This window comes from Emydura macquarii, unplaced genomic scaffold (assembly GCF_026122565.2).
Source record: "Emydura macquarii macquarii isolate MOO-44397 ecotype Brisbane River unplaced genomic scaffold, CSIRO-AGI_Emac_v2 contig_2205, whole genome shotgun sequence".
Lineage (NCBI taxonomy): Eukaryota > Metazoa > Chordata > Testudines > Chelidae > Emydura > Emydura macquarii.
In genome coordinates this window covers 24524451-24978552 of record NW_027132342.1, presented here as the reverse complement: position 1 = coordinate 24978552, position 454102 = coordinate 24524451, and the positions used below count along the sequence as shown (strand labels likewise).

Here is a 454102-nt window from a genome sequence, read left to right as displayed (position 1 = left end):
ACACAAGCATAGCAGTAAGTCTTCCTCTAAATCCAAGAAGGATGCTGCACTCTCCACGAGTTCCATCCATGGAGAAGCTACACGCTTCAAGGTGCGCAAGAATAATAAGTGCTGCACTGCTTGCTGGATCTGCCAGTTCTGGCCTGGCGCCAGATCCATGTATCCCTCCTGCTTTGGCTCTGGTGGTGTCTTGTGAATTGTCGGCCCTGAGACAAGTGCCTTTAATGATTCAGGTCCTGTCAATAGACCAAATACAATTGACCCTGGAGAAAGTCGTAAGTACTCCCAGCCCTGACAAACTGTTTGCCCTAGAAGGAGTGAGGTCTCTGCATGCTCTGATGCACTCACCTCTGCAGAGGGCTCCATCTTCTGTGTCACATCTACCTCTGGCTGGCCGTACCTCTCTAATGCATCTCAGTCTGATGGCTTTGTTGGCACCGTCATTCATGCAAGACTCCAACTCCTCTGAATCTGGGGACCCAGATGTTCAGCACAGTCAGCTGCTCCTCTTCTGGAAACACTACCACCAGTGGATTCAGACAGCTCTACAGCAGTTTTCTCCTTTGCCTTACCAAAGAAGCTTGTATCCAGCTCCTTGGGCACAAGTACAACAGCAGCAGGATCAACTGGCTTGGACATATTGGAACTCATGGCCCAATATTTGCCTTCGGAACAGTCTCGTTCAGGAGAACTTCCATTTCACCACCCCACCCTTCATCCAGTAGACATTTGGAAATGGGGTTAGATGATGCAGGGATCAGCTTGGCTCCAATGGTACCAGCAGATCTGGAGAGATTCCCTTCATCATCTCCAGATGCAGCCGTGTCATCAACACCTTCCTCCCCGCCAGACGACTATTATCAGTTTCAAGAACTCCTACGCAGAACAGCCAATGCTCTTGAGATCCCACTGGAAGAGTTGCAGGATAGTCAGCAACAGTTACTAGACATTCTGCATGCATCGGCACTGGCAAGGTGGCCTTACAAATCAATGTGCCATTCTTCAACTGGCACATACCATGTGGCATACCCCAGCCACATGCACTAATCCGAAAGGAGCCAAGAAAAGATTCTATGCCCCCTCCCTCCCCCAACACACACACACACACACACACACACACACACACACACACAAAGGGTCAGAATTTTTATTTTCACACCCTGCATCTAACTCCTCGGTAATACAGGTTGTGTCAGAGTGGATCAAACACCACCCCAGCAGACAGGGAGGGTAAGAGACTGGACCTCATGGGTCGAAAGGTCTTCCCCTCAGCTGGACTACAGTTCCAGATCTCTAACTATTTGGCACCGATGGCCAAGGTGACTTTATAAACTATGGCCTTATGGAGGAATTTGCAGATAAGCTACCTAAGCAGGATTGCACTCTATTCCAAGCAATTTTACAAGAAGGCAAGTTAGTTACCAGGTCCATACTTCAGGCTGCAGTTGACTCAGTGGACACATCCTCATGTGTTTTGGCGACTGGAATTGTCATGAGGAGAGAATCCTGGTACACTGCTCAAGTTTCCCTAGAGAGGTGCAGAACACAATCAATGACCTTCCCTTTGACTAATCACACTTCTTCAAACAGAAAATGGATGATTCCTTACATTTACTAAAAGACTCTAGAGCTACCTTATGATCCTTAGGCAGGTATGCATTGGCACCAAAGAGAAAATTTTATCACCCACCACCACCAGCCCAATGCTATAGAATTCCACACTTCTACAACCAATGGACCTACGAACCTCCTCAGAAGTGCCCTAAGTTACACAGAGCCCATCTGCTTTTTCCGGCAGCACAGACCTCTGCACAACAAACTCAGCCATCACAAAAGTGGTATTTCTGAATGCGCCTAGAGAGTTGTCAACCACACTGTACACCAATGCTCCTACCCTCCATCCTTTTTGGGAGTCATCTCAAACTCTTTCTACTAGCTTGGAGAGCTATAACAATGGACAAGTGGGTCTTGGACGTCATTCGATGTGGTTACAGCATAGAGATAATGACTCTGCCTCCTCATCTCCACTCGACCCCCCGCCCCATCAGAGATCCCTCACACGACAGCATTCTTACCTTAGCGGTAGACTCCCTCCTCCAGAAAGGAGAAGTGGTGTTAGGTTAAAAGTAATAGTTTTAGTTATGTACAGCCCTTCCTCATAGGTTAACAGGATATGTAAGTATAAGAAGGACTCCATTTTGGACTTGGAATCCATATTATGTTGGAGCCTCAGACAAGCAAGGTGCTGATGCTTGGCAGGTTGCCAGCCACCAAAATCTGCCTAGTAACTGTGAAAGGCGGGAAGCCTAAATTAGTGCCATGTGCAAAAGGCAGAGTAAGGCGGGAAATCCCAGTGTTCTGATTGGGTAAGATCGGCCCCTGGGAACTTATATAAGGCAGCGAGGCCCATGATTAAGGACTGCCCATTCCAGTGGTAGTGTGGCTAGGGACTGTTAATTTGCACAGTGACGGATCAAGCACGAGAAGTAGACAAGCTCCAGGACGAGAAGCAGACGAGGAAGGAGAGGAGGAGTAAAGAGACTTGCCTGTAGGAATCCAGTTCCAGTGCCCAGGATCGTGACCAACACTCCCAGGAGGGAGAGAAGAGAAACTCTAAATAACATCACAGACTGGGGGAACCTGAGGGGTTGTGTTCCAGTAGTGGGTCTGGGGTTCACTCCCCCACTTGATCTCGACTCCAGTGTTCATATCTGTTTATTATGGATAGAGTTATTGGGAGTTGTGGGATCCGGTTGTTTATATCTGCCTTATCCTTTACCATGTGTTGTAACTGTTCCTAAATAAACCTTGTTTCTTGTTTGTACCTTATCAGTTGTCAGTCTCAGTCAAACCACGCAGTGATAGATACAGCAATCAGGGTGGACCAATTGTGCACAGGATTAATTGTTTGGGGAATAAGGTTGAGTACACCCCTCTTGTAATTATCACAGTAATTACAGTCCCTTCCTTTTTGGAACAGTGGAGCCAGTCCCTGCAGTCTTTCAAGGCACAGAGTTCTAGTCCAAGTATTTCTGGGTACCCAAGAAGAATGGTCTCCACTTGCTATCTTGAATCTCTGCTCAATTTGCAAGCCAAAATATCGTATGGTCTCGTTTGTAGCCATCATTCCTTCACTAGAAAAAGCATGTGGTTTACAGCTCTTGACATGCAAGACACCTATTCCATGTAAATATACATCCAACCCACAGAAAGTTCCTAAAGTTCCAAGTGGGGTGTCGACACTTCCAATACAGGGTTCTCCCATTAGGACTTACCACTGCCCAACAAAGTTTTAAGAAGGTTTTCTGTGTGGTAGAGGCTCATTTATTATGTCAGGGAATCCTTGTCTTCCCCTACGTGGATGACAGGTTGCTGTAGGGTGGTCCAAAAAAGAAGCTTGAGAATCAATGTCCCAACTTCTTTTACTTCTCTCCTCCTTAGGAGTGAGCATCAATGTCGAAAAATCAATTTTGCACCCTACTTGGTCCCTAGAATTCGTATGAACTCACATCAATGTGACCTCTGCATAAGCTTATCTGCCGCAGGATAGATTCCATACCCTACTGGACCAAATAGCCCTGCTAACCTACAACCCTTTGGTCTCAGCCAGGACCTGCCTCTCCATCGTAGGGCACATGGCAATGTGCATATATGGCATGCCCTTCACCCAACTGCACCTTCGCTGCCCACAGCTTTGGCTGAAAAAAGTCTATTGTACCATGCACCAATATATGGACTCATTGTTCCACCGGACGTCAAATCTTTGGTACAAGTCTGCTCCAGGATGCCCTTCCTCCCATCCTCGCCAAATGTGACAGTCATAATGGATGTGTCATTCTCAAGCTGGGACACTCACATTGGAGATCAGTCACATGACACAAGGTAACTGGAACCACTCAAGAGGCCAGGATGCACATCAACATACTTGAACTTCGGGCAGTACGCAAAGCATGTCCTTGTCATGTCAGACAACACCACCATAGCACACTACACAAACATACAAGGGGCCTCTGCATCACACACCAATACCAAGTGCATCCAATATTGCTCCAAGGGAGGACTCGGTGCCCACTCACTGGGTGACACACTGGTTGTCAATTGGTCAGACTAGACGTACACCTTCCCTTTCCACTCATAACCCGCTTCCTCCACAAACTCTGGTGGGAAACAGCGACTGTTATTCTGATCACTCTGTTCTGGCCTTGCCAATTCTGGTTCCCTCTTCTTCTCCGAATGTTGAAACAACCCCCACTTCCACTCCAGACATTTCCGGAACTGATGACACAACACAATGGCAGACTCAGGCATCCAGATCCATGGCTGCTACACCTGACACCATGGTTTTTGGATGGACCCCTCCATTAACACGAGAATGCTCATTGGCAGTGCAAGATGTCCTCTCCAGTAGCCAAAAGGCCTCCATGAGGTGATCCTATCAGGCCAAATGGGCATGCTTCACCTCCTGGGCCCAAAAGCAAGGTCTTGCCCCCCAAAGCTGTGGGCATCCCTGTGCTCTTATACTACTTCCTCCATTTGAAAACCTTGGGACTCGCTATCAGCTCTATCAGAGTGCATGCAGCCACTATTAGTGCTTTCCATCCTTCAGTGAAAGGGCATTTGATTTTTATCTATCTATCTATTGACCACCTGATTCTGGAAGGGCCTTTTACATAAATATCCTTCCATTCAGCCTATCACTCCCCAATGAGACCTCAACTTAGTCCTTACCTCTTTACTTAACTCTCCCTTTGAACCACTGGCCTCTTGCCCTCTTTCTCTCCTCTCCCTGAAGGTTGCTTTCCTCGTTGCCATTACCTCAGTGAGGAGAATTGATGAGCTGGGAGCTATGATGGCAAACCCCATTTTCACCATGTTTCATAAGGACAACGCCTCACTGTGACCATATCCCAAGTTTCTGCCAAAGGTGATTTTCCAATTTCACCTCAACCAACCCATATATTTGTCTATCTTCTTTCCAAAACCACATGCCTAAAAGGAGGAATGGTGTCTTCATTCCCTCAATGTGCATAGGGCCCTAGCCTTTTACCTACACAGCACAAAGCCATTCTGGAAGTCTTCCAGATTATTAGTTGCCACAGTGAATTAAAGGACAGGCCATTTCCACTCAGAGAATTTCTAAGTGGGTCTCGGGCTGCATTATGTGCTGCTATCTATTGTCAGGGTGCTCCCCACCAGATGGGATACAAGCCCATTGCACGAGCACACAAACATCGACCACAGCTGCACACCACGATGTGCCCCTTGCAGCCATAGTAAGGTGGCCACGTGGAGTTGGGTACACACCTTTCCCTCTCACTATGCTCTGGTATATGATTCTGTGACAGACGCTTCATTTGGCACAGTGGTCCTCTGTTCTAAGGTTCCATCAACTTCCTCGCACTCCCCTCCAGTCTAGCTACTGCTTCTCAATCACCCTCAATGGAACACAGTAGGGACCATCACTCGAAGAAGAACAGGAAGTGATTTATCTGTAACTGGAGGTTCTTCAAGATATGTGGTCCCTATCTATATTCCAATCCCACCCTCCTTCCCCTCTGCTGCGGCTCTGTAAGTCTGCAGTGGAGAAAGAACTGGAGATGTGTTTGGTCGGCTTTACCCTTTATCACCTCAGGCAAAACCACAAGGCAATACAAGGGCATGTGTGTGGACCGCCAAACAGTGCTCCTTTTGAGAAGCTTTGGATCTGGGTGCATGCTGCATGTGCTTAAATCTCAGTGGAATACAGATGGGGACTACACATCTCGAAGAACCTCCAGTGATAGGTAAGTAACCTCCTTTTGCAAGTTATATATCTATACACATTCCTGGACAACATACCAATTGGTGCCCTGTCACAGACCCATTCTTAATTGGCCATCTTAGGGCGCGCAAGACTTTGTGACGCGAAATCAGTATAGCTTGACAAGAGTAAGGCCCTGAAAGCAATGCTAAAGCTTTTTGCAGCAAGTAAAGCAAGAGTTAAGCCTCTCAGGAGCAGAACCTAGGCACTGCCCTCTGCCCGATCTTGGGCTGAAGGAGGAAGTGCCAGGTGGTCTGGAAAGTCCCAAGACGAAAACATACACCTGTTGATGCTTGATAAGGTATTGCCAAAACAGGAATTATTTAGCTTAAGTGGAAGTATGGCTATAGATAAGTTGTTTTTTGAGATAAACAACTAACGTCACCTTATTCCAGAAAGCCCCTAACTAACTACCAATAGACTAATAGTAACAAGTGTTAAGGCCCAATCCCTAATGGGATTGAGACGTATGTCATATATTACTGGGTAAGGCTTGCTTCAAGGTGAGGAGGGAAAAAGGGTATATCAATCCCCCGGGAGCCTCCCCTTTTTGAGATTCTCCGAGACTCCGTGGAAGCCATAGCGGATGCCTCGGTCAGGACGGTTCCCTGGACGCCATCCGCTTATCAGAACGAAGTATGGGTCTCCTCGTTCTTGCGTTGGTAAGCGCCCCTCTACTTGCTTAGATAAATCTAACCTTGCTAGATCCATGGGCCCTCAGGAGTATATTGCTGTAGGTATCCTCTTGGCGGGTTTCCTCCTTGCTTTATGGTTTACTTTACTGTTCACTAATTGTAGCTGTTGCTGCTGTTGCTCAGCTCATGATAATAACAAAGCATAAACAGGGACACTTCCCCCTAGTATAATATGCCCATGCATACTTGTAAATTGCTACTTTATATCCTTGTGGTTGATTGTATCTTCATTATACTGTTTACTTTAAGACTTTTGCTGGAGCTCCTGTTCCTGTATGGTGAAGGACTTCCGCTCTTGTCTTTCTTACGCTATCTCATGTAATAAACAAGCACTTTCTGAAATCATTTTGTCCGTTTGCTCCATCACGCCACCGAGATAAAAATACCGAACACTACAGGCCAGCTGTTGGAAAGGATTCATACCCACCAGTTTTTCAAAATCAAGAACTTTTGAACCCAATGCAGACTCTAAACAGGCAAGGCTCTGGCCAGAATGTTACCACCATGCTACAGATTTGCAAAGATCCAAAACTTCACTGCATCAACCATTTCCTGGCAGTGGCCATCCATAGCCAGTCATCTCCAGCAACTTGGATTTCTGGTCCCATGCAGTGGGTCAACCCCTGAATACATTTTTTAAAAGTTGCCAGCAGAAATTCCTTTTGAGACATGGAACTAATGGGAATGCAAAACTAGATGTCGTTCCCAGATCAAATCTGAATGTCCCTTTGTGGGAGATAAGTACACACAACATGCTGACAGCGAAGCCAACTTTCACTCCTAGAACCTTGCATACTCATTACAGAAACAAGCTTTGCTGGGTTGGGAGCATACCTGGAAGACAAATTTCCAAAGCCACTGAGTACACATCCTTTTAGTTCACTTCAACAGCTTATCAGTCGTGTGTCTGAACAAAAACAAAGACATGGATCATTGATCTGAACCATTGTTGACATCAAATCACATACCAATTACTTCAGAAAAAGGTGCAAGAAACCATGTAGTCGGCAGTCACGGTAATCACAGGGGAGGTCTTCTACCTCCCTTTAGAGGTTGGCTTATGACTGAGGGATAAATATTTATATCCCTTCCAAAACCAGGGAGTAACCAGAGATGAAAGCTTTTCCATGGCAACTGAAATAATGTCCTGGGCAGAGAAGAATCTGCTGCTTTTCAACACAGTTCATATAAAGCATACAGAAAAGAGGGAGAGCTGAAGTTCTCCCAGTCCTCCAGTAGCCCGGAAAGCACTTCAGACTTGATAGACAACCAAGGAATCTACATTACACACCTGCAAAAATATCTGACCTCCAGAAGCAGGGACTTCTTCCTCTGGACCTGGATAACCTACACTTAACAATGTGGGCATCAGAAGAGAAGTGTAGTTTGAAAGAGTTTCTCCATTGGTCTCTCAATACTTTTTGATATCCAGAAAGAAATCAAACAGGAAATTTCATTCATTCTAAATCAGGTCAAATTATAGTATGAGAGAAATATAAATGTTTTCAGGGCAGGGACTGTCTCTTTGTTGGTACAGTGCCCAGCACAATGGGGTCCTGCTCTCTAGACTTCCTACCATTATACCAGTAATAATAATCACAAAGTTCTGGTGATATCAGCTACAGTAGAATTTCTCCAGGATCAGTGTTTGGAGTCCTTCAACCATGCACCATAGAAAAGTGAGTATTAACCCCAGTGGCATTCTTTAGGCAGGCACAGTTGGCTCCCTGACTGAGTCTCATCAGCTGTCAAGTCTAATTGGAATGATAGATTAGACAAGCCATCACCCCCAAAAGACAGGGTTTGGAATTAGTTCCTCTAACCACCATAAAAGGTTATTTTTATAGCCCCAGACACCTTTCAGTTCAAGGTAAATTCTTTCTACAACTCTTGGAGAAATAATTCTCCTATCATTTTGTCCCAATCCATGGCATCCTTTTAATGGATGTGGCATAAATGAGCATTCCTAGAGCTGTAAAGATATATCTCAAACATATGGAGTACACATGCCAGTTGTATCCTATTCATCTCATTCTATCCAAAATGCAAAGTCTCTGGGCCTCAAGTTGCTGTAGGCAATCTGTTAAAATCCTGCAGCAGTTGGTATGCTAGGTATCTAGAAAAGTATTAACAAAGGAGGAGTCACAATTCCCTCTGCAAAACTCCCTAGTGACTTTGTGGGGAAAAGTGTATGACCCTCATGTGAGGAAGATTTGGACGGCAGGTTTCCATTCCTCTGCAGAGGCATATTTTGGTAGGAAGATGCTACTGGGTTGGTTACCAAATAATTCCTTAAATTACAAAGCCCTGGCTTTACATGACAGGTTGGGGGAGGACTTCCATTCCCGCCTATTATTTTATTATAATAGTTAAAACTCTGCTTTATCCTTTTCCTTCCAACTTCTGAGATTCACTTCTTGCTACTTTCCATTAGTGATAAAAGAGAAGAGAAGCTGTGCAGCAGAATGAGAAATTTCTTACCTGATAGTTTCCTTTCTGTTAGCAGCTTCTCTCCTCATTCAATCCACTTTAATCATCTGCTAAAGACTGAAAATTAATTTGTAACCATTGAAATTCTTCTCTAAAGGAAGACTTGGACATATAATTGCCTTAAGGTTATTTATATATTTCAGCAAGCTTTTGTATTAATAGTAACTAATAATTTGGTTGCTGGAGTATTTTTACAGCTCTGGAAAAACTCTTCTACTGGCCATCTACCTAGTTATTAACATCTTGTTACATCTCCTTTGAAGAACCACTGTACTAATTAAGGCCAACATTTTCAAAAGTGACAAAGTTTTTCAAAAGTGATTTTGAGCATTGTGAGTATTTTTGGAGCATCCAACTTTTGGGGTGATTTAAAGATGTTGATTGTCAGAAGTTGAACACCCCACACTTTCTGAAAATCAGATTCTCTATGATGATTCAAGTTCAGCATCCAAAAATTAAGGTACTGACTGTCATTTAAAGAGCCTTCACATTCTTGGTCTAAATATATCAACCTAGCACTGCTATTTCTGACAGCAACTTTTACAGGTGTCGTCCGAAAATTAGTGGTCCTAGTGAACTCTAGGACTCCGAACGTACCTATCCCCTGGCTGTTGCTGGAAGCAAAAACATGCATGGGTAAATTTTTTAGGGTAAATATCAAATGGAAAAAGTGGTGATTGAGGCGGGAGGGAACTGTTACAGTTCAGGGCAACTGTACCAGTATTCCATATCCATGGTGTTATGCCAGGCACTGCGGCCTGCAGGTTCTGGATACCAGGTGAGGAAGAAAAACACTCCCACTCCAATTAGGTACACTTATCTTTAATCACGTCTTATGCTCCGAACAGCAGACCCTACGGCTTTGTGAAGCGGCTACAGGGAAATGCCAGACACTCCAGGGTGAGTTCGTGGCGGGGTCTCATAACATAACTCGCATTTCAAGCTTTTATACAGCATTCTCTAGGGAATAGCAGGGACTGGCTTATTTACAACAAATAACTTTGCTCACACTTTTGCTATTCTTAACACAAAGCACAACTAGATAACAAATTGCAAAACAGGTTACATAACCTATTTGCTACTCAGCCGGCCCTGACCAGACCTGCCACGTCACTATCTCAAACACGTCACAACATCTTCCGCGACATTCACTACACATGGAACAGTCAGAGCACCTACACTCAGGCTTCCACCGCCCTCATGTGTCTTGGGTGGGGATATGTCTCTCTCTCCCTCCCTCCCTCCCTCCCTCCTGACTGGGATATTTCCAGACTGCACAGCTCCCTCCCTACACTGTGAATTCCCTAGCAAGTCAGACTGCCTCAGCAGACCTGTTTTATTTTTCTCTTCAGATGGTATACAGTGCCACATTGCCACACAGCTGTTTCTAAGCAAGCAAGCACATTTATTCTTAAGGGAAAAGTATTACTAAGAAAACATATTAAAACAATAAAAACTTCCATGGACGCTCATAAGCTCACCCCAACTCCAACATGGGCCCTCGCTCGTGAGCAGCCCTTCAAACCACACCAAAAACTTTTTCCTGTGGTTACAAGTTCTTAACCTCTTCTGCTCAGAACAAGAAAATGTATTCAGCTGTGAGCTAACTCTGTTTGGGCCTCTTGATCCTGCGAATAAGTAATTTGTAGACAAAAGTCCTGCCCCAAGGCCAAGTTTCAAACAATCTGGTCCATAGGTAAGCATTTGCATTCTCCTCCTTCCACTTATTTCCTGGGAACCTACTCAACTAACAGTACATTCTTGTCTTGGCTCATTGTTTTAAAAGAGTCATTTGAAGCTCATAACCCTTCCCAAGGTTTATATTAGTCATGTCTCCTAGACAAGTTACATACAATAACACAAACATTTACATTTTTAATACAATGAGCTCCTAAAATACTTTAACTTAATTCAGTAAGGTTTGTCCAGGTAATTTCCATCTCTATCACAGGAACTATCTGAATTGTTCGACTGACTTAACCTGCATAACTTCTCTTCCATGCCGGGAAGAAAGTGCTACAGGCTGTTCCATTTCTTACCTCTAATCCTTCTGCTTGTTGTCAGTAAAATTGATCAGACAGTTTGTTAACAAGGTCTCCTGGAATAAATGAGATGGAGAGAGACATAACAAATGCTTTAATAAAATTCAAGTCTATTACATCTGCCATTTACCATCATGTACTAATTTTGTAATTATTAAACTTGTCAACAGGAATGTTTAAAATAAATAGCTTGTAAAATGGGTTTCAAAGCTACAAAAACAAATATGTGCAGGATAGCCTTAAAGAACATTACTAAGAGTGCTATCTTCACAACAAAAAATGCTAGAGATTCTTAAAAATAAACATCACAAACTTAGATTAGAGGGAATAGACTTTGCAACAACTATCCAACCTCTCCAGGAAGTTACAACACATGCAAAATAATTCCCGTGCCCATCTGGTATTAAGAAATTCATCCTCTAATAACTAAAAACCTTTACATTCCCACTTGGCAAAAATACCCCAGTGTAAGATTTCTTATAAGGGTTAATATATAAAACAAGTTTTCATTTTACATTGTTTTGGCACACTTAACTCAAAGAGCAATGTCAAAAAGTGAAAAACCATCACTTTAGAGTCCCATAAGTCTAAATTAGCTTCTCTAATTAACCTCACACTTTCTTTAAACAAGCAAACCAGTTGGCTTGTGGGCAGAGACTACTCTTGACAAATTTCAAGCAGAAAGGAGGCTTTTTCTCTCAAAAAGATGTTGATGAGGGTGCCAAAATCAGGTTTAGAATGGAAGACATCTTCCAACTTAACTTTGACATCACTTCCATGATTCCATAACATTTCAGTGCTTACACACACAGTATCTGTGATGCTTCAAATCATACATCCTGTATTTCCCCACATCATGAGTGCAATCTCCCAGTCTGCAACAAATCTGAGTGAACAAAGTTGGTGCAAGGGTGTCCTATGATTCTGGAAACAGAACTCAACCCTTCAGATTCTAGAGTTACTGCTGCAGGCCCAGTCTCAGCAATCTTGGAATCACTCAACAGGCACCTGCAGGCCCTACTCCCAAGACCCGTTTCTGGTGCACTACAAACTAGCATCCTGCCATGCCCTTACTGCAAGGGCTCCCTTCATATTGGTTCCACTGCAGCCAGGGGTGCCTCCATATTTGTAAGTCCCCATAACGTAAATTTCAAACTCTCCTCTAAATTGTCTTCATACTGCATTTGTGGGTGGAGTTTACTAATATCCACACCAATGACATCCTTTGTTGCCTTAGTAACTAATACAATTAAAAAGGGAGAAAGCAGAGACTTTAAAAAAAGAAGGCAAAACCTGAACAAAATAAGAAATGTGAGCAAGAGGTGATGCTGGTTAAATGGTTCAATGAGACACATTTGGATTGACCAAATTATTCAAAAGTGCCAGAATTCTAAGTGAAGTGGGCTGATGTTCCCAAACAAGACATTCAAACCTCTATAGCAGCCCATGCTATCAATTGTTTTTGCTGCTTACTTAGTTCATTTACTATTTTTTTTACTTCCCTTTTTTGAAGTACATTTGTTACCATAGAAACAGTTATGTAATTGGTGTGGCTATCTTTATGCTCTTCCTGTGAGGTCATTTAATTTACTGGTTTGAAAGCTATACCATGTTTGAGAGCAGGGCAGGGGGACACAGGAGTTTGATTTACCACAACAAATGTGTGAGTGTATGAGCATTAAAAAGTTGAGCAGTGTTCTGTGTCCCACAAGATTTTCTTTCATCCAGTACAAACTTGAGGTGTATAGAAGGGTGGAATCAGCTGAAAAATAATTTCCTTAAAGGTGGATTATTTGTCAGTGAAAGCCAGAGCAACAAATTTCCTTCTCTTTTTAAAAACAAACAAGCAAACTCACCACACTTAAAACTAATTTTAATTCTCAAACTACCTAAAGGCAAGTTCAGCTAAAGCTTGCCATTTGGGAGTTAATGTTGACTTCCTTTTACACTTTTAGCTACAAGTGGGTATGTGCTATGTATATAGTTATTGTAATTTAAAATATTTCACTTGATTTGGGCTCAAACCACTATTTTAGAACAGTGATAGCATTGCACTGACATGCTTCAGAGGAAGACTTATCCTATACTGACTCAGAGCATTGGTCCAGATGATCAGCATCCTTCCTCCAGCAGTGATCAATACTGGTGCTTTATACATCATATACATCTAGCCATTTGTGTAATGCTGTACATGACAAGGAAGACATGTCTAAGGGTCTCAGCACAAGGTTGGGAGTCAGAAATCTCAGTTCAAATATTAAATCTGCACTGATAAATTTGCCTTATCTATGAATTTCTAATTATTTCATCACTGTAGTCTCTAGGCACCAAATATCAGAATCAGTAGATGTGTAAACTGGTCTAAACAGGATCTCTGCTTTACCAAGCCTATGTTGTTTTTCTGAAGGGTTATGTTTAGATGTGTGTTATGAAGGTGTTATCAGTCCGTTTGGCAGCTTTCTTTATTGATGGAAGGCTTTTACAGAAAGGACAGTCTAGTATCGTACTCTGACCATGGGAAGACTTGATTTCTTCATTATCTACAGTGCCAAGAAACTTGTGTGAAGATCATGCCCTAATCTCTCTGTGTTTAAGGATAGGCTCTGTCAATCAGTGGGTCCCTGTTGATCACAGCTTTCTTAAAATGAAGCAGGAGGGGAAGATAGCTAACTTATTAACCTGCTAACCCCATGTTGAAGATGATGACTTTGAAACTGGTCTGGAAATGGAAGGACAGCCTGGAATACCAATGCAATCTGCTCGTGTCAATTTGTATACTTAAAAATAAACAAAATCAGCCTATCACAATAGTTTCTACCTTTCTTTTAAGACTGTCTGCTTCATGTTTTTCCAAGCAAAACTTACTTTGGGCCTCTGCTCTCACTGCTAAGAAGAATGCTTTGTGTTAGTCTTGCCAAGAGGTGACAAAGACTTGGCTAGATGTGGAGTGCGACACAGTTAAGAGGAAGGGGCACAGTCTTTAGGTTAGCCAATGTGAAAGCAGACATTTCTTTCCACTATTGCAGTATGTACGTCTAAGAGGAGTAGGACAGACTTTGCACCCCCTTTGACAACCATAGGGCAGATACTGTCAACAGAGGGTTCAGACATAGATTTACAATTCTTCCAAGCACGTCTTCCAGTAAGCAGCCCTTCTTTCCTTTCAGGTTTAAGCATACAAGCTTAAACCTGGAAAGAAATAAGCTTATTTCATACTGACATTGGTTCTTCTGGCTAATGCCATTGTCTGGCCCAGCTAAAAAAAGAGATGTAGAGTTGGCTGTTATCTGCATCTTTCAATATCCCTTAGTGCAATGATATTAAGGTGTGGTTGATATTTTCCATCCATATTTAAACAGAAAACTGGGGAGTTGATAAAATGAAAAGTTTGGTGGAAAGTGTCCACAGACATTTTTGATTAGAACAGTATTTCCTTCATTTTCTTCAACATTTTCTGGGTGGAATTATTTCCTGACCATCTCTACCTAACATTAATGTCAAACAGAAGAGAGGTTCTGCAAATGAGAGCTCTCACACAAGAGGGGCAGATTCTTATCACTAAATCTGGGAGCAAGCAGCCATGTTCTGAGCAAAGCTATCCTGCTGCATCTGCATCAAGCTCAGCCAGAACTTGTAGGTAGGTTAGCAGCAGTTTATGCTTGACTTTGTTAAAGGCTGATGTTGGATCTAGAAGTATTAAAATAGATGTTTTTTTCTTAATTGTGGCTGGCTAATTGTCCCTATGTGCAATTAACACAACTCCCATGCCCTATACAGGATTAAAGCCTGTGTTGGGATGATCAAGGGCAGGGGTCCTCCATTCATAGGATGCATGCAGAGTGTCTCTGCCGGTCTATTTCCTTTTTCAGCTTCAAAACCGCACAATGGCCCTTTGGCAACTCCAACATAGGCTTAGTTGGACAACGGTAGGAAGGTAATGTATTTTAAAATGTCATTTAATTAGGTTCAGCAGGTCTATCCCCTCCCACCTGCATTATGTCATTCAGTGCTTGGCCGCACCTACGTTTAAATGGCTGGAGGATGGAGCTTCTACCACTTCCCTTGGAAGATTATTCTGGTTTAATTAGAGTCCCTTGGCAGAAGTTATTCCCAGATCATTAGCCTAAATGCTCTGTGCCCCGGTGTACCCTCTTCTTTGCCCTCCCTACCCCTTTGGGGTGATGCACTGCAGCACGAGGGGTGCTCGCCCTCACGCTCTTTGCTCCTGGCACCCACTGGCTGACCCTGAAATGACACTTCACAGGTTTGTTTAATCTCGGTGAGGGGTTAAATATTGAAGCGAGCCTGGCACCTGCACAGCCCTTTCCTGCCAGACGACGGCTCCACTTCTGTCCTGAGGCTAAAGCTGCTGCTCGGAGCCTTCGCTGCGCCTGAGGCGGCCGGGCCGGGCGTGTGAGGCTCGCCTCTGGGCCTAGGCCGAGCGACGGCAGCAGAGGGTCCGGCCCGGTTCGGTTCGGCTCGGCCTCTGGCAGTCTCCAGTCCCGCCCGGCGACGGCGCTAGGGCGGGGTCTGCCCGCCACGTGCTTCCTGCGCTGCCCCAGCCTCGCGGCGGCCCCGAGGAGGAGCCGGGTGAGTGCGGGGGAGGCTGAGAGGGAGACACGCCCCGGGAGCTGCTTCCTCCCCCCCCGGTGCCCCTCGGCTGAGGGAGCCGGACTCAGCAGCCTGGGCCTTGAAGCTGGGAGGCGCCGCGCGGGGGAGGCGGGCTGCAGGCACCTGGGGCAGGGGCTGGCCGCCGCGGTGGGGTTGGCGCTTGCGAGTCCGGCGGCGGGGAGTCGCCGCGCCAGGCTTCTCTCCTCCCCGCGCCTTCCCCGCCCTGCGGTGCCTGCCCGGGGCGCTGCTGGGGACGGAGCAGCTGAGCCACCAGCCGCGGCTGCCAGCTGTCGGCCAGCACTGCCCGGGCGGCGCGGGACCCTTCTGTAGCGCCGGGTCCCAGAGCGGCGGGACTTGGGTGTTTGGGGGGAGGGGAGGAGCCTTTTCTCCTTGTGGCTCGCGGAATAGCTCGTGTGCAGTCCTGAGAGGTGTCACTTTGGGCCCTAATTGTGCAGGGGATGTCTGTCTGTCTGTCCTGAATATCACTTGCGGGCTTGGATGGCGCATGCTAGGGGGCTGCGCGTATAGGTGGCTGTGATTTCCCAAGGTGGCGTGTCCTCTAGTCTAGTGCTGTGGTTTTCAACCTTTTTTTCATTTGCAGACCGCTAAACATTTTCGACTGGAGGTGCCGCCCCCCCCCCCCGTCTGCGGACCCCGCAGGGGTCCACAGAGCCCACCTTGAAAAGCACTGTTCTCTGGTAACTACAACCTTTTGTGGCCTTCTTAGTCTGCAGACCCCACAGGGGTCGGTGGCCCACAGATTGAAAACCCCTGCTTTAGTCTCTGCACACATGGGCGCCAGGGTTGTATAATTTTTGGTGGTGCCCAGAATGGGTCCAAGTCCTGCCCCCCACACCTGGCTTGTAAGCCCCTGGGAGAGGGTTGGGGCTGGGAGGTGGGGGCGGCCACCACGCTGCTTGGGGCAGAAACGGCTCCTGGCCAGGGTGATGGGCCCATGTGGGAGAGAGGCAGGGCTGGGAGCGGGAGGGGGGAACAGCCACCACACTGCATGGGGGTGGGGCTGTCACTGGAGTGGCTCCTGGCTGGGCTGCGCTGGGGGCCGCTGTGCTCTGCCCCTGCATGGCTGAGCGCCACTGGAAGCTCCACTGCCAGCCCCCCAGCGGCACAGAGATACTGGTGGAGCTGGGTCCATGTTCCTGAATATTGGTGAAGCACAGGCACCATGGGCCCATATAACTCGCTGCCTATGTCTGCACAGTCCAATTTGCCTCCTCATTTGACAGACCGCAAACATTCATACTCATAGGAACCTATTGGGTGCTTAGGACAATAGGCCTAGCACTGCTTGGGTTTGTTGGTCAGACAATCAAATCAAGAAGTTAAATAGCTTCTTTGCATGCTAAAACCATTTACCTTTCTATTGCTTCCTACACCAGTAAAAGCAACTTTATTTGAATCCGAGGAAACAACATGACTAAAATGTCAAAAGAGCTTTCATAGTTCCTTGAAAGAAATAGGGGTCTCTCTGGTGATCCGTGGAGTATTTAGAAAATATGTTTGAGGGGTATTTGGTGATTATAGCCATTCACCTTCAGAAACAAAATACCTCCATTCTTTTGAAGCTGAGCCTATAGGGACTGGTAATAGAGTGTCAGTGTTGTAAGGATAACTTGGAAGTGGTGGAACGTATTTTCCAACTGTGACACACTAGACTTTCATATCCAGTCTCAAGGGAGGCTATTTTAGGTTCCCAAACCTTAGGCCCCCAATCCAGCATCTCCCTTTGTCTTGGTTCAGGGGTCAGCCATGTTGAGGCAGTTACAGGGCTGGGGCACTAAGGTGTATACCTTTGCATGCAGACTCACCTTGAAGACAGATTTTGTTTCTGAGCTGCAGTTGACTTTTAAAAAAAAATTAATATCCAACTGTTATCCCTACATAGTAGTTACACTGTAGAAGCTTTTAGTTGCTGCTGCCAAATATTCTGAATGCTTTTGAACATCTCTGCACTGAAACCTTGCATTAGTAATGGCTTAGTAGCTTAAATAAAGAAGATATCATAAAGACTTTTCTGAGCCTGCTTTAGGTTTCTAAAGTGTTTGTGCAATGCTTCCGTAAGTACTATATTGCTTTTTTTGTACAGAAGGTTTAGTTAATACCTTTACACCCCCTGCAGAGGGCAGAGCTATCCTACATTTTTTGTATTCACTCAACATTGCATTGTACTAGCTTTCAGTTAACTAACTGTATGCACTTGAACTCCTAGAATGAAAACTTTCTCTTTAATAAATATTTTCTTAACATTCTTATTTTCCCATACCCTAATGTTATTAAGCTGGCTGATACATAAGTCCAAGTCTCTTGCAAGTCATTTTGAGAAAATATTAAAACAAATTTCAAAAGTTTTATGACACATGAGAACATTATATTGTAATCAGACTTGGCAAGTGAGTTTGTGTGCATGTGTGTATGAACATATATGGTTACACGCACACAAAAAAGCCTTGCTCTGTCTAATCTATTCTTTTAAGTCTGTTTGATTGTATCTTAAATATATAATTTGCTAGGTAACCAAAAAGACTTGAGCAGTATCTTTGATTGTTTAGAGTAGGCAGAGTGAGTGTGTTTTTATATATATCTGAGATGTAACCAAAACAGTATCTTTTGGTTTTCATAAACACATGATTCACAGCTATGGCTTTCTATAATTTTGTAAGTGATATTGTACAAAATTGTTTCTCTGGCTTTTGTTTTCAAGTATAGAAAATTAATATTTGGAGAAATTATTTTAAAAACACTGTTTCTTATGCACCTCCTTAAACAGGAGATGCCAAACACAGAATTCACATCGGAGTTACATATTGGTATTATTATGATACATTTCAACTAGATTTATTACTGAGTTTTCTCTTCTGTTGGTAATTGTGATTGGATTTTTAGTGGGGAGAGCATTTAGTGGAAAAATCATTTTGGGGGAGGGGGAAGGAGTTAAACCATATGATCTCGCTACCAAAGCATTTGTCTTTGTTTTGATTTCCGTTGAGAAAAAAGGAGCAGGGGGAATTTGGGGGTAGTTTAAGCCTCTTTAGCATATGGGTCTCTTTAAAGCTATATTTATCCATTAAATCTACAACTTTATTTTTCTCCTAGTTAATAAATTACAATAATACTTGGAATAATTTATTTATTTATTTCTCTGCTTACATCCAAAAGTCATCCAAAATGTTAGGAGGATACTACAAAAAATAAACAGTAGATAACACCTATTGATCACATCAAACTACATGAACTCAATTGAAATGAATTCAGTTCCCCATAAGCATCCCCTTGAGACCAAAGCCCATGGAATAAATTTTCAGAAAGGATTAATAAATTTGTGTGCCTTGATTTTTGGGTGCCCTCCTTGACAAGCGTTAAAGGAGCTTTATTTTCAGAGGGTCAGTTCACAATATGTTCTGAAAATCAGGCTCCTTAAAATGTCTCGGATTGGGTACCCCAAATCATTAGTTACTTTTGAAATGGATCAACAGAGGAAGTGACTTCCAGCACTGAGGGCCCTACACCAAGATCATCTTTCTAATCACTAAGGTGTAGTCATATTCAAGTGTAGGAGCAGTCAACAAAAGTACTCCACCATTCAAATATCCCGAACTTTCCCCACTCAGGTTCTAGATATATAGGGACAGTGCTGCTGATCACTTTGGTAGACAAACTTTTGAGTTCAGGGATTCTAGCTCTATAATATTAACTTGATAATACATATTCCAACAAAATGATTGAATCTTTCCAACACTATTTAAAAAGATACACTAGTATATAGCATTCGTTGATTGATTTTACTTGTGAAAAATGTCAAATCAGTTGCTCCTTTTAAGTTAAAACAATGTATGGCATTGGAAAAAAATCTTCAGAATACAGTACCTAAAAATTGCCTCAGACCATATTAAATGCTAATTATGGTTGAGAAATTATTGCCATCTGGCTAATCATAGTTGGTCATGAGTCATAAAAATCAGTACAAATACATACCTCAAAGCTTCTACTAATCACCTAATTGTAACTTCATAACATCCAAAAAAAATCAATATATCGATCTCACACCAGGAGAAACAAATAGGGGTGGAAAGGCTATATTTAATTTTTGAATCCTTTTAATATTTTCTATTTATATAGGTTCTTATAGTGCCTGTCAGTGGAGTCTGAGCGTCTCCCACGAATTAAAAAGAAATTTTCACTCTTCCTTTCCAGCAGCTAGAACTCCCTTGGTTCGGTTTTTTCAGAGTTGTGTTTGTTTGTGTGTGATAATGGACTTTATTGCAGGAAAGGTAAACTGGAGATGAGGTTTGCATCTGGTTCTGAATGTGGTCAGTTCTGTGGTTGTTCATATTTCTAGCAGACATGAATTTAATGCTTTTGCTCCTGGGAAAGTTGTACCCTGTGACAACGCAATTTCCTACTTCCAGTGGAATGTACCTGTCAAGAGAGACTGTTCTCATGAAGAGAGAGGTGATTTCTCCGACAGTTAGGGTAAATCACATAAAGGGTTTTAAATATCAAGAGAGAGACTTTGAATTGAACTCCTTACTCAATGATGTTCCAGAACAGAGACTAGGACTGCCGCCATAAAGGATAAATATTCAAGTGATTTTAAAAAAATGGTACACAACGTCCATCCTTTTCCTCCCCTCTCCAGACTTTTTCCTCCCCTCATTAGGCTGGCTTCAGTTTTCAATTGCTTATTAACTTGACATGGCCATATCACTTCTTAATATTCACTTCTTATTAAAGTAAAGCAGAAGGTACTTAATGGTTCCAGTTGAGTATAGGAAAAGTAGTAGTTTAAAAGCAGTCGACATGCATATTTTGCCTTCAGCCAAGGCAGAAGTTTAATTTTAAAACCATTTTTGTTTGTTTGTTCTATCTGGTTTCAACTTGAATATGGCTTTCATTTAGTCTTCATCTAGCACTATGTTGGCTTTTAACTATCACTTTTATTTAAAAAAAAAAAATCTAAGCAGAGTGCTGCCTTCCTATTCTGTTTATTGGAAGAAAAGCAGAATATTTCCATCAAGTAGGTTAAATAAAAGTAAAGTAATAGTGAATAACTGACACAAACAGATTCATAAAAGTGAGACTGACACTCTTTCCCCGTTTAACTGCTTTTTTCCCCCTCACTAATAGTCCCAGGAACATTGGATTAGTCATGTGGAATCAGAGCCATAGTTCATCTAGATCAGTGTGCTGTCTCTGACAGTGTCTAAAACCAGATGCTTCAGGAAGCTGCAAGAAATTTCAGAGCAGATAAATGTATGAAAACCAGCCCAGCAAGAACTTTCTTTCTAACTTCTGTTAGCTAGAGGTTGGCTTATGCTATCAAAAACAGGAGGGTTTATATATATCTATTTTATTAAAAAACAAACAAACCCTTAACTAATGTAAATGTGACTGTTTTAATTAACCCTATAAATTACTATTTCTTTTTTGAATCCTACTAAGCAGTAGCCCACAATGGAACAGTGTCTTGTGACAGATTAATTATGTGATGTGTAAACAAAAAAAAACCCCTTTTTGGCCTGTTCTAAATTTAATGCCTTTGAATTTCATCATGCATCCCTTTGGCAGAGAGAAAATAAAAGTATCTGATTTACCTTCACTGTAATTTATTATCTGCATATTTCTAGCATGTCCCCTCCTACTCATCTCCTCTCACTTTGGTCTGTTTCATTGCCAAATGACTGGGCTCAAGGACATAAATGTTGAACTTGATTTTAAAACAGCCTTGGAGAGATTGTATCTTAATATAAAACTTAATATCTTAGGGATTGTCAGAAGTAACTAGCAATTGAGACATGCATCATTTTGGTGCTCATATTGTTGACGCTCATAGTATTAATTTGCAGTGTTAGGGAAAATAGACACTATATATTTGGTGCTATGCAGCCCCGGGTTGGAGAAGCACGAGGACTGCCAGAACCCAGAAGGAAGTGGCAAATAAAACACGACTGAATGCTAATAGGCATGGAGAGTGAGAGAATTAAACTGAGCCATGTGAGGAGGGAGATGAAAACAAAGTCATATGCTATAGTGAAGTAAATGTGAAGATTGACAATTATTAGTCTTGAAAGATTATAGACACAGACAAATCTAGGGGCAAAGGACACAAACAGGATGAAAGTGGCTATAATTTCCTTAAAAGTACCTGTCGTTTAGATGTTATATATAAGTGATACCTCATAAACATATTTTAAAAAGAGTTTAAGGATAAAGAGGACCATCCTCCATTAAGTAACAAGAATTTTTAAAAATCAAAATGCTTTTATTCACTGTCTGCTGTGTTAACTGATGCTGCATTGGATAGAAGAGCGTGGCTGGATGTTAGTTGTCTGAGATCTTCAAGGCTGGGTCATGTGAAGAACAAATTTCTTTGAAAGTGGGGAAAATAATACCATCTCCTCACTACCCCGGAACCAATGGATTTGACTGGTCTGGATTATGGTCAGGGAGCATATCTAGGAGTAGAACCCAATAATGCTGGTATGCAGTCTCCTGCTCTAATTGCTAGACAGCACTTCCTGTCTAAATTGTAGACTGCCATGATGTTTAGAACTTGGTAGGTTTATGGTGGTCCACATAAAGTTTTAGAAAATTATTTCAAAGTGCCTTTGCATTTTACATACATTCCACCAAATTATTTAGAAACTTTAAAACAAATTGAAGGCCAAGTTCTTTGCTAGCAGAGCTTAATTGAAGTAAATAGAGTTATATCAACAGATTTTTGGCCCTAAGATTTCTTATTTTGTATTCATTAGAGAGATTGGAATATCATTATTTCCACAGGATAATGCATCACTTGATGTTGGAAGATGCCTTTTCAAATGGTCTACCAATTAGTACTGGGGATGTATTTGAATGTATAGTTAATCAAGTAATCTAATTGGATTAATATCAGTTATAATAACTACAAATGGCAAATTTATGTGAGTGAACTGTACAGTGTAAGAGGAGTTTGCAGGCCTGTACTTCTCAGACACTTGAATTATTTTTGATGGTTTGGAGAATGTGGGAGATTTTTGTATTATTTATTAATATTAAGCACATCATTTTACCTGCTTGCTATTCCTCTGCTTGATTGCATGGAGTTAAATCAAAGGAGGCTCTTAAGGGAAAACAAATAGGAAATGAAACAATGGTACAGATAAGATCTCTCCAAGAGAGAATACTAATGGTCCTTAAGGGAATGCTTGGGGAAACCATTAACTGTTACATGCCCACACACCTGGTTCCAGCCCAGGTAGCAGATTTATTTTCTCTATGTCCAAGACCAGGATGGGACTCAAAACCATTAAAGACTCTGGCCTAAGAGGAAGAAGGGGGTGAGCAGGCACTAGGGAGCTGTGACTGAAGGGGAGTTTTTGACAGAGGGAAGCAGGAAGAATGCTGCAAGGTCTGTCTTTCTCTCCATGGCCAGGAGTAAAGATGTTCAGGCTGAGTGGAACTTACCCAAATCTTGCTAGGAGAGAATAAAATTTAGGTAAGATTAAAGTGTCGGCCTTCTTTTGTTGTTTTAACTAATTTCTCTGAGTACTATCACTGTGTTTTGGTTGACTAATAAATAATACTTTGTTTTGAACAGGCTAGCCTGTGTTCTGTTGCTGCAAATGTTTTCTGGTTACAAAGCTGTCTGGAGAGAGAACTCCCGCCTGGAGCAAAGCCAGACTGGCTCTGCTAGAAGAGTCTCTGTGAGAAATGGATGCTGATGCCTAAGGAGACCCAGTTTGAGTGGTAGAGTCAGGAGACACTCTCGCTTGAGTGAAGTATAAGCTCAGAACCTAACACTAGGAAGCCTAGGAACCTAACACTAGGAAGGGTGCATTCACAAGAGACTGCAGAGCGAGTACAAGGCAAGGCTCACTCTATGGTCCATGACAGATGACTAGAATCCATCGGATGTAGAATAGTTGTATGCCTGCTACAAGAAATCTGCAGTTCACATGTTTGTGGCAGGTTTAAATAAAGATTAGCATAATGATAATAAGCAGCTAAGAATCATTTAATTGTAGGAATCTTTGAAGCAGGTTTGAGACGGTTTTGTCTAACAGTATTTTTTATGAAGGTCACCTAGCATGAAGACTGTTTTAATGAAATTTAATTAAATTGATTTTGTTTAATGATTTTCAGATTATGAAGTTGACTTGCAATGCTTCACCATTATTGATGTATCTGTTTAATGTCTCTTTTCTGTAGACCAGCACATTTAAAAAAGACTGGGTCACTTAATGCATAATTATCTGTTATTTAAATACTTCAGATATTGGTGATAGTAATTAACTTCTAAACCTGTAAATTTAGATACCAGAGAATGGTGCAGAGAACAAGTTTGAGTACTGTAAATTAAAGTTTGTGACTTATGTGCGTGTCACAAGTAAGAGTTTTTAAATATCAAAACTTGACTTATTAAATAAACTAGAGCTAAGCTTTTTGATAAACTTCTATGCCACACTCTCATGAAGATGCAGAATTATGGCCTTTGCTGTACACTGTAGAAGGAACTTGTTATGGTCCATTGGGTTGCTGATGCAAAATATAAAAGGGATTTTCACAAGTGATGAAGTTGGTTAGGTAAAAAGAAAATCCGCTTTGGAAAGTCTGGTAAAATTTTATTCAGATGGAGATGTCATTACAGCATTTGATACTCTATCTCATACAATCCTAATTGAAAAAATAATTCAGATTGGTTTGAATATGAAGATTGTTACATGGATTGAAAACCATGAAGGACTGTAACTTTTTTTGGCAATGCTGATATTTTGTTGATGTAATTGCATCCACAGATTGGTTTGTGTGTTCAATTTTGTAACTATAAAAATATTTAATTGTAATGTATCCAAGGTATGCTGCAGGGATTGGTGTTGGACCCTGTGTTAATGAACGTATTTATTGTGATCAGGAAAAGGGGTAAACAGCCTGTTTAAATGTACAGAAGATACAAGTAAGGAGAGAGGAATAATGCATAGGAACTAGGGTTGGAAATAGGTTATTTTAAGCTCAAGCAATAAGCAATTAACATAAATAGTGCAAACAAAGGTACAAGGCAATAATTGACACATTTTTAACACCACTCCCACTTTAGGTAAAATTCCTTCTTATTTTCTTAGCCCCTTTTGCTACCATTAAGCCATTCAGGGATTTTTGTTTTATGTGGGGTGTTTGCAGTCATTCTTTTCATTACACATCTGAAACTCTCTGTGTATCCTTGTTTGCTTGTTTCCTCATTTTATCCATTTTTCCATCACAGACTGTTAACCTTAGAGTTGAGTTACATCCTTTTATCCCCATAGTGTCTACTCCCAAAAACATTATCTTAACCAGCAGTTCTCAGGGTACAAATTTCCAAGGGTTGATTGGGTGTGCTCCAAGTGAACAGCTAAATGTCAAAACAGTCAGTAAACAGCCCCAGCATCCCTGTTAGAATCTGCAGCAATGGGGTTGTTGGCTAAGCCATTTCCATTTCGTTTCTGATGAGTTTATGTGGTGTGAGGGTCCCCCCACTCCCTGTGAGTATTTGTGAAGAAGATAGCCATCCCAAATCCTTTTTTTTTTTTTTTTTTTTTTTTTTTAACTGGAGGGAAGTTTCTGTGGCTTATTTGAAAGTACCATAGTCTGTTTTAGAATTTCATATTAAAAGGTTAAGTTGAGAGTATGTGCAGAGCTCACTTTATGTACAGCTTAGTGCTATGTGGCATCTTCCTGACACAAGGAAAATTGGAAGAGAAAGATCCAGCAGCCCTAAATTGTAAGCACCTTTCTGGAAGTCTCTTATGTGATCCCAAGACAGTGGAAAGCTCTTCACAGAACTGGACTAAAAAGTGATAGGATTTCAGGGAGACCGGAGAGCCCTTTGGAGTTGGTTAAAAAGGAAAGTGAATCAAGGATGAACTAACAGCTTTGCAGTTACTGTCTACAGTGACAAGCAAAGTGGGGGGGGGGGGGCGAGGGGGGGAAGGAGTTAGAAGAAGAGGAGGAATCTCCTAACACTCTAGTTCTATCATTTGCACTGGAAAATGAATCTCCTTAGCAGACAGATGAAACCATCTGCCAATTCACCTGGCAAAGCAGGCCCTCTATTCTGAAGTGTTCAGGATTTTAATGGAGAAATGGAATGGCTTGACGTATTTTACTGATGTGAACATATTTTGTTGTCCTGCAGTAGACACTGGGCAAAGAGGACTCTCCTTGGATGACTTCTACGTTTCTTTCATCCAGGGTTTATTTTTTTCTCACATACTTCTAATACACAAATCTTCCCAGAATTCAGACTGAATAGAATACTGGCAGCTAGCATCACCACTATGGCCCTGGTGGACTAAGTTTGCTGATATTTGTCTTTTCCTGGATGATCTGTGAATTCTTACATAATCACCAGGCTTCCTTCTCAGGCTAGGTGTTAGGTCTCCAACTTTCAAATTTTTTGTTATAAGGGAAATCTCTGTAAGAGAGCATTATCCAGTTGGGTTATAGCAACCCTATTTCTTTCCATAAAAGCCTGAGCTCTGATCCAGTCTTGACCTTGTCCTAGCTTGATCTTGCTCCAGCCCTGTTACTGACCCTCTCCAGCCACTGCCTCCATTTCTTGACCCTCAGACTCTGACTTACCCAGCTTTGACCTCTGGCTTGTATGGACCACAGCTATGATACTGACTTGGCTTGTTCCTGGACTCTGGTCACCTCATTTTGATCCCTGGCTTGCACCTGGACTCCGGCTACAGTACTGATTCTGACTTGACTATGGATTTTGTTCTTGATTCTGACCCCAGCCTGTCCCTGGATCTCAATATCCGCACCACCCTTGGCCCAGTCTTGATCTGATGTCTGGTTTCAACCTCCACTCCAATCACTAGGTCTGATTATCGGGAAGCAGTGCCTGACAGTAGCTGAATTGTGATAGAGAGACAGTTTATATGTTTTCTCCTTAGCTCCCAAGTATTGATTTGAATCTTGGTTATGTCAGACTACATTGCATATTCTGTATTTTTAATTAATGTGAAAAATCAAAATATCACTTGATACACTTTAAAATGATTGAATTATAGATCGAGTTTATCCTAATTATGTATACTGCAGTACTGGCTAAGCCTATATTTACTCAGGCTAATGTAGTTTGTAGCTATTCATTAGTTGGTGGTTTTTTGTTTTTGTTTTTTTAAAAGGGGGGACTAATATATAAAGAAAATCTCATAAAACACCACCTTAGTATTTAAATTGTGACAAAGGTTCGCAAAACAAGGACATGAAAATCTAAAAGTATCTCTTGCCTTTTTTGTGTATCTCTAGAAGGTGCTGGAGGATGATGATGATATTTAATTGTATAATGTATATGTTCATGGTCTCTGGGATTCACATAGAAGGCTGCAAATACTAGCCAACCTACCCAGAAGAAATTCCAGAACGGGTCCTGTGAAAGACCAATCTTTTCCGACTCCACTAATGGGAGCTGCAGAAATGTTGAGTCCACTCCTTTTCCTAGCACTGTATCATTATTACTATTTTGTCTGTTATGATCGAGATTAGAAGCCTCAGCAAGGATTGGGATGCCCTCTGTCACTTATTAGGCATATGTTCAATTCCTATCAATCTAAATTTAGACAAGTCATAACAAATATGCCTGACAGACAAAAAAGGAGTGTGGACAAGGCAATAAGATAGCATGGTTACATAGATAACACTTGCACAACCTGAAGGCTGCTACTGTTTGCAAATGTGGATTTAAAAAAAAAAAATTAAAACCAGCTACCCCTGGACTGATTTATAAACTGGGCGTCATGTTAGAATGTTTAAATGATTTCTTGTGGGCATTGCAGCAAAGGAGGGTTTTGAGAGGGATTAGAAGGAGAAGGTAGTGGCTTTATGAATTAATTCAAAGAAGGTATTCCATACAAAAGAAACAAGGAAAAAGGCATGGAGATGACCGGGGGAGAGCTTTAAGGTGGGAGGGTGAGTGAGTTAAAATGCTACCACTTTTGTGAAAACGATTATGGAATATAATGTCTGCATATGGTCAGGATCTTGGTTTCACAGTTCATACAAAGGGGAGCTCTTGCTATAACACTGTGCCCCCTAACCCATTTAAGGAAGATATTTAGCTTAATTATGATTTTTCTGTTTACTGTATTTCTGAAATTTGTGAGGACAGAACCCATCACAGAATCAGACTGATCAGTCTGTGGGAGCTGGAGCGGGGCAAAAAATGAAGATAAAAAATTCAGTGTTTCTATTTTACAGACTTGGAAAGGACCCATTTTTTGACGTCCTCAGTCAATATGCTTACTGAAAATTAGTTAATTTGTTAACAGCTCAGCAGTTCTTTGTGAAGTTTTGTTTTCCAAAAAGGCCATTTTGGGGTGTGGGGGGAGGTGCTGTGGATGGGGTGAGAGAAACAACTTTTTCATTTGAAAAATTTCAACCAGCCCCATGCGAGGAACCTAGATATAGGATTCAAGACCTGAATTAATCAAAACTTTATTGGTCCTGCTTTATGAAGACAATATACTGCACCTTTTTTCTTATAATTGAGATCAAAGTAAAATTATGAAATGTTCTATTTATTTATAGGTGTCTCTCACTAGCTCTTGAACACTTTTACAAAGTTTAGATACAGATGTAAAACTCACAACCTATTGTATCTAGTGGACTGCCCATAGAATAACAAGGGCCCTACCAAATTCCCATCTGTGAAAAACATATCCTGGAGAGTGAAATCTGATCTTCCCCCATGAAATCTAGCTATTGTGTCTGTTGAGGGTACCTACTGTGTGCTGGGCTCCAGATGCTAGTCCTGGGGGTGGGGCTAGGGAGGGCTGGGACTTCCTCTTCCCCTGCAGGGGCTGCTCCCAGGGCTGGGCCAGACCCACCTCTGGGAACCTCCCCTAGCTGTAGGAAGCCCTGTGGCTACTGTCTGGGAGCCCAACTCCGCAGGCAGTGCAGAAGTGAGGTCCCTTCAGCAGCCATGGAGCTTCCTGCAGGCGGGGGAGGATCCTAGAGGTGGATCTGATCCAGCCCCACAACCAGCCCATGTAGGGGAAGAGTAAATTCCCGTCCCTCCCCAGCCCTGCAGGGACCAGCAGCTGGAGCCTAGCACACACTAGGAGCCCCCAGCTGGGGTGACCCGAGCCCTGCCCCTCCCTGGCTCTGGGCAGTGCTCGGGGATTAAAGGAGCCTTGGGATGGTTGGGGAGGGGGAGATGGGCCCCTGGAGCCCCTCTAATCATGGGGTCCTGGGCAGTCGCCCAGCCATAAGGCCAGTTCTGCCCTCCCCAAAAGTGATGATCCCCCACCCTGCGACCCTTACTTCTGCCTGCTGGCGGCAGCACTGGTTTTAGGGCTGGGCACCCAGCTATCAGCCGCTGCTTTCTGGCTGCCCAACTGTGAAGGCAGCGCCCCTTTCAGCAGCACTGCAGAAGTAAGGGGGCAATCCCATGACCCCCCTTTTGGGTCAGAACCCCCCTGGTTACAGAAATTTCAGATGTAAAGATCAGAAACTGGGACATTGATTCTTTTTTTTTTTTTTTTTTAAACTTATGACTCTGAAATTGATCAAAATGGACCATGAATTTGGTAGGGCCTTAAACATAACACTTGGCTGCTATAAAACAAAGAACCCTAATAGCCCTATGAGTTGTTGGTTATAGACCACCGTAAGATGCTCAACCCTGTGTCTCTCCAAATACTGGTGAAAAATAATGGGCTTTGTCCTAGAAAATTAACAGAGCAGGACCCTGCCATAACAAAATGGGGAACAGGTTCCCATCAAAGATGGAAAAACACCCTGCCAAGAGGCCTTTTTCTACCTGAAGCAGGGGAACTTCAGCTACTGTGCTTCATTGGATCGAAACTGCAGTGATATTGCATGGGGGAGAGAAGCTGTTCCCTAGGTAACAAAATGTAAAACATACTTTATAAGTTCAACCAACAACTCTATACAGAAAGTAGTTGGCAGTCAGGGAAGTTAATAGAACACTGGTGTTCATGTGCTCACAGCACAAAACACTGATTAATAAGCAGGCCAGCATTCTTTACTAAGGTGAATTTTTAGAAGGTCTCAAGATGTGTAACCTGATGTGGAGTACCTTGCAATAGTCCAGTCTTGATGAGAAAGGAATGTAGCCAGAGCTGCATTTGAAGGAAAAGGTTCCTCTCACCGTGCTTGGATGAAACAAAAATGCCCTTAGTCACAGTTGCTACCTGAACATGAAAATGCAGCCTCAGGCTCTAATGAGTCTTCAGACCGTGAACCTATGTAACAAACAATCGATACATTCCTGTAAGTACTAATTAAAATCCTCACCAATTTTTTCTGTTTTTTCTTCCATTCTGCTAATACTGCTTTAGTCTTATATAGCTGGAGCTTCAGCCAGCTAGTCCTTAAGCAAACTTAATCCTCATAAAAACACTGCATCATTCATTCCACTGCACCAGTTGGATCAGACATGAACGAGATAGAGAGCAGGAAAAGATCAGCATATTAAGGACATGGTGGTCCAGGTCTCCTTGTTAATCCTCTTAGCAGTTTTGTGTATGCATTGATTGAGAGGGGTTGCCATTAAGAATCCTCCAATACGCTATGTGAGAGCCCCCCATGATAAATGACTCATGAGAAATTGTTCATAGTTTATATTTGGGCTCTTTCCAAAAGAAAGGCATGGCACCATTCTCCACTTCTGCTGGGACTCCCATTTTCTGTCAATATTTCAAGGTCTGCAGAATCAAAGGCTGCTAATAGTTATTAAAAAAACGGGATAGTCACTTTATGCTTTTCCATTGCTAAGAGGAGATAACTGATCAATGCCGCTATTGAAGAAGAGCTCTGTGTAGCTCAAAAGCTTATCTCTTTCACCAACAGAAGTTGGTCCAATAAAAGATATTACCTCACCCACCCTGTCTCTCCAATGCCACCAGCGCAGTTTACATCCCTTAAATAGGGCTAAAACGTGATTTAACTCTTTGGAATCAAGTATTTTATAGCTGTTTGTATTCAGGGCTGGATTTGCAATTAGTCCAGTAGGCAAATGCCTAGGGCGCCAACATTCTAGGGGCACCTAAACAATGGCAGATAACTGCATGGGCCCTGAGCAATTTGGGGGCCCCGCATGAGTGCTGGAACGCTGCCTCCACCCCCCCTGCTTCTCCTCATTGCTGAGGCCCTGCCCCCTGGCCAGGCCACAAGCTGGAGCCCAGGGGAGAGCATATTTCCCTCACACACTTGGAGTTGGCCCAGCCAGTTGCCCCAGCCCCTCTCCTCCAGCCCCATCTCTGCATGGAGCTGGCCTGCCATCCCCCTACTCCCCCATCACCTTGCCCTCATGCAGAAAACACAAAGGTCAGTTGTAAGTGGGAGGGGTTGAGGGATATGAAGATGTTGTGCCTAGGGGAGCGTAAGGTGTAAATCCAGCCCTGGTTGTATTCAGACAGAGCTATGAGATTGATTGTATAATGGTATTTACAGGGGTGAGGGGAGGATGAGCAGTGTGTTATGGACCTTCTGCATTAAAGAAGAATCAATAGCAAAATATGAAATTTTGAGTGTTGTGCAATTTAGGAAGTTAGGTTATACTTACAAGATAGCAGCTCAAACGACAGTGAATGTGATTTGAACAAAACATTAAGATTATACTGCAGGATGGTAACATAAACTATCATATTTTCACTGTAAGTATCTGAGAATATTGCTTTGTTACAGTGATTACCTGAATGTGTAATTTATGAAGAGAAGAGCTGCCAAGCTGCACCTACATCAGTGTGTGAATTTTATTTATTTATGTTTTAGTTTTGTTTACTGGAGGCCAGTATAGCAAATACATGCAATTATGTAATCTAGCATTTGGTCTATGATTTTTATCAATGTTCATTATAAATATATTTTGCATACTTCTTAACATTATTAGCTTAATGTTCTATGTTTATTGTTATAAAATTCAGTTACATTTAAATTTAAAGGCATACTTCCACTTTAAATCATAAGCAGTTTTTCATTTAGGTGATTTAGTAATGCCTTATAATGGTTCTCGGGGTATCCAGGACTGAGGGTCACCTTGTTACGCCCTGCGTTCAGCATGAGGGCACCTTGCTTGTGTTTAACTGGGCATGAGCTCTCTCACACCATCAACCTGTTAGCCATTCAGTCTCCTCAGGACTATGCCACCTTTCCTTTCATAGAATCATAGAAGATTAGGGTTGGAAGGGACCTCAGGAGGTCATCTAGTCCAACCCCCTGCTCAAAGCAGAACCAACCCCAACTAAATCATCCCAGCCAGGACTTTGTTCAGCTGCACCTTACTTTGCCTTGCAGGTTAGCCATGGGTGTACTTGAGTCCCTTTGAAACGTTCTTCTATAGTATTCAGCCCTTTATCCCCTGAACACTCGCAGAAATACCAGGTCTGCTGTTCCCAAGGGAAGAGTGTACATCACCAGCTTGTATGATCCACTTCAGGATCAGCACCTTCCTTAATATCACAGCACTGAGATATATTTATAGCAAAAATAATAAGTTTATTATCAAAGATTCAAGTGAGAGTAAGAATACTGTAAACAAATGGTTACATATAAAATCAAATCACAACATACTGTCTAGAGATTAAACTTAACTAGTAGGTTAACCTCCTCTAAAGAAGTTTATTTTACCTTCAAAGTTCTCTGCAGCATTTCAGCTAAGATTGGCTGAGATCCTATTTTCATGAATGTAAATGCTCTGCCGATTTACTTCTGAGGTGCAGGATCAGGGAGTGTTTTCTTTGCCTGGAACTTATACTCCCCAAAGTTCATTGTCTATATTCTGAGGCAGGAAAAATATCCGTGACTTATTTTTCCTGTGTGCTGCTTTCTTGTTGATATCATATCACTGAGATAACTTTGTTGTAATTGGGCATCCGTTGTGTTAGCTGGCAATGCTTAATATACCAGAGATAGGTAAATAAACATCTCTTGTCTGATGGAACACCTATGTCAATCACCTGGTGACTTGTATCTTGATAGAGAACCTAAGAAAGTGTGTGTGTGTGTGTGTGTGTGTGTGTGTGTGTGTGTGTGTGTGTGTGTGTACACCCAACTCCTTACACAGCATGTGTACATACATTTCACAATGATATGAATGACCAGCGTGTGACCCTGACTTCCATTTCAGACTTCACATGACATTCTTTGGTGAACCAGAATGTACATAGTAAAATCAGGATATTCCTGTAACCCCGTTGCCAGCTGGTCACACACCTTAGACTATTAACGGTAAAAACATTACAATTCAATTTAGGGTTCATTTTGGTTTGCAGTCAGTTTATATTTTAGGTTCTCAGTAGTGTAATGTATGTATTGCAGAAGATTACAAGAGAATGTCTATTTGAAATACCTCTTTCTATTACAATTAAAAACAAAAATTTGAAACACTTTTATTCATACTTCTTGGGATAGCTTGTGTTTACAAACCCTAAATTATGGCCCCAAATGTAAGTGTTGTGTTTAAGTTCCTTTTAGGCTCAGTTATATGTCTGGGATGGAAGGAGAAGGTATGCAGTCTGAGTGGTGGTGCCTGGAGGCATTAAGCCTTTGTGGGACGTGGTGCATTTCTGGTGAGTGTTGGCACCTGTGTAATTCCAACATAACTCTGCTGGAGCAAAACTAACGTACCTTTGTGTGGCCACTCTTACTGCTTCCAAACTGTGACTGACCCAGTATATATGCATTTGGGTGGAGGAAAGGAGGGGTTCTTAGAAAGCTGGTCCCTATGTGTAGTCCACAGGTGGGTACACGTGTGCACCAAGTGCCTGAGACCATACATTTCTAGCAAGTAGTGTTTGTTGGTCTGCACCTGCTCAGTTGTTGTCCTCATCCTCTGAACCAAGAGCATAAGCGGTGGGGCGAAGCAGATTCTCTTCTTACTACCTCAGGGCCTGAGTCAGAATCCTCTATGTCCACAGCTCCCTCAGTCTTCTTCATCTTAACCTGAAAATATTGTCAATAATTCTTAGTATTGGTGGTAGTTTTTATATTTATAGTTTAATATAGCTTAGTTTTCCACACCTTGGGGAGTTTTTCCTCCCACAGACAAGGACTATACCCAGAGTCCTGGAGTGTAAGAAGTGCATCTCCTGCCCCCACTCCTTCTCAGTGAGCGATGATCACCAGTGCTGCTTTTATTGCCTGGGCGAGGCTCCCCTAGTGCAGCATCTGTTGCTCCTTCCCTCCCTGATCCCTTGAGGGCCGAGACCTCTGGCTAAGAAAACATCTTCTGGAGAAGGCCATGAGACCCCAGTCAGATCCAGGCTGGGGAGATACCCCCTGAACACTGGACTGTCAACTGATAGCGCCCCTCCAAGCGTAAACTGAGGCTACAACTGCTAAGCCCAAAGAATCCTTTCCCAGGGCTTCTCATGAGAGTAAGAGGCACTTTCACAAGCCCAAGGACAGATCTTCTTCAAAATCTGTTCCCAGAAGAAAAGATCCCTCTAGACCCCATTCAAGAGGGGTGAGTCCTTGTGCACGGGTCCTAAGTTCTTAGGCCTACTTAAACTGCCTCAACATGAGAGTTTTTGGCATGAAGGAAGAAGGATACATCAATACTGACTAGGGTTCCAATCCATAAACCAAAGGATGGGCACCCACCAGGGCAGTCGACAAGCTCCAGACTAGACTCTACAGTGGTACCAACCCATTCCCGGAATGACTCGACGTCCACCGTACCCTGGGAAGTGCCAGGTTTGTTGGTCCCAGTCACTGATTCATCCTGTGTTCTGGGATGGTCTGAAACATACATCTTCCTGGAGAATATCTTCACTCTCCCATCCTCAATCACCTCTCCCTTTGGGTCCAACCTTATTCAGGGATGTTGACACACCAGAGGAAGAAACTACTTTGAGAACATGGGGTCATTCCCCTGTTCCCTCCACAAGACAGAGCACTTGTCCACCTGTACCAATGGAGGCAGAAAGAACTCCACCTGAAAATGCTATCTAGCAAAATGGTGGTTTCTCTCCACATGGACACAACAGAAACAATTATCCCCAGAATCTGTGGGAATTCCTGTTACTTTAGACTACCTACTCACTCTTGAGACATGGGGCCTTCCCATTAGATTGTTGTGGGTCCACCTTGCAGCAATCAGCACCTTGTATCCCCCATTTGATGGCTATACTGTTTTTACTCTTCCAACAACAAAAACCATATTCCTATAGGGCCTCATAAGTACTTTGCCAATGATGGTGAAACCAACACAACAATGGGATCTTAATAAAAAAAATGTAGGGATGGAAGGGACCTCAAAAAAATCATCAAGTCCAAATTCCTGTGCTGTGGTAGGACCTAGTAAACGTAGACCATCCCCAATAGGTGTTTATCTAACCTGTACTTAAAAACTTTCCAGCATGGGGATTCCACAATGTCCCTAGGAAGCATCTAACCTAAATCTTTCTTGCTGCAGATTAAGCCCATTACTTCTTGTCCTATCTTCAGTGGACATTGGGAACAATTGATCACCATCCTTTTTAAAGCAGTCCTTAACATATTTGAAGACTGTTACTGGGTCCCCCTTCAGTTTTCTTTTCTCAAGACTGAACATGCCTAGTTCTTTTAACATTTCCTCAGGTCATTTTCCAAACCTTTCATCATTTTTGTTCTCCTCTAGACTCTCCAATTTGTCCACAATTTTCCTAAAGTGTGGCACCCAGAATTGGACACAGTACTCCAGTTGAGGCCTCACTATGTCAAGTAGACTAGAGTTTTTCACAGCTGTATCACATTGTTGATTCATATTCAATTTGTGATGCACTGTAATCCCCAGATTCTTTTCAGTAGTACTACCACCTAGCCAGTTATTCCCCATTTTGTAGTTGTGCATTTGATTTTTCCTTCCTAAGTGTAGTACTTGCCTCTACTAAATTTCATCTTGCTGAATTCAGACCAATTCTCCAATTTGTCCAGGTTATTTTGAATTCTAATCCTGGTCTCTAAAGTGCTTGCTTGCAACCTCTCCCAGTATGGTGTCATCTGCAGATTTTATAAGCAATACTTTCCACTCCATTATCCACATCATTAATGAAAATATTGAATAATATTGGACCCAGGACTGACCCCCTGCGGAATCCCACTAGGTAAGTCCCCCCCCGCCAGTTTGACAGCGAACCATTGACAACTATTTAATCTTGTTGTTTCAGTTCTTATTGGACCTCCCATTGATCCCCTAGCCACCTGCTCTGTATCCTATCTCTCCATGAAGGGAGCGCTCATGGCAGATCCACCATATACCGTATTTCATAAGGAAATGGTTTCTCTTTGCCTCCACCTGAAATTCATCCCTGAGTTTCACATGTGTCAACCTATTCACTTACTGGTATTCTTTTGAAATCTTCATGCTTCTGATGAGGAGAGAAGACTTCAGTCTCTTGACATCCGGTGGACTTTGGTGTTCTGTTTGCAGAGAATAAAATCAATTAGGAAAACATTTAGACTATTTGTCGCTTTAGTGGAGCAATCAAAGGGACAAGTATTTTCTCCTCAGAGACTCTCTAAGTGGATCTCTGGCTACATCATTCTTTATTATCAAACTGGCATGTATTTCTCTCCTGGATGGAGTGAGAGCTCACTCTGCTAGAGCACAAGCAACTTTCACACCCTTTCTTCAAGACCTACCTCTACTTGCCATTTTATGAAACTTTGCGCATTAGTCCGGACTTCTTCTGCAGATGCAGCTGTGGGGACAACAATACAGCACACATTTATACCAACAGTATTCTCAAACTCTCTTCTGTTTGACTATTGCTTATACTCACCGGTGTGTGGAATGCACGCAGGGACCAGCACTTAAAGAAGAAATGGAGGTTACTTACCTGTAGCTAGAGGTTCTTCAGGATGTGTAGTCCCTATCTATATTCCACTATCTTTCCTCAGCCCTCCTGCTGTGGATCATGACTGGATTCGTGATAAGAAGAGGAATTGGAGAGGCGTTGATCTGCACTGTCCCTTATGCCCCGGTTTGGAGCACAAGGAGAACACAATGGATACTGCTTGCTAGAAATTTCCGATCTCCGGCACAAGGTATCCACATGAGAATAGAGCCCACACTGCTTGAAGAACCTCCAGTTGCAGGTAAATAACCTTTGTTTCCCTATTTTCTTTCCCTTCAATCCAGTCCACCCAGGCCTGAATGACCATAAATGGGTCCTATATCATTTCATATTTGTAAAAACTTTTAATAATGCTATAAAATAGTTTTTATTCTTCTTTGTCTTTGTGAACATTTTAATATACATTTTAAATACCACAAATGATTCAGAAAACAGATAGCCATAAGAGACCTGATAGTTTATTTTCATTTAGATTTCTTCTCATTACCTTTGAAGCTATACTATGTTTAAATGTTATTTGGGTACTCTGCACCGTAATAGTCATATAAATGAGACACGATTCAGCTAACAGTATGCAGTTTAAATTAGATTATCTTGAAATTATTATTCAATTTTTAAGACCAAGTTGCAAAGATTTGATCAATATAAGTAGTGCTAATAGTAGAAATAGAAACAATTGCACACCTGGAGAAAATACTTACTAATTAAAGAACTGATTGACAAGTGGAGAATTTTTTGGTTCCCAGTTCTTACCATCAGAAAAACAAACAATGTTAGTATATGCCCTGTGATCACTGGAAAAATATACAGTGATATTCAAAAAACTAATACATAGTTTGTTTACTTTCAGCATAAACAATAAGCAGGGTGTAAATTAATGCTTTTTTTAGTTGTTTGCAGTATGTTTTTCTTTTGATGCAATGTCACTTTTCTTGTCATCAGCTTTTGCATTTTTTTAACCTTTTTTGTAAAAACTTGCTTAAATTTTGGGTCAAATTTGAGCGCATTTTTAATTATAGACTCGGATGACCTATTCTGTCCATGTAGCTTTGTCCTTTAGCTCTCTCTTTCTTGGTAATCATTTATTTTATTATTAAAACACAACAAAAAAATCCCGTAAACAGAAAATACAAATTTAGTTCGAGATGTGTGTGAGAGAACATCTTATTTTGCTAGAGTAAAGGAATTTTAAGATACCCCCACCCCAATGGATATACACTCACCAGCACACTAGCTTAGAGTATGGGTGGGGGGAGACAAGCTTTTTTAAGAGGAAGTGTATAGATAGAATTGACCTTGCCCCCATAGGCAGCAGTAGCAAGAGCAGTTCCGGAGAGGTAGCTGTGTTAGTCTGTATACAGCGAAAACAATGAGAGTTCTGTGGCACTTTAAAGACTAACAAATTTAATCATTTGCTAGCATCTCTCGCTCAGGCAGTGGGCGGCAGACCCATCCTGGCTTACAGACAGCCCCCCCAACCTGAAGCAAATATTCACCAGCAACCATACACCCTATAAAAAGTCCAATCCAGGAACCTATCCCTGCAACAAACCCTGTTGCCAGCTCTGCCGACACATCAGTTCTAGTGACACCACCACTGGTCCTAAGCACATCAATCACACCATAAGGGGCTCATTCACCTGCACATCCACTAATTTTATATATCCCATCATGTGCCAGCAATGCCCCTCTGCCATGTACATTGGCCAAACTGGACTATCACTACACACAAGGATAAATGGACACAAATCAGACATAAAAATAACATCCATAAACCAGTGGGAGAACACTTTAATTCCCCAGGGCATTCTGTCTCTGACCTGAAAGTTGCTGTACTTCTCCAAAAAAACCTCCAAAAACAGACTTCAAAAAGAAACTGCTGAGTTAGAAATGATCTGCAGACTTGACACATTCAAACTGGGTTTAAACAGAGATTTGGAGTGGCTATCTCACTACCGAAGGTAAATTACTTTGCTCACCCATTCTCACCTCCTACTCAATGGTCGTCATTAGGTATGAAGTACCGGACTCCACCTCCCCCATTGTTCTCAATGCATCTGGATATGTATAAGATGCCTATTTTCTGTATTACTGCATCTGAAGAAGAGAGCTGAAGTCTCTCGAAAGCTTATGTCTGCAAATATTAAATTTGTTAGTCTTTAAAGTGCCACAGAACTCTTGTAGTAGCAAGAGCAGTAGAGGATAGTAGAGGATATTGTTGGACAGGAGCAGTGGAGGAAGAGTGACAGAGAACAAGAATCCAAATGCTGTTCATCCAGCTTACACAAATAAGGTAAACAGGCCTCCCTTCTAGATCTAATTAAAAAAACAAAAGCAACTCTATATTCTATATCCTTAGATGTCTGATACTACATGGTGGGCGCTGTGGGGGTGTTTTGTTCCCCTTTGTATATGTTTATATATGACAAGAGGTTCTATAAAGGAAGACATTCAAGGGTGTCCTTTTTAAAGCCTCTTATTAAATTATTTCCACATTGCATTGAATAGTGCCAGCATGATTCCATGCAGCAATTTCATTGCTGATTGTCTTTGCAAAAGGAAGGAAAACTAATTTTGGGAGCGAGGGGAAGGTTCAATTCATAAGCAGCAGTAATAGTGAAACTGAAATCTCCCAATTAGGCAGACAAACACAAAAGACCAATATAATTTTTAATTAAACATAAGAAGAATATTCAGTAGGTGAGTCAGAAAAGCTCAACACATAAAAGTAGAAAAATAGTTGGGAGGGGAGGAGGGAGGTAGAATGAAAACTGTTTAGAGCTCTATGATCTTGCCAATACCACATTCTGTTTCTCCTGCACTGAATTTTATGCAAGTGTCCCACTGATTTTAGAATTTGACTCAGTGTATATATATTTCAGTATTGTTGCAATAAATGCATGTGAAAAATTCTTACTTTTTTTCAAAAATTGCTTGGACATGGTATGACAAGATCATAAATTTAGGGATTATTCAGTAAAAGCTTATAATAGAAACCACACTTTCTAAGATTTATTGTTGAAGAGGGCAGACATTTAGAGAATGGAACTGATTATGTTCTGCACTTCCTCATTGCCCTCCAAATTCTGGGCTGATGCAGTGGTCATTATGGCCCTCAGCATAAATTAGAGCTGCACCCCAAGCCTCTATGTGGGAAGTGCTGTGCTATGCCGTGCCACATATGCTAGGGACTGCAAGTGTGGGCTGTGTTAGAATGTTTGTTAGCCCTCAGCAACTCCTGAGCCAAGGAAATAATCTCTGGCCTCGTGTGGTTCCTCTGTCATCCCTCTATGTTGCTCAACATATAGAGACTGCAGTGGAGACTAGCAATGTCCTAAATACATTTTGGTAAGAGAAATATAACTGAATAATATATCAGTGGGAGTCCTGTGGCATTTTAAAGACTAACAAATTTATTTGGGCATAAGCTTTCATGGGCAGAAACCCACTTAGTTGGATGCATCCGATGAAGGTCTTTAAGTCTTCCAGGTGCCACAGGACGCTCACTGTTTTGCTAAAAACAGACTAACACGGCTACCCCTCTGAATAATATATGTAACTTTAGTGCCCTTGTGGCCAAGATGGAGTCTGCTCTGCAGGCAGCTTTGGCCAGGAAAAGACGCATGCAGGAATGCAGCAGGGAAAGTCCCTTCCACCCCAGGGGCACCCGTTCCAAACCCCCCGGAGTGAACACACACACCGGAAGAGTAAAGTGAATATAGAAAAGGGAAATATTTTATTTACAGAGGGATGAATGGAGAAAAACAACAGGGGGAAAAATAGGGGGAACGGTAAAACAGGGTTACATTCAACAGAAGGCCCCACAGACTGAAGGGGCAGACACCGAGCAATGCTTCTGCACCCAGAATTCAGGTGTCCTGGGCAAAGTTCCAGTTTGGTGGTGACTCTTGGGTGCTCCTGGTCGTGTTCAGTGCCAGTAAACTTTCCACAACAAACCTTTCTGGTGCCCTACTCTGCCGCTGTCTGCAAACCCACACAGAGCGACACCCTCCCCACTTAACTAGCTGCAGCCTCCCTCCTTATTCCCAGTGCAAAGGCACAGGCTCCAGTACTCACAGCCTCATACAGCTGTGGGCAGCAGTGGTACTGAATCCAGCTCTGGTTGGTCCTTCTCGGGTGACTCTTCCCTGGTACAGTGCTCCTCCTGGTCCCTGTCCTGGGCATCCCTGTTCTGTCCCTCCCAGGCTTTGTGCAGGTTCTTGGATTCTTCATTCTGTGAGGGCTTGCTTGCTGTAGCCATTCTGTCTGGAGCTTCAGACCTCCCCCACTTCCACTCTCTGCTCTTTGGCCCCCTCTGCCCCCCAAAAAACCCCCAGCACTTCCTTTTTCCTGGTACAGTTAGCACTCCCCACTCTCCCCTCTGGGCAAAGATTTAAGGAGGGGCCATGCTCTCTAAACCCCAAAGGAGTTATGTATGTAACTGGCTGATGCTTCTATTGGAGGAACAAAGATCCTATATTTAAAAAAAAAAAAGCAATCAATGCTTCAGAGAAACTCTGACTGTATACAATTAGTCCTTATATTATGTAAAGGCATAGTCAAGCCTTTCAAACATAGTTTATGGACACTTTGGGCATAATCTTGCTAACAGTTACATGCATGTAGTTCCTTTGTGGATTTTAATTGACTTCTATGGGCTTCTTGTAGGAGTAACTATACACATAATAAGCAGCTATTTCCATAATTTGGGCTTTGATTTTCAGCTTTGGCTTTAATATAAACCAGGATAGGATGTCAAGAATGTTTGCAACTTGAAGCAGATGGTGGTTGTTTCTTTGAAGAAAACTGATTGGAAGGAATTGTAATTCAGTCCAATAAAGTGGTTGATAGGGTGACACTTTCATCTTTTCAAAACTGTCTGCAACAAAGTTATGACCCTGATCCTGCAAATTTGGTCATGTAAGTAGTTCCATTGAAGTCACTGGGACTTGTGAGCACAGTTACACATGTGCTTACGTGTTTGCAGGATTTGGGTCTTAAATTTAAAGATCTGGAATAGCATTTTCAAAAGCATCTTTGTCCCATTTTCAAAAGGGACTCAGTCACTTAGGAGTTTAAATTGCCTTTCAATGAGACTTAAGCTCCTAAAGTGCCTGAGGGCCAGATTTTTCAAAGGTATTTAGGTGCCCAGCAGGATTTTCAAAAGTACCTAAACATGTTCCACTCCCACTGAAGATTAGGCACCTTCCCTGCTTAGGAACCTAATGGGATTTTGAAAAGCACCTGGCTGCATCTTTAGATACCTAAATACCTTTGAAAATCTGGCTCTAAATTACTTTGACAATGGGACTTAGGCTCCTAAATCATTTAAGCACTTTTTGAAAATGTTAGCATAGTCTAATTTTTCTCAAAACATTCCTAAGGATTTCATCTCAAGACTGAAATATCCCTTTATTGCTAAACAGTAAAAGATAGGCAGCACCTCGCGGGTGGGGGGGTCCTGTGGGCCTGTTTCCTGCTCTCCCTCACTCTCTCCCCCTGATGTGGGGGTGGCAGATGCGGTGGGGAGCAGGATTGGCAGGGGCAGATGCCCCCGGGTCACCTGGCAGCGGGGGAGGGAGGGGCAGTGTGATAGACTGTCCTGGAGCCCTGCCTTTGGCTGCCTGGCCCCTGTGCAGGTGGGGTCCCAGCAGCTCCCTCCTTGCACTGGGCAGAGGGGCCGGGAGGATGCTTGCTCCCCCCGCAGCGGCAGCCCTCGGCCCCCGGCAGGCCTGTGCTGGGGTCTGCGCGGCTGCCGGGGATGTTCAAGCCCGGCAGCCGCTTGCCGCCCGCGACCAGTGGGGGGCAGCTCCAAGGAGGAGGGGGTGGCCATGCCCAGGAGGAGGCCAAGTGGCATTGCCACCTCCTCCACCCTCCCACTCCGTACGCCACTGAAACAAAGAAGAAAAGGCAAAATGTTTGTTTAGGAATTAAACATTCTGAGGATTATATACTCCTGTCTTTTTTTTTTTTTCACTCTGGTGGGAGGGAGTGACAAAGAAATTTAACAACCTTCTTCATCAAATGTGGAAGCTTCCATCATTTCCATCGAGTATATTATGGCTGATAAGAAATGTGAGTAAAGCTGTTTGAAATTGTAAGAATTTGTCAGTGCATGCCCCAGTGGGTTCAAAGGTTAGGCGCAGGCTTCCATTGCTATGTATTCTCTATGACAAGCAATTTAGTACATCACAGTACAGTATCCTATGACCATTAAAAATGTGGGGAATTGTTTTCTTCTCCTCCTGTCAAGGGGTATTTTACTAGCCTGTGTTTAGACTGTATAAAAGTGCCCATTTAAAGTTAGCACTAAGGTATTGCAATTCTAATATACGTTAAGCTTTGTGTTATGAAAAGCAGCACTTCAAATTGTGACTTTTAAGAAAACCTCTTAATAAGAAGTTTCTATAATTATTACTTAACATTATTCATTTTATATAGCACTTTCACAGATTTCAAAGTGCTTTCCAGAGCCTAACAAAACAAAGCTAAACATATTACAAAAGGAATTTGAAATCTGACACTAGAATAAGTAGGATAGAATTATCAGTGTGAGTGCATCCCTTTCAAGAAGCTTGTTTCTTGATGAACTGTGAATGATTAGAATTGATGAAGTTCCCATATTTCTTTAACTATTTTAGTTTTTATAAAATCTTGCCAATTACTTTTTCTAAATGTGTCACGGGAAATTGAACAGATGTTTGGATAACTGCTTATCTAGCACAAGTGAGAAATGCACAAAATGGTATTTTTTTTATTGTTTTAATAAAACTGTCATTACATCTGTAGGGTTTGAATTGGGTTCTTAATAGGGGCATGTTCAACAGGCAAAATATTAGATGTCATAAAACAACATGTGAAGTTAAGTGATACATTTTTCATTACCTTAACAATGTTTGCATTATTCACAGTTATACACCTACAAGTGTCTGTCCTAATCCCTTGCCAATATGTTGTCTTGGTAACGCATTACCTGCACACCTGCTCAGCAACTCCAAGGAAAAGAGTATGTATGGCTATTGGCCACATTTAGTAATGAAATATCAGATAAAATTCTTACAAAATATTATATTTAATACAGCCATATATTTTCTGATTTTAATGTTCTGTTTAGTGTGTAGCAAAATGTTTTATTGTTTAAAAAGAAGGGTTTGGGACTTCATCATCCATGTTACTTCTCTCTATGCAAAGCAAGAAGGAAGTCAATTTCATATTCAAGAATCTGCTAACATAAGGGTAAAATATTTCAATGTGTATTTTAAAATAATTTGGTAGTATGTTTCTTGGATTTCTGCCGCATATTTTTGGAGAAATTAGTTGCTGTTGGGTTCACCACTTCTTTAAAGTGTTCCAATCTTTAAACTGTTCCCATTTGTTATCTCTACACAGCTTTCTTGGGCAGTTCTATAATGGTTTGGTGAATTCCATAATGGTATGGGCTTCAGAACTAAAAACTGGGGAGGAGGAAGGACAAAATGCTAACAGCTGGAACAAGAAATCTTGATCTACTTTGACTTAAATAAAAGTTTACTTAGGCTACGGCTACACTGATGGTGGCAAAGTCGCTGCCGTCAGATCGATTTCTCTGGATTGACTGAGCAATCCAGAAATCGACGTACTAAGACCACCCTCACAAGTGGCGTAGCGCTGTGTCAACGGGAACGCGGTTCCTGTTGGCACAGTGCAGCGAAGATGGCACGCAGAAGAGGAGCCCAGAAGTCAATGGGAGTTACGCAGGTTTTTTCTGTAGCTTGCGTAACTCTGGTCGACTGCTACCGAATCCCGTAGGCAAGGGTAGACAGGGTCTGTCTTACTTTAATTTGAAATGACTTTTCCTAGTATGAATAATGGTTTAAACCAAAGCCCTCAAGCCTTAACATCAGCTTTAGGTGAACCAGAAATGTATAATGAGTGGTCTTCAGCACTGACTGATAGACAAAATTATTTTTATTCCTGTATTCCATAGGTAGCCCTAGGAAGAATCTGGTAAAGCATGTAGTCCAGCAGAATATATCATTCATCAATATTCATCAACTGGATTTTGTTGAGCATTTAGGAGTTATGCCACATGGGCTAACAATTTGAACTTGACTAGCTTGCATATAAATGCATATAAATTACTCTGTCCATGTTATACACAGAACATAGGATTGTCACTTGGCTGGTTTTTCAGTTACTTTGCAAGTTGCAAGGTGACCTTTTTATGGGTGTTTTTGCCCACTTATATGCTGTGTGCACATGTGGCACTGCAGCTTGCCATGCATCAATCTTGTAAGTACTGTGTGCAGGTCACCTGGCTAGGAGAGCTGCCAGTGCAACACGCATGTCCTGCTCTGCATGCTGGGACCTCAACATGCTGAAATTGCAGCAGCTGAAGTTCATGCTTCTCTTGCTGATGTGGACTGGGAAGCGGCATGGACAGACCTGAGACTTACCAGCAGACATGGATAAGAAGTGGGAACCGAAGTGTGGAGGCAGGGGCTCCTGGGAAGGGATGGTAGGAGGGCTCCTTCAAGGACTGAGGCTCCTGGAAAGGGTGGATGTAGGGGCTCATGGGCCAGGCGAGTCAGGCTGGTAATAGTGGTGGGGTGCCTGAGAGGGAAAGGAGATGGCCCTTGAGAAGGGAAGAGGAGGGTCAGGCCTGAAGTGGAGAAAGGGCCATTTCTGTTTTTTCTGCATCTTGGAAGTGACAACCCTAAAGAACACTTGACAATACTTTTTTTTTTCAAAATCAAGAGGCTGTTTTAAACATTCTGTGATAGCAGTACTATAAGTGGCTTATGAATTATAAAGCTGAAAACAAGATGTTGACTCCAGTGGACTAAGTTATCAGAAATGATCTTATTAGCAGTAAGAAAATGTGATAGGTTTCAGTGAGAGACACTAACACACAACAGCAGTAATGTATATCTGGTTCCTGTTCTGGATCGAAATATTAGATGCTGGTGAGATGGAAAATGGTACTAAATTTAGAAGACCTGATCTTTGAAACAGACGTCAGCTGTATTTACATGAAGCTTTATGTGCACATGCAGGTGATAAGTATAATGGTCCTATTGAAAATACATATAGCTGTGATAGGCTAATTGGTTTTGTAATGTAAAGTGTTTAAAAATAATGATACAAAGAGAAGCAGAGCACCTGATCTATAGATGATTTGAAAAAACAACTGGTCTTAACTTTTTTAGAAAAAGTAGAATGTTTAAAAAAATTGTAAGTAAGCATCCTGCACTCTATAGCTGGCATTATTTTTATTATTCTTTTACTTATTTTTGTTCTAGCAGCATTGACGATGTGAGAGATACTGCCCACGCATAAGAAGACATAGTCTCATTGCATTAATTACATTGATTTAAGTAAATTTTGCTATGTTTCTTGTGCAAGTGATTTATATCATTAAGGGTCTCTTATACTTTGTCATTTTTCATAAGACACTCAGCATATGCAACCTTTTAACATGCTCTCTTTGTCTTATAGAATTTAAATTGAACCAACTTCTTTCCTAAAGATTTATTGTCAGAATATATATATTTTTTCTTTGACTGTTGTGTGTTTTATGGTACGGAGGTCAGTTCTCTCTCTCTCTCTCCATATATATATAGATATAGATCTAGATATTGTGTGTGTATTTTAAGTGAATTAGGTGCTGGTGATAGTTGTTGGATTGGCAGCTCCTGAGACAATGGTAGTACTTCTCTGAATGGTCCATTACCTAGTGTTCAGTGGTAGTTTTTTTTTTTGTTTGTTTAAATGTGTAACTGTTTTTGTATGATGTAAACGTACCTGGTAATTACATTATTTTACTTGCTGAAACGTTTAGACAAGTGAGATGATAAGTTTGGTTGTCTGCTTCTTTATGGTTACTGTTAGAAATAACCAAACAGGTTGTCCCTGGGGCGGATTGGGGAGACGGAACCCTTTATTGCCTGCTCGTTCTACCTCAACGCCATGAGTGAGCGACGAGGGGGTTACTTTACAGTTCTTTTATACATAGCAGTATGTAAATGTATACATTTTCAGCAACTCCCATAGACCCTTATTTGGTTATATTGACACCTATAAAATGAATATTAACAACTACATAATGAATATAATTATACCCGCCCCTGTTTGTTATTTACAGGATTACCATACAGAGGTCAGGCACATCACCTTAAAGCCTATAAATTTTACACTAACATTCTTTGAAGTAAAGGCATGCTACGGGGAGAAGGAAGATAATGCTTTCTTCCCACCAAAAGGTCTTGCACAGAAATAGCGATAAACTTATCCCCTGTGCAGGTGGCCAGGAAGGGAGGAGAAGAAGAGAGATAATAGACTCTAACTAAAATTCACACCAATTAACAGAAACAAGATTTGCCCTTGCCTTGACCCCATTCCCTGTAATTTAGGCCTGACTACTTGTCCAGCTTTTAACTTTTTACTCTCCTACAGTTTACACTGCTAGCATTTATAGTAACATATTGCTTTACATATCTTTCAGATTTACATCTAATACTCTGTGAATATTTACTCCATTTTTGACAGGTCTACATTTAAAAAAAAAATTATCAAATTTAATAGTATGTGTAAATTACAGCCCTCTAATTCAAAATTGATAAATTACTCCGTAGAGAGAATAGTTTTTATTTTAGATTTGCTCTGTGGCTGCAACAATGTGGGACATATATTTGGGGCAATTATGAATCTAGCTAATTTTGTACACTTGGGTACATCTATTGCAACTGTGTTGTATGCTGAGGCAATATAGTTATAATGGCAAGTACCAAAATACATTAAAATCCATAAATCCTAAGAATCCAAGTTTAATTCCTTCTCCTATGACTTGAAAAGGTCAGTATTGTTGCCTCTAAGATTAAATAGATTTTTTTCCCCCAGATAGATGAAAAAATAGCGATTACTGGTTATCTAAAAAGAGATTTGAAAATATGACTTAATCACACCAGAAAAGTTACCAGCAAAGTTGATATCAATCCTGCATTGGCAGGGTGATGGATTAGATACCTAAGAGGTGTTTTCTATTTCTAATTCTCATGATACAGTAGTAACATTTCTATTTGGGCATTAGTACCCTGAGTCAGCAAAATACTTAAGCTTATACTTAAAGTTAAGCATGTACTTAAGTAATTCCCCGTTCAGCAAGCCACAAAATTCAAGCATGTAAAGTCAATGGGAATTAAGCAAATGCCTAAAATTAAATATTTAACTGAATGAGGGTGCAGAAAAGCATTTTTAATATGCTGGAAGCTACCTTTTGTTCTGGAGTTGTTACTATCAGATGGAATTTTTAAAAGAGCCTTAGGAAGTGGTGTCCAATTCCCATTTACTTTCAGTAAAAACTGGGTGCCTAACTCCTATAGGCATCTTAGAAAATTCTTACCATGATCAATCAAAGCAGTTCTAGACTCACCTCCAGTCAGCATTACATGTTAATCCTTAGTGCTTGCAACTGCTGAGAACTTTGGTTGCCTGTGCTAAGCAGTTAAGACTTTAAGGGTGCAGCCATCCCAATAGCTGTAGAGAAGTTTGCCTCCTTGAACAGGAAGTAGGGAATGCCTTATGTTGAAGATGAAGACTCCTTCTACTTCCCACTCCAACTATTTTTAGACATAACTTGCATCCAAATGTGAAGCCTTCCAAAAGTCTAATAACTCCCTTGTTAAGAATGGCTAATGATAAAAGTTGGCTAAAGGGCATATAAACATTTAAAAAAATTGATATTAATAACATAGTTTTTGTTTTTGGTGATCTTTAGGGGCTATATTTTAAAAAATGGCCTCAAATTTACATGCACGATATTGTGTCCATAAACATTAACACCTGTGAAGGACAAGAATGTATATGTACAATGGCATGTCAATGCATCGGTTGGCTTATAAATTGTACTACAAGCCACTTTTGCACACACATTTTACCCTTTGTGAGCACAAATGACTCTCGTATTGTGAGGTTTTTGCTGTGTTATGCAATATATCATCACTGATAATTCAGTAAGGAAAGGAGCAGGTTGCTTGGGTAATATTATTAGAAAAGTTGCTGTCAGGTAAGAATAGTTCTGGATTTTATTCTTCATCTATAATAAAGTTTGCTGGGGCTGAAGCATTCCTAAGGTTTTTGGTTTTTTTCTTTTAGCACTAAAAATGGTGATGTGAATATCTGAAATATCACTTTTATATATAGCAAGTCAGAGGCTATTAATGCAGTACATTTAAATTAATCTTATAGCCAAGTTGGGTGACAAGAAGTTTATAAATTTTGTGTCTCCTGAAGTGTTCAGCCAAAAATTTTAAGCAGAATAAGCATTATAATAATGGTATCCTTAGAAATGCAAATGTAAGTGGTCAACCTCTCAAACATAAGTTTGGAGAAGCGAGACTAATTTGTTTTATTCATCTTTTTGTTTCAAAGTTCAGAGCCGTCCTCTTGCCCTTAACTTGCACTGCGTTGTGATTTCAATAGTTTATAACTGTCTGGTATTTAAGTTACCTACCTGACTAGTGCACTTTGTACTAAATGTGGACTTAAAAGTAGACTGTAATCAGGGCTAGTATATTGGCATGATAATGAATGGCTGCTCAGCAAACACATTTCTTAGTTCTTTGTGTGCTTGCATATGTTCATTCTAATGTAGGTGTGTGTGTTCCCTGAGCACAGCTGCTGGAATTTTTCTCCTTAATGGTATTTGTTGGGTCGGCTCCAGTATCCTCTGGTGTCGTGTGCTCATAGTGCCGGTATAAAGGGTCCTACCATCCCTGCTCCCCTTCAGTTCCTTCTTACTGCCCATGAGAGCAACTGGAACTTCTCATTGCCTAGGCACTGAGGAGCATGAGAAAAATCATACTCCTCAGGGGCATGAGAACAATCCTCCTCTTAGTGGTTTTTCTGACAATCTTAGTGTTAATAGTTTGTCATTTTAGTATTTTGTAGATAGTTTGGATACCTCCGCTCTTAGATAGTAGGGTTGTCCACCCTCCCGATGCCGGGGCATGCCTTGGTCACTGGGGTTCAAGCCCTATGCTTCATGCAGTAAGTCTGTGCCTTTGCGTGACCTGCACTTGAGCTGCCTCAAGTGCGTAGAGGAAGCTCATAGGAAACACCACTGTCAAATCTGCAGGGATTTCAACGCCTGGACCAAAACATAGAGTTCAGTCCTTCTTGAAGGTCCTCCTCATGGAGGCAGCCTTAAGACCGGCCTCGAGAGCTTCATCACCAAGCACCTCAGTCTTGGAGCAGAGTGTGCCTCCAACAACCTGGGACTCTTGGCACCGATCATCTTCCCCAGTGCCTAAAAAGAAACTCCACAAGCACCAGGAGAAGAGCTGGTCTCCGGTACTGAAGGCCAAAGGAGATAGGGAGAGAGCGAGACCTGTGTCAGGCTGCTCTTCGTCCCTGGCACTACAGCATCAGGTGCCTGCAGCCTCACTACTGCAACAACCCCTGACACCAGCACAAGGACAGCACACCAGCCAGTTTTTGGTGCTGTCAACCCCTTCAAAGCTTTCGCCATGGCCAGGGACTTTATAACGTTACTGGTACCAAGCTTGCGGAGGGCCAAGACTTTGCACCATCGGTGTCTTCATGTGGCAGGGAATCGTTGCCAGGATGTTGCCCGGTACCACAACAGCTATGCCAGGGGAAAACCATGTTGATGGCCACCAGACCTTTTCAGCGACCCTCTCTGGCACCGAGTGGTACAGCACCACCCTGGTCTCTACAACACAGCTCATTGTCCTCATCAGAGTTTGGAGTGGGATTGTATTTCCCCTGCTGATGCAGCACTGCTCCCTGGGCCGTTCTCATTCTGTCACGGCACCAAGTTCATCTGTACACATGAGTATCATTCAGTGACCCTTTTGGAACTCTTGGGGGTTTCCCCCACCTCAGGGTACTTCTTCAAGGCAGTCATACTTAGTCGTCTTGGAGGCTCAGGTGCTCCTCGTACCACACAGAGATATCCCAGAACCAGGCTCTGGTACCGAACACGGCACAGAGCCACAGGTGGAAGCCCTGCAGGCACCTGTTGATACCAAGGAACCAACCGAGGCCCCTCAGCTGGTGTTAGTCTTCTCATCCACCTCTCCAGATGAGGCACTGGTGACACCTGCTGTCTCCCCACTGCAGGACAACCATAAGGCTTACCAAAACTTATTAAAGTGGGTAGTCTCAAACCTAGGGGTCCAAGTGGAGATGGTCAAGGAGGTGACACACAGCCTTCTGGACATTCTTTCGCCAGCAGGCCTGTCTAGAATAGCTCTGCAGCTGAATGATGCCATCATGGACCCGTGGCATGTGGCCCTGTGTGGCAAACTCCTACCTTCCTCCTCCCAACAGCAAAGTGCACAGAATGCAAATATTTTGTTCCTGCCAAGGGATACAAATTCCTTTTCTTGAACTCCGCTCTTCGGGATCCTTGGGATTGCGGCGGCCAGTGAGTAGGATTGCCGGGGCAGGCAGATACTATGCCCAGAACAAAGTATCCTAAGAAACTGGACATCTTTGGGCAGAAGGCATACTCGACAGGGGGCCTTCAGCTTCACATAGTGAACCAGCAAACCCTGCTGTGGTAGTCTCTTACAAAATTCAAGGAGTGGCTCCTCCAAGACTCCAGACAGGAGTTTTCCTACCTAATTGAGGAAGGGAAGACTGTAGCTCGCGCCTCCCTACAGGTGGCCCTGGATGCTGCTGGCTCTGTGGCCAGATCTGTGGTGACAGTGGTTATAATGTGCAGTAGATCCTGGCTGCACTTATCAGGGCTCTCTCAGGAAGTGCAACACATAATCCAAGACCTCCCATTTGAGAGATCATCTATCACTTTTCTCAGGGTACACAGACACTAGGCTGCATGGCTATAAGGACTCCAAGGCAACCTTGAAATCCCTGGGACGTTATGTACTGGTAGGTTCAAGGAAGCCACATGGGCAACAACAGACAAGCTGTTATTTCCCTCAGACAGCCAGGCAGGACCAACAGAGGAGAAAAAGAACAGAGGGGTCAGATGCAGGTCATCAAAACATTTGTTCTCTCTTCGAGTGATTGCTCATATGCATTCCAATTTAGTTGTGTGCGCGCCCCGTGCACAGATTCCCGGAACCTTTTTCCCTTAGCCTGCCCGCAGGGCCAGCTCAGGCGCCCCCTGGAGTGCCGCGCTCATGTCGCGGTATAAAGGGCACTGCTGGCCACGCGGGTCCTCAGTTCCTTCCTTCCGCCTCTGACGGTTGCTGGAACTTCTGCCCTTGCTATTGCAAGCAGCAGTCCTTAGCCTTCGTCTACAGTCTAGCTTCTAGCTTCAGTATTGTTATTTAGATTTAGTTGATTCGTCGACACTTCATTAAATCCCCCCTGGGACTTAAACCTGGTCCTCACCATGCTCACAGGACCTCCCTTTGAACCCATGGCCACGTGCTCCCTGTTACTCCTCTCCTGGAAGGTAGTGTTCCTGGTGGCCATCACTTCCGCCAGAAGGGTCTCTGAGATAAGAGCTCTTACTTCGGAGCCCCCCATACGGTCTTTTACAAGGATAAGGTTAGGTTGAGGCCTCACCCAGCCTTCCTTCCTAAGGTGGTGTCCCATTTCCACTGTAACCAAGACATTTTCCTCCCTGTGTTCTTCCCAAAACCCCACGGATCAGAAGAGGAACGGAGATGGCATTCGCTGGATGTCAGGAGGGCCCTGGCACACTACCTGGAGAGGACCAGATCCTTTCGTAAATCATCACAGCTGTTCGTAGCTGTGGCAGACAGGATGAAGGGCTCTCCTGTCTCCGCCCAGCGGATCTCTTCTTGGATCACGTCTTGCATTAAGGTGTGTTACGAGCAGGCGAAAGTGCCTTTACCAGGAATGGTGACGGCACATTCGACTAGGGCTCAGGCCTCTTCGGCAGCCTTCCTAGAGAACGTGCCACTGCAGGACATCTGCAGGGCTGCCACCTGGTCATCAGTTCACACTTTTACGACCCATTATGCCATTGTTCAACAGGCTAGAGACGACGCAGCTGTTGGCAGAGCCGTACTGAGTAGAGCTGCTCGTCAGTGACTCCTACCCGCCTCCATGGGTATGGCTACTCAATCACCTAAATTGGAATGCATATGAGCAATCACTCGAAGAGAGAAAACAAGGTTACTTACCAGTAACTGTTGTTCTTCGAGATGTGTTGCTCATATCCATTCCAAACCCGCCCCCGTCCCCGCTGTCGGAGTCGGCAGAAAGAAGGGACTGGGGACCCGCGTGGCCAGCAGTGCCCTTTATACCGCGACATGAGCGCGGCACTCCAGGGGGTGCCTGAGCTGGCCCTGCAGGCAGGCTAAGGGAAAAAGGTTCCGGGAATCTGTGCACGGGGCGCGCACACACCTAAATTGGAATGGATATGAGCAACACATCTCGAAGAACAACAGTTACTGGTAAGTAACCTTGTTTTTTGACAAGATGCTTGAGGTCAGCATCGCAATTCCTTCTGTATTGGATTCAGCTACCTCCCTGTTTTTCCAACTGCCTTTTCTATTTTCTGGATGCTGGGACCCAGATGACCTCAGACCGCTGGGTTCTCAGCACAATAGAACTGGGTACACCATCCAATTTCTGTCTACCCCTACCTTCCCACCTCCCTCCCCATCCCTCTTCAGGGACCCTTCTCACGAGGTCCTGTTGGAACAAGAAGTCCAATTCCTCCTTTGGATGGGAGCCGTGGAGGAGGTTCCCTTTCACTTGAGAGGAAAGGTTCTACTCCTGCTGTTACTTAATTCCAAAAGCCAAAGGGGAGGGGGGTCTCAGATCCATTATAAATGTGCATCATCTCAACTGATATATCAAGAACCTAAAGTTCTGCATGGTCTCCTTGGCTTCCATCATCCCCTCACTGGATACTGGGGACTGGTTTGCTGCCCTCCTTCTACAGGACGCTTATTTCCAAATTTCGATCTTTCTGGCCACAGATGTTTCCTAATGTTTATAGTGAACCAAGGTCACTACCAGTTCACAGTGCTCCTGTTTGGCCTGTCAGCCATCCGATGAGTTTTCATCAAGTGCATGGCAGTAGTAGCGGCTTTCCTCAGGAAAAAGAGAATCCATGTATTCCCCGACCTCGACGACTGGCTTGTCAAGAGCTGGTCTAGAGCTCACATGGAGGCCAACATCCATTTCATTCAATCAACATTCAACATGTTGGGCCTTCTGTTGAACTTCCGGAAGTCCACCCTGATCCCGGTCCAAAGAACCGAGTTCATCCGGGCAGTACTCGATTCGGTGCAAGTGAGAACTTTACTTCCAAACAGCTAGTTCCTCTCTATTATATCCCGGATCCCTCCAAAGTCATCCCATCATGACCAGGTAAAAGTGCCTGAGTCTCCTGGGCCACATGGCATTGTGCACATACGTAGTTCAACATGCGAAGCTATGACTCAGAACTCTTCAAGCCTGGCTAGCCGTGGTCTATTCCCCCTATTGCCATCACCTGGACTCAGTGCTCATGGATCTGGTCCAGTCCTTGACTCACTGACATGGTGACTGGACAGCCACATGGTATGCGTGGGGTACCCTTCTCAAAACCCCAGACATCCTTGTCTCTGGTATATGATACATTGGCTCTCAGTTGGGGAGCTCACTTAGGGTCCCTCAGACTTCAAGGTGTCTGGACCCAAGAAGAGCTCTCCTTGCACATCAATGTCAGGGAGCTGAGGGAAGTACATCTAGGCTGCCTGGCGTTTCTCCCTCACCTGACTGCCAATTCCATTTCAGTCGTCATGGACAATAAGATGGCTATGTTGTATGTGAACAGATAGGGTGGTGTGTGTTCTTCCCCCTTGTGTCAGGAAGAAATCCACCTGTGGGAGCTTTGCATTAATCACACCATCAATCTAGAGGCATCTTACCTTCCCTGGTCTCAGAACCAGCTAGCAGATCACCTCAGCAGGCCCTTGTCCACTCACCATGAGTGATCTCTCCATCCAGATATTGTGAGGGACATCTTTCAATTGTGGGGGGACTCCCCTTATAGACATGTTTGCCACTCAAACCAAAAGGAAATGCCACCAGTTCTGCTCCCTGAGAGGTCACAGCCTGGGGTCCTTCACAGACGCTTTCCCGTTACCGTGAACAAGGCGCTGTACTACACATTTCCTTCTATTCCGCTGATTCACAAGGTTCTGATGAAGATCAAGCTGGACCAAGTGCGGGTCTTCCTCATACTTGGTGCATCAGGGTGTGTTACGACTTTTTGAACACCTTGCCACCAGCCGATTTAATGGCTCACTCTACTAGGTCTCAAGCTTCTTCTGCTGCTTTTTTAGCACAAGTTCCAATTCCAATCGGTACGGCAGCAACCTGGTCATCGGTTCGCATGTTCACAACAAACAATGCCATTACACAACAGACTAGAGACAAGGCTGGCTTTGGCCACGTGTTTTACAGTCAGTCTGCCCTTAATCTCCAAACCCATCTCTGGCACAACTGCTTGTGAGTCACCTGCATTGGAATAAACATATGTGCAAGCACTCGAGAAAGAAAAACAGTTACTAACCTTTCTGTAACTGGTGTTCTTCGAGACATGTTGCACATGTCCATTCCAAGACCCACCCTCCGTTCCTTCTCTTAGGTCAGCAAGAAGAAACCAAGGGCCCTGTCAACCCTGCTCCCCTTAATACCAACGCTATTAGCGCGCGACACCAGAAGGCACTGGAGCTGACCCAACGGATACCTGTAAGGGAAAAAATTCCAGCAGCTGTGCTCGGGGAGCTCACACATCTACATTAGAATAGACATGTGCAACACATCTTGAAGAACAACAGTTACAGAAAGGTTAGTAACTGTTTTTTCTTCTGACATAAGACCTAACTGAACTAGTAAAATAAGATTAAACTGGTGATTTTAGTATGTGTAGCAATAGTTCCGTAACACAACACTTTGCCCAGGTTGTTTAAAGTTTACCTATTTATTTTATTATTGTTTTCAGCTAGCAGTATGAAAATTGTACTTGGTTTTTTATGCAGTAGATTGTAATACATGGCTTTTATACGTCACAGCATCTTCTTATATTCTTAAGGCTAGACTAAGAAAACTGGTGCAACTGATAGATTCACATGATGGCAGGAGATGCTACCTCTATTACCTTCCACTGGAGTTTTGACTATGGGGAAGGAGCTGAGAGGAGAATTGATCTGAAATGAACAAGATGAAATTCAGTAAAGACAAGGGCAAAGTTCTACACTTAGGAAGGAAAAATCAAGTGGACAACTCCAAATGGGGAAAAACTGGCTAGACAGTAGTACTGCTGGAAAGGATCTGGAGGTTATAATGTATCACAAATTGAATCTGAGTCAACAATGTAATGCAGTTGTGAAAAAGGCTAATATTCTGCGGGTGTATAAACAGAAGTCATATGGGTTAATTGTCCCACTCTACTTTTACACTGCTGAGGCCTCATCTGGAATATCATGTCCAGTTTTGGGCACCACACTTTAAGAAAGATATGGACAAATTGGATAAAGTCCAGATGAGAACAACAAAATGATAAAAGGTTTACAAAACATGACTTATGAGGAAAGGTTAAAAAAAACTGGCCATGTTTAGTTTTGAAGAAGACGACTGAGGGGGAGTTGATAAATCTTCAAATATGTTAAAGGCTGTTATAAAGAGGATGGTGAACAATTATTCTCCTTGTCCTACCATAGTAGGACAAGAAGTAATGAGCTTAATCTCCATCAAGGGAGATTTAAATTAGATATTAGGAAAAATGTTCTAACTATAAGGATAGTTAAATAATGGAGTAATTTACTGGGAGAAGTTGTGGAATCCCATCATTGGGGGTTTTTAAGAAGAGGTTAGACAAACATTTTTCAGGGACGGTCTAGATATACTTAATCCTTCAGAAGCTTGAGGGGATGGATTAGAGGACTTTCCAAGGTCCCTTCCAGCCCCACATTTCTATGATTCAATTATCCACTTATCCTACTGACTAGAGTCTACATACATTTGACTTATTTATTTCATTTTCAGTGGCTTTAAGTTAGCATTATTTTTAACTAATTGAATGCTTGTTTAATTTAATGGGAAATATTTATGAAAAACTTATTTTTTCAAAGATATTATTTATTTTGCTCTGACTATATGGTAAAATTATTATTTTCCTACTGATTATAGTGGTAAGCTTTACTTTTTTCCCTTTGTTCATTACCACAGTATTACATTAGTTATGAAAAAGAAAATTAGCTATGTTCTAAGTGCAATCTAGCAACAAAATGAAGAAAGCAGCTACAAATAGAGTTGTTTTGAGACTATTTCTGATTATAACTTGCAAGATTTGAGAGTTGAAGGTGTATTGTTCTCATGAAATTGATTTTTTGAAGATCTGTATTTTGATTTTAATAGAATGTCTGGCTTCCATTTTGGTGGTGCATCTTCAGAGCAGACAACCTTGGTAAAGTGTATACAACTTCTTGGTTTACTTATTCTGTCTGTTAATTTTTCTCTGCATTCTCCCCACCTCCTTCTAAAGGGGGAGATAAATCAGTGTCAATTTAAAGGGAGTAAAAATGACAAATTTTCATATGAAATTTCATTGTTCAAATATTTTATGCTCACATTTAATGTCAGGACCACCCACATCTAATATTACAAGGATAGATTATAGTATAAATCCTAGACCTAAGAGCTTATGTATGTTTCTCGTGTACCATTCGGTCTTTGGTGACTTATTAGAACTTAAATAAGCATGAAATAAGGGTGATTAAAAACAATTGTTTCAGCTTTGTACACCATATTTGAATTTGAGATGCCTGTTCATTGTATAAATTATATCATTTTGGAATTTGCAATTTTAGAACAATCTGTTTGTAAAGCAAGTAAATGTATATTCCTAAAAAAGCCACCATAGCAATTTCTGACCTTTTAAAATCAGGAGGAGTAATCAATCCAGGCTGGTTCTCTGCTTTAATACACATTGGCAGCTAAGTTTAAATGCCTAATAGTGTTTCTTCTCTCACATGTATGGGTTTGAGGGACATTTATTGTAAAAGTTAAACAGAGTGACAGCTTGCTTTGGCTTATGTGTAGAGTTCTTGACTGTGTTGTTTTACTTTCTTCCATAATAAGTAGTTAATAGAAATTCACTGACCTGCAGCATAGACTTAATTTATCACGTATATCAGGTTGATTTAACAGGAATGGAATGCAGTGGAACAATAGGTTTTTTGTTTGGTTGAGGGTTTCTTTTTTTTTCTTTTTTCTTTTCCCTCTTGGTGATCTTCAGACATTTTGTCAGTGCAGAAAATCAGTCAACACTCAGTAATACCTTTGTGACTTTGAAAAATTTGGCTGTATTTGTAAAGGTCAACATAGACTGTATATCTGAGCAAAGAAGAATTAGAAAACGTTTGTTTGTTACTTTCACACTTCTGTAGTACAAAGTCAATATGTAGGAATACTATGTTTAATATCTGTGGTTATAATTAGTAAAACAAAGATAATTAAAAACCTTCTGCAGATTCATCTGGTATCTCCTGTTTTGAAAATGTGAATACTTTCCAAGACCTTAACTATCAAGGGTGATTTTTGTTAGGGTTTTAAGCCCTTGTTTGAAGAGTTCCTATACTGCAGCCTTCAAAACACAGAAGATAATCATATGGGAAATATGAGACTGAAAGAGAAAATCAGTCTGGGAGGAGTGCTATTGCAATAAATAATACTAAACAAAGCTAGGATTTCTTGAAACTTTTAGGCATTTAAGAAAATGCATGTTTTGCAATCTGTAATAAATTATTTTCAACCCTGCTGTCGTGGTTCATCAGCTGTTCAAAATCATTCTTTTGTATTTTGAATCACTCTTAATTAGAGAAGAAAGTGAACACTAATTATACATTTTTGTTACTTAATTAATGTAAACTGTCAATGTATTTAATTTTAACAGGTCAACATTACAGTTAATGCTCATATAACATTAAAATAATGTTAAAAGATGAAAAAAATCAGCTTGTTAGAAATAAGAATAAAGTGTTTTGTTTTTGTTTAGGTTTTTTTAAAGAATGGACAGGATAAAAAAATTGCTTTTCAAGAGACCTAAATTCTTACCTCACGTACTTTGGTCTTAACAGTAACCTTTATTCTAAGGTTTATTTAAGCCATTGCTGGAAAGGTTTTTATTTGTGCAGAATGTGGTCAGATATATTCTGTATTGACTGAAAAATTACAAGTGGTGCTCTCTTTCTGCCCAGATTGTATTAACTTCAACTTCTGGCCTTCTAAGGAATGGCAGAAGGTTGTCTATTTTCTTAAAATCTAGTTATATTAATTGATGGGAGGGGAGTGCAATAGTGGCAGTTTCTAACAGAACTGGCCGAAATGCAGGAAATTTCCAGTTATTGGAAATTTTGCTATTTTGAAATGTGTTTTCATTCCAATTCAAAACAAAACTTTAAAAAAAAAATTCATGCAAAGAGCACTGTTAGTCCTCTGCTAACACCTCTTGGAGTCCCAATCCAAGACGGAGGGAAAAAGACAATAGTGAAAGTGCAGTGTAATTTCACTCAGAATGCTGTTTTGCCTCCAAAAACTAAACTGTTATGAACAAAAATATCTAGGAGATACTTTTACCAATAAAATGACCATTACAGGGTTTCATAGTACATGAATTGTTTCTCTGATACCTTTATTTTTTGCTATAATCTTCTGTGTTTTTGATGATAATTCTGCAAGACAGCACTAGGAGATAACATGTCTTCCCAATACTTGATATAAATCGCCATTGATACAAACTGAGTTCAGCTGCAGTGAACTTAAATGCTAAAATGCTGTATACATAAGGTAACCTGCTGTTTGATACCAGAAAGTTTTAACATTGGCATTCTCCCACATCTTCCCCATCCCAGTTGAAATCCAGTTAGCACCAAACCATTACTGGATGGTAAAAGGTTACTGTTAGATTTACATAGCATAATATTATACATAAAAATGACATTAACTGCAGGTATTGTACCACATCAGCATGGGCAAAATAATACTGCAAACTTCTCAGTCAGTGATAAGTATCCTACTCTCACTTAGGGAAGGAGGTGAAAGTTCCTTAAGGCCTTCTAGATGTGCAGACTTGAAACATTATTTTTTATTCATAGGTATGTTAGAAAGCTGGCCAAAATTCCTCCCCAGTCCAAAATTCGTCCACATTCTATCATGGTTAGTTATCAGTTAGCTTTTTGAACTTGATAATATTACTGACTTCATTTTCATCATTCTCTTGCTGTTCTCTGATGCCCTTGCATATTTAACGTGTCTGGATACTTCCTGTGATTCCCAGATATGATGCTGGACTAGAACAAAAGTACCTTTTTCAGGGATGGGAACACAATGATGAGCTTGAGGAACCAAGTTCCTGCAAACAAATCCACACACACCAAACTTTACTCCCACATAAATCCCATGAGAAGACCCATTTAGGAGTAAGTGGGCCATACATGTTGATGTGTTTTGCAGCATTTGGCTTATAGTTGCTAATAGAGTCTACTTTCATGCTCCTCCTGCCCAATCAGTCAACATTAACTTTGCCTTCTTCATTCCAGCAAGTCCAGCAAAACACTGTTGTGTTAGCCACATATTTATTCCCAATAGTTCCTACTGTTCCATCTATAATACCTACACATGTCAATCCATTAATAAAGCACCTGAGCATGTTTCCATCCAATAACCTTTATGTAACGAGTACAGGTAAATGATGATTATGATGCTCAGCCGTAGGTGGCACATCCATCTGTAGCCAGTCATCTGAAGACGATTTTGGTGGCATTTGCCTTTCAGCACACCTCCTGTAACAAGTCATGTTTATTTACCTTTGCAGATGGCTGCATAGATGAGGATACTCCGAAAGATGCTTCTTATGTGGAGTAGGTACGCTATCAATCATAGTGGACCCTGTGGGCCTTCCCAGCCCCTTTTCATCACAAAACAGAGAGGCCTGCTATGACCTCTCTCCAGGGTAAGCCCTAGAGTAGACCCCTGGCTTGACAGTGGATGCAACCAGAAAGCCGAGGCCACCAATGTGGAAACACAATATGGGTCAGGGAGGGCTGGGAATTTTAACCCTATTCCCGGTTTAAAATTTTGCTGCTCTTGGAGAGAGGGCCTCATTCTTTTCTCTTCACCTTCACAAGACAGAGTTAAGATAGGGCAGATGGGAAGCATCTCAGACAGCAGTTGGAGGACTCACTGCGTGCTTCACAAACTACATCCCTTCTCCTCATTATGGTTGTCAGAGTGGGGTGTGAGGACTCATCTGAAGGCCTGGCTTGTAGGCCCAAAGTCTTTCTAGATCAAAGAAAAGCTCTCTGGAGCTTGATCCGGTAGGGGCTGAAAAAGATTTGGAGCCTGGGTTTGTGCCTGTGGAGGCCTTTAAGGCATCGAAAAGGCGTCAGTGTCATTTATTGTAACCCTCTCTGAGTTGGAAAAGCAAGATCTGTCACCATCAAGAAAGAGACCTTTTTAAGTGCACGCAAATGTAGGCATCTCAATTCACTTTGGTGCTAAGTGAATCAGAGCCTTTGGCTAAACTGATACCAACTTTGCCTTACTAAAGCCTGTCTTTCGCTGCTATTTAACTTATTTCATTGGACACTAATTCTTCATTAAAAATGTTATTTAGCTAAGAAAGATGATAGTTTATAGAGGGCTTGACAGAAAAATTCAAAATTCTGGAGAGTAGGATGAAAACTTGCTAGTTCCTTCTTTTTTCTCCTTTCTTACAATACATTGATAAGTTGTATAGACCGATAAAAAGAGGAATCTTAGATTTTTGGGACTACCTACAAATTGCATTTCTGTGGGGGACTCAACCATTTTTACTCTCACCCAGGAAATCCTACTTTGTGCGTAGTTCTCATTTTTAAGTTGTGGTTTGGAACTTCAGTCCTGACATGGTGGTAAGTGGGTACCAGTTAACCCTTCCACTATAAGCAGAGAAGTATGGTCTCTTATTTGTTCTAAATTTAATGGTCATTAATTAAATCACTGTATTACAGGAAAAGGTAAAAAGGAGGGACTGACTTTCTCAGTCAACTTCTGTATAAACCATTTTCTTTCCTCACTAAGTTAACATAATTTTACTTGTTAAAAATGAAGAATGAAAGAGATTTAATGATGTTAGCACGTATTTTCACAATCTGTGAGTTGGTATAAATTCTACCATATATTTTTGTACAGAAGTGGATTTTATTGTTGAAGTTGTAAAGGTTATTTAATCAGTGAAAGCTTAAGGGGGTTGTTCAAGTTTTTAAGAGACTGGTAGCTACATATGTATAAATGACCTTTGGACGATAAATGTATAAATGACCTTTGGACGATCAAAACTTTGTATAGAATTGCAATGAGAATGTGAAGATGAGGAATTTGAGTATGACAGCTTCTGAGATTATATGGGAAAGAACTTAATGACATTGAGTGGAGAGATCTGGAACTAAAGGATGGTTGAAAATATTGGAGGGACAGTTTTAAAAGAATTTCATGAATAAAGAGATGTACCAATTATGAGAAGGCCACTTAAGCTTTTCTTATGGGGAACTAGGTTTTTTTGGTGAGATCTTTTAAAAATTAGGAATTTTGGATGAGGCTATAGCACGTAGGAGTTCATTCTGTATTAATAAAGGAGAATATCCCTATATATTCTGTGTTTCATTCCACTTCTGTCTGAATACTCTATTTCTTCCTGTCATTGGCCCTCGTGCCTGCCAGTTAGGCAGCAACCATGAATGACATTTAAAGCAAGTATGAAACTTATTATAGACATTTAGAAAATCTCCATGCTAACTACAGGGATGAAGGTAGCAGTGTGATTTCAAGTAAGAATATCCTAGAATCATAGGTCTGGAAGGGACCTCAGGAGTCTTCTACTCCAGCCCCCTGCATTCATAGAATCATAGAAGATTAGGTTTGGAAGGCACCTCAGGAGGTCATCTAGTCCAAACCCCTGTTCAAAGAAGGACAAAAGCCAACTAAATCATCCTAGTCAGGGCTTTGTCAGGTTGGGCCTTTAAAAACCTCTAAGGATGGAGATTCCACCACCTCCCTAGGTAACCCATTCCAGTGCTTCACCACCCTCCTCGTGAAAAAGTTTTTCCTAATATCCAACCTAGACCTCCCTCACTGCAACTTGAGATCATTGCTCCTAGTTCTGCCATCTACTACCACTGAGAACAGCCTAGCTCCATCCTCCCTGGAACCCCCTTCAGGTAGTTAAAGGCTGCTATCAAATCCCCCCTCATTCTTCTCTTCTGCAGACTAAACAAGCCTAGTTTCCTCAGCCTCTCCTCATAAATCATGTTCTCCAGCCCCCTAATCATTTTTGTTGCCCTCCACTGGACTCTCTTCAATTTGTCCACATCCTTTCTGTTGTTGGGGGGCAAAACTGGACACAATACTCCAAATGCGGCCTCGACAGTGCCGAATAGAGGGAAATAATCACTTCCCTCAATCTGCTGGCAATGCTCCTACTAATGCAGCCCAATATGCCATTAGCCTTTTTGGCAATAAAGGCACACTGCTGACTCATATCCAGCTTCTTGTCCACTGTAACACGCAAGTCCTTTTCTGCCGATCTATTGCCTAGCCAGTTGATCTCCAGTCTGTACTAGTGCAGGGGATTCTTCCGTCCTAAGTGCAGGACTCTGCACTTGTTCTTGTTGAACCTCCATCAAATTTCTTTTGACCCAATCCTCTAATTTGTCTAGGTCACTCTGTGTCCTATCCCTGCCCTCCAGCATATCTACCACTCCCCCCACCTTAGTGTCACCTGCAAAGTTGCTGAGGATTCAATCTACCCCATTCTCCAGATCATTAATGAAGATGTTGAACAAAACCGGTCTCAGCACCGACCCCTGGGGCACCTCCACTTATTACCAGCTGCCAACTAGACATGGAGCCATTGATCACTACCCGTTGAGCCCGATGATCTAGCCAGCTTTCTATCCACCTTATAGTCCATTCATCCAACCCATACTTCTTTAACTTGCAATTTATTCCAATGCTTATCTACCATGACAGTTAGAAAGTTTTTCCTAATATGGAGCCTAAACCGCCCTTGCTGCAACTTAAGCCCATTGCATCTTGTCCTATCCTCAGAGGTTATGGAGAATAATTTTTCTCCCTCCTCCGTGTAACAACCTTTTATGTACTTGAAAGCTGTTATCATGTCCCCTCTGTCTTTTCTTCCCAGACTAAACAAACCCAGTTTATTCAATGTTCCATCACAGATCATGTTTTCTAGATTTTTAATCATTTTTGTTGCTCTTCTTTGGACTTTCTCCAATTTGTTCACATAATTTCTGAATTGTGGCGCCCAGAACTGGACACAATACTCCAGCTGAGGCCTAATCAGCAAGGAGTAGAGTGGAAGTATTACTTCTCATGTTTTGCTTACAACACTCCTGCTAATACATCCCAGAATGATGTTTGCTTTTTTTGCAGCAGTGTTACACTGCTGACTCATTTTTAGTTTGAGACCGACTATGACCCCCAGATCTCTTTCTGCAGTACTCCTTTCTAGGCAGTCATTTCCCATTTTTGTATGTGTGCAATTGAGTGTGTCTTCCTAAGTGGAGTACTTTGCATTTGTCCTTATTGAATTTCATGGTATTTACTTCAGACCATTTCTCCAGTTTGTCCAGATCATTTTGAATTTTAATCCTATCCTTCAGAGCACTTACAAGCCCTCCCTGCTTGGTATCATCTGCAAACTCGATAAATACACTCTCTATGCCATTATCTAAATCATCGATGAAAATATTGAACAGATCCCTGCAGGACCCCACTATGCCCTTCCAGTTTGACTGTGAACCACTGATAGCTACTCTCTGGGAACAGTTTTTCAACCAATTATGCTCATAGCTCCATCTAAATTATATTTCCCTAGTTTGTTTATGAGAAGGTCATGTGAGGGAGTATCAAAAGCTTTACTAAAGTCAAGATATACCACATCTTCTGCTTCCTCCCATCCACAAGGCTTGTTATTCTGTCAAAAAAGGCTATTAAGTTGGCTTGACATGACTTGTTCTTGACAAATCCAGACTCACTGTAACTTTTCACCTTATGATCTTCTAAATGTTTGCAAATTGATTGCTTAATTAGTTGCTCCAAGTACTGAAGTTAAGCTGACTGGTCTGTAATTCCCCAGGTTGTCCATATTCCTCTTTTTATAGATTGGCACGATATTTTCCCTTTTCCAGTGCTTTGGAATCTCTTCTGTAATGATCAGGACTTATAAAAGGACTTTGGGCAGTGAGGAAGTTGAGAGAGCTGCTTAAAAATTGGATGTGGCTTATCACCAGGTACTGTAAATATAAGAAGCCCTACTTCTGTTTTACTTCAGAGCGTTTGAGCCAAGCAAAAAGACTTGCATTTCATTTCTCTTGCACCTGATCTGAAATTGTTAGATTAGCATTTCAAGAGTGAATGAAGAATGCAGCAATGATTAGAAAAATAGAACTGCCTTCCTTGACTGATAAATTCTAATTTCAGATTTGTTAACTAAATGTGGGTTTCTCTGGCTTCCTTTTTGTTATGGGTTACTGGTTTCAGACTTGTTCTTCTAGCTAAATGTCCATTTCAGTACATTTAGAGAATCTGTTGTGGAGAACTCACAACCCTGTATTCAATGCAATTTCTCATAAATCCTCCATTCCAATATGGCTTATAGTCCTAGATCCTGGTCTTCCTGAACAAAACTAAGTGTAAATGGAGCTAATATTTGAAGTGCTTCCCATGATTCCCTGGATTGGAGGAAGGGAAAATTCATATTATTTGCTTGATACAGGTATATGGTTTTCCCCAAACTGTCTTCATACATTGACAGGTTTTAAGGCTAGAAAAGAACTATCACATTCACTTAGTTTCATCACCATCTTGATGTTAGTTTGTGCTCTTCACTGAATAGATATCTTGTTTGCTAGTAAAGCATATTTTTCTATCCTCTTTCAATGGCAAAATGCTGTGTAATATAAACATGAGTTAATTAAACAGTGGACTTTATTTTTAAAGTGTATTTTATTTGTCATTGCCAGAGTGAATTAGACACTAAGTCTATCCATTTTTAGGTTGTGATATCCCCCCCCCCCCCCGCACTTTCATAACTTTTCTTTGTTTGTTCCCTGGATCCCATAATATGATTATACTTCCCTATTTTTAAAGATGTTAGTAAAGAACACCTCCAGAGGCTGTTAGCATTCGTCAACTCTCAGAATGACAGGTTCTGTTCACTCTAGGAGACAAGTCATTTTCCTGTTGAAGAAAAGGGAAGATAATCTCCACCCACAGTAATATAAGTTGAGAAACATAATACACTAGGAAAATGTACCAATTAGTTGGCTGCAAATTGTCTCCTTTCTGCAAGATAGGCAATCATAACATTTTTGGACAGTTTTTTTTTAACAGTTTCATAACATAACTCCTACACATGCAAAGTTAAACTTGATGTTTTAGAACATGGATGAATCTTCCATCAACTATTTGAGTAACAATGCTTATGTTAGGTCTGCCCTAATCCTTAAGATTTCAATCCAGTTGGTGGCTCCTGTCCAAGCCCTATAGCAAGAACCATTGTTCATCACTGTACTAGAAGGAGGGTGGGCAGACAATATAAACTTTGGTGCATAAATGCACCTGGGAAGGTCTGGCATACAGATGCTACCTCAGCATGCACGTTACTTTGACCTTGCTGAACAGCTGCAAGGATGTGAAAGCTCAGTTGCTCTGCTTACTCTACTCCCACCTTGGGTAGCTGTCAGAGAGTTTTACCTTTCTCATTGTAAAATGAGACCAGAACAAAGTATTCTGGAATTTCTAAAGTATTAATCTTTACTTTATTTAATGACAGATTTCCCCATGTGTATCTGGATCTCTCTTTCAGTTACTGTACATTAGCTGGCTGTTTAAAAAGAAATTATTTTCTAATTTCTACCTGTGTAGATGGAGCAAGCGGGGTGGAAGTGTATATGCATGTATGCAAAGCTAGTTATTCATGAAGATGAGAAACCAAATTCTAATTTAAGAACATTCTAGAATGGTTTTGGTAATATACATACTAGAATCAGAGTTTGAAATTCCCCACCATCTACTATATAATTATTTACATATACTATATATGTTAAATTAAAGCACTTTGAGGAAATCTGCAACTATATTAATGAAGTTGCTTAATTGTTTATAATGGATTTTTTTAATTACTGCAGCCTACTGAAGCTATCATATTCCTAATAAAATCTCTTCGCTTTTCAGTTTTCTGTTTTCAGTTGTTTCCTGTTTAGTTCAGAAGAAACTTATTAAAATAAACCATTTAAGTATTTAAAAACTAAATTATCTGAAATATAGAGGGAAAAATAAATTTCATTCCATTTTAAGGACTGAATCTGTTTAGAAAGCAGTTAGAAAAAACCTGATCTTCTTTTTTTAAGACACTTTGTGCCACAGACGCCTGACATGAGAAATTGAGTTATATCAAAGCACTTTACTTTGTAAAATGTCCAGCATTTCTGCTGGAACTAATTCAAATACATGCCTTCTTCTACTATGTACATAGCCAGTATCATCCATAATGTCATGAGCTTCTTCAAGGACAAAGATTCACGATAATAGGTCTTTAAGAAAAAAGAATGAACTGGATTGAGTCTGTTCTGTGATTCATAAGCCATTAACCTACATTGATGGATATTGTAATTCCTCTCCAGGCAGCCACAGGATTTGTAGGACCCTGTGTAAAATAAGATACTTAAGAGTTTATCCAGCCTCATCTTAACTATGATTAGACTCTACACCCCATCCCGCCCTTCTGTGTATTCATGATGTTCATAGTCACCCTCCGGTTGTGACACCCTTCCTCCTCTTAATTTATGATCATTTCTATTCTCCTTCCTCTTGACCAACTTGTGAGGCTCTATGGCCTATGTTGGTCTGTCTACATGGATGCTATTGATAATATTATCACTACGAGGTGATGGAAACTAGCAGCAGCTAAAGAATAAACAATAGGAACTATAAACAAAGAAGAACAATGAAAAGGAGTTAAGGAGGAGGTCAGAAGAAAGCTGAGTGAGAGAAATGAACTAGGGCTAAGAATAGAGAACAAAACAAAAAATAACCTTTTTATGTGCCTCAGAAATACATGGTAGAGGTATAAAACTACCACTTTCCCTCCCATCTGATTAGACAGAATGTTTATGCCCTTGGGCTGCATAGCTTTTTCTCCATCTATAGTAATCACTGTAATTCTTTGTTCAGTAGAGATCATGCAGAAATGTGCAGCTGTGGAAGAATATTCTTGTTGTGTCTTTTGTGGTTTTTCTTTCTTTTCCAACAGTTATCATTTTCTTGGTAATGAACAAACCAAGAGTCACTGATGCTTATTTTTTTCACAACCTCTTCTATGGAAGAAGTTCCTCAAATGCACCATATACTGATAGCATTTTACAAGACTCTATCACCAGCTCATTTGGCTTGGCTTGCAAACTGGCCCTGTGCCTTTGTGAAGTTATCTTTCTGTTGGTTTCTCAAAATAGTAACCTGTGGAGATACTGCAGTGAATCTGAGCAGTAGTGGTTTGGCTCAGGGCAGGGTGATGCATCTGCTGCTGCTGTACTGGCTCTCAAGTAGATGGTGAAATGGAAGGCAGCCAGGAGGAGATGGGATGGGAGGGATGGTTGGAGACCTGGAAGGACGGCAATGGAGACAGTTGCCTGGTGACTGAGCTGGGGATTCCAGAGCTGCCTGTACAAGGTTGGGTCTATTTCTGTTTGCATATGTAGTGTTGATATATAAACAGATCATACCAGTTATGACTCTGTAACATCCATTTCTCTCCAACTGTGGAAATCAGTGGGCTTCCGTGTTCTGAAATGGACCGCTCCTCTACTCAGGAGTGGTCCAGCAACATGCAGAGGAAGTAGCAATTTAGGGGGTGCAAAGCCATTGGTTCCAACTGATTGCACCCATCTAATTGATGTGGTGTGAGCCTGGACTACTGTAAATGAGTCATAGGGAGAAAAAAGAACAGGTAAGGTAAGAAGTGCTCTCTCTTGTGTTTATCCTAACTAGTGATGGGCCCAAAGTAGGTAATTCAGATCAAGATTTGGTTCAGAATTCAAACTTACCCAAACTGCAGGGCTGTTTTGGATTTGATGTTATTGTTAGGGCCCATCCCCAAATACAGGTTTGTAGTAATACAAACTTAAATTTACAAGAACCTCTCAAATGTTGATATAACCAGAACGCTGAGTTGTGTCTGTTTAATGATTTACAAAAACTCTAATGCTCAACTTCATTAATGGCATCCAAACTTTTTGTCATTAATGTTCACTGAAGAATGACTCACTCTTTGATGTCTGTCTAATGGCTTTTTAAGAAGCTGAACACCAGCTGGAATTCTGCAACTGTTGTATTTGAAGCCATAACACTCCTGGAGAATTCCAGCAGGAGTAAATCTATTTTATATGAGTTTTTATGTGTATTTTTTGGTTTATGACTAAGCCGAGTTCTAATACTCATTATTGGCATAAATCTATACTAATACATGATACCACCTTTATAACTCTATCCTGAACAGCAAACATTTTCAATGTTACACAGAAGTGTTTTATTTGAATCTCATAAAGGTCATTTATATTGGGAAAGATAGGTATCTGGGTGCTACAGAACTACATATAACATATCACTGAGAGAAGTGGTATATTTATTTTAAACTTCACAGCCTAATTAACTTGAAATAGTTGAATGATCTGTAGATTAAAAACATTCTTTTGTATTTTTTTCAGAATTGATAGAAATTTTTTCATCCTTCTTTTACTTTTAAGTTATCTATGTATCTTTGCAAAAGTAATAAAACCCTATTTCCTTCCTAACTTGATTGTATACTCATAGCTGTCACATTAACCCAGTATTAGTATTAGATTTTAATAAAAGACAATATAGGAAGAAGAAAGATGCTTGCTGAACGTAGACAATAGGAGATATAATTTAGTTTTTTGGATTTTTAATAATTTTTTTTCAATATACTGTAAATGATATTTGACTTTGCCAAATAACTGTTACTGGAAACATATAAATACAAAAATTATGCTGAAATAATACTAAGATTATGTCACAAAATGAGAAAAGTAAAGAAATTTGGTGTGAGCTCATTCTTGCTTTGTGAGTTTCAGGGAGAGGTAAGGAAGGGAAGGGTATTTAAAAAAAATAGTGTCACTTCAACTTTAAATTTCAGATTTTTTTTCCAATTTGTGTTCCAATGCAATGATTTGAAACATAATTGCCAATTTATTTTCTTTGTAAATTAAAAAAAAAAGTAAAATAGCAATCAGATGTTTGCTTATTGTAAGTTTATACATAATGTTATGTGTGTAACCAGTACCCACTCAGTTGGTGAGCTGGCTAGAGCCTGGGCTAGCAGAGGTTTGTCTTTTAGCTCAGTAAAGGCTCATGATTTAAAATCCAGAGGTGTCGGGTTTGATCTCTCCTGCTGCTGACCCAGCCTGGGGCAATGATAGGAAAGAACAGAGTTTGGATGATACCAGGTTACCTAGATGGGCAAATTACATCTGCATTGCTTCCTGTCTCCAGCAGACAGAGGCAGCCCTTGTACTGGCTAGTAGGGCTTCCTTCAAGCAATTACTAATTATTTATATTGCAAGACCCAAATAAGCCAGTCATGCCTTTTTAAAGAACTACAGTGGTTAATTTTATGGGAATAAGGAGGAGCTAAAGTAAAATAAACATAAATTCAGTTAGCATGGGATCCTTATTTACAAGCTGAATTCAACATGCTTTACTTTTGGGCTCAGTTTTCAACCCAATTCAGATTGCAACCCTGTCCACCTAACAAGTCTTTTGAACTCCACCAGCACAGAATGTCCAGACCTTAAAGTTACAGTAACCAAGTCAGCACAATTTTTAAAGCTCTGTACAGCACCCCTTATCAGAGGTGCTTAGCACCCCCAACTCCCACTGATATCAATGGTAACTGTAGGGCCTGAGCACATCTGAAACATGGTGGCTATTATAAGTACATATCCTTCCTTTTTCTGCCAGGGTTGTTTCCTTATACATTGATCAAGGAGATGGTGACCTGACCTTAACTTTAATAAGGGAGAGTTTGTTCATTTACCCTCAAGTGTCATGAAGGCATTTGTGAGACAGCCATGATTTGAACATTCATGCATTTATGGTTCACCTATTACTGGAATAGCTAGGTGCTAACAAAACTACATACACAAGTTTGTCTGAAAATCCATGGTCTCTACTGCTCATTTGTTCAGCACCAGAAATATTTTTTCTATATAGGAACTATTGTTGGGCCATGCAGGAGTCTTATGTTGTTGGAAGAGGCAAGTATGAAAGACTGGGGTTGGGATTTCATCCTAAAAGTGACCAGAGCTAATCTCATCCTGATCTCTTGTGGGAGAGAATTCTATAAATTGATACTAATTTAATGTCATTCAGTTAAGCACTTCTCCTAAAGTATCTTACTTTTCCCAGGTTCCTCTTCATTTTCTTAACACGCATCAGAACATTTTACGTTGTTTTGGCTGCTTAGAAGACCAAATTGTTGCTACTATTGCCAGTAAATTCTCCTGCAAGTATAGATTGTGTGGTAGTATAGAGTAACAGCATTTTGTCCGCTGTTTAAGTTGCAGTTGAATTTCCATTATAGGTTCTACTTTGCTTCCTCTCTTAAATCAGTCAATATTGGTTAGATCTGGAATTAGGACACAATTATTCTACCAAACTTCAAGTAAATTGGACAAGCTGTTTCTGAGCCATGACCCCTTCAAAATAAAGCACCAATTCAAAAAGGCTTCTGTCTGTCCTTCTTTAAGCAAAACAAAAGAAAGAAGAAAGATAAGTTTGCTTACTGGAAATGCCATGATGCTCAGGAACAAAATTAATTTCATTATAATCTAATTTTGAGAGCTATTTACTTTGAAATTTAATTTGGGATTTGGAAGAGCTTACTTAGTATAGCCTGTCAAATGACCTATGCTTTCGTTTTTTTTAAAAAGTCTCTAAACCTTTATATTTCACAGAGAAATCTCAATATGTAATCTGATTGCTAAGGAAGTTGCCTGAGGAAAGCAGTTTCCCGGGTGGGGTAGGTGGATATTCAGGGACACAGGAAAACAAGGCAATGGAAAGAACTACTGTGTTTCTTTTCCAGCTGACAAACTTCCTGTGATTTGTCAGAGGGAAGTCCTGCTCTCTTCTGAGGACTGGGGTTTGTACACACGACACACCTGAGTTTTGCCTGCCCATTCTTTGTTACGAGAGGTGGTACGTGAATAAGAAAGGGACACTGCTTTATTTTTGGAGTCCAGGTTGTTTTTAGAGCTGCATAAGCAAACATTTTTTGTCATTTGAGAAAATTTGATCTAGAAGTTACTGACCGACAATAAAAAGTGACTTTAAAAATGATATTGTGGGATTTGATGTTTTAGAGTAAAACTGCCCTTTAAAATGATTTGGTGATGTTTAGTTTTTATTTACTTTCCTTTTTCAAAAATGAAACATAGGGGGAGGGGAAGACTCCTTAGGATAATTAATAGTTGGAACACATCTTGTTGCCTTTTGTGTAGAGCTGTTGATTGGCACTTGCACTTTTCTTTTTGTGGAATGTCATCATTGTCTTGTTCTTTCTTTAAATAAAAAAAACTTGTGAAAAGCTAAGTCTTCATGCAGGAAAACGTGTCAAATATTTCAACGCATCTTTCATTCATATGGTAGATGTATTTGTTTTCAGTGAAATTTAATTGCTTAGTCCTTTGCTTGCTCTTTCCCCATCCTGTTATATGGCTTTTTATTGCAGTCTTTCAGAAAAGCAGAATAAAAGAAGAAAGGTTTGTAGGTGTCATTTATCTCCCACCCCTGTGGTTAATGCCATGTATTAGGGTGTAAGTACTGTAGGGTATCTCATGCTTGAAGTGATGAAGTGTGTTTCAAATACTTTATTCAGGATAACAATATTTGAATTCATTTACATTAAAGGAAACATTAATATTTTTCATCTCTAGTGTCAGGAAAGCAAGACAGTCTCTATTGGTTAATTCTGTTCTGTTCTGTGCTGTATCTGAACATCTGTCAAATCTATGCTCTATCAACTGCACCCAGAACCATACTATCAGAATGTCTGTCTCTGAATGAGCTGGGTAAGAATTACTGAAGAAAATTCTTTCTTTAACTATTTGCCTTCCCAAAAGTCAGTGCATGTGTGTTCTATAAGTTTTTTGTTTTTGCTCTTTTTTTTTTTAATTTAAAAGACATTGTGTCTCAAACATTCCCTTTAAAGTAAGTTGTTTTGTTGGTGTAAAAACCACAGGTTTTAAAACCTTGTCTCTTTCTTGTCTCTCATATCTTTTGGCAGCTTTCAGTTGGAACCCAGTGGCTACACTTATTCTCCATAATTTGCCTCCCTAACAAATGTTTTTTCTTGAATATGCTTTAAAACCCTCGACTCTGCAAACTTCGTTTTTAAAAATTGAAACAAATGTATCTGGTGCTGATATATAATGGTAAAATCCTGGCTCAGGAAAATGCTCTTCTGTAATGAAAATACTGAAATCGTAGAAATGTAGGGCTGGAAGGGGTCTTAAGAAGTCGTCAAATCCAGCCCCCTGCATTGAGGTAGAACCAAGTAAACCTAGACCATCTCTGACAGATGTTTGTCCAATCTGTTCTTAAAAACCTATAATGGGGATTCCACAACCTTCCTTGGAAGCCAATTCCAGAATTTAACTACCCTTATATTTAGAAGTTTTTTTCCTAATATCTAAACAAAATATTCCTACAGATTAAGCCCATTATTCTTGTCCTACCTTCCATGGACATGGATAACAACTGATCATCCTCTTTATAACAGCCCTTTATATATTTAAAGACTATTAACAGGTATCTCCTCAGCCTTCTTTTCTCCAGGGTAAACACACCTAGTTTTTTTTAGCCTTTCCTCATAGCTCAGGTTTTCTAAATCTTATCATTTTCATTTGCTCTGCTCTGGACTCGGTCTCTTGCACACAGAACTGGACACAGTACTCCAGCTGAGGCCTCACCGGTGCCAAGTGCAGCATGAAAATTACCAAACATGTCTTACATATGAAACTCCTTAATAAAACCCCAGAATGGTATTGGCCTTTTTCGCAACTGCATCACACTGTTTACTAGAATTCAATCTGTGTTCCCTTGTAGCCCCCACATTCTTTTCAGCAGTACTACCACCTAGCCAGTTATTCCCCATTTTGTATTTGTGCATTTGATTTTTCCTTCTTAAGTGTAGTACTTTGCACTTGTTAAATGTTGTCTTGTTGATTTCAGACTAGTTCCCCTGTTTCCCCAGATCATTTTGAATTCTAATCCTGTCCTCCAAAGTGCTTGCAACACCCCGCAGCTTGGTGTCATCAGGAAATTTTATACACATACTCTCCACTCCATTTTCCATCCTTCCATCTATGACTGGAGATCTTTTCAGTGTGTCCATGAAGGGATCACCTGACTTAGACTCACTGCTTCTCTCTTCTACCCCAAAAGTTACAGAGACATGTAGCTGACCAAACAAATTAATCACTGGGCAAAAGCAGGAGTTACAGAGACATGTCACTAAAAAAAAATATCATTAAGCAAGCAGTCTTAAGTTGTTAGTCTGATAGCTAAATTTCCCCATATTGACAATTCTAAAATATATTTAGACTTCCTGTTCTTCACAGACATTCACCCCAACATATTTAGAGAGAGAGAGAAGGCATAGAGCCAGGTTCACTTCACGTGTTCACTGTCTACTCACCCCCAGTTTGCCTAGTTCTGCTAAGTTCCTGCAAAGGCCTGAAAATGGTTAAAAACAGCAAGCAGAATAATTGAGAGTCCATCCTAATAATTGGCAGTGGCTTGGACACCTGGCTGGTAGGTAAAATGCCGCTGTACAGTTCCAATGGTTAATTACTCTCTCTGTTAAAAATATACATATTATTTCCTGTCTTAATTTGTGTAGCTTCAGCTTTCAGGCATTGGATCACATTATACCTGGCTCTGATATATTGAAGGTCCCATTTTAAAATATTTTTTCCCAGGTACTTAAGTCTGTAATCAAGTCACCCCTTAACTTTCTCTTTGTTAAGCTAAGTAGATTGAGCTCCTTGAGTCTATCATTATAAAACATGTTTTCTAATCCTTCAATTATTCTCAGGTCTTTTCTCTGAACCCTCTTCAATTTTTTAACATCCTTCTTGAATTGTGGACACCAGAACTTGGACAGTATATTCTAGAAGTGATTGCTCTAGTGCCAAATACAGAGGTAAAATAAACTTTCTACTCCTATTTGAGATTGCCCTCTTTATGCATGCAAGGATTGCATTAGCCCTTTTGGCCACAGTGTCATACTGGGAATTCATGTTCAGCTAATTATCTACAACCCCTAAATTTTTTTAAGAGTCACTGCTTCCCAAGACAGAATCTATATCCTTTAAGTATGTCCTACATTCTTTGTTCCTATTTAGCCATATTAAAACACAGCTGGGCGCAAGCATGCAATATTAGTAAGCTCTGTTCATTTTTGCCACCTTCTCCCTCCCCAATTTCTGAGTCAACTGCAAAATTTATTAGTGATTTTATGTTTTCATCCCAGTCATTTAATAAAATGTTAAATAGTATAGGGTCAAGAACTGATCCCTACAGGACTCCTCTAAAAACTTATCTGTTCCGTGGTGATTCACCATTTACAATTACTTTTTGATACCTATTAGTTAATCCATTTAATGTGTTCCATGTTAATTTTATATTGTTCTAGTTTTTTAATAAAAATGTCATGCAATAACACATCAAATGCCATACAGAAGTTATATTATATCAACACTATTACATTTATCAACCGGACTTGTAATCTTATTTAAAAAAAATAAAGTTAGACGGGATCTATTTTCCATAAACCTGTGTTGAGTTGCATTATTTATTTATATTACACTCCTTTTATTCTTCATTAATAGAGTGCTGTATTAGCTGTTCCATTATCTTGACCAGGATCAATGAGAGACTGAAAGGCCTATAATTATATCTGGGTTATCCTGTTTACCTTTTTAAAATATTGGCACAACATGAGCTTTTTCCAGTCTTCTGTAATTTTCCTGGGGTTCCAAGATTTATTCAAAATCAACGTTAACAGTCCAGTGAGCTCCTCAGCCAGCTATTTTAAAACTCCTGATTGCAAGTTATCTGGACCTGCTGATTTTAAATGTCTAACTTTAGTAGCTGATGTTTAACATCCTCCTGAGACACTAGTAGAATGGAAAGTGTGTTATTGTATAATATGACTATATCGTTTGCTACTTTCCTAAATAAAGAACAGAAATATTTATTGAACACTTTTGCCTTTTCTGCATTACTATTGATAATTCTACCATTTCCATCAAGTAATGGACCATTACTATTGTTAGGATTCTTTTTGTCCCTAATGTATTAAAAAAATTCTCTTATTATTTTTAACTCTGCTGGCCATAGACGTCTCCTGGTGTCCCTTTGCTTCCCTTATCAATTTTTTACATTTCCTACCTACTGATTTGTACTCAATACTATCAACTTCCCCTTTCTTCTATTTGTAATATATAATATAATTTTAATATTCATATCCCCTCTAAACTAGGTTTTTATTAACCAATACGGCCTTCTTCCTAGCTTGTGGGTCGTGGCTTTTTGAACATGTAGTAAAGTGTTCTTAAATAATTTCCAGTTATCATTCCCATTTTTCTGATTTAAATTCTGCCTTGTAGCTGATCTGTCTGATAAATGTTTTCAGTTTTGTGAAATTCACTCTTTTAAAGCAATACATATATATTTCACTGGTGTGTACTTTATTCTGTTTGCATATTATAAATGTGATCAATTCATGACCACTTATACCTAAATTACCATTCATTTTTAATTCTGTGATCAGTTCCTCTTTATCTTTCAAGACAAGATCTAATGTAGAATTTTCCCGTGTTGGATGAAACACTTCTTGAGTTAGGAAATTATCTATAATACTTGAAAATTCCAGGGATGTTTTAGTGCTGACAGCATGAGACCTCTAAAATATGTCACTCAAATTGAAGTCCCCTATGATCACACAGCTTTTTTCTGTACACACTATATAGATATATGCATAAGGAGCTGATCATCCTATTTCCTAGTGGGATTTGATGGTCTGTAGCAGACACCAACTAATACCTCAATCTTATGCTTTATCTGTTAGAATATAGATCCATAAGCATTCAAGTTTATTTTCTTCAAAGTTATTAGTGTCTTGGAAACAGGTAATGCCATTTTTGACATAGAGTGCCACTCCCTCCCATCTCCTTCTACCTACTTGATCCTTCCTAAATAGGTTGGAATGTTAAAATCAACTATTATAATCATGTGACTCTCACCACCAGGTTTCAGTAATACCAACTAGATCAAATTTGTGATCATAAATGAGCAATTCCAGTTCCTCTTGTTTGTTACCCAAGTGCCTAGCATTGGTGTATAGGTAATTAAATAATTTCTTTTGTTCATGCCCCTTGGTTCCTTGATTAATATGTTCACAACATCTTGATTTTTGTGTTGAGCGCTCATATCTTCCCTCTTTTTACTCTTCCCTTTTGTTATTGGTTTAACACCCTCCTGATTACTCTAGCCAGCCTGTCCCCAAGAAGATTGGCCTCTCTTCTCCTGAGATGTCTGTACAGCTCTGTCTCCCCATAGAAAATGGACCAATGTTCCCACAAAACCCTCCTCCAATTACCTAACCAACATCCACTTCCAGAATCTTCTGCCTTCTGTTTTCCTATCGTCATGGGACAGGAAGTATCTCAATGAGGAGAAGATGGCTTGGACATTCTTCTTCATCAGCGCACTTTTGAATTCCATGAAGCCATCTATATTCTGTGAGAGATCCTGTGACATGTGCCATTAATGACAATATGAATAATCACCGATAGATCACTTCCCATTGGCTTCAAAAACCTATTCAATCACAGTGATTGTGTCTTGTGTCTTTGCTCCAGGAAGGCAGAACTCTGTCCTGTTATCTGTCAGAATTTTCTTTCAGTTATCAGTTTCAAATGTTCCTTGCAGAATTTTGTTTCAATTCTTATGGGAATTGAATCCTGAACAGGGATCGTCTGCCTTCCTTGGATGGTTGGAGAATCTTTGTGATCTTTTCTATCAGGATGGGACAAGCTGCTGTTCACAGGTGTGTCCTGAACAGCTCTCCATTCCCTTCGACCAGCTGGATCTTGAGAGGCATCTTCTACATTTTGCATATTGAGGTCCTGGTATTGATTGTGCACCCGCCAGATAGTGGTTTAATCTAGAGTACCTTTCCCTAGTTTGTTTATGAAAACATCATATGGGACTGTGTCAAAAGTCTTACTAAAATCAAGATATATGTTGTCTGCTGCTTTCCCCTTAAACACTAGACCAATGACCCTGTCAACAAAAGAAATTAAGTTGGTTTGGCATGGTTTCTTTTTGACAAGTCCATGCTGGCTATTTCTTATAACCCTATTCCTTACAACCCTACAAATTGATTGTTTAATAATTTGTTCCAGTATCTTTCCCGGTATCGAAGTTAGGCTGACTGGTCTATAATTCCTCAGTTTCTCTTTGTTTCCCTTTTTTAAAGATAGGTTCTATGTTTGCCCTTCTCCAGTCTTCTGAGACCTCACCTGTCCTCCATGAGTTCTTGAAGATAATTGCTAACTGTTCCAAGATTGCTTCAGTTAGTTCCTTAAATACCTAGTATGAATTGCTGCAGGCCCTGCCATGTTGAATACATCTAATCTACCTAACTATTCTTTAATCTGTTCTTTCCCTAATTTGGCTTGCGTTCCTTCCCCCTTGTTGTTAATATTAATTGTGTTGAGTATCTGGTCACCAGTAACCTTTTTATTGAAGACTGATGATCTTGTGCCAATATTCTTGTTACTCTGAACTATTTTTTTATGTTGGTAGACCGTCAGTGCATTTGTTTATAACAATAATATCAAGCTTTTCTGTGTGTGTGTGTACACAATATCATGTTTTTCTGTAGTGTTTACACACTCACGCACTATATAATATCAGTTAAATTTAAATAGTTTTTTATTTAATCTTGAATTCTCACTATAATGTATGACTATAGAACAGGTGCCTATATTGTGCTTCCACTGGGATACAGTTCACGGAATTAGTTAGAATTAGTGTCTTTATATGCTGTGTCAGTATAACCCTTAACACTTGTTGAGACTCCCTGCCCTCCCCAGCTTGTCTGGAACAGTTTTACAGCTTCACATTAATTGTCAAGCCTGTTGGCTGTAAGGATACTACTGTGATACTACAGACTCTTGTTGATGCAAGAGGATAAGGATGACTGGGGAAGAATGCTCATCAGGAGCAGAGCTGGTCAGAAAAACTTTGCCCTACCCATTTTCCATTGGAGAATGTGGTTCCATTGAATTTGAAATGCTTCACAAAATAGTGTCTATTTGGTAAAATTTCGTTTAAGGGAAAAAGTAGAAAAATGTTCTGACAATGTTGAAATGTCCTGTTTTGACATATTTGGAATGGTATGTTTCAGTATTATGTTTTGAAACTTTTTCTTTTGACTTTTTTTCTTTTGTATTATATTATGAATTTCAGAGTAATTCAAAACATTTTTGCACCCTGTTTTGAAATGTTTGGGTTTTTGTTCTGATTTGGAACTAAGCCAAATCTTGAAATCTAAAAACCCTTTGCAAAATTGATTTTTTTATTTGTCATCCACACAGTTCTAGTAATGAGTAAGATTTGTAAAGGGTAGAGAGAGCGTGACTGTTCTGAACTCTGCCATGCTTTGTGATCTTGGACGCATCAGTAAACCGCTGTGTATCTCAGTTTCCTCCTTTGCAAAATTGGTAGAACCATACTGATCTTGCAGAAGTGCTGGCAGACATTACAGTAAAGCACTGTGAAATCCTCAGATGAAAGGAACTATGGACGTTAAAAGGTTAAATATTAACTTATTAGGAATGTTCAAATGGAGATCATAAGTCACTGCCTTCAGGATAGAAGTTTTTCTTCAACTTTAGTTAAGATTTAGTGGAGGATTGGGGAATACAGCATGAATTTCACACCTTCCAGTATCCCCACTCCCTTCCACAAACAAATATGAGTCATGTGTTAGAAAAGTTTTGTCATTATAGGACATTCTTCAGGAATATATACTGATATGACAGAAGAGTCTTAACCAGGCAGAATGTACACAGGGTTCTCAGTTAGCATTTGCTGTATATTGATGGCAATGTACTGTACTTGTCTCTATTTTAATTTTGTCAGTTGGTAGTTGGTGGGCTTATAAGACTTTATCTTCATGCTAAAGATACAATTTAAAATGTATGCTTTAGTTTGTTAAAGTTCTTTAAACACCACTCCATTAAAAGGATTATTTGCACTTCCTAAAGATCTGCTTGGAAAAGTTAACCATAAATCCATCTAGAAAATAGTCATGGTGTCATGGAATGATTTTGTAAATGAAATGGAAGATAGATGAGGAAATTCATCAGTCTCAAAAGGCCACTTTGAATGTGCAAATATTGCAGACAGTATTATAAAGGCCCCTCCAGCATAACTGAAACATAATCAAAATCTCATAAACATCACCTAGTTTTGTTTGGATTAACTTGCAGCCATTGTTTAGACATCTGTGACTGAATTTCAGTCCAGCAGTGTGTCAGCACTGACAGTGCTTATAATATCATATGGGAGTATGGAAACAGTTACTTGAAATTGAGACATTCTTAATACAGCTCCTACTGGTTTGGTTAGAAGGGAAGTTCCTTTTTGCCTACTGATTGTTTGAATGTCAGTTATGAGCCAGGTGTACACACACACACAGAGTTTGGAGACTGGATGAGCAACTTTGATAATTAGGAGTGGGACTGTGACAGTTGGGCAGACATCTAAAATAGGATTTTCTAAAATACCTTGTGTCAACACAAAGAGACAAGAGGGAGAAACAAAACTGATATTACCTTTTATGAAGCTACATTGTGAAATACATGAGGCCAAAAATAGGCCAATGAGATGTGTCATAGCTAACACCAGCCAAGGAATGATGCAGAAGAATCAATGGAAAAGATAAGCTTTGAGGAGTGCAAGCAAGGTTACTATTAGTCTTTAGGTTCTCTCTCTGGGCTCATGATAAATGCTATTTGCTGTTGTTGAAATATCTAACATAAACCTTGCAGTTAAAGCCACTTCAGACCGTATCAAATCATTCTTAAAACTATGACCTAACCAAAAGTCTGATAATTAAACTGTTTTAAAACAAGTGGGGTCCTCCCTAATCTCAGTTGAAGACAATGCATAAATCAAAGGGGCACTTAGTAAAGTCAACAGCTAAACAAATTGCTAAGGAGAATAGACCTAGTTTAAGAAATAAACTCTTATCAGTGATTTTATTACATGAGCAATAACTATGGCTCCTGAGAGAGCATATTATTTTGGAATAGAGGCCAAGATGCCTTCTCTTTCATCTCAGCCATCTGAAAAACTATACCTGGCAGAAACATTTTGGAAGTGCAGCAGTGAGTTCCAAATGAAAGGACAAATGTCTCACAGGGAACGCAGACTTATGATATTCATGAAACTGTAGAATAACTGGCAACAAACATCCCTCTTGACTGTAGAAAAATACAGGTGACTCAAATACAATACTTAAGGTCATACAGCAAGTCAGCACCAGAACCATGATTAGAACCGAGCTCTTCTGTCTCCCAGGAAACTCCTATACAATGGACCATGTTGCCTGTTATCTCCACATGATATAAGTGACTTTTGTGTTTTGCTTTAGGCGCATAAGACTGCTCTTTAGCATTCCCCCTTTCTTCCACATTTCCTTTTTTTGTCTGACCCATAAGAGTATATCTATACTGCAACTGGGAGTGTGCCTCCCAGCCTGGGTAGACAGATGTTAGCTCTGTTCGAGCTAGTGCTCTACAAAAGATAGCCTGGGCAGCAGCAGCGTGGGCTAGCTGCCTGTGTCCAAGCTCGCTTACTCCTTGGGGCAAGCTTCGATGGATAGCCCAATCTACAGCCCATGCCACAACACCAACACTGCTCTTTTTAGTATGCTATCTACCCAGGCTGGGAGGTACGTGCCCAGCTGCAGTGTAGACATACCTTTAGACTCATCTTACATGCCATTCAGCATTTGAATATCTGAAAACATGATTCAACTTTGCATGAGATGAGTATTAGCCTGGATCAAGGATCATAGATTCAAGAAACTTTTACAATTAGAAGGTGTATGGTATATAACTTAGTTTCTATTTATAATCAGGTGATTAGGGGAGATTGCAGCCAGAATGGGGAAACAGGCTTCCTGGAAATTATAAATTACATTTTTTTTCTTGCTTTCTACAAGTGCTGAAAAATGTAGAACACTTTGTCTTGACTTTTTAAAGCTATCTTTAAAAGCAGTAGCAACTCCACAGAGAATCTGTAGCTAATTGTTGCTTACTTGAGTGTTAACAGTATGCTTGGCAAATGCTATGCAAAATACAGAAAAAGAAGCTGGGTGAAATCCTGGTCTCATTGAAGTCAGGTGGGAATTTTGCCATTGGCTTCAGTGGGGCTGGGATTTTATCCACTCTCTCTAACACAGATGAGTCTCCAGTTTATAAGCCTGATGTCTTCCTTTTCTATTGAAAAAATGTGCAGTGATGTCAATGGAAATATTGGGCGTGCAAATATTGCAGAATCAGGCCCATAGGGATTGTCAAAGCTGGTCTGGCTGCTAACTTGGACTTGCTTCTTCTTGACTTTTGTAGTTAATTGTAACAAACAGGAACCTTTCTCCCATTTCTTTTTTTTTTTTTTTTTTGCTCCATGTAAAATTTCTGTTGCTGAATGTTATTTAGTTTTGGGGTTTTTTTTAAACTTTTTTTTATAATGAACAATTTGCAATTGCCTGGCTGGATGGTTTGCATAGATTATGCTATCTTTCATCAGTTAACTAAAATACCTCCTTCCATCAAGGCAGCCATGGAATATTCTTAATACATTAAATGTAATATAAAAATCATTCTTATGTCAAAGTATTTCAAATGAGTATAGCTCCATAATAAAGAACATTCATTCATCACACATGACATTGAAACTGTGTGGTGTCAAAATGGATTATTGGCCTATCCTTCAATTATTATTTACATTTCATACCTGTTTCATTTAGGGCTTGATCCAAAGTCAATTAAAGTGTCCGTGGGAATCTTTCCATTGACTTCAATGGGTTTTTGAACTGGCCTTCAGTTATTAAGCCAAGCCATACAGCAGTGGTTCCCAAACTTCAAAGCCCTGACTCTTTTTTATGCCATCAGTATTTTCATGACTTCCTATCAGAATCTTCAGTTCTTGGTAATGACTTTCCCTACTCTGCAAATAATTAACTAGGGTAGAATTTATAATCTTCATTTATAATTTTCATTTTGTTATTAGCATACACAAAAATGTATATTAGTACAAATTTGCACCCAAAATATACTTCAAAATTAAATCCAATAACTTGCCTTTCATTTAACATTAATGGTTAATGAGATGGATGAATCTATCAGGAATCACAAATCAGTTCAAAGAGCAGCATGAAGTTTATCAGGAATAAAAGTAGTTCATTGTTAACACTCAGCTGGTGACTGAACTTATTTTTAATGGGAGCTGTTCTTGAAAATCCTGCTTCATGCAGACATGAAGAAGCAAATGAAAGAGGTACTCTTGGAGACTGGGGGGGTGGGGGGGGAGTGATATATTCAAATTTCACTGAGCACCAAAACTGACACCAGCTTTCACTTGCAACCTGTAACTTTAATGACTCATCACAAGACAATAAATGTTGCACATCTGGTAGTATTGTGACTTCGTTGGTCCCCTTCATCAACAATGGGATTACAGATCCATCTCCTGCCACTGGCAGGCTCATCTTCAGGGAAGAATTCTTAAAATATGACCTAAATTGGAAAAGGTGTTTGCAGGTCCTTGAATAAAGTGAATGGGGCTATTTACATCTCTTTGAGCTATTGTTTCAGTTTTAGGCCATCTGTGGATCCAGGCAGCCATATTTGAGTTTATCTGTGTGACCATCAGGACAAGAAGTGTGTGTATGTGTGTGTGTGTGTTGTTGTGTGGTGTTTTGTTTAAGGCTTTCCTTAAAACAAACAAACAAACAAAAAACCACAAAGAACCTCTGTGCCACGCTCACATTGGGAATCCCTGCTATAGAGGCAAGACTGGGATTCTGTGATTTTGGGCAAATCTCTTAGGCCCAGATCCTCAAAGGTATTTAGGCACCTAACTCCTGTTGATTTCTATGGTTGTTAGGAGTCTGAATACTTTAGAGAATGTGGGTCTTAATCTCTCTGTGCTTCTGTTCCCCATTTGTAAAGTGAGGATAATACTTACCTACTTCACATGGGTGATTGTGAGAATAAAGCAATGACTATTTGTGAGATTCTTACATAGGTACTTTCTCTCTACACCAATAGATATATTGATGATAGGTACATTCCCAATATCTGTGAATGCAGGAATTCATAGAAAAATTTCACCATAGAGATTTCTAATGTTCAGAAAAATGAACTGTAAAGAGTAATAGAAATGGTGTTCAGTGCTGGAATATTCTTACAGCAATAGTATTGTTGGCATTTAACCAGTTAGAGAAGCCAGCTGTTAACATTAATCACAAGGATGTTTACTTCTGTTACATGTCTACCTTGAAAGTGAATATCACCTAACTTTAATGGAGATAAGTTTAAAGACCCTGGTGGATATTTGTTGGAATTGTTGATAAACTGTAAAGCTTTTTGTAATGAACAGTAAAAATTAGAACAAACACTCTGAATTCATAAATAACTTCAAACCATAAACAAGTGCTTTGAATGCATATTATTTCAATGCTAATAAGACAATTCTTAGTCTGTAGTGATAATCTAGTACAATACTAGAGTTGGGTATTTAGTCAAAAATAAAAAAATAAAGTGACATGCAGTTTGTATATTTCTGTCTTTATATGTGTCCCATGCAAACAAAATTTAACTTTTAAATTAAAGTTGTTGGACTGCACATCTCCCCAACATAAATTGTTAAAGAGCCAGGAAATAAGCAGTTTAGTCATTCAGCGCATTATCTACATGCTGTTCATCCATTCCCTTTTTCAGTTTAAACTACCTCCCTTCCACCTTTTACATACTTTAGGGTCCTGTTCAGAAAATCTCACTCACGACTACTTATGTATACTCAGTATCTGAGTATTGTCATTGATCTGCAGCTCTCTGATAAATTTAGTACTATCAAACAAACTCCTTTATTTGATAGAAAAGTACATTTATTAAATTGCACATTATATATTAATTTCATATTATATTTTATTAAGGTAATATTGAAAATGTATTTTTTACAAAGTTTCTTCATTGGCCCCTTAATACTTTGTCAACGTATGTATACTGAGCACATCAGCAGAAAAGCAATAGACAATCATGACAAGAAGGTATGGATAATCTGCAGTGTTGACATTTTGGAGAGCTATATTGTTACCTTATAAACTCAAAATTGTTGTAAAAAAATTGAGACCATCATATTAATTTATTAGCACTGTTTTGTCACTCTCCATATTTATTATGAAATAATTTGTATAGCTATGAAAAAAGAGTAAGTAAATAAATAAAATAGAATTTGGCTGTGGACAAATAGTCAAGACAAATTCTGCCAACAGATTTGTGCCATATGTCTGTGGATTTTTGCTTTAAATTCTGAGAGAGGCATTTAACATTTGCTTCATTTTTCAAATAATCTCTGTGAATTCTTCTACTTTCCACAGCACCTGCCTCTTATGCTCCACGACTAAAGTTCATGATATGAGATATTTACAAGGGACTATTTGCGGATTACATTTCTCTCTGCTGCATGCTATGCCGTGTTAGTGTATTGGAAATGAGCACAGTCAAGTGAGTGCTAAGATAAATTCAGCATCTGCACTATCACGGATCTGTCATAGTAACATCAACCAGTTCTTTGTTTATCTCAGATGACCAAGCTAGGGAAACTTAAACCTGATCTTTGAAGATGAAAATCTTTTTTCTTTTTCTGGCCTGGAATAAAAAGCAACTAAGAGTAGTAAAAATATATTGTCCCTCAGAACAACAAACTACTCCATCCAGTACATCAAGCAGAGGGAAAGTTCCCAGGGTTATTTCTTCGCTCGCTGGTGGTTTGGTGAGGGTAGCTAGGTGCCACACTTCTGGTGTCCAGTGATGTCTAAGAGAGAGCGGTGTACAGCATTAGGTACCTGGATGCGAGAGCCATATTCATGGATCTGTTCAACATCCTATCAGGCTGCTTTTTGTATTATGCGTCTCTTTCAATTTCTCTTCATCCTAAATAATGTTTGATTTATGAAAAACCAAACTATACCAAACATGGTATGCATGTTAGTGGTTATACAGTCTTTCCTTTTTTACCACTGCCAGTCTAAAAAGAATTGGCGGCGGGGGGACGGAGAAATCAGAAGGAAGGGTATATTGTCACTTCTGTGTGTACTATTATTTTGAGAACTGGTGAAGTGTTGTTATCATCTGTAGACAGATGCCATTCCCAGGGCACCTCTTTGTGCCCTGAGATGGCCTTGCAGGCATGCTGCCTTAGTTTCCCTTGGCAGCCCAAAAATAATTCTTACATCCAGAGTCTTTATTGTCCCTCTCTTGCAGTCTAACTTATTAAGCACCATCCAGCTTCCGAAAGAACCCCCTTTTGTTCAGGGTTTCACAGTCCTTTTAGGTCCTGGCTTCTCTGTCCTACAAACTGTTCTCCCCTTAAATTCAGGTGTTTTCATGCCCTTTCTACCTGGGGTTTGTGTTTCTTGATCCTGGCCCGTAGACTCTCCCTCTCAGGTTCATGGATTGCACAGCTTTCCTTCCTGGGGATGTGTGCTTTACTTTCTTTCTCCCAGCAGCTGTCTCAGTATTCCTCCCCTTTACTGGACTTGAGGCCACTTTTTGAGTCACCCACTCAGTTACTAATCAGACTCTTCATCCTTCCTACATGGATCTAATAGCCTCAAACAGCTGTCTGCGCTGGCTGAGAGGGGAGCCTTGCCCCACTTACTGTCTGTGGCTTCTGATCCCGGGACCATAAAGGAACAATGGTCTGGGATGACCCTATTACCTTCTCTCTCTGACTTCATTGCTTCTTGGAACCAACCCTCTCTCCCAGACATTGCTGCAATTACTTCTCTGGATACATGGAACAGGGTAACTATCTCCTCTGGCCTTAAAGGGCCAGTGTCCCATTACACTATCCTTATAATTTTGGACTGATTTTTATACAATGTGTTATGTTGATGTGGTGCAGGTGTTAGCAAAAGTCATAATTCTCTTGGGGATGCCACACTTATTATAGCAGGGATCCATGCTCTATCCAGCTGTAAAATTATGGATTATTTATTATTTCCACATCACTGTACATATACATGATGCTTTCAGGCAGAAATGACAGATCCGTATCCCAACAAACTTATAAGCTAAATGCAGGTCTCTAGCTCCCCTAACATAGGAGTGCAAATGGGGAGAACATCCTGTATGCTCTTCTACATACCTAGTGCTTAAATCAGAGCTTATATAGGATGAAGAGGAATTGAAAGAGAAGAATACAAAAAGTGGTCAGATAAGGTATTGAACAGATCTGTGAATATGGCTCTTGGATCCAGATACCTAATGTTATACACCACTCTCTCATAGATGTCACTGGACACAGTCAGGTCTGCTAATCCTCCTATTTTAAAATCCTTGAGTGCAAGGTAGTTATAGCACTACTTCTGGTACTAGAAACTCCAAAGTTGGTGTGGCTGGTTGGGATCATGGGCGCCCCTCTTCCACATTATCTGGTCTCCTAGATCAGCCTTGGGGAGAGTAAATACTGTATCCTTTTTACGAGCATGGCAACTGCTACGCCTACATGTACCTAGCAGCTCCAAAGGCGTTCTACTTGTCTCTATCCTATTCAGGCAAAATGCCTCTATTAATTGCCACTGGTGAGGTGGCAGTGGTTGGTAAAGCCAAAGATCTAGGGATGATGGAAAAAGGATGAGGTGGTATTACATGACAGACAAAGACTACAGCAGTTAAAGATAATGATAAATGTTGTGGCTCCTTTTTGTGTGTGTGTGTGTGTGTGTGTGTGTGTTTATAAGTTGAAGATATAGTAGTTAAATAATTGTTTATAAGTTTGATAGAGAAGACTTAAAGGCCTAGTGCAAGGGAAAACTGGGTCTTATCTCTTACAAAAAAAAATCAGTATTTAGTCATGATTGAAAGCACTGTACTTTGCAGGAGATTTATGGCAGGACCATGTTAAAGGAAATAAGATTAATAGTCACTGTTATAAAATTCGGAAGTGCGGTCATTACAACTACAGATTATGACAGTTTTCTTTCTAGTTAAGCCAGAAAAGGTTCAGACTTTCCATCTCATGTGTGTCCCACAATGTAGACTACCTTAGGAGGTATTAATGCCAACATTTTAGTCAAAGGTTCTGTCTGTCTTCCACCTGTAACTCCCCAATTCATAGGGTTACCTCCTTTAACACCAATCGCTTTATGGGTTTTGATGGATGGGCCTGGGTTCATCTGAATGCCATCTCCAGATCAGCATGATGTAAATTCCTGATTCTCTTCTCAGATAAATGTATTTAACAATACCTCCACCCCACTCGCTCCTTCCAGGCAGGATCACCAGGGCAGCCTGGAAGGAAAATTCTACCCAAGGATAACCTAGAGTTATCTGCCAGATAGCTGAAGACTCCCAAGAATAACATAAATACAAGCAATATATCAACAGAGTAAGTGTATTAAACAGTAAGTAAATATGGCAAAACAGGGTAAATTAGTACTCTTAGGCTCACCCAGACTCTCGCTCATAATACTGATGAATTTTGCCCCAAGTCCTGGTTATGTGACCTAGTATAGCAGGAATAAAACTTAATATCCTGTCAGTATGCATGCTCCACGTGGGCCCCTGATGACCTGTGAAAACATTATCTTCTGTAGCCGTAAGAAGCTGATTGACTAACTTGGTCCAGTACAGCCCCAAAAACCTCACACAAGAGATAAGATGGTAAGTCCTTCCAAAAGGTTTAATAGACAGTAAGTAATAATATCCCCAATTTCTTACCACATGGTATTAGGACACAGTTCAGAGAATAGGGAGTCTCCCAAACAATTTTCCTTTCTATCTGAAAGATGGTGCACTCAGAACTTCACAAATGGTCCTCAGGGCAAGAGCTGAATCCAGGCTCCTCAACACTGCAGAGGGGCTGACAATGTCAGTTGTAGGCATCCTCTTCATGCAGGAATCAGGCTGCTTCTGTTTCTGGGACGCAATGATCAAGTGCATATTACAGCTACTATCCTAAAAATTCTCCGTCTTAATATCCTACCCTACAGCTCCAATACAATCACAGCAGAAGAGGAGCACTGAACTAGTAGCAGGAGCAGTATTTGCCATGTGGTAAGTGATTTATGTAGGGAGCTGAAGGGCTAACTCAGCCTGACTGGGATGGGGTGGTGAGGGGAGAGTTTTCCCAGTAAAACTCTATAAACTGGGAGTTACCTTGAACAGGGAAAGGAGGAAGCTTAAAGTTCTTACCCAGAGGCCAGGGTCTCAGGAGGAACCCTGCATTCAGGCCTCGGACTCAAGAGCTCAACCACTCTAGTCCTTCTCTTTCAGTGGCTCACTCCAGACTCCTTCCAAAAATGGCTTCTCCCCTCTCACAGCGGTCCTGTGGGTGGTGTCTTACTGAGGACTTTCCTTATTGGACAGGCTAGCTCCGCTTTTCTGGTCTTTTTCCTGTCAGTCTTTTGACTCTAACCTCTTTCCCCATGCCTTTTTCCCAGGCCCTACTGCTCCTGGGAGCAGGCGTGCTGGTGGCCATCCCCCCAAACTGATAGAGGCCCCTATCGCTGGAAATTGTGTCTCTCCTCTCTACCTCTCAGTTGCCTAGCAACTGGGACTCTGAATCTGTCCGTGGCCTCCCTTCTCTCAGGGACAGTGTCCCTGAGTTACCAGCAAACAGAGATCCAGGAACCAAGGTAAGCTCCACAGGGGTTACGCACATTACCAACAATTTTGCTTCCCTTCTCCCATTGTGCAGATCAAGGCTGAGGATGAGCAAGTGGCATTCTCTAGGTATTAGTTGACATCTTGGGTTCTGTCTGAATGGTACCAGTATAGTCTCTCCCATGGAACACATCTTCATTTTGAGATAGACATCTAGGTAGATCAGGCACTAAAGAAGCAGGTAACATATTGCAGAGATTCTCCTGTGTCATCCTTGTTTTAGGGCATATGATATAGAAGTTTGCCTACTTCTTGGGTGAACATTTTACAGAGCCCTTAGTCGTCTCAGTCTTTTTGTTTTTTCCATAAGTTATTACATGTTGGATACCAGTACCTCTGTTGGCTAAGGTTTTAGATACTAGTGTTTACAGGTGTCCAAGGCTCTTTAGAATTTCATTCCCTCTGATTATTTTTATGTGCTTGTACATTGAATGTTGGCTTCCTGCTACTGAGACTCCTTTGGCCCTGAGTTAGAAGACTGCATGTACAGAAATGAAAATTCATACCTGTAAGATGGATTGTGATACAGGTTGTTAACGCTTTGTTCAAGGACATTCTTCTATCTGTATGTAAAGCACTTTGCATGTTTATACATAAACAACGATTGGCATCCAAGTACACCAATATGGAATATCCCACCACACATTAGGGGAGCTTCAATGGTTGTGTTTGACATTTCATGGGATTGGTTACCTCTAGATGGCTCTAATTAGTTATTAATTCTAATTATGGTGTCAGCACATTTTGTAGTTTAACTATTGTGGAAGTATCTTCTGGCAATGGACTTTGACCATATAGCACAGTGGCAATCCCAAAAGCTTGTCTTTAGAATAATGTTGCTTGCTACCTTTTACTAAGGGAAGATGGTGTTTAGTAATGAGATGCAAAAATCCACTTTATAGGTAAGAATTTTATCAGTGAATCTTATTTTCTTTTCTTCTTTGCAAACATGCATTTTCCTATGTGTTTTGGAAGGAGCAAACATTAGCAAGGTTATTTCTAAAATAGTTTCAATTTTAAGTAGCATTTAGTCATTCTGAACACTTTTATTTGGCACCCACATGACTGACTGATGTCAGACTAGCTAATTAACTGGGAATAGAGTGCAAACTATTATTTTCACAAAACAATGGTTGGTTGCAATTTTGGTTGCAATTTTTCAAAGATGAAGCAGTTAGTGATGAAATAGTATTTAAAAATTTTTATAGTGTCAACGACTGTTCTCGCCAAGTTATAAATTTATGGTATGTCTTATTTGAATCCTGAAATCAGGAGTGTCCCCTTGAAAATTCTTGATGAAATATATAGAGCAAGTATGGACAGCATGTACTATACCAAACAGTAAACTGTAATTTTCAGAATAGTTTGAAAAATTAACCTTGCAAATAAATACATTAGCTGAACACTGATTTGCTTCAATAGTATTTGATTAAGGGCCTTTTCAGATGAATGCCTACTCAAATAATTATATAGCACTAGCCTAAAAATTAAAATATTCATTGTATTTTTTAAAATTAATTATGGAAGGTTGGAATAACTTGATGTCACACTTTAAAAAGACCAACCAGGGGATCTCACAACTAACTCCAAGCCCTAGTCTATTGGCAAATGAGTATTTTGGAAATAATCTACTCAGTTTTATGGGAAGGAGAATTGATGCTCATTGCCCAAACACCACCGTTTGCTATTTTGTTGATTGACATCTGGTCCATGGGGAACAATTTGCCTGTCCTGCCAAGGGAAAAAAAGTATGGTAACATACTGGCAGCTGCTAACTAGAATGATGAGGCCAATAAAGAGGTGGGGGGAGGAAATGAATATATTACACGTATTAAATGATTATAAAAACCCTTTTGGCTACAGAACAATATAAACTTAATTTTAGATATTTTTAAATGTTAAAGTACTTCAAATTGTAAGAATTGTGTAGGGTCATTTGTTTTGGCTTAAGTGGCATTATCTGGTTTGGGATCAGAAAGTTGTAATTTCAAGCACAATTGAAGATCTATCACTGACATTTAAGTGGTGCATACATTGACTGCTAGTTTTCGGTGCATATCACCACTCTGCTATATTGCGCCATTGCCATATCTGAAGGGAATTATTTAAATGTCAGTACAAAACACTTGTGTCTTTAGCTCTGAGAAATTAAGCCAATAGGACTGATAACTTTTTCTTGTTAGCTATTTTTATTTTTCTGACTTACTTGTGAATACTGTGTGGTCATAATGAGGTGAAAGTAATAAGGCCATCACTAGGCAGAAACCATCTCCACAGACTTAACAGTGCTAAGATTTGGTTCTACTGCTGCCAAAATTGTTGTCTGACATTTTCTGTTTCTCCCTCTAGCTGTTCCTCTTTATAGTCTGCCATGATTCAGATGCTGTCAGACATTGCTATACTTGCAATAAGTAAACGGGTTTTCTTACTGGACTGAACACTTCTTGCAAGAATTATATATGTTTAGTGTCAGACTCTGAACTATCAATCTATCCAGCGACAGTCATTGCAAGTAGGATGGTGCTTGCATTATAGGGACTTATGTTTTCTAAAGAAGCTGATCTACTAATAAGAAAAGAAACAGAGGAAATTTTAAATAATAAACTATTTCTAATTTTAGTTTTACAATAAAATGTAAAGGGTATTAATTTTTTTAAAGCAAATCTTCAGATAAAAATATCACACAGGAAGCCACAAATAAAATACAACATAAATTAATGTGAAATTGTCCAGTGTACCACTATGTGAGGACTTTTCTTTGAAAAGATCTGATGTTATCAGTTCTGAATGTTGATTATTTGTGTTCTGTCTCATTTTAAGGACTATTTGAACAAAGTCCAAGGAAGTTTGAAATGGGGTGTAATGTATAACTTGCTTCAGAAATTGTCAATTTTCTCAAAACCATTAAGCTCAGTCTTTTTTTTATATAACACCATGCTGTCCAAAATTTTTCCTCCTGTTACAAAAGACCACAAATAAAAAGTGTGTTATTGATTTTGTGACATAACAAAATATAACAACATAGAGCCTTGTATGCTATATATTTTGTACAACAGCAACACAGAATGTTATGGCTCTGCTATCCGCTTGGTCTAATATCTTGCTGAGATATAAATAGATTTCTAATGACTGTCAGGCTCTGTGCCTAGGAAATTTCCTTGTAGGTACCTCATTACAGAGCTAACATCACTAATAAAATAGCTGTAATATTTCACAAGTGCAGGAATATTTTTATATTTAACTGTGAGGAAAATACCTAGCATATGCATAATTTGAGACTCATTTTAAAACTGTAATTTATCATAATTATCTACATATTATAATGGCAAAACACGTTTAATTGCTTTTGACTGGATTGGCAAAATAAGAAGGATTATGAGAAAGAAAGTTAACAGCAGATGGCCCTATAGTCAAAACTGCAGTCTCTTAACACAAAATGAAGCAGCCGACTGAACAGAACATGTTTCTGGCTCCTAGTTCTAACTCTTAATGGTAAGTCTGAATTAGCATTTGGTGGCATTATAAAAGTCTAGAGAGCAGTAGAAATAGTCTTATTATTTACAATGGGACAAAAATAGCAGAGAATGCCACTAAAATTTTCCCATCACTTTTGACTTATCTGTTGGTATGATTTTAGTAAGTCTGATTTTAAATATTTAACTGGTGGAATGTTAATACTTTAGAAAATATTTGTTCAAACATTTACATGCCCCCCCCCCTTCTCTCTCACATAGAAAGGATGGTTTTATATAGTAATGAAAAAAGAGTTTAATCTTCTATAATCTTCCCTGATTGTGGAAAAAAATAAATTAGACAGCAGTTGAAAAATATGTAATACACTTACATTTCACTGTGTTTCAGATAAGTTCAGCAATGCTGCATCAATTCAATGTGGCCTGAAAGATTTGTCTTATATTAAACAAAACATGTATGCATAGATGTGGTGTTTTAAAAATCCCAACATTTCCACTCACAAAATGCCTCAGAGAATTTCAGAATTCAAGATTACATTCATACAAATTTAAACTATGGAATAAAAAATCCTTTTTTTAGACTTCTGTGTAGCCTGAGAGAAACAAAATAAGCAGGTGGTAGATTATGCTCCTGAATGGTCAATGAAAGTAAATTAACTGCTTCAGCTGATAGAAAAGAAGTGCTAGCCGTAGCAACTTAAATGAAGGGTGACACATCTGCAAAATAATGTGAATTCCAAAGTGCAGTTTAACCCCTAAGGGGGGAGGGAGGAGCATGTGTATGTGTATGCATATGTGTGAACATATGAAATTGTTAAGAAATGGAACTGGTAACAGAGACCCAGATTCATTATTTGCTTCTTGTCATGAATAATGTTGCTCAATATGCCATCAATGTAACAATATATGTGCCCGTCATAGTGGTAATCTGTAGAGGAGAATGGTGTTACAAAAGATATCTTAATATTCAAATATTTTTATTTTTTAATAGTAAGATAGTGAAAATTGCTTTTTTTAAAAGAACAATTAATTGTAGATTAGTTATTTTACTGTTTCAACAATTTTTAGTTTCTAGAAAATATCATATGATGAATTAATAAAAATTGCTATGTCATTTTAAATTATTAAACTTGATGTAATCTTTTGAACAAGTCAATTTAGATTTCACACTCTTAAAATATTGTTGTAAATCTGGTTTTTATAACTGAACCACCATTATTTCTGAAAACCGGTAATGGATCGCCAATTATAGTCTATTCTGTGACTAGCTTCAGCAGCAAATTAATATGTGTGTTTACATTTGTCCTCTAGTTTAAAGATCAAAATTCTGTCAATATTTTGACAGGTTATGTGAAACTGTAATGTGGATATATAGCTTAATAGCATCTACTACAGCATTAGACAGGTATACACATGGTGAATTTCTAACGCATATGCTATTTCATAACTTAGAAACATACATGGGATATATTATGAATAATTTTAATACAAAATATAAATGATGTAATCATTGCTATGAATCCTATTGTTTAATGTCTAATAGCATACAAAAGCCTATTATGTAATGCTATTGGCAGCTATTGTGACAAGGCTTATAATTTCTTTTATATTCTTCCATCAGCAAGTCAAAACCATACCGTAGGTTCCCTGTTCTTTATTTTCCCCTTGAAATCATCACTGTGTTCAGAGGAGACCCTCAAACTCTGCTTTCTTTGAATTTTCTAGTAGTGTGAGGCTATTTTGCTTGTGCCTATTGCTGAAAGTTTTCTGATTAATTTACCTTTAAGAAACTCTCTATAGTCCGAAGCTAAGCTTGACTTTAGGTTAATTAAAATATCTAATTGCCTAAAACTGATCCCTGATCTATAAATGTAACTTGTGAGTCTACAATCAATAAGAGCTGGAATTTTATCAAAATATTTAATTAATCTGTTCTATCCCTTTGATTCCCCTCCCCTTTGAAAAATATAAATTTGGTACATAATGGTATTGGAAACTAGCTGAAGAGAAACTTAACTGAAGGGTTTCCAAAAATGTTGTTTGTTTAAATACCTTCCAATGCTTATCAAACATGATCCTTCTAAACTAATCCCATAAAATTCTGGACACTGATATTTAGAGATATTCACTCCCATTCATTCTGTGTGTGTGCACTTTTTAAAAAAAATGCTAATCTAAACAAAGGGTGAAATCCTGGTTCCATTGTAGTCAATGACAAAATACTCATTGACTTCAATAGCCTAGGATTTCACCTAGAACCTCAGTTTTTCTTCCACTCCTTAATTCTTTTGTTACCATTTCTCTTCTAATTCTCTTTTTAATACTTTTAATCATAATTCTTTCCTGAGTCCATCAATCTCTCTTTGATTATTATGCTTTCTAAATCAGGAAAGAGGAGGAAATTGTAGAACATGTGGTAACCAGGATTGATTGATTTTAAATCAATGTGATTGAAATATCTGATTTTAATTGTGATTTAAATCAGCAGCCAGGAAACCTTGATTTAAATAATTGATTTTTAATTGTGTTTTACATTTGTTGTCTTTATTTATTTTTGTAAAGAACGGTTGAGTCACATCCGTGGGTAACCATTAAAACTTGTTATTTTGCAGCTAGATATAGCCTTTATACTAAACTTGTTGCTTTTTTTGCTAACCAGGTGGATATCCTATATCTATGCACATTTATTTAAGCAATTATATAGCTTAACTTACATTGATTCAGATTTTTAATTTTTACCTTTTGATTATGGTAGAAACTGGCGAATGATGCTTTCATTTTCCAGATGAAGATTAATTTTTTACTTCTGATTTGTGCCAAGCTATATTTGGATTGAAATTCAAATTCAATTAAAGTGCACAATACCAGCATTTTCATTTTTTTATTAAATAAAACTACCATAAATGTGCCGGACACATAAGAAAAACAAGTATTGTATTTAAAATGAACTCATTTTTAAAACCAAGGAAATGTTATCTGAAGTCAGTGTATTGCTCTGATTGTTTCTGATTACCATATCCGTCAAGATCTTAGAACTAGTAGATCCGATCCTCTCACACCTAGTTTTAATAGATAGATTGGAAGAGGAACACAATCTTTCCTTACTGTTTCAATTCCCAATTGATTTCTTAACTTGGAATGAGCTAATCATTGAACTGAACTAGTTGAATAAACTGAAATGAAGAAAATATTTTTCTTGCAACTGCAGAAGAGGCTACTGCTATCACAATCTGATTTAGCACATCAACAAACTCTGGTTCCATGTGCTTAGCCAGTGACTTTAACTGGTTCAGTGGTGTGATTTTTCTTTAAAACTTGACAGAAGACATGCACTGCTTAATATATTTTGAATTTAATTTAAATGATTTTACTAGATTATAAGAAGTTTAGGCCTTAACTCAAGTTGTCAATTATAAATTTATTTTAAATGTTTATTTTTAAAAATAAACCTGTGTTTAATTTAAATTTAAAAAATACAATTTAAATAATTATCTAATTTTTTTTAAATAATTGATTTTTATTGGTAACTATCACCCTTTCAAAAACTCCTCCCCCCAAGAGCAAAATTACTTCACTTATACAGCATATTGACAACTGATTGTCTGGCTATACCGAAGGAAGGCTAGGAGACATTTGATATGGTTTTAATTAGACCACAACTTTATTATTAGATAAAAGTGTACAGTGCAGGTAACCCCATGTTCATTCAATAATTACCATGGGGGCTTCTGCCAGCTCCCCCTCTTTCTTTTCTGTCCGGGTCCCCCAGCCAGTCCATTGCTGGGACCTTATCATCCACCCCTCCTTGTCAGAGGGTTAAGTGGGATATAAGAAATGGGGGGTTGGCTCCCTTCCATACAATTCATAGGAGCCCCAACCCTCTTCCCCCATTCCATTCCTTTTAAGGAACACCTCCATTTAAGTCCTTTTCCAAGCTGTTTATCTGGTCACTGTATACGTTTCCTATGGAGATCCTGCACTGGACATCTGCCCTACACTTACATAAAAAGTTGTGACGTATAGCCTATCTCCCTTCATGCCGTGTATGAACAAAGCCCTCCCTGAACCTCTGCAGGGAAGGTGAAAGAAACCCAATTCCACCTAGGCCAATCTGGTGGTGAGGGAAAAATTCCTTCCCAGTTCCCCTAAAAAAGGGGCGGTTAGTGCAATGCCCACAGCAGGTCTTGACCAAACCTGGTATTTTACCACCTAAAGGGCAGGGAGGGTGGGTCCTGCCTCACCCTGTTTTGTGTAAAAGGGAGCTTCATGCACAGGGCTGCCCCTTTTAAACCCTTTTGCCCATCGTGTCACCACACTGGCCCCTTGTCCCCTTTTGTAACAATTAGACCTCTCAGTCCTTCTCCACCCTCCAGGCATAAAGTACTGTTCCCTTCATTTGGCCAGCCAGCCAAATTCCCTTCATCCCTGTGTCTCTCTCTCCCCTCCCCTCCCCCCCCCCCGCGCTTAAAGGTGCAGTGAGATCAATGGCTGGGGGAGTAAAAACAGAAAAGCAGAGGAGGTATGAACAATGAGAGTCCTGTAGCAGGTTAAAGACTAATACATTTCTGCAACCCACTTTGTCAGATGGGGTTGCAGGTGGGTTGCAGACCATGATAGCTTATACCTGCAGAAATTTGTTAGTCTTTAAGGTGCTTACAGAACTCTAGTTGTTTTTGCTGTATACAGACTAACACGGCGACCCCCCTGGAACTTTTCACCAGAGGAGGTTTGGTAACCTATAGAGAAAAGTATCAGCCATGAACATTCTGTATGTGAGACTAAAACAATGAATAGAGTTATGCTAGCAAGCTTACAAATAGGTTCCTTCAGCTATTAACAAAGAAATCATAACTGGAAGACCATTTTGAATAGAAAAATTGCCTGCTAATGCTTAGGTAAGTCTGTTAGTGGCTTATGTTGTGTTTTGCCAGGTTTCAGGAAATTTTCCTGATGATTAAATCATTAGGTCTTCTAGTGGTGGCTTAAGTTTTGAGCAAAGAACCATTATTATTACTTGTTTTGTATTTTATAGGATACCCTTTGTTCCTGATTTTACATCAGAATGAAATGTTTAACTTCAGAGAGTGAGTTTGGTCAGATTCCTCTGATACAGTACTTCCTGTGTAGAAGCACTGCATTTGCATCAAACATTAAAGCATGATTAATTATAAAAGAATACATTTACTTAAATTTAATAAATCTTCAGATGCTGAAAAATACTTTGAAATGGCATATCTTTTCCTATATCTTACACCTTAAAGCAGTGTTGAGGGGGAAATTAAAATAATATTTCCTCCAAATGATTCTAAAGTTCTTACTGATTTATAGGCTGTTACTATGGTGTTTTACATGACAGCAAATGAGCAGAGTTTGGCAGTACAGACAAAACGCAATGAATCTAACTTTTTTTTTTCCTGCAGGACCAGTAAAACTCCAAAGGCTTGTGTTGACAGGTAATAAGATTTAATTCAGAAGGGGGAAAAAAAAAGAATATCCATGTTCATTGCTTAATTAAATAAAATTTTTCTAGAGGATTCTGGGAATTCTTGACAGTTCCTTCAAAAGCTTATCTTTGATAGCTGTAAACAAATTACCTTACGAATAACTTCTTAATCAGGGAAAAGTAGAGCTGTTCTCTACTTGATCTCTCCCTTTGGGTGGTCCCAGTCAGAGAACAGCAGTCTTCTTCCTGATGGTTTGGCTTCTGAAAAGCTATATAGTATTATGCTGACAGCTGTAGACCTTTTTTTGTTAGGGATAACAAACATCCTGTGCTGAAGACAGCGTCAAGCCCAGCTTGCAGTATGCCCAATTAGAGAAGCTAAAATCTCATTTGTTTCACCATGGGAGCCTTTGAAAGCACACCGTTTTGGCCTCATTACAGTATTTTTACTTTACAAAAACAATTTCATTATGGAAATTAAAGAAACTCATTTGGTCTTAGCATTTGCACTGAAGTTAATAAATTCCACAAGAATTTCAACAACTCCAGTATGTAGATTTTTTTCCATCTTCACTTAATCACAGCAAAAAGTTGCTTTAAAAATCTTTGTGGTGTACAGTATCTGTAAAGAAAGCTATAATTTTGCTGTACAAGCCATTTATTGTGTAAAATACATGAAAAGGTTTACAATTCTAAGTTTTACTTTCTGAGAATAAAGAGAAATTATTAAAACATTTTTATGTTGAAGTCCCCTCCTGCCCCCTGCCCTCCATCTGTAGGCATCCCATTGTTGACTAGCATTTGCTATACCTAGCTCTAATGTAAAGGCTGTTAAGTGCTCAGCTTTTCCCTGTGTACTTCAGGCTTTTATGTTCTGATTATGTTCCTTATTACTGTTCTTTACTTAGGAACTTTGATAGTTCAAAAGTAATTAAACAAAATGTGTAAAACATATTTATGCTAAGAGTACATATATAAATAAATCATGGTTCAATCTTTTTCTGGAAATGCTCATTAAGAAGAATTTAAGAATGGACACTGGCATGTCTTAAAATATGTGTATTGCATGACTGTTGTACTGGCTTGAAATAGGGACGAGTGAGAGGATAATGTTACAAACACTTTGAACTCTTCCTCAAATTTGGCAGCACTGGGACAGAATAAAGATTATTTCTATGATATGGGAGTATAGGTTGTCCCATTGGCCCCACTTACTATTTTCACATAATGAATTCCTTGTAGCAGGAAAAGTGAAATTTTATATTAAATGGTTATCAGTCTATCTAGCCAGACCTGTTTATTGCTGAGAAAATGGAGCGGGCAAAGAGGTTGACTGTTTTGTCAACCTATATTAAAAGTAGCACACTCAAACTACACAGTGATTTATCAACATTTAAAGGAATGCAAGACAACTACTAAATTTAGAACAGAAATAAACCAGATTGACATAGTTCAGGGGGCATGGAAGGAACCTTGTTGAGACAGCTGAGATGCTTTCTTTTCATGTATTTTTTATTTCTTTTTTTTTAAATTCTGTACTCTACTGTCATTGAGCCTTGTCAATGAAAATGAGAAAAGTTAAATCTGCAACTCTGGTTCTCTTCTTTCTACTTTACAGTTATAGAATCATAGAAATATAAGGCTGGAATGGACCTTAAGAAGTCATCAAGCCCAGGCCCTTGTGCCGAGGCAGAACCACGTAAATCTAGACCATCCCTGATGGGTGTCCAACCTGTTCTTAAAAGCGTCCAACGATGGGGATTCCACAACCTCCCTTTGAAACTATAAGAGTCTGGGGTGCAATCCAGATGAGTGAGGGGTTTTGTCACTACCTGCTCTGCAACCTTGGGTACATCACAATGCTTTGCTGCTGTAGCTCCCAACCTGGGCCCCTCGCAAACAGCATGCAGGCCATACCCTTGTGTCTGCATATAGCTTCACCCTGCCAGAAACATTTCAGTCAACACTCTGGCTTCCTCCAGCCTTTGTTACCACTTGAGTGACCCCAGCACACTTCCTGGATTTTCCCCAAAAATGTGTGTTCCGTATTGTCTGGCCTCTTCTGGACAGTTCAAATATTAGAGGTCTGTTGCCCTTGTGAAGGGTCAATGTACAACCGTCTGCTACTTTAACTGGAATTATAAAAGAATTCCATTTAAACACAACACTGGATTAGTTTTGATTGAAGAATAAATTTTTTTTATTTAACTACAAAGAGAGAGATTTTAAGTGAATACAAATATAAGACATCAAAGTTAGATATGTTATGAGAAATAAAGACAAAATGCTCTCTAGTAACTAGATCTTAACAAACTTGACTTGGTTTGAGATAAAATCCTTACCATATGTTCCCAGCAACATAGCTGACCAAATTCAAAAGTCAAGATCTGCCCCCAAAGTCCAAAGGGCTGGTTTGTTTCCGTTCTTAGATGAAAGAGAGCGAGAATGAGAGATTCACTGAGGTGTATTTGCCCCCTACTTCTATAGTCCAGTCCCCCTTTGAAGTGGATTCTTCTGAGTATTACCATTATTACCAGCATACTAGTATTCACAGCAAAGTTTATTCAAACAGGGAAGGCAGTAGAGTCTGGGGGTGAAGGTGCCCCCATGCTCTTTCTTTTCCCCTGTGTATGCTGAAATGAAGATTTGCCTTGTCTCCCTCTTGCTGTCTCAAAGACCTCGTTTAGTACTTACAGTAGAACCTCAGAGGTATGAATACCTGGGGAATGGAGGTTGTTTGTAACTCTGAAATGTTCGCAATTCTGAACAAAACGTTATGGTGGTTCTTTCAAAAGTTTACAACCGAACATTGACTTAATACAGCTTTGAAACTTTACCATGCAAAAGAAAAATGCTCTTTTCCCCTTTTTTTGTAATTTATGTTTAACACTGTACTATAATATATTTGCCTTTTTTGGGAGTCTTTTAATAACTGGTGTTCATAACTCTGAGGTTCTACTGTATATGTAAATTGAGGTAAACACCCATTCCTTTGTTTAAGATAGACCTGCTTAACCACCCCTGCCCAATCAGGGCTACATGGGTTTGAATATGTGCTACCAACATCATACAAGGGGAATTCATAACTTTACATATAATGTTGCAACATACATTTCACCATGATATTATTGACCAGCGAGTTATTAGTTTTCAAATGATACCTCACAAGGTATATTTTGTACAAAGATTATTATGAGGGTGCATATGTAGAGTGTGAATACAGGGTTGCATTTGGTCATAGAAGCCTATTCCAACATATTAAATTTTTAAAAAAGTAGCATAGTAAGATGGTCTTATTACTTAGCCGCAATGTAAAATATATATATGACCTATTTAAACACAGGGCTGGTCCAAATAGTGTGGGTCAAAATTTGCAGCTGCTAAGGGGCAAGTGTGAAAGCTTACTGCATGTGCTTCAGTATTGCATGATGAAATGCAAGTTGCATCCTGTTAATTGAGAGCCTGTGATCCAAGTAAATTGAGCAAACGTGACTCCACCTTAACTGTTTGCTTGGGAAGTATTTCTTCCTCTCCCCAGCTTGTAACAGGAAAACTCCATTTTTATTTACCCAGCTCTCTATAAAATCTCTCTTTGTGGACATATTATCTCTATTCCTCCCCCCAAAAGACAGTGGAAATAAAATGTAGCAGTTGGAATAGATGGGAGTCTGGAGCAGGACATAGTAAGTTTTTAGACAATACAAACTTGTCGTGTTACCTATAGTTATGTGACTAGTTTAGTCATTAATACTAAAACCACCAACCACTTACACATGGGGCAGGAAAGAGCCATCAGATTGTAATATCTTTTGGTCTTTACTGAGCTACGGTTCATTAAAATCAGTGAGGTACAGATGAAAAAGGTTCTCTATCCCATTATCCATCTCTGGAGCATTTCAGTCTCCCTGAAACTCCCTTGAAGAAGGAAGAAATTAATAAAAACAGGTTAATGTCAAAGAGCTTAAGGCCAGAAGGGACCTCCAGATCATCTAGTCTGACCTCCTGTATATCAGGCCACTAACGCTAGCTAGTACCTGTACATGAAACCCAATATTCAAAACTAAACCAAAGTATTACAGCCCACAGGAGATTAGATATGTGTCACAGGCCGAGAATAGGAGGGACCGAGGTAACTGTGTAACTAAAACAGTGTCAAACCTACCTGTTCTGAATTTCACCATCTGTGTTCACATTTTTCTCCAGTGTTGTTTTCCCTTGGAATATGTTCCTGTTGCTTTTTTTTTTGGTAGAATGATCCTGTGTCCCAATAGCCTTTAAATATGTTGAACTCAAGTGAACAAAGCTATTTTATTTATAATACCAGGTTGAAACCAAATCGTTTTCTTAAATGACTTTGTGGGGTAGCAGTAGGAGAGAGGTAATCAGCAGAGGTGGGGCTCAAGCAATTCTGATCCCTGATATCAGATTCCTCTTTGTTTCTGCCAGAGCTGGTGCTGCTGCTGCTTCATGTCCTCCCCTACCATCTTAAACAGCAGCTGGAAGGAAATAAGTATCAGTAAGATTGAGGCACATTTTGATTCCATTGCCACATCAGCCTTCTTTCTTCTAAAGCTGGAGTTGCCACATCAGTTCTCCCAAGGTCCTTGCCCACGTAAGCTTTATTTACACTGGTATGGTGCATTGTGTTAGAAAAGGTGTAAAAAAATACCAGCTAATTTGTTTTTAAACACAATTGAGTTGTTTAAGCCTGATGCTAAGTGCAGATTTACATATTAATTAAAATGTGATAATTAACATTTCTGTCCAGTTTTCCAGGCCTACATACAAGTTGCACAGAATTAATTTAAATTTACTTTTAAAAACTGATTTAGTTAAATGAGCACAAAAGGCTGTGTGGACACCTTTATTTCATTTTATATCAGGTCTATTTCACTTTAGCTTAAGATGATTATTGTACCATAAGTTAAATGGGAGCAACTTTCTCATGTAGACAAGCCCAAAGCCTAAGGTAGCAGGAAGCCTTAGGTGACAGTTTGTGCCACCAGTGTTTTCTCCTTTTATTTTTCATTCTTCAGCGATCTTGCATGTGACAGTTGCTTCCTCCCACTTTTCAGATAAATGGGAAGAAAGAAATAAAAATGCCTCAAAAGGGGAAGGCTCACTGGCAGGGGGAGAGGTATAGAAGATACATCTGGATGCACAGGGAATTCTGTAAAGAATTTCTGCTCCATTACAGATAGATAGTGTGACTCTCAGCCAACGGTGGTGTTCAGTGAGAGCCCAGCACAGCAGGGCAAGTGGATGGATGCTGGCCATCCAGGCCATTCAACAGTTAGTATTATAAATGATATCCTTTCTTTCAACAATCTAAATAATTTTGTTGATAATTTGACAAGCTGTTGGAAGAAGGAGAGACCCACTGAAGTTATGATCTGGAACAAAGTGATAGATGATTGCAGCATCACTGAAATGCTGAAGGTTTAGATAGACAGAAGTCCTCCCTGAACCTGGAAAACGAGTGTGGTCATGGATTTCTTGGACCCAGATCGAATGAAGAAGATAAGAAATATAGGAAATAGTAGTTTTATTTTTAACAGTTTGTAGAAGAAGGGGAAAAAAGGCTAGAAAGAGAGAAGCTAGAAAACTTTACCACATGGATCATGATGCCAGACAGATCTCCATTTATTGAGAAATCAGAGCAAAGACCATGGCCAAAGAAGAGAATGAATTCCTGATGAGCCTGACCAATGAAACAGTCTCCTACCAAGTATTTCATGTCCTGCCAGACTCATTCTTGTTCACGATGCCAAAAGAGTCATCCTGTGTGTTGCAAAATGTCAGGACTTCATCCTGTGTAAATGACTCCAGCTTTCCAAAGAAGCATTTTAGAAACCATTGAAGTACAAAACTGAAATAGTAAAACTCTGGATAACTTATGGATCAGACAGATCTGAGACTATATCCTTGAACTGTACTCAATCCAGTTTGATATAAATTACCAAACAGTTTGTTTGCTTCTTTATAAATCAAGTAAATCCTGTTTTATTGCGGAGGTGAGATAATCGTGGAGCCAGGAATTTAATTTGAAATGGAGTTCACTGCAGCATGCAGATATGATGCTCCAAAGTATTAAGATGTTTTATGTTTTTGTTGAAAACGTTTTTTGTAATGATAGGTTAGCAGCATCCTACAAGAGGAATGTCTGATCTGAAGAAGAGCAGGCAAGCAAAGGTTAAGAATGTTAAAAGAGTAAGGTGTACTGTCCAGGCGCCTTCACATAAAATGAGAATCTTATCTCTTAATATTAGGGGAATTAACAATTCTGTCAAAAGGTTGCTCTATGATTTTCTCATTCTTATGAAGACAGGGCTGACCTGGGCATTCGCTAGAAGAACCACAATTCACTTAACCTAGATCTTTTTTAGTTTTTGAGAAGCTTGGTGAATGTCTGATGTAAAGAGAAAAGAAGAGGGAATGCAATACTAATTAGCCAAAAAAAAAAAAAAAAAAGGGTTGTTCAAAGTGTCCATTCAATAGTTTGTCCAGAAATGATATTTCCTGGGTAAGACAAGGCAACCCACACAGTCTGTCTAATTGAGATATATGCCCCAGTGATCAAACTGAAGTCTCTTTTCAGCTGCTACTTTATAAAATCATGACGGATACACAGAGTAAACTTGTAAATGGGTGAAATTGTCCCTCACAGTTTTTTTGCCAAGTTAGACAGTCACTTAACTCTAGTAGTCTCACTAAATCTCATTGTAGCTTAATCTATAATGAGTCCCAGTTACACATCAGAACCCACAATAAGCAAGAGGGGCCTTTTAAATAGTATCACCTACATCCTTCATTGATAATCCCATTTCCAGCAGCAGCACACCTTATCAGGAAAACTCCTCAGTGGATAAACTTATCCCTGACTTTATGTTCCGGATAGCCACCACTCCAGAGAGTGAGCCGGAACACATCAGTCTAGAGCTGGATGCCATGCTGCTCTAGAGAGCAAGGAATAACCAGATAGAACATGCCTTGGAGATTTATTTTATACTCTTAGAATAGATGTAGATGTACAAAGGTAAATAGCTGGTGGCAGCTGTACTTGAAGCAGAACAAGAAATGCTTTTTAATGGTTGTCGTGGGACTGGTATGCCCTGTCCCCTTTTTGGGGAGACAAGGTTAGGACTACTGCAGTCCTGTGGCTGAATCTGCTTGTCCCCCCCTTAACTTCAGGGGAGTGTGACCTAATGTCTAGAGTCAGTTTGACTACCCCAGGTCTTCAGGTAGGGCAGAATACAAAAACAGTCTGGGGAGCTTAAGTCCACTTCTGTAAAATAGAGTTGGTAAAACAGTGGCTTTATAGGTCCACCAGTTTCATAGTAAGCTTCATGTCACAACATCCCTATAGAGTCTGCTGAAGGGCCTGAAACATGACAACAGCTGCTTGTATACAAGTGTCCACATTTTTCTGTCATCCTTCAGTTTATGATGTTATCCAAATATTTGAGTTGCCACCTGCTTGATGTCCCATCTGTACAAGTTAATACTTGGTTGTTATCTGGAGGCTACTCCATATCATGTAACAGGACAAGATCAGAAATGAGGATATTTGAAACCAAACCCAACAACTGCTTCCAACAGCATTGTTTTGGTTTCAACAGCTTTCTTGGCAAGGAAATATTATTAGAATGGAAGATCAATGAATTCCAAAGCATGTGTACCAAGGAATGCTGCTACGTGACCAGCAGTCATGTGGGTGCAAAACCTTTTGTGGCACAATAAGATTCCCAATGATGGGCATAATTGGATATACACTCAGACCACCTTAAACACCTGGCCAGAGATCGATCTGGGTAGCACTTGATCTACAAGGAAGGAGGCTATACCCCATTTGGGATTTGCCATCATGACAATGAGGTATTTCAGAGGCTCAGTGCAACATTCCTGCTCTCCTAGGATGCACAATGCACCTATTATATCTTTTCTGGTTAGAGAACAAGAAATTCTTTCTCTCTGACTCAAAAGTCTAATGTCCACTTGTAACTTTTTTTCCTCTGAGTCTTTTCTGATGGCACCTAAGTTTTAGACTGGATCAGGCTGTATCACATCAAGCATTTACTGTAGCAGGCTGTGTCTAGAATCACCCCCAAAATATATAAATCCTATGAGCAGTTTCAACAGATTATGTCCATCTTAATGGTTATTAGTTAAATAATATCATTTGGGTTCTTCCCCACTGAGGAAAATCGTAACCAACCTTTGACATAAATCCCATTAAAAAGTTTTATATCTACATGACATTGAAATCCCTTGTAAATGGAAATAAACGAGTTCAGTAGAGATTTTGACACAATATGGATTGTTAACTACAACCTACAGATTCTTTTCAACTCATTAACTGCAGCTTGTACTGTCTTGACTGGAAAAGAAGTGGAAGCTTCTTTTTAATGAGTCGTTCTTTAATATAGATCAGGCAGGATAGCTTCTTGTAGTTGGCCAATTTAAGAGTTAGAAAATGGTTTATTTTAAGTATTAGAACTTTGTGAATGAGTGTGTTCATATGTGTGTACGTATTTGTTTTTGCTACATGTAGTAGTATAAAAACTGCATAACTAAATATGAATTCTTGATTGTCTCACCTGCACCCTAACCACTGATTAATTTCTGGATGATTTATTTTAGCATTCCAGATTTCTGAACAGTTTCGATTCTACATCATTTGGGTAAGTGTCGCTTAATGCCTGAGTGCATGTTTTCATCTCCTCTTCACTTCATACTTGATCAAGAGACTTCAGGGAGCCAAACCTTGTGGATAGTTCAGCATAACATTCACTACTATTTTTACTTCCCAAGTTATCTTGTTAAGGATAACATAATAGCACTTAACTTCTAGTTTCTTTCTTCCTCCAAGTATGGTGTCATTTTTGCCATCTGGAAATGTTTATTTTATAGTACATTTGAATCCTTCATGGTAGGACTCATTAACATCACTTCCCATTTTTTTTTTGTTTGTTCATCAGAATCATCCAACTGATACCATAAGCTTGTGATCAGCTCTTGCAAGGAAGTCAGCTAACTAATAGCAACAACAAGATCCAGACCTGGCTTTTAGAGCTTTACACTAATTTTGTCAAACTTTTCCATAAAATACTTATAAATGCAGCCTCCAGTTGGCACATTTGTTTGTACCATTTAGCCAGATTTTGTTCAACTTTAACAGCAACATCATCCTCTTTATTACTATTATTCTCTCTGCCTTCTATACTGACAAGTGGTAGGAAAGACAGTCATCTCTTTTATCATCACTTTTGTCCTGAACTTCTGGAACAGTTGCCTTTTCTTCTGCCCGTTTCTGAGGGAGCAAGGTCATATCCATATTTTTACTTTGATTATCACTTTCTGAGAAAGATGGTCCAGAATCTTTGGAAGATGATTTTGAAGCAGTATTAGCAGAGAAATAGTAAGTTTGGATAACTTCCTTACAATATTCTGTTTTACTAACTTAGCTCATTTTCATTGCTATTGGGATTCTCTCTAAAACCTTTTCTACTTAGTTTATCCAGAACAACTCATCCATTTCTGGGAGAAAACTGTCCAGTTTTCTGGAATCCAAGAAATCAGTTCAACTTTAATCTGATCACTGAGGTTTCTTTATTGACATACAATCAAATTAAGCTTGAGTTGATCAGGCTCAAGTGTAGGAGGAGGAACTGGGTATACCACACATCCAACATACATAATTATGAATCATCTAATATACCCACTTACACGTAATACTATTCGCTAATGCATCATATCATGCACTTTGATTGGTCTGTTAATTTTTGTAACCATTCCCTGTACAGATTATGAACAATCTACAGCTGCAGAGTATGCTAGTAAGCAAAGCTGCAGCTGCAAGCTTATCACACATTACTCTTCTTACTATTTCTTTATCTACTAACTATATGTTATTTACAAGACTGATTGTAAGTTTATGCTTTGTCCATTGTTAGCCTCTGCTTCTTTGCTTCTGTTTTCTTTCATTGCTCATGCAAGGTCTGCAGCTGCTCCACTTGAAAATTGTTGACCAGTCATCTTGTTTAAGTTTAATATTGTTTAAACAATACTAAAGAAGTGCTGTGCAGTGCTGTCATTAATAGCCAACAACTGGTGACTAGTGCTGCCAATTTGCATCACACTCCCCCTCATAGCCAGCAACTGAAAGTCTGAAAACAATTAATTAAACTTTAACTGGGAAAAATTAAACTAGGACAAAGTCAGTGTCAGCAGGGGGCATAAATTATTTTTCATTCTTTTCTTCTTGGTATTAGCACGAATACAATCAATAAATCTCCATCACTGGAGGTTTATAAGAGCAAGTTAGACAAAAACCTGTCAGGGATAGTCTAGATAATGCTTGGTCCTGCCATAAGTGCAAGGGACTGGGCTAGATGACCTCATGAGGTCCCTTCCAATCCTACGATTCTATGAAAATCTCCCTTGTATATATGAGCTGGAACTCATATGCAAATTTGATACAATCAAACTAGGTCTGAATAGGGACTTGGAATGGTTATCTCATTACAAGAAGTAATTGTCACTGATCACACATTCTCACCTTCTAATCAATGGTTGTGAATAGGCCTCATCTACTCTAACTGAATGGACTTTACTAATACCTACCCTCCCCATTGTTGTTCCTTACCCTTGGAAGTATATATATACCCCCATCTAATTTCTAGTTCTTGCATCTGATAAAGTGGGTTGCAGCCCACGAAAGCTTACGCCTGCAGAAATTAAATTTGTTAGTCTTTAAAGTGCTACTGGACTCTCGTTTTTTCTTGTATATACTGTATATTTTAAGGATTGGAGTCCTGCTTCCTCCTTCCTTGGAAAGCAGAGACCCAGCACAAACATACATGAACACACACGTGTACACACACCACACAAACAAAAATTAATTACTTATTACCCAGCAATATGGGCAATATTCAGTCCTGGATGAATGACAGATAAAAGATCCAATATCTTGTAATCCATCAAGCTTTGAAATGGGAGGCTTATATGGTTGAAAAGGGAAGATTCTCATCTTCCTGATGGTACACTCAGTACTTGCTTCTAGTCCTTGAAATTCCTGAGAGACCGGATATATTTTCAAGAGCTAGAAAACTATTTTATATACATTTTTAGAAGTTTTAAAAATATATATGAGTTACAAGTCTCCTAAGCAATACACAGCTGTAGTGATGGTACTAAGGCACTTAGCTTTATAGGTGGATAGGTACACAAATATCATTAATAAAATTGTTTTAATCATCAAAATATTTCTAAAATACTTTTTCTGTGAAATATATGGCATGTGAAAATACTTGATAATGTGGAGTGGTATTCTGACAGAAAGACTTACTGGAACTTATTTGGGATGATCTGCATAACTCACTTGTAGCTTCTCCACTTGTGAGTATTGTCAGCAGTCTCAAAATCATGCTAGTAAAACCTTTATATGACAACATTATTGATATATTTATTGTTTTGTCTTGCTCTCATAGATGTTTATATAATCAACAGAAATTTTAAAAATTAAACTCCATTTGCTGATGTAATGTATATGTTTCAGGCTACTTTTGAAAATGATTGATTAAAAAATATTTTTAGCGAAGTAAAGTAGTTTAGGGTGGATTTTCAAAAGTGCTTAAGTGTCAGAAGCGATTACATCAGCAAGGAGAGTGTGTGACTTGAGGGCTTTGATGGCATGTCCTCCTTACACAGAAAGGATTGTGGTCTGCAAATTTGTCCATATGTCCACAGTTACAATAATTAGTTCTGTTTGGCAAAATTATTATTTATTGATCAACTTTTTAATAGATAACAGGAAAACATTATGAACACAGAGGTGCTGGCAAAATGATTCTAATAGTTTTATTAACAGCCACAAACATATTTCCTTCACAATGGAAATGGGCATCCAAAGAGTTCAGTTCATCTAGGACAGTATGAACTCAGTTTTTCCTTTGGAAAAACAATTTTTTGGACAGGCTGTGCATTTTGGGGCTCTGAGTTCTTGGCAATACATGGTACTTGACTGAAGTTGGGTGGCTTGTGTAAAACCATAGTGTTTCTTGTCCCAACACAAGTTTCAAGTTAGCTGATTTATACATACTTTTTGTACACAACTAATGTGATTAGTCGGTCATGGCATTACCCCAACAGATTGTGGCTTTGCACACTTTGCAAATACTTTTTATTATATTAGAGTCACAAACAATATGTCTCTCACTATACTGTTCCTCTTTTTGCTCATTTTTCCTCAGTTTCAAAATGGAGACCATCATAGCAAAACCAGCCTAATTGTCTGTCTTTGGCTACAACTCAAATGATACTGAAACACTGTGCCCTGGTACAAAAATGATAGTCAGTCAAGCAAGCTTATATAAGTGAGAGAGATGAAATTTTAACAAAAAATACAAATTAACATCTTCCTGTAAGCCTCCTGTGATGGGGTGGACTAGGTCCAGAGGTCCCCTATTGGAGGCCTCAGGGTCCTACCATACCTGTCCCAGGAAAGGAGCAGTAAAGAAATCCTCCAAGCAGCCTAGAGTGGCTGCGGGGGAAGCAGCCAATCACAGAAGTTGCAGGAAGCAACCAATCAGGTCCCTGAAGGGCTATATAAAAAGGAGTTGCAGTGCTGGCCTCAGCCCTTTGCTGGACCCAGAGGAGGGCAAATGGTGCTCCTGGCTGGCCAAAGGGAACTGCAGCACCACGGACAGTTCAGTGCTGGCAGGGACTTGGGAAGTGAGAAAGAGCTCCTGGTTGGCTTCTGGGCTTGAACACAGAAGAACCCTGAGCTAAGGATGAAGCATCAGTGAAGGTTGGGGCTGCAGAGAAGTGGCCTGGGGAACTGAAAGCAGTTTTGTTAATGGGACATGGCACATGGCTGCTATTCCTAGGGTACCTGGGCTGGGACCTGGAGTAGTGGGTGGGAGTGGGTCTGTCCCCCCCATAAGCCACTGGGGAAGTGGCCTACGATTGGACAGTGACAAACCCGCAGAAGGGGATCTCAATAACTTAGTGGCCAGAAGGGCCTGAGAGGGCAAAACCATTGCCTCCAGGTAGGAAGCCTTGGTGGAATGGCCAGATACCAGGGCTGGGACTGCTTAAAGACTGCAGATACACCCTACCGGAAGTGGTGCTTGTGAGAGGTGGGTGCCATGCCGTATACCTCCCCATGTGACTATTCATATATGTCTTCTAGACTGTCACTTCTTTGGGCCATGGTCTATTTTCATTTAATCTCAAGCAAGTTGGAAGCATATAACATTAAATAATAGAGATCAGACCCAAACATTATACTCTTTTTAAAGTTTTAGCACTGTTTTTCATTTGTTGAATTTTCAATTCACTTTAGATTATTTTCAGTTTTTAGAATGGCCTATTTAAATTTTAAAAAGGTCTTATTAATGATTATGCAAGATATGTAAACCTAAATTGCATTTCTTTTGCTTTCTTCTGTATGACATTAACAATTTTCATATGTAATTATCAAATACATAATTTAAATGATAGTGAATTGCAAAACGATCTCATTTGGAAACAGCATAGAACTCTCACAACATATCATTCTTTTTAGCTTTTACTTGAATAGAAAATTTACTATAATCTAAACCTGGAAATATTTTGACATGTTGTTTTTGGGCTGAGCAAAGTGAGGTTTTATACTCCACTTGACAGCATTTCTCTGTCTGTCTATAACGTGATAAATTTTAAATGTTGCATTCAATCAAGTCCAAAATTTCAGGGAATGTTCGAGCCATTAATGGGCAGAACTCTATGGATTTTAGTGAAAATCAGAAAAACAGACCAGGGAAAAGGGGAGACACAGAGCTCCTGCATCAGGTTAGTAGAGCTAGCAGTTTAAACCACCTCTGAAATTGTCTATGGGTCAAAGAACCAGTTGATGGCAGCCATATACAACTTCCAACATAACAATACCCCCATCTCCGCTCTGCCCATCCTCCCACTACAGTTTAACATGTTGACACTCTAAATGACTTATCTCCCAAAGTGGGTGTGGGGAATGAGGGTGCACAGATTCCCTGGTATAGGGGAAGGGAGTATATGGGGCACACAGAACCCCTATCGTGGTGAGAATGGAGGACCCTGATATGTGGGGAAAGGGAGAGCACACAGCCCCTGGCATGGGAGGGCAGAATGGAGGACAATGACATTGGGGAGAGGGACATGGAGGATACAATGCCTTGGCACGAGGGAGGGAATGAGAAGGTCACAGAGAGTCCCTGAAAGAGAGAGGTATGGCAGGGTGGCACACAGAATACTTGTCAGAGGGAATGGAGGAGCAACAAAGTGTGCAACCTTCTAGTTTATTTTAATTTAAAACTGAGTTAAATGTGTAGTGTATATAATAAAGCTAATTTGGGGAAGGTAAATGGCATACTAGAATATTTCTAAAGACTGTAGTTCAAACCTGATTTAGCCAGTAACAAAAGCTAAGTAATTTCTTGGTTCTCAGGATGGTCATATAGGAAGGTCTAAGATTATTGAAGTAATTGATTACAGTAATAGGTCACTGTTCAATAATGCAAACTTGAAAATTTGTCAAATTGCTCTTTGAGATGAAAGTACACATTCCTTCTGCCAGCGCTCATACATTGGCAGGCCCTAGGGGCATAGCACCACATATGGATCACCTGTTGAGCTATTTATTTTTATTTTTTTGCAAATGTTTGGGAAGATAGACCCTGTTGACTGGAAGATTGGCTGAGTGTTTCTTTACTCATTCTCTTAGGAATTACTGCCATTTGTCATGCCCAGAATAGTTTGACTCTGACACATTACAGATATATCATGAAAATAGGTTATTTCTTTTTCATTTTCTCTCTCTGCAAGTCTCCTGTCTCCCACTAGTACCATTACCCTGCAGAGCTCATGAGCTCAACAGGTTGCCTTGCTCCCTCTGCTTCTCCTTATACTGCAGAACTTTGACTTTCCACAAATTCTCCAGCTCCCTGTTCCTTTCACTGCCTGTGGAGTTCAGGAGTTGTCTCCAGGACTTCTATTTTTCCGGGCTCTTCACAACAGACCTATCAGGCCACACAGATTTTATAAAATATCCATTGCTATGCCAAATAAGTCTCGGAAAATATTTCAGTTTTATCCTGTCATAGATACATTAACGGTATGGAAAGTTTCAAGTGTTACAATCAAAGAATTTTTCACTGAGAGGAACCCAAATATATGTGACACTTGAGTAAAAATTCTTAAAGTATCATTTTTAAGCATCACTAACTTTAAAATGCTTTGAACAAATGAGACTATTCAAAAGCATTTGTAGAGTAACCTGAAATAATCAAAAATATTTTTCTTGTGTGAAATTAAGGGGAGTAATTCTAGAGCTTTTGTTGGAACACTGGTTGCAAAAACATAGCTATGTAACAGCTGCTGGCTAGTTGTGTTCAGGGTCTTTTTAAATGATCTATAATTCATAAGCAGTTTGAACAGTTTTCTTTTTACTTTACAGACAAGAACAGTTGGGTGCCATTCTTAAATTAATCCATTACTAGAAACGCATAATTACTAGATAAACCACAGAAACCTGCATAGCCAAGATGGGAAGCCTGGTGTTTTAACATAAAAAAATTGACCTTCTGTGGCTGAGCTCAGGGAAATTCTTTAAGAGCTGAAGTATGGCAAGTTGTCTCTGAAGTGAGCAAACTGTTATAACCACTGTCCTCTCCTTCAAATCTCTTCTCATGACCCACCTCAAGAAATCAGCCTACTAATGATGCCCAGGTTAAATTTAAGTAAGGTGATATGGGTGGTGTGGCTCCCCTTCTGCTCCTCACCCCCTTAGCTGGAGAGGGTGAGGACTTTGTATCTAGCTGAGGAGCTTCTTGGGCTATAACTCTTTCTATGAATAGGTGAATCGGCAACAAAACCTATCAGATGAAAATATGCCTTAGCCGAGGAATCCAAAGTCCCCCTCTTCTAAAGAAAGATGATCCTCTGCTGGCTGGCTGGCCTCCAGAGGAAAAGACAGAAAAATCCATATATTTTTGCATAAAACCTCTTTTTAATGTCCCAAAATCTTGTAAAATTCAGGGAAATGCATAGAACATTTCAAAATGTTTCAGGAAAAAAAAATCACCTATTTTTGCTTTTTTTTTTTTTTTTTAACAGCAATATAGATTCTCCATCTTGGCCAACTCTAAATGCTGCACTTGTAGAAATAACGCGTGCTTGAGTGGGCACACACACGCACATACATATTTTACTGTGACTGATACTTGAGGACATTAATTCTATTCAGACTTTTTTTTTTAATACATAGGTACTCAGATTCCATGGTTATGGGCATTAAAAAATGTAGGTGTTGTGGTGAGGCGGGCCTGTTTGGCCCCGTGGGTCTGCGCTCCCTACAGCTATGCCAGTGGTGTGTCTGGGTGGGAGCAGGGGGGAGGGCCTGGTCCCGCCCTCTACCCCGGGCCCCGACCCAGGGACCCTGCGAGGAGTAGCCTCAAGCAGCTTAGTCCAGGGGCTACTACCTTCCCTGGGTCACTCGTCTGTAGCCCCCCCCAGCTTGTGGTCCTCCTTCAGTCTCTTTGGAGCCGGCATCCCCTGGTCTTGCCTGGACAGGCTCCTGCTTAACTCCCGTGGCTGGGTGCTCTCACCACACCCACACTAGCTGCTCATGCTCATGCTCATGCTCATGCTCATGATGCTGCTGCTGCTGCTGCTGCTGCTGCTGCTGCTGCTGCTGCTGCTGCTGTCGTCATCCCCCCCCAATCTGCCTGACTGGGAGGCTTTTAACTGCTGGGATAAGCTCCTTAATTGGCCTCAACTGGCCTAATTGGCCTTATTGCCGTGGAGTAGCCCCAGTTGGATTACCCAGGGAACAGGGATTTGCTAAGCCTGGGGCTGATATATATGCCTTCCAGCACCCTCCTATAGCCGTCAGGGCTGGCCCTGTCACAGTAGGTATATATAGACTAAAGTTGCTTAGAAAATGGTAAATATTTTTTGAATGAAACTTAACACTCCCTCCCCAGCAATATGCTGTTTTTTGTGTTCTCATTATAACAATTCTCTCTGTCCCTCTTAATTATTATTGAGCAAATTCTTGATGAGGCCTGATGTACAATCTTTATTCTCATGCTTAGCTTTTGAAATTCACATTGCTAGTATGTACTTGATGGAACACTCATACAATATTTGCATGCATATTTGATGCATTAGTGATGCTTTCTGGGGTTTTTTAAAGTTTTTGTTTGCAAATGTTTCTTTTAAATGTTATTTCTCTTACTGTTATGTGTTTGTGCAGTACTATTCTGAATACAAATGCAAGTTGCTTTACAAATTAGCAAATAATATTCTTTGAGACCTTCAGCCATCAGACTAGAATAAAATAAAACAGATTAAAATTCTGTTGGCACATGATGCGGTTGATACAGCCTCTTTCTTTTGTTTGTCTTCTCCTGCTTAACAATTTGCCCACAAGCACTGGTAAAGAGGAGTGTAGGAATCCTTTGCATATCCTATTTGAGAGGAACAAGTTCCTAATACCTTTTCTCAATAAAGAACTCCTGTCAAACAAGTCTGTGTTTTTTGAAGTACTTCTAGAGCACCTACTGATTTAAAAAATGTGAAGCTGCTCTTACTTTGAATGTTTTCCTTTTCTTTGGATATGCTGTGTTATCCCTCATTCAGTAACATCTTCCTCTCTCTCGTCTTGCTGTCTCTTTTCCTAAACACTTTGTCCATATGTTAAATATATGATGTTATGGCAGGAGGCACCAGATGGTGCTGTTACATGTAGTCTTAAGTTATTTTTCTTAGCATGTGAGCACATCTCTACTATTTGAAGAATGCTGAGTTGTTGTTAGTTTTGTTCAGTATTCATTGGAGAGCGGCTGTGACTGATATCAGAGTTTGCTCTCTCTTTATTCACTGTACTTGGAGACAATTATTGGAACAGTGAAACTCCCTGCAAACATATACTGGTGTGTGAACTGAGATTTCTGGGGAAAAAAGGGATTACCTGCATGCGCCTCTAATTGTCTCTGTTCCAGGACTGGTGTATGTATGTAAATAAAGCAAATTACACTTAGAATCCACCTAGACTCTGTGTGGATTTCTCCTCCACTAAGATAATGACTTGCAAAGTCCCAGAATTCTACTAGTGCTTGGCAAAGACTGTTGTCCAAAGCAGGACACTGGTGTCAGAAGAAGAGGCAACAATAATATAAGTGGGAGAATCTACTTCCACTCTCATTTGTATTTTATACTTACATAATATTCAAAAATCACTCCAAAATGTTGTCTGTCTGGTTCTGAAGATGGACTTTTAGGCTCTCAGCCTGGAATCTTACAATGCCCTTAAAGCAGGAACATATTCTCAGCAGCATCCAGCATGGTCCCTGAGAAAGTATTAATCACTCTCTTCTGGCTCTGGAACTCAGCATCCCCTTTCCTCTGTGTGAGTCCTTAAAATGTTAATTCTATCCCAGAAATTAAGTGTTAGCAGTAAAAACTCATTATTTGCCTTTGGGTGCAGGCTTTGGAGCGGTGGACCCTGTCTGTGATTATTTTATTGTCCTCTAGGATGCCATGAGATGTCTGCAAAAGCTATTTGAATTCAAGTGATGGAGCATAAGCTTTTAGACTTTTTTAAACTGCTAAATTTTATATGTTTCAATTATTTAAATTATCCCATTTTTTCCTGTAAGATAGACCCTTGTGTTGATGATATTGTAGTTTCAGTTTTTGAAGCATGTAGGCTGTCATATACTCTGGTTATGTTTTTATCATTTTGGGCTAATCTCTTCTGGTGAATATCCAGTTTTACTGAGAGATCATGCAAAATAGCATTTATGCTTTCAGCAGAGTCATGTATTATTCTTTTAACTTACTATAAAGTCATAGTGGGCCACTCTGTGAATCCCTTTCTCATGCTTGTGAGCAATCTGTGTGGATATACCCATGGACCCTAACGGGACTACTTGAATGAGCAGGTGCTTGCCAATGTGAGTAAGGGCTCTGATAGTCCATTTTGCCGTAGTTGGTGCCACTGAAGGTACATTATGATGGGTCAGCTGAAAGGGATGTCATTTACATTATCCAAATGAATATTCTGTAACTAGGATCCAAATAACTGAGCTCTTTATTGGGAGAAGCCTTGCATGGTGGTTTTTGGAGAGTTGCACACCTGTGCCAAGGACACTTTCATGTAGGGTTCCATTGTGTCCCGTCTTCTGTTCGAGATGTGTATGAATTTGAGGGAAGGGGGAAGGAGATTAGTAAGGAGACATGGACTGAGTATGCGCTACATTTTAGTTAGTTCTTCCTTGCTGGTGCAGTAGATTAAATGACCTGGTGTCTACATGAGCTTATGTATTGGATGAGGGTTTATATATCTGGTTGAAGATCACTCCAGACAAGGCTAAGGTAATACTGGTAGGTTTGGGTTCACGTATGTTGTCTCTCAGCCCAAATATATTTCTTACACTGTATGCTGAAGGGGTTAGATGAGGTTTTATTATGACATTGTCACTTGGCTGTGCCAGTAAATATAAGTCCTGATAAAAGCAATTTATTGTAATTTCACTGTGTGCCCACAGCACACAGGTGTTTCCATTGTGATGTTAATACAATAAAAATAATAGTAATAACAGATCAGAGTATTTCATTGAAGAGGCATAAGAGGATTATGTATAAAAAAAATACGGACTTAAAAGGGGCAATATAAAAAAGCCAACTATTAATCTCTTCCCTCTCTCCCCAAACCCCCATATGCTCACACATTTTGGGGAGTTATTTGCTAATTTACAGCACAAAGAAGTGTTAAAACATCCTGGCCTACTGCCTGCTGCTAGAATCAGCCTTTTGCCTGCTTCTTAGTTACCTCTAACAATGCCTAAGATGTACCAGAAAAGAGGTCTTCTGGCTGTTCCACTAGAGGAAGAGATTATGCCTAGTTCCATGCCCAAAACATTAAAAACCAAAAATGATAAAAAAAAAAAAAAAAAACCCTGAAAAATAACCCACAGTTATTAATCTGCCCAAGCTGTAGATTGATCGGTGAACTCATCATCGCTGCTTTTTAACGCAACATATCTTCACATTCAAACAACTTTCAGACCTAAGGGGAAAAGTTATACTTTCTCATTCCCTTCGGTTAGAAGATGCATCAATTTGAGTCTGTACCTCCATTTAAAGGAGCCCTAGACTGCAGGGATAGGGACACAGTGTCAGTAGATTTTCATTTTGTTGACTGTAGTGTACTGCCAGACCTGCGTAATGTCACATATCTGATAGCCCTGTCATGCCTGCCCACAAAAGTACAATGTCAGTCATGAGAAAGGGAGACATCACACACAGAATACCCTTTGGCCGATAGGAAGCTTCACTGGCCTAGGAGCATGGAGACCATGACTTCTGGTCGCATGTCTTCTGAGTGCTGTTAATCTTTCTGTGCAGTTCACATTATTGTTGACCAAGGCCTCACCCCTACTCCAGGAGGCTGGGAACTATCATGCCATTACTTCATAAATAAGACAAGGGAGAGGTTGCACAAGGTCACTTCAGTTAAAGTTATGAATAGAACTCAGGTCTCTAATATGACAGAGCCAAGTCTTACTCAGCCATGCTGCTTTTCAGAATTAATATGTCTGATCTTTGTGCCTGGCTAATCCTGGCTGTAACCACTGCTCTAACAACTACAACTTGTGCTCCCAGAGCCGGGAATAGACCACAGGAATGGTGATAGCTGATATTCCACTACCGTCTCACAAATAGTTATGTAAATGGATGGCAAAGTATGTGTCATGTCCTCCACTAGGGTCCAGTCCATGTAGGGGATAACAGCCTACTTCTGCTGCCAGTTAATCTTTTAGCTAAAGAGGAAGGGGGTCTGTGCAGTGGATGAGTTCAAACTGTGTTGACCAGCTATGTGGGAAAAAATAGCATGTGATCAGCTCTGGGTCATGCATCTGCAAAAGGGGGCAAAATTAAGGTTGCATAAGTAACCTTAATTTTGACATTGACTAATTATTGAGTGTGCTTGACTTTGCAACTTTATCGTTCTTGTAATATAGGGGTTTTTTATATGTATTTATACACAGACCCCTTCTCAAAATACAATCATTCTAGTGTACACATGCTAACTTTTAAATTAATTTATAGCATGACGTATTGTATGTAGAAGTTAATTTTAATATTGTGTTCATATGTTTGTTTTATATTTTGATTAATGGGAGCTGTCCCTATCAGAATAAGGTGTGATACTTGATAGTAGAGTATGTTGGCTGGAGACTGAGAGCAATGTGTGGGAGATTTTGCCTGTGTCTCCACAGAGTGACTATGTGTAAGCTCCAAAAGGTCCAGGCTTGATTTAGTAAAGTTACCTTTCAAGAAGCAAGACTCATTGTTGAAGGTTAACATTAACACTTATTGAGGGCAGGTTGCCTTAGGACATTGCTAATAGGTCCAGTGGATACAAAGTTGTTTCCATTTAATTTATGTTTAATTTGGGTTTGATGGATCTCCATTGCAGCTCCCATATCTGATTCAACACCTTCTTTTGCATGAATAGGCAGACTGAACTACCCCATTGCTTATGGCTGAAGTCCCTTCCCACTAGATCAGGTTTGAGGAATGGTGGCATAGCAGTGTGTGTGTGAGAAGTTTGCCTTGCTGTGTCCCTGTAAACAAATAGAAGGCTTCATTGACCAACTCCTTTCACCAGCAGTAAACCCATATACCTTTAAAATCCAAAGTGTTTGGTTATATACAAACTATCAGCTAATTAAATTTGAATAAATATCAGTCATAGCTGAAAAGTTTTGTTCAACTCTGTGTTCTGGTGTATAAGCAACACCCAAAATGTGTAAACAAGAAACCAGGCACCTTTAGAAATGTGTAAATCATTATATTGTACACCAATCACTTTTTAGAGGAAAGTAGAATATTAATTTTATTTATTCGCTCTTTTTAAGTTCAAAAGTCCTCTTAAAGGCAAAGAGTCTTTTAACCATCTCTTTTATATGATATATTTCCTGCCACAGAGTAAACTTACATATTTAAAGATTACTCCAGGGCACGATTTTTTTTCCATTTAAAATACTGGCTAACAGAACTTAAACAAAAAACCTATTCATTCATTTACATCACACGTTTATGCTGGCAGAATGTAAGTTTCTTGCTTCATAAAGTTCAGCTTCCTTATTTAGATTGTGGACTCAATGGATGAAACCCTGGGCTCATTGGACGTCAATGTGCAAAGCCCTCACTCACTTTAGCGGGGCCAGGATTTTATCCAATGTTTTAAAGCCTGCATTTAAACCACAATAAAATTATATCTAGCTGATAAGAGACTCCCAAGCCTCTCAACAGCTATTTTGCAATTATTTAGCACCTTTTCTCTTTTGGGGGATGAATTAAATCTCATAACATCCCTGTGATCTAGATAAGTTCCTTAACCATTTTGCAGATGGGGAAAGTGAGGTGCACCATAACTTGCCCTCAAGTTTCAGCATACCATTGGCAGATCTGGGAATAGAACCTAGGTGTTCTGATTCTCAATCCACTGCTTTAACCACTGGCGAAGGTATGATGGTTGTGACCAGGAACCTCTTGGGGACAATGGGCAGAGGGAAAAGGGGTTACATAGAGTTTTACAGGGATCCCCTGGGTCAAATGCATGCATATTAAGCTTACCAAAGGGTGGCATGTGTGCTCTCTGCCAAGAGCCCCACTGGTTGTCATAATCATAGTGAAATGCAGGTACTGACAATGCTTAAGGAACTACGTATGTGTATTGAAAATTATGTTCGTAAGGTCTGTGAGTTAAAGCAGATGTCCAGAAGATGACGAACATGCTCCTGTCAGGTAGGAGGGAAGAGATACTTTACTCTCTCTGCCTGGTAAGGTGTGTATTGTGTATTGTCTGCTTAACAGGGGACATCTATAGTCTGAGTCGAATGCTAATCAAGAGACTGACAAGAAAGAGGCACACAGGAAAAAATAACCAGCAGAGGCTGTCCTGTTTACCAGTAAAGACAATGGTTTTCAGGGGTATCATGGGGTAGGTGGAGGAATGGGAGGGTACAGGGAGATACCCTGGATCTTTTTGACTGAAGAGGCAAGCTGATAGCATGGCTTGTCTCTTGAAAAGATCACAGCCAAGCCTGGCTGAAATATGCTGGAAGGATTTTGGGTGAGCTTTGCCATATATAACATGACAGTAACTAGTTAAGTAAGTCTGGGTTCTAAAATGTGTTATGTTTTATTTTATATGTAACCATTTGTTTCCAATATTTCTACTTGTTATCATTTGAATCTCTCTAATTATTTGATTAAATAAGCTTTTTACTTGTTTTCACGATAACCCTGTCTAAGTGCTGTGTGTTAAGCAGAGCAGTGATCTGAGGCGTATCTGGTAAACTGGGGTGTACTGTTTCTTTGGGAGCAAAAAAGACTAATACCAGTCCGGAGGGTATTAATGGGAGTTTTATATGTAAGACAGGAGAGGTAAATGTCTCGCTCTGTTCAGCACTAGTGAGGCATTAGCTGGAGCATTGTGTCTGGTTTTGGCACCACACTTTAAGAAGGATGTGGACAAACTGGACTGAGTCCAGAGGAGAACAATAAAAATGACAAAAGGAAAAGTTGAAAAACTGTATGTTTAATCTTGAGAAAAAAGACGGGGGGAGGGAGAATCTGATAATTCTTCAAATATATTAAGGATTGTTTTAAAGAGGATGGTGATCAATTGTTCTCCATGTCCAGTGCAGGTCTGACAGGAAATAATCAGTTTAATCCTGCAGCAAGGGACATTAAGATTAGATATTAAGAAAAATGTTTTAACTTTAAGGATATGCAATAAATTACCAAGGGAGGTGGTGGAATCACCATCATTGGAGGTTTTTAAGAACAGATTGGACAAACATCTGTCATGCCTCAGCATAGTAGGAGGGACTAGATGATCTCTCGATGTCCCTTCCAGTCCTACATGTCTATGATTCTATAAATTCATGTCTTATGACCTGCATAACTCATATGTGGGTTTGCCACATTTGACTAATAGTGCCAAATATTTACTTATCAAACATTTATACCACACCTGCATGTATTATATAAAATAGAAACATGATATCCACTTGTTAGGCATCATAAAATAATTATTCTTAAGAGCTTTACTGCAACAGTCAGAAAGATATCTGGAGCAAACTTTGCTCTAAACTGGTACTCAGCCAGTAGCTCCCAGGAAGGTGCTAGGATACACTGTGCTGCTAGAGATGTTATCATTTAGATGAGATGTAAACCCAGAAATCCTGATTAATGTGGTCATTAAGGATCCCTGGACTCTTACCTCAAGAACAGGGATGCTGACTCCAGTATTGTGGTTAAGTTAATAATTAAATTAATCCTCATCAGAATAATCCTTAGCATTTAAAACGGTTTTCATCGTTGGGCATTTCTACACTTCAGCTGGGAAGCAAGTCTCCCAGCCCTGGTCCACAGAAATGTGCTTTGTGGGCTAGCACTCTAAAAATAGTGGCTTGGTCTCTCAAGCCTCACCCCCTTTCCTCTCCCCGCCTCCAGCTTCAAAGCTCAAGCATCAGCTGAGCTGCAAAGTATATACAGCAATTTTTACAGTACTAGTATGAGTCCTGCTAGCATCAGTTTGTGGACCTGAGCTGGGGAGCTCGTTTCCAGGTACAGTGTAGACATGCCCTTTAAAGCACTTTGCAAATATTAATCACATGGTAGTGTCTGAAAGGGACCTGACTGTCTCATTGGCAGAGATCTGGGGAAGTTTGAATGCCATATTCATCATTCCTTCCACATAAAGCTTTTCCCTTTACCAAGAGAGCTAAGTTTTCCCCCAAAGAGCTGCCTCTGTATTTAGCATGGGCTGAAATGTTAGTCCGGCTGGCTTGGCCTTGATCTCTCTGCTGGCATAAATAAAAAGGGGAAGTTATGATATGTAGATTCCAGAACATAAGGTAGTGGGGGGAAGTCTAATAAATTCCCATTCTATAGCTATCCAAACTTAGGTCTCTGGACGCGGGCCCTGATGCTAGGGTTGGGCCTGCAATAGCAAAAGTAGTAATGGTTTATTTCATGATTGTAGAGTCTAAATTCACCCTTTGAAAGTAGGCAGGTATACTATGCAGAGAATAATTTGGCCTTCTTGACTTTCCCACAGAGAAAAAGAGTTGCTGAGTTAGTCTGACTGATTTTTAGTAAAGTAAATTTGGGGTATGGAGATTGGGAGGCAACTTGGGGGTATGTAGTGAACAGGCCAGCACATTAATCTCTGGCATTGGCTATGGCAGCCTTACAGTTCCAAATCCAGTCAGAAGGCTGCTGCTAAGACTGTCTTCCTGGCTTATCACTCTGAATACATCTTCTTCCCCCCGTGATGCTGGTAAACCAAGTGCCGGCTCTGGCCATGGCTATGGCCACAGGTGTTAGCTAAGAACTGGCAAACTTATAGCTGGAAACCAAACCAGCTCACCTGTAGGTTAGTTTAGTTCAAAATAGAAATTAGTTTTATAAGAATGTATGTAGGGTTTATACTCTATGAAATGCTTGTAAGTTGATGCATGCATTAGTCTCACTTGTAAGGTCTATCCTATGCTATAAGGATATATGTAAGTTTTGTTTTATAACTTTGAAAATGTTTGCTCTGTACTTGTGAACCCAGGCATGGGAATCATCCCCCCTGCTCATCCATGAGTGCTATCAAAAATTAAGTGGGCCATCATAGAACAAAAGCTTTGTTAATTGCCCCACCCACCCATGGAGATTTATGTGCAGAAGGCCTCGTCCCATTGGTCTGAATGCTGGAAGAGGGAAATAAAAATAGTTTACATGAAGATTTTTCATCTCTTTGCTGTTTGAACTCTCACAGGGCCAGAGAGACTCTAAATTGAAGTGAGAGATCCTTCAGAGTTATCCCTGGATTAACCCTGAAAGACACGTTGAATTGACAGATCACTACAACTCTGTCACTTGTCGGATTTAGACTTTAACTCATTTGTGTGTATGTGTTTGCTTGCTTTAACCTATAAATAACTCTTATTTCTTTTTCCTAGTTAATAAACCTTTAGATAGTTTATTACAAGATTGGCTACAGATGTCTTTGGTGTAAGATCTAGGGGTACCAATTGATCTAGGGTAAGTGACTGGTCTCTTGGGACTGGAAGCAACCTGAATATTTTGTGATTTTTGGTGTAAATTGTGACCCGTCCTTGCCTAGGGTAGCCACCCAAAAATGCCAAGGTCAGGGCAGGCTGCAAAAGGAGAGCAGATTCTCCCAGCACTGGTGGGTGACACTGAAGTCAGACTTCCCAACCAGCCACAAAGAGTGCTTCTGATTCCCCACACTGGTTATCAAGAAACTAAAATAAAAATATATACAGCCCACTTACTGCATTTCAGTCTCTGGCTTCCAATCAGACACTAGGTCCAGTAAAGAAATCAGTTATTTAAACTCTATGCACTTTACCAAAAAGGTTCTCTTGACCCCAAAGGGTCAGCCACGGTACCAGATCAATATAAGTTTGGATCTTACCCAAAATACCATGCTGCCAGCGTACACAATCCTTTAGTAACTAGAACTAAAGGTTTATTATAAACAGGAAGAAACAACTTATAAGAGAAATGTTAAAGGATTAAAGCAATCAGACACATACAATTGATTTGAAAGTCTATATATATCAGGTTTCTAGTAGAATTGTGAGTTTTCAGGCTTGTATAGTCCCTCTGGTATACATCCAGTACCTGGATGGGTCTCAGTCCTTTGTTTCACAGTTTTAGTTCAGTTGTAGATGAGTTGATTCAGAGGTAGCTGAAGACTGAAGACAAAATGGATGTGGTACAGCTGCCTTTTATGTCCCTTGGCCTTTGCCATGCTGCTTGTGGAAATTTACAGGAATAAGATGGAATCCAGGGTCACATGAGTAAGTCCTGGTAACTCATCAGGTACATCTCTGGCTTCTTCCCCTGGGCCCATTGTACCTGTGAGTTTCCTTAATGGGCCATTAAGTAGGCTAGTGCTGCAACCGTCCTGTCTGGGGTGTCACCCAGAAACACAGCACAAGTTGAGATACAGACATATCTAACATATCCATAACTTCCATAACACATATAAAACATGAACATAAACATTATCATCTTACTTAGCACATTATAGCCTTTCTAACAGAACCTGGCATGGCATATCTCATATGAATTATTATGATTTTGACACATTGATGTTAAATAATATAATAAATGGCCCCCCTAGTCCAGCCAGTATCACACCCCCAATGCGAGACTGGTGTAGGAGGGAGTAATCAGAGCTCCCGAATACACCTCAAGGGCCACCCTAATCCAGCCAGTGTCAGATAAGTGACTCCATGGTAAGACTGTTATATTGATCCAGGAGTTCACATTTGTTAATGGGTTGGTGAAATCTAATGATAGAATGAACCACCAGTTTGGGGTGTCTGCTCTGTTTTTGGCAGTCTGCCCTGAGGTAAGCACTCATGGTCGTGAGCCTCTTCAGACAGTGTGACACCCTTTTTCCAGTCTGTCACACCATTAGCTCCCTTGTCTCCAGTGCATTGCACACAAGCTTTTAGCCTTTACCTTTGAGCCCTTCACATTTTAGCTGTACCCCAACCACCTAATCTATCAACCTGTTGCAATACTGACCACTTCTTTTGCTCTATCGGCATTACCAGCCTTTTATTATTCACCAGCCAGATTCTCCTTCAAACATCCTAATGCTTTTTCTCCCACCACTTCTTATGCGTGGCATAAAATCTGTGCTGCCACTATCTTACCCTCCTTCAAATCCCTCCTTGCAATTCAGCTGTGATATATGGCCTACAACTAGACCTGGGTGAAAATTTTCAACCAAAGCAGATTTGGCGACACTGCGTTTCATGAATTTGTGTCAGTTTCACCAAATTGTTCATGTCAAAGAACCCCTTAAACTCCCCCCATCTGAAAAAATCAAAACATTTTGATTTTTGCGCTTGAAATGACTTTTCATATTGAAATTTCCTTCAAATTTATTTTAATAGATTAAAAACATTAAGCATTTGAAGTTGACTGAAAACATTTTGTTTGATCCTAAATGATTTTGTTTCCTGATTATTTCATTTTGTTTGTTTAATTTTTTGGGGGTATTGTCAGCAAACCGAAAAATGCGTTATTCACACAGTTCTGCCTACAATGCCCTGCCAACCGACTAGGGTTAGCCAGGTGGCAAGCTCTGACTACTGCGCAGAGTAGGGAACTATCTTGTTACATTGTTAACTCATCAGTCTCTTCCCACCCTTCTGTTTGCTGTATTCACCTCTTCTGTCTTGGCATAAAATAAGATTGTAAGGTTTTTGGAGCAGGGGACTGGGTTTGTATTTCAGATCGGTACAGTGCCTGGCAGAGTGAGACCCTGATGCCTGAGCCTGTCTGGGGCCTCTGGTTGCTTTCGTAATACAAATAATGAATAAACCATAGGAGGCTCATTGTGGTTGCCAGGCACCTTCAGTGAGTCTACTTAAGCTTGTTGTCAAGCCAAATAGGTTTTCTAGGTGTGTGCATCGGGTCGTTAACCTTAAGGCATCAACTAAGGCTTGTCAAAGGGTGGGAGGCCCCAACAAACATCTGAACTCTTGCAGGGAGATAAACCCCTTCACAATTCTCCTAAGGCTCATGTGTGGGAGGAAGAGAACATGAGCTGCAAAAGAGGTCGAATGTTCGCTGCTGTGCTGTCTGCCATGTCCTCTGCAGGATGTGGATGTAATGGGTCGAGCAGAAGATTGGGGGTAGGAGATCAGGAAGGCAGCCACCGCCCCCCCCTCCCCCCCCCCGCCCCAAACACTTGACTCGACAAAAAGAGACAACATGTAAAGTAGTAGTTTATAACTACTTATTACTTATGTAGTCAGCATGAATACAGGAAAATTCATGTATTAAAATGAAGAGATAAAGCCACGGTTTATCATGGGTTTTGAAGATAGATTATAATCTATATTAAAGTCCATGTAGGATCTTTTAAAAATGATTTTTAGTTTGTTTAATTGATTGTATCAATGGATGTAGTCTTTACCTAAACTTGGCCTTAAACTCTATGCATATGCGTGTGGGAAGGAACATGCTGTATACCAGTGATTCTCAGCCTTTCCAGACTACTGCACCCCTTTCAGGAGTCTGATTTGTCTTGTGTACCCCAACTTTCACCTCACTTAAAAATTACTTGCTTACAAAATCAGACATAAAAATACAAAAGTGTCACAGCACACTATTACTGAAAAACTGCTTGCTTTCTCATTTTTAACATAAAATTATAAAACAAGTCATTGTCCATATGAAATTTTAGTTTGTACTGACGTCCCTAGGGCTTTTTATGTAGCTTGTTGTAAAACTAGGCAAATACCTAGATGAGTTGATGTACCCCCTGGAAGACCTCTGCATACCCCCAGGAGTACATGTACCCCTGGTTGAGAACCACAGCTGTATACTACATTTTGACAACCTAACATCTGTCCTCCACTTTAACATAGTTGTCTCTTCTCATTTCAGTTAAAGCAGACAAAAGTACTAAATGCCAGTTTTACTTTATAAAACTATTATGTATAACATTCTATTTTCAAAAGCTTGTCAACCACCTATCCTGATAGGCTTTTTAAATGTAGCATGCCTGTTTTCTTTTTTCCACATTTTTATTGGTGTGGTTAAAGTCAGGTTATTTTTTGCTCCCAGTACTCTGATTAGTTAGATGAACAGAAGTGCTTTTGGTATTGATGATACCATTATATACTACACTAAATCCATTAATAAATTAACAGTGGAGCTTGCTTGTTTATAAATGAGCTTTACTGGGAGTTGTTTAAAATGAAAAACACCACTGATTGCTTGTAATGTAATCCAGTGAGTTACACAGGTTTTTATGCATGTGAGGGAAAAACAATTAGCACTACCTGAGAAGTTTTTATTTCCTAATTAGATTTTGAATGTAACAGAAATAATGTAGTTAAAAATAGCAACTTCTAATAACTGGCAATGAGCTTTGTAGAATAACACCTTATATGACCAGAAATCTTTTTTTTTTTTTTTTTTTTTAAAGTGACTTTTAATCCTTACTGTTTGTTTTCAGGGGTTTACAATATGTGCCTACAGGCATAGGTATGCCTTTCTATAGTGTCTCTAAAAAGAGTATAGTTAAGATTATTTAAACTGTGACTGTCTTCTATATTTGAAAATTTACTTGCATGTTGATGGCTTGTCCTATAAACAAAAACCAGAATTTTCCTGTAACAATTGGAGTTGAAATTTAGTTAGACAGCACAATTTCATAACAAAGGCCTGTAAACTGCAAAGTAGTGCAAGTCTTTATTTTTGTCTTTCCTTGTCAGCTTTTTGCATTGTTGATCGATTTGCTGTAGTGCTGCTGTCAGTAGTTTACCAATAGTCTGATAGGATCTCATGACTGGCATTTTGCCTTTTTAAAAACCATCTCCATTGCTACAGTAAAGAATTTGAACCTCTAAATCAGCTGTGATAGCTGCTACCTCTTTTATTATTATTAATGTGCTAGTAGGAGAGGAATATTGAACAGTAATTAGGAGCCAGTAAATTGCTACTGGAATAAACTTGAAAAGGTCAGTTTCCAGGCAAGAAGCCTTTCATATATATTATCTTTGTTTTTCTTCTTATATCATAATCATTATTAATATAGCAACATTCATTTCATATATATTGACAAATGAGGGTAAAATTTTACTTTAGTTCATGGTCTAAAAGCAGCAGTAATTATGTGAATGTCACACTGCAGCAAGGTAGTTGCTACTACATTTAATTTTAGCCTTTTTAATTTGTTGTTACTGTTAACTTGTATTATTTTATTAAGTGTAGGGAGTCTGAAAATTTTTAAATGTTTGTAAAGAAATGTATGATGTTTGTATTCTGTAAGTCATATATTCAAACTTTAGACCATTTTTAAAGAGGCAGATTTAAACTGGTGCCAAATAAACATTTTATAAAGTTGAGAAAATTGACATGATGGAATGTGAGGGCAGCTTTGGAAAAACTGACATCCTGGTTGACGGAAGACTATCTTAATTAATTCAGGAAATATTCCCAGAGAGAGAACATTCTTATACAGGGAATGATGGTGTTGTGGAAAACCTTATCTAAAGCTTTAGACATTTAATCAGTTGTTCAATATTTATTCATCTTTTCAAACCTTGGTATTTATAAACAATAAATTGGACTTTGAAATAAACATAGTACTGAATTGCTTATTGCTTAATTTTTCCAATAGGCATCCCTGCCAGGATCTTGTCATGGACAACACAAATTTTGGAGGATTAGGCCAAGAATCAAATATATTTTTACGTCTTCTTCCTCTTCTGAATCTTTCTAAGGTAAATTTTCTTTTCAATAATATTAGTCTGTGTGTGTGTGAGTATCATACTTAGATATTTGAGATGTATTTCTACTGATATTTTTATATTTTAAGCACCCTTCGCGGATTTTTAACAGATATAACCTTTGATGTCATCACAAATCTATACATTCCATATTAAATTAGCACAATTTAAAAAAAAAAAACAACAACCCATGTTTTCCTTAGGCCTGTGAAACCTGGCTCTCCTTTCAAGGGAAGAGGGAGGAAAAAAAAAAAAGCCAAATCAAATCCTGAAGCTAACAAGATGCCAGCTAAACATCACTGCTCAATCACTGCTTCTAATATCTTCCCTAACTTTTCTTTGGACATTGTAAGCTCCTTGGGGCAGAGACATTGTCTATATATGGGTGTATGTCTGTAAACCGTTCACTACATTTTTGGTGCTATATAAATAACATTATACTAAAAGGCAAAGCATAGCAGATATGTTTTTGTTACAAAACATGTTAATTATGAAAATATCTTCCTTTACTTTATAGTGTTCATAAATCACATGCACATATGTATTCTGTGCTGGTAACTGCTGCTAGCGACTTTTGCTTACAAAATGCCAAAAATCCTGAGCTGTTCATAGTGCTTGGTATGATAGATCAAATGCTCATTTGACTTAGACTATGATAAGTGGAAAGTAAAATAAGCTGATTAAACAAAACTTCCATCATGAGGAGACTTCCTCTAGAAAACAGACAGATAGACTCGCACAAAAACATGTACATACGTGTATGGTTCCAGTACTATGCAGTATTATTTAAAAGGAAATATAAAATATAAATTAAATATCTCACATAATTATCTTCTAAACTCAAGGAGATTTTTCAAACCACAGGGAAATTCCATGACTTTCTAAAAAAGACCTAGTATTTTATGAAACTCATCACCCTTTATTGTGTAGCTTGAGCTGTCATCTCTGCTAGTACAGTAATGCCTTTTAACTGCCAAAACCTTTAATCCAGCATGGGTTTTCCTTTCCAGAACCTAGCAACATCATGTCTGGGTCCATGAATTCATTGTGTAATTTAAAACTTCACTGGTTCTAGGCGACTCAGGTTTCCCTAGTAACCCACTGAAAAAAAATTCTTTTGAACGGATATCTTCTTTTAGCCCCTTTAATAGCAACCTCAGGAATTCTGTCTCACCAAAAGATAGACATATAGTAAATATCCTTATTTTCCCACATCTTCTCCAAGACACCTCAAGGTAGCTATGTGAAATCTTTCAATAAAATGTAGAGTTCCTAAATGTTCTGTAAAGCAATCATAGCTGAGGAGTCTTTCATTTGTAGCTGAAATATTTCAGGCTTGGTTTCCATTGTTAAAATGGATACACTCTGTCTGCAAGCACTAATGTATTCTACAATATGCATGTATAAATGCAGTTAAAAGAATGTGTTTTATAAGTGAATGAAAAAAGACACTCAAGATTAGTAAAATAGAGCTCGTTTCTGAACTAATCTATTCAGATTCTTTCCATTCTTAATTCTTTTGTTTAGTGTCTTAAAGGTAACATTTGCATCTCTTTGGAGTCTTGGATTGTTCAGTCCTTCCATGTTTGGTTTTGTTTTTTTAAACACTTTGTGTTGATTGTTTTCAGTAGGCTAGTGCCACTGTAGGACCTTGGAATCTGCAGTTATTAGTGGTTCCTTTAAAAAGCTAAGGATTGTATTTAGTCCCCTTTGGAATCAGACCCTGAATGAATGCTTACTAAACTCTGTGTGTACATGTGCGTGTATGTGTGTGTTAAAAATTCATATAAACATGGAATGCGTGATAGCACGGTGTATTATAAAGGTTTTACCAACATGAGTAGGGCTGCATGACTTAACAGTGGTGAATCCAGGGTGGCATTATACAGGTTAAGGCTGCTATTTTTTTCTCCAGAATCTCACCTTTCTTTTTTCTTTTTTTTAAAGAGTAGTTTCTAGCCGTTGTTAATGCAAACAAAAGCTTGAAAATGTGAACCAAGTATAACTGCTGAGTGATGCCTGCCCGTGTCTGCGCAGAGCTTGAAACAGTACCACTGAGAAATAAGTAGTCTGTGGGGCCTGTTGGCAAGAATGTAGATGTCAATACCATTATCTGTTTAAAAGTTGATGAAATCATGAATAAAAAGAAAGAGGGGGCTCTATAAAGGTCTGTATACTCTGTGGAGAGTGGCATCTCATGATGGTGCTAGAAGTAGATGGCATTTGGGAGAATAACATTACTTCTAAATTGGCCTGGCAAGCCAAAACACCCAGAGGAGAGGAATGGACCCCAGAGGGGCATCTGAACCCCACCAAGGGGGAGTCAATACTTCAGAGCCTCATGGGCATCCAAGCTCTTCTCCGTTTCAAAATAGCTAGAGTCGTGGATCTGCTGTGAGGGGGGATGTAAGGCCTGGCAGCTACCTTCCTGTTTCTAGTGTCTGCTTCCTCTTCCTTTGTGCTAGATTGTCTGAAGACGCTAACAGATATCTCTGCTGCCAGTACTCAGTTTCAATCTTTCTTAGCCACCATGAGAGCTAAGCTTACATTCTGATATCACATGTCTCTGAGTGATAGGAGCCTTAGGCATATGCTGGTTTTGTCTCTTTTTTAACTTAACCCTGCCCCTGGTTGTATCTGAATACTACTGAGGGAAGCCGAAGCTTGAGAAGCCCAGCAGAGAATAAATTATCACATTCTGAACATCTGCACAAGCTGTTGTGAATAACATCTCATTTTGGCATCCAAAGTAGGTGAAACTTGGCTGGTGGGCAGAACTAGGCATAGTACCACTGGTTTATTTCTCAATTTGAGCCTTCCTGTGTGTGATAATTTAGGTGGGAAAATTTCCATATCCAAGGGGAGAAGGAAGAAAGTTTATCAAAACAAAAAAGAGGGGCAGGGTATGAAGTAGACAGGGTTGGAAAATGGGCTTTTTTTCTATAGAAAATTTAAATTTTCTAGTGAGAATTCGAATTTTAAAAAACCAAAATATTTTGATTCAGATATATTGCCAGGGTGCCTCCTGCGAGTTGCAGTTTGGGTGCCTTGTGCTCGCACTCTCTTCTATAGGCTTGGCTCCCTGGTTGGATCATGAAGCACAATGTTTTCCATTGCACACCTTCTCCCCTCTCCAAGACAGGAGTCTCTGACCTTGGTGCACCTTTTGGAGATGCAATCTGACCAGGGAGCTTGGCCTATAGAGGAGTAGTTGGTTTAAGTGGACAAGCCCCCCCTTCCCATTCTATGTGGTGGGGGACGAAACTGTTTCTTCCCTTCCCTTATCTACTTATAATGGAAAGAGAAAACTGTTTGTAAGTTGCAGCTTGTGAGCTTTTCTAGCCCCTAAGTGGGTTTTCCCAATGTCAGGGTGAGTCTTAGTGGTTGACTTTTTCTTTCTTTTATGCTCCTATGCACTTTTCCTGTAAAGTAGGTGGGTGGCAATTGTGTTTCAAAATTATATTGTGTTTTTGACATCATCATCTTCTCTTCCATTATTTATTAGAATTCATCATGAAACAATATGAAATCTATACTCTAAAGATGATAATAGACCTACACACTTCGTATGTGAGATGCTATTAGACATCTCCCATGAAGAATATTGACGGACAACACAATCATTCTTAATCTTTTTATTTTCATAAAGTTACAGAATGGGGAAGAAATATTGGTGACTGTTAGTTTATACAATATTTTTAATAAAGAAATATCTGTAGTCACAGGCTTGCTTATCACAAAATTAAATATGAAGTCCTTTAAGCAACCATTTGTGTTTAGAGCTAATGAAGATTCCTAGAGGCCAGAATAGCTGAACTATATTGGATTAAGACAATAGAATTCAATCCTTTAACAAACATCTCCCAGTCAGGAGAGGTGATGTGTACTACATTTTGGCTCTAGTTCTGGGGAGGTTGAGATAGCATAGAGAAGGAGGGGATAAATGTGCAGTGACTAAGGAAGCTAGGATAGGATAGATGAGTCTGCATGAGTAATTGTGGTAATAATGGTGGTGGTGGGTTAAAGTGTTTGGAGGCCTTTTGTTCATGAAGAGATATAATTCCACTTCACATTCCCCTCATATATGCCCCTATAGAACAATCAAAATTATATTCCTTCTTTAGACTGTAGAAAATATAAAAAATAACAGCCATATCTACTATATTTGGTAAATTCAGACCTCTGATCTTCTTTTGGGATATTTAACTAGAAATGGTGTTTAACTGATTTGAAATAACCTCTGAGTAGAGCTGCTTGAAAAATTAAAATCTGTTTCTTTGAAAAAGTTTCAAAAAATTTGAGGTTGTTTTCATTTTGTATTTCAAATAGATTCATTTTGTCTTTTTTTTTGTCAATTAAAAACACTTTTGGGAGAAAAATTTATCAAAAGCATTACCAAAATGATTACCCATTTGATAACCATTTTCAGAAACGTTTTAAATACATTTTTAATAAAATAAGAAAAAACACACCTTTTTTATATTTTTTGTTCAAAAATATATATTTTTGGAAAAAGATTTTTGTTAAAAAAAATTCCTACCTCTACCTTTCATTAAAAAGACTGAGTCAGAATTCAGTCTCTACAAATCTGGTAAAAACATTTTATTACTTGAATTCTTAGGATCCTCCCGGTCTGTTCCTGTTGATACCTCAGTATTGTGGGTTTCCATTTACTACTGTGTTCCGAAGCTTGTGACTTCCTGTGTAGCTAAATATTTTCCTCTATGTTAGCCAATTGCTGACTTTGTATGCATATGTGGGATTACCTGATGTAGAACTACACCAAGGTTTTAAAACTTTAATGTCACACAAATTGAAGGTGAAATAGGACTGGTCAACACTGGTGGCGATGGTTGACGGGAGATATGCAGGCTGTGTAATGTAGCTTACGTGTCTCCTTTCATGGAGGTAACTGAGTTGACTGGAGAACGCTCTCTGATTGACTGATCTACACAGACCTGCTCAATCAATGCCACTGCATCGATGCCTGCCACCATGGCAGTGAAAAATACCCATAGTTTAGAGATGTTGGTCTATGTAAAATGTTTCTCACTCACCATCTCTTTTTTAGTACAATAATGAACAGTATAGATTCCCTATGAGTAGTCTAGTTTGGCATCTCATAGCCATTTGGTTGCTCACAGTGGCTGTGAGCAGAGGAGAACTGGGCCAAACATTTCAAACTTGGTTGTCTAAAGTGAGGCATTTAAATAAGAGTCAATGGGAGCTGTGGGCACTCAGCACCTCTGAAAATCTTTCATTTAGTGCCTTAATTTGGATATAAATTCCTGACTTTAGGCACTCAAGTCTGAAATTCTGGGCCTTGGTATTTATCTGGCCATTTACTTATGGAAGAGATGGGAGGAATTTGGAACAGAACCACTGTTTAGATCGGATTCACGTTACCCTTCTTCAGATATTAATTCTAGAAGGTGCTATTATATTGCAGATACGTTTAGAAGTCTGTGTGACTGGGGATCTTACACTGGGCGTACAGTATCTCTCAAGGTACCTTATTTTGTGTGTTTCTTTAATGCTCACCTGTTTGTTTGACAATGCACAAAATAAGCCTGACCAATATCTTGTCAGTGCCATCCTTTTCATTGTTGGCACTTGACTTTAAGCACATATGAAGACAATATAAGTGGAGAGGAAGATTTTCTTTATGAAATCTTTGTGAATATGTTGAAACCTGTCTGATTTTCCACCCCTCAGCTAGAGGAATTCAGCATATTTTCCTGCTGAGGTAATTACACTAAGCACCATGCAGTTTACTCTGGAGGATCTTGTAGATGAGATTTTAACAAAATAGATTTTGTCTACTATTCATAGGCATAAAAAGTTCCAGGGAATTTTTGGTTAGGATAGGAGTTTGCTCATTTGCTTTTCACCAGATTTTTCCCCCCTTCACTATTGATTGTATTGTCTGCTGATTGACTGCATCCTATCTTCTACCCCCAAATAAGAAGTGTCTACTTTGTATTTTTGTTGTAGTGTGTTTTATAATTTCTGAAGCGCTTTATATATTTAAATAATGCTTTTTATCCTGAAGGATTCTAATCTTCTACTATTTTGCATTCCCTGTAGTATTACTAGATAAATTTACCATGCTCCTATCCTTCATGCATTTTTCAGAATTTATTATATTGTAAGTCCTGTAATGTGTCTTTCTAAATTGTTCTAAATTGTTCATACATCTGCCGAAGTGAGTTTCTGCCCACGAAAGCTAATGCCCAAATAATTTGTTAGTCTTTAAAGTGCCATAGAACTCTCGTTGTTTTGCTGAAAACAGACTAACATGGCTACCCCTCTGGAACTTTCTAAATTGTATTATACTTATTACTTACTATCACATACCATGACTTTCTACTGTATTTGTGGATATGTGTGATGCCTTGTATCTTTTAAAAAACATTTCAGTAAACATAATGGGAAAAATGTTGCCTTCTGATCCCTGGCCTGCTGACATTCTGCAGCCATGTGCCTGTTATCTTTCTTCATTTGTTACACAAACTCTTAATATGTCTTTGAGTTTTGGTATAGTTCCATTTCCATTAAATTAAACTAGACCCATGCTCAATTAAAAGCTGCATTGGATCTTGGAATACTTGCCTTCCAATAGCTAATGTAGCCTTTCTGGCTAAAGTGCTTGAAAGCCAAACAATTGTCTCTATTCTATTCTGTATAGATTTGTATACTGTGCTTATCACCATGATATATCAGTGTCTTATCACCACTTGGCTGAGAGATATGCTTCTAAGTGTGTTAAGTATGGCTTTTGATCATGTTGTAGTATAAAAACAGCTCTTGTAATTTTTATATACAATATTAATCTGTTTCTTAATGCTGATGATGATATCAACCATGATATGTCCCGCAGGACATTTATTCTGCATTTAGTACAGCCACTCAGAAATATTTGAATTCTTCCATTTGCTAGGACTACACTTCCTTGGTCTAGAACAGTAGTTCCCAACCTTTTTGGCTCGAGGGCCACAAATATGATTTTTATAATCCTGAAGGGTCAGCAGTCTCTGCCAGCAGCCCCCCTCATCCCTCGCTGCAGCCAGAGGGAAGGAGTTCAGCGAGGAGGATCTCCCATCCCCCTTAGCTTCAGCAGGGAACCCTGGGCTCCACCTGGGTCCCTAGGCAGCGGCTCCCTTCTGCAGTCGGGGGACTGGAGATCAGTGCTCTCCCCCCTCTGGCTCCAGCAGGGACCCAGCGCCTAGCGACCCAGGCAGAGCGCTTTGCTCTCTGCTGGAGCCAGGGGAGGGGAGCGCTGATCTTCCATCTCCTTGGCTGCAGCAAGGAGCCTGCCCTATTTTTCAGACCCACCGGCAGCACGCTCGCCTAGGTCCTTAGGTAGCAGCTCCCTTCTGCAGCCAGGGGATGGGAGTTCACTGCTCCCTTCCCTCTGGCTCCAGCACCAACTCCAGCACTTAGGGACCCAGGTGGAGTGATTTGCCATGCTCTCTGCTACAGCCGAGGAGAGTGCTGTTCTCCCCTCCCCTTGGCTGCAGCCAGCACCATCTTTCAGCCCCGCGGCAACGCACTCCACATGGGTCCTCAGGCAGCAGCAGCTCTGTTCTGCAGCCAGCGGGAGGGGAGTGCGGGCCATTTTGAAAGCCCCTCGCGGGCCACGGGTTGGGAACCATTGGTCTAGAACATATGTATGGGTACGTCTACACTGCAACTAGGCACCCACAGCTGCCCTTTCCAGCCGACTCAGGTTCACAGGACTTGGGCTGCGGGGCTGTTTCACTGCAGTGTAGACTTCTGGGCTTGGGCTGGAGTCCAAGCTCTGGGACCTTCCCACCTCACAAGGTCCTCAGGTGCTAGCCCAGGCCCGGAAGTCTACACTGCAGTGAAATAGCCCTGCAGCCCAAGCCCTGCGAGTCCAAGTCAGCTGGCATGGGCCAAACGTGGGTTTTTCATTGCAGTGTAAACATACCCAGAGTTACCATTTGGAGTCTGTTTTTCATGTTGGTTTTATTTCATTTCCCTTTCTTTCCTTGTGCACTGCATAAGTCAATCTTCACTCTGAACTTTCATGCTTACTTTGGGTAAAGTGGTCAAAAGACTTGCATTAGATTTACATTCTTAGATGGCAAGCAGCTTTATCTGAATATTAATCTGAATGTTTCCTCTGCTTCTATTGTTTAGTTACACTTGTTTTGAAGACATGGCAACATGAATGCCCAAGAAATAATAAAAAATTAAATACTACTAAAACTGAACTATGAAATACTGGTTCAAGACATCAATTTAATCATGTTTCTTCATTCTCCTTCTAATTTGGTGGTGCTGATGTTCATTCATCACCTACATTTACAACTAGTTGAAATTAAAAAAAAAAAAAAATCAAAATTGTTTTCATTGGGGAGGCTGAAATAGACCATTGTGCCTTTTTTCTTACTTTTGCTTATTTTATCAATACTAATAATCATTTCAATTTAGATTAAAAATCATTATTCAAACACGTATCTAAAGATTTTATTTACCAAAAAGCCAGGTTGTCAGCAAACGAAAAATGTTATTAACCATTTCAATTTAAAAAAATTGCAAAAAACGTTGGTATTTACAATTTTTCATGAACAATTTTTTAATTTGGAAAAGGCCATTTTTTGACACATTGAACCTTTTTATTCAAAAAATTTTGACCAGGATTAATTTATAAGTATGTCTAGGGCTTTATCTATACTAGGGTTTGTGCAAAAATAAAAACTTCCCACTGTTGCTACTTCTGCTTAATCTGCAACAGTAGGAGAGTACTAGAGAAGGCAGGGCCTCAGTGGTTTCTGGCTTTTTAATCATCACATTGTTTAGATCTGTTTTTGCCTCAATAGGATTAGATGGTACAGTGTTTAAAATGCTGTTGCCTGTGGGAACCTTATCTACCCTAGTGCTCCCATCCTTACTATCATTGTAACTGACCCAGCGTTAACATGAATGGGATTCTTTTGTATTTAAAAAAAAAAAAAAAATTAACCATAGGAATTTTGCTGCTTCCAACTTTATTGTGTCAGAATGTAAAATATAGGCGCCCTCTTGTTGGTCCTTGTGAAGGAGAGGCATTAATATCTGAATTCAGACTTTATCCCCCATTTATGAAAAGCAGCTCAGATTGCATCATTGGGGTGGGGTGGCATTAGGCTGGCTATTCAGCTAACTGATATTTTAATGCCTGTGCCCTGTCTACTCTGCATCGTGTAATGTTAGGTGTGTGTGTAAAGGTATTACTGATCCACACACCTGCCAATTACATTTACAGATTTTCCTCCTATAAGCTGGACTCTGAAGTCCAGATGCTCTTGACAGCTTAGAAGCTATTACAATTTTAATAATTTCTGGATACTCAGATTTCAGTAAATAAACATGGACACAAATACACACTCATAAAACTGACCTGCAAAGGGGAAAAATAGGAAAAAATGCCTATTTTTGATGTCCAAATGGGGTCTGAAAGAGATTTGTGTTTAAATTTCTTCATTTTATTTTTCTGTTAGTAATTCAGGTCTTTTCTACCTAAATAGACTCTATAGGGCAACAAGAGAAGTGGGTGAATAATGACATCACGAGAGACCGGAAGCTGAGCAGTTGAGAGGAGAAGGGATTTTTAGTCAAGTTGTATAAAGCCTTGTGTAACAGAGTAGCTAGCCCTGAGCTCAGCTCTCCTGTTCCAGTCCATGTGCTCCTTGTTCGGACCAGTTGAGAGGATGGGCAGCTCCTGGCAGCTATAAGGGTACATCTACACTGCAACAAAACACCTGCTGCTGCTCCGTGCCAGCTGACTTGGGCTACAGGGTTCAGGTTAAGGGGCTGTTTAATTGCAGTGTAGACGTTCACGCTTGGGCTTCAGCATGAGCTTTGGGACCCTCCCACCTCTCAGGTTCCTGGAATCTGGGCTTCAGCCTGAGCCTGAACGTCTACTCCGCAATTGAAGAGCCCCTTAGCTCTCGCCCAGTAAACCCGAGTCAGCCGGCACAGGCCAACTGCGGGTTTTTCATTGCAGTGTAGAAATACCCTAAGAGGCCTGATGAGAAAAAAAGAGGCAGAGCAGACTGGTTCAGTCCAGAAAAGATGGAGATCAGAGCTGCTTGGGCATGTGAGAGAGATGGTGGTACCTGGGAGAGGGCTTCAGGCAAGAGAGCAGCAGGAAGGTTTTCCTGGCTGGTGTCTCCAAGCCAGAGGACCAGGGCTAGAAAGAGCTGAAAGCAGGAGGAAAGCAGAAGGTGATGCCTGTTGGCTCTAAGCCAGAGAGCCAAAGCCAAAGGGCCAGAGAGAGCTGAAGGAAGGGGGAGCAGCAGGAAGGGCTTACCCCTGACATCGCCTTGCTGCAGAGCTGGGAAGCTGGGACCCAGAGGAACCATGAGAGCACCAGTGGTAGTGAGGAATGGTCCCCTGGTACGTGTGCTCCCAGTGGAGTATCTGTGGGAGTTTCTGCTCGGAAGGGTGGGTATGCACCCCAGAAGGAAAGGCTGGGGTGGCTGTCCTGGCAGAGGGACAGCAGAGGACTGACAATCCAGGTATGGTAAGAACGAAGCTATTTTTATAGACTACCTGCACTGGGGGGTGATTTGGAATACATTCCGGAACTTTTGGTTATGGGTTTTTCACTATGTTTTGTTAAACTATGGTTATAGACTAGACAATAAGCTCAGAAGGAAAACTGAGGTGAGGGGCCCCTTGCAGGTCTTCCCTAAGACCACAAGGGGGTGCCTGGGAGAAGACTGTGTGTTTTTGCTTTTTTCGTTTTGTTTTTTTACTAACTTTTGTTTAACTTCAGCGCCTAATGAACATTTATGAGAGAGGGTGGCTTTGTTAAAAGTTGAACATGCTTGTCCTTTCAGTTAAGGTATAAGAATACATAATATACATCTCTGATATCCTGAAAAATTCCCCTTTAAAACTAAGGAAGACCAGATTCGATGATGACATTTTTACAGTAAAAAACAAGCACTTGAAAACTTTCATGGCTTCTTTATACATCATCAGAAAACAATAACAGGCATAAATCCAATTACAAAGAAATCTATCCAAGTCACCTTGAAGAAATTTAACTAATTGCTAAGCTAATGATCAGATATTCCATTACACAAAGTGACTGCTAGAATTTACACAGCAGCTGGTTCCACTGGAAGCACATTTACTTTACGAATCCCTTTGTATTTGTGAAAACATGAAATGCTTTTCCAAGCATAGCTACTCCTCTTATATATATTGTTCCGTAATGATTTATGAAATGATTGTGACTCTCATTCAAACTGGTGGTTGGATTAGTTAACTAGAAAATAATATCAGGGTAGAAGTAATAGAGGGTTTGCACGTTTTCTTTCTTTCTTTCGCTGTTGCAACTTTAGAGTGAAAGATTATTTGTTTGAATTATTTGATTGCAAATTGGTAAGTGGAATCCTAATCTCCTCTTTATTTCTTTGTTTAATTATATTTAGATTAAATTCAAAACAACCAGCTGATCTTAGCAGCTGGTGAATATTTACTGTTCATTTGGTAAATTCCTCAGAAAACAAAGTTTTCTGATTTTCTTTATCTTAATACTTAGTAAATAGGAATTTAGTCATAGTAATCTGACTTCACTTAAAGAAAATAAAAACGTTAATACCTGTCTACTCTCATTTTAGCCAAGAAATGCAAAAATGTCAGGGAACTTTGAGGAGCTGGCTAATATATATGCTTGTTTAATTGTCCGTTTTCACCCTCTTGTACATATATATTATGATACAGTTTTAATTACATAATCTGTGCATTCAGTGCATAGCCAGGATGGATCAGCTCTGAGGATGTATTAGAGTTGTATAGTAAAGATGTCTGAGGGACCCCTTGCCTCATTTGTTGCAGAAGTTGGAAGGTGTGTGGTGAAAGAGGCAGGGGATTGCAAGAAGAAAAAGGACAGTCTCTTGGTTATCTCTGGGGGATTTCTGCACCACTGAGTGTGTGCAGAACTCATGTCCCTTGCAGATTTCTTTGCTTCCCTGCAGAAAAATGACTTTCTGATGGGGAAGCAAAGGGAAGCTGCAAGAGCACCCCTCCCCAGCAATGTGGGCGTGTCATTTCAGGCACCCAGAGCAGCTGGCACAGAAGTAAATCACCACAGGGATTGTGGGGGGGTGGGGAGTGGGAAGGGAAAAGGCTGAGGACTTCCCAGCTGGTGGATCCTACTCTCAGCAGGGCTCAGCTGCTAGTCCTAGCTGGGCTGGGGACAGGGGGAGGATGGAACTTGCTCTTCTCCTGCAATGAGTGGCCAGGGCCAGATAAGATCCACCCCCTATTAAGCCTCCCCTGGCTACAGGAAGCTCTGCACCACCTGCTCCTGCTTCCTGCCCCCATTGCTCCTCAGCCACGGGAGGAGAAGTCACTGTACAGGGAGTTGCTCCCCCATCCACCCAATTCCCATACATCTGGACCCTTGGTACCCAGACCTCCTGCTGAGCCTCACCCCACTGAGCCTCACCCCCTGCATCCAGAGTTCCCCTGCACCCAGAACCCCCTGCCTAGCCCCACCCTCCCTGCACCCAGGCCAAGTTCCACCCCCCTGCATCTGAAGCCCCACTTCTGCATCCAGTCCACCCCAGCTGAGCCTCCTGCACTCAAACCTCCATCCCCATGAACCCAACCTCCGTGCACCTCACTCCCTGCACCTCAACGAGTCCTCTGCACCCAGACTCTCACCCCACTGAGTCCCACACCCAGACCTGCCTGAAGAGTCCTATTGCCCCTGTACACAGAACCCCCCCCAATGAGTCTCTGTGCATCCAGATCCCCCTTGTAGCTGGACCCCTCATTGAGCTGCCCACACCCAGATTGCCCCACACAAAACCCTCTCACTTCACACCTGGATCCCCCACACGAAGCCCCTCCATACTTGGATCCTGCTGGGCTGAACCTGCCTTCCCACACCTGATGCACCTGGTTTGGAGGGGCAGGGTCCCTGGGGTGTTTCTAGGGCAGGTCTGGCCCTTGTGCTGTGTTGGGGTCAGGTTCAGCCTCATGTCTGTGTTGGGGGGGGCGCAGGACTTGGGGGGGGTCTGCAGGGTGATCTCCTATCTCCATGTAGCCAGTGGCCTGTGCTCTCCAGTGCCATTCTGGAACTTCCACGTGTATTTATTGAAAAATAAAATGTGCAGAATTATAAAATATTGTGCAGATTTTTAATTTTTTGTCACAGAATTTTTAAAATTCTGCAGCAGCATTCCCTCAGGAGTACTTGGTTAAGGCAGCTGAATGCTGTCCTGCAGAACTGGAGCCTATCCCTGCCTCTGTTACAGAGTTCCTGTATGATGCTGGGCAACCACTTAAATGAAAGTTTTCACAGTTGATTGCTAATTGTGTTCCTCATTTTCTGTGTGCCTGTCTTGAGACACCTAGGGGACTGATTGGCAAATGTGCTAAGCACCCACAGCATCAATGGCACCTGTGCTTGAATATATAAAATGGTACATAATGCCAAGTATTCTGAAAAATCACGTCCCAATTGTCTCAAATTGGGCACCAAACTTAGCTAAAAATTTTGACTTTAATCTCTCTGTGCCTGAGCTCCCCATCCATAAAATGGGAATAATAATACTACCTCCTTATCTCACGGGGGGGGGGGGGGGGGGGGGTGTTGCAAAGATAAATTCATTAATATTTCTGAAGCACTTGAATTACTGTAGTGATGAGCACCACAGAAAATCCCATCAGGAAATTAATAATTCTGTCTTCAAAGGAGAGTTTGAATAGTGTACAGTAAATAAGGCCTGGGGCTGCATGCATCACAACAAGGTAAACACAAAATATTGACTAGCTCAGTGGTCCCCAAACATTTTATGTCATGCCCCCCTTACTCCTGTCCGCACCTCCACCTCCCTCCCCACTTGGGGCTGAAGGCAGGGCCACGGTCAGGGCTGAGGACTCTGGCTGGAAGCGGGGCCACAGTGGCCAGGGGCCAAGCTGGGGAACTGTGGCTGGCAGCCAGGCCCTGGGAGAGGGGTCGGGAGCTGAAGCCGGAGCCACAGTTGGAGGGTGGGGCTGGAGCAGAGTTTGGGCAAAGCAGGGCAGTGCTTCCTCCCTGCCAACCATGGGGGATGGCCCAGGCTCTGCTGCACTCCCCCTAGCGTTCAAAGGGGCGCACCCCACAGATTGAAGTCCTCTGGACTAGCTGCTCATATAGTGAGCATCACCTATCTTGTGCACTGAAAGGAGCACAGGTTCTGTGGAAAAAATGGTAGGTGATCATGTAATTAACTGTTGACTGTGTGTTGTGTGAAAAAGTGCTTCCTTATGTTTGTTTTAAACAAGCTGTCTATTAATTTCATTGGGTGACCCCTGTTTCTTGTGTTACCTAAAGGGGTAAATAACACTTCCCTATTCACTTTCTCCACATCAGTCATGATTTTATAGACCTCTGTCATCTCACCCTTACTTGTCTCTTGTCCATGATGAACAATCCTGGTCTTTGAAGTCTCCTCTCAGATGGAAGCTGTTCCATAACCCTAATAATTTTTGTTGCCTTTCTCTGCACCTTTTCCAATTCTAATATGTTTTTGAGATGGGATGAGCAGAACTGCATGCAATATTCTAGTTGTGGGTGTACCATGGATTTTACGAAGTGAAATTATGATATTTTCTGTCTTATTATCTATCCCTTTCCTAATGGTTCCCAATTTTCTGTTAGCTTTTTTGACTGTTGCTGCACATTGAGCAGTTGTGTTTAGAGAACTATCCCGATGACTCCAAGATCTCTTCCTTGAGTGGTAACAGCTAATTTAGACCCCATAATTTTGTATATATAGTTGGATTATGTTTTCCAATGTGCATTACTTTGCATTTATCAACATTGAATTTCATCTGTCATTTTGTTACCCAATCATCCAGTTTAGTGAGATCCCTTTGTGACTCTTTGCAGTCAACTTTGGACTTTTTCCCCACCCTGATTCCCTTTTCCATGCCTCTCAAAAGTGACAGAGAAAGGGAAAGACTGAACTGAAAATTGAATTTTTATTTTTTAGTGTTGGGATTGTTTTGCTGAAAATTTTGGAATTTTTTAGTGGAACATATTTACCCATTTTTCTACCAGCTACACCATGAAAGGTCTTACTTATCTGTTATGATAAGACCATTGTTCTCAATTCCAGTGACAGTAAAGATGAGCTAAACTATTCCTTATAGTCTCTAAAATGAGTACAGATTGAAAATAGGAATGGGAATTGCAGAAATGTAATCCTTCTACACCAGAAAAATTCTCTTACCACATATCTTTTAGTGTCAAATTTGAAAAGGAGATGTATCTTCTCTTTAAGGGATTTTGGGCCTTTTATTTTTCCAGTTGTAATGGTAATGCAGGAAATTCTGAACTGGCATCCAACCTAGTGAATTCTAAGTTATATGACAAAAACATAACTTTTTCTTTCCTTTCAATTATTTTACCTTAGTCTTTGTTTTGTTTTTGACCTAATGCTTACATTCTCTCTTCTCAGCTTTACAGCATTATCATCTTTATATTCTAATCTTCTCCTTAGCTACTGACAGTTATCATTTGTTATTTCATTGCTTGGCTTCTTGCCCTTGTACTAGATGTATTAATTGTCCTTTTATGCTCTAATTCCATTTTGTGTATTGTACACATCGTTTGACTCAGCCTTCAACCACTTATGTTCATGCACATTCCTAATAGTATATACTAGATCTTTATGTATATATTTTATCCTCCCCACTACCCTTACTTTACCTTTATTTTCATTTTCAAGAGCCAAAATTCCCATTAAATAATTTTATTCCTATTATATATTTAGCTTGGATAAAATATTTTTTCATTAAGATTGCTGCATACTTCTAGTTGACACAGGACCACTTTCATTCTGGCAGCATACTTTTATTCAATGCACCACTTTTTCAGCAGTCTGAGAGCGTATACCTTGCAGCATGCCACATACGTCAACAAATCTGAACACTCCCAGAGGTAAGCAAGTACCTGACTACAGAGCTCCTCACTGAAAGTACCTGGTCACTATTCCCATCCTATTTAAACTATGTTGCTATTCTTCTTCTTTGAGTGATGGTCCCAATTGTATTCCACTAAGGGATGTATGCATGTGCAATGCGTCCAGAGCCAGAGAATTTGAAAGTAGTAGTGTCCGTTGGTCCATGCATGTGCCCTTGCTCTGCCTCATAGTTTCATCTGAGGTGATAAAGGGCAGGGTGGACTGACTGCACCCTCAGTTCCTTCTCACCACCTCATGGTCCGAGTTGGAGCTGCTAATGTCTTCTCATCAATGACACACTTAAAAACAAAACAAAATGAGTCACTCCTGCCAGTTTTCAGAGATGTACATAGTTCTTTTTGTTGTTTTTACTGTAGTTTTAGTGTTTAGTAATAGTTTCAGAAAATAAGAGACTTTGGGGACTCCGTTTTCTCCAGTCCTTCCTCCCCTCACCCCAGCACCCATGCTTGGGTACTGGATTATGTTGAAGATGCCGGGGTTCAAGATCCGTGTTCGTTCTCAGTCAGTGATGAGCACCAACATTGTCTTTACTTCTTGGGAGAAGCCCACATTTCATCCAGGTGCAGTATCTGACTCTCCTTCCCAAGCCATACCCGGGAAGTTTGGGCTCTCCCTTCAAGAAGCACCTCATGTAGATTGCCATGTGGCTGCAGTCAGATCCAGGCCGGGGAACCTACTCTGTGCTTTGGCCTGAGAAACCCAGGAGTGCACCTCCAGCTATGGAGATCGAGTCTGGTTCCACCAATACTATGGGCCCTGTGCTGGGCCTAGTTGTGAAGCAAGAAAGCATAAACATAAGCATAGCAGTAAGTCTTCTTTCAGGCCCAAGAAGGATGATGTGCCTTCCACTAGTTCCAGCCACAGAGAAGTATCACGTTCCAAGGCTCAAGCATGATCAGAAGTCACACAGGCTGGTGGATCTGCTGGTACCATCCATTGAGCCTTGTACACTTTCCAAGTTGTCACCCCCTAAGTCAAGGGAACCATCAGTTCCAAAGCAGTCTTTCACTTTGGCTCCGGTTCTGGCTCTGGAGTGCATGCTCTCACACAAGGGAGGTTGGAGTTGGTGCCTGGGACTCATGAACTTTTTGCTCTGGGGAAAGTAAGGTCTCCTCACCTTCCTCTGCAGTTAGAACCTAGGGAGATGTGCTCTCCTACCCTGGACTTACCTCACTGAAGTCAGGCTTCCACTCGCTTTCCTACAGTTCATACAGTTCCACCAGTTCTGATGGTATCACCATTGGAACTGGGCTCCAACTTATTGTCATCAGAGGATTCAGATGAAACTCAGGGACTGCCTTTCCCCTATTGTTGATATGAGTACCCTAAAGCTGTGCCAACTCAGTGGCAATACCCTCCCTTTCCCCAAGAGAGAGGCCACTGGTATCTCATTCCATGGGGCCCTCAATGGTATCTGACAGAACTGTCCTGTTGCCTGTACTGGGGGTCTTAGCCTCAATATCCATCTTTGGAACTTTCCGGTTCAGCAAGAAAGGATTCACCCCTCTCCATGCTTTGGGCATTTTTGATTAGGGGTTTGGAACCAGTTTTTGAGGATGAGCTACTCATCCCGGCTCTGATGGTACTGCCAAAATAGGAATGGTTCCCGTCGTCATCTCCAGATGCTGCAGTGTCCTTGGCCACCCCCTCACTGCCGGATGACATTCATCAGTTCCAGGACCTCTTATGCAGGGTGGCTGGGGATCTGCATATTCCATTGGTGGAAGTATAGGACAAACAGCATCAGCTTCTTGACATCCTTCATGCTTCAGGGGAGTAAAGACAACCCGGGGAATTACAGACCAGTCATCTTAACTTCAGTACCTGGAAAGATAATGGAGCAAATAATTAAGCAATCAATTTGCAAACACCTAGAAGATAATAAGGTGGTAAGTTACAGTCAGTATGAATTTATCAAGAACAAATCATGTCAGACCAACTAATAGCTTTCTTTGACAGGTAACAAGCATGGGGTGGGGAGCTGTAGATGTGATATATCTTGACTTTAGTAAGAATTTTCATACAGTTTCACATGACCTTCTCATAAACAAACTAGGGAAATACAACCTAGATGGAGTTACTATGAAATGGGTGCATAACTGACTGGAAAACCGTTCCCAGACTGTAGTTACGAGTGATTCACAGTCAAGCTGGAAGGGCATGTTGAGTAGGGTCCTGCAGGGATCGGTCCTGGTTCTGGTTCTGTTCAATACCTTCAACAACAATTTAGATAATGACATAGAGAGTACACTTATAAAGTTTGTGGACAATACCAAGCCGGGAGGGATTGCAAGTGCTTTGGAGGATAGGATTAAAATTCAAAATGATCTGGACAAACTAGAGGAATGATCTGAAGTAAATAGGATGAAATTTAATAAAGACAAATGCAAAATACTCCACTTTCGGAAGGAACCATCAGGTGCACCTATACAAAATAGGAAATGACTGCCTAGGAAGAAGTACTGCGGAAAGGGATCTGGGGGTCATACTGGATCTCATGCTAAATATGAGTCAACAGTGTAACGCTTTTGCAAAAAAAGCAAACAACATTCTGGGATGTATTAGAGAAGTGATTGTAAGCAAAACATGAGAAGTAATTCTTGCACTCTGCTCTACACGGATTAAGCATCAACTGGAGTATTGTGTTCAATTCTGGGTGCCATATTTCAGAAAAGATGTGGACAAATTGGAGAAAGGCCAGAGAAGAGCAACAGATATGATTAAAGATCTAGAAAACATGACCTGTGAGGGATGATAAAAAAATTTGGTTTGTTTAGTCTGGAGAAAAGAAGACTTAGGGGTGACATGATGATAGTTTTCAAGTACGTAAAAGTTTGTTACAAGGAGAAGGGAGGAAATATTGTTCTCTTAAACCTCTGAGGATAGGACAAGAAACAATGGGCTTGAATTGCAGCAAAGGTGGTTTAGATTAGACATTAGGAAAAACTTCCTAACTGACAGGGTAGTTAAGTACTGAAATAAATTACCTGGGGAGTTGTGGAATCTCGTCACTGGAGATTTTTAAGAGCAGGTTAGACAAACACTTCTCAGGGATGGTCTAGATAATGTTTAGCCCTGCCTTGAGTACAGGGGACTGGCCTAGAAGTCCTCTCAAGGAATACAGATAGGGAACACACATCTTGAAGAACCTCCTGTTACAGGTAAGTAACCCCCTCATTTGAGCTGTTTGACTGATTTCAATTAGTGGGAAAATCCAAACAGAGAGAGAGGCAATCTTTAAGGAACCCAAGACCCAAACTATTTAGGGACTTATCAGTTAAAGCTACTACCTTGTATTACAGAAAGAAGTAGGAAGTATTGCACCGTAGTAATATTCTTCCCTAAGGGAGCTCTACTAAGCAAATAGGCAATTCTCTTCTATACTAAATGAAGTTTTTGTATAATTTTTAGGTGTAACCCTACCCAATTTACAGTATGTTACAGTAAGCCAGTCCTGAGATGCATTACTTTAACAATATCCGTATCTGAAAAAAAAAAGTAGCAAACATCTCGCAAGGTGCAGTTGGAAAGTAATGAGTGAGGGGAAGAGGGCATGTGCCCCAGCCATTGCTGCTACCTAAAGATCCAAAAGCAGCCAGGGATTGAAAGAGACTTCCTGAGGCAAGCCTGAGTGAAAGGAGACAAAATAATCTTCATGTTTTCTTCTGGTTGCTTTACTAACTTAAAATTGTAAACTTCATTATGTGTGTTGAGTTTGCAGACAGTCCTTATCAAAACCTCAGTCTTTATCAAATGTTGGTTTGTTTGCTAACTGGTCAACTTTATTTTTGACACTCTTTTTGACTGATGATTTAGATTGTTTGCTGAAAATTAAACATCCAAAAAAATGAAAATTTTTCATCTGAAACCAAAGTATTTTGAGTCTGAAATGCTTCTTTGTGAGGACCTAGTATGCTTCAGGGGCACCTCATGGGAACTGTACTGCTTCATGTTCCCCTTCTCCTTTATGTTCTGGGATCCCCAACCACTTTACTTTTCCCAGGATGCACTGCAGTAATTCATAGATTCTAAGGCCAGAAGGAACCACTGTGATCATCCTGTATACTATAGGCCATAAAATTTTCCCCCCTGCCCCAAAATTGCCAGTGACTGCCATGATGTACGGCCTCCTCTTGCCAGGAGTGTGCCATGAGTGATGTAGTCTAACCAGAGGGCATGGCCTATAGAGGAGAATGGGAGCATGAGGTACCCAAATTACAACTCCCATGAGGAACCATGCCAGCATTTGAGAACTGTAATATTTCAGATTTTAATGTTTTGCTGGAAACTCAAAATTTCCTGTCAAAAAGAACCCATTTTTGTAAACCAGCTCTATGATCTACACCAGAGTTCTCAACCGTTTTCTTTCTGAGCTCTCTCCCAACATGCTATAAAAACTTCAGGGCCCATCTGGGGGGAGGGGAGAGAGGGCAGATGCTTGGGGCTCCTGGCTTCAACCACTGGAGGCCGGGGACAAGGCTTCACCCATGGAGGGAGGAGGGATTGGGGCTCCAGACGTCAGCCCCGGGTGTGTGTGGGGGGAGCTCGGGGCTTTAGCCCTGGGGCACTGGGCTCGGGATTCTTCGCAGCTCCACTCCCGGTTTCAGCCTCGTGGGAGTGCTGGAGCTCAGGGCACCGGACTTCAGCTGCAGGGCCCAGGGTCCATGGATCCCTGGTTGAGAACAGCTGACCTACACCATTAATAGATGATAAGAACAAAAAGGATCACTGTGATCATCTCGTCTGGCCTCCAGTGTAATACAGGTCGTAGGACTTACCAGAATTAATTCCTGTTTGAACCGATGCGTGTTTTTAAGAAAAACATCCATTCTTGATTTCAAAAATTGCCCGTGATGAACAATCCATCATAACCCGTGGTAAATTGTTCCAGTGATTAATTAACTTCACGTTTCAAATGTTGCACCTTTATTTCCAGTCTGAATTTTTCTGTCATCAATTTACAGCCATTGGATCATGTTATACCTTTATCTGCTAGATTGAAGAATACATTATCAAAATTTTGTTCCCCATGTAGGTATTTATAAACAGTGATTGTCATCCCTTAAACTTCTCTTTGTTAAGATAAATAGATTGAGTTTCTTGAGTCCCTCACTGTAAGACATGTTTTCCAGTCCTTTTAATCATTCTTGTGACTCTTCTCTGAAGCCTCTCCAGTTTATCAACATCCTTCTTGAATTGTGGACACCAGAAAGTGGACAGAGTTGTTGTTTGTTGGTGGTAGTTGTTTGTCCTTTGAGTTTGAAGATGACCATGACATCACTGGTTGGTTTGGTTTCTGTGAACACATGAGTGGCTGATCAGGCCAATTTGAGCTTTTAAATGTGTGTGGCACACTGAACAAGAGATGCTGCTATAGGTTACTTGATTAACAGAGGACGTGTTGCTATTGTGAGATATAACCTCCCTACTCCTACTTGGGATTCCCCTATTTATATATCTAAAGATCTCATTAGCATTACCCTTTGGCCATAATAGGTATGTCTACACATCAAGCAGGATCCCATGGCAGTGAGTCTCAGAGCCTGGGTTGACAGACTCAGGCTCACTGTGAGGTGCTAAAAATAGCTGTGTCGATGTTCGGGCTCAAGTTGGAGCTTAGATTCTAAAGCCTAGGGATAGGGGTGAGCTTCAGAGCCTGAGCTCCAGCCCGAGCCTGAACATCTACATAGTAATTTTTAGCACCATAGTGTGAGCCTGAGTCTGTTGACCTGGGTCCTGAGACTTGCTGCCGTTGGATCCAGCTTGCTGTGTAGGAGCTCATGTTCAGATAATTATCCACCAGGACCCCTGGTCTTTTTCAGAGTCACTGCTTTGGAAGATAGTCTTCCATCCTTTAAGTTTGGTCTACACTTTGTTGCTAGGTGTATAACTTTGTAATTGGTTGTATTAAAATACATATTAGTTTGTGTGTGCCCAGCTCATGAAACAATCCAGATCACTCTGTATTAGTGACTTGTCCTTTTCATTATTTACCATTTCTCCAATTTTTGTGTCCTCTGCAAACTTTATCAGTAAAGATTTTGTTTTCTTCCATTCTTAATAAAAATGTTATATAGCATAGGGCCAAGCCAATCCTTCCTGGACCATACTAGAAACACACCTGCTCAATAATGATTCCCTGTTTACCATTACATTTTGAAAACTGGTAGTTAGCCATTTTTTATCCATTGAATGTGTGCCATGTTAATGTTATATCATTCTAGCTTTTTAATCAAAATGTCTTGTGGTACCTAGTTAAAAGTCTAAATATATTAAGTCAGCACTATTACTTTTATCAACTAGACTTGTAATCTCAACCAAAAAAAGTATTAAGTTAGTTTGAAAGGATCCATTTTCTATAAACCCATGTTTATTACATTAATTATATTACCCTCCTTTAATTCTTGATTAATCGAGTCCTGTGTCAGCCAGTCTATTATTTTACCTGGGGTTGATGTCAGAGTGACAGGCCTATAATTACCCAGGTCATCCTGGTTATCCTTCTTAAAAATTGCCTTAAAAATGTCTATTACAGCAACACTATTACCTTTATCAATCAAATGTGTAAACTCAGAAAAAAAAAGTTAGTTTGACAAATCTATTTTCCATAAACACATGTTGATCGGCATTAAATATATTACTTTCCTTTTTAATTCTTTATTAATCATGTCCCGTATCAGCCATTCTGTTATTTTGCTTAGGATCAATGTCAGGCTGACAGCCCTATAATTACCCAGGTTGTCCCATTTAACCTTTTTAAACACTGGCACAACATTAGCTTTCTTTCAGTTTTCTGGAACTTCCCTCGTGTTCCAGAACTTATTGAAAATCAACATTAATGGTCAAACAAACTCCTGGGCTAGCTCTTTTAAAACTTTTGATGGCAAGTTTTCCAAATCTTCTGATTTTAAAATGTCCAATTTTAGTATCTTCTGTTTAACATCCTCCTGGATTACTGTTAGAATGAAAAGAGTTTCCATCATCATCATCAGGTGATGATATGATTACATTCTATATTTGGAGAAAAATAGATAACAGAAGTATTTATAGAACACTTCTGCCTTTTTCTGCATTGTTATTGACGATTGTACCATTTCTGTCCAGTAACCGACAATTCCACTGTTAGGATTCCTTTTATTCCTAAAATATTTAAAACACTTCTTATTTTCCTTAACTCTGCTGGCCATAGATTTTTCCTTGTGTCCTCTTGCTTTCTTTATCAATCTTATACAATTCCTAGCTTGCTCACAGTTGTTATACATCTATATCTATAGCTATATCTATATCTGCCTTCACTTTCCCTATAAGCCAGCTTGATGTTTTAATGAATGTGACGACCTTCTTTCTCGGTTGTCTGATTGTGGCTTTTTGGCATCTAGTAAAATGTTCTTAAACAATTCCCAATTATCGTTCACATTTTTCTGTTAAAATTCTTTCCCCCAGCTGATTTGCCTCAAATATTTTCAGCTTTGTAAAACTGTCAGTTTTAAAGCATCAAATATATATATTACTAGCCTGGACTCTATTCAGTTTGCACAAAAATAGTGTGATCGAGTTATGATTACAAGATTAAACTACCGCTACTTTATAGTTCTGTAATAATTTCCTCTTTATCTGTCAGGATGAGGTCTAGAATTTAGGTCTAGAATTTATCTATCAGGATGAGGTCTAAAATTTAGTACTGACATCATGAGACCTCCAGTAATTTCCTCTTTGTGTCAGGATGAGGTTTAGAATTCACCCATTCTGGATGCAATATTTTTTGAGTTAGATTATCATCATCTATGATATTTAGAAATTCTTACGATGTTTAGTACTGACATCATGAGACCTCCAGTATATGTCACTCAGATTGAAGCACCCCATGATTACACAATTTCCCCCCCCCCCTACACTTTAGAGACAGATGCTTGAGGAGTCAGTCATCGTGCTCCCTAGTGTGACTTGGTGGTTTGAGCAGACACCAACTAGTATCCCATCTTGTGCCTTATCTGTTTTAGAACTTTGATTTATAAGTATTCAAGATCATTTTCTTCTGAGTTGTCAAGAACTTGGGAACAGGTAATGCCATTTTTAGAATGCCACTCCCTCTACCCTTTTTTCCACTCAATTCTTCCTACATAGATTATAACCATTGATTTTAACAATCTAATCACATGAATCATCCCACCAGGTTTCAGTAATACTAAGTTGTTTGAATTTGTGCTAATAAATGATCAGTTCCAATTCTTCTTGTTCTTTACTTAAGCAATTAAAGAATTTATTCTTTTCATGTTCTTTGGTGTCCTGATTAATTTCGTTCTCTACCTCATGATTTTGTGCTAAATGAGTGCTCATTTGTTCCCTCTCTTGTCTTTCGCTAGCAGTTTAATAATCTCCTGACCACTCTAACCAGCCTGGTCCAGAGAAGACTGGTTCCCCTTCTACTGAGATGGACACATCCAAACTGTACAGTCCTTTCTCCCCATAGAAAATGGACCAATGTCCCACAACACCAGAACCCTCTAACTTATACCACTTACCTAGCCAGTGATTCACTTTCAGAATCTTCTGCCTTCCTTTGCCATGGGACAGGAAAGATCCCTGAGAAAATTACTTAGACATTCTTCTCTTTCAGCACCCTGCTGAGTTTCCTGAAGTCATCTATATTTTGAGGGAGATTCTGTGATGCAGTGTCATTAGTGCTGACATGCATCATCACCTTGTCTGTTAACTTCAGAAGTCTGTCTAGTCTTTAGAGTGATGTCTCATGTTGGGGCTCCAGGAAGACAATACACCATCCTGTTCTCTGCCTGTCCCCTTCAAAATGTTCTTTCCATTCTTAGTATAGAATCACCAGTGAGGATCATCTATCATCCTTGGCTGGAGACCTCTTTGCGAGGTAGGCTTGATTTTCTTACAAGTTGGGCTGAGAAGCCATCTACAGGTGTATCTTGTATACCTCTTCAGTCCATTCAAACACAGTATTGATTGGCTATTACTAGTTGTGTGGAATGCCTTCTGGTCCTCTTGTTTTCTGGTTGTCTTAATCTGCCCATCCTTATCTGTCTTCAGTCTTATAGAATGCTGCCTTGTCCTTTGCTTCTTGTGGTTATAGAATGCTAAGCCTCCTCTATGATTTCCTCTCTCTCCAATTCCTTCACAGCCAATTCCTTTGTTTCTTGAATCAGGGGTTGTCATGCTTTCTGAATCTCGTTGCCCAGGAATTCCTCAGCATCTCTAATTCTCTAGAGAGTCTGTGCTTTCCTCTCTAATGTAAGACTCTTCTCTTCTTTTCTCTGCTAGCACTTTATACATGGAAGTCTCCTCTGGCTTCAGGCAGCAAAGTAAACAAGATGCATATATTGCAGTTTATAACTACTGTTGGCCATCATGTTATTTAAGGGAGACATCTCTCACCCTCCCTCTCTAAGTTCCCTCTGAAACTCTCCTGTTAGCTACCTCCTGTTCATGTCTGAGAAGTTGGCCACACAACATACTAGGGCTAGTTAAGAATTCCTGTGGTGGACACAAAGAAACCTTTGTTTCCTTCATAGCCACCAAATATAATTTCAAGTAGTCCCTGTTCTACATCTGGTTAAATTCAGCACTGGACATCATCACCTTGCTTTGGAAAGCTTGGAATCTCTCCTTTCCAATAATATGTAGTATGTATTGCTATCACAATTGGTATGAGATATTTATCCTGTCCTGTGCTACAGTCAAGAAGGATTTTGTGAACATGAGGGAAAGAACCAAACCTTTTCTGGCACGGTATCCTAAGTTGTGTTGTTGTTCGTTGTTTTTTCAGTGGAGGCTGTGTGAAACTTCCCATAAGTGTTGAAGAAGTCCTAAATAAGATTAATTAGTGGACAAAGTGCAGGTGAGGTACTCAAAGATGCTTGATAAATGCACTTTATTATTATTATTTATTTGTATTATAATAGTGCCTATGATCCCCAGTCATGGACCAGGATCCCTTTGTGCTAGGAGCTGTAAAAACAAAGAACAAAAATATAGCTGTGTGATTTATCTGTGTGGGTATAAATGAAAATTATTATTATTTATTATTAATAATAATAATTATCTAGAATAAAACCATATATTGTAATACAGACTTACTTTCATTGGAAACTTTTCATATTGAATTGTTCTTCTGGGAAATGTTTTTAAAATTGCTATTTCCTTTGAGTGGGGATATAATTTTATAAACGTTTCTGTGAGGAGGTGTTGGTTTGTGTTCTAAGAGACTGATATTACATGCTGAGTGAAACTGAAGGAGAGGTTATATTAATTCATTATTTCAGTAGTGTTAGTCTTTCCTCAATTAAAGTATGTTTCAATAAGTCAGTGGGTATTCAGATGTATTGCAGTTTTATATTATAATGTTGGAGAAGTCTGATTAATCCTACAGTGACCATATTTATATTTGTTTTGTGTTATATAATGTTCACTTGCGACCTACATTAGCTATTTACCATTTTATGAATGGAACACCAGGACCAAAAATAACAATGAAATTTATAGGATGAATGCTTTGCTTAAAGTTTTCAAATAAGCAGTATTTACATGTCAGTGGTCTATTTAAGCATCCTACCTGAATGAGTGAATAGCTAAGCAAAATGCAATGTAGAACCCTTGTCACAGTGATAATTTCGAAATGTCACCAAGCTGCTGTATTCTTGCTACTTTTCAGCAAGTTGTTATTATTCAGCATAAACAAACCATAGGGACTGTGTGAGAGCTCCAAATACTCTGTTAAGTTGCATTTTAATACATGCAGATCATTTGGTTAACTTTGAAATTCCAATTCAAGTTGTTCTATTTTTACATTTCCTTGCCAGCCTTACTGCTAATTTCTGAAAGTGATCACTATGGAGAGGAAAAAAAAAATTCTCTTGAAGCAAGCACTTCCTTGCCCATTTATGTTTGGTAACATTTTTAAAGCTCAATTTTTATGGGCCGTTATTAAGAACTATACAATACAACAGACTGTGTTTAGTGAAATTCAACTGTTCGGGGATCAGTTCAGTAATAATTAGTCCCTGCTGCTTTGAGTTTTTACAAACTCCATGAACCTCTTTAGCTGTTTAACAAGAGGGGATGATACTGGTTCACTGGGGAAGTCTGTAAAGTGTTCCAAGTTTGGTTGGGCACTTTGAGAAATTTCTTATCTTCGGTGACATTATTAAGTTGGGAAAAAAGCGAGAGTGGGGCTGACTGATCTGCAAACCTCTCTCCTGTTTTTTTATTTCTTCTCTCACCATATGTGCAGACCTTCCTCTTTGGAATTGGCTGTAAGAAGATCACTAGTACAGGTAAGGGGGAATACTTCATCGAAACACTTGTAGTACAGTTTTCTTTTCGCTTTTATAAAAATCGCAGGTAGTATCTGTGTATAAAATTAATACCGACAAAACAGTTTACCAACAAAAAATGTTTGAATACACATACAAAATGACCCAAAAGTCCAATAAAATGTTCTCTGCTTCTCCTATTAAAATTTTAATTAAAAAATCAATATATTTTTTAAAAATCCATTGGATTATAAGAAAAATCTGTCGTTTTTAATACAAGTTTGTAGGAATCTGGAGTTCTGAAAAATCATTTGTCTTCTTCTAAAACAGGAGGGCATCAGAAGACAGGTCACTGGACACCATACATGATATCCATAGTAACACTAGTGGGATGGGATTTATATCAGATTTTTAAAATATACTAAACAGTTACTGATAAACATTAAATGAAGAGCAAATCAGTGTCCTAAACAGTAGAAAAAGAGCTCATTTGAAGGATCTCTCCAGCTTCTGACTGACTTTTTAGCTTTTTACTGCTTGCCCATATGAAGCATCCTTTAAAATGTTTGTTCAATACAGTTTGACCTAAATAAAAGGCTCTGTTACAGAGCAAGAATCCATGATCTTCCTTGGTTTTGCATGTCACTGCAAATATCATCTACTTGGCAGTGCTCTTAAGAGGAAATCTCCTTTTTCTATATCAGCTTACTGATGTTTTAGCAACTTTTAAGAGCTGGCATTTTTATTTAATTGTACAGTTTTCTATATAAGAAACTTATTCTGTAAACATCTAGTAAAATAATATAAATTTAAGTATTTTTCTGTTTTGTCCCAGAAAGACAGAACCATTATCTACTTGCAATTAGCTTTGCTTACAGCAAAGTATTTGTGAATATGATGCTTTAAATAATTCTTTAATTTGTTACAATCTTCTTCCCTGTTGTCAGATTGCTCCCTTGCCTTGTCCCTTTCCTTTCATTTAGCTCACCCACCCAGCCAGATTGCCAGCGTGGCACGTCATGACTAGTTTTCAAAGATATCGATCATTTTGTCTTCGAGTGTTTGGCTTTAGTGGAAAAAGGAGTGGATCGTTTCTTTTCGTATTTTTGAGCATAGGAATTACCATAGTAGTTCAGACCAGCAGTCTGTCTAGTCGAGTATTCTGCACAAAACTTAGTCTTCAGAGGAAGGTGTAAAGCCTTGGTAATGGACAATTAGGCAATAGCATGCTCACGGGAAGAATTTCTTCTCAGCTGAAGGCTTTTAGTGGTTCGCTTCTGTCCCCAAGCACACGGGCTATATCCCTTATAAGTGTTCATACTATCTAATGGGATTGCTGGTATATTTTATCAATATACATTTCTATGTTTTAAAAAGTTCTGCTAAGCACTTTGCCCCCATATAATATCTTCTTTGCAGCGAGTGCACAGGCTAACTCCTTTGTGTTTAAAAACAAAAAAAAGTTTTTTCTTTAATCCTTTATGTGTCACCTTTTAAACTTCTTTGAGTGACCCCTTGTTCTTGTACAGGGATGAGGTGAGGGTTAGGTAATATCTTTTACTGGACCAACTTCTGTTGGTAAGAGAAACAAGCAAGTTGGTCCAGTAGAAGCTCACCTAGCTTTGTTAGGTCTTTCTGGAGTTTCTCTGTGTCTCTTTTAGTTTGAATAATTTCATTATTGACAAATTTGTGAATCGTTCAAAGAATTCTGAAAGATAGGAATGACATAATTTTCCTTTGTAAAAGTTGTACTGCTTTGTCCCTATTACATAGGCTTTGCAGACGTCAGTTTTTACTCTTTTTTTTGTTCTTTTGACAGACAATAGCACATTTTATTTTTAAGCTTTTTTTTCAATTTTGATTGATTTATATTTTTCTGGGAAATTAGGAAAATGGGAGGAGTCAGGTAATTATTTAATGACAATAGATATTGAGATTCAAAAAGTCTAAGTTTTGTAACCATTAAAAAACACAGTGTTAGCATCACATATCAAAATATGCAAAGTAAATATCCTTAAATCAAACTCTAAGAAGATCTCAAAAATCATTTTGTTTACTTTGCCTGTCTATAAATTTCTATTATTATATATGGAAATATTTTTTTGTTGGTTTGTGCGTGAGTGGTGAAATCGATATTTACTGACAAAAATCTAATCCTTTCAGGCCTACTATTATATAATGTTCATTTGGGTTTCATAAAAATTCTGTCCTTTTAGTTACTGTTTCACCAAATTTATTCAGTATTCCTTGGCTTTCTGGTCTGTAATTCTTACAATATTCCCTATCTGATTTTTTTAAAAGATAAGTACAGTATAAGCTATTCTCCCGACCTCTGGAATGGTGTAAAATTCTTTTCCTAAATACTTTTTATTGATAAAAAACACAAAAAAAACCCAAAAACCCAAAACCACAGAACAGTTGGGATAGTGGTAATAAATTCAAAAGTTGAACATCAGTCTGATCCCTCTGGCACATGCAAAATTAATTACCACAGATGTCTTAAAATAATTTCATTCAAAATACAGAAAAACTCCTGTTGTCTTCAGTATAGATGTCAGATACTGAATTAACCATTAAAACTTAGCCCTGGACTACACTTATCTGGAGATTCGATGGCAGTTGGCAGGAGTTATGCAAGCTACGCAGAGTAGCCTGCATAACTCCCGTCGACTGCTGTGCTTCCCTTCTGCGTGCCGTCTTCACTGCACTATGCCGCCAGGATCTGCATTCCTGTCGAAGCAGCGCTTCGCCACTTGAGGGGGTAGTTTACAAGCATCAGCTTCCTGATCGATTGAGTGGCTCTACACTGACCGCTCAATTGATCCAGAAAGCTCGATCTAACGGCAGTGACTTTGCTGCCGTCAGTATAGACATACTCTTACTCTCTTATGCTGACCAACAGGTGAACTTCTATGGATATACTCTCTGTGCATTTCATTCCAACTGTAATGATAGACAAGTTTGATTAGAAAGAAAAGAGGCCACAACACTGTAGAATGGGCTGCAAGATGAGGAATCTGACAGTTAAGGGAATTGAAATCTAGTACTGATCCTTATCGGGGTAACAATTAAGATACATTAATTTTAGTTGTCGTCATCTCCTTAGAATGCAAGAGAACTGAATTGGTTTGCTTTAAGGGTCTTGGGTAATATTTTCAAAAGTGCCTAAGAGATTTATGAGCCTAAATCCTATTGATTTTTACCTCTTGCCTATCAGAGCCATAGCAGAATTAATGTCCCAGAAGGTAGACTTTTTCCTAATAGATGACATGGAGATTTGCTGAAATAATATGGCCATCACTACTACCTCATCAAATACCCATTGAACTGGCATGAATTATTTCTGCCAGGCTTTTGTAATTGTGCTCGAGTCTGGGAAAAACGATATTGTATGTTTTTGGTAGCTAATTTTTCCTGTGTCTTTAGCTGCTTTTAAGATTCTCTTCTCATCACTAACTTAGGATAACACTAACAGAATTGCTTATCTTGATCTAATGTGATTGTGGCAGTTTGTTAACCAGAACTACTTACAAATTGATAATGGTTTCCTAGCATGGGCAAAATATAGTGTAGATGGAACTGATGATATATATGACTGCCACTTCTTGGGAAGAGGATATAGTTTACAAGGTAATGAAATAAAGAGCAGAACAATATAGTAGTGTATTATAGAGTACTTTGGCCCATAATAACATAATTTTGAATTTTCATCAGGTATAGCACTTGTTATCCTCCTAGATTAAAATTTGGGTTGCAAAAGACATTATGTAATTGAAAAATGAAGCAGAGAAGGTCATTGGTTTCATTTCTTCCACTGTGGTTAAATATTATATGTAATAAAGCTTTTATCAATAATACTGCAGAGCCCTGAAGATCTTACAGTCAAAATAGACCAGCTAGAGAGTCAGTGTAAGGGGTATAAATAATAACAACAACATAAAAGCAGAGTGATGATTTGCCAACAACATATTGGTCCTGCATTTTTTTCTTCTGATTGTTTGGATATTTGTTTGTTTGAAATAATTTTGGGATGGCTTTTCACTTTACCTAAACAAAAATAAAGTACAGGTCAAGTGTGAGTAAGAGGAGGTAAGAATCAGGAAAAGTAGAAGGGAAGGAAGGAGGGGGAATGGAAGGCAATTGGTTGAGACTGAAGTTAAGAGATGGTGAGGGAGGCAACAAAAGGGAGGTGAAGCCAGTATCCAATCAGCAGAAGAGGCTATTGAGAGCAAATACTGTAGAAAACAATCTGATGACATCATCAGTGTCTGAAGGTCCCTGTTCAGGCTACCTCTGTGTTTGTTCCGCTTGACTTTCTTTGGCCCTTAGAGCTCACTCCACAACTTCCCAGTCCCCTCCTGCTCTGTGGCTTTCTGCACCTTGGAATTTTTCTTTCCCAAACCCACATGGATCTAGGTATGAGGGTGGGACAGGATGCATGGGGTCCTAATGCCCTGCACAATTCTGAGTCTGGAGGGTGCTGGGGTGCTTGATTTGGCTGAGATATGGTATGTTATTAAAAATTAACATTGTGAGCAAACAAATTGCAGAGTCCTGATCTTGACATTCAGATGAATCAGTTTATTTGGTGGCCTTCAAAACCCTTTATCGGAATTATGGTCTTGTTTTGTTGCATGTAAGAAAGCTGTTGCTTCACAGAACTGAAATGATAGGAATATCCATGGTGTTCAAAGAGACAATCTTGACGAAGGAAAGTAATGCCAAACGAACTTGCAAAGGATGTGAAAGGCCATCAGATCCCAAAAACGTTTTTCAATATGAGGCTTTCAATCCTGTCTTAGACACCATATTAACACAATTGGACAATAAAATGAATAAGTACGATGGAGTTGGAGAAAGGTTTGCATTTTTGATTGGTGACAAACTGAAAAGTCTCAGCAGTGAAGATCTAAAGAAGCACACCTAAAACTTAGCAAGCATCTACCTTAAGGATTGAAACTCCAAGAGTTTTGCGAATGAGATCAAGCTCTTTGCCAGTTTTTGCAAGCAAATCTTTAAAGATGACTTGGAAATGAAGGCACCAATTGATTTCCTTAGTTAGATTCACAAAAGATGTGAATTTTAGATGTGAGTTTCCCTAACACAGAAACAGCACTGCATATTTTTTGCTGTCTTCCTGTAAATTACCTAAATCTTTTTGAACATCAGAAAAGGGCCTAATTCCGTTTTAGATTCAGAAAAAGGTTGAAGCATTTCTTCATTTAGTAACACTGATTTGTGAATCATTCTTATTTATATAGTACTTTAAATGTACCTGGTGACATCCAAATCCAGAATGTAAAAAGGTCCCTGCTCTGAAGAGTTTATCTTCACTAAAATACATACATCAGAGAGTTGTAGATTACTTACGCAAAATGTGAGGGCCAAATTCTGCTTTGATGTCTGTTCAACCCCACTGAAATCAATGTGTTTGTATATGTTTAACATAGATCAGAATTTGGCCCAACAATTTTTACGCATTGGTTTAAAAAAATAATCCCCAGTAAACATATCTATTTGTATGAAAGTTTTACATAACATGGAAAAGAAGATAAGTACATATATTTTATTACAAATTTTGGAGAACTCTAAATCTATTTTAGCCTCTCACCCCCCAAAAAAGACTTTGGGAGTCTGTTTCTTTCTCAAAAAGATGCAATAATGCATTTAGAGTACAGTACAAACTCAGTTAAATGGATGCCAGTTATGTTCCCCTGTCAACCCCCATGTCAACAGTTATGTCCCCCTGTCAACCCCCTGTGTTGTCCTGTCAATCCTTTGACTCCTCTAATCCTGACTAAACCTTCACTTCCAGGGCTGGAGGAGGAGCCATCAAGTTGCTGAAATATTGTTTAGTCAGAGAGGAGATACAGAGAAGCTCAGAAGGGCTAAGGCTCTACAAAACCCGATCTTGCATTACACTTTGTCCCCCCCTTCAGGGAGGGGGCTAGCAAGCACTGAAGTCTGATTTTTAGGGATGTAGGACCCTGAATGCGGTGTATATTATGTGACCTATTTGCATTTTCTGTTTTATTTGTTAGTAAAATATCTCCTAGGACTTGTGTTGCTAGGGGCACTTAGGAAAGTTAATCAAAATTAACTAAAGGTGAGACTTGAAGATAGATTAGTTAAATTACATTAAACCACCCCTGTGTGGGCACTCTCATTCAGGATTAAAGTGGCCTGAATTTGGTTCAGTTTAATTCATCCACTTGAAAGTCACACTGTTGGTTAATTTGGATTAATTTTCCTGTTTGTCTGATAGACTCTAGACTAGTGCTTAAACTAAGAGTGTCTCAGTTCTAAGGTATTTTCTATATCTTTGGCATAGAACAACTAGAAATACGCCTAACATGTTCAAGTGAGAGTCATCTTAACAAAACAAATCCAGCTTGTCAAAAAGTTACTTCTCCTAGTTTTGTGTAAATTTCTTTTAAAAGGTTACTGACCAAGACACCTGTTTTATAGATTTTTCATTCCAATTCCCATTTTTCTTAATAATAGCAGTCTTTGTTTTATTTAATCACAGTAAAATGTTTCACTTTCACGTTTCATTTTTGAATGCTCTGAAGCAGAAAGAGAAGGGGCAGCAATATTTAAAGACAAAGAACATATAGTATGTATTTAAAATTGTGTAAAGTATTCAATTCTCTTTAGAATAATATATTTTTTAAACCCACAAAATTTGCAACTCTTCTTGCAGATTATGGAAAGGAAATCCGGTGTAATTCATCTTCGTATCCATATGACTTCACAAAATCTTCCAAACCACTAAACAAATTCTGCTGATTGTAAGAATTGATTTAAGATTTGATTAGTATCTCGTGTTGAAAAGGAATTTGTCTACAGATTTATATATAATGTAATTGGTGTCTGGAAAGAGGTTTCAGACCCCCAAACTTAGTTTTGCTACCAGCTAAATCTTCTAAATAGTCTAGGGTGCTAGCCTGAGACTCCAGAGATCCAGCTTCAATTCTGTACTCTGCCACAGACTTCATATGAGACCTTGGGCAAGTCACTTATTTTTATCTGTACCTCAGTTCCTTATCTGTAAAATGGGAATAATAGTCCTACCCTTCCTTTTAGTGGTGTTCAGATACTGCAGTAATGGGAGCCACCTTAGGTGGAAATGACAATTGGCAAAGACAGAATGAGTTAAAAATGAGACAAGTGATACAACAAATACAGTCCTTTTATATTAATTTGTGTATACAACTTGCAAGGGGTGTTGGATTTTTTTTTCTGTAAAGATGGGGAAAGAAGGTGTAATCAGTAATGGAGTGAACGTCAGCTGTTGAACACTAAACAGAAGGAGTGAGTTTTAAGGATAGTTTGATACACTGGATGAAGGAGGAAATTTCAGGTGCAGGTTGCAGTGCGGGGGATGTTTCACTAGCAAATAATGAAGCTGAATTCAGGTTAAGTTGAACAAGTGGAACTTTATTAAATCCTGTGCATGCTCTGTCCCTGTGACTGAGTTGCTTCCAGCCTAACTCCCCAAGTTCCCTGTTTTTCTGGTGTCCGTCAATAACAGCTCCTCCAGGAAACATGGATCCTCTGACTCCAGTTCTACTGATCATGATACAGGGGAGAAAGAGACAAAGTAAGAACACAGCAATATGAGCGGGCAAAGTGTAGAACAAGAAGGAAATGAGGGCAGTGATGCAGACAGGCAGAGTAATGTGAGTTTGCAATTTAAATATGAGTAAAGAAAGATGTGTGGTTTTAGGAGACAACTTATATCTCAAATATCTACAAGTCACTGGGGTTAGATTATCCAACATGGGGTAGTGTCTTGACAGAGTATTCCACAGTATTATATTTGTCGGGCACAGGTAGCATTTAATAGTATAGGATTTCAAAATATACCTTGACATATGAAATAGCTATATTTTTGTCAGTTTTACTTTTCTAATGTACAATAAGCATACGCATAGGAATACAAGTGAACATAATGTGAACAGGAAGTGAAATCTAGAGTAATGTATGAAAATGATGCTAATGTAAAATAAAATCCTTAGTGCAGTGTGATCACTATGGAACTGGGCCTTGCCCTACAGTCCTTAGGCAGGCAAAATCCACTCTGAGGAGTATTCATCTGCCTATGGACTACGGGAGTGAGTTCTGAAGCAATACAGCTTTAGTGTACTGAAGATCCTTGGATGAGCCGTGCTGGAAAGAGCGTGGGAAATGCGTCACTTGGCGGGATGGATCCTCAAGAAGTAGAAGTAACGACAGGTTTTTAACCATTACTGTGAGATTTTTGCCATTTGTGCTTTAAGGCATGAGGATATGGGGTGAACAGAAATAGGATGCTACAATAGCCAGCCCACAAAGTTGGATATTTGTGGTGATGTACAATTCTTTGGGCTAATTGTGTCTTTTGCTTCCTTGCTTCTTTTTTTCCTGTGCAAAATACAGTTCATCAGTAAGGGTTTTATTTTTTGAAACCAATATGAAACAAAAGGGGATTCACATCTAAGTTCCATCTAACAACAATAAGCTTCCCCTCTCTCCATCCCTTACTCCCCCAGAATTGAAAGTCATTGGATAAATGCTTCTGATTTTGGCCCAATGCTAATTTTGAAAGTAAAATCTTGTTAAATCACAGGTGGCTAACTGAGACTCCAGTCCAGCAGTCTGATCCATGCAGGCAAACGTCCAAGTGAGTGCAGGGCTCTACCTTCCCAGAGCAAATTGCAGAATCAGGGGACTACTTAATAAAATTAAATAATTTGCAATATATTTCTCACTTAGCAGTGTGAATTTGTGAGGTTCTACTTGTAGTTGCTTTAAACTTTCTTTGGCTCTTGACGGTCTGTCTCCCACTCTTCATCCCCCTAAAAAGTGAAGTGTGTATTCTTGAATGTACAGTACGCACCTGGACTGAAATTTAAAACATGAAGGTATTTTGGAATTATTAAAGTGCAAAAATATCTTAATGTATTTAAAACCAAAAAGATTTTCTTGTTCTGATAACTCAAAAATAGCTGAAAAGATTTACTACCAACTTACACATACACACACAGAAAAAATATCACCTGTGGGCTGAACAAGCACAACAAATTTCATCCCCAAAGGTAATTTTTTAAAGAAAATTGAAAGCCTCTGAAAATAGGGACTTAGAGTGGAATGGCCATCTTGACCTTAACTATAGTATATTGTATCACTGCTGCGACACTGTAATAAAACGGTAAGCACAGAGGATATTTGTAAGATTACTTTTACCACGGTTGACAGTAATACCGTGATTGCTTTTCACAGGACTCTGAGTAGAAAAGTAATGTTTATAACTTGACTCTTTATAATGGGACTTCAAACTAAATTTTATCACAGATGTTGGGTAGGAAAATCATGTCACTGGCATTCCAGAAGCAAGGAAATTTTGCTTTAGGCTTGCAACTGTATTTAATTTCTTTGATAAGCCATACAATGGAAAGTGAAGCCATTTTTCCTTGATGGGGAATGATCTCTGCACACCCCCCACTGCAGGAATTAGCCCAAGCTGTGCTTTGGGAGTCCCAGAACCATTGCATACAAATAACCATTAGGGGGATGAACACATCAGTTGAAGGATCTAAATGTTCTGACAGGTTAGAAAAGATCCATACTGTCACATATCCCTATTTCCTCTCTTTTCTGCTACCAGCCGTAGTTTGCAAAAACAGGTATTTTGTCATTTTCTATGATATTTCTGAATAGTATTTTGAAAAATGTTCTTACAGAATGTAGTGCTGAGGGTAGATTACTAATTTCTTGTTGGGTCAGTGGTCATAAAAGATGGCCAACCGGGAGAGAGATCCTGATGCCAGAAAATACACCTGCTTGCTCCACCTGACTGGGCAAAAGCCATTCTATCCAGGCCTGTTCAGTTTGTGCCATGTGGAGCTTTCTCAGAGCAAGAGTGGAGGTTGCAGATGAATCCTCTTGGAGCAGCCTGACTCAGCTTTGATGATAATTCTGCTCCTCAAGTCTCGGTGACAAGAATGATGATACCTTGGATCCTAGTATTTTGGTTCCACTAAGAATCTTTGATTCCTTTAAGTTTAATCTTGAAGGAGAAAAAACATTCCTTATTAGAGAGGTTGGAGAAAGAACTGCACCAAATGCACTCATTTAAAGGCCAGGTGCGTGAAACTTATTGTGCCAATGTACAAAAGAGGTATTTGATCCTGATGTGCTTCAGTGCCTGATGAACCACTCAGACTGGAGGGTTCAGATGCTGAGTCAACCTCAATTTTGGAAGGGGCTCAGATCCTGAGTCATCAAAGTCAGGATCTAGTTCCCCTGACATTGGTAAAATATTTTTATTGTTGCACATCGTGAGTGGTAAGGAAGTCTGCAAGAGAATTCTGACATTTCACACCTTTTGGGGACACCTAGGATGCTCCCAGAACATCCAGAAGCAGCACTGAGGCAAGGTTCAGGACAAATCTGAACAAAGTGACTTTTTCCTTTAGATAGAATACCCAAGCTACTGTGCAGATTTCTCTCAACAGGAGCTTGTCGTTAAGAATGCATTTAGTAGCCTGAGACATATGGAAGCCATAATACACACTGTCCCCAATGCCAAATTGTGTGTGAAGCACTATTGGTCTTTTTTCATTCCCCAATGTTTCCTTCTGTGATTGAGAATTAAAGGGTCTATAATACCTCACAACATGTTGACAGTGGTGTATATCAGCATAATCTGTCTGCATTGTATCCTTTTATATAGTGATATTTCTAACAACTGATATTGACAATACCTGGGTCAGTAAAAACTTCAGAGAAATGTTCACCTTACTTACAGCATTTCAGTAGTTTAGAAAGCATTAAGGTGATCTCACATACTTTTGTATTCCCAGATCAAAACAAAATTATGTTAAAATGGAGTTAAGATTAAGAATATGTATTAGTGATTTAAGGGTAAAAGACATTATAGGCATGTTGTAGTGATCCTGAGACCTAGTGTTAAAAATCCAGGAAATTCAGTAAAGGCAACAGTTAAAGGGAAACCACACAGGTTATATGTAATTAAATCCAAACAATCTTAACCTTGCCCTGTAGTGAGGCCGTAAAATAACTATATGATTAAGATGAAGGCACTTTTGTATTTGTGGTCCTAGAATAGATAAAACTGACTTTTAAAGATGTCAGCTTTTTCATGCCATCACTGCCTGGGGGGCAGAGTTATGGTTGCATGGTGCCTTAACTGGTTGTTTCTTGATTGCATGCTGCTATATTAATTAAAGGGGATTGGGTCAAGGTCTTCCAGAACCACATCATATTGACAGAACCTGATCTTGATAAATATTTTTGTAGTTGGTCTAAGCAGGCTGCTCAAAAAGAGATGACAAATGTGGAACTTCTGCTTGTCATGAGCTAAGGACCTTATTTGCTGACATAGGGAATGCCTGTATGCTGCTTTGAACAACAGTCTTTACTCCTTCATCTTTAAAGGAGAGTAGTGTAGTCAAGTAGTTACAGCAGGTGACTGGGAGGAGTTTTATTTACAGCTCTCTTACCGGCTTATTGTGTGACCCTGAACAAGTCACTCAACCTCTCACTGTCTGTTTACACTCTTAATATATGACTATTTCACAGTGACATTGTGAGACTTAAATGTTTGTGAAGGGTTTTAAGAGCCTTTGATACACATTTAAGTAAAGGTATTTTAGGTATTATTCAAATGAATCATGCAAACAGCAACAGTATATAAAGCTGGTCAAAACTTCGAATTCCCAGTTTAGGGGAAATTTTGAAATTTCTGTTCAATAAAGTTTGGACCACAACCAGATATTTTCAAAATTTCCCACAAATAGAAATTTCCTCAAAGGTTTTATTGAGAAAAATTTTCCTTTTGAAATTTGAAAATTTTGCTTCAGAATATTTTTTCCATAGAGATATTTGTAAAAATGGACATATTTTCTGAAATGTTTCAAATTCTGAAAAAATGTTTCAACTAAAAATTTCCAATCAGCTGCAGTGTATATTTGGCATCAGCACTGATGTCCAGTATAAACTACAGCCCTCCACAAACTGATCAATCTCATGGTCAGTCATCGAAGGGATTGGCACCTAGGTGAGAGGGAAGAATCAGCATTGTTTCTGAAATTAAAGGGTGGGACTCCATAGAGCTTACTGAGTGAGAATTAACACTCCCTCTTTTGAAGAGTTGATGCCAGCTCACGAGAAGAGTCAGTGCCAGTTTGGAGAAGATAGCGAGGAAGGAGGAATGGGATGTTAGAGAAAGTAGAGCTAATAATTTATATTTGGTGCTATAAATAATAATCCACCCAATTAATCAAATGCAGACAGGCCACAGGGACAAAAGCAGTTATAAAATGTGTTTGGAGGAGGAGAAAAAATAGCACAATGCACCCTTGGAGGAACTGAAATCAATCTTGAGTAATATTATGCAGCAGTTACCCTCACACTCTGTTCATATTTGTATTACATAGTTTATACTCATTTTTTTTTATATGTATGTATTCAGAAGGCCACTGCAGTAGTAGTTGTGAATTCATCTTGACCAAGGGTGTTCCTTCTGCCTTTCAGCTAGTGTTTTGTGGCCTCATAGATTCTGGAATCATAGATTCATAGACTTTAAGGCCAGAAGGGACCATCGTGATCATCTGCTCTGACCTCCTGCACATTGCAGGCTGCAAGACGTGACCCAACCTCTCCTACCATAGACCCCTAACCTCTGGCTGAGCTACTGAAATCTTCAAATCATGATTTAAAGACTTCAAGTTACAGAGAGTCCACCATTTATTCTAGTTTAAACTATCAAGAGACCCGTGCCCCATGCTGCAGAGGAAGGCAAAAACTCCCCAGGGTCTCCTACAGTCTGACCAGGGGGAAAATTCTTTCCTGACCTCAGATATGGAAAACAGTTAGACCTTGATCAGGTTGGCAAGACCTACCAGTCAGATACCCGGGAAATAGAGGCCTCCCCATTTAGTGTCCCATCTCCTACTGCTGGGGATATTTGTTACTAGCAGTCACAGATGGGCCACATGCCATGGTAGGCAATCTCATCTTACCATCTGCTCCATAAACTTATTAAACTCAGTCTTGAAACCAGTTAGGGTTTTCTTTGCCTCCACTGCTCCTCTTGGAAGGCTGTTCCAGAACTTCAACCTTCTGATGGTTAGAAACCTTCAGATAATTTCAATTTATTGATGGCTAGTTTATCTCCATTTGTTCTTGTGCCAATATTGGTCCTTAACTTAAATAACTCTTTTCCCTTTTTGCTATTTATCCCTCTGGTTTATTTATAGAGAGCAGTCATATCTCTCCTCAGCCTTCATTTTATTAGGCTAAACAAACCAAGCTCCTTGAGTCTCCTCTTGTTTAAGCTGTCTGCCTCTCGCCAATGGCTCTTTCAGTTAGTTGAATGGTAATACAACACCTAGTGCTTCTAATACTCTTTCACACTGGAGATATGTCAGGCTTCCACTGTCTTGGGGTATGTCTACACTGCAACTTGCAGTGATTGCAACTTGGGTAAACATACTTGCGCTAGCTTAAATCTATCTATCTCAGGTACCAGAGCAATGAAACGGTGGCAGCTCAGGTTTCAGGGTGGGCTAGCCTTGCAACTAATTTCCCTTGTACCGTCCATGCTGAAGCCCCAGTGCTGGAGCTTCACTGCTCCAGGACCCAAGCTTGCTAGATCAAAGCTAGCTTGGGTATGTCTACCTGAGTTGGACTCACACCAAGTGATTGCAATGTAGACATGCACTGGGAATGACTGTGAAATTCTGGGCATGTATATGCTGTTCCCAAGAAGCTACAAGTTATTTCCTCTTATATTTTCTCTTGTCTGAATAGCTGAATTTATGATGCAGCAAGTGTATCCCCAGTTCTTTTGTCTCCTAAGATCCTTACCACCAGCAGTCCTTTCTAGCACATGGCTTAAATCCCATGGATACAAAGATCTGTCTGATGACAAGGATCTGTCTGATACCCTTCCAATAAGTAGCAAATATAACTGCTTAACCAATATAGGTTGAAAGATGTGGGTTATGTAGCTATGAAAATGGGTTATATAGCTATGGAAGATGAACAGCTACACTAATGTTTGACATCTATTGTTATTTTCATCTTTTTAGTGTAAGGAAGTTGGAGCCTGTCTCCATGTTTGTTATGTATAAATTGGGTTTATTTGGAATAAGCATTTTTACAGAATCAGATCAGGAGGTATAAAAATGCCACAGTTCACAATTCTGTTATTTTCTCTGATTGTCTTCACTCATGGCTTGTCTACACTTACAGAACTTAGTGAAGACGCTATCTACGCTGATAGGAGAGTTTGTTGGTACTCGAGAGGCAGTAGCCATGTCAACAGGAGAAGCCCTCCCATGGACATAATGCTGTCTACACCGGGGTCGGTATAACTGTGTTGCTCAGGGATGGAAGTGTAGACCAAGCCCCAGAGTTGCTGGTTTAGCTTTTATTCCATAGTTGTCTCCTTTTTAAAATAATGCTATAAATGTCACTCGTATAAAAAAATACTTTCAAAGAATCCACTATTTTCACCTATGAAATCACAGAGCTTGAAGTTCTTCATAATCCGAGCTCCATTTTTCTTGTGTAGCATATTATTGGACCTACCATTCATCATAATCTGAAAACAATATACATTTTTCATACACCAATTTTTTTTCCTGAGAAATCATTCACAGATTTCCATGTTAGTTATATAATGAAGTGATTTCCTTTTTGGAGATAAATGTTAATAGGATCAGCTGAATGTGTCAGAGGTATCTATTTGCCTAAATCTAATGTAGATTAAATGCATATTAAACTCATCTATTTAATAGTATCCTAAAGAAGAAAAACATTTTGTATATGGGCTACTATGTGTTATGTCAGCATGGTCTAACTAGCTAATTTTATCCTTCCCCGTCACGAAGACTGGAGATATACATCGAACAGTTTTGCTGGTGAGCAGATCATGGACTGGGCCTCTGAGGAAGGTGTTCATCTGATATATGGTCCAAAACAAATGTGAGATGGGCATCAGAACATATATCTGATCTGTGCTTTGTGAGCCACTAGATGAGCCACAGGTGAGCCACTAGAACAATCTTAAGCTACTTCCCACACAGCCAACATCGCCCCATCGTTAACCAGATTGGACTTCAGGTCCTGCTTCTGCATTCCAAACCAAAACCTCACTGGAATCTAAGGAAAGCAGACTGGTCATCTTTTACAGTGGAAACAGAATACCAAATTCCACGACTTCATCGAACCCGAACAAACTTCGGCTGCTTCACTGCTATTCTGATATCAGCTGCAAAAACGTATATCCCATGATATACAAATGATGATGCAAAGCTTATACCCTCTGGTGGTTGGAGAAATCAGAAACCTTCCTAAAGGACTATGAAAAAACTGGGCAGCCAGAGAAAGCAACCAAACTCTTGGAATCCCTCAACACAGATCGTCTGTAGCGATGGACAGAGACTGTGGAAAATCTTAACTTCACTCACTCAAGTCAAAAGGCATGGGCCATATTGCATCATCTCGGAGCAGCTCAATCAACCACAAAGAGACCATTATTGCTTTGCAGCTCCTTAAAAATAGCAAGATGCCCACAGATAAAATCCATCACATGGACATAAAAACAAAACTCCAGAAATTAGTTTCTCAGTGCCCTGAGGAGTCTGAGTTTTCTGCCACATACACCTTAGAAGAAGTTAACCAAACTTTGGCAGTGACAAAAAATCATAAGCCTGTAGGGGCAGATGGAATCCCTCCAGAATTCCTTAAAAACCCAGGAGAGTGAGGAAAATTATGGCTTGCAGCACTTTATACAAAAGTGCACAATACTGGGGAAGTGTCAAAAGAAGGCACAAAGTAATAGTTACAGCGCTTCTCAAGCCTGGTAAACTCACTGAAGATCCCGCCAATTATTGACCGATTTCCTTACTCTCCACCTCATTCAAACTGATGGAAAGAATACTGCTCTCCAGAATGGCTAGTACTATCGAGCAAGCTCTACCTAAAGAGCAGGCAGAGTTTCATCCCAACAGGAGCTGCTGTGACCGGGTAGTTGCCTTGTGTGGACACATCAAGGTAGGTTTTCAGCAATGACTAAACACAGGAGCTGCATTTGTTGACCTCTCTTCCATGTATGACGTGGTTTGGAGGAAGAGTCTTCTACTGAAGCTCTGTTGAGTAATCCCTGCCAGTGAACTATTTGCCTACTGGCTGCAATGGCAGGCGATCGCTGTTTCCAGGTCTACCTCGATGGTCAAGTCAGCAGGCCTAGAACACTGAACTCCAGGGCTCTGTTGTGGCCCCCTACACTCTTTAACCTCTACACAGGAGACATGCCAAACACAACATCTAGGAAATTTATATAATATGCAGATGACATTGCTCTGGCAGTACAAGACACAAATCTTCAGACCATCAGCCATACTCTCACCAGTGACCTCTCAATAATGGCAGACTACTTCCAAAAATGGAAACTTCAGCCAAATCCCAAAAAAACAACAGTCTCTGCCTTCCACTTAGACAACAAGGCCGCCAAAACTGAGCTCAAAGAGACATTCTGCAGTGAGCTAGTTAAACATGAAGCACCCCAAAATATCTAGGAGTGACCTTGGATCGCAGCCTGACCTTCTTCGAGAACACCCAAGACAAGATTAAGACTAGGGTGAGCCTCATAAGACGGCTGGCAGGAACATCCTGGGGTTCTGGTCCTAGGACACTGTGCACAGTGGCATTAGCCCTAGTCTATTCTGAAGCGGAATAGTGTGCACTGGCATGGGCCCAGAGCTCTCACACTAAGCTCCTGGATCCACAATTAAATGGGGCAATGCGGATAATCTTGGGAACATTAATGTCAACTCCAACAGACTGGCTCCCTGTTCTGTCCCATATTCAACCTCCAAAAATACAGAGGGACTCCCCAGCCTCCGATTTCCTTGACCTCTCCAACGTAAACTAAAACACCAGAATCCCCCTGCACGATGACCTGAAGAATCCTCCTAGAACAAGATTAAAATCTAGGAACCCCCTTTGGACTCACAGCGGTATTTTGATGGATTTCAATGGTGATAATCATCAGTCCCAAATAAGCACCTTATTACCGACTCTACTGAAGAACTGGCAGGCTTTGACCTGCGATGGAAAGAATGATGCATACTTAACCCCATAAGAACATTGCATGAAAGATGTGCCCAGAAACTCTTCCAATGGAAAATGAGAAGTAGCCCCAAGTGTGACTGTGGACCAATGCCTCAAACCATGGAAGATATATACTCCTCATGCCCTAAGCGTTTGTTTAGGGGTAGTCTGTCTGACATTCACTGACTTACCCCTGATGCAATTAACTGGATTTCAGACCTGGACAATGACGTATAAACTGATTTATTGCAAACCAAACCAATGCCATATGAAGAAGAAAGTAAGTGCTTCTACTTGCTGATATGGAAGTGTGAGTGTGGCTTAGTGGTCTAAATAGTCCTGGTTGTAACTTGTTTAACTTTACCCAGTTAAATGACTAATAAATGGCTAATCCTTTTTTAATATTGCTATTCTATATTCTGTAGTGTCCAAAGGTGGGATTAGTGCTATTGTGTGTTTTGGAGTCAAAATAGTAACCCACAGTTAAGTCTGTATAAATGTTTTCAGTATAAGCCTGATTTTGATAATCTCCTACTTCCATCACTTTCAGGGTTTGAGGAGTTCTCTTCCGCACAGAATTTGACAAGTGTAGTCATTGGAAAAAAGAATTTTTAGTTTGAGGATACTGGGACAATGTTTTTGAGTAATGAGACTTTAAAATTGTGATGGTTTGTCACTGTTAAAATATTGTTCTGGATTTTTTTATCTATTCATAACTCAAAAACTTTCATATAAAAACGTCAGACTTGGTTTATAATCTAATCCTTGTCAGTGTTTGTTTGCATTGTCCTAAGCCTGTTTTGCCAAATTTATTGTGGTGTAACTCCACTAGAAATGATGGAATGATATCAGAAATTAATTTGAATCACTCCCAGTATTATCTGAGACTTTTGTTTTCTTTCTGCCTGTTTTCAAGTATTATTATTATTATTATTATATTTTAGATTTTTGGCTTAAAAGGAAATAGAGTGGATAAATTATTTCACCCACTATCAAAGATGTCTCTGCATTCCTGCCCCAACCACACTTCCTGCTGTAACATTCTCAACATCCCAATTTTTTCTTATGTACAGCCTTTGCCATCAGTGCATCACTAGGGCATAGCAGTCAATTTGGTCCAAATTTCCTTTGAGTGGAAGCATCTATTCATTTACAGAAAATGTTCAGAATATATTTAGGTTTAAAGTGCAATTCAGCTCTAAAATGTGATGGGGAGAAAAGCACTTTCTTGACTACAAGTGTATTCCTTTTGTGATTTCAAAATCATACCTACTTTATTTACCAAAATTAGTTTTCACCACATTTTATACCTATCAGGTCTGCAGAACCAACATAGGTTAAAGGAAGAGAGTTGGACTTTTGTTTTTTCGTGTACATAATTTAACAGACTTGTTTACAAAGTTGCAAACAGTTACACTGATGCAAATCCATTGGAGGCTCTGTGGTTACATGGATATAACTGGGCACAATTTGAAGACAATGGGGTTAGATACATATAGCTGAGGACCTACGGATCATTTATTCCTATTAATGATGTGTGAGAAGAAAATAATTCCACTTTCACTTCTCTTTTAGGGTTGAATTTGGAGGGCTGGCACTTTATTTTTTAAAAAAATATCATCTGTTAATTTGTGAACATTTAATGTAGTAACACTTAAGAGAAAAACGTAGAATCCCTCAAAGTCATTTTTGCAGTTATGTTTTGCAATGGAACTGTGCTTTAAAATCATGGTTCAGATAAACCATACAGAAACATTCTTCATAATAAATTCTAGAGTTTGTCTGAGTAGTGGTTGTATGATCCCTTTAAAGTCAATAGGGCCTCTTCAATTATTCTTACTAGTAGGGCATGGGTTCTGAACTGTGTGCAATCATTTTTATTATTATTGTTCTTTCTAAATCCTGGGAAGTTTCTAAAGTTAAGGCTCATGAATGTCATACCAGCACAGATGGTAATTGCTATGAGCAATACTGGCAGTGTCTGTAGAGGCAGTAATTGTTGTGATGCCTGAAATGTGAGACTCGTGGCAATCAAACACTTTGCAAGTTATCTCAGCGGCACATACAACAAGTTTGTTTCTGTGCAAGTTGGATACAAACATGTTACCCCCTTTCTTTAGAAACTATCTTTGAGGCTTGCAATAGTTACAATCTCCACCAATTAAGTTTGTAACTATCAGCAGACTTTGTATAAAATCCAGGAGTTACTAAGGTTACAAGGAAAATCCATTCAGTCATTTCAGTTATATGAGAAATGGGGAAAGTACTTTATTTCTGCTATAATAGAAACTAAAAAAAAGTCCAGACATAAGATTTAGCTAAGATAGTGTTAAGGTTGAAAATATATTGCCCTTTGAAACAATGCTAATAGAATTTTATAATCTAAAAACACTTCCTAAACTCTATGGGTCAGCTTCTCATCTGATATAAACGCAACAAAGCTCCATTGATTTCAAATGAGGTACACCTTTTTACACCAGGATGATAATCTGGATTTGGGAATTTAGCAAATTTATATTTGACAAATACCAACCTTAACTCTATCCCTGTATCCTGTGTGCTTCTCTCAATAGATCAAGGATCTGTTACTCTGCCAACTCTTTTTAATTTAGCAGTATGCTCTACTATACTCTACCAACCAATATAGGTCACAGTCCACCAGTGACACGTTATACGGTGATCATTGGATCACCCATGCCACCAAAAACAGGCCAGAGACTCAGCCACCTCTCCTTTCATTCTTCATCCTAATGACCAGGGAGTATAACATATCACATCATATCCTTCACATGTAATTGTACAGATACAGAACTCTCCCTCATCCTGTGTACTAATTTACTGTGTTCAGTCTAATCCAGCAGATTTAAAAGCCCATGGGATCTACCTTGTTCACCCTCTCACTAGGGAACAAAGACCCTGCTCCAGTTAGTCTGAAGATCCACCTTTACTATGTCTATTCAACATATTCTAATGACAGTACCCCATACACTGGAGCAAGGGGTACTAGTTCTACCCTGCTATCCATGGAAGGGTGAGGGGAACCAACATGAGGATAAACCTGTCTAGCAGCTTTTGTGCCTCTTAGACAGTACACAGCAGCCATCTACTGTCCCCTTCTTCACATATTTCAGGTCAACCCCCCACATCATAGGTTGTAGTCTCAGAGGGGTGAGATGCAGTAAGTTCTTTTGCCCCTTTAGATTCTCACCCCCAGCAGTCCTTTCTAGCACATGGCTTAAATCCCATGGATACAAGGATCTGTCTGATACACTTACAATAAGTAGCAGATATAACCCCTTAATCAATATAAGTTGGAAGATGTGGATTATATAATCATAAGTGATACCATTCTAGTGACACCTTTGTACTTCATGTATCAACAGAGGAGAATTAAGTTCTAAGTGACAATGGGTAATGGTCTCCAATACACAGAGTAGAGATATAGGGCCAGAATTAAGGATTGTGTCAGAACCTTATCTATACATTTTCTTTGGCGTTTAAGGAGTTTTAAAAATAAACTTTCTTGTAATGTTGATTCAAGTACACTCAGTTTTTAAGTGTAACTCTATCTTAGCTATGATTTTTTTTTTTGCCAGTGATTATAGTGAATGGCTTTGAGATAAGTCTGTGACAGTTTGGAGAATCTGTCAGGGTCAATTTATGAATTCCTTTGTTTTCTGAAATATTGTTTTTGATTGTAATAGTCATGAATTAGATCGGCTATTTACTAGCAGGGTCTTGGCAGGTGTGTTACAGCCCATGTCTGGAAGGGTTTGACAGGACCATTAGGAAGGCATTAGCAGTGAATGACTCTCACCTGCTTGAATAATGGGGTTTCTGCCTTTGAATGGGGGATATCTTTTCACAGAAACTTGTTCAGGGAGAAAGAGTAAGGGTGGGAGGATGCCTGAATCCCTTCCCCTTGGCCCAAGCACATGGCTGGAAGAGCTGTATTTTTTCTCTGACTGCCCACTTGGCAAGGCGCTTTTAAAAAGAGACAAGCCCTCTGAGTAAGGGGGCCCTTCCACTGCCATGCAGATGATTGAGCAGGAGAGGTGGGGGCAAGAGGGACCTGGCCCCCAAAGGACACTGACCAAAACCCAAAAGCTCTCAAGAGTGGTGAGGACATTGAAGGGAGGGGTTTGCATTCAGATGCTTGCTGGTTTTCCATAGGTCTGCACCTCTCTTGTGCTTTGGAATAGTAAAATGTGTGGGTGATTAAGAAGTTCCTTTGCAAAGCCTGGGTGTTTTGTTTCATGTGTTCTCTGGAAAGTTAATCAGTAAACCAGAGTGCCCAGGGGGGGTGGAGCTCTCCGAAGCGTATGCATAAGTAACCGGGGCCTTGAGAGGGGTGAAGCACTGGGTGCAGAGTCTAAGTGGCTATACCGTGGGTCCCAGTGCAAAGAGGGGTTTCAGACCCAAGGTTTGCACCTGGGGAGTGTACCTGGGTGATCCTGAGCTAGGATCAGGGATCATTCACTTCCCAGATGAAGAGAACTTAGCACATTGCGACGTCCAATGGTTTGATTCCAATGCAGCAGTCCGGTGACCCTCCACAACAGGCTTCTCAGTGCCGCTACAGAGTCACTGAGGGATTGAGGGGGTGCAGCAGCAGCAGCAGCACCCCTCTGACAGAATATCCATACAGAACTGTTGTGGGGGGGGCTAGAGAGTGAAACTGCAGGGAGATAATTATATCACAAACTTATTTTGAACAAAATTTCTTTCATTATTAGTGATATGGTAGTATGCTCCGGAGTGATAAGCTAGAAAAAGAACCGTTACTTCAATCATGTAAAGATGTAATTATTTGTGGCGTTTATGTTCATATCAACACATTCAGGTACTCATCAGGAAACACATCTGTGACTTAGTCACAGCAAACCCACTTGCTCTCTGCATATCTTGTAATTCCACTGGCTGCACTCCTTCCTTTTCCTCATTCCCCTTTCCTGTCTTCATACTTCTGCACTTAAGTGCTTGAAGTACTTGGTCTTCTGTGCTTTGCCTCTTAATGCACCAGGGCTTGCACATTTGTCATACAACTGAACATGCACATGCTCTAATAGATATCTAAAGTGGCTGAAATTTTAAAAGCTCTTCAAACATGTTCAATCTTTCCCCAGAATTGCATCTGAAATGCGAATAATGCTTTGGTATGTAAACAATGATAAAACTGCTTGTCCACAAGTCTCAAGTGTGATTTTAGAAAGAAATCTCCTTCTCGTATATGATGGGGGCCCTTCGCCAACAACTCTCAGCATCCATCAGCTGGGCAGTGTGAAATGACAGCAATTTTCTGTAGCTTTGGTGATCGAGCTGCCTGTGCCATAAGAGGGTGATGCTGAAGGTCGTGTCATTGGTAATTCTAAAGAAGATTTCTCAGGTCATACAATTGGTCATGATGGAAAGGATATAGAGCCCCTCATCTATCCCCCATAAAACATCTGTGTGCATGCTTGCACACACATTGACTATCTTTTGCAGCTACTGAAATTTCAAATAAGGGAGAAGTGTCTGTTTTGTGGCTTGGTAGGGATTAATATCTATTCTCTGAACACAGTAGATCAGAGTTACAAGAAACTGGTACTCTTAGAAACTAGCACTTCCACGTGACCATAAATGTTTAAGATAAAATTAAACAGAAATATTTTTGGTGGCACGTGTGTCACAGTAAATGATACATAGAATACCTTTGGGAAAAATCCTGTCTCATTCATGGGGGGCAGGAGATCTCATTAATTAAAACAAGGAGAATTGGGTATTGCAGCACAATGCTTTTTTTTGTTCTTATGTGCTCCTGAGTTCTGACCAGGATCTGAACCTGACAGGGAAGGTGTTTAGCTGGTGTTAATTGTCATAGCTCCATTGAAGTCAGTGGAACTTCTGGAACAATGACAATTTACACCAACTGAGAATCTGCATATACTTTCATATATTGTCCTTTCTGTTCCTATTGTTATATTTGAGGGGAGAGAGGTAGCAAGCGAGTAATATAATTAAAACCAAAACAAAATTGACACCTTTGCGGGGTCTCTACTGAGGCCTGATCCAAAGCCTTTGAAGTCAACAGAAAGACTCCAATTGACTACTTTGGATCAGGTATTCTGCCTTTCTTATGTCAGTCTGTTTTTTTTCAGTCCTGGTCTACACTTAAAAGTTTTACTGGTATAAATATCTCAGCAAAGGTGGTGATTTTTTTTTTAACCAAATTAATACTACTACTGATAAAAGCCTTGTGCGGATGCAGTTATATCAGTATAAAGGTGCCTTACACTGGCATAATTTATTTCTCCTTCCATATAGGAATAGTGTACCATTATCAAATACCTGTAACTGATATAACTATGTCCACACGGAGGGGAGTTTAGCACTTCAACTATCCTGGTAAAATTTTTCTTGTGTAGACAAGCCCTTACTGTAAACTACTAAAAACAGGGACTGTAGCCTTATTTATGTGTACTGCAGCACCAAGCACATTTTTTTGGCATTTATCAGATAATAAATATTAGACAGAAGAGAATCAGGCTTCATTTAATCTTATATGAAGGAAACTGATTTTTTTGTGATCAGGGTAATGTGTGATGAAACTGATAGATTTTGAAACTGCGGCCTTCTATGAACCAGCTGGGTTCTTCACAGGTATTTTCACTCTATATTATGAAAAGTATTTTTGATTACTAAGTTGTAATAAAACTGCAGCCATTGTGCTATAGAAAGTGTCATCTTTTGGATCTGGAAATTCTTGAGACATTTTTTATTTCAGCAAATGTTCTCCGACCATGGATTTTAAATCAAATTCATTAATGTTTGTGTTTTATTTATGAATGAATATGGACTATTGTGACTGAAAATGGAAAGGTTGTAACATGTTGAGGAAATGCATAAAACTCTTAACTTGTTAAATCCAGAATGATTTATGCAAAAACTTCTACATTCAAAAAAATACCTTTTGGGTGCAAAGAATCTTTTTTATCATCTGTAGAAGCATGTGATGTTCACATACAACACTCATGGTGCATAATCATGTTTTGATTATCTCTCATATTTCCATTTCTTCATTCATTACTTGGTGAGATTTGTTTATTTACTCATTTATCATTGTGTGGTTCACTGTGTTCTTTCTTCACATTAGTCATTATTTCATTAATCTTCTGATCCAGAATGAAAAATTTGGTGGTTTGAGAGAGAAGGTAGGAAAAAAGCAGGTTCAATTTGGGGAGCTACCCTGATGATCAAGGAGAGATGGGATTTGTGAACCGTGGAAGATAAGAACTTGGAAAACTATGAAATTCATGACCTTGCTTTATATAGAATGAACAAAGTATCATTAGATGTGTCTGCTTTCCAATCATGAACTAAAAGTACATTTTAGAAAATCATTATTTGATAAGTAAGAGAAAAATGAGTTTAAAAGATAAAAAATTCTATTAACTATGAAAGAGCAAAAATAGTCTAAAAGACACAAGTCCTGATTTAACCTTATGTGCAATATCAAAAAGAGTTGATATATCGCATGTTTGTGATATTACAGCAGTGAACATGAACACCGAATCACTTTTAATTTAAATTTAGATCTTAGATAAAATAATGTTTACTGGTACTTTAAAATCCATGAGTACGTGTGCTGTGATTCAGAACACTTTGTCAACAAAATAAAAGGGTTCTTTTCCAGAAGGTCTCATACTTCAACCCAATGCTATTTGTTTACACTGTAGATCAAATATGCAGCATTAAAATGCATCATAATCCTAACACTGCTGTTCATTGAATAAGAGAAGTATGCCAGTGAAATTAAAAAATAAAAAAAGACAAAAGATTTCCTTACCTCTATGTTGGATGGGAGCAGCTGTTTATATAATTCCACAGAGGGGCAACAATGACCAACTGACTTGCACATTTTAAAGAAAAAATGATATCCAATCCTTTGAGGATGCCATATGTTCTCTGCTTTGAGGCAAGCTGCCTACAGTACATAGCAATTAGACAGACTGGAGACCATGCTAAAATTTTATCCAAAATGCCAGTAGAGAAGAATTTATTCTAAAAGAATTTAATCACTAATAGAGAGACATACTTAAATTTTAGTTATTTATTGCAAAATAAATTTGTTAAAATGATTTTTTCAATCCTTTTTCCCTCAGAGGGTTGGGTATAAAATAAACAGGTTTGTTTGTTAGTCTGTTGTTTAAATTATGGTTTGAAATTACTGTTGACCTTTTTGTTATAGAAAATTGTGAATTATTAACCTTGTCTAGAAGGTATTGTGACTCTTAGCTTTATATATCATTTTTCATTTAATTGTGAATTAGGTAAGAAATGCATTCGTTGTTCCAAAGTAGCTTCTATAAATATTCATTAGTGACAGGGATGGGGGTTGAATTTACAATTGACAGCGAGAGCTAGATAGCAGATCTATAATTTTGTATTAAACTTCTACACGTTCATATTTCTGTTGCCTGAGTTCAGCAGTCCTCCTTATTCAGGAAAACACATGCTTAAATGCTTTGCTGAGTTGAGGCGTGTATGAAAAATGTATACTGATGTTTTGGGGATCACTGTCCATAAAAGTTTGGCTAGTTAACAACCTGAGACATGTATCACTAAAGATATATCGGGTGTCATTAGAGACAACAAAGGCCTATCAGCCCAACCAGACACAGAAATTTCCTGGTCCTCGAAACACAGTCTCCAAAGACCTGCCAGAACATATAACCCTGAGCTAATGAGCTGAGACAGTTTGTCTAAGAATACCCCGAACAGCCTGAGAGTTGCCCTTTAAATGTTGAGTCAAGAATGGGCTTATTCTGCTGTGCAGTATATAATATTTCCATGTTTAATAACTTAGGTCTTTGTCCAGCAAAGCATTTAATAAGCACATGCTTATCTCTAAAGTCAGTGGAGACTACTCATGTTCTTAGTTGCATAAACGGGGGATGCCCACATCGCTGAAGAGGCAATAGGCTTCTTTACAACAATATGAGCACATGAATGTATATTTGTGCTTTTCTATACATAATACAACCAGTTAGAGGTCTAGAACCTCATGCCCTACCAAGGCTAAATGAAATGCTTTTCCCTTCTGGGAAAAACAGTAGTGAGAATTTCTTCTTTCTAACTGTAGATAGATAGATAGATAGATTGTGAGATAACTGAATTTAAACCTGAAATAAACATTGCCCATCTTGGCTTTCAAGCTATGAGGTTTTAGGGTGGATTTTTACATTAGGGAATATTAACCTTTGACCCTTAGCCTAATCTTGAAAGGTTTATAATTTAAATTAACTATAAATCTTATGCTAGGGTGCTTAAGGAATTGGAAATAATGCGAGCCATTAAAGCTATAGTACAAGTATGCAAATATAAAATATGTATTCATATTTGAATAGGCCTTGCAAAAAGTCTGAGGTCTTTAGGACCTGGTAATTAGCATAAGGCCTATATAGTTAGCATGAGTGCTTGACCTAGTGTTAAGATTTAGCAATATGTATTTTGTGATACACAAGTAAACTGCAAAAGAACAGTTTAGACTTGAAATAATGTAGGTTTAGGGCTTTTTGGTATTATAACCATGAAGGAAAACCTTATTAGTGTATCAAAAACATTTAGAAATATGGTGACACAAATAGCTTATGATAACAATAGGAACCCTAATTATGGCCTTTTGGAATAACAAACATGGGCAAAGGCCTCAGACTATATCTGGGGCCATACTTGATTTGAAGGGATATATAGACAATAAAGTTATAAAAGATGGTCAGATCATCCCCTAGTTGGAGACATTGGGATCATAAAAGATTAGGGTTGGAAGGGACCTCATGAGGTCATTTAGTCCCACCCCCTGCTCAAAGCAGGACCAACCCCAACTAAATCATCCCAGCTAGGGCTTTGTTAAGATGGGCCTTAAAAGCTGTAAGGACGGAGATTCCACCACCTCCCCAGGTAACCCATTCCAGTGCTTCACCATCCTTCTAGTGAAAAAGTTTTTCCTAATATCCAACCTAGACCTCCCCCGCTGCAACTTGTGACCATTGTTCCTTGTTCTGTCATCTGCCACCACTGAGAACAGCTTAACTCCATCCTCCCTGGAACCCCCTTTCGGGTAGTTAAAGGCTGCTATCAAATTCTCCCTCATTCTTCTCTTCTGCAGACTAAACAAGCCTAGTTCCCTCAGCTTTCCTCATAAGTCTTGTGCCCCAGCCCCCTAATCATTTTTGTTGCCCTCCGCTGGACTCTCTCCAATTTGTCCACATCCGTCCTGCAGTGGGGGGCCCAAAACTGGATGCAATACTCCAAATGTGTCCTCACCAATGCTGAATAGAGGAGAATAATAACTTCACTCGATGTGCTGGCAATGCTTCTACTAACGCAGCCCAATATGGTGTTAGCCTTCTTGTCAGTAAGGGCACACTGTAACCCCCAGGTCCTTTTCTGCAGAACTGCTACTTAGCTAGTTGGTCCCCAGTCTCTAGCGGTGCATGGGATTCTTCTTTGCTAAGTGCAGACTCTGTCCAATCCTCCAATTTGTCTAGGTCAGTCTGAATCTTATCCCTACCCTCCAGCATATCCACCACACCCCCCAGCTTTGTGTCATCTGTGACCTTGCTGAGGGTGCAATCCATCCCATCATCCAGATCATTAATGAAGATGAACAAAACTGGCCCCAGGACAGACCCCTGGGGCACTCTGCTTGATACCGGCTGTCAAATAGACATTGAGCCAATGGTCTAGCAGCTTTCTATTGAACTTACAGTCTGTTCATCCAACTCATACTTCTTTAACTTGCTGTCAAGAATACTGTGGGAAACCATATCAAAACCTTTGCTAAAGTCAAGGTATATCACATCCACCACTTTCTCCACATCCACAGAACTAGTCATTTCATCATATAAAGCAATCAGATTGGTCAGGCATGACTTGTCCTTGGTGAATCCAAGCTGACTGTTTCTGATCACCTTCTTCTTCTCCAAGTGCTTCAGAATGGGTTCCTTAAGGACCTGCTCCATGATTTTTCTGGGGACTGAGGTGAGGCTGACTGATCTGTAGTTCCCCAGAACCTCCTCCTTCCATTTTTTAAAGATGGGCACTATATTTGCCTTTTTCCAATCATTCGGGACCTCCCCCCCGATTGCCATGGGTTTTCATAGATAATGGCCAATGTCTCTGCAATCACATCAGCCAACTCCCTCAGTATGTTCAGATGTATTGCATCTGGCCCCGTGAACTTGTGGATGTTCAGCTTTTTCTAAATAGTCCTGAATCAGTTCTTTCACCACTGAGGGCTGCTCACCTTCTTCCCATGCTGTGCTGCCCAGTGCAGTAGTTTGGGTGCCAATCTTGTCTGTGAAGACAGAGGCAAAAAAAGCATTGAGTACATAAGCTTTTTACTCCTCCTTAGTCATCTGTCCAAGCTTCCACTTCCTTTTTGTATTTAAGCTCCCTGAAGGTTTCTCTGTTAAGCCACGCTGGTCGCCTGCCTTATTTGCTATTCTTTCTGCACATCAGGATGGTTTGTTCTTGCGCCCTCAATAAAGTTTCTTTAAAATACAGCAAGCTCTCCTGGACTCCTTTCCCCCCTCATATTAGCCTCCCAGGGGGTCCTGCCCATCAATTCTTTAAGGGAGTCAGTGTCTGCTTTTCTGAAGTCCAGGGTCCATGTTCTTCTGCTCTCCTTTCTTCCTTGTGTCAGGATCCTGAATTCGACCATCTCATGGCCACTGCTGGCCAGGTTGCCATCCATTTCTACTTCCCCTGCCAATTCTTCCCTGTTTATGAGCAGCAAGTCAAGAGGAACACAGCCGCTAATTGGTTTCTCCAGCGCTTGCACCAGGAAGTTGTCCCCAACACTTTCCAAAAACTTCCTGGATTGTCTGTGCACTGCTGTATTGCTCTCCTAGCTAATGTCAGGGTGATTGAAGTCCCCATGAGAACCAGGGCCAGTGATCTGGAAACTTCTGTTAGTTATCTGAAGAACATCATCATCCTCCTTGTCTGGTGGTCTATAGCAGATGCCCATTATGACATTATCCCTGTTGCTCTCACCTCTAAACTTAACCCAGAGACTCTCAACAGGCTTTTCTCCAGTTTCATACTGGAGCTCTGAGCAATCATACTGTTCTCTTACATACAGTGCAACTCCTTCACCTTTTCTCCCGTCTGTCCTTCTTGAATAGTTTGTACCCATCCATGACAGTGCTCCAGTCATGTGAGTTACCCCACCAAGTCTCTGTTATTCCAATCACATCATAGATCCTTGATTGCCAGGACTTCCAATTCTTCCTGCTTGTTTCCCAGGCTTCTTGCGTTCGTGTACAGGCACTTAATATAACTAGTCAATTACCTTACTTTTTCAGTATGAATCAGGAGGCTTCCCCGTTGCACCCTCCTCCACCTTGTGCTTCCTCCTGGTATCCCACTTACCTCTGGGCTTAGGTCTCCATCCCCCAGTGAACCTAGTTTTTAGCCTTTCTCACTAGGTTAGCAAGCCTGTCCGTGAAGATGCTCTTCCTTTTCTTCATTAGGTGGATTCTGTCTCTTCTTAGCAATCCTTCTTGGAACAAACACCCATGGTCATAAGAATCTAAAGCCCTCTCTCCGATACCAGGCATTTACTTCCAGAATTTGATGGTCTCTACCTGGGGCTTTTCCTTCAACAGGGGGGATGGACAAGAACTCCACTTGTGTCTCTAACTCCTTTATCCTTCTTCCCGGAGCCACATAGTCTACAGTGATCCACTCAAGGTCATTCTTGGCAGTATCATTGGTGCCCACATGGAAAATTAGGAAGGGGTAGTGGTCTGAGGGCTTGATGAATCTCAGCAGATTCTGTCTCATCCTGAATTCTAGCTCTAGCCAAGCAGCACACTTTTCGAGTTTCCTGGTCTGGACGGCAGATGAATTACTCTGTCCCCCTTAGGAGGGAGTCCCTGACCACAACCAATCATTTCCTCTTCTTGGGAGTGATAGTCGTGGAACCCCCATCCCCAGGACAATGCATCCCATGCCTTCCAATCGATGGGGTCTCCTTCTGATCCTTTCCCTCAGGTGACTCTTCCAAACCATTCTCCACAGTTGTACCTGTGCAAAGAGCTTTAAAAGGGTTGCTTACTGCTATCTGCATTGGGGATATATGGGTTCTTCTCTTTCTTCTTCTGGAAGTCACACACTGCCATTTTTCTTCCTCATTCTTCAGTCCCCCCTGTACTGCCTTCTCTGGTTCTTCAGCATGCCGTGCCTGCAGTACCAAATCCTGACTTCTTCATTTTCTCAGATGCAACGCAATGTTGATACTTGAGTTTCTAGTCCTTTAACCTTCTCTTCCAATACGGAGACCAGCTTGTGCTTCATACAGATAAAGTTGCTTCTGTCCTCTGGGAGAAAGACAAATATGGCACTTCCTTTGCAGATCACAAAAGCTGATTGCTCACTATCCATATTGTCTTCCTTCTGAGAGCCTCTTCAGGTGTATTTACTGCTCACAGAAGCCTGAAAGGCAAAAATTCTTTGGGAACTCCACCAAGGCAAACGCCCAGGCAAATTCCCTCTGTTTGCTTCTCCTCTGTTCATCATGCTCTGATAGTGCTTCCTCTACTTACGCTTTTTCTGTCTTCACTTTAATGTCACCATAGAATAGTGAGTATTCACAGTTCAGTGGGAGTTACTTTGCTGTTGGTTGCTTTGCTATATTTAATTCTGTATCTATATATCTATTTTTCTATGGTTGCTGTTACACTTGTTTGTATGGAATTAAATAAAGTCCCCATGTCTCTATGTATTTGATTCGCCAATCTCATTAAACATAGAATGAATTTACACTAACCTGTGGTTAGTGACTTGTGCAATTTGCACCTGAATTAATCAAAAGGCTACAGAAGAAAGAAGAAATATTTTTCTAGTAGGGTTTGTTTTTTCTTTGTTTTCTTAAAGGCGTATGCTTGAAGCTGCTGATTAGTTTGGTATGTTAGTAGTTGTCTGAGCAAAGATGTCTTACTGAGCGTGGTGCAGGGGAGGTGGACAAAGGTTCACGATAATGCAATTTAGTACATGGATCTGCAGTTAAACACATAGATGCTGCATATGGCGTACATATATTTCATATATATAGTAATGTATATTGCACACATAGATATATAATACTATATATATACACGGCACCTATAATAAATATATATGTATATATAAAAGTGTGTGTGTGCACATATGGGGTATAGTATATTATGTAGTTTCCTAGATGACTCCATTCTAGCCAAATGTTTACTTAATGTAAAAGGCAGGACTTTACCTTATATATTAGTGACTTATACATTTGTTGTCTTCTTGTGTCTCGTATGCAGCAGGACTTGCAGTTTCTTGCGAAGCCATAGCATGCTTGTGCCTTTGAGATGTGATTCACTCCAGGAGCTATTTCACTAGCTGCTGTTGGTCATCAAAGGAATCACACTTTAGTGCTCATGATAGCCAATTAAGATCAATTAAGGAATCCAGCATTCACTGTCCTTCCCTTGAAATGCCTTTGGTATTTGTAGAGTAGACTCAAGGGTGCATCCAGTTCTCAAAGTGCTGGTATTCATGTTGTCTACTTTGAAGAGCCATGGCAACTAAAGGAAGAGGATCTTGGGGATATCAGGTGTGAGGGTACCATCTGCCATGGCTCAGTAGGAAAACACTAGTCTTGCTACATCTGAGGGGAAGGCGGTGGGAGGATCTGTCTGCTCTTAAATAGAAATATAATATTGGAAGGAGATGAAAAAGAAATACTGACATAAAGAAGAGACGGGATTGCTTATGGGAAAGGTTCCTTTTCTTTACCTAGATTTTTTTTTTTAATTTTTTTGTTTAAGTGAACATTTGCCATTTGGATTGAAAAAGTGATAGCTGATGGGAATGCCCTTCACTTTCCACTTGAGGTGTTATATGCCTCTACCAGTGACTTTCAACGCCTTTGAAAATTGTATGCATGCTTTTTTTATTCCAGATCACATGCACACACAGCCAACTGTTTGGTAGTAAAATAGTAAAAAGGGCTGGCTTCAGGTATCATAATATCTTTTTTATTACACTTGATGGGGTCTTTCCCAACAAAATGAAACTTGACTCAAATCACCGCCTAGATACTTTACTCAGAAGCACTGTGCTCTAGGGGAATAAACGGTTAGAGCCTGGCTTATCAAATAGGTGCTTCCCAATTTATCAAGTGATAGTGATCAATTTATCAAATGACAGAAATGAGAGGGTGACCCCTTTCATAGTACATTTTATAAATACAAAGATAAATAGGTAGAATAGTTTACCAATAATAGTAACAAGGAACAGCAAGCAACTGTGCAAATGCCAAACCAAACTGTGTTTCAGTTACAGTAATAGGAGCAGCAGGTGCTATAGGTTCTAAGGATTTGGCCTAGGTCAATAACATACAGTGGATTATTATGGTGGTAAAATAGTTATAAGCATTCAAGAAAGGGAAAAAATACAGTATACGTATTTCCAACTTGTAGAAGAAATTGTGTGATATTGTATTGTATTAATTAAGAAGTAGTATTGATTAAAATTATGCATATGCAAAAAGGAACAGAATTAAGTTAGTATGTGCATCTTTAACTTTAGCATTTCTGGATCTCAAGTTCTGAATTGTTCAATGTTACATTCTATTCAAAAGGATGTGTTGAGAATGGCACACATTAGTTTTAAGTAATGATTTATTATTTTTGTTCCCACTTCGTAGATCCCTAGCTAATGGATTGTAAATACTAATTGACATAATGTATTCCCTAATGGTTTCATGTATACTTTGGGGTCTAAAGCAACCTTAGACTTGATAAAATGTCAATAGGAAACTCATTTCAAAAAGCACAGTAATAAATACTTAGCAGTTTAGTGTTAATGCTACCACTGTGCCCTTACCTCACTCTGCGTTGCCTAGATATGTCAGGGAGTTAAGAACAGATAACTTATATGCTGCTGAATGTTTAGGAAGTTAAATTGATTGAAGACACAATTGAAGCTTTAACTCTGATTGTTCCTGCTTTATCAAGTTTAAGTTTGCAGGCTTAATTTAGTTTTTGTATTTAATTATAATCAGGTACCTGATTTTAAAATCTGGTTTTGTATAGAAAAATTGTGTAGTAGTAACCTTCTATTTTAGTTCATTTCTTTCTGTGAAACACCAAATTTTGTCTTCACTGAAATAAACAAGCAAAACATAACAATAATTCAGTGACCACGTGTTTCTTTTTGAAATTTTAAGTAGACAAAATTAGGTTTTAACTTTAAAATCATGCTATGCAGTGGCTCTGAAAATAGAATCTGGTCGTAGATTAAGCAATATTCTGATTGTGTTCACAAGATAATTAGACATGACTACAATTAGATACAGATTAGACTACAATTAGACTATAGATATTTATTACTGTAGAAAACTTGTTCAGGAGTTGAATTTGTAGGGCTTTTTTTACTGGTAATTTGATTTTTTTCTCCAGAGTTGGTTCCATGTGTTTGGATCTCTTTCTCTCTTTAAAAAATGATGTTTGAACTGCCATGCATTGCTCTTCTCCTATCCCTGTGCTGGCGGTCAGGACAGAGTTATAGCCCCACTATATACTGTCCCTATCTATATAAGCCCCAATCATTTTCCTCTTTTCCTCCAGTTCTTTTGCTGTCTTCTGCTTAGAAACATGGAGCTATCTCCTCAGGCCTGCTATGTCTCCCTTGTTTCTTTTTTTCTAGCTCTCCTTCTCTTCCTCGGGAAACGATGAGAAGACAGGAATGGAGAAAGAATAGACAAGCAACAGGAAAAAGAAAAAAAGACGACTAAGAAGTCTGAAACTAGAGCAAGGGACTACATGGAAGAACAGTGTGAAAGGCAGAACAAATAGCTCTGGCTGAGACTGAATGCTGGTAGAACACTCAGTCAGAGGTCTTCAGCCTACAGAAGCTACCAAGAATCCCTCCCTCACAGGGGGTCCAATAGCAAAGGCTGTACATCATCCCGTCTCACTCTAGTGAGCCGGCTCTCCTACCTAGCTGCCTGCCTTGCTGCTCAGCCCCGCTATAGCTTCCTATTGCAAATATCAAATGGTGGTGGCTTGTGTCAACCACCAGTGTGGCTTCTAGTGCTCATATTTCCTTTGATAAGTGATGCTTCTAGGCCCTTGGCTGGAAGCCCACTCCTATGCTCCTCCAACCTCTCTCTCTCTCTCTCTCTCTGTTCTATTTTTAGAAAGGAGGGGCAATATGCTTACAAAAAGCTGTTCCTGGAGGAATGGAGCCTCAATCTGTAGATCCTCAAGATATTTTATTTGCACCACAAATGTTGTCATTGCAGCATCAGAAAAGCTCATTTTATTTTGTTTCCTAACCTACGAGACTAACACTCTCCTTTACCTCTAACAGGGATCTGAGGTACTGCATTCCACCACAAGTTATTGGAGAAGGTCAGGCAGGATAGAGCAACAGTTACTTTGCTGGCTCTTTGGTAGCCGTGTTATCTCATTTTTTATGAATTGATAACTCTGCAAGTTACCCATATCTGAGCACTTCCAGTGAGACTGGACCTTCAGTCCCAGGGCCCTGTGCTAGGCAATCATCTATGACTTTTGAAGCTGACTGCCTGAGAGCTGAATAGAGTTGCTTCCTATAATGGAATGTTTATCAGCGGAGGTGGCCTATTGTCTGGTTAAGAGCAGGAAACCATTGATTTTTGCACACACATTCTTTCATTTAGAAGATGAGATGATGTGTCACCAGAACATTGGCTGTTCTAGAACGATCCCTCCAGAATGTTTTGAGCTTTCTCTTACCAGGATTTAATAAAGACCTTAAAGCCTCCATGCTCAATGTACTCTCCCTTGCCAGTTCTGCAGTCAAAAGACCCACTGAGGATTGGACCCCATCCTTTCTATTGCAGAGTATTGCTATTCATCCAGTGATCCCACAGTGGAGTCTATCCTTGATTTTTCGGGTCCATTTTGGACCTCTCTTTGAGCCCCTTGGAGAGAATGCTTTTTAAAATAATTGCCTTCGTAGGTTCCATTATCTCTGGCAGGAGGATTGAAAAACTGAGTTCTTGGGTCATTTCCCTTCTACCTTCAGTTTTTCTCTGATAAGCTGATTTTTTTCCTGCTATCATAACTCAAGTTTCATTTCTTTCAGCCCATTACTCTGCCCTCATTTGTCTTATCCAGTATTCTCTTGGGATAAAAAATTGCACCTGTTGAACATTACCTGTATTTTGAAGTGTTATTTATGTCATGTTCAAGGTTTAGGCAAGCAAAGCTGTTGTCTGTCTGTTTCATGACAAAGAACACCACCTTTGCCACCAAGTAAAATCAAGAAAACCCTTCTGGTCTTGTGCCATTGCCCTCCTTGCAGAAGATAAGGATGTTCGCAGAGGGTAGTCTGAAGCCTGGGTGGCTGCTGACATACCAAACAAAAATCTAATCAATGACCCAACTGTGCAAGTGCTGGTTTATTCTCCCCATGGAGCATATGGAGAGCTCGAAAATGTATCCGCACCCAACGTGGAAGATTTGCATACTTACTCCATAGATGGAAAGTGAGGGAATTGCCGAACAGCGACTCTGGCATGGTGCAAACTGTCAGACACATCATAGATGTTGCCCAATTTGTGCTCATTCTGGAGGTGTTGCAGCCATTCATATGGCTACCCCCTGCTCTAGACTGGACAAGAGACATTCACAGCCAACTGTAGTCATGCCAGTGCTTTCGTTGTTTTACTATCACCATAGGAAAGAAGAAGTGGATGCGATACAGATGAAACAGCAGTGAAGGCTCCCATTGCTAAATGGATATGCACTTGAATCCACACAGCTTGTGACCAGGCTGAAGGTGCCTACCGTGAACTGGTGAAACGCTGCTCTGTTGGTGGAGTTTGACTTCATGGTCAATGAGTATTAGGCTTATCTTATGGAAAAGATAAGGCTTTTCCATAATATAAGCCTATATCCTCAAGTCATCCGCTTACTGACCTGAATGCTCTCTGTCATTGTTTGGGAACAGTGGTGTACAGCAAGGAAATGTTACTCTCCAGTAATTGTTAGTTATAGTCCTTTCTCTATCTATCCTGCAATCTGTCCACCTCCACTCTGATATAAGATGTTGTTCCGATTGTGAACTTTCTTTGCTCTCAGTCTTTCTCTCTGCATGCATCTTTGGAAGCTCTCCAGTAAGAGGGAAATGGGGACTGACTGGACACTTATACCAATTAGGTACTTGATTACAAAACTCTTTTGCCTCCTTGCTTCCTGATAGATGATGTCATAATGCTAACTGTCCTGACTCTGAGCATGCAACATCATCTTTGGGATATCTCTCATTGCTATTGGTGTTATACACCCTTGATAATTGTGTACCAATGGTGATTGTGTAACAACGAATGTAAGGTATGAGACTGTGATTGCCTTGTGTAGGGATGTTTGTGCCCTCTGCCTTCTCAGCCTTTGTGCACCTGCACAAGATAAGCCACAATCTACCTCCATATATTTTTATAATGAAGAGAAACCGAATCAACATACAGACTATTTAAGTACTGATTGATTATTAAAAAAATGACAGATTCTACAATTTCCAGTGTTTTGACTCAACAAGGAGAGAGCCCCATTTAACTTCTGTGGCCTTTATTGACTAGGGACTTAAATAGTAGTTTAGAGATGTCACGCCAGTCTCATTACCATGTATCAAAGATCTTTCTTCCCTTCATTATTGCCTGGTGCATTAGCATTTAAGTAGTTCCTTAAGACAGGGCAAAAAATATCAGTTATTCCTTCCCCAGACTCCCTTGTCTTTAATAGAGGAAGCAGGCCTGCAGATTTTATTTTGCACCCATACTCTACAATCTGTGCCTGTATAACTTAATTTCCCAAAGATGGTTAAGATGGATAATTTAGCTCAGCTCTCCTGCAAAGTGTAGGGACACTTCCTCTTCTACAATAGAGGAAAAAGATTTTATTCTTTTTCTAGGTCAGAGAGGGGAGACGTAAACTTTAGAAAGTCTAAGACACAGATGGTGATTTAACTGGTAAAGTTATTATAGTGAAGATAGCAGTCATTCAGATAGAAGATGTGCAAATCATAATAGCTTCTCAGGTGCATATGCATGATATGAACTGTGTTACAGAGTAGGTCAAGCAATCAATTTTACATTCATATCCTGAGCCTCAGTCATTTTTGTTAGAATGCTTTTCTGTTAGCTGCTTATTCAGCTGGGGCTTAGAAATTTATTCCTGTATGAAGAAGGTCTTATTTGGCAAAGGAGGTAGGAAATTCAAAAACATCTTTGACCTAATTTTAGATAACCAAGATAATGTTCCTTCAGTTTAGTTGTGTTACTATGGTGGCTTATTCTTTCAAGTACAAATGGAAGTTTCTACTTCACATAACAAAAATATTGGAGGTATGTTTAGAAGCTAAAGAATATCACAAATTTACTTATATATTTTCCAGCGGTTTTCTTATTTCTGTATTTCATTTGAAAGATCCCAAAGCACCTTATAAACTTTTACATGAAGGCAGGGATCTATATCTTCTGTGATTCATGGTGTCAGAATTCACTCATTGACACAGAATTGTGTAATGGAATCTTTTCCCCCCCCAGTTTTTAATCCTTACATTTGCAAAGGAAATTTTCCAAATATGAACCAAATGTTAATTGCAGTGATATCTTCCTGAGACTGTTGGCAGCCTAAAACAAGAACTCAGAAACGGTTTGACTATCTCATCAGCTCAGTGGAGTGCAATCTCTTAAACTTAATGAGGACAGTTTAAGTGTCTGCATTATCCATTTTACTGATGATCATTTTAGCAGAAATATGCAGCAACAATGCTTATCCTACAATCCTAAATCCTAATTCCCAGGAACCAAATCCCTTAACTTTTCCTTTCCAGCTGCCAAAATCTCCAACTGCGTCTTTGACATTGTTGATCATACATTTTAAAAACAAAATTCACGTTTAAAATATATGTAAAGTGCAATTATACATTTTAAATACAAAATTATGCCACGTAATGAAAATTTGGAGTGCTGTGTGCAGGGGAAGGAAAATACATTGAATTTAATATCAAGTAATGCTCTACTAATTGCATTATTCATTTTTATACTTAATTCAATGCACTTTATCTGAAACTGCATCAGAGTTTCCAACTGTCGCGCCAAAGTGCCACAAAACCAGGGGACCTTGCTGCGAAATTTAGGTCCATCTTGCTACACAGTACCTGGGACACTGTATATGGAATCACTTCATTCACCACTGAAATGAAGCCAAATCTGGGGTGGAATACAGCAACTGTTTAGCAGTACACAGCCACACTACACAAGAGTGAAAGGCAGGATGTGACAAATTGGAATATTGTAGCAATTCTGAATAGCAAGAGCTCTGGTCTGTTCGGGTAATTTGAAAAATAGAACAGAAAACTCAAGATGCAGGGGTTACTATCTGTGTCTGTAATGTGTATTATATGCCTTCTAACAACCCTCTTTGGACACATTCCCCATAGTTTCTGGTGTGGATGTATTGCCTCTGTTGTATGTGTGAACTGAGAGCTGACTTACACATGGACGAGTGCTGTAACCAAGAACAATTTTAGGGATGACACCCCCTTTGCCTGTCAAATGATGCACATAACATTTTATATATTGTGATGCTGGAACATCATATATTGTGATGCTGGAAAAGGAGGGGAGGCAGAAACTCCAGCATTCTGGCCCAAGTCAAGCACCACCTGGGAGGAGGGAAAGCACACTAGGCCCAGCCATCAGAATCATCAGCCTATTTGAGAAGGGGAGGGGAATAAAAGCTTCAGCAGTGTGGTCAGAACTGTTGCCTCCCCAGCGACCTGGTGTCCCCTGCTCCTCTCTTTCCTCCTACTGTGGGTTGCCAGAGATGTCTGGAGCCAACAGGAACTTCCTCCCACCTATCCTTTGCTGGGGGCAGCAACAGTGGCTGACTCAGGTGATTGAGGCTTACCTGGCAGCAGCAGTTTGACAGCTGGAAGCCCAGGGGGCTGCAGAGGTGACGACCATCATCTTGGCTGACATTTGGGACTGAGCTGGGGACATCTAGAGCAGAAAGCATGAGTCTCTGCATCTTGAGCTAAACAGTTAGCTTGCCAGGTGAGAGCTGTAACAGACCTGTCTTTGCTGTGGATAAGGACCAGATGGGATGTATAACACTGACCACTGTGGTTTACCCAGATTTACATAGAGAGGAGTGGCAGCATGGGGAGATGAAAATAAAAGAAAGTACAATGTACTGGGGAGCCTTTCTCTGTGTATGTTGCAGAAAGTGGGGAGTATTGTGAAAATTAAGGAGACTGTCAATGGCTGTGGCATGAGTCTGAGATAACAGTGAAACGGACTCACATGATGATTCTGACATACTAGCAAAACATTTTATTTCAGCACAGAAGACAGAACAGAGAAAGAATGGAGTAGGGGACGAGACAATGGAAAAGGGATTGAGGGAAGGAGAATGGCACAGATGAGAAAAGAGAGAGGAAAGAGACATAAAGCTGCAGAAGGTAGAAGAGAAAGTGAGGGTTGAAGATAAGCAATGCTAAGGGCCAGAGCAAGGGGGTTCTAGAGAGTATGGGAGGGAAAGGACATGAGGGAAGGAAGAGGCAGACAGGAGGGTGGTGGTAGATGCTCGTAGGGGCTGCAAAGAAATGGCGCATGCACACAGCATGAATGGAGAAAGAGACACGCTGGATGCACATATCCCAGGAGACAGTGAGACAGTGGGTGTGCTCTGTGTGTGGGGGTGGGGGTGGGAAGAGAGAGAGAGATGGCAAACATGCATGTGGGAGTGAAAGGGTGAAATAGTGAATGGAAACAGCAGCAGGAGAGCAAGTGAGAGAGAGACACAGCAGACGCACACAGCAGGAGGGAGAGATGCACAGAACAGGGAGAAAGAGCATAGGAAAAAATATTCAAGGAGCCACTACAAAATTAATAAAAGGTAGAGTAACATTATAAAAGCATCATCTAAAATTCGTATTTTGAATTTTTATCATTGTATAACACTTATAAACATGCTTTGAAAATAAAAAACAGTTTAAAATTCATAAATACTTTAAATTTTGTCAGTGATGTTCTATTTGGAATAAGACTCTGCTTGACAATGAATTTGGCTTCAAATATACAGTGGGACTATGAAGCAGACTACTGCATTCTTTTTCTGACAGTGGGCCTGCATTTTGAAGTCAATAGGAATGTTGTCATTGACTTACATGTAGGCCCCTGTGCAAATCACAGTTTGAGAGAGGGTGTGGAAATTGTGGAAATGCCCCCAAACTGTGATCTTTTAAGTATTACCTTAGCTTGCAGTGCTGTGCCCATGCAGAGGAATAGATTGCTGTGCGCATGTGTGGAAGAATGGAATGCTTTGTGCAGACTTATCAATTTCAAGAACAGAATGAACAATAAATATAATTTATTTATACAAAGCAGAACAGCTCCAACAGAAAAGATTAAGAGAGTTCCTGCTGCAAACTGGGCAAAACTCCTACATCCAAAGAGTGCCCAAACTACCATGCTGTTGGCTATTCTGGTGTTCTCTTTGTCTCTCTGTCTTTCTCCCCACTTCCCCCCTTTTGACCAGGCATGTGACCCGTCCATGCCTAGGGCAGCCACCTGAAAATGCCAAGATGAGGGCAGGCTGCAAAAAGAGAGCAGATTCTCCCAGCAGTGGTTGGTGACACTGAAGTTAGACTTCCCAACCAGCCACAAACAGTGCTTCTGATTCCCCACACTGGTTATCAAGAAGCCAAAATAAAAATATACACAGCCCACTTTACTGCATTTCAGTCTCTGGCTCCCAATCAGCCACTAGGTCCAGTAAAGAGATTAGTTATTTAAAACTCTATGCTCTTTACCAAAAAGGTTTTCCTGACCCCAGAGGATCAGCCACAGTACCAGATCAATATAAGTTTGGATCTTACCCAAAATGCCACGCTGCCAGCCAATCCTTTAGTAACTGAAACTAAAGGTTTATTATACAAAAAACAAAAACAAACAAACAAAAAAAACCTATAAGAGAAATGATAAAGGATTAATGCAATCAAACACATACAATTGATTTAAAAGTCCATATATATCAGGTTTTTAATAGAATTGTGGAGTTTGCAGGCTTGTATAGTCCCTTTGGTATACATCCAGTGCCTGGATGGGTTTCAGTCCTTTGTTTCACAGCATAAGTTTAGTTCAGTTGTAAATGAGTTAATTCAGAGGTAAATGATTGACTGAAGACTGAAGACAAAATGGATGTTGTGCAGCTGCCTTTTATGTCCTTTGGCCTTTGCCATGCTGCTTGTGGAATTTTTCAGGAATAACATGGAGTCCAGGGTCACATAAGTAACTGGTAACTCATCAGGTATATTCCTGACTTCTCCCCCTGGCCCATCATACCTGTGAGTTTCCTTCGTGGGCCATTAAGCAGGTGCTTGTGCTGCAGCCATCCTGTCTGGGTTGTCGCCCAGACACAGCACAATTTGAAATACAGATATATTAACCATATCCATAACTTCCATTACACATATAACACATGAACATAAACCTTATTATCTTACTTACCACATTATAGCCTTTCTAACAGTACCTGACACAGCATATTTCATATGAATTATTATGATTTTGACATACTGATGTTAACTGATATAATAAATGCCCTCCCCCCCCTGCAATTCAGCCAGCATAACAAGGCATTCCATCCTGGACCTGAGAAAATGTTCCCAATAAAAGTTTTGCTGAAACTGACCCTTTTCCATGAAAACCTTTAATTTCAACAAATCGGCATTTTGACAAAAAACTGTTTTGTCAAGCAATTCCCAACCAGCTCTGAAGATAAGTTCTACTTCTTTAAGTATTTAAAAAACGTTAGAACATAAAGGGATTCATCAATGGTGGCGATTCAGAAATTGAATAGCTACAATTTCAGTGATTCTGTCATAAAGAACTAATGTTTTGATTGAAAGCCTCAGATAGGTGATGATAACAATTCTAATGATGTGAATATTAGTATTAAAGAGACCTCATGTCTTTATGTATTTGCAGAGTTCTGGGATGGCAAAAGCACTGTTTGCTTTTCTAGTATAAAAATTTCACGGTAGTTCTTTGTTGGAGTCAATCCTTTTTATTAAATAAGCAACTGCTGTTAGTCAAAACAAAATGGTTATGTATGCATAGCAAAATAGGTACTATGTAAAATGTATTCTAGTGCATGCTATGTAAGTAACATTCCATTAAAAATCCTGTTTACAAAGTAGATGCCATACATATTTAGTTCTGGAATGACAAGATTTAGATTTCTCAATCTACAATACTAAATAAATAAATAAAATCACAGTTTGTTTCTTAACAGTCTATTGAAATTAATTCTACAGAATATTGATGCAAATAAAACTTTGTTTGAATAAGTACTTGAACTGTGCTGGTGTAGGTCAAATAAAGAAAAGTGTGTTGAATATAAAACTGAATATAAATTAAGTCATTTTAAAATGCGAATGAATTGTGTGAGAATAGCTTTGCCATATTCAACTCTGATTAGAGATCATGTGTAGTTTAAAGGGATAGACCTGAATACTAACTTGGCTGGTCTGTGCCAGATTTCATATTCTCTACTCAATTTCAGAATTAGTGATTTTGTTTTAAATCACAATAAGTTCAGTCACTTCATAATGTAAGTCATATTTTTTTTTATTTAAATGTCTGCAGTAATGTAATTTAAAACATGTTTCACCTTTGAAATGAGATTAAAGGCCATATACTACTAAGGGCTGTATCTTGAAATCAATTGCAGTTCTGCTGAATGGCTGAGAAATATTTTATAGTCCACAAAGAGTGTAGTTCCTTTTCCTATTGGCAGGCACTGAAAACCACAGAACTCCCACTGATGGTGAAACTACAGTACAAAGGAACAGAGAGGGACAAAAAAATCAGGAAAGCAAAATGGCAGGTGGGGAAGCTCAGCAATGAAAGACAGCAGAATTTGTGTGTGTTTATGCAGCACAAACGGGTTTGTGCAGCAACGTGACAAAAATATAAATTATGGCCATGACATTGCAGCATAACCATAATCACAGGGCACATGAGGCCTGGCCCTGCTCATGTTTCTCTCTACAAATTGCTTGTACAGTCTATCAGCAGTTTTATTACTCTCCATGTTAGATGCGGGCAGCAAGCTAATTGCAGAAATATTAAATGAACTGATGAAGAAGGGTATATGAAGGCTATTATAATAAAAAGAAAAAAGCTGTCTGTGCTCACAGGCTCATTCGAATATTCACACACATCCCAAGTGGCAATAGGAAGCACTTGAAAAGACCTGTGACTGTATACTACTTTTGTTTGTTTATATCAGATTAATGATATGATGAGCAGATAAAACTAAATATCTTATTTTGGAATGTTGACCCGGTTCTGGCCCTTTTTTTCTATGGTTACATTAATATTGATTGTGGAGTCTGACATTGGGGAAATATTGCTGGCTTGATTCATTTTTTCTTCCAGTGGCTGTATTCAGGTAAGAGAACCTCTTTCCTTTGTGATGCTTTTGTGTTCAATTGATTGCCATTGCTAGAGCTTGTGATTATGGAGTTCAGAGCCTGCCTAACTTTTTTTTATTTTTGGTGGAAATAGGGGGTATGGGAAGATGCATAGCATAGATCACTTTTTGGAGTAAAGCATTTTAAAGGGAATTGGGCAGTAACGAATATATTTTAAAATATGAATGTTTGAATTTTTCCTGTTGGGTTTTCTTTTAGTGGAATTTCCTTACAGAGAGGAAAAAGCTTAACGTTCTAAAAGGCCCCTGAAAAGAAAAAATCTGCATTGAAGCTCTGCCATCAGGGACCCCAGTATTTATATTTGTGATCTGGATAAGGGTCCAGTGGAGATACAAACAGTAGACTCTAGTTGGTCCTCTCCAGTTAGTGTGAGGAACTGTGTTAGAGTTTCTGGGAATTCGATTTTGGTTGATTTAAACTCAAATGACTTTACTTATTTCCTTATATCAACTTAAAAATGAGTTAAAATGGATACCAGAGTTCCAATAATACCTAAGGTGGAGGAATCTATTGTGCACGTTCTGAAAAACGTACTATCTTCAATAATGTATCACATGATATTGCAAACTGAGGCTCTAATTCTGAAAACTCCTCATACTTTGCTTAGCTTTTTGCATCTGAGTCCACGAGTCTGTTCACATACGTAAAGCTGAGCACATTCATAAAGGTTTACCTTACACTGAAATTTGAAAAAATGTATTTGGTTATTTTAGATTAAAATAAATTTCAGGTTGGAAACTTAAAAATAATTTGATTAAATGAGGGTTCTGAGGGATTTAATCTTTCTACAAACTTACCAGAGATACTAAACATTTCTGAGTTTAAATGTTCTCTACTGCTACAAAATGAATTCTCTTATTAAAATGTGTGTGATCAAAATATTGTTACATTATTAGTAAGTTTCTGTTTCCTGAGAGGAGAAGAAATCTGTTGTTTATCAAGGGAAGCTTCATGTTTCAAGATTTTAAAAAGGTCAGCAAAACTGAGAAGATTTAAATATGAGATTTATATTTTATTTATTTCAGTTTCAAAACCAAACAAATTAAAAAAAAAAGTCTATTTCAGGCTCTAGGTCCCTGTGCTGAAGTAAAAATGCAATCCATAGTAATAAAACAAAACTAGTGCAGCATAAAACAGCCAGTCATCAAAGAAAATATTACCAGCCCAGATTGTCACATCCCTCCATTCCTGAAAGAAATGCCACAGCCCAGCCACTTCAGACCTCTCCAAACATCTGTACAAGAGAAATGGGCTTTGCTGCTGATCCTGTGGGTTTACTCATTTTAAGGTTTTCAGACCAAAGGGCAGAATGTATTCCAAAGCCAAAGGCTCTTACAAAACCAGATAGGATTATTACCATACTCCATCAGACCATCTTGTTCAGGATCCTGTCCTTTTACATAGCCAGCTCTAGATTATGCATTGGAAAATACAAGTAATCCTTTGCTGAACCATTACAGAATATCTGCCCATCTGGGAAGGTTCTTCCTAACCCAAGGCAATTAGTGGTTGGTTTATGTCTTGAAGCATGAGACATGATATTCCTTCCAATTTTTTTAATCCAATATAAAGTAATTATGACTGTTCTGATAAGCCATAAAAAGGCTTGTTAAGTTTCTGGCTTCAGTGATACCCTGGGGCATTGAATAACAACAATATTTATTTTTTAAATAATTTTAAATTAGTTGCCATTCTACTTCATTGAATGAGCCTTCATTTTTGTATGATGAACAGTAAATCAGGCACTCCTATTTACCCTTCTCTGTATCTTACATTATTTTGTATACCTGTATTCTGTCGACTCTTATTCATCTCCTCTATAAACTAAACACTCCCTGTCTTGGTCTCTTCAATCACTCTTCAGCTGCGAGTCTTTGCATGTCTCTCCTACAGTATCTGGAGCTCCCTCATGCATAAACAAGCAGTGATAGCTCAAGTACCTCCACTGTGCAGTATCATATGGAGACGGAGATAGAGAGAGATCATCTCTCATGTTTCCCAATCTCTCTTCCTCAGGAAAATGACCTATATAAAAAATAAATGGTAGAAAAAGTAGACTGAGAGTTTCCGTTCTCTCTGCCTCATAACACAAGAACAAGGAGACATTAATTAAAATTGGAAGGTGGCAAATTCAAAATGGATAAAAGGAAATACTTTTTCTCATAAAGTGTAATTAAACTGTGGAACTCAGTGCCACCAGATATTGTTCAGGCCAAGAATTTAGCAAGGTTCACAGAGGGATTGGACCTGTGTATGGATATCAAGAGATATAACAGTTAATGCTAAAAAAGGGTTATGGAGCCTGAACAGCTTCATGGTTTGGGGCTTAAAGGAGTCTTTAATTATTAGGGGGTGAGGATAAGACTTTTGTGGGGGCAGATTGTCTATTATTTGCTTACTAAAGGTTTCTTGCACTTTCCTATGATGGGGGCCTCTGTTAGAAATAGGATACTAGAGTGCATGGACTATGGTTTTGATTCAGTATGGCAATTACCCTAATAATAAATAAATAATAATTAAGCAATTATGCTTTAGTCTTGCTACAGAACCGAACAGACAATGATGGAGCGTCTGTCACAGAGTGCTGGTGTCATGTGCTCTCTGCAAGATACTCCACTTAATAAGTGAACTACAATATATTGCATTAGTTGCTGCTTCTGAATGGATTTAAGATGTAGACACCTGTAGAGTGCATTGAGGTATTCCAATCTGGAGAAGACAAAGGCATGGAACACAATAGCAAGTTCTGCATCTTAGATTAGGGGAGGAAGTATGGCTAGTCTTCCCTGACAAATTAAAAGTTGTTATTGGTGGAAATAAATGCTTAGTTTTAGATTACGGTGACACAAAATGTTTTTGAACATCAGGTCTTTGTACCTCCGAGCCAAGATTGTCACACTGCTTAATTTCATTTTTATGAAAAAAATTGGATTTGCCTGAGTTCTAGTTAATTGTCAATTTATTGGATAGTAATTGCTCTATACTATATTTAGCCATTTTAATATTTGTTTTTAAAAATATATAAAATATGGATGGATTAGTAAGAAAACAGGTGTGATGGAGTGGAAATTTTTCACAAGATTTTGGATAAATATTGTGTGTGCGTAGTTTTCCCTATGTGCTGCATGGTTAACTGTGTGTGTGAGGGAGGACAAACTTTGTTTACTCTTTGCAGAGATCCAGGTGTGACGGATGCCTGGATGTCAGAAGCCTGATCCCATGCCATGAAGAGTCTCAGAAGATAATTGCCCAGATATTTGGTACCTAGTAACTAACAATCATGGATGACCTACCCCTTCACAGGAAGCCAGCCAAGTTTGACCAGATAGAGAACAAAGGGCTAGGAGGTGGACCAGGAGACAATGTTTGCCTGGGAACAAGGACAAAGGAGTGAGGAGGAGCCAGGTGGGGTTTTTAAGTGTGGGTTGCGGGAAACGAGAGACGCTTTTGGACTGGGACTAACGAGAGAGCTCTGGGACTCTGGTCCCATCCACTTGGACTTTGCAGTACCTTTCTGTTCTTTATTTTAACTGAGGACTTTTTATGTTGTGTTCCAGACATCTAATAAACCCTTCTGTTTTTACAAGGCTGGCTGAGAGTCACTCCAGATTAAGGAAATTGGAGGTGCATTGCTTTCTTTGGGTGTGTAAATCTCCCTTTGGTGTCCAATCCAGGTGGACTCGCTGAGGGGAGCTCATGGTATAAAGCAAGGATGTTAAAGGCTCCAATGTTTGGTCCCAGGAGGCGCTGAAGCCAAGGGGCTTACCCCAGTGAGAGAGTGTGATCCTAAGGGGGCTGACACACTGAAAGGGATTCTCCAGGGGACTGTTCCAGAGCTGTGTGAGAGCACTGGACCTGTGGATCCGTGACTACAGGTGACCAGGTCAAAGGTGCATGATGCATTTATTTATTATGACTGATTGATTCAGTAAGATTCTTAGGGGTGCGTGCAACTTCAAGCAAGTAATTGGCCTTACTGAAGTAAATGGAACTAACCCCATGCTTAAAGTTACATACATAAGTATATTGCTGAACTGGGGTGTACATGGACATTGCTTACACACAAACATGCATGCACACACTCTTTATCTAAGGTTCATTGTTTATTTGAAATGCACTGAGTTGAGGTGTAACTGCAACCTACTTGCTTGAGACCCAGATTCCAACTGACCTTCCTCTAGCTCTCCACCTCCCTCCAAACAATGCTCTCAAAGAGTTTTCCTCAGGATTAAGATAGGATAGACCTGACGTCATTTTTAAAGTTTTAGTCTTCCTTAGGGATACTAACGTTATTAGCGATAAAAAGAGACCAGCTCTTCCATAACTCTTAACATCTGTGCTTTGTTCCCAGGATTAACCACCCTCCCACATAGCCCCCAAAACCAAAAGCAGGACTAATTAATAAAATGTACAACAAATCTTGATAATATGTACCCTTTCTTCTTTGCTTGAGATGATATCTATTATCTGGTATGCTTGGTATTCCACTGAAGAAGACATAATACCTAATAATTCATCTATACCATGATTATTAGGATAAATTTTCAGATAAAGAATGTGTGTATAATGGAAACTTCAAAAGCTGCAAATCTAATATGATAAATGATCCAAAATACAATGTATTAGTTTACTTTGCTTAGATTTTAATATTTGTAAAATGAGCAAAACAATATATCTATATGCCAGAATCACATTATCATAAACATATTTGCTAAAACATAAGACATAAATTGCAGTTAAATTTAGTAACGTATGATGGTATGCTTGAATGTTTCTTTGTGATTAAATGTGAACAATTGCTCCTTTAAGGTAAAGGTCTGTGTATGTGTGATTAATCAGATTGAAATGACAGTGCGGACAGCTCATGCCATGCCTAGTTATCAGAATGATTGATTTTAGTCTATGCTGCTGGATGAAAAAATATCTGTTAATAACTACAGCAGCAAAACTCCTGATGTCACTGATAGCACAAATCACTTTTCACATTCTGTATTATCTGGCTCATTTACAGATATAGAGCATACAAACTGATCCATTGGAACGCAAAATTATAACATAAAAAATGACACAGATTTATGCAAGAATGATGACTGCAAAGTGCATTGCATCAGTACTATAAGAAGTTGAAAATTGCTGCTGTTGTAGATGTCATAGGCATGTTATTTTCTTCGGTATGCATGGAGGATATGCTGTCAGGCTTTTATCATGCAGATTGTTTTTATGTGCTTTACCTCTCTTCCTGCTAGAAATAGAAGATCACTGAACCTGGCTGTTATTGTGTGCTTAAAATATTCCTTAACAAACTTGATTTGACTATCATAGAAAATTAGGGTTGATTGCCTCTCCTGCTGCTACATCTGCTCCAGTCTTAATCATTCCCACTGCAGTCTTAATTCAATCCCTCTTCCCCCCCTACTCACACAGCACTGAGCTGCAGAGGAAGGGAAGCACTGCTCCAAGAAGCTGTGTTTTACAGAAATGTGCTCAGGGTTGCAAGAAGTGCCAACAAGCCCCTGCACCAGTGTCCCCACACCAGCAGCCAGGATTCCCAAACAAGTACTATTAACTCCAAACCCACCCCCCTCGACCAGCACCACCAATGCACACCAGCCACTCGCCCCTACTCAGCACTCAGTACCTCCTACCCAATACTGCCCTGCAGTAGTCCTCCTGACATGCATGAGCCCAAACACCCCACTCAGAACCCCAAAATAAGCTGCCATAATCATTTGTAACCACAGATCTAGCAAACATCTTTTGCAGGAGGTGCACACAGTAATGTTCTCAGACTCTGAACCTTGGATTCTTTTGGTATGGTCCATCTACAAAGTTTACAAGTATGTTTCTGCCCCTGATTGCTCTTTCAAACAGTCCCTTATGTCTGCTCTTTAGCTTCATATTTTGGGAAAATAAATCATCCCTTATCTCTTGGCCTCAAAAAATACTTCTAGAGCGCAAACCTCTCCTTCACTTTACACAAGTATAGAATTCTGTGCTAAACTATCGATATACTCAGTGTATTGTTCCAGAAAAAGAGTAAACGTGTCCTTCAAGTTCACTTAATATGTTTGTTTATATCTTGTGTTGCCGCCTTCATTGTTTATGAGAAAGCAGCTTTGTTTGCAAGTATGGCAGGGCATAGTGGGATTATCACAGGCTATGGAGATATATTTTTGTGTTAGCACCTTGGTAAAATATTACTAGCACATCTCTACACCATTTTATATGTAGGAAAATTAAAGCAGAGGATTCAGAAGTGAGGGATTGTTTAGGAAACTAAGGTAATGTGCTGGAGTCTGTCAGCTATGGTCAGATAACTATAATATACGTTCTTAATGTTATTTTTCCACATGGATGCATGTTCTGGTTAGTTCACTAAATTGTGATCCATTAAAAACCTTTAGAAATGTTTTTCCCCATTTTTTGATTTATAGTAATTTTTTAAAAACAACCACTAGTTATAGAAATATAATTTTTTTCAGTAAATTACTCTTCTCTAAACAGATGAATTTATATCAACTTCTTCCACAAACTGTCAAGATAAGAGGAAACCTTTTTTGTCCAAAGCTTGTGAATTTTAAGTTTGTTTTTGTTTTGGTCCTATAATAATTATTACGTCGTTTTAGATAGATATATCTATTACCTTTCTGTTTCTTTTCTTTACACATTTGTTCTAGTATTTTGTTTCCATATTGATACTTGTTGATAGCAGGAGGTAGCCAGTAAGGATGGAGTAGGCCAATCACGAGACAACAGCAGCAAAAGCAAATTTAGCTGGATAGAAATGCCAACTAATGGTGATACAGTGTTTCAGTCTACTACTTGTATGATAACCCCATTACTCATGTCTACAGCAGTATCAATTCCTAACCCAACCCAGCAACATTGATAAGAGAATTCTTGCCCCTTCAGTGTAGCACCCTTTTCACCTGCATCCTCTTGAATGTGGAATAATTGAATTTAAACAGGTCAAAATTCACAATGCTGGTGAGGAAAGGGATGTTTTCAGATTGTATTACAAGTGGAAATTATGATTCAACTTGTCTCATCCCTCTAATGACATCTAGAGTTGCTGCCCAAGTACAACAGAATATATGGAATTTACACTGAAGTCTGTAAGTTATAGGGAAAAGAAGCTAGGAAGGGATGTTTGATCCTTTTGGCAGTAACTTCTAACTACTTGTAAGAATTTAGCAGGCCATATCTTTTTTGCTGCCAGTGGGTGTCACTCTGAGTCTCCTAAGAAGGTAGCTTAAATAAGAAGGAAGATTTGGCATTTTGCTGTTAATAGGTAACACATAACTGCTTTTATTATAAATTAATTATGTGGTTGGCTTATCACAAAAATGTGCCGTACTTTCGGAGAAATCTTAGAAAATAAGTTTCTTATTTTCAGACTGTAAAATAAGAGAAGGACATTTGCCATGACAGAAACTTCTATAAAGGGGTGTAAGTAACTTTATCAGAGGTGCGATCCAAGCAATTTTGGTTCTTATAAATACATTTATTTTCAGCATTTTCAAGCACAGTGTGATTATTTTTCTGTATGTTTCATAGTTTAGACTATATCTTTGACGAGCTATTTCATGCTTCACTGACTGCAAAGAGTTGAAATTGTATTCCATATTGGAACAGTAGAGACAAATTTGTTATGATAAATAGATAACTTTGTCATTTTTAATAGATTGCTACTGGTTAATTGATGATCTGTATTTGTTTGTTGGTTTATTTTGGGTCCATTATTTTAATTATTTTCCTGTCATGAACAATCTGATGAAAAGAAACAGAGATCAAGGTGGAACATTGCTTCAAGAATATCTACATCAGGGTTTGAAAATTACCATGGAAAGAGAAGGCAGAAATAGAATTCACAAGCAAAGGTAGGTGCAGTAACATCATGTGTTCATATTCCTTTAACACAGTGTTTCTCAACCTTTTAAGTAGCAAGTACCCCCTTAACTTCTGAAAATGTTAATAAGTACCCCAACACTCAATTTTCCATGGGATTTTATGTTTACAGACTAATGCGAGCCATACGTTGGAAGAAGGGCTGAGTATATAAGGCCATGATATGACAGATGTCAGATCTAGTGTGGGTAGGGTTACCACCTTTACACCAGGGGTGCACAGTCAAGAAGGTACCTGGGCTAGAGGTGATGTTGGCCAAAGCTAGGAGGCTTTGAGTGGCATGCCAATGGTGGGGAACATAAAATGCCGTGCCAAATTTTTTGCCATAGATTTGAGAGGAGGAAGGAGTGAGAAAGAGAGACAGGAAAAGAGGGTAACTGGTGAAATCTGGGGCTGTCATAGTTGTCAATTTTACTGCTCAACTAGAGCAGTAAAATTGACAAGTTTTCTGGGCACTGGGCTGAGAGCCAGGGAGGGAGGCTGCCACCTGGGCAAGTTGCAGGCAGCTGCCGCCCACCTCCCAGCTAGGAGCTGGGACCGGGCGGGAAGTGGGCAGCTGCCATGTGCCTTTGCCAAAAGCCAGCTGTGCCACCCGCCTCCCAGCTGGGAGCTGTGACTGGCCAGGAAGTGGGGTCTGCCGCCCACCTCCCCCAGAAGCTGGGGGCTGCTGCCCACCTCCCCCTCACTCTGTTTTTCCACAGGTGCCCCCTGCCTGTGTCTTGCTGGGGGTACGCGTACCACAGGTTGAGAAACTATGCTTTAGTAGAAGATATTGCTAATTTTCTGTTTTTTTATAGCAGATAACCAATATGAAGTTCACATGCTGTCTCTAATAATATCCCTTATTCTCAAAAAATCATTTAAAATGGATGTAATTCTAGATTCATTGCTCGGTTTATGTTTGCTGATGCCAATTTCATAAGCAAAGTCATTTTATTCTGGTGTTGTGGGAATGGATTCTTTTTTTGAATTTCAAGAGAGTATTGACATCTATAAAATACAGCCTGTATTCTATCCAAAAAGCTATCATATTTCCTATAATTACTAGTGGGTGCTGTAGTAAGAAACCTCTAGAAAAGCAATTAAAATCAGGAGGAAATTGAAAATGTTCAGTTCAACATGTTCTTTATTAATCTTTACCCATTATAAAACAAACCAAGTTTCCATATGAATAAATCTTAAATTCACAGATTTTTGTCATGTTTGCCTAATTCTAGAAAAATCTGTTTCTACAAGTTTTTGATGAGATGTTTAAGAATTGCAGTACCTCAAATTTCATTATTAATTTGACCCATATGTTGGACTTTCTACCCTTGCCTTAAAAAACAATCTTATTTTTCATGATGGACAAACCTTGCCAACAAAGAATCATGAGATCTGGGTAGGTCATAGCAAGAAACTGTCTATGAGTCCTGGACAGCAAAAGGTTGAGACTCGCTATGCTAGACTTATGCCCCTCTCTCTACAAAGAGCATGCCTCTGTATTGCTATTCACAGATAAATCTTTTCCAGGAAGTACATAATGATGTGCTGAAACTTTGAGATTTAGATTATTTTGGAGTGATCTGTCTAATAAATTAACAGAAGTAGAGATGGTCGGGAATTTCCCTCTAGAACAGGTTTTTGTCAGAAAATGCTGATTCATCAAAACCGCAATATTTTGCAGAAATATATTAGTTTCAGCAAACTTCCACTGAAACACGGGAAAGTTTCTGTTGGGAAAACTACCAGGTTTCCTGCCAGCTTCCTAGGTAGGCAGCTGGGGAGCTGTTTTTCCAGGGTCGATGGCTCTGTGGCAGTCCCGTCCTGTAGATTATCCCAAGGCTGGGGAATCTCAGGGCTTTCAGACTCCCTGACAGAGAACTGAGGGCCTGGCAACCCTGGGAGACTGGTTTTAACCGGGGCTTTCAGAATCTAGGTTCTTGGCTCTGAAGCAGGGAGCCTGGAAGCCCTGAAGGTATGCCTAAACTGCAGCTTGGAGCAAGTCTCCCAGCATGGGTACACAGACTTAGGTCAATGGGGCTTGAGCTAGGGTGCTAAAAATAGCAGTGTGTACGTTCTGGCTTGGGTATAAGCTTGGGTTCTTAAACCCACTTGAATTCCTAGGCTTCAGAGCCCAAGTCACAAGGTTTGTACTGTTATTTTTAGCATGCTAGCTCAAGTCCCGCTAAAGCAAATTTGTACTTTGGCTGGGAGGATCACTGCTAGCTGCAATGTAGACATACACCCTGAAGATTCTGGGAGCCAGGAGCCCCAGAGCTTGTGTTTACAGGCTCAATTTCATTTTGTGAAATCTTCTAAATTTGTTCATAATTTTTAAATGAATATTTTTGGATTTTCCCCTCTAGAGGAAATTTCAAAATTTCTACTTTTTGTTACAAAACGAAACAAACTTTTTTCAGAATTTTGGAATTTCCCATAAAATGCAAATTCAGACTTTTGACAGGTCTAAACAGGAGTGATTCTTCCATCCAGTTCTCCCTCCAAAAGTCTGTTGTTTCCTTCTCAAAGACTGAATGTTCAACTGAATCTCTTGGGACTAGAAAGAAGGTTGGAAATTACCACATAGGATTTTCTTGTGCGATTTTGCATATTCTCTTATTTTTCAAATGGGCCACAAATATATCAGCTTTTACAATGTTTTTCAGTAGCTCCTCCAAGAAAGTACAAGGGTGTATAAAAACTATTACTTACAGGAAAGAGAGGGAGTGGTAGAAGGGAAGTGAACTAACCTATTTAGAATAAAAATGTTTTGGTTTGGTTCAAAGAATGATCAACACCTAGTCTGTTTTTATTTTATATAAATTATTATGCCCATCCTTATTCAATATAGGATCTATTCTTGTAAGTTAACTTTTGGAGTCTTAATCTGGCAACATTCATAGCTACCCTCTTCTCACAAGGCCTACATCAGAAGTAGAGCCTAGCAAAAAATTCAGCATAGTTCCTGTTCCAACAGACCATCTTGTAAAGTTTTCCAGAAAAGCAAGGTCAGAAGTGCTACTTGTGAATTTTTGGATTCATTGCAGTGGTAGTACAATACAGTTTAGAAAGTAGCTTCCCAGATGACGATTCCCAGAAAACCTGTTTTTGATCGGGTTTTGTCTTTGAGTGTATATAGCAAATTTATGTCATGTTGGAACAATTTCTTTTGATTTCTCCCCTCACAGTCCATCTACCCTCCCCCGCTGAATCTCAAAGTACAAATATTTAAATAATGTAATAGATTTAATTAAATCCTACTGTTAAAAACACTATATGCTAGTCTATATGAAATAATACTTCTAAAACAATATAAAATATTGCAAATAACTGTATACCTTTTCAGACAGCTATTTTATAATCTCAGTAAGACATGCAATCTTTATGGTGGTGCTGATCAATATGTACTTTAGGTGTGTATTTAGTTGTGGGGAAGGAAATTCATATTTGAATCTATTGCTGTGATGAGGTCAGCATCTTAAACAGGAGTTCTGAACTGTGTGGAAGGCAATGAATCAGGGAAATGGGATAAAGAGGGGAAATTGTCAGTTAATTAACCACAATGTCATATGCCCGCTTTCACCAATTGTAACACAAAATTTTTAAAGCCCATTAAAAATACCCTGTCATTAAAGAAAAAGTGTGCACATTTTCAGTCTTATTTTTCTTTAAATGGATGGAAAATATTTTAATAATTATTTTTTCCTATTCTGTTTTAATGGAGAGATTCCTTCCTGACCATAGAATCATAGAATATTAGAGTTGGAAAGGACCTCAGGAGGTCATCTAGTCCAAACCCCTGCTCAAAGCAGGACTAACCTCAGCTATATCATCCCAGCCAGGGCTTTGTCAAGCCTCAGCTTAAAAACCTCTAAAGATGGAGATTCTACCACCTCCCTAGGTAATCCATTCCAGTGCTTCACCACCCTCCTAGTGAAAAATTTTTTCCTAATGTCCAACCTAGACCTCCCCAACTGCAACTTGAGACCGTTGCTCCTTGTTCTGTCATCTGCCATCACCAGAACAGCCTAGCCCCATCCTCCCTGGAACCCCCTTTCAGGTAGTTAAAGGCTGCTATCAAATCCCCCCTCATTCTTCTCTTTTGCAGACTAAACAAGCCCAGTTTCCTTAGCCTCTCCTCATAAATCCTGCGCTCCAGCCCCCTAATCATTTTTGTTGCCCTCCCCTGAACTCTCTCCAACTTGTCTACATCCTTTTTGTAGTGGGGGGCCCAAAACTGGACACAATGCTCTAAATGCGGCCTTACCAATGCCAAATAGAGGGGAATAATCACTTCCCGTGACCTGCTGGCAATGCTCCTATTAATGCAGCCCAATATGCTATTAGCCTTCTTGACAACCAGGGCACACTGCTGACTCATATCCAGCTTTTTATCCACTGTTACCCCCAGGTCCTTTTCTGCAGAACTGCTGCCTAGCTCGTAGGTCCCCAGTCTGTAGCTGCGCATGGGATTCTTCCTTCCTAAGTGGAGGACTCTGCACTTTTCTTTGTTGAACCTCATTAGATTTCTTTTGGCCCAATCCTCCAGTTTTTTTAGGTCCTTCCGTATCCTATCCCTACCTTCTAGGGTATCTACCACTCCCCCCAGCTTGGTGTCATCCGCAAACTTGCTGAGGGTGCAATCTACCCCATCTTCCAGATCATTAATGAAGATGTTGAACAAAACCGGCCCCCGGACCGACCCCTGGGGCATTCCGCTTGTGACCGGTTGCCAGCTAGACATGGAGCCATTGATCACTACCCGTTGAGCCCGATGATCTAGCCAGCTCTCTATCCATTTTATAGTCCATTCATCCATTCATATAGCCTAGAGTGAAATACCTAGAGAGAACCCAGAATGAGGGTATAATATGTCAAGAGAATCAGGAAAGGGAGGTCAGTGATATGCTGCATGATTGAGGCCAATGGATAGTTTGCAAAAAATGAGTGGTAATATGGTGTACCTCAAGGTGATGAGGGAAAATAGCTGATCCTTGAATAGTCAACAAAGCACTGCCTTCCACAAATTGAGAGAGAGAATTTAAATGGACAATGCCAACATGAGTAAGCATAAACTTGCTGTATTTGCTTTTATATGGGATTTGTAGGCTGTGTTTATGTCACATATTTCATACCGTTTATCTGCTCATGTTTTATATTGGGAGTTATTCAGGGGGCTGGATTCTTGTGTGTTTCAAACCCATGCACATGTCTGTTGTATGTAGATGCCTACTATTATGAAAAAACTCAGCACCATGAACATGGTGGCAGGCTATAAAGTATCTTGCATTTTGTAGATACTGCAGTCCTTATTTTTGGAAGACAATAGATTTTTTTTTCTGGGATCATGACGACAATATAAAGCAAAGTAGGTTGTCAGTGCTTGACAACTGTACTGAGTTTTGGTAGCATTGAAAGTAATATTGATAGAGTGGCTATCTGACCTCCCTTGGTACCAAAAGCCATCAACTGAAGGAACTGAATCATCTAAGGGTTTAACCTTTTTGAGTTTTGGCTGGTCTAGGATCAGTAGTTCTCAACCAGGGGTATGCCTACCCCTGGTGGTATGCAGAAATCTTCCAGTGGGCACATCAACTCATCTAGATATAAGCCTAATTTCACAACAGGGTACATAAAAAACACTAGCAAAGTTGGTAGAAACTAAAGATTTCATACAGACAAAATGAGAAAGTAAGCAATTTTTAGTAATAGCATGCTGTGACACTTTTGTATTTTTATGTCTGATTTTGTAAGCAAGTAGTTTTTAAGTGAGGTCAAACTTGGGGTTTGCAAGACAAATTAGACTTCTGAAAGGGATACAGTAGTCTGGAAAGATTGAGAACCATTGGTCTAGATGGTATCACTTGGTAATGTGGGTTACTTGGTTTATGTAAATTACAATTATTATGATTACTCAATTTATGGCATGTCATTGCTGCTGGTTCTGTTAGATAGATATATGATATCTCCTGTGAATTGCTGTTTGGTAGTATTGGAGTTAATACTAGTAATTAGATCAAGCTGAAAAGAAGTGATGTCTGCATTATCTCTAGTGAACTCATGTCTGAACCACCACCACCAGCAACAAAAATTTGTGATTGGAAAACAGTGTTTTTTCATTGCAGTGCTCTTGGGTCAGAACTAAACTTAATGTGTCTTCTGCAAGTTGATGATGTTTTCCAAGTTGATGTTGTTTTGGGATACGATTCTCAGCATGAAGCTGATGTTAAGGAAATCAGCAGAAAGATAGAGGTGAATAAAGAATTCCAGTAATTCTTGGCAGGAAAGTACAGCAAGGGAACTACAAACTGATATGGACTAAGAGAGGACCCTGTAATTTGCATCACTCAGGATACAAAGACATCCAGTAATTTTCCCCTGCTATTAATAATACCAGTAAATGTGGGTGGGAAGGGAAGGAATGAGTAGGAAGAAGCACCAACACTCATAGTTTCCTTATGAGGCCTGGTTGGTGGGCTCTGTCAGGGTTTTGCATTTTAAGGATAGATAAGACACATTCACTATGGAAACATCCATTTGCAAACAGAGTATGGTAGCTGTTATATACTTTTAAAATCCACCTTCTGGATTTAATAATAATAATACCTCACACTTAAATATTCTTTTACATTTAAATGTTGTACAAACATTAATAAATGTTTCAACTAGTGCATCAAATTCTTACCTCTCCAAAAAAAACAAAACAAAACAAAAAATGGCCCAAAAAATCTCCAAACCCAGTGAAACTTGCAAAAGGAACATAATCAGCTCAAATATCCTTAATACATTTTTCCACAACTAAAGAACAATAGAATTTTAATGACGTTATAGCCCCCCACTTGTCCACTGGCCCAATATGAGGTTGTTCAAGATGTGTAAAAAGCTACTAGGCTGGCTTATCCTAACTTTGGGAAACTGGGCCTGAGGTTCCTCAGTGTGCTCTGCATTGTGTGTCTTGTGTGTGCGCCGCAGACTAGACCCACTCAGACAAACCACCAGGAACAAAGTTTTATCCTGTAAAGAAACATGGAACGGGATTATAGTCCAGCAACCACCTTTCTGCTTGCTTGCCTCGTGCTCCCAGCTTCAATCAGTACTGAAACTCTTGGCAGAAACCAGGAAGCTCTCACAACATGCTGCAATTTGTAGTCCACAACTTGTAGTTCCCACGGATGCTGCTCTAGCACACTGGACCTTATGCTACAACTTAATAAAAATAAAACAAAACAATAGAATCAGGATTTTAAAAGCAAACCCCCCCCTAGATGTTTGTAACATCTCATTCTCGTTTGAAACAAACACAGAAGCATTGTTGTGGTACCTGACAACTTGGAAATAGAAGTTACTAGAAAATAACACTGAAAATGAGATTTGTTTTTCATCATTGTCCAAATTGAGAGACATGTTAAATATTCAATATAAATAATAAAAAGTGTAAAGTAGGGCTAGGGAAAACAAGAATTCTGTTTTGCAACAAATGTTGAGGTTTTAACTTTTGTGTTTGTTCCAGATTGGAAAGAAAACTAGACCTCTGTTTACAAAGAAAAAGAAAAAGGGGGAGGCGAAGGACAAGTTTGAGACACCCTGACCAGAGAACCAATGGCTTGTTGGTTAAGCCATTAACCTAGGGTACGGGAGACCCACATTCAAGTCCCTACTCTGAGTGATTTTCAGTAAGTGCTATCTCCCACCATCTGAAAATTTGCCCTCTGCAATCTTGTCTTTATTTATCTTTCCATTGTAATGCTGATGGTATTTATAACATATGTGAAGACATTTTAAAAAAAAATATGATTTTGTTTCAACCTGATTGTGTTCCTTTAACATATTCAACCCATGCTTGAGAGGTGTGTGTGTGGAAGGATGAAAATCATGGACTTTCGTATACGTCACTTAAAGCTAAAAGCAGTGCATGTTCATCTACTATTGTCTACACCTATGGCATTTGTGGACAGGGCTGCAAGTCTGAAACAAGTCTTTGGTCTCATCTCAAGATCCACAATAAGTGACTGAAGCTCATTCATAAAACTCGATGAGAGACTCCGTCTTCATCACCACACTCTGTTACACTTTGGGAGGCCAAAAGGTAGGGAAAACTTGACAATGCTTTAACATGAAATAGAGTATTTATTTGAAGAGCTATTTTATTATTAATAAATTATCACTTTGGAGTACCATTCCATGTCTTTACAACAAAATATCCCCGGCATCCCTTAATTCAAAGATGCAAATTAATTTGGCAGTTTTAATTGTAAAATCTAAAATACATTCAAGGCTTCATTTACAGAATTCATCTACTTTTTTACCAATTTAAAATTTAGGGGAGTTTGATATTTAAAATGATTTTTTTCCTATTTTCATTTGACTGTCCTTTCTTTTCATTTGCAGTTAGATAAGTGTGAGTGTAAGCTCCTGTACTGTGAATCTGAATAACTCTTCCAGTAACTGACAGGAATTGAAGTAGGGTACGAGTTGTGATGGTGGCATTACATGGAATGGTTTACACAAGATACATTCATTAATAGACTTGTATGTCATTTAGGAAAGAGTCTAATTAAGATCCTTATGTTACATGAACCATCTTACCACATACTTGGATTATAAGAAAATCTACATAATTAATAGAGCACTTTATTTCCTAATTTCAATAAAATGAGGTGACAAATGTAATTCCTATATTTTAAACATGTCGGGCTTGTCTACACTGCCCCACAGTTCGGGCTAAGGGGGTGTGAATAGCAGTGTGCACCAAAGTGCTGAACTGTAACTCCCCCGTGTGGATGCTGTGAGCGTGAACTAAAGGTCCCTAGTTTGCATTAATGTAGTCCTGTCTGAAGGAGCCAAGATTTCATGTTAGAGTAGTTCAATTATTAAAAGTTTATATAGATAAAAGGTATTCTCTCAGTCCCCAAAAAAGGCCCCTGACTATAACCCTGTGCATCTAATGTTATGTATCTTGCACACTGTTACAAGGAATACTCCCTTTGCATGCTGTCCTATGGCTTCCTTCCATTCTCAAAAGATCAGGGGGATTGTTTCAGTATGCCTGCTTAAATGGACCAATGCAATCTTTCGAGGACCTCCCTTTTGTGACCTGCTTTCTCTCTCTCTCCGGTTGTCTCTCAGCTTTTTCTTTTTTTTTTTCCCCTGGTAGCCACAAGTCTGTCCTGAGTGAAGGTGAGGATCTCCTCAATCACCCACAACATACATAATTTTGTGTTGGGTCAGGAGAGGGAATGACTCTGCTGCTTCTTTCTCAGGAACAGCAGGCAGCTATCTTGAGACCACTGTGTCCCCTTCTGAATTTCCTGAATAGGCATCCTGACTTGATGAATGAGAAGCCACAGAAGTCACACCTGATTGGGGGCTTCCCAAGCATGCTGTTTCTTCTGGAGAAGCACTACAGAACAGTGTTAATGGGTCCAGGTCTCTCCACCTGGAGGTGAGGGAGGAAGCTACCACATTTCCAAGACTTTCAAATAAAAGGGTTGGGTTAGGTTGATTGAGGTTCAAAAGAGCTGCAAAAGGCTTGGTTAAAATAAGACTTTTCACTAAATTGATCCACCGGTGCCTTCCTCTTTTTTTTAAAACATATAGAGGGCCAGATCCTCAGTGGTGGCTGAGGGGTGTTTGTTGCAGTTGAAGTGGTGTTGATAGGAGGGAGATTCAGAAGTGCATTTTGCACTCCACAGTTTTGGAGCTGTTCTGCCTGGACTAGCAGCCAGAGGATCCTGTTAAAGCAGATGGAGAATTGTTGGGGCACAGGGAAGTAGTCCCAATTTTCTGTATGTTAGAATCAAGGATTGCGCTGTAACATGGTGTATTTGCATAATGAACCAAGACTATGCAATTTAACTACTCTATATCATATAAGGTTATTGTTAGGGTGCTGTAAAATGATGTTAACCTCAAAAGAACAAGACTAATGCTGGCCTAAATTTGAAAATACACGTTTCTGAGTGGAGCATGGGCAAGACTAGATTTACACACACACAAAACAGAGTTACACATACAAAACTCAGTTAATCAGTTATGATTCTATTCAGTAGAGTGCAGTGGTACAAATATATATGCCAACCAGTTCATTACACTATTATGTAAAGAAAGCACTTTATATATAGTACCTTTCATATTCAATCAAACAATATTAGCAATTAATCAATTTTTTATATTATCGTATATTTATTAGTTCATGGTTTATATCTTTGTATACTTGCCATGCATCTATGAAAAACATATTTTGAAAAACATACCCTATACATGACATATTGAAATATCAGAACATATACAGATGAAAAAAATTAGTTTAAAAATGATCTTACCATATTGCAATATGCTCGCTAATTTTTTTTTTTTTTTTTTTTTTTTTTTTTTTTTTTTTTTAAGATTACACATTCACCAACATATTAGGTATTTCAGAATGTAGTTTGACTTCTATGTTTGCACATAACTTAATGTTCCAGTGAATTTTTTTTTTTTAAAGTTAGATAAGTCCTTCTACAATTTCCTATTTAGCATCTCCTTTTAGGTGTGTGCTGATTTGTGGACAATACAATACAAGTACATTTGAATCTTTAGGGTAAAAGTTGCCAAATGTATCAGCTGTCAAATGTTTAATTTAAGGCCTGCAACTCTTGTGAACATTACTCTAAGTTTAACATGTGTGTGTCTGGTCATAAGATCCATGGAGTCAGTTTTTTTTTATTTCTGCAACCATGTGACAAAATGTATTAATTTTGCACCTTTGACATCATGATTTGTACTCTGTCCCCTAGCACATCTCTGTCTAGCAATCTAAACCTCTGATCAGCTTTTAAGAAGTGAGCTATTATTTAAAAAAAAAAAAAAAGAAAAGAAAAGAAAAGGGGCCAGAGAGGGACTAACATAAAAACATGGATCAGGTAAAAACAGGGATTTAAAAAACTGCATCTGTTATATAAAGTCTAGGAGTAGAAATATTTTTAAGATCTAATTTATTGCAAACCTTCACCTTTAGAAACACAAATTTGTGGTGTAGAAGGTGTTGTTTAAAACACAATCTCTGGTGTGTAGAAAAGCCATTTTATTTTAGATCACATTTATATGTTTTGTGGCAAACAGCCGGCTTCCCCCTAGTGGGTCCCACGCTTCTGCCCCTTGTAGTGGGCCAGGGAGTCACCGGTCACCCCATCTCCCCAGGGAGGTACCTTGCTGGGGCTCCTCCTGCCAGCTGGGGCCAAGGGTTTCCCCCTCTCTGCTCCTTAGGCTGCAGAGAAGCACCATCTCCTAGCCCACAGAAAACTTCTCCTCTAGCTGCTACAAGTCTTCTGGCAGCTTCCTTCTCCTATGCTGCTTCTCCCACTCCCTCCCCCCCTCCTGCTAGGTTTAAGTACACCTGGACTAGCCCTTCATTGGGTCCAGGTGTCTCTAATCACCCTGCAATCATCTCTCCTCTGCTTGCAGGAAAAAGGGCTTTTGGAATTCTTGGGCTTACATACTGGCCCTCGTATGCCCTTTTGAGGCCCTCTGGCCTGACTTTATCACAGTTTTTAAATTTACTCTAATTTTTTTTATGAATTTGAGGTCTCTGCATGTTAACTAAGGCAATCGGACTTTGTAAGTGAAGGGATACAGAAATTAGTAGCAATAAATCTATTTTAAAATGCTAAAAAAAACCAAAAAACAAAATAAACTTTCTCTAAAATGTGGAATACAATGCGTGATGGAGTGCAGTAACATAAGGGTTTTATCAACACTCATTTGAGATCACGTGTATAACTCATCCTTATCTTCATCACTAATACAGGGATTTTAAATAGTCAAAAAGGCCTTTATACAACTACACCATCATGTATTCAATATTTATCTCTATCTATGTGGCATATAACGGATAAGTGTCTGCATGCATGCATCCACATGTACTCTCCTAACTGCCAACCAAATGAATGTAAAAATATGGCAACAAATGATTAATATGGGGAATAGGAATTTGTGAAAATGCACTAATACAGAAAAACAGGGCTGATTATCAGGCCTGGTCAAAAAGTTGGTATTTCTTTTCCTCCACAAAGAAATTTCAACATGAAATGTTTTGAATAAAATGTATAGCCAGCATTAGAATTGTTTAGAAATTAGAGGAAGGAAAGACAAATATTTTTTGTCAAAGTCCCTACTTTTTGTCAGAAAATTTTTTTAGGAATTTTTTCGATCTGGCCTACCATTTATTGGGGCCTTCTTGGGGGATTGGTAATCAACACCACTTTTTTTGGAAATGGAAACAGTGAAACACAGATGACATGGTAAAATGTGGAGGCCATATCTTTGTTTAACTAATAGTTAACTGGGACAAACTACTCAGAATTGCCTGGCAATATTGTTTCAATTTAGATCTCAGCTGGCAGCAGTAGCCCCTGGTGTATTATAAACCTGAGGAAGAATGTGAAGGCCATGCTTCCTCTATGCTCTCCTATCTGGGATCCTGACGGGACGTTGATTCTCAACCTTCATGCCTTCTTGCTGGAGGTAGCAGAGATATAGAGAGCCACAATCTGCACCAGATGTAGAGGCACACCTTGTGACCCTGCCATGTGAATGCCCAGGACCAATATCCAAAAAATCCCCTGGGTTTTAGAAGCCTCATTTGGACCTTTCCAAAACCACCAACTGTATTGGGGCCCTGCAGAGTTGCAATAATTTGAATTTTAAACCTTCCAAAACCAGACCACTTGGATGTTGAGTGGAAGGTGAAAAAACCCACACGGCAGTTTAGATTGTTTATGGGACAAATCCCTTCCAGACCCCAACACTTGCAATCAGCTGAGCCCCTGGTATTCTAGGCGTTCCAGGATATTAGTAGTATAAATCTGGAAGGGAGGGGCAGAATTGGGGATGCTGCAATGGCTCTGCCATCCAGAAAATGCCCTTTATATCATCCTCACCACGGTATGGGATCCAGTCACTCAGTCCAGCAGCACCCCTGCTGACCAATGGTGTCAGCACTGGGCAGAACAAGTCCCAGAGTCTGGACCCAATTGTGACATGGAACCCCCACTCCTTCCCTTTTAAAAAAAAAAAAAAAAAACAACTCATCAATGCCATACAGCACAAAGTAAGGGAAAGGGAGAAAGTGGCGGGGGGAGGGGGTGAAGCAGCAATTACCATGTACCAGAAGTGAAGAGGGGTAGGGAGGAGGGGGCATGTGGAACAGTTCTTCAGCTGTTGCCAGCAGAATTACCTCTCACTACCCCCAAAGGGGTGACTACATTGATCCTGGCCCCATCCAAGCTGCTCCCAACAAGGGGATGAGCAACTGCATTAGTTTTTATTAAATAAATACATTATTTTGCTTTTTTACCACTTCAAGGCCAGCAAACGCAGATTGTTCCAGGCCAACATGCCATCGACAATGAATGTTTTTCAATGGTAAGTTTGTGTACTATTTTAAATCTTCATTTTTTTACACTGTACTTGTACTCTGTACCATACAGTATTGCCATTCAGATATTGCTGTAATTGCTGGTAGATTTTATTGCCAATAAATGACTCCAGATATTGTAACAAATTATCTAGAAATCAAAAACTATACAGGTTGTTGCAGATGCCTTTGTGCAATACATATACTAGTTTAAATTTTTTACTGAAAGTCCAGGGTCTGCAGTTTATTTCTGGGAACATAAAATGAGTGTTTTTAGGACACAGGTGACAGTTTTGTGAATGACTTTAAAAAGAAAGATATATCTGATAATCTATAATTTTTATGGAACCACATCACCTTCTGGAGTTGCTGCTGAATTTTAACATTACTAATATATTGCTGACAGACAATCACTGTGATGTAGTTTGTTAAGCTTTCATACAAGCTGTCAGGGATGAACATAGTTTAGATAAATTCTACCCCCAAAGTTTATGTACAAACAAACTGAGCATTTGACAGCATTTTTCATATTTTTCAATAATTTATTGTGTTTCCACAGGAGTTCATATTTTTGTAAACTTCTTTCCTGCTAAGTCTGGTTACTGTACTGCACATTTACTTGAATTTTGGCCATTTTTGCTTTTGGACCTTCTGTCTGGAAGAATTTTGTATCATAATCTGTATTTTGACTCCTTGGCCCTTTTTTGTCAGCATACGGACATGGTAAAGTGCTTGGTGTTAGCATTGATTGGGAATTTTTTTACTAAATTTTTTCCACCCCAAAATGCTGATTCAGCTAAACTGAACCTTTTTTATGAAAACATACCAGTGTTGATGAAATATTTGTCACAAAAGGGTTCTTGGATTCAGGATTTCCCACACAGTTCTACTTTGTACTGTGCCAGTGAGATTGTAAACATCTTTTTTGAAGAGGCCAGGATGTTGATTGTTCTAAAGGAACCATGTTTTCAGCCTCTGCTGAAATTCCATCCCTTATCACAAGCTATTGAACTATGAACCAGTGTCTAATCTTCCTTTTTTCGATTAAGATTATGGAGAAGCCTGTGGCAAAACATCTCTTAATATCCTTATACTTCTGAGTCCTAGACCACTGACAGTCAGGGTGTTCCCTGGCTGATGGCACATGTCTTGTTTTATTGATTGATTTTCCCATGGTGATGGATAGAGATCAGGAGTCCTTGCTGTAGGCTGTGAAAAATCTTATTGCCGTAAAACCTGGGACAAATAGATCTGCTGTCTGGTAAAAGTATCAGGTTCCTTGCCCTCTAAACAAGGGCAACAGGGGAGGCTAGGTGTGAGCTGATTGACAATCGGGTAAAGTAGCATTTAACCGCTAGTGAGAGGGGAGGAGTAGAAGGAGGAGGGACTGAGCAAAATCATAGGGTTGAGCTGCCCTTGAGAAGGAAGGTGGATGAGCCTATCCAATATCAGCTGAGAATCTGTCCCACTACTTTTTTAACACATATTTTAAAAAGTAAAACAGCAAGAGTCCTGTGGCACCTTAAAGACTAACAAATTTATTTGTTCGTAAGATGCATGGGTTTCTGCCCACGTAAGCTTATGCCCAAATAAATATGTTAGTCTTTAAGGTGACAAAAGACTCTCGCTGTTTTGCTAAAAACAGACTAACACGACTACCCCTCTGGAACTCATCAACATGCAAGATTTAAAAAAGTATATTTCATCCCAAAACAGCCACCATCATTATGACTCAATATAATTCTAATCTTTCATCAATAATATCAAACACAAAATCCTTCTCCAAAAGAAGCAACCTCTTAGATATGTTTACATTAGTAACATGGCTCAACCTCAAATACCAATGCATATACCTAGATAACTTTCACATACAGATATAATTTATCAGCAATCCATAATGTTGTTCACTCGTCCTATTAAACTATCTCTACAATGTTGTCCTCAAGACACAGCGATTGTAAATACTTTTAAAGATTCTACTGTCAGTTGATAAATATAACAACTGATAATGACCATGATTGAGAAAGGTCTTAAGCATGTGCCTAAGCACATGAATAATATAATTGATTTCAGTTGAACTGCTAATGAGTTTAAAGTTAAGCACATATTTAAGTACCTTTTTGATGTACTTTCTTGAACCAGGGCCAACAGCATCTCTCAGAATAATATATTAGATTCCAGAATCAAGTTTTAAAAAAAACCTAAATTAATACAGGAATATAAAAATCCATTGATTGGGATTACATTTTTTTTCAAGTACATTTTCCAAATGTAAATAAGATTTAGGGTTCAGGTTTAAGGTAATGTCATTTCCAATAAGGCTGTGTCAAAATAATTTACACTGTTAGCAAAAGCAGCTGATAAACAAACAAATCACTTTTTCACAAGATACATTGAAAATAAATATTTCAGATGAAATTCTAGCCCTACTGAAGTCAAAGAGACTTTTTTACTTCAGTATGGTCACTTTTATTCTTGGGTCATTTTTCTAAGTTTTATCCCACCAGAAAAAAAAGTGGTTAGCTTGCTGCAGAAATGGTGTCGAGGAACAAAGGTGAGGGAGGGAGATGGTTGCATCATGCGAGTCCATGGCCAAGGTGCATCAGGGTGATCTAGTCCAGTTGGGAAGCCCAGTTCATACAGGAGAATTGGGACATGAGGAAACTGACCTACAACTCCCATGAGGCACTGTAGCAGGAAATCCAAATTAAAATATTTTGATTTTCAGGTGGAATTGGGGCATTTGGTTTTTTGATCAAAAATTGAAAATTTCTTCAGAAACCAGATATTTAAAACATTTTGTTTAGTTGAAAACCAAACTATCCATCAAAAAACATTTAAACAGAAAATGGTCAACCAACTTTAATACTAAGCCATGAATATGGGATATCAGTTTTCTCTATTGCTGCTTTCTTCTTTTTGCATGTGCATTTATTGTTCCCTGTCTTCTCCCTCTCTCTCTCACTCTCTCCATCCACTTTATTCACATACTTTCTCCCTTCTTCCTGGGCCATTTACCCTCACTTTCTGCTTAGTCCTCCTCCACATTTTTCCACCTCCTTTGCATTTCTTAGTATGTGTATGCTGCTCATGCAGCTCCCACACCACTAGATCCACACGCTTCCTGACTGCTGCTCTCTTCCTTTTGCCTGGAACATATGCAATAGTAGAATGTGATTACAGAGAGCAATGTGATATGAAGCATCCAGAAAAATGGTGATAAAGTAGAATGTCCCATAAAGGTAGCACACTTGTGAAATTAAGTTCTTGTGGATGCTTTGAAAGCACATTTGATTGTAGGATTTTAATAAACGTGAAGGGAACATTGTGTCTGCACTGCAGGTTGTCTTCCTCATTGCCCACTTGCTCCTAGTACAAAAAAGAATTCTGCATACATTTGCCTATGGTAGTATTTTAAAAACCTTTGTGTTCTTCTTCAAGTGCTTGCTCATGTCCATTCCACTAGAGGTGTGTGCATGCCTCTATGCATGGTTACCCGGAACTTTTTTCCCCTTAGCAGATCCTGTAGGGCCAGTTCCGGCGCCCCTTGGAGCCCCAAGCACATGCCGCGGTATATGAGGTGCTGCCGGCCCTACGCCCCCTCAGTTCCTTCTTTCTGTCCGTGACGGTTGCTGGAACTAGCCTTGCTCACAGCAAGTACTATTCCCCTTGTTTGGACTTCTTTGATATTCTAAGTCAGTTTTAGTTAGGTAGTTGTTAAGTGTTATTAAGTGTAGTTAGAGATAAGGCAGTCCCTGTGGGCCCTGGGCGCCGGGATTCAAGCCATGTGCCTCCTGTGGGAAGGCCTTCCAACTCAGCGACCCCCATGACTGCTGCCTTAACTGCCTGGGGGAAGCCCACAGAAAGGACAAGTGCAAGATCTGCAGGGCTTTCAAACCGAGGACTCAAAAGGACCAAGAAATCTGGTTGAAAGCCCTGTTGATGGAGGCAGCGGTCCGCCCAGCGTCTGAGCCAACCTGCTCCACCTCGATACCAAATGTGACTTTGGTACAGAGCGCACCGTCGGCGCCGCCCTCCACTCGGCATCACGCAACATCACTGGCACCGAGGAGAAAGAAGCAGCACGTGGAGCGTGGAGACTCCCCTGCACCGTCAGTCTGGGCAGGGTCGAGTAGGGAGATGCACTGGACCCGGCTCATCTTGACTTCTCTGATGCCTGCATCTCCGGTCAGGGAGCCTCCCCCAACTCCCAGGAGTGGGAGAGTGCCCCTACCGACACTGTCGACACTGGAGGCTTTTCAGGCGGCAAGAGCCTTGTTGGCCTTGCCTCTGCTACTTCTGCCCCCTTTCCCCCTCCCCATTGAGGGAGAAGGCGCCGGTGTCACAGGGGAAACCCATGTTGGGTAACCCTGAATAGCGGTGGAGATCTCCGGTACAGGAAGAAAGATCTCCCGCCGGACAGTCTCCTGAGGGTAGAGCAGAGCTGCTCCCCTAGTAGTCGCTCCAGGTCAGCATCATCGAGCCGACCTGTCCCGGCACGGGACGTGGAGTCTCCCTCTCGGTGCTGATGTCGCTCCCTGGCACCAGAGGCAGCGTACGCCAGGAAGCAGCACAGGTCGAGATCTGCCAGGCAGCGCTCAGACAGCTCCCATTCCAGATCCCCAGCACCAAGGAGTTCACCCGTACCCAGATGGTGCAGAACCCGGACGCCACTGGAGGACCTGGCACCAATGAGTTTGCCCGCACTGAGGTAGTGCGGAATCCGGTTGTCGGAGGAAAACCTGACAGCGCCGACCTCAGTCACTGAAGGTGTCTGGAGAGCCATAGGGCAAGAGGCAGTGGAAACCATTAGTACCGAGGCAACGCTCCAGTACCTCTAGCTCTTCAGAGCGTGCCCCCGCTCGTCGGCACCGCTCGCGGTGACGGAGGCAGTCCTCGTCGTTCTCCAGGTCGGAAGCGTCGAGAGGGCAGTCCCTGACATGGAAGGGCGCCTGGGACCGAGGATAAACACGGCACCGCTGGTCCAGGTCTGACTCCGATGATGCTTCGGGGTCTCCTGGGGGGACAGTCATTGGGTGAATCGACACCCCCACAAAGCATCAGAGCCTGTGGTGCAGTTAGCCCCGGGTTGGGCCCAGGGACAATGGCTGCAACAATGGCCTTATTGGACTCCCTGGGGTATCTTGGTGGGGCCGGGGCCCCAATCCATTTAAATCGTTGGGGGTGCAATCCTTGCCCCCAGCACAGGACAAGACCCATCAACACCAATCCTCGGATGAGGATTCCCTGGAGGGAACCTCAGCAGATACAACCCTTCACCAGGAGGGGGCACACCTGCAGGCTGCACATCTGCAATCCTCCTCCTCCTCACCTCATGAGGCAGTCTCCCGGGATCACTCTGCACCACTGGAAGATTTCAGGGTGCACCAGGAGATGCTCAAGAGGGTGGCCTCCAACCTGGTACTGGAGGTGGAGGAGCTAAAAGAGGCCGCAGATAGACTCTTTAATGTGCTGGCGGTGGCTGCGCCAGCACAAGTGGCCCTCCCAGTCCATGAAGGGGTCCTTAAGATTGTGAAGGTCCTGTGGCAAACCCCTTCCTCGGTCACCCCTATGTCAAAGGTGGCCAAGAAGAAATATTATGTACCAGCCGAGGGGTTTGAGTATTTATTCACTCACCCCGCCCCGGGAACCCTGGTGGTAGATTCGGCTAACCAGCGAGACAAGCAAGGTCAGCCAGGGTCCACTCCCAAGAACAAAGACAATAAGAAGCTGGACTTGTTTGGGGGAAAGATTTATTCCACAGCAAGCCTTCAGTTTAGGATTGCCAACCATCAGGCCCTCCTGGGCAGATATAATTTCAACCTGTGGAACTCCCTCAGGCGGTTCGCCAAGGCCCTGCCCCAGGACCAAGTTGCAGACTTTAATACTATCATGGACGAGGGAACCGCGATAGCTAGGGCAGCGCTCCAGACATCCTGTGACGCTGCTGGCTTGGCGGGCAGGGCCATAGCCTCCGCCATCTGTATGAGAAGGTGCTCGTGGCTGTAGTCCTCGGGCCTGTCCCAGGAGGTGCAGCAGTCTATCCAGGACCTCCCCTTTGATGGGTCGGCCCTATTCTCAGACCAGACCGATGCAAAGTTGCACGGTCTGAAGGACTCCAGGGCTATGCTTCGCTCCCTGGGCCTGTACACACCCCAGTTTTCCGGGCATCAGTCACAGCCCCAGGCACAGCAGCAGCAACCAAGGCCAAAGCCCAGGCCTTTCCAACTCTATAGGTCCCCTAGATCATCCTCAGCTCCCCAGCAAGGGCCCCCCAGGAGGGTTGGGCGATCAAAGAAGACAATTATGATGGTACGCCTGAGGGTGGTACCTCGACTGCTCTCCTGGATCCATCCCGCCCCTTCCTAAACAGGTTAAGGCCCTTCTACCCTGAATGGGCAAAAATCACTTTTGACTGTTGGGTCCTTGAGATAGTCACGGGTGGCTATGTCCTGAAGTTTACATCTACCCCCCCAACAACCCTCCCCCTCCGTCCTTCTTCAGGGACCCCTCTCACGAGCAACTCCTCTTACAGGAGGTGGATACCCTCCTCAGTCTGGGAGCGGTGGAAATGGTCCCTCAAGGCAAAAAGGGGAACGGGTTCTATTCGAGTACTTCCTCATCCCCAAGGCAAAGGGGAGGTCTGAGACTCATATTAGACCTGCGTCGTCCAAACAAATATGTCAAATGGCTCAGATTTCGCATGGTCTCCCTAGCTTCCATTATCCCTTCCCTGAATCCAGGAGACTGGTATGCTGCCCTTGATCTCAAGGATGCATACTTTCACGTGTCTATCCTCCCCAGCCACAGGTGCTTTCTTCACTTCACGGGGGCTGGCTCCCACTACCAGTTTACATCCCTGCCCTTTGGCCTATCTTCGGCTCCCAGGGTGTTTACAAAGGGTGTTTACTGCCCACCTGAGACGAAAATGTGTGCAAATTTTTCCTTACCTGGACGATTGGTTAATCAGAGGCAGGTCTAGGTCCCAAGTGCAGGACAGTGTGTCCCTCACTTGCTCTCTGTGCCGCAGGTTGGGGCTACTCATAAATGAACAGAAGTCCACATTGACCCCAGTGCAACGCATAGAATTCATTGGGGCCACCCTGGACACTTCCCAGGCCACAGCCTTCCTGCCTTAGTCACGTTTCGAGGCGATGGTCTCTATCATCTCTCAGCTACACCGATGCCCCATGACAACAGCCAGGCACTGCCTACAGCTGTTAGGCCACATGGCGGCCTGCACAAACGTAGTGAGGCTAGCTCGCCTGTGGCTCAGTCCATTTCAGGCATGGTTGGCCTTGGTATATGTTCCGAGCAGACACCCATTGGACCGGGTGGTCACAGTTCCCCTGCCCGTCTTAGGCTCCATAAACTGGTGGCGGACTCCCATGGCAGTGATGAAGGGCGTTCCGTTCAGGGAGCTGGTCCTGTCGGTCACCCTAATTTCTGACACTTCGGATGTGGGGAGCCCACATCAGCGCCAACCTAGGCACTCAGGGGCTCTGGTCTGGGGAGGAGAAGTGCCTGCACATCAATGTGAAGGAGCTGAGGGCCATTCGCCTAGCGTGCATGGTGTTCCTCTAATTTCTGACAGGCAGGGTGGTGCAGGTGCTGACGGACAACACAGCAGCCATGTTTTACATAAACAGGTGGCTGGGGTGGTGCTCCTCAGCCCTCTGTGAGGAAGCTATCCATCTGTGGGACCTTGCCGTGAGGCACGATTTCCACCTGATTGCCTCTCACCTCCTGGGAGTGAGGAACGATGAGGCGGCTCGCCTCAGCAGGTCGCTTTTACCCTGCCACAACTGGTCGCTACACCCAGAGGTGGCGGCTATGATCTTCCGGAAGTGAGTAATTCCCCAACTGGAACTGTTCACATTGGCCTGGAACATGAAGTGTCCGAGGTTCTGCTTGCTCTGGAGTCACGAGATCGGGTTGATTTCCGACACATTCCTCATCGACTTGATGGGGACCCTCTCATGTACGCGTTCCCGCCCATTCCGCTCCTGCTCAAGATCCTGCTGAAAATAAAAAGGGATAGGGCAAACGTTATACTCATCACTCCAGTCTGGCTGAGACAGCACTGGTTCAGCATGCTGCTGGATCTTTTGATCACCCCACCCCTTGAGCTCCCGAGGCGGCACGACCTTCTATCCCAGGACCATGGTCACCTGTTACACCCGGACCTAGACTTCCTGCACCTCATGGCCTGAAGGCTCTGTGGCTGATGGAGGGAGAGAGAGCCTGCTCAGTGCAGATCCAACAAGTCCTGCTCGGCAGCAGGAAGCCTTCTACACAGGTCGTGTATTGGGCTAAGTGGAGACAGTTTACTTGTTGGGTAGAGTCTCAGGGTATTCCGCCTAGCCTGTCACCTATACAGGTGATCCTGGAGTACCTGCTCCAGCAAAAGCACCAGGGTCTGGCGCTGGCCTCGCTGAAGGTTTACCTGGCGGCCATTTCGGCCTTCCATCAGCCGCTAGAGGGGAGATTGCTGTTCTCTCATCCCATGTCGGTCAGGTTCCTCAAGGGGGTGGAGAGGCTTTATCCACAGGTCCGTGATCCGGCGCCTCCCTGGAATCTCAACCTTGTCCTCTCAAGATTCATGAGGTCCCCCTTTGAACCCATGGTTTCATGCCTTCTGCTCATGCTTTCATGGAAGGTAGCCTTCCTGGTGGCCATTACCGTAGCTAGGAGGGTCTTCGAGATTAGGCCCTTGACCTTGGAGCCCCCTTATACAGTATTCTATGAGGATAAGGTACAGTTGAGGCCGCATCCAGCCTTCCTTCCCAAGGTGGTTTCCCAATTTCATTGTAACAAGGATATTTTTCTCCCCGTGTTTTTCCCAGATCTCACGGTTAGGAGGAGGAGAGGAGATGGCATTCGCTGGACGTGTGACAAGCCCTGGCCTTCAAATTGAGCGTACAAAGCCATTCCGGAAATCGATGCAGCTCTTTGTCACAGTGGCTGACTGGATGAAAGATCACTTGTCTCCACCCAGCGCATCTCCTCTGGATTACATCATGCATCAAGTTCTGCTACGAGCAGGCGAGGGTGCCGCTTCCGGGAACCATCACAGAGCACTCAACCAGAGCTCAAGCCTCATCTACAGCCTTCCTGGAGAGAGTGCCCCTGCAGGACATCTGCAAAGCCACCACCTGGTCATCGGTGCATACGTGCACGTCCCACTGTGCCATCGTCCAGCAGGCGAGAGAGGACACGGGATTCGGCAGAGCTGTGCTGAGGGCAGCTCACCGGTTATTCCGACCCACCTCCAAAGGTATTACTTGTTAGTCACCTATAGTGGAATAGACATGAGCAAGCACTCGAAGAAGAAAACAAGGTTACTTACCAGTAACTGATGTTCTTTGAGATGTGTTGCTCATGTCCATTCCACAACCCATCCCCCATCCTCGCTGCTGGAGTTGGCAGAAAGAAGGGACTGAGGGGGCGTAGGGATGGCAGTGCCTCATATACCGTGGCATGTGCGTGGAGCTTCAGGGGGCGCCAGAGCCAGCCCTATGGGATCTGCTAAGGGGAAAAAAGTTCCAGGTAACCGTGCACGGAGGCGTGCATCTACCTTTAGTGGAATGGACATGAGCAACACATCTTGAAGAACAGCAGTTACTGGTAAGTAACCTTGTTTTCTAACTGAATTTTGTTTTACCAGTGGCTAAAAACTCAGTTTGCTAAAAGGAATTCATAGTAAATTGTTAAAATGTTTGTGCTTGTAGCCTACAGAAAACAACAGGAGGTTCGAAATTTTGTTCCTACATACAATCTGTTAGGTTTGATTTTTTTGGACAGCAACACTGTGTTTTATTTAAAGCCTGATTGATTCTCAAAGGATTGCTTGACATATAATGTAAATGGTGTTATGACCTGAGATCAGGAAATTCTGCTCTCTGAATGGATAAACGTACAGTAGTCATACTTCATGAGGATACGCCTAACCATGGGTGCAGTGAAAAGTACACTGAGCATACCAACTATTTGGGTAGCTTTTGAATGCTTTGCTGAGGCAAAATATTGAAATGACAGACTTCAATCCCCACTGAGGTTATTTATATATATATATATAAAGCATTCCACCACTCCATCTCTCTGTAATAACAATGAAACACATGAAATATCCATGCTCCCTTAATGGGGCCAGGGCAACAACATTTCTGGAATAAAATGATAAGAAGAAAAGAAGATATTTTTCACTTCTCCAGTTATGTGGCAGAGAGACTTCTTATGCCAAAATAATGTGATTCTTATCCCATTATTTTAGCTGTAGCATTTACAGCGTTTGTATTATTCTTGTTTAGTCTCGTTAATGCTTTAGTGTAATATATACAACAGCCTAAACCAAGGATATTTTTTATCTTCATGTACCTTAGGAGCTGTAGCTTTTCTCTGTTTTCCTTTTCTGCTTGTTTTTGACAAAGATGGACTCAGGGAGAGAGAAGACATAAGCTAATACATTTTTCCTCTCTATTTAAATGGGACAAACACTTTCTCTGCTTAATGGGAAGCTTTAAAAAGTAAACAGTTACTCAAGCCATGAAATCTGAGATATGGTAGTTATTTCCTCTTTTGAGTATAGGGAAATTCTGCGGTGTCTTTAATACAACAATTTGGTATACATTGACTTTTAAATGGCAGGCTCAATATTCATTACCTATTTTTACATAATAAAATCCATCCCTGTGCCTCAGATTTCCTGCAATAACAATTGTTATTAATAAAGAATCGTACAAAATGTAACATAAACCTGAATGGTTCCCTATCATTTGGTGTGATTAGTGATAATCAGTCAACGTTTAACAGTAATTGTGATGCACTCAGATACTATTATGATGAATGTGGTATAAATACCTAGTTAGGTAGATTGGCTTTTGACAGTTTTATCTATTGCCTGCTGATAAATTGTTGTTGAACCCCAGAATAGCTGGATGGATACTGGAGGATTTCCCAAGGTGCCTCAGCAAAGCTCCAGTGTAGCATATATAATTACAACACATGCAATTCTTAAGTCACCACTGCAAATTTTTTAGTAACCTCTTGTAACCTGGAGTTTAGATCAATAAGTGTACTAGATCATTATACCAATAGGAATGTGTTCCATTTGCAACAATGTGAGTTTTGGCTTTCTCCTTTTATTAAAATATTCAGGAGGGTGATGACTTCCCATGGGTTGCCATTCATCTTTTGATTTTGATTTTTTTAAAAAAAGATAAGAAAAACCAGGAAAGGAGCTGGATTTAAATGTTGCTGAGGTCTGAAGTTACGTATTGTCAACCCAGTGTGAAGTTAATGGTTGTTTACATCACAGAAAAGAAAATGAAAAATTGGTGTGGTTCATATCTTTTGGATTGGTTTTTTTTTTAATAAAAAGTACATTTTCCTGTCACTCAGAAGTTGGGAAGTGAAAACATTAAGGTTCTCACAGTAACTTTAATTCAGCCTCTTATATTATTTTCTGTTTCTTTTGTTATTTTTTAAAAAGGCCTATTATGTTATCTTTTGTTGGGCTCTATGTCTATGTCTTTCTATATGCTTGCAAAGTTCCTAGTGCATTTTGGGCACTATCACAATCTAAATAATAATAATAATAATTCAAGTATAGGATGTGCAACCTAACAAGTTAAATTAATATGAGATTCATGTTTCACACCCTGACTTCTGAATGTTCAGTATGGAGCAATAACCTCAAACTAAATTTTAGTGTGTTACTGAATATTCCATAACACACTAAAAAACCCATCAATTTTGAGTTAAATGAGCTGGACTGCAGATCTCTCCAACGCAAAGCATAAAGAGCAAAGAAATAAGCAGTTAAGTAATTAATCACCCTATCCACACTCCACTCATCAGATCTGCTTCTCAACCTCCACTACCTCCCTTCCACTACCCACTGCCCACATATCTCCACCTTCCTGAACAACCATCATGAAATTTGACCATAATTATAACACATGAACACACACACACAAACTGCAGTTCTTTAATTTCTACATTAAAATTAAAATTATAAATGCATTTAGAACACTCACTAAAAATATAAAGCTCTTGGTGTATGTAGCTCAATCATTTTAAATTTCTCTAAAAAATAAAACAGCTAAAATCTTTGAATAGTTTTTGGTGTATGGCAGTTACACAATGCATGCTTTCTCTTTTTAAAAAAAAATTTATTTAGATGGGTAGGTGTAATGCGTAAGGGAATGTTTCAAAACACCCTTCCCTGGAGTTTGGAATGCACATGTGGATTTTTCTTCTACATTTTAAAAACAGTTTGATACATTTTATTAGATTTTTTGTCCTTCCTCTTTTTCCCCTTAACTCGATTGCATTTTCAGCAGCAGTTTATGACTCCACAGTCTCTTTCAATTGGCTTCTTATTATGCATGTTAAGGGCCAGATCATCACCAGCTCATACAACAATGTGCAGTAGAATAAGGGGAAATCTGACACCTCCTTTCCCCTGTGTTTGCTACCTGCACCATTAGTATGACATTTTGGGGTGCAGTCCAGACCAGTGAGAGTCTGGGTCAGCCCTTCTGTGCAAATTGGGTGCCTCACAATGCTTTGCTGCTGTAATCCCCACCTGGGCCACTCACAAACAATCAAACAGCATGCAGGTCACACCCCGATTGTCTGTGTATAGCTGCTGCCTGACAGCAACACATCAGTCACACTCTGGCTTCACCATCCATGTTTACCACTTGCAGGGTGACCCCAACCCACTCCCAGTTCCAGAGTTTCCCCAAAAATGTGTTTTACATTTTCCAGCTTTCTCCTGGATGGTCCAGATATATTAGGTCCGTTGCCCCTCTAAGGTGATTTACAACAATTTGCTACCATAAATTGAGTTACTCACACAGTACACTTTAAAGACAACACTGGATTAGTTTTAAATAAATAATAAAACACATTTTTTAACTACAAAGAGAGAGGATTTAAGTGAGTACAAGTATAAGACTTTAAAGTCATAAATGGTTATAAGAGATATAAAGATAAAATACTTTCTAATGCTAAAACTTAACAAACTAGTCTTGGTTCAAAATAAAATTCTTACCACATGCTCCCAGAATAGGACTGACCAAATTTCAGGTCAAGATCTCTCTCAAAGTCAAATGGGCTAGTTTCTTTTGTCATCTCAGGTGAAAGAGCTCAGAGATGAATAGGAAGCAATAACTTGGGGGTGTTTGCCCCTCACTTTTATAGTTCAGTTACCTGTTGAAATACATTTTCCTGAGGGTTAATTGACTTCTGCTCTGAGGATGGAGGCAAGGAGTCTAATGGTGAAAGAGGTTCCAAGCTGTTGTTTGCTAAGATGAAGATCTATTTGTTCCTGTCCCCCCTTCCTTGCCAAAGAATGGCCTCTTGAAAGGTAATTTCCAATCAACTTTGATGACACCTGGCTTCAGGCATCAGCTTGTCCTTTGTCTTTGAGAAACTGGTTTACCCCACTCCTCTGACTTGTCTGGGAAACACGCTTCAGTCATGATTTCAGCTTATGTCCTAACTTTACATATAATGTAGCTACATACATTTCACTATGATATTATTGACCAGCAAATTATTAGTTTTCAGTTGATACCTCACAAGGCATATTTTGTACCAATATTATTACAATGGTGTGTAGGGTGTAAATATGGGGTGCATTTCACAGGGGAATACAGGGGTCACCATCTGGGAGAGGATGGCAGAGTTGCTATTTCCCATTCTGCAGAGGTGGGAAGAACAAATATGGAATTGTGAAGTCTTGACCCTTCCTAGTGAAGCTGAGCCAGCACAAAGGAGGGAGTAATCTGTTACTGGTATAGACTACTGCCCCCCTGCTGCAAAAGAGGAACCAGAGAGGGAATGAGGATTCTGCTTCACTGGTGGCACAGTTACCCACTGCCCCTTGCTCAGGAAAGATTGTTATAATCTAGCCCTAGGTTTGGCATATTGAACAGTTTCCAATTTAGGGTTTACAACAAAAAATGAGACAGAAATGGCAGTTCTTCAAGCTGAAGCCCAAAAGTGCAGTTTGGCACCTTGGAGAAAGGAGACCATTTAAATCTGTCACTTGTCCTCTTCCAGCTCTTCCTTCTTTTGCTTTGCCAGATTCTTTTCTTCACCGTTCACCCTAAAGCTGCATCTGGTTTTATCTCTCACTCGACCACCACCAATTAGCATTCAGTTTGATATCATGGCTATGGGAACTTTTGTTTTTCAGTGATTTGGATTCTAGCTGTGACCCATTGGAAGTTAGATCATAGGGCATCACAAAGGTCCCATCCGTCGATTCGAATATGCCTTTGGACAATCAGTATCCCCAGTTGTATTTGAATATGAATATGTATTTGCCTTTGTCAAATGTATTTATCTATTTTGATGTAAGAAGTAAGATATTTGTTGATTAAAGGAATGTATTTAAATGTTAATGGGTTTTTAAGTAGTATACTATATTTGAATTGCTTGTACAGTATTGGCATTAAAATCAAAATAGGACATGCAAGCCCCCTATTGAAATGTACTTATATGGTTGGGGGCACTGAGCTTTGTTTCAGACTCTTCAGCTCACCCAATCATGCAAATGTGTCACAAAGTATGAATTATCATGTATTAAGGTTTAATTATGTCATAACTTTACCCTTCAACTGTTCTGCTTTAATCCTCTCATACAAAAAGTCAGCTCTTTCCTGTTTCGCCAGCAATGAATGCACCAATGCCAAAGGAGGTAATGATTGCAATTTAATGAAAGAGTACAATAAGTAATGTGATAATTAAGTTATGTTATGGATGGTGGTTATAAATTACCTTGTCTCATCTAAGCAGTTGGTGTTTTTGTTGTCTTGTCTTACTGCATCATTTTTTCACAATATTGAAAGCTTGGTCATGTGCAGAGATGTTCTTATCTAAGGATACCAGCTGTTTACTGGAGGTGGAAACGAGTCATTCCTTTCTCAATCAATGTCTGTCAGAAGGAGACAGAAATATGTGTATGACTTAAATGATTTGTTTTCTTAATGACATATGTAGTTTAGTTAGAAAATTGATTATAAAAATAGAAACCAAGCTTTGAAAAGCAATTTAAAGATATGGTATCCGTCTGTTATGATCATTTTAAGGCTAATGAGTGTATTTCACTTGTGTAGTTAATCTTTTCAAAGTCTAACAACAGTGCTAATGTGGAGAAGCCAATGTTTAGAGTATGATAAACATTTTGCTGATTTGCACCCAAATTATATGCTATTTAATCTATTATTTGACTAGAAGGAGTATGCAGAATGCAAATGTAATATAGAGCTAAGGCAATCTAGTATAGCATACACAAGTATCAAAAACAGAATGGCAGTAAGCCCATTTACATATTCTGAGTCTGAAACAGGAATAACAGATCATTTTAAAATAATGAACTGTGTTGAGAAATGGGTATGATGCAGTGGACTGGAAGCCAGGAACTCTTGAATTGGAACTGGTTCTGGGTACTTCTTTGAATTTCCAAACTCAGGATGCCTTAAAGTCCAGTGCCAAACAATAATCCAGTGTGCCGAGGAGGGTATTTATAGTCTGTTAGGGCACAGATGGGGATTGGACTCTGTTCCATGCCATTTTCTCATTCGTAAGAGAGGAGAAAGAGGAGATGGCACCATCACTCTCAACCTCCCCCTCTCAGTTCAAGTATTGATCTCTAATATTTTAAGCTGGTTGTGAGAGAAATTAAATGGGAATGGGAGACTGCACTTCTCTCTGTCTCAGACAGGGAGTCACATTAAAAGTCCCTAGCCAGTCACCCCAATACCTTACACCTAAGATTTTATGGATTTATAGTTGATACCTCCATGTATTCCATCAACTTTTGAGCAGACCGACCAATTGTATCAGGTCCTCATTCAAAGCTTTGATTACTTTTCACTACCCACACCCATCTTTTGCAGCAAACAAGAATGCAAAACAAGGCACATATTATAGTCTTCCCTTGCAACTGTTAAGGATACCAGAAAGATGGATCTTCTTGGTCATAAATAATTGTCATCTGCATCTGTTAGACAGGAGTGGCAAAATGTCCTGTTCTCTTGGTTTGGTGTGACTTCTATACTTGGGGAGGGGTGGGGGGGGAATCAATCCCTAGTTATCTCATTCTTCTGAGAAACACAAGAGGGGGCAAGAGAGAGTGATAGAAAGTAAAAGGAAGTGGCAAATCATTCTCAAAAATCTCTCTATCATGCTTCAGACTCAACTGCTTTGTCTGTAGCCCTAGCTATTGCCAATAGATGAGCAGTTTGGTTGAAGTGCTTTAGTCTTTCCCCAGATACACAGAAAGGTGGAAAAACTCCCCTTTGAAGGCCCAGTTCAGTTCTCACACTGATGACATGCTAGAGAAGGAGAAATTCTATAATCACAATAATGTCTTTTAGAAAGACAAAGTGAGTGAGGTAATATCTTTTACTGGACCAACTTCCATTGGTGAGAGAGACAAGCTTTCAAGCTACACAGAGCTCTTCTTCAGGTCTGGCATACCTACACTGCATACATAATGTCTTTTGGCATTTATCAGTCATCTTTTGAAAACAAAGCTCTTCTAGGTCACAACAATTTTCTCTAATGCCAGACCAACAGAGAATGACGTCTTTGAAATCATGTTGTTTTGGCAGACAGAAATCTAGATCCTATCATCAAAAGTGAGGTAGGAATTCCATGGCTGGCTCGGGACCTTTCTATAATGACAAACAACATGTTTTAAGGTAGGCTCAAGGGCCACAGAACAGAACTTCCAGTTCTTCCAGGAGCCATGGTATCAAGTATACGTCAGTACCTAAACCATCCTTGGTTCCAATAAAATATTATTGGTCCAGCAGAGATTCTAAGCACCCTGCAGCAAAGAAACTGGTACCATCCATGGACTCCTCCAGGTTACCCTCAGTAACTGAACCAGCATCCCAGACCACGATACTGGTTCACCAGAAGCAGTCAATATTTTCAGTACTGACACTGTCCACCAGATATTCCACTGAAGCATCCGTGTCCTCGTTATCAGCTCCATCTTTCAGACAGACTCTACTGAAACAGTTTGCACCCTCAATACAAGTGTTGATTGCAGAGCATTCAGCTTCAGCTTAGGTACATTCAGTACCACCAGAGTTCAGATACTCCAAAGACCCGTTTGCTTCAGACAAGCTAGAGTCCCCATTGCTAATGGGTACCGAATGTTTGTTGGTACTGAGCTCTGCTGAGTCATTGAGATCTCATCTTTCTCTGGTAATGCCCATCTCCCTGGTACCTACCACATCAGATAGGTAACCATCTTCACCTTCACTGTCCATCCCACCTTTGGACTATGGTGAGGATGATTCCTATGATTCTCAGATCTCTGTCCAGGGATCTCCTATGTACCACAGAAGAGACATCTCCCCAGTCACCTACACTGAGAGGGAATTTCCAAGGGAGAAATAATCTTGTGCCCCCTGTCATTGGTTTGAGCAATGCTGCATGTTCCCTCCTCAACCATGTGGTCACACTCAGTGGCCATATTGGGACCCATGGGCTGTCTGTCACCAGCAGTTTTTGAGAGTTCCTAGCTACTCCCAGAGGGAGCATACAGAAAGACATTCACCTGTTCCATCATTATTTCCTCAACAGCCTCAGCATCAGGAGGAAACTTTTGAGGAGGAAGAGGCCAGAATGAAAAGGAGGTGACATTTCAAATGAATCTCATAGTCATCACCAGATGAAGCTGTAATGCCTCCACAACCTGCTTCGGCAGATTCCTTCAAGCAGTTTCAGGAACTGATGAAGCTTATCGTTGAATTGCTTTAAATTCCTTTAGAGAAGATCCAAGAGTTGCAACATACATTTTTATATATCTTACACTTGACAGCTTCTGCATGAGTAGTATCATAGAGCTACACAACCATCTAGAAAGAGGCCAAGGTACCAAAAGAAGAAACTTGCCACAGCCATTACCATCACCCAAATGGCATTTTTGACTAAGCAGCAATTTTGATGTATTGGTTGAGGGCCTGGAACATCCCCGCTTCAGGAATCTTCAACTGCACCACCTTACCCATCTCTCACCCTTTTGAGATCAGCTTTCCCATTTTTGACCTCCATGGGAACACATTACGTCTGATAAATGGGTTTTGGAGGTAAAAACATTAGGTAACTACATCCATTTTACTTCCATTACTCCACCTCACTGCCCTTTACTGTCTTTTTTCAGGGACCCATCTCATGAACTTTTGCTGAGACAGGAATTCATCTCTCTGCTAAGCACAGGGGCCATAGAAAAATTACACTGCAGAACAGGGGGAAGAGTTTCTATTGCAAGTGTTTTCTGGTTCCAAAAAAGAACAGGGAATAGAGACTGATTTTTAGATCTCAGTTTCCTAAACATCTTTGTGAATCCACAAAAGTTCTGGATGGTGACTCTTGTAGCTATAATTCCATTGCTAGATTTCTGGGATTGGTTCTTGACCTTCAGGACATGTACTTTCATGTCACAATTCAGCTCTCTCACAAAAGGTTTCTCTGCTTCATAGTTGATCAGAGTCACTTTCAGTACCAAGTACTTCCTTCTAGCTTCTCCTCTGGCATTCTCAAAGATGCTAGCAGTAGTAAATGCCTATTCTGTTGACAGAGCATAATCATCTTTCCATACCTCAACAATTGGCTTGTCAAAGGCTGGTCCTCCAGTGAAGTTCAATCGGCAGTAAAGACTGCCTTGTCTCTGCTTGACAGGTTAGGGCTTCAACTCATTATCTAAAAGTTCACTTGAGTCCCATTTCAACAGATAGACTTTATAGGGGCCTCTCTGGATTCCATAATAGCCAGGGCTTACCTTCCTTTGGACAGGTTTACAACATTGACAAACCTAATTTTGAAGATTCAAATAACTCTCCAGACATATACAAACTGTCTCCAGCTGCTAAGGCACATGGGGCATTTACCTTTGTATCCCAACATAGCAGGTTACATGTGCTGCTTCCAGGGATGGCTTGAAACAAGTAGGTGCTGGGCTCAGTCAGTTGGTGGAAGGACCCATCCAAAATATGTGAAGGCGTTCCTTTTACCCAACCTTCTCTGACTGTCACCATAACTTCAGATGCACCCCATGTGTGGTGGGGAGTACATCTGCGCGCGCACGCGCGCACACACACACACATTGTTTAGGACAAATGGTCTGCCCAAGAGGCTCATCTCCACATCATCCTGCTGGAATTAAGAGCAGCAGTAGACATGCCTGTCTACATGTTCTTCTATTCATCAAGGGCCAGTCTATAAATATCATGATGACAATGTAGCCTGCACATTTTACATAAATTGCCAGGGTGTAGTGAGATCCTCATCCCTGTGTGCCAAAGCAATAAAGCTATTGAACTGGTATATAGCCAGCTACATCCTCATCTGTGACTCTTATCTTCGACACATCCAGGCACCATGGCCAACAATTGGATCAGGCACTTCTCCCAAAATTACAAGTGGGAACTTGACCCTTGGACTCTCAGATACATATTTCTAACTTGGGGGTTCCAAGTTCCAGAAGTGGGCCCCTTTGCAACTGCTGCAGACATGAAGAGCAAGAAATTTTGCTTAAAGGAGGAGGACAAGGTCATCAGTATTTAGGGGACTCATTTCTTATTCTTTGGACACAATGCATCCTTTTTGTCTATCAGACCATACCTTTCCTCTTGAAGGTGCTGAATAAGATTAAGCAGGACAAAGCCAGACTCATTCTAATTGCAGCAACCTGGCCAAGATAAGTACAGTACCCTTACCTGATTTACTTCTTTCCTGGCATTACTCCTCTCAACCATTCTTCCTCTGCTATCCCAGAATTCTGCTCAGACTCTCCATCCCGATCTGAACATTCTTCAACTCAGGGCTTGGCTCCGTGATCGTTCTCAGGGTTAGAGACTTCCTGTTTGGCAGAAGAACAACAGGTATTATTAAACAGCAGGAAAGTACCTATATGATATACTTACCTTAAAAAATGGAAGCAATTTCACCACAGGTGTGTCCATCAACTGTTTTTGAACATTTGCTCCTCCCTCTCCGTGGTTCTTGATTACCCATTAAAATGAAAAATCAGGTCATTCCAGGAGTTCCATCAGCATTCACTTGGTAGCTGTCACAACCTTTCATTTGTCTGTAGAGAGATTCTCAGTGTTTGCCCACCTCACGATCGCAAGATTCATCAAGGGATTGATTAATCTTTTTCTGCAGTTTGGAGAACCCACCTCTGAGTGGGATTTAAATTTGGTCGTTACTTGCCTTATGAAACCTCCTTTTGAATCACTGGCTATCTGGTCCATTCTTCACCTGTCTATGAAGACAGCTTTCTTAGTGGCCAGTAATTCCATTCGAAGAATTGGAGAATTGGGGGCTTTAATGGCAGAACCTCCCTTAGAGTATTCTTCGGAGAAAAAGTTTCATTGTGACCACATCCTAAGATTTTACCTGAAGTATATTTTAAATTCCATATTGACAAGAATTATTGATGTTCCTTCTCTTTTTTCATGAAGTCACAATGGACGAGGGAGGAAGTTGCCCCTGCCCTACCTTGGATGACAGAATGGCAATAGCTTTCTATCTAGAGAGAATCAAACCATTTAAGTCTCTCAGACTGTTTTTTTCATTTGTGGACAGATCCAAAGGATCCACAATTTCCATTCAAAGAATCTCAGTGCAGATCTCTGGATGTATTATCCTGTATTAAGAGACTACCAACATTCAGCATCCTTCTAGGGTATTAGTCCATCCTACAAGATCCCAGTCTCTGTCTATGGCACTACTGAAAGATGTTCCAGGTGCTGAGATTTGTAAACCTGGAACTTGGATCTCAGTATATGCTTTCTCCAAAGACTTGGTTCATGCTTCCAGATCAGATGCTGCTATTGGCAATATAGTCTTGTCTTCAGTGTTAAATCTGACTCTGATGCTTCCTCCTCCTTCCAAGGATCCTGGTTGGGGGTCATCTGAACAGGAGCACCATACGGACACTACTTAAAGAAAAAGGAGAGGATACTCATCTTTTTCAATAACTGGAGTTCTTTGAGATGTGTCCCCCAACAGGTACTACATAACTTGCCCTCCTTTCCCTCTGCTTCAGAGTTTCATCGTGTGGGACTTCACAGTAGAGAAGGAATTGAGGGTGGTTCTCCCACACAGCTCTATGTATACTTGGTACAGGGCACAAGGATGCCTGGAGCATATGTACAGGCCAAATGAGCATTGCTACTTAAAATCACCAATCAGAGGTACATAGGCATGGGTACATCTGAAGTAGAGCATCCATATAGACACACATCTCAAAGAAATCTCAAAGTGAATAACCTCTTCTTCTCTCTATGTTCATAGTTACCAATGCTTCCAAGACACTGGAATGCTCATCTTCAACTTCTCACTGTTTCCGGGCTATGGACATTGGTGGAGATCAGGTTAGGAAGAAATGAACTGAAACTGAGCTATCAAACTCACATTCAAAGCTTTCTTTCCTATCACAGAACCATGGCAATATATTATATAAATCATCATCAGTTCAGATTCTATGCCAAGAGGTCATCTGCCTTTAAAAGCTGCATATTTGTCCACTCATCACTCCTGTGGCAGTATGGATTCCAGGTAGTGAATGGCACTTCTGAATGAAGGAAGCAGGAAGAGCAACACTGAACACAAGTGGACACCGAAAGACTTAGTAGTCAAGTCACTCTTTTGCAGGTGGGCAAGTAAATCTCGTTGCTACCCACGGGAACACCAAGTGCCTTTCATTTTGCTTCAGAGGAGGTCAGATTCTTGTTCCCTAACCGATGTCTTCTTACTGAATTGAATCAAACATTGTCTTGAGGCATTTCCTTCACTACCCATGACCTACAGTATGACTAGGAAAGTCAAAAAGGAAAATGTTCCAAATTCTGTTGAAAGCCCTGAACTGGACCAGGCATTTTTAGATTGTCAGTACAGACTCATGAGCTCTATTACCACTCCTTCAGAGTATATATTGAATTCTGAGGGAATATAAGGGACTGAGGGCATGTTGGTAGCCACGTCTCTTGTTATATAATCTTCTCTGGAGTGTTCCTTCATTTTAGACTAAGTTCGCAGATGGTAATGGTCTGTGTTTCTAGAGCATTTCATATTTGGTACAGAACATACAGGAACATCCCAAGAGTGTGGATATGTGTTGACAATCTCCTCAGACAACTCCAGATCTAAATAAGAGATTCTTCTTTCTAGTTAGAATAGGCAGTGTATATAACCCCTCGGTCTACTGTGAGTTTCCTTGTCTGCAAAATGAATGCTTACTTGCCTATTTCACAGAACTGTTGAAGATTAATTACTGTAGCTAATAAGTGCTAAGTACTATTTTTACTAAAATCAACTGCATCCTAAAAAGATCAAGTTTAAGGTTTTAATGCATAGCTTAATGTGGTAAAGTTTAATATTAATTACTGTAGGTATTCACAAAGCATCATCTAAATTTAATATTGGATTTAACAGAAATAATACTCTAGGAAACACTTGTAGTAAAATAATTTTGTTTTTTCAAAGATTTCTTTCTTCTAAAAAAAAGAAAAGGCCAACCAAAAGGTAACAGAGCTTTGTTCATAATCAAAATTTTCTTGAATTACATTGCCTTTGAAATGCAAATGTTGTTCAGGCTTACCCTCCTGAAGAATATATGCTTATTATTATATTAATAAATGTGAAATGTATTTCTTATAATATATTTTCTTCAATTATTTGCTTCAGGTTCTAATTTTAGCTATAACTTCGTGCTAAAGGAACAGCATCAAATTTAGAATCATACTCTTGTTTGGTAGTCTTTTAAGTATTATTTTTACAAGTAATACCTAAGATTGCTACAACTGAAAGGAACTCAAGTGGCTTTTTGCATATTTTTTTTCTTTTTTCTTACCTTGTACATTTCACAGCACTTTGCGTTATCATCTATTTCACTGATTCGCCTGTATTATTAGGCCCTGCTCAAGAAAGGAGGTTTGGAAGTCATTGGTGCTACATGTGCGTGTAGCAGGGTACCCCTTATGGAGTAATTTTTTTTGAGAAATCAGGGTCTTAGTTACTCAGACGTTGTCTACACTAAAAAAATAAGTTAACATATGTTATGTCAACTTACAGCCACTGCTATAATTATGCAGTGGCTGAAGCCACACAGATCTCCTTGGGTCAGTGGAGAGCGTTCTCACCAGGAGCACTTCCACTGACCTAAGGGGCAGTGTGGGGAGCTGAGTGCTCCCGGGCTCCCTCTGGTTGCCACCCCTCCACTCCCAAATGGGTGATGGCTTCTCCCCTCCCTGGTCCCAGCCAGGTGGGGGCTTCTCCCCTCCCCGCTCCCGACTGGAAGGGGCAGCCATGTAATTAACAAGACTGCCCCAGGTGGGAACCGATGGAGAAGTTCCTGGACTTCTGGCTCAGGCTCCCAGCCAAGAGCGGAGATCAGCAGTCCTGGCTTCTCGCCCTGTTCTTGGCTGGGAGCAGGGTGAGAAGCCCGGGTTGCTGCAAGCTGGGACAGCTGGTTCCCGGTCCCAGCTGGGAACGGGGCGAGAAGCCAGCGTTGCTGATCTCTCCTATTGGCTGGGAGCCAGGGCAAGAAGTCAGGGAGCTTTTCTACCTTCTTCCCTCCGGGACAGCCTTGTCAATTACATAGCTGAGCTATATTGGTGCCACAGATAAAGGTGTCCATAGTTGTCTTCCAGTCAGAAGTTCTGCTGGATATAGTCTGGATGCAAGATGTGTTACTATGCCAGTAGTGCTTTATACGGGTCCACTTATTTCTGAAGAAGTCTTTCTAAAGTCTCCACTGCTCTCTCCACCTCCCTGTTGCTCTGGGGTTAATGTGGGCTACTATTACAATGTTCAAAATAAAGTCTTGTGCAAATGCTAGGAATGTTGCAGAGGTGAATTGAGGCCCATTATCAGATATGAGGATTTCAGGTATTCCATGTCTTGCGAATATTGACTTTAGTTTCTGGTTGACCCGCACCAATGAAGTTTGCATAAGTATATTCTAATCAATATATATGGAGAAGTAATAGATTATTGCTGGCAGAACTAGGTCAATGTAGACTTTGGCTTCTTCTTCTTCTTATGTGAGTGGCTGCCTAATCAGGGCTCTAGATAGCATCTGCTGCTATGAATGCTTTCTGTCGTACATGTTCAGTGTTGAAAGAAAATTGCATCAGCTGTAGTTGAAATCTTTGAATCCTAGGTGGAAGGTCATCCAGTAATTTTGAACCCAATATTTCCACTAAGGGCCTGTGGTCTGTGTTTGTATTAAAATTCAAGCCCAGCAGATATTCCCTGAACTATTTGTAAGCCCAAGTGACTGTCATAGCTTCCTTTTCCACTTGAAAAGTAACGTTTCTTGGTTTCTGTGAGGCTTCTTGAGATGCATGCAACAAGTTTCTCATCTCCTTCTGGCTGCTTTTTGTGAGCACTGCCCTAAACTATATGAAAATACTTCTGCTATTACTATTGTTGGATAGTTTACTGAATATTGTGCCAAAACAGGTGGAGAAGTTAGTAATTTTTATTTTATTAAATGTGTTTTGTTGTGGGCTACTCCAGACCTGCATATGTGACCACTAAGGAGTTCTCTTAAGGATTTTGTTAGATGAGCTAAATTTGGTAATAGTTTCCCAGAATAATTTATCACGCCCAGGAATCTTCTTACATCAGAAACATTTTTATGTTTGTGTAAGGTGAGTAATGCCTTCAGTTTTCTGAATCTGGCTGAATCCCTGTTTGCTAATTATGTGTCCTACAGATTTATCAGCACCTTTCCAAAATCATGTTTCTCATTCAGACTGAGGTGAGCTTCTAAGAAACGTCTCAGAACTGCATGTAGTCACTCATCATGTTCATTTTTATCTCTGACATGTACCAACTTATCATCTGCCTGGCAAATGATGCCAGGCAAACCTTACACGATTTGAGAGATTCTCTTTTGGAAATGTTCTGGTGCTGAATATATGCCAAATGGAAGATGATTGAAACAATACCCACCCAATGATGTGATGAATTTAGTTAATGGTATGGATTCTTTAGCAAAGGGGATTTGCCAGAAGCCTGCTCTAGCATCTAACTTTGAGAAGATTTTGGCTTCTGATAGCTGAGCTAATATCTGGTCAACTATGGTAAGCTTGGGTCTTTCTCAGCACATGATTTTATTAAGTTGTGTAAGGTCTACATATATAGGGATTTTGCCCGTGGGCTTTGGTATTACAACCGTCCTTACACATCAGTCAGTGGGTTCTTCTATCTGGGAAATGACTCCCATATCTTCCATTCTCTTTAATGCTTCTTTGACTTTCCCTAGCAAAGGTGTGGGGATGCAGCATGGAGTTGTGAGAGTGAAGGGAATCACTGATGGCTTTATATTCTCCTGACCATTTTCCTAGCCTTGTGAAAGCATGTGGATACATCTCCTGTATCGTTTGATTTTTGCCATTAATGCATCACAGTTTCTCTAGTAGGTGTAGTCCTTGTATTGCTGGCAACCCTTCTAGGGGAGTTGTCAGTTCTTGTATTACATATATTATTTGATGAAGAACTTTCCATCCTTTCTCCAGTTTCCCTAGGAACTAGTCATAAACATCCAATATAGTGTTAGTAGCCCCACGTAAAATTTTATTTGGTATTTAGTATCAGTTTTAAATTTAAGGTTTCAACTCTTTATATTCATGCTTGTATATCAAAGTGTTGTCTGTTCTATTGAGGATGTAGTCCCTCGAAGTATGGACTCATTGTCATCTGACGAGAACACTCCCTCTTGGATTGTTTCCATGACTCTTGATGACCTGCAGGCTAATGGGGCAAATGTCCCATTTTGTGGTTTCTCCTTCATTCTTTTCCTGGACATTCTTGCCAGCTGGGATTTGGTGCCAAATATTTCAATACTTTTCCAAGTTCCCCTCCTGTTAAGTTTCTTTGATCTCCCACATTCTGGTTGTGCAGTGTTCTTGCACTGTAAATTTGGTCCAACTGCTTCTTTCATATTTGTGTCTTTTCTCTTTCTTCTGTCAAGATTATCTGATCCAGGCCCTCCTATATTGCAGGCATGTAAGTCTTATTGCTGTTTCTTTACAGTTTCTTGCATTCTCACTTTTGCTATAGCTTTTGCTAATGTGAGATCTGGGTCTAACTGAAGCTGTTTCTTATGCCAACAACTATCCTGTCTCTTACTGGTTCTTCTTTTAACATTCCATTTTTGCAATATTCAGCAAGACTATGAACTGCAGTAGTAAAATCTCATTTGTTTTCCCCTTGTTCTTGGCACCTTTTATTAAATTTGACCCTTTCATATATAATATTCTGTCTGCCAATAAAATGGGCACCAAAAGCCTCCTTCACTTTAGGGTAATTTCTTTTCCTCAGCAGAGAGGAGTAGGATGTCATCAGCAGCATTGTCCATGGCAAATATCAAGACAATCACTGGTATTCTTGTGCTTTCTCTGTTAAACCAGAAGCCATCCAGAATCACTCAGATCTATGGATCCAGCATGGCCAGTTGCCTGAATTACCAAAATCAACTTCTTTTGCAGAGCCATTTGTGCTATGGGCTCCATTGATGTGGTGAGGCAGGACTAAGCCTCCTTTGTGCTGCTGCTTTCATTGGTCTCCTCCCTGATTTTCCACTTTCCCTTCTGACAGTCTGGGTGTCTCTTTTCTTTCCTTTACTCCTTTAGGGAGAAGGACAGTTCTGCTGGTCTCCTCCCTGATTTTCCACTTTCCCTTCTGACAGTCTGGGTGTCTCTTTTCTTTCCTTTACTCCTTTAGGGAGAAGGACACTTCTGACACTATGTTGTGTGAGAAGAAAAACACAAAGAGCCATGATTTAAGCAGCAACTAGATAACTCTCTCACCAGGAAGATCCTACATTTTATTAAGCTCCATGCTGCAACACATCTTGGTCCTCTCTGGTAATGGTGGAGAACCAAGGACCCTAGCCACTCCACAGACTCTATATGCCAGCTATCCAAAGAATTTGTTAACCTGCTGCTGGAGTCCGAAATAATCCTTTTCTACATGGAGCAATGTTACTCCATAGTCTTGACACTATCTATCTCTCCACAGGGGTTTCGTATCCCTGGGAATGGGGTAGTTCCCTTTCTTAATCCCCACAGAGATGAAGGACTGATTCCAAGCTCCAAGGTTAAATTGTATTTTTAATTTATTTTCTGGCTATATTGGAGGAAGAAGATTTCTGCACCTCACCCCCTATTATCACTTTGCAATTTCTTGTTTATTACAGGAGGCTCCATCCTTCTGCTCTCCTTGAACTGCAGCTGGGGAGGGCAATCTCCCACATGAACCCCTTCCATCCACACACCTGATTTTTTGGAGAATAGAGGTTGATCTTAGAGTCAGAAGGAGTTTTATTTGTCTACCTGGTTGACGGGAGCTTTAATCCAAAAGGTCTGAAATCTTCAGGCCATGTCTGCTTTAAAACTCTTCCATGACTTTTCATCAAACAAAGAAATTGTGAACATACTAATCCTGACATGGATTCAAGACTCCAGATGTGATGCCATTAATTTGATTCCCGTGTCCGACTGACATTGTTTGTTTGTATTGCAATAGTGCCTAAAGAATCAGGGCCCTATTGTTCTAGGCACTGTATAAACACACAACAAAGGGCTTACTCACAATGTAAGAAAAATAACAGACTCTGACAAACTTATAGAATGCCACCCTAAGGTACAGGATGGCCATGGAATATTGTGTCTAGGAAAGTACTATTCCCTTTTAAAATAAGGAATAACTTTTATGACTGCAAGGCTCAGGAACTCGGGAGCTTTCTTGGACCAGAAGCTACAGGTAATTTTTCTACTGTCTTCTACCTTTTATAAGACGTGAGGGGGTGATTCTGTTGTATTTTTTTAAAAGAAAGCAAGATTGAGAATTTAGGCCTAGATTCTCTTTTCTGCTTGAGGACACCTTGGGCTGCAATGCTACATGGCACAGAAAAGCCTTAAACCATCCAGAGTTTCCCTGTGAAGAATTCCCCCAAATTCCTCCTGTACAGGGGGATTTTTTTTGTTGGCGCAATGCTTTCTCTCCCAGTGTAAGGGGAGGAAGAGGAGATGTACTGAGGATGGCCTAAAGCCATGTTGGGGCTCAAAGAGTGAAGCTAGAGGGCAGAGAAAACATATTGAGGAGTTTGCAATCTCGGTGCAGTCTCCTTTGGTTGAAGGCACGTGCACACACGACTGGTCAATTCAGTCAGTAGTTAGGAATCCTCCTGGATCCTTGTTGATGCTAGGCTCTCACATAGCAGCATCTATGAGTAATGCTTTCTACCATCTCTGGTTGGCCAGAAGACTCTGTCCCATCTTGGTGGATGATGACCTGGCCTCAGTTATACACACCTTTGTCATCTCTCAGTGACAACTATGCATACTGCAACTATGCAATATATCTGGGCATAAAGGCTTCAGCGCTTAGGAAACTCCAGCTAGTACAGAATACTACAGAGCATCTCCTTAGCAATACAGGCTACTGTGAGCATATCAAACCTGTCTTCTGTTTTCTACAGTGGCTTTCCATGGACTATCAAATCAAGTTCAAAGCCTAAGTTCTTATCTTCAAAGGTACTCCATGGCCTGGATCCAGGATAGCTAATATAACACCTAAAGCTCAAGGATGAAGGCTATGATCAACAGCTTTGCTCCTCTGGCACAATGAAATATTCTACCATACAGGTAAAGTTCATCTCTGCATGAAACAGAACTTTCTCGGTGTCTGGTTCAAGACTGTGGAATGAACTCCCACAGGAGCTAAGGACCATCACAACCTCACTATCTTCTGCTCCAAGTGCAAGGCACATTGCTGGGTCCTTGCCTTCTTTAACACAAACTCTTAGCAACAGGAATATATATTTTTTTAAATAAAAAACCTACCAAAACAAGACACTCCACTGCACATTCCTCTCCCCAGCGGGACAGGGTGAGAGAACAAACAGCATGTGACAGATGTTGGTCAGGTTGCTTAATGCACTATTGAAAGGCACTCAGATAATATGAACATAATATTAGATCCTGTATAGAATAGAAACGTGTATGACGGAGCTGTTCTCTGTTGGGGTACATGGCATTGTAAGGAGTTTAAGTTAGAGCAGGACCCTACCTGCTTTAACTTGTGCAGGAGCTGGGCTCTGGATCTCTGCAGCCACCCTTCTCCATTATATCTGAGCTGCAGGTGCATGTAGCTGAAAATCAAAGACTTCACATGCAAAACTACAAACAAAAACAGAGCCCTAAAAAAAATATCAAGTTTTGATTTGTTTTGGGGGAAAAATAGGACAGTTTCATTGTAGCCATTAATTCCTGCTGATGCTAAGCTCTCACATAGCAGCTTCTGTGTCTAATGTTTCCAAGGAAGAAGCTGTTGAGCAAACAAGTACTGTGTATGTATGCCACTTTGCCACAATTTTGCAAACAAATAGGTTTACTCGTTCACCTGTTTTAGCATGCAGTTGTGGTAAATGTAGATAATTGCATGCACAGTTATGATAAATGCATGTATAGAAGTAACCATCAAATATACATGCATTTTTCAGTGAAAAAGTGTACTTCTACTCAATGAAAATGTCTCTTGGTGATTTGTTCTGGATTTCTTCTAGGCAGTCAATGTATAAGGTGTGCTACTTGTTCCACTCCCACTCAGAAGAAAAAAACCTTTCTGCAAAAGCTTGTGAGTTGACACATAGATGTTATGGGTATGGGCAGATAACAAATGCCTAGATGGAGTTTCGCTTAATTCCCTTCTAGTTGAAATCTATACCGTAGGAAAATACTTTTTTCATTAAATAAGGAGCATTATGAATACAGTTGCTACATAATGCAGAAATTTCAGTATGTGTCCTCATCAGCTTCCAGTTTTAAAAATAAATATGTGCACTACTCCAACAAATAGAACTGGCATAGACAGCAAGCCTGGATCAGAGCTGGCATACTTCTTTATACATCTGATGCTTTCATTCATTAATGAATGTTTCCAATAAATAAAATATCACACTTTCAGATATCCATATTTTAGCAAGATGGAATGAAAGTGGAAACAAGGCAGTAAAGAATTTTGGTGTGTGCTAACATGGGCTCAAATAATAAGAGCCTAGCATAGGAGGATGTGGTAAAGACCCATAAGATCACAATGAGTAGTCCATGTTGGTGGTAGACTGCATTGCTGTATTTACTATGTTGCTTTCTTTTAAGTTAGCATGTAAGAGACCATTACTTTGTAAAGTTCCACTTACTTCAGAACAGAAAAGACATATCCTTCATCATGACCTTAAAGCTGATTTAAAAGACATTTTACCTTCCAAGACCTTAGTGGTGGGCTTTGATCCTTTTATTTAGAGATACTAACTTTGATGACACTTCAAGCAAGGAATTATATGCCTTAAACCGCTTGAATAGTTAGTGATGTTGCCAACTGGCAAAAAAACAGAGTCCTGAATCCTGGAATTCTGGTGGGTAAATAGAAATTATGATTTTGTTTGGAACTGTAATATTTTGATTGATTATGCACATTTTATTGAGGTAGGATCTTTAGCTTTTAAATATTTTTAAAGTGTTACAGTTTACTTTTCAGAATAATTTGTAGGATGCTTTTTCGGTTTGAATAAGTGCATTTGTGGCTCAGATGTCATGGTTTCTACAGCAGCTTCCTTCCATGAGGGAAAGAGTAGCCTGGGAAATCACACAAAGATCCAGGAGGATCTCAGGAAATCCGCTAGTTAGGGAGCTGAGCCCTCTACTCTTTCTGGGGAGTGGCAGAATCATGGAATGATTAGGAGAAAACAACATGAGTGGAAACTACTGAAGTTTCTTACCCCTTACACAGATTTTCCCTTTTCTCCCTGGGGAGAATTTGGCCCCAGTTCTTTTATGACAATTCAGAAAATGTGCATTAACTAAAGGAGAAAGCATATGAAGAGCCTTTCACTTCTGTTGCAGGCTGGGTTTACAAAGTGAAGAAGTGAATTGTTCCTATAGTATGTTATGTGTCCCCCCCACTTGCTAGTGAATTGCTACAGAAAGTAGCTAGACCTCTTCTCACAGCAAAATTTTCCTAAAAATATATTTTAGTGAATAACAGATATTCAGAACCTCTAGATCTAAAAACATGAGCCACTGTTGCTTGTGCTAACAGACAACTAGGATCGGACCTGGGAACTCAGGATCTAAAAGCATGAGCCTATACTGTATAAGCTAAAAATCCCAGTTCTGTTAGGTGAATGGCTGTACAGATTCATAAATGTCTACATGGTCTAGTCACTAGAGAGAACAGAGAGCCATATTGGGTAAGCATGGGTTACATCTATTTATCAATTTTGCTGAAGAAGAGGAAAGAATGTTTTGAGCAACCGTCAACTATATGACAGAAGAGGTCACTTTTCATGGAAAGAGATATAATTAAACACATACTAAATAATGAAACTCATAGTCGTTAAGTTCCATAGTGCTTGGGGTTTACTGCAAGGCAAGTGTGCAGAAATATCTATGAGAGCACAAAATTCTTTTTGAACTGGGCTTTTAGTAAATTTTAGTAAATTCTGAATGCCCTGTTTGCTCCCTACTACCTCAATAATTTTTTTATTTGCTTTTTCCTTTAATAATGTTAATTTCATAAGGGTGTCCTGGATTAAAAAGGGCAATGGGCAAATTTCAAAAGTGTTGAATAAGCACCCAGAAAGTCAGATGTTTTTGTGAATCTTATATGAACTATCCAAACACCTTAAAGTATGTAAAATTCGACTGGAAATCTCATGGGAAATTGATTTCTCTATGAATTCTGGTATTTTATTGCTTCCAGTTGGGATGGAAATGCCGTGAGACCAGCCTTTCTTGAAATGTATCAGGACTTGCATCTCTGGTCATAGCCAAACCAGGAAATACAAAATGAACTATAATTTTTTGTTTAAAAAAAAAGTGATCTGAACTTTTCAAAGCTTAAAAAATGTTCAGTTTCATCTGGGCCTTATGTTATCCAAGTTAATTTGCTCATTCCTACAGTTTTGGGACACAGCCATTAAAAATGCTCTTTTTGCTGATTTATTTTTAAACGAGTTCTTTCTTAGACATGTGGAAGCTGTCTATAAAATGATTGTGTTAAGGGGCCAACATTTTGCTTGTGGCTGTGTGGGTTTTTTATAGTCCTAATCTTTAAATGAAATGAGACTGAAAATTTGTAATCCTTACAGGAAGGATAGGAATCTAGCTACCTGTGTTGGCATGCATTATCTTTTATAGTTTAGGAAGAGAGGCTGAGAACCCTAAACACAGGCAGTATTGTTGTTCTAAACATTGAGAATCAGAATGTCACCAGACACTAATGTGCATACGGTACTTCAATGGTCCATAAAATGACTCTCATGGAGTTTGCTGTGGAAAACTATTATAAAATTAGGGGCAGATTCTGCCATCCTTCCTCACAGTATGTGCTGCTTTACTCTGTGAGTAGCCTCAATGTGACCATTCGAGGAGTAAGATACTACTCAACGTAAGTTAGGGTGCAGAATCTAACCAATCATCTATTTCTATTCTAGATCTGTGCTGGGAAACCATTCAAATTTAATGCTTCACTTACGTGGTAAAAACCCTCTTTGTGCCAACAACCTATATTGGCAGTAAATATTAACATATTTTATGTTCAAAGTTATTGCTTGTTTAATAGATTTGAATACCCACCAGTAGCTTTTAATATCCACCAACCAAAGCCAGATGCACAATCTGCCTCATAAGTAGATGACATTAAAAATAGGAGTTTGATAGTGCATCACTAGATAATATATTGAGTTTGCATTTATTTTCTGAAACATATGCAAAACAAAGTTGCCTTTATTTCCCTTTTTAAAATTAGAACATCTGTTTTACTTACTGCATTTTATGGGTTTTTTTTTTAATATTTGTCCATGTAAATTTTGTGTTAACTTTTTCTTATTTTCATACTAAATTGGCAATCTCATTATTTTTATAGCCAACTAGAATATTATTTTCAGTGCTAAGAATTTATTTGTAATACATTTATCACTTCACGATATGAATTCAGTATCTCTAATAAATTAGACAGTCTTTGACTCAGAAGAAAACAAATTCTCACTGGATTAGAGCAAACTATGTCTAGGATTAACCATGTACCCTCTTATTATTAAATGAGATTCGAGAGAGAAATAGTGAAATATTTTAAATACATTTTATAATCTAAAGACTCAATTTTAATAGGGCAGATAACTGCATAAAATTGTATACATAATTGAGAATAGTGTTGTAGAGGAGACATGTACATCATCTGTTTATCAAGGGGCTATCCAGAAAATATTCTTCACATTTGTTTGGTAAACTTATTATTTTTTGCAGTAGAGACCAAGGCATACTTTGCGAAAAACAATGTAATTATTTTTTGCAGAACACTTGTAAAGAGAATAAACTGTTATGAAAGAGAGAAAAAATATTACAAGCATAAACATTGTCTGTAGATGAGACTAAAATAACTGAAGTGAAATTGCTTTCATTTGTGACTAACAAGCTCAGGCATTTTGCATGATCTAAGCTATATTAAAGCTTTTTGTGAAGAGATTATTTTTTGTATGACGAGTGCCTTAATAGAAGTATCATAGTTTATGGTAAAATAGAACAGCAGTAAAGCTCAAGTTAATTACATTTATTCAGATGAAGTAATATTCTACCATACTATTCTATAGAAGCAGGGGGGGAAATTATTGAAACCTTTTGCCAACATTTATCTGTTTCAATTATTTTTGACAGTATGTATTCCATGTGTGCTTTAGCTACAATAATACCTTTATATCGACAGTTGGTAGCACAAGCCTTTTAAAGCACAAAGGGTAGCAGCACTTCAGCCAATCTGTGATAAAAAAGAAAAAAATGAAATCACTATGGAAACTACAGGAAGAATCTAAGAGCTTTCTTTATAAAGTAAATGTCTGATGTTTGTGACTGCGGGGGCACAAAATTCATAAATCTGTATGATGCTATCATTTCTGATTTGTTATCACAGCAAATGCCAAGTCTAAGCAGTCTGACCTGCGCTTTATTAAGAGCTTTCTTTTCAGAAATAGTTACTATTCAACAATGGAAAGACTGCAGTGCTGCAAGGGGGAAAAACTAATTTGTTTAAAATGTGCCTTTTTTTTTTTTTTTTAAGACACACAGACCTGAAGGCTTATGGAGTCAGGAACACTAGGAGGTTTTTAGTAATGCAGAGAGTGAGGGAGCTGAATGCAATTCAGAAAACTTATAGTTCGTTCCCATTACATGCCTGTCTTTGATCTCAAATTGAAAATCTCTGACCCTCTTCCTCCAATCCAGAAGCAAATAAATACTAAAGAAAAGAAGACCCCTCTTTCTGCAGCACACTCAGCCTGTAAGATTGAAAAATGAAGGTGACTGCTATTATGAACCTGTTTGGACACCAGACAGCAACAAATACCTTTCTCAGTGGAGGAGTTTGAGAGCACTGCAGAGATCCTCAGATAGTGCAGAATATCATGGCTTACACAGGCCACTGTCTTCATTTCAAAGCAGTACTAGTTGTGCTTTCTCTGTACCTGCAAATGAAGAACTAGAGGAGCAGGAGGACAGGAGTAAATCTTCTGAATCCAAAACTCCTTATGTCACAGAAAATACCCTGAAGTCTAAGCAGGATGAGACTCTTGGTAAGTAGATCTTTACCATTACACTTTGTTGCTGTAAACTTGAAGGGTACTTTTCTGCCTTATGTGCCTGGTGCAAGTAAGACTTAAATTTGTTGGGGATAGGGAAGGAAGGGAGGAGGAGAGGGTGGCCTTCTTTTAAGATTATGGCAAATTTACTGTAAATTTTTCTTTTCCAATATCAATGTCCATTGTATTTCATTGTGTGTGTGTGTGTGTCTGTTTCCATGCTGTTTTAGACAATTTATTAACCCTGCTAGCCTGGTGTTTTAAGGCATTTATGAACAATAGTTCTCCTTGACTAAATGAAAATAAACCATTTTGTTTTAGTACCCATATTATATATTCAAGCCTAATATGTATATCTCAGTATGGTAGTATTAAACATACTGATAATGGCTGGAGAAGCACAAAGGTTTGTCAGACCACATGTTTCAAGCCTTCAAAACACATGGTGGGTATTTTAACTTTTATGGAGTCAGTTTAAAATATTGAAGTTAAATGTATAACAGGTATGATTTGAAATTATTTTACAGTAAAATTATTGATGCCAGAGAGTACAGAAAAAAATCTCAAGTACATTTTAAGGTACATTGATTTTAAGGGTACATTGGTGAATGCTAGTGTAGCGTATTTCATTATTACCGGTAAAGCTTAGTAGATTAGCAATGGGGAAACACTGACAATAAAATTTCTTGCAAAAGCTGGTAAATCTTTCTGTAATAAATATAAATCCTAAAAATTGGCTTCATTGTTCTTTTTATGCATATAATGAAAACTAATTATCTGTGGAGAAAATTTGACTTGGTAGAATGAAATTAAATAGCTTTTTAAAAGACTTCCTTAAACAGCACTAGCTAGGGAGAAGTCCAGTCATATTTTTAGCTCTGAATTGTAATGCCTTTACTATATTAATAAATCATGTTTCATTCTGACTTTTAACAAAAGATTCAGATGAGGAGAACTGCACATGGCAGAATGAAGCTACAAGAGCAGCTCTGACTGTTTTTTTCCTTCATCAAGCTACTGTGCACATGGCCTTTCAAGATCAGCAACTCCCATAGAAGAGCACTTACTGTGGTAGGTCAAAATTGGCTATAAGTTAATGACAGTGATAAATGAATAATCAAATTATAATGTGTAATGTACTACTTAAACTTACTATATCTAAGGTTTGATATATTGTCCTTTGATGTTTACCAGATTTGAGTTATTTGTATGAAAATTTTATTTCTCCTTATGCTGTTTAGGATTATGTATTTATTTATTGACTAACTATGGAAATGAATAAGACTAGAAATGACATGCAAGTGCATGGAAAAAAAACTGTTTCAATTACCCAACAAAGTTGCAAATACGTACTTGTAGCAATTTATTGTGTTAACACTTAGCTGTATATGAGTTCTAGGCACAGTGCTGAACGAGGTGTTTAAATTAATTTTTTTTATTGTGGCTGAGAACAAGATGTAAAATATATTGTCTGCAAGTAAAGAATCCTAAACCTTGCAAAGAAAAGCTTTATTTTTTTAAAGATGTGATATGATACACTGACACAAGTCCTTAAAAAGAAAAAGAAAAAAAAGAAGGCTTGCTAAAAAAAAGGATGTCAACTGGAATGAATCTTTCCCAACAGATCATGTATCAAAAGTATAATGTGTTAATATAGGAATATGAACTGATGAAATATATCTATGACACTGGCGTGTTACTTTGTTATATAGAGCTTTTGTAATAGTCTTGATGAGTTCTAATCCTTGACATTTGCTTTTACAAAAAGTCTCGTTGATAATGCAGTACTCTAATTATGTTTCTATGAAAACAGTTCAGACAAAAGATGTTATGTGATCTTCAGCACTGTATTATTAAAAAAAGTTATTTAATTAGTAAGTGTCTCTTTGGAGAGTTTAATTATACTTCCTTTTTTTGAATACCTGTTTTTTATGGTATAATGTACAAGTATAATTTGAGCATATTTTTATTCTTCAGCTCTTTTTCTATATTATATGTTCTACGTGCCCAAATACAAAGCAAAATAAGCTCCGGGTCCACTTTAATATTTACATATTTTGCTTTTGTAGTTGGTATTTACTTTTAAAACATTTTCTGCAACAATAAAGATTAATTACAAGTACTTTAAACAAATGTGTGTGTTTTGCAACAAGTAACTTTAAAAGGAAAATAAACAAGTGAAAAGAAAGAGTTCTGCTTTGTATTAATATTATCTTGATTTTAATTTCTTATGTTAAATGTGAATTATATTATTTGGGAATTCTTTCCATTTATTTTGCTAAGTGACCTAATAGCAAATGTTAAGTTGATAAACTGTGTTTGTCCACAGTAAAGTTCACTTTTTACACATAATTTCTTTACAAACTGAGACAAAAGGTTAATTAAGGTTATATGCTCTGAGGCTTCATATGAATTTCTGCATATATAACATTTACATATTAATATTATAAATATTAATAATAAAATTAACATTAATATAGCAAAGTTGATATAATTTTTTATGCTGTTATATTTGGTATGAATAATTTCTTAGGTGCATGGCTATTTACTACAGAACCATTAAACCACTGAATCCTTGAGGGAAAATGGATATCTGATATTGGTATGTGGCTTTGTGTCTGAATGTATAACACTCGGAGTTAGTTGAAAGAGAATACTGTAGCAGTGTATCCTCAGGTAAAATTCTCAGACACTAGTATATTATGTAATATACAGTAGGAGTACTGTTTTCTTTACGCTCTTCTTTTGGGAAATATAATTCAAATTTTTCAAATCAAGTCACATGGATATTTGAGGGTAAATAGTCAACATTATGCCTAAGGAATTATAGGTATATAGCTCCTTATTTTGTTAATGGGAGTTGTGCACCTAATTCCCTGTGTATATAATTAAAAATGCCTATCTTAAAAGAATATAACATATTAAACATCATTTCTCATTGTTTGTGCTTTTACAAAAAATGATTCTCATTGGAAACTACTACAGATAAATAAACTCCACCTTTTCTGTGTGACTTTTCATTGGTACCCAAGAGTTTGTGATTTATAGCAAAGTGCATATTATTGGGTGCTTGTGATTGACTTGACTGGAATTAAGAGGCTTCATCTATATCTAATGTGGCTTTAAGTAGTGTAGTATATCTTCTGTAAGAAAATTCTCTTCCCTTTCTCTCACAGCATAAAGAATATTCTTTTTTTAATGGACATAGTGAGGAGAGTTCTTCCTATAATGTCATTAAAGGTAATGGGAAGGACGTTGTGCATTTTCAGGAAATGTAGAATGAACTATCTAGTTTATCCTTTTATAGTGCACCCAGCACTGTGATGTCAGTATTGAAATTTTTTCTTTTCACTTCCCGCCTGCATCCTTTCAGTTACGATGTTTTTGACTTGTATGTCTATATAAAGTAAGATCCAATTGTTTAAAACCTACTCTAACAATTCAGCAAGACTTGTTCTGTTGAGGATCCAAGTATTGGAAGAATTATGGTAGATTTGGTTCAAAATGAAATATTCAAGGCTAATGTGCTTGGGTAGGTGTTGACATCAAATGTGACCACACGCCGACATTTGTCACATGATCAACAGCCAGCGTTTAAAGTACTCTTTTTACAATACAATATTAGTGGTCTTCATTTTGCTCTTCCCAGAAGTAGCAGTCATACTGCGTAGAAAAGAAGTTGTCACATTATGGTACATATAATCCAGCTGTTCTTTGGAATTGCAGTTAATGTAAATCAGTGTAGCTCAGTTGAAGTCAATGGAGCTACACTGATTTATGCCACATGAGGATCCTAGCCCTTTATCTTTCCCAGCAGTTTTTTTTCACCTCTTCCTTTTAATAGCAAAAGGTTGTTTGTTATAAACTTGCATAAGTTAGAAAGGGGAATCATCGTAATACAATGTCCTTTTCCACATGGGGAAAATATTCGCTTTTAACATATGTATAAAGTAAAACATTTTTCACATACCACTGCAGATACTTAAATTGTTGACATAGATAAGGTGCTTCAGACATTTTCTTTATATACTGATATTCTGAAAAACTAAAATGAGACATTTGGGCGTAAACCCGTCCTGGCCATTTAACATGCATTCTGTATTGCAAAGGAATTTCTGCCTTGCAGGGTGAGTTCCATTGAATGACATTGATTTCCTATTGAAAAGACACTCCTCCCTTTTTGCTGGACAGGAGGAATCTTAAAAGGCCACTTGACCCTTATCATTAATGGGGAAGCACGATAAAATCCTCACTAAAGTAGAAAATATTACTCTATAGCTTTAAAAAAATGATCCCTGGCTGCTTTTCAAAGACACTTCATAAAGCTTGTGCAGTGTACTTTTATGTAGCACACATGAGAAAACTCTGTACTTATTTATGTCACAGATGGTAACAAGCAATATTCTATCATGTTAAAAATCCATGTTTTTCAAGTGATATCTCTAATTTGTATTTTTATGAGCAGTGGTAAAATTATTTGTCCTATATTTCATATTTTATCTTGGTGTGAAAGGTTTTCTTTTTTGCTCCCTGCCATTCACATTTAACTTGCCTTTTTTAAAAACAAAACAAACAAGCTCCCCTCCCCTAAAGGTATTGACTCACTCACTCCTACATACATACAATGTTTAAAATAAAATTAAGACTGGCTTAAACAGAAGAAAAAGAAAATTGAGTTTAAAGGCTAAAATACTGACCTGACCTGACCCACTCAGTGTGTGTCGGGTATGTAGAATCACTAGTTGTTCACAGACTGTTGCGCTGTCTAGTGTAGACCCAAGTGGGTGCATAAAAGCCAGAATATTATCCTTAATTTATGAGCTTGCAAGTTTTCTTGAGTTTTGTCTTTACAACTAAACTCTTAACTTATTTTGTATGAAGCTTATTTTGCAAAAACCTAAGTGACAGAACTGGAAGGGGACTAGGAAGGATTACAGTCCAGCCTGAAATGAAATTGTTGACCATCTAGATAACTCTCTCGAGCATCGTTTCTTTTTGGGATTCCTACAGTCACTCAGATTAAAAATGGGAGCTGACTTCCAATGGAAAATATTCTGTATGTTAAATATAACACATGTAGCGCTATGTCACACTTGCACTAGACAATTCACTTTTATAAAAATTAGAATATTTGCATAACATCTGTAATACATTGTGATGACTATCCAGAACTGTTTCATTTAGCCTTAAATTACAAATATTCCATAAAGCACAGTGCATCAGTTATTGACATGGTATAATTTGAATTGTCTATTACTATTGGATCTCATATTGCTATACCATGTCTCACATTATGCTCAATCAGATTTCAGACCAAAAGTGTCTGAACTCATGGTAGTAAATTTTTAAGTTTAAATGGGAACATTTCTATGTGTAAGAAACCAAGCTAATCTCTTAACCAAAGTGGAGTTATTTACAATTCATTTTTCCCCAGGGAGATATAAAGAAATCTTTGTATTTCACCAAAAAGTAAAGCGCTAGTAAATAAAGAGTTAAAAGTAAAGGCAGGCTCACTGGTTTGTTGAGATCTGTCAGAGGCTGAGTGGCTGGCTACATATCTGTCTCAGGAACAATAGCTACCTGTATTCTGCACGGACTAGTGGGCAGGCACTAGCAATCTGGAGAAGGTCTGCCTCTGTTAGAGGTTTCTTAGCGAGAATCCCTAATGACAGTCCCACTTTTCATTGGGGGAAAAAAAAATATCCTGTCTACTCTCTTGACGAAGGACAGAGCTTTGATCATTTTCATTCAGCCTTGACTTGGCCTGAGGTTTAGATTCCCAGCCTAAAGTCAGTAGGCTATCTTCTCTCTCTCACACACACACACACACACACCCTTCCCCCCTCCCCTCTACACACACACCCTTTGCTGGTCTGTGCAGGCAGATTAGTGTCACAGCTGTAACTGAGGCACAGAGCAATAAACATAGCCGAACCAATCTCCATGGTGGCAAGAGGGGGCACTGGAGGTGACAACCATGAGAAGGATGTTGTCTTCTGACAAGTTGTAGGTAAGAGAGAATATTTATACATCACTCAAGTATTTTATATCCTTCTAGAGGGGTTTGAACTTGTTACGTTTAAAATGTGCCTTGTTATAAAAATATTTTACTTTACTGCTGTATCCAGGCTGTCACTAGCCTGTAAACCAGTAATTGCAGTGCTTTGTGTTACTAGAATGATTGGAGAAAATAGGCAAGGGTTTCTTCACTGGCGCAGTAGCTGTTATAGTTAGATGTTTAACGAATGATTCTTCTAATGTTCACGTTTTCAAAATTCACCGTGAAGCTTCATTTTAGGTAAGGTAAAATTGTATTTAGCCATAATAAATGTACATATGCAATAAAATGGTGTGTTGCTGGCAGGATCCATGCAATATTAAAACAGTGCTCCTTCAACCCTAATTTGTAATTATTTTTACACTGTTAACTGTACTAGGGTCAGAGAGTTTTAAAAATTAATGAGGTCCCCTGCTGAGTTCAAATAGTATTAACTACGTGAGCTGCTGCTGCAGAAGAATGAAATTATTTTTAATGTAGGTATAACCTTATTTTAATATATTGCTTTTGGAACACTTTCCATTAAACAGTACTTTATACACTGCAATGAAAAGGGGACAACTATCCATTTTAATAATGACAAGTTGAGCATAAGAAAAATGGTCTTCATGTAATGACAAGATGAGACCATTTGATAGAATTGTTTTAATTAAATTGGTTTAGATTATTACAGTTGTCATCAATGATATTGTACACTTGTTAAATGTTTACAAATAACTATTGTTCTAAAGACTGGAAAAAGAACAAAAAACAATGTTTCATGTTGGAATAAAAAATTAAAATACTAGAATGTGTAGCGGGTTTAAAAGAATGGGTAGAATAACTTAAAGAATAAAGTGAAGCAAGTACAGTATAAGAGGCAGTTGTCATAAATTGGAATAATGTGCCATTGTTTTCAATCAATATTAACCAGATAGCACTTAAAGGTAGAATTTGCAACTAATCCTCAAATGGGGGGGAAAAGATCTGTTTACTGTTCAATTCCCATCTTGAAATAACAAACTTTCATATTGCAAGCTTTAAATCATTGCTTATATTGATTGTAATCTACAATACATAGTTTAAATGAAGGAAAAATAGAAGGCAGTTTGAAGCGGAATATACAGTAATCAGTGCTAAAGATTCATTTTGTTCAGAGTCTCCCATTTATAAGACCGATTCTGAGCTTCCTGTGATATATTGTTATGTAAATATGGTGCAGCAAGGGAAAGCAGCACTATGGAGATTCAATTTACTTTGAAAGTTGTTCATTATGGAAGGGATGAATGTTATTTATTTGATGTGATTCAAAGGCTAGAAATGACTTTTTCATTGTGAAGCCTATTGTGATGGGTGCGGGGTGATCTAATCTTTTTAATTTTGGCTTTCACACCAGTGGAGATGAAAAGAGATCTGAGCTCATCTATTGGTTGCTAAGTCCTACTGGAGGCCTAAGTACCAATTCGTGGTTGCTATGGCCAGGCTGACCTCAATCTATGCAGTTTTAGGGACTTAAGCAATCCTTTTTTATTTAAGAGCATGTACCTTGATTTATGTCCAAAATTGAGGCTGAATGTCTTTGTCTGCAAGTGATAAATGGTGGCATACAATTCATCAGTTCTTACAAGTAAACACTGCTGTCCCACTAAAAATATGTTTTGTTCTGAGTTAATGATATGGAACAAGCCAGTCTCCACAAACAGCTATCTTTTATTGTAGAGAGCCACTGAAACTTGGAGCAAAGTGAAGGAAATTGGCATTCATCTTCTTACATTAGCATTTCATTTGTGCTATCTGATGATGAGACGCTATGTAGATTGACAATGAAAGGCTAGCATTCCATTTCCCTATCTGAATATATAATGGATAGATTCTGAACGTATTTATTCTGTAGGGATAGTAAAAAGTCAGGAGTGCTTTCTCTGACAGTGTTTGTCTGCCACTTCATTATCACTACCTGTTAAAGAACATGCAGTCAAATAAACTGTGATTTGGCTCAGGGAAATTCCCAGTTTCAGTCTTAGACAAGTACCTTGAATTCAGATAATATCAGATTTTTGTTACTACCAGAAATGTTCTCCTTGTGTGATACTTAATGGTGCTTGCACCTCATATATTATACAATCTCTTTCAAAAGAAACTACTGTGATAAAGAGGTTATAGAAAGCAAAGTGGGTTTTAGGAGACGAACAGTAACATTTTCTTATATTAAAATTACTGGTTTGATTTGTCATTTGGAGTATGCATGCTAGGCTAATGTGATAAAGATCATAGATTAGCAGAGGTAAAATCGTTTGCTGTTTATAGCATACTTCAAATGTAAAATAATATTTCATAGTGCTTTTCTTCAGTTATGGGTTAATCATTTTTTGTACTAAATTGGCTACCACCGATTACTACTATTAGGGGAGAAAAGGCCAAGTCAAGTGTTGTACCTGGTAGTTGACATTGTTAAAAAAAGCAAAACCTAATCAGTAATTATCCATTTTTAAGATGAATGTGCGTTTGGGGCCATTCCTCTCTTTCTTCATGTAATAGCTTAAAATAAGAATTTTCAGTCATTACACTTTTTAAAAAAAATTTCTCGTGTATAAGTGTAAAGAAAAAAAAATAGTCTGCCTTAATAGAGTTAGACATGAGTAAACCACAGTCCATTGAGAGAAATTTGGGGCCTCAGTATATCCTGGTGACTGGAGCCCCATGCCCTGACATTTCACTTTATTTACATGGATGTTAAACATTTTTGGGGCCCTGAGCTTGGGACCCCATTACAGTTTTTCCCCTTTCATCTCCTCTCAGCAGCCCTGACAGTTGCCTAAGCAGCTGCTTGGATAGAACAAATTTAATTCCCTAAAAAATTTGAGAATTTCTGTTTTATAAAAATAGTATTTATTGTCTTCAAAATACTATTTTTCAAACAAAAGTAGTGCATGCTGTTCTTTTCATGTTACTAAAATCTGATGCATATTTTTGTCAGGTGGCTTAATTGTTTTCAGTAAGGAATAGAATGTGGGTTAGTGTTTTGATTGAACACACTGAACTATTATTAAGTCTTCCTAATCACAGAGCTTCAGAATTTACTGCAATGGCAGAAAGCTTCTCAATAGATTAGGCAGGTAATAATTGCCACTGGAATCAATTCCTAAAGAAATGGAATTTGCAAGGGGGAGCTTTACAGCACCATTGAGCTGCTTTTCAGCATTATATTGATAGCAGAATTTGGCAAGAAATTCCTTGGGGTTAGTTTACAATGGTGCTACTGCTTCAGTGCTTCTAGGAGTAGCGTTGTGTTAGTAGTTTATGCTAAAAATGGTCTAAGAGACAGGAGACGGAAAATAAACTGGTTAATTTTGTTTTGTTTTTTTTAAAGTCTGATCGTAACACTCAGGTTTTCATTGATTGGAAATTTATAACTGTAAAAATCAGTATTGCATAGCTCAAAACCAGCTTGCTGAAATGTTTACATTCAAACAGTACCAAGCACAAAGGCCTTAATGACATTTTCATCACTTTCACTTAAAATGTAATAAAAGCAGAATGTAATGTAAAAACATAGTTTAAGTAACTAGTCTGTAATATTCTCATGTTCAAAATAGGAATGGGAACATCTTCCTTTCTAGTTTACAGTTTGCCCATGTTGGTATTTCAGTATTCATAATCTGTTTCTTCAAAAAGAAAAATATAGCCAGTTTATTAGTCTTATGTAAAATTCGTATTCAGTGTCCACAGTAATTTAACAGAGATTAGAATGGTTGCATTGAATGCTTCAGTGGCATATTTGTGACCACACCCAAAACAAGTTGTGTGTCAACTGGACTCCTCTTGTGAGTAACCACTACTCACAGGAGTAAGATTTGCATATCAGGCCCCACAGTATATCCTTACTCATGTTTTTATTATTGCTGCAATTTTTATTATACCTATAATTCTCCAGTGACATTTAAATACAAGCTTGCATTGATACCTCAGCTTCAAAGTTCTAGATTTCTACTTAAAAATGTAAAGTGGGGGAATTCTGCCTTCTTACTTAACTGATACCAAATACAGCAGTATTGATTAACCAGAGGAGCTGCTGTTTAAGTGTTTCAGTTGTCACCCTTCCATTGGAGACTGAGTGCATCATTTTCACCACTGACTTTCTCTCACTATGGCTCAGTGGAGGATGAGTTCATTTCTGTGCTTGGGGCTCCCTTGAGGTTATGAACCAGGTCATATTTATTTGGCGTATAGTTTTAATATCTGTAGCAATATACTGACTTTCTACTTTGGAAATATAATGTAATTAAGATATGTTTCAAAGGTGCAGATAGTTGCAGGAAATTGGAAATATTTTTAAAACCTCATAAAATCAGTGCTGCTCTGTTAATAAAGTTAATCATTGTTCTTTTCTCTCTCTGACTAGATTAACTGGTATATTAAGGACCAGATTTTGAAATCTGGGTGTAGCACTGCAGAAACCTGTATTTACTTTTTCAAATCATCTAGTTGTATATATAAACAGGTAGGCACTTGCAAACGTATGTAACCTTTATCTTAGACAGATAGACAGATGGATTTTTCTGGATTTGACTCTGAGTCTCTAATTTTAGAAGAGAAATTTAAGAATATACAAATAACAAAACAGTCATATTAAAAACATCTCTTGCATAGTGTAGCTCATATTTATCCTATGACACATACATGTGCTATTGGGCCACTGTATCTTTTTAGACTCTTCCCCAAGTCAGTTTCATCACAGAAAGTCAACTTATATGTAAGAAAAACAAAACACTTGTATGAAACAAATTTCTCCTAAAAACTTATTGGAACATGATAATTTCCGGCCTGGATTCTTTTACACTGTAATAGAATATTTTTTCAGGGGATTGGATGGCTCAAGTGATTGGTATTTCACATGTAGATAAATGCTTGAACATAGTACAGGTTGGTGATAAATGAAAGATTTTTGGCCGCAGCATCACCAGTCTGGTTCCTGTCCCCTTCTTTTCTTGTTTGCTGTAGATCCTTAGCCCTTCACTATCATAGGTGCTGGATTTTATTTGGCTTCAAACCAGGCTCACTGCTATCATTCTGCTTCTCCGTTCCCCAGAGCGAAACTCTACTCAAGGTCCTCTGTGTAAAATATCCCTCAGTTCAATAGCTCTACCATATCAGCACCATTTTAACAGAGGTCCGCCCCATACGCTAAGTGGGGTTCTGAAAAATACAGTATGTCATCATGTCAATAAAGAGTGTATCATAATGCATACCTACCAGGGGCAGAATTAAGGGTGCACAGGCAACCTTAGTTCTGGTATTTCCTATCTTGAATAGGATGGCAACAATCCTTGGCAAATCTGCTTCCCTGCTTGCACTCAATTTGTTTTGGTGGGTTTTTTTGAAGTGTAAAAGCTGCTAAAATGATTTGGAAGGGCACTTAGTGTCCAAGTGATTATAAATGGAATAAATACACAATTTTGTGAGTCAAAAATCACAGATGGTGAGCAGTGTTATGCAGTACTGCAACTTTCGTCCCTGTCGTGTGTGTTGTCCCCCCTCCCCCACACACACACATTTCAGTACGTGCTGGTGGTGAGTAGGAAACATGTTCGGGCTTTTGACCTACTGGATGATTTCTCAAGTGTTGCATGACTGCTGACTATTCAAATGTCACATGCTCTGAGGTTGTGTCCACAAAAGAAAAAGAAGAAATAATTCTGACTATTTGCCTTCTGGAGTTTATAAATTCTTTGATCCAGAGATGTTCATCTTAATACCTCCTGATCCATCTGTGCTTAGCTCACAGTTCCTTAGCCTTAAGGTATATGTAATTGAAGATGTGCACATTGAATAAACTCCTTACAATACTTTATGCCCTAAGATTGAAATTTACCTCTCCCTGCACAAAGACTTGACTGCAATTCAACCTGTGCATACCCAGGTGCCTGCCCTCAAACCCCCTGGTGGTCCCTAGTGTCAGACAGCAGCAGCAGCACACCTCCTCTCCCCTTGTGCTCCCCATCTTGGAGAAGATCTGATACAATTTTTCCTCATAAAGTGTATTGATTTATCACATTAAAATATAGATCCATCCACAAATTCAGTCTTTTGGATCAGAATGTCTTTCCCTGTTCATACCCTGCACATATAGATGTGCATTCTGTTATTTACATACTCCATATGTCATTCTATTTTCAAATTGTGAAAACACTAGTAAAATGGATTGGGTGAAATTTCCAGTGTCTCTTCTTTTTACCTCTTATGGTTTTTTCTCCAGTCCATCAAGGCATTTCCTTCAGTTTCCTTTGCTCTCTTATCCTGTGAGCAGATTGTGGCTGCATTGGTTTCAAACCTCTCCTTTAGAGAGGTAAGAAAAGTCTGCAGTTTTTCATTTCTCACCCGTAATTCCTGAAGCACTTCTTCTACAAAATAATTTTTATCTTCAATAGCAGTTGCCATCTTCCTCTGGGCCTGCAGCAGCAGAAAATGGCAGAGTGTGTTCATTGCTGATGGCATAGACTTGAATATAAAGAAATCAATTTTCTCAGTTTTATTCATGCCTTTTGGCATTTTAAATGCTTGAATCAACTTCTTAGAAATTACACTATTCTGAAAGCAAAGGGAAGAGATCTCTCCTGTACCAGTAAAATGTGCTTGTGTGTTTGTGAGAGAGAGCAAGAGAGATCATCTATCGATCGTAGGTACTTATATAGCCCCTATTACTGCAGTATCTGAATGCCCCATAATCTTGAATCCATTTATCCTGACAACAGTTCTGTGAGGTAGGGAAGTACTATTATCCCCATTTTACCCTTATCACTAGAACATCCTTCCTCTCTAGGTCTAGTGAAAGGTGTTAAATTCAAATCCTCTGTTCACAGAACAGGTGAGACACAGACAGTAGCAGGGTGAATTTTTCTGTATCTTCCCAACTGTATGCCTCAAACCTGGCCTAAAGAAGCCACCATTAAAATAAGAGAATAATTCAGACTGCATTATACTATTTGATCCTAAAAAACAAGGGTGCCACTTATGCCAGTTGTGTTGTAGACACCACTCTGCCCAGCAAGACTAAGGCACATAAGACCTTCTTTCACCTTTGACTACTCAGCTGAAGTCACAGTCTGTTGCTGATTTAAAGACAGTGACTCTCATATTTGTCACCTCAAGACTGTACTTTCACAATATATTCCTCTTTGGATCAGCTGTAAAGGCAACACATAAACTGCAGCTGGTGGAGTATGCAGCAGATTGAACCTCTGTGTACAACCCCACCTCCCCAACAGACACACACACTCCTTCCCCCCTCTCTGTCTCCCTCCTCCTCTCCCGCCCAATCCCTTTGACAAAATGATTCTTCTTGAAAATTGACCACTGGCATCTGCTCACTGAGAGGAAATGTCTTAAATTGGGGGGTCTTTCTAGGGGTAACTGTTGTAAGGTGGCTAGATGCTACAGTGATGAGTGCTTTAGAAAGGTATTTTACGATAATAACGTAAGTGCTATTGCAAAGCACCTGGGCATGTCCCACCAATTAGATTGCTCAAGTGTGTGAATGTTCTTATGTCTCTTTCCATGACTGATCATTGTACTCTTCAGGGGGTGGGAGCAAAAATTAAAAAATTCCTTTTCATATTGTTTTGTCTTAGGGAGGCCAGGGCACAGCTACCTTCGTCGTGCTGGTCTCCAGGATCACTATGCCTCCCTATAATTGCATGTCTGTCCCCTGTGCTGTGAGTTTTGGAGGGGAGAAATATGTCATCTCTTCCCTCTCTGTCACTCATTCCAGTTGGGTCCCACAGCCCAGTGGAGAGCAGCTGGTGTGCCAAGGACTATTCTGAGCACCATCCTGAGTGGGAAGAAGACTCATTTGTTGACTTCCTATTTGCACAACATCTCCTTGTGGTGGGAGGCCAGCAATGCAGACTTTAACACTGACTGCAGCAGCCATGGTCTCCAGGACTACAGCCAGACTGGGTTTGGAAATGACCGAAATGTGCAAACTCCAGAACAGTCCTGGTGAGATTGGGAATGCTGCTGCTATGGTTTCTATGGAAACGGAAGTGGGTGATGGGAGCCAGCAAAGGCAGCTAGCAAGAGCTCAGACTCAGTGGCTGGAGGCAGATTTGAAAATATGGACTTTTAAAAATAACTGTCTACCTTATTCCCCCCTCCCCCATCCAATCTCTTCTTTCCATAGGAAGGGATCAGAAAGGCAGTGGGGTTGTCAGCAGCAATGAATGAACACTCTCGCTTGTCACTTTCATCAGTTCTCTGTCATGTGAGACCTGCAAGTGGCAGTTTGCTAAAACCAGCTGCAGGCTTATAAACTGTGTAGTAATTGTAATTTTGGAAGGGAAAAAAGCATGAAAAACCTTTTAAAGGTGTTTTTCCCCTACTATTTTTGCCCCTTTGTTGAATGGAATGACTTCACAGGTTGGAAAGAGCTAATATGCCATCCTTGAAGTTACACCAGGTACCAGCACGGTCAGAATATTTTTCACAGATTGTGAAATCTCTTCTTGTATAATATGAGCATTTTACAAGCACAAGAGATACATATAATATATATTCTCAGAGGAAACCCAGATATAGCCATTCTCTTAACTGTGCATGTGGCTGGATGGAAAAGAAGGAATATGGTTAATTTGCTATTCCTTTTTATTTGTTTTATTCCTTTTCATCCTTGTCTATATCATCCCTGCATTAGCATGTCTTGGTCTCTTAGCCCTGATTTCATAGTGCTTCAAGTTAATTTTTCTGGAGTTTTTCAAGAGATATCTCATGTGAAGGTCACTTTGTATTGGTAAAAAGAGAATTCATTACTAAACCTTTGTTTATTTAATTCTTCTGATTTTTTTTTAATTTAAGTTATTTTTTACAGTGGTGGGGCTATAGTAAAAAAAATCTACTGTTATAAAATTAAAAAATGGGCTATAGATTAAATTCAGCACCTATTTAGTTCAATGAGAATTATGCACCTACATATGACGGGGCTGAACTAAGTGTAGCAACTCTTTCTAGTTTGGTAGAATGCTGTATTATTATTTTGCTAGTTGACTGTTTGCTGCTAAATCTATTTTGTTTACTTTTAGAATGTGGGTTCTGGATTGAATTATGATGTGGTATCCTAATTTAATGATTTATATGAAGATTTTGAAACAAAGGAAATCAGGACATTTGGGAGAGGGAGAGCAAGCCATCTTTCCCTCCCCACACAAAATATATCAACAGCTTAGTGTTAAGGTTATTACTGCAGAGTCCACCAATGCAAACCCTAAAACATAATGAAATAAGCAGCTGAGTGATCAACACTCTATGTGTCACTCATCAGTTTCCCTTCTCAGCCTCAATTACCTCCTTTACATCAGCCTTAGTCCATGTATTTCCAGCCTGATCTGCTGCCTTGGTGTGCCAGAGGTGCCTTAGAACTCAGATACTGGGCTCCCTGACCTCCCCAAAGTTCCACTGTCCTTGTCCCCCATACCACACACATAGATTCCTGCTCACCCTACCTGTGGCCATGCTGAGGCATGTATCTTCTCCAGAGATCACTCTCATACCGTCTGCTTCCCAGCCTGCTGGGTTATATGTGCCGCACACTTATTTCAGGAATAGAACTGGTGAGAAAATGTTGACAAAAATGAAAATTAATATTCTAGGTTTTGTTTTTCAAAATAGCTAGTGGAGCTTGACAATTCTATTGGCTAATCTTGGCCAAACGCAGTTAGGTTTAGAGGAATAGATCTTTGTGTCTAATTAAAAAACGTCAAAAGTACATATGATCCAACATGATATCTGAGTGTCTGTATGTGAGCGAGAGAGAGAGGGAGGGGGAAATGTCTGGAGATAGTGGGGACCCTGGTTGTTTAACTAGAGGAACCCAAAGTAATGTGAGAAAAACAGGGCAAAATTTCAAAAAGGGGGCATTCAGAAATATTGCTTCAGTCCAAGTTAGTAAATGTAAAATTTTACATGGAAAGTATAGTTATCCTCTGAAGAATTATTGGGCCAAATGTAAAGATCTTCAGTGTATTCACTGACATGTGAAACAAAGGGATTTTAGTACTGCTTTAAGTGCACATTTCAGTGCAACCCTTGCCATGGAGACTCTACCAACACCTCCAGTGATACAGATAATAATTTAAATATATATTTTTTGAAAAAAAGCTTAGAGCGAATAAAAGTACAGTTTTAATGTAAGCATTTTTCATTGTCTTTCGCATTTTTCAGAAAAGAAAAATGTGAGTTCTGTTTACTATATTAGTTTTACTTTTTACCTTTGATTTACTCTGTCTTCCTACTACTGATTATAATATATTTAGCTGCTGCTGTACTTCCAGTTGTACATACTGATTTGTCCTCCCAGAGGCATGGAAAATTTGACATGCAGTTTTTGAAATATTGTACTTATAGCTGTTGAAAAGCTTCTAAAACTATAAACATCATTAGCTGCTAAATAACACATCAATTGCTATAGCGTACCGTGTTTGCATACACATGGATATGATTGTAGAGTACTCAGAATAACATTGAGTGTGTAGTGATAGTGAGCTATTATAATAGGTGAAAGTACCTCAAAATCATATAATTTGTCTGCTTTAAAATAATCTTTATGAAGGCTGCCACCTTGCAAACTGTCCACAAAAGGACTTCCTTTTTATTTTGAGAGAGCCTTTCCTTTCTCAGAAGTATTTGCATAAAATTGAAGCTGGGCTTATGAAAATACCTAAATCTACCTTTTTCCCAGATTTTTTCAGTGAGATTTAGGCTTCTAAGACCCAGGTCCTCCAAAGTATTTAGGTAACTAACTCCCAATCTCAGGGGAGATAGATAGAAGTACCTAAACCTTTGTGATCTATATACCTCTCTAGGTTTTCTTATATTAACATCAATCACCATGATATTTGAGCACCCCCATGAGCAAAACCACGGTCTTTTATTTCTTCTTAGTGTGACTCACTCCAGGAACGATAGTTCTCTCTTTGAGTGATTGCTCATATGCATTCCAATGTAGGTGTGTGCGCGCCCCGTGCACAGATTCCCAGAACTTTTTTCCCTAGCAAGCCCCGCATGGCCAGCTCAGGCGCCCCCTGGAGTGCCGCGCTCATATCGCGGTATAAAGGGAGCTGCTGGCTCCGCGGGTCCCCAGTTCCTTCTTTCCGCCTGTGACGGTTGCTGGAACTATCGCCTCTTGCTGTGTGCAAGTAGCTCATTCCCTAGTTTTCTTTTACTGTTCAGAGTTGTTGTTTATTAGTTGTTATAGTTAGTTATAGTGATAAGGTTAGAACCCCGGACGGGGTTCCTTCTACGAGGAGTCATGCCGGGTTCCACAGGCTTTAAGAACTGTGACTTGCAGTGTCAACATATAAGGGTGCTGTTGCAGTACAGTTGGTGCAAAAACATAAGTTTTGGAATGCAACAAGGCTGATGGTCATTCTTATTTCAGCTGGGTGTGGGTTCCATAGCCTTGCTCCTGTTCCTGTGAAAGTTGTGTCTTCCATGGATCTTAGCCTGCTCAACAGTGTCATCGTTCCAGAGGAAAGTAGCCATCATGGGAGGTAATGGTTATGGTGAATGAGAGAGGAGGTCTTTTAGATATCTAGGACGAATGCCATGCATCCTTCAACATCATTTCTATTGTGCTGGAGCCATATACGGTGCTATATGCATGGTAATCAGTCAGACTCTGTAACGCTGCTTTGGTGGCTGTCTGTGGCTAGAGTCAGCTTTACATAGCTAGTTATTTACAGAATCATTGGGATTGGAGATGGAAACAAACCTATTAGGCGGCCTATTCCAGTTCCCACTGCCAATGCATTTTGATGAATTTTCTAACATTTCGTTTTTAATATCCCCAGAAATGGAGCTTTTTACCTGATTCCACAGATTAATAGAACCCACTGTCCTAATAAAAGTTCCCTACATTGAGCCTTAATTTTCCCTTTCTCAATTTCATCCCATTATTAGTAGTTATACCTCCTTGTTTCACCCTAAATAATTCTTCACTAATCTTTAGTGCTGAATCTCTTCAAATATTTACAAACTATTACAGTCCGCCCAGTCAAGGCAAATGATGCAAATTTAGCTCTTTTAATCTTTCCTTATACATTAAACCTTCCAGTCAATTTTCTTTTTTTCTGCACTCCTTCCTCGTGAGGGAAGGTGTGTGGGGGATACTTTGCTTCTGTGGCAGCAATACCACTTCTGAAAAAGCCCTCGAGGCTCATGACTTCTCTGGGGCCTGCATATAAGGAAACGGTTTGGGGCAGGATAGATACATGAATTATTTTAAAGCAGAAAAACCAAATGACTGGTAAGATAATTATACCTAATTAGTAGTTACAACATTTACAGTTACTGTAGTTAATTTGATTATAGTGATATCTAATACATCTGTCAGTCAACTCAGGAAAAATTGTAAAGCCCCATGGCCCAAAAAAATTATTTGGTTGATAGCTCTTTCATGGGGCTACGGGGGAGATGGGGACTACCAAACAGATGATTGCCTCCTTCCCCCCCACATACTACACCCATGGCAATGGATGAAGTGGGGAAGGAGACAAACTAGGAAATGGATCAGATAATGAAGTTCCTCATAGCATCAACTGTTTGGGGACAAGGTACCTCCATGATACACTGGAGGCAGAAAGCCCTGTCAGTTCTTCTCTCCAGTGATGGTAGATCTCCATTTCACTCTAACTGCATGTTGTTGTTGTTGTTTTTTAAATAACTCACCAAAAGAACTGACCAGGTTTCCTCAGTCTTCCTCTCATGTGGTTTGTGTGAGGAGAAAATGCACAGATTTGATTAGCGCGTAGCAGTGATCATGGAACCAGAATCCCTTTCATGGGTTTTTCATTCACTGAACAACTCTGCATTTCTCTGTCATGGCATGATTTGATTTATTTTTTTGCCATTACACAGGCTGTCTCCTGTATAGATCAGACTGGTCCACAAGTGCAGAGACAGATTTCTAGATCTAATGTGACCAAATATTCTGTCCATCTTTTATGATGGGTTAAGTTCTTAAAAAGTAACAAGTCATTAGATGCTGGTTTGTTTTGCTTAGTTCTGTAGCTGATAATGTAGTTGCTCTTTATTCTCAGTAAGGACAAGGGTTTTTTGGGTATGATGAAGAAAATACTGAAAACCTCTGTCTATAGAACTACTCAGAAAGACTCAGAAAGAAAAAAAGTTTTCCAGTAAATAGACTGTGGATTTTACTTCATTTTCTCAGAGAATATAAAATACTGTATTGGGTTAAAAATTTGTTACTTAATAAGCAACTGCAAACAATTACTTGTCTAATTAATGACTAGTCTGATTCGGAAAAAAAGAAACAAAAATTGTTTTGATCTTAAGTAGCCAGTGAAAAATCATCATGGTTGCGCACTGACACTTATTCACTAATATGTATATTTCTTAAAATCAGATTCCAATATTTTCAGACATAGATGCCTACATTTATGCAACTAAGTTCATAAGTATTCAATACATTTTATAGACCAAAGTTTATGTTGAATTTCCGAAGTGCTGAGCATCCTGCAGCTCTACAGACTACAATGGGAGCTGCAGGATGTTCAGCACCTCTGAAAATTATGTCGGTACTGAAAGCCCTGGTAGTGCATCTGGGATTTGCTACTGTAGATCCTCTGTGCCTGTGCAGAGGCCCAGTGACTTCAGGCACAGGGGGCCATGCTAGAAAGTTCCCAATGCAGGAATGGATCCTAACTATGGATTTAGATGCCCAGCTTTAGGCATCCATGTTTAAAAATGTTGGTCTGAGTCTTGGTACACTCACACTGTTATGTTTTCATCACAGTTGTCTTTACTTTCTGCCATGGAGGTAGAAGATGCTACTAAAAGAATCTGCGTCATGACAACAATTTGGAGGAACAGAATAATAGAGGTGGTTGTTAGTTTATTTTAAACTATTTTTTGGGATGTATATTTATTTTTTTCTTGAATATATTCAGTTTTTTTAAAGATATTTTTAGAAGAAATACTCACAGTAGGAATCACTTATAAAATGCTTCACTTGTTTTGTAAACTGTTGGTAAATGGCCGTCATTATAATCTTTAAAAAAAAAATAATTTGTTAAAGCATACTTAATGCAGGTATTCTTACATTTGTAGTAATGTGTTGGCTATAGCTGAAAAAATCCTCCAATGTAGACCTGCTGCTACGAAGTTCTACTGATAATACAGCCAAAATATGATTAACCTCTTCAGTTTGCCAAGATAAAAACAAGTAAATGAATGTGCTTTCATTCATTCTTATATCATATGTCCCTAGTGAAATATGATACATTCTACCAATGTATTTAAATAGGAACTTAGAACACACTAGAGTAACATTGGAAAGAGTATATTGTGTGCGTGTGTGTGTGTTTAATTAACAATATTGGAGAAAACAGGTGGTTTATTTGCTTTTTCTTTAGATGTTCCAATCTCCCTGAAATGTTTGATAGCGATTTAAACAGTTTTGAAATGTGGAATGTTCACCACAGGTTGTTAATCGGTTTAGGTTTGGGGAATTGTATTTGCATGTTCCCTTTTACCAGTGGTAATTCTGCTTTTGGCACAGTGCTAGGGTACTGTCCACTCAGAGAAATTTAAATCCAAGTTTACTTTTAGTTTTTGAGGTTCTTGCAAATCCTGAATTCAAGGGATATGAATTCATATACATCAACACTGAAATAATGCTTCACACGAACCTCTGAAAAACAAAACTACTGAGTTCCGCATAGCTCTTGCTTTATCCTTACGTGCTGTGCTTATGTCTACAGATTTGATACCATATGAAACATCCATCATTTGGAAAAAGTTTAGTTTGAGGCAATCTTTAATATTATGTGTGAACTTATTTTTGAGTGTGAATTGTAAAATTTTTCTCGAGTCACCAGTTGTTCACATTGTTGGGAGTCATGCATTGAGTAAAAATTATTTCAGCAGTAAACGAGTATAACTCCATTAAAGTCAAAGGAGTTATTTATTCCTCCTTACTCCAGTGTTGAATTTGGGCCAAAATTTGTTCTGACTTACACCTTTGTGGAAATGTAGAGTAACTGTTGAATTTGATTAAATTACTTTGAAATTGCACCAGTCTAACAGAACAGAAATTGTCTCTTGTTCCTCAAAGGTCTTCCATAAGTATTTTAGTGATATTAAATGGGGATGGAATTATGAGATTTTTAAAGGCTGTAATTTTCCTCATTGCTGATATCAGTGTTGAGACATGAATGTGTTTGATGTCATCTGTGTTCAGTGACCTGAAAAATTCTAGTACTGCTATGACACAAATACCATAATATGGTGCTTAATTTGAAATTCTGCCATTGTATCTGCATTGTGTATCTGTTTGTGATGCAGGTTTTAAGTGAATGTGACTCTGAAAGCATATACATTATAAACTTGTCTTACACTCTGCCAGGTTTCCTTCATTCTTTAAAATACCTGTGGGAGCAGATCCCTTAAAAGTATGGTCAAAAATGGAGAAAAATGCCCAAACACCAAAGGTCTTTGTATTCTGTAGTTCTTTCCAGCTGGATTGAAATCAGTCTTGGGTATCTGTTACTGTTGACCTTTGATAGAATAATTTAGATGTTTGAGCCTTCTCAGACATGTAGCCAAAAGGGGAGCTGTCTGGTTGCATGCATTTTTAAACACCTGCAAGCTGACTCAAAGACCGGAATGCAAAATGTAGGACTCGGAGATACCTGTGAATTTGTTATACTCCCTTCAGGACTTGGGGCAGCTCTGAGACTATGAACATACATTTTTTCTGCTTACTGTATTTTTTGCACTGAAAGTTGGTTTTGATTTTACAGAATTTATCTTAAAAAAATTTGTCTAAAAATATGTAACAAATGCAGTAGCTTAGCAAGCATGTGGCAGTAAGATCCGAAAACTCTATTTTATGAGCTAAAGTAAATTTTGTTTTACCTTTTAAGGTAGACCTTATCAGAATTTGCGAAATTATAATACATGTCTGATAACTTACTTTTCCACACTTATAAAGGAATAATGTATATTTCTTTGTAGTTCATATTTGTCAAAAACTTTAGTATTGTAGCTGATAGATATTGTGTGACAAAATAGGTTCTGACTATGTTTTAAGTGTAAATAGCATACTTCTGATAATCTCATTGTTTTCATAGAATAATAGGATTCCATTAAAAATATTAGAAGAATGAGAACCGGACTGGGAGTTAGGAACTCTTGAATTAAAATCCAGGCTCTGTCACTTGCTTACTTTGTGATATTGGGTAAGTCAGTTATCTCTCTGTAAGATGTTGATAGTAATAGCTTCCCAGATCACAGGGGTGTTGTGAGGATTAATTAGCCAATGTTTATAAAGCACTTTAAAAATATAAAGCTATGATTTATAAGTGCTAATTATTTTAAAATTGATTGAATATTTTGTGCTTTATTTACATAATATCTGCTCTATATTTAGTATATAATAATTCTTGCAATTCTTTTATAGTTTATTCCACTGAGTCTTTAGAAGTAGCTATTAGGATTCTGGCATTTCAGCATAACATTGATTATTCCTCAGTTAAAGTTGGAGGGGAATGCTTAGTGGTCTCAGCATTACTTTTGAATTACCTAAATTCCCTGCAACCATGAGTTTGAATCCCAGAAGGGACCATTCAGTCCTTCATCCTTCCAAGGTGTGGAATGTGAGCTCTATTAAATTTTCTTTGTCATGGTCATCTGGGTAAGGCCTTTGTAAACCAAGGTCCTAGCTGGTATTTGTGGACACAAATGACCCCGTTGTTCTTTTCAAAACAGTAGATGTTTGCCTTTGGTCAAACATCTTCTTCTTCTTGCACAGTATGTTTTCAAGCTAGCTAGCTGACTGTCATCAACCGACCCAAACGTGATTGCATTTCAGCATCCAAGCGATTCCTATATGCTATATTTCGTGTGGTGCTTTGCAATCTTTCAGCATGAAGGATGCTATATGAATGAAAGACATTATGAGCATCAGTCAGATCTAAGAAGACTATCTTTGTGATCAGGTGCCTTTCACCCCATGCTCCCAAACACCCAGGTTCAAAACTCAACCCTTTCCTGGGGGTTTGACTTTTATTAACAAAGTAAACAATGTAAACTCCAGCCCTAGCCACATCCCTAGGCATGACTGTTTCTACTGTTTTTCCACTACGATTTGCTCAGTCCCAGACTGTAGGTTCCTCTGCTCTTCCCTCACAGCCAAGTGTGCAGTAACAAGCTACACCTGGCACAGTGAATCAATAGGCTCAATAAGCATTTCTCTGCAGGGCCCAGCATCTACTGACAGGGTGGGGCTACACAACAGTCCAGACACACTGCTAGATACCATGATAATCCCTTCTCCCCACAATCTAAAAATGGAATATAATATGCTATTCTGTCAAAGAAAAGTTTCTTGAATATGCCCCTGTCAAGGTAACCTTTCTGGATATGAGGCAGAGGAGAGAGAGTGGATCACTGAGGCAGTGACTGCCATGTCTAAAATGTAGGATGACTCACTGGTACTTTCCCTTCTTATTACCTCCTACAGTGATAGGTGCTTTAGGAAGTTTGGGGTCTCATTGACCCAGGCTATGAATTTTTCTGCCTTGTTTAGCTAGGAGAAGGTTCACAAACTATTTGGTATCCTAACATTGAAGTACAATGGCATGACAGCTCTCCCAATATATTTAGGCTTTATAGCTAGGCTAGGAGCTGTGGTTGCAACTTCCTTTTTCCCCATCGGTGGCAGGGAAATCGTCTGTCTTTTCCATGTGCTACAGCAAGTTATTAGTTATTGGTGGTAGGAACCTCTGATGGATCTAAAGGGAATTAAATCTTTTAGCTCTACTCAAAACAGAAAATCGAAGAACCTAGATCAGATAGGAAGTAAAGCTTACTCCTCAGTCATGCTGTTTATGGAGATAGGAGTCAAGTTTGGTGTATCAAAAAACCTCTTTCTAGGTGTGGGCCAGGGCCAAAGTTACACAAACTGTCTTTTTTTTTAGTTGTTTCTCTGTGTTTATTTTTTTCTGGTTGTTGTGGGAACTGTTGAAAGTGCAACAACTCTAAGCATTTATAAAAATGTGTGTGGGTGTGTGTGTGTGGGTGGGTGGGTGGGTGGGTGGGGAAGGAAGTGTTTACCTGATGTTACCTTCCACTGCCTTTTGCAGGCCTTTGGTCTTATGTTTTTTATACTCATTCCCAGAGCCTTTAAGTCTGCCACAGTAGTAATCTATCTAGTAGGGTATTTTTAAGGGAGGATGACTTACCTGTAATAATTGTCCTCTAAAGATATACATCATCAGAAGAGAGCTGATGCTTCAGTAACCTGTTTTATCTTTATAATTCATAATCCTTTCACATCTTGCTTTAAAAGGAACTGATGACTAACGCATGAGGGGATGCATGCCTTCCATTACAATGGCTGGCAACTTTATGCCCCTTGTGGGACCAGAGATTCAGAATGTTGAGCTTATTGAGTTTCCACCTTGGTGTTGTTGAAGGGAGGTGGAGACTGGAGTAGGTGATCTTTTATGATGCTTTTCCTCAAAGAACAACAATTACAGTTAACTAATATTCTCTCATCATTGTGACTCTTATGATTATATCAAAATGTTTCTGCAGAGTTTCGTCATAAGGTAAACTGTTGAGTATTTTGAAACTTGTAGAGTGTTCAAGACTTAAATTGACAATAAAGTGAAGACTAACTTAATTTATAATTTGAAATGAAGCAACTCTCACTCGGGCAACAGTTAATCAAGGAAATATCAAGTCAAAGCTTTAGCATGAGCTTAACTCTCAATATATAGAATTAAAATGGCACACATTCACTGGTTTATAAGCAGGGTAACTGCTAGGTCTCAAAATATAATTGTAAACTGGGAATCATTGTCGAATGGATGTATTTCTAGTGAGGTTCTGCAGGGATCTGTTCTTGGCCCTATACTATTTAACATTTTTATCAGTGACATGGAAGAAAACATAAAATCATCACGGATAAAGTTAGTGGATAAGACAAAAAATGGGGGAATGATAAATAATTAAGAGAACAGATCACTAATACAGAGCTATCTGAATCACTTGGTAAACTGGGTGCACACAAACAATATTCATTTTGATACACCTAAATGTGTACGTCTAGGAACAAAGAATGTACACAATACTTACATGATGGGAGAATCTATCGTGAGAAACAGTGACTATGAAAAAGAGTTAGGAGTCACTGGGAAGCTGAACGTGAGCTTCCAGTGTGATGCTGTAGCTAAAAGGGCTAATGAGATCCTTGGATGCATAAACAGGGGAATCTCAGGTAGGAGTAGAGAGATTATTTTATCTATTTGGCATTTGTGTGACCGCTGCTGCAGTACTGTGTCCAGTTCTGATGTTTACAATTCAAGAAGGATGTTGATAAATTGGAGAGAGTTCAGAGAAGAGCCATGAGAATGAACAAAGGATTAGAAAACATGTCTTGTAGTGATAGAGTCAAGGAGCTCAATCTATTTAGCTTAACAAAGAAAAGGTAAAGAGAAGAATTGATTACAGTCTGTAAGTATCTATATGGGGAATACATTTTTAATAATGGGCTCTTTAGTCTAATAGAGAAGGGTATAACAATCCAATAGTTGGATGCTTAAACTACACAAATTCAGCCTGGAAATAAGGTGTAAATTTTTAATGGTGAGAGTCATTAATCACTAGAATAATTTACCAAGCGTCATGGTGGATTCTCCATTACTGACAAATTTTTAAATCAAGATTGAATGTTTTTCTGAAAGATCTGCTCTAGGAATTATTTGGGGGAAGTTCTATGGCCTGTGTTATACAGGAGGTCAAACTAGAGCATCACAAAGGTCCCTTCTGGCCTTGGAATCTATTAATCTGTGGGTCTGTATTTGGCAGGATAATTGTTCTTATAGGTTTATATCTGTCATGTCTGTATTAATTAATACAGAGCTTATCACAGAATAACATGAGCTGTGACATCTCAAACTGGGATGTCACATATATTGCAGAAAACAACCTTTATACTTTCTCTCTCTCAGGATTTGCTGACAGAGCAGCAAAGTTACCAGAAATCATATTTTTCTCCCATTCCATTTTCATTCTGCAGATACTACAGGCTTATTGAACAATCCATCGACCTTCTGTAGTGAGTCCGCTTAGTGCAGATTGGCTTCAGGGAAATTATTCAGACATCCCAGTAGAGAACACTACAGCGAGTGGAACAAATCCCTTCGGGATTTAATGCAGGTGTGTGAAAAATGTTGGGAAGATGACTTATTATTGGTTTTACATTAATGTTTGACAAGTACAGTGGGGGGAGTATTCCAATGACTATTGCCATTGAGAAATGTTATAGCTTAACCCTCTCTGAACCTCCTGAGCTTAAAGGGACACTGTTAACTTGAAGTTTTTGAAATGTGAAGTTTTCTGTCAGTGCACATGTTAATTAATATGTCCTGAAATATTTTAAAATGCCTTTAGTGTATAAGGTTTTCTTCTGCTCCCGGTTGATGTTTAGAACTAGAAGTGTCTTTTGGGTGGGCACAAGAGCAACACCAAAATGCTCAGATCTACTTCATTTTACTTCCTATTTCTCTCGATACAAACCTGTCTGTTGCCCTCTTAGTGTCAGTTTCCCTTTCAGCTTTGTTGCTGCCGTTATTGGTAAATGCCCCGTTTAAGAGCCTGGTGAGGGGTGAGCACCAACAAGAGAACAGCGGACCGTATGTCAAAGTAAACGAGCGGGAAAAGTAGAGAAAATATTGTTTCACTTGCAATAATCATAGAGGCCACTTGTGTCAGTATTAGCTCCAGAGTATTGCTAAGCTCAAATTGTGTGCAAGCCTCAGAAAACTTTTGAGATGAAATTTTAAAAACATCATAAAAACAACACAAAATGTATTTGCCTTCTGGTTCCTGAGCCTTTGCAGTGCACTCAGATCATGTTTTCAAACTTTTCTTTGCAATCATGAGGACTATGATATTACTTATTTAAAAAATAATAATAATGAAAGCTGAGATTCTCACGTAGTCACTTGACTCCAGGCACTGCATGTTTAAGAAAAATGCCAAATATCACAAAATTCAGCATGATATTATGAGTCTCTATGACACTACTGACATTGTCAGAGGGAAGTCTTGGATGGGATTTTCAGAAGCATGCTTTGTGTTGGCCTAACACTGCTTCCATTCAAGTCAATGTGAGCTTTACCATTGACTTGAATGGGAGGAGAGAAAGGTCACAAATATGCACTTTTGGAGATTTCATTCAGGATTTTCGGGTTGACTGTGTCTCTTCTATAACTCCTTGTTTGCTGCCTCTCATAGAAGAAAAACCTGCACACACATTCCCTTTTTACATGTGAATTTAGTATTCATGAAGAGTGGCTTCTTAACAACTCTAGAGAGTGATGTCCCCCATCCACAGAATACATGAATCATAGAAAGCAAATTGGCAAGATACCTTACTGTACTTTGCCAGTGAACCTCAGATTTGATGAAGAAGGACCAGCATTAGAGTGTCCTTTCTCTTGCAGTTCTTTGCTGAAGGTCTCTACAAGGGTGACAATCAACACCAATTTTGTGGTGGGGACCCATGTTCACTGACAAATGGATTGAGGCATCCAATTGTTTTTTTGCTGCACAGCCGTATAATATTTTGGTCACCCCTGGTGTTGACTGCATTCTAAGCTGGAGTCTAGAAGTGAAAAGCTTCGAGGCTCAATTCTGTAAAGTGCTGATCACTCTCAACTTTTCTTTAAATCAGCAGGAGTTGTGAGAGTTGGGCACCTCAAAGGAATGCTTGTAGGATCAAGACCTAAATCCCATGACCTCTTCTCTAAGCCATCCATTCCCTGTTAGTGTTCTTTAGATTTTTTACATTAGCAAGACTAGCATGAATGGGCAGCACCATTGGAAATTTAGGCTTTTCTTTACCCTGTGTATACTGTGCTGTTGAAGAATCAGAGAAGGAAGCATGATGCCCTCTTGAATATAAACATATTCATTTTCTAAAAGCATCTCCTTGTCTTTACAATATTAGATTTCAGTGTTTTACTTTTCATCTATATTTCCTTTGTGTTCCTGATACATTAAGAGGTTTACATTGTATTGATGTTGTATCAGCTCTTTGAACACTAAGACAGTGATTGTTAGTCAATTATGTGATACAATTTGAGATAACAGACATAGATAATTATGATAAATGAGCTAATCTGCGCCATCATAGAAACATATGAGGTGTTTGCTTAAAACTAAGCCTGAGTTGTTATATACTTTGGCCTCATATTCAAAGTTTTGTGTAAGTAACACATTTAGGACTTAAACAACAAGGATTGTTTTCCATCATCTATTGTCAACAAATCCTTAAAGATGATTACACACGTTATTTTGTGAGATAATAAGTGACATTTATTTAATGCTTTTAATAATTATATGTTCTTTGTTGCTATATGTTGTTGCATAGGAAGCACAGGATATCTACACTGGTGCAATAAAGGAATGAATATTGGACTACATCACATTGGATCCTGCAGAACAAAAGAGCCTTTGCATTGAAATATCTCCAAAGGTAAGTAAAGAAAATATTGATCCTTTTCTGAAAAATAAAATACAAATTGCAGTTTAATTTTAATAGAAATAGAATAGTGAACAGGTTTGCTTGAAACTGTATTATTCCTTTATTTTGTTCTTGTAAGTTGGTCACATAATTAAAGCTGAGTTGATAACTGATTTTGGTGGCCAAACAAAAACAATTTCTTTAAAATTCCTTTTAATTTGACCTATAATGAATTTCTTCAACGTTTCTTAATTTTATTTAGTTTTTGTGTGTTTTTACCCTTTGTTTTTTGGGTTTTTTAAAATAAATCTACATACATTTGTAAACAAACATTATTTCTAAATGAAAAGTCAAAACATTTTGTTCTGAACATTAGACTTTTTAAAAAATATTTTTTTCCCTGAAACTGTTCACCAAATTTGACCTGAATTTGTGAATAGTTTCAGTCAACTTGAAACTACATTTTGACAAATAAATCAGTCATCTAAAAATTTTTGCCCAGCTCTGATTATAATGCATTTAATGAAAGTAAAATGGGACAAATAACTTGGACACATTTTGTACCAAGTAGTTTTTTTTTAAAGGTTCTCTGAGGGTCACCAGTGTTTTAATTTTTTTCTGATAATTGTCAGACTAATAAAATTGTCAAACTAATAATAAATAGTTTGGTATAGAAAACGTAGTCTGTATGTAAGTTTAACATTTTTTTCTGGTTTTCTAGTAATTTGACTGGCATTATACTGAATATATCATTATCTTCTTTAGCTTTCTGGAAATGCTAATAGTGAGAAGTTTCCCTGGCATGAAAATGTAAATCATACATAAAGTTAGTTGGAGAACATTTTATACATCACTCATCCACTTATACCCATGAAGCTATTCAATTTTCCTACAAGGTAAGAGATGAATTTTGGTTCAGTTACATACAGATGAAAATATATAATGCTTCTTTATTCAACTTATACATTTTTAATGAAAAAAGTGAGAGTATCAAAATGTTTTACTTCAGAAAACAATATTAGGAATAGCAAAAGCTGTACACGCTGAACACAAAGTGCTTTTCTGCTCTCAAGAGATGCACATGCTGTTTATTTTAATGCAACTATGTCAGTAAAGTCTTGTTCTCCCATTGAGCATTCTAGTTAGTTTGCAGCTTCCAGGTATAGAAAATTGTCTTATGGAAGCTAAATAGGAATTAAACTATTAACAGAATGGTTTAATTATATTATGAGCAAGAGAGCAAAGTTCATACTACTAATGTAATGACTTTGTGAGGGGATATAAAAGTCCCCTTTAAATAGATATATAATCCATTTATTGCTTCTCCTCTAGGTACCAGATGGATAGACTGGTAGATACTGAGAACCTCTGTCAGGTTTTAGCCTATGAGCTAGTTAATCACATGTCTTTAGTTGCCAAAAAAAAAAGAGCATTTATCCTGCAGGAAGAATGGTTGAAAGACTGTTGTTGCATTATTAATAAAAACAGAGACAACATAGAATCCCTGATGCCTCAGGATGATGAGGTGAGACTCCGTAATGTCCCTTAGGAAATAGTTTTATTTTATTTATTTTTTCAGCTAGTTTTACATTTCCTTATTTCCACAGGCAACTGTAATACTTTCAAGTATGGAATACGAAATACATACAGCAGCTCTGCAGTTATAAATGATTGGAAGTATTCAATGCCATATGAATGCATTATCTCATTCATGTTATTCTGTTTTGTATTACATCTGCATAGTCTTACTCTGTATATTTGACTAGTAGCACACAGTGCATGATGATGGACATAATGTTCTATGTCACACAAGTGAAAAATAGTATATTATAAAATATTTAAAGGAAGGATCACTCAAGATTAGCATTATTCTTGTATAAAAAATCACTACTAATCTATAGCTATTAAACAGAAGAATGAATAGTGGATTAAATATGAAACTGATAAGGCGTACATATTTTATGTGCTTGACAATGACATGTGGAGGTGTTTTAAAGTTAACATCAAAACATGATGTAATGGTACCTAGATTATAATGTCATGCCATCTATTTATTTAAGTAGCATTTAGTGCTGTAGTGGCCAAGCCTGAGAATAAAAGCTAGCAAGTTTGTCCAGTAATATTTAACAACAGGCAATGGAGCAAGGAGACCTAATGTGTGTGAGATATAAAGAGAATGGGAGTCCCTAGGCTTCAATATTTTTACCTTTCAGACTCTTGCTTACAAGCAATCTATTTTCACTGACACTTCTCTCAAATGAAACTGATTATTTTTGAACTATATTGCATTGTCTTCATACTTACTGTTTAATGTTACATGGCATGAATGTTGTTCAGAAATATTAACATTATTAGATCTTCATATTGTGTTAATATTTTGTTGTCTAATAGTAATATAAGAAAATGCAATTCAATACAATTTCTGTGTCATGATTGTTATGTCTTAGGTAATTAGGTAAAAAGTGCTTTAGGAAAAAAAATTTATATTCAATGTAATCCTGGAATATTTAAATGCATCGCAATATTGATTTTTTAAGTAACATTTTTAAATCAGTGAGGTTTTGGGGGGTTTGCAGAAAGGGCAGTGGTTATACAAACATTTATTTTTGCCACTCAGTCTACAATTTTACTGGTAATCAAGATATTAAGACACAGCTTTAGTTGCAGAAACAACATAATTTTAAAAGGGTTCAGTACAATAGGTGAAACTTGGGAGTATTAATAGGAAAAAAGACAATATCATGGAATATAATATATAATGTGCTATTTTTCCGCTTTATTGGGACACTATCAGGTTAGAAATTAAGCAAGTAAAACTTTTTATTTACCTTAGATTAAATTTTATGATCTAATTTACTTTTCCACCTTTTCGACTGTGTGTTTACTTTTCACACTTTACTCTGATAGAAGAATGAAAAATGTTTTTATCCAGTTTCACTGATACAATTCTACTAATTTTTTTTCAGAGCAAACATTGCAAGAGAATGTTCAAACCGAAACACAAAACTGTTTTCAATTCTTTTTAAAAAATAACATTTTTATTGCTATTATCTTTTGTAATTTTTTTAAGCTTAAACTTTGCGTTTTAACTATTTCGCCATGTCCTTTTGAATGCCTCAGTTGTCAAAGGCTCCGATTTCCAAATAAAGCCTCTGAGTAATCATTTTAAACCATGCTCACATACTGGTATAGGGTAGAATTTTCCAAAGCATCTGAGGGATTTGAAGTCTAAGTCCCATTTTCAAAAGTGACTTACGTTTTGGCTTCAGTGCACAGTTAACCAGGTAATTAGCATGTGGCTCTCAGCACCCGAGTTAATTTAGCCTGGGTGTGAGTGTCCCCACAGCAAATCCTTACATGCATTACTGCGTTTTCACTGTTTCTGCATTTGCCTGTGTGTCTAGAGGCATATCCCATGGGTTTTTGTGCTGAGGTGCTCTAGGGTTCTTTCCCAGTCGATTGTGGGAGAGCTGGGAGGGAATTGTGGGAAGGCATTGGACTCAAATGATTGTGGCAGCATCCTCACTTCAAAATGAGTGGGTTCCAGCCTGAGTTGGAGCCCAGGCTCCATTTTAACCTATACCCTGAGTCTGGTAAGCTGGTTCAGGCTGAAAATACTAGTTTTTCTGTGTGGATAGTAGAGAGGTTGGGCTAAAATCCAGATAAGAGCCCAGATTAACTGTGCAGTTGAAAACACATAATTAGGCACTTAAAGTTTGTCTCCATTGCAATTAAACACCCGCTGCTGGCCTGTGCCAGCTAACTCTCAGGCTTGCAGGGCTCAGGCTAAGAGGCTGTTTAATTGTGTCAGGTTGGAGCCTTGCCTCTGGGACCGCAAGGTGGCTGGGTACTAGATCTCAGGCTCTAGCACGAGCCCAAATATCTAGCCCCTAACCCTGTGCCCTGCAGGCCCATGTCAGCTGCATGTGTTTATGGCAGTGGAGACATACCCTTCGGGACCCTGTAAGTTTCACTAGCAGTCAATGAAGTGGAGGCTCCTGAGTGTCTTGGTCTCTTCTGAAAAAGGTACTTAGGAGCTTAAGTCAATTTGGCACTTTAGAAAATTTTACCCCTAGTCCTCTGTTACAAAATCGGTTAAAACTTCATTCTTTTAAAATGGAATTTGACAGTAAATACCCTGGTGTTATTTAGAGTAAATTTAACGTATTTAATCAAGTCAGGGGATGAACAAATTGAGTTGCAGTGTGGTATCAAAGACCAGTGGAGTGTCAAAAGGCAAAAGGCAAATTATGATATCCCAGGTCTAAACTTAAGTAACTAACATAGTCTTTGGAATGGCAGCCCTAGGAATTCCAGAGCAGGTGGGGATGACAAAAGGGAAATGTTTTTTAACCATCACTGTTGTCCTTTCCCCCCTTTGTTCTTTCTAAACATTGGCCCACTCTTTTTTCTACAGGCATCTGTCTTAGTCTAATAGGCTGGTTAAAATATTCTTGTGGATGTAGGCAGGGCCTTCCCCACATGCCACCCCTCCCCACCCCCTTTCTGGCCCTGATGCGGGGCTTTGCCAAGCTGGGCAGATGCATGGGTGGCTCAAAAATAGATTTGAGAGGGTTGAGTCTATAGGTCCACAGCCTATAGGTAGTTTTTTTTTTCTCTTTGCCTTTTTCCTTTTGGTTCTGTCCAACAGTTGGACACTGGGACCATAGTGCTGGTGTCATTTGACACTAGCTGTGAGTTAAACTGACTAATATTGTGCAAACCAAGGCCATTTTACTCACAGCATGTGAAATGAGTAAAGCATTTCAGAGCAGGAATCACAGCATTATCTCCCCCATCCACTAGCTGTAGATGCCTTTCGGTATGGATAGGAAAGGCCATGCAAATCCTATCAGTGTTTTTAATTAGGAAGAACCTGTGATCTTGGGTTTTCCAGTCAAATCAATGGGCCTTTGAGGCTCTCATGAAGCACTGTGGGCCTAGAAAGGTGGGGCATGTGCCTCCTGCACCTTTATACTCAGATACTTTTGAGGAAGCACAGTTACAAATGCCACTTTGCTGCTGTTGCCATAGACTAGAGCTGTAGCACTTTTATAGCAAGAACTTTTTCATTGAGCCCCAGGGGATGGGGTGAAGCCTTAAATGTGGAGGAAAAAACTTAGTATTTTTTATAGATTTTGTTAACGTTCTGTCTGTTTTAATGAAGCAAATAAAAGGCTTCCAGTGACCAAAAAAAAAAAAAGAGTTTGCAAACCTACAAAAGTGGTAAGCAGCTAACCTCCAATTCCAGAATGACATCAGTAATGGAATTCCTGTGAAGCAGTAAGAGTTGGTGGTGTGTGGTTGGGTTCCTTGGAGTACACCACTGACAACGATGAGTTTTGAGTTATTGGGAGTACAATTGTCATAGTACCATGAAAATTAAGACAGGCTTTTAATTATTGTTACTGAATTATTTTGTGTTGTATCTTACAAGTGCAGCATGAAACACAACACAAGAACACCTTATTTCTACTCCACTACATACTTACTGTGATCTTTCTTTACATATTTGTAGTATGTACTCATGAGGAGATAGTTAATATGAAATTTAAACATGAGAGATCCCAATTTTAAATTTTAGAATGAATGTAGTTACCCTCCTTGAATGATCAATAACACTGGTTAAGTGATTAGATAGATGAAGAGATGGGCCTTGCAATTTGCCATGGAGATTAGCAGATACTGACTATGTCAGACCAAGGATGGGAGTAAATTTCAAGATTGAGGGCCCAGCCTGGGAAACACACAGCCAGCAACCCTCTCTCTTTTTTTTAAACCAAGGAGGCTTCAACTCGAACACCTCTACACACTGCAGTGGTGGCAGTATTGCAGAGAGAGAGAGAGTGTTCTCTCAAGTAGGCAGGTTCCAAGTCATTTAGGACTTTATAAATTCAAGGCAATGCCTTAAAAATCCACCTAGAATCCAACAGGTAGCTAATTCAGACAATTACATCACTTAATAAGCAGGTTGCCACATTCCACACTAGATTCAATTCTGGGTTGATTTAAGATAAAGTTACAGGAAGAGCACAATGCAGTGGTCTAATCTCCAAGGGACAAAGGCGTGCATCAGAGTAGCAAGAATCTACATCTGAGAGCAATCACACTTTCCTGGCTAAGTGATGATTAAAAAAGGTCACCCTTGAAACTCCCTCTCTATATGTTAATCTAGCAGCATCTTGGAATCTAACAATAACACCAATTTATTAATTCTATTAACAAATAGCTGAGACACATCCTCAATATAAATTAGACACAGATGCTCAGTATTATAGGGAAGATATAATCTTTGCCATACCTACTGGTTGCTTCCCTCAAATTACCAGCATTACCTCAGTCTTATCTGGATTGAATTTCAATCAGTTGGCAATAATTTCAAACAGCTGTTTCATCCATTTCCTAATCTCAACCAAACACTGGACTAGACATTCAACATGAGTGGCTAGGTCAAGTGAGATTGATACACCTTGACACCATCACCATAGTAATAAATATGCAGCCCATACCTCCTCACTCACCCTCCTAACAAGGGAGACAAGATAAAACACTGTGGAAATCTAAATGATAGTTCCCCTAAAGATGAAGAACAATGGCACAAGCCAACTTTCTGGGAAAACTCTACCAGGAGGAGAGACAGCTGCCCCAGAGCAGTTGTGTTCACACTTGGTAACTTTACAGGTGAATTATCAGAACTTTGTGATCAGTGCTATTATATGCAGCTGATAGATCTAAAAATAGCAGTGTGGACACCCAATCTTCATCCATACCCAAGATGTAGGATCATTCATTTACACCACCACTGCAGTTTCTTCCTCTTATTCAAGTCGGTATTCAGAATGACAAGGAGTCATGTGAGGCATCTAAAAGTTATCTCAGCACAGTTTTCTTTATAGTCTTAAACAAAAAATGGAGGATTAGATAGTGGATGATAGTTGGCCAGATTGTCAGCATCAAGTGATGGTTTCTTGAGCAAAGGTCATACAATAGCTTCCTGCAGAAAAGATGACATCCTACCCTCCCTTAAAGAGGAATTGAAAATCTTGCCTAGTGATGGGTCTAATTCTTTCCACGCTGACCTCCAGAAATCAGGAAGGACATTAGTTCCAAAAGGTGATTGTGGAATGGAAGACTTGTGACAGTGCCTCAGTTCATATCATGGACTTAAATTCAGATAGCGAGAACTTACCATTTCTCCCTTCCTACATCGATGCAAGCAACTACGGTAGCTTGTCCTATATACACTTTGTTTTATTTATAAAATATCCTAAAATTTCCTCACAATGGGATGAATTGAAACTAGCCGCTGAGAAAAAGGCAGTTTAGATTAACCAAGCTTTGCCGCCTTTCAGAATAAGTGTACTGACTGAGACAGATAGAGAACAAGTTTTTGTTTCTATTGCCACACATTCCATAGGCACTGTAATTACCATGAAAAACACTTCTGAAAAATTAAATGATTGGTTCTCTCAGTGCTGTAGCCTGATAAGTCAGCAACTTGAAGACCATGCCAATGAATTTTATGTTGGGGATGGAAGGCTTGCAAGGTCAGCATTTAGACCAGTCTTAATTCATTAAGATGTAAAGCAGTCCAATGGAAACCCAGAGGTACTTGCTGAGGATATTTTCAATACTTCCAGCTATTTGTTTATGTATTGTTGCAGGTGGAATCAAATCTGGTGTTGACCCTCTTCAGCTGAAAAGTTTGGCATATCTTGGGAAAACAAACTCTCCATTGTACACTCATTTCCCTGTAGAGAGCTGAGGATTGCTGTAATTTTGAAACCAGTGTTCCAATTGAAAATCTGTGTGGGACTTGACCTATACGCTATGTTAGGTTAATAGCCTAGTTTGAGGATCTTACCCTCTCAAATCTGTTCACCCAGGATATTATGGTTTATATGGATTCTATTATTATTCTGGCCAAGTCTTCCAGCTTTTGTGGTTACTACTAAGAACGAGTCTACTGGACTGCCTGTTAATGTTCGGTGCAAATGATTCTGTACTAATATAAAGAAGACTCTATCCTTTTATTTATCTGGCTTGCCATGCAAAATATATTCAGATGTATACTTCTCTTTATCTTAACGGTCCTGGTTTGGCCAACTGTGATTCACCATCTGTTCAGTTTTTTCCCCAACTCTCCCATATACTGTGTGTGGAAGAGATTTCGGCATTTACCTTGAAATATGAAATTGCCTAGGAATTAGGGTCTTTCCAGTTTAGAAAATTTATTTGTGGAGATTTTATCTTTAGACAAGGAAAAATTACTTGCCTATTTATTTTGCTCCTCTAAATTTATAATTTGACAAGATTCCTAATTGCCGTCATGCCTTCTCTTCAGACTTCAGAGATGAATATTTTCCAGTGACTTACTTTATGCTCATTCTCGTGTGAGTGTAATTATTTATTTATTTGGGACATAAATTATGCTCAGGGGACAGGGAGCTCTTCACCTCTCATTCATCAGGGAGCCAGGCTTAGGTGGAACCTTTCTAACCACTTGTCCGTGGACAGCTACACCTTTACATTTGGATTTCCAATGAGAAAAGATGGCTGTGCCAATTTCAAGACGGGTTGCTCATTCTGTTAAGTAAATTAAAATTCATTATTTTTGCAGCTGTAACCACCTACTTGTATTTTTCTGTATTTGCTTATTCTAATTGGGATTATTATGCAAGGATTTCTTACTATTATTCCTTTCTTTTTGTTGTATATGATAATCACTTAATCATATGTCTAGCTTTATCATTACTGAAATCTAAATTAAAATGTCGTCATCATTCTGAGACTGACAGAACAGAGACCTTGCCATACTTTATTTTCTATTCAAGTACAAATTTTAATACTTAAATAATGTAAATCTAACTGTGATCATACAGAATACTACCAGTCTGGTTCTCCACCGGTGCTACCTGCTGCCGTTGAATGCTCATTGTGATGCTGATCACAGATAAGATTTGTTCCTGGTCTCCCTTCAAGCCAGGAGCAAAAAATAATCTTCAAGAAAATAGCCTGATGAGACTAGAAAGTATCTACACTTGGGCCTTTCACCCATATCTGCTTGAGTTCCGGGACTATGCATTTCTGCCTGCTTGCTATGGTGGGGTGGTCATGAGACCATAGGGTTGCAGCAGAGATGTCAGTTGAACAGGAAAGATTTGGGGATCTCTGATGAATGTGTGGGAACAGAAATAAACAAAACATAGATAACATAATTTGAAAGGGGGTTAATTTTCTATATATATAATATGTAGGCCTGTTTTGACTAAATTAATTGGAGAAAATCTATATTCTACTATTTATTTGATATAGTGAAAACAGTATTTCCATCAAGAGCAATATCTCCTGTAAAGTGGGTGGCCTGGTACTTAAAAGCTTAGTTCAAATATGTTAATGTTCTGCCATTATTTTGTGGATTTGATGGTATTTAAGTTAATTTTGGAGGCCACCATGAACATAGATAGGGTGTTGTTCCTTTTCTCCTCATTCAATACTTATGTAAAGTGACCTTGCAGATTGTCAAGTTGTGTATTGCCATAATGAGCAACTTTTTAATCACTAGAGCACTGCGTGAAGTCAAGCAAATGACTAAGTGAAATAACACAAATGGTGGATGCTATTGCTATAGCCTGGTGAATCAAGCATCCATGAGTTCAATGACAAGCTTCAAGCATATAAATCTGATTTTTCATTCAGCTTTCCCACTAAATATCCAGAACTAACTAAGCATTCCAATGGGCCAAAGTACTGTAGGAGCTTCCTTCTATCACATACTAAGTGCACAAGACCCAAAAGCAGGAATCCAGTGAAATGATAACTTCAGAGAAAAAAAATTAGAGATAAATAATTTTCCCATACGCTGGGCATTTTCAGTAAACTTTCACAGAGAAATCTGAGAGGGTTTTTTTTTTTTTATTCGGAGACATTTTTATAAATGTTTATGAAGTAAACTAGATTTTAATCTAGTTCTGCACAGGTGAAAGAAAGCTGTATTACATAACTGGCCTTTCCTTCATTGAGCATTTTCAGGCATTTTCAGACACCATCTCATTTAGACCTGCCCTGACTAGAGCTAGATGATATAGTGGTAAACATGCCTGTGATCAATTTAGTGTGTCACTCCCATTAGTGCTAATAGTGGAGGATCAGCATCGGTGCTAGAGCTATAGTGGGAGAATTTCTGACAATGCTCAGAGGATGTGCAGCCCCTGCACCACCTAGCTCTTGTACAATAGTTGCATATATACTGTAATACTGGTGAGCTGTAGTCATGATCACAACTAACTTAACGTTTGTTTGTAAGTTTGGCTTTCTCTGCTTCTTTCGGTCTAGCCGGTACCAGCCCTTCTTAGAGAAAAGATCAGGAATGGAACCAACAGGGTTGAAAAAAGTCAGGAGTTTGTTGATATATAGGAAGAATTAAATTTGCCAAATAATTTTTCTCCTTCATTTTTGAGTACAAAAGTTGCTGCGACATTTTCCCCTTGTCATTGCTGCATCTTTAAATATGTACACGTATGAGTATATGTAAGTTAGGCTAATAGTAGTTCCCCCTCTCCTTGGTTTTTATTTTCCCTTAGATATTTCTTCCCTGTTCTCTACTTCTACACCAGTCAAATATATACAAAACACTACAATGTTATTGAATATAAACACAGTATCAGCAACTCCAGACATTTGTGTATATAATGGGATATTCAATACAAGGGACTGGCTAAACAAGGAGTCGTGAAAAAAAAAAAGCCAATTATGTAGCATTTCAAACTGTATAGCACAGCATATTTACTTTAATCTTTAAAATATAGTTTTCCTTTTCTTGAACTCTGTTTCCATTCATCTTCTTAAAAAAATTCTAAGCATACATCTGTCTCTTATTATTCATTGATTTTAGGGCCAGAAAGACCGTTAGATCATCTAATCTGACCTTCTGTATAATACAGGCCATGAAATTTCACTTAAATAAACCTGTACTGGGCTCAATAATTTGTGTTTGACTAACCCATATCTTCTAGGAAAGCATTCAAACTTGATTTGAAGACGTCAAGAGATGGGAAATCTACCACTTCTCTTGGTAGTTTGTTCCAATGGTTAATCATCCTTACTGTTTAAAAATCAGTGCCTTATTTCTGATTTGAATTTATTTGGGTTTAATTTCCATCCATTGGTTCTTATTATGCCTTTTTCTGCTAAGTTAAAGAGCCCTTTAATACCTGGCATATTTTCCCCATGAAGACACTTGCGTACCATTATAAGTCAGTCTTTTTATTTTTTATAAGCTAATTCTTTCACTCTAAGGTATTTTTCCCTGCCCTCAAATGATTTTTATGGCTTTTTTCTCCCACCTGAATTCTCTTCAGTTTTCCAAAATCCTGGACACATTATTCTAGTATGTCTCACCAATGCTGCCAAGGATGGCATTAGCCCTTTTTGCCACGGCATCACACTGGGAGTTCATGTTTAGTTGTTAGTCCACTAGGACTCCTAAATCCTTTTCAGAGTCACTGCTTTACAGGCTACATGAAATATTATGTCCCTTTTTTTTTTCAATTTTACTGCCCTCCATTTTTTCTTTTTTTCCATAATTTCCCCATATTTACAGTGTTTTGGCCCTATCTTTTTACCTTCTCTGTTGTCTCCAATTCCAGTTTTTGAACTCAAGATTTTTGTGTTGAGGTGATGGGCACGGCTCCACTTGGCTACAACCAGTTAGTTACATTTAGTGGAATATTGATTTTTTCAGCATGTGCTGTAAAAGTCAATATTTCAGTAGACAGAGCAAAGATGAATCATTATTACATGGGTCGGTCAGTCACATTACATATATTACTTCAATTCAATGCTTAGCATAGATAATTGGCCTTCTCCATATATTCCAGTCTTCTCCTTGTCTGTTCTCTTCTTCACACTCCACAGAGTTCCAGTCTCTCAAGCAGCTTCTCCTGGGGTGTTTAGCTCTTCTCTCTAGCAAATCACTTGGTCATCTAGACTAGCCACCATAAATAGCCTCTGTCATTCAGTTTTTTTACATGACAATGTAATTTAGATTCTTCCTCCCCAGCCTTGCCCATATATGTTTCTTGCACACACTTCCATACTGCTACTGTATGGCTGAGCCTATGACAGCGCAGATTCTCAGTTCCTACTGCTCACTTGGTCCATCAGGCAGAATAATGACCAGTCTTCATCCAGCATTTTCTCACCCTCTAGGACTATGTCTTCACTGATGGTGGCAAAGTTGCCGCCATCAGATCGACTTATCTGGATCCAGTCGATCCAGAAGTTGATGTACTAAAACCACCTCCTCAAGTGGCGTAGCGCTGAGTCGACTGGAACGCAGTTCCCGTCAGCACAGTGCAGTGAAGATGGCGTGAAGAAGAGAAGCACAGAAGTTGACGGGAGTTACTTTGAATAACTCCTGTCAACTGCTGCTGAATCGCCGAGGTAAGAGTAGACCAAGCCTAGAGCTTCTTCCTGCTGTTTCCCCAGTTTGATTTCATCCTCACTCAGAGTAACACACTTGGAAGCAACCTCCATGGCCTCTGGTGGCTGCTATTTGTTCTTTTCTTAGGAGGTGTTGCTAAGAAACAAAAGAAGAACCCTCATCTGCACCTCTTATCCATGGATGTCATAAGCATTTTTTGATCTCTCTATGAGTAACATCCATTACCACGGTGAAGCAAGCCAAGAGCTGAGAGCAGTTTCTGGGACTGAGACAGACAGACCTTTTAGGAAAGAGAGACCCAACCAACAGCAGTGATAGCAGGTGTGTCATCATTTCAGGTCGACCCAGGGTGCCCCTTTGAAGGTAGATGTGGTGTTGTGAGTGGACCCTTACTTGATTTTTCCCTCACCCCTGGTATTAACATGTCCAGACTGACTGTTAGATGCTAAAGAGCATCCCCTTTTGGAGGGTGTCATTTCTGAACAGAAAAGCCAAAGCAGACTATAAGCAAAATGTTCAGCCCCACATCTTGGCTGGGTGACCTGGTCATTCTTAGTCCATTTGTCCCTGACCCAAGTCTAGTGTTCACTTCTATCCAGACTCTTCACCAGGGATTCTCTCCATTCTAGTCTCTCCTCCGGTATTAGACCTCTTACCCCTTCTGGAGTCAGGGCTCCAGGCTGGTCCATCCACTGTGAATCTTCCAGGGATGACGGGTGATCCTTCCGAGGCTGGGCTTCTGGCCATTGTCTGGGAGAACCCTGGATGTGACTGTGCTCTCTTGGATGCCAAATGCAGCCCTTCATCTAGGAGGCTCCCCTCTCTAGGAACACCTCTGACTGGCTTTCTGTTCTAGTGGGTTACCTGGTGAGTTCATCCTCTAGGTTCCCTGCTTGGCCCTCTGACTCAAGCCTCTCTTGGGATCCCCTCTCCATAAGAGCTTCCTGTTTTCCGTGCGAATCCCTGCTTAACTGAGCTTGAGTAAAGTTTATTAGGTCCAGGTGCTCATTTTCTAATCAGTCACCTGGGGCAGTTAGCTATCCATGGGTGAGGCCTTCATATGGCAGTCATAGGCAGACTGAGCCCTAGCTCCCTATAAAGGGCAGCTGCCCCATGACAGATCATGTGGGGGGATAAATGTTATTATTTTTAAAGACTATATTTAGCTGTTTTAAATGGGTTTCATATAGTGGAATAATGTAAGTAGCAGTTTACTAGAACAATCGTATCAAAAGTTGTCATGAAAGGTAAGCATAATTTACCAAGACTCCCTCACAAGCACAGTACATAACTTCTAGCATCCTTCTCCTCATTAAAATAAATAAAACAAACACATATACAAACCTATAGTGCAACTGATGTGCAGAAAAAATTAAGGACATGTGTCAATGCAATGACTGCTTCTTTTTACATTAAGGGAACATAATAAAGTGCTATAATTTTATAGCATTTCTCTCTGTCTGTTTAGAGCTTTTTTCACTTACAAAGTTAAGGATGTGCTCTGTTCATGTTGTTTCATGAAACAGTTTTTAAAAACCATTTCAGGTAAATTAATTTTAATAAACAATTTATTATGACTTCTATATTTTTCTATTCCAAGACATGCGCGCGCACACGCACACACTATCAATAAACAACAAACCCCTTTAAAATGGCATTAAGGCTGAGTGTATGTATCAATAATATAAGGGTAAAGAACATTGCATGAGTAGTGTAATTATCCTGAAATCAAGCATTACAAACACATAAAATTGAGAGTTAAGGTTGGTTACACCTACGAGAAATCCAAACACTATAGAAATGCAGAATCAAGACACCCAAAAAGCTTAACTCTGCCCTCTAGATAATGCCATGCATTTAATCATATAATTATGATTAAGGCATTCAGTGGTTGTGGTCCCTGAATAGATTAAGCTAATTCTTAAATTAGTATTCATTTGTTTGTATTTTTCTCTTCCGGATATCACTATAGGGCACCGTTGAAGTTGTTTGATTGAGCTTTTCTTAACCTGTTTGGATTTCTTTATTTTAACTGATCTTAACTCTGATTTTCCTGGGCTTATAATGCTGGGTTTAGGAATTATTATTACATCCCTGTAATTTTTTTTACTTTTACATTATTGATATGTACTCTCAACCTTAACTCCACTTTCACATAGATTTTGTCTTTTAGCTACTCTTGGGAGTGTTAATTAATTGTGAAAAATTGCATAAAAGAGCACTAACAACAAACCCAAAAAGAATACTATCATCGGAGATCTTGAATAATTTGAAGACATGTAATACCAAAAACAATACAAAGCAGCCAAAGTGTACTAATGAATCTCGCAATTGATTTGTTGGCTTAGACAGAGGGCTTTGCAAGTGAGACCAGTGCTATGTGAAGGAAAGGCAGAGGGAGCCAGTTCCCTCAATCCTAATGTCTTTGCACTTAAAGGGTTTCCCCTATGCTTCTGTCTCCATTTCTCCAGCAGCTTTATTGGCAGAACATGGTGGAGCCAAGGCAACAGTGCCATGGGGAGTTTTTCAAACACTGATGTTCAAGCTAGCATGCAGCCATGGAATACTAGGATGTATCTACACAGCAAAGAAAAACCTGTGGCTGGCCCGTGCCAGCCAACTCGGGCTCTGGCTGCAGGGCTGTTTCATTGATGTGTAGATTTCTGGGCTTGAATACCCTTAAAGAGCAGTGATGATTAGGCCAAGTAATCTGCCAATGAGAATCTTTGATTCATAAATCCAGTCTCTTATAGTACTGACTCATTACAACCAACATAATTGTTGCATGCAAATTAGCAGTAGACAAAGGGTGGAGATTGGTTCAGTTACCTCTACTGTCACAATGATTGTTGACCAGACACTGTCTGTAGTCTAAATAATCATGACAACTAGAAAAAATAATAATTAATATCTTACTTAATTACAACCTATTTTCTTCAAATATAGCCTTTGCACATTACAGTTAATTTTAACTCATAGAGAAGGTCTAAAGAGTCTATTATATCTGTATTATGATGATTTAAGACCAAAAAAAAAAAAAAAAAGACTGACATAGATACCAAATTTCATAAAGGACTCAGTTTTTAATTAATTTTACCCCATAAATTAATTAGCAAATAGTACACTTTCAGAAAATTCATTCTGTGGTCAGAGTACACAGTAAGTAAGCATGGGGATGATGCAGTGTATTTTTCATACATTTCAAATAGATTGAATCATGGCTTTATATGCAAAACAGAACTCTCATTATGTGTCCAGCACCAAACACAATTTCGTTTAATAATAACGAATGCAATGGTTTTTTCAGAGAGCTGTATTTGTCAGATATCTGTGATTTTATCTGGATGCCCTGTTTAAAGGGTGCAGTGAGGATCTCAATCTGTGTTCTTCAAAAAATGAAACCAAGTGAGAGAGTGAAAGGTGTCAACTGCTGTGGCTTCATATTTCAGTTGAGTTTGCTTGGCATCCATAGATAGCAGGAATAATGGACTGGCGCTAACTTCAGCTGTATACATAATATCTTACTCTTTCATATGGTGGATGAGATGTCCCCTGTGGGAAAGGACAGGGAGATGTTTCTGGGAGAGGATTTCTTATCCCAGTAGTCAATGCCAGCAACACCAAAAAAGCTCACCTAATGTATTCTTTGGCAAGCAACAAAGCCACAATGAAAGCAGATTTCCAAGTTTGCAGTCTACTGGAGCACCTAATGTAAGTTTTTGCTGTTGTGCCATACTTAGGGTCAGCTTTGGTCATACCAAGTTCCCTACAAGTCCTAAAGTGAAATTTTCTCTTTAGATTTGGGCCTTCCTCTGACTCCTGTCTCCTCCCAGCTTAGGAGTGTTGTTGTTGCTCATGTAGATGGAGGAGCTTTACGGTGTGCTTCCTGTGGCCTCAGAAACCAGTGTGTGGCCTTGCGCATGAAGGCTGATGTTGCTGCTCTGCCCCTCTTCTCTTCATTGAGATTCATGGCAGTTCTTTTATGAGCCACTGTGCTGCTTTCCACAGGAAGAGATTAAAGCCATACGCTGAGTTGAAAGCTGTTCTATTTTCATATCAGCGACAGGGCTTGTGGCAATATGTAAAATCTTCCCACATCTGGACTCATTCTGAAGGAAGAAGTGAGATGGCAATGACAGGTCTCTTAAGAGCCACTGCAGCAAAGAAGGGGCCAGGGGAAGCAGCAGTGTCTCACCCACTCAGCTCAGTGTTCCTGGCCAATTCCTGTGGCCACCATCGGCCCAGAAAGCCTCATCCTTCCTCTTTGAGCAGCAGCACGTATCAGAGAAGAGATGGAGGATCAATTGTACATAGAGAAACCATATTTCAGGTCTTTGATGAGTGCCAGTAAGAAAGGTGGAAGGAAAAGTGGCTCTCCTCTGTGGAGAAATGAACGTCACCCACACCACTCGCACTCTCAGCAATCGTCCATCTGCATCCGAACTATTCTGTACTGATACTTCCCCTGTTAGTGTGGATGAGTGAGGTTCTGCTGTGTGTCATTGCAGTGGAATATCAGTGATGTTGCACATCTATCTTTACTCTTTCAGTGCCCTTTGGCCTCAAGTCAGTGTATTGAGTTTGCATGGACTTAACACAAAATGACAAAACATATGAAAAGTAGTAGTATTCTTAAATATGATACTCTGATTGGGTAGCACAAGTAGGATGAGGAAAACTCAGGCTGGGTTAAAACTGAGTGATATTTATTGTCATCGTCTCAGAGGCACTAATCAGGTTTGGGTTATGCCTTGTTTCGGATTTTGTCACCAATGTTTCTTACTTTCTGTTTCCGTGGGTGGAATTACACAGTGAATTAAATTCTGCCACTTTTATTCCCCTTTACTCTGTAAGCAGTCACATTTATTTCATGTATTTGACTTGTAGTGGAGCAGGGCACTTCTCATTGTGAATAAGGGTGACAGAACCTGACCCTAAATAGGGAAAGTCATAAATTGATCAAAGAAATCTATAAAAGGGACTAGTCACAATTATATTTAGTTTCATATGCAATATGTAAAAGGAGTAATAGAAAATAATTTTCATAGGTTTTCATTTTATACATAAAGTACTCTTTTTATTTATGAATAGGCCATGTTAATAAACAATGAGTGAAGTGGAAACTAGATGTCTCAAGGATTGGCTACAGGATATAGAGCCTTTGATTTATGTATCACAAGTTCAAATCCAAACCAGACTGGTAGTGATCAAAAGTTGTTACCAGCTGTGACTAGGCTCCACGTGGTCAATAACAAAATGGGGATTAAGAATTTTGCAACGCTCTGTAAAATAATGAGGCAGGGCAGTTGTTTTAGAAGGAAAACCTCCATGTAGGAATACTAAAGTAACATGAAATAAATAAAGAAAGGGAAAATAAGAGGTCCACTCTTCCCCGCTGGAAATAAATTGAGCAGGATGCACTTTCTGACTCCATAGCATGCTTGCTTTTGTAAATTGAGTGGCGCTGGAGACTTTGTAAGTTGCTCCTTGTTTGATGATCACACCTGGTGTTCATTTAGAATCAAGCCAAATGTTGCAAAATGCAAATCTAAGTTTAAACTCTTTCTAAGTCAGTTTGGTTGCTTTTTAAAAAAAAATTAGGCCTAAAGTCTGCTTTATTCATATCAATGGGAGTTTTTATTGGCTTTAATGGAAGCAGAATCAAGCCCTTACTTACATTGTAATTTTTTTGTTCTTGTTGAGAAAGAGTTGACCTAGAAGTTGAAAGAATGTAATAATCCAGAGAAAACAGAGTTATGTTAGATTTCTTTTTATAAAATAAGAGGAAAAAAAACTCTTGAAAGAGGGTATTTGCATTGTTACCTAAGAAGCTCTAGAAACAATGAAATTATATCACATTTCACTATACTACTTCATATCCAGGAAAAGAGGAGGGAAAAGTTGAACCACTTCTTTGCCGGTGTTATTGTTACTTATGTGTCCACTCTACTTGGGAAGAATCTTTGGCTGACCTGGTTGAGATGATTGAAGCATGTGGCAGATGAAACGAATGAGAGGATTATCCTTTTGAAAACTGAGGACATCCCGTTAACGCTCACCTTATTTTAATCTTCATGGTATGTTCAAATGTATTTCACTTTGTCTGTAAGATCATGTAAGACAGTTGAATTGAAAAATACCATTTCCCCTTTTCTCAGTGGGAGTTATGCTTTCCAACAGGTAAAATTCAGTTATCAGTAATGTACAAATTATCTCAAGATGCCCAAGGAAAAATCAATGCGAATATTTCCCTCAGGGCTCAGTGTACTGATTATAAAAATATTAATACTTAATACCTTTATTACCCTCATATCTTTGCAACTGAACATACAAAGATCCATTTTATACATTTATAAGGAATCAATGATGTGTGCAAGTCCTTCAAATGCTGGGCGGTTTGTGAAGGTTTACGTTTTGGACAAAAGTGCAAGAGGGGCAGGGGGAAAGACAGCTAAATGCAAATTCATGTCTGTCTTTGAAGACATAATGTGTGTGTATGTGCCCATTTTCTAACCATATGTGTAAATCTGACACACTTCAGACCTGACAATGTAGAGAGTTCAAAATATAAGATATTCTTATCTGTACTAACACTTTGTCATCTTCTGTAATAACACTTCAGCCTTCCTAGTATGAATTACAAATGTTTACTCTCATGCAAAGCATAAATATAAATGTTGACAGTGTCATGCAACACTAACTTCTGTCATCCTTACCAGTAGCTTGCTACTGGATGTACAATAGCAGGTGAAACTCATTTATAAAATAAAAACTACACAGATTGCTTGGGGGAAAACATATGTCAGTGTTGGTGGATTTCTGCTTAGTTTGACTTCTGTTGTTTAAGAATGCAGAGATATTTTAATTGAATTATTTTTAGCTTCCTGAAAGAACTGCACTATTAAACGATCAATTATCATGTTCAATGTACATTGATTTTTTCAAGAGCTTTTTATTACTTGGCTGCAAGTTTTGCTGTGGAAAGAAAGTTGGCCTGTCTGTTTTCAGCTTTAGAATCAAATTCTTTTACAAAATGAGAACAAAAAACTAGTTTAAATAAATAAATGTGACCAAAAAGAGAGTCATTTCCATATTTTCAGACATTTTTTTTTTAAACTCCTTAAAAATTCTTTATTGATACAGTAAATATAGAGGCTACCAAAGGGCCCAATTTTATCCCCATTGAACACAGTGGGTAATTTTCCCATTGATTTCAAATAGTAGCAGGATCTGGCCTAAGGTATACACAAGTATCTTTGAGTATTTCTGACACAAAGATGAAGGGGAGAGGGGACATTGGGGGCTCATGATTAAAGTATTTGTTCTAAGAATACATTTAAAAAAATAATTAAGGACTTTCATTATGTGATTTTAGCACAGATGCCCCTCACCCTGCAGTCTCAGAGATGTGAGAGTTTGTCTGGGCCAGCAGGGGGAGAAGAAAACTGTTGTTCCCTTCAAGGATTGTGCTCCCTCTCTCCTCCTTATGGAGTTGAAGAGGGGGTTATTGTAGCTCATTAGTTGGAGAGAAGGGTGCAGCACAAGCCTGTTGGCTCCCATGCACCCAAAGGAAGGGTTTATAAGCCTTTCCTCCTGCCCCAGGGGCACCATTTGCACAGGGGAAAAAAAGTCCCCTTTGGGATTAGAATAGCACTGTTTGGGGGCCTTGCTATGGTATCATGCCAGTCACCATTTGGGGGCTGGGAAGGAATTTTTCCCTTCACTGCCAGTTGGCCAGGATGGTGTGAGGATTTTTTGTCTTCCTCTCAGCAGCCCAGGGATGCAGTTGTAAAATTTATTTTGTTTCAGCGTGGTAGATGCTCAGTGCAGGTACTTGTTCAGTAGGAGGTCTGGTTCCCTGAACTGGAATTGGAAGCAAATTAGAAGACCATCTTCTAAAGAAAATGGAGAATGGGGTTGCTAATGTCTGGTACAGTGAGGAGACAACCCTTTCTTCCCCACTCTCCTTAGCCCTCATGCAAAAGGAGGAGGATGGAGTCTCAGCAACAGTGCTGGGACCAGATTAATTGGGTCAGCCCTCCACCAGGTGGAACAGATCACAAAGATATTATGTGTGTTGGGCAAGTTAATGGCAGGTAGTTCCCAGATGTGTTACATAAAAGTTGCAGCCTTGTTAATCCACATTCCTGGTGTCTTGTTTTTATTCCTCTGTTGTATGGCACAATGCAGGTTTGCCAGAAATTGCATGCTTGCAACTTCTAATGAGTGGTTCAGTCGCCCCAATTTTTGCTGAAATGGGCTTAATGACAAAAGAAGACACAAGACAATTAATTCTTACCATAAGAGTATCTACAGTCAATCTCTGAACTATGGGTAAATTGTCTAAATCAAGCAATTAAAGAGATCCTCAGTTCTTCATATCAGTTACTAGACTGCCCATGCATTCAGCCTACTCAGGCCTGGATGGCTGATTTAGGCCCCAATCCTGCAAGTGCGTGTGCCTAGGCAGACCCCCATGCCTATACTCATGAGTCTACCTATTTCCAATTTTGGGGGCCTTAAACTGTTAACTCACAAATCATCACCATTGTAGGGGATATTGGGTTTGCCACCACAACAACTGTGGCAGTATTTTCTGGTAGGTTTCTCTATGCTGTCACATAAATTATTCTCCTCTCGTTTTGTTTGCCATATTAGGAGACAAAGTACTTATTGATATCTTTGTTAAAATTAAGGAATATTTTACATATTGTCTTTTGAGAATTTGATACTAGTTACTGTTAAACTTACAGCTGGACCTTTTCTAGATCTTTAAGTTATAACAATTTTACATGTTGATTTTTCCCATAGTTCACTAGAAGACTTTGAACAGTGCCATACTGCAGACTGTTGCTATTTTGTGAATATGCAGATCTCTTTTTGCTTTGTTTGATGCTTTACAAGGCTCTCCAAAGTGTTCAGGTATTCAGTGCCGCCACACAGTCTTATGTTGTCTTACTGCTTAAAACTCAACAGTGCTTTTGGTACTGAGTGTCTATTGTCTAGAGCAATACTTTCAAGTTTAGGAGACTATTTATTCTTCCAGAATTTATCCTATACAAAAATGATAACATAGTTGAAAATTCCATTTTTGTACATGCTTTTGGGTTTTTGTCTTTAAAACAGAAAAGGATTTCTTTTGGGATTTCAGTGTCTAAATCGATGTTCTTTCTAGCATATGAAATGACAAGCCATTCAAAATGCCCAAATATTAATTTTTGTGGCATGTCGGTATATTTATCTGTCAACCTTGGGTGAATTTTCTGGATTTCTATTAGCTTGTCCCAAACTGCTGGCAAGCTAAATTTCTCTAACAGGCATCAATTTGCTGTATTAAATGCCTGTTCTACCCTGCAAGACGTATTGATTATTTTTTTCTCTCAGCAAAGTGACAAATACCATTTTCATGACTATAATAGAGATTGATTACAATTTTATGGAACACAGAGGGAACTGATCTTGCTGAGACAACCTTGGGGCATATAAAAATTGAAAAGAATCATTTGAATTAATAAAGAAATTAATGAATTCATCTGTTGCTGATGAAGCCAAAGCATTTTTGAGATAATGACAATACTGCAGATGCATGGTCATTGCTGAGCGGGGAGGCAAGCTTAAATATATTTATAGCAGCTGGTGTCTGAAATCATTTGCAAAAATGTTAGTAATTCATCTTCAGGAGCCCAAACTTAAACATGACTTCAAAATCTACTTCGTTGTATATTAAAGCACACATAATTATATAGTATAGAACTAAAGTCGTATCTTTATTGATACAAAATAAATCTGAAAAACTGAGGAAATATTCTAAACTTTTTGTGCTATGTAATTCATTTTAAGCATAAAAAAGAACTAATTCCTTTAAGGCTTTTTCCATTTACCCATGGGCAAATGTTCATAGATACATTATCATCTGCTTTACTGATTGTCATGTTAACTTTGAACCAGATTCTTATACCCTCACACTTTAGCAACTTACTCCACTATTAACTTCAGTGGGGCCGCAGCGGGACAAAGTGTATAAATGAGGTTGGACATCTAAATCTGGCACAAAGTTAGCTTTTCACTGATGCCACAATAAAGTGAATTATAACAGCAACAAAACCTATGCTGGATATTTAGGTGAGGCTCTTAATTGGATTTGAAATTTCATGTGTGTTTTATTTGTTTGGTTGTCTTTAGTCTAATAATGTAACCTTTGTTGATAATCTCTAATTAGTACCTTTTAAAGTATTCATATTGTAAAAATAAACCCATGTGTTTAAAATGATGGATTTTCATCATTTCCATTTTAGAAAATATTTGATCTTTTCCTGTACATATATGTTTTTTAAAAAAGAAGTGTGAATACCAGTAGAGTGGAGAATCACAGGCAGACTGCTAAGTAAGACGAGGGGGAAAAATAGTAACACTAACTAATGCAACTTCCCCTCTATTCAAGTCTTTTTAGTACTGTAGTTTGCAGTAAACATTATTCTCTTATGTTTGAAAAAAATGTAAAGAATAACAACTGTACTTGAATAATTTAGAAAGCGTGACATACAGGTTCACATTTTGTAGCAGTGCAAGCAAATTAAGAACTATTATATTTTGCACAACTGACTCTGGAAAACATGACTTTTCCAAATTAAAAAAAAAGAGTAAAAATTAGCCAAACGTACCTAACAAATTGAAGACTAATCATGGCCCTTACTTTCTGTCAAACAAAACCTGTGTGTGTTTTTTAAAAAAAAACCACTGGTATATAGAAGGATTATAGTCTGATGCCAAATATAAAAAGCCTATTATGGTATATGGATGGACAATGTTTTTCTCATTTATTGTAATAAAAAGTGGATTCAGATTTTTATTTTTTGTTCTTCAAAATATATTAGAAACATAATACTTTTAAAACTAACAAGTTCAAGTTCCTTTGCTTTAAAGGAACCACAATTGAAAGAGTCAGATGTCAGATTTATCCCATCTGTTAAAGAAATTGTCAATGAATATAATTGTATAGTGGAAAATTTGGTTGTCAATAAGTAGCAGATACCAAGAGCTGAACACCTACTATTCCCAACACCCCTATTTGGGACTTAAGTAATAATTAAAAATAATACTGAGGCCAGTTTCTGTGTTTAGCCACTCTTTTCACATATTGGATTGACATTTTCCAAGCCTGGTCTCTAGCAAAGGTGATTTTTTTTTTAAAGTTTAAACAAGAATGTTGAGCTGTTTTCAGAGAAGAGGAGAGTGAAAGAATTTATTTATTGTCTGGATACTCCGGGAGAAAGACAGGATGCAATAGATAGATATTTCAGTGGTAAAAGTAGTCAACTATAAGCTTTTACTGAGCCAAAATTACAAAATCTTTTCCTTCAAAATACAAAACATCCACCGCCTCCAACCTAACCCTCCCCCGCTCAAAAAAACCAAAACCTAGACAATTCTATGATGGTGTTAAGAGTACATTAACATTGTGAGTTTAAGCTCTGAAAAATCAGGGAATGACTATATTGGGGTTGCATGCACAATCTTAGTTTTTCCCTCCTTGAATATACATGTTACTATGCAGTCTTTAATTACATGATCGCCTACTGTTTTTGAGATAATACACTACAATATGTTGGGTGACTTTTTTTGTTTTGTTTTAATAGTCTCTTAATATAGTTCTGTAAAAACTGGCTTAAAATATTGCATATCCACACCATTTTGTTAAGCAGAACATTTTGGTGGTCATAAAATGGCTACAGAGAGTGAAAGTTAAAATGTGCTCTGTTACTCCCCTTTAAGATAGAGAATGTTTGTTTTTTAAAAAAAGAGTTATTGCAATATGTCTAGCTGTTTAGATGACAATTTTAAAGTTATTTTAAAAATTAAATTTAGTACCAGTATAAGCAATTAGGAGGCAATAGATTAAATGGCAAAAAAAAAAAAAAAAAAAATGTTATCTACTACCCATAGAATTTGACCCTTGGAATAATTTAACTGAAACTGAATCATGCTGGTATTTCAATAATAAAAGAGGTATAAAAAACTATTCTCTGTTTAAAGGATCTGATAGAAATGTACCGAAAAACTATTGAAGAATAAGGATAGGGTCATCTAATCCACTGCAACTGTTCTTGCTGCATTTTGTCATAAACATCTGAATTTTGGGGCTGTGCTCTGAAAAACTGTTTTGCAAATATCGATCCATTTTACATAAATAAAGTTATGAATAATGTGTGTGATTGATAATTAAAATATTGTTGTGTTTCTTTCATTCATTTATTCATTATTTCTTTATTAATTGTATTTTGCATTGAAGTCAATGGGAGTTTTGCCAGAATAGGGACTGCAGAATCAATCCCCACATTCATGTAATAGGTGAAACACTCTTAAATCAGTCTCTGTGCAGTTATTTAGCTGTTACCAATTACTCTTGCATTGTAAACAATCAAAGTGCTTGTATCTGCAGGCAGTAGATAACCTGGAAATCAAATATATCAGCTCTATACAGATCCATGAAGAGATTGTCCTGTCAGCTAAAAGAAGAGTAAAAGATGTGATTGTAAATAACACTCATAGGCCAAACAGGTTAGTGACATTTATTTAAAAAAAAAAAGGGAGAGGGGGTGGGGGGGAGAAGCCAGTTATAGCAACCAGTTGAAATCTAATTGAAAAGTTGGTGAAAAGCAAATCAAAGCCTTAAAAAAACTTCAAGATTATTTTAAGTTAATTTTGCTTTATAGAATACTCACTTTAAATTTATGGATAGCAGACTTGCTTTGGGGCTTGCTTTGATTCATTACTCTGAGTAAGACCTGGAATAGCATGTTGATGAGGCCACAAATTTTTAACGCCTTAGCAATTCACCCTTTGTTCCAAATACTGAAATAATTGTTACTATTTAATACGTAGGGATTGTGTTTGGAACTAAAAGTAGTGGACCACATAGGAAATAATTTAAAATTAGATTTTTAATACTAAAATTAATCTAGTTTATATTCCAGCATCACTTGAAAAATGTTATCTTAATTGGTTTGTTGTCATGACCAACACTTAACATTATTATATTTTTCCTAGTTTTATTTCTCAATAATGATGGGAAAAAATAAGAGCAAAATAATCATAGTCCTAGACCGGGATTTTTTAGTTGCTAAAATATGAGACATTTCAGTCTATTTGATGGTTAAGACAAGAAAGGGGATTGTGTATGATGATAATTAAAATGCTTCCTTTATCTAAAATGATGTAATTTTTCAGTGGTCTCGAGGTTTGTTTCAGCCCCAAAGAAGTCACTGATAGTTTTGCCAGAGAAAGCAAATGGATTCTAAACCAGAAATATTGTTACTGATATTTCTGTGTATAGTCCTAGGCTGACCCTATTATGTGGGTTCTTAGGCTTCGACTACAGGAACAATATTTGGTAGGCTTTTGTTTCCTTTTTAAGTGAATGTGAAGATGATGGTAATATTTTAATGAATGTGTTTGGTAAACCAACTAACTCTAAGGGTAAAAGGAACAAATCCATAAACTGTCATTTTCCTGAACTGAAAATTTCTTATCGTAAGTATGCATTTGGGACACTTTCCCTTCTCTTAAAGATAGCTGTTTAGTTCACTAGTGATTTTTTTTTCCTGCCAGCCTGCATTCCTGTTGGTTTGACTGTAGAGTAGCAGGTGTACAATTCCAGAGTGTCTTTAAAAGTGGCTCAGCAGGGCTTCTGTGCCGTACGTTCACAGGAGACAGCTCATCTGTTTAATCCTTATGTTTTAGTCAACCTTTCTTATTATGCGGACAGGGCTCCAGTGCTCAGCTGGATTTTGACTCTCAGAATGAATTGATGGAGCTCTTTGATCTTTCTGTGTATTGCATCTGTTTCATCTTTCATCTAAATGCATGATCTTCACAACTCCAGCTAGTGCTTTATTTATTTTTTTTCCCACTTGAATCCATCAATTTTACTTTGTTCTCCTTTTTGGTATTCCTTTTTATGTGCAATGAACTTGATTGCATAATTTTAATATAATGATAATTAAGTTGGTAAGTGTATTTAAAAATACAGGGGAAGACCAAAACAACCATATTAATTGAGAATTGACACTTAACATTTCTAAAGGCTTGATCAAAATCTTTAAATGAGGGATTTGCAAATTATTGTATACAGAGAGTGTAATTGACAGACCAAAAACTGAAAAAGCAGAAGATATAATTTCACATTTACTTGGAAAAGCTCACTATTAGAATTAAAAAGTCACTTAAGTTCAGATTTCTAAGACTGTTTAGCAGTATAATTAGAACTAATATCACATAATGCATTCTTGAGATTGCCCATTAACGTCTCAGGATATAGGTCCTAATTCAGTACAGCACTTAGACATAAGTCCATCCCTATTCAGGACAGTACTTAAACATGTGCTTAAAATCAAGCAAGTGCTTAAGTGTTGTCTTGAATTAGGGATGCTTTTCTGAAATATTGCTTTAATCTACATCAGACAATTCTGATTAAAAATATTCATAGAACCATGTAGTAGCTCAGTTAAATTGCATATAATTGGTAGCAATTTTTTAGCTTCAAATACAACAGACAATAGGGGATTCCTTTCGTCATTTTAATGAAACCAAGAAACGTGAAATATAGATTATTCTTTTATTTCAACTAAAAGACTATAGAAGTGTAACATTTTATAATTGTCTGTTTGATTCTTATGCTTATCTCAGAGAGTTTATGTGAATTCTTTTGTTTTCCATAATATTTGAGGCAGTGTTCAATTGTGACAGTGCATTTGTTGTGTGTGTGGATAATGTGCAGTGCTGCTCGAGCTACAAGAGCTTTTACAAGGAAGCAAAGAACTTTGGGGAAAGCACTGTCCTAAATATGTATCACATACAGCAGATACAAAAATGTTTGAATGACCTGAAGTCAGGTCTCAACATACAGGGAAATGAATTTACTGCTTTTGTACACACACACAGAATGACGGGCCTAATTTGATTTGAGAAGCCTCTTGGGAATAGGCAACAACTGGGGATTGCATTTCTCAGTGGAGTGCTCCCCCGCTGAAATTCACTTCCTCAGTTGGTCTGAAAAAGCCTGAGTCTGTTGACTGTCAGTTCTATCTGTAAAGTCCCAGGCCCCTGTCTGAGGGGGAATTTTTTTTTAGGACTAAAGTGTTAGTCCTTCGGTGATGTTGCTTATAGTCAACTGAATATTGATACTTGTTTAAATCATTTTGAATATGAGATATTATGTACAGTTCATTTTTAAACACAATAAATGAAATTAAAACTTTTGCTGAGTTTTTCAGATATGTTTTTTCCTAAAATTATAGCTTACCATTTTCAAAGCCGCCTAAGTAATTAGAACATCTATTGCTTTAATACTAATGGACATAGGGTATCCAAATCTTCTAGATTGTTTTGAAAATCTCAGCCACTTAGTACATGCATATGACCCGGCCATTATGTATATGTGAGGACTTTGAATGCAGTAGACACATTTATAAAACTGGTCAGACATCACAAATGTTTTTTGAATGCTTTTATATATTTCTAAGCTTTTTTAAATCATATTTTGCTTTGTGCTTATTTGAGGTCATTGTGTCATGAATAGGTACAGCTGATCATAAGACTAGTTTGTCTTTTGTAGAAAAGAAAGTGCTGTAAGTGTGGTTATTTTGAAATTAGACATGCTTAAAAATGTGTATTTTCCCACAGTATAATAAACATCTTCCAAACAATTTTGTTCCTTATATGGTTTGACTATCTTTTAGGTACTGCTTTACCTATGAGTCTTACAAATGCTTGCTGTCCCCAGTCACTGAAAATAACTTAGATGTGCTCATTATCTGTGAGCCTACTTTTAGAGTTTATGAAAAGGAAAATGAGGCTTTGAAGAAAATAGCTACTGAATTGGCCCATTTGCTTGTTTATGTGCCTTTGGTGCTGCTGATCTATCTTCTCGGAGATTAATCAGGTACATTATAGTATCTTTAAGGAAATTAAATAATAGACTTAAAATTAAGAAGCCCACTAAAACAACTTGGCTAATGATTAAAACCCTGCCTGGTCAGAGATGGGCAGTATGATGCTTTCGTTGAGATGCAGTTTTAGGTGCAGCAAGGTCCTAAATATGAGTAGTTGAGCTTTCTCGGCTTTCTCCTCAGAAAATAATCCTTGTGAACAACAGATGTGCTGTTCTAATACTTTTTTGTTTCCTGATGGTTTTGGTATTTTAGTCTGTACTGTTTTGCTTCAGAACATTGCAGATCTGTTCTTTCAACTGTTTTATTAAGAGTCATGTACTAGAACATTTTTCTGTTGTATTATTATGCATGTTTCAGTTTAGTACAGATAAAATGTCCTCTTTGAGAAGAGGCTTCTGTTGTAAAAGCACCTTTATTTTTGGAAAAAGTATATAATGCTGCTTTGAAAATTAAGTAGTATATAAAATAAAGTATTATGTTGCTTGAACAGATCAGTATTTCGTTCCAACAAAATGGGTTATATTCACTACCTCTGTAAAAAGTATTCATTTAATTTAGTTTAGGTGCAGCTATCATTCACCGCACAAATCTACCATCATATAGTATAATTCTTTCCAGTTTTCTATACAGGGGTGTAGGCATGGCCTTTAAATCAGGAGAGGCTCACAGGATTTAGGAAGTGTGCCAGAACCCCTAAGTTGTGGGGAAGGGCCTATGAGAATGACTCTCAACCCACCGATCCACACACAACAGTGCATGCTCTACCATTATAGGAAGAGGTAATACCAGTGCCTACCATCATAGGACTGTGACTAGTTGAGTAAGACTGATGCTGGATTCCCTATAAACGTTTTCCCCATGTGGAAAGCATAATTTCTTCTTCCTGAGGATGATGCAAATCTTTTCCATCCACTCTTCATTGTATAAGGCAAAGATAGTGTCTCTTTTGTTTAAGAATGTTTGGTGTCTGCAGAATCAGATGTTAAAGCATTCCCATTTCTCGCTTGGCTGTGTTTATTTTAGTAGGCATGAATTCATTTTTTATATCACATATAATCTTCCTATAACACAGGTATATTCTGACTTGTCTTTCTTGTCTCTTCTACTTTCTTGTCTGCAATTGTTACTTAGTTTTGTCTTTCTGTGCCATTGCAAGGGTTCACGAAAAGCCGCCTTCTTGCATTATGCAATTACTTAGGTAAGAAAATAGAGTCCTGCAAATAACTATAATGGGGTGGGAGTGACTGCTTGTCCTGTTGGGGGAAAGGGTGCATGTTGTTTCTATCTGCTGAATAGACATCAGCTCATCCACCTCCTTGATAGATGGGGCCTATCACATATCTGCAAGGCAGAATGAGTAGTATAGTTGGTGCTAGTAGTCTGCTTCAGTGTAGTAGGACTTGGTATTGTCTGCTGCAAACAGTGTTTGAATACCCAGGGTAACCAGAGATTTCTTCAACAGGTTTATCAGTACAAGAATAGGGGAGTGGCTGACAGAGGCAAAGGAAGCTCTTCTCACAGCTCTCAGGATCTTCTCCTCCTTTACCATCTTGGCTACAGTTCAATAAAATCAAAGCCCTTCAAGCACTTTTGACCCAACAATGTTTTTACTGAATAAAGTTGAGTCTTTTGCGGTTGTAACTAACAAACAAACCCTAGAATGTAAATAGTATTCTTATGTTTTATCTGTATTACAGTAATGCCCACAATGTGCTAGCTGCTGGCTAATCATGTCACCTGCCTTACAGTGCTTAGGACTGAAGATGCCAAGTGTGATTTATTTCAGAGGTTGATGAGTTTTGTAAAGCTTTTGAAGTGTTCATTCTATTCAATAAAATACACATATGTTTTGTCATGCAAGGTGATTCATGAACTGCAGTTCTAACACCAATATCCATTTCTATACTGTTGTATGTAGTATGCCACTGCATAAGATGTTAAATGCAGTTTTACTCTGAAAAGTGACTCTGGCAGTGTAGAGTAGCGGGTCTATTTTGACTCACTATTTCCGTTTAAATTTTGCTGAGGTTACAAATAATATTTTGTTCATCCCTATGAGGTCACGCTGGAATCTTTCCTTCCCATTCATCATTATCATTATCAGTAATAAAGATGTTGAATGCCACATTATTGTCAAGAATCCCTTTGCAGCCCCCTTATCTTCAGATAATGCCCTCAGTTATACCTGTACAAAGTTATTATCCGTCACCTATGGATTAGTCAGTTCTCCGAGTAGAATCGTACTTTAAGCTGATAAATTCATACTTCAAATATACTATTTGTAACCAAAAAAAAGGAGACAAAGAAAAACATTACACTTATTTGCTTAGAGTATAATTAATTTCCATTTTCATCTATGTGGAATAGAGCGTAGGGCTCTGGGTTCTCTAGTTCATCAACATAATTTTGGGTTTAACTCATGTAAGGACTTTAAATTTGAATACTATGGGAAGACTTGTATGCGGGGAAGGAGTGCTCTGGAAAGCTAAAGCTCTGAGTTTTAGCCACATTATCTCCTTTGGGTGGAGGACTTTGATCTGTGTTGATGGGTATGTAACCTTTATACTGAATGGAGCCTGAGGATCCATTTGAAATCAAGATCTATCACTGTGGCTAGACGGTCTTTCCATTCTGCTCACTGTAACCTGCGTGCCTTCTTTTTCCACCCCAACTCCTCCAAAAAAAGTCTGATTCCAGGAACCAAAAAAGCCAGGAACCAAACTGCTATAGGTTCTGAGCCTGGCTGGAAAATAATAGTTCTGTTTTAAAAAAATGTCAGTTTCTAAAATTTATTTTTGTTCTGGAATGAAACTGAGATCTTTTGAATTCTTTTCATGAAAAAGTGTGTGTGTTTGTGTGTGTGTGTGACCGAGAGACCAGCCCTAGAATAGCTGCAAGGTACAGAGCGGTATAAGGGCAATATGAGCCCGTAAGAGCAGGAACATAAATATGGTTTTCCCACATCCCAGGTGAGGGCCGTAACCATTGGCTATTGGCTATTCTGTGGTGGGTCTCTATCTCACTCTCATTTTGACCAGAAATTCCATCCAGGACCTGAGAAACCTCCCCTATGAAAATTTTGTCAAACCTAATGCATTTCTACAAAAAGTTTTGATTTCAATGAATTGGCATTTTCTGACAACAAAACAAAACTTTGGCAAAAAATTCCCGACCACCTCTAATAGGCTGCCTCTCTGCAGCTGCACATAGAGAATACCAGCTGTGAAGGGGGAAGTTAATGCAGCACTGAGCAGTACTAACTCCTGATGGGTTTGGAAAAGCATTTACCATGAAGATATGCTTCCTTCGAAGGTTTGTCTGTGCTCCTGCCCAATTTGTTCCCCCAAACCTACAGAGTTGCACCAGGCTCCATTGGCTTCTTGCCTTTATATTGCTCCTCTGCTCCACTGTGTATGTTGTAGCATAGTCAAGCATGTAGGGACCTTATTAATTGGTAGACACTGGACACTGAAAGACATAATTTTAAAAACCACTGTATTTGAATGTTAAGAGCATTCCCTTAATTACATTTTTCATATTTATTAAAATGTGTCATTTATACATATATCATTTTTATATCACTTACATTTCACTTAATATTCTGTAATACAGTATTCAGTTGTAACAAATGGATATTTATTATAGTTGTATTTTTACAGTTAAACCACAAATTAAATTTATTTTATTTCATAGTAAATGAGCTTATACTACACTGGCTTGTGCAGTGCAATTTTTGACTGGCATATTGATCAAAACAACTTAAAATACTCATCATGTATTTTTTGCTTTAGTTGGTAGTTCCTACTCCTTTGTAAAGTTGTTTCATCTCGTTTTGCCTTTTGTAATTTGGGATCTTGCTTTCTACAGCAATCCAATCTCTGTGGAAAGTTCTGGAGTGTGTTTTGCTCAAAGCAGATGTCTCCGCTGGATTTGGGTGGTCACAGTTATGATCCCTGTATTCCTCAGTTTTGGTCTGTGGAGGTGTCTTCCTGTCTCTAAGACTGGAGCTGCTGCAGAATAATTGTGCTGTGGCTTCCTCCTTGTTAAGGATTCTTTCTCTAGGGTCTGTTGTTTAATTCTTTTCTTGCTATGCGTCTTCTGTGCCTTTTACTCCACCCCCTCCTTTCTTCTCCTGTTCCAGACTAGCACCTTCCACTACGTGAGCTTCCTGTTTCCTCCTTGTGCATTCAAATTGTGATCTCCCCCAACCTCCCATAAACTCCTGGCCAAATTGGTGTTTTCTTGAGATACCATTTGATATTAGATGTCAATAGGAAGAACAACTGAGACTGGGATTTACAAAGACATAAGGGAATTAAAAGCCTAAATCCCACTAATTTTCAGTAGCAATTGAGTGCCTAACTCCCTTAGTCCATTTGAGAATTCCAGCGTTAGAGTTTAGTTCTGTAGAGAATGTAAAAAACAAAAAAAATTGTCAAATGTATACAAAATACATAAATTTAAATGCCAATGATGTACTACTTTGAACATTCTTTCATGCTGTCCTTTATGGATGGTACAGCTCCCCAAAACTAATCAATTAATCCCTAATTAATCAACTAATCAATTAAGCCCCTCCCCTATTGACCTTTACATCCCTCCTCACTTCTGCTGTGATGCCTACAGTATACAGACAGCTGACAATGCCTAGGCAAATAGCCAACTGGGGATGCTGTTACCGATATGTTTATATATTTCATATTATTAAAAATGAAGACAGTAGCTACATACAAATGGTGCATATAGCTCATCAATTCAAAAAATAAAGTAAAATAAGGTAATAATATTGTTGCCTCAGCCTCCCGCCACTCCCTCTGTTTGTTTGTTACACTCCCTTATTGCATTGGGTGTTAAACCCAGGCTGTATGGTGGGTCTAGGACCTGTCTGTACAGATTAGGGCCTATATGCAGTAGAGAAATACATATAAATAATAAAAGGCATAGTGCTCAAATGTTTTTTTTTTTTAAATTTATAGATTATGAGTGAAATCCTGGCTCCATTGAAGTCAAAGAGAGTTTTGCCATTTACTTCAGTGGGGCCAAGATTTACCTTTATAAGCAGAGGTCACTGTTTCAGTATTTTGTATGGCTATAAGTATTTTCCTGCATACTTTTAGTCCCATAAATTGCAGAATGGAGTTTTGTTATAAAGATCAATTTGGGCAATTTGTGTTTTGATGAGTAAGATATATCCAAATGATCATTACATCTAGACCCCTTAAACTCTCCATATTAGACTGTTGCATAAAAGCAGAATTTCTCACTTAGAAGGACAAAGCAAGTTCTGATAGTACTGTAATTTCAAGGCAGCATAACCAGATTATACCTGATACTTTCACAAGCTGTTACATTTTCTTTCTGCAGCTATTTTCTCTCTAGTCTTCAAAAGCATGCAAAGTTCTTATCAATCTTTGAAAACTTTAAAGAAAAACAAAGAAAATACTTTCAATATGGTCATTAAAAGTGAATAAACAAAAGCCAAGTACATGAGCTCTGAAAGGATATGTTTTTTGAAAAACAGTCACTGATCAAAATAATCAAATGTTCACTTCAAACTGTTCGGCCAAAATTAAAGTTCATCCTAGGTGTTCTTATGTTCCATCTATAGTTCTCATGTAAATGATGCAAAATAGAACATTTAAAAAAAAGAGTCCACAAAAATGTTTGCATGTCATTATAAATTGACCCTCATCATGGACAGTACTTACGCCTAATTTGTTAAATGAGATCTCAACATACCTTTATTATTGTACAGCTGTGTTTAGTATTAATTATTTTATTTTCACTACTTGTACACTGTTGACTTTTTCAATTCTTAATTATTTAATTCACCTTTTCATACTCCACAATATGCTTAGTTTTTAACAACAATCTTGAAGCCAGGATGCAAAGCGATCCAATTTCCTATTAAATAAAAAAGGTCAAACAGTGTTGTTTCCTAGAGCAATGCTGAAATTAACTATCAGGTTAAATTTAGTTAGGATGCTTTTATATTATGAGGTTATAATTGATTTGCATTTTTTAACCTTCTCACAGTGTAGGCTCCACTAATCGGAATTTATAGACTATCAGACTAGTTGAGAAGGATGATGTCTACAGAGAAGCCTTTAATGGCAGCTAACTGCTTCTATGGGCCTAATTAAGGCTATCCAACTGTGAAACACAATCCCTTGGGTAGCTGTGCAGTCATCTTACCCATGTTTTTTGGGAGGAGGATGGGAGGGAATATCCAGTTTGGCTGTAAAAATGGAGTTTTGTATATTTTCAAATTATTTTTTTCAATTCTTTAAACTTTCAGTATGCATTATTAATAAGGTCAGGGTTGACGTCCCTCACTGCAGCTTTACATATGCACCACAGTCTGAACCTGAAGCCCTAGTAACTGTGCCTGAGATATGGATGTGCTTTTGGTCCCAAATCAATCTTGTCACTCCTCAGAAAGCAATGAAAGATAATAAGTACTATTCACCTGATTGCCTTCCTGCTCTGAGACAGCTGGTGACGCTTGTCTTCCTGATAACCAGGAGTTTCAGATCTAAGACAGGGATAAAGAAAAGCTGGGAGCTTGCTGAATCTAAATTTGACAGTCGATGGCTGTGTAGAGGGTCAGGAGGGATAGAATCTATGACATGTATAAGAAAGGAACAAAATTTATCAGCTCTGGTTGCAATGATTAGATGTCTCATTGTCTGGCTTTCTTACAGTGGATGATTGATCATACCCGCCAGCTGGCTAATATCATAATTAACAAAGTTGCTACCACATCTGAGAAGTATAATCGAAAAATTTACCAGCAGTGTGATGCCATTGTCACAAAGATCACAAGCATTGCAGTCGACTTTTGCACTCATGGAGCGGCAGAACTATGTAGATGTGCTGAGAAGTGGTGCACTTGTACAGCTAATGGTAGGTTTGTTCTTTTCACAATATCATTTACTCTAGTTGTCTTTTGTTCAATTAAGAAAAGGTTCTTATGACTCTTAGGTTTCATTTCATTTTGCCGCATGGAGAAATGTGGTGATTTTATCACTGGATTTTTAAAGCTGTTATAACAGAAACCAAGAATAAATCTTACATGAGAATAAAAAGATGAATAATCAAAAATATAGTTTGGCATCTTATATTTATACTACTTATTATTTTACCAGACATTATTTGCCAAAACTGTGAATGTGGTTGTTGTCATTGCTGATTTTCTCAGTTATAAGTATTACAAAAATGTTGGTAGATTTAGGCACTAAAAGTATTGTTCAATTTTATAATTTATGATATTTTCCTAGGATTTTTATTTTCATTTGAATCTGATTAAAAGGTGGAAAGAAATGGTTAAAGCACAGGACTCCTGCATTTGTAATTTAATGTTAAGGAATGTTGTTGCTAAATAGATGGTGTTGCTAAAATATACGTTTGTATTTTCATGTATATATAAAAACTGAGAACAATGTCTGAGCCGCTGTCAAGAGACCCAATTCACAATGCATTTATAAAACATTGTCTAAGCATTTCAATTATTCTTTTCTATATTTACATGTTTCTCAGAGTTAAAAATTATTCCATTGACCCTTCTTTGCAATTGTATTTTTATATTTGTGTGCTGTACTTGGTTGTTCAGTTATGCTCTGGAGTATGTGTTGAAGATGCCAGCCTGACATATTGCTAGGGAGTGTGAATATTGACAGTGACAGGGGCATTTGTGTCTGTGTGTCTGTGTCTGTGTGCCATATTAAAAAAAAAAAAAGAGGAAGAGAGAGAGACAGAAAAGGAAATATTGGGAGGAAAAGAATATTATATTTATATTAGTGTGTCACAATGCTATTGTTATAGTTAAACAATAAATTTGAAATATAAATGGAGTAGTATACAAAGATTCCTCTACTTCCTCTCAGGGATTAGTAAAGCCAGTGTATCCCAGCAAAAATGAGCCATTTATCTTTTGTTTATTACTCTGTGTGCACAAGTAACTGTAACTTTTCAACATCAGTTTCCAGAATTTTGGAAGCAAATTCCTTGTGTTGCACTCTAGTTTTTTATTACGTCTTCATTAGGTGTTCTATCTATTTAACTTCAAAGGTCAAATTGTTATGAGCATTCAAATGATATTATTTGAATAGAAGCTGGAAGGATTGTATTACAAATTAACTAAAATGATTGACTTCTATTTTGGATAAAAAATGAAAATATCTAAGTGGACCCTTTCTGTTAGCAGTTAAGTCATTTGTATGGTTTTCAAGATGTGTTAAAACCGTTACTAACTAAACATAATTCTGGATAGTATTTTACAGAGATTTTTGCAGTCCTCAGCTAAACTAAATGCACTTTTAATTAATAGACAAAATTAGAAGTGGAAACTGAAGCCCTCCTATTTGAAGAGACAGTGCCTTTGTATCAAAAGAGGACATTGTTCTGGGTGGAAAATATTATTCCTATCCTCGGTTTCCTATTGTCAGTGGTTTTAACCTAGCCTGGTATTTCTATTGCTATTCAAGAGCAATTTAAAAAATTACAAATCAATATTTTGTTTTGAATAGGAAATGTAGTGAATAGCAGCAAAATAGATTAGTGATGTAATTGCAGACAATAGGCAAGATTAAGTTGCTAAAACAGTGTATTGTTGTTTTAACCTAAACCCCATAATATTTTATGTAATTGAGACTGTGCATTGTTAGGACTCAGTTGGAGTATCAAACCTCTATAAGGATTAGAGGGGTCCACTAAAGCGGTGTCACAGCAGATGTGCCTGGTTTTTAACAGGATTATCTCCTGAGATGTGAAGAAATGAACTCTTGTAATAGTTTTAGAGGAATTAATAATGTTAGTAAAACGTTAATGTTGAATGTGCTAATGTAAAGAGTTAGAAGATTAGTAATGCATTATTTTGCATAGAAATAAGAATATAATAAATGTCCGGCAGGTGATTGAAGCTGCAGCAATTTTATTAGAGATTAAAGTTTTATTGACCTTTGCTAGGGTGATTAACCCTTTTTAAATTAAAAGCCACCGCTAAATTATTCTGTTCAATTTAAATGCAAACACTGAAAAGCGTGGTATGTCATTCAAGTTAAAAAAATGTTTTAATTTTCTTTTTTGCATGTCAGTGAGATGCGATTGCAGAAAAAGGAAGATTTAGTTCTGGGAAAAATAGTCCAGTGGCAAAGTGCAGAACTGATGTGGCTGTCATGGTAAAGGAATTCCACAATAAAGAATCACTGTCTGAAGCTAATCTTTACATGCAGGAGCTGGATGGTATCAATGGAAAAAAATGGGAACTTACTGAAGAGGTATGTTATATAAATCATATTGTCATTGTTGTGTTTTGTCTCTCTTAGAACTGGATTCCACAAAGGCTTACACAAGTGATCAACATTCCTCTTGTGAGTAGTCCTATTGAAGTTAACAGGACTACTCTCATGAGTAATGTTGCTCACTTGCACAACCCTTTGCAAGATTGGTCTGTAGATAATAAATGTGCTTTTATCTTACACATAAGCATTTGGAGCTTGATCCTTCAGGGTAATGAGAACTCTGGTATTGGAGCAACAAAGCACTTAAGCTCCTGCTTAAATTTAAGCATGTAAGTGGTCCCACTGAAGTCAAGATCTATTCACATGCTTAGATGCTTTGACACTTTGACTTCAATGGTACTACTCATGTTGTTTAATATTAAGAATATGTTTAGGTGCCAAAGACACCAAAATCATGGGGCAGGATTGATCCTAAAAGTACATTTTCACTTAACCACACCTGTTACTTGAGTAGTTCATTGAAACCAATGGCACTGGTTGCATGCATAAAGTTTTGTGCATGCTTAACTGTTTGCAGGATTGTGGGTTGGGCTGACCGCTGTATGGTCTTAGAAATTTCAGCAGTCTCCAAATTTCTGATAGATTTAGGTTTTGCATTGGTTAGTTTTACATTAAAATTACATGTTACTAAGAGATTTAAACCATATTAATTCATTTCTATGAAAATGTAATGTCTTGATTTTTACATACATTCACTGCATTCTCAGAAATTCTTTGGTTCAGAAATTGCTTCAGAACTATCTGACTTGTTCCTATTTTGTTTTTAAATAAAAAAGACACCAAATAAGTGAATAATTTTGTAGTCATTTATGGCTAAATTGTGTCTTAATGATTCTCCCAGGGTAAGGATCTGTGTATTGCTGGGCTACCCCGAAGCAGTTCAGGAGGAAGATAGTGACTGTCTGAGAGCGTGTCTCCACAAAAACTGGAACCAAAATAATTCAATCCATTTTAATTCATACCTTCCATTATTTCAGTACAAGTCTGTTTGTGGGACATTCACATCTTGGATAAGATGCTTTCACCAAAATATCAAGGAGTGTGAATTAATACCAATTCAATTATTTTGGATCCCGCTTGCAAGTAGACGAGTCCTCAGAAGGTCACTGTTTCCCTCCAAGTTTCCCTAGTGATCTGGGGAAGAAGTAAACAGTACAAGGTTAACATCCAGTGCAGCTTAGGTTCCCTAGTGCGCCAGCACATTGAAGGGGTCCAGCCAATTCTCTTCCCATTCCGTTCCTTATTCTGTTCCCTCCTGCCCACTTGCTTCTCCTCCTGTATGGCTACCCACAATGCAGGTATCTGAATCCGGTGTGTAAGGGCCACTGCATTAACTCAGCAACAATTTGGCCCTTAGTGGCTCACTGCATAGTAAAAAGCTCCTATCCTTTTATATAGCTGTACACTATTAAAATGGTAATAAATGTGCTATCTCCATTCCATATTCAATTTTTCCCATCTTTCATCAAAGAAGAATTCATACTGAATCTGCCAAGGTAGAGAAGTCCAAGACATTGTAGTGCAGAAATTAAGGAGCCTGAGGTAGTAGCTCACTTCTGCCTAGCCTTTTCATTTACACTTTAAACAGCCTTCAGAAAGACAGGCTTCTGCTTGTGGGACCCCATGAAGAAAGTGAGGCAGAGATGAAAACTACACTTCTGGTGGAGTGACCTAGATGGAACAGCTGGCAAAATTATAGAGGGGATCCTCCTGGGTAATGAATTATACCTTGAGGCTTGGATTAGCAGCATGTTTAACTAAGAGATCCATTTGCTTGAGGGATCATTGCCTGATTCTTAATTATGGGACTTGCATTCCATTCCACATTTATAAGCAACTTATTGTCTCTCTTTTGTGAGGGTGTAGATTACTAATTATTAGTAATTAGCATTTGCCTCTGCAGTTCTCAAACCTTAAACTTACTGTATAAAAATGATGATCCCTTGTTTGCAAAACTAACAATCAGTTTGTATTTAAATATCATGAATAACCAAATCCACATTATGTATACCAAATAAATATTAATTTAAATATTTTAAAGGTGTGCTTATAATTTCTGAATTCATTTAAATACATAGAGTATGATATTTAGTACTGCCTACTGTAAATTGAACAAGCTTTGGCTTCTCAGAGCTGAGTTTTTTTAATGGGTTTTCTTTTAACACTAGATATCCATCACATTTTGCTAATAAAGGGTACATATTTAATCTCATGCATTTTATTTCTTTTCATTACCATTAGATATATCCATTCCCTCTGATGTACTAAAGTAAAGTAATAAATGAGAGGGAGAAGAGTTAAGTGTGTATGTATGAGAAATTCTGCATGTACTAGTCAACCTCAGTATGTGTTTTAGTTATTTAAATATGCAATACTTTGATCAATTGTAGTTAATACCATCTTACATTTCAGTAAATCTCAATACCAATTCATGAATGCAAAATACAACAAATATCGGTATTCTAATGCAGTGTTAACTTTTCCAGTGAATGGTGAATTGGAACAGCGCCTGGTGAAATATAATTTGTGCCATGATGGTGCTCAGTGAAAAGAACCTCTAAATGATATTTGTTTATGTTTACAGATGTAGTCGGGACATAACAGGCCAACTGTGTTTAGTACTTGCACACATTCCATCAAAATTGGCTTTGTAGTTACTTTAAAAAAAGAAGCACCAGTTTGGGTTTTATGTTGTTTCTGTTGTGCTTTCGCTACAGTGTGTTCTGTCTAAAGCATCATTAGTGGCTACAGCTTTTGTTTTGCTCTCTTAAGAAAACATTAATCAAGCAGAAGGAAGTTCTTTCAGAGAAAGGTCAAATCAGCTGTTTTGATGAAATACAGTGTATGTGAATGTAAAGAAACTATTTGAGAGACTATGGACAACTGCCGTTCAATTTAACATGTATGACAAATGGGTGAATGGCCCTCTCTTACAAGTCAATGCAGAGGAAGTGGAAAAGAGGTGAGGTTATATTGTTACTTCATACTGCCTTCAGCCAGGATGGCAGAGGGAAGTTTATATGCTTTAGTTCGTTTTGGTAAAGGTTAGAAATTACCTTATCCTACATTTCAAGAATTGACCATAGTAGCAGCAGTCAGTGTGGCTAATAGATATTTTAATAGCAAAATACTTCAGATTCCTATTTTCCACCATACACCTTGATTTATTTTCTTTTGAACTCCTTGTTTGATGGATAAGAGTACGCTCAATATGTTCTAGTGGTATTCAACTCAAGTCAGACAGCTAAATTAAAACTGGAGGTTTGTTAACCCATTTAACTACAGTACTTGATACCTTAGCATTTTCATACATTCTACACAACAGCAAATTACACAGTACAGTGTGTGTGTGTGTATGTGTGTGTTTCTGATTAAAATAAATGCTGTCCATTTTCAAAGTCTTTATTGGGTTAGTCTTTCCATTGAGAATTACAAAGAGTTAATATATAAACATAAATATTTTAGTAGAAAAGCATATTTTTGTAATATTCATAGGATACAATATGGATGTTAAAAAGTTTCTTTAAAATTAGTATTTCTGAGCTACAGGATAGAAGAGATCTGCTGTAGTCTGAGAAAAGATAACATGCTATTTTGAAGAGAAATCAATTTTGCTTTATATTGGTCTCTTATGAGAAGAAGAATTAGCCTGAGGTAGGCCAAATGGTAGATTAATTTTAGACATCTGTTAAAAATCAATAATTCCTTTTGTCAATTTTTTTCATCAGGTGCAGAATTTATGGAAGACTAGCTACAAATTGACAAAGGTATTTTGTCAGCCAGACTTGCATAGCCTTTTGAAAGTGCCCACAACTTTGAAAACAAAAGCTGAAAACCTTAAAATCAACATGTCACTTATAAAAGCTCTGTGTACACCTGGGATTCAGTCAGGACCCTGGAATATGATGAGTCAAAAGGTAAACGACTATTTGTTTATCATAGTGAGTGTTCCTATTTTGAATGTATTGTCTAATACAAATTAAATATTGCGTCTGATACTGATATACTGTTGTCCCTATGCTTTACTAAATGTTGATGGGTGAAAATGTAGAAAAAACAGGGAAACTGGTATTTAGTAAGTGCTTTTGAAAACAGAGCTGTAGAAATTTAAAGTTAAGTAATTTGTAACAAGGAGTTTTTTTGGTGTAATTGTTATTTACTATTTTACCGTATTAAGGTGAGGTGACCATGGGAAGAGAGCTCTTATGTGAATGGGAGAAAAGAGACACATATTTTGTGGTGTTGTTTTGAAGAGAACTAATATATACTTTCTCTGAAGAAAAGAAAATGAAAATGTGCTGAGGGCATTTTCATTAAGAAATTGCTAGACAGGATATGAGATCATGTTTGACCAGCATAGCCCGTAAATGCACAAATATTTGAAGAAACATTCATCTTGTAAGCCCTATCTGATGATCATTAAACCTCTGCTCAGACATGAAGCAACTTTTCTATATGGAAACATAGAGGAATACATTTATACAAAAAAATACTGTCCAATTTCTGAAAATACAGGCCAATTAAATAGTGAGATTTAATTTAGATATTTTTCACTGAGGCTGCATCAGGTATGGATTAGTGTTGATTTACCCTTATTTCCTTAACTTCTCTGGAAAAAGAGACTCATGCGTATTGGAATATTACTGAAGAATCTAGCTTTCCCCCCAAATTACACACTTTTTGCATAAATGTGCCTAATTACCTGAATTCAGTTTTGATTAGCAGTGTTAATTGATGCAGCTGTGGATGGGATCTGTTTACCTAAATTACCATGTGCAAACAGCAATACGTCTGAAAGTGAATATGCTAAACTGAAAATACTAATTAGCTAAGACAAATTGTTATTCAAGTCACATCTCAGAGCTTTTTAATGAAAGCCTGGATGTGTCAGAGCTTTATGATATTCAGACAGAAATGTCTATATTACATATGATTTCTAAATTTAATTCCTGGGAACAGATGGGATGTTAGCCGGGGTTCTTTTGAGTTGCTTCCAGTATTAATGTGAAAATTTTACTCTATTGCCAACATTCATGGTGTGTGTGTTTTTGCGTGTGTGTGAGACTGAGTGAGTGTGAGTGAGAAAGAGAGAGAGAGTTCATCAAGGCTGGTCTATAATTTGACCAATATATTTGCAAATTATATCCACCCACTGTCCCCAAAATGAAGATAAATATACTATCTTGCAAATTTAATAAAATCAGCTGGTAAATTTAATCACACCATATAACAGTAAGGTTAAACCGGAACCTCTCAATGAAAGATTTTTTTCCCTACAAAACAACAGTAATCTGTCATTTTTTGGTTTAAGAGGAGAGTACCGTGTGCTAACAAATACACATTATTTGCATTTAAAATTGTTGTCATTGAATAGAGTATTAAAGTATTAATATAACAAACAAGTAATAATTCATCATTTCTGTGCTTATGTTTTGTATGAAGTTTTCTTCTGTTGACAATGAGAATAACTATCATTACTGTTAATGGGAGTTACATATACAAATTGTTTGGAGCAGAGATCCATAATATTGTAAATATATGAGCTTCTTTCTCACATCACAATTTGTGTTCCTGAGAAACAAAATGGTAGAATACCAGTATTGAGAACATGGGTGGCCAATTTCAATTGTAGACCATGAAATGGAATTACATGAAGCTATATTCCAAAAGTCACACACAACAGTCTTTTTTGATATATCTATTCTATTTTAATTTCAACAACACAGGATACGTAATGTATTGTCTTTATTGTAACCCCTGCCACTAGGCATAGTGGATACTGTAATGTCAATATTCCATAGTCTATTACTAAAGAACATTAAGTACATATGCAGTGACTTAAACCAAAGTGAAGAATGAATATCAAAAGTATTGTGCCTAATTATTGGTATGAAAAGAGTTGTTACAGTTGTAATGGCCTAATTGACAGATTTAGACATCTCTGTCATAATTTTCTCAAAATATTGTTAATAGGACTGATGCATTTAGACATGTAGGATTGTATTTTTTTAAAATTGTTGCCAAATTATTATTTCTGGCTAGTGAGCCAGATTTTGTTCTCTGTTACACGAGGGTAAATTTAGAGTATCTCCATTTACTTCAGTGAAGTTACTCCAGATTTACAACAGTGTAATGGAGAGCAAAATTTGTCCCTAGTATTGCACGTGTGTTGGATGCTCAATATTATTTTCAAAGTGCAACAAACAGTCTTGCTTTTGCATAAGTAAATGTGTGCAACTAATGATGTTGTCAACCAGGCATCATCTGCATCACTGTATGGTCTAGTTATTAAGTGTTGTACCAGGAAGCTTCGGTCTAATCTTCTCTTACTTAGGAAGGCTCTCCTCATGTGAAAACCAGCATATCTAATTATCACTTCCTATACTGTTCCTCAGTGTGTGCTTAATATACTGAGTATTTTACAAGCAACTTGACAATAAATGTGTATGTATGAAAAGTTAAGAGACTGAGTTAGAAGATACTACTCTAAGCATGTCTAGCAAGTTTAATATATGCTTTCATTTTGTCCCAAAATGCATACAAAAACCAAAACCTGTAAACCGTCTGTACATTTGTTCTTGGTGATTGCCATCATGTAGACTATAGCATCTGAACTCCTCTCCTGCATGGAGCCAATAGGGGTCACACAAAACATATCTGGTCCCATATGTTCAACATGCTGAACCGATCTTTTAGCCTAGGAATAGATGTTGGAAGACTTAAAAAGCATTCATCTCTCCTGATCTGAATACCTCATCTAGGTGGAGATCATACCTTTCCCCTTCCATTAGGAGAGAAAATCAGCAAAGCTGGGTTCGTTATGAAGATTCTTGAATCCATCAATCTTGTAATACTTTCTTGAAATGCAAATTAGTCAGCTGCATGGCCCTTCTTTCTCACCAGCCATGAAGATTTCCACTGACAAATTACTGAGACAAAAGAGTAGAATGCTGGTGATGGAAACCAGGTCTGTGGCACTGCAGTAATAGAAGCAAAGCAAAAATACTACACCACTACCATCACAGCTGCAAAATCATGACGAGGTGACCTATTGTGTATAGTGAACTGGTTGTTCAATCCAGACTTTTGACCCAAGCACTAACTATTGCAAAGCAGTGGCGCCAATTCTGATATTTCTTGTGGGGGAGCAAATTCCAGGGCTCCTGCTCAGAAGGGGACCCCATTCTGATTTCTGCTTGTCCCCTCCCACAGGGGCTCTGGGAATCACATACTACACAATGTCTGAGTCTGTGTCATCTGGAGTCAAGTTCTTGGAGGGCTCCCCTGTGCTCTGCTGTACAGGAACAGACTCTGTGCCAAGTTGCAATAACAGTTGGCCTAGCTGCGCCTCCATCTGGCCAGACTGGCAGCCAGGCCAAATTTAAGTGGTGTTGAGACCCTGTGCACCACATTGTAGTGCAATGTAGCCTGGCCTCCCCTCCATCTGTACAGAGGGGCAGCTGGGTCAAATTTCAGTGGCATTAGATCCGGATAGATCGATCTGACCGCAGCGAATTTGCCCATATTTGACCCATCACCTTTAAAACACATCAGTACTCCTCCAGGCTGGTGAATTCCAATAAAGAACAAATGTGTTCATTGCTAATGGAAATTATCGATGTCTCCTTCAGAGAATTGAACCTGGCAACTTTCCTGGCAATCCATTCACCAAGTAATGTGCATTCTCAGAGTCCTGCTTGACTCTTCATATAGTGCAGGAGACTAGCCTGCATCAGTGGCAGAAAACAGCCTTCTTCATCCCTTTTGTGCACAGAAAGATCTGACCATAATGATCTATATTTGTCATTTGTAGGCTGCATTACTGTAATTCTGTTTTGATCTCCACACTGGATGCCAGGACTCTTCTCTGCCAATTCACTGCCTTGGTTGTGATCTTCAAAACTATAAATGGGTCAGTACCTTCCTATATCAGTGACTTTCTTTTATCCATGACTCACCAACACAAATGCATCTCACAAAGCTTTGGGTGAAATGTGTGAGTATTGTACATGACAGTCTGATACTACAATCGTGGGAACCACAGAAGTACCTTTCTAGACAGGTGTCTGGGTATGTTTCCTAACAGTGAGGTTAGTTAACCTGTGAAGCAGTCTTTTGAGGGAGGTGTTGAAAGCATTATTACAAGAGTCATTTCAAACTACATTGAAACAAAGCACTCAACAATTTACTGTAGGAAATAATTATTCATTGGCAGCAGGATAGACAAAGTGATAAAGGCTTTTATGTACTGAATTTCTAATCCATTAAAGGTCCAAACCTTCAAGGTGCTGAGCATCTCCTGAATACAATTAGAGTTGAGGGCACTCGACACCATGGAAGACTGGACCCTAAAATTGTTCATTGAAAGGCTATATGGATTGAGCTTTTGCTTTTATTGGTAACATACAACATAGAACAACTCCTCTGTTTTTAACATTTGAAATTTTCAAGATACAGGTTGATCCAACATCATCTATTTCTTGTAGATTTATTAACATCTTGTTCCATAGTAAAGTATCAAAAAGAATAACTGCTATGTCCTTGTGGATTAATTTATCCATGGGATTGTTTCCTAAATGTATAAGGGTCAGTCTTTTTCTCAAGCACACACATAGGTTCTTCCTGCTAATGTGAGGGAATAGAAATAATCCTACTGCAATTTATACAATTTTAGACACTTCCATGTTTCTTACTTGGATTTAATGTATACAATTACGTAATTAAAAATTAGGACTTTTAAATATTTTATTTCCTCTCTGTTTTTATTACCATCCTTTCTCCAAGTATGTGAGAGAGGCGCATAATACTGAGAATTGCATAATATTGAGTATGCCTGTTTAACAACACTTCTCCCTCCATAGAGCTCTATGGCTTCCATTCTGTCCTCAGACCCTCTGCCCCTCCCTCTTTGCCCAGGATCTCACCAACTTCTTTAAGAAGAAGATTGGAAAATCATTCAATACTATGTTTCTTCTTTTACTAACCTTGAGCTATCTCACAATTACTCTCACTCCTGTTGCTTTACCTGTTTCTAACTTTATCTCCTCATTAAATAAACCCATCCCCCTCCTTCACTCTCAATCTCTCAGGATCATCTCTCTTTTCTCCTTACCCTCAGTGCAATATCCCTCCTCAAAATGCTGGCCTTTGGACCCACCTGTTTGTTAAACTGCTGCCACTATTCCCCTTCATCTTTAAACTCCTTGGTAGGCAACATATAATCTCTGTCTTGATTTACCAGTATTACTGCTGTTTGTTTCTGCTAGCATCCTAATGGTTTTAAAAGAAGGCACAAGCTTTTTCCCTCTCTTCTGATTCCCTCCCGGCATCTCTGATGTTCCACTGAAATGTTTCTCAGCAAAATATTTAGTTACCTTCCTGGACAAGTCTGAGAGCCTCTACTCTGTACTCATCCTCCTTTATCTTTCTGAAGAATGGTCTGAGAGACTGGAGAGTATGGGACCATGAAAGCCAAGGAAAATCAGTGCATCAAGGAGGAAAGAGAGGTCTCTGTTCTTGGTACCCTCCTTTACTGCCTCAACATCTTGTCCCTGAGTACTCTTATCTTTTCACATGGATTAAATTATCCTCTCTGCTGATGACTTACAGATCTGTCTCTTTGCACCTGACCTATTTCTTTCTGTCCAGTCCCATATATTTGACCCATTTTACTCTGCGTGACCATCAACCTCAAGTTTTAACATAGCCAAAATAGTAATTCATTTTCCTTCCACCTCCTTTGTCCATTGCAGTGGATATTAATACCTTCCCCATCAGTCACTCTTTCTCTCTCTCACAGTCCTAGGCACATCTTTTGTCTTCTTTCATTCCTTCTGCCTACACATCCAGGCTATCACCAAGCAATGCCACTCCCTCCACATTATATCAAAAATCCAAATCCTCTTTTCTGCCTATTCTATATAGGTTCTTATGCTGCCCCCATCACCATAGTCTCAGAGTGCCTTCCACTAGTGAATTAAATGTCATGACTAACATCATTCTTTCTTTCATCCTCTCCCCAGGGGAGTTGTTGACCTTGATCCTCATCCTGGAGCTATAGACTATGTTTTAGAAATGCTGGGTCCATGCCACTGAGCTCCTTGAAGATAAGGATCAAGACCTTGAACTTAACTCAATATTCAATGTTGGGAGTGGAGGATGTGCTTGCAATAGCCAGTATTGCTGAGGTTACTCACTGCAATATTCTGTGCTAGTTGGAGCATCCTGTGAGCTAATGGCTTTATGCCCATGTGTATTGCATTTCTGTAGTCCAGACAGGAGTGATGAAAGCATGTGTACCTGAGGCCAAGTCATAGACTCATAGATTTTAAGTCAGAAGGTATCATTATGATCATCTAGTCTGATCTCCTGCACAACGCAGGTCACAGAACCTCACCCACCCACTGCCGTAATAGACCCCTAGCCTATGACTGAGCTATTGAAGTCCTCAAATCATGGTTTAAAGACTTAAAGGTACAGAGAATCCACCAGCAAGTGACCCGTGCCCCATGCTGCAGAAGAAGGTGGAAAACCCCCAGGGCCTCTGTCAATCTGCCCTGGAGGAAAATTCTTTCCCGACCTCATATATAGTGATCAGCTAAACCCTGAGCATGTGGGCAAGACTCACCAGCCAGATATCTGGAAAGAATTTTCTGTAGTATCTCAGAACCCATCCCATCTAACACCCCATCACAGGCCATTGGGTGTATTTACTGCTAGTAGTCAAAGATCAGCTAATTGCCAAATTACACTGTCCCGTCATACCATCCCCTCCATAAACATTGCCCCCATTGAAGGCTGTTCCAGAACTTCACTCCACTGATAGTTAGAAACCTTTGTCTAATCTCAAGTCTAAACTTCCTGATGGCCAGTTTATATCCATTTGTTCTTGTGTCCACATTGGTGCTGAACTTTAATAATTCCTCTCCCTCCCTGATATTTATCCCTCTGGTGTATTTATAGAAAGCAATCATATCTCCCCTCAGCCTTCTTTTGGTTAAGCTAAACAAGCCAAGTTCTTTGATTTTCCTCTCATAAGGCAGGTTTTCCATTCTTTGGATCATCCTAGTAGCCCTTCTCTGCACCTGTTCCAGTTTGAATTCATCTTTCTTAAACATGGGAGACCAGAACTGCACACAGTATTCCAGATGAGGTCTTGTATAATGCCTTGTATAATGGTACTAACACCTCCCTATCTCTACTGGAAATATCTTGCCTGATGCATCCTAGGACTGCATTATCTTTTTTCATGGCCACATCACATGGCCACATCACATCCTGTGATCAACCAATATGCACAGGTCCGTCTCCTCCTCTGTCACTTCCAACTGATGTGTCCCCAGCTTGTAGCAAATTCTTATTAGTCCCTAAATGCATGACCTTGCACTTTTCACTGTTAAATTTCATCCTATTTCTATTACTCCAGTTTACAAGGCCATCCAGATCTTCTTTGGGCAAGTCACTTCACCTCTCTCTTTCACTTCTATCCTTTCTTTGACTTGTCTATTTAGGTTGTAAACTCTTTGGTACAGCTGGTTGAAAAAAGTATATATTTTAATGAGTTTGTACTCATTTGTTTGTACTACGGTGGGCCCTAATCTTGGTAGGGGGATCTAGGCACTATTGAAATACAAATAGTAAAAAATAAAGATAAATTCACATAAATCGGGAGCTATAGAAGAGAGGTATAAATGCCTTTAAATGCCAGCAGTACCACTTTAAACTTAATGCTTGTGTGTCCTCAATAAATGTACTGTAGATGAACAAATAATAGAATGATATGAGAATAGCAAGAACGATAGGAAAATAATCTAACAGCATAATTTTAAATTTAATCGCAAGCTCTTTAGGACAAGAACTGTGTCTACTTCTGTTTGTACAGGACAAAGTACAACTCCCTGATCCTGATCATAGCCTCTGGGTGCTGCTGTAATACAAATATTAAATAATTTAATAAAGATTGGAGGCTGTGGATGAAGGAAAAGGGGAGGGCTAGCTAAAAGGAAATGAATATTAAAATTGTCTAACTGTGATACAACTAAACCAGGGGCCAACATTTTATCAGCTAAGGCCAAAAAGCAATGTATTTCAGCAGTACTAAAGAAATGGAGTCATGAACATCAAACTCCCCAGCCAATATGAGACAATAGAGAAAGTTTGGGTTAAAAAAGGTCTCTTCATCACAGCTAATGGGTAAATGGTTCTACAATTAACTTCTCAGTATTGAAAGCAGTCAGAATGAGTTGAGAATCTGAGGGCTGAACAAGATTTCCACCTTGCCTGTATATAACTTAAGAAAGAAACTTAAGACATCTTTATCCTGTGATATGAGCCTTAAGTTGGATAATATGATCAGGGACAGCATCAGAAAAACTAGGAAATAAATAATGAATCTGAATATGTAAATATTAAATGTAAACTTTGTAAAATCCACAACCTTTTCAGCAACAGTCTTATTTCAAGAAGTAACTTTTAGCTGCTGTTCTGATGGGAACTATTAACTCTCCATCCAGTTTTGATGTTCTCAGTGGAGATTTTGCCTGAGTAATGACTGCAGGATTTGGGTCTTTATTTGTTTTGATAAATGTGCAAAACTGTAATAGCAAGTTAGATGCTCTGATACCACAGTGATGGACATGGCATAAGAATCTAGATAGAAAGTAAGGCTCAAAAAACATTATGCTGTTAGTTCCAGGATCTGTAGGCCAGGGTAGGGGGGGCTTGATCTAGCTACAGGGATGAATGGGTGCAAAATTTCCTTCCCCTCAGGGGTGCTGGAACAATGTGTATAGTGGGGGTGTTGAGAGCCATTGAACCAAACTGAAACTCCTGCATATGATGGAAACCACTTCAAGCCAGGGGATATGGAAGAACCCCCAGCACCTTAGTTTCAGCCTCTGTGCTTCCCCTACCTGGGCCCCCTCTTTGGGTTGGGAGGAACTGGGGTTTGGTGGCTCCCTGATTCTCACCCCACTTGGTTCCTTGATTGGCTGCTACAGGGATGCAGGGACTCTGACTGGTTCTGTGCTCTCCTGTTCCCTGAGTGAGGTCTTGGAGTTTCATCTGGGCCAGCAGCCATTTTGAGTTTCCTGTTAGTTATCCTCCCTCCCTGTGGTTTGTTATTGGCTGCTTTCGTTTGGTTCAGGACTTTCTGGGGTGGTGAGGGCTTTTGCTAATTGTCTCTTGGGGATAGGAAGGGATTCTTTTTTTATCTTTTCATTGACCCATAAGGTTTGGTTTCCTGAAGTTTTATGTTATATGTTTCTGTCATAACTTTTTTAGGAGTTCAGCATATTGGTGTTTGCAAGATCCAGCTGGCAAGTTGACAAACCAGTTAGGCTCTGGCAGCTGGAGGGTTTTGGTTTATGAAGCAGGGTGTGTTTCTCTAGGATTTGTGCATTCTAAAGTCTCCCTTCATCTGTTGAGCCATCACCTCACAGTGGGGTAGGAAATTGTTGCAGGGATGCAGCTGGATTGCGCCCTCTTGGATGTTTTGCAGGTCCTGCAGTTAGTATACAGGCCAGTTTTGACGTGCGCTGGCATTTACCTGCTTGCTAGCATAGGGGTAATTAAGCATCTTATGAATTGTACAAATGAATTTTTAAAAACACTTGTAAAGCAGTGGTGGTGTGGGTGAAACAGTTCATAGTGTAAGTATAATTTAGAATTTGTCATTTCAGGTTTTCTCACAGAATAACACTAAGCCCAGTAATTTCTGTAATTTTTTAAACTAGATTTTTTTCACATGGTGAAGATGCATACCCATAACCTGCAGAGCTAATTTTTTTAAATGGCTTCTAAATGTTCACCTCCCATTTTCCTTCAACACTTATTGGCATATGCAAATAGAATTTAAACATACACTCTAAATAGAGGTACACAGACTGGGTAGCTGAGCATCCAGTTTGCATTCACAAACTGTATTATTTACCTGTATAAATAATTGTGCAGGTTTAGGTGCATAAATTTAGAGGCTGAGTTGAGGGCTCTGAAAATTTGGTCCACAGTGAATGGGCAAAATGATTCACCTGTTAGTTTGTCAAATTTAGGGCCAAGTTTCAAATCTCCGTACAGGGTTTTTTTCCTTAGTTAGTCTTTTTTCTGTTCTTACGTTTTTGGGCTTCTTTGCTTTCAGTGCAAAGCATTGAATCGCTGCAATTTTTTTCTCTGTCCATTGTATTTGGTAGTAACTCTTTTCTAGGTTGTGGAGAGTTTGAATTGTTTTTATGCTAAGAAGTTATTGTTTCAATTTGTGCTACTAAGGCTGGATTCAACATCACCCTCCAGGAAGGATCTTCTCTGGAGGAGGTTTTAGAGATTGCCCTTGAAAAGTATTTGGAAGATTTGAACCATTTTAGCTCCCAAGCCAGTAAAGAATCTGCTTTGGAGAAAGTCCTTATCAATATGAAAATATTTAAAGATGAAAATGGAAAGATGTTTATTTTATTTTTTCAGCTTACATAAACACAGGAATTCTTGTTCAAACAGCTGTGGCATATATATAAAAGTATATGAATATTAAATTGAAATGCTGAAGAAACTTTGTACAAAATCTTATTTTACCTTGTTAGAAGACCTTTAATTAGTTCCTTTAATAACGAGAGGAGAGTTCTCTCATTTTTTTCCTCCAAACATGCATGAAACATTATCAGCTCCCACTGAAGCACATACAATATTTTAATTGCATTTCATTGTTCCCAAACCTAATTTGTTGAAAGTTAATTCTAATGATATCAGTGCCTGAGCTGAATCTGTGCTCACATGAGAGATTTGGTAAAATGAAATTTTTATACACTGTAAGTCCACCAGCTTTTTCTAACTACTTTTATTATCTGTCTTTAGGAAGATCTAATTTATTTTTAAGAGTGAGTTGCTATTTAAAATATAAACATTACAACTAACAAGTGAATGATAACTTTTTTCAGCGCACTCTTAACTCCCACATATAAAAAATAACAAGAGATTCAAAAAGCTGTGCTTCTCAGAGTGATTTTTCAAATAGAATGGTTTGGTGGTGGTAAATAATTGAACGGACCTGTTTTGAAGGCATCAAATCTGGTTGAGCTGTCCCCAGTATAACGCCTAGAGTTGCAAGTCTCTTCTGGGCTTACCTTGACCATGTTTCATTTTATTTTTAAAAGGTTTTCCATTTCTTTCAATCTATAGGATTTTAACAAGAGGCAAATAATAAAACTAGCACTTAACAGCTAACCCTGCTCATCAGAGGGAACGCCCAACAAAGATTCTCCACCCACACACAACCTCAGCCCCCTCCCTCTACATGCAAAGTAAGCAGATATTCTTTGCAGTGTGCCATGCAGGTGAACAACATGGGCTGATCTGGAGCAGGGGGGGAAGTTGGTTCCAAGCCATCGGACTCTCATGGAGGATGCTGTACCATGACTCATTTTCTTTTTAATCAAGATGGATCCAGCTCAGGCATCTCTGCTGATCAGAAGGACAGAGGCAGTCTGTCAAGGAGGAAGATCCCAAGCCATTTAGGACTTTATAGGTTAAAACTAATGCCTTAAACTCCATCTGGAAACCAGTAATTGGCCAATGCAGATTGCCAACCACTGGTGTCATGTGTGGCCAGTAGGAAGCCTTACTAAACAGGCCTCCACCATCTGTACCATCTTAAGTTTATGGTTTGATGTAAAGTGAAGTGCCATGCAGATCACACGTCAGTAATCCAGTCTTCAGGAGACAAAGGCATGGATCAGAGTAGTGCAAGGTCTGCATCTGAAAAAAATTGTTGTAATCTCCTAGCCTAACAGAGGTGAAAAAAGCATGCCTGACCATTTATACTATATGATCATCTGGCAGCAGCTGGGGATCTAACATTGCTCCCAAATTCACTGGTTTTAAGTCCAGAATAGACCAGTATGATTTCTGCATCGGAATTAGAGCATCTCTTTTAAATATAAAGACATTCAATCTTGATTTAAAGACTCAAACTAATTCAAAATCTTCCACAGTATTTAGCAATCTATCCCAGTGATTGATTAATCCCACTGTTAAAGAATCACATCTTATTTCCAGTTTGAACTTTGTGGAGTTCAAGTTCCAGCCATCAACACTGCAAGCATGAATCACAAATGGCAGGGACAGTGTTACCCTCACCATTTCTTCTGGTTGCTTCTCACATCAGGGAGATACTCAGATATATGGTGAAAGACAAATATATAAAAACCTAGATAGATAGGTAGATAGCATCACTTCAGTCTTCTCTGGATTGAACTTCAGTATGATGTCTCCCATCCATGCCCCCATCTCTCCCAATGTCTGGCTTGCTCAGTTAAGAAAGAAAAAGATGGGTGCTGTCAGCAAACTGAAAATGCCGTAAGCCTGTCTTGTTCCAAATAGCTGTGGAATAGGAGAGATGGGACTCTCCACAACTCCACATAACAGTGCCTTTTCAGGAATAGGAGCAATTGCCTTCTGGGGAATGCTGAACAAGGAAAGAACTATAAATGAGCAGCACAGCTCACTCCTGCTGAAGTCCAAAGATGTCAGTACTTACCTCATTGTCAATGATATCCAAGATCTCAAAACAAATAATTCTAAAAACAGTGAAACAGAACCTCTGCTGTTCTTGCCATTGAGCTCTTTTAATACATCCAGTGTACTGAATCACTCCTCTAGAAGTTGTTCTTCTTTGCAGCTACTAACACTTTGTGCAGCTCATTGGAGGAGTCAAGACAAATGTACAGGAACCAGAAGTGGTAGGCTAGAAGAAGGCCACTTTTACAAAGATGGAACTGAGTAGAGACAGCCAATAGATGGTATCAAAATATGTAGATAGGACTCAATTTTAAAAATTGAGACTTGGCTCATTAAATTGTGACATCTAAATAGTCTTCATTTTCAGCATGCAGGAGCTTGCCTGGGGAGAAATTTGTAGAACAGATAAGCTCATCATTGGCTGAGCTCAAAGCAAAAGAGTAACAGCAACTTAATTTCTGTGCCAATCTTTCTGTTTGCAAAATAATCTTGGAGAAAATCAAAATACTGTTGGTATGTAGTCCACAAAGAATGTGGGGGGAAGGGCAGGGGCAGGGAGGCGGCTCTTCTGCTTTCACACATCTCTCCTGTTAAAGTATTCAGGGGTGGCCAAACTTACTGGTCCCCTGAGACTCTGCTGGGCAGAATCCTTTAGCCCCACCACCCTGTCACAGGGCAGAAGTTCCCAACTCCCCACCCCAGTCTAGTAGGTGGAGAAGTGGTGGGAGGGATAGGCCTAGGGAGTTCCGTGAGCCGTTTTTTAACTGTAATACAAAGGTGGCCAAAGTGGGTCTCTTTTAGATTCTCATTTTATTCCTTAGACCTAGAAAATAATAGTAGCTAATAAAAATACTAATTTAAGTTTTAAGGGTGAATTAGAGGAGTCCAGTTAAGTTGTTTTAAATCTTAGTATGTGATTTGTTTCCTCCGGTATATGCAAGTGTGTTTGTTTTCCTTTGAAGCTTCCTAAATTATTGAAGAAAACATTGTGTGTAGGAGCCCATGTATCTCTTTTCCTCTAAGGACTAGCCCCTGTTCAATCGAGAGTATCAACTTCCGTTAGTGGAACAATTCCCATGTCCTTTTCATTCCTTGCTACAACTAACCCTTTCTGACTTGCTTTAGAGCTGTAATACTTTGCAGGTCTGAAGATGTAGGCTACTCTCAATTGCAATTTCTTGCGGCTCTGAATGTTTTGGGCTTAAGGGCAGGGACTATGGCCATATGGAAATATCTTCCCTATCCAAGTGGAAACAGTTTTAGTGAGCCTTTAAGCAGGCTCCATAAAGATAATACAGTAAATGAACTCACACAGCCATACTTCAAAGCCTGTTTGAAATGTCTCTGCAGCGGAAGCAGAGCAAGTGCATAGTGAATAGTGTTGTTTGTGTTATAACTGGAAGATGAATGACTTCTTAGTGAAAGAAAGTCTAATGTTAATTAAAACTTTTTCAGGGTTTGGTTGAATAATACCACTTTTATGGTGTTAAATCTCTTTTCATTTTAATTGCATGAAAAAACCGATTATATGTGTAATGTTAGCAAATGTTTTCATATTGATTACAAGCTTCTTGTGTTACTAAATCAAACAATTAAATGTTTTGGTTGTTTTTTGCAAACAGCCATATTGATAACAAAGCTCATACTATTGTTATAATCTTTTGCAATGAAAACTGTGGCCTTAAAGCAAAAACAAACAAAAATAAACACAATTTACCTAAATTATACAGAAAATCTCATTATACTTACTGGGCTTCAGTTATATATTTCAGATGCATAGGGAGTTCAGTGAACTCCCAGATCAAATACAAAAAAATGATACCAGGTTTTCTATGAGACAGATACAGTCTCTCTTTTTGTGTCTGCCTTAAAGAAATAAGGCCTATTCTGTCAATAAAGCAAAGCACAAGCTGAAATGGTTCAAACTAAAAATTTACCTAAAACTGTAAGATAGTTTAGAATAGGAAAAATGGTGGATCCTAACTTACCCATCTGTCTTGCCTCCTCGCATGTCAGTTTATCTCTCTATACCAAGTCGATACAAATTATTAGAGCAGGCATCTCACAAATGTACACCCTTAAACCATGAAGCCGTAATACCGTGCAGGAAATTTTTTTCTGACCTTTTCAAATTACATCCAACTGTCTGGGGAATTTCTCAGTGACTAGAGGTAATAAGGTTCAATCCATTTTGCTGGTTGGCTTCAAATTTAGCTCCTCAGAAGCCCTAACTTATCTATTCTTTTTATCTTGGCCCTGGCATCCATTCAGTACTGTAATCCAGGCATCTAATCTTTTTTTCTTCCTTCTCAGGTTCTGCTGGAGGATCACATTGTGAAAACTACAACCATGAAAGGCCTTCCATTTATTGCACCCTTCAAAAACGAAATATTAGCATGGGAGGCTAAGCTGGTATGTTGCCTTTTGAGAGGCTCTGGTTGAATTTAATTAGCTTTTAGATTTCATCTCCATCCTACATCTCAGTTTTCACCACCCTATGCGATTTATGCTTCAGTAACTTTCATTATATAAAACTTTTCAAAGTTTACTGTGCTACTTGCACTGTGTAGAATGTTAAGAAGGAGGAGGGAAAAGCATAAAGTTCTTTATGTTAAATTGATTTCACTTTGGTTTTTATTATGTGAACCCAAATGCAATAGACACAGTCATCCGGTAAGTAAGTGAATCATCCAAGTGAGACTCACAAACAGGCAGCTGCGCTGTCCCATTCTTCATTGTGTTTCACAAAGTAGAGCAGAAAACAGAAGCTGAGACCACTTTTTTTTTTTTTTAAACTTTGTAAGAATATAGTGGTGTTGAGTGATTTTATATCTGGTAATAGTTCACTTTATTTTTAATATGTGGTATAAATGGAGTTTATTAGATGTGGTAAGGGAACATGTACGTTCTTCATTGCTTGCAACAAATGAAATTTTATGTTTGTTGTCTCCAGAGCAACTAATGCAGGAGATAATGGAATCCTGGCTGCAAGTTCAAAAGGCCCTGGTGATACCGGGAACCCATTTTTTGCTCACAAGATACGTGTAACCAAATATCGGTAGAAGGAAGGAACTTTGAAGTTGTCAATAGGAACTGGTAAGTTTGTTGTTGTTAGCTACTTAGGACCTGATTCCCTTTCCACACACTCTGTTTCCAGGGGTTCTTTTTAGATTCAGTGAAGACTCTGCACAGAAATGGGTATGAAGAACTGGGCCCTCATTGCAGTAGGTCCTCTTTAGGTATTAACTTAATCTTTAATTGTATCAGTCTAAAGCAGTTCCTGTTTCTTCAGTCATAATAGAATTTTCAGTCATAATAGAATTTCTCTTGAATGTAAATATAACTCGTTCTACATATGCATACTAGAGAACAGTAGTTTTCTAAACTTTATATCAGGATTTTTTCTGAGTTGTTCTTTAGGAGATCTTGATCTTTTCTGAAGTGAAGGGAAACATGGTCTACTGGACAAAGCACAGGACTAGGAATTTGGAAATCTGTGTTTTGGTTATAGCAGAGTGATTCTCAACCATAGGTACACATACCCCTGGGGGTATGCAGAGGTCTTCCAGGGGATACACCAACTCATCTAGATGTTTGCCTAGTTTTACAACAGGCTATCTAAAAAGCATTAGTGAAGTCAGTACAAACTAAAATTTGATAAACACGACTTGTTTATACTGCTCTATATACTATACACTTAAATGTAAGTACAATATTTATTATAATGCTCCTATACCTCAAAGGGATGTAGTGAGGCTTACTTCTTTAATATTTTTAAGTGCTTTGAGATCCTTAGTTGGAAGACACTATAGAAGAGTAAAGTAGTATTATAAAGCATTCTTGATTTGGAAGAAAATATTTTTATGTCCAATTGTTTATTCTACTTCCCTTTCTTGCAAACAAGATAACTTAGAAAAATAAGACTACCAAGTAAAAGTTTGAAGGAAAAAATATGAAGTCAGTATACGGAAAACTGTTTATTTTTCTTTGAGGAACATGTCTTTTTCTAAAGCATTTCACATGAAGTATTTTCTTAAATTAAAAATCAAAAACCAAAACCCTTGCCCAAATCTTTTCTCCATGATAAATCATTTTCTGCCATCACATCGTTCACTCTCCTTGTGTGTTATCCTCCTTTCCCCCCACCCTGTGTCTTGTCTATTTAGATTATAAATTCTTTGAAGCGGGGACTGTCTGCTGCTCTGTGTTTCTACAGTGCCTTGCACAATAGGACCTCATTCTTGGTTGGCCCTGAGGCACTGCCTTAATAAACATGATTTATAATAAATCGTGTTTTGAAGCCTCTTTAAAGATTTCAAAAGACAGGGAAAGACTGAGTATTTATATTTCACCATTTCAACCACAAGGCAAACCTTACTATGGTTTTAAGTCCTATAACATACATATAATGGTCTCAGAATGAAATCTAGTAAACTGCGGTCAATATGGGAAAACCACTACAATGAGCACTAAATGTTTTGGTATCTGGCAGTTTCTACTAACTAGGGCTTAGTGCTGGACTAGTGTAGAGTATAGCCTAACCAGTTCATTCTCTAGCTTTGCTGAGGCTCTCTGAGAGATTGGAGATAATTAAAAACAATGCATCTCATTTTTAATCAAATTGCTTGCATACTACTGATGTTTGCAATGTTAGGGGTATATGGGTGGTATGTGTTAATTTGTAGGACAGCCATATTTCCAAATTACTCTGGAAAACTATCATAAAACATGGTTAGAATAGTCCTCTCATATTGAATCTTAAATTTTGAAAGTAGTTTAGACAGAATAACACCCTCCATTTAGTAAAACTTTCTTCTTTCCATGGTCATTGTTTTATGGCCCTGCTTTCCTGTCCAAGAAAAGAAGGCTGGGTAGATGAATAGTCCAAATTTATTTTGTAAGGAAACAAGATAACACAGTGGCGTCTCACTTTTTCTTATTACTGCAGAGGATATCTCATCTAAATCGAGACTCTGGTGAGTATTCTTGCTACAAAGATAAAATCGAATACAATTATTATATATATGTACACACACACACACACGCACACAGAGTAGATGTATATTTGCACCCTAAACGAATTGGTACTAAAATGGAACTTTTTAAAAACAAATACAACTGAATGTCTTCCTCATTTAAGATAATATTTGCTGAGTGCAGTCAGCTAAATTGATTTTTATGTTGATGTGTTTGTTTAATCTCACAGCTTTGAAGCTTCTGTAATACACTTAGGTTTCTTTCTTCATGGAAAGGCTTTGCTATTCTTTATTCTGAGCAAATTAGGCTTCTCTTGGTACTACAGCATTAGATTGGCCTCCTGATACTGAGACCAGCAACCTAATGGACCATTGTTTGCCAAGAGTATCAGAATACTGAGAAATGCCTTGTGGCAGTAGCAAGCTTTAGAATCTCAGTGATGTCACCACTGTTGGCTGTATTTATATTTCTTCTTGCAGTATGTGGTTTGAAAAAACATAGGCAACATCTCACTTATTTATTATGATCCCTCTCATGATATTTTAAACTGTAATACATTGGAGTGGTATTATTTTGAATTCATATAAGATTTTAAGACTGTGTCACACTATGAGTTTTCTTTTACTGCACATGTGTGTTTATCAAGCTTGTTTTTATATTTATAACATGGAATGTTGTGCAGGTACAGTTCTGAGGGGTCTCTGAGCTTTTCTTACCACTCTGATAGTTTTCAACCTCATAAGTATCTAAAATAAACATGAACTAATAAATAGAAAAGATTTCTCATTCATTTTCACACAGTTCATCATATTTTGTCAATTGTTGACAGTGTCTGTTGCATAAAAGAAAACGTGCGGTGATGTTTGAATTTGTACATTTCATTTATTGGAGGTGTTTGTGTACCAGCAGCTTTGACGTGTTGCCAGTACTAGAGTAGAATTTATTTTTGTGCAGTTGAAATGCTGTTATATATTTTTTCTTTGTCAAAGTAAAACATTCTGGATCAGTTAGGTTTCAGGAGCCTTGGATTATGCCCTATGTAAGGGCATTATTTGGAAATACCAAACTTTTCTTTCAAAATTAAACCATTCTTTAAATTCAGTGAATATCTTTTTTCATAGTATTATTATGAATCCAAAATGATATAAATATATTCTTAAGGAAAAAAGCAATATAAATAGTCTTAATTTTAATCTCTTTTAGTATATTACTGCAGCTGATTTTATTTTCTCATTCCTGATTTACAATCTTAAAATGTGATGGTTGCACAGGTAAAATGATGGACAATTATACATATATGCAAAATAGCGCCTTTCAGTTTTATCTTTTATTTCAGTCCAGAGAAGAATATCCATAGCGGATCAATATTTTATTAAAAGAAAATTCTGTCGATTGTGTTCAAATAGCATCCATCTATACTAATCAGAGATGCTAAAACATGAGATTGAATTGTGCACAGAAAAGGACTGATCTGTTGTCTGTTTTTGTTGTTGATACGGCATTCTTTATTGTCTTATGTTATTTCTATTTTCATCATTAGTCCATGAAGTCTTAATAATTAGCTCTGTAATTTACCAGAAAAACATGTTGATTTATTGAACTGGCTGAAGCAAAAAATAGCAGATCAATCTGGCATTGTAGGTTAATAGTACAGAACAAAGCACAGTCATAATTAGATGAGAAAAGGACTTTCCTTGTTCATTCCAGTTTATAATAAAAAGTCCCTCACCAAAGTGTCTTAGAAAATAATGCATTCAGACTGAGTGGAATTACAGCCTAGCAGATTCTATTTATCTGTAGCTTAAAAAGCAGCTGCGTTTTTGTAAAAAGCAATGAATGTGGCAGTCCTACTTAAAGGTAGAAGAAAAAGAACACCCCTTGTTTTGTAATAAGGGGATTTTCAATTTAAGAGAGAGAGAGAGAGCCTGTTGTGTGAAGTATGGTTATTACATTCACTGTATTCTATCTCACCCACCAGGAGGCTAATAATGAAGGAGTCAGTGAAGGAGGCCAATGCCATGAGGGTTATCTCGCAGCCCCAGATGCTGGATAAGTTGAAGGAGGCAGGATCGCTTTTGGATGACATTCAGAAAGGCCTGAATGATTATTTGGAGAAAAAAAGACTATTCTTTCTAAGATAAACAGTCCATTTCATCTGTTGGCTGTAGGTACTGGTATAAAATATGTTTATATAAATATCTATAAAGTTCATTTTTATCACCTTCAGTTTTTTTCTTTCTGTGCAATGATGAACTCTTAGAAATCCTTTCTGAGACAAAGGATTCACTCCAAGACCAACTACACCTAAAGAAATGCTTTGAAAGAATTGCCAAGCTCACTTTTAATCATGAGAAGGAAATTACCCACATGGAGTCAGCAGAAAATGAAAAAGTAGACCTTGTGCTTCGAATAATTCCAGCAAGTGCCAAGGGGGTAGTTGAGAAATGGCTTCATAAGGTGAATATCTTTAGCTCTTACTTAGGGTTTATTTACTGTATAATCATATTCTCTTTTAGGAGCAAGGAATATCATGAACATGTTTCCTAACTAAATAGCTCTCTGAGAATTTATCAAGATGTTGACAGATTGAATATCAGCCTTATTGTTATTTATTACAACTAATTGACAGGTGCAAACATGCACCGATTAATTTTAATAAAAAGGTTATCAGTGTGAGAGAGTTAATGAAAATGTGTGTGTCTGAAAGCATATATGTGAATATATGTGCAAGTTTATGTATATGTATTTTTGTTGTTGTCACCCTGTATTTTTTATAGTTTGGAAGATAAATTTAAAAAAAAACCCAAAAACCGCACACAGTTTAAAGGACCTTGAGGAGATTTTTTTACACCCTCCTCCCCCCAAAAATCTTAATTTTCAATATACATTAAGCAAAGGGGAGATAAATATTTAATTGATAACACACTAGCCTTTCTCCTTTGGACCTATGATCCAAATTAATCAGGTTCAGTGTGAAATTAGTTTGATGACCTTTTTTGTTTACTTTATTTTTACCTTCCTCTGTCACACAATCAAAAGGGTGCTTCCTCTGACATACAGTTGTAGGCCAAGTCCAGTTCCAATCCTTTTTTCAAGACAGAATCAGCCCCAGGTACCCTGCTTTCCTTTCCATTGTTATTGCAGGCACTGCTTTTACCCCATTAAATCTGTCCCTTTACCTCTTGCTTCCCTATTCACTTCAAGCTGTCAGTCAACCAGGGTATACAGCTGAGACCAGCAATACCATCTATTAGAAAGGGAGAAAAGGAAAAACAAAACAAAAAAAAACCACACACAGAACATTCTTTCCAAGGTGAATTCCATTGGTGGGGGCATAGGCAGGGAAATTGGTCAAAGAAACTGAGAGTGAACTTTAGTTAAGAGTATTACTTCTGTTATGTGCTGAGTTTCTGCTGCTGGGTGAGCAAAACAAAACAGCTCAAGTCCTCTCATGATTCCATGTTTCCCACATAACTGAGCCACACATCACCATGCCAACTTAAAATTAATCTTTTTTTAAAGTGACTGCACACAATTTTAAAACAGTTCATCACAGTTAGTCAGGGGAGGGTAAAGACAGAGCCCACTTAGGCAGAAATACTTCCTTCCCTATTCTTCAAAGAAAACTATTATACTTTATTTTTGTACTCATTTTCAGCACAATGTTACGTTCTTTGGAAAAACATTGGAGCTAGACAGCTGTGGTAGGTATGAGATATGCAGTTATGAGGAGCCTAAGAAAGCAGAACTCTCACCACACCGGAAAACCTGCAGTATGTTGTTTAGTTCTCACTGTCTCCAACAAAAGAGAGAGAGATCAGGAGATGAGCAGCTGTGTTTATTTTAATACATCTCATTTAACCCTCACCTAAAAACAAATGGAAAGGTTTGGGAGTGCATTAATCTGGACCCAATTAGCATCTCTTTCTCCCTCAAAAGTGCAACCTGAGATTAATGAATATAAAATAGAGTTTCATATGCAGTCTTTAAATCATTTGCATGTTTTATGCATGATAATTGAATTTATTTATGCACTTCCTTTCATTTAATGATTTCCTGCTCTTTCCTGTGCTATCCACATTGTACTATCCAAGACATAGGATTTGAAAGGCAAGCTAGGATAGGAGTGTGCAAGTAGAACAGAGTTAATTTTAGGTCTAATGTCAATGGTAAATCAAAATTAATATTTGTATTACTTTAATTGGGGCAATATAAAATATTTTAGTTAAAGTATGTATTCTTTGCCTTTTCAGACACTTTGGATATTGCTTAGTATGCTTGTAAGTGTACAAACAAAATTATTTTCAAAAGGCCGTGAAAGGCAGATAAATTATTGTATTGATATTTCAATGACCCTAGAGACTTGTGTTTCAACTTGGCCAATTAGTAGTACTAGTAGGAATAAGATAATCAGAAGATGAATAGTAATTACATTAATAACTAACTGTATTCAGCCCAGGACCTAGAGAATCATAGTCTGATTTAGAATATATCAGTATGTTATAATTTGTCTTATTCAGTATTTCATCAGTAGAAATATGAGCATTGGATGCCTAATAAATTTATCATAGACAGGATGTATAAGTTCTAGAGAACAGTTTGCCACATTACTGGCCCTGTGGTTGTGCCTGTAAAGGACCATAATAGGGATTTTTTTTTTTTGCTTTTTTCCCCCAATTAAGCTCAGATGTCTTAGTGATTCCCTGGTGCTGGTGTCTGAATTCTTTACAATGCAAAGTCCATCCTTGCAACAGTCATGCCAGGAAGCTACTGTCAGAGAGGTTGTTTTTTGTTTTTTTTAAAGATTCTGGTAGTGTTTCTCATAGTTTTGATTTGTATCAGTGCTTCTCTTGTCTCTTGTCTTTCCTTCTGTGTTTAAAGATGTATGTGGAAGTGATATTTTTCTGTGGTGTCCTGTCTTTTTCAGTGAATTAATTGGCTGTGTGTTGTGATTGTTTCCTGATCTTAGTAGGAAGATGTCTTTAAAGGCTAAAGCTCTGTTAATTTGTGATGTAACAATTTCAGTGTGTTTCTTGTCATTGAAATGTAGTTTAAAATGTTCAGTAATGTAGCATGAAATTATTGGTTAGTTTTGAAATGGTTGTGAAATCATGTGAAGAAAATAAGTATTGCATCTGATCAAGATAAATTCACTCTAGTGTTTTATGGCTTTTTATTCCTATGTGATAGTAATAAAGTCTCATGTAGGGATGGAAGCCATGAAATACACTGTGAAAAATCATCAACTAAGATGGGGCCATGAGTATAGAAAATGGTATAGTTGTAGAGCTACTGAAAATTGTTGGAAAATGATTTAGTATGTCACCATGTTGATTACCATGTTTGCATTTTGGTTCTTCATCCCTCACTCATATAGTTTGGCAAGTAAGGTAATTAGTTTATAACAGGTTGATTCACTTTTACATCAGTGTTCTATGTTTAAATTGTTTATACGTTTTTTTTTTATTTTCTACTCAAGATAACACTGTACATGAAACACTGAATTAATTCATTAATACAGTAAAAAAACAACCAAACAAAAAAACCCCCAACCTGTGAATTTCCAAATTAATGTTATTGCTACCTAAATTAAGAATGAAACAAAGCGAGGTACCCCATTAGCCTGTGGTCCAGGTTTCTTTGCTCCCACACTCAAGAATAGATCTAAACGATGAGCTAGAATTTAAATAATAATTCTTTTTCTATTGACTTGTTTTTCTGAAAGTATACAAGCTCTTCTGTTCTGGAAACAAGAAAAGGGATTATAGCTCTGAGGGCAGAAAAAACATCTATGAGAATGTTCATAATAGTGCCAATATCCCATATGTTCCTTTACTATCCAGGTTTTGTCAATCTTTATATATCTTTCTGTCTTGGGTGTCATTTTATTTGTGGGATGCTTCTGGGAATGTTTCATTCTTCTATAACTAATTTATTTTTATGGTCTTCCTGTATTCTTTTTCTAATGCACATTAATAAAAATGTTTTTGTTACTTTGCCTCTTTTATTTCTCTGAAAAACTGTGAATTTCTTGTCTGCTTTAAAAATAAAGGGATACATTTCCATTAATTATAAATAGGCAAACTGTCTTCTGATACAAAACCTTTGAGACAATTAAGTAGAAAAGATATTTTCCCTTGTATTTCAATAGGCTTCTCACTTGTAATTTACATTTTTTTAAAATAATTGTCAGTGTGAATAAAATAACACCCAAAATATTTTAACCTTAATTGAATCACAAGTGTAGTCTGAATTTGGTAATTAACATTTTGGTTTACAAAGATGTTAGATGTTGTTTATGTCGTTACTGCCTTGTGGAGCAATAGTTGTGGAATTAGCAAAACAAGTTACAGTCAGACCTCTATTAAAAGACAAAGTATCTGCTTCCTTGTGTTTAATGAAATCGCTTCCAAGACTGTACAGATTGTACTGCTTAGAGAGCAAACTGAACTTGTTTACCACTTTTCCTTTAATTTTGTTACGATAAAAATTGTCAATCATTTTTCCCCAAAACTTTTCAGAGTTTACTTTGGCTATGGCAGCTCATTGTTGGTAATCTGGGAAAAGATTGTTTAAATAGCTTCAAATAGACTAATCATTAACACATTAGCCCTTTTTCTCCCTTTTTCCCTGTTCCCTGCCTGACTAAATTTTAGTTGAATTACATTGTTGTCACTTACAAATAATATGCAATTTGAAGATAGTTTTTCATCTTCAGTACCACAGTGCAGATTCTCTCTAACCATATGTGTGCTTATACTCTGAAAATTAACTTTACAAATAACATTATGGAGCTCTATATTTATTGCCTCCAAATGATTTCCATATCTAAATGTGCTCACACTTTTCAAGTAAAAATATCTTTTTTCTAACTGCCAATCTTACAGACTGAACCTGGGATCTGAAAGTAAAGCAAAGTATTTTCCTTTTCACACAGCATCACCAGTAACAAAGGGTTTTTTAGGCTAAATTACTCCTTCAGTTATAGCAGGACAGCCCTCTACTGCCATTTTCTTCATATTATATCCTCAGCAATGCTTATGCAAAAACACAGCTTGCAGTGGATTTGCAAAGGTGCAACTAAATGGAACTTGGTAAATAAGTCTGTTGATGGCTCACAAGAATGAATAGAATCCAGCTCAGTCCCTCTTAGCTGTTTTGGCTCTACAGGGGTGAAAAGCAGTGAACTCTTATTTTTGTCATTTACTTAAGTATATAGCAAAACCAACGAGATTCCTGTCGCACCTTAAAGACTAACAAATTTCTGTGGGCATAAGCTTTCGTGGGCTGCAACCCACTTCGTCAGATGCAGCCCACAAAAGCTTATGCCCGCAGAAATTTGTTAGTCTTTAAGGTGCTACAAGACTCTCATTGTTTTTTGCTGTACACAGACTAACACGGCTACCCCTCTGGAACTTAAGTACATAGGATTTGGAAAACACACCAATTTGTTGAGTATAAAGATGTCATTTTTAAATAGTCAGGCAATCTGATGCAGTGCAAAACTACGGTAATACAAGGTTGACCCTTTCTGCTTTATGAGTGCAGCATAAACCTCACTTTACATAGAAGCATAGAATCATAGAGTTGGAAGGGACCTCAGGAGGTCATCTAGTCCAACCCCCTGCTCAAAGCAGGACTAACCAGGACTAACCTCAGCTAAATAATCCCAGCCAGGGCTTTGTCAAGCCGCAGCTTAAAAACCTCTAAAGATGGAGATTCCACCACCTCCCTAGCTAACCCATTCCAGTGCTTCACTACCCTCCTAGTGAAAAACTTTTTCCTAATGTCCAACCTAGACCTCCCCCACTGCAACTTGATACCGTTGATCCTTGTTCTATCATCTGCCACCACTGAGAACAGTCTAGCTCCATCCTCCCTGGAACCCCCTTTCAGGTAGTTAAAGGCTGCTATCAAATCCCTCCTCATTCTTCTCTTCTGCAGACTAAACAAGCCTAGTTCCCTCACCCTCTCCTCATAAGTCTTGTGCTCCAGCCCCCTAATCATTTTTATTGCCCTCCGCTGGACTCTTTCCAACTTGTTCACATCCTTTTTGTAGTGGGGGGCCCAAAACTGGACACACTACTCCAAATGCGGCCTCACCAATGCCGAATAGAGGGGAATAATCACTTCCCATGATCTGCTGGCAATGCTCCTATTAATGCAGCCCAATATGCTATTAGCCTTCTTGACAACCAGGGCACACTGCTGACTCATATTCAGCTTCTTATCCACTGTTACCTCCAGGTCCTTTTCTGCAGAACTGCTGCCTAGCTCATCGATCCCCAGTCTGTAATTGTGCATGGGATTCTTCCGTCCTAAGTGCAGGACTCTACACTTGTCCTTGTTGAACCTCATCAGATTTCTTTTGGCCCAATCCTCCAGTTTGTTTAGGTCCTTCTGTATCCTATCCCTACTTTCCAGGGTATCTACCACTCCCCTTAGCTTAGTGTCATCTGCAAACTTGCTGAGGGTGCAATCTACCCCATCCTCCAGATCATTAATGAAGATGTTGAAGAAAACCGACCCCAGGACCGACCCTTGGGGCACTCTGCTTGTGACCGGCTGCCAGCTAGACTTGGAGCCATTGATCACTACTCGTTGAGCTCTATCCAGTTCTCTATCCATTTTATAGTCCATTCATCCAACCCATACTTCTTTAACTTGCTGATAAGAATACTGTGAGAGACCGTATCAAAAGCTTTGCTAAAGTCAAGGTATATCACGTCCACTGCTTTCCCCACATCCACAAAGCCAGTCACTTCTTCATAGAAAGCAATCAGATTGGTCAGGCATGACTTTCCCTTGGTGAATCCATGTTGACTGTTCATGATCACCTTCCTCTCTTCTAAGTGCCTTGAGGACCTGCTCCATGATTTTTCCAGGGATTGAGGTGAGGCTGACCAGTCTGTAGTTCCCTGGATCCCCTTTCCTCCCTTTCTTGAAGATGGGCACTATATTTGCTTTTTTTCCAGTCATCAGGGACGTCCCCCTGTTGCCACGAGCTTTCAAAGATAATAGCTAATGGCTCTGAAATCACATCAGCCAACTCCCTCAGCACCCTTGGGTGCATTGCATCTGGCCCCATGGACTTGTGTATGTCCAATCTTTCTAAATAGTCTTGGACCTGTTCCTTCAGCACTGCGGGATGTTCACCTCCTTCCCATTCTATGCCGCCCAGTGCAGTAGTCTGGGAGCTGACCTTGTCTGTGAAGACAGAGGCAAAAAAGGCATTGAGTACCTCAGCTTTCTCCACATCCTCTGTCACTAGGTTGCCTCCCCCATTCTGTAAGGGGCCCACACTTTTCCTAATCTTCCTCTTGTTGGTAACATACCTGTAGAAACCCTTCTTGTTCCCCTTCACATCCCTTGTTAGCTGCAACTCCAATTGTGCTTTGGCCTTCCTGATTTCATTCCTGCATGTTTGAGCAGTATTTTTATAATCCTCCTTAGTCATCTGACCAAGCTTCCACTTCTTGTAAGCTTCTTTTTTGTGTTTAAGTTCACCAAAGACTTCTTTGTTTAGCCAAGCTGGACGCCTACCATATTTGCTATTCTTTCTGCACATCGGGATGGTTTGTTCCTGCACCCTCAATAAAGTTTCTTTAAAATACAGCCAGCTCTCTTGGAATCCTTTCCCCCTCATATTAGCCTCCCAGGGGATCCTGCCCATCAGCTCCCTGAGGGAGTCAAAGTCTGCTTTTCTGAAGTCCATGGTCCATATCCTGCTGTTCTCCTTTCTTCCTTTTGTCAGGATCCTGAACTCGACCATCTCATGGTCACTGCTGCCTAGGTTGCCACCCACTTCTACTTCCCCTACCAAATCTTCCCTGTTTGTGAGCAGCAGGTCAAGAGAAGCACGGCCCCTAGTTGGTTGCTCCAGCACTTGCACCAGGAAGTTGTCTGCAACACTATCCAAAAACTTCCTGGATTGTTTGTGCTCTGCTGTATTGCTCTTCCAGCAGATGTCAGATGTGATTGAAGTCCCCCATGAGAACCAGGTCCTGTGAACTGGAAACTTTCCCTAGTTGACTGAAGAAAGTCTCATCTACCTTGTCCTCCTGGTCTGGTGGTCTATAACAGACACCCACCACAACATCACCCTTATTGTTCTTGCTTCTAAGCTTAACCCAGAGACTCTCAACTGGCTTGTCTCCAGTTTCATACTGGAGCTCAGAGCAATCATAGTGCTCTCTTACATACAGTGCAACTCCTCCACCCTTTCGCCCCTGCCTGTTCTTCCTGAACAGTTTATACTCAGGCATGACAGTGCTCCAGTCGTGCAAATTACTCCACCAAGTTTCAGTTATTCCAATCATGTCATAGTTTCTTGACTGTGCCAGAACTTCCAGTTCCTCCTGCTTGTTTCCCAGGCTTCTTGCATTTGTGTATAGACATTTGAGATAACTAGCTGATTGCCCTACTTTCTCAGTATGAATCATGTAATGGCCTCCCTCCATTTTTTGTCAACAAGAGGGACTGACCTGGGAATTTCCAGAGCTGAAAGTACCTGCAGCTTGAGCTAAAGAGGCAGTCTCTTCAGCTGGGGCCTGTAACAGACTGTCATCCTTTGTGGATTAAGCACAGAAGGAGATACATACACTCTTAGAAAAATGTATATAAATTTCTTGAGAGATGGAAGAGGTTGATACAATAGAAAGAAACTGTTGTTTTTCCTATAAGTGGTAGAAGGTTCACCTTGCCAGGTTTATTTGTGCCGTTTGGTTAAGGAGATACAGCACAAGATTAAAAAGTAAGAGTGGTGGCTTCCTGGATTTACTTAAAGAAAATCTGTGGTGAGTTCTCCCAAATGAAAGCTACAAAGCTGTCCACAGAAATAAATACAGAGGAATGCCAACAGAGTTATAAAATGAAGAAACATTAATCTTAAACTAGTTCCTGTAACCAAGGTACCAGAATGACCCTGTAGTTCTTTTCACTATGGTACCTTCCCCTTTACCTTTCTGTAAAATACATGGGCCAAATTGTCTGCTGGCATAACTCCACTGATGTCAGTGGAGTGACACTAGCAGAGAGTCTCTCCTATTTATTTGTTTGCACCTGCGGTCTATAAATAACTCATCTATGGATAGGAAGTGAAACTACTTTTAAGTGACCATTCCAGGGATTAGCAAAATAGTGGTTGTCTTGTAGATGCAGATTTAATTAAGTTCAAACTGGACAATGTTGGGGTATCTTAGTGGTCCATTGAGAAGGGATTGTGGGTAGTGGAAAACAGGAAGTGGGCAACTATATATAGAATTCACTATTCTAACCAAATCACTTCCCCCCCACATCTCTGGCAAGAATGTGGATATTTGTTTGTTCCCCCATGGAAGGGATTTTTTTGTTCATGAATCATGTAGGCCTGCACCAGAGTCCATCTTTTAATTTTGCACTCTAAGGGCTCAGTGTTCCAGGCCTAGGTGACTGCCTGATGGCAAATAAAGTGGTTTTTTTTTCTTGTCAGTGTCAATTTCAGTAACAGCTCAATTTTTTTTAAAATGTGGTATTTTGTCAGAAAAAAAGAACGTCTTGTCATTGTAGTGAAAAGTTAAACTCAAAGCTGTCTGAAAGTTGTTCCTTCAGTAAAATGTTTAATGTTTATTATACCACAAATGTACACATTTTGTTATGACATGTAGTTTAACTGCGGAGCCTGAACCTCGGAAATGCATTACATAGGCCAGAGCTTCCCAGCCTTTTCCAGTAGAAACCCACAGTTTAATTTTAACAAGTTTACTGGGGATCTAAAATATAAAAGCTTTTAGCTATGTCTTGTATTTATTTGGCTCACAGAAAATCTGTTGATGTAAATGCAAGTTCTGCATGCTGACAGAGTGCAGCATATGGTTTTTACCTAGTGTGACCTATCAGGATACTTATTATTTATTATTAATAATGATTTAGTATCAACAATGTTTCATCCTGTTCAAAATATGCAAATAGGTCATGTTTCAACTTTCATGATAGGCAATATTATAGGTGAACACTATCCTGTAGCTCTTTCTAGACCCTAAAAAATGCATGAAGTTCACATATTAGTGAAGGACAAGTCATTAGAGATCTCTGAAAGAAAGTGTAATGTATTCTCTGAAGCCAGCACCACTAAATAAAGGGTGGTTGCATTCTGCACTAGCTGTAGCTTCAGAGCAACCCTTCCATGGTAACCTCATATAGAGTACATTACAGTTATCCAATCTGAATATAACAAACGCCTTGTTAACTGCATGGAGGACCATACTGGGAGGGGGTGCGCATAGCAAATATCCATACAAATGCAGATTGAAGGACCATTTCTGGCCATTGATATTACCTTATGTCTCCATTGCCCTACTAGCATTATCTGTATCGTCTTTGGAGTGATTTCCAAGCCCCCTTCCCAAGCAAAACCCTATACTGGCTGGATACTGGAAAGCAAGGCACTTCACCATATGACAACATGATCATATGGTATCTCAGTTATATGACTGACAATAAAATATGTATATTTAAAATACTGATGTGAAATTTTATGATTCATTTATTCAGTGACTTATTTTCTTTAATGGGTTTAATTTGAGCAGTGTTGCTACATTGAGTTTGATATGACACTGCTTGTCATGTTATTAAACACTGTAGCTTTATGTTGCTTAAATTATTTTCTAAAATACTACTTTTGTACTGTGTACGGTATATATTATGTACATCTACTTTGTAGTCTTTGTGAATTACCACTTATAGTCAGAGTGGATAAAAATCAATGTTTCTTTTCATTTAAATCAGTTGTTTTATTTAATATGTATATATAGATAATCCCATTTAAAATTAAATTTGAAATGATCACAACCTGTGTTAGGGTCTAAATTTACCATAGTATATTAAATTAATGTAAATAAATAAATAATTAAAATGCTGCATCAATGAACCCTCCTCAAATTTTAACAAGTTATAGTCAGTTGCTTTTTTAAACATATACAGAAACAGAGGAAAACATCTTTTACTTTTGAGGGCAACTCAAGCCTTTATAAATATTTCACAATGTTGTGTCCTGTATTAAGTATCTTTATTATTTTCAGTCTTTACTATGGAGAGAATGCTGGTATTTACATTTTTCCAAATTTAAGTACTTTCAATTTCTGTTGTGCAGAAAAACTTTTGCCTCAACTGTTTTTAGTTTAGCTAGCCGATATAGAGAGAGTATTTTCATCATTTGGACTAATTAATTCAAAGTTGAGAAACCAATTTGGAGCTGAAAAACAGGAAAGCTTGTTTTCCTCTTTCAATTTATGAATAAAAACAATTTAGTAGAAGATGAAATCTACTAATTTTGAAAACTTGAAGGGCATGGGGTCAGATATTCAAAGGGATCTTCTTCTTATGTGACATCTCCATTGCTGAAGGTTTACAGCCATGGTAGGCGGTTCTGTACAATCCTTTGCTAAGCTTTGTGGATAAATAGTCCTTTTGAGCCACCCAAAATACGACATGAAGCTGATCATGAGAGAATGGGTGGGGAGAGGGTAGCAGAAAGAAAGACATCAAAAATAAATTAAAAATGAGAGGGGGAGAATGAATAGAGACCTAAAAGGAAATGAGAAGCTGGGAATGGACATAAAAAGGTAGAGGCACCGTAGCTGGATCAGATTAGAGTAAGGGGGGATTCCCTAGATGGAATAGGCTACCAACCTGTAGCAAGTTTGCTTCCAACTAAAAAAGTTTGGGAACCACTGAAGTTAATAGGAAGTTTGCTTTTGGCTTCAGTGGAGCAGGATCAGTCCCAAATATATTTTCACAGGATCATTGCTTGAGCAGCACAAACAACTTTGATTAAAAGGTGCGCATTTATTTTTCTTCAGTTAACATTTATTTTTACTATTTTCAGAAAAAAATCCCATTCTCCATTAATTCCAGAGGAGGGGGGAATATTGCTATTAAATATTTTCATTGAGTGTATTTTAGTTTTAGGTTCACTTTCATCTTTGCCATTGAGACAGAGTATGAATTTTGTCATGAACTCAGGTCAGGCTTTGTTTGGTTTTGAAATGATTTCCTTTAAGAATTCAAGTGGAGTTATGCAATTGTTGGAATTTATGGCTCTTTTCTGCCAGTAGTTCCATTTTGTTTTTTCCCGTGTGGGAGGAAGGATTGATTATACCCATCTTGGTATACAAAGACTGTGTGTTCCATGCAACTACACATTCAAATAGAAAATCCCTGGAAATATAGATACAAATGTTTGGATAACAAAATTTAATTTAAAGTTTAAGGGGGGAGGGGAAGACCTGGGAAAAGAAGCCTGGAGAATTCACTTTAAGGCAACAGTACTAGATTATTTCAGATGTCAATAGTTCTGATAATTTATCTAACCGGCTGCTTTGAGTCTGAACTGCTCATAGACACTTTTTATTTAACAGAAGATTTGTATTTGACAAATTAGAACTTGTAATTTTATTGGGGATGTTGAAAGCAAAAGTTCATGTTGGAACCAGTCTAAAATTTGCCCTGTGGGACCGTGCAAAAATAAACTAAAATACATATAAAATAAAAATTGTCTATATGCCAACCAATATTTATTTGAAGATAATTCCTTTGAGGAGATTTTTCATAATAAATGTGTTACCCAAAGTATTATATAAAGTCTAGTTTAGGATTCTGACAGGTACAAAACTCAGAAATACATTCTTTCTTAAAATAAATTGTTAAATTATTTGAAATATAACCATTCATAGAGGGCCTGGTCCTAGGGAACAATGGTAGTTCTTCTACCACTGATTTCAAAGAGTACAGGATCAAGCCCACATTGACAAAACAGGAAATGCCTCCCTTCTGTAATATGATCATCTGAAACTATGTTTTAAGGAATACTTCTCTTGTTCTCTTTAGTTAACAAGCACTTCTGATGGGTGTGGTTTGCTAATAAAAATCAAATTAATTATAGCCATGGTCCAAGCAGCTGGGATGTAAATGTAGAGTGTGCTGGATTCCAGTATGGGCACAGCTGCAAATAATCTGAAAACGAAATTGTATTTTTACATCAATGCTGTTAGACAAAAATGAATTATTAAGTAATTGCTATTGTGACATAAGCTTGATGCAAGTAGCTGAATTACTTGGCACAGCTATAACCTCAAGCTACCTTGAGAATTTACAACATTCTTTAATTTTCTGATTGATTAAATGGATTATTTGACATTTTGGCAGAGCTTTGAAATCACTGCATGACAAAGACTCCTTTCATTGTTCATTATTTGCTCTCTTCAGGCTTAATGCAGATTCTTTGAAACAAAGGTTGTAGATGCTTCTTTCTTGAGTAATTTTTGTTTCAGTTCACATTTTTACTGGTAGTGTCACATTACCTACTAAACCTCCCCTGTGTATAGCTGAAATTTTTTATCATTATAATAGAACTATGGAGAGAGGTAGTCTTAAAATGGCCAGACTTTAATATTCCTATCTCTCGGTGCTGATAGAAGAATTGAACTTTACTATGATGTGTTGTCAGAAATGTTCTTAACCCTTACATCACTGACATTTTCCAAGCCGCCAATCAAATGAATGCTTGGGGAATGTGCATATGTGTCTGCCGAAACCAGTAGGTTAATAGCAATTTTTAACTTCAGTTTTCTTTTGTTCACTGTTGTCACTGGACAAAGTAGGTGACTTAATGTCAAGTATTTATGTAGACAATGTAATGGGCCCAGCTTAGAAGTTGCCCAGTGAGTTGGAGGTCATTTGTATTTCCTAGCTCAATATTTGTGAGCCAGTGCATCATGAAAATACGTTTAATATCATGTAATGAGGAGCAGCTGGAGAAAGAACTCCTACTCTTGCTTCAACAGCGAATCCCGGTTCTATTAAAAACTTGCAGACACTGGGGATGCCTACCTGTATATACTGCTGTGCTTCACAGTGCTGGTAGGAGACAAGAATATCGGAATTCAATGGCAAGCGCACAGACAAACTGACACCAGAGTCTTGTTAGCGTGCATTGTGATGACAAAACTCCCCTGCAGTGGTGTGTAGAAGGACTAGGAAATCTGCTTATCTCAATATCAAGGTTTTTCTAACATGAATAAAATATTTGAGCCTCATGCTTCACCCTCATGAGATTGCCGCTGCAGTTCCCCACTGAGCAGGTTACATGGCATGTTTCAGAGTCTTGAAAAGCATTCTATGAATATCACTAACCAAGTTAAAAACACACCTTTTTTGTAGTGAAAACATACCCCAACTATTAGTGGCCACACAAACGTGACACACAGGTCTAATGTTTCAACCACAGGGATAAAATATTCCATCCCTGTAAACACTCCCAGCTCCCGGGCACAAGCAGTCTTCTAATGATCATTACAGCCTAAGTTGCACAGTTCATGTGGTGTAGTGTACTGGTTTATTCTTCAGATAAAGCATTTTTCTTGTTTTTGGTGAATTTTAGACTTTGTATAGGATGCAGGCCTGGTGGATCCAAATAGTGCTTGGGCTACAAAAGGGGCTCTTTCTTTATGAACAAAATGCCCACCTAGCCTAACATTCAATGTGATAGGAAGATGGTGTACCCTGCCTCCATCCCCGTTCCGTTTCACGACAAAGAAATGCCTGTTAGACGTAGGGAAGACAGAATGGGTGCCAGAACCTTACAAAGCCAAAGATTGTTATTTCTTTTATTTTCTCATTCCAAACGAAACAAGAAGGGTTAGAAACAATCCTATATCTTTCCAACCTCAATATGTTTATCAGAAGGACTCTTGATTCATCTTCAAATTATCAGGATTGTTTCAGAATTCTTACCCTTTAGATGCTGCTTCCACAGCTCAGAAAGGCAAGATCATAGGAATTATCATCCTGTTGCCTTGGCTATAAGTTGGTCAGCTAAAACTGATTTCAATGTGTTACCCTGCATCTTCACTAGGATAAGTTTGAATACAGCTCTCTTTTGTTAGCTAAGTCCAAATTAAACTTGACCATTTTTCCTAGCCTCATCAAGATAAAGTCAATGTGTCTCCTCTAATCTTCCTTTATGGAGTGATTTGAAATCTAAAGATGAAAGGCACTATTATAAAAGCTAAGTCTTGTTATAATTACAGGTGGCACAGGTAGCAAGGCCTTTTGTTAAAGTTGCCTGACACTTTACATTTTCAGCTATTTTCAGTTGCTAATAACTTTGCTAACTTTAACTGTTTTGGCTGAAATTTTCCATGTCTGGTGTCCGCTCGATGCTGATTTATTTTTATTTATTTTTACATTTACTTTATTTTAGCAAAAATGGTTCAGCCATTTCAAAGAATGATGTTGGGGACCAATACATCATTTCCTCCCATCTTAAAATTTCTTTCAACCATTTCATTGAGAAGCTCTAGTGCTTCCCTGCTTTGGAACAGTGATTTGAAATTTGGCGAGGAGGGGAGGGTACCCTGTGATCAGAGATGTGATTTTTGCTGTGTCCATAAAAATGTGCCCGAATTTGGCCAAGAAATGAGCCTCTGAAAATCACAGTTCACATATTTTCACTAGAGATGTTTGGTTTGGTAGCTAAATTCTTCAGAGGTCTTTCTTCACAAGCATGCTTCAGCCCCTCACAGTACGTATCTACCAACTGGACTGTGCATGTGCCAACCCTGTAGAATGACTGAGCATGGACACACTTGGGGCTCCAGGGGCTTAGCAGCACTTGCCATGCAATTGTTCCTCCCAACAGCCAGAGGCTATAGTGGCTCAAGGGGACAGGAACTGAGTGAGGGGACTGTTTCTGTTGTGCTGTCAATGCTCCCCTGCTCATGCACACTGCCCAGAGAGCAGGGAAGAGTGAGCAGGAGAAAGCAACCTCACTTGAATGCAGAAGTACTAGGACAAGAAGTTGTGGGGGGAGGAGGACTGGAATGAAGATCAAAAGAAGCAACAGGATGAACTGGGCTGAGAGGGCAATGGAGGACTGGAACTGGGATGTAGAGTCTCTTTCTCATGTGCGTGCATGTGGCATCTGCAGAGCAACATTCTATAGATGTAGTTGTACGTCCATAAGCCATTTAAGGCCTCCTTTGTGACATTATGAATATCATCCAAAATAGCATGCACAAAGGGGAATCTTTCTGATTTTCCACTTGTGCATCAAGTAGCCGCATCTTTCATGGTTTGTTTGGATATGGTTCAATGTGGTCTAAAGTCTGCATGGCAGGTTGAAACTAGGTTGTTGGGTCAGTAACAATGTGCTTGTTTGGAATGGTAGATGAGGTCCAGACATTGTGCAATTCCCTGGCCAGACCCAGAGACATGAGGTGGTCACATGTGGCCCATCGTGGTTTTCATGATTTCCAGCATTGTTGGGGTGTATTATCCATAATCTGCCAGATGGAAAGTTCTGGGTAATCTCAGTGCACTTAAGTTATAGTTCTGTGGCTATATCTCAACGGAGGTTTGATGTTTGCAAACACAGAAAGCCATGGTATGGTGTTGATTTTAAAGTTCCTGTGATGATTCACATGGTCTGATTCAGCTGCCTAGCCACAAGGTGGGTATGACAGCTTCTTGTCCACACCGGTACACCGTACTCTGCAACTGAGTATACCTGGGCCAAAGCTGATGTTCATATCACTGAGGCAGTTGATCACCAGCTTGTTCCCTCTATCTTTTGAATAATGTTGATGTGAGTTTTCACTTTAGAGGTTGCTTTCGTGAGGTGGTAATGAAAGGTAAGCGGGCGCTCAAGAAAGACACCAAGCTGTGTTGGCATTGGGTTATAACTCACAGTTTCACCATAAAACTTGACAGCTAGAGTGTTTTGTGTGATTCTACTTTCCACCTTTGCAATAGAGACTACAGATTTGCTTGGATTTTTTTTCAGTCACCACTTTTGGAAATACTCCTGCATGATTTTATGGTTAGATGTAAGGGTCACTTCACGTTCTCTAATACGACAGTCCTGAGTTACGAGTGCCAAATTATCAGTGTAGACAAAGTTCTGAGCTATCATTTCATGCATGTCACTCATGCATACACTGAGGAGTGTCAGAGCAAGTAAGAGCTTTGTGATAGATCACTATTCAAAGTGCGGAGCTCGCTGGTTTGACTTCTGAGATATATTCACATCCTTCAGCTGCTAAGCATGGTGCTCCACAGCCTGAGAATCCACACACAGGGAGTCACTTTGGCCAGTTTCAGTAGCAGACCATCCTTCCACACTGTGTCATGTGCTGCTGAGAGCTCAAAAGACATAGAGCCAATGGCAGGGGATTAGAATAAGAAATTTGGGAGGGAAGGGGGGGGGGGACTGGGACGTGGAGCTGAGGAAGCAGACAAGGACTGGGATGATGGTCAGGGGAGTGGAAGGAAGTTGGAAGGACTGTAGTGTATGAAATGGGATTGTAGGAAGAGAAAGCATGGCCTCATGGTTCAGACAGCTGAATGCTGGCCCAGAGAATTTAAGTGACATGCCCAGCACCACATAGGAACCCTCTGGCAGAGTCAGAAATCCCTGACTCTGCCAGAGGGTTCCTATGTGGTGCTGGGCACGTCACTTAAACCAGATTTTTCAGGTAACTGTTCATTGTGTTCTTTATTTTTTGGTTGCCTAACTTGAGAGAATTTGCAGAATTGCTCAGAACTCACAGCTGAAACTGAAGTCAATAAGAAATGTGCTTTCACAAAGATGAAAACAATTATGAGCCAAATCAGTTACAAAGAATAATTTAATCCAAAAATGTGAATGATAATTGGGAATTAGTAGATGTCCAAAAGACCAGAATCCCACAACTGAGGAACAAGGCCATACTGGTTAAAAAAACAACCTATTTAGAAGGGCAGTGAAGCTAGCTATAAAAAAATATATAGAACAAACGGAAGAAAGAGGAAGTTCATAGTAATGACTATAAATCAGAAGTTGGAAATTGCAAAAAAAAAAAAAAAAAAAAAAATGATAGGGGAAGCAAAAGATCACAAGGAGAACTCTGTGGACAGCAGAGTTAGGGACAACAAAATGGAATTTTGAAAATATATTAGGAACAAAAGACAATGGTATGGATCCATTAGTAAATAGAAATGATAGATTAATCAATAATAATGCAGAAAAGGCAGAAAGTTTCAATAAATATTTCTGTTCTATATTTGGGGGGAAAAGAGATGATACAGTCTCATCAGATGGTGATAACACTCTTTCCATTCCACTAGTATCTCTAGAGGATATTAAACTGAAGCCACTAAAATTAAACATTTTAAAATCAGCTGGTATAGATCACTTGCATGCAAGAGTTTTAAAAGAACTGGATGAGGAGCTCGCTGGACAATTAATGTTGATTTTCAATAATTCTTGGAGCACTGGGAAAGTTCCAGATGACTGAAAGAATACTAATGTAGTGCCAATTATTAAAAAGTGTAAACAGGATGACTCAGGTAATTTTATGTCTGTTGGCCTTATGATCCTGGGCAAGATAATAGAGTGGCTGATACAGGACTTGATTAATCAAGAATTAAAGGAGGGTAATGTAATTAATGCAAACTGACATGGATTTATGGAAAATAGATCCTGTCAAACTAACTTGATAAACATTTCTGGTGAGATTACAAGTTTGGTTGATAATGATAATAGTGTTGATGTAATAAATTTAGACTTTTGACTTGATACCACACAACATATTGATTAAAAAATAGAAAGATATCAAGTTAACATGGCACACATTAAATGGATTTAAAACTTGCTAACTAATAGGTCTCAATGTAACTGTAAATTCGGTATCATCACTGAGCAGGTGTGTTTCCACCTTTGGTTCTGCGCTATTTAATATTTTTATCAATGACCTGGAAGAAAACATAAAATCCTTACTGTTAAAGTTTGCAAATGGCACAAAAATTGGGGTAGTGTTCAATAATGAAGAGGACAAGTCACTGATGCAAAGCAATCTGGATTGCTTGGTAAACTGGCCATAAGCAAACAATATGTATTTTAATACGGCTAAATGTAAATGTATACATCTAGGAACAAAGAATGTAGACCACACTTACACAGTGGGGGACTCTATCCAAGCAGGCAGTGACTCAAAAAGATTTGGGTGGCACAGTGGATAATCAGCTGAAGACGCCCAGTGTGACACTATGGCCAAAAGAGGCAATGTAATCCTGGGAGGCATAAATGAAAAGGAATAATGAGATTATTTTGCCTCTGTGTTTGGTACACAGGAATACTGTGTTCCTGTTTGGTACACACATTTCAAGAAGGATGTTGATAAATTGGAGAAGGTTCAGAAATGAGCCACGAGAATGATTAAAGAATTAGAAAAACATGGCTTAGAGTGATAAACTCAAGGAGCTCCATCTATTTAGCTTAAAATAGAAGTTAAGGGAATTACGGTTTATAAGTATCTATAATGGAAACAAATATTTAATAATGGGCTCATCGGCCTAGCAGAGAAAGGTATAACCTATTCCAATGGCTGAAAGCTGAAGCTAAACAAATTCAGAATGGAAATAAGACATAAAATTTTAACTGTGAGAGTAATTAACCATTGGAACAATTTATCAAGGGTCATGGATCAAGGGTAGATTCTGCCTCACTGACAATGTTTAAATCAAGACTGGGTGTTTGTCTAAAAGATCTGCTCTAGGAATTATTTTGGGGAAGTTCTATGGCCTGGCGGTCAAAATAAATGATCACAATGGTCCCTTCTGGCCCTGGAATCTATGGAATGTAAAGTGATATAAAAATGATAAATTCTCTGGAAAATCAGGCCCAAGGTGTCTCAAATGTCCAAAATTAGTGGATACTTTTGACCTCTCTGTGCCACAACTCTCCATCGGTTAAATGGGAATATCAATATCACCCCCTCACCTCCCAGAAGTGTTGTGAAAATTAATTTATCTAATGTTTGTGAAGTACTCAGGTACTGTAATGGTGAGCACCTTAGAAAAATCCCACAAGGAGATGAATAATTCTGCATTCAAAGCGAGGTTTGAATAGTGTGAAGTAAGTAAAGGTTAGGGCCACACATCAAACAATGGGGATGAAGCAAAATATTGAATAGCTGCTCATTCAGTAAGTACAGTCCATCCTATGCACTGAATAAAGAAGGGATTCTGTGGAAAAAATAGTACGTGAGCATAGAATTAAAGACTGTATCATAATGCATGCACCCAAGGGATAGTGGTGGTTGGGGGTGGCATGGACAACCTTAATTCTGGCATTTCCTAACTTTTATGTGCTTGATTTGCAACCTTAACATTCTTTTAATATTGTTTTTGCATGCAATTTTCTATGTAGTTTACAGAACCATCTTTGTGTATTGACAGATTTATGATTTACAGATAAGGTACAGGTGTCTTCCCTAATGTGTTGTTACAGTCAAGTTTTAGGTGTATCAGTTGTATGTATATGAGTGCTACCTAACGCAGAATTGTAACAGTACACAGCATTTTCTTATTGTGCCAAAATAACTATTAGCTTGTAAAAAAGCCAAAACTTGCTCCACCACAACCCCCACACTCCCTCCCCCCCACACAACACACACACCCCAACAGATTTTTGCAGTTTAAATGTAACAAGATTAGAGACAACATACTTTTTGTCAAACTGTTTAAAGAATATTTATAAATATTCTTAGCGGAGTGTATTTAATCTGCCAAATTCATCAAGGGTGGGGTAAGGAGATGAAAAGTATTCACCAATTGTGTAACCATATCCCATGTTCACTAAGCCTCTTTCTCTAGAGGAAACTTTGCCCCCATTTGGAGAGCAGGCAGTATTTCTACCTGTCATCTGCCTCAGCTCTGGAAAGAGGAGGAGCAGCAGCTTTAATTTCCACCATAGCTGCAACATACATGACAGCCTCTTTGAATAAGTCAAACATGGTAGCTTCTTTGAATAAGCATTGATTCCAGCTGTGCTGGTTACGCCCTTTTGTCATAAATTCCATGGGTAAAATCCTAGTGGAGACAAGTCACAGGTAGCTTTTATCTCAATGTAGCCAGTCAACTCTATAGTCCCTGCTGGGTTTGACCTTGACTAACTAGACTGAGGCAAAAGCTACCTGTGATTTGTCTCCACTAGGTTTCACAATGAGATAATTAACTCCAGACCGCTATCACAAGGTAAAGACACTTTTTTTTTGTAATGAAGACATAGCCTTGGAATTTAGTCCAATGTTGATATTGTTTTTGTTTTTTTTAAAGCAATAGCATTTGCGGTGTGGATTGAGGTTTATAAGCCAATACTTCATAATTGTGAAAGCTCTCATTCTATCCAGTGTAAACGATAGTGCATGAAACCTTTTATTCGTAAGTTTGGAAAATTGCCTGGGTAATTTTACTGACAATTCAGTAATTAGAAATTATTTATCCTGGGTATAATGATACTTTATATCATTTTAAATACATCTTAACTTGTTAATTACACACACACAAGAGACTTGCAAAAAGTTGTTATAGTGATGATATGTCATTAATTCTCCAGGAATGCTGCTTTTTGGTACAGCACCTGCAGAGAGAAATTCAATACCAAGTCAACACACAATATCGGTATTTAACTTTTTTTTGTTCTCTGTTCAAATTAATCAGCGGAGACACTGGAATCCTTACCAACCTTATCAGTCACAATGATTTTGTTTCTTTAGTGTTGATGCCAATTTAGTCCTCATAACAGTGAGAGATTGCTGCTACTAACTAGAGTCAATCATAGTGTAGGCAGATGCAGTTCAAGTATTGTCACACTGCTCTGTCGGGGGGATAGCAATCTTGACATGAAAACACAATCTGTCCTTTAATCCCAGCCCTCCTGTGCATTCTCAATCAACTGCTATATTTTGAGGGTTCTTTTGGGAAGTGGCAAAACATTGATACAGAGCTTGACTGAAGATACCAAATTTAGATCAATTTTGATTTAAACTAGTTGATAAAAAAGTAACCTTCGATATTTAGGTTAATCACTGACCAGCAAGGTACATCGTTTCCAATTACAGTTGAGTGATATTTTGCTATGCCATACAGTGCATGTCTAATAAGTGCAGAACAGTGTGCTTTTACAAACACTTTGGAGGTCCTCATTTTGAGTAATAGCATGTAACAGCTGTTATGCTCATGTACGGTTGTGTACCTATAGGGACTCAGAAGTTCAGGGTTATCTACCAACTGCACCATGGCATGGCATATGATAGTCCATTAGACTGTATAGATGACAGAGTGAAAAAAATACAGCTAAAAGTTAAGTAGATACAAGTAGCACAGATTCATGACATTCTTGCATAAACTGGACATTTAGCCAATGAGACTGCTGCCACAGTCCTATCTATTTTATAAACTTTACTGAGCTCTCTTTGTCAGCAGAGAGGGATACTTTTCGTCTTTTAAACAAATGATTCCCACTCCCCCTCTCCGCCATAGTCCTACAGATCTTTTCAGCTGGCTGATTAGGAGATAATTGATATGTAAAATTGTTCATCCCACTTGTGAAAATGGCCTTCCTTAATAATGCCTTATTACCACAGGACAGGATGATCTGGCCCTCAGTTTTCACTAAGTTAAAGACTGAAACTTCCATCCTCTGAGGATGAGTTGGAAAATTTCTGGTTTCTATTGAAAAATGACTGTTTATTGCTTATAACTTTTTTAAAAACTAACAATTATTCAATTTTGTTCTATCTACAGTTATTCGTACTATTAAGACTAGTGTAGCAAAGATTATAAGATGAAGGATAGTATACCAAGGAGATAATGATATTGGGAGACCTGTTGGAAATGACAGAAAGGAAAATGAAGGCCTGAGAAGGAACAGTGTTGGGCACATCATATGCAATTTCTGCAGCTTAGAAAACCAAAATCAGAGATCATTGTTCAGTTATATTCAAAATGTACCAAACAAAGATTGGATACTGCATTCATGTTATTAGAAGAAGAAATAAAATTGCTTATAGAGGTTCAATTGGGGTCATTCCAGGTGCGGGCACATTCATCATGGTACGCCTGCATCTGTGAGGATATATCTGATTATGTTAAGACAAACTTTAATGGATGATGCTTCATCTTTAGGCCAGTAAGATAAGAGAGCCTTTCTAGCCAAGCAAAAAAGTTTATAAATGAGTAACTTTGTACAATAGCAAAATGTATCTCTTAAACTAGTGCAGGGAAGGAAGAACTGGGAAAAATTAAGGACTCTTCAGAGAGATGAAATTCATGATTGGATTCCAAATTCCTACTTACAAGGAATGCCCGGAATCAGTGGCTGTGACAGATGGGGAAGGGCAGTCAGTAATAGATCATGTGGAATTAAATGGTGGTGTTTGAATCCCTAGATCAAGTTTGCCTTTCAGGAAGGGAAGTCTAAAGCTGAATCATGTACAAATGAGTAAATAACTGAAATAAAATTTCTAATAGATTGTTTTTAATCAAAAATAAAATATAGCTGTCTGGGATATACAGTATCTTAAAAAAACCCACTAATGAGTAATTTGTTGATGCTGAGGGATCGAGAATCTAATTCCTAGATATTCTAGTAGAACAATATCCTTGTTGTGATATTGTTTTCCCTGTTTCTGTTGGAAGTCCATGAGGATGCCCTAGAAAAAAAAATCTGACATGAATGTTAACCTTCATGAGCTCATTGTGTAGCTACTGGATTAAATTGCCTGGTGGCAGAGTCAAAATTGATTCAATATCCTTGTTATACAAGAGTATAAAGTGCTTGAAAGTAAACTGGAACACAAAATGGAATAAAGTAAAACTATTAATATATGTATACATCTCCTATGAGGATAACTTCATTATAATTAACATAAGTTAATGTATTTGGACACTTGACATATAGGTGAATAATAAACATACTGCACTGGTATTTCATAAGTGTCTTGGAAAACTCGTAAAAACACTGGTTAGATTTTAAAAAACCTCTTTTCTCTCGCTTAGCCATTTTTCACCTTCTCATGACTTTACTTAATCTCTTCCATTTCTCACCATATTCTTCTTCCTTTCTTTCTTTGAATTCACTGTCAACAAATGGGTGGATACCATTCAAAGATATAAATCCGGGCATGCAAGTAAAATTTTTAAAGAAAATATTCATTATCAAAGGCTATTCTCATTGAAATCTACTAAGAATTCAAATTACATTGCTTAAAAGTTTTGTTTGTTTGTTTTTAAAAAAGCTGAATTTAGTTTCTCTTCTTATGACTGGCAAATTGCCTCCTGGAAGCTGGATTAACAGGAAAAACACCACCACATAGGCTCAGGAAAAAAGATGCTAAGTGGAAAATTTACCTACAAGAATACAGTTAATTGTCCTTTTGTCCTTGAAGAGAAACATATGGAAATCAACTATGACACACAGACCATTTTGGTTGCTTTGAGAGTTCAAACACCCAGAAGCCTACGTATATTGGAAAAAATCAGCCAACTCTTTCAGCCAAGAGTTTATTGAACATAACATTTCTGTTAAAACATATTTCAAAAGGAAAGCAAAGTGATAGGAGTTGTTGCCTTGCCTGCATTTCATATGATGATGATATTCTAACAATTCTAAGAGCTATAAAGTGAACTCTTACAGATTAGTTCCTCTGCATCATGCTGGTAAGCATGGCAGATATAACGATCTCTTTTTTCATGGCTGTTTTTATAGCCAAAGATTGCTGTGGTGAGTTTTATTTACAACTATCAGACATATGCTGGCCTGTGTATTATGCGTGGAGAAGGGAGTGATGCTTCTAGTAAGTATGCCTAACACATTGTTATAAATTCTAGTTTTAAATTGCATACAACTTGGACAGACTCAGTGGTTCATACCGAAATTTTCTTTACTTGTTTTCTGCTTCAGGCTGTTTTTTTCCTCAAGTTTCAGTGAAAATGGTTTAGTCATTTCCAAGAAAGAGCCTAATGACAACTAGGAAGTTTTATCAAAGATAATTTCCATCCCGAGTTTCTTTGAAGAGCTCTAGCACTTCCAGGAGAGGGATTTGAAACTAAAGATGAAGCTGCTAAAATTTCAGAACAGTCTATGTGGTCTGAGCATGCCCACACCATTCTCTAAATCCTAGTTGCACCGGGTTATAGGGGTTATATGTGTTTATGGACAGTGAAGAGGAGATGGAGGGGGGCACATGTTTTACCTAGTGGGGCTTTCACTCAAAAAGGTTGGAAACCACTGGTCTACACAGCAGTTTTACAGCCCCACACCCTGAGCCCCATGACCCCAAGAGAGCTGTCCCAGGCCAGCTGCAGAAATTTAATTGCTGTGTAGTTGTACCCTAAAAGCCCAGGATCCAGTCAGGGGAGGATCCCTTGGTGCAGGCACTGTGGAAGATTGCCATAAGATTGCCTTCCAAGGGATCCCCTCACAAGACCTGGCATGGAAGGTGTGCTAAGGATGGGGCTAGGGATATGGCTGGGGGCAGGAGGGACATGTTGGGGGCAGGGCTGCAGTTTGTAGTAGAGATTCTGGGCAGCGCTGCAGCACATGGGGTAACCCAAGGAGGCTGCCATAACTTAGGCCCCTAGGGCTGTCTAAATTATGCCAGGATCTCTCCAGCCCCCAGAGCAGCTCAGGATTGGGAGATTGCAAAGGTGGCTTAAAGCCCCATTAGCCACTCCCCTCCCCAGGACTGCAGGTTCTGTGCTGCACCTCTTACGGCACAGCACAGGCTGTCACCTAGCACTTCTCAACCAAAAGTGCATGGTCCACAGGTGTCTTTCAAACCACACAGATTAACAAAAAAAGCAAACTCCATCCGTGCCAGGGCCTCGCACGAGCCAGGGGAGACGCAACTTGCTCCTGTCTGTCCTTGGATCCTTTACTGCTGCTTCTCCTGTCTGCACGTTGTTCAGCTCTAGGGGAGGAAAAGAGGCACTTCAGGAGAATGCCACATCCACTTGAAGCAGCACTGGCCTAAAGTTGAGTTCTAAGCAGGTGGAGGAGGGGAAGAGAAAGCACCTTCCTGTACACAGCAACACCTGTTTTCCATACCCTTAAGCTTTAACCCCCTTCACAACAACCCCACCAGCAACCACAGTACTCGGGATGCACTAACACCCCACTAACTATCCCCAGCAATAACCCCAGCTACCCCGCAGAGCCCCTTCTCCCCCACAAACAGCAATGCTTTCATATCTTGACCCCAGGTCCGCAATCCTTTGCAGCCACCAGAGGAGAAATAAGTGGGCCTCAGCAAGAAACCGAAGCTGGTGATTTTGGGTTCCAGGAAGGAAATGTTTGAAACCACTGAAATTTAAAAAAAAAAAAAAAAAAAAATAGTAGTTGTTAACCTGAGAACTTGTCCTTCAGTGATGTTCAGAAGGTAAGTGTGACCAAGCATTATTTTGGCTCCGTGTAAGAAATTCTGACAAATAAATCATAGAGGAACTGTAATGACAAAGAAAATTACCGTTACTGCAAATATCTTCAGCAACTTAGAGTTGCTCTTCTAAGGAAAACTGATCACACGGTGCTGTTCCTAAGCTCCTTAGAATGCAAAACTCCTACAAAATTGAAGTCAATGGAAGTTTTGCCTGACAGAGGACTGCAGGACAGGCCATTGTACTGGTTTTTCTTTTGCTCTAGGACTCTAGATTAATTTAATAATTCAGACTAATTGATAAGCCAAACTTGGAACCCATAAAGATATGGCTCAAACTCCAACTAATTTCTAGATATGATAATCATTTCACTCCTGATGTGATTAGAAGATTAAAATATCATACTTTAGTGTAGCTGTATGAGCACAGTTGCTATAATAAATGATCTACAATAAACTCCATTATTTAGAAGCAATTTGGAAGAAAAGCTGAAACTATTTAACATAATGCAAAAATGGACTAGATTAATTCAGACTTCTAAATCACCTTTCCTAGATGCACGGTGATTTGTTTCATATGTAGTTATTTACTTTACAAAATAAGCCAATACACTGAGCACATAATGCAAAACAATATTATAATGAAGTGTTTGCTAATGACTTCCATTTAAGGAGAGTCTGTCTAATAGCCAGGATAAGATGCTACTAAAACTGTGTGCCAGTGATTTGAAAATTGCAGCAAAAACAGTGGTTAATGTATGAATGGTTGCAAACCTAATTGTGCTAATAAATATTCAAGTCTACACTGATTTTTCAAGCTCATTTCTTGATGTTACATGCTTTAAAATTAAGACAATGGGCCTAATCCTGCTGGTTTTACTCACATAAGTAGTCTCACTGATGGTGGTGGTATTACTCACTTGTGTAAAGAGAGCAAGATTTCTCCAAATGCACCCCTTCCAAACACACGTATTATACATCAAAAATACTAGCCAAAATTACTTGTTTATGCATGTTCCTGGAAATTCTAGCTTTTAAAATTCCACTTCACTCTCTCACTCACTCACTCACTCTCACACATACACACACACACTAATTTTACCAGGTGCCCAGAAAATGATATAATCTGTTTGTGATATGCCATGCATGCAAATACCCACTACCAAATGGCATCATTCTTTAAGGTACCAGTCCTACAGTTCACTGTGGCATGGGTACACTGCTACACCCCCTTGGAGTCCCACCGATTTGTGCCTAGGGGTTCCCACATGAAGCGGATGGCAGGACTGGACCCCAGTTAGTCAATAGTTTCTAACATAACGAGTGCAGCTACGTTTGCCAATGACATTTTTTTGGTTTTCATAGATGAAATAGAGATATGTAAATGTTTTCAGGCTGAGTTAAACATTTTGAAAATACTGCACATTTCTTTGCTTATGAAGAAGGCAGTATGCCAAAATATTAACTGCTGTCTTGGAAATTGGCTTTGTTACTGTTAGTAATATACAATATGGATATAAGTGATAAGAGCAACTTAAATAAAGTATAATTTTCGAGATTTTGGTTTGTGGATAAGCTTTCTTGCTTGCAGGATACAGGTTATGGCCAAATAGTGCTAGTGTTAATGATTTTTGGATGTTGAGAGTGTACTTAAAAGCCAAGCAGTTGGTCAGAATGGATAACAAATACTCAGGTGCATGTCTGATGGAGCCAGGGAAATACAACCTTTCCCAAAGAAACCCAGTTGTAGCACCCACTCCCGCTTCAGAGATAAACAAACTAAACTATATGGGCAATGGCTTTTCCTCTCTCTCTTTGAGAATAACCTTAATGGTGCTTGAGCTGGATTCTCCTTGTTATGAAAGATGCAGCTGGCAGGGTGTTCTCTGAGAGGACCCCACGGCTATGGAATTTGCTCCCTGACCTCTCAACCTGAAATAACCTGAATTTGGTGACCAGCTATGCTGCAAAACCCATCTACTTCATATGGGTTGAATATTATGTTCCTGGAAAGAGAGAACGAGAGAGAGAGAGAGTGTGTAAAAACAGAAGCTTTTGGTAGCTGGCTGGCCAAGTTGAGTTGTTGCCCATGTTGGAGTATTTGCTGTTTATTGTTCCCAGGGTTATTGTACTTTAATGACATGTCAAGGCACCTAAAGCCTTTGTATAGGTGTGTTTTGTTTTATAGGGCTCGTCAAAATGTTTCCATCTAAACTGTTTTTTGAGAGAAAATTGTGGTTTTGGCACAGACTTTTTTTTGCGAAAAATATTCACCAGTGCAGAGACAAGTTGGGCAGGCTAAAGTATTGTATTGGACCAACTTCTGTTAGTGAGAGAGAAACTTTCAAGCTTACACAGGGCTCTTCTTCAAGCCTTCACCTGTGCAGAGCACTAAGCAGAATTGGACGTTTATAATGTATATTGTAAAACAAAATATTTCTAAATCAGTTTGTTCTCTATTTACCTACCAAGATCTGAGTTTAATATTCTGTTTCCCCCTGCAATAAGTGGGATATCATTAACACCTAAAACGAACAACTTACTCTTTTTTTTCCACAGCAATATGCCCTGAGCCCTCCTCCTGAGATTTGTGATTGTTTAGTCTCCCAGGATTTTTCTTGACAAAGACAAAAAATTTGTTCAAACATCTAGCTAAAATGTTCTAAAGGGGCCCATAGAGATAAGTTTATGAGGAAGATAGGAAGGTTATTTATGAGTGAGTTTATTGAATATATATATCCTCTGCAAATCTACACAGTTCCCTCCTGTTCAGTGTTTATTGTATATTGTCTCCCTTGAAGTTCAGAGGAACTGAGAGCCCATTCAGGGTCAGTGTCCTTGAATATTGTAAGAGTGGTAGATGTATGCACACCCTACTGCAATAAATGGCTCATGTCTTATCAGCCCAGATGCACAACTGCTAATCCCGTTTTGAACATAGTCCCACTGAGATGATCTAAAAATAATAAACAAACAGTCAAACCAAACACCACCACCCCTGCAAAAAAACCCAACGAACAAACGACTGCCAACCAAACATAGAGCTAACATGATGTTTGCAGCCATCCCATTGTTCACCCGACTTATATGTTCTATCTCTTTTCCCTACCCTTTGTTTGTCTGGCATATTTAAATTGTAAGATCTTTGGGACAAGGACTGTGTGTTGTTATATGTTTGTACAGAGCCTAACACAATGGCCCCTGATTCTTGGTTTGCCCCGTGGCACTACTATTACAAACATGATAATTTATAAATAATAAATGAAATGTGGGGCTGCAAAGGTAATGTGCTCTGAGAATCCCAATAACTGGCAACAGTAGTTGCCTCTTCTCTATTTTTTTTAGTGTTATCATTCTGCCCTTCTACCCCTTTATGTATTTTATGCTAATTTAAACTAGTATACACTTGCGCCAATTTATAGAGATTTACTTACGGCACCTCTGAATTTAGTACTCTGTCTCAAGGATTTAAGCTAAATAATTTTGCTGTCCACCTTCTCTGACTCTCCCTGCCCCATATCTTAGTCAATTATCTGTAGACAAAACCACACTTGATACCTTATCAACTAGAAAGGCTGAATTAATCAGCTTTGTTAGGCAAAGGTTACAGAAATGAGGTGACCAGCCTACCCAACTGTTCACTCATCTCCTGAAGTGTGACCATGCAGAGCTCTTAAAAATCCTATTAATTGATTATAGGTCAATAGCTTAGATACTTTGATAACATTGCAAGAAACTATGGACAAAAATGTGTGGAATTAATGAATTTTCTGAAGACCTTTATAAAATGTTTTCCTCTCAAATGTTAATATTTCCATAGAATAGAAAGAAACTGGCTTTTACCACAATACTTCCAGGATCCAGCTGCACAAGCCAGGAAGGTACCTTAAACTATGTAAAATGTATTGACTTGATCAATGTAGATGTAAAGTTCAAGAAGAAAATTTTGCTGTTTTGGCTTTAAAAGTAATCACCCAAGGAACAATATTATCTCATCTTGAAGTATGAGGTTCCACATGCACCAAGATTAGCATATTCTCCCAATTTACTACTGGGCAACCAAACTCGACTGGTCAATGGCAAAGTTCATTAGAGAAACATCAGACTAATAAAGTACAGTTCATTTATGCTTAGCAAATCTAATCCCCCATTCCTCTGCCCTTTTTAAAGTGTTTCACAAGAAGGTTAAGAATTTCTGTCAACTTTTTACTTTAATTATGGACATTTTATTTTATTTGAAGGTGTAACATAACCTATTCAAATGTCAGGGCACTATGTGGAATACTGTGACTGATGACTATACTTGTGCTTAGTTTGCAATAAGCATAGTTTGAGGCAGGGTGACCATTTTTTTCTGTTCTTTTTGCCTTGACACAGCCTGACATTTTGAAATTTTCTCACTTCTGAAATAGTGCATAAAGAGCGTGTTATCATATATCAAATCTTTTGTCTCCAGTATACTTTAATATACAGTATTAGAAAAAAACTAGATGATTAACTTTGGGAAGCTGAAGACTTTTGTTATTCACTAATGCTTTAAAGAATTCTCTATTATGATATCAGTTACAAATCTTTTCCATCACCACTAGATTTTTCTTGCAGTTCAGATTGGCGGTGACCTTGTGGGTTTACACCTTCCTCTAGCATGGGGCATGAATCACTTGCTAGAGTAAACCAGGGGCATAGCTACGGGCTCACCCACTTGAAAGCAGGCTCCCCTAAGCAGGTGGACCAGGGCCCATCCACTTTGAAAGCAGGTCTACCCAAGCTCCGCTTAAACTACCTGCGCAACTAAAGTTTTCTCTTCCAGTGGCTTTCTGAACTTCCTGTTTCCGGTTATGGTCAAGTTAAAGTTCAGTTCAGGTTTTCGGTCAGCCCACACCCGTCAGCCAGAGGCCCTGCAAGAAGATCAGATTATGCCCCTGGAGTAAACTAGAGTAAATGGTGGGTTCTCTGTAACTTCATATCTTTACATCATGTTTCAGGACTTCAGTAACTCAGCCAGATGTTATGTGCCTATTACAGGAGTGGGTGGGTTAGGTTCTGTGGACTGTGATATGCAGGAGGTCAGACAAGTTGATCGTAATGGTCTCTTCTGGCCTTAAAGTCCATTAGACTTGTAATCAGTGGGAGATTTGTTGAGTGCTCCCTAAGAGATTTTGAGGATTCTCTTGACTTTTTCCCTCAGTCAAATATACAACCAGTAGCTTTTCCTAAGGAAATGAATAATCACAAATATTAAAAATCCTTTACGTTAGAAACTCTTTAGATACAATTGGCCAAATTCTTGGCTGGTTGGTCCTTTGTTTTTGTTTTAAGACTCAGTTGAGCGCGTCTGCAGAGGTAAGCCTGGAAATCCTCAACAATACTAAGCACCAACCCTCCTCTAAGGGGAAAAACTTCCAGAGGGCTGCCTGCATCATTCCCATTCTTTCTAGAGAAGAACCCAGCTTTCTATCTGACTCCTTATCTTCTCAGGATGAGGACTGAAAAATCATCTTTTACCTTTCTCTCTTAATTATATGTCAGAGGAAGGGGATCAGGCTCACAAAATCACTACTCAATATAAGGAATCCACAAGGGAACTAGCCCTTACCAAAAGGATTTACACCTCTACCCAGGATGTGGAGGTTCAAAATCCAAGGAAATAAAAAAAAATTCTGAAGGCCAAGATCCCCAAGAAATAATGTATGAACCAGGGTAATTCTCCTCCTCATCTAGTAATAACAGAAAGAGAGTCAAAGCCCATTAGTGTTGAACTGGAGGAGAAGCCACTCCTAAAAAGGAAATAATCCGAGAAAAATTTTCCATTTTCAGCTGAACTTCCAGAGAGAATTTAAGCAGGTAGAGTTGTAACTACCTAAACTGTAATTTTCCAGGACACTGCGGTTAACATCCCTACACTTTCAAAAAGGGACAGTGAGATTTTTAATAACCAGAAGTGATAAACACCTTAGATTTAAATCTCTTCTAAAAGGTAGGGTCTCCAGCTATGTTGGAGCATTGATTTCTGAGTCAGTCTATCACCAACAGCACCACACAGATTTTCTTATGGGTGTCCTAGCCAAGTGTTGACCCAGCTTCCCCTTGCTTAGCTTGTGAGACATGAAAAAGCTCACAGCATGAGCTGCGATAGCTGCACACCAGGCAGGATTTAAATAACAAGTTATACATTGCAGGCAGTTTGTGCTTATTTGTTTCGTTTGTCTGAAGTACTGGCCAATCAGATAAGTGCTTAATTATCTTTAGTTGCACATTCTTAAAAAAAACCAAAAACCGAAGAAAACAAACACAGTTTATAAATACTTGCTGACATTTGCAATAGCTTTATGAACATGTCAGGATTTCCACATAATTATATGTGAATGTTCAAAGATTCTTTCCTTGCATTCACATTTTTAGGAAGGTAGACACAAATCCTAAAGGATGAACAATGCATGCACTGTCTGAATTGTTCTGTGTAAATAAATCTCGCCCTACCACTTCCTTCAAATTCTAGGTTAAAATGGTGTACAGCAGGGCTGTTTTATTCTGAAATATGAAACTACAAATCTAAACTTTCATTTTGTTTTGCTTTTGTCAAATCTTTGCTGTTGTCGACTGCATATTTTATTTGGAAATACAAAGGTAACATTTTGGCTAAAATATAATCAGCTCTAATGTCAAAAGGAGAATCTGCTTGAAAGGTAAGATAATTGATGGTAAATTATGGTCGCAATAAGAGTTCAGGCCAAATCCTGCTGGCCTTACATGTGTGGTTTATTGTAGTCAATGTGATTAGTTGTGTGAATAAGGGGAGCACAATTTGGCTCTTACTGTAGTTCCAGCCGTCCTCTTTTCTTTGAAGAGGAACAAAATCACCATAAAATTAAATAGATATCATCCTCAACACATTTCTAGTATAACTATTTTAACTGGAATACTTCATAAACAGCTAAAGGCACTCCTGAGCTTTGGGCTGATCATTTGTAAAATGACCATTTAGAGCAGGATTATGGTTTTACATTTCCACCTTTCATCTTTTAAGGGCTATTTAGAACATTAAATGCTAACCCAACAGAGCCTAACCTGAAAGGCAATGTTGCCTGCAGTCATCTAGCCTAGTGAAATAATAGACATTTGCTGCTCTTAATGGGTAAATACTTTCCTCTATGGAAGAAAATGGTGTTTCAGGAATGTTTGATGCCACTAAAATGCTCAGTGCTTTTCACAACAGTTGGATATTTGACATTGGTTCCCATAATATTCTTATGATAACATTTCTATCCCACGGGGGTCTGCTCGAATATCAAAGCACTCATCTTTTTTAAGTTTTGCATAATGTGAGATATTAAAATTAAGGCTGGTGTTTACTGTTCAGTTCTTGCACACATATTCCCACATTCACAGCTAGATATTATTTCCCCTGGAAATGCTTTCTGTCCCTGCCAGTTACTGAATGCAATCAGATAGCTCTGTGTGGGCTAGCATACCAATTAAGTGCCATGTCTAGGTTATGTGCTATTCCCTGTCTCAAAAATTCAATGGTTCGTCGTCAGATAAACAGCATATATTGATAAGGAAAAAGCCCAATTCCACAATAGAGGCAAAATCTGTTTCTTTAAACATTTTATACATTCAATTTGCAGGGGTAAAAGCAACATCATTTTAAAAATGAAATAGGATGAAAGTAGATTAATGGGGAAATGGTCAGAAAAAATACTCAGAACTTGCAGGCCTGGTCATATTACTGTACATCTTGTCATTACCCGAATCTGTTGCTAAACTGTTGGCATTTAATCTTCATTAGGTAGCAGAATGGCATAATGAATAGGTTACAAATATAATGGAAGAAGTGCCCTGAAATTATTACAATGCATAAGAAAGAAAATGCCTTAATTTAAATTATTGGTATGTAGCACCTGCCAAATACACATGCAGATGTCTGGTAGAGAACATGATTTTATTCTGAGAGAGTCTTCAAAGTTTCTGCTTCACTTCAACTTTTCCCCTACAACCTACATCTATGACAGGGCATAGCAAATAGCAGTGTTCTGCATATTTCTTAGCTGTGGCGCAGGCACGGTCTCATATCTTAGGGTGAATTCTTCCATCCTTTTGCAAATCTCACTCCCATTGATTTCAATAGGAGATCTGATTACAAATCTGCAGGATTAGGCTCATAAAACTCTTAAGCAGTGAACTAAAACATTATCCACGATGAAATATTTGGGTTCAATTAATTCATCATTGCTCAGGAAACAGTTGTGCTTAAAAATTGCATTTATCACTAGAGGTATGCTGGGTCTCAAGATTGATTTTCCACCTCTACGCTCCCCCGCCCATCCCGGCTTTAGAGCCTGAACTCCAGCCTGACTCCAAACAGCTACACGGCTGTTTTTTAGCAAACACGAGTCTGTAGTCCCAGACTCTGAGACTTGATGTGTAGACACACCCTCTGAGGATTTACTTTTTTTTAGCACATCCTAATTAATTATGAAAGGGAAAGAATGGACGCTGGCAACCTCAAAGTCTTTGACTGGCATGCTTGGAAAAAAGGGTAGCAATTCCTTTAGTGATATTCCCCCCTCCCTTATTATTGGGAGGAGCAGGGCTGGGAAAGAGATGGAAAGACCAGCTGATCTGACCAGTGAGGCTCAGATAAGCCATTGACCACCATGTCCATTGATGGAGGCTCTATAAACTTTGTCACTCTGGCCGGAGACTCCACCCCCAACCAGATTGGCACTCCCACCCCGGGGATCAGAGTAGCACTAGGCTTTTTGGTCCACTGTGGGCATTGTTCCAATCCCTTTTGGGGATTAGGAAGGAATTTCCCCCTCATTACCAGATTGGCCGGGGTCATGTGGGTTTTTTTTTTTTGCCTTTCTCACAAAGCTCAGGGACCCGGTGGGGTAGGTCAACTTCGTAAATGTCCAGTGCAGGTTCTGTGGGGGGGCCTGTTCCCTGATTAAATTGGGATTGGGAGTGGATTTAGGAGAAAGCGTCCCCTAGAGAAGCTGGAGAATGGAGTCCTAATGTCTGGTACAGCGAGAAGACAACCTGCTTTCCCCAGTCCCTTATCTTTCATACAAGGGGAGGTTCCCAGCATTGGGCATGAACCAGATGTGGAGAGATGGGGGGGCTGACCACAACCTCTGCCAGTTGGAAACCATTAAGGAAGAAGAGTGACGTGTGCTATCCTAGTTTTCACTAGCTAGTTCCCCGATGAGTTACGTTAATAAAGTTATGACCGAATTAAACCATATTCTTTGTATCTTGTTTGTCTTTCTGTGTGTCTGGGAGAAAGGTTGTGTTGCAGAAATAGGCCAAGATGAGACAAACATCCACTAGATGCATCTCACATGTATCTTTGGATGCATCTCACATGTATCTTTGGATGAGATAAAACAGAAATTCTGATCACTTGTGGTTGATACAAGTGGAAGGAAAGTTGGTCCAGTGGTTAATGTGATTGGGACTTGGAACTGAAAGTGGTTCTTCCCTGCCTTGGCACAGATTTCTTGTGGGCAAGTCTCCGTACTGCAGTTACCTATCTGTAAAATGGGAATAGTACTTCTTTATCTCATTGGTATTGTGAGGATAAATGCATTAAAGATTACAAAGTGCTCAGATACTGTGGTGATGGGGGCCATATAAATACCTAAGCTAGATGGAAGTAAAGTTTCCATTGAATTTTTTCAAAAAGTAGGGCCCTAAAACTTAGTGTCCTGGCTGAATTTACTTTAGAGAGATTTTTCCCCTGAGTCTCCATGTTGGTTTGAGTGGTTAATGTAGTCTTCCGTATTTCCTGCTCTAAATAGTTATGAATGATTACTGTGTGTTGTTGTAATGGCTGCTGAGTAGCATACTTAAAGGTGCTTGTATTTGGATGGTAAGTAAAGTACTACCTGTGTACATATAGTCTGTAATGCTGTGAGGCATCCTGAGTTTTACAAAAGGCACAATATCCGTTAGTAAGTCAAACATAGGATCATTTCTGCAAGGGGAAAGGATTTGTCTTGCACCCACTGACAGCAAGTGAGACTAAAATAAATGCAACAGGAACAAAAAAAATTGCTCTCTTCCCAGCCACTCATGAACAGTTATAAACCAATTAATAAAAAAAATTGGCATCTGACACTGTAGATGTTCTAAAATGTCACATAAGAGACTCCAAAAAGCAAATTACACATAGATTCATTTTAATTAAAATGTTATCAAGATGTGCTGTTGTCCAAGAAGCCCATTAACAGTAATCTACTTTAGTCACAATTGAGCAAGTCAATTCACTGAACTGAACAAAACCTGAACCTGGGAACAGCTGGCTAATCTTCTGACTAACTCTTTTTTTCCCTTATTATATTTGTGGAAAAGACCTTCTTCTCTTTTCCACAAACGTAACAAGAAAAAAAAAAGTGAGATCTAAGATTATTCTTCATCTTTCTCCTTTTCTTTTTACTCCTCTTGCCACACAGAAATCTTCATTCAACTTTTTAGTACTTTTGATTACTGAATTAAAAAATAAACATTTTAGAAACTACTGTCCACAATTTTTTCATAGCAATGGAATGTCTCTTCTTGCTTTCCTATCCCTGTGCTTTCTTAACACTGCCCCTCTCCCACAAGAAAAGTCACTTTTTCATTATGGTACCTCTTGCAGAAAATCACGATGTCCTCCGAAATGTCTTCCCATGGAAGCGTAAGTCTTCACTCTCTCTCACTGGAGAGATTCGGTTGAGATTGTGTCACGGAAGGTTGTTGGCTAATGTCAGTGATAAATGCAAGATGTTTTGTGGACTTGAATTTTGCCCTAAAAGAGATAGGTCTGTGCCTTTTCCATCTTTACTACCTAAAGTAGCGAGAGGTAAAATGGCAGAATATTAAGGATTTAACAGATATGAACCCAGTATATCCTGTATCATGAAAATCTTAGCAGAATTGATTCTCAGGAATACACTTTTGTTTATTGCTCCTATAGAGGATATAGAGAAAGAAGCTGGTTCTGTCCCTGGACCTGAAGCAGCTTTGTTTGTTTATGAGCTAGAGATAATTGCAATAGTTGAACTAAGCGATGTCTTCGCATTAACAAATTTCTGCATTTCTATCCCAATTGTCCCAGCACATTGGATGTTCCTGAGGTGCCATCTAGCTCAAGAAAATTTTCAGTAAAGTGCTTTGTCCTCGACTTTGCTTCTACCCCCAGTGTTGTGTCAAATATTCTCTTCTGCCCTTTGTCAATGAAAAAGCCACATCTTTCCTTATTTGGACAATTGACTGGTAAAGGCTCCATCATTCCAGAAGCGTAGCTAGTGGTTCATGGAATCTTCTCACACAATTGGACTTTACTCTGAAAATAAAACAAAGCAAGTCCATTCCTTCTGAACTGCTGGTCCAACTGTCAGTTCTGTTAGCTATCCATTGGAGTCTCCCTTTCATAGGAAATAATTTGCAAGGGAGGCACTCCTTGAATTCACCAGTGAGAGAGATGCACTAGGTTTTCGGGATACAGTAGTACCCCAGGTGCAGAAATGTTCCAGACCTCTTTCCAAACTTTCTGCTTCTCCCCAAAATGATCCAAGAAAAACAAGTTTGCACAGTATTTTGACTCTCCCACGCTCTGTCAGACAGAATATTTTCAGGTGGGAAATTAATCCCATCAAAAAGGAACATCTTTTTACAACCCTCAGTGGACAGTGGTCACCTCCAGTGCCACTCTTTGAGGGTGGGGTACCATGTTGGGCAAAATTGAAAGTCGGTGGAACCTAGTATCCTAAATCATTTAGGCATTTTTGAAGATTTTTATCCAGACTGTACTAACCTGTAAGTTCACCCATTCATCCTGTACAGCACATACTGTCCAGCAATCAGTTTAGGATTTTGATAACTTGTTTACCTGTTGAGGAAATTTCAACTGGATTGGAAGAAGGGAAAATGCTACTAAAATGAAGTAAGCTGGTACCAAAGGTCATCTTCAGGCTTGTTAACGTGCGTGGTCAGAGGAGCGAAAGTAACTCTTTATTCCAGGTTTGTAGAGTCTTGTCACAGAAAGCTAGTTTTTTAGGAAAAGAGATATTTTCTCATCTTTTATCTTATGTCTGGAGTACTGATAACTAAATCCAAAGCAATTTACATGTATATTTTTCATGTGAAATAGTTCCTATCCAAAGGTAGCTTTTTTTGATGTTTAATAAAGTTTAGTTTTAAGCTAATGTCACCTTAAAGAATTTTTAAAATCAGAAAAAGAGACTTCAAGATTTAGAGCAGGTTCAGAGGGAAATAGAAAGCTGAATATTAGTTAAAATAATTACAGTATATTATTTGCAAATAGCTTCTTATGAAAAGAAAAACACAAACCTTTACCTTGGGATGGCTTTAAAGTAATTTTATTGGGTCTAGACCACTTGCACTTCTCTCCTGCCTATTTCTGTTCATATTATAAATGTTTAAAGTAATTATCTAATACCACATTAATCCCATTACACTTAGTCCTGCAGTCCATTTCCAGGTAAAATTCTCATTGAAGTCAGGCTTGCAACATTGATTTCTTAGTGCTGAGAATGACAATTTCCTAATGTTAAATGTTATAATAAATGTTATAATAAAATAGCACTTAATGGTGTGAGAGTTCTCAGTATGTGTGCCTGCTCTGTGGTACCATCCATGGTTTATGGCAATATTTTTAGAATGACTTTTTTATATTTTAATATGAATTGAAAAAAATACATATTTTATTATTGTTTATTCCTGTTTCATTTAGGGACTCTGCAATTATTATTTATATTATATTGCGGTAGAGTTTACAGGGCCCAAACAGGGATTCAGGACCCTATTGGAGTAGGCACTCTATAAGTGAGTGAAACAAAGACAGTCCTTAATTTACAACTCTAAATAGACAAAACAAGCAAATAGTGACACTCAGCCAAAAAACAGTGACCCCCCAAAAAAAGAACAGATAAGCAAAATGTCAAAAGTTAAATATATTAGTGTTTTCCCCTAACCTCTTCTCTTCCTCGTTTTTCATTCCAATTAATCGGGCTCACCCACCACTTTGGTGCCTCCTGCTGGCCATTTTAGGGATTAGCACTGCAGGTTCATACACCCTCTCCTGATGGTGTCTCGCCTGCCGTTACTTCTGACCTCCATCATACAAGTGCACCAGCCATCTTGTTCCATCATTGCTATATTGGGACTCATTAGTAACATTTTCAACCCTGTGAACACAAAACATTTTTAAGTTGTCTCTACCTATTATATTTAATGATAATAATGTATTGCTTTATTTTAATGTCTGTCACCGTTTTCCTGCTGCACTCTTCCAGGGTTGTTTAAAACCAAGATCAACTGCCAATTCCCCTCGTCTTCTACGTACAATTTTTTCTTCTGAATATCTATTTCTTTGTCAAGCATTTAAAAAGTGGTTGGGACCATAGAGAAGATGTGGCCTCTGCTACAATGAACTTAAAATCTAAGGCTCAGATTTTTAAAGATATGTGGCTGTTGTGCTTTACAGATCTCCTTGGCAGAACCAGACAACTAATGGCCTATAACCAAGACCAAAAAACCCAATGAATGGTCTCAATACCTTAAGTCCCTATAACATCAAGAAAACAATATACAAAACTGTAGTAAATGCAAACGTAATAACTACATTACCATAAGATATATGGAATGTAATACAAGAAAACATGGATGACAGTCATAATTATTAAACACACCTGTAAAAAAAATCTAAAAACAAAAGATATCCAAATGACTAGAACTTCCTCTTCACTCCAGCAGTATTGCAGCAATTAGGAGTTGATACTCAATGTGTAATTTGAGAAATTGGTGTGGCCTGGGCTGCATTAATAGTCTAAAGATTAGGGAACCTGCCTTTGCTAGCTGCTTCTTTCCTGTCTGCAACAAAACTTAAAGCATTACAGTCGACACCTCAATTATTTGTAATCATGCAGACTAAAGTAAGTGGAGAAACTGCTGCAAAATATTCCATTTTCATATGAAGTGTTATTTTTTGCATGAGTGCTCAAATAACCAGGTCACAGTCAACCCAAAGATTCTCCCCTCTTTGATGCTAACCCTTTCCCTAATTTCCCCCATCTTCTCTTTGCTCACCTTTTTTTTTTTCTTGACTTCTCTTCCACCAATCTCTTAGGGCAGGCTGAGACCCAAGTGGACAGTGATACTGTCTTCTAAATTGTGTATGTATGCTGTGGGCTTCTGTCTGTATGATCTTCAGATGGTCCAACAGACCTTTCCTACTGCCTCCATTTGGGAATTGTTCCCCGGCATGGGAAAATAGCTTCTGCTGGTCTCCTGAAATTCTACAATATGCACCTAGAGTGGATAATGAGAGCTGATCTTGGCATGGTGTTTGCCTTCTGCTACTCCACACCCAGGATGATCATAGCTTTGAAGCCACCATGATATACTGCATCACAGCTGTTTTTTTGAACTCCCGGGATGCTGCTGTTGTGCTTTCATTTCTGACCTCATCAGTCTGCAACATCCCAATATTTGTCTCTGGAAGGGCTCCATGCTGTGACCGAGGGGAAGCTCCATTCCATCAGAACCCTTATGAACGAGGTCTAAACATATCGTACCAATAGAAGTTAGGAAAGTTGAAAGTACGCGCCTCGCTGGCAACTTCAAATGCTGATGAGTAAATACTAGGCTGCCATCTTTGAGATCAGCATGGTCTTGTAAGACTTATCAGTGGGATACACACCTAAAAACTATTTCTCTTCAACACAGGACAGGTTTGTCAAACAATGATCTTAGAGGATACAGCAATAGTAGAAAAAACAACCAAGAGATGTTAACTGTTGCAGCAGAAACATCTCGTAGAGTCAAACATGTGGATCCTGTCCCTTTCTCGCTTAATTTAATAGTTTAAATCCTATATTTATTTATTGGGTGGATCAATTAATAGCAATTTAAGTGATTTTTCTCTCAATTGTCAGAGTTACTTTTGCAGTGCTCTTGGTGAATAGGTTTCAGTTGCATTTTACATAGTTAAATAAGATAATGCTGCCTAGAGTAATACAATAAGAAGCTATAATCTAAAATCAATATTGTCTTAACCACAAATTGTTCTAATTAGACTGAAACAGTAAAATGATGGATCTCTTAAGAAGTGAATTAGCTTGCTGTGCGTTGTCAGAAGTTTGGTAAATCTCTTACTAGGAATGTTAGTTCACCTCATATTAGGTGTCTTGTTGAGTTGCTGGGCTTGATTCTTTCAGTTACACTGGTGACTTCAGTGGTGGTATTCCTAATGTAGACAGAATCAAGATCTTCTCTGGTTATTCATTCCTTTGTTTACAAATGCTTTAAGCTGAGTACTTAAATATATGATGCAGTTAAGAAGAAACAATATGTTATTTAGCACAATGAGGTTGAAAATTCATAGTTAGTGTGTATTGTGCTTTTAGAATTCTCTTAGGTTTGGCATAAAATTTCTCTTATGGTGCTCTTTGGTAAGTAAAGTGTAAAATTAATGTTGGTATTCTGATAGACTATAAATTGTAACAGTCGTTGTGTGAAGCTGAAGACGTTGAATGACAAAGATGTTGAGGACAGAAGCTAGTTTCTTACTATATCTATTCTGAATAAGCCTATGTTTTGGCAGTTCAAAAATTTCTACAGATAAAGACTCAATTTATATGGCTAAGGAGCAATTCAAGATTGAATAAACTCGTGCATGCATTCCAAAACCACATAATTTTGGGATACGATAAAGCAACTTTGCCTTTTACCAATGAATAATAGGGAAAACCAATACACGAGTAATTCTAATACAAGGGTATTGAAGCCTACAGAATTAATGTTTCTTTGTAGGCACAGAAAAATACTTGTTTTTCACAAGCCATTACCTTGTTCACAAATAGATAAAACAATTAAAGGTCCCAAAAAATAAAAGTGAAATGATCAGAAACAGCACTTTGGGAAGGGGCTATGTGTTGTTATTAGTTGTACTAAGGTTAGTATATATTTAGTAATAGAACTACTTGAATGGCTTCCAAAAATGGAAAGACTGATTTTCAGGGATAACCAGTCTTAGATCACTTGTATTAAATAACAAGGCAGTTCCTCCTCTTCTTTGGGGGAACCAAATATTCAATGTTCTTTCCACACATATAATGAGTGTAGAACATGCGCTATAGTACAGAAAGACACTACATTCTGAAGACACCTGTTTCTACTAAATACCTTCATCTTTTCTTGGTCAAAAAACTAAAGGAGCTATTTAAGTTCTTTCACTTTATCCAGATTTACAATTCAGCATTTAAAGTGATGGATGTATCTATGGAATCAAAAGATCCAGTCAACATAAGAGGAAACAATAAAGTATAGTTTGCAGCACTATACTTGGCTGTCCCTGGAAGAAGGCATCCAACTGAAATTTGTGTTTTTGAGTTGGTTTTTATGTTTTATTCATATTTGTGATTGTGCTTGAGTAATGGATGATTTTTATATGTATCATCAACAACCAGATTTTGCAACCTTCAGAAAGATTTAAAGGTATTCCAGAGTAACTAATATAGCTAGTTATGTGGCTTCTTGCTGAGGTATCTGATGTTTCTGCTGGTAGACTGATCAAAACAAAGCCCTGACTAAGAAAAGTGAGGACACAAATTTGAGCTTTAGCGAGCATTATCTCAGAATCCAGGTCTCCATTCAATCCACCTGGTGTCAGAGGAAGAGAATAAATAGAGATTGTGAGACAAAATCTTCCAAGAAATGAGAAGAGGGCTGTACTGAAACCCATTTCAAAATGAAATTGCTGCAATATTAAGAGACATTGATAACGTGTGAATGTTCCAACAATAAAAAAGCAACCAGGCAGTGCCACCCTTTCTGATCTTCTATTGATGCCACCATCTAAACAAACAAACAAACAAACAAAAACCCAACCCATTAGTGCACAGATGATATTTCTTTATCTTACTGTACTTTTAAAATGCTAAGAACACACCTGTTGGAGAGGGCAAACAGAAACAACAATAATAAAGATGGCAGTGACAGGCGGCTGAGGGAGAAGAGAATAGGGAAAAGAAAGACTAGTGAAAATGCTTTTCATGAGACTCCCAGTGTACAGTATTCCTAGGTGCTCTCAAACTTCTCCATCGGTGAGTAAGAGTTAATGTCAGTCAGTCTGTTAATAGTGATATGATATTTACTTTCATGATGGTTCTCAGCAGTATTAAGAAGGGGTTCAATTAGGGTGACTAGATAGCAAGTGTGGAAAAATTGGGACAGGTTGTGGGGGATAATAGGTGCTGCTATAAGAAAAAGCCCTGAATATCAGGACTGTCCCTATAAAATCAGAACATCTGGTCACCCTAGGGTCAATCTCCAACACAAAATTCAAAGTTGCCATTGTATTGGTACTCAGTCTGTGAACTGTTTCAGCACCTCACAGAGTGGTTGTGTTGCCTAGTGGATAAGGCACTGGACTAGGACTTGGGAGACATGGTTCAATTCCTAACTCTGCCCACAGCCTACTGGGTGACTTCCCCACTCTGTGACTCAGTTTCCTCATCTGTAAAAAGGGATAACAGCATAAGGAAGGTCATACTGGGTCAGACCAATGGTCCATCTAACCCAGTATCCTGTTTTCCAATGGTGACTGGTTCCAGATTCTTCAGAGGGAATGAACAGAAGAGGGCAATTGATTGAGTGATGCATCCCCTGTTGTCCAATCCCAGCTTCTGGCAGTTGGAGGTTTAGGGACATCGAATGCATGGGGTTGCATCCCTGACCTTCTTGACTAATTGCCATTGATGGACCTATGCTCCATGAATTTATCCAATATATTTTTTGAGCCGAGTTATACTTTTGGCCTCAACATCCCCTGGCAATGAGTTACACAAGTTGACTGTGTGTTGTATGAAGTACTTTCTTATATTAGATTTAAACTTCTGCCTATTAATTTAATTGGGTCACCCCTGGTTCTTGTGTTATGTGAAGGGATAAATAACATTTCCTTATTCACTGTCTCCATACCATTCAGGATTTTATAGATCTCTATCATATTTCCCCTTAGTTCTCTCCTTTCTCAACTGATCAGTCACAGTCTTTTTAATCTTTCCTTTTATGGATGATGTTCCATATACCTGATCGCTATTGGTGTCCTTCTCCATACTTTTTCTAATTCTAATATGTCATTTTTGAGATGGGGGTGACCAGAACTGTATGCAGTATTCAAGTGTGGATGTACCATGGGTTTATATACTGTAACATTCTGTTAGCTTTTTTGACTGTTGCTGCACATTGAGTGGATGTTTTCAGACACCTATCCACCACCTTTGTAAATCATGTTGAGATCTAAAGATGAAAAGTGATATATAAAATCTAGTATAATAATAATTATTATTATTTCTTAGGATGAACCAAAAGAGCCCTACAACCAACCTCTAAATAGCAGGCATCAATTAGATATATCAACTGTTATGAATTGTGCAAACCTAATGAAAATGAATACTCATTAGTTCTTACAGACGTGCCCCAATTTTAGACCACCCCAATATGTTTTCATTTGTTGTGGGCACTTGGCGCCACATGCTCTAAATCATAAATGACAACTCAAGTTGAGAAGAAGCACCGTTTTGTGGTTAAGGCACTGGATGGGGACTAAAGATATCTAGGGTCAGTTCCAGGATCTGTGACAAGCTTCCTGAGTAGCCTTAGGCAAGTCACTTAATTGCTATGTGCCTTAGTTTTTCATCTGTGCTATGGGGATGATAATTCTTTCTTTGCCTTACTTTTTTGCTGTCTAGTCTGTTTTTGTAAGCTCTTCAGGACAGAGACTGTCTCTTACTATGCATTTTCTTAGCACAATGTGAGGCCTCTACCTGCTGCTCTAATACAAACTGCAAATAATAATAATAATAATAAAGTGTAACTGTTAATATTAAGTGACCTAGATGGGGTAGAAATTTGAGAAAACTTAAGAGTCGTGACTGGGTACCCTGTTAAAAGTAAGTTTTTCTATCTTTCTATCTATTTAGATACTTTCATGTTCCTCAGCATGCTAATATTGAGCCATATCTGAGGTGGCATGCAGTAACCATGGGATAATTCACAGCAAAAATACATAGCAGTTCAGGGCAGGAAGTAAAGAAGAATAATCCATCTAATTAAAACTGCAGGGAAAAAAATTGATTTGGCAGAATTGGCCTAAACAACTGATTTACTGAGTGCTCTGAACTCTCGAGTTCTGCACTTAGTATGTCATAAGACAGGGCCTAATGATGTAATCTGATCTAGAAGTGAAATTGCACCCCTCTGCTTGCAAAAGTGCCAAAATGGCCCCAGACAGTCAAACAGTACCTCCAGCTACATCTGACATCTTCTGCGGCATGGTTTCAGAAGGAAGATCGATACTTACTGAATTATCAACAGAATTTCCAGGAGCTGCTCTCTTTTAGGAGGTTTCTCTCTGAAGTACTGATGGCCCAGTTCTGATGATCTTATCTGACTATTTATTGAGATGTTTCTAATAAAACCAGCACCATGAGGGCCAGAGGAAATATAAAGATAATCTTGGCCTGATATAGCTGCAGACTTAACATTGGAATGCATTGCTTTTCTTTTGCAGCACTTGAATTCACCTATTGGTGGTTCAATTTTCCTCTTGGTGCAAATTGCCTATGGAGAGGATTCTGCTACATAATATTTGACACATATAAAGGCTAGTGTTTTCAAAAGTAATTTTAAGCATACAATTAGGTGCAGTGATGTGCAGAGCAGTGCATGCAAATAACATTTTCTGAGGTGCCTAGTGCAACTGGAAATAAAAGCGTTTTTACTGTTCAATTGCAAAATTTCTTAATGGACCCAGTGGTGTGTGCAACCTATCATTAGATTTTCAGCAAATTCAGTAAGGAATTTTTGTGCTGATAACTGGACACTGGTCAGTGCCCCCTTTATCATTCATATGCATGTTGAAATAATTAATTTAAATCGTAGCACTCCAAGGCTGACCCAGTTACTTTTGTTCTTGAATTTATGCATCCGATAAGTCTTAATTCTTATTCACTTTCTGTTGAAAATGTTGCAGATGCATTCACACATCTGATTCGCTAGGTAATGGTCTGTTTTGCACCTGTAAATCAGCTATATATTTTTTAAATGTTAGCCCCAGCTGATTTTGTGTGTGTTTTTTCTGTAATGCAACCTTATCTTGCTGGCAGTCAGAAGTGCCTGTGAGCTACTTTTCTCTGCTATTCAAGGATTCATTCTGCATCTGGCACCTCTGTTCCAGGGGCTGTCCAATTTGTGAGCAGGCACCATTCCATCTTAACAGATGGGTAGGAAGGTATACAAACAAAAGATCATATGGAGCAGTCAGCTGAACAGTGCGGTGAACCTATTCAAGTGACAGGGATTTTCACTATTAGTTTATGGAAAATCAGCAAATTTCTTTGCAGGATGTTACAAATCACTTTCTGGCAAACCAGCACTGTTGATGATATCACTGCATCTTTAGCTAGCATGGGCTTTAAAAGTAAAGGGGTGAAATTTTTAGCCCAATTGAAGTCAATGAGAATTTTGCTGATGACTACCTATATATGATTCCTAGTTCAGAAAGTCAAAAACCACTTTCTATCTTGAGCTTTCACACTCTTGCCTGAAGACATATCTTCAGAAAGATTTCTTTCTAAAGCCCCACTCCTGTTTTAAAAAAAAAAAAAAAAAATCTGGGCAGACATAAGAGTCCCTCCATTTGGATCCATCTGTGTTGCTATATTTCAATATACCCCAGACCTATAATTATCCTAAAAAAGCAGAAGCCTAATATATAATTTAGAAACCTTTCCTTGGGTATTGGGGTTTAAACATCTCTATGTGATCTGACTTTCTCCTTTATATTAATTTAAAAACCTTTGTCTTGAGCTTTTTGGGCCTCCATGTTCAGTTTTCACAGTGGAAAGTATGTGTCAACAAGTAGTTTTTGTAGGGGATTAAAAAAAAAGAAAAATAAACTTTCCTCCTGTCGTCTTGGTCCCATCTGCCCCATTCCTATTTCTACATCATCTTTTCCCTCTCCTCTTTCCTTTCCATCCCTTCTTTCCTGTTTGTTAGCATAATTTAACAGGGATCTCTGAAAGGTGCAAAAGCTGTGAGGGAGACTTATGGGAGAGAAGCAATTTGGCATTGCTCTGAGGTTTTAGTGTATTTTACAGCCAATGAGTCATTTGTTATAAGAACATGAGAATGGCCAAATGGGTCAGACTAAAGGTTCATCTAGCCCAGCATTCTGTCTTCTGACAGTGGCCAATGCCAGATGCTTCTGAGGGAATGAACAGAATTGGGCAATTATTGAGTGATCCATCTCCCATCATCCAGTCCCAGCTTCTGGCATTTGGAGGTTTAGGAACATCTGGGGACTGAGGTTGCATCCCTGACCATTTTGGCTAATAGCAATTCTTTTTTGAACTCAATTATACTTTTGGCCTTCACATCAACCTCTGGCAACGAGATCCACAAGTTGACTGTACGTTGTGTGTTGGGGCCTGAACTTCATGGAATGGTATAATCAGGTCATTTAAAATTGTTGGATCAAATGATATTTTGCATGGGCCAATTAAAATGATATTTTTCCATGCACTGTCTTTTAAAAAAGCAAGTTCCCTTCCCCGAACCTCTCCTTTTAGATAACATGTCCCCAGAAAGGCTGTGCCTCATTATGACCCATCCTTATTCCTTTCCCAAAGGGGAAAAAAAGATACTTCCCCAACAGAAAAAATGGACCAAAGGAAAATGCATTGATAAAAAGGTTCCAGTGAATTTATTCCAGGACATACTGGCTGAATCTGAATGCTGACAAGACAGAACAGCCAACCTGGAGCCAGAAATGAGAGGGAAATGTGTAGAAGAGCAAGCGGGAGATTGAGTGGTTTGCCAACAGCAGTTCACAGTTCCCCTTAAAAAACCTGAATAGATAAATCAAGGACAGTTCTGGAACAGCTAACAGATCTTATTTAAGATGGTGCTAGCTGGTAGTAAGGCAAAGGAAAAGCAAATGGAGGTAAGCCCTCACCCACAACCACAAACTACCATAGGTGGATCTATTTCTTGAAGTCTTTCAATAGATGGTTTATGTGAGTGTCTGCAAAAATGTATAAGGAGCAATAGCCAGCAAGAAGCTGAGAATGTGAAGGTGGTTGTCCTAGCACTAAGAAGGACAAATGGATTGCTTGGTAGAAAACTTGAGCCCCACGGAAAAATTAATAATAAAAAACTGTGGGTGCTAGATATAAAAGAGGGGAGTGAAAATGATTTAGAATGATCTCAAAGGACATGAGACATACTGAACTTTTCAGGATTGGGGCCAGAATTCCCTCAGAAGACGCCCTCAGTTTTGTAACTGGCTCCCCCTGTCAGACCACCTGTTCTCTGTTTTGGTGGTGTTCTCAGTACCGAGTAGAGAGAGAGGAGTCTGTGTGTATGTGTATATGTGTGTGTTTGATCCTGGCAAGAATTGGTCAGAGCTGCTTACTACACTGGTGGCTATAAGACTGTATTGTTTGTGTTTTGAACATTGTGTATCACCACGCTATTTTTTGTTAGAAGGTGTATTGTCAGATGTAAATGTAGCCTGAGCAAGCCTCCTCTGGAGAAGCAGATGACTTTAGTCTAGCTGGGGAATATAAAACAAACAAACAAACAAAACCCCTCAACTCTCAGAGTGGGTTGCGGGGTGGATATTGCATGTCTATGCACATACACACACATGAACCATCTCTGAAATATTCTCTAGGTTATTGAATTGCTGTTTTGTGTTTAAAAGATCCCGAATCCGGTGGCAATTTTATTAGGGAGGGTAAATGTCTGTTCCCTCTCTTGCCAATGACTTTAATATGAGAAGGTAATCTTGAAGCAACTTGTTTCACCCCAAGTATTCCACCTGCTTTGCCTCTTTCATTCACTCCTAACTCAACTTTTCCATGCCCCCATATTAATGTCTAACACGTTCTCCTAATGCTCAAAAATCATGAGTCAGGGCTGAAAGAATCAGGAGACTGTGTGAAAAATCTCGATAATGGCCACACCTACTTGTTTCAATGTTTGTTTCCACTCTTAATTTCTTACTACAAAGTGATTAGCTGCCTGGCACTTGTCATCTCTGGTGCAGTGCTCCAAACAGATAGGGCTGGTCAACACACAACTTGCACTGAAATCGTTAAGTCAGTTTTAATTGACACATTAGGTTTTTTTCCATGCAAATGTGTATGTGTGGAGGCTCTTATTCTGGAATAAAAGTGTCCTATTTCAATGTTGTTTAATTCATTTTTTTAACCAATTGAAGTTAAATTGTGATTAAATACTTTTAGTCCAAAACAAGAATTTCCAAACTCAGACTTGGAGTGACATAGCAAAACGTGGGAACTAAAACTCATTTAGTTATTTTGATACACATTTTTGTTGACCAGGTTTTACAGTGCTATGTATGCTAACTGATTAATAGTAGCATTCATATTCCTAGCTGACTCCTGTAAGGGACTGTTAACCACATAGATGTGGATACCTTTGAACCACAACAGTGTGTTGTGAACTATCATATTTGTATTATGACTCTTGTGTATTAGATGTTTTCTCTTACAACGCTAGCTCTTGGAGTCATGTTATTTAATGAGACTGTCTGCTTTTGTTTTTATTTCAAAATTAAATTTCTAGCTTGCCAGGTTCTAGAGGAAAACTGGAAAACCAGAACTGAGGGCATCCTGCAGGCTCAGATACCAGAAGGCAAATAAAAACAACCCCAGATTTAGCATTTTTAAAAATATCTCGGGGTAAAATCCTAACACCACTGAAATGACTATCAACATTGACTTTGACTTAAAAATCCTGGGTGAAATCCTGGCCCCACTGAAGTCAACCCCCTGACTTTTTGAGGTCTGATTCATGGTTTTTGAATACTTTGAGTGGATAGTACTGCTATGGTCCCTTTAAAATGCTTTCCTGTTGGTTAATATTAAATCAGGCAAAGAAAAATTCATCCCCCAGAACAGAACATTGGGAGATGTGCTACTACAGTAATTTAAATAATGAATGGTGATAATCTACATGGAGACTGAACTACCCAACCTCATTCCCATGAGCTCAGTTATCCTATATGATTATTGGGCTTAGCTGGCAAGCTCTTTTCCTGGAGAAAGTAGTACTTGCCAATGGCAACACGATGCCTGATTTACCATTCCACAGCCCGTTTCTCTTTCGAAGAGGGTGAAGCCTTCATGACCCTATAGTCCAGCAAGCTTGCAATTCCACATACCAGTAGCTGGGCATGTGTTTTTTGTTTCGTGTGTAAGCAAGGTCTGAGTGTTTTGAGTGACTCTCCCCTGCTCAGCCAGCTGAAAGGGGGGGCACTTTATTTGCATGTGCTCTGTATCTGCATAAGCACACCTAGGTGCTAAGCATGATGGGAAATGGTTAGTGTGACTGGTATTGGGTTACAAATCACTTTAGTGTTAATTGCAGGGGTAATGAAATGTTGTCCCCCCTATTCTATAAACAAATGGCAGCAGAACTATGCTTAGCCTGTTCCAATGAAAGATTCACTCTCATCTGAACAGAACTCAACAAAGGAGGTGTACGGATGCCAGAGACTGTAAAGTCAGTTTTAATTTTTCCACACACAATTACTACAGCACATCAGTTGTCTCTTCCCCCTAACCAGGGGTCTTCTCCAGATCCCTGTCTCTTCCCTACTGGTTTCCATTCTACAGACCACTTGCATGAGAATCATACCCTGCTCCAGGTCCTCCTATAGGAGCCAATTTGCTTCCTGTTACTTTCTCACCTTGAGCCAGGGGCTTCCTTCCAGCTCCTCTCTCCTCTGTCAGTGCAGTGCAGTGAAGATGGTGCGCAGAAGGGAAGCACAGAAGTCGATGGGAGTTACGCAAGTTCTTTGCGTAACTCCCGTCGACTGCTGCCGAATCACCGGGTTAAGTGTAGACCAAGCTTAGGTGTTCAGCAGACAGCACTGCTTTGCCAAATGATCAAAATGATTTGGCTGGTTTGAGGTTACAATTCACTTTAGGATTGAATGCAGGGGCAATGAAAGTATGTTATCCTTACTGTGTGAGTAAAGGGCAGCAGAACTCTACTCAGCCTGCCCTGATTGAGGGTGTCACCCTAAACTAAACCTCACTTGCTAAGCAGGGGTAAGGATTCCAAATCCCAAAGAAGCTGAGAGGGGGGTGGAGATAGATGACACTATCTGATGTGGTGGACTCTGCCTAAAGAGTCCTAGACACCATTTGACCTGTTCTCTGCAATGTTTAAAGATAGAGCTAATTGGACTCAACTGAGAGTCCTTGTTGCTGTTTAGTGATTACTAACGCTGGAATCCTTGTAAACCTTAAACTTTGACCATGAGGACAGTGTTGCAGCAAAAAACAACAAAGAAACAGCAGCACAGAAGTTCCATGCTATACAATGAAATCATTAAGACCTGACATTTCTAAAAGCTGTGCTAAGTGGCAGAACCTGAGGAGGCAGCATCACAGAACTGGCAGCGAGAACCAGCAGCAGCCGTGATCATGGCAGCAGCGATGAGCAGTTGCAGAGATAGCGATGTCGGCGGCAGAGGTAACAGCAGCAGTGAGCCACTTGCAGAGGCATTGGGGGCAGCAGCAGAGGAATCACTTGGCACCCCACCCCGCTTTTCAGGAGTGGAAGGTAAACTCATGTGAATGCACCTCTGAACTCTGCGTCCTTGCTGGCTAAGCATATCCAACTGAGTGGGGTGCAGTGTAGGGAAAGGGGAGTGGCATGTTAAAGGGACATTCGTTCATCAGACTTTTACATCACAAGGTAGGAAACTGAGGCAAAGAGCATTGCCCAAAGTGTACTGTGGGTCAGTGTTTGCTTATAGTTACATGCTTTTGAATTGTGGTTGTGGTGTTTTCCTACACCATAATGCTGGGTTCCCTTTCCCTTTCAATAAAAGTTTTCTTTTGTAATACACAGACTCAATGCTTGCCAGTGGGGAGATATTGCCTCTTAGAGGCATCCGGGAGAAGGGTGTTTAGTTTTCCCATATTAGTGGGTGGGATTAAAGCTGGCTCAGTTTTATATCGTTAAGAGAAACCCCTAGGTACTGAACCTGGCCCATGTTGCTGCTACCACCACCTGGCAGAAAGGTTACATTATAACAGAGTCTCATTTCATTACACTACATAGGAAGTCTCTACAGATGATAATGAAACTTCCACCCAGCTTTCATTTCTGGAAGAAGCTCGATAGAAAAGACCAAAATAACCTTTGCAGCCCTGCTGGTATGTATGTGTAGCTCAACAAGATCCTGTTCTGCCCACAGCAGCATTGTTTTGATATGTATTATAGACATAGGCCTGGGAGATGGCAGAGAGAATTTCACTTCTCCTCTTCTAATCCAACAATGCCCACTCCTGCAACCTCGGGTGGGGAGACTCTGTGTAGGCCAGCAGGCTTGTGTCCCTTTTCCCCTCCTCATGGGCTGGAGGAGGCGGGGGCTGTGGCTGACTGACATATTGATTCCAGAACTTCAAATGGGAAGGCTTATAAACCTTTCCTCTGCCTGCCACTATTCTGCACAGGGAAGAAGAGTTTCAGATACCGCTTTGCTGTTTGATCAACAAAAGGAGCGGGGATTGGACACCCTGGCTCTGATCATCAAAAATAAATAAATAAATAAAGGGATGGCAAAGTGAGTTATAGAACTACAAGAGTGTGGGGATGATGCCAGGCTACTCTTTCTTCAGGGGAAGGGAGTTGTTACCCGGGGTTTTGCTAAATCCGAAGCTCTTGATAACTTTACTGATAGATAACTTTGCTTCTACTTTTAGTCTCCAGGTCCACAGCAGTGGCAGGAAATAAATCAATGGGGACACAGCTGTCCAGCTGATAGATAACTGATGCAAGCAGGCAAACAAAAAATGCTTGTGGAATTTTCCATCAATTAACCAGCTGTACAGAAATAGTTAACTTCTATCTTTTAGTCTCCAGCACTTACACACTGTTATTCCCCCACCCCTCCTGTTGTGCTAAGGTGTCCACAGCAGGTTAGTAGAGCACCACAAATTAACCCTAGATTCATATTTACCCAGGGTCTTGACAAGGTCTTGAGTGGATAATTGTAAACCTCCAGTTGCCAGCTTTCCATCAGAACCCTTAGAAAGTCATTTCAATGTTGTTAATTACTCTCACTATTAACAATTTACACCTTATTTCCAGTCTGAATTTATCTTGCTTCAACTTCCAGCCATTGGATTGTGTTATACCTTTCTTTGCTAGACTGAAGAGCCCATTATCAAATATTTGTTCCCCATATACAATCTATTTATAGACTAATCAAGTCATCCCTTAACTTTCTCCTTGTTAAGCTAAGTAGATTGAGCTCCTGGATTCTATCACTAAAAGATGTGGGTTTATAATTCTTTAATCATTCTAGTGGCTCTTCTGAGATCCCGCTCCAAATTTTTCGACATTCTTCTTTAATTGTGGACACCAGAACTGGATACTGTATTTCAGCAGTGATTTGACCAGTGTCAAATGCTGAGGTAAAATAATCTCTTTATTCCCAGTCAAGATTCCTCTGTTTATGCATCCAGTGATTACATTAGCTCTTTTGGCTAAAGTCTCATATTGGGAGCTCATGTTCATCTGATTATCCAGCATGACCCCCACATCTTTTTTAGAATCACTGATTCCCAGGATAGAGTCCCGCATCCTCTAGGTATGGCCTATATTCTTTGTTCTTAGATATATACATTTATATTTAATCATCTTAAAAAGCATATTGTTTGCTGGAGCCCAGTTTACCAAGTGATGCAGATTGCTTTGTATCAGTGATCTGACCTCATCATTATTTAGCACTTCCCCAATTAGGTTGTCATCGTCAAACTTTATTGATGATTTTAAGTTTTCTTCCAGGTCATTAATAACAATATTAAATAGCGTAGGGCCTAGAACTGATCCTTGCAGGACCTCTCGAGAAGCGTACCTGTTTGCTGATTATTCCCCATTTACAGTTACATTTTGAGACCTCTCAGTTATTCAGCTATTAATCCATTCAATGTGTGCCATGTTAATTTTATAACTTTATAGTTTTTTTTAATCACAATATAATGCTGTACCAAGTTAAATGACGTTCAGAAGTCTAATCATATTACATCAAAACCTTTGATTACCTTTGTCAGTCAAATTTGTAATCTCATAAAAAGATCAAGCTAGTTTGACAATATCTATTTTTTATAAACCCATGTTCATTAACATTAATTATATTACTTTCCTTTGATTCTTTATTAATAAAGTCACATATCAGCCACTCCACTTGGTGTCAGAGTGACAGGCTTATCATTACCCAAGTCATCCCATTTACCCGTTTTAAATATTGGCAAATCATTAGCTTTCTTCCAGTCACCTGGAACTTCCCCTGGTGATCCAAGACTTACTGAAAATCAGCTTTAACAGTCCAGCCAGCTCTTTTAAAACTGTTGGATGCAAGTCATTCAAACCTGCTAATTTTAAAATGTCTCTCCTTAGTAGCTGTAGTTTAACATCCTCCTGAGATATCAATGGAATGGAAAGGGCATTATCATATGATATCACAACATCTGGTTTTCCCAATTATAGAAGAGAAATATTTCTGGGTTGGAGTTAAGGATTAGGACAAAAAGAGATCGGGGTGGATACAGGTCATTTTCCTGGAGGTGAGTGTAGCCTGGCTGGAGATGACACAGCAGAGGGTCTGGCAAGGGAGCTGCCCATCTTTCACAGGTGAACAATGCCAGGAGCAGGGTAAATCGGTTGGTGACTAAACAATATGGATGGGAAAGGTCTATGATTGTCTACATATGTGACTGTGGAGTGAATATAACTTTGGCTGCTATTAGAGAAAGAATTGTTAACATGCTGGGAATCCAGCTGAGGGGAGGCAAGCAAGCAAATTGTTGGTGCCTCCTGGTGGCAAGTGCCTACTGCAGGTAGGGGCACAATCGAATACTTTGATAAACCAGAATTGGAAGCAGATTAGGAGAAGTCATGTCTTCAAGGAGGTGCAGGTTGGGGTTGGGGCTCGAAACATCTTGTTCATTGAGAAGATACACTCTCTTCTCACGCCCTTACTCTTTGTGTGAGGTGAGGGTAACGGGAACCAGGTTAATGGAATGGGGGTCTGACAGCAGCTCTCCATCAGGTGGAATGGATTACTGAGGGGGGATGACCTGCTTTCGGCATGTATTGCCAGATCTGTTATTTAACAACGTTGCGGCCTGATTAAAGCTCATTCCTGGTGTCTTCCGGTGGTGTCTGGGACAATGGGCCTGATCCTTTCCCTTGTAATCAGTGACAAAGCTCCCATTAATGTCAATGGAAGCAGGATCAGAGTTCATTCCCCTTTTCATTACAAGTTTTTAACCTTCTTTTAATATACTTTGTCTACGTGATAACAATGGCAGCTTCTGCAATATAATGACTAAATTCTAATCCAAGTGATGAGAAGGGGTTAGAGATTTATTTAGTGCTGACTGCAAATGAAATAGTTACTGGTGTGTGGTTTTAATCACCAGTTGCAATGTAACAGTGGTATCTTTGAGAGATTACTGGCTCTAGAAATATTAAATGGTAACTAAAATAATTTTTGAATTTAGCTTGCTCTCTGTCTCAGTGTATAGACTACATGGGTCAGATTTGTTTGCACTGAATATTAACATGATTTTTTTTTGAATTCCTCAATGGTTTTGGTTTTTGGAGGAATTTGCCTCTGCTTCCATACCCATTGCTCTCTATCAATAGAAAATATCTACACCATTTGTTAGTTTTTCAGAAAAAATGTCCTCAGCGTTGAACAGGCGGTGAAGGGGATTTGGATTATACTTGTAATAGTAGAGCCTGTGTTTGTTTTTGTTAATTGACATGTACATGACATTTTCCAAAGGGAATTAACACAATTCTATATTTTTTGTCTATTTACTCTGGATTGTCCATTTTTCAGGATATTCAGCAGCATAAAATGGTAGCACACGAAATGCATGAAATGGTAGCTTACATGCACTAATGTGTATTTCAGTTGTTAAGATATGTATCTGTTCTTGCTGTTTGCTATTGTGCTATATATAGCTTTGCTGCCATGCAACTAGAATCAGAAATTGAATGAAAGAAAACCACCAGTATTGGTTAATTTGTCACCTATTCATATGAATGCTGTTTTCCAAAGAAGGGCCCTAGCATCCACACCATTTCTCCTCCCTCTACCGCCACCCCCAAAAGCACCTATTGATGGAATTGGTTGTGTTGCACAAAGTGTAATCAGTAGTGACTGTTGCACCTCAAAAATCATAGGAAGGAGGTGGGCAGAAGGGGAGAGAGAGAGATGCTGCTGTCAGTCACAGACAGGTCAGTGGTGTTAATTGGAGGTGGTCAAAATTATTTCATGTTTTGAGTAAAATGGAATTTTTATGGATTTTTTTTTTATTTTGGTCAATTTTTCCCCCCATTTTTTTTCAATGACAAACTGGAGACTGAAAACCAAAAATGTTCACTAAAAGTGTTCACATTTTGGTGCTGTTTAGGGGTTTCAGTTTTTGAAATTTTCACCAATAATATTTCTGAAAACCACTTTTTTTCAGTTTTAATTCTCCATCAAGAAGAAAAATGTCATGAGAAATTTCAAAGAAAAACAAAATTCTTTTCAAAATCTCCTGCCAAACATAATTCGTCTTTTTCAATCAGTTGGTCTAGCGCAAATCCAGTCCTCTGTAACAGAGGGTCAGGTTTCATATTCTTCTTCTGCCCTGGGTACACTCTCTCTGGTCCCTATTGCCTGTCACGTCACTCCCTGAACTCATTCTGACTGCTACCAGGCCAGATTTTTAGAACTGGAGTCCCCAGTCAGCTGAAGTAACCCCCACTCTCTTCACAAAATGGAGCCTTAGAGCTGGGGGATGATAAATTAGATATTTTTCAAGCTTGAAGCATAACAGCTGCTGCCTGTCTTGTGTGTTTGCTTCCTGTGTACTGCCTTGATGTCATCACAGATCCTTACTGCAACCAGGGTCTGCAGAACCAAAGTATCAGTGGTTCACAGTCAAACTGGAAGGGTATATTGAGTGAGGTCCCACAGGGATCAGTTCTGAGTCCAGTTCTGTTCAATATATTCATCAGTGATTTAGATAATGGCATAGAGAGTATATTTATAAAGTTTGCGGATGATACCAAGCAGGGAGGGATTGTAAGTGCTTTGAAGGATAGGATTAAAATTCAAAATGACCTGGGTGAACTGGAGAAATGGCCTGAAGTAAACAGGATGAAATTCAATAAGGACAAATGCAAAGTACTCCATTTAGGAAGGAACAATCAGTTGCACACATACAAAATGGGAAATGACTGCCTAGGAACGACTACTGCAGAAAGTGATCTGTGGGTCATAATGGACCGCAAGCTAAATATGAGTCAACAGTGTAACACTTTTGCAAAAAAAGCAAACATCTTTCTGAGATGTGTTAGCAGGAGCATTGTAAGCAAGACACGAAAAATAATTCTTCCACTCTACTCTGTGCTGATTAGGCCTCAGCTGGAGTATTGTGTCCAGTTCTGGGCGCCACATTTCAGGAAAGATGTGGACAAATTGGAGAAAGTTCAGAGAAAAGCAACAAAAATTATTAAAGATTTAGAGAACATGACCTATGACGAGAGACTGAAAAAATTGAGTTTGTTTAGTCTGGAGAAGAGACGACTGAGGAGGGACATGATAACAGTTTTCAAGTACATAAAAGGTTGTTACAAGGAGGAGGGAGAAAAATTGTTTTCCTTTACCTCTGAGGATAGGATGAGAAGCAATTGACCTAAATTGCAGCAAGAGCGGTTTAGGTTGGACATTAGAAAAAATTTCCCAACCGTCAGGGTAGTCAAGCACTAGAATAAATTGCCTAGGGGGGAGGGGTTATGGGATCTCCATCACTGGAAATTTCTTAAGAGCAGGTTAGACAAACACCTTTCAGGGATGGTCTAGATAATGCTTGGTCCTTGCACGTGCCATAAGTGCAAGGGACTGGACTAGATGACCTCGCGAGTTTGCTTCCAGTCCTGTGATTCTATAATCTGCAATTGAATAGATAGATTTAATTTAAAAATAGCAGTTGGGGTTTGTGCTGCCCTGGACTTTTGCTCTTTGCCCAGTCATTTGAATGGTGATGAATGCAACCATTTGAGAGGTGTGTCTGGTGCATATTCATGGGGTCCTGGTGCATAGTACAATTACCATCAGGATAATATGATGCCATTGAAAAGGTTAAGTAATTAGAATGTTAATACCATTCTTATTTTTAAACCAGTTCCTTTCAAATGTGTCATATGTACTTGTCCTCATCCAAGATTAACGACATGACAGGTTTGAACTTTTAAAAGCAAGCCACTTTGGAGTTATTGGGAGAGCATAAAAAGGTCACTCTGCTTTGTACAAAAAGGAAACATGTAAGCTTTCTCCAGCCCCCTAAGTCAGAAGTGGCATACCTACCCAATTTCCCTGAAACTTTCCAAAAGAAAATTAGCCCAAAAAGGGTTGGTTGGTTAGTTTGTTGGCTGGATAAAAATGAAAATAGAATACAATGTCTTCTGCAACCTCATTATTGCTGGTGTGACATGTTCTGACTCTTCCTCCTTCCATTTTTTTCTTTTCTTTTCCTTTCCATTTTCTGAGAACTAAAACACATTGGGGCCAATTCACCATGCCAACTGACACTTTATACTACTTCAGCCATGAAAGGATTAGAAATGACTGAAGGAAGTCCCCTACCATCACCCCCACATGAGGGCCAATCCCTTGAAGGTGTAGAGCAGGGAAACAGCCATGCACTACCCTTTCCTCGGCAGCTGCTGCAGCTTCTCTGAAGGCTAACTCAAAACTTATGCCAAGGTTCAAATTGGCTCTCAAACAGCCACAGAATACCAGAAGGTCCCAAAGTAGATTCAGGTTACCTTCGCTTCCTCTCACCCTCCTCTGTTCCTTGCCAATCATTGTGGTGTACTGAGGGCTGAGTTGGGATTGTAAACCTTTTAGGAGTGGGCGGGTGGGTGAGTGAGTGAGTGGAGGGGAAGGCAGTGGGTCCTGCTTGCAGGCTAAAAGGCACTGTAGCAAAACATGGGAGCAGTGTCCGTTTTGGGGGGAGCCAACTTAAAGCAAGATGGGGGTAAGTTGTCCCTCACTGCCTTAGGGAGCAGGCTTCCTGTACTTTTTCTCTTTGTTTTGAGGTTCTTGCATGTTATTCTGAATTCTCAGGAATGGAGCAGTGTTACATTGCAACCTTCCAGCAAAAGTATTTATGTTTTTATCTAATGTCTTTGTATGTGGTGAAACATAGAAATCATAGTTTGGCCAGAACAAAGAATTGATTCTGGGAAGTGGAGTTGTTAATTTTAGCTCTATTATGGGGCTAGCAGAGAATGACCATATAGCACTTAAATACTCAGAAAGGACTGAACAAAAGGATGGGTGGTGATCAGAACTTCCATATGAACAGAGGGGATGAGAGTCCCCCACTTGATGTTAGAATGATGGAACCACAAACCCACATGGTCTGAGCCATGCATCCCAGCATCTGCACACTAAACTCAGAAACTGAAATGAGATCAAGGTATTACAGCCCACAGGAGACTTGACTGTTATGTGCCATAGGCAGAGAACAGTGGGGACCAAGGGTCACCAGTGCCCCAGGCTCCTGCGATGGCAGGGAAATGATAAAGTGAGCTCTACCCAGATAATCCTGGCAAGTGACCCTCACCCACATGCTGCACAGGAAGGAGAAACCCCCTCATGGTCACTACCAATCTGGCCTGGTGGAAAATTTGTTCCCGACCCCACATATGGCAATCAGCTAGGTCCTGAGTATGTGAGCAGGAACCACTAGTGAAGCACCTGAGAGAGAGAATGTGTTCGGTACCATCTCAGAGCCCTGGGTCTCCTTACCCTGTGTCCCATTCCTGATGGTTCAGAGGAAAGAGATTAACAAACCAAGCAACCCAGAATACATTGTGGGGAAACAAATCCCTTCCTGACCCCCACAGGTGAAACCCTGAAGCATGAACTTTTAGGAACATAAGACAAACGTGAAGTGAGCTCCAGTGCTATTAAGCCCTGCCCCCCACCATCACAAACAACCTATACATAATTTCATTCCATCTGGAGCAGCTGGTTTACCAGTGCCAACGCCTCGTATCCAGCCATACTTCTCAACTCCTCTGGCTGAGGGAGCATCACAACTGGGTTGGTTGCTCTTCTTCTGTCCCTTCTTCCTCTGGCTCAGCAGAGCAGAGGAAAGGAATGTTATGGATGTGCTTATCCCCTGAAATGCTGCATTCCACAGGGTAAGCAGGGTTGTATCACCTTATGTAGTTGTGGTCAAAATTCACTATAGAGAGAACGAAGTGTCACTCCAAATGCAATGGAAATGCCTCTGGAGTTGTGTTGAAGGAGTTTTGGAATTTTAGCCATTGAGCTGTGCAAAATGTTTCATTGTATGTGAAGCCACTGTAAGCAAGTTTCACTGTGTTTTAAATAGATTCACAAGAATCCTATCAAAACCAAAAGAACTTCCACATCTCCCAGTTTGCTAGTCCAGTCACTTCATACAGTATATAGCTGTCAGATTCACTGGAATGACACCAAGGAACTCACCCTCTAATGCTTTAAGCTGAGGCATGTTCTGCCTCAGTTGATGGAACATTTTAAAGGAAAGGATTTTAAAAGGCAGCATCCCAAAGATGTTGGTATCTAAGTCCCCTGTCAGAAGTTAGGAAAGGGGAAAAATATGAAAAATGCCATGCAACTTAGAGTACACCCTTCATGCCAACCCTCCCCCCCTCCACTCACTCACCCACCCACATATAGCATTCAGAGGAAGACATGACAGTTTTGGGTGGGGCAACCCCCTGCATTAAAAGGTAATCAGGTATAGGGTATAAGAACAATAACGTAAAATGTTATTAATGATGGGGCCACCCCCAGTACCACTCCTAGGCCATCCAGGTTGGGCTAGACAACCCACTGCTTTGAGTGAGGTGTTTATGTTTTTTGAATGTTTATCGTTTGTATGCAGATATGTTCCAACTGTAGACTGTGTGATCATTCATGGTGTTACTTCATCTGTAAACTGATAAAGGAGAGGAAAAGAGATGTACGTGGAACGTATGGAGCAGGGGAGGTAGAGAGCTCACTTAGTGAACGCCACAACTTCCTATCCAGGGACCTTTCTTGTTTAAAGAGATCCACAGCGTGTTGACTTTTCTTTCCTGAATAGGTCCAAGCATCTGGACAATTCCAGTATTTGCACATTTCAAAAGACCATTGAGCTGTTGTCCTGGATCTGATACTAAAGTTCTCATGCTATCTGAATTATCTGGAAGCAGATAAAATCTCTCTCTCTTCCCTACATATCCCATCTACCAAATGTGTACACAGACATGCTGTAAATAGATGTAAACATAGATACAACTAAATATACCAACAGTGAAATCCAATAACAGAAATTGCAACCAGCCTGATTTAACCCCCCGTGGATTTTTTAAAAGGGATTAGATAATTTTATTCTCCTTAAATTGTGGTTCTACTTTGAAAAGTGATTGTAAAAATGGCCTTGTGGGGTTCCACGTTTGTCTCTTTTTTGCATATCAAATATGTTCAGTTTGCAAGTTACAGGATGGGTTTGCTTTCTGTTGGCTCTGCAAACTCAGCCTAGAGACTCAGAGTCAGACTGGGTTCTTACCATCTCATCTATTACTACCATTAATAATGGTTCTACAGGCCAAATTGTGCCTTCAGTGACCTCTGTGCAACCACATTGACTACACTGGCTTTGCACATACGCAACTCATTGGAACTTGATTAACAGTTCTGATGAGAATACACAGAATCCTTGAAGGAACAGCATCCATCTCTGTCTATGTATTAGCCATGTTGGTGCTGTAGGGGTAACAGGAGTATAATATATTTTTGTCATTAAAAGGAAGCAGAAAGTGCCATTTCACTGACTTTTTTGGATCACAGAGGCACTTTGAATCAATGTCCCTTGTTAGCTGAACCTCACACTTTAATATGTCTAATAAAAATTAGCCGCCTTCAAGTAATATATTAATACTAGAAAGATGTTATGCATACTTAGTTATTTCTCAGATTTCTTTCTAAAACATTAACCTGAAATATAGGCATTTTCAGCCATTGCAATAGATGCACTACATTTTATTAACTTAATTCATTCAAGAAAAATGTATGCTTTATGTTTATAATAAGAAGTAATTTTGAAAGAGACGGTAAACTTGCAAATGTTTTTGCTAAGTAAAAAAGACAGTGCTTTTTAACATTGAAATCACATAATGCTGGCTGTATTATGTTTTAAGAAAAGTTTTACACTCATGAATGTATTCTGATGCTTGGAACTTTAATACCCCCTGCTTGTTGGCAGTGGCTATTGTCTGCTTTTTTTGTTGGAAGAGATCCATCCCAGCCACTTTAACTTTTTGTTGTTGCATTTTAATCCCAAAATGCTGTTGGCAGGGTTCTTCATGCTGAGTCAAGATTCTTGTTATAAAAATTCCATAATTCTGCCAATTAGGATGAGATAATAGGCTATTGAGGCTAACTAATTTAGGTAAGTTTTCAGGTATGCATATTTAAACAAGGGATGCATGAGAAATGTGAAAAATGCTAGCATTTATCGGAAATGCAAATGTGGCATTTGTTCAGCTTAATGTGAATACCCGTGCACCAGGCAACAACACAAGAAGTGCCAATTAGAATGCAGTCGTGGCTCCAAAAATTCACCCTTTCTTTCAGCTAATATGACATTTATTCTTTCCCTTTTTGTGTGTATGTGTGTGTATGTGTGTGTGTGGCTTTGCTTTAGCTACCAGCACAGAAATGCCAATCCTGTTTGGATTTTATTTTAACTAAAATGTATTATTGTGCCAAACATTAGTAAAGAAATGTTCTGCCTGTGGGTTTTTTTTTTTTTTTTTTTTTTTTTCCTGCAATGGCTAGCATTTTAAGAGCTACGCCATGTAGGTCAATCAGTATTAGGAATGATAGACGTAGTTATCTTCCAGAGAGGACAGTGGTATAATAATAATGTTTATTGCACATCATTTTTCAATGATTTTATGCTATCATTTAGGAGATGAAGGAAATGGCTCTCTAGCAGGCATGAATGTAAATAAATTAAACATTAAGAACCAGTGAGTTGTAATCATCTTTCTTTAAGATTGCACTAAATGGTTGCAATCAGTGAAATAGATGAGAGATTGCATTAAATTGTTGTTCCAGAATCTATATCATACCAGCTAAAACACGGTTCCCATGTATGATAAAATAGCTCAGGTTCAGGGAGCAATCTGATTATGTCACAGGCATGCATTCGTTTTAAAATAACATGCTGGTCAGATAACTCATTAGCAACATGACTCTCTTTTATATTAATATATATGAAGTGACAAAAATAAGCAGGAGAAAAACCTTTACCATTTAGTTCCTGATCTTTATTTTTAATATAGTTTTATATAGATGTATACGCTGGGCTTGAGGACCAGGCAGGAGCATAATGCTGGTGTTAGCATTATGCTTGCTCTTTGTGCCCTAACTGTGTTGACTTTGGAGACAAATCTTTTGAAATTCATGTTGTCCTTGAGGGGCTTCACTATCACTATCAATTTTATGTAAAAGGTGCTTAGATACTATGGTGATGGATGGATGGCAGTATAAAACACGGGGGGGGGGGGGGGGGAGGGGAAGCTGATATTTTCTTTGGAAAAAAAAAAGAAAGACCATAACTGTTGGCGCAAATACGAGAAATAAAGGAGGGCTCAGGTCAGCAAAGGTGGAAATTTGCCCCTTAAAGTCATTAAATTTGGCCCCTCAGGTGTCCAAGTCACAGCACACAATGGGCACAATTAAAAATTCAGTACCTCTGTTACCTATGGTAACCTACAGTGTCTCCTATCCATTAAAAAGAATATTATGGTACCGTACTTGCTACAAAGCAACAAATGTTTTCTTAGACTATGGACGATGCTGTCCACTGAGTAACAGTAACTTAGCTGACCACTTGAGGATTCCCCTTGCATAAGGTGCCTCACAGCTACCACAGCTGCTCCAATCTTGCCCATATCCCAGCTCTGGCACAGGGGTCATGGATAAAAGTGGGATTTCTGCATTGCCCAGCTACTGGAATGGCCCGCTGAGAGTATTTGACAGGTGCCCCAATTTAAAGCAGTCTTCAGGAGTTTTCTTAGTGAGGTGTTTTTAGAGCAGCTACTGTTGACTTAATATTTATTACTTTCCTTCTAAATTCTTTTCCTTTCCATTTCTAAATTGTCCCCTTCCCCACCAATTTATTTTGGAGTTTGTATTTTTAGAGGATCTCATTTGATTACATTGTATTTGTTTTTATTCTGTTGTACAGCATTCTGAGTGTTTTAGAAGCAGAAAGTTGTGGGACATTATATAAATAAAGTTATTACAGTACAAACTATTATGTTGTTTGGCATTCACCTTCCTGCAGAGTGCCTAGAAATGACACTTCATAATGTGTCCTATTGCTTCCTGTGATGAATTATGACTGTATCATGAGGAAAAATTGCTCTTTTGTGTCAAAATCTGTTGTTTTATTTTGTCTGTTTGCAGATATTTTCACTTCCATCCCTTCTCTATGGTTTCAGGCTGAGGTGTGAAACTGGATAAACTGGAAATTCAAACATTTGAGAAATTCATGGTGGGGCTGCTTCAGAGTCATAAAAAATCTATTATTAATGTTCTCACAGCATGTTTTCCTAATATTCGTCTGTAACGTCATGAGATTTTCCATTAGATAAATAACAATTGTTCGTTTCTTTGGGAACAAAAATGAAGCATGTGTAACAGGGTGGCTTTCTCCTTAAGGGCTGTGGCTAGCCAGCCCTGATTACTAAAGAGGCCTACCTGGGTTGGATCCGGGGATTCCTTATAAAGAGCAGCAAGAAGCTGCATGATGTGGATGAGAGGAGAAAGAAGTCAGGGACATAGCTCCAGCCAGAAAGGGCTGGGACCGGTGATTTGTGTGGAGCAGAATAGGACAGAAGAAGAGTTCCATGGGTGGCAGAAGATCCAGGGTGGAGTATGAACTTCTGTGGAATGGCTCTGGACTTTATTTTGGGGACACTGAGGATTGTTTAACCTGTTCTATTATTAAACCAGCCCTAGCTGGAGGTGCTGTTAGCCACAAGAGAGACTGTGTGGAGGTCTTAAGGGGCCAGCAAGTGGGAACTAAAAGGGCTAGGGTACCTGCAAAGCAACCCCTGGACATGAGAGGTCACTCAGTGAGTGGCCACCCTACTACAGTATGCCATAAGACTAATTTTATTTTACTTTTTCAGAATGAGAAGCAAGTGTTGTAATTCTAGAGGAAACTTAAAGATAGACTAGCTGCAGAAAGAGGTTTTAACCTTTTTCTTCGTTATGTAAATTGTGTTCTTTACCACTTTTCACTAATGCCTATCCTATTAGTCTTACACTGCAGTCTGGAACAACCAAAAGGGTTCTGTCAGTGATTCCGCTCATTTCAGTTTTCTGCCAAATCACAACATTCAGAAGGGCTTTCTGATCAATCTGGGTTCTCTGGACATGGAGGGAAATATACTAAGCTTAGAATGTTGATCTTGTTGGTCTTTCTTTCTGTTCAGAATATATTGGAGCAGCTAGTGGAAAACTGATAACTGGTTGGTATTGTATAGTGCAATGTAGTGTACAATAATGAAACATTTTTTCTGCACTTTATTAGTGACAATCTGAACGTACTGGTTCTACCCAATAGGCTAATAAAACAGGGATGCTGCTAATTCACTGCTTGTATGTATCAACCTGACCATATTACGATTTAAATAATTAACATAAATTTTGAGTGTATAAACCTAGATACCTATTCATCAAAGAAAAAAAGAAAATGCTAGGATACAATAAATAGCTCCTATATTCACTACTGATTTTCTGCAGTTGTGTTCAGACAGTTTAACAGACGCTCCAATGACTCTTTTAATGTGAATTCATGAGTCCAATCAAAATTAATGCAGGAGAAAGTTATTTTTCCCTGTGTAGAATGATTAATCCTTTCCCTTTTCATTTAACTCTCCCTACAATGGACTGTGCACACATCAGGTAGCTTTTCTTATGACGTACACCTGCAAATAGTGTGAACACTCTCCATAAAAATCATAAACAAAATTTGAGTCCCATATGAGTCTTCACATCTGAGTATGTGTCCGATAATGAAGTGTAATATACAGTCCAGTATCCTTTTCTGATACTGACACCAAGATCCTTATTTAAAGTACTGCTCCAGTGACTGAAAATGCAATAAATATACATAAAACTAAAGAGATCTGGTTGGATCTCTGCTCTAGCCACAGCTCATGATAAAAGGCCTGATCCTACAACTTCTAGATAAGCAAAACTCCCATTGAAAGTAATAGGCATTTTGCATACACAACCACAGGACCACCAAAATTCATGACAAGGTCAGGAGCAGAGAGGTCAGAGCACAAGTTCACTACGGGATCCAGTTTGAATGCAAACTCACACACATTACGAAGAGTTTTACAAACAGTAAACTCAAAACTACAAGAACAAAAAGTACAAAACCATCTAGTTTAGCTCCTATATTTCTCCAGAGCTTCCTACCCTGACTCCTGGTCAGCACAACCTCTTTCTTTCTTATCTCTGAGAGTAACACTCCCGGTTGTTAAAATGCTGAACTTAAATAGGTTCATCTACACTTAACTAGCACTTAACTAGCTTGTGGCTGGAAGTGCTTCCCTGAACTGTTTCTGAACCCTGTCTAGAATTTACTCTGCCAACTCCCTGGCTGTTGTCTGCCTTGATAGGATTTTTTTCTATGGACACCAATGGAATTGCTGGTGATTGGGATCTAGGGTCCTTCCAGGTGGCACCAAAAGACCTGAATACCACATTCCAGGGAGACGACTGCAGTCTGTACTTAGGGCTGGTCTACCCTACAAATTATTGCACAGCAAGACAGGGTGTGGACCATTTGGGACTTTCAGTGCACTGTAGCAGTGTCCACACAGGCAGTTACTGCATGGCAAGCTAGTGTGCCGTAGATTCACACCTTGCCTTGCCAGGCAGTAACTTGCTGTGTAGACAAGCCCTTAGTGAATAGCATTTGACTCCATTACATACTAATGTGTAGCATTTTGCCTGCAACTTTTATAAATGAGATTAAAGTGTCAGTGCTGATTAAAGCTGCTTTGATCTGATCATTAAAACACAATATATGTAGGCCCTGATTTCCAGAGGTGCTGAGTACCTATAGCTCCCTTTGCATTAGGTGTAGCTGTAGGTATTCAGTATGTCTGCAAATGAAGCCCATGATACCAACTGAATATTAATACCTCAGTTACCTGTCCATTCCCATTTGGTGCTACACCTGCCTGACCATTTACCCTTTATTTGCTTTGGCTGCTTAACCTTTGACTTAGTTTATGGGGGGAAATGTGCCTTGTCCTTAGGCTTTACAACTGGCATTATTACTAAGACCATTTGCCTTGACATGGACAGTATTTTATTATGTTTCTCCAGTTGAATGCAGTCAGTTCCCACAGTACTGAGGAATATTCATAACCTTTTCCTATCGCAAAATAAATTGGAAAGAGCCTGAAATTTCCTCCCTCTATGTTTATCTAACTTACTACTCAAGTGGAAGTCTTCCCTAACCTGCACTGTCTTTAAAGCATTGCATATTGCTTCATATCCCTGCGGGTTTTATAAGCTTATGCATAAGCTCCACTTAAGCAAATGTCTCACATAATTAAATAGTTGGATGCATTTCTCTCATTACTCACTGTCCACATAAATTAAACCAAAATGATAATCTTACCTAAGTGAACATTGTTATTCCAAGATATTTCTATTTGGATCGATGGCAAATATTTTCGGTAATAATAACGTTTCAAACTTTCTTCACTTGTGCTCCTCAAATATCAATAGCTAGATAGGGTCACCTGCGGTCAGCGCTTGGATGAGAGATCTCCAAGAAAAACCCAGATGTTGCCAAAAGTGGTGTGGCTGTTTCACCATGGGGCACGTTCACCCCATAGTTCAGAATGGTACTACGGGAAACTGACCTGTTTGAAGTGCCATCTTTTATATGGGGTTATAGAACTGGGTTTCTGACCATCTGTGATCATTAAGGATCCCAGGATATTTTTAAAAGAGTAAGAGTGTTGACTCCATTGTCCTTGCCAATTTCCAGTGTATGCAGCCTGTCTATCTAATTGCCCATGATAGTTCATTCAGGGGACAAATTCTTTTTCACTTCTTGTCTTAAACAGTTTTATAATGGAGCTTTTTGTTATGATTGCTGCATTCTACTCCAAACGTAGTTGCATTTCAGTGCTGGATGAAGTTGTAATTCCCATGTATGTAGTTTGGTGCTATAAGAGGCCCTGATCCTGCAAACAGAATCCTACACACTTAGTGCCTGCATGTCAATGAGTCGCCTCATGGGATTTACTGAATTAAGCTATAATGCTGTAAATTCCACTTTGCACAGGTGCAGTGCATCTACTTTAGGAGGTTACACCAGTGTAAATATACCAAAATGAAAAAGCCAATAGATGTAGAAAATGCCTATAGATAGATCCAGATCCAAATGTCTTCAAACTTCAGATATATGAAAGTGTTCAGATCTGGAGTTTTGATTTGGGTCCAACGTTGAGAAAATTCATAGATTCTGAATTCAAAAGGAACCAATGTGGCCATCTAGTCTGCCTTCCTCTATAATACAGGCCTTAAAACTCCCCCAGAGTAATAATTTCTTTTGTACTAGAGCATATAGTCTAAAAAAATCCGACTTTGATTTAAAATTTGCCAGTGGTGGAAAATCCCCCACTAGTTGTGGTAAACTATTCTAATGGTTAATTACCTCACTGTTAAAAACAAAATTATACCTTATTTCCAATCTGAATTTGTCCAGCTTCAATTTCCAGCCATTGGAATTTGTTTATATTTTTGTCTGCTAGACTGAAGAGATTATTATCAAATATTTGTTCCCCATGTAGATATTTACAGACTGTATTCAAGTCAAACCTTAACCTTCTCTTTATTAAACTAAATAGATTGAGTTCCTGGAGTCTATCACTATAAGGCATGCTTTCTAATTCTTTGATCATTCTCATGGCTCTTCTTTGAACCTTCTCCAATTTATCAACATTTGTCTTGAGCTGCAGGCACTAAAACTTGTCACAGTATTCCACCAGTAATCACACCAGTACCAAATACAGAGGTAAAATAACCTTTTTACATCTATTCAAGATTCCCCAGAATATGTATCCAAGGATTTCATTAGTCCTTTTGGCTTCAGTGTTGCACTGGAACCTCACGTTCTGCTGATTATCCACTGTGATCCTAAATCTTTTTCAGAGTCACTGCTTCCCAGGATAGAGCCCTGTATCTTGTGAGCATGACCTACATTGTTCCCAGATATATACGTTTACATTTAGATATATTAAAAACACGTAGTTTCCTTGTGCCCAGGTTACCAAACCATCCAGATCACTCAGTATCGGTAATCTGTCCTCTTCATTATTTACCATTCTTCAAATCTTAGTGTCATCTGCAAACTTTATTAGTGATGATTTTGTTCCCTTCTAGATGTGTAGAGCTAAGAACCGATCACTATGGGACTCCACTAAAAAACCCCTCCCTCTGTGATGATTTCCCATTTGCAATTATGTTTTTAGGACCTTCAGTTAGCCAGTTTTTAATTTTGTATTGTTTTAGTTTTTTAATCACAGTGTCAACCAAGTCAAATGCCTTATAGAAGTCTACTACATCAACACTACTAACTTCATCAACTAATCTTGTAATCTTTTTTTTTTTTTTAAAGGATATTAAACTGCTGCTGGTACCTTAAAGGGTTATTTGTCTAAGGATGGAAGTTGTGCATTGTTACTTAAACAACAAATGGAAACCATTAATTTAAATAAAATATCTTAAATATTTATTTCACAAAGAGAAACAAGTAATTTGTTACTGAGTGAGATCAAAATCTCATTTACAGAAATTCCTTTAATTCCTGATTAAATTCCTTTAATTCCTGATTAATTCCTGATTTCATTGCTATTGAAACATTACAAACACAAGTTTGTTCCCATTTATTTCAGATTTGGTCGAAGCCAGCTAAAGATACTGGAATTACTGTAGCCTACTCATGCAAGTGGTAAGATGAGACTTCTGCTTAACTCCATTTTACTGTTTTAAATACAAATCACCCCCATCCCATTTGTCTTTCATCTGCCTGTCTGACAGCTACATTGTAAGCTTTCTGGGGCAAGGGACTGTTTTTTTTTGTTTCTTGTTTACCATAGTCATCTGTGAGAGTTCCTAGGAGTTGCCATAATGTAAATATTGTAGCCAGTACTGCCTTTTGCACTATATGATTGTTGATATGTGGTAGAATGTAATGAAAAAGGATCAAATTTGGAGTGCAAGATGTGTTGCAATCATTTGAAGAATTTGCTTTCTTTGGGTTGAATTTTTGGGTATATTTGAGAGAGCAGAAATTGAAATCCTAACATTGGACCAAAGTTGGGCAGTGCTAAAGACATGCAAGTCTATTTGAAGTCAACATGAAATGTATTTTTTACCGTTTTATCCAGTGTTGTCAAAAAGAAATGAAAAGATCCAGTTGCATGTTCAAAGGCACTGAGCTATACTTCAGAAAGGATTTAGTAGCAATTGCTTCCAACTATTTTTGTCTAAGGGGAAGCTGTGATATAGATCCATGCTATAGCTATGAAAGGGGTTCTTACATTGCTGTGGTCAATCCACCCCCTCGAGATGTGATAGCTAAGTCAATGGAAGAATTCTTCTGTCAACCTAGTTGATGTCTATATTGGGGCTTAGGTTGGCTTAACTATGTCTCTCAGGGATCTGAATTTTTCACACTCCCTGAGCAACATTGCTAGGCCAACCTAAGATTTAGGTGTAGACTATGCCTAACATGGCTCTCCCATGCTATAGCAGGAAAGCCTCAGAAGGAACATAATGTTGAAGGAACTCTAGGAAAAAGGCAGAGGAAAACTTTGGATGGTTCCTGCTTAAAAGTTTTGCCAGTAGAACTATGTTGAATGGGTGTTTGATTTGTTTTTGGCCAACCTATTTATACCAGTAAAATCCATAGAGTAGACAGTTTTACAGGTATAAAGGAGTCTTATACCAGTATTGCTTATTTCAGTTCCTGAACTGGAGTAAGCTATATTGATATAAGAACTTTTATACTAGAATAACTGCATCCAGGCTTGGGGAGGGAGGTGTTGACACTTTTACTATATTAGTATAGTTAAAGTGGTAGAACTTTCTCATATGTACAAACCTTTAGAACACTCAAGGCCACAGACATTTCAGAGAAATGTTCCAAGTGACTTTCAGATTGGCATAAACTGTTAAGAAACTCTATTTACAATTCACTTCAAGTGGAAGAGCCATGAATAAGACAGCTACTAGTGTCTTGCAGAGGTATCAGGTTGGTATGAAGCATTTGGGGAGTGGAGTTTCAGGGATGAATGCAACACAGAGGCTTTGGCACCAGATCAGCTGTGACTGGGGTAGTAAGTGTGAGTATAAAGTGGATGCAGAGCTCTGAGAGAAGTAATCTAGGCATGGTGAAGATGCAACAGTTGTAAGCACAAGAAGAGAGACTGCGATAAATGGGGGAACACTAGAGGCTATCCCAGAGATGCTTGTCTGTGTATACTGATGATACCAACCAGTATAAGTTAAACTTATACTATTCTGATATTAATTTAAGCCTCATCTCCCTTTGCAACACATTACACTGACAAAGAGTAGAGGAATACAAAGTCCTTATTTTTAATACTACTAGAAAAGATTAATATCTCACATTGTTTTCAGATTAACATAAACCATACCTGAAGTCACTGTGGGTTATTTTGGAAGGACAATTACTGAGGGTTGTATTATTGGCAGATAAAAAAGGTGTTTTCATGTTAATTTGGAAGCATTATTCATGTAAGTAGTTTAATATCACCATCACCTTATTACTGTAAATAGTTAAGAACCTCTATCACCTGTTCTGAAGTAATTTGAATGGCTTAAATTAAACCAATCAGCATCAGGACAATTTACTGATTGGAAATTGTTGAAGTATAGGGTCTTGTTTAACATTATTCTTGTGTACTATGTCTATTTATCTTGTACAAAAAACCAAAACCCAGAGACTAAATACTTTCCATTATTTAATGGAATGAGGGTACTTGAAAATGTTTTCTTTGTTAACTAATAATTGCATATTTTATGTAGAGAATTGTACACTATGATATTGTTGAAAAATAAGAAAGTTTCCTGGTAGCAAGTATTTAGAATGGACTTTATAATAAGTTTACAGAGAGATGCCATATTACTGTACCCCATCAAGTATGCGGAGAGATGTGCTCTCACTTGTTCAGTAGTGAAAGAAGGATTTGGGAAAACATAATGGCTCTGAATATTGCTACTAAACTATTTGGAGTTTTAAGCCCATAAAGATGCTTCCATGTATTACCTGCAAAAGAAAGAGGTGAGCATTGGTGGTGTCCCCAGACACACCTGGAGGAGGAGATCCCTCAGGTGAGTCAAGAGAAAGTGTAAGTCTGTAAGTAATACTGTTTTTAATAACAGAATTGGCTGAGGGTCAGTAAACATCTCTGGATCTTAAGTTAAGTGGGTGAAAAGTTGATTTCCTTGTCTACAAAACATGCACATACATTCACTTTTGTTTTATTGCTTCCTATTGTTTTTGAGACTTAGACAGCAGTTTTGAAGTTTATGGTGAGAATAAAACGGTCTTTAATTTCCTTTGACTTGTAACTGTTGATTTTAGTATAACAGTAAATTGTGTAGAGAGGGAATATGGCTACCCTCAATATGTTACTCTTATATCAATAGAGAGATTAGGCAGAACTCTCAGACTAGACAAACAAAATGGCTGGAGGGCTGCTTGTAGCATAAAAATATTCAATTTTCTCTTCATGAATGTGCTATTAAGCCTGCATTTTATTAATGCCTTTTTAAAATGTTTATATGGAATGGGTGAATGTGATGGGAAACATCTGAGTTAATTTCACTGAGAACCTTGAGCAATGCCAAGTTCAACACTTAAGCCTAGTGTATGCTGTAAATGTATATTGGCATACCAACTGTGACTGGTCTCTTGGGATTGGGAACAACCTGATGTGGTGTGATTTTTGGTTTAAGTGACCTTTTATCACAAAGTCCAGTTTGTCTGGGTGGCAAGATAGGTTGGGGAATCTAAGGGGGCTGTCTGGGACTCTATGATAAGACTGATATAGTGATCCAGGAGTTCACATTTGTTACTGGTTTGGTGAAATCTAGTTATACAACACACCACCAGCTTGTGGTATGTGCCCTGTTTTCTGATAATCTGCCTTGATGCAGGCACTCACAGTTGTGAGTCACTCCAGACAGCACGAAACCTATGTCAGTCAGGAGTGAGAAAATCCATCCCTGTGCCTGATGCAGCTTATGTCTACAGAAGAGGGCTTCCCTTGACAGAGCTAACTTTGTTCAGGGAAAAGGCATTCCTATGTCGAAATAACACTCTTTCTTTGGGTGTTTGACTCCCTCAGGGAGCTGATAGGTAGGATCCCCTGGGAGGCTAATATGAGGAGGAAAGGAGCTGGCTGTATTTTAAAGAAACCTTATTGAGGGTGCAGGAACAAACCATCCTGATGTGCAGAAAGAATAGCAAATATGGCAGGCAATCAGCTTGGCTTAACAAAGAAGTCTTCGGTGAGCTTAAACACAAAAAGAAAGCTTACAAGAAGTGTAAGCTTAGTTAGATGACCAGGGAGGAGTATAAATATACTGCTTGAGCATGCAGAGTGATATCAGGAAGGCCAAAGCACAACTGGAGTTGCAGCTAACAAGAGATGTGAAGGGTAACAAGAAGGTTTTCTACAGGTATGTTAGCAACAAGAAGGTGGTAAGGGAAATTGTGAGCCCCTTACAGACTAGGGGAAGCAACCTAGTGACAGATGATGTGGAAAAAGCTGACATACTCAATGCCTTTTTTGCCTCTGTCTTCACCGGCAAGGTCAGCTCCTGGACTACTGAACTGGGCAGCACAGAATGGAGAGGAGGTGAACAGCTCTCAGTGCTGAAAAAACAGGTTCAGGACTATTTAGAAAGGCTGGATATTCACAAGTCCATGGGGCTGGATGCAATGCATCCGAATGTGCTGAGATAGTTGGCTGATGTGATTGCAGAGCCATTGGCCATTATCTTTGAAAACTTGTGGCTACTGGGGGAGGTCCTGGACAATTGAAAAAAGGTATATATAGTGCCCATCTTCAAAAGAGGAAAGAAGGAGGATCCAGGGAACTACACACCAGTCAGCCTCACCTCAGTCCCCAGAAAAATCATGGAGCAGGTCCTCAAGGAATCCATTTTGAGGCACTTGGAAGAGAGGAAGGTGATCACGAACAGTCAACATGTATTCATGTCTGACCAACCTGATTGCCTTCTATGATGCAATGACTGGCTCTGTGGATGTGGAGAAAGTGGTGATAAACCTTGACTTTTTAGCAAAGCTTTTAATACGGTCTCTCACAGTATTCTTATCAGCAAGTTAAAGAAGTATGGGTCGGATGAATGGACTATAAAATGGATAGAAAGCTGGCTAGATCATTGGGCTCAACGGGTAGTGATTAATGGCTTGATGTCTAGTTGGCAGCCGGTAACAAGCGGAGTACCCCAGGGGTCAGTGATGGGGCCAGTTTTGTTCAACGTCTTCATTAATGATCTAGAGGATAGGGTGGATTGCACCCTCAGCAAATTTGCAGATGACAATAAGCTGCGGGGGAGCTTTTTATAACTCAGTAGATTGGACTAAATACATATATATATACATATATATATATATATATAATTTGACATTAAAATGTAAAGTGTGTAATTTGGTAGGCTTTAGATTTTTACAAGAAAGGCAAGGATACTCTGGAATGATACTTGACTTGGTTTTAAAGGTCCATTCTTGCAAACCCTTAAGCAGGTGAGTAATCCCACTGAATTCAAGGAGACTGCTTTCACAGCTATATAAAACTGAAGGTAGGAAAATAGGGCCTGATCCAAAGCCCATGGAAATCAATGGGAGTCTTTCCATTGACTACAGTAGATTTTGTATCAGGCCCTTAATGAGATTTACGATAATTGATTATTTTGAACAGCTGTAATGTAGTGCATATAATAGTGATGAAAAGGAGGTAGCAACAAAGAAACAAGAGAGCAGATGGAGGAGACCAAATAGCAGTCAAGGATCGTCCTACTGAATTTGCATAGTGCTCTAATGGTAGCTGGGTATGGGCTCCAGTAGATCTTCTCTAACAGAGCTCCATAGCTGGCACTTCTCAGCTGAGAACACCCTGTCTCCAATTCATTCCTTTCTGAACATAGGGATTGAGAGCAGAGCTGCTGCAGTCTATTGCAATTGGCAGACACAGATATAAGCTGAAAGGCTTCCCAGCTTTATCATTAGTTTTGTTGATATATGTGTAAACCAGTGTTTCTCAATCTTTTTGATACCAGGGAATGACTTCCTATACTGTGTCAGGGAGATCTCAGGGACCAGTGCCGGTCCATGGACCGGTCATTGAGAAACACTGGTGTAAACATTGCTCTTAAAAATAACTGCTGGAGGTCACATGGTATCTGTGAGGAAGATGGCTCTTCTAATCCCAGACTACCTTACTCCCACATATTATTTCTTTTCTAATAATTACTTTCATAGCAAACTGGCAATAAATTTCTCTCATAAAAGTTAATGTCCTGGATAAACTTCAAACGGTTGAATATGGATTCCAGTGAAACAATGAGGCAGCAAATGACCTAAGATTGAAGGGGGGGATGGGGGGAAAGAGAGACCACAAGGTCACAGCAGAATATAGCCCAGGATGTCACCCTACTGAAAAAATTCTTCACAAACTGGAATCAATCTCAAAAGATATTTATTGCCTCTCTAAAGATACATATGATGTAAATCCTAAATGGCTCACTTGAAAAATGAGCTACAAAGACTGGCACTGCAACCAGTGAAATTAAAGAAGAAACTGCCTCCTTAAAGCTTAAACTAGACAAACAGATATGATAGACTATCTGTAGGTGGTCTGTCCTAAAAGTTATGGCTGGGCTGATGTCCACAAGTCAAGGATAGCCACAAGATGATTATGAGCAGGGATCAGAGTAATCACAGGAGCCAGAATCAATAACCAAGAGTCAGGCTGGGGTCAGAGACCGGAGATCAGAAAGCGAGGTAAGGTCTGCAGTGTCAATAGGCCAAAAGTCTGTGTGGTTGCCCAGCCAACTTTCTGGGGCACCTGCCAGGGTTAAATAGTGAGCATGGGTCATTCAGACTGCTGCAGGATGCTGTCACTCTACACCCTTTGGGTGGTACTTCCTGCAGTGCCTAATATCCACTCTTCTCCTTGGATATGGGTCTGCATGGCCTCCCAGTGCTGATGTAGGAACATTAGCTGTCTCAGGCTCCAGGAACCCAGCTTACAGCCCTACAGATCCTTACAAGAGGAAAGAAACTAGATCTTCAAGGTAAAAACTTTGCCTATCGGGCATTGCTGAGGGTCTAGAGGAGAAAGATATCAGTTTTCTCTGGAAGCTACTCCCTGACATATTTAAATTGGATCTCCAGTTGCCCCCATTAGATATTAAAAGCTCATCAAATGCCTGGTTCTAGAAGGTGGAAGTCTGACAAGCCCAAACCCATCATCTTGAAGCTGCTGAAGCTCAATGATAAATTAACGTTAATGAATGCTGCCAGAAAAGCTGAAACCCTTATGTACAAATGCCATATTTCTTTTGCCTGACTTCTCAGCTGACCTTAACAAAAAGAGGACTGCATTGAAAGGCATAACGCAAATCCTGGAGGGGACCAATGTCAGCTACAGCATTAAGTACCCATCCACCTTCACTATGAATTTAGTAGGCTTCACAGGGTTTTGCAAAACCCCTCTGAAGCCTGGCAGATATTTCAAAGACTGAGACCAGATTTGAACAAAAATAGCAGAATGGTTATTTCATCATATCTCAACAAGTTTAAAAATCAGTTTGTTTTCCTGTGTATCCTTGTAGATATGGTAATACTCACTTATGTAATCGTCTAACTCCTAGCAGGTAACCAGCTAGGCTGAACTTGTCTGATGATCTCCTTCGGAATTGAGCAATAATGACGGCTGTAACAGTTTAACATTAAGCTGGCGAATATAGCTCCATCTACTGACTGAAGTATTGTCTACACTAGTCATCACAACTTGTATTGCTAGGCAGAATCCCTCCACTAGTTTTACCTCTGGTGGATCTTGTTATGGTAACCACAAGTCCTTTGGAGCCTTCAATATTCCTGATATGTAAGGTAAACTATAAACTAAGCCTCAAATAGCTAGTTATTCTGTTTGTGCAGAGCATTTGACATATTATGGATATGAAACTTTTTATATATACATTGTTTTATTTTTCATATCTAGATTTTGTATTAATTTGTATTTGATTTACTAAATCAATTGTAAATATAAATGTGATGAGTGTCTAAATATTTATATGCATATATAGCTACGTATATGCATTGCAGCAAATTGCCCACGCCGCTATGGTGGGTCCCACGCTTTTCCCTTGTGTGGTGGGTCAGGCCACCAACTATTGCCCCATGCTCTGGGTGTCGGTGCCTCTGTAGTGCACAGAGGGGGTAGGGGGAAGGGACCCGGGCCAGCCCTCTACTCTGGGCCCCAGCCCAGGGGACCTGTGAATAGCAGCTATGTGCTGCTGACACTGCCTGCAGCTGCACTTCTTTCCTCTGAGCTAGTTCCCCCTCTCTGATCTCTTGGACCTTTCTCTTGGCGTTTCTCTGGTTGATCACAACACTCCTCCCACACTACTGCCAGCTCTCCTTCCTCTCCCCTATCTGGCTGGAGCAGGGGTTTTATCAGGACTCTAGCTGGGCCTTAATTGGCCTCAGGTGCTCCTAATTAACCTGTAGTAACCCCTGCTCAGTCTCCAAGGAACAAGGCCCTGACCATTCTGGGGCTTATATATCTCCTTTCTATGACCCTCCTGCTGCCGTCTGGCCCACTGTCTCGCAGCGTATCATGTTCAACAGATCAGGACTTTTAAAATGATACCTCATAAGGCATATTTTGTACAAAACATATCATAATTATATAACAGTGGTGAATTTGGGGGGTTCCTGGGTGTTGCTATGAGGTACAGAGTGCCACAGAGAGGAATTAACTTTTCAAAAGAATTAAAATCCTGAGACACCTCAGATCAAAAATAGTGTCAGGTAGCTTTATTGCAGAGATCTCATCTATCAGAAATAAACGCTGATTGATAGAAACAAGAAGATGTGGATAGGTGTTGAGTATCATTCATCACTGATTTCTAAAAGGAGAGACAAACCCATCTCAGTGCATAAAAGTATAAATTTTTGATGTATGCAATCTTGTCTGATCCTGAAGGAAGATTTAGCCTTCTTGAAGGCTATTTCAACTCAAGAAAGTTAATTTTAGGAAGCATTCACATCCATGTGGAGGTAATAGTGAATTTTTCAAAGACATTGCAGACGTTCTAATAAAAAAGACATTCCTGTAATATTGTGAGGCAATTGGAATACTTCACTAGCTAGACTTCTAGACAAATCTAATTACATGAGACCCCACTCCCGAAGTACAATGGACTAACCCTCATTATTAATGAATGAACGTGAATTAAAAGATATATAGATACTGACACATACCAAGGAGCATGACTATATATTTCTCTACAGTACATTCACCTTACTTCACAATTGACTTTTTTCTTGTCTTCACAACTGATTCCAGCATGTCTAGAAGAAATTATTGATAATATATTAAGTGCAGATCATGCTCCAGTTATATTTACCATAGACACCTCATTGAAGTCTACTAGGTGGAAGCTGAAGACTCTGCTACTAAAAGATGCAAAATTCCATTGCACAGTTGATTCAGCTATCTCTAACTTCATATGAGAAATTAAGTACTCAGTTACCTCAGATACCAACCTGTGGGAAGCTTTGAAAGCTACTGTAAGATGTGAATGCATAAAGTTTCCTTCCCAAAAGAAAAGACAGAGTTACTAGACTCTCTGGTCAAGGAAATTGGTGGTTTGGAGAGAACACACAAAACTGATCCAAATAACAAAAACCTCCTAATGTTCTCTCATCAGTGCCAAATATAAATATAATGTATGCTTATCCATCCAAGTTCAATTTACACTCAACATGGCCAAACAAAAATATTATGAATGGGAAGATAAAGCAGGTAAACTACATGCCAGAAGATTTAATATGGAACTAGCCAACTACAAAAAGTCTGGAATGCAATCCTCGACCCAACAGATACAAATAATCAATTTAAGCAATTATGTTAAGCTTTATCTACATCCAACAACCAATTTGACTTTAATAAATTTGATCATTTCATTGAAGGCCTGCTTTAATTACTTTAATATTAAAGAAGAATAGAGATGGTCACAACTGTGATGACTTCTGCTCCATATCACTATTGAACATGGATGGCAAAATAATTGCAAAAATTGTAATGACACAAGTGAACAACATCAGCCCATTAATTATACATATAGATCAGGCTGATTTCATTAAAAGAAGATTGGCTGCTGATAATATGAGAAAAAAAATCACTCATTTGATCAGATGTCAGATATTCCTTCCACAGCCTTATTTCTAGATGCAGAAAAAAGCCTTTTATAGCGTTGAATTGCCTTATCTAATGGCAGTCCTTAAAATAAAAAATTTGGACCACTATTACTGAATTTTGTCAGTGTATTATAAAACTCTCCCCTCACTTCACTATCAACTACTGGAATTATTTCTCCCACATTTCAGTTAACAAGAGGGACACGACAGGGCCATTCCCCCTCTTGAAGTACTGGCAATGTACATATCTCAGCACTCAGCCACTAAAAGTGTGACTATAAACAGGGAAAAATACAAAATTAGTTTATGTGCTGATATTTTTGTACTAATGAACAATTCATCCTCATAGATTTTATCATTATGGAGTGTAGTTGATGTTTTTGAAGAAAGATCTGGTTTTTGCATTAATTGGAATAAATCAACAGTGATGGATGTATTCAAAAGACCAGACTCATTCTCAGTTTCAGCTCTTTCCATTTCCAATATGTAAGAAAACCACTCAGTTAGGTATTAAGAATTGTCCTAAGCTTCCCAGAATTTTCTCTATAAATATGGACTATATATTAAAACAAATTTTAAAAGTTGTAGAGGGGTGGCATCTCCTCCCTTTATCCTTACCGGGAGAATGGAAATAGCCAAAATGAACCCAAGACTGACATATGTCATTTGCCTATTCCTTTTCAAGGTCTCTCCCTTGCTCTTTGGTTGAATAAATAGGTTTATCATGCAATTTACATGGGATGAAAAAACAGCCTTGTTTGTCAGACAAGACCTTTAAAAAATCCTGGGCAACTGGAGATTATGGGGTTGCCAGATTTGTATCTACATCATCTAGCATTCCAAATATGTCTATTGTATGATGGTTCCACTCCAGTGGCTTTATATACACACCGACCTGGTTTGAGATTAAAAAACAAAACAAAACAAAAAACCTTATCTATGTCATGTGATTCTTTCTCTTCTTTTTCATACCTGAAGAGGGTTACTCACACCTTTAAGGAGAAATCCAATCTTTACATCTACATGGGGCATCTGGCAGTACATTAAGACAATTATAGCATCCAATCTTCCTAATTCTCTTCTTGGATCACTATGGGATAACCTGCACCTCAGGATCAAGGCCAACTCCATTCTTAGGACAATTTAGAGGCAAACAGAATTTAAAAAAAATTAAAGATATAATACAAAATGATAGACTACTCTTCTTTAAATACATGTGTAACAAAGACCAGCTACTGCTGTTTCACAGCTCCTTCTTTTAGCAGCTATGTCAGAAACTGATGGAGATGGTTGGTTCTAGTGGTGGAGCTGGAGCAGTCAGGCCTAGTGGTCAGAGCCAGAATCAGGAGTCCGGGGGGGTTGGAGCAAGGCTGGAGCTGGACTTGGAGCAGGGCAGTGACAAGAACAGGGCTGGAGCAGGAACAAGGCTGGAGCTGGCTAAGGCTCGGGGAGTCTGTTGCCACTGTATGGCAGGAGTGAGTTCTAAGCCTAGAAGTGACATTGACCAGACTGAGCTGCTGTTCCTCCTGGGAGTCATATATACCTGGTCTGGAAGTCACAAGGCTAGTTCCTGACCTGTGGATTGTCTAGAGTCTAGGTCAGGAGAGACTCATCACCTTACAATCTATATTCAAAGATTCAGGCAAGGTTAGGGGACAATTGGTCTGTCTCAACTCTCTTACCTCTAGAAGAACATGTTAAGAAATATAGAAGCAAAGGTCACTTTGTAGAAATTAATTATAGGTGGCTTAATGCTTTGCAGTACCCTTTCAATCTCAGTCCCAATGAAAGACTGGAAAAATAATTTAGCTTTATTTTCTCAACAGAAACCTGGGAGGATATCTGGCTTAATGTGAAAGATACTTCATGTTCTTTATCCTTGCAATTCTTCCAGAACAAGATATTAAACAGGACTACTGGACTCCAGAATGTTAGTTTAAGGGCATATTGGCAATGCACAGCAAGTGTTGGAGATACAAGTAGCCAGACTTTTGCAAGTCCTCTATACCTGTCAAAAATATGTGTTCTAGAACACCCTGTTTAGTGCTCTCTCAAAAACTTTGTGTCACTATTTTATCTTCTCCAAGCTTGTCTGTGTTTGGGTGCTGGATGAGTTGGTATTACTAGTTAACATTAAAAAATGGATTGCAGTAACTGTTCTACTGGTCAAAAGAGTTATTCCAAGAAAATAGAAATCTGCAGATTCTCCCTCATACACAGACTGGCTTAGTGAGCTCTCTACTGCTGCACTAATGAAAATAATGACTCTGTAAATAGAAATGTTTGGAAAAAATATGAAGATCTCTGGTCACCCATGAAACTATTACTTACCTTTTCAGTTTAGTATATTAGTCCCTGATACTCATAGGTTATGTTCTCACTTATTTATCTATTTAGTCACTTTAATAATTGATGTGCTGCATGACTTCTGAGGGTTCTGGTTTTTTCCCCCAGGATTTGCAAATAATGAACAATGAATTTTGTTATATATGTACTATTTCCCTCTTGAGTGTGTATTTATATATGTTTTGTTATATGGCTATATTTTATATAAAAATAATAAAAATGAAGTTTAAAACAAATAAATTTTAAAGACTGCTGAGTTTCCAAAACTGAATTTTCCTAATATTTACAGGTACGTGGTATTTGACTTAAATATGTTATGGAAACCTTATACAGCTTTAGTAAAGATACTGTAGCAAAAATAGACAACATAGTTAAACATATGTCCAGTAGCGGTGACCTATGTCTAGTAAAGTATAACATTACAAGAGACAGAAAAGCATCACTGAGTTTAAGTGAAACCAGGCTCATGACTGTTCTGAACATCTACAGGCAATTCAGTAGGAGAAAAGTGAACAAATTAAGGGGAACTGAAAGGAATGCAAACAAAAATAAGTGGCTAATTTGCAATGGATGATAGGCAAAATAAACATGCATAACCTGGAAACATAAATGGGGTGGGTGGGTTGTTTTTGATAACAAAGTGTAAAGTATTTGACAAATGTAAGCATCCAAGAAGGAGAGGAATTGTTTAAAGTGGTAGAAGGGTCTATACCGGCATTAAATGGAGCAAAGAAAAATTTAGGTTGAGTATCAGGAAAATTCTAACAATGATGTCTGTTAAATTAAGGAAGCATCTCTCAGGGCCATTGGGAGCTCTCTTTGATGATCCATTTACAGCTAGACTAGACAAAGCACTTGAGAAAGTATTGCAAAGAGATTCATGAGATTATATGGTTTTTTTTTCTCTCCCATCTCTGATTCTGTTACTAATTCTGAGATCCCTGATGGTGGGTGGATTGAAATTTGTTCTGATGTTAAATCCATTTATTTTAGTCGTGGACATAGTTTATAATGATATTTACTGGATCTGAATTACCCCTAACAGCTTATCCCATATATGGGAGACACCACGTTCCTCATTAACAAAAGATCCACAAGGAGTCTTTGGTGAAAATAGCTGGCATCTTGTCAGTGACCTGGAATAATTATTACATTGAATAGTTAGTTTCAACATGGGTAATATGACCTGTTAAAACAAAGTGTTCAGTAACATCCCAGACAGGAAACATTTTTGTCCCTTTCCCTATATAGTTTTCTATGATTTAAATTATCATTTGTTGAAAATATTGTGGCATGCACTGTGCCATAATCTACAGCTTTAAGATCTTAGTGTAGCTACATTCCCCTAGGAATTTCACAAATAAATCACTGCTAACTGGACATGAATCCCTCTTGCTGTATTTTACTTCTTTTTAATATTTCCTTGACTTGGATAAAACCAGATTTATTAATATTGCTTTTTATGGTTGCTAAGGGCTTCAATGTGTTGAAGTAGAATTTGGACATGGCCCCTTCTTAGCATCTGTGGCTTGAAGACCTTAGGGCTATTATGCAACAGGAGTGGGAGTGAAGGTGGGGGTGGGAGAGGAGCACTTGTTATTCAAGACACAAATTGAAAACTCTTGGTTTATCTGAAAACCACCTCTGAACTTTCCCCAAACAAGAACATTAATTAAATGCTGCTTGACTATTTGGCTTTTCAGTATTGTACTTTGACAATAATGTGCTCTGAAAATTCATCCTAACTAATAGTCAGCATCCTTAAAACTCTGATTACTTGATGCGCCAATTCTCAAGTAAAGGGACTGTTGGGCCCTTACTGAAACTTAGTGGGGTTTTTTGGTTGGCCATCTCCCAGTACCAAAGGAAAGCGGAAGGGTCAATAAGAAATCAGGACTCTGAGATTGACAGTCCCCAGGGCCAACAGGGAGAGGCCATCACTCCAGGTCAGTCTGATTGACAGGGTGGGCAGGTCAATGAGGGAGTCGGGAGGCCAGGAGGTCCCATCCTCCATGTGAGCTGGAGCTTCCTGGGCAGAGGGGGCTGAGCTAAAGAGAGAGCCGCATGCAGAGCCACAACAGCCGGAGCCAGAGTAAACCAGAGAAGCAGTCCAGGAAACAGCTGTGCTGGGAGCAGAGCCACAGCAGTCAGAAGCAGAGGGGCCAGAGGAGCAGCCCAGGGAGCTGAGCTGGAGGCAGAGTGGAGCTGGGGTTGGGGCTGGGGCTGGAACCCGGGCTGGAGCTGAGTGTGGTGAGCAGCTGGGAAGAGCGAGGGGGAACCTGAGCAGGGCCTAGTGCAGGGAGACACCACCAGCCAAGAGGCCTTGCAGGCCAGACGTGGAGGGGGATCGTGACCCTGATGGGGGGGCAATGCTGGGAAGAAAGGTCCTGCCACCTAGAGCCTGAGGATGTGGGGCCACCACCAGAGCAAGTATCTGACCCACTGCGTCCCTGCAGCACAACCAGGGCTGGGCAAGAGGCCTGGGACATGTGAGGAACTGACTGTGGACGGTCCTTACATCCCAGAGATACTGTGTGTGGTTTCTCTGTGCCCATGGGGTGGCGTTAGATGTTTTCTTTTAACCTTTCCCATTTTTTCCTTATTTTTTAATTGGTTGCTGTTTAATACATTGTATTTGCTTTGAACTATATGTAATGATCAGTGGGTCAGGGAAGCATCTTGTGCAGAGAGAGTACCCCGGAGTGGGGACACCCTAGCCCCTGTCCTAAGTGACCACGACAAGATTGGGGGGGTCGAGTTCCCAGGCATCCTGGGCCCTGCCTTGTCAGAGTTACAAGGACTCTGCTGCACAGGAGAGCAGAAGGGGAGTCCTCGAGGTCAGGAGTTGCCTTTTTTTTGTCCTGTTTTCATTAAATAAGTTGCTCAAAAGTAATCTCTTTAGAGGAAGTATGTATTTTGTAACTAAAATTAAAGAACCATGCAATACTTGCCTATCAAAATGTGTTACAATTCTACCATTGTAATTTCTGGAACGTCCTGAGAATATAAATAGCTAGTAGTTACATTGACCTAAAAATTACGTTGCATTTGTTCTAACTATTGTTGAATTGTAAATCAAATACAATATTTTTCACCTATAAATGTTGAGGAGTTATGGTTGTCTTAAAACTTTACATTTATTTAATAAATTTCATCCTAAAGTATCCCAAAGCATTTTAGATCATACTGTACTGGGATCAGTTATCCATCTCTGAAATATCCTGCACCAGCAACAATGCACAACTGTTTTTAAGAAGGAAAGTGAATAATCATTTATCCAGTTGAAAAATAGACACACATGATTTTAAGTAGACAAAATGTAATAACCAATGTTGCAATTCAGCCACATCTCTAAGTCACTGATGATAAAACCCATATTCTTGCAAAATGTGTTTCTTTTAATGAATGGGAAAGGCTAGCACCTTGGATTTATGTCTCATCCAAACGACAACCTCCAGTTCCCCATGAAAACCACACACTGGAGCAATGCTTCAGAGTTGACTCACAAAAATATATACCACTTACTGAACCCTGAGAAGGAACTTCTCTAGTACACCTCTCTGTCTGGGATCTGTAAGTTTTATTTCATGTAATACACATCATATTTATTCTTAATTACAAATAGATTTTACTCAGACACATACAAATCTGTATTTGCATTGAAATTTGATTATATTGGAGAATTGGGGAAAAGAACTGGAGAAAAGAAAGCAGCACAGAAAATGTAACTTACTAAACAATGTGGCCAGCTGACAATCTTACAGTGCAAAGGTAATAGATAAAGATGTTTATAGAAACTTCCCAAGATTTCCGAACTCAACAGAACAGAATTCAGTTTTTGTGTGTGCATGTGTGTGTGTGTGTGTGCTCGTGCAAGGGAATAATTTATCTTGTAATTTAGTTTTAATTCACATTTTCACAATTAATTAAACATCAACCTACTCATTATACACATAAAGCATTTAAATTGATGTATGAAGAATGATGGGGAGTGAATAATGCTTTGAAGATCCATTTCAAATTAGTTATTTGATTAATGAATATTTCACAAAGGCATTGGTGTGATGACCTCTGTTGATGATTTAAGGAAAGGCATGTCTATTTAGATAATGAGAAGAGAAAGTCAGTGTGTATTATCTCTAGCCGTATGTTGTGTAGCATTACAAGGATTACTCTGTACAAAGTGTATTACTTTTCCCAATGTTTGCATGAGATAACATAGAATTGTAAGATCAGTAAATAAGTTTGGCATTTTAAAGATGCTGTTTTAATGATAATATGTGTTAGTTGTACATGCCAGTCAGGTTTCTTTGGTTGTGTCAGCAGTGTGAATCGTGCTTTACCTTATTAAAGAAATAAATGCTTTATTCATGATAAGGCCCATAGTGGAGGGTTGTTCTCTCTTCCTAAATCCACTGTGATCTCTCTCAACACCTGACCGTTCGATTTTGTAGGTGCAAAAGAAAAAAAAATTTCACACTTTAGTCCGGTTACTTTCCATTACTTATATAGTTTTAGAAACAAAATACAAATGTTTACCTTGTAACCTTACTTAATAGATTCTATTTCTGGCTGTTTTAGTTTAGCAGTGTGCAAAACCTATGTTAGAAAGGAAGTAGTAATCTCACATCAGAAATACAATGTGCTGGAAATACTTTCATAGAATCATAGAATCATAGAGTTGGAAGGGATCTCAGGAGGTCATCTAGTCCAACCCACTGCTCAAAGCAGGACTAACTCTATCAACTGGAAATATTTTAAATGCTCAGTATGTTGTTCCTTGCTCCTCCTTTCGGAGCATCTGATGCTGATGCTGGTCAGAGACAGGATACTGGACTGGTGGTAAAAAGATCTGATCCAGGATGGCAATTCCTATGACAAATGAAAGATCAAACAGGAAATAGCTGCACATTATTTCCTTGTTGCAAGGGGAGATTATAGTGAAATCCCAGAGCCACATGGAATCCTCAACAAAATCTGGGAGAGGGGGCCACAGACAATTCTGCAAGGTTCCCTTTAGAGATAAGAGTTTTCTGAGTCAGCTTTAAACCATTGGTGACCATCCTTTCCAGAGTAAGAGCCAAATATATATCTCAAAAACATCCAGGTGCTACAGTCAATACTCATGGGAAGGTTTTCTGCCCTGATCCACTCCCTTTCTGCCACTCAGGTGGTGCAAAGTGAGCAGAAGACCCCTGCTGAGGACACTCCCAGATTGGAGGAGTCCTGTTGTAATTGCACTGGGGCTGGAGCAGAAAATCAGGGAGCCAGACCTGGTATTTGATCCTCAGTTTCTCCTTTCCTGGGTGGAGGAGGGAAGCCTTTCTTTGCTAGGCACTTATTCAGCACCTGTTCAGGTCTCCTTTCCACTGTCTAGCAGAAAAGTAGGCAATGGAGATGATTAGGATAAGTTTCTCAGATCCAGCATGGATTTGTGGAGATGGGGTTGGCTGAGAAGAAGCAGGAGAGAGCCCTAGACTAGCCAAATTGTTAGGAAAGTGGCCTAGAATGTGGTAGTCCCAGGCTCAAGCCAGTATGTTGCCTGAGATGGGTTCCAGTCACGTGCTCTGCCTGCTTTGGAGCAGTGACTATAACCCACATAAGGGTTTGAATGAGGGTCTCTTCCACCCCAGCTGAGTGCCCTCACCACTGACCGATTTGCTGTTCTGAGGTTGAAGAGTCTTTCTCTTGTTTTATATAAAACATTCTGAAAGTTCTTGGCTTTGTCTCAGTGTGGTCACACAACGATTTTTTTAATGAAATTCTTCTTTTCTGGCCAGCCCAACTAAGCAACAGAGCTGCCAGAGCTATTGCCGCTTCTGCAATGCAGAAGGAAGCCAGTGGGGGAGCTGCTCCTGGGGGTGCCAGGGAGGCAGTTGCTGGCAGTTCCCCCTCCCTCTTCCCCATAGGACTGGAGCTGATTCAAAGACTCCATCTGAAAAGCGGCAAGGGGCAGCTCAGGGAGCACGTTTTCAATTCAGAGTGCAATACAAATGTTCTTAACACACTTGCCCTCAAAGGGCCACAGCTTAGAGCCTGGAGGGTCACAAGTATCCACAGGTTGGACACCACTGCTTTCAACTATGCAGAATCTAACAGCGCCCATCTTTCCACAGAGTTGGTGCTCTCCACTTCCACCACCGCAAAGCCTCCCCTGTCACACACACCCTCTAAGCAGGTTGTAGACACAGAGCGGAAGGTGACTGTTTTTGTACCAGCATTAACTCCTGTGAGGATAACTTCTTCGGTACTTGCTAGAGTCTGATGGGAGACCAGAATGGGGCAGCTCCTCTGTTCTTCCCCCAGCATGATTTTTTCTGAGCTACAGTGGTTCTCCCTTCCCTCAGACATGGGGTGGAAGGACTTCTGCAAGCTAAAGGAAGAGGGGGAGCAAGAAGTGCAGGCACTTCTCCCTCTGCCCACTTTGCTATATATTTCACAGTATTGATCGGAAGCCACAATAAAGCAGGCTTGTCAGGAAGATAGCTGCTCTGCATTTAGAGGGAGGCACGTAAAATCACAGATTTATTAAACCAGATTCAGATATTGTCACAAAAGGGAGTCATTAGCAATCCCAGTAAAGACAGTAGACTTATACAAGTGTCACTAAGACCAGAATCATGCCCTTTGTGCTGTCTGCAGAGCTGTTATTGTGGAGTATTGATATTTATGGTCCAACAGCTTTCCCCCTAATAGTACTGTTATAGAGAAAATTGCAAGTTCCCAGAGACTTTAGTACTTCAGGTTCTAGAATACTTCTGCTGTTAGTACTGCAGAATCATGATTTGAAACTATGTGTATGAAATCACTTTTTGTGACATTTACGTTTATTCTTAGTTATATTTTTAAATTTTGTTGGTACAATAAATTCCAGTTAACAGAGTGCAGTGGTTAAATAAAGATGATGGGAAATATATTTATTAGCAAGGTGTTTTAAATCAGTTTATTAACATTTTCAATCAATAAATGTAAATGAAAATGCATTTATATAGAATATCAAACTCTGACCAGATGTTTATTATGGAACTGATGCCTGAAAAATAAAAAAGTGACAATAATAATAGCAGAGACAATTATTTAGTGCGAAAATTCCTTTTGCAATAGACAATGGGTGGGATATTCGAAGCATCCAATCCGATTTTCAAAAGTGGCAGGCACTTAGGAGCCTAAGTCCCATTGACTTTTAATAAGATTTAGGCTTCTGCGTACCTGAATGTCATTTGAAAATGGGATTTAGGTTCGTAAGCTGCTTTTGAAAATTTTACCTACTGTCTAATATAGAATCAGTCAAGAAAAATGAAAAAGAATACTACAGTGTGATTGTTAGACTATGCAGCTGGAATAAGACACTTGCGGGTAGAAGTGTTATGCAAGGAAAATGCCACTTCTTGATTTATTGGAGGGATTTTGCTTTGCTAAGTGCCTAATATTCCATCTAGTGTAATGTATGCCCTGTCATATCATATTGATTAAATTAAAAGTGCATCACAAACTAAATATAACATTTTAAACACACTGCACAATTAGTTCATTTCTAATGATTTAGGTAGCCCATTGCCCTGCTCCTATGAAACAAATAAGAACTTCTTCTCTCCAGTAATATGGGAAATAAAACAATATGGGCCAGATCCCTAGCTGGTGTAAATCAGCATAGCCCCATTGATTTAACCAGCTGAAGATCTGTCCGCACATATTTCTGCTTTTGCTTATGTTACGGAGACTAAACAAAAGGCAGTAGTTTATCTCTAGTTTTATTTTGTGAGCGATGTACTGTATCTATGTACAGATTTAAAGTATTCTGGATTAAACAAGACGGTATTAGTCAGTGAAGAAAAAAGATTATTATAAGATTTTTAACCCTAAAAATGCTAAGTATTTTTAAAGTCCCATTATAAAAGATCAATTGGAATCCAATTAGAAGTGGTTGAAATGAGTTTTCAGTTCCCAGTACCAAGACAAAGCAGACTGTCCCGGATAAATTGCTTTCCCACTCTCACTGGGAAAGAAAAGTCCTGAGGGAATGTTTGAAATGACCTGGCACAGCTGAGCCAGCAACCTGGTGTAACAGCAGGTCGGCATTAATATGCCTTCACTAAAGGGAATCTTACAGTTGTTCTGCAATTTCTTTGCCACCTGTGTGTTTCATTTTTTTTCTGTACAGGCTTCTCATTAGTGGCCTAGCAAGAAAGAACCCTTATGTTAAAATAAAATGTTGAAACTCTCCTTTTTAAATACATACTGTTTCACCCTTGCATTCTCAGTGGTGAAACCAGTTGTTACAATTGCAGCTGAAACCTTTAAAATCCTGAGCTTCTTGAAAGAAAAGCTTGCAAAAGGGGATCAATTTTTGAAAATGTGCTAGAAATAAAATGAGAGGAAAGTAGTCAATGAATGACTAGTATCCAGCTGTGCATAGATGTTTGGAAGGAGAGTTACCATCTTTATTCTCAAATGGGCACAATTCAGAGGGCTTTTAGTGCAATGAAATCATACATTTGACAATCATTTAACATGATTTACACATCGAATCATTGTAATGTAAAATTCTAGGCAACCAAATGAAGACCCTGAACTTGTTTTTCTGTCAAGCTTCAGAAACTAGAGACCTTGTTTATGCATTATGATGCTGATCCTGCAAGCTACTTCAGATGTAACTCTGGGAATAAGGTTTACTCTGTGAGTACTCGTGTTTTTGTGATCAAAGTTTGCTTTCTGCAAAAATTAACTAATATTAGTTCAAAAAGTGCTATTTCTGTGAATATTCCTGCCGGTAAACTCATCTGCTGAAATAATTCATGAAGAGTGAATGTAAATGGGTATAAATACTAATTTGATTAAAATTAATTCAATTAAAAATTCAAATTCCCACAACACTGTACATAGGTCTGGGAGAATTTTTTTTATAGAAAATAGTAAATTTGTCAAAAATGCAGTTGATGGGGAGGTCTGACACGATTTGTGAATTTGGGTTAAATTTGGCTTATAATTTCAGCCAAAAGTAAAATTGAATTTTTGGGAGGAAATTTTAATGTTTTCTAAATGAACTATTTTAACGTTGCATTTTTAAATGACGTTCAAAACACTTTGTTCAACCTGAACAATTACTTTAGGTTGTTGTTGTTTCAGTGAAGAAAAAATGAAAAAAAAATATGTTTTGTTATGAAATGAAACAATTTTTTCCCCAGGTTTTTAGTTTGCGCACCAAACAAACAAAACAAAACAAAACCCTAATTATTTATTCAGCTCAAATTGTGGGTGGCGTTCTCCTACGTTTTCTGCATAGGACCTCCATAGTCCCAGACTGAGTTTTGGCTGAGGTAATTTGCCCAATGCTTCCTCTGACTGTGGACCGAACATCTACTCTAGTTGGCAGGTTCAACACTGAAGAATAAACAAGGACAGTCGTGAAGGAGTCACTTCATAGCATCCTCAGTAGCAGCTGCACTTGTGAGCAAGATTTTTCCAGCATTATGCTTGAAATTTCAGCCAAGATACTTTCATTTTATGCTTGACAGGGAGCAGCTTTACATTTTATTTGACATAGCAAAAATCTATCTAAAGATACTTTGCTTTTTTGCATTGAGCTACAATCCGTAAGTAAACAGGTTTCAATTACTGGTACAGTGTAACCTTTCAGCTAGCACACCCTCCTCTATGGTACATTTATGAAGCTTTATAATGACTCATAAGCCACAATATGCAATGGTTCCCTTGGATATGGAAACCCAACATTCTTTCTGCAGCAAGTGAGACACAATGGTTTTAAGTAGTCGAATTCAAAAATAGCATCAAAACAGCCATGCTAAATGAATGTGTTGTGCTGTTAGAGCTGGGGGGGAGCATTTGGTTTGCTTTGAGGCCTGGGCGGGGGCTGGCAAAATAAATCATGTTGACAATGGGAATGACATCTCTTCTTCCATCAGTATTTTTATTGCTATTGATTTTTGGACTGTGATTTTGAATGGATCCCAAGCTAATGTCTGCGCTCCATGCCACCATCATCTTTTTTATCACTGTAAGTCATGGAATAGGGGTTGATCATTACCACTAATAATTAACTTTGTTTTCATCTGTGGCCTGACACTACAACCATCAGATAAAATATTGTAGGGTGTTATATAAGCAGTGGCATGTGATTGTTTCTAAATCATCCATCTCCACTAGATCTGCTTTGTGGGAAGTGTGTGCACTGAGCAGGAACCATAGGGAGCTGAAGACTTGTCTCCTGAAAGCCACACCTGCATACCCATGTGCCCTCTCCTTGTAGCCCACATATCCTGCCCCTAACGGCAGGGCAAGCAGACAGCTGCAAGTACTCCTGCTTTCTGAGTGGCCATTGTCTTTCCACAGCATTTGAAATTAGTTAGAAGTTTTTCTTAATATTTCCACATTGCTGCCTTACTCTCTCATAGGAGAGTGTTGACACACAAAACTTGCCTAGTGATTGCACCATGTCAGTTCCCCTACCCTTTCCTTATTCATAGCTCCTCAGCACATAAAGTCAACGTTTCGTACAAGAGATTACCTTCCCCCAGCAGCCCACAGACCCTTGAAATGCAAGGATAAGGGTCTCCCAAACCTACAATTTTTCCTCTGAAAGTATTACACTGGGAGGCAATTTCCACCCCTAACTTCCATTAGAATTAATCCAACCTCCTATGGAAGAATAGGCTTTCTAGGCACCATGGTAGAGCATTTTTTTCTGTGAGAACACTTCTTGTATACCTGTTACCATCACAGTGATATGTGACTGATTTCTTCACCATGTCAGAAAGATACAAAATGGTCATCTGAGAGTCACTTCCAAATTTCCTTATATCTGTTAAGAAAAAGTGAAAATTTAATATTTTGGTGTTTGTAGATAAAGAAGTAAATGCAGAAATCTTTGCAGGTAGTGATGATCCATCTATCACAGTTTATGCAGATAACCCAATAGAAGAAGCATTTCTGCACTTGCCTGGTGAAGGTCTGTTGACATTTACCATTGTGTGCTGGACAGTGAAGGCATCAGAGGTAAATGAAACTCAGTTTTAACACAATATTTATCTTCTTGCCTAATAAAAACGAGGGAAAAAAAGAGGCAAAACTTCAATGAAAGAGATCAATGAAAATCAAATAAGAGACACTTTAGTTGAATGGTTATCATGGATTTAAGCTTTGTCTTTATATGTAGCTTGGTTAAACCTGTGGGGTAGGGATGGTCTCAGTTCACTAATCAAATATTGGTTTTGGCAGTAAATCATAATTATGTTTTACAGCACTTGAGGTATGCAGTAAAATAATCATATGCATCCAGCTTTGTATCTCAGTTGGACTTTTCCAACATCAATCAATTTGATTGCCTCAAATTATAATAGGAAAAAATAAACATCTGTAGAATGAATGAATACCTTTAAAAATGTTTTCAGGTAATACTTTTTGACTTGGTCCCTAAACTCTCCTTTTTCAGTCACTATAGGGTGCAAGGGGCATATTGGTAATAAATGCAAATTCTTTTCTTTCCCATTAATTTCTGTGCTTTCTCAAAGGTTATGGCCAGGCTCCCTTGTATACTGTAAATCCATGGCCACAGGAATTATGTAAATAGTAACACCTTGCTACAGAATCTCAGCTTTTATTTTTTAAAAAAATGTTTCTAGCACTTAACAATGAAGAAGAAATTTCATAAATATGAACTGAGTATAAACTGGTGTGGTGACATAGCTAATATTGGCAGAGAGCCTAAAACAGTTGTGCTAAGAGGTGGGACTTGTATCTGAGATCTGGTATACAGCACAAATTTATGTTGATGGAAGTCACCTTTCGTTGACCTAATAATGTATGTGACTACACTACCAGGTCCTTCCACCAACCTACTCGCTTGTAACGTTGAATTAATTACTCCACCTCCTCGAGAAGTGTAGCTCTTTAATCAATGTTGATAGTCGACAGAGAGGCATTGTAGAGGCAGTGTTGTGTAAGTCAACCAAATTGGCCTCCTGGAGGTGTCCCATAATGCTCCGCTGTGACTGCTCTGGAGATCATTTTCAACTCTGTTGCATAGCAGCCAGGTACACAGGAAACAACCCCTCCCCGTTAAAGCCTGGGAAATTCTGAATACCCATTTCCTGGGTATAGCCAAGAGCTGTTTTAACCCTAGAGCAGTCCAGCTGGTCGCAGGACAGCATGGTGACTGACTGTGATGCTGGGGAAAGCACCTCTGGTGAGTTTGCAATTCCAATCAAAGTATAGGGGGTACATGCTCTTATTTTACACGTAATATGAAGAAAAAGTGAGGTGCAGTGGGTATCTGCTTCCCAGTGGCCGCTCCAGCTATGCAGAGGATGCCCCCAGGAAAAGACTGTTGATGTGCATAAGGATGGCCCGGGAATCCTCCATGGAGAACTCCAGGAAACTTTCATGGAGGTACTCGGCAATCCTTTGCAGAAAGTTTCTGGGGAGGATTGCCTTGTTTCTTCTACTGTGGTAGGACACTTTCCCAAGCCACTCCAGTGTTAACTCTGCTGGCATTATTGTGGCACACAGCATAACAGCATAAAGACCAGGTCTGTACCCAGATGCTTGCAGCATCTGCTCCTTTGCCACCTCTGTTACCCTCAGGAGACTGATATCACATACAGTCACCTAGAGGAGAGGGTGGAAGTTTTCATTACAAGTGCTCGTACCACAAACAACAGAGTACATGATCCCCCACTCATGGCAATTCCTGGATACTTCAACCATGGTTTCCTTAATATGCTGGTGGTTTGGTTGGCAGGGATTGGGATTGATATCAGAATCTGCAATTCCAGATCAACTACTACCAGCAGCATTAAGGGAAGGGGTTTTCTCATGGCCGCAAAGCTCCCCCTGCCTTCCCTCCCTAGGAGCCACCTTGGACAAAGACCGTAATTTGGGAGGCTTAACGCTGGTCCCTGGTCTCAAAGCAACATCCATGTTGCTGGGATAGGGTGGGCAGGGCATTATCCACCTGCCCACCTGTGCTCCTGATGCGGGTTTCCCATAAATTGCAGCACAAGTCCGGTCACCAATGCCGCTGGGCCATGCTCACCATGGCTGGAACAGCAAACTGATTCATTGAATAGCTAGGGATTCTGATTATGTTCTGGCTTACACTTGAGTGTAAGATGGGGAGTGTTTTATAAATAGCAACCTTGCACTCGGACCTAGGGTGTGCACTGAAAATGGCTGCCTTGTGCTTTGCATGCCATGCAGTGGAAAGCTTGTCCTTCAGCACATTCTCCACACCGGCAGAGAGACTTTCGCAGATTAGAAGGCAGGAAAAGAGAACACGTGATGACATGTTCAATAAGATAATGAACACCCCTGAGACAGCTGACACAGAGATAAGAGCCTGGAGGATTTCACTGCCAGAAAAACTAGACATGAACATGGAGAGCAGGAGAGCATCTGTGACAGAGTAGGGATACCTTTCCGAGTGGGGAGTGTGTGCCTCAGTTTTCTCATATGTTAAGCATGTATTCCATTTATATGTACTCCTTTACTTTGGTGGTAATCCAGTGTGTGATCCAGTGTGTGATCCATGTATTCCCTTCATATGTACTGTATTTTGGTGATGGGACCTGGTGTGTAAGCATTGCAGAGACCACAGGAAGGTGGATGGGGCCCCACCAGCCTCATGTACGCAGACCCCCCTCTGCCCTTCTGGGTCAAACCAGTTACAACAGGTTGTAACATCCAGCCCAGGAAGGAGACAAAGAAATAGGGAGGAAGAGAGAGGGGGTCTGTCTGGGAGGCGGAGAGGAAGGGCAGTCACTGCTATAACCTCCAATTAAGCTGCTAGCAAAGTCCTTCTATGCTGTGATCCTGAGAACTAATAAACCCTTATGTCACACTGGCTGTGAATTGCTTCTGACTGCAAGGCGGGGTGCCTGGCCCTTTGGGCAAGGAGGAAATCCCTGGACTCCATCCAAGGGGGGGTCCCGCAGGGGGAGTTCCAGACGGAGCAGGCTCTGACCCTCTGAGGCCAGATTTAGAAGTTGGCTGCAGGATGGCAGCCTTCCAGAGATACAGAGCTCCTTGATGGGCTTTTCTTATTGCTTTGGTATCTGGCTGCTCAAAGTTAGCTGCCAATATATCCGCCTCTACACCCCATCCCATGTGGAAACTTCTCTCCTTTGCCTCATAAATATTATGGAGTACACAACATGCATCAATAACTATGGGAATATTGCTTTCATTGAGTTCTCTCTTAGTAAGCAAACTGGACCAGCAACCCTTTAAACATCCAAAGGCACATTCCACCACCTTTCTGCACTTACTCAGCCTCACTGCTGTCCAGGTGGCTGGTGTACGGCTTCATGAGCCATGGGAGCAAGGGATAAGCTGGGTCTCCCAAGATCACTATTGGCATTTCAACATCATCAATGGTTATTATGTGATCTGGAAAGAAAGTCCCTGATTGCAGCGTTCTGAACAGACCTGTGTTCCTAAAGATGCCCGCATCATGCACCTTTACTGACCATCCCACATTGCTGTCGGTGAAATGCCTCCTGTGATCCACCAGTGCTTGCAACACCATTGAAAAGTATCCCTTTCTGTTTATGTATTCTTTGGCAAAGTGGTCTGGTGCCAAGATAAAGATATGTGTGCCATCTATCACTCCGCTGCTGTTAGGGAAACCCCATTACAGAAAAAACATCATACTGCACATTGCCCAGAGTCACTACCCTTCTTGCAAAAGTTGATTAATGGCCCTGCATACTTGGATCACAACAGCTCCCACGGTGGATTTATCAGCTCAGAGTTGATTCCCCACTAACTGGTAGCAGTCTGGCATTGCAAGCTTCCACAGAGCAATTACTACATGCTTCTCCACTGTCAGAGCAGCTCTCATTTTAGTGTTGCTGCACTTCAGGGCTGGGGAAAATTCTGTACAAAGTTCTTGGAAAGTGGCCTGCTGCATTTGAAAGTTCTGCAGCCACTGCTCATCATCCCATAGCTGCATAATGATGTGATCCCACCAGTCAGTGCTATTTGCCGGAACCAAAAACAGTGCTCCATCGTGTTCAGCTGCTGCGTGACTGCTGGCAGCAACCGGGAATTGTTTCATTCTATGGTTTGCAGCAGGGTTGCTTGAATGACATTGCAATGTTTCGCACGGCAGCTCCTGTCTGAGCTCTGGCAATATTGCAGGATAAGGCACGAGGTATTTGTAATGCTCACAACAACAGTGCACAGCTGAGTGGGGTCCATGCTTTTCAGGCTATGGCGTAGGCAAAGCTAAGTCAGGCTTTTGAAAAAAGGTGCAAAAAAGGTTGTGTGCTGTTGATAACAGGAGAGGGAGGAAACTGCATCATGGGAGGCTGAAGCCATGTTTCCATTCCATCTTGTGATGATGTTTTGGTCCCATGGGGTATTGCAAGCCCTTCCCACAATGCTCTGAGGCTAGTTGCACTGTGAGATAGCTACCTATGGTGCACTGCTCTGTGCATTAGTGCAAGCACTGCTAGTGAGGATGCACTCCACTAACACACTGAGGGTGGTACAGACACATCAGACCGACTTAATTACTGTGGTGGCTGGATGTCGTGTTACCAGATTTGCCCAACACCTTGGGGTGTGCTCATTTATTAGGGTTTCTTTTCTTGGTGGGGGTTGTAATTCTATTAGTGTACTGCTTGTGTCACTTGTGTTTTCATATGGAGCTTTACTTCTCCCTTCTGCAAGTCCCCTCCCAATGGAGCTACTCTGCAGGACCTAAGTTTCCCAGGGCTGGGTTCCTCCAGCCCCAGACTCAAATAAACACACACACATTCACAGATTCACAGCGTGCTTCTGAGTGGACTGGGTTTATCAACACTCTCAGCTGGCCCCTTATATGCCCCTGGACTCCACAGGCAGGGCAGAGCAGCACTGCCAAGCTGCCACCCTTATATGCCATGGGTTTAGCACATCGCTATCTCCACTCTCACTCTACAATTGTTCTAGTAGTAACCCCCTTAATGAGCAAACTCCACAGGATTTTTGGGTGCTACAGGGATCTTTGGCTTAGGTAAAAGAAGCGTTGCTGCAGAGCAAGATAGGGAAGCCAAGAACACGAAGGAGTAAATGAAGTTTGGAGAGAGATTGGCGACACAGCTTGATTATAAAAGTTATTTTATTGCCAGGTATATAAAACTTATTATACTAATAGTACAAGGAGAGAAAAACAACCAAACAGTTACAACAGTACACGATTTCATTTGGGGTATTGGGGAAATTTAGCCCATGTTTGATTACAAAGTCAGGTTTAGAAAGTTAAACCTGGACTAAGAGAGAGCGCGATCAAATTAGGTTTGAGGGGAAAAAGTGGGCTTAAGAGAAGAGATAGAGAGAGAAAGTTGGGGTCTCACCCCTCAGCGCAGCTTGAACCAGTTGAAGGTTCCCAGGAGACAGGCTGTTCAGCTTAGGGTCCGGAGTGCTTGGGACAGGCAGAGCCTCCAACATGATCAGCCAGGAAGTCCCAGTGGAACGGATGCAGCTTTTGGATCCAGGCATCAGAATAGAGGTTTGAATTTGGGTAGAGGTTTTTGTAGGGAAGAAACAATGGTTCAAGGGAGAACACTAGATCTGTTTATGGGTAAACTATGACTCAAGGTAGAATATCAGAGTAGTTTGTTTAGGCTGGACAATAGGAACTGATCATTCCTGGCTACGGGCAGTGTTCCTTCGAGGGAGCTCACAATGCAATCAGACAGATTCAGTGTTTTGGATATCAATAAGGATCTATGAGTAGAATTGGTTTGATAACTGATGAGTTGGGTGTGTGTAGGTGTGGGTTCATTAACATCTGGAGCAGAGCTCTCCCATCATGCTGTGCTTCGCTGATCCCAGAGTTCAGTGCAGTTCCTGCCTTGGTGCATGGTTCTTCATTCAGTATGCTAATAGAGATGTTTCCTTGTTCCATCTTTAATGCAAATGAGGCTCTCTGTTTTTCATTCAGTGTGCTAATCAAGATGCCTCCTTTTTACATCTTCGATGTAGATGGAGCTAGGGGAGTTGCCTTAATTCTGTCATCCTTGTTCGGAAGGCTTTAGGTGTGTCTCCCAGTGCCTTTTCATTGCTTTTGTTAAGTCTGTCTCTGATTGGTTCTGGTTCAAGCAAAGGCTGGGGGTGGCAGGGGTGGGGGTTTAGAGGTGAGTCAGACAGTACTGCACCCTGGTTCCCCCAAGAACACAGAACTGACAGATAACAGTCGACTTAAATTAAGTTGATTTAACTTTGTAGTGTAAACATGCCCTCAGTCATTTCTCTTTGGAACCCATAATTCTTTGACTGCCCAATTTAGCATTTTACCAACATGTCATGGAATTCAGTCTTTTTGCCACAGAATTCATCATTCTGCTACCAGGGAACCAACATTTTGTTTTCTGTCTTCTTGCCATACTGGGGCCTGCCTGCAGCTGCCTCTTGCTCTGCAGATTTCCCCCAGAAAAAGGAATTAATTGGGGAGGGCAAGAATCCTGCTGTTAGGAACAACAAATATCCTGAGTACTATGTCATATGGATCAACTAACATATTTTCTGACAAAAACAAATTATTGATAGTGAATCCAGCCTTGAACTGTATTTTCCATGTGTTAGCTGGATCCAACTGCTTCCCTCACAAAATGTTTCATGATAAATTGGCATAATTGTTTATTTCACTCTTACATTTTTCCATCCAGAAAAAAATAACTGTATGCTTTCACTTTGAATGAATGTTATTTAAGATCTAGCAAACAGGGAAGTGCAAAAGTAAAGTCTCCATGACAGAGTACAAAGTGTGCGGTGCCTCTTTATCGTTATAATTTGGTAGATTAATTGTATTACATTAATGTTTATAGCCCCAAGCAGGATTAAGGCCTCATTGTGCTTGACACTGTACATATAAATGTAAATGCTTTGGGACAGGGACTGTCTATTATCAATTTAAATAAATGAACCAGGCAAAGGATGGGACAAAAGAAGTACAATTATCCACATTTTATAGACAGGAAAGAGAGACACGGAGAGATTAAATCCCTTACCAATGGTTACACAGGCAGTCTGTGGCAGAGCAGGAAATTGAATGCAGATCTTCTGAATCACAGTCCCAGAGCCTTAAGAACGAGATCATCCTGCCCCCTGTAACAGTTTGTCTTGAAATTTAAGAATGGCTTCCTAACCCTTTAGCTAGCAGATGCTATAGGAATTTAAAGGTGCCGTACACAGAAAACAAAAGGCTATAATAATTACATTGCGAAATATACCACCACTGTCATCTAAAATAAAAACGGTACAATGTGAATATCTGTGATGTCATCAACATCATGCAGACTTTTTTGCATATTTCATTTATTGGCAGAAGGTATGGATTTAAACACTAGAGCTCTATTTATAAGAGCTTATCACAAGTGCTTCACACTAACATACACTGTTTTCCCTTGGTTGTGTTTTCTGAGTATACTGAATGATTTAGCAATACCAGTTAATGATGCAAAAATGGGTTTCAGTATCAATTTTATTTTCTAAATTAATTATCCTCGGATAAGGGAAATCTGAAACCTCCTGATTTATGCAAAATTGCTAAATGGACCTAGCCAATATATCTCTAAGGAGAAGTTAACATTGGGTGATAGACAGAACTGAAAATATACAGCAACATTTCTCCTTTACAGTTGAATGGAGCTTTAACTAGTTCTTTAAAAATATAATGCCATCTTTCCCCTTATGCTTGTTTTCCAAAAGTGTCATTGCTGCTCCTGTAGAAAGGTTCCTCTATGTTTTAAGACATAAGTTGTCACTTTCTTTCTGTATAAACTCAGTTTAAATACTGTTTTATTGTCAATTTTCCTGTTCCTGTAATTTCTTTGCCTTTTTCCCTTTCTATTATTTCCCTTTTCTTTAATATTCTGATTAGAGGTGTATAAACTGAAGATTATAAAAATAGAGGTACAAGTGCTGTGACTGAGCAAGCATATACTGTACTGAATATTTTATTATATTTTATTTTACAGGCCTATCAAATGTCATGATTCCCTAATCTATATTGTCTAATCTATATTGAAAATATTAAGGGATCTCTTATACGCTGTTATTGGTGTGTCTGAATTGATTAACAAATAGCATTTGTGATTCTGTACAATCAAATTACCATAAAGCAAATAGAAAAGAAGAGTGAAATTAGTTGGGCTCTATGCCTTGACATAGACCACTAAATTATTTGGAATAACCATCTGCCTCATCTATCTCTTAGGCCATTATTCCAAAAAGGTGGTCTGCATGCTTATTTGCAAAAATAAATAAATAAATGAATAAATAAAGCAGTAAACAAATGGAAGATCTTGTCTTCCTAATGCTAGGCAAGGTGACCAAATTGGCATGCATTACTCTTGAGGCACTCATCACTACAGATGTTCATGATATGTGAATTTCATTCAATCTTAAAGCATAGGTAAATTGTATTTTGCAAAATGTCTCCTGAAGAATGCTTTATTAGTCAGGAATGTACTATTTACTGCAGTGTTATGTAGCATTTTATATTGCAAGACGTCTTTAAGTTTTAAATAAATTTTACCCATGGTGACAAGTTAATAGATATCACACTAGGCTATTTGCTATGAATTGATTTATACTGGGTGTAGACAGCAACGATAGCCTACTTATTCTGAGATGAAATTGAGAGTGGGTGGTGGAGGAGGCAATGGAGGAAAGGATTAATTTTAAGGTGATCCTAATTAGAAAAATATTATAGCATCAGGGTCATGGTAAGAGAGAAAAGCCTTGTTTTATTGTTTAGCAGGAAGAAATGATGGATTTTAACTAGGATTTGGGGAATAAATCAGTTCTAAATTGCTGTAAACAGGGAGGAACGATTACTGCAGAAAACAAATTTTTGTATGTGAGCATCCTAGTATCAAATTTGTTTTAGGGCTCTTCACATATTTGCAGCCAGGAGAATTCCCATTTCTTTCAAAATAAACTCCACTGAGAAATGAAACAGATATAAATAGTATATAATTCTTAAAATAAATTTGTGTTGTGAAAATTATGCTAAATGCCCATAAAATTAGAAAGAAATAAAATATTTAAAGTTGATGTTGACCAATTTCAATTATTTCTCACACTGAAATGTGAAGTTAGGTACCTGTGAGATTCAAAGCATTTCTTCTCAGTGGGCTAGAAGGATGATCATGAACCCTGTTGACGTGTAAAGGAACAATATAAAGTGGCATGATAACTAGCAAAAGATTACAGATCCTGATTAAATTACTGCAAACCAAAAGCAGTGAATATAGCACAAGAAATTAATTTACAGAGAAATCGGTCTCGAAAATGCGCTCAAGCAACAACACTAATTTAAGCTTTGAAGAAATCATGTTACATGAAATTCAGAATACCTTTCAAAGGCCTCAATATTCTGTAGAGACTTGAATGATATTTAAATCTCAGCCCTCTTCTCCTTTGGCAGCACTAGTACAGGGAGCAAGGAGATCTCCACCAGAATAAGGTGCTCATACATACCGTGTATGCAGAATAGGAGACGTGCATTTGAGCCCTGTACAAATACTGTTGAATGTCAGGATCAGATATCAGATTTGGTCTCTAAACGTGTAAACACTTATGTATGTGAGTCACTTTCTGCATATGCATAGCCCTAGGGAAGGGTCATGTCAGTAAAATTAAGCAGGTTCATCAGTTTTTCCAGGATTCACGATCTTATTCATAGCTGAGTTTGGCATTATTTTAACCCTAATGTAACCAGGGCCTTGGAGATAGCTCCTATCTTTTGTTAGGTTTACCTTCTTTTTAATGTCGGAAAATAGGCATCACCTGCCATCCTGTGTCATGTCTCCAATGGTGGCTTATTACCAGCTATTTCAGTGGAAAGTATAAGAACTCTTCAATTATGGATAATCTTCCCTGAGGGAAAATTTCCTCCTAACCTCCAGTAATTAGAGGCTGGCTTATGTCCTGAAGCATGTGAGTTTACATCAACTCCAAAACTTTTAAAAAAATAGTTACTGTTATTGCTCTGGATAATCTTGTTGTCCATATAAATATTGTTTTGAATCCTGCCAAGCAGTGGTGTGTTTTACAGAATAATTATGTGAAAAAGAATTTCCTTTTATCACTTTTGAATTTGCTGCCTTTTGATTTCATTGAGTGTTCCCCTTGTTTTTTGTGTTAGAAGGAAAGGTGATTAAAAGTTCAAAATATGCCTTCTCTTTATCTTTCATTATTTTAATATTTTAAGCACTGCAGCTCATAAAGGAGACTGTTGCAGCAATTCTGTACAAATATGTTCCTGTGGGAGCGGGATGTTTTTCAATGTTACTAGGAAATTAGGAATTTATGTAACACTAACATTTTTATATAAAACCAGGCAATATATGTTTTTGCCAAACAATAAAACTCCATATTTATAAGTAAAAAGACAAATTGCTTGATGCTTCTATTTTTCCTCTTTAGAAATATTTTAAAGGAAAATATATGGCTTAAAGTGTGAACAACCAGCATATCCGATGTTGTAAAATGAGACAGATTGATTTTAGGTGGAAATCCTTTCTGGGTGTTGTAAATATTAACCAGATTAAAAAGTAAAAGTGCTTCATTTTTTTTTCACACAGTGAACTTATACAAGTGGCACCACAGCACCATTGTTTTTATACAAAATTTTTGCTTTCCATTGGAATATTTGTGCTTTAAAGAATAAGGGGGTTTGTTATTTTCCATGTACATGTCTTTCAAGAGTACTATGATTATTCATAATGAGCAGTCAGTGCCTTTGAAAGTACTGTAGACTGTTTGAGTAAGATAAAAAAGACTTTTTTTTTCATTTTCATAGTGACTGTGCGAATGAAAGACCTCATTAATCAACCAGATTGCATTTAAACATTAGCATTAAAAACCTCAGCATATAATCATTATATGTTTAACCCCTTCAGTACTGCTCCTTTGAAAGTGGCTTCTTACAATGTGTGAAGCAACATGGTGTACAAGGCACACATGGAGACTTATGCAAGTGTGTACTCAGTATATTAAATAAAGGAGACTTCTTCTCTTAGAAGCTTGCTCAGAGCTCCGACTGCTCCAGAAAGAGCTCTGAGTGCACACTTATAGGTAGAAATGGTCCCATGTTTTAAAGCACTCAGAGGGGTTAAAGTTTACTTTATTCTGGATTCAGTTAACAGTACATTAAGAGCCAATGTGGGTTAGATCATGTATTATAAAGATAGTCCTGATAATGTCTACTGCATTTACCTACAGCTTTTTTTGTACATCATTTTATTTTATGCTTTATTGTAAGAAGCACTTGACATATTAAAAGAAATGCACAAATTTCCTCTAAAGATATTATGGCAGTGCCAGTCGCAGCTTCAGTGTTAAGGCGGAGATTAATTTTGCAATTCTAACAAAGATTCAACCTCTGTTATTTATGAAAACTACACTGTAACCACTCTGTAGTGACACTAAAGGGAAAAAAATAGAAAGCCAATCTGTGTCTTTAAAATTAGTTTAATCTAATCTGGGAGCACACAAACAGTAAACACTAAAATGTCTTAATTGTACTCATATGGTTGTTGAATGGTGTCATTGCAGGGCAGAACTAAGGTTGCTTGGGTGCCCTAATTGTGCGCTTCCATTTGTTAACCTGTTTGGATTTCTTTTAAGTTTAACCTTAACTCTGAATTTCCTGGATTTATAATGCTTGGTTTTAGGATAATTATAATTTCCCTTCAGTATATTTTACTCTAAATTACTCTCAACCTTCACTCCATCTTAATATATTTTTTGTGACTGGGAATTAAATAAGGCCCTGATTCATCAGAACACTTGAGCATGCACTTAAATCCATCCTTACTCCACAAAACAATTGAACATGCTCTGAAGTGCTTGCTAAACAAGGACGGACTTAAGTACAAACATAATTGATTTGCTGAGTAGATATGAACGTAAGCATGTATCTTGCTTTGCTGAATTGGGGCCTAGATGAGTACATCCTTTAAAAAAATTCTGTATAGAGACTCTAGAAGCTAGAAATTTTCTTATGTTCTGCCCGGAATGTATTATTTGTAGTATTTCAAAATGATCATTGATGATAACTACTAGTTGCCTAGCTCCACTCAGTAACTAAGTAATGTTGCTGACATTTGTGCTCTAACCATTTGTTTGTAATAATCTCTGGCACCTGACTATATCAAATAAATAAAACCCTTTAAGATTATATATTCAAGAACAAAAAAATAAGTTTTTCATAGTAATACATCTGCATTGCAAAAACTATATATATTTAGGCATTAAACTTGGTGTAAACAGAGCTAAGTGGTATATTTCCATGAACGTACAGCTGGAGTCATTCTGCCCTTTTTAGAAGAAGAGTGACTGAAAGAGTTGAATTTCACGTTTCACCCTAAAGGTTACAAGATTTTGACTTATTCTGATCTCCGATTCTAGTGAGTTCCACAGTCATCTGCTTGCCCCAGAAAACCTCCAGCTCTAGTGAGTTCAAACCTGGATTCTTCCAGTTTTAGCATCCTCATAAATGCAACTGCTTAATAGTAAGAGATAATCCTTCAGATAGCTAGGCCTATACTCATTTAGTGCTTTAAAGATAAGGGCAAAAGCCTGGAACTACAACTGCTACTGGTTAGATGGCCAATGCAGACTGTAGAGTATTGGTGTAGGATGTGATCCAGTTGATTGACTCACTTAACAGAAATGCTGTTTCTTTGAACCAGCTGAAGTTCTGGATAGCCTTCAGAATCAGCTCAAGGTACAAAATAGTCCACCCTGGAGGTGATGAGAGCATGGATTACTGTGGCCAGTTTTACAGGTTTGTTTATTTTTAGTTTAGAAACAAAAGATGTTAGGGTTTCATCCAGGGAACAGTCCAGGTTCATAGGCTTCTCTTAAAAAAATAGACACCCTGTAAAACATTTCAGCTGGCTTTTTTAATATAGTAAAACAAGCCCTTATGCCAAGAAAGGCTAGAGAAGGCATGCCATCTTGTTTTCTGGAGATTCCCAAGAGACTAAAGGTATTTTATAGTTTCACATTTACACTTAAGCAATTAAAATCTCTGAAGTTTAATCAAAGCAATTATTTAACACACAAAGCCACATTCACCCTGTCCATCAGTTTTTCATTTATATATTGGACCATCCATGGACCAACCCCTCACTGATAAGTGAGTTGGGTAAAAACGTTCAATTTCACGCTGTTTCTTTGCTTTTTTGTTATAAGAATTTAACCTCCCCCCATTGCAATAAAACAATAGTATCTATTTGGACAGGCAGCTTTTGCTTGATTTGTTGTTGCTGATGCTGACACTACTACTAAATTTAGAAAATTGCCTAGTAAGAGTGATTCAAATATCACCTGTCTTCCTGGGCAAACAAGCATTTATTTACTTGTTTCTTTTTCACAATGCACTCACTGACCTTTATGGGCTTGGTGGAAACTGCACATATGCCAACATTTAAGAAATTAAATCCAGGCTGTCTCAAAACAGACAGAAAAAAACAGAAAAAGCAGGATCTGTGCGTTGGGTTGGCTGCATAGACATTCCCTATACAACAAATGTGCAGAGTAATACAGAGAAAAAGATAAATATCTTTAAAAGCTTATTTGCTTCTTTTAAAAACTTACTAATGTGTTAAAGATACATATTTTTAAATGACATGTTGCAGTTGGTTTGTTTAACATAGCTATAAATGTGCTCAATGTCATTCCCCCCACTCCCAGCCCACAAAAAAGAAAAAAAAATATTGGCCAGGCATTTTTTATCCACATTTTAAGTTGCAACATGAAGCTTTCCTTAGCCTATGTCTACAGTGACGGTGGAAGTGAAGACCTGCTCAATTGAGCCGGAAGTCGATCTACTAAACCCACTTCCAAAAAAAGCATAGCACTGTGTCAACGGGAACACATTTCACATCGGTGCAGTGCAGTGGAGACAGCGTGCTAAACAGAAGTTACGAAGTCGACGGGAGTTACGCAAACTACTCTGTATAACTTGTGTAACTCCCATCGATTGCCGTCGAATTTCACCAGCAGTATACACCGGGCCCAAGAATGAACCTGGAGGTTTGATATTGGTTTCTGGTAAATAGCAATTCACGTCTTAAAACCATGACACCTATTTGAATGCATTTGATAGTACCATGTGTACTGCCTGTGTGTGTGCACTCTGGG

At 39.2% G+C, this 454102-nt stretch overlaps 1 protein-coding gene across 6 annotated transcripts; it reads left to right on the top strand.

Annotated features, from left to right (window-relative positions):
- The first annotated feature begins 88953 nt into the window (after positions 1 to 88953).
- Positions 88954 to 347256, top strand: LOC137160848 (uncharacterized). Of its 6 annotated transcripts, XR_010921985.1 has the most exons (22): positions 163874 to 163964; positions 204047 to 204761; positions 208653 to 208751; positions 216272 to 216434; positions 216717 to 216847; positions 249402 to 249967; positions 250686 to 250851; positions 256483 to 256829; positions 257775 to 257906; positions 276677 to 276763; positions 279015 to 279122; positions 282968 to 283107; positions 285326 to 285430; positions 286184 to 286314; positions 303747 to 303940; positions 310303 to 310421; positions 320518 to 320719; positions 322909 to 323091; positions 326844 to 327032; positions 341932 to 342030; positions 342572 to 342714; positions 346574 to 347256. XR_010921985.1 is itself a non-coding variant. In XM_067559764.1 (6 exons), the coding sequence occupies exons 1-6, from the start codon at positions 88988 to 88990 to the stop codon at positions 204058 to 204060; spliced, it is 393 nt and encodes a 130-aa protein (XP_067415865.1). In that variant the 5' UTR covers positions 88954 to 88987; the 3' UTR covers positions 204061 to 204485. The 6 variants fall into 6 exon arrangements, 1 of the variants encoding a protein (XP_067415865.1); XR_010921986.1 differs by lacking the exons at positions 163874 to 163964; positions 204047 to 204761 and adding an exon at positions 208284 to 208320; XR_010921987.1 differs by lacking the exons at positions 163874 to 163964; positions 208653 to 208751; positions 216272 to 216434; ... (16 more) ...; positions 342572 to 342714; positions 346574 to 347256 and adding exons at positions 88954 to 88992; positions 89379 to 89573; positions 98495 to 98527; ... (1 more) ...; positions 155688 to 155759; positions 157152 to 157194 and having other exon boundaries at positions 204047 to 204491.
- Positions 347257 to 454102: the final 106846 nt, after the last annotated feature.

Coding starts and splice junctions, on each gene's coding strand:
- LOC137160848 (XM_067559764.1), top strand. Junction 89,574..98,494: donor ACAGAGATCCAGGAACCAAG/GTAAGCTCCACA, acceptor TTTTTCCTGCAG/GACCAGTAAAACTCCAAAGG. Junction 98,528..129,790: donor CCAAAGGCTTGTGTTGACAG/GTAATAAGATTT, acceptor TTTTTCCAATAG/GCATCCCTGCCAGGATCTTG.